Raw genomic sequence first — 576,716 nt, forward strand, 5'->3', positions numbered from 1 at the left:
GTGAACAACACACGTTACATGAATCATGTCAGGGTAACTGTTTACAGAAGCAGAAAAAAACACGCACAGTAACATAGTCACTGTATGACGTAATCTCGAGATTGGATTCTCTTCTTCCCCGATTAAGCACGTGCAAGTAAATAATTCTCACCTGAAGTGGAAGTGAAGCATTCGTATTGAATTCTTTCGAGATACAAATTTTTGTTGTAAAATGTTAAAAGAGAATGAGAAAAAGTACTAAAATATGTATTTATGAGAAAATATCGAAAATATTTATTTACATAAAATTTTTTGTAAAATATGTGTTTTTATGTAAAATAAAATTTGGAATTTGCATTTGTCGGACTTCGATATGGATATTAAACTTTATTTTAGGAATGTACTTATTAGGAAAAAAAAAAAAAAAACATTTTTTTAGATACAAATCCAGGCCCTAGTTATAAGGAAACTTTCTTTTGCCATCGCTAGATGACAGAATAGTGAAGTTGATAGTAGTGATTGCCTTGGAATTCATTATACTGATCAATCTGTTATACTACGTGATCAGGGGTACACTGGTGTTCAAAGACATGCGTCTTATATTTTTCTGATCGTGTAAGTGAAGTTTCCAAGCAAGGGAAAAGTCAGAACCAAAGATGTAACAAATTGACAAACTTTGAAATAGTTTCGCTATAATTCTCAATAGGTGACATTATTTTTGGGACGAGTAAAAAAGTATTTGGTAAAATAATGATGTATATTAAATGTAAATTATCCTCATAATTGACAGTATTAGCGGTTTCCCTCTAAATCTAGTGTTTTTCACAATCATTAAAGGGGGGATGAAATTTTGAATTTTTTAATGCGGGTATATTTATGTACTATTGGGCAACATTGACATATCTTCGCCATCTATTCATAGATTTAATTAACTAATGAAGAGACACTTACACGAGCAAATTATCGATCACTATCGATTAGTAGGGGGTCAGGTATCTTCGAACGTCAGTGTTCTTTAAAAAATGTAAGAAACGAACTTGCAACATTAAAATGTTCCATTTGTATAAGCGCTTAAGAAATAAAAGACGAGCCTTTTTTTTTTTAGTTAATTTGCTCTAATCCTACTCTAATGAAACTACGGTTTTTTTTTAATAGAGGGATCCAAAGTGTTATACATTAGTGGTTATCTATTGTAAATAAAAAGTAATTGTTTTGTTACTTGAAAATTAAAATTTCAATAAAATTGTGTCCATTATTTTTTCGCACCTACCAGTACATCACATGAACAGCAAATACATTAAATTACTAATATTAACAGCAAATGAATGTAAATTACCGATAGACTACATACTGTGTCATTTATGCAGGATAAGAGGATAAAAATTTGCATGGACGGACCCTATTTCAATAGATTCACATAAGAGCCAATTGGCTAGTCGCTTAACCTAGATTACCAAACTTCTATTGGACGGACATTGATACTAAACATTCGTCTGAGAGACTTCTGGTACTGGTACTCAACTTCGTCTGGAATTTCAATAATTAACATTATGTTTACTTAAATAAGGACATGTTATTTTAAGGCTTATGATTAATCATTTTAACACGTTTACATCTCTTACAACCCCTCCTCCCTATTCACAATAGTTATTTCTACGCAAAATTTTTGCACAAATACGCAAATATATATATTTTAATAAATCTTCTTCAACTTGGTGAGGTTGCCAAAGACAGAGAATGTTGAACAGTAACATTTAAAATGACATTAAAAGTGTCTTACAAGAAATTTGTTTACAAGAAACTAAAATTTGCAGTAGGTAATATTTCACATACCGGTAATGAAAATTTATAAAAATACAGATTAAAAAATGGACTGAGAAAATTCAACTGTAATTTGAATTGAAATACAAATGTCGCCGTAAAATCTGCAGAGAACCCTTCAAAGCTATAATAGAAATTTCCTTAATTGTTGTTGTTGGGACTCCAAATTTATGACAGAATGACACGAATTGTTTTGTTATGGTCCCTCTAGCGCCCACCATTAATCCGATGACTTCTATATCCCTGAGTTTATATGATGTTTTGTAATAAGGGATAGTGAGTTCATAAATTTTCCTTTTCTCTAGATTAACCTCCTCAGGTTGATTCTGATGCGTCTCGAATCTGACGGTCGGATCCAGAATATAACCTTTTGTCTCTTCAGGTTTAAATGTTATAATATCAATACACCGATGAATTCCAGTATCCACTATTCCATGGACTTCTTCATAGGTAGTGTAGCCATTGGACTTATGGCATGTTGCGATTACAGACCTGATTTTGTGATGTCTGCTGTTACGAAGACTTTCGCCAAATGGGCATGAACCCAAGACATAAGCCAAAGTTTCAACCTCACTGTGAAGTTTCAGATTTCTGGTTCATATCCAGAATTTTGATCTTATCACCATTTGTTGATAATGTAAAATATATACACTTCCTTATTACTGAACACTCGTCTGTTAGACGACTTTGCATTGATATCTTACTAAAAATTCAGTCATTTTCAACAATAATCACAGCGACATTCTTTTAATGTAGATTGATGAAGGTACTAAAACTGGCCTACGTTTCGCATAACCACAAATACCTTAAATTAGCTATGTTGCTAACCTGAGTAGCCTGTCAGGCGAATCATTAGTAATCTAGGGTTAAACTGAGACAGCTCATGCTGCCTGTGGGTTTTGCTAAGACCCCCAGATGATAAGATAAGCCTCAGTAACTTCTGGTGTGCGAACTGAAGGAACTCTTTCTCTTTTCGCATTTTGCATAGATCCCATGGCACATCACTTTTAACCAAACTCTGTATTGCTCTCTTTGCCAGTTGTCCTCTATCCGGGAACTTGTCCTTGAAAATTCGCGGGTTTCTTTAATCGAACCTATACTCACATACGCTTCCACATTTTCCACTCTTTCTTGTATCAAGTAAATAATTTTGCAGAATGTGAACAGACATGTGTAAATAATTGATTAAATGGTGATCTTATAATAATCCGTGGCGCTACAGCCAGTGAAGGGCCTGGACCGACCAGCCAGCTGCTGCCCTCACGCCCACAGAGGTGGACGATCATCCAACCAGAATGGAGGTATCGTGTGGTTAGCACGATGATCCTCCCAGCCGTTATAGCTGGTATTCGCAACCGTATTTCGCTACCTATCGTAGCTCCCCAAGTGCATCACGATGCTGGGTGGGCACCGGTCCCATACACTGGCCGAAATTTCATGAGAAAATTTCTTCTCCCATGAGGACTCGAACCAGCGCGCATTCCGTAACGCGAGTCCTAGGCAGGATGCCTTAGACCGTGATGCTATGGCGCGGGACTAAATGGCGATCTTACTCGTGTTAATTATGTAAGCATGTGCGGCTTACAGCTGTTTCGGTGCTACTTGACACCATCCTCAGAGCCTTCTGTGTCTCAGCATCATCTCAATTTCGCTGCCTGTTGTGTGGGTGCGTTCGTGTGATGAAGAGTTGAGTCAAATAGTGTGTGTGTGTTGTGAAATTGATCTGTGTGTTGAGAATTTGATTAGGGTGTGTTTTAGTGTGTCTGTATATTTCATATTGTTCTAGTGTGTTGAGTTTTTGGGTTGTATGTGTAGGATTTATTTATTGCTTCAAACTTTCTATCTGTATTTATGTTATTGTATCTGTGGTTGGCATTAGTTATGTGTTCGGCATATGTAGATGTGTTGTGTCCTCTGGTTATTGCTTTAATGTGTTCTTTGTATCGAGTTTGGAATGATCTGCCTGTCTGTCCAATGTAGAACTTATCGCAACTATTGCATGTGAGTTTGTATACGCCTGTGTGGTTGTATTTATTTGTTTGTGTGTTGAGATGTCTTTGTAGTGTGTTTTCTGTTCTGTATGCTATGTTGTATTTCTGTTTTCTGAATGAGGATGCGATCTTGTGTGTGTTTTTGTTTTCGTATGTTAGTGTAATTCGACTAATGAAATACTGACAGAAAGAATGCCAACAATCGATTATTGCATAAAATTATTCGTTGTTGTAGTTGTTTACTCATTTCGGTATGATACAATACGATAGAATACGATAATGGAATTTCAAGCAGTCAAAATATCACATTCGCATTCAAAAGGGAGGCAGTCTGCTTTTATCTGCACCACCCAATACATATTATATGGAAGAAACATGAGGCCACCAACAATTATAAGACACTTTTAAAAGTGTTTTAATTCAAAACAATGTTTCTCATCATACATAGATCTTTACAATAAAAGAAAATGGCCAAAAATTACAAGTGTTGACTTTTTTCCCCAAGAAGATATGATACAGTCTCAAAAACTATGTTTCTCTGTTTACAATGCTACAACCACATTAAATTCAGTTTCAGTTACGATCAATTGAGACGTTTCTGATAAAAATTCTATCAATATAGTATGTACAGCGTTTACAGCACTTGATTTAAATTTTTGATAGATGTCAATATAATATCAGTTTGATATATAACTTCAAAACGAGAGCTGTTTGTTTTGTAGACATTCTCACATGTACAGAACAATAATACAAATTTTCATGACAAACTTTGAATGGTTGTAAGATGAAGACAAACATTTTTCGTCAATGAACATAATATGTTGACTGCCTAACAGCTTCGACCTTAACAAGCCATGAACATCATATCATATGCAGGCACTGACACACTCCTTTATGATAGTTGGAAACTTTAATATTTGAAGTTATCTCATATAAATTGTGTTTCATGAACTTTTATCACGATCACAGATTCATTATTTACATTGCAGTTGTGTATGTCTGATTTATGGTCACGCAGTGGCGGCTTCTCAAGGGGGTTGCAGGTTTGTACACCCTCCAGTAATGTTCCTAATCTCCCGGCTTTGTTACTATTAAAAATATATACAGACGTGGACAAATTATTAGCAAAATTGAAGATTTTTATTATATATTTTTTCAAAACATGATTCTTCAATTTAGACTACAGTTGACATTTTTGCGTATTTCCAAATTATTAGCAAAATTGAAGATTTGTATTGTACATTTTTAGAAAATTTAACTCTTCAATTTGGACTACATTTGATATTTTTGCATATTTACAAATTATTAACAAAACTGAAGGTTTTTATTATATATTTTTACAAAATTCGATTCTTCAATTTGGAATACAGTTGGCATTTTGGATATTTCCAAATTATTAGGAAAACTGATGATTTTTATTTTATAGTTTTACAAAATTTGACTCTTCAATTTAGACTGTAGTTGACATTTTTGCTAATTTACAAATTATTAACAAAATTGAAGATTTTTATTATATATTTTTACAAAATTTAACTCTTCACTTTAAACTACAGTTGACATTTTTGCATATTTCTGTCTACTGTAATGATAGAAATATGCAAAATTGTCAACTGTAGTCTAAATTGAAAAGTCAAATTTTGTAAACAGGATTATCATAAAAATCGTCAATTTTGTTAATAATTTGTCCACGTCTGTATATATATATTTTTTACTATTTCATTCATGACTATCTGCAGCTGGCATCTTGTTTTGTATAAGTCTGCAGGAGCCTTCGAGCCGCTTGGTTTGCAAAGATGTTGAAAACCTATGAAAGGTAGTTTATAGAGATGTTCGGCTAATGCGGGGACAGGGGGGTTAGAGGCGTGGTCTACTGCTTTCCTCATTGAGAACGGTTTGTCGCACTCCCTGACATGGACACCAACGTCAGTGCAGAAGAAACTAAATTCACTGGGAAAGTATCTGTTTCAACTAGACATTTGTCCGAAGTAATAAGCATGAAAAATGTATTCATTCGACTTGTGCAACGAACAGTCGCATATTTCGCATATTACTTTCTGAATCTGCATGCACACAAACGGCACAATACATAAAGGAGCTTGTATTTTGCTTTAAAGTTGTAAGAGTTGTCGTTCTGACAATAAGTGCTGCTAACTCCCGACAGCCTACAAAAGCTGCATTTGAATTTTATGAACGAAAACGTTGCACTTGGTACTTGGTAGCATTCTGATGACGATTCTGTGCTCAAATGTTTTTCATGAGGGTAAATCGCAATATAGAGAACTCTGCCCACGACCCCTTCCACTTTTGGACTTTCTGTATAAATAGGTATGCTTGTATTTAGTCATTTTATTTATTAATTGCATATAAATAAGCCTTATATGTATACCCCCTCAGGTATACACGGTTTTAAACTTTAAAGTAAAGTATGTTTAACTTCTCTTCGATAGGTCTATCCATTGTGCACCACCATATTTTCAAACCACCAGCCGCCACTGTGGTCACGGTAAAAAAAAAAAAGTCTGCATGTTTTCTAAATGAAAACGCATATTTTCGTGAAAATATGGAAACAAATTTTTTACAGCATTAAAATATATCCTCTATAGTTCGCATAATGAGAAGATAGAAAGTTTGAAGCAATAAATACGAGGATTTTGAAACTCAGACAATATGTCCTCCAAGACCAATCCACCGACTAAGAAAAGTTATAAGATGATAAAACAGAATGCATACAAAATGGAATGGCGTAACCATAATATCTTATGACGTTCTTTGAAAAATGCTTGTCTTGATCTATCCTGCAACCTTCAATGGTCCAATTTTTTGTCACTCTCCAAAATCGATTTTTTTTCAATTGATAAACTACAGCAGTCATAGTTGCACTTGACTTGCATAATTATGGTTACCACCCACGGCCACGAGGAAGGATACTGGACGATGCACAACATTCCTTCACGCTAACTAATGTACATGAATTAAAAAGCAGTACAGATAATAAGTAATTCAAATTACTCCATTGTATTACCACTGATTCTGAATACAGAGCCCGGAAATGTATACAAGAGAAATACTAAAATAAATATAGGATTACAAGCAATATAACTAAAATAGAAACACATCCAGACAGTTAGTATTTAAAACAAACCAGCCTACTGAGGACAATAGCACCTTAGTTTCATTCAAATTATTCCCCTTGCTATCTCACATACTTATTCCAGCATCCTACAAGTACCAACAATCAGAAAATTAAACAAGGTATAAGATTATTTACAGTGTATAGAGTTAAATAGTTAATTTAATTAATGATTATTAACAGTTTTGCACTGATTTTATTTCATACTAAAATTAGCAATTTACCTTTTATAATAGAACATTGAAAATAAGCGATAAAATATCTTGCTTTTCATCTTTTTTTTTCATCTGATAACCCTATTCAACAGCATGTCACTGCCTACTGAATAGCCCCATGGATAAGTGACTGTTCACTCTGACAGGCTGCTAAGTTACATGAAGGCCATGCAACCAGTTTTCGAAATATTAAAAATGGCTGGATAATTTCTGATTAGACATCATTATAGTAATCAAAGTCCCTCTGATGGTTACCAGAATGTTAGTCCATTACATTTTCGTCCATTCGTAATTTGGTCCTGATTTTACGTTTGTCCTGCATCAAATTTTGTCCGCAAATCTTTCGTCCATGTCATTTTAGTATTATGTGAAATTTTGTCCTTACCTGATTTATTCCAATTTTATTTACTTGAAATTTTCGTAGCTGTGTTTATTACAAAAAAGAATCACAGAAATAAAACACGAGATTTATTTTCAGTTATTGCAAAAAAACAAAGATCATGCATTAATTGCAGCTATTTCTTAGAAAGTGTAATTTCCTTCTTTAATTTCCATCTTTCTGGGTACTGCGGGTTGCTGTGTAATATCATTACAGGATGACCAATTCTCATATCACCAATATATCCTGGTATGATCCTTATTATAAGAGTGGTGTTGATAACAGTAGCAGTCTTTTATGATCCATACCTGATACTTTTAAGTAAAACTAATGCATGCATTTCCCTAGCAACACCTGTCCATTTTTTAGTTTTCCATTATTTGGTATTATATTGTTGGCATCTGTTTACAATGTGCTTCTAGTATCTGAATATCCAAAATCAATCACGATGTATATTGGACTAAAAAATTTCTAGACGAAATTTATTCCTGGACGAAAATGTTTGGACAAACATTTCTGAAAGCATTTTGATATTCTCTGTGAAATTTCAAAGTATTTCCTTACATTACAGTGTTTAATACATTGGAAATTGTCTTTGTATGTCATAAAACATTATCAGTACCGGTACACACAAATAAAAAAATGTGAAAATGTAGGGTTGCCAAATTTGCATAATCATAAAGTACTAAAATGACTATGACTTTTCTTTCAGTAATCAGTATTGTGAAAGAAAATGCTGCTTTCTTAATAAATTTTGAGCATTAGAAATGGAAAACCATATAAACAAAAATACTTTACGAGTTATTGTCAAAATTTATAAAGCGATAATCTTCTTTAAATCAAATCTAATTTCGTCATATTAATATTTCAACAATCGAAATAATAATTGTAATTGTATTGTATTAATCAGGTATTCTCTTGTAACATTTTAAAATAGACATGCACAATGGATCAAAGTTTTAATTATCAAAGAAAAATCACTTTTGCACGCATTTTAAGATATTTTATGCAAAATTAATTATTGGATACAAATCCAGGCTCTGCTGATAACATTTATAACCGATTTATTACATCCAAAAACAAACTGCTACAAATAATCGAATATTAATACACGAGAAAAACTGAGTATGTAGGCCTATCACTGTAAATGTGATTATTTAAATATTATATTTTTGTGGCCACTGACGGAAAACATGGTCATTTATTTCGAGTTATAACTTACATTATAACATCAAGTTCTCACTGTCTTAGAGATACGGTATAATTGTACTGCCAGGTTTAGCAGTCAGATTTAGTTTAGAGGTTAAGTTTATTAAATTCATACATCAGACTTTTCATGGCTCAGATAGTGTTACATACAGGTTATATTATCTTCCATATGCGATAAAAAATAAAGTTTTAGTTCCTTAATTATGCAGCACTTATCAATGCATAAAATTCCAGAAATTTTAACTGTGCACACTGTGTTCCAAAATAGACTTCAAATTTGTTGATTTCTTTATTCACAAAATAACTTCAGCACTGTTTGCCCGCCAGCTTTTCATCTCTGTTTGGAATGTGGTGTTGGCAAATACCTTACTATAATAATACCGGACAGATATATACTAGCAGCATAGACAAATAACAGACTACAGCTCGACCAAGTTAAGTCTGCGAGCCGAGAGGGGAAGTTGGAGGCAGTTCTGTAGGGAAAGGAGGCGGTAATGAGAGGAGACCAGTACAGTTCAAATGACAGCAAAGTACTCCTACTGCACTTCAGTTCATAGAGCGGTAACAATTTAAGACGCTTTGAAATAGACTGTACTTCTACTTCTGCTTGACAGTGAGGTTTGGCGTTCTGATTGGCAAACGTGGGTGTAGGAGAGAAAGTTGCATGAGGGGGGGAGGCAGCGTAACTGTTGCCTTTATCTGAAGACAAGGACAACAAATGCGTGCGCTCCGTAGTGTATTTTAAACGATGTGCAGTCCACACCTGTGGAGTAACAGTCAGCACGTCTGGCCGCGAAACCAGGTGGCCCGGGTTCGAATCCCGGTTGGGGCAAGTTACCTGGTTGAGGTTTTTTCCGGGGTTTTCCCTCAACCCAATATGAGCAAATGCTGGGTAACTTTTGGTGCTGGACCCCGGATTCATTTCACTGGCATTATCACCTTCATTTCATTCAGAAGCTAAATAACCTAGATGTTGATAAAGCGTCGTAAAATAACCCAATAAAAAAAAACGATGTGCACACATTGAAATCTGAGCGTCAAGTGACCTTGTGGCAACTGTGTTTTGCCTCTACATTCCATCCCGATATCCCCACTCGCAGACTTGACTTGGACGAGCTGTAGCAGCATTGACATGAGTGCGAAATTTCGCGGACCTGACATCTAGCGGAGCAGCATGGAATTACGTCCACAAATACAATTAATATTAACATAGCGGGAATAGGACTATTGTTTAAAACGTGAGTTACTAATGTGGAATAATATATGAGACACTTAAGAAATGTTGAATAGTATTTAATGTAACATTATTTTAAATCAAAACTGTATATTATGGGAAATATTGCTTTATATACACATTGCTGACAACTGCAAAGATAAAATTGGTAGTAATCTTATGCTTATAATAATTAGTAAAGGCATGTGGACAACAATAAAACTTAATTTGATAGAACGTTAAAATTTCCAATACATTTTAATTTCTATTCATTTATTACGCCTAAATAAAGAGCTAATTTTTATTAATACGTGATTAAATGGCGATATTACTCGTGTTAATTGTGTAAGTTTGTGCGGCTTACAGCTGTTTCAGTGCTACTTCACACCATCCTCATAGCCTACTAGATCTCGCCGCCATCTCGAACTTCACTGCCTGTTGTGTGGGTGCGTTCAATTGTTGAAATGCGGTGTCAAATAGTGTGTGTGTTCTGAAATTGATCTGTGTGTTGAGAATTTAATCAGGGTGTGTTTTAGTGTGTCTGTATATTTCATACTGTTCTAGTGTGTTGAGTTTTTGGTTTTTGGGTTGTATGTGTAAAATTTCCATGTCTGTATTTATGTTACTGTATGTGTGATTAGCATTAGTTATATGTTCGGCATATGAAGAACTCAACACACTAGAAAATATGAAATATACAGACACACTAAAACACACTCTGATCAAATTCTCAACACACAGATCAATTTCAGAACACACATACTATTTGACACCACATTTCAACACTTTTCAACAATCGAATGCACCCACACAACAGGCAGCGAAGTTAGAGATGACGCCGAGATCTAATAGGCTCTGAGGATGGTGTGAAGAAGCACCGAAACAGCTGTAAGCCGCACATGCTTACACAATTAACACGAGTAAGATCGTCATTTAATCAATTATTTATATTCAAGTGTTAAAAGTAGTGTACGAAAGATTCAACATGGATAATTTTTATTGTTCTATTATCATAGAGACAAAGGAATTAGGCCTACTAAAGAATTTTGCTGACTCACGTTTTATGATCCCTCGGAAATCGAAAGTATGATTTGGAGCAATTTGTAATGATGTAATTGTAGCAATTATAAACAGCACATATACACCCTGACATTTTAACACAGCTCTGATTAATTAAACTATTAACTAGCCCAGCAACATTATACATTGCAGTTGATTACAGCTTGTTTCGCGAGTTTTGCTGGCTAGATAGCAGCACCAGTGTCGTTTGCAAGCAGAACTGCTAGCTGTCCGGTATTATTGTAGTAAGGTATTTGGTGTTGGTTTTTAAAGTACAGCAAGAAAACAACACAGTTCTATACCTACTAGGCCTACTATGTTTCCAGGAAACGTAACTCAGTTTAATGATCATTGTGGCACAGCACATTGAGTACTGTCTGCATGGAACACAGAAGGCTGGTTCACAATAAACTGAGAACGGAAACGACAACGAGAACGAATGTTAAAATAAATGTATTTAAATGTGAGCATTCACAATTAACGAGAAGCTTGCCGGAGCCCAGGAATGGGAATGTGAAAGTTAATTGTGAATGCTCACATTTAAATACATTTATTTTAACAATATTTCCAATCTCGTCGTTTCCGTTCCCGGTTTATTGTGGACCAGCCTTAATTTTCATAACAAATTCCTGCCTCAACAATTTCTCGAATTCACGCAACAACTACCTTCCACCTCCCTAACTCCCAGAGTTGGAGAGATGGTGAACGAATAGTAGTAGGTACTATTATTGTTATGATGACTTGCTAAGTTCGTGGCAATTAAAAGTATAAGATTGTTTATGCTCGACCATGCCGAAATGTAGTAATTATACACCTGGTAGTAGTCCTTTAATGGACCTCATTAAAGTACACCTATTCATTAACTTCAGTTGTTCAGCCAATGAGAAATCACCATTGTATCATTATAAAACCGCAAGTATCGATTATTCTCGGATATGCAATCGAAAGACAATTAGCGAAACGTCACAGAGGCTGGAAATCCAATACTGTCGCAGAAGGTTATGTTCTGTTACTATAATAAATAATTAGCGTTAATTGTAAATAATATTCAAATAAATTCAATGTGTCATCTCGTTTTTCAATTCTAAATCAATTTCCAGGTTATATCAATATTAATGTTCATGTTATTCTCTAGATTATATCAAGGTCAATGACATTCGTCCCTCGGAAAAAATCAATACTTTCGTGTCTGTGCACATCTCACAATTTAGAAGGTCAGTTCCGCTCTTCACTTAGATAACCATAACATGAATACTTATGAATAATTTCAAGTTAGAAATATGGTCGAGCATAAAAAGTCGTATGAAACTTGCTTATAATGGTAATTAAGATGCTCATATAAAAATTATGAAACTCGCTTGTGTTCGTTTCATAAACATACTCGCGTCTTAATTATTACCATTATAGGCTCGTTGCATAATGTACTATTATACAAAGCACTGAAACAACAATAATACAACAGTAAAACAAGTAACTATCATTAAGTTACAATAATAAAATATTGCAGTCTTGCAAACGAAAAATAAGGAATAATCTTTAAAAACTTCATTAACTTCCAAAATTAATATACAAATACTGTACAATAGTTTTTGTTTCATATATTATTATTTGATAAATAGTTTAAAATTGCTAGAATTGATCAACACTGATTATAATAGTAAATTATTAGGCACATGAAAAGAAACTAAATTGTAACTAAAATAAATCTTCTCCAAGGAACAGATGTATAAAGGGGCCACCCTCCTGACTGGTTGAATGATATGAATGTTACTATCAATATATTGGTGTTGCCAACCTTTAAATTAACCAAAAGTTTTCGTAGCAAAGCCATATTGTGTTTTTGGTCCAGGGACAATACAATACAGGGAATGGAAAATTATATTTAATTTCTTTATTTTGGTAGCATTAAATGGCTTATTGAATGTCGATTACAGGTGCTGAAATGGCTTAATCAACTGTTACTCTCACTGATCTTTTTTTTTTGCACTATAGTGATGGGCAGCTGCTATAACACATCTGTTCTGAATGGAAATATATCTATTATCTGTCCAGCGAAACAATAATGTAACATAAATCATAAGGTACCAATTACAAATCAGAATGTATCACTCTGATAGTCTGATACTACATATCGATTGTACTTGGCCATATTTAGGCCTGTAACACACTTGCAGAGTTTTCGCCAGCGAGAAATGTGTTGCGAGAAAATTAAAAAATTGATAACATGGATTCAAATGGACGTCCACACACTGGAAGAGATTCTCGTTCGAGGCAAAAACCTCGCGTGAGTTTCTCGCTGGAATCGGTAGCTCAGCGAATTTTCTTGACACATTTATACTCTTTATGACGATTGAATGTAGAAAAAGATATCACAGTGGCGATGAATTGTATTGTTCTTATTTGAAAATGAGGAAAGATGGCTGATAATTGCAGTCAGAAACTTATCGAACTTGTACGATGTCACCCGTAGGCCTATTTATATGATACCTACACGGGATGAAAACTATAAAAACACGAAACTTAAAGAAGAAATCTGGAGGCAAATATCAGATTATCTGAAAATAAATAGGGCTATATTTTGTTTTGATGAGATTTAATAGTATTAATTAAACATTTGAAATAATGTATCTATATGTCTTAACAGTTTACATAATTTTAATCACAACATACCAAAGAATCCTCTATCATATCATGAATGGCAAAAATCTGTGGTCCATTCAACCTGAAATAACGCCTAAACATATCATCATTCAAATCGAAACCAGTATCCAAAACTCGCCCTTATTTTCGTAAGATACAATGTGATTTTCAGATATTTCTGGCTTTAATTTTAGGCCTACTTTTTCTTTTCATTAACAAAATATGTTCATGTAACTCCATTTCCTCATCATCTGAATACTCAGATTCAACATAGCGTTCGTACGTAATTTGTAAAGTACGACAATATACTTACAGGTTATATATTTAAGTACTACAATATACGTAAATACATAACCTATAATATTTCCCCCAACGAGTGATTACTATAATCAGAAAAATGCTTTCTGCATGAAGGCAGTGCATAGCTGATCATAGCGAGGTGTGATCTGTGATAGCGAGAACTAGCCAAGTGTGGAGGAAGGCTCTTCACCTCTTTCTCGCAACACATTTCTCGCTAGCGAAAACTCTTCAAGTGTGTTACAAGCCTTAACAATATACAATAGATATGTTCATATGGCAACAAACAAAAGAAAAACGTTCTTTTTTATACATTCCGGTTTGTAATTGGTGTTCTATGGTTTACGTCACTTTATTATTTTACTTGATAGAGTACAGGGCCTACGCACAGTTATAAATTTGATGTTCTTGGTAATGTAATGTTTAATTCTGAGAACATATAACTAAAATTAAATGAAATAAAGTCACCTAAAACATAAGATGTATAGCATAACAAAGCAATTATCCATTGAATGGATGGTAACCATTAAGTATAAGTATTCGTTGGTTCTGAGATGAAATGTAGGTAACCAAGACAGATAATTAAACTTACTGATTCAGTAACCGACAACAGGGCAGAAAATGTAAATGTAAAATACTCTGCTCAATATCTGAAGCAAATTATGTAAAGTTACTGTCCCCTCAGCTTTGTTATCATGTAAGTTATAAGTGCTTCAATAAACAAAACCACCGTACATCGATTTTATAGAATAATTTGATACACACCTCATTTTTTTTTGTAGTAAATGAATTATTTATTTCGGAATATGTATGTTGATAACTTTCTTATGTTAAATTTTAACGTACCTTGTAAACATGTTTCGACCTATTTTCGGTCATCTTCAGAACTGGTCGTTGTTGGTCTTGGCGCCTCTTGTTTCCTGTGAGGGTGCGTTCGTAGTGTAGAGTCAAAGAGTGTATGTGTTTTGAAATTGAGTTGTGTGTTGAGATTATCATTGGAGTGTGTTTTCGTGTGTCTGTATATTTCATATTGTTCTAGTGTGTTGAGTTTCTGGCTTTTTGGTTGGATGTGTAGTATTTCCATGACTGTGTTGATGTCTCTGTAGGTGTGGTTGGCATTTGTGATGTGTTCTGCATATGTGGAAGTGTTTTGTAATTTTGTTATGGCTGTGATGTGTTCTTTGTAACGTGTTTGAAATGATCTGCCTGTCTGTCCTATGTACAAGTTGTGATTCTCAACACAAACTCAATTTCAAAACACATACACTCTTCGACTCTACAGTACGAACGCACCCTAACAGGAAACAAGAGGTGCTAAGACCAGCAACGACCAGTTCTGAAGATGACCCAAAATAGGTCGAAACATGTTAACAAGGTACGTTAAAATTTAACACAAGAAACTTATCAACATACATATTCCGAAGTGATACAGTGTTAAAAGTTGTGTAATCAAGATGTATAATTATTTATTATCAAGATAAGTTACTGAATGAAGAAAATATTCCTATGCTCATTTTATCATAAAAATTTCCAAATGTCTGCTTTAAAGTTAACATATTAAAAGAAGACAAAAGAGAATTATTATTTCATATTTCTATGGAAAATACTCGTATTTCATTCAATCCAAAATTGTTCATGATGAATATGTTATCCAAACTTCAAAGCAGTCTTTGGCAGGTTTCTCTATTAATTATTTATGTCAGACTGCTGCGCCCTGCATGGTTTCCGCCAAGCGCATAACCATTTCTCTGGTGCTGCTCCAATATATAGCAGCACTAACAATAAATGTGACCATGTTCACAGTTGTTGCTAAAAATGGCCCCCATTTGCCACCACACACAACTGACATTTTCTGATAAACAAATGAACAACACTCTGATATTCCACATCACTGATAGCCTTCATTTCTTCTCGTATATAGTCTTTTAGTTCACTCTCCTCAGAATCTGTCTGCCTTATTGCTTGCCTCTTGGAATTTTATATGGCTTCAGTTTCAATAATTTTGTTGCATTTCTTGCAGTGGACTGAGATATTCCAGTTTCCTGTACTAAACGTTTTAGAGATTCTTGAGGGGTATGTTCTAATCTTTCACCAATCTCATCTAATTTTTCTTCTGTAAGAACACACTACGTTTTCTGCTTGATTTTCGATTGTTCACTGACCCTGTTCCTTTAAATCTTTTAGCGAGTTGTCTAATTGTTTTGGCAGAAAGCACAGGTCTGTTTGGAAACTTTATTCGAAATTTTCGTCTTGTTTTTGCACACGACCTTCTGCCTTTTATGTACGTATTGTACATATACACACGTTCACACAAAGAGAATTTGTTGCTAGGCATTACCTAAATACACAATAATCACTAAACTTTATACACTAACGTTGTACTCTTGAAGAATTGAGAGTTTCATAATATGACTTCTAAGCACACTGAATGCCATATGGCTACTGGAGGTCGATTGCACGAGAGAAACGGTTATGCAGGTGCCAGAAACCATGCAGGGTTCTGGGACCATTGATAATAATGGCTATGTATATGTGGGTATCAAATAGGCCGTTTTCGTTGTTGTTGAGTTCCTGTTTCTATTGTGTGTTGTATATGGCTTGTGTTGATGTAACTGATTATAGATTTCTTTTATTAATGTTTATGATATTGGTGATTGAGACAGTGATGAATCATGGCATGTAAATTTCCAATCCCGCAAATACAACACTTATCATCATTAAAATGTAGTACTATGTATTAAATCTTCGCAAAAGAAATAATAGATATACAGTAGAACTTGGTTATAGCGACCTCGTTTTTTGCGACACCTCGCCTATAACGTCAAATATTCTGTGGTCCCAACTAATTCCCCATAAGATATATGCTTCCCTACCTTGCTTAATACGACAAACACATATGCGTCTACCTCCCATATAACGCCATTTTCAACCTCAGTTTGGAATAAGATTTTCTAAGAACCAAAGTATTTTAAGAAATATTTTGTTGAAATCTGACCCTGACAAATCCTTTACAGTCCCCTTCAGTCATAGACCTCTGGAATGCAGATGGATTCCCCACCCCATTGTAACCTGCCCGAATTCATGCGGTATTAGATCAGTTTCGACAGGAAGTTTTCACTAAGTGCACGCATTTTAACACAGTATGGTCACTAAAAGAAGTGAGTGACACTTTAGAAGTCATTAGAATTATGAACATTTCTATGAAGCTAGGGAAGGGAGCAGTGAAATTGGAACTGAAATTATGAACATAAAACGTAATTTAGCCCTAGAAAGTGTGTATTGGGCAAGTAGAAGACAACAGAGTAAAATGACTGATTACTTCACTTCTAAGTAAAGTAGTTTGGTGAGTACTGAACGAACTGTTTTAATACAGAATACTGTATTTATAATTGTAGGCCTACGTGTATTTTATTATGTTCATTGTAGGCTTAAAAGTAAATACATAAATCTAAAATAAGTCTAATTAAATTTGTTATTTTTCATTTTCCACCTCACTAGATTGACAATGTGAATCTCGATTACTACGACACTCGTTTATAACAACATAATGTTTAAGGTTCCTTGGATGTCGTTATAACCAAGCTCTACTGTACTTCATTATGGTAATGGTTAAATAATTATTCACTTTTAGTCTTCACAAGTTCAAGATCAAACGTAGGCCCATATAATAACACAAAAATATGTTCAAATAAACATACCGGTAGTGTATAAATAAATACTTGTCCAAATTAGGATTAATCAAAATGACCAAATCGTTTTCATTTGTTATTATGCACATTTCCGAAGTTTGCTCTTACAAAATTTATAGGAAAGGTTATTTATGCCAGACTGTCTACTGTTTAAAAATATGGTATGAATTTCTTTTTATATAAATTTAGTTTGGCATACTGATAAAAACTTTTCCATTCAAACATAACCTAACATAGCTATTATTTATAGTAGGCCTATATGTTTTTGAGAGCCTAGTTAGTAAACTTACATATTTGAATGAGTAACTTTATAATTTGTAAGTCCTCTGAAATTAAATATCGTTGATTAATAATTGACTTCCTTCCTCCTTTCCCTATACACATAATGTAATTCATAAACATTGTATTAACACGTTATGTAGCCTACACATTTTTATTTGTGAATATTTTCAATACCAATACACTTCAAATATTTCACAGAGTATAAGACTTTACAGACTTGAATTATGAGTGGTCCCACTTTCTATTCTTCTTATTTTCTTATTCAACAAATGCTATAAATATCAAGATACCAAGCATATAAATGTCATAACCATATCACAGTCTAGTATATACAGTCGCGAAGTTCAATACGTAGTAAATATGCAAACATTAGGTAGTTGCTCACCACTAGGATCGCTAATATCGCCTCATTACAGGCAATGCAAAATAGAACCGTCACAGTCTATTGTTTCTAGCACCCTCAAAACTGAAGCTTCGTGACTGTATCTAGTAGACTGTGACCATATTCTGCATGAATGCAGCACCAGAACATATAAAACGTACATAACCTAACATAGTACCAAACATTTTATCACATTTAAAATGTTACACTGGTATGTTAGAATAATTGTTAATTCTTAAAAGATATTTACTGCTTGTACACTGAAAACATGCTTCCTGCTTCTTTTTTCGTAAACAAGTTGCTGGCAGAAATGAGGACTGCTATTTGTGGTGGAGTTTTAAACATTTATATAACAACGTTTCAATTATCTTATTTATAACTTGTACGTTTAAATACTACATTAATGACTACTAACCCTTAATAAGAGATCAAATAAGCTCTCATCTCATGAGTTAAGTAAATGTAGGAGCAGGGCCACTCATAAACCTTCCTCGACAAGGTTCCTAAAACTAAAATAAGGCATTGTCTTTCATAAGTCAGAATGTTATGACAATAATTTATATAACTTAAACTGATTTATCACAGCAGTATCTCACTAAATTTTGTTCATATTAATTATTTTAATAACGAAGAAATGTTTCTCTTATGTAGCATAATATGTTAAATTTCCAACCATACAGTGTTGTTATAGTAATATGCATTACAAGAGCGGTATGTTGAAGTTTTCATGTTCGAGGAAAAGTTTGAAAAAGCGAAACGTAGTTGACTTTTTTAATTTCCGAGAATTGAAAGAAAACATACCGCTCGTGTATCGTACATTATTTTGTGCGAAGATCGTTTATTACATACCTGAAAGAGGAATTTCTAATTAGTTGCAATGAAATCTCCATCTTGGTTTCTGTTCAATAACGGCAAATTTGCAAAACAAAAATATCTATCTTCAACATTGTTGCTTTAAAATGTTTTCTGTGTTTACTATACTCCAGCAGGCCGTGATATACGTCTGTCTTTTTTTTTCCCCCAGTCTATGATGAGTCTGGAATCTTGTTGATTTTTCACAGCTTCCTTAATGTTACTTGCATCGCAAATGCAGTAACTTTAGTGGAGTTGTAGAGTTTACTTAATTTTTGCAAATATTTAAAAACAATAATTAACAGTGCAATTTAGGTGAAATTGCAGTGGTAAGTTTCCAATTTATAATTATTACTATATTGAACGTCTCTAAAAATAATATGTTAAAAGCAACGAGTTAGATACTATAGAGAGGACAAAGACCTCAGAAAGTTGAAGACAATTGAACATTGATCCGCCATGTTTCGGTTAGTCAAAACAAAGGGGCGTGGCTCGGATGTTGTAGGAAATGACTGTGATGAAGTTAGTATTATTGTGAATTGAGTTATATATTAAGACTATGTTAATAAGTAAAAAGTAAAATACACACAAAACTTTACGTTTTATAACAGCTGTAGGCCTATGTTTTATTAGTTTCACTAAATATAGCCCAGATATTAAATGACAAGCTATACTCGATGCAACCAAAGCAAAGCACCTAAAGACGGATGAATTTAATCGGCAGAAGAAAAATAAATAATTTTTTGACTTCGTCACAAATTTAATTACCTTACAGCTAGTCTAACCTAATATGAAATCATGTAATTCAGTGCTCACCAGGTGATTTCAAGAGAGACGACGTATGTAACTAATAGGAGTAAAATATAGGAAAGGTAGTGGCGAAAATTTAAAAAAATATCCAGTAATTAACTTATTGAGAAAAATTCATTTGAAATTGGAATTAACACAGAGAACTTTTGAAAACTGAAATTATTAAAACTACAAATAATCTCTTAGCATGCAACATAATAATTAAAGAATGACACTAATAGAAAGTTACTCATGATCATAACTCACCACATTTATTGAAACGATAAGATACTTACGATTAACATTGTTATCAGAAACAAAAGGAGCCACAGCTAGGTACACTTCTTTTCGCGTGATGGAGACATCATGTAGTCTAATATAGTTTGAAACAAATATTGTCGCGTGATGGAGACATCGTGTAGTCTAATATAATTTGAAACGAGCATTGATCTCACACGTGTCTCGCAACTAAGCAGAGGCTTTTCCAGAATAAAACTGTTCTTACATTATTTTGAACAATAATGACAAATTGTGTGTGATGCAAGTGCTAACTTTCCTCTTTGGTAACAAAAAAGAGCCCTAACGCATTAATAAAAAGAAAATTGGTGTAGGCCCTATAAACACAATAAACACTAAACTCTTCATGGTACAAACTTATTAATACAGATATTTCGCTTATGCTCAGTCCGTCTTATCTTATAATTCTCTGCGGCAATAGTACCTGTATTGAGAGGGTTTAATTATCCAGCAACGAATATTATGATTTACGGTACATTTCATTTAAATCCGAGGGAATGAGACATTTTTGGAAATTTTAAAGTCTTAATTATTACTTTTTCATTTATAAATCAGCTTTTTACAAAACCTATAGCGAAACGTTTAAATTATCTGAAAAATATAATACATGTACCAACTCGTTACAGTGTACCTTTGATAAGCACTCCTTGCGGAGGCTGGCGGTACTATAGACGCCATGTTTTTTAGGGAACGATCCATAGTACTGTTGGCCTCCGCAGGGAGCGCTTATCAGAGATCTTTAGCCTCTCTATAGTATCTAACTCGTTGGTTAAAAGCCTAAAGCAGTAAAATCAATATGTCACTTAAGCAGTAAGAAGAAGGAAATTGTTATGTGTGTTAGGTTGGGAGTACTGAATGTGGAATTTTAGACTTTCCGCAGATTGGTTTTGTGCGGAAACCAAGCAAATACGCACGATCTCGCACAAAAATAATCACACTGTTATTTTCCCTGAACCAAAATTCAGAATAAATCAAAGATGAAGATAGCATTGAAACTTCCTGCTGATTTAATTTTCTTTAAAATTATTAATATTTTCATAAAATCCTACGAGAAACAAAATTTAAATAATTCTTCTGGCTTATAAAAGGCAATGAGATTGTGAGATAGAATATATGTCAAAAGGTTACAATCTAAAAGCTCGTATTTTTTTTTCAATAACTCATTGTATAACTTCATTTTTTTACTTATCCATTAAGCTAAATATTTTAACCTACAATTAACATGAAAGAATGCTATCATTCTATCATATATGGTCTTTTGTATATTATTTGTAACATGACTAATGCATTAATTCACCTTGTCATTAATACCCAAAATTATTTTGAATATAAACTACCATCTGATATTAAAAACTTAATTGTAACAATAATATTAACAATCAGAATTTTAAAGAGATCTACAGACTGGATATCCCCAAAAACTCTCATAAGAGGGAATGCGCAAATTCTTAAGTAAGAGGAAAGAAAAATAATAAAGGAAGAAAAGACAAAAGAACGAAGAAAGGGACAAAAGAGATTGGCTGGGAAGTACCAACTGAAGATAAAAAGCATAAGAAGAATATTATATATAAAAATGTCTTTGTTATCATTTGATTGAAACCTCATAACACATATTCCCTCACAGCATCAACTTGTAACAAGATGTATGACACATCTTGTGGCAATTATAATTAATATTGCAGGATAAAACAAGAATCACATTTAATCATTATACAGAAATATTAATATCTAAATCTTGAGGCACAGATTCATGCTATAATAACTGCAGCAGAGGTACTTTAAGAAATCAAGATTTTAGTGATTCATTACTATTATACATACGAGTTTTATAAAAGTTAGAAATATCACAATACATTGATTTGTTGCTCTGAACAATTCCACAACAAATAAATACACAAAATAATGAATTTTTAGTTCTGTGGTTGCCGATAAGACTTTCATCATACTCCTGAATTAAGTACAGTTAAAAGCACCACATACCCTCAGTTTGTACAGCCTGTTCTAGGGACATGTTCTTGAGAAGAAAATAAGCCATAATTATATCACCACTTATACATACTTGGACCATAAAAAGGATTTATATTATTCTGTAAAATTAAGAATGCAGCCATTTTACAATTAATTCAATGGACGTCAGGTCGAGTGAATGAAAAAGGACAGACTAACAAAAAAATTTAACATAGCCAACATACCAAAAAGGAAAAAGAAGTTGAAGACTATGCAAGAACAATGAAATAAGATCATAATGGAAAACATGATCCGAGACTTGAAAGAATTATTATTATTACTGTGAAACCCTGATAATACATGCTATCCCACATTATACACTCTTTTCGTCTGATCCCTTGACATCCCTATATAAAACCATGTAAAATCCACTGCTTAATATGCTCATCATACACTCTTTCAAGTGCTGGAAATTCTAAAATATCTTATTTTAAAGGATACTGGATTTCTACATTTACCGCTTTTTTTTTCCATGGCGCTACAGCCCATGAAGGGCCAAGATCAACCAGCCGGCTGCTGGCCTCACGTCCACATGCCGAAGCAGAGGTGGACGGTCATCCAACCAGAATGGAGGTATCGCGTGGTTAGAACGATGATCCCCCACAGTTGTTTTCACTGGTTTGCGAAACCAGATTTTCGCTACCTATCGTAGCTCCCCAAGTGCATCATGATGCTGGGTGGGCACTGGTCCCATACACTGGCCGAAATTTCATGAGAAAATTTCTTCCCCCATGAGGACTCGAACCAGCATGCATTCTGTAACGCGAGTCTCAGGCAGGATGCCTTAGACCACGACGCCATGGGCATGACCTACATTTACCACTAACACCCGCATATTCAAGGATTTGTAGGAGTCTCTGTTTGGTGAATACAATAGAATGGAATGTGACCCTTGAGTACCTGCAAGACTGCTGCATTCAGAGCTTGTCCTTCTTGCTGGCAGTTTTCAATCGCATTGTCAGTGAAGACTTGACTGGTGCATTGTGTACAAGTGTAAAGTGACTCGTTAGTGCCAACATGAAAGCTTATTGATACCTGAGAAATTACACAATCTCTTTAAACATGATGAAAACACCATTATGAATCAGAAACAGTTGGTGGTATCATTAGGAATCTGTTCTTCAACACTTAGAAGAACAGTGAAAAATCGGGAACCTTTTATTCTGCATAATTACAGTATTTAATCTTTAAATTTCTTCAACAATGCTTATGCCGATTCATATTTTTGTGTTAAAATTTAAAAACAAAGCAGCACTATAGGTGATATCTCTATCTCTGCTTCAGTAAAGTCTCATTTCACAAATCTATGGATCAACAACTGGCTCTCTTCTCACAAAGGAAAAATTTTACAGTACATATAAAAGAAACCAAATGACCTGAAAATGTACAAAAACTTGCCCAGACATGTTCAAAAATTTTTAACAAAAGCCAGAATAGGTCACATTGTCACTCAATTGTACCTACACCGATTTCACATTTCTGATAATCCTACTTGTCTGTGGTGTAATAATCATGATGAAGATCTGGAACACATTCTTCTATACTGTCCATCCTAAACTACAAAAGAAGTAAATTAAAATCATCAGTACCAGTTGCAGAAGACACAGCCCTGCAGTATATATTGACTACACCCCACCTCTGGCTACTAGCAACAGGCATCTATAATGAACACCGATCAAAATACCCCTCATTTCTCGTGAAAAAAAAAAAAAACAACTGAATAGACTACAGTGCACTATAGTGGCCTTTATGTTTTCAGCAAACAGCTGGATACATAACTTATGGATTTATAAAACGAGAGCATTAACGCCTGCTCCATTTTGGTTGGACAACAGGGATCCACAAGTAAAAATATGGAGCCATTCTTTCTTAGGGAACCTACCATGATTAGTTTCCAATGCTAGCAACTTTAGAACATCATTTAGAGTGTTATTTTTTGTGGTATCTTCAACCAGGTCCAGATAATAAATACCCTATTAAACATATAGATTTTCTTAAAATTCCTCTGCATATGTTATTGTAGCAGAATTCCTTCAACACGGGAACATATGCATGAACACCTATACACACAATCTGAAGCTGTGTCTTTATATACAAATTCAGTCAGTAATATATAATCTATTCACTTAAATTTGTTCTCTAACTATTCTCATATTGTGCTAAGTGATTTACGTTTTCTACATCATCTCGATGTTCCGTCGAATTTGTAAGAGAGTTATTGGTCCTATTGTTGGTAGACTCTGATTTCACGTCACATTCTGACTGGCAGCACTGCTCTTTCCTGTTCCCCTGATCACGACACTCTCTCTGACTCTCCAGAGCTGCGTATTCCCGCGCCTTCTCACGACGAGTCTTGACCAGGATTCTGTGTCCCGCGCAGTCCTTGTTCTCCAGGTAACATTTGGTCCTACAGCAGGCTTTGCATAGCCGGAAATCACATTTTGAACCCTGTGAAAATACAGAAGGCTTTGAAAACAGGTGCGGTGGTAGATCTATTTTAAGTGTTGGCTGGTTGCTTTCTAATCAGTCATCTTTATTAGTTCACAACCAACATAGATGAAAAGGACTCTGTGTTTTAGTACAGGGTCTGGCAGAAGAACAGGAAATTTTAAGGAATGTGTATCTCTTACAGCACAGTTAAACTGCACACATTGTTGCCAATACATAATGTGACTAGAATTTCTGAAGCTCAAAACACTACAGTTTCGCAGAAAACTCACTAGTCACACAACATTCAGTACAGGGTAAAGAAATTTAATTATTTAATTTTAAAATAATGTGAACATAATGTAGGCATTAACTGTTTATCATTATACAGTAAAATCCCTCGTAACCGGCACCGGCAATACCAAAACAATGGCACTTTTGGCTGGGCAAAAAAAAAAAAAGTTTAAAACTGCCACACTGCCATAGTCTGGGCCGTCAATTTTGCCACATTAGGAAGTTCGCACAACTTTCATTTTCAGTGAATAATCGAACTTAAAATTTGAGTTGTGTGATGTTTTTAATAAAGAAAATCCACACAGCTTTTATGTTTAGTTACTTATGTTCGTGGCAGCAGTGTTGCCACATTAGGAAGTTCGCACAAACTTTCATTTTCAATTAATATTCGAACGTAAAATTTGTGTATTATTTGTGTTGTGTGGTGTGTTTTAATAAAGAAAATCCACACAGTTTTCATATTTAGTTACTTATGTTCGTGCTGGCAGTGTTGCCAAATTAGGAAGTTCGCACGAACTTTCATTTTCAATGAATATTCGAACCTAGAATTAGTGTATTATTTGTGTTGTGTTTTAACAAGGAAAATCCACACATTTCTTAAGTTTATTCAGTTATGAGCAAGTGATAGAGAAATAAGTTTGACATGACTGCAATTCCAACATTTGGTGTCACAAAATACTAACTTTTTTTTTTTGTATACACCAGTATTTATTCAATTATCAATTATCCGGCAAAATGTCATATTCGGAACTAGCCTGGTCCCTTTGATGCCAGTTAAGAGGGGATTCTACTGTATATATATACAGGATGTTCTGAAAAAAGTTCCAACATTTAGAGAGGAGATAGTATGCAACAAAACAACAAATAAAAGTCCTATAAACATGGGTCCTAAATTTAATATCTTCTGAGAAAGGAGTAAATGTTTATCATCACTGTAAGAGTAGCATATCTTCTGCTGTGAGCTCTTTGGCAAGAAACAATTGAGGAAACAGAATGCAGCCATTTGTCATTGTGTATTACACAGCATACTATTGTTTGTATTAAGAGGACACTTAAGTAGATGATAGTATGTTAGAGTTCGTAATCGTACTATTGTACGTAAACTGATTCTACACTGCAGTAATTATTACTGTACCAGTCAGGTTAGTTTCATATCTGTTGAATCGGACCATGTTTTAAGTAACATGGGTCATAAAATTAATATCTTCTGAGAAATGAGCAAATCACTATAAAAGCAGCATATCTTCTACTGTAAGCAAGATACAACTATCGTTTTTTTTGTTTCTAATACTGGGAAGGATACATACACCGATGATTTTCATAAAATTCCGACTTCTTTTAGCACAGTCAGTCAGTATGCTTCCAAAATAGAGAAATGCAAGATACTTACAACAGGATTGGGGCAGTCTACACATTTATCTACTCCCCGTCGTCCATGGAAATTTTTGTTTGGGTTGCGCTGTAATTTCCTGAGCTTCTTCATCTTCCTCTTGGACATGTTCTTACTGTCTGTAGACTCCACACTCCCTTCGCGTGGTCTTTTCATGGCTGTGCTATCTTGATTCTGGAAAATATATTGCATTCTTCTATTAGTATTTCAGATATTCAGTCGAATACTTCCAAAAAATAAAAAGTCTGTAATATGACTGCAAAATTCTTATGGAAGACAGGTTCCTGCAAGGAAACATAATAATTATATAATATTGTCTTCCTCTGAATGGCGGGACGCAATTAAGATGAATGCTAACGTAGCACCAGTGAGAAGTCTTCATGGGAGATCCTTGGACAGTTTCCGTTGCAGATACTGCAACGAGATTGAAATCTTAGCACACGTCCTAGGATCCTGTCAGCATGGAGAACTCCTGAGAAATTCACGCCATCATAACATCCGAAAACTAATAGCACAAGCCCTTAGAAACAAATCCTTCGAGGTCCATGAAGAGGTGCACTGTGTTGCATCTGAAGGCGGCGGAATTAGAAGAGCGGACATCGTGGCTCTAGACAAGACTAATAGTAAAGGCTTTATACTGGACCCAACTGTTAGATTTGAGATGAGCCAGGCCCAACCATCCGAGGTCAACAAAGAGAAACAACAAATTTATGAGCCTACTATTCCGTATTTTCGAGAAAAATATCAGATGGAAGGCACCTGGGAAGTACATGGTTTAATGATCAGAGCGAGGGGCACCATCCCACGATCAACTGTAAACACTATCAAAACATTTGGAATCCATGATATCATTCCAAAAATAATTACTTCTAGCATTTAAGGGTCTGTGGCAATTCTGAAAAATCATTTATACGGACTATCATAATTCCCCCCCCCCCCCTTTCTATCTGTTAATGTGTGATTGTTACAATATATGTACAAATTTATTATTTCTTAAATTTAAGCTCCTAGTTCACATTTAAATTTGACTCATCTATTTTTACTGTAATCATTATTATTCTTATATGTATGTTATTCTGTGTTTTTGGCAGACTATTTCTTGGAAATAAATTATATATAGCCCAGCCTTAACTTATAACTTTTTCTCAGTTTCGACTTGGAATATGTCATAATTTTTAGTCTTTTGTAGCACTTTTTCTTCACCACCACCATCGATGTAGTCATTTTTATTGTAAATGTAATTATCATTATAATTAACATCATCATCAACAGTATCAACAGAAAACTGCACCAGTTCCCTGTTACCTGATGTTTTCATCAACCTTCCCTTCTATTATCTCTGCACAGAGTTCACTATCTCTTCTTTTCTCTTTTCCTATAATGTAGATCTAGTTACCTTCTTTTCTTACTTTCCCTACACCTTCCATCAGCCGTGGGACTGATGCCGGATGGTCTATCGGCGAGTCTTCAGCCTCACTTCATTTCACCCCTTTGGACTGATTACCTGGTTGGGTTTTTTCCGAGATTTTCCCCAACCATAAGGCAAATGCCAGGTAATCTTTTGGCGAATTCTCGGGCCTCACCTCATCTCATTATATCTCGCCAAAATATTGTAAAAAATTGTAGAAAATTGCAAAATTGTAAAATATTGTAAAAATTTGTAAAAACTGTAATTGTAATTATAATCTTGTAAAATTTTGACTTTTTCCACATCTTAAGGTACGGTCACACATCGCTACTTTTCCAGCACTGCAGTACAAAAAACTGCGCAACTCTCGTACTGCAACGTGTGAACAACGGTGCAACCCGAAAAGTAGCGGCTGCCGAACCTGCTGCCCGCTACTTTTCCATGCTGCGCGCAACTTAAAAGTAGCGACGTGTGAACAGGGTTCTCAGGGTTGCAGCCGCATTTTTTATATTGGTTTTGTTGAAACTTTTGCTGCGGTTGCAACCAGTGTTGCCACCCAAATGTGCCAATGATACTTTTATTGTTTGGATATATTTTAATGTTAGATGTGATGAAAATAAATTATTTGTAACAGTTATTAAATACACGACGCAGTCTGAGCATATTTGCTGACAATATAATTAATTTTTTTTTTTAATTTTCCGTACCGTAGTTTCAAACAGGAGTGTTGCCAACATTGATTATGTGAATATGCTGTTGGTTATCATTTAAGTATATAGGCGTTTTTAAAAGCTTTATGGTAAAAATAATGCCAATTTCTGAATACTAGTTAGGACAAAAAAGCAAATAATAGATAAGTAAGCTTTCGCATGAGTTTCTTAATAATGCAAACATAACCTCAAAATGTATATTGAGAAGTCAACACGGAGATGGAAACCTGCAGGATGACTGCGGCTGCAAAAGTAGCGCCTTGTGTGTGAACAGACTCGCAACCTCCAGTTGCAACTTTTGCAGCACTCGGGTTGCGCAGCACGAAAAGTAGCATCCAGCACGCTACTTTTGGCTTACGTGTGAACACGACATGCAACTTTTGCAGTTGCAGTACAAAAGTTGCTACTTTTGCTGCGCAACTTTTGTACTGCAACTGCAAAAGTTGCATGTCGTGTTCACACGTAAGCCAAAAGTAGCGACGTGTGACCGTACCTTTACACACTTATTGCTAATGTAAGATCTATGGAATACAATAAATGAAATGAAAATGATGTTGCAGTTTCCTTACTACAAAAATAAAGTATGTGAGTGATAGTTCATACTGTTGTTCTTGACAAATGAATTAGCCTATTATTTAAACAAATCAATGAAGTAAGAATGTAACAGAAGCTATGTTCAAACATTTTAAAGTAGTATATGATAAACACGACATCAAATTGAGTACAAAAATAATGCTTACTTAATTAGCAGAGGTCTTAATAAAGATCCTTCCATCCTTTTATTGTCTCTAGCTATTTCATTCACTTCGTTCCATTCTATTTCAATATATTCTTATGCTTTCACAAGCCAATTTTGGTCTTCCTCTGCATTATTGCTTTTCAGGCCACTTTTGGGCATTTGTCATTTCCCATTCTTTCGAGACAACCAAACCATCTTCACTGATTAGATTCAATCCGACTTAAAGAGGTGCAATTTCTAAGCCCACTCTTATTTTTTTTAACTTTCAACTCTAAGTTCTTCCTTGTATGTTCTTAACCTCATTTCTGTCGCCTGTAGGTTGCTAAAATTCGTATAGGTTAGAGGATAGCTTTCTCATCATCCATGTGTCAATATTGGAATTGTATACAATTTAGCATCCTATGATATTTCATTTCTGCTTATAAACAAAATCAATACACAATACAGAATTATGGATGGAATTAATATCTCTTGAGAGCTGGGATTTTAATATGAGAAGGAATTCTATCATCTTGGCATTTCTGGCAGAAGTAAGTTAGATGGCTGGGTTGTTAATCACCCAAAATGAGTTCTTAGGCACCTCACCTCTTTCTCTGCTTCCCCTGATACTGATTCCTCCTCAAACTGGTTCACATCAGCGTTTCTGTTTTGTTTCTCCACTAATTTCTTTAAATGCTCTTCCGGTGTAATTCGCACATATGGTTGGCAAATCCAAGGAGGATGAATTAGGTTATATCCAATTCCTGAAATCAGAAGAAAAAAAAAAGATTTCTGAAGTACAAATACAAACAAGACAATTGAAGTGACTTACCTATGATAACTTAAAACTGATTTAATTTTTGGAATAATACAGTGCACATTTGTACAGGTTCATTTACCATTTTTTGTCCTTGCAAAAAGTAAATGGAAAGGTAAAGAGTGAATGCTTACTGTAACTGGTAAGTCATGGATATTGGTAATCTGCGTTTTGGTTATCAATATTGCGGTACTATGAATCGATTTTCCAAGGCTCCTGATATTGATGCAAGTTCATTGAAAATAAAACAGACAGTAGTGACATTTTGGCTGCTGAAAAGTAGGAATTGTATTGTATTATATTGTATTGTATTTATTTACATTCCATGGTATTTGTACATCACTTCACAGCCAGAATACAGAACATGTTAAAAAAAATTTAATAGTACTACAAAGTCTTAATTCATAGTCTTGACAGCAACTACAACACTAGTGGTTCTGCTGGGAGCCTCAGTTCGGCACCCCGGCATTACAGGGGTATTTTTTAAATGGAGACTAAATTTAGGGGTGGTTTTCTGCAAGTTAAACGTCATCATCTGGAGTATGAAGAATTCTATCATTAAAATCTACACTCCATATCAATGACTACAAGACGCAATAAACGGAACATGAATTATTATATTCAGTTATCTTGTAAAATGCCAATATATGTATAATTCATTGTAAATAGTTATTATTCTTAGTCATTTTGTCATTCTTTGTAATCTTTATTTTTAGTTATTATGTATAGTTCTAATATACTGTTACTAATTTATAATTTTAAGATTTTATTCACGGTAAAATAGGATTCCTACTCACGACCTTTTCCATATCTCAAAACTACAATATTGATGTAACATCTATGGGAATTCAATAAATTAAATGAAAAAAAAAAAAACTGGCTTTGTTTCATAATGAAACATGTGCAAATACATACCTGTTTCTTTTGTCCACGTCTTGGTTCCTTCGTGATAGGGCAAATATCGATCCCGTAGTTGCTGTACTGTACTCCGGAAGTCAGAGAGATCAGATCCAGTGGCCAGTTCAGCTCGCAATTCAAAGTTCTCAGGAAGACACAGGCTGCAGAAAAAGAACAGTCAATTAAAAGGTATTGGTAGAGTTCATTCGTCTGTTTAGGTAAAGTGCAGATGCGTTCATTTGTCATCCCTCTAATTATTCATCTCATGTGTTTTTGACAGTAATTTATTAATTACAAAGTTATTTGAAACTGCTTTAATTTACTGTTACAGTTGTGATTATGTAAAGGCAATGATTTTCTGGAATATCACTTAACAAAGACGTTAAAATTCGGACTTACTGAATAGGACACCTAAAAATGAAGAAAAAGGAAACATATTGGTACACTGGGCTACAAAAAAAAAATGCCGATACGAAATTATATCGTTTTCTGAGGACTTTAGCAAACATGGGGAGTTGGAAAACTATTTTCCTGAGATCAGTTTTTAAAAACATGTAAATATGACTTTTATGTTATTATTTAATATGAATTGATTTCAAATTATTCATATACTTTTATTTTACAATAAGAATACTACACGAAAATACTGAAATTTTAGTTTATTTGGTATTCCACAGCCTTCCTTATTATCCATATGTGCTGTAATTGTTACAATCGATGTATACAGCCAGTTACGTTTCATATTGTATTAACAAAAAATGTATCAATTTTTTATAAATATAAATATAAAATTTTATTATAAATACAGATACAGAACTGAAAATTGAATGTAACTGAAACATGTAACTACATATTTCTCCTTTGCATGGAAAATTTTATTAATAATACCTAGAGCTCCTATATTTGGGCATTAACGATATCACTTGTTCAATAATAGAATTTTCGCAACAACTGGATAATACGCACGGGAGAGCAATGTCGATAGTCGATGTTACTCACTGGCCACTAGTCACCGGGCCGTACCGAGCTGTGTCAAACAGAAGACAATCGAAATGGTGGTAGTAAAATTCGCGACTATATACTTAAATAAATCACTCCATTAGTCAAGTGCAAGGTTTATGCAGTACAACGATGTTCTGAATGCACTAAAAGAAAATGCATATGTAGTAAGATAACAACGAAATAAAGGAAAAAAGAGGTGTGTTTCACGGAATATCATTCGAATAACGGAAGGTAAATTTCCGGTTAATGTTTGCTAAAGCGTTAAGTACGTAATTATGACCACGTTCAAGTTTTATTTGTGGCCTAGAGAAAATACCTAGCCTTTTACGAAAAAAAAAACTTTTAGGGGCCATGAAATTATTCAACGCTTTAATTATATTATCGTTTATAAATATTACGAAACAAAAACTGTCATAAAGGCCATGACTGACTAGAAACATCGATACCGAAGAGATAAACCCATTTGGCCGTGATGAAACAAAAGAAAATGCGAGAGAGATTTTAGTTCGAGATAAAATGGACACACAATTTTGATGACCATACTGTTAGTAATTGGGGATCGCTTGTAAGATCTGTCTTAATCTTCTATGTAGAAATGTCGTCCAAACAAATTGGTGGCCCAGGAAAAATCATTGAAATAAATGAGAGTAACAGTGGTGCTATCTCTCAGTAATGTTCAGAACAAAGGTTTTGTTTTAGTTGGTTATTTAACGATGCTGTATCAACTACTGGGTTATTTAGCGTCGATGAGATTGGTGATAGCGAGATGATATTTGGCGAGATGAGGCCGAGGACTCGCCATAGATTACCTTGCATTCACATTACGGTTGGGGAAAACCTCGGAAAAAACCCAACCAGGTAATCAGCCCAAGCGGGGATCGAACCCGCGCCCGAACGCAACTTCAGACCGGCATGCAAGTGCCTTAACCGACTGAGCCACGCTGGTGGCTTTCAGAACAAAGGAAGTAGAGAAAAAAAAGAAATAAATTTCTCCTTCTAACGATACCACAGTTCAAAGTCATGTTCTTATGTTGGCAACATTGTATATTTAGTTAAATTTGGTCGTAACAATAACGGCATGGTTCAAATCTACCGTGCTAATTCTCCAGTTTAGCGGAATTTTCTATGCATATATTTGGTACTTCGTATTGAATTCCTTCTGGGTGGCCATCATAAATGTTATAAAGAAGAATACTTAAATATCACACAGGAATGCCATACCAGTGTTGAAACAGTTTAAAAAGATGCCCTCGGACAAAGGATGTAGGACACGGATATTTCTCAGCCAGTTCCAAGTATTCCAGCGCCATCTCCCAGGCTGGAGGGTTGTGTCCCTCGAACAGCGAGGGGTTGTACAGGTTCCCCTCTGCTGACATGACTCCCTGAACTCCAGTCTCAGCCAGACATCGCTTCACATCCTCCAGGCACTGGATGTTACCATTTGCTATCACTGGGATGCTCACACTTTCCCTGTTAAGAAGACATAAATGTTGAATTTTTCTGCAGAGGCACGTCATTATCTTGCAACTAATATCAAATACCTTACTATAATAATACCGGACAGCTGTATACTAGCAGCATTGACGTGAGTGCGAAATATCGCGGACCTGACATCTAGCAGAGCGGTGTGGAATTACGTCCACAAATACAAATGAAGAGTCCACTGCAAGAATAATGGATGTCACTTTCTTGTCGAAAATGAACCAAGACTGTCAATGCATAGCTTAAGACATATAGAATGTACATAGAGAGTTATATGGCATTAACACTGATAGTCATTGTCCAGTAATGATCGGAAAATCACAGTTAAACTTTGAGCGCTAAGCATTTCAAACTTTCAATTGCTTCTCCTGCAAAATGTATTCCAAATGACATCCATTATTCTTGCAGTGGACTCTTCAAATATTAACATAGCGGGAATCAGACTATTGTTTAAAAAGTGAGGTACTTTTTTTTTATTTCAGTAGGTTATTTTACGACGTTTTATCAACATCTTACGATACTCAAACTCAAATTCAAATATTACACGTAACACAAATAAGTAACAAATGTAACAATCATATCTACATTTTAGCCCTTATTTTTCTGAAGCTACATTTATAGCAAATACCTTATTATAATAATATCAGACAGCTATATACTAACAGCATTGACGTGAGAGCGAAATATCGTGGACCTGACATCTAGGGGAGCGGTGTGGAATTACGTCCACAAATACAAAATTATTAACTTAGCGAGAATTGGGCTATTGTTTAAAACGTAAGGTACTTTTTTTTTATTTTAGTAGGTTATTTTACGACGCTTTATCAAATCTTAGGTTATTTAGCGTCTGAATAAGATGAAGGTGATAATGCCGGTGAAATGAGTCCGGGGTCCAGCACCGATAGTTAGCGAGCATTTGCTCGTAATGGGTTGAGGGAAAACCCCGAAATGTCACTTATGAGGTTGCAACCTGTCTTCAGATTGTTGACTTTTATAAACAGAAGAAATTGTTTTATATATTGAACTGTACTACGTAGTATATTCTTTGAGAGAGGTAAGAGGCCCATTTGCTGGATACTTTCCTGGTAGAAGAGTTCTCCCTTACCACACAATCAGCCTATGTTACTGTCTGGTTGTAGAAGGTAGTTTGTTCGAATACCTAGGAATACCTACTGAATTGTCTCTGTGGATACCAGTATCGTATCTCTGTGGATACCAGTATCGTATTTTAATTTTAAAATGTTTTGCACAATCTTAATAATATGGTTTAAAAGTGTTATTTATTATTGCCTTCGCGAAAAATTAATGTAATCTGTAATGTGAAAAAAAAACTTAAAAGAAAATACGCAATAATTGTAATATTTTTATAAACACCAGATTTATCTATACCTAACCTCAACCTGATAAAAAATGTTGTCAAAAGTATTATGTATTGTATATTGTAATGATAAGTTGGCCACAAATCAAGGCCTACTAATTTAATACATGTGGCCAATCACTTAAGATACGAGCACATACGAGTTTGAATCGTTTATACATGCATTTCTATTGGCAATGTTACAGTCTTACAGTATGTGTATTTTGAAATTAACACAGTAGGCTATGTACTGTATATACAGTACACATAACTATCCTTAATAATTTTATGCGTTTCTTACTATCTTACTTATTTAATGAAATCACTAAGAAAGGAAATATTAATAGATATGTTATATTATAAAAATAATTCACAACATTCAACGCAACTTTCACAAAAATACGTATGTAATCCATCTACACCTGTTTAATTTGATACTTTGGCTACAAAAGACTTAAATGACAACTCTTTTATTACTATTAGATTTGTCGTCGTCTCAATAGCCAATGCACGTTTTGCAAATTAATTCATGGATATTAAGTTCAACTGTAACCTGACTGAAATCTTTGTAGCAGAATGGTTAAAAATATTCCATGCATGACTATAACTGACTATAGTAACATTTCTTCACTACCTAACAGCTTTGATATGTTCCCAACTTGCAAGGCCTGTCAGTGGTCCCTTTTGCTCTTTGGTTCTCCCATGGACTGTCAGCATCTGACAACCTGCTGCTTCTAGCATTCGGGCATATTCCACAGTCCGCCCAATATCTTCATACACACGTATTTTACAGGTGACTGGAATGGATAATGCCCGATGCAATGTGCTCACTGCAACAAACAGAAAATATAACGTAATATTAAAAAATAAATACATGAATATTATAAGAGAATGTAGCTATTGTAATGCTGCAGTATGCAAGCAGAGTACATGCATGTCATTGCTGGTGAAAAAGAACGTGTGACGGAATGTGAAACGATAAACAATTTTGTGCGAGATCGTGCGTATTTGCTTGTTTTCCGCACAGAACCAATACGCGGTAAGTGTGAAATACCACATTCAGTATTCCCAACGTAACACACATAACAATTTCCCTCTTCTTACCGCTTAAACGCGACATTAATTTTACTGCTTTAGGCTTTTAACATATTATTTTTAGAGACGTTTAACATAGTAATAATTATAAATTGGAAACTTACCACTGCAATTTCACCTAAATTGCAATGTTAATTATTGTTTTTAAATATTTGCAAAAATTAAGTAAAGTCTACTACTCCACGAAACTTACAGCATTCCTGATACAAGTAACATTAAGGAAGCCGTGAAAAAATCAACAAGATTCCAGATGCCGATGTTATTACTGCAATATGTTATATAAATAATATTGTTAAAATATTAAAATGAAAAATAAATCATTACATAACCTTACAGTTTGTTTTAAGTTCGCATTTATAGACTGGGGGGGGGGGGGGAAGACAGACGTATATCACGGCCTGCTGGAGTATAGTAAACACAGAAAACATTTTATAGCAACAATGTTGAAGAAAGATATTTTGGTTTTCCGAAGTTGCCGTCATTAAACAGAAACCAAGATGGAGATTTCATTGCAGCTAATTAGAAATTCCTCTTTCAGGTATGTAATAAACTATCTTCGCACAAAATAATGTACGATACACGAGCGGTATGTTTTCTTTCAATTCTCGGAAATTAAAAAAGCTAAACTACATTTCGCTTTTTCAAACTTTTCCTCGAACATGAAAACTTCAACATACCGCTCTTGTAACGCATATTACTATTCCGTTTTTTTAAATAACATTTTATTAACAATAAGTTACTTACATTTGTAATGTATGTGACAGGCTGTGGTGCAAACAAGGCCTAAAACCTGTGGATAGGGTTGCCAGATTTGTTTTAGGAAAAAATTGAAGATTTTCACAAAAATAAGGGAGATGTAAACAACTTTCCAGGGATTGGCCGTATCCCAAAGCTAAAGTCTATACTATACACTATTAAGGCCGTGTCCCAAAGCTACACTTACATTTGAAATGAACTAGCAGCCCTCTTAAAAGTGGCTCTAAGACTTTGTATAACATTTAGGATGTTTCTGCTGTATTTTTTTTTTTTAAATAATGTTTTGTACTGCACACAACCTTTATATAAATTATTTTGTGCGAGATCGTGCGTATTTGCTTGTTTTCCGCACAGAACCAATACGCGGTAAGTGTGAAATACCACATTCAGTATTCCCAACGTAACACACATAACAATTTCCCTCTTCTTACCGGTTAAGCGCGACATTCATTTTACTACTTTAGGCTTTTAACATATTATTTTTAGATACGTTTAACACAGTAATAATTATAAATTGGAAACTTACCACTGCAATTTCACCTAAATTGCAATGTTAATTATTGTTTTTAAATATCTGCAAAAATTAAGCAAAGTCTACTACTCCACGAAACTTATTGCATTCCTGATACAAGTAACATTAAGGAAGCCGTGAAAAAATCAACGAGATTCCAGATGCCGATGTTATTACTGGAATATGTTATATAAATAATATTGTTAAAATATTAAAATGAAAAATAAATCATTACATAACCTTACTGTTTGTTTTAAGTTCGCATTTATAGACTGGGGGGAAAAAAGACAGACGTATTCACGGCCTGCTGGAGTATAGTAAACACAGAAAACATTTTATAACAACAATAAACAAGAAAGATATTTTGGCTTTCCGAAGTTGTCGTCATTAAACAGAAACCAACATGGAGATTTCATTGCAAGTAATTAGAAATTCGTCTTTCAGGTATGTAATAAACGATCTTCGCACCAAATAATGTACGATACACGAGCGGTATGTTTGTTTTCAAGTTCTCGGAAATTAAAAAAGCTAAACTACGTTTCGCTTTTTCAATCTTTTCCTCGAACATGAAAACGTCAACATACCGCTCTTGTAACGTATATTACTATTCCGTAGTTTTAAATAGTGTGTTTGAAAATCTGTTCTACAATGGACCTTGTCGCGACGTATATTAATTATCTTGAACTCATAGATCATTCTCCTCTCTTCCACCAAAAGTATGCACGAGCCAACTCTCTGCTCTTCTATAAAGTTATCAACCCTATATTGCGTTTTCCTTTATTAGATATAAAAGGAGCAAGTGGTGTTAAGCCAAGCTACCCACTTGAAAGCAAACTGGGACCTAGCTTTTGTTAAAGGGGCTAGTTTAGCTAAAATTAGACTCTGTGTTAAATGACTCGTGCTAAGATATGGCGAACCAAACCTTGTGTTAACTCAAGCAGAGAAAACGATCTCCTCCAATAACATGGCTGCTATATTAAGACCTAAATCAGTACTTAAGACAATAATAGTATTAGTAGAGTTTCAGAACGGAATATTTCCTGGGAGACAAAAATTTGTCTGTATTTCAGGCGAAAATGCCCTAGATTTTCCAAACAGTTATATTTTATATTTTATGAAGTCTGAATTATTACAGTAAACAAGCAAACATCGTAAATAGATATAACAAACATCGTTATTTCATTTCTGTGTGCGAACTATGAACTATTTTGGGAACTAGTTCCAAAGTAACAAAGAGAGGGACACTAATAAAATTGTTTATGCTCGACCATGCCGAAATGTAGTAATTATACACCTGGTAGCAGTCCTTTAATGCATGTCATTAAAGTACATCTACTCATTAAAGTACAGGTGTTCCACCAATCAGAAAACACCATATGAAAGCGCAAGTATCGATTTCACCAATTGCACAATAAATAACCTACATTTGAAATAAAGTCAGTTCTGTTACTATAATAATTAGCGTTAATTGTAAATAATATTCAAATAAATTCAATTTGTCATCTCGTTTTTCAATGTATAATCCAATTTCAAGGTTATATCAAGATTAATGTTTCTTTTACTCTCTAGATTATATCAAGGTCGTCGACATCTGTTTCTCGGAAAAAATCAATACTTTCGCGTCTGCGCACATCCCACAATTTACGAGGTAGGCTATTGCACAAAGTCAGTTCCGCTCCTCACTTAGATAACAATAACATGAATACTTATGAATAATTTCAAGTTAGAAATATGGTCGAGCATAAAAAGTCGTATGAAACTTGACTATAATGGTAATTAAGACGCTCGTATGAAAATTATGAAACTCGCTTGCGCTCGTTTCATAAATATCCTTGCGTCTTAATTACTACCATTATAGGCTCGTTGCATAATGTACTATTAAAGAGCTAAAATGTGAAGTGAAATATAAATTGTATTTTTGTTGCCATTAAAAAAATAAAAAATGAGATTCATTTTCTTTATTAATAGCTTCACCAGACAAGATTTCAAGTATATTGCCTAGAAGAACACGATATCCCTAAATTTTTATAACCAGTGTATATTAGGCTAAGTGTGGAGTAAATACATTACAACAGAATCGAGGAAAAGGTTGAAAAAGAAACAAGACACAGTCGAGTTTTTTTTTTCTTTCCGAGATTCTGTTATGCACTTGAGAAATGAGTACTATACTATTTTTTTTGCACAAGAATCGTGGTTTAAATTTAAATAGGTACATTTTGTAAATGGTTTTTAATTTTACATATTGCATGGTGTCAAAAGTGTATATTACTTATTATTATTTAATTTAGTATTCTTTAATATTATCCTCTCTCTCTCTCTCTTTCTTTCTTTCTCTCTCTCTCTTTCTCTCAGTTTAACCTCTCCCTTGTAGGTTCATTTACACGACCCACGCCACCCGGGCCTTACAGGGCCGCGACCTGTCGGGAGAGGTATTAAGCTATGGATCACATACATACTTTTTTGACCACACAAGGACATGGAGGGCCTCCCCGGATGAGGGATCGGCTCTATGCCAGGGCCACCTCCGATACAACACAAACATTTAAGACATTACACAGCATTCACTCACACATATGAAAGGATTAAGGGAAGGATCGCCGTCCATGGCCGGACTTTCAAGAGGTACAATCCCGGCATTTGCCTTGAAATAACTGAGGAAACCATGAAAAACCTCAGTTAGGATTGCCGGCCCCTGGGATCGAACCCCGGACCTCCCGAATGCGAGGCCAGCCCTCTACGACGCCGCTAGCCCGCTCGGTCATTTAGTATTATTATTATTATTATTATTATTATTATTACATTCACTTTTTTTATAGTGTACTGTACACTTCAAAGGCATAAACATCTGTGCGTTCTGAATTCATTGCAGTTCTTAAGTGCATTACAAAAGTACCCTGGAAACTCATAAAACTTCATTCCGAACTTACCCATTTCTGTTAACAGAGGCCAGTCATCTTGAAGAAATGCCCCATAATGTCCCCTGCGCGCAATTGCTTGTGGACAGCCCAAATTGATGTCGATCGCATCACAATGTGGCTCGGCTAGGAGAGCTGCTTCTAACAAGACTTGCGAGTCGTTGGCACAGAACTGAAACCACGCAGCAAAACAACACAACTTTGTTTAACATAAATTGACAAATTTACATGCAAAGCGTAAGATGTACAGTATGTACCTTTTAGGAATACAATGAAACGAGTTATTTAGCCTACGTTACATGTGCGGAAAGTGAGGTTTTACGTACGTAAGGTGATGATAATACAGTAAAATACCAGTATAACGAAATACAGTGAAATGCCAGTATAACGAACTCGAAGGGATACTGTAATTATTTTCGTTATAGTGAAATTTGTTAAACCGAAAATTGATCAAATTTTGCCTACACATTGTGTATCATATTATGGAATAACAGATAATGAACAGTAGTGGCAAAAAAAAAAAACCAGACCGACACTTGTAGCTGATTTCAGAGCCTTGTTCACTCCAGAGCACGATAGACTGGTAACTAAGACTTTCGTGGTTCGAATCCTGCCTGGGAAGGAAACTTTTTTTATTCCTTATTCAAATTTATTCCAAATACTTTTAGATTACTGGTAAAATTTATGTTCTGGGAATAATAAGTTAATTAAGTAGTAAAATATCGCTGCAATCGAGAAGTTTTTTTTTTTAATTTTTCCAAATGTTTTCAAAATTCTCAAACTATTTTAAAAAATTTAAAACTTTCCAAACTCTTCCAACTTTTATAAAAGTATTCCAGCTGTTTTCAAGCTTTCCAAACTGTTACAAAACTTTTTCAATCACTTTAAAACTTTCGAAACTTCAAATTTTCCAACTGTTTTCAAACGTTTCCAACTGTTTTCATATTTCTCAAACTGTGTTCAAACTTTTCCAACTGTTTTCAAACTTACCCAATGTTCAAGCTATTTGCAAAGTTCCCCAATATTTGCAAATTTTCTAAGTGTTTCAAACTTTTCCCAACTGTTTTTAGACTTTTTCAACTGTTTTCAAACGTTTCCAACTGTTTTCATACTTTCCAAACTGTGTTCAAACTTTTCCAACTGTTTTCAAACTTTTCCAACTGTTTTAAAACTTTCACAACCGTTTTCAAAATTTTCAAACTATTTTCAAAGTTTGCCCAACTTTTTGCAAATTTTCTAACTGTTTTCAAACTTTTCCTCACTGTTTTCAGTATTTTCCAACTGTTTTCAAATTTTTCAAACTATTTTCAAAGTTTCCCCAACTTTTTGCAAATTTTTTAACTGTTTTCAAACTTTTCCCAACTGTTTTCAGTCTTTTCCAACTGTTTTCAAATTTTTGAAACTATTTTCAAAGTTTCCCCAACTTTTTGCAAATTTTTTAACTGTTTTCAAACTTTTCCCAACTGTTTTCAGTCTTTTCCAACTGTTTTCAAATTTTTCAAACTATTTTCAAAGTTTGCCCAACTTTTTGCAAATTTTCTAACTGTTTTCAAACTTTTCCCAACTGTTTTCAGTCTTTTCCAACAGTTTTCAAATTTTTCAAACTATTTTCAAAGTTTGCCCAACTTTTTGCAAATTTTCTAACTGTTTTCAAACTTTTCCCAACTGTTTTCAGTCTTCTCCAACTGTTTTCAAATTTTTCAAACTATTTTCAAAGTTTCCCCAACTTTTTGCAAATTTTCTAACTGTTTTCAAACTTTTCCCAACTGTTTTCAGTCTTTTCCAACTGTTTTCAAACTGTTTGTTTGGGAAGCTATGTTGTGAAACTAGTGGACTGTGATTGGTAGGAGGAAAATCAATGGAGGAACAAGGGAACAGCTGCATGAAAAAGCTAACACCAGTGTTGTCAAACCTTAGGGATTTATCCTTAGTTATAGGGAATTCGAGTGCCATCTGGGAATATAGGGATAATTCATTTTTAATTCACTGTTTCTAGGGATTGCTTGATTTTCCCCTTAAAACTAGGTCCTTTCTTCCACTTCATCTTTTATTTATGTATTTATTTTTTATACTTTAACATTAGGTTAAATATTTTCTTATTATTATATTTCCTAACAAGAATAAAAATGCGACTTTATATTTTTATCATATTCCTCATTGATATTGTAGAATAAGAATTGTCAACAGAGAATATGTGACGGTTCTTGCCCCGTTCCTTTACTCGCAGCTTTTTCTCGTAGGAAGATGATTGCATAGGGCAGTTGTAGGCCTATAAGCGTATTTGTAAGTGGGAACGTCCCCTTTCTCTACTGAACTTCCTCATGGGAAAATTGTATTGGATGGACTGAGTTCATACATTCAGGCGAAACGGATTGAGATTACGGTGAAGTGATTTTGTAATTTTTGTCATTTCTTTTAAAAACTATTCGCTCTTTTCTGTTTATTACTTGTCCATAAACAGTTCCGTACCTTTAATTTAATAGCATTTAAGTTTTTTTTTTTTTTAATTTGACATTTTTATGTAAATATAAAGGCATTTTGCTTGTCAGTTTTCAGCTATTTTACGTCATCAACATCCGTCAACGAATATAATATACCTAATGTATATACAGTCTTACTAATAAACCGTGTATAGTTTTTATACGAGATTTATGCAGAGTTGAGACAGAAAACGTTACTAATAAACCGTGAATAAGCTATGGACGTATAAACAGGCTGTAACTATACAATGGGAATTGCTTTGCAGTAGTTATATACACGAAACCCCTTGTTTAAGCGTCGTGTATAGGGAAAAAATGGCCGCCCCTTTAACAGCTGTTCGTATCGACTGTCATTTTATGATGATGTTTACCTTGTAACCACAGAAGAACAAACCAAAGATTATAGAATTATTAGAATAATATTGCTGTAGCTTGTACTCTTTGACCAAAATGTAGTGTGGTAATCGATTAGAGCCAGTTGTACTATCGATATTTAACACGCCACACTAGAGCGCTCTACCGGATCCAGTAGAGAACCTCAGATATTCTATTACCTTTCGTAACGAAGTAATGACGAAACTATGACGTAGCTGTGTAACAGTTATACTGTTATACACGACGTATGTAGTGATTATTAGTAAGGAATTTACACACGACTTATAAACGAGCTACTCATTGTATAAGTATAAGACAGTTGAACGTCTGTATATAGAGTTTTTATTAGTAAGACCGATATTGTATATATTTTAGTGGGTTATTTTACGACGCTGTATCAACATCTCAGATTATTTAGCGTCTGAATGAGATGAAGGTGATAATGCCGGTGAAATGAGTCCTCCGGGGTCCAGCACCGATAGTTACTCAGCATTTGCTCGTATTGGGTTGAGAGAAAACCCTGGAAAAAACCTCAACTAGATAACTCGCCGCGACCGGGATTCGAACCCGGACCACCTGGTTTCGCGCGCTTACCGTTATTCTACAGGTGTGGATGTCAACCAATATAATAATAATAATAATAATAATAATAATAATAATAATAATAATAATAATAATGCTGATTCAAACGATGACGATGGTGTTATAGTGTACCTGGACAATGAGCGGTCTGTCCTCGACGCAGGAAGCCAAGGCCTCCTTCCTGTACTTGGGGTCCCGGATGAACACGGAGCTGTGCAGCATGGGCGTGTAGCACAGATGTGCACCGTGGCGTCTGCTCAGCAGCCTCCAGGCCAGCTCGCTGGCGTCCACCATGGGGGCCACCAAGTAGCGGGGCGAGCCGAGCGACTCCTTCCAGAACTGCATCCCCAGCGGCAACCTGCACGCCTGCCAACACATTATCATTACCTCAGCTAAAACAGTGACAGGGGATTTAAGGAAATCCCAATCAATGCGTGAAACATGTATACACGAATTAGTCATAAAATACAACATGTACTTTCTTTGATATTCATGCATAAGGGTGATTCAGGGGAATATTAATGTTTTACGAGGTGACAGCACAGTCATGGATGGGCATCGTGCCTCACTTGAGAAATAATGCCTCACTGACCTTCATAGAACTTATCGCTCTGAGTGACATCACCTTCACAGTCCCCCTTCCTCCCTCACGTAGCTCCTAGGCGTGGGCAGGTTCTATATCACTTTCATAAGCAATATCAGTGGTGGCATAATGGCATTATCAAAGCAGTGTGTACGCGTTAGAAAACGATTATTTCATGAGAAATGGGAGGAAGAGTTTTTTTTTTTTGTTTAGAAGGGGAGAACATACGATGTATGTTATGCTCGAAAATCCTATTAGGCATTAATAAATTTAATATACAACGACATTACTCCTTATGTCAAAAAGAACGTGCTGAATTAGAAGGTAAGACAAATTAAATGTTATTTTTCGTACTATTCCGAAGAAAATTTGTGGTCTTAACATTTGCATAGTATACTAAATACGACATTATACCTTAAACACGCTGTATTAAAATGTACGAGGAATTAAATGTTGTTTGTACGTATTATTTCCAAAAGAAATTTATAAAAATAAATAATGTGCGTAGAAAACGAAATATGATTTTCTGAAATTATTTTAGGTCGAGAACGTGCAAATCTATTAAGTAATCTTGATAAACGCCAGAATATTCAAGAAAATAAACGTAGACAACGTGATGGAATATTATTCGTAGTTACGCAATTTCTTGCCTGTGATTTAAATCAATTCAATGATGGAGAAATAGTAAAGAGGATGATTAAAGCTGCCGAATTAATTTGCCAAACTGAATAAAAGTTTTCGAGTCTCTCACGTTAACCAAGCGCTTTCCTAATAATTCGCCACTGACCGCCTTAGCGATTACGATAAGGTGACGCAGGTCACAGCAGTTTATATTTCCCATCCTACTCTGCAGTCTCCTCTCCTAGTAAACAAACTATTTCAAATCGAGTGTCTCACGTAACCGAAAATTGTGCCCATGTATGGTCTAGTATATACAGTCACGAAGCTTAATACGTAGTAAATATGCAAACATTAGGTAGTTGCTCACCACTAGGATCGCTAATATCGTCTCATTACAGGCAATGCAAAATAGTACCGTCACAGTCTATTGTTTCTAGCACCCTCAAAACTCAAGCTTCGTGACTGTATATAGTAGACTGGTGACAGTAAGAACTGGTTACACAACACAGAACTGCACGCATTGTATTCTTCACGTAACATAATTAGGAACATTAAATCCAGACGTTTGAGATGGGCAGGGCATGTAGCACGTATGGGCGAATCCACAAACGCATTTATTTAATTTGTTTAACTAACTAGCTAGTGAGTACAAATTAAATTTATAAAACAAAAATGTTTCTAGCCTCTACCGTAAGAGCCAGGCTCGTGTACGGTGTGGTTTTAGTCAATAATATAACATAAAATTTACAGGGACAGTTTACTAAATACAGTAAGTAACTTAATTTAAACCAATAAATAACACACAAGATCAAAAAAAAAAAAAAAAAAAAAGAAGAAGAAGAAAGAGAAAAAGAGAGAAAAATACACATTTAATATAAGTTGACAATCAGACAGAAGCCAGTGATATTCAATAAAAACATGAATATAGTCGATAGAAATAAAAGGTAAAACAAATACATTTGAGCAGTTCAGAGCAGAAGTGGTGTAAATCAAAATTGGGTAATGAGGTTTAAAGTAAAATTTCTGTAAAATACAGCGCAAAGTAGCAATTAATATGTTCTTCTTGTTATCCAAGACGTATAATGGATAAACAATTGATCCTCACTACTTTTCCCGCCAAGAGAGCACCTCCTTCTTCTAGCTATGCCTCCGTCTTTCAGTTGCTGACTATAGTAGTCGTGACAGCAGGTTGCAACTTACACGCTTGGCCAACTTATTATGAGATATAATTATTTGGAAGTGTACGTCAGATTTACGTATCAATAGTATTAATAGAAAATTTTCTGTTAGTGCAGTTTATTTATTCCCTTAAGTGTGTTTTATCTAACAAAGTAACACAGGATGAAAACTTACGTGGTGATCGACACTACTCTGCAGATCATAGATGAAAGTTCAGATGATGATGCTGATGATGACTCTGAAGGCAATGTAGAGATTGAATATGAAACTTGTGACAATGACAAGGATCTAAGTTATAGTAGGAGAGATTGAGAATCACGTAGAAAGCAAGCGAATGGAGAAAGAAGGCAAAAAACAAGAAAACAGGAAGAAAAGAAAATAAGAAGGAATGGAAAAGGAAAGGAAAGGAGAAGGAAAAGGAAAGGAGAAGGAGAAGAAGAGAAGAGAGGAGAGTAGAGGGGAGAGGGCATGAGGGCAGAGGGCACGAGGGTAGAGGGCACGAAGGCAGAGGGCAGGAGGGCAGAGGGCACGGGGGCAGAGGGCAGAGGGCACGAGGGCCAGAGGGCATGAGGATAGAGGGCATGAGGGCAGAGGGCACGAGGGCCAGAGGGCATGAGGGCAGAGGGCATGAGGGCAGAGGGCATGGGGGCAGAGGGCATGAGGGTAGAGGGCATGAGGGCAGAGGGCACGAGGGCCAGAGAGCATGAGGGCAGAGGGCATGAGGGCAGAGGGCATGAGGGTAGAGGGCATGAGGGCACGAGGGCAGAGGGCACGAAGGCAGAGGGCACGAGCGCAGAGGGCAGAGGAGAGAGGGGAGAGAGGAGAGGATATTTTCGTAACTCTAACCTACAATCCACAATAACCTGAAATAGCTATTGCTTCACTCCCACATGTAAAACCGACTGATCGTTCTGACATTGTTACTTGCGTTTTCGCATTGGAACTCAAGAACTAAAGATGTATAGGTTAAATAAAAAGTATTTAGCATGAAGAAAACCATTCAGAGAGGTAGGCCTATGTTTCATTATTATGGAAGCAAATAACTTCCAAAATGTCTGGTATTCTTCATTGGAAATAAATTTGAAAAAAATTAATTTGAACTTCTAATGAACTTAGCAGCATTTGCTGCACAAGCCACTAGTTACATGTAAATATCAGAGTTACAGCTGATGGTGTTGATTGATTGTTATGGGATGTGCTATTCAAAGCATGACACGCACATTACAGGGATATATGAACACTTATTTTCTTTAAGTTTGTAGATGTAGCTGCAAAATTTTCCGTTCAAAGTGAGGTCAGTTTTCTTCTGATATAGTTCTTCAACTCAAATTATGAATGTCTTGCTTGGTCCTTACAAAATTTCACTTCCGGAGAGATAATCACGGTAATCAGTCTTCTCAGATAGCCCATGGTGCCAAAATGCAGTGAAATAACAGAAAGGTTATCGTTTCTGAGAACTTCAACATCGATCTCAGAGATTTTCAAACTCATCTGGCTGTCTCCTTACAGCTCGGGACAAACATCTCTGCCTCGTGACTTACGACGTGTCACCCTTCTCTGGAATATGACAGGAATCTGTTTTAATATTTATGAACCGCTGACGGGAAGAGAAGCAGTTTACACAGAAGAGTAGCGTCGCAGTCACATGTATCATCTAGCGTAAATGGAGAAGTTCCTGACAACTGAAAAAGCCAATAGAACACGAAAAGTTAATTATCGTCTGCACTGCAAGAGCGGCTTCAATACACGGTTTGTTTTCTGTATCGTAGCATACACATCGTAGAGATATTTGCAGTTTTAAGGGTGGAATTCATAGTCGTCACTTATAAAATGAGTGAACCCTTAAGTCAATTCCGAATTCATTTTCACGTAATGAGTGCTCACTTACAGCTGCCGGACATGACGTCATAACAAAAGCTGACTCTCATTGAACTAATCGAAAGCAGCTCTGCATGTGGAGTTGCTATAACAACGAGTTATCCCTTGGACATGTCCTGGGAGCCTGCCCTTATGGCGAAACATTGCGTATACATAGGCACCATGCAATTAGAACTAAATTGGCCGATGCCCTTAGAAAACTAAAATACATCGTCTATGAAGAAGTCCACGGAACCGCCGACAATGGCAGTAACAGACGAATTGACATGATCGCCATTAGCGAATCCCTGTCTCAGGGTATGATAATCGATCCCACCATCAGGTTTGAAACGTACAAAGGACAGCCCGAAGACGTACATGAGGAGAAACGAGCAATCTACGTTCCAACCATCCCGTATTATAAAGATAAATACCAACTTCACGATATCAGTGTTACGGGATTGATGTTTAGAGCAAGAGGAACGATACCTAACTTCTCTTCTCAATTCTGTAAGACCCTAGGACTACACAAATCTTTTCTGAACGAACTGGCCCTCCTCATAATTAGAGAGTCAGTCAAACTTTTACGGAACCATGTATATGGACTCTAATTCAGTGTATGGAAAAAAATTGACGCACCATTATCATTTTTCTTTTTCCTTCTTAGCTTTCATTCATTCTTTACTTGAATTTTTTTTCTTCTGTAAACTGCCATTGTTTGTTTGTGTATTTGTTTGCCTTTTTTCTTACTCTTTTAGCTCTCATCTTCTATTTTGTTCTTGTATTGTTTTGTATGCTTTGTCTAATGGCAGCCTCTAATTTGAGGAAGCTTTTTAAATAAAATAAATGTACTGAAAAAGTTATATCCAGCAATAGTTTCATGCTATGTTAAATTCTAGTTGCATGTTAGTTATAGTTATTATCAGATATCCTACTAATTGGAACACGTGTTCTGTAGTAGTGAATTTCTTAAATAAATAAATTAAGCCTATTAGGCCTACTATGCAACACTGTATATTGAATTTATTAACATAGAGTTATATTTACTCTGTAATTTGCCAATTATAGCTACATTTTACATTTTTGGCTGTGATATCTATACTTAACTCTTTTTAATTTATTTTTATTTGGCATTTTTCATTTATATCTAGATCTGTGTCTTTTATTTAGGTATTATCTATTTTTTAAATTTTTAATTTGTAATTACACTTGTATCTGTTTTATCTCTTTTTTCATGTATATGCAATTCTATGTCTTTTAAAACAAATATCTGTACTGTCTATTGTAATTGGGGCTTTTCCCTGTTATAGACATAAATAAATAAATAAAATAAATAAATAAATAAATAAATAAATAAATAAATAAATAAATAAATAAATAAACAAATAAATAACGATCAATTTGGCTAGAGCAACAACTTCGAATTGATCTGAAAACTATATCGCTTCTTAAATTCCAGTTCACTATACATTTCCTGAGGATTCTCCATGTCTCTAATATACCTTTTTTGGGATACGTATATTTTCCTCAATTCGTTCAACAAACTCCTCAAAATCATTCTCAGTATCCATTTTGAAAATGAGTGGTCACTTAAGGGTACAGATCAGCTCACTTAAGTAATCACTCATTATGTGAATGAGGGACAACTATGAATTAGAAATGAGTATAAGTAACTACTTAAGGGTTCACTCATTGATAAGTGACGACTATGAATTACGCCCGTAAAACTGTAAAAGGGAAAATGTAGTGTATAAGGGCCATAGTTTTCAATCCCTTAAGGTGCATCTACACGGTTCAACTTCTCTTTCAACTTTACGCATTCAAGCAATGCATGCAAGATTGATATTTAATATTAATTAATAGCCTATATATACGTAGTGAAGATGATGTTCAAAACGGCGCACCATGAGACACAAAATCTTCATGAATCTTAATAATTGAACGCGCGTTTTAATCTTGATTCTTTCAATATTCTTCCGAAATTGCGCATGGAAAATTGAACCCTGTAGATGCAGCTTTAGGGTAAGTAATTTCCGTAGGTTGTTGTTGTTGTTGTTTAGTCGTATTATATGAAAAAATAGACGATGTTATTTTCTGTAAAATATGTAGTGACATTTTTTTAGAAAAAGCAATTAAAATTTTCACGTACTTTTGTTAGGAGCCTTGCCTCTCTCCCCTCCCCAATATTTCAAAGAAGTCGGCGCCTATGCGTACAATTTTCGCATGCCTCGGCAGTCATATCTTGGCAACGGAGAGTACTAGACTGGTCAGACTTGCACTAAATCATTTGTTTCGTCGAGTCCTATAAGATTAGTAAACAAAAACTTCCGGACACCACTTAAAATTAGTGTAAACGTGCAAAAACTGTCGAATTTTGTAATGCAAATTGACAGTGTCCCGTCACATGCGTAAAAAAAAGTTAGAATCAGAGCACAAAACGTACACAGGGTGAGAGAGCGTTAGATAAGAAAGAAAACAAATACCCAGTCTCGGGGCAGAATAAACTGGACTTTAGAAGAAGCGTTGCTAAGATGCGGCACGCAGCGTAAACGTGGGCGCTGTTTATAGAACATTATTTTGCCCTTCTACTATCGATATATCCCAGGCTGAAGGTATTGCTTAGTGGGCTTTGGTTTTACATATCAGTAAGCATTGATAAACTATCTTCATAGCCTATTATAGGGTTACTATGAAAGAAATGCCTAGAAACGCGTTACGGAATGTGCACTGGTTTGAGTCCTGGTGGAGGAAGAAATTTTGCCATGAAATTTCGGCCAGTGTGGGACCGGTGCCCATCCAGCATCATTATACACTTGGGGAGCTACGATAGGTAGCGAAATCCGGTTACGAAAGCTAGCTATAACGGCTGGGGGGATCATCGTGCTAATCACACGATACCTCCATTCTGGTTGGATGATCGTCCACCTCTGCTTCGGGATGTGGACTTGAGGCCAGCAGCCGGCTGGTCGCTCATGGTCCTTCATGGGCTGTCGTGCCTCGGATTATTATTATTATTATTATTATTATTATTATTATTATTATTATAAAAGAAATAAACACATTCAATACCTAATAAAACCAAAACTATTCATGTTATCAGGAATCATTTTACACTGTTTTATGGAGTAATTTTCCAAGTTTACTTCGGGAACTCACAAATGTTCCATATGTGCTCCTTGTGCCACACGGCACACATCAAGGCAGTGTTGCCAACACATAAATTGTATGTCCGTCAGTACAACACCTGGAAATCAGTCAGAATCCGTCAAAATTAAGAAAAAAATAAGACCCAATAAATATATATATATATATATATATATATACATAGAGCAAATTTGAACACAACCTATTTACCAATCCTGATTAAAATAATAATTCGTCACCACCTAACTTGATTACGAGGAAATCTGAAACAAGGAATTCTTAAACATAGTACGGAACAGACGGTTGTTCAAATAAAAAGTAAAATCTCCCAAAAATTAAACAATTAAAAATTACAGCAGCTAAAAATGTCAAATGACGATGTAAATCTAATTTCCGCCAGAAAATCCGTCACCCGTCAAAACCATTTTTTTTCCCGTCCGCTACATGGAAGTTCCGTCAATTTTGACGGAATTTCCGTCCAGTTGGCAACACTGGCGATAGTCTACTTCATCCCAAACCCGGTGTAACATACCTGCATGGATACTAGCCACAGCTTCCGTGATGCGTTGTTTAAATTCACATAAATCATTATAAAGTGCGGGACGTAAACCTTTTCTTTCACAAAGTCCCAAGGGAAAAAATCGCACGGTTTGAGATCGGGGATCCTTGGTGGCCACTATACTGAAGCGTGGTTGTCGACTGTTGTACGGCCAATTCACCTCTATACAACGATAATTTATAATTTCTAACATCCCGGAGCCAGTGGGACGGTGCACCATTATGTTCGAAGATGAAATTCTCCTCGGCAACAGTTCGTCAACCTAACAGTGTCGATAACACAGACAGCCACTCAGTTATTATACTTGCGTCAGCACAATAATCAGCGCAGTAGTGCCAACAGTGTGTTTTATCGAAACCTAACAGCGCAAAATGCATGTCGATATTACGAACAGTTTTTTATACAACATTGAAAGTGTATATTTCTTTAGTAGTAACCTTGACAACTCTGTACTTCTGTAATGAAACAAATGAATGATTGTTTATAGAACTTTTCTCTTAAAGATTCCTTAAAAGCTGACATAACTCTGTAAAATGTTTTCTGATTTCAGAGATAACTATGAATACAAAACGATTCTTCGCCAATACCCGTGAAGACGTATCTACGTAGCGGATGTCTCAGACATTACCCCGCCACTTTTTTTTCTGCAGCATTACAATTCTTTCCCTTTATACTTGTATAACCATTACGTAAAAATAATCGCAGTTTAACTCCGTACGTAAATCCGTGAAAAGAAAAGCTTTCAGCAAGTAACTACCGTCATTAAATAAACCTTCAGGAGGGGAAGAAAGTAAGTTCAGAAAGATAGCACTCTGTTCCGACACAGCACGTTATTCATAAGAAAGACTCTGTTTAGCATGGGGGTTGTAAGCTCTGTAATATTTCCTTGTCATCCAGAGGACTACGAAGACTACCGTCTTGTTTTTTGTAGAAAATAAAAATAGCCGGAGACGGAGAGGTCTGTGAGAATGCCGCCTGCTGAAACGAAAAACGTATTTCTATCGATCTCACAGCTTGTCTGTCATCTCTCACGTGAAGGACGATGCCAGGCTCATGTCATGACGGCGTGGGACATCAGAGCTTGGAGAATAAAACATTTCACGCAAACTATAACACAAACCCGTCTTCACACGTCCATGAATAGCTCCGGTAAGTATGCCGAGATTACTAAGTCCTTACACGTTTAATAATAATAATAATAATAATAATAATAATAATAATAATAATAATAATACTGTAATGATCCTTTAAGGCAATCATGTCAACTGACGCCCATAGGCGCAAGCGCGCGCTTTAGAGCTCAGGAGAGTCTGAGAGCTTTACAGCGGAAAAGAAAGAGACAGACGAGAGAGGTAGTATATGCCGCTTGGTCGGGCTATATTCAGGGTTGGCCAGCACTGATTGAATGGATAAAGGGAAGAGAACTTATTAAAACTGTATCCATGTTAATTTTTAGATTTGTCTGAGAAGTATAAGTACATTAAAGAATTTAAGTTTCAATTTTCATGCTCATTTTTCACGAGATTCCTCTTTATTCAAAAGCAGTATTTTCTCAACTATTTACAGACCGGTGAAATTTTCAGATAAGTATGATTTAGTAGCCTTACAGGTACTGAAACAATGTTTTCGTAAATCTAATATATCATAAATATGTATTACTGAAGATACGTATTGAAAATTTTGAAAATATTCGCATGGAAAATGTTTGTAAGAAAATGAATTAATAAAGAAACTACTGTTACATCATAAACAAAGATATGTGGCCATGTGTTGTAAAAACGTCAGCTCTATAGCTTCAGCAAATTTCGAGAAAATAATTTAATATTCTGATGATAGGAAGTTGCGCACCAATATCATCTTAAAAGCATAATGCGATAAGGGTTTTGTTATGTAATATTACAGTTGAAACACATACCTAGGTAACTTTGCTTTGTACTACAATATTGTTTTGATTAGTTTAATGATTACTTTTATAAGGCTAAAGATACCATCAATATCAATTCCAACTTACCATTTCGTACTTAATCTCTTTCTTGGGATACCACTTTCTTTATGAATGATGTTTCATTCACTTAATATAGTATAGTTTTACTACTATGAAATTTATGTGAATATTCCTTCTTAACTCTTTATTATGTTATTAACTGCAGTATTAAGAAACTGGTGTTAGTACTTTGTTTTACGGACAATACAGTAGATAATATCAAACAGCAAATAGACATATAAAAAAAAACGACATAAAATTTCACGTTCCGTTTGAAGTTTGTGCGCCACTGTTTTCTTAATCCAACAGGCCACTTATTCATATTCACAATCCTTCCTCCTTCCATACCGAGCGCTTGATGCCCGCGCACGACGTCAAGGTCAGAAAAATGCGCTTGCTTTGACATCAGTGCTTTAAGGTGACAAAGAATGTGACGTGGGTAAATTTTACGGCGAGAGGAACAGAAGGAGAAACAGATAAGAATGAATAATAATAATAATAATAAAAAACAAATGTACCTATGGTGCGCGCTATAAAGAGCTTAAATCAGAAATTAGTGGTTTTGAGTTATGACCTCTATGTGATTACAAAAATGTACTTCTTCAGATGATATAATGGTCTCATGCCTATTTTCTTCCACAATGTTGTAGAGCGTAGGACTTTCAGCCCATCTTAGTATTATTGATCCAGACTTCAAACTTTGATTTTGCTCTACTGAAAACTTGAAATTTGCGACTTACGCTCTTTTTACCGCGGATCATTAACATAACATGTTAGATTTATCTCATCAATTGAAAATAGTCCGTCATAAAAATTTAAGTAACAGAAACATTAATGTATGATATAGCCTAATGTGTGCATAATATTATGTTGTATATGCATTTATCCCGTACAGTTTATTTTCAAAAGGAAATAATTATTGAAACCATCAATGAAGTTATATTAAATCCCACTGCAAACACCCTTTACTGTAAGAGCTTCCTAAAGCGAGATACGAGTACTTTTTTTCATATTTTAAATCTTAAATGCATTATATGAACGCCACATTCCAAAAGAAGAAATAAAAACTGTTATACAAGTTTTGTTATTTTCGTACCTATCAATAAATGTCAGTTTTATTTTAATTTAGAAATAATACCTCATTCTGTGTTGAAGTATAACCACAGTCTACTATATACAGTCGCGAAGCTCAATATGTGGTAAAAATGCAAACATGGGTAGTTGCCCACCACTAGGATCGCTACTATCGCCTCATCATCGCAGATCTCTCTCCTAGCAGACGACAAAATATGTTACACTTTCGTTGTCGTGTTCTTTTGGAAAAAGTTAACACCTTCCTTCCATTATTGAAATATTAAATGCATAAAGTTAATTTATTATTTTAATGAAGTATATTAAATTCCACCATAAACTCGAAGATACCTGCAAGAAATAAGTTAATATAATTTTTGTTTGTGCAAAACGAACTGAAATTTACTATAATAGCTTCACTCATTCAAGATTATAGCGATAGCGATAATTAACTATGAAACCAATAAATATTAATTTGCATTTCTCTTTACAACAATAATAATGGAAATATGAATTAATGGAGTAACTTAAGTGTACCGGTACTTGTAGTGTAGGCTTACGTAGTTAAAGTGGGATGAGGTTAAGCAATAATAATCACACCAGAATTGGAAATAAAACGTGATCAATAAATTTTATTGTAACAGACTTTTTCTACGTCTCTAGTAAAGCAACAAATAAAAATAACAACAAAATTAACAGCTATAATTAAAAACATATCCTTTGAAGAAAAAAGTAGGCCTAAGCAATAATAATCCCACCAGAATTGAAAATAAAACGTGATCAATAAATTTCATTAAAACAAACTTAATTTTTCTACGTCTTTAGTAAAATAACACATAAAAATAATAACAAAATTAATAGCTACAATTAAAAATATATCCTCTGAAAAAAAAAGTAGACCTAACCTTTATTTCTCTGGAAATTTAGCAGCCTAAGTGACAGAACTTTAACCGGTATCTAATGTCCTTTCGGTTAGACTGAAACATTTCATTGTGAAATTTAAGGATATAATGTATTCTAACAGTCACAAAGAACTTCAAATTAACAGTTTTGTTTCTGCACAGTTTCTGAATCTTTCGGAAATCGGATAACTCTGGCCTCTTTCTCTTACTGTTGCTACAATTTATAGCACTACAAACGTATCCTCCTTGTCCCATATTATTATTCCAATTATTATATTTTAGCCATTAACATTTTCATTACAACCAATAACTAACATTTCACATGCATCAATGTGAAATACGCAACAAGCTAGCACTCGATAGAAATACGACACAGTCCAAAGTCGACCATAGACAGTCTATTGTTTCTAGTTGCTAACCGCTTGGAGCGCTTTATCATGAGATTTGCAAAAAAACACCTCGCGACTGTATATAGTAGACTGTGGTATAACATTCATGGCCATCTGTGAATTTCTAATAAATTAAAATTATTTTTAATACAAGGAAAACAGAAACAAAAGAGTAATTTTGATTTTAATGTAGGTTTGTTCCAGCACGGTTCATAATCGATTCTGAACTACCCGCTCATGCGCAGTATCTCAATGTGCGTTCCAACAAGACTAGAACTGATTCAGAACCGATTCTGAACTCCCAACGTGCTTTGGAACTCGTTCGGAACGAGTGAAATTGGTTCTCGATTAAGAGCAGGAACTGGGACTTCTGAACTGCTGACGCATGCAAAGATGGTTTAATATGAGGTTGAGGTTAAAAAGCTTCCAGAATGGGCAGATTAAAATAAAAAAAAATAGTCGCTCATGGGTGATTTAGAAGGTGATAGTGATATACGAGTATTTTATGACAAATTAAGTTCAGAGGATAAATATAATTTTAATATGAGAACAAACACCGAAGGCCGTGAAAGAACAGTTGAAGAACGTTCCAACAATGTAAAATCCCGAACTAGTTCTGAGAACGTAGTCAACTGGCGCATATGTAAAAAAATGTTCGGTATTAGTTTGTAGTTCTGAATTGCTTGCTGGAACAAACTTTTTAAAAAATATACGCTTTTTTGTTTTTATTGTTTAATTTATTAACTTTTATGTTTTTCTTTTCTTGCTGTTATTTATACTCGCTTTAACATCTCTGGTCATATCGCGAGTTAACCTTCTGGGTGAAATCCGAAGGCCTGTGTACTATTGTTGAGACTGGTTCTATTGTTGTGAACTAGATGGCGACTGTATATGTATTACTGATTTATTATGAATATGATTTCGGTGATGAATGAGGCCGGTGATATTCAGGAATGTTGTGGCCCGAATTTCCTGGCATTTGCCTTGCGGTTGAGGGAAAACCCTGAAAAAATCTCAACCAGGAAATTCAACTCGATCGGGAAACGAACCCGGGCCCTCTGCGTAAGAGACCAGCAAGCTGACCTCTACACCGCAGAGATGGTCTTTAAGGTTATTTTTTAACATTTTAGTAAGTAAGGGCATTTCGTCATTTTAAGCTATTTTATTATTATTATTATTATTATTATTATTATTATTATTATTATTATTACTTACTGGCTTTTAAGGAACCCGAGGTTCATTGCCGCCCTCACATAAGCCCGCCATTGGTCCCTATCCTGAGCAAGATTAATCCAGTCTCTACCATCATATCCCACCTCCCTCAAATCCATTTTAATATCTTCCCATCTATGTCTCGGCATCCCTAAAGGTCTTTTCCCCTCCGGCCTCCCAACTAACACTCTATATGCATTTCTGGATTCGCCCATACGTGCTACATGTCCTGCCCATCTCAAACGTCTGGATTTTATGTTCCTAATATTATGTCAGGTGAAGAATACAATGCGTGCAGTTCTGCGTTGTGTAACTTTCTCCATTCTCCTGTAACTTCATCCCTCTTAGCCCCAAATATTTTTCTAAGAAACTTATTCTCAAACACCCGTAGTCTCTGTTCCTCTCTCAAAGTGAGAGTCCAAGTTTCACAACCATACAGAACAACCGGTAATATAACTGTTTTATAAATTCTAACTTTCAGATTTTTTGACAGCAGACCAGACGACAAAAGCTTCTCAACCGAATAATAACAGGCATTTCCCATATTTAGTCTGCGTTTAATTTCCTCCCGAGTGTCATTTATATTTGTCACTGTTGTTCCAAGATATTTGAATTTTTCCACCTCTTCGAAGGATAAATCTCCAATTTTTATTGTTATTGTTATTATTATTATTATTATTATTATGTGGTGGATATGCTGATGAACAACATATGCATAACATTAATATAACCTGTGTTCGACCATTACACGCTTCACAAAATGGAGTTCCCTCAGATGATACAAAGTCATGAATTTGCAATGTAGGTAAGGAAACAACTGAATTAATTATAAGTTTTTGTAGGCGCACGAAGACATTGGCCTTGGGCTGCTTGCGAAGATAAGACGCATCTGATACACTCCGTTCATTACACGAATGTATGGTCGTATTTACGACCGCATGTAGATGTTTGTCTCACGACGTGCAGGCAGATACTCAACGTCACACTATAAAGTTACGCTCTCAGCGCAGTGTGTGGAAATATATGCGGCGATAACACGAAACTCAATTGGTTTTCAATGATTCATTCATCCCTATTAGGTACTATTGCGTAATGTGAGTAATGTGAGCTTGTGACAGTCGTCAATTGTTAATGCAAAGAATATAAAATGTAGATGATGAATAGGTAGGGCGACTAGATTCACATTGTGTATTACAGTACATTAAACATTTTTTCAACTCGATCAATCTCGATTAATCGATTACATTCAAATAATTAATCGATTAAATATTTTGATCGATCAACAGCACTAATATTAACATACTTTTAAGATAACATAAGCCTAAATCTGTACTGTAAATATATTGTAAGAAAATAGATTTGACGTAATTTATAATATAACTACTGGCTTGTGCAGCAAATGCTGGAAACTAAGCTCATTAGACGTTCAAATAAACATTTTTCCAGATTTTTTTTCAATGAAGAATACCAGACATTCTGAAAGTTATTTGCTTCCATAATAATGAAACATACTCCCTCTGAATGGTTTTTTCATGCCAAATACTTTTTCTTGGATTTATCCACCATCAGTTTTTGAGTTTCAACGCGAAAACGCAAGTAACAATGTCAGGACGATCAGTGGGTTTTTCATGTAGGAGTAAAGCAATACTGGTAGCTATTTCAGGTCATTATGGATTGTAGGTGAAACTTTCGAGCCAATACTGAAGAGAATGACGCTTATAAATATTTACACAACACCGTCATTAAGTAGGCCTATATGAAAAAGACCCAACCTCACTTGATTAATAACTATAAAAATATTTGATTTTTAATAACAATATTATCTTATGTAAGTTCTGTAGCCGCCACTCAGTAAATTATAGAAATGAAGATCTAATTTAAGATATTCTCTACATCTACTTACATAACCCCAAAACATTTCACTTTCATATCATCAATATAGCATTAATATCTGCAATTAATGAAAAATAGTCGCATCATGGCATTAACTACAATAATATTTCACTTCTAATGGTGATAATGACATCAAACCACCTCAACTTTTGTAGATTTTAATATCCAATACACAGCTGTACTCAGAAAATTACACACCTGTAAATTATTTTTAGTAAGTCTTGACGTTTTTAATAACCAATTGAATTTGAACTGTCAGCAAACCTGCAGGTCATGGCCTTCGTGTAATAGCCTTTTGTTTATTGTAGTTTGTTTGTGTTTTGTTTTATTCTGAAAAGCCATTATCTTTCAAAACTGACGACAGATGGATTTTGGAAAATAGGAAAATTATGTAGTAAAATTGACATTTCACTGAAAACTACTATTTTTCTGAAAAACTTTGGGTTCCAAGCTTCAAAATGAGGGGTCATTTATTAAAATCCGTTCAGCCGTTTTCCCGTAATTTCCATTACCAGTTCAAATTATATATATAATGTGACGGCGACGTGAGATTCGAACTCACGACCAGCGTCCCGCAAGAGAGCAGATCGCGCGGGCTCCACGGAGCACTGAGGGACGGCTCGCGGCGGAGAGAAGAGAGGGGAAAGGGCCTACGCGGCGAGGGAGTTTGCGCGCGCATCTTCTGCTTGCCTAGAGAGGCCGAGAAGTCCGTCGAAGTGGAAAAATCGCGAATTCGAACTTTCCAGGCTACGTCGCTGTGGTTATAAAAGAAGAAACGCGAGGGAACTCGGACAGTGTGATTCATGATTAGTTCAGTCAGTAAGCCAGTGAACAGAGCAAGCCAGCCAGTCTTGTGTACCAGAGTTCGACTTGAGTGTGCATCCGCAACTGTGTCAGCATCCGAAGGCCTGAGTTCGAGTGCAGTGGACCGCAGTTGGAGGGACCTGAGTTCGAGTACAGTGGACTGTCTCTGAAGGTCTGTGGTTCGAGATACTGTGAACTCGAGTGACTGTGCTAGAAGAACTGTGAACTGAGAACTGACAGTTCTGATTTGTAAATAGTGCTTTGTAAATATTAGTTAAGATTAACAGTTCATTGTTGTTCGTAATAGTCCAAGTAAATTGTCATTGTCGTCAGTGGAGTGCACTAACGAATACTGTGTTACGGTGTGGAGAGCAAATCCTATTGTTGAGATAATAAAGTTACATTGTTGTCTAGTTTTAAAAAAGTTACAATATATATATATATATATATATATATATATATATATATATATAGGCCTAAGCTTAAATCTAAGTACATATTGTCTGTCCTGTTTTTTCGAACAATGTCCTCCTTTTTGAAGCTTTGTATCCTCTTTCCTATCGATTTGAATCTGGTCGCCCTAAGTGCAGTAAAAAAAGGCACTATGCCAAAACATCCGGGCTCTATACATTACTAACCATAACATACATGCATATATACATATAGTGCACAAATACACACAACATTCGTGTAAAAACTGGGAAGTTCGTTCTTGAATTGGTTCTGCTGTATTGTCAGCACACACAGGAAGGTCCGCTTTAAGAGCTGTGCTGTATTAAGTGTCGGGCAATAATTTTTCTGTTATTTGTGATACCAAAATAAAGAGAATTTATGAATGTCCACTTGAAAAGCTTTGCCTCGCTTGAACACCGCTTTCATAATAGCAGATAAAAAATGAGGGGCTGACACGTGTAACAAAATGCAGGAGCGGCGGAGAGATTCGACGGCGCTATTCAGTGCGAAATTTGAAGCGTTATGGAAGTAATAACGTAAGGGAATCAAAGGCAGATATTGCCTCGCAAACGATCCATATACATGCCAAAATACAGAGCAGGCGAGGCCTCCATTTTATAGTCATGAAGAGGCAGGAGCGTGTGCCAGCGGAAGTACGTCAGGGCAATAATAATACACAGTGTGGCATGTTAAAGCATATGCACAATAACATAAAACAATAACTACTTAATAAAAGGTGAAAGAGAGCTATAAAAAGCTGGATTAAACATTAATATCTAAAGGAGACAAATAGGTACCTATTGAACCGATCGCCGAAAGTAAACGTATTGTGTGTCTTTCACGTGTTAAATTTTATTATCTTGTTAACATGTTTCGGCCTGCTATTGGCCATCTTCAGAACTGGCTGATGCTGATCTTGGCGCCTTTTGTTTTGTTTCATGTAGGGGTGTGTTTATGTAGTATAATGTGGAGTCAAAGAGTGTGTGTGTTCTGAAATTGACTTGTGTGTTAAGAATTTCATTTGAATGTGTTTTTGAGTGTCTATATATTTCTGTAAAACGGATACAACCCCAACATAATAGACAACATAATACGAAAGACAAAACACAATCACAAAACAACATAAGAATACAACACAAACACAAGAACACAAAAAATACATCACACTAACATACGAGAACAAAAACACATACAAGATTGCAACCTCATTCAAGAAATTAAATTACAACATCACATACAGAAAAATAATACTTTACAAAAACATCTCAACACACAAACAAATACAACCACACAGGTGTGTACAAACTCAAATGTAACACCTGTAACAACTTCTACATACGACAGACAGGCAGATCATTTCAAACACGTTACAAAGAACACATCACAGCCATAACAAAATTACAAAACACTTCCACATGTGCAGAAAACATCACAAATGCTAACCACACCTACAGAGACATGGAAATTCTACACATCCAACCAGGCCAGAAACTAAACACACTAGAACAATACGAAATATAAAGACACACAAAAACACATCCAAATGAAATTCTCAACACACAACTCAATTTCAGAACACATACTCTTTGACTCCACATTACACCACACAAACACATCCTCACAGGAAACATAACAAAAGGCGCCAAGACAGCAACAGCTAGTTCTGGAGATGGCCAATAGCAGGCCGAAATATGTTAACAAGGTAGTAAAATTGAACACGTGAAAGACACATAATACGTTTTCCGAAGTGATATAGTGTTAAAAGTTGTGTAATCAAGATGTATAAACATACGTGTAAGTTACCGTCATAGCTGTCTGTCCGTTTGGGTATGGATAGTATTAAACTATTATTATAAAGCTATTATGATAGTATGAAAAATTTCTTGCTGGTTATATTGTGATTAAAAGATGGAAGTTTCCATATATGACAATCAACAATGCATAATCTGAAAGGACAAATGAAAATCGTAAATGATTAAAATGGCTACTACAAATCAACAGCGGGCACAATGTGTTCTTTGGTATGCTAAATTTGAGAGTATTAAAACAGTTCAAAGGGAATTTCGACGTGAGTATGGTGTGCGTAATGTACCTAAATACGATTCCATAATGTTGTGGTATCGAACATTTGTAGAAACAGGTTCTGTGTTAAAAAAAAAACATGCAGGAGGTCGCAGGCGAAACCCAGTACGAGAAGCAGCTATCTCTTGGCTTGGTCCCCAAACTCCCCAGATCTAACCTCTCCTGACGTCTTCGTGTGGGGTTTTGTTAAAGACATTTCCTATTCACAGAAACCCAGGAACACTGATGATCTGACAAGCAAACATTCTGATAGGGGCAGATAAAGGATATTTGACAAACAGCGCAACAATTGCTGTATCTCTTTCAATAAATCTTTTCATGCATTGTGTTTTTTTCTGTAAACGGCCCCAGGGAAAATCACTTTCTGGACGGTCTCGTAATTCCGGTCGAGTGGCCAAAATTTGTATAAGTACTTCTTTTGACATTATTAACATGATGGAAGAAAAAAATCAGAATGTTTGCTTGTGAGAGTAAAAATAACTCAAGCTTTCCAACAAATCACCCCTCTTATGTTACAATGGACATGGGCTGAATTGCATCACGTTATGAGTTGTTCAGGGTGCGAAATGGGGGTCATATTGAGCTCTGAGGAATCTCCCATCTTTCAGTGTTGTATGCACAAAGTTTATTTTTTATTTTAGTAGGTTATTTTACGACGCTTTATCAACATCTCAGGTTATTTAGCGTCTGAATGAGATGAAGGTGATAATGCCGGTGAAATGAGTCCGGGGTCCAGCACCGAAAGTTACCCAGCATTTGCTCGTATTGGGTTGAGGGAAAACCCCGGAAAAAACCTCAACCAAGTAACTTGTCCCGACCGGGAATCGAACCCGGGCCACTGCAAAAAGTTTCAACAAATAAAGTTCAGTAGTAAATGTTTTACAGGCTTTTATTTTATCCATACCCAAACGGATCACTCTGTATATATATTTTTGAACATAATAAACATTGCTTTCCACACCACAGCTTAAGTATGCAGATATCTCATACCAGATATTTCAAAAATGACCAAAAATTTAGGGGTGAGAAGTAAAAATGAAGAGAAGCAAAAAGAGTTCCAGTAAACATCACCTCAGAAATTAACCGTTAACGAGATTTTTTTTTTTTTTTTTTTTTTTTTTTTTTTTGGCACAGTGAATCGAGCGTCTGGATACGGTAAAGCGGCAACTTTCATGTTTCGTACGTATGCCACACTTTCCTCATCCCACTTCCTTCTAAGTGTGGGAAGATATCTAAGTAGATGATATGGTGAACGGTGGATAGGTAGAGGAGGACCTGTACCTAGATCATCGGATTTAAATCCTTTGGATTTTTGTGTATGGGGATATGCTAAAAGCTAGTTTACCCAACAGACATCACCACATCTGAAGAATTGCAGAATCGGATTATAGATGCTTTCCAGCAAATGAAGAATGATCCAGAATTGCTCGAGCACATTCTTGAGTCTTTTCGGAGAAGACTAGACAGATACATTCAAATGCATGGCCAGCATTTTGAACGCCGGCTGTAAAATTTTTCAGTTAACACGTCCATAATGTACTGTACCTTGTTTATCCACTAACTTTACTGTTGTTCTAACAAAAAGGTTTCTTTTGTGTATGTTCAATCACATTTCTGACATGTTGAAGCTAAAATTATTATACATCTTGATTACACAACTTTTAACACTGTATCACTTCGGAATATGTATTATATGACTTTCTTGTGTTAAATTCTATCGTACCTGGTTTACATGTTTCAACCTATTATGGGTCATTCTCAGAACTAATTGTTGTTGATCTTGGCGCCTCTTGTTTTGTTTCCTGTGAGGGTGTGTTCGTGTGGTGTAATGTGGATTCAAAGAGTGTGTGTGTTCTGAAATTGAGTTGTATGTTGAGAATTTCATTGGGATGTGTTTTTGTGTGTCTGTATATTTCATATTGTTCTAGTGTGTTGAGTTTCTGGCTTTTTTGGTTGGATGTGCAGTATTTCCATGTCAATGTTGATGTCTCTGTAGGTGTGGTTAGCATTTGTGATGTGTTCTGCATATGTGGAGGTGTTTTGTAATTTTGTTATGGCTGTGATGTGTTCTTTGTAACGTGTTTGAAATGATCTGCCTGTCTGTCCTGTGTAGAAGTTGTTGCAGGTGTTACATTTGAGTTTGTATACGCCTGTGTGGTTGTATTTGTTTGTGTTATTTGTGTGCTGAGATGTTTTTGTAGAGTATTATTTGTTCTGTATGCGATGTTGTAATTTAATTTCTTGAATGAGGTTGCAATTTTGTGTGTGTTTTTGTTTTCGTATGTTAGTGTGATGTATTTTTTGTGTTCTTGTGCTTGTGTTGTATTCTTATGTTTTTTTGTGATTATGTTTTGTCTTACGTATTATGTTGTCTATTATGTTGGGGTTGTATCCGTTTTCTTGTGCTATGTATTTGATTGTGTTTAGCTCTTCGTTGTAATCCTGTTGGTTCATTGGTATGTTGAGTAGTCTGTGTACCATTGTTCGGAATGCAGCTTGTTTGTGTTGTGTTGAGTGGTTGGATGTGTTGTGTATGTGTGTTGTTGTTGGTTTTCTGTATACTTTGAATGTGTGTTTGTTGTCTACTTTAGTTATTGTGATGTCTAGAAAATTTATGGATTTGTTGTTTTCAATTTCTGTCCCGAAATTGATAAATTAAACAAAATTGTCGCTGCTTTGTTGCAATTAGTACTTAGTATTCAGGGAGTATCAACCAGCAGAAAATGGCATTATCTCGTAAACTGTTAATTTGCGGACCCATGTTTACTGGCACATTTTTTACTTCTCTTAGTTTTTACTTTTCATCCCTAATTTTTTCACCATTTTTTAAACATCCTGTATATGAAGTAGCAATATTACTTTACTGTGTAGATTAATCCTGCCCCTTAGTTAATTTGATATAGGCACGCAGCTAGGATGGATATATCAAGATGACCTAAGAAAAGAGTGGGTATCACCATAGAAACAAAAAAAAAAGGGATGACCAATACACAGTTGACAGGACAACAATAAGAAAGTCGAGCAGGAAAAGGGACTTACGGAAGAACAATTATATGAATATATTTCAGATAGTGGTACTACATAACGGCCTGGGTTCGATATGAAGTCGAAGTAACCTGCAATTAATCAACGAATATTGGGTAAACGCCAATAATTACTTGGCATTTCATGCGCTAACAATCAACTGATAATGGAAATTAACCTGCGGTGCATATTATATGTCTTCGGGCATGAATTAGAGATCTGCAAATAATGATCCACTCTCGCTACACCCATTTTAATTACTCCAGTGTAATATAATTGGTGCCTCATGGATGCAATCCAATCTCTTGAGTTATGTTTTATACACAAAGCGTAATGGCTGTTACAGTTCACCAAGTCGAGAAGCAGACCACGCATTGCGCATGTCACGATCATCGCCACAGCCAAAAATGGGGGAAGTTCACCCCTTCCACTTTTGATCTACATATTTGCCAGAATTTATAACTGAACATTTTTATACACTAGTGATGGGCGAGGCTTATTATAGGGATATTTGGGGCTAAGAGGGATGAAGTTACAGGAGAATGGAGAAATTTACACAACACAGAACTGCACGCATTGTATTCTTCACCTGACATAATTAGGAACATTAAATCCAGACGTTTGAGATGGGCAGGGCATGTAGCACGTATGGGCGAATCCAGAAATGCATATAGAGTGGTAGTTGGGAGACCGGAGGGAAAAAGACCTTTAGGGAGGCCGAGACGTAGATGGGAGGATAATATTAAAATGGATTTGAGGGAGGTGGGGTGTGATGATAGAGACTGGATTAATCTTGCACAGGATAGGGACCGCTGGCGGGCTTATGTGAGGGCGGCAATGAACCTTCGGGTTCCTTAAAAGCCATTTGTAAGTAAGTAAGTAAGTAAGTGATGGGCGAAGTTGTTCTTTTCCCGGAACAGTTCCGATTGTTCCGGAAAAATACTATGTTCCAAACAACAGTTCCGAAATAACAGTTAAAAATATACAAGTTGAGATGTGTCTGAATCGTTCACTGATGCGAGTTATCTCTTTGACTCTCGCTCCATTTGAGGAGTCGTTCAAAGGGCGGTACAGAACCCTCCCTCTTCTCCAAGCAGCTCGCACATACGTTGGAGCACTCATCGCTCGGACTCCTCTTAAAATACGTTATCGGCATGACATCATAGCACACATGCTTCTCAATAGATGACATTCCAATGCACATTCGAATCAGTTTGGAAACTGGCTGTGTATTAGTGATGGGCGAAGTTGTTCTTTTCCCGGAACAGTTCCGACGGTTCCGGTTCCGAAAAAATACTATGTTCCAAATAACAGTTCCGAAATAACAGTCACCAGTGGTGATGAGTCGGAGTCGTTGAGTCGTTCAAACGAACGGTACAGTACCCTCCCTCTTCACCTTGCAGCTCACACTGGAGCACTCATAGGCATGACATAGTACACATTCTTATCTATAGATGGCACTACAATGCACATTCGAATCGATTTTGGAAAATTGCTGTGCATGCGGTCAGAACTCAAAAGCTTAATGTTGGTAATTAAACAGATGTTGACTGCAAGGACAGAATACAACACTTTGTTTTCGTACATAAAGTTATAAAGACATGGTAGCCAACTAAAAAAAAATAACATAACATTTAAAACATATGGTATGTAATTTCTGTGCTCTCTATTACATAATAAAAAAAAACAAATCATTAATTTTTATTTTTACTTTTCTTAATGCACAGTTATAATAATAATAATAATAAATATTACAATTTCATAAATAATAAAAAAGATATATATTGGCAGTACTGAAACCTGGAAACCCCGCAGTGGGTTAGTAAAATGTTGGGGCGTATTTTGCGGGCTACCGGCGGTAGCCCAAGGAAATTACAAAAGAAAAAGTTTATAATATAACATAATGTAATAATTTTGTATTATTAGTTTTACCATAGTAATTAAAATTAAAGTAATTGTTAGATATATTTTGTGTAATAATGGGGTCAGCGGTAGCCCAAACCCTTTAACCAGTATAGGCCACTCATGGAATCGCATCTTTACCAAAGTGTAATTTAAACTTCGCATTAAACCTCGCTCTCCAAATCAGTACTTATATGGGTAGTTTCCAACAAATAATGCTACAACATTTTTGTCGTTCTTTGATAACAGAGAAGATATCACAAAAACTTGTGCTTGTCAGACTTAACCTCAACAAACGACATACAGACATTGTAACTAAACCACTCATTACCATTTACGACTTTAACCTTTGTATAGACTCAGCTGATCAATGAATTAATAATAGTATGCGTACTTGATGACTTTGTAGAATGTTTATAAAACAGAATTAGTCAACTAATGGTGAAATAAACCATAAAACGGGAATGAATATTACAGATTATTAAATTACTTATTATAACATTACAGATGATTGGCCAGTCTTAAATGATGATATTAAAGTTCGCGCCACCGCAAGGATTTCAATTTCCATGCGCCCCCCTCCAACCACGTGAGAGTTTCAAGTACCAACTTCATCCAACGAAGTTCCAAGTACAACATAAAGAACAACGAGAACAGTGTAACCGCAGTTGTCATGGTTCATCGGAACGAGCTCCGACGTTCCGACTGTTATCTCGGAGTCGGAACATGCCTTGTGCAACGCGGTACTGCAGCCCGCAACAGCTGGGCAAGTGAGCAGCTCGGAGTCGGAACACTGTTATTTCGGAACAGGAGGTTCCGACCTACTGTTCATTTTTGCAACAGTTCCGAGACCGGAACAGTTCCAAAATAACTGTTGTGTTATTTTTTACCCATCTCTACTGTGTATGCGGACAGAAGCGTCATGTTTATTAGATAAACAGCTGTTGAATACAAGGTCAGAATGCAACACTAAATGGTATATAAAGTCGTGTAGATACGGTAACCAACTCTAAAATTTAACATGTCATTTAAAACGTGTAGTATGTAATTTTTGTTCTCCGTGTTACATATTAAAAAAATTAAAATCATTAATTTTTATTTTTACTTTTTTTAATGCTTAGCTATAATAATAATAATATAAGTTCACACATAATAAAAATATATAACTACTGTATATATTGATATATTAGCATTAGTGAAACCTGAAACCCCACACTTAGTAAAATGTTAGAAACGCTCTGTACCAAAGTGTAGTACTTTAAACTTCGCATCTCACCTCGCTCTGTGTCATTACCAGGCTTCGAGACTTCGGACCCGATAGAGCAGTTCAGTGGGAAATCCGCATAACGGCGTACTGAGTATAGTGGTAAAGCGTACAGTGGGTGGGAGGTACTGTAGAATGAATGTCAACAAATACGCAAAGGAAAACGCTCTGGATTTGAAGGTTCTGACGAATAATTTGGTTTTCATACAAACTGTGTCTGAAGCTATTACACGGTTAGAGAAGTCAGAGTAAGAGATGCTGGAAGCCCTCAAATTAATTTAGAAAATGATGCAGAGAATTAATGAGACATCAAGTACTGAACGTGTGAAACAGAAGTGGAAATCAATTTTATGTAAAAATAACGGATATGGAACATTATGTAACATAAACAGCAAATTAGTGGACATAGAGTCACCCGAGATTAAAGGACTGTCTCTTAGAGACTGCAATGATGTTAGGTTTTTTCGTTTTGCTCCTATCAAGTCATGCGACGTAGAACGCAGCTTTCTACAGTACAAACTTTGGCAGGTAACCGAAAAAGATTTACGTTTGAGACACTGAGAATGTATCTTGTAGTAAGTACATTGCAATTCGATACTGTAACTGCACTTCCTAAAGACGACCAATAGGATAAATGAAAAAATTAAAATTGCTACATGTTTATTTCCACTATTATCACTGTGTATAATTAAACACAAATGCTTATAAAAGACAGGAGAATAAATGCTTTTCACATTCTTTTTACATTATCATTATGTAACGTATATTTACTTTCAGAATGTAAATATGTGTGTTTCCCCATTATACCGTACTCTACTCTAAATATCAACGTTGTTACCTCAACACATCTCTATCCACCTGCAGCGAGTCAACAACCTATAGTGCATGCACAGTAAACTTACTGTATCGGGTCCAAAGTCTCGAAGCCTGGTCATTACTTATGATCACACTACAGAGATTTCAATTTCCTTGCTTCCTCATCCATCCACGTGAGAGTTCCAAGTTCCAACTTGTTCCAAGTACTACATAAAGAACGACGAGAACATGGTTCCGACTGTTCTCTGTTGTCTCAGAGTCGGAACATACCTTGTGCAACGCAGTACTGCGGGCCCGCCACAGCTGGACAAGTGAGCAGCTCGGAGTCGGAACAGTGTTATTTCGGAACAGGAGGTTCCGACCTACTGTTCATTTTTGCAACAGTTCCGAAGCCGGAACAGTTCCAAAATAACTGTTGTGTTATTTTTTACCCATCTCTATTATACACGCCTCTGGTGTACCTCAGTGTTAAGCTCTTGGTTTCCTGATAGACAACTGCGCTCGGAGGTCGGTTCGATTCCTGCTTGGGTTGGTAATCTTGTTAGATTTTTTGATGAGGTTTCCTTCAACTGTATGTCGAATGCAAATGCGCTAACTTTTCAAGTGGCTTGTGTTATTAGTGCCCTATAGTAACGCATGCGTGTGCCCCCCTTTCAGATGTATTTGTCGACCAGAAACACAATTCCGCCATCGCCGGGATTTGAACTCAGGGTCCGGTGTGCCATGCGTGCAAGCTCTGGAGCAAAGAAGATAATGAAAAAGTCGCAGTTTAATTAATTCGAGCACAACAACGCCCTCTTTACAGTCCGCCTGGTGTTTTGGTTAGAATGAGTCCAAAAATCTGGTACGAAAAAATATCACTGGGCCCATGTTTCTCGGAAATGAGTTTCAATCTGCAAATGGAACTGAATATAGCGCGTATCATCTCTGGTATAACAAACAGAGCGGAAAAAAAAAAACTGAACAGCTAAACAAATTTAAAGTTACTTAGCAACAAAAACAGCTTTCCTTCTAGCTCTTCTTCTGTTTTTACATTTAATCTGTGGATATGGAGATCCATCTGAATACACATTACGGACATGTTTCGTTATTTGCACTGCTGAAACAGCAACGCCCGGAGAAGGGAATGGCAAAATAGTTAATAATTCATATTGGAGGAAGCGAATGTGATTTTGAAGTAATTAAATTCTGTAGCAGAGAGCGGGACAGAGGCGTGCTGTGCAATTTCACTGCATGATGTCACAAAAAAAGAGCAGCAAAAATTGTATTTCCAATCAGTTATGTGTTTCAACATTTCAAGATATTAATTTTATTTTTAAATCACGGGAATTTAACAAGTTTAACAGAACAACCTAATTTGTTGCAACACTGTTGCAGGAAGATAAATAAAAACTGGTATATATTTGTATGTATGTATGTATGTATGTATGTATGTATGTATGTATGTATGTATATTACTTTACAAGCCCATTAGAAGTGCCAGACTGATCTCTACCTGGATTTATTTCTTTGCGGTCTCTACTTCTAAAAGAAAAGACAGATTTATTACCGGTATCCTGGTAAATGACAAAGGTTTGGTTAGATGGTAGGGGAGAGTCGGGTAGTATCGGACATCGCGTAATATAGGACAGTGAGTTTCTTTCATCTACCACGCGATGATAGTACCTGATTGACATGGTTACGTTTCTGTGATGTCGCATAGAAAAACGTAACCATGTCATTCAGGTACTACCATTTCGTGGTAGATGAAAGATACGCACTGTCCGATATTACCCGATGTCCGATACTACCCGACTCTTCCATATAACAAATAACACATTTTCATCTTTACATTTTGTAAGGACAAGGGTAGCCAACACATGACACGCGTGTTACCAGGTGGCGAACTCGTTTTCGATGTAGGATATCTAAAATATCTAAACATTGTGAAGTCATATGATATTTTAAGCATTGTTTTCAGAATCTACGCGTGAAAATGGATTAAAAACATGTATTATCTTCATGGAGGTAAATTTCATGTTGGGTAGTGTTGTTAGAGAAACTAACAATGTTTTTAACTAATTTCAAGGAAAAATTGTACCGGAGCCGGGTATCGATCCCGGGACCCTTCGCTTAGCGCGCGAACGCTCTTCCGACGGTGTCGTGTATAGTTCCTAGGGTAGCTCAGTCGGAAGAGCGTTCGCGCGCTAAGCGAAGGGCCCCGGGATCGATACCCGGCTCCGGAACAATTTTTCCTTGAAATTATTCAAACCTGCTTTACAGGGAGCTACTACCTGAAAGCCAGATTTGTATAATGTTTTTAACTGTTGATTAACAATAGGAAATACTAATTTTTAGTGAAATCATACATCATCTAGCAACAGTTGAGAATCGTGCATCAATAAGTTACTCATTAGTTACTGAAAATGTAGGATTTTTTTTATTTCCGTTTGAAAAACTTATAAATTATCTATAAAGACTAACAGTCATCATATAAATACCGAAATTGCACTAAACTTAGTCTTTCCTATTGTTAATCAACAGTTAAAAACATTGTCAGTTTCTCTAATAATTTAAGGCTAGGGCAGCATTTTATAATAATTATAAGGTTCCCTAAACTTTCTGGCAACACTGTACATCAGTATACAGAAGAGTCACTATGTATCTAAATAGTAACTTTAATAAATGGTATATTTTCGCCAAACACTTCGGAATCAAGGTTCCACTGTCAATTTTGTTGGCCCTTTGAAGTTATATTGAACTAGTGGCTTGTGCAGCAAATGCTGCTAACTAAGTTTATTAGAAGTTCAAATTTATTTCCAATGAAGAATATCAGACATTTTGGAAGTTATTTGCTTCCATAATAATGAAACATGGCCTACCACTCTGAATAGTTTTCTTCATGCTAAATACTTTTTATTTAACCTATACAGCTTCAGTTCTTGGGTTCCAATGCGAAAACGCAAGTAACAATGTCAGAACGATCAGTCGGTTTTACATGTGGGAGTGAAGCAATAGCTATTTCAGGTTGCTGTGGATTGTAGGTTAGTTATGAAAATATCCTCTCCTCTCTCCCCTCTGCCGTCATGCCTTCATACTCTGTCCTCATGCTCTCATGCCCCTCTGCCCTCATGCCCTCTCTTCTCTTCTCCTTTCCTTTTCCTTTCCTTCTCCTTCCTCTTCTTTTTCTCCTGCTAATCATCTCTTCCTTATTTCGACCTCTTTCCTGTGTGTCCAGTCTTTATGTCCACCCTGTACAATGAGATAGGATCTCGCTGTAACTCGCATTTGCACCAGTAAACTGAAATGTATATTTTTTATCTTGACAAGGGAAACGCGTCACCATTAATTATCTTGTTTCTTAATTTCATTTCGACCCGTCACAAAGACACAACCGCGATGGTAATTGCATTAAGGTGAGAGCCATGTTTTGTTCTGTACTGCGTGCGTCAGCACTGCCACTGCGAGACGGGTAGCCCTAAATCCACACTCGGTGACGGCGAAACTACGTTACAGCGAAATAACAAATGAGTGACAAATACTTCAGGCCAGCCAACGCAGCCCGAAGAACCATGGCCACCTACAACTCACTCGAAACATACGCCTACCATAAATTAAATGAAGAAAACCGGGATAGAGTCTGATTTTAGTTGTGGAACATATTAGAAACAAACGACATCTCCTGGCGTACAATTGCATTTCTTCACGTACATCATATGTTCACAATACATAGTCTGATACGCTTGCTAAGACATAAAATAAAATAGGCAAAAAAATTATATCAGGAGTGATACAACAGTAACATGCGTTACAAGAGCGGTATGTTGAAGTTTTCATGTTCGAGGAAAAGTTTGAAAAAGCGAAACGTAGTTGAGCTTTTTTAATTTCCGAGAATTGAAAGAAAACATACCGCTCGTGTATCGTACATTATTTTGTGCGAAGATCGTTTATTACATACCTGAAAGAGGAATTTCTAATTAGTTTCAATGAAATCTCCATCTTGGTTTCTGTTCAATGACGGCAAATTTGCAAAACAAAAATATCTATCTTCAACATTGTTGCTTTAAAATGTTTTCTGTGTTTACTATACTCCAGCAGGCCGTGATATACGTCTGTCTTTTTTCCCCCCCTGTCTATGATGAGTCTGGAATCTTGTTGATTTTTTCACGGCTTCCTTAATGTTACTTGGATCACGAATGCAGTAACTTTAATGGAGTTGTAGAGATTACTTAATTTTTGCAAATATTTAAAAACAATAATTAACAGTGCAATTTAGGTGAAATTGCAGTGGTAAGTTTACAATTTATAATTATTACTATATTGAACGTCTCTAAAAATAATATGTTAAAAGCCTAAAGCAATAAAATCAATATGTCACTTAAGCGGTAAATTGTTATGTGTGTTAGGTTGGGAATACTGAATGTGGAATTTTAGACTTTCCGCGGATTGGTTTTGTGCGGAAACCAAACAAATACGCACGATATCGCACAAACGTCATTTTAGTTTCAATGTGATGCTAAACTAAGGGAATTTTGCATCTTTCTTTTTACGAACAAAATAAATCTAATTATCACTTAGCAACGACAGAATACACGAGAGGAGTGATAGTAGGAGCAAGAAGAAGAATAAAGCGCTTATGATTTGCAGATGATATGGAGTTGTTAGTAGAAAAGGAGATAATACTAAGGGATATGCTACTGGAGCTAAATGACAGCTGTGAGCAGTATGGGATGAAGATACGAGGGCTATTCATAAAGTAACTTCCGTTTATTTTTTACAAACCTGTGAATGACGTTACAGAATTGGGTTACAATACGTTTGAAAGTATACACTCTAGTTTATTATAAATTGTCTGATTATTACCAACTTACCATACATGATCCTTTGACAACATATATCAGTTTTAGGTTAGGTGATTCAAAATAATTATATCATGGTGTTACTATTATAATTTCAGTTGTATATTTCATTTTTAATATTTTTTTGTCATTAGGTTACTTTTTTCACAAAGAGACAAATAAACAATTAATAAATAATTAGCCATATTATTAAGTTTACACAAGTCTGATCTATTATGGGATGGAACTCTTCTACAGGGAAAGTGTCAGCAAATAGGTCTCTTACCTTTCTGAAATAATTGTTTCCATTCAGTTCAATAAATATAATTTTTTCTGTAGTATAATAACTCATTGTTTCAAGATTAATGTCGTCAAACAGAATTTTTATGGCAATAATAAGTAGATAGTCTTCTTTTCTACAAGGCCTACTAATTTATTACACATGGCCAGATAGTCTTCTTTTCTAAAAGACCTAATAATTTATTACACATGGCCAGATAGCCTTCTTTTCTACAAGGCCTTCTAATTTATTACATATGGCCAGATAGTCTTCTTTTCTACAAGACCTAATAATTTATTACACATGGCCAGATAGTCTTCTTTTCTACAAGACCTACTAATTTATTACACATGGCCAGCTACATGAAATTCCACTTTCAATTTGTTATAGCTACATGGATTTCTTATGACAATGTTAATTCTCTTTGTATTATAATTTGAATTACACATGATATGAGCCGTTCAGAGCAAAAGTGGTGTAAGCCAAAATTGGGTATTGAGGTTTAAAGTAAAAATTCTGTAAAATACAGCGCAAAGACTACTAATAGTTTAAATAAATTGAATATTAATTGCTATTTTGCGCTGTATTTTACAGAATGTTTACTTTAACCCTCATTACCCATTTTTGACTTACACCACTTCTGCTCTCAACGGCTCTTATATTAATGTATACAGAATTATGGGGAAAATTTTAAATTACAAAGCACCGAAGTCAGAAAAGCCGGCCCCTGGAATCGAACCTGGGACCTCCCGAATACAAGACGGAAATGATAACCATTAATTACTTCTGAGTAGACTCTATTCATCCTTATTTGAAACATTTTTTTGATATTTTGGATTCAGGTTAGCCTATTTTGTAGTGAGAATTTTTATTTTTCAGTGGACAAGCTGTCCAAGTATTTGATTTCACTGCAATCACATCGCAGTAATGAAAGGTAATACCCTTAATAACAAAACAAAGTTGTATATCATCCATTTATACTAGATTAAAAGCCTGTCTGGCGCGCTTTCAATTACATTTGATTTAATAAGAAGAAACAACAGAATGTCGAGTTGTAATGCCTTCAGCTGTTATGTTTAATGACAATTATGACGTCGACCGCGTTGCTTGATCGCAGAACCCAATTACGATTTATAACGCTGTTATGTCAAAACAATTTTCGTTCAATTACCTTTCTACTGGAATTCATAACCAGACTGCAAGCGCAGTCAACGGACTGGAATATCCAACGCAAAGCGATGCGTTCGTGGTCTGCATTGCAAATACGTGCCTTGATATTCTTTGCCTCCTTTGTTTTGCGTACTCAAGAAAGTGTAAAGAAGAAGAAACGAAATGTAGCCTAAAAGTTCAGTGTAAAACTTAGAAGAATTCTACCAATAATAATAATAATAATAATAATAATAATAATAATAATAATAATAATAATAATAATAATAATAAAGTGGTTAGCCCATAATAAGCTAGCACAATGGATACAATAATAATACAACAATAAAAATTGCAATTACAATAATAATTTTAAACAGATATGCCTATAGAAAACTAAATCTGTACATTAAATTGATGAAATTAAAAATATGTTGACAAAAAAGGCAATAAAATTGAGGGTAAATATTTACAAGTTTAAAGAAAGAAGTCTTTACATAATAATAATAATAATAATAATAATAATAATAATAATACTTACTTACTTACTTACAAATGGCTTTTAAGGAACCCGAAGGTTCATTGCCGCCCTCACATAAGCCCGCCAGCGGTCCCTATCCTGTGCAAGATTAATCCAGTCTCTATCATCATACCCCACCTCCCTCAAATCCATTTTAATATTATCCTCCCATCTACGTCTCGGCCTCCCTAAAGGTCTTTTTCCCTCCGGTCTCCCAACTAACACTCTATATGCATTTCTAGATTCGCCCATACGTGCTACATGCCCTGCCCATCTCAAACGTCTGGATTTAATGTTCCTAATTATGTCAGGTGAAGAATACAATGCGTGCAGTTCTGTGTTGTGTAACTTTCTCCATTCTCCTGTAACTTCATCCCGCTTAGCCCCAAATATTTTCCTAAGCACCTTATTCTCAAACACCCTGAACCTATGTTCCTCTCTCAGAGTGAGAGTCCAAGTTTCACAACCATACAGAAGAACCGGTAATATAACTGTTTTAGACAGCAGACTGGATGATAAGAGCTTCTCAACCGAATAATAACACGCATTTCCCATATTTATTCTGCGTTTAATTTCCTCCCGAGTGTCATTTATATTTGTTACTGTTGCTCCAAGATATTTGAATTTTTCCACCTCTTCGAAGGATAAATCTCCAATTTTTATATTTCCATTTCGTACAATATTCTGGTCACGAGACATAATCATATACTTTGTCTTTTCGGGATTTACTTCCAAACCGATCGCTCTACTTGCTTCAAGTAAAATTTCCGTGTTTTCCCTAATCGTTTGTGGATTTTCTCCTAACATATTCACGTCATCCGCATAGACAAGAAGCTGATGTAACCCGTTCAATTCCAAACCCTGCCTGTTATCCTGAACTTTCCTAATGGCATATTCTAGAGCGAAGTTAAAAAGTAAAGGTGATAGTGCATCTCCCTGCTTTAGCCCGCAGTGAATTGGAAAAGCATCAGATAGAAACTGACCTATACGGACTCTGCTGTATGTTTCACTGAGACACATTTTAATTAATCGAACTAGTTTCTTGGGAATACCAAATTCAATAAGAATATCATATAATACTTCCCTCTTAACCGAGTCATAAGCCTTTTTGAACAATAATAATAATAATAATAATAATAATAATAATAATAATAATAATAATAATGTCTTCAAATTAGGTCGGATAACAGAACAATTTATAAGAAGAGAAAAATCTCGAACAAAATTAATGATGATATTAGAATGAAATAATAATGTGACCTCTGTGAGTATGACAACGAACTATGGCACTGCGGAAGAAACCCAGAAATAAAGAATGATGATGATGATGATGATGATTATTATTATTATTATTATTATTATTATTATTTGCAATGCCTAAGAGCACCTTCAAGAGGAATAAAGGAATGACTCAGTGTATCCAATCCGGAATTCATCATCACCATCACCATCATCATCGTCATCATCATAACTTTGGCGTTCCTATAAAAGATATTATTATGAGCTCACAAACTTTTCTATAATATAAATTCTACATCTCTTTCCCCAGACTCCGGATGCGTTATAAATGTCAAAAAGCATAGCAGTGCATTCGATCCATTTAATATAATATATAGATTTCCTTCTTTAAAGTTGTAATTATTTGTCATTAATATCATTGTTAATCTTTAATTTTTCATTATTATTGCTCTTTTTTTAGTATCTATAAATACTGCATATTTAAGGTATACGTTTGGTTTCCTATAGACCAACATGTGTAAAATGTCATTATCATTGCAATTTTTATTGTTGTTTTATTTACAAGTTATTATTGGATAGGCCCCGTAATGGTTGGATGATCGTTACCTACTAACCCTCCTTGGACTATCGTGCAACGGTTCTTTATATATATATAATTCGATCTATTTGTGTTTTTTGTCAGGTTGAAAGTACGAGAATTTAAATTACAAGCAGTATTATTATTCTTAATAGGACAAACAAATAAAGTGAAAGTGACGTGAATAATTAGAAATAATGTGTCATTTTCAAGGCACAGATATTTTTTCTTTGTGAATGTAATTACAAATTATGCACACATTTTCATGTATCAGTATATGGAAAAGCTATATATTGTTAACTGGGCTGAAAAAAATGTTATACGAAATTATGTTTTCCAAGGACTTTAGCAAACCTGGCGAAATGGAAAGCTATTTTTCTGAGATTAGTTTTTTTAAACATGTAAATACTACTTTTATAACATATTCACGTTATTATCTAATATGAATTGATTTTAAATTATTCATATACTTTTGTTTTACAACATTAATAAGAGTACTACACGAAAATAGTGAAACTGCAGTTTATATGGTATTCCACAGCCTTCCTCATTATCCATGGATGCTGTCATTGTTGCGATCGATACATACGGCCAGTTACGTTTCATATTGCATTAACAAAAAAATATCAATTTTATTATACATATAAATATAAAATATTACTATAAATACAGATTACAGAACTGAAAATTGAATCTAATTGAAACATTTAACTACACATTTCTCCTTTGCATGGAATAAAAACTCTTTAGAAAATTCAGGCCAGTTCAGATGTGTTTGTATAATTCTATTGTTTCCTAAGCTAAGTTCTAGTAACACGATAATATTTTAAATCGATAAAGACTTCGACTCGGCATTTCTTTTGCAGCCCAATATACATGCATTTTTTGAAGGAGAAAATATGTTGACCTTCATTGTTGCTTTTATCACTAGAGGATGTAGCTGTCTGAATAATTTGTTTTGTATGAGGACTCAAGACAAGAAGCTGGCTGCAGGGAGTTAGATGCGAATCTCTACACAAAGAGAAATAAATTATGCATGAGTGTGAGCGTAGATCGAGACGCTATCTGGTGCTGTGTCTCGATAACAAGCCAACGAGAATGCGGTAATAGAAACGGAGTTCGAATCGTTGCGAACGGAAACGGGTCACTCACCAGGGGATTTATCCGAAGTCAATCTTGGAGATGCGGGGAGGGTTAAACGATAGAATTGCTTCCATTTATTCAAGGGATTTGGCCCCTTGCTACTCAGAAAGCTATCGATGCCAGTCTCTGACGCGTAATCGGCTCAAGGCATTATCTCTGAGACCCGAGGTTCTCTTCAATTAATTTCAACATTAGATTTTTCCTCAAAAGATTGAGTCTTCTGACCCGTTCCAGCTCTTTCTAGATTATGCACCAAAGTTTCTATCTCGCTGAACTGTCTGAATGAGAAATATTGCGATAAAGAATCCCTCATATCTTGTTTTCATTAGTGTATCCATTAATTAGATTTCATTCTCAAAATTAAACAAATGATAGTGTTGTCAGGTCAAACTAGTGGCATATCGACGCGGAGAGATTTAGGATTAAACCTCCAGAAGTCAAACGAAAAAAAAAAGGGGGGGGGAGAAGAGTTACAGGGGAACAAAAACCCCTATGTTTGCAAATAACGTCTTTGTATGAATTAGGAGAAATAAACACAATTTGCTGTAATATTTAAGTATGTCTAATGTACAGAATTAAATAAGCTATGAATTAATAATAATCAATACTCTATAGTCCCGTCACTCTAATTTCCGTCAGCCAATCACGTTGCAGGTCGGCTACATTTAAACGTGTGCGTCTTGTGATTCCCTGATGAAGATGTAAAGCATTTCCTAAGGCTGGATAAATACTTAATATATAATCGCCCGCCATTTTGCCTCTTTCGTTGGCGTTCGCAGAAAGCACACGAGGACGTTATTTGCCGCTCAATTATTTGCTGAATTACAGTGCGTTTGATTTATTATCATAGGAGCTACGACATAATGTTTAACGGTGTGGCAGATAGATCCTCGTCTGGTAGCTCGGCAACGAAAGAACAAAAATGGCGAACGATACTACCTACCTATACTTTATAGAGCCTTGACTTCCTAAGACGTAAGCAAAGAGGAGGAGTCACGCCGGGAATAACAGCGTCGCGACTATAATAGTAATAATAATAATAATAATAATAATAATCAGCATATATTAGAGTTTCCAGCCTGTTACGACAAAATCAAAGCAGTAGTCCATCTCTTCCCTGGTCGTCCAACCTCTCGTTTTCCCTTTGGATTGTATAGATAGGCTTGCTTGGGTAATCTTTCATTTTCCATTCTTAGTACATGTTTACACCAATTAATTTAGTATCTTGTTACATATGATATCATATGTTCGACTTATAATTCTTCTCTAATATCAACGATTACATACTTACAAATGGTTTTTAAGGAACCCAGAGGTTCATTGTCGCCCTCACATAAGCCCGCGATCGGTCCCTATCCTGTGCAACATTAATCCAGTCCCTACCATCATATCCCAACTCCCTTAAATCCATTTAATATTACTCCCATCTACGTCTTGGCCTCCCCAAAGGTTTTTTTCCTTCAAGTCTTCCGATTAACATTCTATATACATTTCTGGATTAGCCCATACGTGCTACATGCCTTGCCCATCTCAAACGTCTGGATTTAATGTTCCTAATTATAACAGGTGAAGAATACAATGCGTGCAGTTCTGCGTTGCGTAACTTGCTTCATTGTCCTGTAACTTCATCCCTCTTTGTTCCAGATATTTTCCTAAGCACCTTACCCTCGAATACTCTTTACCTATGATCCTCTCTCGAAGTGAGACTGTACAATAAAAATGTAACATAATGTAGAACTGAATTTTGATAGTGCATATTTTTACCAAAGTTTAGTATATACAGTCACGAAGCTCAATATGTAGGGAATATGCATCCATAGATAGTTGCTAACCACTAGGATCGCTACTATCGCCTCATCACAGACAATGCGAAATAGTACCGGTATAGTCTATTGTTCCTAGTACCCTCAACAACTCAAGCTTCGTGATTATACTTGACTGTGTTTTTACTGTTTTTTCGCTTCATTGTGCATGTTTTAAGATTTGATAGTGCATGGAAATTCGGCCTCTAGTGATTATATTGAATAAATAAACATTTGTGCGAGATCGTGCGTATTTGCTTGGTTTCCGCACAAAACCAATCCGCGGAAAGTCTAAAATTCCACATTCAGTATTCCCAACCTAACACACATAACAATTTCCCTCTTCTTACCGCTTAAGTGACATATTGATTTTACTGCTTTAGGCTTTTAACATATTATTTTTAGAGACGTTCAATATAGTAATAATTATAAATTGGAAACTTACCACTGCAATTTCACCTAAATTGCACTGTTAATTATTGTTTTTAAATATTTGCAAAAATTAAGTAAACTCCACAACTCCACTAAAGTTACTGCATTCGTGATGCAAGTAACATTAAGGAAGCCGTGAAAAAATCAACAAGATTACAGACTCATCATAGATTGGGGGGGAAAAAAAGACAGACGCATATCACGGCCTGCTGGAGTATAGTAAACACACAAAACATTTTAAAGCAACAATGTTGAAGATAGATATTTTTGTTTTACAAATTTGCCGTCATTGAACAGAAACCAAGATGGAGATTTCATTGAAACTAATTAGAATTTCCTCTTTCAGGTATGTAATAAACGATCTTCGCACAAAATAATGTACGATACACGAGCGGTATGTTTTCTTTCAATTATCGGAAATTAAAAAAGCTCAACTACGTTTCGCTCTTTCAAACTTTTCCTCGAACATGAAACACTTCAACATACCGCTGTTGTAACGCATATTACTATTGTTTTGAGATACAGTAACTTTTGCATGTTAGATCAAGAGTCTATCAATATCGTGTCGTATTTACTATAGATCTATCTCCGTGATAAAGCAATCTTCCTTTTTATAACTTAAGCTTACGTATTCCCGTAGTGGGTATTTTGTTCAAAAAATAAATAGGTGTCAATCAACTCCCAAAATATTTCTGTTGTGGTGTAAAAACGTATCCGTCCCACTTGTATAATTAGTTTCCTATGCAACTCCATTGCAAACGAGTCCATTACTAGTGCAGTTTATAGCCAGGAGAAGTGAACAGGAGTGTGGTTCTTGCTATGTGGAACATTTCGCTACCAACTGCAAATAATCGCATGCTCAGTGATGAATTCGGGCGGGGGGTGAACCCCGGGGGGGATTTCCACCCGCAGTTGAAAATTCCCGACTCCCTGGGGGATGTCAGGTGCATGTAAATTATTTTAGCTTCATTTTGTGGCATTTCTGATATGTTTAACTAAAAAAAATTCTGAATTAAAAATTAACGAATATTTTGTTTTCAGTTATACAGGATGAAAGTGGTGAAACAGTGCAGAATGAAGGAGGAAAAAAATACATTAACATAAATAAAATATCTATTAAGTAGGTACAGCTTACAGCAGTAAAATTTTGGAAATATTCAACACTTTTTTCCTCCATTACTGTATCCTGTACAATAATGAAAATTAGTAAGTGTAACTACACATCGCACAACTACATTCCTTAATAAATATCTTTTTTTTATTTTGTGTTAGAAGAAAATACTGATATTTGACCATTTTTAAATTAATTTATTTTTTATCAGACAATCTATCAAAGGTATAGAAGTGATCTTGCATCATATTGTAGATATGACATGCATAAATACACAAAAAATTATATCACAGAATGGATAGTTTTTTAGTTATGTGGGAAACGCTTCATCACTGCACAGCGAACTTAATTTTGAAAAAAAAAAAAATATTTTATTTTTGTTAAAATATTTTGTTTTAATATAGCAGAAGGACAGTGTTTTACACTTACTAATTTTCATTATTGTACAAGATACAGCAATGTGCGTCCGGCGATGGTCGCCGTAAACAAACCGTAGCTTTACAGCTCTCCCAGTGATCACATAAATTTCTACCAATCAATACTATAAATCCAAAGAATTTTCAAGGTATTTTATCAAGTTCCTATAGTGGCTGGGATATAAGTAACCTTCACCCAAAGATTAAATAGGCCACTTCATTACATGGCGAATTTCGTTAAATTGTATACCACATGCATATTTAGTAACCATAAACTAAAACCAAATTACCTGCAAAAGTTCTAGAAAACAACAGAACACAGAATTAATTGCTAACAAGTTATCACTAATTCAACTCCAGCAAGACTGCAACCGTAGCGCCAAAAGGATCATATGAAGCAGTTTTCGTGGTTTCCGGTAGGTTGTGACATTTTACAGAGATGAAAAATCACTATTACGTATTACCCGAATATCCCATAATACCCGAAACTCCTATATCAAATTATTCCAGTGAAAACTCCAAATTGTTCTTCTGAAGGCAATAATCGTGAAAGCTTGAAATCTCACACGAAAAAATTGACTGTAAACTCGAAAAAAAATTAAATTAGGCATAGGGTAAAGGTTGGTAATACTGTGATAGTTCTTTTTGAGAATTTTTTTACAATTTTACTGAGCGAGAGAGGGACCGGTTTTGTGCAGCAACTTGTCCACGAACATTTTAATACGTTGACGCAAAAAACCGATGTTCCTCTCGCTCAGTAAAATTGTAATAAATTCCCAAAAAGAACTATCACAATATTACTCGTATCACAGTATTACCTACCTTCACCCTATGTTTTATGAAACCTTTTAAGTGCTGAATCCATAATTGAATTTGCTCCATATATCCCGTTACATCCTGTATAGTCCATGAAACGACTTGATGCATTACAACTAGTTTCCAGCAGGAAGTTATTCTGATGCGATGTTAACAACCACGTGTGCTGGGAGAGAGACGTTGATGGGATTTCTTATGCTACTATGCACGTCACTACTTAAAATTATGGGCATTAAAATTGTTACGATCCTCCATTAATCTGAGAATATGAGAATACTACGATCAATAGAAACCTCCCCTACAGTTGCATCCAATCCGTCTACGGTTAAGTATCTTGTTTCGCCAATTTCACACCGGAGAAAATCTGTCCAGTCTGTCAGCGATTACTAGTGCCCGGATTTTATGTAATATGAATACGTACATAAATATGTAGCCAAAAATGGAAAAAAATATGTACTAGATAAATATGTAGTAAACAAAAAAAATATGTAGCTTAAAATATAAGCTTTATTAAATGTATTTTTGCACACTGATATGAGAAAAGTTGAATTTAATTTAGAGGTAATTTAGAACATACATGTACTAATACGATATTAAGATATATTTTGATAAATATGTGCTATTTAATATTTTCTTGCTTCTATTCCCTTCAAAAGAAACAATTTTATATCCTTTGACACCATTTCAACAATGCAGTGTTTGTAATTTCGTAACAATCAAGTTTGGGAGTGAAGATCGTTATTAGTGGTATCTATTGGCTAACATGGGAAACTATCAAGAGATATGTATGATTTGAAGCTTTCTCGGCGTTGGTTCGCTAATATGTTTTCGCGGGATACCACCGCGAAAACATATTAGCGTATCAAGGAATATTATGCAGTGATCACGAAAGAACATGATGCTAATAACAAGAAAATACATGTTTCATTATTAAAGAAGTAAACTAAAATAAATAACATTGCAGGGTTATGAAAATCATTCTCTTCGAATCTTTGCTGTATAATACATTATGATTAAAGAAGACAAACATAACTAATTCGATGAATGAAATAAATGAGATACGAAGACAACCAGCTGCTTCATGTTATGACGTAGTATGTTTATTAATATGACGTCACTAGTAGCAATTCCGTGGCTAATCAGAAAGACAGGTTACGGCGCGACCAGTGTTGCCAACTCGATTCTTAAAAATCCGCTTGAGACTATGCAGAAACCGCTAAATTGCTATATTGTCAATGTAAAATTAGATTATTTTGCCGCTGTGAGTGCTAAAAATACCCGATAAATCCCTATATCAGGAATACAAATTTCATAAATTTTATCCGCTAAACTAACACTGAAAAACGTTAGATCTAGCGGGAAAACCGATGAATTGGCAACACTGGGCGCGACATCACATTCTTGTTCCTAACATGGCCAACATTGAACAAATTTATATATAAATGCACGTTTATCATGACTTTAATATAGCAATTCCTTTGGGATTTTAGAACTTTGAAAATGTATTTATATTAGGCGATTGTCAAGAAGGCCATGACTAGACCATGATAACCACGTGACTTCGATTCGTGCTGAAGCCTTTCTCGTTAGCCACGTAGCAATTCCTTGGTAATGTACAACACACTTTAATTCTTTCGTGGAACAGAAAGATACAACTCCATACTTTACTTCTTTCATCAGTGATTTGTAACGTACAGTAGTGGCAAAAAACAAAAAGCCGGACCGACCCTTGTAGCTGATTTCAGAGCCTTGTTGACTCCAGAGCACGATACACTGGTAACTAAGACTTTCGTGGTTCGAATCCTGCCTGGGAAGAAAACTCTTTTTTGTTCTTTATTCAAATTTATTCCCAATACTTCTCGATTGCTGGTAAAATTCATGTTCTGGGAATAATAAGTTAATTAAGTAGTAAAATATCGCTGCAATCGAAAAGTATTGGGAATAAATTTGAATAAGGAACAAAAAAAAAGTTTCCTTCCCAGGCAGGATTCGAACCACGAAAGTCTTAGTCACCAGTCTATCGTGCTCTGGAGTGAACAAGGCTCTGAAATCAGCTACAAGGGTCGGTCCGGTTTTTTCGCCACTACTGTACAACACCATACCTTTGTGAAATAGGCTCCCGGTTCTCTTTTATAGAAGACCCTATGGCCTTAACCCCGCAAGGTTAATACAACCATTATTATTATTATTATTATTATTATTATTATTATTATTATTATTATTATTATTATTACTTACTTACTTACTGGCTTTTAAGGAACCCGGAGGTTCACTGCTGCCCTCACATAAGCCCGCCACTGGTCCCTATACTGAGCAAGATTAATCCATTCTCTACCATCATATCCCACCTCCATCAAATCCATTTTAATATTATCTTCCCACCTACGTCTCGGCCTCCCTAAAGGTCTTTTTCCCTCCGGCCTCCCAACTAACACTCTATATGCATTTCTGGATTCGCCCATACGTGCTACATGCCCTGCCCATCTCAAACGTCTGGATTTAATGTTCCTAATTATGTCAGGTGAAGAATACAATGCGTGCAGTTCTGTGTTATGTAACTTTCTCCATTCTCCTATAACTTCATCCATCTTAGCCCAAAATATTTTCCTAAGCACCTTATTCTCAAATACCCTTAACCTATGTTCCTCTCTCAAAGTGAGAGTCCAAGTTTCACAACCATAAAGAACAACCGGTAATATAACTGTTTTATAAATTCTAACTTTCAGTTTTTTTGACAGCAGACTGGATGATAAAAGCTTCTCAACCGAATAATAACAGGCATTTCCCATATTTATTCTGTGTTTAAATTCCTCCCGAGTATCATTTATATTTGTTACTGTTACTCTAAGATATTTGAACTTCTCCACCTCTTCAAAAGATAAATTTCCAATGTTTATATTTCCATTTCGTACAATATTCCTGTCACGAGACATAATCATATACTTTGTCTTTTCGGGATTTCCTTCCAAACTTATCTCTTTACTTCCTTCCAGTAAAATTCCCGTGTTTTCCCTAATCGTTTGTGGATTTTCTCCTAACATATTCACGTCATCCGCATACACAAGCAGCTGATGTAACCCGTTCAATTCCAAGCCCTCTCTGTTATCCTGGACTTTCCTAACGGCATACTCTAGAGCGAAGTTAAAAAGTAAAGGTGATAGTGCATCTCCTTGCTTTTACCCACAGTGAATTGGAAACACATCTGACAGAAACTGACCTATACGGACTCTGCTGTACGTTTCACTGAGACACATTTTAATTACTCGAACTAGTTTCTTGGGAATACTAAATTCAATAAGAATATCATATAAAACTTCTCTCTTAACCGAGTCATATGCCTTTTTGAAATCTATGAATAACTGATGTACTGTATCCTTATACTCCCATTTTTTCTCCATTATCTGTTGAATACAAAATATCTGGTCAATAGTTGATGTATTACGCCTAAAACCACACTGATGATCCCCAATAATTTCATCTACATATGGAGCTAATCTTCTCAAAAGAATATTGGACAAAATTTTGTACGACGGCAACAAAAGTGATATTCCTCGAAAGTTACTACAGTTAGTCTTGTCCCTCTTCTTAAAGATATTATTATTATTATTATTATTATTATTATTATTATTATTATTATTATTTCATTGAAATTAATAAAACAATAACCCAAAGAAGTAAAAATGTCATCACGCAATCAATGGGATTTAAAAATTCACCGTAATTTTTTTCTGTCTTGGTATCAGTAATCTACTTTCCATCAGTGCCGATGTTTCCACAGTTATTATCTTTATCCGACACTACATGTACTCCAGTAGTGTGGAGTGGTTACATCATTGTGTGCCTGCCTGAATCTCGGAACAGGAAATCAATTTCACTGCACATCAGCTGAAAGTTTGAACTGTCACGAATGAATGACAAACCTCCGCTCGGCAACCCGGGCGGGCGGCACAGTTTACTTAATGATGCGGACAGGTTGAGCTGAACTGCGAACAACCTCAGGACCGACCCGACCCGCGGGACGACGCTGCCATTAGCAGTGTCATCTCGTGGGGCTACATGGGTGGGGGCAATCATCTGCAACAGCAGACCACAAACTCAAGTGACAAGCGCCTGCAATATCCGATTAGCTTCAATTTACTCGTGTAATGGACACCGGCAAGCGAGACGTTTTATCACGATGTCGGCGGAGGGGAGGTTCACCAAAGGCCTGGGGAAACTTTTAGAGTCAAAATTAAATAACCCTAACAGAGCACCCACAATTTGATTACTTAAAAGTTCATGAAAGTGATCTGTAAAGAAATGTTGAAATACACACTAAAAAAAATAATAATAAAACGGTTGAATATGACTTTAACTATAAAAATGTGACAAATATTTTAAAATCACTTCGACTGCGTAACGTCTGTATTTTTGGGTTATGTTTTCAAAATTAATTTCATGTTATATTTTAGGGCGAAAACGGTTAAATTTCGGACACAGACAGACTTGTACTAAAATTACTATATTTCATGTACATCATTCCCTGATAAATTGACTCGTAGATACTGAATATCAACAAAATCCGTCCAATAGTTTAGTAGAAATCGCTGTACACAGACAGACCAGTACTAAAATTATTATATTTCATGTACATCATTTCCTCATAAATTGACTCGTAGATACTGAATATGAACAAAATCCGTCCAATAGTTTAGTAGAAATCGCTGTACACAGACAGACCAGTACTAAAATTATTATATTTCATGTACATCATTTCCTCATAAATTGACTCGTAGATACTGAATATGAACAAAATCCGTCCAATAGTTTAGTAGAAATCGCTGTACACAGACAGACTAGTACTAAAATTATTATATTTCATGTACATCATTCCCTGATAAATTGACTCGTAGATACTGAATATGAAAAAAAATCCGTCCAATAGTTTAGTAGAAATCGCTGTACACAGACAGACTAGTACTAAAATTATTATATTTCATGTACATCATTCCCTGATAAATTGACTCGTAGATACTGAATATGAACAAAATCCGTCCAATAGTTTAGTAGAAATCGCTGTACGCAGACAGACTAGCACTAAAATTATTATATTTCATGTACATCATTCCCTGATAAATTGACTCGTAGATACTGAATATCAACAAAATCCGTCCAATAGTTTAGTAGAAATCGCTGTACACAGACAGACTAGTACTAAAATTATTATATTTCATGTACATCATTCCCTGATAAATTGACTCGTAGATACTGAATATGAACAAAATCCGTCCAATAGTTTAGTAGAAATCGCTGTACACAGACTGACTAGTACTAAAATTATTATATTTCATGTACATCATTCCCTGATAAATTGACTCGTAGATACTGAATATGAACAAAATCCGTCCAATAGTTTAGTAGAAATCGCTGTACACAGACAGACTAGTACTAAAATTATTATATTTGACATACATCATTCCCTGATAAATTGACTCGTAGATACTGAATATGAACAAAATCCGTCCAATAGTTTAGTAGAAATCGCTGTATACAGACAGACTAGTACTAAAATTATTATATTTCATGTACATCATTCCCTGATAAATTGACTCGTAGATACTGAATATCAACAAAATCCGTCCAATAGTTTAGTAGAAATCGCTGTACACAGACAGACTAGTACTAAAATTATTATATTTCATGTACATCATTCCCTGATAAATTGACTCGTAGATACTGAATATGAACAAAATCCGTCCAATAGTTTAGTAGAAATCGCTGTACGCAGACAGACTAGCACTAAAATTATTATATTTCATGTACATCATTCCCTGATAAATTGACTCGTAGATACTGAATATCAACAAAATCCGTCCAATAGTTTAGTAGAAATCGCTGTACACAGACAGACTAGTACTAAAATTATTATATTTCATGTACATCATTCCCTGATAAATTGACTCGTAGATACTGAATATGAACAAAATCCGTCCAATAGTTTAGTAGAAATCGCTGTACACAGACTGACTAGTACTAAAATTATTATATTTCATGTACATCATTCCCTGATAAATTGACTCGTAGATACTGAATATCAACAAAATCCGTCCAATAGTTTAGTAGAAATCGCTGTACACAGACAGACTAGTACTAAAATTATTATATTTCATGTACATCATTCCCTGATAAATTGACTCGTAGATACTGAATATGAAAAAAAATCCGTCCAATAGTTTAGTAGAAATCGCTGTACACAGACAGACTAGTACTAAAATTATTATATTTCATGTACATCATTCCCTGATAAATTGACTCGTAGATACTGAATATGAACAAAATCCGTCCAATAGTTTAGTAGAAATCGCTGTACGCAGACAGACTAGCACTAAAATTATTATATTTCATGTACATCATTCCCTGATAAATTGACTCGTAGATACTGAATATCAACAAAATCCGTCCAATAGTTTAGTAGAAATCGCTGTACACAGACAGACTAGTACTAAAATTATTATATTTCATGTACATCATTCCCTGATAAATTGACTCGTAGATACTGAATATGAACAAAATCCGTCCAATAGTTTAGTAGAAATCGCTGTACACAGACTGACTAGTACTAAAATTATTATATTTCATGTACATCATTCCCTGATAAATTGACTCGTAGATACTGAATATCAACAAAATCCGTCCAATAGTTTAGTAGAAATCGCTGTACACAGACAGACTAGTACTAAAATTATTATATTTCATGTACATCATTCCCTGATAAATTGACTCGTAGATACTGAATATGAAAAAAAATCCGTCCAATAGTTTAGTAGAAATCGCTGTACACAGACAGACTAGTACTAAAATTATTATATTTCATGTACATCATTCCCTGATAAATTGACTCGTAGATACTGAATATGAACAAAATCCGTCCAATAGTTTAGTAGAAATCGCTGCACGCAGACAGACTAGCACTAAAATTATTATATTTCATGTACATCATTCCCTGATAAATTGACTCGTAGATACTGAATATCAACAAAATCCGTCCAATAGTTTAGTAGAAATCGCTGTACACAGACAGACTAGTACTAAAATTATTATATTTCATGTACATCATTCCCTGATAAATTGACTCGTAGATACTGAATATGAACAAAATCCGTCCAATAGTTTAGTAGAAATCGCTGTACACAGACTGACTAGTACTAAAATTATTATATTTCATGTACATCATTCCCTGATAAATTGACTCGTAGATACTGAATATCAACAAAATCCGTCCAATAGTTTAGTAGAAATCGCTGTACACAGACAGACTAGTACTAAAATTATTATATTTCATGTACATCATTCCCTGATAAATTGACTCGTAGATACTGAATATGAACAAAATCCGTCCAATAGTTTAGTAGAAATCGCTGTATACAGACAGACTAGTACTAAAATTATTATATTTCATGTACATTATTCCCTGATAAATTGACTCGTAGATTTTGAACAGATTTTTTCATGCAGTCATTCGTACGTGAATACTTGACGTTCCCGCGTGTTTACATGCAGCTGTATCAGGGGCTTGCATGTACGTTTAACAAAGGTCGCAAAACGCTTTTCCAGTTAATGTCACATGGATATAACGCAGTAGGCTGGACTTCCCATTCAAGTGCCCGAAGCAGTGAAACCTTCGAGACTCAAAATAATTGAATGTAAACAATGCGTGGTATTTGGAGTGAATTTTGAAGCACAATTTTATGAACATTGTGTTTACGAAGCACTAAACGGAACGCGAAGTGTGCAGTAATTATCTTGTTTACAACAACAGAAATAACGTATTATCAGGAGTACGCGGTTTCACTGAAGAGGTTTAGCCTAATAATTTACATCTCAGAGAGAGGGAGAGACAGACAGAGAGACGTTTACTTCGATTTCTTCTTATTTGTTATCGTCCTCATGTCTATTTCATTTGTTATCGTTCTTTTCTTGTTTTCTTTATCTCCTAGTACACAATAACCAGCCACCGGCGTAGTTCGGTCGGCTAAGAAGCTTGCCTGCCGATCCGGAGTTGCGTTCGGGCGCGGGTTCGATCTCCGCTTGGGTTTTTTTTTCTGAAGTTTTCTCCAACCGTAAGGTGAATGTCAGGCAATCCACGGCGAATCCTCGTCCCCATCTCGCTATCACCAATTCCATCACCATAACCTAATGCAGTGATGTCAAAGCAAGCGCATTTTTCTGGCCTTGACGTCGGGCGCGGGCAGCAAGCGCTAAGTATGGAAAGAGGAAGGGTTGTGTATATGAATAAGCAGCCTGTTGGATTAAGAAAACAGTGCTGCACAAACTTCAAACGGAAATTGAAATGTCGTTATTTTTATATGCCTTCTTTCTGTTTAATATTATCTATATTGTCCGTACAACAAAAGTACCGGGTAGCTCAGTTGGTAGAGCAGCTGGCTACGGATTGGAAGGTCTGGGGTTCGATCCCAGGTAGTCATAGGATTTTTTCTCGTTGCCAAATTTTCAGAACGGCCCCGAGGTTCACTCAGCCTCCTATAAAATTGAGTACCGGGTCTTTCCCGGGGGTAAAAGGCGGTCAGAGCGTGGTGCCGACCACACCACCTCATTCTAGTGCCGAGGTCATGGAAAGCATGGGGCTCTACCTTCATGCCCCCCCAACTGCCTTCATGGCATGTTACGGGGATACCTTTACCTTTTACTAACACTGATTTCTTAATATTCCACTTGTGTTTTAAATCTTAATAACATAACAGAGAGTTAAGAAGGAATATTCACTTAAATTCCATACTAATATAATATTATACTGTATTAAGTGGATGAAACACATCATTCATAAAGAAAGTGATATTCCAAAGAAAGAGATTGAGTATGACATGATAAGTTGGAATTTATATTGATGGTATCTTTAGCCTTACAAAAGTAATCAATAAACTAATCAAAACAATATTACAGTACAAAGCAAAGTTACCTAGGTACTGTATCTGTTTTAAGTGTAACTAATATTACATAACAAAACTCTTAACGCATTATGCTTTTAAGTTGATATTTGTGAGCAACTTCCTATCATCAGAATATTAAATTATTTTCTCGAAATCTGCTGAAGCTATAGAGCTGACATTTTTACAACACATGGGCACGTATCTTTTGCTTATGATGTAAGAGTAGTTGCTTTGTTAATTCATTTCCTTACAAACAATTTCCATGCGAATATTTTCAAAATTTCCAATACGCTATCTTCAGTAATACGTATATACGGTATATTAGATTTACGAAAACATTATGTAAGGCTACTAAATAAATAGGCCTATACCTGAAATTTTCACTTTTCTATACGAAAAGTTGAGAAAATATTTCTTTTGAATAAAAAAATCAAACTAGTGAAAAATGAGCAATAAATTTAAAACTTACATTCTTATAATGCACTTATACTTCTCAGGCAAATCTAAAAATTAACATGGATACAGTTTTAATAAGTTCTCTTCCCTTTATCTATTGAATCAGTGCTGGCCATCCCTGAATATAGCTCGACTAAGCGGCATATACCACCTCTTTCGTCTGTCTCTTTCCTTTCCGCTGTAAAGCGCTCAGGCTCTCCTGGGCTCTAAAGCGCGCGCTTGCTCCTGTGGGCATTAATTGACATGCCTGACCTAATGGTTGATATAGCGTCGTTAAATAATCAACTTAAAAAGTACACAATAACTAGAAACATCACAAATTCGTCATCACTTTAATAACATTCACATTTAATAAAAGAATGTTGTGTAATTTTATTAAACAGATTCTTCAACGTAATGCCGTAGACAGAAGCTTTTCTACGGAACATTCCACGAATCAGAGCTATTTTCGGAAGACATTACAAACAAGACGCGGCAGCAGTAGATTATATAGTGTGTCATTTACTGCCCTGTCTGTGGAGTGCAATTTCAAGGAACGTTCCAGACTCATTGTTACTTTTTTATGTTTTACATTTCCCATTCATTAAGTAGAAACGACTTTTTAAGATTGTGCAAAGCAGCAAAGATAAAAACAGCGCGTACAACATTTATCTGGTTTTCACGACTAGTTTAAGTGATATTTCAGACATCTCATGCAAATGACGGCATATCGTAATAAAAACCTGAGAATCGCAACGTCTGAGAACAAAAGACGTCACATAAAAACGTTGCGATTCACATTTATTTAGAAACAAAAGATAATAGTAAAGAAAATAATGACTCAAATGTAACAAAAAACAAAACACAAAAGTAAAAACGTAAGAAATCAGATATCTACAACAAGATATAAAAACATTATCATAATTCATACGAATGAAATACAATATTATAACATTTCAAATATCTAGAAAATGAGACAGATGTAATGAAATATAATATAAGAATTAATGTATTTTGTTTTTGTTATTTGTAATATTTGAAATTTTGTTGGAACGCACATTGAGATACTGCGCATTAGCAGGCAGTTCAGAATCGATTCTGGATCGTGCTGGAACAAACCTAACAATTTGCATTGTTGTCTGCAGACTAGGCCTCCTGGAATGAGGAAGCGATTATGAAGTAGTTAACGAGAAGGCTCCGCCTTGTTAAATTTAAATGCGGGGAGTATGAAGACAGAAATGAAAAGAAATATATATCTCAAATTTTTATTTCCGATTCCAAACTCCTTACAATCCCAACCATCCTGACAATAACAATCACGAACAGCATCAACGTTTCACGTTCGATGAATCCCCTGTCACTTTTTTTTTATTCCATAGTTTGTATTCATTCGTTTTTCTTTAAATACTGTATAATACTGATACACAAACACAAACGATTAGGGAAAACACGGAAATTTTACTTGAAGCAAGTAAAGCGATCGGTTTGGAAGTAAATCCCGAAAAGATAAAGTATATGATTATGTCTCGTGACCAGAATATTGTACGAAATGGAAATATAAAAATTGGAGATTTATCCTTCGAAGAGGTGGAAAAATTCAAATATCTTGGAGCAACAGTAACAAATATAAATAATACTCGGGAGGAAATTAAACGCAGAATAAATATGGGAAATGCCTGTTATTATTCGGTTGAGAAGCTTTTATCATCCAGTCTGCTGTCAAAAAATCTGAAAGTTAGAATTTATAAAACAATTATATTACCGGTTCTTCTGTATGGTTGTGAAACTTGGACTCTCACTCTGAGAGAGGAACATAGGTTAAGGGTGTTTGAGAATAAGGTGCTTAGGAAAATATTTGGGGCTTAGCGGGATGAAGCTACAGGAGAATGGAGAAAGTTACACAACGCAGAACTGCACGCATTGTATTCTTCACCTGACATAATTAGGAACTTAAAATCCAGACGTTTGAGATGGGCAAGGCATGTAGCACGTATGGGCGAATCCAGAAATGCATATAGAGTGTTAGTTGGGAGACCGGAGGGAAAAAGACCTTTAGGGAGGCCGAGACGTAGATGGGAGGATAATATTAAAATGGATTTGAGGGCGGTGGGGTATGATGATAGAGACTGGATTAATCTTGCACCGGATAGGGACCGATGGCGGGCTTATGTGAGGGCGGTAATGAACCTTCGGGTTCCTTAAAAGCCATTTGTAAGTAAGTAATAAAACTGATCATAATTCATAATGTTTGTGCACTATTACTTAGTGACTTCATAATTTAACGTAAATAAATATTCAAATCAAATGGTTTGTTATTTTTATCAATCATTTACATTGACGTACCATTTTGAGGGCCTGTTGTAATATTTTACGTGCCTATGTTATTATTATTATTATTATTATTATTATTATTATTATTATTATTAGCCGTATCCGTGCGCTCCGATGCACCCGTTAGAAATAAAGTAATTACATAATCAAAATAGGACATTTGATCCAGGGAACATTCGTGTTTGATAGAAGGATAAATCGTTTATTATGTTACTTAATTTAAATTGTATTAAAAAATTAAAATGCGATCATTTTGATCCAGAGACCACTCATTTGGTCATAAAAATTATTTTAGGAAATACAGGAAACGAATGCCTTTCAAGTTTTCTGTGCATAAGAAGCTATTTTAATCTTACCTGTCCTCGATTCACTCAGAAGTTACTGTAATAACATTATAGCATTATGTCCATCTAGAGAAACTACACTTTCCAATGGTGAATTAATAATTAATTATACAAATCGGTTAATTTAGCTTCTGATATTACTTCATACAAACACAGAAACATTCTCTGTAGGCTACCGTATCTTTCATAGCTTTCGATTGTTGTTGTCTAAGGCCCCATATAGACGAAGTCATTTGTTTTTTATTTCATTACACCGCCTTAGATGGCGTTGTTATTGTAATTTTGAAACTCATTTATCTCATTAAATATCAGTCCTATCAAAACTTTGCATGGAATAAAACTTATCGGAAATTATTTTTAAAGAAACTTTTGTTATGTAATATTTTTCATGAAAATTAATAATAAGAGAAATATTTCGATTTATTTAATTCAACCCCCTTATAACCCCCCTTTTTAAATAAAATATTTTCAATGCCATATAGCCTAAATTCTAAGTTATAACGAACTTAATTTATATTCAAATTTTCATATAAATCGGTTCAGCCATTAACACGTGAAAAGGTAACAAACATCCAGACAGACATGGAAACAAACATTTCAAAAAAGCGATTTTCGGTTTCAGGGTGGTTAATTATATATGTTAGGACCAATTATTTTTGGAAAATCGAAAATTACCAGAAAAATTTCGGCTACAGATTTATTATTAGTATAGACTATTATTATTATTATTATTATTATTATTATTATTATTATTATTCTATTTTAAGGGCCTAAACTTATTTTCTTAGTCTGAAAATCCCAAACCTGGTTATAAATTAGTTATTCTTTGGATTATTTAATGATGGCGGTAAAGACTGAGTGAGGGTGCATAAAGGTCACAAGTGCTACCACGCACCGCTTTCCTCTGCTATAAATAGCGCACGACCTCGTGGCTGGTTGCTATGGGATCACAGTGTTAATACATGAATGATACATCAAAGGGCGGGCGATGTGGAGGTCTAGCACCATGCATTCTTAATCCCAGCGCTACACGGACGCCGCGCCGCTGGTTAAATCCACGCATAGAGCTCTTGGTTTTAAGCGATAGAACGCCGTCCTCCCATTGGTTAGATTAGTGACATCAGAAGCCTTTCCGGACACACTGGCAAGGGCACACGGTAGACATAGCAGTTCAGCAATGTAATTATTTGCGCAATTCTTGTCCAAGCTAAAAAAAAATCGAGTTGATACAGTCTCCATTTTAAACGGAATTTTAAACGTTTCGATGTAATAAAAGGGCGAATCGTTCCACGTTTACAAGCTGGAAGTGTGGATAAAAGTTGTACTGGGAGCTACGTAACAACGACGAAAATATCTATTGTAAAATTTACTTCAGCTATAGATGTAGGATTATCTGTAACTATTTAAAAAAGGCAGCAGCAGCAGCAGCAGTAGTAGTACTAGTAGTAGTAGTAGTAGTAGCATGTACAGTAGTAGCAGTAATACCATCAGCAATATCAGTAGTAGCAGTAGTAGCATCAGCAGTAGTAGCAGTAACAATATTAGCATCAGTAATAGTAGCAGTAGTAGCATCAGTAGTAGTAGCAGTAACAATATTAGCATCAGTAATAGTAGCAGTAGTAGCATCAGTAGTAGTAGCAGTAACAATATTAGCATCAGTAATAGTAGCAGTAGTAGCATCAGTAGTAGTAGCAGTAACAATATTAGCATCAGTAATAGTAGCAGTAGTAGCATCAGTAGTAGTAGCAGTAACAATATTAGCATCAGTAATAGTAGCAGTAGTAGCATCAGCAGTAGTAGCATCAGTAGTAGTAGGAGCAGTAACAGTAGTAGCATCAGTAGTAGTAGCAGTAATAGTAGTAGTAGTAGTAGTAGCAACAATAGTAGTAGTAGCAGCAGTAGAGTAGTAGTAGCAGCAGTAGAGTAGTAGTAGCAGCAGTAGTGGTAGTAGTAATAGCAGCAGTAGTAGTAGTAGCAGCAGTAGTAGTAGTAGCAGCAGTAGCAGCAGTAGTACTAGTAGTAGTAGTAACAGCAGCAGCAGCAGTAGTAGTAGTAGCAGCAGTAGTAGTAGTAGCAGCAGCAGTAGTAGTAATAATAGCAGCAGTAGTAGTAACAGTAGCAGCAGTACTATGAGCAGTAGCGGAAACAATACTGTAGAGTCACAGGTGTTGATGTACGTACGTAGTAATAATAATAATAATAATAATAATAATAATAATACTATGTGGCATCACAGACGTAAGCATGTGCACTGAAGAATCGAGTACATTCCAGACATAGAAACATTATGCAGCTTGAAGTAAAGTGGTCCACACGTGTTTCAGATTCGTCTGCTAGTACGATCGATAATGCTTTATGAGTACGACAATACAAGGTGCCTGCTTTGTGTTCGACAACATGATTTCTGATCATCGTACAATAATTTTATTTGAATATGATAACGAATTTAGAATTATTGATGAACATTATTCATATATGAAAAGGAATTTTAATTATAAAAACATTGAAATCTTTTTGGATAATTTATTATACGAGAAATGTTTGGGCGTTTATGAACTCGATAATTTTACCGATAAATTTAATTGTTTCTATAGAATATTATTATATAATTTTAATGTAAGTTTTCCTTTAAGAAAGTGTACTCCGATTTTTTACTCACAAAAAAATGAACTGAAATAACTATCAGAATAGCTGGCATTCAATTCAGGGCTAAAACACGATTCCGAAGATCTCCCGCCGACCCACGGAATAGCTCGGCAGCAAGGTGGAATAACCAGAAAACTGAATTTGATGAGCTTCAGAAGTTCAATAATTCTACTGGTTGCGTGTATCTGTGGTACGCCTCTAACCGCGCTTCTATTTTAAGAAAACGGGTTAATAATATGCTTAGGAGAACAATGGCAGCTCCTCGGGCCAGTTAGAAAACGAAACGGAAATCCTCCATCGAAAAGCTGTGGCTAGCATGGGAAAGACTTGCCGCATAAATGATGCTATAACGTGAGAAATCGTCTAATCTCAGCAGTGCATTAAAGTTAAAAGCGGTACAAAAAGATTGCGGAAGACTATCATTATGTTTTTTATTGGGTTGGTGCAAAAGTTCGAATATTTTATCGCTGTGACAATACAAGGTTGGGAAGTGCTTTTTACAAAATCGAGGAAAAGTTTCAAAAACGGGCAGAGCGAATTTTTGTGTATTGTACATGTTTGCACGATCATATTCTTAAAATTAAAATATAATATATTTTGTATTGCAAATTTAGAGCAATATTATTTCAAAGCCTTCGCAAAAGTGCGCTGTAATGGTAACTAAGTAACAAATAGTGCACTGTAATGAGTCTATTTCAGTATAGTTATATGCAGAGAGCGGAATTTTAGGCTCTAAAAGATGGCATTTTAGACGCCTAAAATAGGCTCTTAAACTCCTTTATTTAGGCTCTATAAAATAAAAAAATATGCTTTTTTTTTGTTACAGAATATCACTAATATAAGATTCAACATTTATTTAATGCAAAATTATTCTTGGATTAAAAGAAAACCACACATTTCACATTTTACAAGGGTACACAAGCATACACAACATGAAGACATTCTGTCTTTAAGTTAGTGTTTTTCATTCACCAATCACATTTCCATAGTTTGCTTCACAGTAGATCAGCCGTGGCGAAAATGCGACTCGGGAGCACATTGTGGCTCGCAATGATAGCTGTGCATTTCTTTTGCTTCCTAGCACTCCCAACCCTCACCCTCTCACTCACTGGAGTCAAACTCCGTTCCATTTGTATTTGTCTCTGACTTGCGAGTGGCGTATCGTCGCAATGTCTCTCTCGAAACCATGTATCTCTACAGAAACGAAAATTTGAAGTAGGATGGGAGGACGCATTTTTTTCTTCCAATATGATGAGAATATTAAATGTATGATTTGTTCACAAGTGTTACGAGGAAAGATAAAACGGCATTATAGCTACTACACGTCACTCATGAAACATTAAAAGATTAAGTGTTATTGTTGTTATTATTATTATTAAAGTGTTATTGTTGTTATTATTATTATTATTATTATTATTATTATTATTATTATTATTATTATCTCTGTACGTCGATTCTTTTTCAGTAGAATGTACGAATAAAGCAGTTAGATCCTCAATTTAAACTCACAGATTTACAATATGATGTTAAATGAAAGCTAGATGTAAGGACTTGACAAATGTTGAACTTTCAAATCTTTGCCAAAAAATAAATATCCGAAGCTTCGTTCTTTCGCTTGCTCTGTTGAAGCCATGTTCGCTACAACTTACGTTTGTGAAAAATTATTTTCAACAATTAAAATAGTAAAAACCAAATTTAGATCACGACTGACAGACAAATACCTTCGTGATCAACTACGACTGGCAGTAAGTGACATAATTCCTGATTTTGAAACTCTGTCGCAGACATATTCTGAAGACAGTTAATTTTAGGTTGTGATAATGTGTCCTATGTTTTCTTGTTCATTTCTTTCTTCGTTACACGTACTAAACATTAGTTTGTAGCCTTGTACTGTATAAAATTATATTTAAGTGCTTGACGTAAAGAAAATGAAAATCCGTAAATAAGTCAGACAGTTGCTTCACTTCCCCTTCGGGTGTCCGCCTCCCTCCATAGGTGCTATATACGTTGCAGGTTACACAGTGGCTCGGCGCACGATCACATTTTCGCCACGGCTGACGTAGATGATCAGCACCTATTGTGGCTATTGTGTCGCTCATTGCTAACTTACAAATGGTAAAAAAAAGAAAGGAGTTGTTATCTGTCTTGGAATGTAAGAGAATGCGAGTTTGTGTTAAATTTCTGACAGACAGAGAAAGATATAATAATAATAATAATAATAATAATAATAATAATAATAATAATAATAATAATGTCTCGCGGGAGTTCTTCCGCATTTGTATGTACAAACAAGCGAGGGGAAATCTCTTAATGTAGGCAGAGTTTAATGTGGTCCAGTAGTACAACGAGCAAGCTGCATCTTCAAGATTCGCGACCAACAGTATCTGTCTGCATGTGTAAGAAGCCCCAGCTTGCCTACGTACAAGTGGAAACGCCGCTTGGGGTGCGTGGGAGGATGCCTGTAGAGAGCAGGAACAAACGGAGCGATTGTTGTATTGTGTGAAGTTATATCGTATTATGTTACACAATATAGTATTACACTATACAGTATCATACTGGTAACCAAAAAAGTTCGTTCAGTATTTTTGTTTCATAAATTGTATTGTGTACATACAGAGGAATCCCGCGATACTGCATTAATATATGCCATGAAGCAACAATAGGCTATTGTAGTTTGTCTAAAAGAGTTATAATCTACCGGAACACTGCGGGTTATTGAACGAAAAATATACACAGTAGGCCAAAAAAAAAAAAAAAAAGGCACAAAATTTAAATGGTTATATTCCAGTAGCTAATGATATCACTTGAAAGTTTATTTCACAGGCAAATTTCACAGTCCTTGTAGACCGGGAAAGCACTGTAATGTTTAATATTTTAACATTTATTAAACAGTATTTTTTATTTTTTGTAAGACAGTGCAAAATCAACCGTTTATGCAGAACTAAGCATTATGGTCTTACGAGTTCAGCAGGCCAAGCCGTTTGTTGTGCTATCTTCATTTGTTTTCTTCCGTTTTGAGTTCTCATTTTGTGAATAATGGGTCGCTTAACGAACGAAGACAAGATTTTCATTAAACATTTGCACCAATATGATAATTTATCTGCCCGTCAAATTGTAAGGAACTACGCCCAGCGAGAATGGTCTGTTTCAAGTGTACAGCGATTGATTAGCAAGATACGGACATGATATCCCTCCTGAGAGATTATTGCGTGAAAGATCGCATTTCTCAGATTCTCTGATGGTTTCCGCTGGAGTTTCAAACGAGATCTTAATCCTATGGACTATTTTCTATGTAGTCAACTACAAAAAGCAGTTTATTACAAAACAAGAATTCGTAATATTGGACATTAAAGACAACGCCTTCTTGAATGTTGGACCGGCCTGATCAAAGACAGATACTACTAAGATTTATTTCAAATCATCCGTCCTCAAGTGAGGTTGACTACTGGGATCCGGAATTAACAAACATAAAAGATAAAGGGAAATGAAACGAGCAAAATAATGATTCGATTTATACATTAAAACAAAAATTTACGTGTTAACATATAGATGATAGTGTAGAATTTGAAGAGAGGCTTTCAGAATTTCCATTACAATCTTCTGAACCTCATAAAAGGGAATTTTAAAGGATTTAAGGATATTACATGTAAATTTTGGTAAACAACCCCTCGCTCCAAATAGTAAGCCTGCAACATCCTAGTTGTAAAGCGAAATGCCATATTTTTCACTGAGGTATGGAAGACAAGGTACATATTTAGCTCGCTTGTCATCATTTATCTGCAGTGCTTCATTCGTGTCTCGTTCAAAGCAAATCGTAGGGTCTAAGACCATCGCTTTCTGGGTTCTTCTATTGATGGCAATTATATCGACTCTTCTATGAGAATCATCTTCAGACACACAATGAATCTCCTCATGTACTTCCCCTCCTCTGTTTCTTAGCAGGTTGGCAATTGCTGTACGGGCACGATGGTGTCTTGTTACGCAGTAGCTCTCCCTTCTTACAGAACCCCAGCACGTGGCCAAGTGTTTCAGTCTCGCTGCAGCCGGGATGGCAACAACGGGTAGTACTGAAGGTTCTGCCAGGGACAGATCTCACTGCGGTGACGTTGCAAGACATCTTGATGGCATTGATGTATTCCGAGGACGAAAGACACTTTTTAGAGGAGATCCAGGAGTTGGCTTTGGGGCATTCTTCAAACATACAAACACCTTTGCCTTTATGTGGGAGCTGGCACCATGACTGGAATGATTGTTTTCTGAGAACCTCTCTGAGATGTTTTCCTTTAGTTTGAGGAGTGACGCTATTTGGAGCAATCTTCAGGCGCATGAGAGATGTTTTCTTCTCCTCTTCTAGATTTCTCATGTGATGTAGATGTGCATCATTCACGTGTTCCAGTCGCCTACAGACGTTATAGTGTTGAACACTGGCTTCCCATTCACCTCTCAGAATTCCAAGACCTCTTACGTTCTTCGATGCATACAGCATGGCATTCGGAGGTCTGCTATTGGACAATAGAGAAGACGCCTACAAAGGGTTGTCTGGGCAAATGGCGGTCACATAGAGCATCATTTTTAATTTTGATTATTTGAAAGACCATTAATTATTATTAATTTTACCAACATTCCATTTCTGCATTTTGAAGTAATAAATCGTCTTCAAAAACTACATATTTCGCATCATTGTGTATTGACCTCCACAAGATTTTTAATGGTTATCTACAATTATCGACAACACTAAGGATTATCTACAACTATCGACAACACTAAGGATTATCTACAACTATCGACAACACTAAGGATTATCTACAATTATCGACAACACTAAGGATTATCTACAACTATCGACAACACTAAGGATTATCTACAACTATCGACAACACTAAGGATTATCTACAACTATCGACAACACTAAGGATTATCTACAACTATCGACAACACTAAGGATTATCGACAATTATCGACAACACTAAGGATTATCTACAACTATCGACAACACTAAGGATTATCTACAACTATCGACAACACTAAGGATTATCTACAACTATCGACAACACTAAGGATTATCTACAACTATCGACAACACTAAGGATTATCTACAACTATCGACAACACTAAGGATTATCTACAACTATCGACAACACTAAGGATTATCTACAACTATCGACAACACTAAGGATTATCTACAACTATCGACAACACTAAGGATTATCTACAACTATCGACAACACTAAGGATTATCTACAACTATCGACAACACTAAGGATTATCTACAACTATCGACAACACTAAGGATTATCTACAACTATCGACAACACTAAGGATTATCTACAACTATCGACAACACTAAGGATTATCTACAACTATCGACAACACTAAGGATTATCTACAACTATCGACAACACTAAGGATTATCTACAACTATCGACAACACTAAGGATTATCTACAACTATCGACAACACTAAGGATTATCTACAACTATCGACAACACTAAGGATTATCTACAACTATCGACAACACTAAGGATTATCTACAACTATCGACAACACTAAGAATTATCTACAACTATCAGAAGCGTCAGAACTAATGGTTATCTCCAGGAGAAGCAGCTCGGCTCCAAAATACTCGCGCCAGAAAAAGATTTTGTTACGTGACACGTGAATTTCAAGCGGGGCTCATTAGTTCTGAGTTTCTGCCACAGGGAAGACCTGCCAACGCTCAAGTATACTCAGGCAAGTTGCTCTGAGTTAATGAAGCTCTTCGTCAGGCGCAACCTGATGTCAAGGTGTTATTATACAAGGCAATGATCGATTAACAAGGAAAATATACAAACACTTTGGGGGGAATTTATAATATATTCTTCAATTTTCCTACCGCTTCGACAAACAGCTCGTCAGAAATGAAGATGATGTGTGACAAGTTTCTTCGTATCTAAAGACTGAAAAGTCAATTAAAAAATTGCACTTCTAAGTTGGTTTCATGTTCGGAGAAGTGCTTTGCCAGCAAAGGAGAGTGCTTTTCGGAATAAATTTGCTTTGTTTTACTAACCACGCGTTCATTTTTATTACGAAAATAAGTTATTATTATTATTATTATTATTATTATTATTATTATTATTATTATTGCACAGGCAACGAAGTCTGGAGAAGGAAAATAAAACATTCTCCATAGAAATTTGTCGTTTCTAGTTATTTCAAATGTTGTATTTTGTATTTCTCTGTCCAGAAAACACATCAGTTCTAAGGAAGTTGCTAATAAATAACAATACAAATTATTATTATTATTATTATTATTATTATTATTATTATTATTAGCACTAGTAGTAGTAGTAGTAGTATAGGGTAAAGGTTGGTAAACTGTGATACTTACTGGCTTTTAAGGAACCCGGAGGTTCATTCCCGCCCTCACAGAAGCCCGCCATTGGTCCCTATCCTGAGCAAGATTAATCCAGTCTCTATCATTATATCCCAGCTCCTGCAAATCCATTTTAATAGTATCTTCCCATCTACGTCTCGGCCTCCCCAAATGTCTTTTTCCCTCCGGCCTCCCAACTAACACTCTATATGCATTTCTGAATTCGCCCATACGTGCTACATGCCCTGCCCATCTCAAACGTCTGGATTTAATGTTCCTAATCATGTCAGGTGAAGAATGCAATGCGTGCAGTTCTGCGTTGTGTAACTTTCTCCATTCTCCTGTAACTTCATTCCTCTTAGCCCCAGATATTTTCCTAAGAACCTTATTCTCAAACACCCTTAACCTCTGTTCCTGTCTCAGAGTGAGAGTCCAAGTTTCACAACCATACAGAACAACCGATAATATAATTATTTTATAAATTCTAACTTTCAGATTTTTTGACAGCAGACTGGATGATAAAAGCTTCTCAACCGAATAATAACAGGCATTTCCTATATTAATTCTGTGTTTAATTTCCTCCCGAGTAGCGGTAATATTGTGATACTAATAATATTATAATTTTTGAGAATTTTTTACAATTTTACTAAGCGAGAGAAGAACCGGTTTTGTGCAGAAACTTGTCCACGAACATTCCCTTCTAATACGTTGACGAAAAAAATCGATCTTCCTCTCGCTCAGTAAAAATTGTAAAAATTGTAAAAAATTCTCAAAAAAGAACTATCATAATATTATTAGTATCAAAATATTACCAACTTTTACCCGAAATATTATATTAATTTATAAGCTATGAAGAGATTTGGTTATTCACAAATTCTTAATCAACACTAGCAGTGTACAGATACGGAATAAAAATGGCCTAGTCTTTGATAGCAGTCCTCCTCTATGTAGGCAACAAGCTTCGCAACACTGTTCAAAAGTAGCATACATTTAGGCGCCCTTGTTCACTGCACATGCGCAATGCGTTGTATCGGGAACTGTAAAAATTGAATTAAACTATTATATTAAAACTTAGTTTAAACGTAGTTGACTAAATTGTATCTAAATGTGAACGATCTAGTTTTAACGCGTTTACAAGCATACATCAGGGCGCGTGCGTCAACTTAGAAGCGAAAGGTTGATACTCAGCAAGTTCAAGAGCCTAATTAATTAGTTAATGATGCTACTTCGGGAATTTGACAGCCATGTTACACATTGTGGTCATAATTAACCTCGTTACTGAACGTAATTAATTTAACAATCTGATACCCTTCAGCCATAACGTGACACAGCAAACCTCAATGAACTGAAAGTATTGAATAAATAAAATTACGTCATACTAGCAGTCTCCCACGTACGTAGTAGACTGTACAGCGGATTTAAGTAAAACCACAGTCTAGTATATACAGTCACGAAGCTCATTACTTAGTAAATATGCATCCATAGATAGTTGCTAACCACTAGGATCGTTATTATCGCCTCATTACAGATAATGCAAAATAGTACCTGCACAGTCTATTGTTCCTAGCACCCTCACAACTCAAGCTTCGTGACTGTATATACTAGACTGTGGTAAAACCCTGGCCACATCGCGATCGTCACGAGCGCTAGTTGGAGACAGAGAAAGAGACTGATTGAGTGCAGCGATCATCTACAATTCGTACAGTAAATAAAAATACAAAGGATACTATGGGCTCTGAAACCTGCTAAAAGAAAACATTAATGTTCTAGATACCTGGATCTGGTTACTATGACTACTACAAATCCCTTCTGATATTTTTTATATAGGAAATAACTTTTGTGCGAGATCGTGCGTATTTGCTTGGTTTCCGCACAAAACCAATCCGCGGAAAGTCTAAAATTCCACATTCAGTATTCCCAACCTAACACACATAACAATTTCCCTCTTCTTACCGCTTAAGTGACATATTGATTTTACTGCTTTAGGCTTTTAAAATATTATTTTTAGAGACGTTCAATATAGTAATAATTATAAAAAGGAAACTTGCCACTACAATTTCACCCAAATTGCACTGTTAATTATTGTTTTTAAATATTTGCAAAAATTAAGTAAACTCTACAACTCCACTAAAGTTACTGCATTCGTGATGCAAGTAACATTAAGGAAGCCGTGAAAAAATCAACAAGATTCCAGACTCATCATAGATTGGGGGGGAAAAAAAAGACAGACGTATATCACGGCCTGATGGAGTATAGTAAACACAGAAAACATTTTAAAGCAACAATGTTGAAGATAGATATTTTTGTTTTGCAAATTTGCCGTCATTGAACAGAAACCAAGATGGAGATTTCATTGCAACTAATTAGAAATTCCTCTTTCAGGTTTGTAATAAACGATCTTCGCACAAAATAATGTACGATACACGAGCGGTATGTTTGTTTTCATGTTCTCGGAAATTAAAAAAGCTCAACTACGTTTCGCTTTTTCAAACTTTTCCTCGAACATGAAAACTTCAACATACCGCTCTTGTAATGCATATTACTATTGAAGCACGTGGTTCAGTGACATGAATCTTGGTGTGTTGGGATAACCACTAAGAACTCAATAATAGTATTAACGAGTTTTTTCTACTTCCGGTTTAACCGGAAGTAACTCCAACTCTCTTATTTTAAATGGAACATCCAATATATATTTTTATTTTTTAATAATGCTCATTAAGAGCTTTTCAAAAAGTACCCATACTTGATACTTCTGTACAAATTCAATTTGCACTATGATCTGTTGAAAATGGAATGAAAATTAATGACTCCAAAACTTTTGTCATTTCCTTCTCACGTAAAACTACTTCCTTAAAATTTAATTATTCTCTTAATAATTTCAAAATTATTAGAAAAGATTGTATTACAGATCTTGATGTCTTACTTGATTCTAAATTGTATTTTCATGATCATGTTCAATATATCCATAACCATTCAATAATAATGCTTGGTTTAACTAGGTCTATAACTTATTCTTTTTCTACTCCTGTGTGTCTATTAATTTTATACTACACATCGGTAAGATCCAAGCTTGAATATGCTTCTGTTGTCTGGAATTCCATTACTTCAACTGACTAGGTTAAATTGGAAAATATTCAAAGAAAATGTATTTCATTGTGTTCTTTTAGATTTTACTTAATTCTTGCAATTATAATTATGAGATTAACTGCAAATATTTTAATTCTTGTAGTCTATTTACCAGACGTCAAGATCTTGATTATTTATTTTTTTTGTAAGGTCATTAAGGGTGATATTGATTGGGAATCCTCCTTAAGCAATATCAGTCTTCTTATTCCGACGAAAGGTTTAAGATTTCAAAAAAAATTCTACACTAGAAACTCAAAATATTTCTCTCCGGTCTGCAGATGTATAAAATATGCCAATTTCCATGGACTGAATTTAGATCCATTTAATGTGTAGTATTTACTTTATTGAGTTTATGTCATTTTGTTAATATTTCTCATTTATGTCTTGTTTACAATTGTTTTTATTGAGTTATTCTTGATTATGTATTTTACAGTTATCCATTTTATTCCGTCCTTTCATTGTCATTATTTTCATTAATTGTAATTGTCTTTATTTGTAATAATTATTTTTATGCTCGACCATGCCGAAATGTAGTAATTATACACCTGGTAGCAGTCCTTTAATGCATGTCATTAAAGTACACCTACTCATTAAAGTTCAGGTCTTTCAGCCAATGACAACTCAGGTTACAACTGTTCAGCAATGACAGGTCAGCTTTCTACCGTTATAAAACCGCAAGTATCGATTATTCTCGGATATGCAATCGAAAGAGAATTAGCGAAAAGTCACGGAGGCTGGAAATCCAATACTGTCGCAGAAGGTTATGTTCTGTTACTATAATAATTAGCGTTAATTGTAAATAATATTCAAATAAATTCAATTTGTCATCTCGTTTTTCAATGTCTAATTTAATTTCAATGTTATCTCTGTAGGTTCTTATGGCCTAGCAAGGTCATTGTGAACATCTGTTCCTCGGAAAAAATCAATACTTTCGCGTCTGCGCACATCTCACAACATACGGGACATTGGTCAAGCTCGTTTCATAAATATCCATACTCGCTTCTTAATTACCTTCATTATAGGCTCGTTGCATAATGTACTATTATGCACTCTTATTGTAATTTTTGTCATTCTTAATTTTGTCACAATGTAATTATGTCATTTTGTGCCGAACTGTTATTGGCCTCTTGCTGTTGGACAACACAATAAATAAATGAATGAATGAATGAATGAATAAATAAATAAATAAATAAATAAATAAATAAATAAATAAATAAATAAATAAATAAGGAAGCAAGCAAGCAAGTAACTAAGTAACTAAGTAAGTAAATAAGCAAGTAAATAAGTAAATAAATAACTAAATAAATAAAAATAAATAAATGAATAAATGCATAAATAAATGCATAAATAAATAAATAAATAAGTAATGCATAAATAAATAAATGCATAAATAAATAAATAAATGTATAAATGAATGAATGAATGAATGAATGAATTAGTAAGTAAGTTAAATAAGTAAGTAAGTAACTAAGTAACTAAGCAAGTAACTAAGTAAATAAGTAAGTAAATAAGTATGTAACTACGTAAGTAACTAAGCAAGTAAATAAGTAAGTAAGTAAATAAGTAAGTAAGTAAATAAGTAAGTAAAGTAAATAAGTACGTAAATAAGAAATGAATGAATGAATGAAAAAAGTTAAAGTTTATGTTTTATTTAACGACGCTCGCAACTGCAGAGGTCATATCAGCGTCGCAGGATGTGCCGGAATTTTGTCCTGCAGGAGTTCTTTTACATGCCAGTAAATCTACTGACATGAGCCTGTCGCATTTAAGCACACTTAAATGCCATCGACCTGGCCCGGGATCGAACCCGCAAGCTTGGGCATAGAAGGCCAGCGCTATACCAACTTGCCAACCAGGTCGACTGAATGAATGAATGAATGAATGAATGAATGAATGAATGAATGAATAAATAAATAAAATTATTACTGTCATAAAATAAAAGTTTATGAATAATTTAAAATGAACTAGAATGAAATGAGTGAAAATGCAATAGTAATCGTATTTAGATTTCTTTTTTTAGAATTCATGTCAGGAGAAGATCTATGTATCCAGCCATGTTTCCTAAAGTCCACGAAAGATGACATAAATTTCTCTCGGGAATCCTATAATGAACGCTTCTGTACTGACATTACTTCGTACAAGATCAAAATATGAAGAAGACTGTTTTCTGATTGAGTAGTGAAGTTCTGCTTTCAACTGTTGACACAGGTTTCCATGGAGATATTATAAAGATCTCTACTTCTGATTTCTTACGGCAGGCTGGTCCTTTTCTATAGTCAACTCTTGTGTTTATCTTATTCGTCATTTTTCCTTGAACTTATCTGAGACCCTGGCTTTCCAATCTTCCTTATTTAAGAAGAGGGATGCCGGAAGCTAAGAGGTGCTTACAAGAGATGCATAAAAGAATACAAGAAAGGAAACCGACACTGTCATATTGCATAAAAAAAATTGCGACAGTAATGAAAATCTAATATATGTGTGCAGAGAATATATATTTAAGCCTACATATAGGCCTAGTGGAGAAAATTTAATTTAATTTAATTTACAGAGTATTTCATAATATTAAAATCATGTTCAAATGTAAGAGTAGAACGCAAAAACTATTAAATAAATTAAAACTATTAAACATAAATGAACATATTAAAGTAGCTCGGTCGGTTAAGGCGCTTGCCTGCCGATCCGGAGTTGCGCTCGGGCGCGGGTTCGATTCCCGCTTGGGCTGATTACCTAGTTGGGTTTTTTCCGAGGTTTTCCCCAACCGTAAGGCAAATGTCAGGCAACCTATGGCGAATCCTCGGCTTCATCTCGCCAAAATATCATCTCGCTATCACCAATCCCATCGACGCTAAATAACCTCGTAGTTGATACAGCGTCGTTAAATAACCAAATTAGAACATATTAAATATTAAAACATAAATTTAAGTTAAATTAATTCATTCTAGTAGAGTAACGCTCGTGTTCGAGGGTTCAATATTGCATTACATATATGCAAAAAGAAGAAAAAATAAATAAATTTACAGTAATTTATCAAACAAAAGATTCCAGCACATTTCAAGTGGAAAAAAATATATATATAGGAACATATGGGGAGGCCGGAAAATATTATACAGCAGGTTCACGAAGATACTCTTTCTATTTCTGTGCTAGAATAGCTGTTTCATGTGAATTTGTGAGTCTGTAAGTGCTTTATGAAATGTGTCACTCTACGCTCGAGCAATCCCGGGTCATTCTTCATTTACTGGAAGGCATCTATAATCCGATGATGCAATTCTTCAGGTGTGGTGATGTCTGTTGTGTAAACTAGGCTTTTTGCATAACTCCGTACACAAAAATGCAAAGGATTTAAATCCGGTGATCTAGGTACAGATCCTCCTCTACCTATCCACCGTTCACCATATCGTCTGTTTAGATATTGTCTCACACTAGGAAATGGGATGGGCAGAATGCGGAATAGGTACGAAGCAAGAAAGTTGCCGCTTTACCATAACTTATACAGGCGCTCGGTTCACTGGCAGCTCCAACCAGCAAAAAAATGGATTTATCTCGTATACGGTTAATTTTCAAACCATGTTTACTGGAACTTTTTGTTTCTCTTCGTTTTCATTTCTCATCCCTAAATTTTTTACTATAACTTTTGAAACACCCTGTATAATGATAATTTACTTTGACTCGATTTTAAACTTTAGTAACAGCTTTAAATGAGCGTTTATGTGTGTAGAAAAGAAACAAGTTTTATTGTTAAACTCGTAAGAAAAAACTGCTGGTTGAACAGAATATTTAACTACTTATTAAAATGTAACTGCTTTTACTTCCAATACTGAAAATATCACTAGTTAACACTTTGGCATTATTTCAATTTTCACTGAAAAAATGTTGTCATACACTTCCAGTGTTTATAATTGTCACTCATGCCCTTAATCATACTAATATTCGTGATTAATAAGCCTATGGAAAGTAATTTAAATGTGTAATACTCGTAGGGGAGAGTTGGGTAGTATCGGACATCGGGTAATATCGGACAGTGCGTTTCTTTCATCTACCACCACATGGTAGTATCTGAGTCACAGGGTTACGTTTCTGTATGCGACATCACATAAACGTAACCATGTCATTCAGATACTATCATCTGGTAGATGAAAGAAACTCACTGTCCGATACTACCCAACCCTCCCCTATATTTGTAGCAGTTTCTTGGAACTTTCGAAGCTGACCCAGTTTCTTGTAATATTATGGGCAAGGAACCAATTAGAGAAAAATCTTTCAAGTTGGGCTGCAGATGCTGGTATTATGGCAGTTTGTAATGTTCCAATGAATGTTACAACTAGATAAAGTTCCGAAGGGAAAGTTTGTATTTTAAGTCTTTTAGTTTTCTGTTATATATAAAAAGAATAACAATCGCAAAAACCATATTTTACTTTAATGTTTTCATGTTTTCCAATTTTTACGTACTTTGCGTTTTCTACGCATTTTTATGCGTAATTCACATGTCACGTAGAAAACAAATTTTACGCGTAATTGCACAACCCTGGTAACATAACCAACAACGTTTGTTCAGAAACAAAAGATAAACGCAATGTAGGTGAACGGAAATGTTATGTATAATAAAGTAGGTACAGAAGTTTCTACTTATGTTTCACAATGAAAATTAAACATAAACATACAATCTTGTACCTATGTTATTTAATTGAAGCATTAACAAGAATTGAGCCAGCGTAAATTTAAAACTAAGCATAATACAACACGGAAACTCCAAGATTTCATGCTTGTTTACGTTTTTTTTAAAACAATGCGTAATCGGAGAGCGCAAACATAAACCTTCTTGAGTAGAAAGAAAGGATCTTTTATGTTTCCATGGTTACAGAGGATATGTGTGGTTGTGTTTTTGTTCCCATCGCGAATAGTGGAATTACTTCTTAATTTTACGGTAACATTCACAGCCTTAAGTTAATGTTTATGTTTTCATTGTGAATGAGCCAATAAAGTTACCGTAAGTTTATTCTCAGGAAGAAAATTGGCCTCATTTATTCGCCGTCTGTGTACAAGTAATTCATTTAATGACACGACCAATTTTGCCGTTTAAATTGACGCAACTGAATCATGCATGTTTTGTTTCAACATATTAGGGCCTATCAATGTCATTTTGCAAATATTTGGGTGCATATAGCTAGGTAATCAAGTATTCATAGTTCATAGTTCAAAGGATCCATTTGCATCGTCCATGTTAGGGCTATTATTTATGCAGCGTATTATATTCACATTCAGAAATGTACTTATCATGAAGTGCTTCATGCCTGAGATAAGATATACGCCAATAAAGTAAAATAAACGGTTAGTATAGGCGACACGAAAGCTTTTGCGGGTAATCTAATGCACAGGGGAGACCATGATGTATATACTCGTACATTTTCATGTGTAAAATAACTGCGTTAAAACTGTGTTATTAAATTCACACACACACACACACATACACAAGGGATCGTCGAGACACGTTCAACAACTACTATGACAACAAGATCTGAAACAGCCCCCATTAGCATCAAGATATTTCTGAGTTCGATAAACCACACCACAAGCAACGTTGAATGTGTCCACTGAGATTTGCCTGCCATTCGTGCGTTCTATGGGAATGAGCAATTTTATTTTCAACAAGATGGGACACCACCACACTACTATTGAGTGTTGAGAATTACCTCGACTGGAGCATGTCAGGTGAATTGATAAGACGAACAGGTGCTGTTGAGTAACCTCCACGCTCACCCGACTTAACTCTTCTTGGCTTTTATTTACGAGGGAACCTAAAGGATGTGGTGTATTGGAGAAAACCAGCTTTATCATATTCACCTGTAATGATTTTATCTTTAGTATTCATTTTCAAGAATTTAAACGAAATGTCCTTCTATAGGAAATTAAAAGTTGTCCGTTTAAAATTTGGCAAAACAGGATCCTCATTCACAATACTCAAAACATTCTTAATAGCAGACGGTTCCTTATAAAAAAACAAGTTGCCACTTTTCTGCGCACTGCACGTTTCACAAAATCCTCAAAATTGTCACGGACAGACTTTTTTTCTACGTATTTTTTTTTTAATCTGACGTGGCTAATTTTCCTGTTTGTTGGAACTCTTTTCGAATCTTGAAAATTGTCAGTAAATTCACTTCCAATTCACGCAATATCATCAAGTGACTAGAGAGTATTTCTCAGCGAACTCAACAAGTTTAGTATAATCCTCTCCTCATCACACGTTAAAGGCGTTCCTTGACGACGTTTTTCACAGAGTCATAATTTTCGACAAAGCAATTTCCATCTACCTCATTCTATTATATACGAAACTGATGTTTCAGGTGAAATACGCACGCTTAATCATTGAGAGGTGATCATGGCGAATTCAGATTACAGTTTAAATATTAAATTCTTCACTAACCTTATATGTTTTCCGTCAATTGTTCAATATTTGGCTATTAAAATGTGTGTAATAAATTTCACAATATCGTAAAAACTTGAAACAACAAATCTGTGTTTCCATGGCAACTGAAATTAAACCAGAAGCTATAGAGAATTTCACATTAAGAAAAAAGCATTGATTATATGAGGCTATTCCATCAAATGTCCAGTTGTCATAGAAACGCTTACCTACCATATAGCTTCTACAATGTATTAGGCAAGGCCTATAAAATCAATGCTTTTTTCTTAACGTGGAATCCTCTATATAGACAGAGTATTAACAGGAAGCATTCACTATTTGAAAATAATAAAATCATATTTCAACCATAAATCAAAGAGCATTAAATTACTTCTCTGGTAGCCAATGGAAGAGTTTCGTACAAGTTACTTTTGCTTACCTACACTTTTTAGCAAGAACGGCAGAAGAATAAGCCTTATCAATATTCTGGTGAAATTACCTACTCCACTTTTGTGTTAAATAATACAGTATGCAAATATTGCACGCCCGGGTTCAAATCCTGGTTACTTGGCTGAAGTTTTTTCTAGGGTTTTCCTTCGACTCATTACGAGCAAATGCTGGGTAACTTTCGACGCCGGACCCTCGACTAATTTCACGGGTATTATCACCTTCATTTCAATCAGACGCTGGATAACCATCGCAGTCGATAAAGCGTCGTAAAATAAACCACTTAAACCAACATTCCAGAGTCCAGAACTCGTGGAATTTAATTTAGATCCACAAAGTTTCCCAAGTCGAGAATTTCGTCATACAGAAGCATTGTGAAGAAAGAGCTCTTTCTTTTGTAAGATTGAATGGAACAGAAAATCTATTATCGAGTTACTTATATCAAAGCGATGCTCTTTATTTCCCATGGTCTGTCGTTACGAAAAGAGTACAATAAAACTTCCAAAGAACAGAAATGCTTATCTCAAGTACATCTAAAAGAAGTAAAAAAAAAAAGAAAGAAACGTAACAATTTTATCTTCAAATATTTACAGAATTCAACTTGTCGATACGGTCTGACAGCCAACAGACTTGTAAAGACGCCAGACTCAGCGAGAGAGGGTTGAAACTGTTACGAATTCATTATAAATGTGCGAATATCATTCACTTCAACATTTATACACACAATCAAGTGTAATATTTCACATAGGAACTTTCAATTTTCTACGTTGTATATTATACAGTGTGGTTAAAAATGCTCAATCCTTTTCTATGAAAGAACTGAGCTTGACATGTGTGTTAATTGTTATGCTTTCTAACTACATTTTGTATGTATGTATTTATTCACACTGCAAATGGGTAGATACCCGGTGGCAGTAGTAACTAATTACACTCAATAATGACAATTAATAATAAACACAATTACTAAAAACAATAATAATACTAATAATAATAGTAATAATAATAATAATAATAATAATAATAATAATAATAATAATAATAATAATAATAATAATGAGCATCCTAAATTAAATGAAGCACGATCACTTAGTCTGCTGTCAAAAAATCTGAAAGTTAGAATTTATAAAACAGTTATATTACCGATTGTTATGTATGGTTGTGAAACTTGGACTCTCACTCTGAGAGAGGAACATAGGTTAAGGGTGTTTGAGAATAAGGTGCTTAGGAAAATATCTGGGGCTAAGCGGGATGAAGTTACAGGAGAATGGAGAAAGTTACACACCGCAGAACTGCACGCATTGTATTCTTCACCTGACATAATTAGGAACATTAAATCCAGACGTTTGCGATGGCCAGGGCATGTAGCACGTATGGGCGAATCCAGAAATGCATATAGAGTGTTAGTTGGGAGACCGGAGGGCAAAAGACCTTTGGGGAGGCCGAGACGTATATGGGAGGATAATATTAAAATGGACTTGAGGGAGGTGGGATATGATGATAGAGACTGGATTAATCTTGCACAGGATAGGGACCGATGGCGGGCTTATGTGAGGGCGGCAATGAACCTTCGGGTTCCTTAAAAGCCATTTGTAAGTAAGTAAGTACGATCACTTAAAATAACATTTAAAGTAAATCTAATTTGTATCTTAAGCCTAAGTTTTAACTAAAACCCACGAGTATGATTTGTTCATACCTGCACAAGTACCCTTCAGCACTACATTCATTTCGCTGACAACTCACTCACGGCACTGGAACTACGACACATTTCACTGATACTATCATGATTTCACTGACACTTCAAAAACATTTCAATGTTCAAAACTTTGCGCTACGACTATAAACTATAAAACTTCACTGACATAAACACACTTCATTGACACAACACACTTCACAATTCACTGTTACAACGCACTTCACACTTTACTGACACAACACACTTCTTCACTGATACAACACTTCAAGTAACAAAACATCAATTACAACCTTTAAATAGTTTGTAGAATACCGTCTATTAGTAAAGTCCTTAAGCCTATTTTTAAATACATTTTTGGTTGTTGGTAAAGCCTTTAGTAAGTCTGCAGGTAAAGCATTCCAGTCCCAGATAGTACGATTGAGAAAAGAAAACTTTCCAGTGTCCGTCCTCTGTCTTCTTTCCCTCAATTTATATGAGTGGTCGTTCCTTGAAGAGTAATTTGGCGGCTGCAACCTATTTTTTATTTCTCTCCAGGCAGGCTCACCTCTGTATGTTTTGAACATTGCGCATAATCGAATTCGCGTTCTCCTGTCCGTGAGTGTGTCCCATTTTAATGGTGAATTATTACGACAACGCTTGAGAGCCCGTTTTAATCTTTTCCAATGTCTTAATATGTTCTAATGTGTAAAGATCCCAACATGCAGCACCATATTCCATTACTGGACAAACTAGTGACTTATATGCAATCTCTTTGGATTTATCAGAGCCTTTTCGTAGTACCCTCATCACAAAGTTTAACGCAAAATTTAACAATTTTAACGTGATCACGTTGATTTTAAAAACAATTATCTTCAATGCCGCTTCGGTAATTTAGTAGGCAGTAGTATAGTGTGAATCAAACCTAAGGGACAAACACCTCTGCCATCTTTCGATACTACAGTCTGGCAATCACAGCGACAATTTTGGCTCGCTTTTCGTATTCACAAACCAGTGTTAGCGATAGGATATGATTTGAATTCTTTACAAGTAACCAGTGGATAGTCGGGGCTAGCTTAGTACGCTCGTAGCGCGTGCTGCGAAATGTCTATGAATAGTACCCTCAAAGTTCTTTGAAAAAGAATATGATATTGATAACATATTTCATCAGATATCTGCGACAAAAGGCAAGATTTGGAGTATATTAGCCTACACTATATAAAATCCTTTATCAAAGATAACCTGAAATTAAGGAACAAGAATCATCAGCCTCCATTCATCATCATCTTCATCATCATCAACATAATCATCATCATCTGCCTGTCAAGTAATAAATATAGTGGGCTGTTGCGGTTTCCTGCAATCTGTTTTGATATCCTGGAACGTTGCATTCTACAGGGTGGGCGCAAAGTCCCGTTACCCCCTATAAATACCTCAAATATAAGTAATTCCAATCATGATGTACACTTTACACTAACTGGGTATCGCAAGTGTACAAAGGGTCAGTATGTCCCCTATCATTCTCCTTACACAAACAGGTTGTTACGAAACCTCAAAATAAGCCTCGGAATGGGACTAATTCTCTGGCACGATCACAGACGGGTTACATCAGCTGCTTGTTTATGCGGATGACGTGATTATGTTAGGAGGAAATCCACAAACGATTAGGGAAAACACGGGAATTTTACTTGAAGCAAGTACAGAGATAGGTTTGGAAGTAAATCCCGAAAAGACAAAGTATATGATTATGTCTCGTGACGAGAATATTGTAAGAAATGGAAATATAATTGGAAAATTATGCTTTGAAGAGGTGGAAAAATTCAAATATCTTGGAGCAACAGTAACAAATATAAATGATACTCGGGAGGAAATTAAACGCAGAATTAATATGGGGAAAGCGTGTTATTATTCGGTTGAGAAGCTTTTATCATCCAGTCTGCTGTCAAAAAATCTGAAAGTTAGAATTTATAAAATAGTTATAATACCGGTTGCTCTGTATGGTTGTGAAACTTGGACTCTCACTTTGAAAGAGGAACAGAGGTTAAGGGTTTTTGAGAATAAGGTTCTTAGGAAAATATTTGGGGCTAAGAGGGATGAAGTTACAGGAGAATGGAGAAAGTTACACAACACAGAACTGCACGCATTGTATTCTTCACCTGACATAATTAGGAACATTAAATTCAGACGTTTGAGATGGGCAGAGCATGTAGCACGTATGGGCGAATCCAGACATGCATATAGAGTGTTAGTTGGGAGGCCGGAGGGAATAAGACCTTCGGGGAAGCCGAGACGTAGATGGGAGGATAATATTAAAATGGATTTGAGGAAAGTGGGATATGATGGTAGGGATTGAATTAATCTTGCACAGGATAGGGACCGATGGCGGGCTTACGTGAGGGCGGCAATGAACCTGCGGGTTCCTTAAAAGTGAAAATTCAATAAAGTTAGAATACAGTCTTAAAATACGCCTTAATCCCGCGGAAATTGTGAACCGCTGCTATATGAAACAGTTCTTTTTCACATGCCATGAACATACAAAACAGGACCCACAGCTTTTCGTTTCTCTCTAAAGACGAAATTTACACTTTATATTATGAGGAAATAAAACCAGGTCCCCTGCATGAGAGCTGTAGACACTGTGTCCTTAGGTGAAAATATGGAAGTTTATTCTCTACAGCAGTACAATATTCTTCCCTGTTCTTCTGAAAGCAGAAGTTCAAGAACTCCAAGTTTGGAGTCATAATTAATCGTTAAACTGTTGCTCTGCAATTGTCGTGTGGAGGCGGCGTAACTTACAAATATTGGTCACGGGGCATTGGACGCTAACAGCCTGTTCATATCGAGCGAGAAAGTAAAGGTCGCGTGAGTGGGTTAGTCAGCAGCAAAGGGCACGTAAGAGGCGGGAGAGCTTATTAAATGCCGCTCGGCGGAATAAAGTGTACGAATTTTGAACGCACTGCACCGACCAAATCAGAATTGATAACGACACGACAGATTAATGAAAAAAAAAAATCGTACAGTTCGAAGTTTTAAGTACTCTGAATCAGTTATTGAAACAAATGAATAAAATGTTTTAGATATGGAATAAAGAATCTAGGAAGCTATTAGTGTACGCAATTCAGTTTTACAGAGCAAGAATATTACGAGGGGGATCCAGGAAATAACGACTGTTCGCGCATACCCGCCGCGCAGCTGACTCCCCTTCCTTGTCCGAAGGTCAACCGGCTTCCTTAACATGTGTTCTCATAATGCTGTGAGTACTGGTTGCAACAAGTCGCCATTGTGCATTTTGTGTTACTTCGAAATGAACGACGTGATTGATAATCCCGCCGACTGTGAGGTGAGGAGTGTGATTCGATTTTTGAATGCCCGACATTTGAAACCTGCAGAAATTTACCGGCAATTGAAAGAAGTGTATGGTGATACTGTAATGAATGAAAAAAAATGTGAGAAAATGGTGCCAAATGTTCAACAATGGGCGAACAAATGTCCACGATGAAACTCGACCTGGACGCCCATCACTCACCACAGAAGACCTGAAGACTAAAGTGAACGACAGAATCTTGCAAGACAGGCGCACATCACTCGAGAATTGCTGAAAGACTTTCTGGGTGGTACGCGTTTTGGAAGTGATGAAGAGTTGAAGAAGACAGTGAACACCTGGCTTAATGAACTGGCGGCAGAGGAGTATAACACGGGAATTCTAAAGCTAGTGAACAGATACGACAAATGTTTAAATGTAGGTGGTGATTATGTAAAGAAGTAAAGGAAGCTTCAGTTATGAGACAGACTTTGTTTTTTCAAATAAATATATATTTTTTAATTACTACAACAAAACGGTCGTTATTTCCTGGATCCCCCTCGTATAAAGAAAACTAGTAAAAAGTCTTCTACTTTATGACGTCGAAGCATGGACAATAAAACGAGAATAAAAATAAATGTCTTATTACTAAGACTAGCCGTACCCGTGCGCTCCGCTGCACCCGTTAGAAATAAATATAAAGTAATTACATAATTAAAATAGGACGTTTGATCCAGGGAACATTCGTGTTTGATAGAAGGATAAATCGTTTAATATGTTACTTAATTTAAATTGGATCCAAATAATTAAATGCGGTCATTTTGGTCCAGAGAGCAATCATTTGGTGCAATGACAATTCCTTTAACATGTTTCTTAATTGCTATTACATGCAACCATAGTTTAATGAATATTGACATATCATTTAGTTTTAATGTGTATACTTTATATTACTTGCTATATGTTTCAGAAGTTACTGTAATAACATTGTTGAACTGCACTTTCCAATGGTGAAATAATAATTAAACAATTAATTAGCTTCCGATATTACTTCATACAAACACAGAAACATTCTCTTAGGCTATGTTTAATAGCTTTCGATTGTTGTTGTTCAAGGCCCCTTATAGACGAAGTCATTTGTTTTTATTTCAGTACAGCGCCTTATTGTAATTTTAAAACTTATTTAGCTTATTAAATATCAGTACTATTAGAATTTTGTATAGAATAAAACTTATCGGAAATTATTTTAAAAGAAACTTTTGTCATGTAATATTTTTAACGAAAATCAATAATAAGCGATTTATTTAATTCAGGCCCCCTTATAACCCCCCTTTTAAATAAAGTATTTTGAATGTCATATAGCCTAAAATCTAAGTTACAACGAACTTAATTTATATTCCAATTCTCATATAAATCGGTTCAACCATTATCGCGTGAAAAGGTAACAAACATCCAGACAGACAGGCAGACATACAAACAAAAATTTCAAAAAAGAGATTTTCGGTTTCAGGATGGTTAATTAAACATGTTAACACCAATTATTTTTGGAAAATCGAAAATTACCAGAAAAATTTTGGCTACAGATTTATTATTAGTATAGATATGTGGATTTGGAGAAGGATGGAGTGTGTGAAATGGACAGAGAAACAAACGAAACTGTGTTGGAAAGAGTGGATGAAGAAAGAATGATGCTGAAACTGATTAGGAAGAGGAAAAGGAATTAGCTGGGTCACAGGCTGAGAATAAACTGCCTACTGAAGAATGTACTGGAAGGAATGGTGAACGGGAGAAGAGTTCGGGGCAGAAGAAGATATCAGATGATAGACGACATTAAGATATATGGATCATATGAGGAGACTAAGAGGAAGGCAGAAAATAGGAGAGACTGGAGAATGCTGCGTTTGCAGTGAAAGACCTGTTCTTGGGCAGAACATTATGAATGAATGGAATGAATTACTGAGATGGACTCTTTAAGACGTTCGGAAAGATTTACAAGAAGGGATTAAGTGACAAGTAGGGGAGAGTCGGGTAGTATCGGACATCGGGTAGTATCGGACAGTGCGTTTTTTCATCTACCACCATATGGTAGTACCTGAATGACATGGTTACGTTTCTCTATGCGACATTACTGAAACGTAACCATGTCAATCAGGTACTATCATCGTGTGGTAGATGAAAGAAACTCACTGTCCGATATTACCCGATGTCCGATACTACCCGACTCTCCCCTATAATAATAAGAGAAAAAATGAAAGTCAGAAAATAAAATTCTTCAAGAAATAAAATAACTGCAGTTAAAATGATATGGACATGTAATGAAAACAGAAGACACTTAAATACATTAATAAATAAGGTTTGAACTGGAAGTCACCTGGAAGAAGGACACAACCTACATGGGCTGATGGAGTAGGGGACAGTATGAAGGACATGGAAGATGGCAATTTTCTCGACTAAGTTATGTGAAAAATTAAAACTGTAAATATCTTTGGTTGTGTATGTCACAGAAATATTCCACAAAAGGTAAGTAAAAAAAGTGAGTGCTTTTACATAAAATCGCTGAGAGCTTTGAAAAGAACAAATATAGCGATCGATTGTGGCTGGTTTTATAACCACAGCCTACTGGATATATAAGTTCTGATAAGAGCTCTAGTTTTAAGGAGACAAAAGACAGAACGCAAGGTTTCAAAAGGTAGATGTAGATATCGTGCAATCGATTTGGTGTGTAGCCTACACGTGATGTTTTGAATCACGAAGTCATGAGGCACCCAACGACCCTTATCCCTGACTCATTTTCAGAAAAAAAAAAAATGGGTTTGATTCCGACAGTTCACAGTTCCTACTTTCAGAAATACCAGTACATCACCGTGAAGAAGGTCTGTGTCTGGTCAGACGTGACGTGTCAGGCGTCAGGTGATTGGCTCGTCTATCTCTGAATGTTGCACGGGATTCAGAAGCAGTGTTGCCAGATTTGAGGAAATTTCCACAAATTAGGAGACTTCTGCAACGAAGAGGAAAATTCTGATGATTATAGAAAATGCAAGATTTTTTTAGGAACTTCTGGCTTTCATTTGAATCTAAGGAAGAAATGTGCAATAAAAAACTGAAGACTGTGTATTTTCGATTTTTGATATACAAGTGTTGTAAATTCCCATACTCTCAATACTAAAAAAAAAAAAGGTAAAGGTATCCCCGTAACATGCCATAAAGGCACTTGGGGGACATGGAGGTAGAGCCCCATGCTTTCCATGACCTCGGCACTAGAATGAGGTGGTGTGGTCGGCACCACGCTCTGACCGCCCTTTTACCCCCGGGAAAGACCCGGTACTCAATTTTATAGGAGGCTGAGTGAACCTCGGGGCCGTTCTGAAAGTTTGGCAACGATAAAAAATCTTGTGACCACCTGGGATCGAACCCCGGACTTTAATTTTACCAAATTTTTACAGGCCAAAGGTGTGCCTCCCCTCTGGATAACTTTCGGCGATGGACCCTGGACCCATCTCGCTAGTATTATCACCTTCATATCACTCAGAAGCTAAAGAACCATAGCAGTTGATAAAGCGTCGTAAAATAACTACCTTAAAATGAAGGACTGAGCCTAGAGGCTATCTACATCATTTTATTATTATTGGAAGGTAGAGGAAGGAGAGATTATGGAAGGCTCAAGAAGCAATGAAATTATGTACAAGTCGGAGCGAATATATTTACCTAAATATTGAAGAAGAAGAAGAAGAAGAAGAAGAAGAAGAAGAAGAAGAAGAAGAAGAAGAATTAGAAGATGATGAAGATGATACTACTGGGTGTTCAGTTCTAAGTGTGTCATGGCTCACTGTATGCCGTCATGTGGCTAGCCGATGAGCCTAGAGAATTCAATCTTCCTACACTTCCGCAGAGGTGCATTACCTATGTGCCAGAGAAGTTGCCTAGCAAGTACGGCGTTCATTCTGAAGAGTACTTACCGATACGTACGGTAACGCCGGTAGTGGCAGGAATGTGAACTGTTTCGAAACATGTACTGAGGTGAGTTTTTTTCTTACTGTCGAGATATGGGGAGAGGGTTAAAACGATTACTTATGTATTTGTTGACATCAATTTCGACGGTCAACATGGACACGGAGCAATTGCTTTGTCTTGTGGAATGTTGCCGTACGCAACCGATGATAACAAATACCCTGCGTACGACTTAGCCGCGCAAAACAAAGTTCGAAAGAGGTTATGGTAGCACACAGACCGTACAGACCGCCATCTGTTGCTACGACGTTCAAGTTATACCGTACACGTTCTCAAGTTCAGATTGAACGCCTTGATTAACAGGCAACTTCTCTGACATAAAAGCTCAAACTCGCTTCAAATCGCTGACTCATCAACAGTGACGTCATGACACACTTTGAAATGAACACCCAGTATAATGTTGTTGTTGTTCTCTAGTGCCTTGCATTTGGCAATGAAGCCATTAGCAGTCGTGCTTTCCAATACTTTTGAACTGTAGTTTCTTCTGATCTTAATGCTTCACAGGTCTGCAAGTGGTCTTCATTCATTTCTGCTGGATCGTTACACAGGACACATATGGGTGAAGCTGAGACACCTATTCTGTAGAGATGACTTGCTAGACAGTCATGATTTGTCAATAGTCTGAAGGCTGCAACTGCTGTTTTCCTTGGTCTCTGGGGGATTATATCTGGGTTGGAAAGTAGCGTAATCCATTTTTTGTCTTTAGCATTTGATTCTATTTCTTGTAGGTATGAATGAGAAAATTTTGTAGTGATCAGGCGTTTTATTGAGGAACATGAGAAATTAAATTTAGACTTTTGTTTTATTGTTGTGCCTTTCTTGGCAAGTGTGTCTGCGGTTTCATTCCCCATAACTCCACAGTGTGCTGGAATCCATTGGAGATGTATGTATGTATGTATGTATGTATGTATGTATGTATGTATGTATGTATGTATGTATGTATTTATTTATTTATTCACACTGCAATGGGTATATACCCGGTGGCAGTGGTAACTAATTACACTCAATAATGACAATAACAAACTTATTAATTAAAAATACAATTAATAATAATACTAATAATTAATACTAACAATAATTAATAATAATAATAATAATAATAATAACAACAGGGAATAAACTAAATTAAATGAAACGATCACTTAAAATAACATTTGAAATATTCTAATTTGTATCTTAAAACTAAGATCGAACTAAAACCCACGAGTATATGTTCATATCTGCACAAGTACCTTTCAACATTACACTCATTTCGCTGTCAACTCACTCACTGCACTGGAACTACGACACATTTCACTGATTCTATCCTGATTTCACTAACACTTCAAAAACATTTCACTGTTCAAATACTTTGCACTGCCACTATAAACTATAAAGCTTCACTGACAGGAACACGTTTCACTTACACAACACACTTCACTGACACGACACACTTCTTCACTGATACACACACTTCACTGACACAACATAATTCTTCACTGATACAACATTTCAATAACAACACATCATTTACACCCTTTAAATACTGTGTATGGACACTCTTATTAACTTTTTGGAGTTGTGTTAACATTTTGTAGCATTCTCTTATTTTTGTTGACTTCTTTAACACCCAGTATAATGTCTACAACAGGAAATGACAAATGTTGATGTGTTTACGTCGGAGAAATAAGTTACAAAATAAAATTGGTTGCTACACCTTAAAAAAAAAGAAGAAAACTGTACCCCAGCATGGAACGGAAACGTCTGACTTCTCACGTAGCAAATAGGACCCTAGAGGGGGAGTACGAGCGAGAGGCAGGGCTAGCTATGAATTATAGAGGAAGCCTGCTAACTGGGACGCGGCATTTCTGAAGACTGCCTGGCCCAATTCCGGTGAATAAGTAACAGATCAATGACCACGCTCTTGAACATCCAGCCCTGCTATTAATAATTCATCAATAGGTCACGGCACACCACCAACATCATCATTATCATCACCGTCATCATATGTTTCTTCTCCTTTCAACATACATTCCTGCTTCTATCTTGAATTTATTTTGGCATTCTTAAGGCTATCTGTTCATTTCCTGAGCCCCTGTACATATGTTGATACTGGTCGATAAATCTATATCAACTACTACCTGTATCTTGAAGAAGAAGAAGAAGAAGAAGAAGAAGAAGAAGAAGAAGAAGAAGAAGAAGAAGGAGGAGGAGAAGAAGAAGATACTACAGTATAATGTCTACAACTGGAAATGACAAATGTTGATTTGTTTATGTCGGAGAAATCAATTCCAAATTAAATTGGTTGCAGTACTTACTGGCTTTTAAGGAACCCGCAGGTTCATTGTCGCCCTCACATAAGCCCGCCATTGGTCCCTATCCTGAGCAAGATTAATCCAGTCTCTACCATCATATCCCACCTCCATCAAATCCATTTTAATATTAGCCTCCCATCTAAGTCTCGGCCTCCCGAAAGGTCTTTTTCCCTCCGGCCTCCCAACTGACACTCCATATGCATTTCTGGATTCGCCCATACGTGCTACATGCCCTTCCCATCTCAAACGTCTGGATTTAATGTTCCTAATTATGTCAGGTGAAGAATACAATACGTGCAGTTCTGTGTTGTGTAACTTTCTCCATTCTTCTGTAACTTCATCCCTCTTAGCCCCAAATATTTTCCTAAGCACCTTATTCTCAAACACCCTTAACCTTTGTTCCTCTCTCAGAGTGAGAGTCCAAGTTTCACAACCATACAGAACAACCGGTAATATAACTATTTTATAAATATTCTAACTTTAAGATTTTTGGACAGCAGACTGGATGATAAAAGCTTCTCAACCGAATAATAACAGGCATTTCCCATATTTATTCTGTGTTTAATTTCCTCCCGAGTATCATTTATATTTGTTACTGTTGCTCCAAGATATTTGAACTTCTCCACCTCTTCAAAAGATAAATTTCCAATTTTTATATTTTCATTTCGTACAATATTCTCGTCGCGAAACATAGCATATACTTTGTCTTTTCGGGATTTACTTCCAAACCTATCTTTTTACTTGCTTCAAATAAAATTCCCGTCTTTTCCCTAGTCGTTTGTGGATTTTCTCCTAACATATTCACGTCATCCGCATAGACAAGAAGCTGATGTAACCCGTTCAATTCCAAACCCTCTCTGTTATCCTGGACTTTTCTAATGGCATACTCTAGAAAAAAGTTAAAAAGTAAAGGTGATAGTGCATCTCCTTGCTTCAGCCCACAGTGAATTGGAAACGCATCTGACAGAAACTGACCTATATGGACTCTGCTGTACGTTTCACTGAGACACATTTTAATTAATCGAACTAGTTTCTTGGGAATACCAAATTCAATAAGAATATCATACAAAATTTCTCTCTTAACCGAGTCATATGCCTTTTTGAAATCTATGAATAACTGATGCACTGTACGCTTATACTTTTATATTCAATACTCTCTTGAATTTAAAAATAAAACTATTGCTTTATCATAGTTAAAATTAGTTATGAATAATGAAGCTCATGAAACCCAATCATTGTTTATACATTGCTTTCAAATATTTGTTGAGGACTTTTGATTTGATGTTTCATATAGTGAACTACAAATTAATTTAATTCCAAATCTCTGACACCAGTTGGATCAGGCATTGCACTCGTTGGTTGTTGGCGGTGTAGGAACATTCACTAAATCGTTGACACTTTGTAATTGAACTGCAGAAGAAAGATTAGAAAACGTCTTTTTCCTTGTCCTGCATTCTCACACTCGTTCCAGTCTATTCTTTTTTACTTTTTGGCTCAATTTTCGGCGGTTCATTTGTATGCTTTTACATCTCTCGTTCGTTCAGTCCCTGATTTTAGCATATTTTCTAGCAAATAGCTTCTCAACACTGTAATTTCACTCACAGATTTCGAGTATATATAACATCACAACACTACACAGAAGGCGCACTGTCCTGCAGCAGCCCCACTACCACTAATTTGTGTAAATTGATGGAAAACCGCAAACATCAACTCTATTTACGTGTTCGATAGCATGGCAACGTACACAATCCCTTAGCAAAAAAAATCTCTTAAAAGATCAGCCATATGATTTTGTTTTACAGAGTTCGACTACTACCATACCTAAATAAGTTCCACTTCAAAAATTAACCACCTCTTCTGTTCATCCAGATGTTGGATGATATATTATTGAAAGCAAGTAATAATCGCAAGACAGGCATTCAATGGGGGCTGGGAGAGCGATTATAGAGTGTAGAATATGCAGACGATGTTTGCTTACTAGCCCATAGATTCTCAGACATAAATGGCAAATTGCAAGATCTAAATAGAGTGTCATCTAAAGCAGGTCTTCAGATAAACAAATCCAAAATTAAGGAAATGAGAATCAATAACAGAACAGATACTAAACTTGTGGTTCAAAATAAAGAAATAGAGGAAGTAAATGAATTTACATACTTAGGAAGTATAATTTCTAAACAAGGAGGCTCTGATGAAGATGTAAATGCAAGAATTAGGAAAGCAAAAGCCGCCTTCTCACAACTAGCAAATTTCTGTAAATCCAAACAAATCTCTTCAAGAATCAAAATAAGGATTTTTAATACGAATGTAAAATCTATCCTGCTATACGGATGTGAAACTTGGAAAGAAACATATACAATAATTAAAATAGTACATTATGCAACGAGCCTATAATGAAGGTAATTAAGAAGCGAGTATGGATATTTATGAAACGAGCGCAAGCGAGTTTCATAATTTTCATACGAGCTTCTTAATTACTATTATAGGCGAGTTTCATACGACTTTTTATGCTCGACCATATTTCTAACTTGATATTATTAATTTTCTTTGTATTTGACCTTGACCAATGTCCCGTATGTTGTGAGATGTGCGCAGACGCGAAAGTATTGATTTTTTCCGAGGAACACATGTTCACATTGACCTTGCTAGGCCATAAGAACCTACAGAGATAACATTGAAATTAAATTAGGGATTGAAAAACGAGATGACAAATTGAATTTATTTGAATATTATTTACAATTAACGCTAATTATTATAGTAACAGAACATAACCTTCTGCGACAGTATTGGATTTCCAGCCTCCGTGACTTTTCGCTAATTCTCTTTCGATTGCATATCCGAGAATAATCGATACTTGCGGTTTTATAACGGTAGAAAGCTGACCTGTCATTGGCTGAACAGTTGTAACCTGAGTCGTCATTGGCTGAAAGACCTGACCTTTAATGAGTAGGTGTACTTTAATGACATGCATTAAAGGTCTGCTACCAGGTGTATAATTATTACATTTCGGCATGGTCAAGCATAAAGAACTACAAGCATTCATGAATAGATGTCTGAGGATCATAATGGGAATATGGTGGCCTAAGACCATCTCAAATAAAAATCTTAAAATTACTGATCAGCAAGAAATATGGAAAGAGATCAAGTATAGGAAGTGGAGATGGATGGGGCATGTGTTGCGGAGAGAAGAGGGTAATATCGCTAGGACAGCTTTTGAATGGAATCCACATGGGGCAAACAGGAAAGTTGGTAGGCCTAGAGTCACCTGGAGTAACACCGTTAGAAGATAAGAACAACAACTTGGATGGCGTTGGAATGAAGTCAAAGCTCAAAGCTATGGCTAATAATAAAGTAAGATGGCGTGTTTTCAGAAGGGCCCTATGCTTCCCAGAGGAGTGAAAGGACTTTACTACTACTACTACTACTACTACTACTACTACTACTACTACTACTACTACTAGTAGTAGTACTACTAAAAATTAACACAATTTATGTAATTCTATAAGCGGGTCTGTGGCATTACATTCCTGTTCCTAAATTCTCTGTACATCCTTTCCTCTTTCGCAGTATGTTTGAAAACCATACTTATACAGAGTCCTTCACGCATCCCCACAAGAAAAAATCGCAAGTTGTTAAATCCGGTGGCCTGGGAGGCCACCGCATTAAGGCGTCATCTTGTCCACAGCATCCTATCCAACGTTGTGATAAATATGTGTAGAGACAGCCTCGCATGTCATTGTTGTGGAAATAAGTCGGACAGGTGCTTGTACTGTGCTCGAAATCATCGCTTCAGTCATAACTGATGATGTTCTTGCGAATTATAACACACAAAATGCTTTCGCACGTTTATTTAACGCCATAATGACTATTACTTAAATGTCTCTTAGCAACTAATCCACTACTGCCTTTTTCCTAACAAAACGTAGTCAGTTCCTCGTTCTTTCGTTACAATTATCCGTTGCTTAGTTTATTTGTGGTGAATTTCTGAAATGTTTCGCGTACTTATGAAAGACGGTATACCTATTATGAAGTTTCCGATTCACATTTTTCTGAAACTGTGTCAACTTGATTCTTCGACTTGTACTGCTGTCTGACACCGGTTATCGGAAGGGAAGTGATGCAATCAATATGTCTGTAGCGTCAGTGCCACGTTTAAGTGCTAGTTTAATATTTCCAGCCAGTGAAAACTTCCGTGCTGTGAACTGTTGTCACACAAATACGTCACTCACAATAAGAATCACAAAAGTTGCGTTGTTGTGTGCACAGAATAGACGATACTTCAGTTTCCTCATAGCTTATTATTATTTTTATGCTCGACCATGCCGAAATGTAATAATTATACACCTGGTAGCAGTCCTTTAATGCATGCCATTAAAGTACACCTATTCATTAAAGTTCAGGTTTAAGATTATTCTCGGATATGCAATCGAAAGATAACGAGGGAAACGTCACGGAGGCTGGAAATCCAATACTGTCGCAGAAGGTTATGTTCTGTTACTATAATAATTAGCGTTAATTGTAAATAATATTCAAATAAATTCAATTTGTCATCTCGTTTTTCAATTCTAAATCAATTTCCAGGTTATACCAAAATTAGTTCATGTTATTCTCTACATTACCTCAAGGTCAATGACATTATTGTTCCTCGGAAAAAATCAATACTTTTGCGCCTGCGCACATCTCACACGAGCTATACACAAGGTCACTTTCCATCTTGAGTCAGATACAAATAAAATGAAAGAAGTTAGAAATATGGTCGAGCATAAAAATTCGTATGAAACTCGCCTATAATGGTAATTAAGACGCTCGTATGAAAATTATGAAACTCGCTGGCGCTCGTTTCATAAACAAACATACTTGCGTCTTAATTACTATCATCATAGGCTCGTTGCATAATGTACTATTTTCATACAAGCAATACCGAAAATTTGTAATCTTTTACTTGTGAATTGTGAATTGTTAATAACATCCAGGTCTACCTCGTTCATTATTCGTTACCGGCTTTCATGTAAGAAGAAAGAAAATAGTTGATCTGATTTTTATAAAATCGCTCTCTTCTATTATATTTTACTTCCTCATTGCAGAGATTATTGTAATGCTACAACCACAGTCTAGTATATACAGTCACGAAGCTCAATATGTAGGGAATATGCATCCATACATAGTTGCTAACCACTAGGATCGCTACTATCGCCTTATTACAGACAATGCGAAATAGTACCTGCACAGTCTATTGTTCCTAGTATCCTCACAACTCAAGCTTCGTAACTGTATGTACTAGACTGTGCTACAACTTTACTAGCCACATCGCATATCCAGTCTTCTCCTGTTGTGTCGACGTTGTTTACTGAGCTTATCCAACGTTATCAAAATTGAAATGTACGCTAAAGCAGGATATGAATGAAACTTTAAGAGATTTCCTATGCAATGATGCAAACTGGAAGTGTATATAATAAAATATAGAGATAACTAGTTTTCGCAAACAACGGATTGACGAAATACTGTTTTTCATTTGATGAAAGCAAATATTTTGTTTCAAACTCTTCCAGGTCAAAATATCATAACTTTAAACTAGCGAAAATCACTCAAGTTTTATTTTCAGCATGAATTATTTGAAATTAATGCATTTAAAGAGAATTTTTTTGATAATTTTTACGAAATTTTAATTTAAAATCTCCAAAGAATGACATTTATGTATAACATTTTAAATGTAATATTCAAATCATATTTCAATACAACATTTTCAACGTTCAAACCGGATTTCCAGTGACAATTTTTTAATATAAAGTAGAACTAGCCTGGATGTTATGTGTTGCCTATTAGTTTAGCCTATATTATTCACGCATAATATGACAGATTCTTACACAAATTTCTCTACTTATCTACAAATGGCTTTTAGAGAACCCGGAGGTTCATTGCCGCTCTCGCATAAGCCCACCATCGGTCCCTACCATCATTCCCCACCTCCCTCAAATCCATTTTAATATTATCCTCCCATCTACGTCTCGGGTCGACCTGGTTGGCAAGTTAGTATTGCGCTGGCCTTCTATGCCCAGCATGTAAAAGAACTCCTGCGGGACAAAATTCCGGCACATCCGGCGACGCTGATATAACCTCTGCAGTTGCGAGCGTCGTTAAATAAAACATAACATTTTTCTACGTCTCGGCCTCCCAAAAGGTCTTTTTCCCTTCGGTCTCCCAACTAACATCTCTATATGCATTTCTGGATTCGCCCATACGTGCTACATGCCCTGTTCATCTCAAACGTCTGGATTTAATGTTTCTAATTATGTCCCGAAGGTAGTTGGAAGTTTGCAATTAAAATGGTCCAAGTAATTGTATTCTTGGAACTGGATACATTTGTTTCGCCCACATGCACCTGACTTCTTCCATCAGTTGTTGAGTGGCTCTAGAGTTCTGTTTCAAAGATTGTGCGTGATTCCTGGTTATTCAGAGGTCAGTGAATCCGGTGTTGTATATTTGTGAACTTTAGTTACAAATATGGCTTATGAAATGTTGCGTGGAAAACTTTGTGGAACTTTTAGATTTAAATTAATGGATTGTGGAAAGGTGACGCATAGAAAAACGGTGTTCAGTTATAAGAGTGGAAGCCAGGTAGTGACTTTAAGTGTAAACTGGAAAGGTTTTTTTTAACCTCTTGTATAAATAATGTGTCAATTGCTTCTTAATGAAATTCCTATATACATAATTCATCATCATCATCATCATCACAACCTTCTTCTTCTCCTCCGACTTAGCTCATTTGACCCTGTTCCGTGTCTTCAAGCAATGTGGAGATGTTGATTCTTCCACCTTGTTGTTGGTGGGCCTCGATGTCGATGACCTGATGGTTGATACCTGTATGCCAGACGTAGGCCTACAATTGATTTTCTGTCCATGGCCATTCCAATTCTGTTGATGAAGCTGTATCTCTTCCACTATGTTACTTACGTTTAATGTCTTTCTAATATCTATGTTTATTGTATGTTCCAGTCTGGAAATTTCTAACAATGATCTAAAAAATTTCATTTGCCGCTTCCGCTTTCTTTTTTTTTTTTTTTACTTGGTTATTTAACGACGCTGTATCAACTACGAGGTTATTTAGCGTCGATGGAATTGATGATAGCGAGATGATATTTGGCGAGATGAGGTCGAGGATTCGCCATAGATTACCTGACATTTGCCTTATAGTTGGGGAAAACCTCGGAAAAAACCCAACCAGGTAATCAGCCCAAGCGGGAATCGAACCCGTGCCCGAGCGCAACTCCGGATCGTCAGGGAAGCGCCTTAGCCGCCTGAGCTACGCCGGTGGCTTCCACTTTCTTAGTTTCTCTTTTATTAAGTACCCAGATTTCACTTCCATAAAACTTGATACTTTGGGGGTAATACAGTATAGTACATACAGTCACGAAGCTCAATATGTAGTAAATATCCATCCATAGACAGTTGCTAACCACTAGGATCGCTACTATCGCCTCATTACAGACAATGCGAAATAGTACCGGCATAGTCTATTGTTTCTAGTACCCTCAACAACTCAAGCTGCGTGACTGTATATACTAGACTGTGGTAATACTGTGGATTCATAATTTTGCTTCACATAACATCTGTTTTCCGAAATGTTGTTCGATAACCCCACCTGTTTTGTAATATCTTTTTAATTTGACATCAAAATCTCTCTCGTTATTTGAGATTAGGTTTCCTACATAGGCCTACAGACTATAAATTTTGACATCTGTTCTATTGTTTTTTCATCTCTTTCAATTTTTACTTTTTGGATATTTTTGCCAAACACTGTCATTGTTTTAGAAGTACCATACGACAATATTCAGAAATTAAACTTAATTGGTATGCTGCACTTTGCGCATCATCTTCATTTGATGTGAATAAATAAAATTAAAATAGAACATATTTATTTATTTATTTATTTTATTTATTTATTTATGTCTATAACAGGGCAAAGCCCCAATTTTGCAATAGACAGTACAAATATTTGCTTAGAACATAAAATTGGAGAAACATAAAAAAGAGATAAGACAGAAACAAATGCAAGATATCATATGGAATTAGGAACCATTATACATTTATATTAAATGTTTTGTTCGAACTTATAAACACTGTTTACACTCGATTAAAATTCGACTAACATGTAGATTAATTGATTAATGACACCCTCTAAACCGATCAACACCTCTACTAATAATAAATACTTCCCGAGATATTGATTTTTTATTTTGAATGCTTTTCTTCTGGACATCCTGTATCTCTAGGTATTTTTTCCTCCCCAAGAGCTGTTATGTAACTCCATTTGGTTTATTAAATTGTATAATACTATTTTCTAAATCTCCATTTAAGAAACTTGAGATTACATTTCCAAGGTAAGCAATTTCTTTCGCATACAAAAAATTGTAGGACTCCGGACAGCAGGGAGGGCGAACACCCCTGCGTATTTCATTGGAGGAAAAGTCGCTGCGCCGGTAGCCAATAAAAGCGATGATTTGTCGGAGCAACCTGTGCGTGACGTGACAGATGGAGACAATTTGAGGAAGTCATTTCCAGAGGAAGCGGAAACCTTTATGTTGATCTAAAAGATGAAAAACTGCCGAAAAGCAAGAGGCTTAATGTGGTGCTCACAGCTTTATGAAACAAGCGTACAAGCTCCGTCGTATATTTCAATGCCCCCTAAACATTTTTACTGCCAAACCATTCCAGCGTTCACAAATGACGACAGAATCTCCGAATATACAACGAGCCATATAAACCAAATTAGATATTGTTACTTGTTTTAATCCACTACGGTTCAAGTCATAGAGCTTCCATCTACAAATAAAAATGACAGACAAATGACTTACAGTCTTACTAATAAAAAAAACTCTCATACATACGTTTAACTGTATTTCACAACGAATAGCTCGTTTATAAGTCGTGTGTAAATTCCTTCATAATAAACACTACATACGTCGTGTATAAAAATACAACTGTTACACAGCTACGTCATAGTTTCGTCATTACTTCATTACGAAAGATAATAGAATAAGTGAGATTCTCTATTGCATCCGATAGTATGCGCTAGTATGCCGCTCAAAGTATCGATAGTACAACTGGGCCTGATCGATTACCACGCTATATTTTTATCTAAGAGTACAGCTACAGCAATATTATTCTAACTATTCTATGCTCTTTGTTTTGTTCTTCTGTGGTTACCAGGCAACCATCATAAAATGACAATCGATACGAACAGCTGTTAAAGAGGCGGCCATTTTTTCTCTATATAGCCTACAACACTTAAATAAGGGGTTTCGTGTGTATAACTACTGCAAAGCAATTCCCATGTACAGTTACACGCTGCTTATACATTCATCGCTTAAGCATGGTTTATTAGTAACTTTTTCTGTCACAACTCTGCAAAGTCTCATATAAAAATTATACATGGTTTATTGCTATGACCGTTAATGATTACATTGGAATCAATAAATCTAAAGAGTTCAATGCACTTCATCTTGGATCCATTCCCACAGACAAAAATCGATAGGAGTGAAGTCTGGGAACCTTGGTGGCCAATGCACGTGACCACCGCGGCCGATCCATTGTTCGAAGATGTCCTGGGGCTCCGTCATGCTGGAAGAACATACCCATCCTTGTAGCCAAGGAACTACAAACAGTGTTCCTCTACAGTGACGTCCTCATACGAACCCAGAAGAGCGATACGTGTTATTCGTTTGTACGTAGTAATTTGTCATTCCCTCATATCATTTGTAAGATATGTTATGCGTAACATCCAAACAGTTGTATCTCCACTCATTGACAATTGGATACATATTTATACAAAGTTTTTTTTTTTTTACTCAGAATAGTCTACACTGGGATATCCTAAAATATTTACTATTCCTTTTGAAACACCCTGTATATAAGCAATGAACCTAGTATTTGTCTTCTTCATTTACTGTTTGGGGTAGCCAGCGTACGAGCCCTACAGAGTTGGCGACCCCTTTGGTCTTACATACTGTCCTGATGATGGAACCTGTATGTAGTTTCGAAACGTTGGAAATATCAAATTCCAGCACAAAGTAAGATAATAAAAAATCTATTTCTGATCACATTCACCATAAAAGCCTAAAAACTCATACTATATGTAGCATTTTCGTTATACCCACATCTTTACGGCGCTTATGCAATAAAAACAACAAAGAATTAATTAAAGAAATAAAGAAGATATGAAAACTATGATAAACAATCATCCGCCAGCCAAGTCCTACACTGTACAACAGGAATCATCAAACATGGCCTTATTTACAACATAAATGGAACATATGCAACAAAAATCAACAAGTACACAGTGGGTCAAGAAATAAAAAAAGACATGGAAACAGAACAATTATATATCCGTCCCATCGTACTATATAGAATAGGAATCAAGCTGCATGTATTTACTAATAGTTTCTTCAGCTGCAAATGTCCTGCATATTCTCATCTATTCATACAGGTATAATTCTGGACACCTGTCCCTTTTCGGAGGATTTTTGTATCTCTCGTAACAATGAATTTCCATATCTATATATCAACACTGTGTGCATACAGGGTGTTGAAAAATAGAGGTACAAATTACAGGAATGAGTAGGCGGCAACGAAACAAGGCAAAGAGTTGTAATAAATATAGGTCCGACAATCAACCGTTTTCTAGATATGTCATCACTGTGGCCACCAACTGAACACACTTCGCACATTTGCTACCTCATTTATTACCTGGCATATACTTATTAGTCGTGCCTATCTCTATTTTTTCAACATGAGCTACGCGGTATTCTAGATGCTGTGTTTTTTTAGGAAAAGTCAGCTGCTGTAGTACATGGATGATGGAGCACCGGCTCACTTTGATTTGAACGTTCGAGTTCTTAAGCACAAGCTTCCACAACAGCATGGCTTACCAATACCATGACCCCCCAGGTCCCCCGACTTCAATCCTCTGGATTTTTTGTTTGGGGATATTTAAAATGTACTGTAAATTCCAGTTCTCTTGATAATGTTAACGAACGCCGGGAACGCATTATCAATGGGTTTCAAAGCATCAGATCATGTCAGGAATAATCGAAAGTGTATGTTTGTCAATAAGGAAACGTGCTGATATCTGTCTTATCAAGAACGGTGGTCATATTGAGCACATGTTATAACGCTCTCTTTCTCCAGTGTATATCTGATGTTGTGTTACACCAGAGTACCTGCAGACTACTATTTTACTTGGTTTTTAACGACGCTGTATCAACTACGGGGTTATTTACGTCGATGGGACTGGTGATAACGAGATATTTGGAGAGATGAGACATAAATTTATTATACTTGTTGATGGGTCAAATAGTGAAAATAAATTACTTATCATTTTCAATTTATAACAAACAGTCAAACCTGTAGAAAAATAAAACAAAAAAAATCAGAAGATATTTACATATCTCAAAGATACTAAAAGGCAACACCAACTATAACAAAGATAACCAACAAAATGAAAATAATAAATAAACCAAAAATCAGGATGAGCCATAGATTACCTGACATTTAACCTACGGTTGGGGAAAAACTCAGAAAAAACTCAACCAGGTAATCAGTAGAAGCGGAATCGAATCCGCGCCCGATCGCAACTCCGGATCGGCAGGCAAACGCATTAGCTGACTGTGCTACGCCGGTGGCCTATAGACTATTGACAATAAATAATAAAACCCCACAGATTTGGGAAACGGTGGTTTCAGGACCTAGGACTCTTTGCCTTGTTTCACTGTCCTCTATTCACCTTTGCAGTTTGTACTTATAGTTGTGGAACACCCTGTATATTTTATTAGCAGATTTGAGAAGAAAATAATAATATTATTCAGATGACTTTCATTGCCGTATCTAGAATCTACTTTTACTGGTAATGCTTTGCTTGAAATTCCTTCTAAAATAGACTTCTCAGATACGATGGGATGGAGAAATTATTGAAATTCAACGGCAGGAGAAATTGTAGCATTCGATCACTTACCTCACAGGCGTTTTGCCCACCACAAATCTGACAGGATCTGCCCGGCATCGAACTCCGATCTCACCAAAGGGTGAGAAACCGTCAGGTGACTGAGCTACGGTGGGCTTTCGAAGCTGTTGAGAAGAAAGGAAATACATCAAAGATTGTCAAGTAATTACGAGCCTGAATTTAAAAGAGAAATGTCGAATGTGATTGGCGTACAAACAAGTTACAAGTAAAGGATTAAGTAGAAAGTACAGATGAGGGACGAACAATCATAACATGAGTTATTTTAGTATCTGTCGTATCCCGCAGATAATGTTTAAAGTTGACCACAATCGTTTCGGAAATACAACTGCGTAATTTCACTTAAACATTAGTTTAATTATGACAGCATGATTTGAGAAACAGTAATAATTATTTTAATACCAACAGAACAGAATAAAACAGAATAAAAACTGGTGCAAACAGGTTTCGATTAATACAGCGCGATTCGAACCGTTTTATTGGTCAAAAGTAGTATGACAGAGTAAAAGCACAGTCTAGTATACAGGGTGTTTAAAAAATACGGGGCATAATTTCAGGTATGTATTTCCCACATGTAGACAATCAAAATAGTTCACTACAACATGTGTCCGGAAATGCTTTATTTCCTAGTTATGACCTTCACAACATTGAAATTCACAGGAACCATACTCATGTTTTAGAAGACACTCCACTGATCAATCGTCAACACATTCACTTCTTGCATGACGGCGCTCCTGCACACTTCAGTCGTACAGCTCGCCGGTACTCGGATCGAAGGTTTCCTGATCGATGGATAGGTAGAGGTGGCCCAATTGCTTGGCCTCCACGCTCACCTGATCTGAACCCTCTCGATTTCTACTTGTGGGGCCATTTAAAATCATTGGTTTATTCGTCTCCGGTGCCTGATTTGGAATCCCTTCGGAATCGAATTGTGGCATGTTCTGAGGACATACGCAATACTCCTGGAGTTTGGGATCGTGTTCGCAGGTCAATGAGACATCGATGTGAGGTCTGTATTCAAGTAGGAGGTGAACATTTTGAACATCTTCTGTAATGACAACGACCTGCGTAAAGAAAAACGTTCCGGTGAATTTCAATGTTGTGAAGGCCATAACTCGGAAATGAAGCATTTCCGGACACATGTTGTAATGAACTATTTTGATTGCCTACATGTGGGAAATACATACCTGAAATTATGCCCCGTATTTTTGAAACACTCTGTATACAGTCGCGAAGCTTGAGAGTGAAAGCACAGTCTAGTATATACAGTCGCGAAGCTTGGGGTGAATTTTTTGCATTTCTCGCGATAGTTGCTAGCCGCTGAAGCGCTGTGTGTACTAGGAACAATAGACTGTGTCACTGGCATCGTGATCTAATACAGGCCGTAAGGCAGACCATGTGACTCGCTTAACCCGATCACGAAGGGCGGCGTTTCAACCATATAAATTAATTGGAATGCATAAAAAGTAGCATATATTTCTCTAAAATGTAGTGTAATTGCATTAATAAAATTTAAAACAATGATTAGGAGACACTTCAGACATAATTCCTTGCGAGTTAAGGTGTAATATTATTTTTGGTGTGAAATTACGTTGTTCGTATATGTAATACCTGCCTTTATTTCGATTAAATATTGCGAAATTATTGTACATTCATTTATGCACGATTCAATAATTTTCAGTTGCACCGCACGAATATTTAGATATGTTGAAATTATAGGTTATGTTTACTGTACCAGTTACCCCTTTCTGTCTAATTTTAGTGGTCTCCAATGCCCTGCCATTCATATGGAAATATTATAGGTTATGTTTACTATATCTTATATTCCTAAATTCGCAATTATACATTATAATTAAGCATAATGTCATGTATGATACTCCGCACATTCAATTTGTCTGTATTTTAATACTACAATTGAGTACTGAATTATTGTATTTATCTACTACCTAAGAGACGAAGTAACAATCGTACGTACACTAATTTCATAAGAGTGGTATGATAAATTTTCTGTCTTTATCAAGGAAGATAGATGTGGTATATTAAAATCACAATATAAATTCTTTTTTATTAAACCTCAAAATAGCTTCCATTCTAAACTTAAAATGTTGATGCGAAAAGATTATGTTAACATGTAAAATTCTCTTCACATTAAAATAACACAGTTTTGTAATTATTTCTGCAACATATTATGCAACAAGAAGTAAAGGGAACTTATGGACACATTACACTAAATAAAACTTAGCTATGATACGCAATAAAGTTATAATATAATAATTCACTGAGCTCCATACACTGAAATAGAAAACCCGAACATACATTACGGCCTGGCCTAGATCGAAAAGGCATTGACTGTGCCGTATTTCGCTTTGTTGTGAAAAGTTGTGTAAACTGTGAAATGTTCGTAATCGGTTGTAATAACTGTAAATGGCTAAAATAGAATAATTTGAGTAATAATATGGGACAAGGAGACGTTTGTTGCACTATAAATTCTAAGAGGTCAGAGTTATCCTTCTGAAAGATCCAGGAAGGTAAGTTTATAAAATATAATATATACTTTATGAAAATAATATATAAACCTTATGTATTTCGTATTTCAATAGTGGAAGGAAGGTGTTAATTTTTCAAAAGAACACGATATCAAAAGTACAATACATTTTATCGTATGCTAGGGAAAGAGTCTGTGATGAGGCGATAGTAGCGATCCTGGTGGCTAGCAACTATCTATGGATGCATATTTTAACTGTCTATGTTTGCATATTTAGTAAGTATTGAGCTTCGCAACTGTATATACTAAACTGTGGTATAAGTGTAATAGTCAACGTTAAAATCTCGTTGTAAATACAGACCAAAAAACCATATTATGAAAATATAGCCACTTTGATTCCATGAGTGTAGCTACAGCTTCTGCTATGTGGCCGGTTTTTAATTCGTGTCGAATTTTAGTGGCTATTTTAATTGCTGTGTAATATGTATGAGATAGGATGAATTCTTTGTGGCCCGCAGGAAAAAAAGAGTTTCCCTACCTCTGGCACAGTTGTCAGTCATGAATATTCAGAGAATTTTACTCATCGGACAGCAGGCTATAAAATATACAATAGTATTGCTGCGTTATATTTCGCAAAAGTCGGTCAGTTCTCACAACTTCGTGGAAGAACTCACGCAAACAGACACGATGAGCCTATACATTTATTACGTAATAAACACTGAAATATTTGCATACGTCGTAAAAGGTTAACTTCGATAAAAGTAGGCCAAAGAAAATCCTAACCTGATTATTCTTCTGGAAGTATTGAGAAAACATGGCATGACTCGAGATTTGAAGGCCGATGCAGAAAAAGAAATATATTTAATTTAAAAGTTATTTTATTTTTATTTTGAGATTATTTACAGTGATCAATAAGTATTAAATATTACTCATAACATCTTAATTTTTAATTTTACAAAAAAATGTTTCATACAAGAATAGGAAATAAACCATACAAAATGATACCAGTGTTCGAAAAAAGTTAGTTATTCAAGCATACAGATGTGAAAGTAAACTTAATTTATGCTCGACCATGGCGAAATGTAGTAATTATACACCTGGTAGCAGTCCTTTAATGCATGTAATTAAAGTACACCTATTCATTAAAGTTCAGGTTTTCGATTATTCTCGGATATGCAATCGAAAGACAAGGGAAACGTCACGGAGGCTGGAAATCCAATACTGTCGCAGAAGGTTATGTTCTGTTACTATAATAATTAGCGTTAATTGTAAATAATATTCAAATGAATTCAATTTGTCATCTCGTTTTTCAATTCTAAATCAATTTCCAGGTTATATCAAAATTAGTTCATGTTATTCTCTAAATTATATCAAGTTAATGACATTATTGTTCCTCGGAAAAAATCAATACTTTCGCGTCTGCGCATATCTCACAATTTAAGAGCTATGAACAAGGTCACTTCCGATCTTCCGTCAGATACAAATAAAATGAATACTTCTGAATAATTTCAAGTTAGAAATAAAAAGGCGTATGAAACTTGCCTATAATGGTAATTAAGACGCTCGTATGAAAATTATGAAACTTGCTTGCGCTCGTTTCATAAACAAACATACTCGCGTCTTAATTACTATCATTATAGACTCGTTGCATAATGTACTATTTCTTAATGGCATCCTATATTAAGATTTACATTCAACAAACAAAATTTGATAAAACAATCTCAAGGGAAAAAATGGAACTCTCTGCATCATAATCCACAGTTAATTCCCGATTTACCACGAAAATCGTCTGTAGCTGCATTTAGATTGGCAACAGGCCATGGTTGTTTGGCCGAACACCTGCATAGAATTGGAATATATCAGTCCCCTAACTGCCCATTGTGCAACTCAAACCAAGAAATGGATTCGGAACACCTCAAAATCTGTGCTTCAGTGGCTGACCATGATAATATCTTTGAAAAATATTGGAGTGCAAGAGGTCAAATGACTTTATTGTCAAACGCCTGGCATTAGAAAACAACAACAACATTTTTTGAATCTCCATTAAATTTTACGTATGAATGTGAATAAATTTTACCCATTTACTCGTTTCATGTCTTTTAACTATTTATTAAACTTCTTTCATAGACTTCACACTTGAGACAAATAAGTATATAAAATCATGTTGAGTAGGCCATCAAAATAATGAAAACTGTTCATTGTTGATTAATGTTAGTGTTTTGTTTAATTTCATGGCCTACTCTACATTACTGTAAATATCAGCTGGAACAGATCAGTCATGTAACTGTGAGAAAGACAATGAATTGTTTTCATTCATCAAGTAACATAATGGAATCAATACAGCAAATAGTAACACACCATCCTTCGATTATGGTGAAGAACTTGGTTAGAACTTCGGTTAAAAGTTAAATTTTATTGTAATTTGTTATAAACTTGTGGAAAAGGCAAGGGTCCAACAGTGGCCTGGCACCTGTAGAATTAAATTTATAAATCGTAATATCAGACCTCAAGTGACATTTTATTAGGACTATTTCGTGAATAAAATAAAATATATCCCTAAAATTCGCTTACAAAATGTTAATAATTGTATATTCATGAATACATAACCTATTCAGACATTGTGAAGTTGAAATAAATGAATATCGATTACTGCAATAAACAAATTGGATGTTATTCAGTAATGCCAATTGAGAAAAGCAAAAAAAAAAAAAAAAAAAAAAACAGGTTTAACAATTTTAATTACATGAATTGCGCTTTTCTCTTGTTATAACAGAAATACGTTTTCATTATCTGCTGAAATCATAATTTAATTTAAACATTTTATAGTATAATTACAAATAACCTGATTAATATATTTAAATGAACAATTGTTATGAAAGAGTGTCATTTCCTTTAGATACGACATGGAATTAGAAGATGAAGATGTAGATGTGGAAGTAGGATTTCGCACTTTATTTAATACAACGGATCCATGTTCATCGAGTTATGGGAAACAGTTGACGACACTGATTAAACAAAAGAACGACCATGCGATAACTGATAGTGATAAATCGATCTGCAAAAATTATCGCGATGTATGACAATGATTGGTTGGAATTCAGAATTTCATTACACTTCATTGGTCGAAAATTGAATGATGTCATATAAACGAAATAGTCTAGAGAAAATCAAAACTCGAGTGGGATTTAATTGCCTATTACACGATTAGAAGAAAGTATGTAAAGATTAGAAGAAATGAAGTACTCTAATAGAATAAGATATTAACTGACTTGCTGAAATTCTATTTCACTAATGTTAGCTTCACCAAAACGTTTGAACGGAGCCGCCATTTTCAGTTGATTGTCATGCGGTAAACAAATGACGATCGCAAAGCATATTTTTTAATACCGTAAAGAATTTGCTGTTTGAAATATTGGCAAACAAAGAAACAAAATAATGGTAGGGAGATGATAAAAACAGAAGAAAGCATATAAAGATTAAAAGAAATAAAGTACTCTAATACAATAAAATACGAGTAGATATTAACTGGTTCATTAAAATTCTATTTCACTAATGTTACCTTCACCAAAATGTTTGAACGGAGCCGCCATTTTCAGTCGACTATCTATGGAGGAAACAAACGACGATCGCAAAGCATGTTTTATAGTACAGTAAAGAATTTGCAGTTTGAAATGTTGGCAAACAAAGAAACAAATGCTAGGGAAGTGATAAAAACAGGAGAAAGCATATAAAGATTAGAAGAAATAAAGTACCCTAATACAATAAAATACGAGTAGATATTAATTGGTTTACTAAAATTCTATTTAACTAATGTTACCTTCACCAAAACGTTTGAACGGAGCCGCCACTTTCAATCGACTATGTGGGAAACAAATGACGATCGCAAAGCATATTTTATAGTAACGTAAAGAATTTGCAGTTTGAAATGTTGGCAAACAGAGAGAAATGCTAGGGAAGTGATAAACAAATGCTAGGGAAGTGAAAAAATAAACAAATGCTAGGGAAATGGTAAAATTGTTCGATAAGCAGCCATAATTGGTTCAAATACGTCCTTTCGTATCGTTTTATTTGTCAAAAGTAGTATGACGTAGTAAAAGTGTCGAAAAAAACTGTTTTCGTGATAGACTGGGACATTGTTTGGCTGTGAATAGTTCTCATTTTGAGCATCTGTTGTAAAGTTTGATTAGTGACAGTTTTTGTCTGATTATGTTAGTGTTGGGCCGTCCGTTGAAACGATGTAGTGAGACCGTAACAGGCCACCGGGATTAATACGTGATAGGAAGAAGAAGAAGAAGAAGAAGAAGAAGAAGAAGAAGAAGAAGAAGAAGAAGAAGTTAGTGTTGGTAGGCCTACACATGCTTAGCGTTTGTCCAAATTGCTCTTATTTAATTTGTGGAAAAGAACAGTTTTGCAAATCACCTGTTCAAATGTTTTCGGTTAAGTATACATTAACTCCGTATGACACATAAAATAGTAATATGCGTTACAAGAACGGTATGTTGATGTTTTCATGTTCGAGGAAAAGTTTGAAAAAGCGAAACGTAGTTGAGCTTTTTTAATTTCCGAGAATTGAAAGAAAACATACCGCTCGTGTATCGTACATTATTTTGTGCGAAGGTCGTTTATTACATACCTGAAAGAGGAATTTCTAATTAGTTACAATGAAATATCCATCTTGGTTTCTGTTCAATGACGGCAAATTTGCAAAACAAAAATATCTATCTTCAACATTGTTGCTTTACAATGCTTTCTGTGTTTACTATACTCCAGCAGGCCGTGATATACGTCTGTCCTTTTTTTTCCCCCAGTCTATAAATGCGAACTTAAAACAAACGGTAAGGTTATGTAATGATTTAGTTTTCATTTTAATATTTTAACATTATTTATATAACATATTGCAGTAATAACATGGGCAAGTTTGTTAATTTTTTCACGGCTTAGGTGAAATTGCAGTGGTAAGTTTCCAATTTATAATTATTACTATATTGAACGTCTCTAAAAATAATATGTTAAAAGCCTAAAGCAGTAAAATCAATATGTCACTTAAGCGGTAAGAAGAGGGAAATTGTTATGTGTGTTAGGTTGGGAATACTGAATGTGGAATTTTAGACTTCCCACGGATTGGTTTTGTGCGGAAACCAAGCAAATACGCACGATCTCGCACAAAATATATTGAATATCCCCACCTACAACAAAGGCTATTACCACCCCTAACTTTCTCCAACCGTTAGAAATGGAGTTAATGAGTCAGGGACAATAATGTGACCTTCAAAGGTTAAGCAGTTTAATAACTTTTATAAATAACAGATACGGAGGCATTATGGATAAGCTGTTATGGAGAAAGTGGCCTTGTCTACGAAACCTATGTACTGTACAATGGCCATCACGAATTACAGCCGTCCTGGTTATTTGGGTCTACATTGCAGCGAGTACTTGATTATGAATAGGCTGCAGTAAATGGACGCGGATGCATACGAGCTTTGTGTAGGCAGACTTCACTTGGATTTACAACATCGTACATGTTTGTATTCTCAGCAGTGTTTTGTTACGCAGAGCTAGTTACATGTCTGCTTCCTATTGAAGATCTGAATACATGCCAGACTGTTTTATTTCACTACGATACAGAGATTGTAGCTAGAACATTTATAGCGAGTGTAAGTAAAAACAAAAGCCGACCCATTTTTTACGTAGTCAATAATAATAATAATAATAATAATAATAATAATAATAATAATAATAATAATAATAATAATAATAATCTATATACCGTATAATTTGAACTGGTAATGGAAATTACGAGAAAACGGATGAACGGATTTTAATAAATGACCCCTCATTTTGAAGCTTGGAACCCAAAGTTTTTTTCAGAAAAATAGTAGTTTTCAGTGAAATGCTAATTTTACAACATAATTTTCCTATTTTCTGAAATTCATCTGCCGTCACTAATTGCATTTCAGGATAAAACAAAACACACACTACAGTAAACAATATTACACGAAGGCCATGATCTGCAAGAATGCTGACATATTTAGAGCTCAAATTAAATTGATTATTAAAATTTTCAAGACTAACTAAAATTAATTTACAGGTCTGATTCTGTGGTGTGTAATTTTCTGAGTACAGCTGTGTATTAGATATTAAAAACTACAAAACTTGAGGTGGTTTGATGACATTATTACCATTAGAAATGAAATATTATTGTAGTTAATGCCATGATGTGACTATTTTTCATTCATTATACATATTAATGCTATATTGATGATATAAAAGTAAAACGTTTTGGTGTTATATAAGTAGATGTAGAGAATATCTTAATTAGATCTTGATTTATATAATTTACTAAGTGGCGGCTATATAGTATATGTTATTGAAAACTATAAAACTTACGTAAGATAATAATATTGTTATTAGAAATCAAATATTTTTGTAGTTATTAATCAAGTGGGGTTGGGTCTTTTTCATATATTTAATGGCGGTGTGGTGTAGATATTTATATGCGTGATTCTCTTCAGTATTGGCTCGAGAGAGCGCAAAAATTAGAGTTTCTAAGGAAAGACCAAAAGGTATTACATACTGATAAAATATGAGGCCTACAAGATTTTGTAGTCTCCCGATTATTTCTCAAGATCTCTTAGCAGGATAAAATGATTTTTACCCTACTGTACATTTCAAGGTAGTTTATGAAACATGCAGCAGCTATACCAAGATGCAATGTCTTTTGTTCGAAAGCATAGCAAATCTGACATTTTTTTAACTTTCACCTACAATCCGCAATGATCTGAAATAGCTACTGCTCTACTCTCACATGAAAAACCGACTGATCGTCCTGACATTGTTACTTGCGTTTTCGCGTTCAAACTAAAAAACTGAAGGTGTATAGGTTCAAGAAATGTCTGATATTCTTCATTGAAAATAAATCCGAAAAATGTTTATTTGAACGTCTAATGAACTTAAATTTGCTGCACAAGCCACTAGTAATAATATAATCGTCATAAAAATAAAATAATAATAATAATAATAATAAAATATACTAATAATCAGGGAAAGGATTTATATGTAAATACATATTTACTTATAAAGCTAATATAATTTATATTTTGCATTATCTTTATGTTTCACAATGTGTAGGGTTGAAAAATCCTACTTTTATTTTCCATATTTTTCCATATTTTAGAGTTTAGTACATATTTTCGTTAATTTCCATATATTTTCCATATTTCATATAAAACAGTCCATATTATATTAGGTTTAACAATAAAACAAAACAAAATTCCATTAACTTTTAAAAATACATTTCAACAATAGAGATTTAAACACATGTTCAGTAATCCCTTTAACATCAGAGTTATTTGAAAATTAGCAGTCCTATCAACAATGGGAAAGTAAGTTACAAAACTGTATTAATTTAATTTAAAATTTTTAACAGACTTCAGTTGTGCAGCTCAACAGTTAAATGCCAGTCAGAGTACACATAGGTTCAGTTTTGTAAATCATACTATAAAGACGGTAAATATGCCAAAAGTACGTCATTCAGTCAATTTAAAATCAAAACTAACAAGTTACATTTCAGAATTTAAACAAGATGGTTTATCAACTGACAATAAAATATTATTTTGTAATTTGTGTCAGTGTGCAGTATCATCTACACAAAAGTTCCTGGTGCAACAACACATTACAACTAGTAAACATCAGGCCAACAAACAACTAAATTCCAAGCAGAGACAATTGTTTTTAACACAACCAACAACATCGAATGTAAGATCTGAGTTTAACATCGACCTGTGCCGTTCTCTCATCTCTGCTGATATTCCTCTCTACAAACTAAAGAATAAGGTCTTCAGGGAATTCCTTGAAAAATATACTCAACACACAATCCCGGATGAGTCAACACTTAGGAAGACGTATGCTCCATCCATCTACGATGAGACAATACAGAAGATAAGAGATGAAATTAAAGATAGTTCAATTTGGGTTTCCATTGATGAGACTCCCGACAAAGAAGGTAGACTTGTTGGTAATGTAGTTATCGGTTTGTTAAGTGAACAATATTCTGAACGAATTCTTTTACATTGTGATGTTCTAGAAAAGTGCAATAACAAAACTATAGTTAAACTGTTCAACGAAGCTATGGGTATCCTGTGGCCAAAGGGTATTATGTACGATAATGTGTTATTCTTTATTAGCGATGCTGCCCCTTATATGGTCAAAGCTGGACAAGCATTATCTGTTGTATATCCTAAATTGACTCATTTTACTTGTGTGGCGCATGCATTTCATCGTGTGGCAGAAGTGGTCAGAGACAATTTCCCTAAAGTAGATTTGTTGATTTCATCAGTGAAAAAAGTATTTCTCAAAGCTCCCAGTAGAGTTAACGTGTTGAAAGAAATGTACCCTGAAATTCCATTGCCACCAAAGCCAATTTTAACTAGATGGGGTACATGGCTAGAAGCAGTTGAATATTATGCCGAACATATAGACTCTATTAACAATGTTCTCCTTGCATTGGACTCTGAAGATGCAGTCTCAATTGATACTGCGAAAACAGTTACCTGTGACATAAGTGTGAAGAATGACTTAGCTCACATTCAGCATACATTTTCATGCATCATAAAAACGCTCAAAAGTCTCCAAAATAGGCACCTTTCACTATCTGAAAGTTTTGAAATTATAAATAGTACTGTGGAACAACTGAATCGTGGTAGAGGTAAAGTTGCAGATGCAGTAAGAGCTAAGGTGGACACTGTACTTTCAAAAAACCCTGGATATGAAGAACTACAAAAGGTTGTTGCTGTGATGAGTGGTGAATCAACAGTGAAGATTAACTTGGACTTATCCCCAGCAGACATTGTGAAATTGAATTATGTACCAGTTACTTCTTGTGACGTCGAACGCTCTTTTAGTCAGTATAAATCTATCCTCAGAGACAATAGAAGAAGATTCACTTTTCAGCACTTGAAAGAAATGTTTGTAACCTATTGTTATGGTAACAGACAATAAAAATTGTGTTTTGTTGAAACTACATTGGAAGATAAGGTACGTCCATTATATTTTTTGGTTAGTTTGATTAAAATGTACCAATATTTAACGTACATAGTCATTTTTTTATAATTTTAAGTCCATATTTAATTCCATATTTTGGTAAAAATCCATATTTAATTCCATATTTTGGTAAAAATAACTACATATATATTTACATATTTCATATATTTTTAGTCCATATAAATCCGTTCCCTGCTAATAATCATAATTTAGTGTAATATGTAACTAGTCAGCGATGTATGCAATGGAGGGGAAATAAACTGGCCACTCCATCTCATCTCCTGGCTCAATTGTCTCATGAGCGATGCCTAATGGTGTCACGAGGTTTAAACACGTCTTCGGATTGTTAACTAATAATAATAATAATAATAATAATAATAATAATAATAATAATAATAATAATAATAATAACCATCACAATAACAATAATAATAATAATAATAATAATAATAATAATAATGATTTATTTTGTTTATGTAAGAGGCTTCGTAAAACAATTTATAAATTCGTTAATCTTCGATGCTACTTACCTATTAGAGTTCTACGAAATGTTTATTTGGCCATTATTCAGTCTATCATTCAATATGGTATAATTGTTTGGGGTGGAAGTACAAAAATTAATCTTAGTCTGTTAAATTTACTACAAAAACGAATAATTAAAATTTCTTTGAAGAAACGTTTCGATTATCCAACTAAACTAATTTATTCTGAATTTAATGTATTTAATACTGAACAAATTTACAAGTATACGCTGTTAAAATTTTATCATAAAAATCGTAATAAGTTTGTATTACAGACACACAATTATGACACAAGACGAAATATTAATTCAACATTAGTAGAACCTAAATGTCTCACATCTGCTGGTCTAAAGCATAGCATAAATTTTGGCCCTCGGTTGTACAATGCTTTAACTAAATTACACCCAGAACTTCTAACATGTAACCCACTAACATATAACAAGAAAATTAGAAACGTGTTAATATCTTCGATTTGATTAAATAAATTTATAGCCTATGTGTATGAATTAATCACCTATATTATATTTGTATTATATAATTTTGAAATATATATTAGTCCTACTTTTTACGTGCGATATTATTCTTCTCTAGTGTTAATATTATATTATATAATTCCATTGCCGCTGTAATTATATTTTAGTTCCTATTTTATTTTACTTATTTATTTTTATTGTTATTATTACTTTTTAATTTAATATTATATCTGAACTGCGACCGAGCACGAGCGCTGCTCATTTTGTCTCAAATTTTGTTAATACTACTGTATCTTCTTTTTCTATTGCTTGTATTATTTTATTTCTATTTCTCTTGTTTGTTTTGTAATTATATTCTTTATTGTGTATATGTAAATTTAAATAAATAAATTAAATAAATAAATTAAACTTATATTTAATGTGCTGTACAACAGCCATTGACCAATTACAGTTCAGCACAGACAATAACAAAAACAATAGCAATGATATAAATTACAATACAAGTACAATTACGAACGAAAGACTAGTATCCATAAAAAATGGACTTAACGAGATCGCTGGACATTCTAAAAGAAAGACAGAGAAATTCAACTGTCAAAAAAGAAACATTCGAAATGATCTAAAAAATCAACAAAAAATAAAATCATAAAGTCAAAAATGAAAAACCATCTGAATCCAGTGAAGACGACAAGAGTAACGCCGAATATCTGTATTGGAACGACCAGTATTCAAAATCTACGGAAGGTTGGGTAATAAGAGTGTGACACAAACGGTTCCTTTCTGCCCATTTTGATATTTTCTTGTTATATGATGTGCGTTACATTCTAATTTGTCATTTTTGTACTATTTTATGAAAATTCGTAATAAAGAACATATCTACAAATTTTTAGATTGCTCTACGTCATATTTAACACTTTATGGTCAATTTAATGTTACGGGTTCCATTCTACCCCTGCTTCCCCTATACTACATAACATTGCGGACTATGTAATCAGAATCAGAAACACAATAACTGAAATAGTGAGATGTTGGAAACTAGCAACTGAAGCTGATATGAGTAGACAGCATGCACGATGAGGTGGCTGCAGAGCCGTGTTCGATACCACATAAACTAGCTGCCCTACTTTCTGAAGGAGTGACGTGCAATCTAAGTTGGACAACACACATCAACTTGAAATAGGGCGCGCGACAGTCCCACATGATTGTGCTGTACGTCTTCAAGACACTGTCTGCCCTCCTTCTTGAGAATATCTGGCAGTTATTTTAAGTTCAAGCCAGTTGTCGCTTCTTTCCAGTTCCCCTCAGAGATTCTGGCATTATATGCTTCTGAGGTTTGCATATTTCTTCCGCTTCTGCTTCGCTGGAATTTCATAATCCTTTTTCGTTTCCACGCTCACTACTTCTTTAGAAGTTTGCGCACAATGTGGGCAGAGAAAAGACGGCTGTGGGAACCAGCGGCTTGCGTAAGAGTGGCGCGGTTGCAGTAAATTATTCAGATATGAAGTACAAGATCTCATGTCCGGTATCGATTGAGTTCGATGATTAAGTGAGACATAACAGAAACGGGGGGGACGGTACTTGCATAAGTGCGGCCTTTGCGGTACATATTTTGTGGGTTGCACACAGTATATTATGTTGACAAATAAGAAGATAAACAGAAGTAGTATGAAAATAAGAAACAAGATATAATAGCATTATGAAGAAAGAGAAGTACAAAGACGAAGAAAAAGATAAGTGAGAAGAAACAGAGGAAACAAAATGAGTGAATGAAAGAACATAAAACATAAAGAGAAACTGACGTAGAGACATGAGATGGAAGAACACAGAAATAAAAAAAAAATAATATGAGTAGGCGAAGAAAGGACAGTAAATCATAAAAAAACTGAAGAAGTAGAAACACGAGATGAAAGAAACTCAAGAAGTAGAGACATGACGTGAAAATAGACATGAGATGAAATAACACAAAAATAAAAAAACAGAATGAGTAAGCGAAGGAGAGAGAGTAAATCATAAAGAAACTGAAGAATTAGAAACATGGGATGAAAGAAACTGAAGAAATAGATATGAAATGAAGGAACACAAAAATAAAAAAATAGAATGACTAGGCGAAGAAGAGACAGTAAATCATAAAGAAACTGAAGAAGTAGAAACATGGGATGAAAGAAAGAAACTGAAAAAGCAGAAATATGGGATGAAAGAAACTGAAAAAGTATAAATATGGGATGAAAGAAAGAAACTGAAAAAGTAGAAATATGGGATGAAAGAAAGAAACTGAAAAGTAGAAATATGGGATGAAAGAAAGAAACTGAAAAAGTAGAAATATGGGATGAAAGAAAGAAACTGAAAAAGTAGATATAAGACAAATGTACACAAAAATAAAAAAACTGAATATGAGTAGGCGAAGAAGGGACAGTAAATCATAAAGAAACTGAAAAAGTAGAAATATGGGATGAAAGAAAGAAACTGAAAAAGTAGAAATATGGGATGAAAGAAAGAAACTGAAAAAGTAGAAATATGGGATGAAAGAAAGAAACTGAAAAAGTAGAAATATGGGGTTAAATTAAAGAAACTGAAAAACTAGACATATGGGATGAAAGAAAGAAACTGAAGAAATAGATCTGAGATAAATGTACACAAAAACTGAATATGAGGGGCAATAAATCATAAACAGACTGAAGAAGTAGAAACATGAGACGAGAAACTCAACAAGTAGAGGCATGAGATGAAAGAAACTGAACAAATAGACATGAGATAAAAGAACACAAAAATAAAAAACCCGAATGAGTAGGCGAAGAAAAGGCAGTAAATAATAAAGGAACTGAAGAAGTAGAAACATGAGATGAAAGAAAGAATCTGAAGAAACAGACATGAGGTGAAATAACGCAAAAATAAAAAAAACAGAATTAGTAGGCGAAGAAAAGACAGTGAATCATAAAGAAACTGAAGAAGTAGAAATATGAGATGAAGAAACTGAACAAGTAGAGGCATGAGATAAAAGAAAGAAACTGAACAAATAGACATGAGATAAAAGAACACAAAAATAAAAACCCGAATGAGTAGGCGAAGAAAAGACAGTGAATAATAAAGGAACTGAAGAAGTAGAAATATGAGATGAAAAAACTCAACAAGTAGAGGCATGACATAAAAGAAACTGAAGAAATAGACATGAGCTGAAAGAACAAAGAAATAAAAAAGAGAATGTGAGTAGGCGAAGAAGGGACAGTAAATCATAAAAAAAACTGAAGTAGAAACATGAGATGAAAGAAAGAATCTGAAGAAATAGATATGAGATGAAAGAACACAAAAATAAAAAAAACAGAATGAGAGGCGAAGAAGGGACATTAAATTATAAACTAAAGAATTAGAAACATGAGATGAAAGAAACTCAAGACGTAGAGACATGAGATTAAAAGAAAGAAACTGAAGAAATAGATATGAGATGAAAGAACACAAAAATAAGAAACAGAAGTAGTATGTGTAAACGAAAAAGGAACAGTAAGTCATAAAGAAACTGAAGAATTTGAGACATGGGATAAGAAAACACAAAAACTACGAACTTCTGTAGGCTACACAGTAATAGCAGTTGAATATACAAAAGAGTAGGTGAAGAATTGTGTCACGAAGATTCACAAGTAAACACATACGTACAACAAGGTGACGCTTTAACATAAAAAGAAAGGAAAAGACTAGATTAAGAATAAGTAAGGGGGAGGAGGAACTTTTTACTTTCTTGTTTAATTAAACTTAATAATAATAATAATAATAATAATAATAATAATAATAATAATAATAATAATAATAATAATAATAATAATAATAATAATTTAAAATATAAGCCACTTCAGATCTACTTTAATTAGCAATATCTTAATTACTTAGTCCTAATTCAATATAATATTTCAATGTAATATTTTAAAAAATAAATCAAATTTCACGTTACTATGTTCTAAATTCCGAACCTTAGGCCAGGTTTCACACTAAAGTAATGTGAGAAAACGAGGGGCCTCATGAAAAAGGCTGAGAAGCAATGTCGTGTATTTCATGAAAAGACATGTTCCTACCACCTTCTATATCGCTGCCATGAGAGAGGTAAACAAATGTACACTGCTGCGTTCAAACCGTACGTTTATTGGCCGCGTGGAGTAGTGCATTATTTCAGACACCTTTAAGTTAAATAAAATGATTATCTGCACTGTCCCCTTTTCTAGAGCGTAGCTCTATCAAAAGGTCAAAAACTAGGGCGCCGTTGTAATGGCATTTCCAATAATGATTCCGTTTAAAAGGAATTAGCTCTGCAGGAAAACAAACGACGACGCAAGAATGTCCATTCCGCTGGCGCCAGCATCGCATTCGTACTGACATCTACACGTTATGCGAAAAAACACTTCCCGCACTCAGCTGTTTCCAATAGCGACTGGCGAATTAGTTTGTTTACGATTGATAGTTGAACTCTATATGCAGTACCGATGTACAGCATCCTAGTCTAGACTCAAATTAGAACTCACTTGTAAAATAGAATGTTTATTCGGAACAGATATGTTATAAATCGAATCAAGTGTCAAGAACGTGCAGAAAACAGCCATTCTAGTCATGATGCAGTAGATATAGGTACATCAACATACACAATTCGTACTTACATTGTTGTAAAACTAAATGGAGACCATGAATCATAAAAAGTACACGTTGTAACTCTCTGTACTTATATTTCTTTGGTTTTTTAAACTCTAGTCATTATGTAATGAGTGGGGAACGGATGTCGACGAAATATCATTATTTTTCTTTTAACTTTAAACGATGCCCTTTAAAATAGTAATTCATTTAATGATAGTTATAATAAAACAAAATAACAGATTTTTGTTGCATTTTTGTACGGGAATATTTTATTCTCATTTTTTCGGGCTATTAAAACTCGTTCTTTCCAATTTTTAATGATTTGTATAGTATTTTAAAAAGTCGTTTTATTTTCCAGAAATTTTTTCGAGTAAAATATACTAATCATGGTTGCTGTTTTTCCCTACTTACTTACAAATGGCTTTTAAGGAACCCGCAGGTTCATTGTCTCCCTGACATAAGCCCGACATTGGTCCCTATCCTGTGCAAGATTAATCCAGTCTCTATCATCATATCCCACCTCCCTCAAATCCATTTTAATATTATCCTCCCATCTACGTCTCGACCTCCCCAAAGGTCTTTTTCCCTCTGCCCTCCCAACTAACACTCTATATGCATTTCTGGATTCGCCCATACGTGCTACATGCCCTGCCCACCTCAAACGTCTGGATTTAATGTTCATAATTATGTCAGGTGAAGAATACAATGCGTGCAGTTCTGCGTTGTGTAATTTTCTCCATTCTCCTGTAACTTCATCCCTCTTAGCCTCAAATATTTTCCTAAGAACCTTATTCCCAAACATCAAAGTGAGAGTCCAAGTTTCACAACCATAAAGAACAAACGGTAATATAACTGTTTTATAAATTCTAACTTTCAGATTTTTTGACAGCAGACTACATGACAAAAGCTTCTCAACCGAATAATAACAGGCATTTCCCATATTTATACTGAGTTTAATTTCCTTCCGAGTGCCATTTATATTTGTTACTGTTGCTCCAAAGTATTTGAATTTTTCCACCTCTTCAAAGGATAAATTTCCAATTTTTATATTTCCATTTCGTAATATGTTCTGGTCACGTGACATAATCATATACTTTGTCCTTACGGGATTTACTTCCAAACCAATCGCTTTACTTGCTTCAAGTAACATTTTCCTAATCGTTTGTGGGTTTTCTCATTATTATTATTATTATTATTATTAATATTATTATTATTGTTGTTGTTTAGTCAAGTATTATTATTATTATTATTATTATTATTATTATTATTTTTATTATTATACTCGGGAGGAAATTAAACACAGAATAAATATGGGAAATGCCTGTTATTATTCGGTTGAGAAGCTTCTAACATCCAGTCTACTGTCAAAAAATCTGAAAGTTAGAATTTATAAAACAGTTATATTACCGGTTGTTCTTTATGGTTGTGAAACTTGGACTCTCACTTTGAGAGAGGAACATAGGTTAAGGGTGTTTGAGAAAAAGATGCTTAGGAAAATATTTGGGGCTAAGAGGGATGAAGTTACAGGAGAATGGAGAAAGTTACACAACACAGAACTGCAAGCATTGTATTCTTCACCTGACATAATTAGGAACATTAAATCCAGACGTTTGAGATGGGCAGGGCATGTAGCACGTATGGGCGAATCCAGAAATGCATTTAGAGTGTTAGTTGGGAGGCCGGAGGGGAAAAAGAACTTTAGGAAGGCCGAGACGTAGTTGGGAAGATAATATTAAAATGGATTTGAGGGAGGTGGGATATGATGATAGAGAATGGATTAATCTTGCTCAGGATAGTGACCAATGGCGGGCTTATGTGAGGGCGGCAATGAACCTCCGAGTTCCTTAAAAGCCAGTAAGTAAGTATTATTATTATTATTATTATTATTATTATTATTATTATTATTATTATTATTATTATACACAGTCGCAACAATATTCGATATTCCCATTACTAATTCGTCTAATTTTGAGAGAAAAAAAATCAAGTCAGCTGTTACTGGTGAGATGAAAGGATTTGTTTGAATTGAAGCATCTGATGTGAAGACTTTTCTCGACACTTGAACTTGCAGTGAACGACACAATTACGATCGCAGAGGCGTGTTTAGTGAAGCAGAATCACGCTGACCACTCAGCTGGAAACAGATGCAGCAGGGAATTAAGGATAAAGAAATGGAAGTCAAGGGGAAGAAGAAAACGCCTTTCATCTCCTATTGTAACACGGGCCTTCAGAACTCACGGACTGTGAAGAAATATCGAAACTCAAAGAGAAAGGAAGCGGGTCTTGTGCATGTGGCGAGGAGGAGATGTTTAAACATCAATTTCCACTTCTTTTTTTCTCTCCCTCTCTCGATATCTTCACAGTTTGTGCTCTGACGTCAGCACGCTTGTTCGAGTAAATTTATTGAACTGAAGTACTTATCCGGCGTCTTCCCACTTCTGGGATACAAAGCAGGTTCCTGCACGTGCGCCTCCCCCTCGCGACGACGTGTTAAGTGCTTGGCAAGACTGATGAATGCGACAATTGCAAGGAAAGTGCTCAGAAAAACTGGAGTGTCCTTGTTAGATAATTGAAGTCCTTAAAATAATGGTCCTTCATCTGTTTCTGGTGCGGTGCCACGTTTAGAGGCTTCCAGGGGGTAGAGGTTATTAATTTTGTTGGTATAGAGGTCAAGGTTACAGCGGGAGTCCGCAAAAAAAAAAAACAATAAATACACAAGCAAATATTGAAGTACTTTCAGAAGAAAGAATATGCCAAAGCTACTGCGATGAACCTTGGAAGATGAGTAAACAAAAGCTCTAAGTTTATTGAGTAAACAAATAAAGAAATATACAGACTGTTCGAAAAAAAAATGGAGCTAAAACAGATGGATGGATGGATGGATGGGGTTGGTGGGCGGGTGGATGGATGGATGGATGGATGGATGGATCGATAGATAGACAGACAGACAGACAGACAGAGAGATAGATAGATAGATAGATAGATAGATAGATAGATAGATAGATAGATAGATAGATAGATAGATAGATAGATAGATAGATAGATAGATAGATAGATAGATAGATAGATAGATAGATAGATAGATAGATAGATAGAGATAGACAGATAGACAGATAGACAGACAGACAGACAGATAGACAGACAGACAGACAGACAGACAGACAGACAGACAGACAGACAGACAGATAGATAGATAGATAGATAGATAGATAGATAGATAGATAGATAGATAGATAGATAGATAGATAGATAGATAGATAGATAGATAGATAGATAGATAGATAGATAGATAGATAGATAGATAGATAGAACTTTATTGTCGAAGGCATAATATGTGCATAGACATGGTCAAATATATATACACAATTAGAATTTAATTTAAAATAAGTCAAATATAAAAAAAAAAACATTATTCATTTCGAGGGCGCATGCGTGCATCATCAAGATTGTAGGGACACAATTTTATTAATTTCGTTCTTACATAATTCCTAAATTTGATAGAATTTTTTGTATATTTGATGTCATCAGGCAAACTATTATAGATTTTGATACCAAAGACCATATAGGTTCTACTAATGTTTGTAAGAAGGTGTGCTTGAATAGTTAAACTATTTTTGTTACGAGTATCGTAGGTATGGAAGTCACAATTTTGGTGAATATCAAACAGATTTTTATAAATTAGTAGTAAAACATTAAAAATATATAAACCATAAACAGTAAGAATATTATATTGTAAAAAATGTTCCCTACAAGAGGTCCTACTGTCAACGCCCGCTATGCATCTGACAATACGCTTTTGAGCAATAAATATATCATTCAGCATGTTTCCAGATCCCCAAAAACATATGCCATACGAAAGCCTTGACTCGGCGTGTGCGAAATAATAAGACATTAATACATCGTGATTTATTATCGTTCTCAAAATTCTGATTTGATAACAAATGCTATTGAGTTTAGAAATTAAATTTGTGCAATGGGGTCTCCAAGACAAACAATCATCAAATGTAACGCCCAAGAATTTAGTAGTTTCCCATTTACATAAGTATTGATCTTGAATAGAAATGTAATATTAGAAGGACTGCAGCAAACTCCACATTGTCCTTACCTCCACCCGAAATAGATAGATTAATCCCGTACACTCATATATTTGGAACATGCAAAAAGGATGTTTTATAGAATTCAGGATCCTTGTGGTCTACCAATGTTATTGTTCTGATGTTTAAAAAAATTACAACAAACATGGACTCCACTATAAAATCAGGGTGTGGATGGTAAAGTAAAGAATTATACCACAGTCTAGTATATACAGTCACGAAGCTCAATACGTAGTAAGTATGCATCCATAGATAGTTGCTAACCACGAGGATCGCTAATATCGCCTCATTACAGACAATGCGGAATAATATCGGCACAGTCTATTGTTCCTAGCACCCTCACAACTCAAGCTTCGTGACTGTATATACTAGACTGTGGTTATACCTAGAGTGAAAGGCCTCATTGTTGCCAACAGGAAGGAACTGAAGTATTTTGATCAATATAATTATCTATTAAATAATCCGAAAAATATTTAACTTTTGTTGTCAGATTGATTTATATTTTGGAGATATCATTTTTCAACAATGACTCTCATGACAACAGAAATAATACGTTTTCTGAAACTTTGAACTTCAAAGTTTGACTATCAAGTTTTGTGTACTATGATACCTTCTCATTATACAGGCTGTAAGGGGTATGTGTCGTCATTTTGACAGTCGTCGGGGACGGTCTACAGGATCAAAAAATGTCCATACAACATAGGGTCAAAACTTGATAGTTTTCCCAGAAAAAAATATTTCTTCTCTTATTTTATTTGCGTTATACTGCCTATATCGTTAGTAAAATTACGAAAATAATTACATCAGTAGGTATATCTAGGAAAGAGTTAATATTAGTTTCATTAAATATTTGTGTGTTACATTACGTTTTCCTGAAATTAAATAACAATGCATGCTTAAATTTGTTAATATTCTGGCGTGAGAGACGTGGCAACGTGTTCAGCAAGTAGTACTCTGCACAGCTGAGTTCAAGCTCCCTGTCCATAGGTCTACTGCCGAGCGGATGACAGTTCAGTACAGGGTATTCGATAAACAACTTGCAATGTCATTCACAGTTCAGGAATATCATATGTTATTAATTTATGGAGAAAGTCGTCGTAATTCAAGTGAGGCAAGAAGGATGTACCATCAACGTTTTCCGCAAAGAATGTTACCTAATCGCCGAACTTTTGTAGCAGTTTCTCAACGATTATTAGAAACTAGGAGTCTCTTACCTCGTTTCGAAAATCACACAACCAGAAATTAGTTTAAAAATGGTACTGCTTTATGTAAGCGGGAGGGATTGGAATGTTGCATTAGAAAAAAAAAATTGTGATTTTGTGCAGTAAATCATTACTGTTTATTTTTAGACGTAAAATAAAAAATGGAGCAATATTGTTAAATGAAATGGAAATTTACCATAAAGTCTATTAATGAGATTGAAAGTTTGTATTTGCTGCTCGTTTTATGTAAACAACGGTATTGCCATGGTCCGCTCTTGCATTAGAACAGAGCATCCGTTTTGTATCGGTATGTCTGTACCCGCTTGAGCTGTATTGTGTACTTATAAACTCCCTCCTCCCCATCCAGCAACGTTACCAAACGTCTAATATTGTAAACTTTAATATTTAATTAAATATTGCAAATATAAGAAAATTGTGAGGACATTTTTTCTTCCTTATGACATGAATAATCATCAGTTAAAATAATGGCACTTATATCCCTTAGGCCTATACCCTGTATGAATAAACTCTAATATTTTGGGAGTAATAGTGGTAGAGATACTTATTTACTGGCTTTTAAGGAACCCGAAGGTTCATTGCCGCCCTCACATAAGCCCGCCATCGGTCCCTATCCTGAGCAAGATTAATCCAGTCCCTACAATCATACCCCACCTCCCTCAAATCCATTTTAATATTATCTTCCCATCTACGTCTCGGCCTCCCTAGAGGTCTTTTTCCCTCCAGACTCACAACTAACACTCTATATGCATTTCTGGATTCGATCATACGTGCTACATATCCTGCCCATCTCAAATGTCTGGATTTAATATTCCTAATTATGCCAGGTGAAGAATACAATGCGTGCAGTTCTGTGTTGTGTAATTTTCTCCATTCTCCTGTAACTTCATCCCTCTTATGGCCGGTTTCACCAAGCTTCTTTAAATCAGCACCAACGACTTGTTAACAAATGGATCGTTTAATTTTAACGGAATCTTTAAAAGTTGACTGTTTCACCAAGCCTCGTATCTTTAAAATTAACAGGCGTTTACTAACAAGGGGATTTTGTACTTATATCTTGCATGTTTTGTTTCTCATACGACCATGGCTTCGAAATCGCGAATTTCATTGGTTACATATGATCATGGCTGACTTTGTTTGGCATGAGGAAACAATCATAGACAAATGGGTAAGAGGCTGTAATTTTAGGAACATCTTCCTAAATATAGTATGTTGTCATACCGCAATTAAAAAAAATAAAAGACAGCTGCTTCCAAATGTAAATAATAGGAATGTTGAGCAGTTAAATTGTAGCTGCTGAAGGAAATCTGAGAAAATTTTGCGGACTGTAAGGTCGACAGCTTAAAAATTGATGCCACAATTAATTATATACAAAGCATTCTAAGCAGTTATATTAGGCCTAAATTTAGGACGGGAAATCGCCTCTTCCATAAATTGCATACTACTTTTCCACTGTATTTCATGTAGATTTATTAGTACCCTGTAACAATTTTGCCATGCTTGTGTGGCAGGATTCAGGAGAGGTGTCATTAAATTGGATTTTAAGGGGTATCCATTGTCTCTTAAAAGAAAATCTCTTTGCACCCTTTTCATTTAAAAGGCATCCTCCTTTGGAATGTTGTGCTATCCGTGTAGACCGTAACATTATCTTAAACCGAGAAGAATCTGTGGATAGGCGTTAAGTGGGCGATTCCTATCTGTCGTATTCTAACCTATTACAATTTCAATAAACTAGCGCTGAGGTAGTTCTGAGGTAGAAGTGAAAATCGTTGAACTTATAAGGGATTTTTTTGTGGTAATGCAGTTGATCGTATATGCAAGGCATAACAAAAACCTAAACTAATCAAACGTAACCTGTCACAGATTCGTATGTGCAAGGTGTATAAGCAGAGTACGAAGGAAACTACCTCAGCGCTAGTTTAGCCACAATTTTTCTATGCGGAGTGTTACATAGGCCTATGAAATTGTTTGAATATTGAAGGAAAAATATGATCTTCTACTGCAGAATCTTTTGGCTATATTACTGCCAGGATATACGATTGGAACATGTACACAATCTATGTTGTCTATGACAACATAAAATTTAGCTATAAGCTTATTAGGCCTATAGAAATAATGACTATTGTAATGTTGATAGTACGTCTGATAATTTATTCACATATCTAGACAATACAGCTTTTGATACCCCGTTCATATCATCAATTACTATTTTAAAACTTCCCGCAACGAGAAGAATCTGTTGAAGAGGCGTTAAGTGGGTGATTTCTATCTGTCGTATTCTAACCTATACAATATACCGGTATTCAGTTTCTTGTAGAATCATTCTTACTACTTATTTCCTTAATGTGTAGCTTTCGTGGAATTCTTTATCACTTAAATCTCCAAAATGATTATTCCGAGTATTATTACAACATATAAGTTCGTCGTTATGTTGAAGTTCTAAATAAAGAACTTCATCATCGAATAATTGCGTCCGCCATGTTGTTGACTTCTTAACGCATCGTTACTGTTTTAACGCGACGAATAGGTCCTAATAAATTGAAGATGAATTTAAAGATGCGTTAGCAATAATGATACTTGGTGAAACACAAAAACTGACTAACGTGTCATTAAATTATTTAACGAGACGTTATAATGATAACGAAGGTTGATGAAACCGGCCATTAGCCTCAAATATTTTCCTAAGCACATTATTCTCAAACACCCTTAACCTATGTTCCTCTCTCAAAGTGAGAGTCCAAGTTTCACAACCATAAAGAACCGGTAATATAACTGTTTTATATGTATGATTTGAGGCTTTCTCGGCGTTGGTTCGCTAATATGTTTTATAAATTCTAACTTTCAGATTTCTTGACAGCAGACTAGATGATGAAAGCTTCTCAACCGAATAATAACAGGCATTTCCCATATTTATTCTGCGTTTAATTTCCTCCCAAGTACCATTTATATTTGTTACTGTTGCTCCCAGGTATTTGAATTTTTCAACGTGGTAGAGACAACTTGTTCAAAATCACTTTTCCGGTAGGTATCAAAGATGTTTAAAACGAGTATTTCAGTGAAAATACTGAATACAATACATTCACTTTATTTTTTGTATACCAGACCGATACTTATATTTAACTTCTCCTTCATACTGTTTCTCCACGTACAATTCTACAAGACGGCGTTTCAATCTAGGAAAGCTCTTTGCTTGCTCCGTGTTTTACGCTTTACCAATCCCAACTTATTTTACCTTGCTCAGAGCACTTGCGAGAAGTTCTTAACTACTGCTATTGACCAAACAGTAATAAATATTCTACGAGAAACTTAATTTTCAGTGCTTTAAAATGAAATATTTCACATAGTTACAGAAGAGAAAGGTGCTCGACTTTCTAAAATGACTCTATATAAAGAGAAAACCCGGGGAACAAAAGAACAGAGGAACGTAGAGAAGAATATACCCTCCCTGGGGGTAGAGGGAGATTAATGTAACCCTGGCGAGGAAAGACTTGGAGAAAGATGATATCGCAGACGCCATTGTGGCTCAACATTCGCCGATTGAAATGTCTGGCCCGAGGCGCGCTGGAATCTATTACGAGCTCGAGTTCCAGCGAGTACCACCGACTTAAATGGATGGGAGTTCCACAGATAACGAAGGAAATTACTCCCCTAAGCACGCTGGGCGCCGGCAGGTGAACGCTCTGGGGATGAATTAAACGTGCCTGGCCGCACCCATTGTGAACCGCACCATATGCATCAAGTTTCCCGGTTCGTTATTATTCACAAGAGTCAATGAACTTATTAATTCGACGAGAAAATTATTCAATGCCAGCCAAGGCAAACGAGTTCGCTATATCAAGATAGAATAGTTCACATCGGTTAAGTTTAGAATAATGCATATAAAACAGTAGGCCTATTCTTAGTGCATTTTGTTTTGACTATTTTAGTTTAATTTAGAACGATTCCCAGACTGAATGTCCAGTGACATTTTGTCCACAGTATTTACGTCCACCAAAAATGTTCGTCAGTTTAGATTTCAGTCGACAGTAATTTTAAGTCCATACAATTTTGTTCACCTATTTATGTCAACTTACAAAACTGTTCACTGTATGATTTCGTCCACCATACTGAAATGTCCTCAGACATTTCTGTCCATTTTATATATTTTAGTCCATATTTCTTAGTCCACAATATTTATATATTTTAGTCCATATTTATTAGTCCACAATATTTATATATTTTAGTCCATATTTCTTAGTCCACAATATTTATATATTTTTAGTCCATATTTCCTAGTCCACAATATTCATATATTTTAGTCCATATTTATTAGTCCACAATATTTATATATTTTTAGTCCATATTTATTAGTCCACAATATTTATATATTTTCAGTCCATATTTATTAGTCCACAATATTTATATATTTTCAGTCCATATTTATTAGTCCACAATATTTATATATTTTTAGTCCATATTTATTAGTCCACAATATTTATATATTTTTAGTCCATATTTCTTAGTCCACAATATTTATATATTTTAGTCCATATTTATTAGTCCACAATATTTATATATTTTCAGTCCATATTTCTTAGTCCACAATATTTATATATTTTTAGTCCATATTTCTTAGTCCACAATATTTATATATTTTAGACCATATTTATTAGTCCACAATATTTATATATTTTAGTCCATATTTATTAGTCCACAATATTTATATATTTTAGTCCATATTTATTAGTCCACAATATTTATATATTTTAGTCCATATTTATTAGTCCACAATATTTATATATGTTCAGTCCATATTTATTAGTCCACAATATTTATATATTTTAGTGCATATTTCTTAGTCCACAATATTTATATATTTTCAGTCCATATTTATTAGTCCACAATATTTATATATTTTCAGTCCATATTTATTAGTCCACAATATTTATATATTTTCAGTCCATATTTATTAGTCCACAATATTTATATATTTTCAGTCCATATTTATTAGTCCACAATATTTATATATTTTAGTCCATATTTCTTAGTCCACAATATTTATATATTTTCAGTCCATATTTATTATTCCACAATATTTATATATTTTCAGTCCATATTTATTAGTCCACAATATTTATATATTTTCAGTCCATATTTATTAGTCCACAATATTTATATATTTTCAGTCCATATTTATTAGTCCACAATATTTATATATTTTCAGTCCATATTTATTAGTCAACAATATTTATATATTTTCAGTCCATATTTATTAGTCCACAATATTTATATATTTTCAGTCCATATTTATTAGTCCACAATATTTATATATTTTCAGTCCATATTTATTAGTCCACAATATTTATATATTTTCAGTCCATATTTATTAGTCCACAATATTTATATATTTTCAGTCCATATTTATTAGTCCACAATATTTATATATTTTCAGTCCATATTTATTAGTCCACAATATTTATATATTTTCAGTCCATATTTATTAGTCCACAATATTTATATATTTTCAGTCCATATTTATTAGTCCACAATATTTATATATTTTCAGTCCATATTTATTAGTCCACAATATTTATATATTTTAGTGCATATTTCTTAGTCCACAATATTTATATATTTATAGCCCATATTTCTTAGTCCACAATATTTATATATTTTTAGTCCATATTTATTAGTCCACAATATTTATATATTTTTAGTCCATATTTCTTAGTCCACAATATTTATGGCGCATTGAAGGATTAATATATTATTTACATAATTATATTAGGCGACTTTATTTCAGTCATATACAACGAAATTAATTACAATTTTAATTTTAGAAAGAAATAAAGAAACATTCAAACAAAATACAGTATTATTTTCTATTTGTCTTTTCATCTCTCTCTTCGGTATTGTACAGATTCAATCTGTAGGTGATGGCACGTAAATATAAATCAAGCACATTTTGTGTTCTGTTGATAGTACGTAATAATGAATTTCTTTCTGGTAAATTAAGTAGTATTTCCTGATTTTCAACAGCATTAATTTCTTCCCTTATTACGGCTTTGGGAGGTTCATTTGGTATTGTTCGGTCCTTCTTTCGATTCCTGCAATAACATTCTTCGCTCCAACTTCAGCTCTATTCCCAACATAAGTAAGTGTGCTTATGTTCATTAAATATACGAATTTTATTTTTGTTTGATTTCGATTTAGTTCAGTCTATTCGGATTTAATCCAGGTTATTTTAAGTAAAACAATGTCATATATATATATATATATATATATATATATATATATATATATATATATATATAATCTAAACGTAGATTACACTGAATCTAAATTAAACTAAAATAGACTGAATTAAATTTAAGATAAGTATATGTGTATATATATATACACATATACATATATAAATTTAAGATAAGTATATGTGTATATATATATATATATATATATATATACTTATCTTAAATTTAATTCAGTCTATTTTAGTTTAATTTAGATTCAGTGTAATCTACGTTTAGATTAATTCTGATTCAGTTGTCTATATTTATTTAATCTGGATTTAATTTAGTCTCTTTGAGTTCAATCCAGGTTAGTTAGCCTAAACTAAAAACTGTTAAGTCTATATTTGTTTAATTCAAATGTAATTCAATCCCGTTTAGTTTAATTTAGATTAATTAATATTTTAGTTTAATTCTGACTGAGTTATCTATTTTGTTCAATTTAAATTTAATTCAGTCTATTTTAACTCAATTTAGATTTAATTAAGTCCATTAGGATTGAAACAATATGTTTAAGTAAGATACTGTTTAGTTTAAAGTTGTTTAATGTAAATATATATCCGTCAATTTTATTTGAATTTAGATTAAGTTTAATCCATTTTAGTTAACTTCTGATTGAGTTTTATGTATTCTTGTTTAATTTAAATTTAGTTCAATCTATTCGGATTTAATGCAGGTTGTTTAAGTAAAAAACTGTTTAGTCTATATTTGTTTAATTTTAAAATAATTCTGAGTATTCTAGTTTAATTCAGATCAAGTTTAGTCGATTTCGATTTAGTTCGGATAGGATTTGTATTTATTTTCGTTTAATATAAATTTATTTTAATCTATTCGGATTTAAGTAAAAAACTGTTTAGTCTATATTTGTTTAATTTTAAAATAATTCTGAGTATTCTAGTTTAATTTAGATCAAGCTTAGTCGATTTCGATTTAGTTCGGATAGGATTTGTATTTATTTTCGTTTAATATAAATTTAGTTTAATCTATTCGGATTTAAGTAAAAAACTGTTTAGTCTATATTTGTTTAATTTTAAAATAATTCTGAGTATTCTAGTTTAATTTAGATCAAGTTTAGTCGATTTCGATTTAGTTCGGATAGGATTTGTATTTATTTTCGTTTAATATAAATTTAGTTTAATCTATTCGGATTTAAGTAAAAAACTCTTTCATCTATATTTGTTGAATTTTAAAATAATTCTGAGTATTCTAGTTTAATTTAGATCAAGTTTAGTAGATTTCGATTCAGTTCTGATAGGATTTGTATTTATTTTCGTTTAATTTAAATTAGTTTAGTCTATTTGGATTTAATGCAGGTTGTTTAAGTAAAAAACTGTTTAATCTATATTTGTTTAATTTTGAAATAATTCTGTGTATTCTAGTTAAATTTAGATCAAGTTTAGTCGATTTCAATTTAGTTCTGATAGGATTTGTATTTATTTTCGTTTAATCTATTCGGATTTAAGTAAAAAAACTGTTTAGTCTGTATTTGTTTAATTATAAAATAATTCTGAGTATTCTAGTTAAATTTAGATCAAGTTTAGTCGATTTCGATTTAGTCTGATAGGATTTTTATTTATTTTCGTTTAATTTAAATTTAGTTTGATCTATTTGGATTTAATGCAGGTTGTTTAAGTAAAAAACTGTTTAATCTATATTTGTTTAATTTTGAAGTAATTCTGTGTATTCTAGTTTAATTTACATGAAGTTTAGTCGATTTCAATTTAGTCTGATACGATTTTTATTTATTTTCGTTTGATTTAAATTTAGTTTATTCTAGCCAAATTTAATCCAGATTAGTTTAACAAAAATTGTTTCGTCTATATTTGTTGAATCTAAATTTATTTCAGTCCATTTTAGTTCAATTTAGATTAAGTTTAGTCAATTTTAGTTCAACTCAGATTTAAATTGTTTAGGTTTGTTTAATTTAATTCAGTTCTATTATTAGACTGACAATCTAATTTAGCTTAGTTTTATTTTAATTTAAATTCTATTAACTATGATAATTTGGATTAATTAGTTTAGTACAATTCAATTTGATCCAGAATAATACAATTAACATTAGTCTTTTTTGGATTATACTAATTTAGATTAAAATAGTGGTTATTAGTTTAATTTAGTTTAGTATATTCTTTTTAATACTAATAGTTTAGATTATTTAGTTTATTTTAGTGTAGTTCAGTCTACGTAATCTCATATTAATTATCCCTTCTCACAATATTTAATTCACACTCGGCAATGTTACATCAGGTAGTTGAACCATGTAACTACGACTTACATAACTCATGTTTTATTCAGCAACGATACTTCAACTGGTGCAGCAACAGTGCAATCATTCATGGCACCTTTATCACAAACTCTATTCCCCGAAGTGCTCTGTTACTCTGCCACGACTTCGCTTAACATTATTTCGTATCTGAAACTAATTTGGGAACTTACCTCGCTGTGAGAGCACTGCGCCCCAGACGGAGAAGTCAAGGGTGAGAGAACTGTAGACAAGACAACTGCAGCGGGACAGACGAACTCATGACCCCTTAATAGGAGCTAGACACGCCACGTACAAGATTCCAGAAAACAAACATTGCTTTAATTGCAATGTGGTTGTGAGGTCAAACGCTTTAAGCAATATACAACTTCAAGTTTTCATAAACTGCTTTGCAGAAGATTGTGTACTACGCAAAACTTCAAAATTTGTCTTTCTCAAACCAATTTCAACATTAATTTCATTTACTATCGCATGGAAACTAACACAACCTCACAATTCAGTATTGTGGAACTAAAAACGAGTGTATAAAGTGAAGAAAATAATATAAACTAAAGCCCGTGATAACACAGTGGGTTTTCTCCGAGAGCCCCGGTTCCCGTTTTTTTTACTTGGTTATTTAACGACGCTTTATCAACTACTAGGTTAGCTATATTACAATGCTTCAACATTTCCATTTTACTAGTTTGCAAATTCGACGAAATTGTCAATCTTTAAACTTTCTTTATAAAATTATTAACAATAACTTGGACTGTGTTGGTTTATTTTATTATATAACATTATATGGAACTTAAGATTAAAACGAAATTTCGAAATTTATTTTGTGCGAGATTGTGCGTATTTGCTTGTTTTTCGCACAGAACCAATACGCGGTAAGTGTGAAATACCACATTCAGTATTCCCAACGTAACACACATAACAATTTCCCTCTTCTTACCGCTTAAGCGCGACATTTATTTTACTGCTTTAGGCTTTTAACATATTATTTTTAGAGACGTTTAACATAGTGATAATTATAAATTGGAAACTTACCACTGCAATTTCACCTAAATTGCAATGTTAATTATTGTTTTTTTTTAATTATTTGCAAAAATTAAGTAAAGTCTACTACTCCACGAAACTTATTGCATTCCTGATACAAGTAACATTAAGGAAGCCGTGAAAAAATCAACAAGATTCCAGATGCCGATGTTATTACTGCAATATGTTATATAAATAATATTGTTAAAATATTAAAATGAAAAATAAATCATTACATAACCTTACCGTTTGTTTTAAGTTCGCATTTATAGACTGGGGGGGGGGGGAAGACAGACTTATATCACGGCCTGCTGGAGTATAGTAAACACAGAAGATATTTTATAGCAACAATGTTGAAGAAAGATATTTTGGTTTTCCGAAGTTGCCGTCATTAAACAGAAACCAACATGGAGATTTCATTGCAACTAATTAGAAATTCCTCTTGCAGGTATGTAATAAACGATCTTCGCACAAAATAATGTACGATACACGAGCGGTATGTTTGTTTTCATGTTCTCGGAAATTAAAAAAGCTCAACTACGTTTCGCTTTTTCAATCTTTTCCTCGACCATGAAAACGTCAACATACCGCTCTTGTAACGTATATTACTATTGCATACCAAGGACAAATAATGAATCCCACAAAAATTTCCCAGTTTTCCAAATGTTACAGTTATACAATAAATTACATCCTCATCCTAATGTTGATATTTTCAATATGAATTTCTCTAGATACACAATTATTTGTTATCATATTTTACAGAATATTGTTGTTAGTTAATTTGAAGCTACTTTCACACCTTATTTCAATTTCTCTTTTTTCTTTCCCTTTTTTCTATTTTGTTTCAGTTTTTAATAAGTGTATGTTTCCTTTTCCTTGTTTATGTTTTATCAATTAATTTGTTAGTCGTGAACATTGTAATTGGGCTTTGCCTGTTATGTTCAACAACAAATGAATAAATAAATAAATACGGCATTATAGGATGTGGCAGTGCTTATAGTACCTCCCTCATGCCAATAACTCTTCTACAGAAAAGAATAATAAAAATATACCTTAATAAACCTCTTGATTATCCTTCAGAGCTGCTGTATTCAGAATTTAAAGTATTTGACTTCCATCAAATTTATAACACTGTATTACTAAATTTCCTACATAAAAACCGAAATATATTTAATTCATATTCACATAAATATAAAACCAAAAGATCAGACAACATATGCTTGACAGTTCCTAAATGTACTACAACTGTAGCATATAATCACAGTAGCAATTTCGGTCCAAGGCTTTATAATATGATAATAGATAAATTTCCAAACATACGATTTGCTAATGCTCCTTATTTTAAAAAATCTATTAAAAATTGCTGTAAACAGAGAAAAAATCTGAAAGTTAGAATTTATAAAACAGTTATATTACCGGTTGTTCTTTATGGTTGTGAAACTAGGACTCTCACTTTGAGAGAGGAACAGAGATTAAGGGTGTTTGAGAATAAGGTGCTTAGGAAAATATTTGGGGCTAAGAGGGATGAAGTTACAGGAGAATGGAGAAAGTTACACAACACAGAACTGCACGCATTGTATTCTTCACCTGACATAATGAGGAACATTAAATCTAGACGTTTGAGATGGGCAGGACATGTAGCACGTATGGGCGAATCCTGAAATGCATATAGAGTGTTAGTTGGGAGGCCGGAGGGAAAAAGACCTTTAGGGAGGCCGAGACGTAGATGGGAAGATATTAAAATGGATTTGAGAGAGGTGGGATATGATGATAGAGAATGGATTAATCTTGCTCAGGGTAGGGACCAATGGCGGGCTTATGTGAGGGCGGCAATGAACCTGCGGGTTCCTTAAAAGCCAGTAAGTAAGTATTTAAGATATTAGTGACTGAGACGGTGATGAATCATGGTATGTCAATTTTCAATCCGAAATTTGCTTTTGTGATTGAGGGAAACCATGAAAAACCCCCAGTCAGATTGGTCGGCTATGGGGTTTGAACCCGGTACCTCCCGAATGAGAGTCTCAAACGCTACCGTCTGAGCCACCTCGCTCGGTTTGCACACCTTTGTTTGTGTTTGTACCAAGAGAACGATTAAACAGACGGCAGCACGTTACTGTAGAAGTCAGTTTCGTACTTAGCGACAAACGGTTGCACTCTGTTTCATTTCTTTCTTGCCAAAGAGCTCTGATGCATACTGCCTCTTCTCTAAATATTTAAATCTTTTTTCAGAACACTCTGTATAAGAGTTGAACTTTTTTTTCTTGACTATTACACTTTTACTATGTCACACTACTTTCGACCAATAAAACGGTACGAAAGGACGTCTTTCAACCAATCATGGCTGCTTATCGCACAATTTTATCGCGTCCCTAGTATTTGTTTAATTTTATTGCGTCCCTAGCATTTGTTTCTTTTTATCACTACCCTAGCATTTGTTTCTTTGTTTGCCAACATTTCAAACTGCACTGGTCTGGACGTCAAAAAACAGAAAATTACAAACCACTCCAGTCGATGCACAGCACTTTCAAATATGACTCCCATTGGCATTCAAGAACAAGAATTAATAAATATCACTGGCCATATATGAAGAGCACCATTCGGAAATCCTGAATAAGTTGAGGGATACACCATGTACATCAACGACTTCACTTCTTTTACGCATACATCCAATATAACATCAACTGAACCACCAACCACTAAAACATTCAAATTTTGAAAATTGTACTTTCAATAATTGTTTCTTTTAAAATTATTCATGTTTATTTTTTATTTCATCATCGTTAATTAAAATGTTTCTTGTTTATTTCATCATCCCTAATTAAAATTTTTCTAACACTTGTTTATAGTATTTAGGTCATGTTTGTTATAGCTTCTGTTATATGATATTATGGATAGTCACGTATCAGAGATTGTTTAATACTACGATTTATTGAAAATCATCTGTCAAGTGACGCTGATTACTGGGATTCAGATGATTGAAGTGGAATGCAACTGTTTTAATAAAAATGAAACTGAATCAACAAAACCTTCTTGACTAGTAACCGTCCACAGAGTTCACTGAAGATTCCATAGATGGCACAACTGATAACAAGAAAACATAATCATAAAACACTACTGCCATCTAGCGTAATGTTGAGATGGTACAATAATACATTTGAAGACAGTTGTAAGCCAATTAATATTTTATTGTATTGGAGTACTTTGTTACTTCTAATCTTTATATACTTTCTTCTAATCGTGTAATAGTCAATTAAATCCCACTCGAGTTTTGATTTTCTCTAGATAAATCAAAACGTCTAGTGAGATTACTGTTGATAAAATACTACAAGTAGAAGAAAATGTAATTAGAGTTTTTTGTTTAATGCACTGTGTTGTAATATTTATATTAGTTTGTTAGGTTTTGTCGTTGACACCCTGTATGAATGAAAACTTTTCAACTAGACTTCAGTTACAGCATCGCGATAACGAGCAACATGCATCAGCAGCTTTTAATCATTTAAACGATTCGTTTGTTTTCATAACTTCCACCGATATGATAGAGTGCTATCAATTAATAATTCCACGCCGATGTGCACGGGTGATGGAATGCATTACAACTGCCGCCGCTGAGCCTGATCTCAATGAAAACATCAGCTCTGTGCATTACGAAGATCCGTGTTTATAAATAATCGGATTTCTCTGCATAAATTCCAACCACATGTACGTCAAATGCATTCACAGTTTCGCTCATAAATTTTTGAACACAGGGAACAAGAGCCTGCTGACTGTCTTGAAGCTGTAAGTAACTCGAACACGATTATTTTAAAATACCCATTAGTAGACGGTTGGATGGATGGATGGATGGATGGATGGATGGACTGATTGTGAATAGAATGATGATCGAATCGTTGATTATTTGGATGGATGGATGGTTGGGTACATATATGCATAGTTGGTGGATGGATGGCTAGGTGGATAGATGGATGAATAGATGATTGGGTGATGGATAGATGCATTCATAGATGGATAGTGGGTGAATAGTTGAATGAATTTATAAATGGATGGATGATTGGTTGGTGGATGGGAAGTTGGATGGATACCTGCTTGGTTCGACTGATTAATGGATAGTTGGTGGATAGTGGGTAGGTGCTTATATGAATGGATAGATGGTCGTTAGTTGGAGGATGGGTGGTTGGGTGGGTACAAGGACAAATGATGGACGGATGGATGATGGGCAGATGGATGGTTGGTTTGTGGATAGATGGATGGATGGATGGTTGGTCGATGGATGAGTGAATAGATGGATGGTTGGTTTGTGGATGGATGGAAGGATGGTTGGTTAATGGACGGATGGATGGTTGGTTGAATGGATGGTTGGTTGAATGAATGAATGAATGAATAAATGAATGGTTGATTAGTGGCTGGATGGATGGATGATTGGTGGATGGATGGATGGATGATTGGTTGGTGGGAGGGTGGATGGATGGATGATTGGTTGGTGGGTGGATGGATGGATGATTGGTTGGTGGGCGGGTGGATGGATGGATGATTGGTTGGTGGATGGATGGATGGATTGATGATTGGTTGTTGGGTGGATGGATGGATGATTGGTTGATGGGTGGGTGGATGGATGATTGGTTGGTGGATGGATGGATGGGTGGGTGGTGGGTGGGTGGGTGGATGGGTGATTGGTTGGTGGGTGGGTGGATGGATGATTGGTGGGTGGGTTGATGGATGGATGATTGGTTGGTGGGTGGATGGATGGATGGATGGATGATTGGTTGGTGGGTGGATGGATGGATGGGTGATTGGTTGGTGGGTGGGTGGATGGATGATTGGTGGGTGGGTGGATGGATGGATGATTGGTTGGTGGGTGGGTGGATGGGTGGATGGGTGGGTGGGTGGATGGATGGATGATTGGTGGGTGGGTGGGTGGATGGATGATTGGTGGATGATTGGTGGGTGGGTGGATGGATGGATGGATGGGTGATTGGTTGGTGGGTGGGTGGGTGGCTGGATGATTAGTTGGTGGGTGGGTGGATGGATGGATGGATGATTGGTGGGTGGGTGGATGGATGATTGGTTGGTGGGTGGGTGGGTTGGTGGATGGATGGATGGATGGATGATTGGTTGGTGAGTGGGTGGATGGATGGATGGATGGGTGGGTGGGTGGGTGGGTGGGTGGGTGGGTGGGTGGATGGATGGACGGACGGATGCCTGCAGCCTATGTGTGCAGTGTATGTTAGCCAAACGTGCCACTGTGCTAGTCGCAATGCATATATTATATTATGTGCACGTATTTACTGCACTCGGGTGTGAGTTTCAAACTGATTTGCGATTTTCCGAACCTTTTCCAACCGTAAGAAGAATGTTAAGTAATATGCATAGAAAATCCTTTGCCTCATCTCGCTATCAGCAACAGAGCGTCGTTAAATAACCAACTGAAAAGACAGATGCCTGTATGAAATACCCGCGTATTCTGCTTCTCCTTGGAAGGAACAGCGCTTTTCCTTAAACTGTAATACAAATCCTCATTATGCTGCTGCCAAGGCAACGCGGATTAGAGGCCGAGACGACGGTAATCAATCATCAACGGCATCCTGCCTGTGCAGCACACTGAGTCGCCGCGAGTGATAGGCAACTTCTCCGCCTCGGTAGTGCAGCGTATAGTCTAACAAATTACTAAGGCGGTTTTAATAGGCAAAGCAAAACATGCTGTGACCAGATACTAAATTGGGTCTCACGAAGATGACCACTTCCTTTCTTATTGCACGCTTGTAACAATGTATTAAAATTTAATTTTTGTTGTTCCCGAAAAATCTTTCTTCTGTGGGATAAGCCCTTTTAGCTAAATGTCATCGATATTGTAGCAGTAACATGAGCTGCTGCCAGGGAGTTAAAAGGAGGATAGCAATGGCAAATGAAGCTTTTAATGGAAAAGAAGCGTCGTCTGCGGACCTCTGGAAAAAGAACTAAGCAAGAGACTAGTGAAGTGCTTTGTGTGGAGTGTGGCAGTGTATGGAGGCAGAAATATGGACATTACGACGAAGTGAAGAGAAGCGACTAGAAGCATTTGAAATATGGATATGGAGAAGGATAGAGAGTGTGAAATGGACAGACAGAATAAGAAATTAAGTTGTGCTAGAGTGAATGGAGAAAGAACAATGCTGAAACTGATCAGGAAGAGAAAAAGGAATGGCTGGGTTACTGGCTAACAAACAACTATCTTCACGGGGGCAGATAAAATTAACTCTTTTTTCTTCAACCACGTTAATAATGTCAAAATAAGTTCTTATACAAATGTTTGCCACTCGAGCGCAATTACGAGGGCCGATCAGAAAGCAAGTTTCCCTGGGACCGTTTACAGAAATAAAACATAATTTCATGAAAAGATTTATTGAAACGGCTACAGCAATTGTTGAGCTATTTTTCAACATATTTCCCACCAGAACTGAGATATTTGTCATACCACAGAAATCAAATAAAACATAAATCTAATCGACATGAATATCGTACTCGAAGACAAAAGTCTATTTTCCCATTAATTGAGCCTAAATGTCATACAAGTGCAGCTCTTAAACAAGGTCCTAGTTTCGGCCGAAGACTTTATAATAAAATTACAAACCTTTTTCCAAATTTGAAATATTTAAAAATTGAAGCTTTTAAAAAAGAAATTTATAAAATTATCCATGATATATAATATTAACAAATATGTGTATTTTTTAGCTTTTTATTTCTGTCGACTATATTCATGTTTTTATTGAACATCACTGGCTTTTGTCTGATTGTCAATTTATATTAAATGTGTTTTTTTCTCTCATTCCTCTTTTTTTTCTTTTAGCTCTTGTGTGTTATTTATCGGTTTCAATTAAGTTAATTACTGTATTTAGTAAACTGTCCTTGTAAATTTTATGTTATATTAATGGCTAAGACCACACCGTACACGAGCCTGGCTCTTGCGGTAGTGGCTAGAAACATTTTTGTTTTATAATTTCAATTTGTACTCACTAGCTGGCTAGTTAAATAAATAAATAAATAAATAAATAAATTAATTAATTAATTAATTAATTAATAAATAAATAAATAAATAAAAATTTAAAAAAATGAATGAATGTACCGAGAAAGTGTAAAGGTGGCATAATACTATGATGAACTCTCCAGTAATTTTTTTTACTCCCGTGGAAATATAAGCTGAACAACCACATTTGCATGAGATAATGCGTAGCGAAATAAATTACAGAGACTTAACAGTTGTGAAGAATGGCAGGCAGTGCACATTGTGTGCTGTGAAGGCATTCTTCGTGTTCATTCGTTTAAGGGATGTGGTACAGGGAGCTGTATAAGGTCGGGCTGTGCTCTCTCAAGTTATTCAATTTGCATGTCACCTCAGGGCTACTTCTTTTCCACCTCCACTCCGAGAATCCGGCACGGCGGGCCGCTGAAAATATGATTCTGCCTTCATCTCGTATTTCTCCTCACAGTGAAGTGTATTAGTTCCGCGAGAGTAGTTACATGTTGAATTAGCCTTGTGCCGTGCATTGTTCGCCAAGACGTGTGCTGTCTGTGTGTCCCTTGAATATTTCAACCGAGACAGACCACCGCGTCATCTTACTTTATAGCCACAGTCTTGCCCTAATGGAGGACTTTACAACCCCAAGTTTGCAACGTAGCGACTTGTTATTCAAAAGTAATTTAATGCTACGTCCCGTAGTTAAAATGTCGTTTGAAACTATGCTTATCGCGGCAATAAACATCGAGGAATCGTTAGTTTATTCCCCTCTCATGTCTTGAGTTACGTATACAGCGGTCTATTTCCAGAAAATAGCAGTAATTCCCAAGCAAGTGCTTTGCTTGTTTACACGTAATTATAGTCCGGATCGGCTTACTTAAGGGGAGTCTGTACATCGAATTTTGACAAAAAGAAATGAAATGAGCCGTTGAGAGCAGAAGTGGTGTAAATCAAAATTCGGTGATAAGGTTTAAAGTAAAAATCCTATAAAATACAACGCAAAGTAGCAATTACTATGTCCTTCGTGTTATCCACAGACTACTAATAGTTTAAATAAATTGAATATTAATTGCTCAAGAAACAGACATAACAACGAACATATTGGACAATGGTGTAGTATGTTTTAGTAACAAGTATTATTAGAAACAGTCTGTGTTCGATATAGACTAAGTGAACTGAAAATCAAGAACAGAGTCGTAAAAGTGTCAATTTTGAATGATCTAAAGGCCCATTCACAATGAAAATTAAACATAACCGTAACATAAACACAGAAGTTTGCGCCCAGGCTACCAAATGGGATCATTCACAATGATTCACATAAGCATTGACATAAACATTACCGTAAGACGTTAACATGAAAGTTTGCAAACTCCAAACTTTCATGCTTATGCTTACGTGATTTGCAAACAGAACACAATCGTGGAGCGCTGAAGTATACGACAGAATATGAGGAAATGGCATCGTTGTTATGTTTCCATGGTTACCAAGTATGTTTACTGTTATGTTTATGTTCCCATCGTGAATGATGGTATGACTTCTTGATTTTACTGTACCGTTAAGTTAACGCTTACGTTATGTTTAATTTTCATTGTGAATGAGCCTTAAATTAAGTTGTTAAGTTTTAAAAGTGGGAATAGTGATCAATTTAAATGAGGTCGAGAATTAAATTATAAGAGCGTCTACAAAAGATATATCTGTAATGAATGTAACTGTGGCACCGGATACAAAAATTGTGAGGTCCACATTACATGGATGTAAATGTTGACATCAAATATACATCATATCATATCATATCATATCATATATCATATCATATCATATCATATATCATATCATATATCATATCATATCATATCATATCATATATCATATCATATATCATATCATATCATATCATATATCATATCATATCATATCATATCATATATCATATATCATATATCATATATCATATCATATCATATATCATATCATATCATATATCATATCATATCATATCATATATCATATCATATCATATCATATCATATCATATCATATCTATCATATATATCATATATCATATCATATACCATATCATATATCATATATCATATATCATATATCATATCATATCATATCATATATCATATCATATCATATCATATATCATATCATATCATATATAATATATCACATCATATCATATATAATATAATATAATATCATATCATATTAATTGCTACTTTGAGCTGTATTTACAGAATGTTTACTTTAACCCTCACTACCCATTTTTGTCTTACACCACTTATGCTCTCAACGGCTCAAATGTTGGTTTTTATCGTTTTTCGGTAGTTTAATATGTGTAAAATGATAATATGATTTTATTTCTTCTTTTAGTCCTATCTTCAGGAGAAACAAAAATATAATTTGTAGTAATTCTTAATGCAAAATAATGTTATCAATGATTTTTTTGTCAACCACTCAGCGGAATTTTAAATTTATTAAGGTGGTTGTATACATAAAGGTATGTTACATATCGTCGTCGTTGCTGCAATAACTCTTATGTGCAAAATGTAAAATTTTTCAGTAGGGAGAAAAAAACACATTTATTCATCCTATGGCAGCCGTACATATGAGACTGTGAATTCTTACATTTTCGAAACAAAGAAATATAATTACTTATAACTATTTAGGTTATTTAATAGAGCAAAAATCTGAAATCGATAAATATGTCACATAGCAGTTATTGCAGGAACAACGACGATATGTCCTATTCTTTCTACATTTATATCTTTTATAACCTCTGAGAAAAGTGCATCCAAAATTGAGGAATTTAACATTGTAAGATATGAAAACAGAAAAAATGTAATGCGGAAATGAAACAAAATCTTCCAAGGCTGTATTATAATATTGTAATGTTTAAAATAAAAGTAATATCACGAGATAAAATGCTCAAGCAAAAATCAATAAATGATAAGAAAAATTACATTACAATTTCAGTCAACAACTTATCAAATTGGTATAAAAACAAGTTTTGTTACAATGATCACTTTATAATTCTTGGTTATATCCACGAATATTTTCGATTTTACAAGAAATTATCATCAGGTGGAAACAATAAATTAGACAAATTGAACACAAGTGAAATATAAAATATAAAAGGCTTACATAATGAATAAAACAGTATAGGAACATTTTCATATGTCAAAATATTAAAACAACTTATAAAATTCAATGATATAACGTGCATTCAAGTAGTGATGCATATGCATATACTCGTGTATCTTTTCGATTGTTAATGATTACAGAATATAAACGTAAGATATGTATATGCTGAAAGTTAAAATTTAATGATGTCATATTTTGATGGTAGCTGAAAACAGAATTCTATGGAATATTTTGTCACTCGAATCGATGATGTGATTAAGACATGATGCTGAAGTCAACTCATCGACACGTTACAAGTCTATCGTGTTATCAAAAAGGAGTGCGTTATATGGCAGTAAAATTTTTAATAGCCTCCCTATCGATATAAAAAATGAAACTCAAAATATAAAATTATTTAGGGCCAAATTAAAGAAGTACCTAATTTCTCACGCCTTCTATTCTGTAGGTGAATTCATGACATTCAATAACGCTTCATGAAATTGATACTAAAACTTTGTGTTGTACTAGTAGACTATATTGTAAATCTCGTCTGTATATATTTCATCTAGACTGTGACTATAAATTAAGACTTTATAATAGTATTAAGTTTTTTGACTTGTTCCATATTCTAGCTGTAAAGCAATGTATGAATACCATGGAATGTTAATAAATACAACACAATACAATACAATACATGGTTTACGTTTATATTCTTGTAATCATTAACAATCCAAAAGATATATATGCATACGCATCACCTCTTGAATGCATGTTATCATTGAATTTTGAAAGTTGTTTTAATATTTTGACATATGATAATGTTCCTACACTGTTCTATTCATTATGTATATATTTTATATTTCACTTGTGTTCAATTTGTCTAACTTATTGCTTCCACCTGATGATGATTTCTTGTAAAATCGAAAATATTCGTGGATATAACCAAGATTTATAAAGTGATTACTGTAATAAAACTTGTTTTTGTACCAATCTGATAAGTTGTTGACTGAAATAAAATAGTAATATAATTTTTCTTATCATATATTATTCAACTTATCTAAACTTTAACTTCAACATGACTTTTAAAAAAATCAATAAGTTCAGCATAGTAACATATTTTCAGTAGTGCGGTCTTTTTGACCGCATGTGCCTCCTCATGTTATAACGCGTATGTGCCTTCTCCTAGGTTAAGAAAAAACGCAAATTTATGATATCATACACAACGGAAGAACAGTTATCTGTAGTAATGTCACGAGAGGTCTGAGATTTATCTGGGAAATCTCAGACCTCGAGTGGCATTTACTAGGACTATTTCGTGAATAAAATAAAAATGTAAATAATATATCCCTAAAATTCGATCACAAAATGTTAATAATTGTTTATTAACGAATACTTAACCTATTCAGACATTGTGAAGTTGAAATACTCGTAGATGAATATCGATTACTGCAATAAAGAAATTCGATGTTATTATTCAGTAATGCCAATTGCGAAAAGCGAAATACAGGTTTAACAATGTTAATTACATGTACTGCACTTTTCTCTTATTATTATAACATAATAGTACATTATGCAACGAGCCTATAATGATAGTAATTAAGAAGCGAGTATGGATGTTTATGAAAGGAGCGCAAGCGAGTTTCATAATTTTCATACGAGTTTCTTAATTACCATTATAGGCGAGTTTCATACGACTTTTTATGCTCGACCATATTTCTAACTTGAAATTACAGTATTCAGATGTATACATTTTATTTGTATATGACAAGATCGGAAGTGACCTTGTTCTAGGTCGTGAATTGTGAGATATGCGCAGACGCGAAAGTATTGATTTTTTCCGAGGAACAATAATGTCATTGACCTTGTGTAATCCCGTTAAACTTGATATAACTTTTATTATTGAATTCGACATTGAAAACGAGATGACAAATGGAATTTATTTGAATATTAATTACAATTAACGCTAATTATTATAGTAACAGAACATAACCTTCTGCAACAGTATTGGATTTTCAGCCTCCTTGACTTTTCGCTAATTCTCTTTCGATTGCATATCCGAGAATAATCGATACTTGCGGTTTTATAACGGTACAAAGCTGACTCGTTATTGGCTGAACACCTGTAAGCTGGGTTGTCATTGGCTGAAAAGACCTGAACTTTAATGAGTAGGTGTACTTTAAATGACATGCATTAAAGGACTGCTACCAGGTGTATAATTACATTTCGGCATGGTCGAGCATAAATACATTTTCATTATCTGCTGAAATCATAATTTAATTTAACAGTAACAGTGGGGACAGCTATATACCAATGCTTATGTATTCGCAGCGAGACATGCTGCTACACAGTGAAGCCATCTCTGTATAGATAGGCCTAATTAAATTTTATTACGCCATACGGAAGGCAGTTTGATCAAAGACCTTATTATTAGTATGCAAGGTCTTTGGGTTTGATATGCGATGATGTTACATAAATTTGAACATCTGACTTTCTATTAATTGTTTAATTTCTTTCACAAAATACAAATTTTATAGGCTACTTATAGGTTATGTTACCTGTGGGAGCAGGACCAAGTTCAGCTGTGTCTTATTTCGACCGTTACAATCAGTGCTACACGAAAGCATTTTTTATAGCTCGACAAACGCATTCTCGCTGTAGTGTGTAACGGAACTAAAACTGCATCTAGACAGTTCAATATTCCAATCGCGTATGCGTTCAATCTAGGAAGAATATTGAAAAAATCAAGTTTAAAAGGTACGTTAAATTAAGATGCATGAAGATTAGGCCGTTTTGAACGTCGTCTTCACTGCGTAAATATATTAATTAATATCAAATATCAATCTTGCATTCATTGCCTTAAAGTTGAAAGAAAAGTTTAACCGTGTAGTTGCATCTTAATGTATTTATGATCATCAATTAACGGGGAAAGAGTTGGCGACAACGACTAAACAAAAGAACGACCATGCGATAAATTGAAAGCGATAAACCTAGCTGCAAAAATTATCGCAAAGTCTGACTGTGATTGGTTGGAATTCAAAATTTCATTACACTTCATTGGTCGAAAATGGAATGACGTCATATAAACGAAATAGTCAAATTAAAATTGCCACATGATGACTATGTATCAAAATAAATAAGATCTACTAGAAGTGAACTGTATTTTACCACAAAGTCTACTGGCAAGGCTGATCAACTGAAGTCCAAAGACCAGGCCGAAGACGAGGAGTTCTCACTGTAAAGATGGCATCGTTTTCACTAGCAGTCCGCGTAATTGTCCTTCTTTTGTCAGTGGCGCAGAATGTGGATTCCTCCACATCGGAGGTCTGTGGGGAGGCAGTCCTCGAATACCCGGGCGCGGAGAGCTGCGGCGAGGAGGGATTGGATAAACCCGATTCTCGGATCGGGGAAAGCGCCGGAGATCTCGTGCGGTGGATGCTTTTTCTTCGTTGACGACGTTGCGAGGTTGCCAGGAAAGCTGCTTTCAAGGTCTCGACATCAGGCACTTTCTGCTGGGGCTCTTGGACCATGGCAAGAGCGTCGCTTAACTTCTTCAGATCGGCGACGCTACGAAGACGGCGACGCCTGGTTGGCGGCGCCAGAGCAGGTAGAGTAGCTATCTTTGTAACAGGTGTCAACTCTGGCGAGCTTTTGAGGATGTTCTCTTCCAAAGCAGGAACTACCAGAAGAGGCTGCGGTTGAGGATGGCGCTGGGGGGAGCCATCCGAAGAAGGCATTACCTGGTTACAACGAACATTCGACGTGGAAGATTCGGACTGAGAATTCCTATACTGATGCGTCACGCATGTCCACAAGTTCCCGCACAAAGTTGTCGTCGAAGGCCATTGTTGTTGACACTGTTTGTTGTCTTTCTTACTACCATTCACACCCACTTTATCGTCACTTCCGGATATCGACTGAACTTCTTCAGTTCTTCTGTCATCGGCAGGTTCTACAGAAGTATGGCAACAATTAAAACACTTGTGCCTTCCCTCCCTTGGCTCGGTTTGTGTTGGTGTTGATCTCCGTGTTTTTGGTGTTTTGAAGTACCTATGGAATTTTGAATGTTCTGTACTGTCACTTCGAGTCTGTGTGTTCACCTGCGAGGACGGGGTTCGATTCGTTGTGCAAGACGGACAACAACATATCATTCGATTCGTGTTCTCAGCACCACCAGCGGCGGCGTCGCTATCTTCCGCCGTTACGGCACCGTTTCGTGAAGGAGACGGAGGTGGCGTCCTGCCTACACAACAGTAGTTATGACGTCGATTCTGCTGTTCCTCTGTGGACATTGTGAGTGGATTAGGGCTCGCTCTGGATGTGGTTGACACAGAAGTGCCGCAGCAGTGAAACATCTTGAATCTTCTTCTCTGTCTCCTGAGAATCGCTTCAGATGCCGGATTGAGTTGTCCAGAAGGTGCCACTGCATTGTTACGATAACGGATGTATTCGTAAGTGGTGATGCCCAGGAAGGAGATGTACACGTGGAAGAGACACAGATGGAGTAACAGGCCTGCTGTAATAGCGGCTAAGATGCCCAGCGAACCCACTACTGCGAGAAATATCGTGTCTTTGATAGTGAACACTGTGATGGAGACGATGGTGGGCGGTTCTTCGAAGTTTGTGTTGTTGTAGGTGTCCCATAGAGAGAGCCATCCGGGGTCGATGTGGTACAGGACGAGTTCAGCGATTGATACGGCGACCACAACAAGAGATGCCGCCACGGCCGATACGACGCACACGATAAACGCGGCATAATTACGGCCGCCCACGCAGTGGTTCAGCCACTTGCAATGATGGTCGAACTTTTCAACACACTTGTTACACACGCTACAGTGCTTGGTTCTGGAACCAGACGTCCTGATGTTACAGAGATGGCAGCGACCGTTCTCTATCACGTGGGCGTGCTTGGAGCGGTCGAACTCCGGAACAGCCACGGACACTTTGAGGGCTCTGAGATGCGGATCTGCAGGGTCCAGCAGCAACGCCGTCAGGTGGGAAGACACGTGGATCAAGAACAGACTGGCCAGCAGGGCCAGGAGAGGGGACCTCAGAGAGGAACCTAGGGCCGGTATCAGCACCAGGAATGTCGCGGCACCGAAACCGATGAGCGCTAACCAACCTGCGACTTGTTGGGGGTGTAGCGGAAGCTGAAGGCCGTGTACGCGACGCCACTTCCGGTACTCTGGAGCTGTTAAGCGGTTTTGGAACGAACAACACGATACGATCACTCCAGCTTCGTTCATCATCGTCGTCCTAGCCGACGACGTCTCTGCTGCTGACTTAAGAGCCAAATGTCAACCGCGGTCACCATTCGGACTGAGGTCACGCGAGCTTCACCCGGCACATGCAACAATCAACTAACTACACTGCTTTGCGGAACACATCGCTGATTTGATCAACAGAACGTAACTGGGCGCTTCAGACCATTCTGCTCAACAATAGAACCTGATAAAACCTATTTCTTTTAATTAACAGAAATGAATCCATATAAAAGCAATAACGTTTCAATAACGTACGTAGTTCTAGCTGCATATAGAAAGCAATTCTGTGCACTAGATAGAGCGAGTGTTAAGGTTCGTAACGTCATACAGTGAAAAATATGACAGAAAATTTATTTCAAAATATTAAATATATATGCAACATCATGCAATATAATATCTTAGCTTTTAAGGAAAGTGTATTAGTATCATTAATACAAGTGGGTAGTCACTACAAATTAATCTGCTTAACAGAAAAATGAATAAAGCTGATTTTGAGTGATGGAAGCCTACAAGCAGTTCGGAGTGGACCCTTAAAAGTAATGTAAAGTTAGTTATATACACAAAGCAGTTATGTGTACCAGCTTGAGCAAGCGTGAATTTCGTAATCTCAAGGGGTAAAAAATATCACTGAATATTAATACAGAAGGGACCATAAATATAGAACAGTAGCTGACATAAAATAGAAGATCACAATAGTTGCTTGAAAACTAGGAAAGCCTGGAAAATGTTCAGCAAGGACTCCAATCGTTCAGTGAAAAATCTCCTCAATTTTATAGACTCAGAAATAGAAAAGATGAAAATGCATATACAGGAAAAGAGTGGGTAAAATTCACGAAAATTGTGACAAGTTTTAGAGCCTTATCTGCGATATAAAATAGTACATTGGAAATGAAATGAGGCTTTTATAAGTGTTAGGACACTGAAAAATAAGCACAGATATTTGAGAGGAAGTGGAAATGCTGTACATTAGTTACAAAGTTAAAAGAATATAATGGCAACTTGATATTCCACATACAGGGAATAAAAATGCCAAGGCCAGCACAACAAAGATAATTACTTTGATGCCCAAAGAAATTTTAGGACTGAATACAGATAATGGCAATGGAAGCATAAACTAAACAGAAGACTTTATAGGACCCTGTTCTGGTTTTTATTATTATCCGTACTGAATTCTGGAGGACACTTTTTGAGTCAATTACATTATAATACGTTGTAAGGAGCACCAAATATATAAGCTATTACGCGGAATATCCTGGTCATAAATTCACGCGCGAATCGTCACTGATAGTTATGAAAACACAGTCACAGAACACATGACGTCACTGTCGGGAACATCACCACAGCAACCTCAAATTTTTCGAAACGCATTCCGTCCACTCAATCTTCCACCCGGCTCGAGTCATATCTTTCGGCAAACTAGCAACCACACTTTCTTTTGTTTTCTCCGGAGCTGCTGAAAGTGGATGAACTAGGTCACATGACCTCCATCACGCACTGCTATTACGCATGTACAACACGCGTGGAGGCGTCGCGGTGCCATCCCGTCCCGTGCACGCACGCATTATTACGTAATGTCCGGGGGTGACGCCGGACACCCGGCAGCTCTGATATCTCGCGTTGGAATGCACAATCCATTTCGCGAAGCCTCGCTCGCTCGCCGGCCTGTGTTCGGCAGGAATTATCGATTTTTTGGCCTCCTAGAGTTACGAACCAACCTCCGATTGCGAGAGTGCAACACAATACGCGTCTGACCTCTCTCGAGGCATTAATAAACCTCAACTGCCGGGGACTGACCTCTTTCTGAAGCATCCTTCATATTTTCTCCAAGGGAGGGAATTCTTTTGTGAATTTATGAGAGTTCAGAGATTTAATGCGATTCGGTTGGGAGAAAATTTTCCTGACTTCAGTGGTGAGCCGAGATTTAATACCCAGACTAGGCAACCTGCAAAGTGCTCTGAAACTTTGGATCTATTACTTACTAACAAACGGCTTTTAAGGAACCCGGAGGTTCATTGCCGCCCTCACATAAGCCCGCCACCGGTCCCTATCCTGAGCAAGATTAACCCACCTCTACCCTCATATTCCACCTCCCTCAAATCCATTTTAATATTATCCTCCCATCTACGTCTCGGCCTCCCCAAAGGTCTTTTTCCCTCCGGTCTCCCAACTAACACTCTATATGCATTTCTGGATTCGCCCATACGTGCTACATGCCCTGTACTTCGGATCTATTACAACTAAAAAATAATAATAATTTAAGTGAATAAAATCCGTGTTGTGACAACTCATGGACGACAAATGGTCATCCAGTGACTGCTTAATGTAGGTGTACGATCATCCAAAGAGTATGAGGATAACATGTGGTAAGAATAATAATTCTCCAACAGTCATTATAGCTGCCGTACGAAAGAAGAGTTATTATTATTAATGATGTTGATGATAATAATAATAGTAGGCCTAATAATAATAATAATAATAATAATAATAATAATAATAATAATAATAATAAGATTTCATAAATTGTTTTACAATAAGAATCCTAAATCTCTCTCTCCGGTCTGCAGATGCATTAAATATGCTAATTTGCATGGATTCAACTTGGATCCATTTAATGTGTAGTATATCTTTGAGTTTTAACTCACTGATCTAATTTTAATAATTATTTGTCCATATATTTCTTGCATTTGGTCTATTGATTCATGTAGACCATTCCATTATTTCAATTCTCATTGTACTAATTTTATAATTTTATAATTATTATTTGATCAATGATTGATGTAGACCATTATATTGTTTGTATTTCATCTCATTACCATTTTCTATCATTCATTCTCATCATCATTTGTTGTTTTGTTCTGTTTTGTATCGTGCAAAACTGTAATTGGCCTTGTGCTGTTGTTTTTGCACGTTAATATTCTAAATAAATAAATAAATAAATTATTATTATTATCTTTTTCCCTCCGGCTTCCCAGCTAATACTCTATATGCATTTCTGGATTCGCCCATACGTGCTACATGAACTGCACTTCGGATCTACTACAACTAAATAATAATAATTTAAGTGAATAAAATCCGTGTCGTGACAACTCATGGACGACAAATGGTCATCCAGTAACTGCTTAATGTAGGTGTACGATATTATTATTATTATTATTATTATTATTATTATTATTATTATTATTATTATTATTATTTACCTCTGATTGAGGTTCTGGCTGATATGTACATCTATTATCAGGCAGTACATCTCACTTGACGATATGTGTCAGAGGAAGAACAATTGTTTGTATGCATCTGAAGTCTGACTAGTGTAATATGTAGCTAGTCGGCGATATATGCATTGGAGGGGGAAAGAAACTGGCCACCCTACCCCATTATCTCCTAGTCTAGTTGCCTCATGAGTGATACCTTATTGGTGTTACTTACGAGGTTCAAACCTGTCTTCGGACAGCTGACTAAACAACAACAAAATATATCTTACGATTAGCTCATGTAACGATAACAAGAAACACGCTGATTTACTTAGAAAATACATGCCAAGTATATGACAGAAGTAGATGAAAGAATTAAATTCATATGAATCTCTAAAATATAAAGAGAAAAAAAACATCAACCAGAATAAACACAGAAGGGAGAGAAGGAAAGGGACAAAAACTTTATAACGTTTAAAGAAGCAAGGCACTTATCCCGCGTAATCTCATTACTAGCAGAGTATTAACTACGTCTTCCAGAATATTTATTCGAATATTGATTTGGCTTGTTCGTTAAGTACAGAGAGTCAGGAACTAAACAGTTGAAGCATGAATCAATTTAAGTCTTGTTGACGTGAGTTTAGCCTGACTACGTCTTTATTAAAGGTACAAGTGGGGAGAAAAAGTCAAAGTTATGTGTTAAGACGTCATGTTAACACACCAGCTTTCCTTTATGGTGAAGAAGTTGGTTAGAACTTTTGTTAAAAGTAATAATTTACTGTAACAAACTTTTGGAAAAGGCAAGAGCCGAATAACGACCTGATACTTGTAGTATTAAATCTCTTAAAATGAAATAAAGTCATGTATAAATTGCGGACCGTCGAGAAAACATCTTATAATGTTACACTGAAAGCATAGGAGTATTGTAAAAATGGTAGAGACATCAGCCAGTATTATGACGCAGTCAAGGAATCAGTGTCACGGAGTATAAATATATTAACAGATGCAGAAAACATAAAATGGCGACCATTTTCTTATATCTGTTCAATTTTACGACAGGGATAAACATCAAAACGTCCACCATATTAAAAGAATTAACGGAAGGAAGGTAACACAGACAGACTATTACTAAAATTATTATATTTCATGTACATCATTCCCTGATAAATTGACTCGTAGATACTGAATATGAACAAAATCCGTCCAATAGTTTAGTAGAAATCGCTATACACAGACAGACTAGTACTAAAATTATTATATTTCATGTACATCATTCTCTGATAAATTGACTCGTAGATACTGAATATGAACAAAATCCGTCCAATAGTTTAGTAGAAATCGCTGTACACAGACAGACTAGTACTAAAATTATTATATTTCATGTACATCATTCCCTGATAAATTGACTCGTAGATACTGAATATGAACAAAATCCGTCCAATAGTTTAGTAGAAATCGCTGTACACAGACAGACTAGTACTAAAATTATTATATTTCATGTACATCATTCCCTGATAAATTGACTCGTAGATACTGAATATGAACAAAATCCGTCCAATAGTTTAGTAGAAATCGCTGTACACAGACAGACTAGTACTAAAATTATTATATTTCATGTACATCATTCCCTGATAAATTGACTCGTAGATACTGAATATGAACAAAATCCGTCCAATAGTTTAGTAGAAATCGCTGTACACAGACAGACTAGTACTAAAATTATTATATTTCATGTACATCATTCCCTGATAAATTGACTCGTAGATACTGAATATGAACAAAATCCGTCCAATAGTTTAGTAGAAATCGCTGTACACAGACAGACTAGTGCTAAAATAATTATATTTCATGTACATCATTCCCTGATAAATTGACTCGTAGATACTGAATATGAACAAAATCCGTCCAATAGTTTAGTAGAAATCGCTGTACACAGACAGACTAGTGCTAAAATAATTATATTTCATGTACATCATTCCCTGATAAATTGAGTCGTAGTTACTGAATTTGAACGAGGTCCAATAGTTTAAAGTTCTGCATGCTACTGCTTCCTAAGGGGTTTTTTTTTACAACAAACTTAGAACTACTTCATAAACTAAGGAACCAAGGTCTTCCACAGTTTCTAAGTGTTACAGTATTGCTGGTAACGACAAAGTAGGACGATGTGATTACGAAGTGTTAGTTAAGTGAAGGAGCGGTGAGACGGTACCCAGCATTCGAGCGGATATTGGTGTAATTGATTTAAAACAGGAAGTGGCAAGAAATTGCACGAGAAACTGCGATATCTCTCTTCCACTACACAGCCCCGAAACGGTGACACATTATAGTTTATTACCGAGCTAATTGCATGACTGCAGCAACGTCGAGCTTTGTGCCAAATTGATAAAATTGTCAGTTTCATAAAGGGGGGCACGATGAGCTGTTATGATTAAGTTTCTACATCACTGTAAACAGAGACAAAACACTGACGTGTTTTTTGCCTATGAATTACTGCATAGCAAATCAGATTTACCATCTTTTAATAAGTTTTCCGCACATTTCACCATGGCAACAAACTGTCCCTACTTGTGAATAGCAAAAGCGCGAATTTCATAATCCAAACAAAATCGCACATATTCAGTTTCCGATACTTTACAAATCAACCATTTCTATCAAAAATTTCAATTAAACACATAATTCTGTACAGAATCGTTAATTCCTCTGACAAATTCTGCGCTGTATCAAAAATACGCCGGCACGTAGAGTTCGTCACCCAGTTTCGAGAATGAAACTACAATTGTGTTGGTTTGAATGTTTTATTCTTGTTTTCTTTAACAAATGGAGGATATGGATCTATGATAAGAGAAGTAATTACAGACGTGGATAAATTATTAACAAAATTGACGATTTTTATGATAATTCTATTTACAAAATTTGACTTTTCAATTTAGACTACAGTTGACAATTTTGCATATTTCTATCATTACAGTAGATAGAAATATGCAAAAATGTCAAATGTAGGCTATTCTAAATTGAAGAGTCAAATTTTGTAAAAAAATATACAATAAAAATCTTCAGTTTTGCTAATCATTTGGAAATATACAAAATGTCACCCGTAGTCCAAATTGAAGAGTCGAATTTTGTAAAAAAAAAAAAAAAATACAAAATCTTCATTTTTGCTAATAATTTGTAAATATGCAAAAATATCAATTGTAGTCTAAATTGAAGAGTCAAATTTTGTAAAAATATACAATATAAATCTTCAATTTTTCTAATAATTTGGAAATACGCAAAGATGTCAACTGTAGTCTAAATTGAAGAATCATATTTTGTAAAAATATATAATAAAAATCTTCAATTTTGCTAATAATTTGTCCACGTCTGTAATGTAGGACATGTAATATATTTTCTCTTCATATGAAGCAACATTCCGAAATTAGTCCAGCTCACAACAAATTTTTCACTATGCTTCACTCAAAGTGCATCGTACGTGTCCATTATCAACAGTAATCTCACTAGAGGTTTTGATTTATCTAGAGAAAATGAAAACTTGAGTGAGATTTAACTGACTATTACAAGATTAGAAGAAAGTATATAAAGATTAGAAGAAATAAAGTACTCTAATAAAATATTAACTGACTTACTAAAATTCTATTTCACTAATGTTAGCTTCACCACAACGTTTGAATGGAGCCGCCATTTTCAGTTGACTATGTGGTAAACAAATGATGATCGCAAAGCATGTTTTATAGTACCGTAAAGAATTTTCAGTTTGAAATGTTGGTAAACAAAGAAACAAATGGTAGAGAGGTGATAAAAACAGAAGTATAATATAAAGATTACAAGAAATAAAGTACTCTAATACAATAAAATAGGTATTAATTGAGTTACTAAAATTCTATTAGACTGCCTCCGTGGTCTGTTGATCAGCATGCTGGCTTCCAGATCAGGAGGTCCCGGGTTCGATTCCCGGGCTCGGCGCTCGGTGAATTTTTCTTGAAGAAGAAGAATTCCCTGGGTGTCTAGAGTCTGGAAATTTGTGTGATTGTGAGTGTGCCGGGTTAATATTAATTAACCAATCATCACAAATATAAAATACATCAGGACTGTCGCTGGGCAGTAACCTGAACACACATTTCAGCGTCACATTGTTGACAAGTAACTCCATCTGTTAGCACAACCATAAAGCATCTAGTAGATGCTATAGAGTTACCAACAACGAAAAAAAAATGCATTTTTTTTATTTTTTGTAAGGCAGTGCAAAATCGATCGTTCATGCCGAACTAAGCATTATGGTCTTACGAGTTCAGTAGGCCAAGCCGTTTGTTGTGCTATCGTCATTTGTTTTCTTCCGTTTTGAGTTCTCATTTTGTGAATAATGGGTCGCTTAACGAACGAAGACAAGATTTTCATTAAACATTTGCACCAATATGATAATTTATCTGCCCGTCAAATTGTAAGGAACTACGATCAGCGAGAATGCTCTGTTTCAAGTGTACAACGATTGACTAGCAAGATACGGACATGATATCCCTCCTGAGAGATTATTGCGTGAAAGATCGCATTTCTCAGATTCTCTGATGGTTTCCGCTGGAGTTTCAAACGAGATCTTAATCCTATGGACTATTTTGTATGGAGTCAACTACAAAAAGCAGTTTACTACAAAACAAGAATTCGTAATACTGAACATTTAAGACAACGCCTTCTTGAATGTTGGACCGGCTTGATCAAAGACAGATATCCAGTGCTATTGGACAATGGAGAAGACGCCTACAAATGGCTGTGCGGGCAAATAGCGGTCACATAGAGCATCATTTTAATTTTGATTATTTGAAATATCATTAATTATTATTAATTTTAGCACCATTTTTAATTTTGATTATTTGAAATATCATTAATTATTATTAATTTTAGCATCAGTTTTAATTTTGATTATTTGAAATATCATTAATTATTATTAATTTTAGCATCAGTTTTAATTTTGATTATTTGAAATATCATTTATAATAATAATAATAATAATAATAATAATAATAATAATAATAATACTAAAATAATAATAATAATAATAATAATAATAATAATAATAATAACAATAATAATCCGTGGCGCTACAGCCCATGAAGGGCCTAGACCGACCAGCCGGCTGCTGGCCCCACGCCCACATGCAGAGGTGGACGATCATCCAACCAGAATGGAGGTGTCGTGTGGTTAGCACGGAAATATCATTAACTATTATTAATTTTAGCATCAGTTTTAATTTTGATTATTTAAAGATTATTAATTATTATTAATTTTAGCATTAGTTTTAATTTTGATTATTTGAAATATTATTAATTATTATTAATTTTAGCATCAGTCTTAATTTTGATTATTTGAAATATCATTAATTATTATTAATTTTAGCATAAGTCTTAATTTTGATTATTTAAAGATTATTAATTATTATTAATTTTAGCTTTAGTTTTAATTTTGATTATTTGAAATATCATTAATTATTATTAATTTTAGCATGAGTTTTAATTTTGATTATTTGAAATATCATTAATTATTATTAATTTTAGCATCAGTTTTAATTTTGATTATTTGAAATATCATTTATAATAATAATAATAATAATAATAATAATAATAATAATAATACTAAAATAATAATAATAATAATAATAATAATAATAATAATAATAATAATAATAATAACAATAATAATCCGTGGCGCTACAGCCCATGAAGGGCCTAGACCGACCAACCGGCTGCTGGCCCCACGCCCACATGCCGAAGCAGAGGTGGACGATCATCCAACCAGAATGGAGGTGTCGTGTGGTTAGCACGGAAATATCATTAACTATTATTAATTTTAGCATCAGTTTTAATTTTGATTATTTAAAGATTATTAATTATCATTAATTTTAGCATTAGTTTTAATTTTGATTATTTGAAATATCATTAATTATTATTAATTTTAGCATCAGTTTTAATTTTGATTATTTGAAATATCATTAATTGTTATTAATTTTAGCATCAGTTTTAATTTTGATTATTTGAAATATCATTAATTATTATTAATTTTAGCATCAGTTTTAATTTTGATTATTTGAAATATCATTAATTATTATTAATTTTAGCATCAGTTTTAATTTTGATTATTTGAAATATAATTATTATTAATTTTAGCATCAGTTTTAATTTTGATTATTTGAAAGACCATTAATTATTATTAATTTTATCAACAATCAGTTTCTGCATTTTGAAGTAATAAATTGTCTTCAAAAACCACATTTTTCGCATCATTGTGTATTGACCTCCATAAGATTTAAATCGAGCCTAAAAAAACATAATAAAAGTCCTGCTCATCTTTAAAGTCTAGTCTTTCCAACAGTGTATTCATTATAAATTAATGTTATGCATTTCCGAAAATAGAGTATTTCTAATTTTGTGCCCCTTTTTGGCCCACTGTGTACATGCATTTAAAAGAGAAAACCCTAGGAATATGCATTTACGCAAAATAAAGTTAGCTTCATTCGAAAGTAGAAACCAGGATCGGCAAAGATCCACTTTTACTTTCTCATTATGCCAAATCAATTAAAAAAATACAATTGCATGAAATTCCGCGGTCTAATGATGACAGTAAAAATTATGTTAATGATAATGACAATGAAGCTATCGCAAACATACTGGGTGAACTATACTGACAGAGAAAAGCACTGAAATAAAGTTAAGCAATTACATTATGAATTCAGCACTGCAGTACTACAAGTCGGAGAAACAGCAATTATCAAGACAAGACGTCCGCGAAACTTTAGCATGCATGCACTAACTCCACGAAGCCTCCGCTGTGATGAGAAATAATTATACAATCCACATAATGGGACTGCAGACAACCCCGTGAGTAGCTGCAACTCTCAAACTCAAGCCTGGCTTCTAGCGGCAACAGATGGAACTAAATAAATTCACAGTCAGATGTTTTTATCACTACGAAATCTCGCTTTTGTAGTTTCTTCCGCTTGAATTAATGAACGAACACCGTTAACTTTTGTGAACCTGGATCAATATGAACGTTCATATCTGATCGTACCTTCCTGTTACAAAAACAGACTATTTAAAATAACTTTGTTATTGTTGTTGCTAATCCTGCTTATCTTTAGATCGACTCTCTAAATTATTAATGAGAAACCTAGAATTAAGAACTGACAAGGGATTTCAGTAACCTTTATGATTAAGTGTAACGTAGGGTAAAGGTTGGTAAATCGTGATACTGATGATATTATGATAGTTCTTTCTGAGAATTTTTTACAATTTTACTGAGCGAGTGAGGACCGACCGAGCAGGCTAGCGGCGTGATAGAGGGCTAGTCTTACATTCGGGAGGTCCGGGGTTTGATCCCAGGGACCGGCAATCCTAACTGAGGTTTTTCCTCAGTTATTTCCAGGCAAATGCCGGGATTGTACCTCTTGAAAGTCCGGCCATGGATTGCGATCCTTCCCTTAATCCTTTCATAAGTGTGAGTGAATGCTGTGTAATGTCTTAAATGTTTATGTTGTATCGGAGGTGGCCCTGGCATTGAGCTGATCCCTCATCCGGGGAGGCCCTCCATGTCCTTGTGTGGTCAGAAAGCATGTATGTGATCCATAGCTTAATACCTCTCCCGACAGGTCGCGGCCCTGTAAGGCCCGGGTGGCGTGGGTCGTGTAAATGTACCTAAAAGGGAGAGGTTAAACTAAGGTAAGAAAGAAAGAAATAAAGAAAGAAAGAAAGAAAGAGATGAGGACCAGTTTTGTGTAGAAACTTGTCCACGAACATTCCCTTAATATGTTGACGCAAAAAACCAATCTTCCTCTAGCTCAGTAAAATTGTAAAAAAATTCTCAAAAACAACTATCACAATTTACCAACCTTTACCCTATACAGAGGAATTAGGATAAATAAACACAATTTGCTTTAAGATTTAAGTGTGTCTAACAGAATAAAATAAGCTACAACAATGAATTTTCCAATACTTATTTAGGGGAGAGTCGGGTAGTATCGAACATCGGGTAATATCGGACAGTGATTTTCTGCAATCTACCACACGATGATAGTACCTGATTGACATGGTTATGTTTCTGTGATGTCGCATAGAGAAACGTAACCATGTCATTCAGGTACTACCATATGGTGGTAGATGAAAGAAACGCACTGTCCGATATTACCCGATGTCCGATACTACCCGACTCTCCCCTACAAATGGCTTCTAGAGAACCCGAAGGTTCATTGCCGCCCTCACATAAGCCCGCCATCGGTCCCTATCCTAAGCAAGATTAATCCAGTCCCTACCGTCATATCCCAACTCCCTGAAATCCATTTTAATATTATCCTCCCATCTACGTCTCGGCCTCCCCAAAAGTCTTTTTTCCCTCCGGCCTCCCAACTAACACTCTGGATTCGCTCATACGTGCTACATGCCCTGCCCACCTGGATTTAATGTTTCTAATTCATACTTCTTGTTTACCTCAAACTTCAACTCTGAATCACCTCTGTACTTGAGAGCGTTGTTGAATTCAACGCTAGTATTGAACATGTTTCTTGCGTGTTCGATGCTATAACTCTTGTAGGTTGCCACACACGAGAATGTGTTTACGTACCGTATGTACAATTCGATAAAACAGTACAAATACAATGACAATGTCACAATTATTCAGTAGTTAACTAATAATACATGAAATATGAGAAAAGAGCAAAAGGCAGCCTATGACTATTCTGAGGAACTAACGCATACCAAAGTCTGTATTATTTCACACACACATACTAAACAATATTTCTACACCACACATCTTTGTATTCGGCACAGCACGTTGTCTACCGCTGGGTAACGATGCACAAAAACCGATTGACCAATTAATTATAAAATCCGATTAACCAAACAAATATGTTTTAATCGAGTAATCCAATCAATTAAAGATCATCGTGTGGTGAAGGCAATATAGGATGAAGCGTAAGTAATGTCACTAATTTTAGGGGGTTATTCTTTGGATATTTCAAAGATATCAGCATCGCCGATGTGCCGGAATTTTGTCCCGCAGGAGTTCTTTTACATAGTTTAATATAATTATGTTCGTTCTTGTTTCCTTTTCGAGATAAGAATTGTTTTTTTAGTAGGTTATTTTACGACGATTTATCAACATCTTAGGTTATTTAGCGTCTGAATGAGATGAAGGTGATAATGCCGGTGAAATGAGTCCGGGATTCAGCACCAAAAGTTACCCAGCATTTGGTCATAGTGGGTTGAGGGAAAACGCCGGAAAAAATCTCAACCAGGCAACTTGCCCCGACCGGGATTCGAACCCGGACCACTTGGTTTCGCGGCCGTACGCGCTAACCGTTACTCCACAGGTGTGGACTAAAAAAAATTGTTTTATATGAAACATTTCATAGTGTGTTTTAGGAAAGCCATTGATTTAATTCCCAATATGCTCAGTCAATTTAAGAGAGCAGTGTATTATGATGATAAATTATTGAAATTATTTTAAATTTGTCCTACAAATGTGCAGAAATTTGATCTGAACAAATGTAACTTTTAGTTCTGTAAAGGAATTTTACAATGTGACATTTGTCAGGATCAAATTTCTGCACATTTAAAGGACAAAACTAAAATTCTTTCAATCATTCATTATCATAATAAACTGCGTTCATAAGAGATATTGGGACTGAGTTTTGAAACTTATGAAGTTTTTGATTAATTTCTTTCAAATTCGGCGGATTTGTTGTGTCTGTACGTTGAAATAACAGTACCAAATTTCATCAAGTTTCATTCACTAGTTCCTTAGATATTAATTTTCACGTGTTTTAATGATATTAAATTATGCGTAAATTCAAAACACCCCTGACGGCTTCAGAATTGTTTTTGTTTTCAAAAAATCTTCTGTGTAGGACTTACATTTCATGATAAAGAAAACTGCGCATGGATTTTTAAATTTGAGAAATGGTTCATGCGATAAAAATTTTCTTAGAAATCATAAATTGTTGCTTGAACATTTTCTTAAATTTTTAGAAGTTAAAAATTCATATCAGGAAAAGTTTTCAGTGAAGAGCAGATTCCATGTACAGCTTTGTGTATTGCAATATGCTGAGTATTGTTGCAAAGTTTCATGTAAATCGGAGCAAATGGAAGCCGCTAGGAACTTTATTATTGACCAAAAACGTAGTTTTGAGAAAACGCATTTTAAAAATGGTAGTCAGACCTTTACATGTAGTAGGCGGGAGCTGAATGTAGGACAGAATGTTAAACAAGTGTGTAAGATAACTACTGGTGTAAAAAAAAAAATATTTTTTACCATTTTGTCCAAAAATTCAGTCCTAGTGTAGCCTACCTTAAACTAAGTGAGCACATTGGGAATTAAATCAATAGCTTTCTTAAAACACGTTATGAAATGAAGGGTTCGGCTGTAAAACATGGTAACCCTCAAAAAGTGAAAAATTGAGATTTCGATATAGGAGGCCTTGGCCATCTGTTATAAAACTATTGAATTACTCAAGTAGTTCAATATGTCATTCAATATTTCAGTTTCAAACTGGCCTAGGGTTGGAGTTTCACCTTGAAAACATATGATGCCTTTTTTCTCAGAAGTTGTTCTCTGTGGGTTACCATCTTTTACAGCCGAACGCTTCAAATATTTCATATAAAATAATTTTAATCTCGAAAAGAAAGCAAAAACGAGTAAATTATATTAAACTTTTTTGTTTGAAATATCCCAAAGAATAACCTCCTGAAATTAATGACATTACTTACGGCTCACCCTGTATAACTGCCTTATGAAGTTCGTACAGCACAAAATCTGTACATCATGTGGTGCTGCAGACTATGATTGATAGATAGGTCATTAGTGGTGATGAGAAATATATGCAAATGCGTATCTGTATCGGAGCTGCATATCTTAATGAAACTTAGCAATTACATGTTTCATGTCTAATTAAGATGATTGACGCATGGCTGTTCGTGCATATATATGTGCATAGATTGGACGTTTCTGCACGTTTCCACATTAAGATCATATTTAAATTTTTTTTGTGGCAAAAAGTTTCCTAGCTTTTTTGATTAAAACATGTAGTAATTATTTACTTCCACTGACGGCGTGTTTCTTCGAAAACATTTATTCAGAACTAGCCGTCCCCGTGCGCTCCGCTGCACCTGTTAGAAATAAATATAAAGTAATTACATAATTAAAATAGGACGTTTGATCCAGGGAACAACTTTTACAACAGCGCAAGATAATCGACTTTTTACGATAGAGACTCTGAAATATCCTACAAACAGTATGGTCTCTCACCAGAGTGCACAATATTCCAGGCGGAACTCCTAGCACTGAAGAAAGCAACAGAATGGAGTGTAAATAGACCGTGTAATGTACGAATTTTATGTGATTCTCAAGCAGCACTCGCAGCAATTGACGATAAATATAACCTCAATCCAATTGCGGCTGGTATTAGGGAAACTTTGTTACTATGTAAGCAACATGTATGTTTCGATTGGGTACGTGGTCATGTAGGGAACACAGGAAACGAAAGAGCAGATCATCTAGCCAAGATGGCCGCAATTTCGGAAACAGAACACGCATACTCTAAACAACCTCTCTCTTATGTAAAAATGCAAATGCAAATGACTGGAATGCAATGTGGTTAAATAGTACAAATGGTCAAATCACAAAATCACTATATTTTCCCACAGTTAAAGATAGACTAACCGTAAAGAATTATGAACCATCTTACATATCCACGCAATTTATGACTGGGCACGGAAAATTTAATTCATATTTTGAACGTTTCAAAATTGACAACCCAAATGGCTCTTCATGTCCCTGTGAACACCCCACACAAACAGTCGACCACCTGTTATTCCAGTGCCCACTACAAGAACGCAAGAGATACCGGCTAGAAACCCACCTTAGCATATGCGATACAACTTTCTCACCACCAATTACAAAAGTTCTTCTGAAGCAATGTTGCATAAAGGAATTTCACATATTTATTACAGGTGTATTTAAGACCTTGTAGAAATAACAGTATTTAGTAACAGTGTCCTATTTATTCTTTTGCAGCCAAATTTGTAACTTTTAAAAGTATGGTTATCATGTTGAAGTGTACGTGTTGTAAAGGATGCTTGATTTGTTGTGTATGTGAGTCATAGTTATGGGATGCTTGATTGTGTTTGTGTGACTATTGTGTATTAATTTATGATGTATGTTAGGGAAAGTTGCTTAATTGTGTTATAGAGTACCGCTATAAGAAATGCTTTGTTTATGTGTTGTAACTGTTTTCTGTATGTCTCAATTGATGACTGATGTTTGATTTGCAATCGCAATGTTTAAAATACGGAATGTTTAGGTCTTATTTCCATTGTATAAGCTAATTTATATTCTTTTCAATTTGTTTTATGCTTAGGCCTATTTTTTGTGTAAAACTATAGCCCTAGCATACATATGTAAAATAGGGCTACCCCCATTGGAGATACAATAATAAGATAATCGACTTCGCTTATTACCCAATTTTTTTGCATTGCATTTATTGCATATATATTTTATGTATTTTAAAACGATTCAATTGAGCATAGTTAAAATTTGAATTATAAAATAATGGATTGCTAAGATAACGTACTATTACTGCATACTAAATCAATACACTCTCGTTGTTCGTTAATTCTCTGAGATTAAAATGAGTGTACATAAATATTATTTTAAGAAATACAGAAAACGAATGTACAAAATAGCCTATCAAGTTTTCTGTGCATAAGAAGCTATTTTAATCTTACCTGTCCTCGATTTACTCAGACGTTACTGTAATAACATTATAGCATTATGTCCATCTAGAGAAACTACACTTTCCAATGGTGAAATAATAATTAATTATACAAATCGGTTAATTTAGCTTCTGATATTACTTCATACAAACACACAAACATTCTCTGTAGGCTATGTTTAATAGCTTTAGATTGTTGATGTCCAAGGCCCCTGTTTCGATTGTTGTTGTCCAAGGCCCCTTATAGACGAAGTCATTTGTTCTTTAATTCATTGCACCGTCTTACATGGCGTTATTTTAATTTTAAAACTCATTTATCTCATTAAATATCAGTCCTATCAAAATTTTGTAAAGAATAAAACTTATCGGAAATAATTTTTAAAGAAACGTTTGTTATGTAACATTTTTCACAAAAATAAATAATAAGCGAGATATTTCGATTTATTTAATTCAGGCCCCCTTATAACCCCCCTTTTAAATAAAGTATTTTGAATGCCATATAGCCTAAAATCTAAGTTACAACGAACTTAATTTATATTCTAATTTTCATATAAATCGGTTCAGCCATTATCGCGTGAAAAGGTAACAAACATACAGACAGACAAACAAACATTTCAAAAAAGCGATTTTCGGTTTCAGGGTGGTTAATTATATATGTTAGGACCAATTATTTTTGGAAAATCGAAAATTACCAGAAAAATTTCGGCTACAGATTTATTATTAGTATAGATTCCTTTGATTTCATTAAAAATAAGTGAGAAATGCTATTACGTTCATTCTAGACTACAACATTCTTCACTGTTTTAGGATCAATTTGCTGAAAAAATGAATGATCTAGGTCAGCGTTTCTCAAACTTATTTGAAGTGGGGACCACTTTTTAAAGTCAGAACAGTTCCGCGGACCACCTTATTCTTGTTCCTTTCGAAAGCAAATGTATCATTTTTGTAGCATATTTTAATTCCAGTATACCTATATTTTAAAATAGAACTAATTAAAATGAATTTATTTCAATTAATTTTACATTAGTATTAACTAATTAAGTTAATGTTCATAGAAGAAAATTTATTTTCGTTTTTTTAATAATTCAAGGCTGTTAGAGTTCGGATAATCTTTAACTTATTAATTAACAAAATAAATAAATATTGGTATTCACATTAATAATTCTACAGGTTTACTTTTTACACTTGCGTGTTTCGTCTCTAAGTGCCGTTTCAATTTCGCGGGTTTCATACACTCGTTTGAAAGCACTTCGTAACAAACAACGCACCGAGGTTTTGGTTCACTCTCATTGCCACACCAAGTAAATCCAAGTTCCAAATAACTCTTGTAATATTTACGAAAGTATTTTTTCTTTGAACAGGACTAGATATTTCTTTAATGACACTAGAATCACTGATATTAACATCTTCACACACAGCTTCTGAACTATTAGCACTACCTAAATGAAGCATATAATCACGTTCCTTTCCGTTTAAAGATCCGGATCGAAGCCAGTTTTCCATTATGTATAATGGGCACTATTTAACAGAGACATAGAGAACTACTAGCGTATACCACATAAGAAGAATTTCATGGTCCTCTGTTATGAATTCGGGTGGTCCCTGGCTGGGTTACAGACGCGGGATGTACAGGGAAAAGATAGTGCTTTAAATCCCTCTTTTGTTGCTGAGAGTAGAGTGAGAATTCGGTAAACGAATAGGGTAATAAATTTCAGAAAATGTCAGTACTGGGAGAAAAAGTGAAAGGCGATTGCCATGTGTCATTTCCAAACTCTGAGGTTTTCAGCTATAGTGTGATATGCAATTCGTTTGAATTCTATTTTTTCTTCTGTATTTTTTGAAGGACCACAAGGGCAGACCTCGAGGACCACAGGTGGTCCGCGGACCATAGTTTGAGAAACGCTGATCTAGGTCAATTGGAAGCAAAGAAATGCTTGCCGAAAGAATATATGAATTTTTTCACAAAATTTTTGCCCTGTGCCGTCAAAATCTTATTCTATTTTTTTCTGTATCCTTTTGCATTCCTTTCATTTAACTGTAAGAAAGTAGTAAGTGAATTTTGAATTACATTGAGGGGAGATTATAAATTTTTTACTCCAAGAGTCGATGCATATCTTAAGACGAACCAAACAAGCCCAAGACCATCGCTGTGGGGTAAAAGAGACGGCAGAGAGAGTTCAAAAGAGCTGCGTCGCACGCGAGGTCCGTGCACTCTATGGTTGTAGAACGGCGAGACGTTACATCTACATCGCCTCAAACAATGAATCCGGGTGATGTTATCTGTAAGCATACTCTGTACTCCGTATACCATTTATTTAATAAACGAAGCAAATTCAAAACATTTCGTCCAGAACCACTATGGCTGAACAACGTAGTTTTTAGTCGATAAACTCTCCGGCTCACTTTACCGACATTGCTAATACGTTCTGAGAGATCTAATGATGCTAGAATTTGGTGACAGAAAACGTACACAAGAGGTATGTACAATGGGACTTATCTAAATCGCCCATATATTTCTCCGTCACCTGTGGGTAGAACAGATCTCAGTTCTCTCATTTTCTATTAAGAACATTTTGTTTTATGTTATTTTCATAAAAAAAATGCTTTCATAACACAAGAATTAAGGGGAATATGAATGGCCTTTCCATAATATTATAATTAAAGACAAACCACAGCCTTCTAGAGTGAATAGTTCCCAAGCTATTGAATATTGACTGAAAAGTGTTCACAAAAGCAAAACAAAAAATGGCTCGTGCAGTAACATAATTAAAAATTGATTAAAATTATTTATAATCATCCTAAATTAATTAAACATATATGAAATTAAACATACTTACTTACTTACTGGCTTTTAAAGAACCCGGAGGTTCATTGCTGCCCTCACATAAGCCCGCCATTGGTCCCTATCGTCAGCAAGATTAATCCATTTTCTATCATCAAATTCCACCTCCCTCAAATCCATTTTAATATTATCTTCCCATCTATGTCTCGGCCCCCCTAAAGGTCTTTTTCCCTCCGATCTCCCAACTAACACTCTATATCCATTTCTGGATTCGCCCATACGTGCTACATGCCCTGCCCATCTCAAACGTCTGGATTTAATGTTCCTAATTATGTCAGGTGAAGAATACAATGCGTGCAGTTCTGTGTTGTGTAACTTTCTCCATTCTCCTGTAACTTCATCCCTCTTAGCCCTAAATATTTTTCTAAGCACCTTAATCTCAAACACCCTTAACCTATGTTCCTCTCTCAAAGTGAGAGTCCAGTTTCACAAACATAAAGAACAACCGGTAATATAACTGTTTTATAAATTCTAACTTTCAGATTTTTTGACAGCAGACTGGATGATAAAAGCTTCTCAACCGAATAATAACAGGCATTTCCCATATTTATTCTCTGTTTAATTTCCTCCCGAGTATAATTTATATTTGTTACTATTGCTCCAAGATATTTGAACTTCTCCACCTCTTCAAAAGATAAATTTCCAATTTTTATATTTCCATTTCGTAGAATATTCCCGTCACGAGACATAATCATATACTTTGTCCTCATTTTCTATTAAAAACATTTAGTTTTGTTATTTTTATTAAAAAAACTGCTTTCATAACACAAAAGTTAACAAAATGCATCAACCAATTAAGTTACCGTAGTAACCTAACCATAGTGCTTCTGTATAAAACAAACGAAAGAAACTGGATACCGATACAAAAAGAAAACTCTTTCAGGAGATATTAAAAAAACTAAAGAGTGTTATATAAAAATCTTCTGAATGACTGAGCTTCTTCTCCAAAATACCCACATTAAATTTTAATTCTAATTATGAGTTCCTTTTAAAAAACCCTGTATATTAATTATTATACCCGATCGTTGTTGATAAAAGTCGCTGAGACGTGAGCTGTGCACCTACAGAACAAACGCACAACTATTTCCCATCAACGATATTAAATAGAATTTCTTCATAGCGATATCAACTTCTGCGCGCAAATAATGGTTCGAGGAAAAGGCACATTAAAGCAGACAATAAAGAGCAGAAACGAAGTTCCTTCATTAAGTAAGGATGATGTATAGGACTGCATATAATTAAAATGCAGAGTAAGAAGGAAAAAACTGCGATGAAGTTTATTAAACTATAAAATATAACGCAATTTACACCAGGAAGGATATTATGAATGCTGTGTAATAAAAGACTCGTTAAATACTATGTAATTACAAATACACACCGAAATGAATCAAAGAAGACGGGGAATGCTGAGAAACTGTACAATAACGTCATATGTACAGTGCATCTACTGGAGGGAGAGGGATGGCAACAGAAAGGAATTGGAGAATGGATAAATCAAGAAGAAACCAGAACAAGAAAAGTAAGCTTTTTAGGAAAATAGTAGGAAACGAAAAAAAAAAGAGAAAACGAAGAGTCGAAGGTGGTAAAGGAAAGATTAGTAGTAGTAGTAGTAGTAGTAGTAGTAGTAGTAGTAATAGTAGTAGTGACAGTAGTAGTAATAATAGTAACAGTAGTAGTAGTAGTAATAGCAGTAGTAGTAACAGCAGTAGTAGTAGTGATAGTAGTAGTAATAGTAGTAATACCGGTAGTAGTATTAGTAGTAGTAATAGCAGTAGCAGTAGTAGTAGTGACAGTAGTAGTAGTAATAGTAGTGACAGTAGTAGTAATAGTAGTAGTAGTAACAGTAGTAATACTAGTAGTAACATCAGTAGTAGTAGTAATAGCAGTAGCAGTAGTAGTAGTGACAGTAGTAGTAGTAATAGTAGTGACAGTAGTAACAGTAGTAGTAATAGTAGTGACAGTAGTAGTAATAGTAGTAACAGTAGTAGTAATAGTAGTAACAGTAGTAGTACTAGTAGTAACATCAGTAGTAGTAACAGTAGTAGTAACAGTAGTAATACTAGTAGTAACATCAGTAGTAGTAGTAGTAATAGCAGTAGCAGTAGTAGTAGTGACAGTAGTAGTAATAGCAGTAGCAGTAGTAGTAGTGACAGTAGTAGTAATAGTAGTAACAGTAGTGACAGTAGTAGTAATAGTAGTAACAGTAGTAGTACTAGTAGTAACATCAGTAGTAGTAACAGTAGTAGTAGTAACAGTAGTAATACTAGTAGTAACATCAGTAGTAGTAGTAGTAATAGCAGTAGCAGTAGTAGTAGTGACAGTAGTAGTAGTAATAGTAGTGACAGCAGTAGTAATAGTAGTGACAGTAGTAGTAGTAATAGTAGTAACAGTAGTAGTACTAGTAGTAACATCAGTAGTAGTAGCAGTAGTAGTAACAGTAGTAGTAATAGTAGTAACAGTAGTAGTAGTAGCAGTAGTAGTACTAGTAGTAACATCAGTAGTAGTAATAGTAGTAGTGACAGTAATAGTAATAGTAGTAGTAGCGGTAGTAGTAACAGCAGTAGTAGTAGTAATAGTAGTAGTAATACCGGTAGTAGTAGTAATAGCAGTAGCAGTGGTAGTACTAGTAGTAACATCAGTAGTAGTAATAGTAGTAGTGACAGTAATAGTAATAGTAGTAGTAGCGGTAGTAGTAACAGCAGTAGTAGTAGTGATAGTAGTAGTAATAGTAGTAGTAATACCGGTAGTAGTAGTAGTAGTAATAGCAGTAGCAGTAGTAGTGACAGTAGTAGTAACAGTAGTAATAGTAACAGCAGTAGTAGTAGTAGCAGTAATAGTAGTAGCAGTCGTAGTAACAGTAGTAGTAGTAACAGCAGTAGTAGTAGTGATAGTAGTAGTAATGCCGGTAGTAGTATTAGTAGTAGTAGTAGCAGTAGTAGTAGTAACAGTAGTAGTAACAGCAGTAGTAGTAGCAGTAATAGTAGTAGCAGTAGTAGTAACAGCAGTAGTAGTAGCAGTAGTAGTAGTGACAGTAGCAGTAATAGTAGTAGTAACAGTAATAGTAGTAGTAGTAGCAGTAGTAGTAACAGCAGTAGTAGTAGTAACAGTAGAGTAGTAGTAGTAACAGTAGAGTAGTAGTAGTAGTAGTAGTAGTAGTGACAGTAGTAGTAACATTAGTAGTAGTAGTAACAGTGGTGGTAGTAGTAGTAGTATTAGTAATAAGAGTGATAATAGCGATAGCAGTAGTAGCAATATTAGTAGTACTAGCAGCAGTAGCAATAGTAGTGGTAGCAGTAACAATAGTAGTAATACTGGTGCTTGCAGTAATATTAGTAGCAGTATTAATAATAGACTTCTAACAAACAGTACTAGTGTCAATACTAACAGCAACAGTGACGATGATTGTAATAGCGGTAAAAGCAAACTGCAGCGTTGGTTCTAAAGGAACTTGGCTGGACCAGTAACGCGTCGGTAATGCAGCCTGTCTCTTCGTGCAGAACTCAGCGTTTAGTGGACAGAGGGAACGCAGCCCCTTGTACGACGGCCTCGTGCCACACATTCAATGAGTCACTCTTAATAAAACTCGACATTGTTAGCGGTGCGGTGTGCCGTGGAAACAATAACGAATCCACACAAGACCTGCGTCAAGAGAGAAATAACGGCGTCATCTTCTGAAGCGACAAAATGAATTACAGGCGCCTTTGTGCTAAATTGTGTAACGTCGGCAAGCGCTTCAACCTGTAACAACTCCCAGAGCCACAGGAACAGTTGAGCGTAAAACTGTTATTCACGACTTGGCTTAAATGCTACTTCCTACATGGACTCTGCCGTCAGCAATATGGCGGAGCCAAAAACAGCATCTTACGTTCCTGTATCAATTTTACCAGTTACGAACGGGTGAATAAATGAATGAATGATTTATTGGGCGAGGAAATGGATCCGCCATTGGTCCCTATCCTGAGCAAGATTAATCCATTCTCTACCATCATACCCCACCTCCCTCAAATCCATTTTAATATTATCCCCCCATCTACGTTTTGGACTGGCCTTGTATGCCCAAGGTTGCGGGTTCGATCCCGGGCCAGGTCGATGGCATTTAAGTGTGCTTAAATGCGACAGGCTCATGTCAGTAGATTTACTGGCATGTAAAAGAACTCCTGTGGGACAAAATTCAGGCACATCCGGCGACGCTGATATAACCTCTGCAGTTGCAAGCGGCGTTAAATAAAACATAACACTTAACAACATCTACGTTTTGGCTTCCCCAAACGTCTTTTTCCCTCAGGTCTTCCAACTAACACTCTATATACATTTCTAGGTCCATCCATACGTGCTACATGATCTGTCCATCTCAAACGTCTGGATTTAATATTCCTAATTATGTGAGGTGAAGAATACAATGCGTGCAGTTCTGCGTTGTGTAACTTTCTCCATTCTCCTGTAACTTCATCCCTCTTAGCCCCAGATGTCAGTAAATCAGTCAATGAAACAGAAAAACTATGAATGGCTTAATTAATTGCTTTATGATTAAATCCATGAAGTAATGAAATGACAAATAAATATACGAATCCATTGTTTTTAATCAATAAATCAGTCAATGAAACAGAGAAACTATGAATGGATTAATTAACTGCTTCATGATTAATTAAATCCATGAAGTAATGAACTGACAAAGAAATATACGAATCCATTGTTTTTAATCAGTAAATCAGACAATGAAACAGAGAAACTATGAATGGATTAATTAACTGCTTCATGATTAAATCCATGAAGTAATGAACTGACAAATAAATACACGAATCCATTGTTTTTAATCAGTAAATCAGTCAATGAAACAGAGAAACTATGAATGGATTAAAAATAATTGGTTCATGATTAAATCCATGAAGTAATGAACTGACAAAGAAATATACGAATCCATTGTTTTTAATCAGTAAATCAGTCAATGAAACAGAGAAACTATGAATGGATTAAAAATAATTGGTTCATGATTAAATCCATGAAGTAATGAACTGACAAAGAAATATACGAATCCATTGTTTTTAATCAGTAAATCAGTCAATGAAACAGAGAAACTATGAATGGATTAATTAACTGCTTCATGATTAAATCCATGAAGTAATGAACTAACAAATAAATATACGAATCCATCGTTTTTAATCAGTAAATCAGTCAATGAAACAGAGAAACTATTAATGGCTTAATTAATTGCTTCATGATTAAATCCATGAAATAATGAACTGAGAAATAAATAAACGAATCCATCGTTTTTTAATCAGTAAATCAGCCAATGAAACAGAGAAACTATTAATGGCTTAATTGCTTCGTGATTAAATCCATGAAGTAATGAACTGACAAATAAATATACGAATCCATTGTTTTTAATCAGTAAATCAGTCAATGAAACAGAGAAACTATGAATGGATTAAAAATAATTGGTTCATGATTAAATCCATGAAGTAATGAACTGACAAATAAATATACGAATCCATTGTTTTTAATCAGTAAATCAGTCAATGAAACAGAGAAACTATGAATGGATTAATTAACTGCTTCATGATTAAATCCATGAAGTAATGAACTGACAAATAAATACACGAATCCGTCGTTTTTAATCAGTAAATCAGTCAATGAAACAGAGAAACTATGAATGGATTAAAAATAATTGGTTCATGATTAAATACATGAAGTAATGAACTGACAAATAAATATACGAATCCATTGTTTTTAATCAGTAAACCACTCAATGAAACTGAGAAACTATGAATGGATTAAAAATAATTGGTTCATGATTAAATCCATGAAGTAATGAACTGACAAATAAATATACGAATCCATTTTTTTAATCAGTAAATCAGTCAATGAAACAGAGAAACTATGAATTGATTAATTAACTGCTTCATGATTAAATCCATGAAGTAATGAACTGACAAATAAATATACGAATCCGTTGCATTGTTAATCAGTAAATAAAAAAATGAAACACAGAAACTATTAATGAATTAATAAATTCATTGACGAGGGAATCTATTAATTAAGGAATTGACACATAAATATACGAATCTGCCGCTTTGTTAATCATTAAGTCAATCAACGAAGCAGAGAATTAATTATTAATAGGAATGACGCAGTAATATACGAACCTGTCGCTGTGATAATCACAAAGTGACTCAATAAAGCAGAGAAGCTATGAATCATTGAGTTCATTGATGTAATTGAAAAACCACACACGTCCAATTTTAGCCAAAATGAGTTTATTGTGTTTTGACATTATTACATATATTTACACGTCTGTAGGAGAAAGTAGACTTGCTCGTCTTATTTCAAGTGATTTCATGACAGTATTTCCCTGAAGAGGATGAAATCAAAAGATTTTATGAAGAGATATTTGCATGGCCTTGTCGTAACAGAAATGGCGCACCTGAGGAGCTGTAGTGTCGGACTTCTATAAGATAATTATGTCTCTTCACTTTATAACTTTTTAGAATTTTTATTTTTATTTTGTAATATGAAGGACAAAATAAATTATGTACCAAAGTTGTACTTAAATAGATTTTGTTCTCATTAACTTACTCACAAACCAATTACACATTATTATAATATTTTTACTAAAAACATTTCGTATATTTGAGAAACAACACATGTCCACGAACCTTAGGGCACTCTCGCGCTCTTAAATATGATTTAACGTTCCTTTAATACATCCAGAAATGTTGCAATTTATATTGAAAATTCACTCTAAAATATAAGAACATATATTCAATATTTATAAGGTGCAGACAGTTTTCTGTGGTTTTCTCAAAAGTTATAGCTAAGGACATGTGTGGTTTCTCAAATAACCGATTCAATACATAAGTATGTAAATCTATCACTCTGTTAATCAGTAAGTCAATCAATGAAATTGAGAAACTATAAATGAATTAATCAACTGATTCATGAGGGAATCTATTAATGAAGAAACTGACACAGAATTATAAGAATCTATCGCTTTGTTAATCAGTGAGTCAATCAATGAAATTGAGAAACTATAAATTAATGAACTGATTCATGAGGGAATCTATTAATGAAGGAACTGACACAGAATTATAAGAATCTATCGCTTTGTTAATCGCTAAATAATTAAATGATCCAGAGAAACTTACGATTAAGTCATTTCATTCATGTAACAATATATTAATTAAGGAACTGGTAAGTAAATAGTGTAAGAATCTATCGCTCTGTTAATCAGTAAGCCAATCAATGAAATTGAAAAACTGTAAATTAATTAATGAACTGATTCATGAGGGAATCTATTAATGAAGGAACTGACACAGAATTATAACAATCTATCGCTTTGTTAATCGCTAAATCATTCAATGATTCAGAGAAACTTACGAATAAGTCAGTTCATTCATGTAATAATATATTAATTAAGGAACTGGTAAATAAATAGTGTAAGAATCTATCGCTCTGTTAATCAGTAAGTCAATCAATGAAATTGAGAAACTATAAAGAATTAATTGATTCATGAGGAAATCTATTAATGAAGGAAATGACACATAATTATAAGAATCTATCGCTTTGTTAATCGCTAAATCATTAAATGATCCAGAGAAACTTCCGAATAAGTCAGTTCATTCATGTAATAATATATTAATTAAGGAACTGGTAAATAAATAGTGTAAGAATCTATCGCTCTGTTAATCAGTAAGTCAATCAATGAAATTGAGAAACTATAAATAATTAATTAATTGATTCATGAGGAAATCTATTAATGAAGGAAATGACACATAATTATAAGAATCTATCGCTTTGTTAATCGCTAAATCATTAAATGATCCAGAGAAACTTACGAATAAGTCAGTTCATTCATGTAATAATATATTAATTAAGGAACTGGTAAATAAAAAGTGTAAGAATCTATCGCTCTGTTAATCAGTAAGTCAATCAATGAAATTGAGAAACTATAAATAATTAATTAATTGATTCATGAGGAAATCTATTAATGAAGGAAATGACACATAATTATAAGAATCTATCGCTTTGTTAATCGCTAAATCATTAAATGATCCAGAGAAACTTACGAATAAGTCAGTTCATTCACGTAATAATATATTAATTAAGGAACTGGTAAATAAAAAGTGTAAGAATCTATCGCTCTGTTAATCAGTAAGTCAATCAATGAAATTGAGAAATTATAAATTAATTAATGAACTGATTCATGAGGGAGTCTATTAATGAAGGAACTGACACAGAATTATAAGAATCTGTCGCTTTGTTAATCGCTAAATTTAATCATTGAATGATCCAGAGAATCTTACGAATAAGTCAGTTCATTCATGTAATAATATATTAATTAAGGAACTGGTAAGTAATTACAGTGTAAGAATCTATCGCTCTGTTAATCAGTAAATTAATCAATCAATGGACCAAATAAACTATGGTGAATAATGAAAGGAACTGATAAATAAATACATAAAGTTAATGTTTTGTTAAAAATAAAATTAATTTTATTACCATAGAAGCCATAATGACTAGAGCTGGGGACGGAGCGAGTAGAACTGTTGAGTTGCTCGGTTCTATCGGTTTATGTGCTTGGCAGCCGAGCACCGAAGTTACTCGGTTAACCGTAGCCGTTATCGGTCAGTTCAAACGTTCAAACAGAGTTCGCATGTTTCACTTAATTCTAGCAGACAACAACGTAGGTACTGTTGTATTTAAATACTTTCTGCTGCAGGACAAATTATTTCCTTCTAGTATTGAAGAGGAGTTCATCCTATTATATGACCTTTCAAATGGACCTAATGAACATTGACAGTCTGAACATATTACTATACATACTAATAAAAATAATAATAATATATTATAATATAATATTATTACTATTATTATTCTTATTATTATTATTACCATCATATTAGAGTGTTTAATTAATATTAAAATATGTTAAAAAAAGAAGTGCATTATATTTTTCTTCTATTTGTGTTTATTGGATTTGTGTTACTTCATGAGTCATAATTTTATTTGTATTTATTTCTACGAATTATGTTACCTAATTAGTTTAATTTATCAATAATATTACTCTTCACCAAAGAGAACATGGTTGTACTGAAGGCTAGTAATGTTATAAAATAAATAAACATTATGTTCTTCAGTTCAAGATTCCACGTTTTATTGATTATTTTATCCACTTTCCGTAATAGTAAATAATTCTGTCTGTTATTTTTAAGTGTTTTAGGCAGCGCTTCATGGAGCCCGTTTCTTTCTATCTTCTTTTTTAATTAGCTGCAGCGTTTAACGTTTACATCACATGTTAATTTATTAGCTGTTAGTATTATAAATTATTTTATCAATTTTATTTCGTCTGTCATATATAACAACACTGAAAGTTAAATAGACCTTTCATACAAAATAACTCCGCAAATAGTTGTAATCAGGCAAATTAAATTTGCAACCGCCATTTTGCAATGAAGAGAAGCACTTTTTTCGCATCAATTCGCAAAGCGAAAGCGCTTTACTACAACGCTTTTAAAGCACGCTTGGTTTCACTTTCAAAGTACGTTCTAAAATCGACTAAATCTATCTAAATTTTAAACCTGCCGCCACAAATTTGTACTCGGTTCAACCGAGTAATGACGTCACAGTAACTGCTCCGAACCGAACCGCTCCGTCCCCAGTCCTAATAATGACTTTGTGTACGGATCAACCTTTTTTTTTTTATTTTAGTAGGTTATTTTACGACGCTTTATCAACATCTTAGTTTATTTAGCGTCTGAATGAGATGAAAGTGATAATGCCGGTGAAATGAGTCCGGGGTCCAACACCGAAAGTTACCCAGCATTTGTTCATATTGGGTTGAGGGAAAACCCCGGAAAAAAAACCTCAACCAGGTAAATTGCCCCGACCGGGAATCGAACCCGGGCCACCTGGTTTCGCGGCTAGACGCGCTAACCGTTACTCCAACGGATCAATCAATTTATACAATTGAGCGCAATAATCAATCAATTCTTTTTTGCCTATTTTACCGACTAAAACGGGAGAACTCCGACAAAAATCCCAACTGCGATCTTGTCCATCAAAAGTGTTACTATTGGGTTTTCAATTAAAAATCCTAGGCCTCAACGGGATTTGAACCCGGACCGCCTACGTCACCAAGTCACCGAAGGGGGCGGAACAGTATTCTGAGCAGTACTGTTCTGTTTCTATTCCGAATTCGCTCCTCGCCGCACACCCCAAGTTCCTGTAAGCACACCGCAACGAGGATGCAAACGCCACTGAAAGTTTTATTAGTGGCGGGGGGGGGAGGGTTTAATTAATCTCCCCGTGTTGGTTTTGACGTAACAGCAGGGGCTGATGTAAACTAACGATGCAATGACTGGATTATTATTTATTTGTTTTCAACAACCCTCTTTTTTTCCCCCCCTCTTTCAATGGGCCGCCACTTGAACATCAAAGTGGAGCATTTCACTCTCATCAGCGCAGTTTTAATGATCTTACTTCCAGTTATGGCCGAGCGCGGTACTGCGGGCTGCATAAAATTCCTGCTCCATACGACGGCATTAGTTCAATATTTACGGGTAGAACACATCTGCAAGAATCAACCGCTGTGGTCAAGCGCCAGTGTAAGTCGCCAGTCAAGTTAACCAGGATTCGAATCCCGGAATGGAAGTGGAGAGTTAAGGCCCATTCACAAAGAAAATTAAACATAAACGTAACATAAACAGAGAAGTCTATGGTCAGGTTACCAAATGGGATCATTCACATAAACACTGACATTAACATTACCGTCAGTTATACAGGGTGTTCAAAAAGTATCCAATATTTTAGGAGGTGATAGTATGCATCAAAACAAGAAAATAATGCCAAATAAACATGGGGTCTACAACGGCTGGAGGTTAAAATGTCAATTTTAGTATGTTCGCAAACAGAAATGTCCACTTACATAAATGTCCATAAAATTAAATGTCCACTTACATAAATGTCCATAAAATTAAATGTCCACAAACAGAAATGTCCACTTAAATAAATGTCCATAAAATTAAATGTCCACAAACAGAAATGTCCACTTACATAAATGTCCATAAAATTAAATGTCCACCCAAATACAATGTCCACTTACATAAATGTCCATAAAATTAAATGTCCACAAACAGAAATGTCCACTTACATAAATGTCCATAAAATTAAATGTCCACCAATACAATGTCCACTTACATAAATGTCTATAAAATTAAATGTCCACAAATACAATGTCCACTTACATAAATGTCCATAAAATTAAATGCCCACAAATACAATGTCCACTTACATCAATGTCCACAAATACAATGTCCACTTACATAAATGTCCATAAAATTAAATGTCCACAAATACAATGTCCACTTACATAAATGTCCATAAAATTAAATGTCCACAAACAGAAATGTCCACTTACATAAATGTCCATAAAATTAAATGTCCACTTACATAAATGTCCATAAAATTAAATGTCCACAAACAGAAATGTCCACTTACATAAATGTCCACAAACAGAAATGTCCACTTACATAAATGTCCATAAAATTAAATGTCCACAAATACAATGTCCACTTACATAAATGTCTATAAAATTAAATGTCCACAAATATAATGTCCACTTACATAAATGTCCATAAAATTAAATGTCCACAAATATAATGTCCATAAAATTAAATGTCCACAAATACAATGTCCACTTACATAAATGTCTATAAAATTTAATGTCCACAAATATAATGTCCACTCACATGAATGTCCATAAAATTAAATGTCCACAAATACAATGTCCACTTACATAAATGTCTATAAAATTAAATGTCCACAAATATAATGTCCACTTACATAAATGTCTATAAAATTAAATGTCCACAAATACAATGTCCACTTACATAAATGTCTATAAAATTAATGTCCACAAATATAATGTCCACTTACATAAATGTCTATAAAATTAAATGTCCACAAATATAATGTCCACTTACATCAATGTCCATAAAATTTAATGTCCACAAATATAATGTCCACTTACATAAATGTTTATAAAATTTAATGTCCACAAATAAAATGTCCACTTACATCAATGTCCATAAAATTAAATGTCCACAAATACAATGTCCACTTACATAAATGTCCATAAAATTTTATGTCCACAAATATAATGTCCACTTACATAAATGTCTATAAAATTTAATGTCCACAAATACAATGTCCACTTACATCAATGTCCATAAAATTAAATGTCCACAAATACAATGTCCACTTACATCAATGTCCATATAATTAAATGTCCACAAATATAATGTCCACTTACATCAATGTCTATAAAATTAAATGTCCACAAATATAATGTCCACTTACATCAATGTCCATATAATTAAATGTCCACAAATATAATGTCCACTTACATCAATGTCCATAAAATTAAATGTCCACAAATACAATGTCCACTTACATCAATGTCCATATAATTAAATGTCCACAAATATAATGTCCACTTACATCAATGTCCATAAAATTAAATGTCCACAAATATAATGTCCACTTACATCAATGTCCATAAAATTAAATGTCCACTTGCTTTATTTTGGCCCTACATGTAAGTTATCCATCTCAGCATTGGTCACACATTTCGCATCACAGGTGCTTCTTTCCTCACACCTCCAATATAATTTATTACCATTTTTGCTTCTTGAATGAAAGTGATACGAAAAGCCATTGTGTACTAGAATGTTTTTCCTTTTTTGTGACTCTTGATTTAAAATTTGGTACATCGCTTAGCAATGTCAATGAAACATTTTACATTGTAGTCTTTCTCCTGGTTACTGCTACTGTAAAAAAAAATATTATGAATTTTTTCCCCATTATGGACTTCTTTATGGGCATTTTTGAATGCGGACTTTTTTATACTGGCCTTTTTGATAGTGGACATTTTTTATATTGGACATTTTTGTACGTGGACATTTATTACTGGACATTTCCCCTTGGACATTTTTGTTTGTGGCCATTTTGAAGTGGACAATTTAACCTGGAAGTCCTACAACACATACTTTCTGAAATCTGAACACTTGTTCATAAGAGGTGCTCAATTCGACGTCAATTCATGGCAATGCATTGCTCTGCCCTACAATACAGCAGAGTACCAGATAATCATACCGTAGTTGACACCCCTGGTATGGAATACTGATACGTCGCAAGGAATACTGAAAACAAAAGTCTGGTTGCGGATATGAGCGGGGTTCAGCAGAGATGATGATGTGAATTTTCGTAATCAGCATGTGTGGGTTGATGAAAATCCCCATGCAGCTGAAGAAACAAGGCATCAGCACCGCTTCTCTATCAACTTATGGGCAGACTTCTTGGTGATAGATTAAGGGCCATACGTGCTACCACAGAGATTAACTGGAGATCGTTATCAGGACTTTCTTATTAACGTATTAAAACAAATTTCGAAGAGTTCGTGATTCCTTACGTCGAAGGGCAGAGGAATGCATTGCCATGAACGGACGTCACATTGAGCACCTCCTATGAACAAGTGTTCATATCTTAGAAAGTATGTGTTGTAGGACCCATGTTTATTAGACATTATTTTCTTGTTTTGATGTATATTAGCATCTCCTAAAATATTGGATACTTTTTAACACCCAGTATAAGGTATTCCTTAATTAATTTTGTAAAATGACCACGAATTGAAGACTTGAAGAACACAGACAAGCTGGGACTTGCAACATCAGGAAACTTTTACATTCTATACACTCTATTCATTTCGGTGTTTTCAGGCTTAGCCTCTCGGATTACTTTATTTCCTCGTTTGTTTTTTTTATTGGGTTATTTTACGACGCTGCATCAACATCTAGGTTATTTAGCGTCTGAATGATATGAAGGTGATAATGCCGGTGAAATGAGTCCGGGGTCCAGCACCGAAAGTTACCCAGCATTTGCTCGTATTGGGTTGAGGGAAAACCCCGGAAAAAAAACCTCAACCAGGTAACTTGCCCCGACCGGGATTCAAATCCGGGCCACCTGGTTTCGCAGCCAGACGCGCTGACCGTTACTCCACAGGTGTGGACGCCTCGTTTGTTGTTTGGCGCTTGTTTTCACTGTACACATGTTTGTTATGCCTGATCGAAAGGGAATATGAAATAATTGCTGAGCTATAATGTAGTATAATCCATAATTATCGATGAGGACTGTCATGATTGCTTGATGTCTAACATTTTTTTCCATATGACTGATCTACTGGATGTTCAGTTCGAAGTGTGTCATGGCTCGCTGTATGCCGTCATATGGCTAGTCGATGAGCCTAGAGAATTCATTCTTCCTACACTTCCGCAGAGGTGTATTACCTAGGTGTCAGAGAAGTTGCATAGCCAGTACGGCGTTCATTCTGAAGAGTACTTACCGATACGTACGGTAACGCCGGTAGTGGCAGGAATGTGAACTGTTTGGAAACATGTACTGAGGTGGGTTTTTTCTTACTGTCGGGATATGGGGAGAGGGTTAAGGCGATTTCTTACGTATTTGTTGACATTAACTTCGACGGTCAACATGGACACGGAGCATTTGATTTGTATTATGGAATGGTTGCCGTATGCAACCGATGATAACAAATACCCTGCGTACGACTTGGCCGCGCAAAACACAGTTGGAAAGAGGTTATGGTAGCACACAGACAGTACAGACCGCCATCTGTTGCTACGACGTTCAAGTTATACCGTACACGTTCTCAAGTTCAGATTGAACGCCTTGATTAATAGGCAACTTCTCTGACATAAAAGCTGAAACTCGCTTCAAATCGCTGATTCACAACAGTGACGTCATGACACACTTTGAAATGAACACCCAGTATATCAGATGTGACTAACGTGTAAGTGGAAAGTAATCATAAACTCTGATCTGCAGGTCATTCCTCTGCGCCCATGAACAACTCCCCTCTATAAACTCACTGTAATAAAAATGAAATATTTTGGCAACAAAACAATGATGTTTATTGAACGTAATTGAGTTAGTAGCATGTTTCGGTGCCATTTAGTAGAACTTCACCATCAAATTCCGCACAATAGATCAAATGGCAATGGCTAGAGAAACTTAAGACAGGAGAATGGCCCCTTGCGTCCTATAAATCTTCCAAATTGCCATGACGACGGCGTAGCTGTTCTTTGCAAGGCGTAGGTGTGCTCGTATATCGGAACAAACCCGGAATGAATTCCAACATTACAATCACCCGTAACGTACCGGTTAAATTAGCAATATATTTAATCAAAAATTTCAATGTTTCCCATCACTAGCCTTCAGATGTTTATGTTTATCGCTCTCCTGCTAATTCAATTGATATACCGGTGTCATATCTTATATCAACAATAGCGATTCGAGCAGCGAGTATACTAAAAACAAAACACACTCTGACCTGTATTATCGCGCTGTCCCAAGAATGTTTACGAAGGTGAGTCATTCCTGGAAGAATATAGCGTATGGGCTATTCCATATGAAATCTATCAGTAAAAAACTTCCCATTTTTTATACTCTATTTTTTTCCCTATTTATACTAGGTGCTGAGGAGAGTGCATTTTCAAAAATATACTATCGAGAGTCAAACGGTTTTCGTACTATTGAGCGACAAATTTAGCGTATTTTATAAAAACAAGCCTCTTTCAGCGCTCAGAACTCTGGAACCGTTTACTGCAGAACATTGAACGAGAGCTTATTTTGAAGCTGACATTTGGTAGGTTATGTTAAGAAGTAATCCTTATTTTTATTGTATACAGAGAGACAGATAATCTGATTTTACTTTCTTTTAGGCTTTTTGGCCATTTGTAAAAATGTAAAAAAAAAATATTGAGAAAAAACCTCGCATTATTAAGAGGGATTCGGCATTGTTTGCTTAGTGGTACGGCAATAAGTTTCGAGGGTATTAAACAGATTATTTTCACACGCCTAGACTTGAACGGCGCAGTACCGCACGCACTGGCCGAGAGCTGAAGATAAGCGAGCGTTGGGCGTCATTTTACTCCTGTGTTTATGAAAACCTGTGGTAAAGCTAGCACAGCCATGACTGCTAGACGACACATCACGTGTTTGTCTCCTGGCCTTGCTTGTCTCGGGGCTAGCTCCCGTCTCACAGTCAGCTGGTTACTTCACGCGCGTACTATTTATTTTCTTTATTTGATATTTTCAATACTCTCTTATCAACGTGCCATCGGTAAAAAATGTGTTTATTTGTACTTTCAAAGCGGAATCTAACTATGTATGTTTTAAATATTTCTTCCTTGGCAAAGGCGTCTTAATGAGGAAAAATGTAAATTTGTCCATTTCCATAAAAAATAAGAAAATCTGTTTATATGTCAATATAAACTTTAATTTCTCAGCATCAAAATAAACCATGATCACTGTGTGAAAGGGTTTCGGAGCCACAACAGTTTAAAGTTGCAAATTTTATGAAAATACGATAAATTTAAATAATTTTAATTTAAACACTATGAAATTCTGATGCCTCAAACTTTGCACAAAGCATTGTATCACAGTTCTCTACGTATAAAAAACAGTTTCATTGTATTTAGAAATTGTAAGGTCAATTTTCTCTATATTTCGGTCGATTTGAGATGGAATAGCCCGTATGCATATAGCTTCAGTCAGTGTTGCCAATTTTGAGAAAAAGTCACTAAACCTGGGGGATTTGAGAAACATAATAGCGACTACTAGCTCTCGTCTCTTGCATTCACGGGAGTAATACGTACAGTACACTGGTGTTCAAAGATACCTGACCCCTACTGATCGATAATTCGTTGGTGTAAGTGTGGCTTCATCAGTTATTACTTATATGAATAGATGGCGAAGATAACATTCAATGTCGCCAATGGCAGATAAATATACCCGCATTATAGAATTCAGAATTTTATCTCCATCTAACGATTGCAAAAGAAAAAAAGCACTAAGTTTAGCGGGAAACCGCTGATACTGTCAATTATGAGAATAATTTATACTTAATCTACAAAACCATTTCCGCAACACATTTTACCCGTCTCAACACAGTGCCACCTATTGAGAAGTAGTGTAACTATTTGAAAATGTTAAATGTTATGTTTTATTTAACGACGCTCGCAACTGCAGAGGTTATATCAGCGTCGCCGGATGTGCCGGAATTTTGTCCCGCAGGAGTTCTTTTACATGCCAGTAAATCTACTGACATGAGCCTGTCGCATTTAAGCACACTGGCCCGGGATCGAACCCGCAACCTTGGGCATAGAAGGCCAGCGCTATACCAACTTGCCAACCAGGTCGACAACTATTTGAAAGATTGTGAATTTGTTATATCTTTGGTTCTGACTTATCCCGTGGTTAGAAACTCCGCTTACACGATCAGAAAAATCTAGGTCAGCTATCTTCGAACGCCAGTGTACAGTAGTGGCAAAAAAACCGGACCGACTCTTGTAGCTGATACAAAAGAATCCTGTGCTGTGTATTGTATCAAACTGTGGTAATTTCGATATGGATAGTGAAGCCAGAGGTATGTACTGCTATTTAATGTAAAAACACGCAGTTATCTTTGCCGAATAGAGGTAGAAATGTAATATTGATGCCAGATGAAAATAAAACTCTGAAAGTTTTTTCGTCTGTAAGTTTGAGGCTCCGAAGGAAACAAAAGACGATAAGAATCGAACAAATGCAATAAATGTCATTGTTACAATTAATTATATAAGATAGATGTGTTTTGTGACTAGCAAAATTTGAATCTGTGACTCTGAAATCAGCTACAAGGGTCAGTCCGGTTTTTTTTTTTTTGCCAGTACTGTACGTAAAGGCTGGCTCACAATAAACCGGGAACGAGAACCAGAATGAAAACGAGAAGCAGAGGACGTCAATATGAAAATTTTTGATTCACAATAAACCGAGAACGTAGACGACGATGCATATCGATATGTACGTCAATAACGATATGTAAAGTCGATATTACGCATTCTGATGTTATTTGTGTATAATTGGCCAATGGTGTTCTCTCATGAGTACAAGGCAGCCAACATAAACACAGGTTAACCTACTTCGAAATTTCAACTAAAACATTTCATTAGGTACGGTACTATAAATATGCCCATGCATCTTTATTATCACAACCTATTTTAAGTCTACCATAACGTAAAATAATTAAAGAAGAAACATTTGTAATAGAACAAAAATGAACACAACAGTAGTTATCGAATTGAAGCGTGAATATGTAGTGTGTAATACAACCAATACAATAATAAAATGTGATTCGCTTCCGATCGGTGTTCAAAGATGCAGCTATTGAAAGCCACGTATTCTCCTTCATTTTCTCATCTTTATACGAGGCGCGCCGCTTATCGTAAACGTGAGGATTTTCCTCAACACTCAATATTAGAATCTCATCAAATAAAACTTGCTCCATGATGCACAGCACAGAACAAAATAATGCATAGGTTATGTCACGGTCTTCTTGCTACAAAATATACGACGACAAAATAGCTTTTAGATGGCAATAGAATGGATCTAGTGGGCTGTGATCGGAAACGTGAACGCCGAAGTTGAAACTTGGCCAACTCTCCGTTCCCGATCCCGGGCTCCGGCAAGCTTTTCGTTAATTGTGAATGCTCACATTTAAATGTATACATTTTAACAATTTTACCGTTTTCGTTTTCGTTCCGATTCTCGTTTCCGGTTTATTGTGAACAAGCCTTAAGTCTCCATCGCTTTGAATCATGTATCGGTCGGAGATCACGATTTCTCGGAGCTGTGATTTTGGAACTGTAGTCACAGTTGGAACCAGTGACAAATCTGTCACAGTGACAAGATCACAGGTCTTAAAATCAGATTCCATCGCTAGACGAAATTGACCTTAATCTCCTGCACTGTAATGGGTACGTAACTGTAGCCTAAGACAAAACATACATCTAGAATAGGCCACAGCCTAAAATGTTTAGTCACTACCACAAATACCCTTGAAAGTAGCACACATTTCAGCGCACGGAGTAAAATTCCAATGTCGCTATCTCAAGTAGATTAAATAGAGTTACATGCGTTTGGTATGAGATAAAATAATTGCAAGGGGTCACGGCATCCCTCACACAGGGGCGCGGCCAGCAACAAGAGGGCATAAACACACACTCAATTTGATTTAATCTCCATGTAGGTCAAGCTGCTGGGCTGGGTGTGCCCATGTGGGTCGCCATTAAAAACCGCACCCTTCGCGGACAGAGCCATTCGTTTCAACTTCGACCTTTCCTACCAGGAGAAGTTGCGACGTTTTTTGGACCCTGCAAAGTTTGAGTTTGCACTTTTGTCCTTTTACACTGCTCTCCTCAGAAAAGGACAGCAGACAGCGCGTGTTTTATAGTTAGAAGACCAATTTCCCGTAACACGATTCTCTTTACGACAGCACTATTTCTGACTTCTTATATTTGATTACATTACTGTTCCGAAATACAGCTGAATCAACGTATCGCAAAATCAATATGACAATTTTCGTATATCGTGAGTTTTACTGTAACTCCCCTGCACCAGCTTACTGGGACACGGAAACTGTAGTCCGCAGGTCGACGTCAGTCTCTCATATTGTCCTTAGCATAATCAAAGGTACCGAAGACCAAAAATGGTTGGGACTTCAATGCTACCAACCTTGAACCTAAAGCACTATTTCACAAAGTTGTATTATGTGTAGGGATGTGATATTTTTAGAATCAGAACTTATTTATTTATTATTATCCAATTTAATAAACCCTATTTCTCCCTGAGGTATATTAGGGTTATAGTTGGCATCAAAATACATATTTTATAACCAATAAACAATTGTAAAATTATAATATATAATAGTGGTCACAGTTACAATTCACATGACTTATGTAGGCTAGAAGAATGCACCTTAATGAAAAATGGATCCTGTTAAAGATTAATGGGATGTTTGAGGAATAATCACTGCAAAAGATATACAAGAAATGTCTAACCGTTTCAGAGTAAATACACGACCTAAAAAGATAATCAATAGTAGATCAGAATTTATTATCTATAGTAATGTCTGAGATTTGCCGATAAATTCACAAGCGAAGCGAGTGATTTCATTTGGGAAATCTCAGACCGCAAGTGAAATTTATCAGGACTATTTCGTGAACAAAATAAAAATGTAAATAATATATCCCTAAAATTCGCTCACAAAATGTTAATAATTGTATATTTATGAATACTTGACCTATTCAGACATTGTGAAGTCGAAATAAACGAATAACGATTACGTCCATAAAAAATTGTTCAGTAATGCCAATTCAGAAAAGTGAAATACAGGTTTAACAATGTTAATTACATGTACTGCGCTTTTCTCTTGTTATTATAACAGAAATACGTTTTCATTATCTGCTGAAATCGTAATTTAATTTAAACATTTTAGAGTATAATACAAATAACCTGATTAAAACATTAATTATTTCTATTTATTTATTTAACCTGGTAGAGATAAGGCCATCAGGCCTTCTCTTCTTCTCTACCAGGGGATTACAACTACAATATTAAGAATACAATTACAATTATAATTACAATTAATATTAAATTTACAAATACAATAAAAATCAAAGTACTAAAAGATTAACTGATTAATAAAAGTTAAGAAGAGAGAAGCATTTCTTTTATTGATTAAGTAAAAATTAAACCTACTCTACGCAGTAAGAAAATGCTTAATAAGCTTGCTTTTGAACGCTACTAAATTCCGACAGTCTCTGATGTCACTGGGTAGGGCATTCCACAAGCACGAGAGCGAGATTGTGTATGATGATGAATACGATGATGTCTTATGTGTTGGTATGGCTAGTATGCGGCAATTTTGCGTGCGTGTGAAGAGATTATGATATGATGACAGTTAACTGAAACGGGAGGCAAGGTAGGTAGGTGTAGAAGTGTGAAGGACTTGGAAAAGGAGAACAAGAGAATGAAAATTTCTACGTTCGTCAAGCCGTAGCCAGTTTAGAGTTTGGAAGGATGGGGTAATGTGGTCAGCGCGACGGACATCGCAGACGAAGCGAACACAAGAATTATGAACACGTTGTAATTTTTTTAATTAAATGCACAATTGTTATGAATGAGTCTCATTTTCGTTAGATATCATGAACATGGAATTAGAAGATGAAGATGTAGATGTGGAAGTAAGATTTCGCACTTTATTTAGTACAATGGATCCATGCTCAACGATTTACGTGAAAACAGTTGGGGACACTAACTAAACAAAAGAACGACCATGCGATAAATTGATAGTGATAAATCGAGCTGCAGAAATTATCGCGATGTATGACTGTGATTGGTTGGGATTCAAAGTTTCATTACACTTCATTGGCCGAAAACGGAATGACGTCATATAAACGAAATAGTCATTAGAATTATTTATTAGGGTGAAATTAAGACCATTATGCCTTCCTTCTCTTCTATTTCACCATACGTCAAACTGAGGTACAAAGGCATTCGTACAATACAGTATAATTTCATTCATTCATAGTTTTCTATCAAACGGTAGCTCTTTCACTGCAAACCCAGCATTCTTCAATCCTCTCTCTTCTCTTCCGTTCTCTTCGTCTCCCCATATGATCCACATATTTTAATGTCGTCTACCATCTGATATCTTCTTCTGCCCCGAACTTTTCTCCCGTTCACCATTCCTTCCAGTGCATCCTTCAGTAGGCAGTTTCTTCAAAGCCAGTGACCCAGGCAATTTCTTTTTCTCTTTCTGATAAGTTTCAGCATTATTCTTTCTTCACCCGCTCTTCCCAACACAGCTTCATTTTTCTTATTCTGTCTGTCTATTTCCTCTCACTTTGAAAAAGGAACATAGATTGAAGATGTTTGAGAATAAGGTTCTTAGGAAAATATTTGGGGCTAAGAGGGATGAAATTACAGGAGAATGGAGAAAGTTACACTACACAGAACTGCACGCGTTGTATTCTTCACATGACATAATTAGGAACATTAAACCCAGACGTTTGAGATGGGCAGGGCATGTAGCACGTATGGGCGAATCCAGAAATGCATATAGACTGTTAGTTGGGAGGCCGGAGGGAAAAAGACCTTTAGGGAGGCCGATACGTAGATGGGAAGATAATATTAAAATGGATTTGAGGGAGGTGGGATATGATGATAGAGAATGGATTAATCTTGCACAGGATAGGGACCGATGGCGGACTTATGTGAGGGCGGAAATGAACCTCCGGGTTCCTTAAAAGCCAGTAAGTAAGTAAGTCTGTCTATTTTACACGCTCTATCCTTCTCCATACCCACATTTCAAATGATTCCAGTCATTTCTCTTCACTTCATCGAAATGTCTATGTATCAGCCCCATACAATATCACACTCCAAACCACTTCACTAGTCTCTTCCTTAGTCTTTTTTATTTTCTGAGTTGTGCTTGAAGTGAAATTTATTAGAACAGTACCAAGATACCGCGTTTTCAATTATGTATTATACAGTATCACGTTGTTTTAAAACGTAGAAATAGCTGTTGACCTATAATGCCTGTCCCTATTTAAAAGATCGCCCTCAACCATTAGATTTCGGCCATAGGTGTATCGATGTAGGTTAACCCAAACTACAGTATCCTGAAGTATTTTACATTTCTCCTGGGGCATCCTGTATGTGTGTTTTATTAAGTCAATTCGAGTAAACATATTTCACGCAACTATTGCGAGTTCCTACCATTAGGAAAGTTCAGGATAACAGACAGGGTTTGGAATTGAACGGATTACATCAGCTGCTTGTCTATGCAGATGACGTGAATATGTTAGGAGAAAACCCACAAACGATTAGGAAAAATACGGGAATTTTACTGGAAGCAAGTAAAGAGATAGGGTTAGAAGTAAATCCCGAAAAGACTAAGTATATGATTATGTCTCGTGACGAGAATATTGTACGAAATGGAACTATAAAAATTGGAAATTTATCCTTCGAAGAGGTGGAAAAATTGAAATATCTTGGAGCAACAGTAACAAATATAAATGACACTCGGGAGGAAATTAAACGCAGAATAAATATAGGAAATGCCTGTTATTATTCGGTTGAGAAGCTCTTGTCATCCAGTCTGCTGTCAAAAAAATCTGAAAGTTAGAATTTATAAAACAGTTATATTACCGGTTGTTCTGTATGGTTGTGAAACTTGGACTCTCACTTTGAGAGAGGAACAGAGATTAAAGGTGTTTGAGAATAAGGTTCTTAGGAAAATATTTGGGGCTAAGAGGGATGAAGTTACAGGAGAATGGAGAAAGTTAAACAACGCAGAACTGCACGCATTGTATTGTTCACCTGACATAATTAGGAACATTAAATCCAGACGTTTGAGATGAGCAGGGCATGTAGCACGTATGGGTGAATCCAGAAATGCATATAGAGTGTTAGTTGGGAGACCGGTGGGAAAAGGACCTTTGGAGAGGCCGAAACGTAGATGGGAAGATAATATTAAAATGGATTTGAGGGAGGTGGGATATGTTGGTAGAGACTGGGTTAATCTTGCTCAGGATAGGGACCAATGGCGGACTTATGTGAGGGCGGCAATGAGCCTCCGGGTTCCTTAAAAGCCAGTAAGTAAGTAACTATTGCGAGTTCCTTAAATCCCCTGTCAATTTTTTTCCTTCCGTTTTTCATTTCTGACAACAAGAGAACACAATAACATTAGGACATTTTTTTCAATGTGGACACTTCATACTGCTACAAAATTACGACTGGAAAGACAAGTGAGTGTCTGTCTACTCGTATATTCATGTAAGTAAAGTTAAACTAGGATATTTTATTTGCACACATTATGTAGTTTCAATAGAGTTTTATACGAAGTCAAAATGGCGAGATTGCATCGACGTGTATAGCTACTTTATCATTCTGTATCACGATTCCATATTAACAAGGCTGTGGCTGGAAAACAGAAGACAGTCGCGAGGCGGAATATGTGTACGTATTGAGCGATTGTCGAGACGACAAATGGAAATAGAATGCTGAACTCACTCGCAGAAGTGACGTCCAATTCGTAGTGACAATCGAACAGACATGATAAATAGCCATGCGATGTGACATGATGGAAAACATCAGCTTCAAGTTACATCACACACGTTCAGTGAAAGAAAACAAGTTCATACGAATGGAATGACTCGTTGAATGAAAACGCAGCATTAAAATGCAGAAACAGGTATAAAATCCAGAGTTCAACCATAATAAAATTCTTTTTCTTTGGTCATTAGATGGTCATTACACGAAAGAGACATTACTATTGGTTGATTATATATAAAAAATGTAATTCTATTGGTGAGTTTATTATTATTATTATTATTATTATTATTATTATTATTATTATTATTATTATTATTTTCTATTGGTGAGTTTATTATTATTATTATTATTATTATTATTATTATTATTATTATTATTATTTTCTATTGGTGAGTTTATTATTATTATTATTATTTTTATTATTATTATTATTATTATTATTATTATTATTATTATTATTATTATTTTCGTTGTTGGTAACTCTATAGCATCTATTAGATGCTTTATGGTTGTGCTAATAGATGGAGTTACTTGTCAACAATGTGACACTGAAACGTGTGTTTAGGCCTAGATCATATATGTAACAAATAAATCCTCGCTACGTTAAAATCGGCAGCACTTTGAAGAGAACAACCGCCAGGATCGCTACCCGTCCGCCGTAAACGAACACGAGATGGCAGCACAGTCGCTAATGCAATTCAAATGGGAATTATGACGTGACTCTTATGTAACAACTAGATGGCAGCGTAGTAAACCTGACAAAAGTTGTTAACCTCAAAGCCTATAAGCCCGACATATCTGTTACATATATGATCTAGGGTTTAGGTTACTGAACAGCGACAGTCCTGATGTATTTTTATATTAAAATTTGTGATGATTGGTTAATTAATATTAACCCGGCACACTCACAATCACATTCATACAAATTTCCAGACTCTAGACACCCAGGGAATTTCTCTTCTTGAAGAAAATTTCACCGAGGGCCGAGCCCGGGAATCGAACCCGGGACCTCTTAATCTGGAAGCCAGCATGCTGACCAAGAGACTACGGAGGCAGTCAAATTATTATTATTATTATTATTATTATTATTATTATTATTATTATTATTACTTCTCTTTATATTACATAAATGTTTTCGTGACTATTTTTACATACCTCTTGGTTCCAAAAAATCCATTCCGAGATTTTCAAGGAACATTTACAACATTCCTGATAAGGGGACCATTGGAAGCTTCTGCAAACTGATATATATAACAATAAACTTGATTGTCTTTTGTTTGATAATAAATATAATTCAGTTCCCAAGACAACTGCTATTTACAAATCCAAAAAGTACTTCCTAGTTTGGCTGCTAGATATTTTTGAAGTTAACAATCTATCAAATTAATGGATTTAAGTCGACAAGATTTTCAGGCTATAACTTTAAATCGTCACTGACGCAAAACTAATGCATCCAACGACTTTTGAAGACAAAGCACCATCATCAAGGACTGTGAATGATTGATGTCTTGCAACGTCCCTGGCAGAACCTTCAGTACTACCCGTTGTCGCCATCCCGGCTGCAGCGAGACTGAAACACTTGGCCACGTACTGGGGTTCTGTAAGAAGGGAGAGCTACTGCGTAACAACAGACACCATCGTGCCCGTACAGCAATTGCCAACCTGCTAAGAAACAGAGGATGGGAAGGACATGAGGAGATTCATTGTGTATGTGAAGACGATTCTCATAGAAGAGTCAATATAATTGCCATCAATAGAATAACCCAGAAAGCGATGGTCTTAGACCCTACGATTTGCTTTGAACGAGACACAAATCAAGCACTGCAGATAAATGATGACAAGCGAGCTAAATATCTACCATGCCTTCCGTACCTCAGTGAAAAATATGGCATTTCGCTTTACAACTGGGATGTTACAGGCTTACTATTTGGAGCAAGGGGTTGTTTACCAACATTTACATGTAATATCCTTGAATCCTTTAAAATTCCCTTTTATGAGGTTCAGAAGATTGTAATGGAAATTCTGAAGGCCTCTCTTCAAATTCTACACTATCATCTATATGTTAACACGTAAATTTTTGTTTTAATGTACAAATCGAATCATTATTTTGCTCGTTTCATTTCCCTTTATCTTTTATGTTTGTTAATTCCGGATCCCAGTGGTCAACCTCACTTGAGGACGGATGATTTGAAATAAATCTTAGTAGTGTCAGCAACGATTTCCGCGAAGGTGACAGAAATATGCGTCAATTAATTAAAGAAGATAATCGAATCACCTATGCCGAGATTCCGGTATCTTTGGGGATAAGTATGAGTGCAATACAAAGATCCTTCATATTCATCTTGCTATGAGGAAGCTGTGTGCTCGGAGGGTTCCAAATAATTTGAGAGAAGCTGAGAAACAAACCCGTGTTGATTGGTGTAAGGAAATGCTTAAAAAACTCAACCGACAACAGTCAAATTCTGTTTTTGGCATCGCAACAAGTGACGAAACTTGGATTTACTGTTATGACCCAGAAAATAAACAGAAATTGACACAATGGATCTTCCCATACGAAAATAAGCCAACAAAAATCAAAAGAGACCGAAGCACTGGCAAGAAGATGGTTGTTTCATACTTTCGCCGCTCTGATCCTGTCATCTCTGTTCTATTGGAGAGTCTCACCGTTAGTGCCGAGTGGTAACCCACCATTTATTTACCGACAGTCTGAGAAAAAATGCACACAGAAAGATCTCAAAACTGTATCGTCATCCAATTTTCTTCAGCTCATTTTTTTTTTTTTTTTTTTGCGTTTATTCAGTCGATCTCTTCGCGCTCGATCGATCAAACCTCAATCGTCCGGATCGTTCAGATCTCACAACTTAAGTGCATAAAATGGTCGCCGAAACGAAGTTTTCGAGGCATGTTTTATTCCATCCATCTCGTCGGTCTTGAGGATCTCACAAGTTTCGTGCGGATGTTTGCGAAAACGGTGGTTTCCAATGTGTGAACCGCCTTCATCATCATCATCCCTACAACCCATCAAGAGTCCTGGCTGTCCCAAGAAGTCTTCGCCAAGAAGTGTCCCCTCTCCGTTTTTCGCTCTACCAGTCCAGTTAAGCGCTCCAATACGTTTAGCATCCTTTTCTATGTCATCCTTCCATCTAGCTCTCAGTCTTCCTCTAGTCTCCAGACTCTTTTAGCTGGTCGTGAGTCTTCCATTCTTGCCAAATGTCCAGCCCATCTCAAACGATCAGTTTTTATTATCGTAATGATATTTGCCTCCTTACATAGTTCATACAGTTCAGCATTGTATCGTATTCTCCATTCATTCTTTACTTGTACTGGTCCAAAAATTGCTCTTAGTATTTTTCTCTCTCAAATATATTTAATCTGTCTATATCTTGTTTATTAAGGGTCCAAGTTTCTGAGGCATAGATAAGCACTGGTCTAATCAAAGTTTTGTATATTATGATTTTACTTTTAATAGTCAATACTTTAGATTTAATGTGTCTCATGAGGCCATGATAACATGTATTTGCACAGAGTATTCTTTTCTTAATTTCAAGACTTAGTGAACCGCCTTATTAAAGTTTATTTTACATTTACAAACATAAACGTTGAACATAAAAACAAAAAATTGGCACCTATAAAGTAAAAAAAATAATGCCATAAATGTTCTTGTTTTTTTTTTTTTTTAAGATAGCTTCTCAAATCGACACTCTGTATTCGATACACACACAGTGATATCATTTTCAAGTTCAATGAGATTTATCGATTTTATTTTGATTGCACTCATAGACGAAAAAAAAAAAATTCATTTTGCATTATATAGGCCTACTTGGTTGCAAATATTATTAAAAACTTAAAAGCGTCTTTTGCAAAGTCAAGGTATTCTTGCATTGTTTTGATCAAAACGTAGTGTACAATCTGCGAAACATAAAGTCTAGTTTCAAAATTCCATCAGTAGGTACATGTTTCAGTGAGATTTTCCTAAGTTTTTTGGAGTTTCAGTCAGTTGAACGCGACTGCCTGAAATGGATTTAGTATGCATTTGTTACTATCGTAATTATTTCGAGTTTCTTCAGGAAAATACTAAAAAAAAACTGTTGTTTAAAACTGTGTAAACCTAATGCCATGTCCGCAAAACAAATTGAGTATTTGTCGTATCATATATAGCCAAATTTTCTGAGTTCTTTAATATATTTGAATGAATCAAATTTCTTTTTGTCATATGATGTTAATCAGGAAGCAACTTTCTTTAAAAAATAGTTGATTTTATCTCTAGCTGTTTTTATGTTAATATCTTGGACTTTCAAACTACAGAGCGTTCGCCTACGGGTGGGGCCAGGAAAGCGGTATGTACTGATACGCCGCTTTGTGCGCGCAGTTGTTGAGACACGCTCGACAATCAAGGACATCAAGGTCGACAAGTTATCAGTTGTGAGCCAGATGTTGCAGTATTTAACACGTACAGTGCAGTTTCTTGACACAGTTGCTTAAATATTCAGCGTTGTGTAAAATTTGTTAACAATGCAAAACGCAAAATTCACGCTTGAACATATGTGAAAACAGAGTCATGTAGAGAGGTGCGTAGGCAATTTGAAGTGAAATATCCGGGTGCTCCAATTCAGGGTAGAGAAACTGTTAGACGTCTTGTTAACAAATTAAGGACAACAGAGTCGATAAATGCTACAATTCCTTAGCGAAAACAAAGAGTATTGACGGAAGAAAAAATTGATGAAATCAGTGCATCATTTACACGCTCTCCTAATAAATCTCTAAGAAGTGTTTCACAGGAAGTTAGTGTTTCAAAAACATCAGTTTTTACTGCTGCTAAACTTTTAAAATTAAAACCCTACAGAGTATAGTATAGAAAGCGGAAGCTTACGGATAGACGATTCCCGCAAGCGACACCGCAGGCAGGCCGCTTTCCTGGCCCCACCCGTAGGCGAACGCTCTGTACTATTCAAAGTGTTTTAAGTGTTCGAAAATATCAGCAAGGAAGGCTAGTATAAGAAGCCAAAAAAATTGGAAAGTAAGTTTTGCATATTCCGATTTCTCGTCTTGCAGGTACATTAAAAGTTCTGCTCTTAATTGGAAGGCCCTTGTCATGCCTTAACCCACGGAAGCAATCTTACTTCCGTATGAAAAAGATTTTTATTTTCAACCATGGCGGTAACTGAGTACCTAAAATCATGTTTGCATGTCACTGTTGTACCATATACTTCTATTTCGGTCATTCTTGGGTGCTATCCACTAGTTTAGAGTAAAATTATCTTTGTTTTCTATTTTACATGGATTTGTATTTTTCGAGTGGGCATAATTATCGGTACGGTAGTTGGAGTTGGGGGCAGAAAACAAAAGTCTCACCTAAAAGTGGTCGCGCCTACAAAAATTCTGAGAACCACTGGTCTACACGGTGGTATACTTTTCATTTCGCTATGTTTATTTGTTCGAAAGTTAGGCCTATAAGGGATTTATTTGTAACATTTTTTTTTTTTGGGCATCGTTACCGAACGGTTGGCCGAATACAAAGACGTAATTCTATGACAAAAAATATTGGGCATGTTGAAAAAAGAAGATAAGAGACAATAAACTAACATACTGCATTAAATTAATATCAGAAGAACTCAACAAATGAGAGCTGAAATTCTGTTAAGCTTCTTCTCTTCTTGTTTCCATAACAACGGGGGGGGGGGGGGGGGGAACTCGCGTATAAAACATAAATATACTTGGGTTATATAGTAGAAATTATTGCTTTCCACTCCACTCTGCCCTCTACATTCCTCTCAAGCGCTCTGAAGAGGGGCGCAGTTGTTATGACTGTTCGAAAATACGGTGCTTACAACAATATTTTCATTAGAGTGGAATTCATTGCCGCGGGACTGCAGAGAGTTTCCCAGTTTATTCAACGAAATATTATCACGGACTGGCTCTATACGTTTATATAACAATGAATTAAAAACTGACAACACAAACATACGAATTACCACGCTCGAACGAATGCACGTACACTGTACACCTTGAAACTGAGAATTGTTAACTAAAAACTAGAAAATAATAAAATAACTCTCAACAATGTGATGACCTCATCGCATTTCGCTGCGTAGCTACCACAATGAACTCTCGCATGAAAGGGTACGTTTCAGTGCGTTAATCCTAAAATAAATATCATTATTCTCATAATCATGTCATGTAATTCGGTGCGTTAGCACTGATATTTTTTTGACGTAAGTGAAGGGTCATTCGGGAGAAAGTGTAAAGGCCCATTTACAACGAAAATTAAACATATCGTAAACGTTAACTTAAGAACGTAAACATTACCGTAAAATCAAAAAGTCACACCATCATTCACGATGGGAACATGAACATAACCTCAAAGATACTTGGTAACCATGGAAACATAACAACGAAGTCATTTCATCATATTCTATTGCAGTCGTGTCAATTGATGCCCATAGGAGCAAGCGCGCGCTTTAGAGCTCAGGAGAGCCTGAGCGCTTTACAGCGGAAAGGAAAGAGACAGACGAAAGAGGTAGTATATGCCGCTTAGTCGATCTATATTCAGGGATGGCCAGCACTGATTCAATAGATAAAGGGAAGAGAACTTATTAAACCTGTATCTATATTAATTTTTAGATTTGTCTGAGAAGTATAAGTGCATTATAAAAATGTAAGTTTTAATTTTAATGTTCATTTTTCACAAGTTTGATTTTTTTGTTCAAAAGAAATATTTTCTCAGCTTTTTTTTTATAGAAAAGCGAAATTTTCTATTTATTTAGTAGCCTTGCAGAATGTTTTCGTAAATCTAATATACCCTATATACGTATTACTGAAGATAGTGTACTGAAAATTTTGAAAATATTCGCATGGAAATTGTTTGTAAGGAAATGAATTAACAAAGCAACTACGGTTACATCATAAGCAAAAGATACGTGCCCATGTGTTGTAAAAATGTCAGCTCTATAGCTTCAGCACATTTCGAGAAAATAATTTAATATTCTGATGATAGGAAGTTGCTCACAAATATCACCTTAAAAGCATAATGCGATAAGAGTTTTGTTATGTAATATTAGTTACACTTAAAACAGATACAGTACCTAGGTAACTTTGCTTTGTACTGTAATATTGCTTTGATTAGTTCATTGATTACTTTTGTAAGGCTAAAGATACCATCAATATAAATTCCAACTTATCATGTCATACTCAATCTCTCTTTTTTTTTGGGGGGGGGGATATCACTTTCTTTATGAATGATGTGTTTCATCCATTTAGTACAGTATAGTTGTACTGCTACGGAATTTGTGTGAATATTCCTTCTTAACTCTCTATTATGTTATTAAGATTTAAAACACAAGTGCAATATTAAGAAACTGGTATTAGTACTTTTGTTTTACAGACAATATAGATAATATTAAACAGAAGGAAGCCATATAAAAATAACGACATAAAATTTCACGTTCCGTTTGAAGTTTGTGCACCACTGTTTTCTTAATCCAACAGGCTGCTTATTCATATACACAACCCTTCCTCTTTCCATACTTAGCGCTTGATTCCCGCGCACGACGTCAAGGTCAGAAAAATGCGCTTGCTTTGACATCACTGGTCTAGTGTATACTTCAACGCTCTACGATAGTGTACTGTTTCCAAATCACGTTAGCATAAACTGAAAGTGTGTAGTTTGCATATTTCATGTTAATGTCTAACGGTAATGTTAATGTCAGTATTTATGTAGATCACTGTGAATGATCCTATTTGGTAACGTGACCGAGAACTTCTGTGTTTATGTTACGTTCATGTTTAATTCCCATTGTGAATGGAAGATACAGCGCTGCGCCATCATCAACTGTCAAACTCAATGACGGACACATCCTACATGTAACGGACCTCACAGAAAACGATTAGCAAAACTGTTTAATAACTCGCGATAAGTTAAAAACTATAAGGAAAGGTCAATATTATGCACAATGATCACAATGTATAAAGATTTAAATAGTAATATACGTTACAAGAGCGGTATGTTGACGTTTTCATGGTCGAGGAAAAGATTGAAAAAGCGAAACGCAGTTGAGCTTTTTTAATTTCCGAGAACATGAAAACAAACATACCGCTCGTGTATCGTACATTATTTTGTGCGAAGATCGTTTATTACATACCTGAAAGACGAATTTCTAATTAGTTGCAATGAAATCTCCATGTTGGTTTCTGTTTAATGACGCCAACTTCGGAACACCAAAATATCTTTCTTTAACATTGTTGCTGTAAAATGTTTTCTGTGTTTACTATACTCCAGCAGGCCGTGATTTACGTCTGTCTTTTTTTTCCCCAGTCTATAAATGCGAACTTAAAACAAACGGTAAAGCTATGTAATGATTTATTTTTCATTTTAATATTTTAACAATATTATTTATATAACATATTGCAGTAATAACATCGGCATCTGGAATCTCGTTGATTTTTTCACGGCTTCCTTAATGTTACTTGTATCAGGAATGCAATAAGTTTCGTGGAGTAGTAGACTTTACTTAATTTTTGCAAATATTTAAAAACAATAATTAACATTGCAATTTAGGTGAAATTGCAGTGGTAAGTTTCCAATTTATAATTATTACTATGTTAAACGTCTGTAAAAATAATATGTTAAAAGCCTAAAGCAGTAAAATGAATGTCGCGCTTAAGCGGTAAGAAGAGGAAAATTGTTATGTGTGTTACGTTGGGAATACTGAATGTGGTATTTCACACTTACCGCGTATTGGTTCTGTGCGGAAAACAAGCAAATACGCACGATCTCGCACAAAAATATACACTTTATATTATGTAAGCTTTCATAAGAGTTAAAACATTAAATTTATTGCCCTTTTAATACGCTATAAAAATTGAGTGTTCAATCGCTTTTAAACGCGTGTCATAGATGTGTCTACATATTCAGAGCACAAAATACTTGACAAACCATGATCCTTTCAAAAACTACGTAATTAGATTATAGGTTAGATAAATACTTTAGAAATTCTAAGCATACTGAATAGATGGTGAAGATAACAGTCAGTGTCGCCAATTGTACATAAAATATATCCGCATTATAAAATTCAAAATTTCATTCTCCTCTAATGCTTGTAAGAAAAAACACTATACTTGTTTTTTTGAAAGATGGGACATGGCAGGAGCGTAGCGATCGGAAAAACAACTGAATGTCACATAGCGTGGTAGGCCTGTTGCTATGGTAACAACGTTTGAGTTGCCAAACTTACAGTTTCCATATGGCGAGTGCTTAATAGCTCTCATGGCTACATTTATTATGCACACAATGTTAGCATTGGTACGTTTCGTCTTTGATTCTCTGTCGATTTTTGTATTGTTTTCTTACTTTCGCGTCAATTGTCAATTAATGTTTTAACGTCAGCCATTTTAACGACAATTGCTAGCTACCATCATCTGGCAGCATGTTCGTCCATATTGGCAACATGGCACTGTAGTTCCAAGCTCGGCCGCTTAACTGTCATGTCCCATCTTTCAGAAAACAAGTATAGATTTAGCGGGAAACCGCTGATACTGACAATAATTACCCCTTAAACTGACAATGTATCCTATAGGATACAACAGGTTAATAGGCTATATGCTATAATTTTAATTGAATAGAAAAAAAAATTGGTAGGAAAATTAAAATTTCACAATATCATAATATTGTACAACATATAAAAATATGGACATTGCGATAGTTGTTTTCTTTACGGTCCGACAAGGTTTAATAAACTACTGTGAGAAATGAAGTTTTGCCAGTTTAAGGGTTAAGAGAATAATTTACACTTAATCTAATCAACATTTTCCCAAATAGGTTTACTTTTTTTCCCGTCCCAATAATAGAGTCACCTACCGAGTACTAGCGCAACTATTTCCAAGTTTGTCAATTTGTTATATCACTTATATTTGGTTCTGACTTATCCCGTGGTTAGAAAGTTCGCTTACACGATCAAAAACTTGGAGGTTGGATATCTTTAAACGCCAGTGTATTAGTAGAGGTAATATCATGGCTGTCCTCTATAGGCAATAATTATTCCCTTACATTGAAAACAAAAACCTATTTACGACAATACGTACATATCGGAATCGTTGGTTCTACTGGTATTTTCTATCTTATCACCAACGAAATGGACTTATTCTCACACAAATTTGATGTATTTCGGTGCATCAGTATTGAAATGAACTTACTCCCATAACAACATGACGTATTTTGATGTATCAACACAAAAATAAACTTCTCACAACAACATGATGTATTTCGGTTCTGCAGCGCTGAAATGGACTTGTATACTCACAACAATGTGATGTATTTCGATTCATCAACAATGTAATGAATTTATTCCCTCAACAACGTGATGTATTTCGTCTAATCAGTAACGCAATGAACCTATTCTCACAACAACGTGATGTATTTCGTCTAATCAGTAACGCAATGAACCTATTCTCACAACAACGTGATGTATTTCGTCTAATCAGTAACGCAATGAACCTATTCTCACAACAACGTCATGTATTTCGTCTAATCAGTAACGCAATGAACCTATTCTCACAACAACGTCATGTATTTCGTCTAATCAGTAACGCAATGAACCTATTCTCACAACAACGTGATGTATTTCGTCTAATCAGTAACGCAATGAACCTATTCTCACAACAACGTGATGTATTTCGTCTAATCAGTAACGCAATGAACCTATTCTCACAACAACGTGATGTATTTCGTCTAATCAGTAACGCAATGAACCTATTCTCACAACAACGTGATGTATTTCGTCTAATCAGTAACGCAATGAACCTATTCTCACAACAACGTCATGTATTTCGTCTAATCAGTAACGCAATGAACCTATTCTCACAACAACGTCATGTATTTCGTCTAATCAGTAACGCAATGAACCTATTCTCACAACAACGTGATGTATTTCGTCTAATCAGTAACGCAATGAACCTATTCTCACAACAACGTCATGTATTTCGTCTAATCAGTAACGCAATGAACCTATTCTCACAACAACGTCATGTATTTCGTCTAATCAGTAACGCAATGAACCTATTCTCACAACAACGTCATGTATTTCGTCTAATCAGTAACGCAATGAACCTATTCTCACAACAACGTCATGTATTTCGTCTAATCAGTAACGCAATGAACCTATTCTCACAACAACGTCATGTATTTCGTCTAATCAGTAACGCAATGAACCTATTCTCACAACAACGTCATGTATTTCGTCTAATCAGTAACGCAATGAACCTATTCTCACAACAACGTCATGTATTTCGTCTAATCAGTAACGAAATGAACATATTCTCACAACAACGTGATGTATTTCGTCTAATCAGTAACGAAATGAACCTATTCTCATAACAACGTGATGTATTTCGTCTAATCAATACTGAAATGAACCTATTCTCACAACAACGTGATGCACCGGTGCATCAGTACCGAAATGGACTTTTTCTCACAATAACATAATGTATTTCGATTTATTAGCAATGAAATAAATGCATTCTTAGAAAAATACGATATATTTCAGTGCGTTAACAGCAGACACAGATATGCATTTCGATGTGGCAGTATTGCTAAGTTTCTATCTTTTTACAGTTAATTTTCGTTGATGGCTTGTCGAACGTTATGAACGTTAATAAAATAGAGGAATTTAGATAAAACTCTCTTCAAGCTTGTGAATAGATTTTTCGGAATGTACGCTACAAATAAGAAGAAAATCCAGACTATATAAGTTACACTAGTTTTTGTTGGCCCCAGTTTTTCTTTCTTCAGCCAATTCTCTGGATTATTATTATTATTATTATTATTATTATTATTATTATTATTATTATTATTATTATTACGCAACAGTACTATGGGTCTACTTTTTTATTTATTTCAGTAGGTTATTTTACGACGCTTTATCAACATCTTAGGTTATTTAGTGTCTGAATGAGATGAAGGTGATAATGCCGGTGAAATGAGTCCGGGGACCAACACCGAAAGTTACCCAGCATTTGCTCATATTGGGTTGAGGGAAAACCCCGGAAAAAACCTCAACCAGGTAACTTGCCCCGACCGGGAATCGAACGCGGGCCACCTGGTTTCGCGGCTAGACGCCCTAACCGTTACTCCACAGGTGTGGACTGGGTCTACTCATAAACAAGAAAGCATTCAGACCACCTGAAGAGGAATTACGTACTACTTTGACTGAGAAGGCATAGCAAAAAATCACGAAGGATTTATCTGGCTAAGAGATCGTGGGGAAGAGAGTGCAATGCACTTCCTAAGGCTCTCGACGATAATGCTATGCGTCAGGGGTATTAATTATGCATGTGCAGAAACCACCCTTCGCCCCAGCCGTCTGTCTCCCATCCGAACGTCGGTCGCCATCAATAATTCTGGAAGATACAACTTGGAGTTCAGTGTGCGTGCCAATCCTTTCTGAGGGCATTGACCCCTCAAATCAGATATTGCATGTCACCCCCAACAGCAACTTTGCCAACGATAATGAAGATCACACTGATACGAAAGCATTTCAGTTTAATAACGTGTAACAGTTTTAAAATGTGCTAAGGGTTTTAATTACTTACTTACTTACTTACTTACTTACTTACTTACTTACTTACTTACTTACTTACTTACTGGCTTTTAAGGAACTCAGAGGTTCATTGCCGCCCTCACATAAGCCCGCCATTGATCCCTATCCTGAGCAAGATTAATCCAGCCTCTATCATCATATCCCACCTCCCTCAAATCCATTTTAATATTATCTTCCCAACTACGTCTCGGCCTCCCAAAAGGTCTTTTTCCCTCCAGCCTCCCAACTAACACTCTATATGTATTTCTGGATTCGCCCATACGTGCTACATGCCCTGCCCATCTCAAATGTCTGGATTTAATGTTCCTAATTATGTCAGGTGAAGAATACAATGAGTGCAGTTCTGTGTTGTGTAACTTTCTCCATTCTCCTGTAACTTCATCCCTCTTAGCCCCAAATATTTTCCCAAACACCTTACTCTCAAACATCCTTAACCTATGTTCCTCTCTCAAAGTGAGAGTCCAAGTTTCAGAACCATACAGAACAGCCGGTAATATAACTGTTTTATAAATTCTAACTTTCAGATTTTTGGACAGCAGACTGGATGATAAAAGCTTCTCAACCGAATAACAACACGCATTTCCCATATTTATTCTGTGTTTAATTTCCTCCGGAGTATCATTTATATTTGTTACTGTTGCTCCAAGATATTTGAACTTCTCCACCTCATCAAAAGATAAGCTAAGGGTTTTAGGTTTCGAAACCAGAGAAAGGCAATATAGACTTGCCGATGGAGTATGGAAGTCATTTTTGACGCGTATTTATGCTATGAACTGCTGAATTAGTTACAAAGTTTTCACGATTACATACGAGGAAGGTTATGATGAAAAAATATACTGACAAGCCATGAGCATTATTTGTACTTTTTTAAAAATAGCCCTACACGATTCCCTAGATTTGGCACCTACTATTATTCTAATTACTCTTTTTTGTAGTAGTAGGAATATACTGTTATTATCTGTGGAATTTCCCCAGAATATTATTCCAAAACTCATTACCGAGTGGAAGTATGCAAAGTAGGGGAGAGTCGGGTAGTATCGGACAGTGCGTTTCTTTCATCTACCACACGATGATAGTACTTGAATGACATGGTTACGTTTCTGTGATGTCGCATAGAGAAACGTAACCATGTCATTCAAGTACTATCATCGTGTGGTAGATGAAAGAAACTCACTGTCCGATACTACCCGATGTCCGATACTACCCGACTCTCCCCTATATTGTTTTTAAGGTATTGATATTTACTCTCTCTTGCATAGACCTAATAGCAAAACATGCTGAATTTAATTTGGGGGTAATTTCTTTAATATGATTTTTCTAATTTAACACATTACCAATTTTTAAAGCAAGAAATTTGGTTGTTGTTTCTATTAGGGATCTGTTCTTAATTATTGCGCTTGTAATTTGCTAGGTTGAATTTGGGCAGAATTTAAATTGGATTATGTTAGTTTTGTTACAATTTAATACTAATTTATTGACTAAGAACCAATCACATAATATTTTGAGGAGAATTTCCTCTGCATTGCAGTCTAGCCAACAACGGAACACATTTTTAACATTTAATTCAGTAAATTTAATTAGGAAAACATTTGGGGCTAAGAGGGATGAAGTTACAAGAGAATGGAGAAAGTTACGCAACACAGAACTGCACGCATTGTATTCTTCACCTGACATAATTAGGAACATTAAATCCAGACGTTTGAGATGGGCAGGGCATGTAGCACGTATGGGCGAATTCAGAAATGCATGTAGAGTGTTAGTTGGGAGGCCGGAGGGGAAAAGACCTTTGGAGAGGCCGAGACGTAGATGGGAGGATAATATTAAAATGGATTTGAGGGAGGTGGGATATGATGATAGAGACTGGATTAATCTTCCTCAGGATAGGGACTGATGGCGGGCTTATGTCAGAGCGGCAATGAACCTCCGGGTTTCTTAAAAGCCAGTAAGTAAGTAAATTTAATTAATTAAATTTAGGAGAAAGTTACACAACACAGAACTGCACGCATTGTATTCTTCACCTGACATAATTAGGAACATTAAATCCAGACGTCTAAGATGGGCAGGGCATGTAGCACGTATGGGCGAATTCAGAAATGCATGTAGAGTGTTAGTTGGGAGGCCAGAGGGGAAAAGACCTTTGGGGAGGCCGATACGTAGATGGGAAGATATTTAAAAAATGGATTTGAGGGAGGTGTGATATGATGGTAGAGACTGGATTAATCTTGCTCAGGATAGGGACTGATGGCGGTCTTATGTCAGAGCGGCAATGAACCTCCGGGTTTCTTAAAAGCCAGTAAGTAAGTAAATTTAATTAATTAAATTTAGGAGAAAGTTACACAACACAGAACTGCACGCATTGTATTCTTCACCTGACATAATTAGGAACATTAAATCCAGACGTCTAAGATGGGCAGGGCATGTAGCACGTATGGGCGAATTCAGAAATGCATGTAGAGTGTTAGTTGGGAGGCCGGAGGGAAAAAGACCTTTGGGGAGGCCGAGACGTAGATGGGAAGATAATATTAAAATGGATTTGAGGGAGGTAGGATATGATGGTAGAGACTAGATTAATCTTGCACAGGATAGGGACCAATGGCGGGCTTATGTGAGGGCGGCAATGAACCTCCAGGCTTCTTAAAAGTCAGTAAGTAAATTTAATTAATTAAATTTAGGAGAAAGTTACACAACACAGAACTGCACGCATTGTATTCTTCACCTGACATAATTAGGAACATTAAATCCAGACGTTTGAGATGGGCAGGACATGTAGCACGTATGGGCGAATCCAGAAATGCATATAGAGTGTTAGTTGGGAGGCCAGAGGGGAAAAGACCTTTGGGGAGGCCGATACGTAGATGGGAAGATAATATTTAAAAAATGGATTTGAGGGAGGTGGGATATGATGGTAGAGACTGGATTAATCTTGCTCAGAATAGGGACCAATGGCGGGCTTATGTGAGGGCGGCAATGAACCTCCAGGCTTCTTAAAAGCCAGTAAGTAAATAAGTAAGTAAATTTAATTAATTAAATTTAGTAGAGAGGGAGGGTGAAACCTAAAATGCAAGTAACATTGGTTTCATACTTCCTCCTCAGCATCTAAATTGACGTGTTTTTTGTTTAAATTTAATTGAAATAGGCTTAAATAGTTATTTGGACTGGAAAGTTTTGAAATGAAAGTCCTGTATAACTAGCACTTTAGACAGAAACACAAAACCATGAGGCACGTATGGAAAGGAGATAAATGTGTTACTCGTGCCACGACACGAACCCAGGTTTCCTGTCTTTAGCCAGAAACGCTGCCAGTTGATCCACAGAGAAGAATTCAAAGTTCGTGTAATCAAATTTCCTCCTTCTCCTGAGAGATTAATTACACAATTTGGTTACAAAATTCAATTCAGTCATTTATCAAAGTCTTGTAAGGAAAATGCTTCAGCGCGTCTCACAATATCACGCGGTGACGTAAAAAGATCTCCCGTCCAAGTTCTACGAAGACATCGAGGCAAGAAAAGCAATTAATTCTTATCCGTACTTATACAGGGAGTGACAGAACTCACTTTACGCCTTTCGTTTTTAAATAAAAAGAAAACAGTTGAAAGATCCGTAATTCGGATGTTATTAATAGAGTCGGGATTTTTATGTAATCACATATTGCTTTCCTTAGTATGTATCTATCTGAAAACTAAAAATGTTATCGAATAAGGCTGCTAAGAGCATTATATTTCATTTTAATACTACATACTTTTGCATATTTCGCACAACAATGCATATTTCAAGATAATTACATATTGTGGCTCAGGTTAAATGAGAGGAGAAAGTTACATTCCCTTTCTCTCTTATACCGAATTTTGCACACCTCTACTCCCTCTTACTTATCTGTCCGATTCCACAGTCTTTTTCGGTATCATAACTTAAATACTCGGTCACAATATGATAACACGCTAGAAATATCACTGCACACATCATCCCTTTATTCTTCATCTTTCACTGTTGCTACTTCTCGTCACTGGAATTCTCTGCCGCCTGAAGTCAAGGGCTGCCGAACTTTAATTTCCTTTAAATGTAAATTATAAAAATATCTTATGATGAGTTGCCAGACCTAACGCGTTGCAAATATTTAATGGAATGTGTTCCACTGTATTTATTTATTTTTTTTCTTATTTTTATTATCTAAATCGTGTTTATTTATCACTTAACGCCAATATGTATCCCACTGTGTTGTTTTTTATTATTAATCTATTTTTTGTGTACATTTTATTCAATTGTCGGTTTCTGGTTTAATTATGTGAATCCTACTTAATTGTAATCTAATACTAATATGTATTCTAATGTGTTTATTTTTATTTTTACTGTGTACATTTTTTATTGAATTATCGGCTTCTGTTTTTATGTGATTCGTATTTGATTCTAACAAGATTAATATGTATTCCACTATGTTTATTTTTATTTTATGAGGTAAATTTTATGTAACTACCTCTTTTGATCTCATTATGTACCTAAATTGTATCAGTATGTAATTACTTAATTCCGATCCAGTTGTATGTTCACCTACGTAAGCAAGTTTTAATCCTGGTTGAGTGTAAGAGAAGGCCTGCGGTCTTAACTCTGGCAGGATAAATAAAGTCATTATTATTATTATTATTATTATTATTATTATTATTATTATTTTACATAAAATTAACATCCATGCCAAGTGTAATTTAATTATGTCTTGTAAAAAAATTAATCAATATTTCAGCAAAAACTAAAACGAAATTGAGGAAGCAGCTTCAATAAGGGCCCATACTCCAAAATGCTGTTCTGAGATATATAGAGTTGAAATTTTTAAAAACATTGCAGGGTCTATAACATATATTAAAATAAACAGGTTTACCTGCATTACTGTTCAAAATTTCTCAACGAAACTTTGTGGGTATAACAAAGAAACTACGGAGAATCGATTTATGCATTCTCCGGAAAAAGGACCTATGGGGCTATGGGCCCTTATTGCAGCTACATCCTAAATTATAAAACTATTTATATAATTTTAAATTCAATGTTGTCGGTACATCATGAGACAATATTTCAGCATTCAGGACAAGATAACCACTTAGGTAGTCGGTGAAAAAATTCGAAGCACTCCTTGAAAAAAATCGGGGTTACGCCATTTTATTTATTATTGTCCAGATCTTCATAAAAAAAAACGCGGAACCCTACAAAAGACATTGGTGTCTGCCACATGCATTTGTTTAAATATGCACCAATAACCTCATGTGATATGGAGAGATCATTTTCGGTGCATAAATACATACTATTACCAACAGAACTTCAACTCCTGAAAATATTGTAGGAATATCCTGTAGCACACTATGCTTCATTCATTACTTTAAAATCGCATCAAAAAATATATCGTGACACACATAAATCTGTAATTTGTATAGAATTAATCTTATTTAGTTAATCCTTAAATTGGCAAACTTCATTTCTCACACTAGTTTAGTAAACCATGTCGGACTGTAAAGAAAACAACTATCGCAAACAAGGCAAATCACTTTTATGGGATACCACTTGTTATAACACCTTCCTTTCTTCTTATTTGCCCAAAACTTCTAAACTCGCTGGGTCAGCCGCTGCATCTGCTGTTACAATTAAACGCAATAAGTATCTCGATCTTCTGGATAGATATAATTTTGTCGTTTTCGCCGTAGAATCTATGGGCCCATAGTGTTCCGAGGCGAAGTTGTAACTTCTGATATGGGCAAGTATTTATCAGCACTTAACGGTGACTCTCGCTCTACGGCTTTCCTCCACCAAAGAATTAGTATTGCCATTCAACGAGGGAACGCTATAAGTGTTATGGGGACTTTTCCAGAATCTAAATCGTTGGAAGAAATATTTTATTTCGTGTAGATCTGTTGAGAGTATTTCGCATCCTTTAGTTTTGTTGCTAATTCCTAGTTTGTCCCTTACTCAATTGTTTAATTTAATTTCAAAATTGAATTAAAGTTTATTTTGTATATTCGGAAAATGTAAACAAAGTAATAAAAAGTAAATAATTTTGGATATGGATGTATATTGTATGATTCAATATTGTTGCTATTTTGTGCTAGTTGTATTATACTGGAGACATTATACATGCACAAAATATTTGAATATAATATATCTATTTACTTTTATTACTGTGTATTAAAAAACGTACATATCATTTGAGGTTTGTTTGCGGTCTAGTTTATTAAATTGACTGTCTGTTAAAAATGTCCAATATATAGAAATGTCCACAAATCAAAATGTTCAATCTACTATCGCAATGTCCATTTTTTATATGTTGTGCAATATTATAGTATTGTGAAATTTTAATTTTCCTACCAACTTTTTTCTATTGTTCTATTCGAGTTACAGCATATAGCCTATTAACCTGTTGTGTCCTATAGGATACTTTGCCAATTTAAGGGTTAAAATTAAACTACTTTTTTAAATCAATCTTCTTAATGTATCCAGCTGTTTTCTGACAACATAAAATCCACTATAGTCCACTGTAGTCTATTCAGTTGTTGTTTTTCACGAGAAATGAGGAGTATTTTGATCGGTGTTCATTATAGATGCCTGTTGCTAGTAGCCAGAGTTGGGGTGTAGTACTTTTTTAAATAAATAACACAATTTATGTCTAACTTCCTCTGCAATTTTCATATATCCTAACATATTATTACACAGTCATTCAAAGATAACTGTCCTTATTAATTGATAGTGATCGATAATTTATTGGTGTAAGTGTGGCTCCTTTAGTTATTACTTCTATGAATAGATGGCGAAAGTAATAGTCAGTGTCGCCATTCGTACACAAAGACATCTGCATTAAAGAATTTAATATTTCATCCCACTCTACTGATTGTAAAACAACACTGGGTTTAGCTGGAAATCGCTGATATTGTCAATTATGAGAATAATTTGATGATTAATCTACATAATCATTTTCTCTGACGATTTTTTAATCGCCCCAATAATGGTGCAACCTATTGAGAACTAGCAGAACTGATTCAAAGTGCGTCAATTTGTTATTTTTTTTTTGTCTGACTTATCTTATGGTTAGAACGTTCGCTTACACTATCATAAAATCGTATGTCAGATATTTTTTTAATGCTACTGTACATATTTTGAGGTTTTATATATATGTTTAGGATAAATATTACATAAAAATCCGGACTCTAGTTATTAACGTATCGATAAGGCACTGGAGAAATAATAAAATATACAGTTGAAATGCACAATACAGCAACAGAAACAGTACAGTCATTCTTGAGTGATGGCCTTGATTGTTCACACCTTGATTGTAGTGAGGGAGGACATAAAATAGGATGTAAATTTAAAAGATAGAAAATGAGAAAATTATACAGACAGTACATATCAGTGTACTGAACAGTGAAGTCCACACCTGTGGAGTAATGGTCAGCGCGTCTGGCCGCGAAACCAGATGGCCCGGGTTCGAATCCCGGTCGGGGCAAATTACCTGGTTGAGGTTTTTTCCGGGGTTTTCCCTCAACCCAATACGAGCAAATGCTGGGTAACTTTCGGTGCTGGACCCCGGACTCATTTCACCGGCATTATCACCTTCATTTCATTCAGACGCTAAATAACCTAGATGTTGATACAGCGTCATAAAATAACCAAATAAAATTTAAAAAATGAACAGTGAAATATTATTTCTCATAATTTCATTTTTAATTTGTAAAATACCATGTTTTTAAGATTGATAGTAGCCTAATATTTGTTTGAATTTCGACTGAACGTGAATACCACTGTCAATGACCTTGCACCCAACATATACCAATACACAACAGAGTAATAAACGAATGCTTCAGTGTTTGTATCCAGCAGAGTAACTAGTGACTGTCTATTTTCTTTTTAAAAAAGTTGGACTCACAAAACACATCTTTTTCTAGGAAAACCTTGACAGTTACAGAAAAAAAAAAATATTTCATTTTTTCTTCAGTTATTTATGCGGAGTGGCAAGATAGCATTCAATCCTTTAATATATGCACTCAACTTCTACATGTAAATTACATCTATTTAAGTTTTACGATGAAAGAGTAATGGAACAGAGAAAAATTCTCTCCGGCACCGGGATTAGAACCCGGGTTTTCAGCTCTACGTGCTAATGCTTTATCCACTAAGCCACACCAGATACCCACCCCAGCGTCGGACAGAATTGTCTCAGTTTAAGTTCCAACTCTTGGGTTCCCTCTAGTGGCTGCCCTCTGCACTATGTCATAGATGTCTATGAACGTAGGACTGAAGTCCACACATGTGCTGAAGTTATGAGTGACTAGTTGGCCGGGATCCGACGAGTGCACCTCAGCACATGTGTGGACTTCAGTCCTACGTTCATAGACATCTATGACGTAGTGCAGAGAGCAGCCACTAGAGGGAACCCAAGAGTTGGAACTTAAACTGAGACGATTCTGTCTGACGCCGGGGTGGGTATCCGGTGTGGCTTAGTGGATAAAGCATCAGCACGTAGAGCTGAAAACCCGGGTTCAAGTCCCGGTGCCGGAGAGAATTTTTCTCCGTTCCATTACTCTTTCATCGTATGATGACGCAGAATATCTGCAAGGAAATATCATATGTACTTCGGTACTTTAAAATAATATATATTTAAGTTTTGTCAGGGATCTTAACAAAGAAAGACAACATCCTTTAACTAATCTTAATATATCTGAAAATGAATTTTCGAACTTAAAGAAAGGACAGCAACTGCGAGAAATCCCAAGGAAAAGATATTTTTCTTCATGGTATCAACTGCCACTTAAGGGTAAAGAAGTCAGTTTTTATACAGAATGTCCTAAGACAAATGCTTGGATATTCAATAAAAAAAGGCGTCATCATCTGAACATATTAATGCGGTGAAGATGTCATGCAACATTTCTGCAGTACAGTCAGTCCCAGGTAGAGCATACAACATAACCCGCTACTGCCACCCAGGCTGTGACGAGACTGAAACACTAGGACATGTGTTGGGTTTCTGCCGAAAGACTGAGTTACTGCGGAACAATCGCCATCACAGGGTAAGGACATCCTAAGACAACAAGGATTAGAAGTCCATGAAGAAGTGCATTGTATCTCGGAATGATTCAACAGGACGAGCAGATATTGTAGTCATTGATAGGAACACAACACAGGAACAATACTAGACCCGACTATTAGGTTTGAAAGAGATGCACAACAGCCAAAACTTACTGATGTTGAAAAGAGACTCATCTATGAATCTTGTATTCCTCACTTTAGCAAGCAGTATAATCATTGGTCAGTACACGGACTTCTTTTTGGAGTTCGTGGTACCATCTCCAGATACACCTATAACCTTTCAAAATCAATGGGATTCAGATTTTACAACACTGAGAAAATCCCTAGACAAATTCTGAAGAATTCAATTCAAATTTTGCAATTTCATCTCTATTTCAAGTAATATGATTTCATTTCATTTTTTGATTCGTAGACATTTTGTTTTTGCAGCATTACCGTCCCATGATTGTACGAGAAGATTCGAAGAGAACGGCAGTTACGCAGACTTTCAGCTCCCCACTACTATCATTAATGCACAACACAATGTCAATACGGCGGTTGCTGTCGTCTGTGATACAACAAACTTTTCTGTTGATTTTCGAGTTCGTCATTTTTTTCCGGTTATTATATGCTTATTTAAGTTGTGTTAACTCTCGCTAGTGGTTTTATATTTTATTTTATCTGTCTTAGTATTTATTTTATTATTGTAAATATTTTTGTTTTATCACTATTATTATTATTATTATTATTATTATTATTATTATTATTATTAATGAGTTATTTTGTATTACAATCTTTGTATCATTTCTGTCACGATTATTCTATTATTATTATTATTATTATTCTTATTGTTACTATTATTTCTATCATCAGCATTATTATTTGATCTCTGTAAAATTTATGTAGACTACTGGACTGTACCCGAGCACGAGCATATGCTCATTTCGGGTATCTATACATATGTATTCATTTCAAATGTAAATTGTAAATAAATTTGAATTTGAATTTGAATCTTGACTTTAATTTTCTTTTGAAATTTATTGTATGTATTTTCATTCTTTCATTTTCAACTTCTATATATGTATTTGTTTTCTGGATCCTTGTGGTCATCCTTATTGAAGGTTTTATTTTATAAATCAGCATTTTTTTGGCAGTTTATATCGTTTACACTCCGTGTATTTCCATTCCACTGCAAAAATATAAGTTATGTCTACTCATATGCTGTTTATTATAGCCAGGGATGATATTCCACCCCGATATTGCATTTGGTATTTTCTTCAAAACGAATTTGTGTATATGTATATCTTCAGATATAAAGATGTTAGTAGTAGTCTTACATCTTTAGAGTAGACTAGCTTATTTCCTGTAGATCTACGGCAATTTGTTTAATTTTGACACGATTGTTAAACATTCTTGATAGAGAGAGAGAAATAACTCGTCCGGCCTTAATTAAGGATGACCACGAGGATCCGGAAATTAATAGCAAACAAATATAATCAATTAAATAGGAATATTGTTATAAAAATGAAATGTAATAATTAAGCACCACTGATTATCAATTATAAAATAAAATCTTAGAAGATGACTATAAAATTATACTTATAAATAAAAGATTTTATTTAACCTTCTGAGTGGTATAAATGAAACTGTATAATCTACAGGGAATCTTTAAGAATTTGCGAGATGATTTTCTAGATTTCAAAAGATGATATTGATAATTGTTTTAAAAAATTATATGTAAATTTTGGTAAAGAACTCCGAGCACCAAAAAATAAACCTGTCACTGACCAATTGAAGAGAGGGATGTTATACTTGGCACTAAGGTAGGGAATACAAGGTTCATAAATGGCCCTCTTTTCCTGATCAACCTGATGAGCTTGGTTTAGATCTCTCTCCATGCGTATAGTTGGATCTGTGATAATAGCCTTTTGTTGTTGCCTGTTTATTGCTATTATATCCGCTCTTCTGTGAGAGTCGTCTTCAGAAATGCAGTGGACCTCTTCATGAACTTCCCAACCCTTGTTCCGAAGAAGACAGGCGATAGCTCCACGGACTCTATGATGCCTGTTATGCAATGACTCTCTTTTCCGACAAAAGCCCAACACGTGGCCAAGAGTTTCTGTCTCGTTGCAGCCTGGTTGATGGCAACGTGTCGTGCTGAAAGCTCTGCCAGGAACGGAGCGCACTGCAGTAAGGTTGCAGGACATCTTGACTGCATTAATATATTCCGAAGACGACAAATTCTTTTTGGTGCTGATCCATGAATTGGCTCTTGGATATTCTTCATAGATGACTACACCTTTCCCCTTATGAGGTAACTGACACCAGGATTCAAACGATCTCTTTCGCAATTCATCACGTAGATGTCTGCCAGTAGTTCGAGGTGGACAGTTCAGAAGTAATATTTACAGTATGATAGAGAGACTGAATTTTGAGCAGAATTTTTAAATGTCTTAAATTAAAATTCATGTACTTATTTCAACTTAACAAAAATCTAACAGAAGTTCAGGCTGTTTGAAAGATAACATTTGGCGTAACAAACATCTAAGAAATGAGGCAAAAGTGAGAACTTGCAAATCGATAGTGAGATCAATATTGGCATACACAGAAGTAGTAAAAGCCATTGCCCTACAAACAATTAATAGAAAATATCCACAAAAGGACTGGTTGTACATTTACACTGATAGATCTCTCATGGATCAAAATGAAGGAGCTGGAGCAGGAGCTACTTGTCAATACTTTTCTCTTTATAAAAATGTTGGCAAGTACACAACAAATTTTGATGGCGAAGTTGAAGCCATTTATACATCACTTCAAAATGTATTTGTTTGGCTAAACCAGTGCAAAAACATAGTCATCCTGTCTGACTCCAAAGCTGCAATCCAGTCCATTAGCTCAACTACATCCCCTAAAATGGAAAAAGTAAAATAAATTCATTGCATGGTAAACCAAATTCAAATGCTAAATAAAAAAGTGGTCTTCCAATGGATCCCGGCCCACTGTGGACTGAACGGTAACAAGAAAGCAGATATGTTAGCAAAGAAAGGAACTAAAATCAACTTAAAAACAAATTTCAAGTGCCCATATGAATCAATAAAACGAGTCATAAAAAGAATAACAGCGAACAGGCAAAACATCAAAATTCAAAATGGAAAGAATCACTCAAAGATCCAAAACTAATTCCTGATCTAGCCTACCTCGAAAATCTGCCGTGGCCATGTTTAGATTGATTACTGGTCATGATTGCCTCAGTAAACACCTCCATCGTATTGGAGTACTGAATTCACCTAAATGCATACTGTGCACCAGAGAAGAGGACATGGAGATGGAGCACCTGGCTAGTTGTGAAACTCTTAGGACATTTATGGACCTTCCATCAAAATATTGGGAAGCAAGAAGGATGATGACTTCATTGTTAAATCCAGAACATTAGATACACAGCTGAAACAGACCTGATATATCAAAGACAGACACACCGGAGAGAAAACGTAGTTAAATCATTGAAACCTTTTCACAGGTCACATGTCACTTAAATATCCCAACTAATTTCACAAACCTATTTATGTCATCCTTCGTCACATACATCGCCCCATGTCACTTAGCTATTCAATCATTTAACCAATCTAATCCATAACAAAACGCAAATCTGATGTCAGATGATCTTTTGTTTACGACACACGACTCGACTTGAAGCAAGGTACGTAAATACATTTGTATACCTTAACGTGGCAACGCAATTGTAAAGAAATACTCCTATGATATGGGAATCTAGTAATAATTCCCAAGACGAACTACACCAGAGAAGACACATCTCTCTTCGCCCCCTTTATTAATTATTAAATGACAAGCGAGAGGTCCAGAACGAATTACTATGAAAATGGTCCGTTTCTGTAGAACTGCGTCCTGGATCTCTTGCGTATTGTTGTTAATAAATAGAGGACAAAAACAGATGTCTTCTTAGGTCTAGTTCAGCTCTCCGTATATTTCTTCTGGAGAATATCATTCTAAGTTTATGGAGCATCAAGACTATATTCCTTACGTCAGTTTAGTACCTGTCATTGAGTAAAAAAGGAAACTTTCTAGCATAAACACACTGACAAGTTATTGAAGACTACAAAATCCTAACATAACAAGATTTTGGGTATCTTACCTGTTTGTATCACGGGATATTTCAAAAGCCGGTAAGTCCATATTGTTCAGTAGAACCGCGTATTTTCACAAACTACTACACGATGTAAATTATAGGTCTAAATTATCATATGAAAGCTTCACTTATTCATGAAAGGTACATAACCTAACTTTTTACACCATTAGACACATACGATTCAATGAGTAACCTTGCACGTGTCCACAAAGTTGGCCACGAATATCTTTATTCGAATAGGTTGGCAACATTGATTTCCAACATTTCACATACATGACTTCACCTCACCTTCAAGTTTCTGTAAGACATTTTACATAAACATAAATAGGTTTATGAAATTCATTAAAATAAAATGATGCAATTATCATTTACACTTACCTCCTAAGTGGAAGTATGCTGCTTTTCACGGATGTCACGTACTTTTGTTGAAGGTTGATGGACCCTATTTCTCCAGTTTCACCTATATCACTTGACGAATGATAGAAATGTTGGTCATAGTGCAACTCGTGCAATGACTGCCATCTATTAACCGAATATCACTAACGTCAAGTTGTCGATACAATTCATTAATCAGGAAAGCTACATTTCAGGTGTACATTTACCTATGCAGTAAGCACTCTTTGCAAGAAAAATGATTATGTCAAATTGTGTTGCTTAAAAGAATGAGAACTTTCCTGGTAACCGAGAGATGGTAAAATTACAATGTTAAAACTTTGTCAATCCCAATCTATAAATGCACACGACGTACAATGCGATAAAATTACCGATACGCGTGGAATAGATTAGGTTGTTTTTATCTCAGGAAAAGCTTATGACGGTTTTTTTTTTCTTGTACGGAGTATACGAAGGCTGTAACTCCAACTTATTGTGCATGGCTGGGTAGCCAAAAGGCCTTGCTCTTGTACAAGTACAGCACATTGCACCGTGAACTTAATCCGGGCTATGGTACCTATGGATGATGATATGTGAATTAATGACAGCGAAATGAGTCCAAGGTCCAACGCCGAAAGTTACACAGCAATTCTGCTTCAACTGGTTGAGGGAAAGCCCCGAAAAAAAAAACCCAACCAGGATTTGAATTTGGGCCTGCTTGTTTCACGGTTAGATGTGCTAACCATTACTTCACAACAGTGCACATGACAGTTATTAATGCCACTGCCATCGTATACCATGCAGTCTAAATCATGGAATAAATAGAAAAAATATATAAATAACTTTTTTGGGGGCTCCGAAATTTAATTCGTACTGTGAGCACGAAATTGTTGTACTACAAAAGGCATTAAAAAAAAAATTCAAACTGTTCAAATGCATCATGTTTCCATGTTGCGATATTGCAATTGGCCAAATAATTGGTCATTGTAGTAACTGTCCAAGAGATTCTTTGGAACTATTTTGCAGGTTGCAGATAGCATAGCTGCAGACTAAAGAGAAAATAAAACTAGCACACTGTAAACACGTATTATATGGTATTTAGCCAATATATAAAATTAGATCCATTTGCATAAAACTTGGGATAATGTATCAGATAACTTTTATCTAATGGATAAACACATATGTTTCCAAAAGCAAATCTACAAATAAAATAACTATCCATTAGATAAGAAGTTACTTCTGCTGCCGATAATGTTGACAAATATTTATTTGTATTGCTGTTGTCTATTTGATGAATATAATAAAAATAAATAAGTATTCATATCAATAATATTAATAACAATGGCTGCTAAATGCAGGAGGAATTTCGATGACTTCACAAAGAACCCGCTTTCAATTACTCACCAATTATAAAATGATACAATAATTGAGTGGCTCAGTGCCAGACTTGCCTAAGCCACAAATTTTTAAGCCTCTGATTTCTGCATAGAATGACTGTAAATAAATCATTTATATGTGTACCAGAGTACTTGTAGTAGATAAATATTAGATCATAGTAAAGGAGAAATAATTTCCTATTGAGAGCATATAATTAAAAAAAAAAAAAACTACGTCTAAGTTTAGACTTCAATAACCCTTTTCAGTGTATTTGTGGTTTAGGCAACTCTGGCAGACCCACTCAATTAAAAATAAAAGACTGATGCAGTAAACAACAAACCAAGCATAGGAGGAGATAACTAATAAATAAAATGCATCCTGCCAGTAGAAGACTGAATTCGTACATGACTTATCCACACAGCAGAGCACACCAGGAAAACTTGCAATATTAAAAACTGTGTTTTGTAGTTAGTCACCTCTCCAGCAATTTCTGGCATTTTGTAATAATTTAGTTGAAGTAGGGCGATATACGAGGCCTGTCTAAAAAGTATCCGACCTTAAATTTTCCCGCGCAAAGTAGTGATTCTAAGGCGGCGCCACTGTGCACGGTGGACGGAGGAACCGTAATGCGCATGCTTGAATTATTTCACCACATTCGCTTGTGCCAGTCACTGGCTGGTGGTCGCCAAGTAAGGTGCTGTTCTAAGTGTTTGTCGGATTTAGTTTTCTCGCAAGATGACTAAACGAACTGAGCAAAGATACTGCATCAAATTTTGTCAAAAGCTTCATGATTCTCAAAGTCAAACAATTCGTAAGATTCAGCAGGTGTTTGGGGAAGATGCGATGGGTGTAACACAAATTAAGGAGTGGTTCAACCGATTCAAAGATGGCCGCACATCAGCGGAGAGTGAGCAGCGTTGTGGCAGGTCCTAAACTGCTCGGAGTGCAGCTGTTGTTGAGAGGGTGCGAAATTTGGTGATGGCAGATCGTCGTTTGACCGTGCGGGAGATTGCCGAAGAGGTTGGAGTGAGTAAAGATTCTGCACATGCAATTTTGCGTGATGATTTGAACATGAACCGAGTGGCTGCGAAATTTGTGCCCAAGTTGTTGTCCCCGGAACAAAAAGACCTCTGTCGTGACGTTGCACAGGACCTTCTGGACACCGCCAACACTGATCCTGGGTTTCTGAACACCGTGATAACTGGAGATGAGTCATGGGTGTACGGGTACGACCCAGAAACAAAAAGACAGTCGTCGCAATGGAAGCATCCCGAGTCTCCAAGGCCGAAGAAAGCGCGGCAGGTGCGAAGCAAAATCAAGGTGATGCTGACTGTTTTCTTTGATGTCCGTGGAATTGTGCATCACAAATACGCACCGGAAGGACAAACGGTGACAAAGGACTACTATCACGATGTTCTCCGGCGACTCCGTGATGCAGTTTGGCGCAAAAGACCAGACATGTGCACGGCGAACAACTGGCACTTGCATCACGACAACGCCCCCGCACATTCATCCCAACTGATCCACACTTCCTTGGCCAAACATGGAATTACAACCATTCGCCAACCTCCCTACTCTCCAGACCTGGCTCCTTGCGACTTCTGGTTGTTTCCAAAATTGAAGACACCACTGAAAGGATCCGTTTTGAGAGTAGAGAAGAGATAATGCGGAACGCGACGACGGAGCTGAACACCATTCCAAAAGAAGACTTCCAGAGGTGTTTCCGGCAGTGGAAGGATCGGTGGGCTAAGTGTGTGCAAGCACAAGGGGCCTACTTTGAAGGGGATTAGGGTCCCAACCCCGTCAGGTATTTGAAATATTTTTTCTGGCTAAAGGTCGGATACTTTTTAGACAGGTCTCGTAATGTGTCACTTTCATAATTATTCTGATTGCTTCAGAAACTGTCCCCAGTCACAATACGAAAACCGACACAAGCATAGAACCAAAAACATATCAGCAGCTGGTTCATTTCTGATACCAGCATATTTTTTTTGCATATGGTTCCAGATTTGGTTCGATATTTCATGAAGGAGAGATTCATTCAGAAGAGAACGAGAGGAGTTCGAACTGGAATCGTTTCTTGAATTCACCATTGCCATGCATATCAAAGAAGTTATTTCCATCACGAAATTGTTGCTGTCATATTGGCATTATTTCTTCTTCTGATGAGAAAGATGAAGATGATGATGATGCAGAAATATTCATCTTGATATTACTGCAACATTTGAAGCGCTCACAATACAAGTGGTGCAAGTCCATAAATTAAACATTTGCTAATTTAAGGTTTAATGGGTACAACAGTGTAACACTCTTCTAAATGAATAATAAAATGAATCTATTATTTAATGGTTTGGCAGTAGATGTAGCACTTTACCAAAACACTGAGACAAACTGCCATTTTTTCAGAAGACAAGTGAAGCAAGTCCACCTCACTTAGCAACCTGTGCTGTTCACTTATCGGTTTCTTATTTTATTCAGTAATTAAATGTTATTTTTTATTTTTGCGGTGAATTGAAAAATCATTTGAATCAAATTAAATGGATAGTAAAGAGTTATCAGTACCTGATGCAACTGGAAGCAAGTGAGATACTGAAAATGAAGGTAAAGAAAAAACAATTCAAGTAATTAGTTATGTATTAGTTACATTATGGTTATGTTACAACTATGTTTCATTTTGTTTTAAGTAACTTCTCAAGTGATTAACTGTTGTCTTATGTGTGCAGATTATAATATGATTATTAATAAAACATCACACAAATGTAACATATGAAAACAGAATAGAATATAAACGTATTATGCCTTTTTTCAGGACATTATTGTAATTATTTACAATTAATACAGATAGAGAATTGTTAAAATTGTGTAACAAGTGGAAGTCATAAGCAAAAGATTATTTTAATGTATGCTGACATTGCCATGTGAAATATTCCAACATTTTCAGCAAACAAATGAAGCAAGTCCATGGTTTATTTGTCATTATTTAATTTCAGCCATAAATTGTTTCAGGTATTATATAGGTAAAAAGGGTATTTTGTGTTTATAAATAATGTACATTAGATGAAAAATTGTCGACCTGGTTGGCAAGTTGGTATAGCGCTGGCCTTCTATGCCCAAGGTTGCGGGTTTGATCCCGGGCCAGGTCGATGACATTTAAGTGTGCTTAAATGCAACAGGCTCATGTCAGTAGATGTACTGGCATGTAAAAGAACTCCTGCGGGACAAAATTCCAGCACATCCGGCGACGCTGATATAAACTCTGCAGTTGCGAGAGTCGTTAAATAAAACATAACATTTTTAGATGAAAAATTGTGCTACTGATCTTTGTATTGGATTTTTTCTAAAACAATGAATATCTCACTAACAGTTTCTGTGGACTTGCACCACTTGTATTCTGAGAGCCTCACTTACTAGTAATCTGTACCGTTTACACTTTAGCCATATTGTATATTTATCGAGTAGATAAGAAGTTAATCTGTTCATTTACTGGGAAATAAGTTATCCAGATTCATACATTAGATAAACCCTATCGGACATTTCAGCAGCACTTGTTTCTTGAACAAAGATATGTAATAGATATCATATTCGGTATATGTATGATAAGAACTTTCTTGTGTTAAATTTTAACGTACCTTGTTAACATGTTTCGACCTATTTTGGGTCATCTTCAGAACTGGTCATTGTTGGTCTTGGCGCCACTTGTTCTGTTTCCTGTGTGGGTGCGTTCGTAGTGTAGAGTCAAAGAGTGTGTGTGTTTTGAAACTGAGTTGTGTGTTTTCATGTGTCTGTATTTTATATTGTTCTAGCGTGTTTAGTTTCTGGCTTTTTGGTTGGATGTGCAGTATTTCCATGTCTGTGTTGATGTCTCTGTAGGTGTGGTTGGCATTTGTGATGTGTTCTGCATATGTGGAGGTGTTTTGTAATTTTGTTATGGCTGTGATGTGTTCTTTGTAACGTGTTTGAAATGATCTGCCTGTCTGTCCTATGTAGAAGTGATTGCAGGTGTTACATTTGAGTTTGTATACGCCTGTGTGGTTGTATTTGTTTGTTTGTGTTGTTTGTGTGTTGAGATGTTTTTGCAGAGTGTTATTTGTTCTGTATGCGATGTTGTAATTTAATTTCTTGAATAAGGTTGCAATTTTATGTGTGTTTTTGTTTTCGTATGTTAGTGTGATGTATTTTTTGTGTTCTTGTGTTTGTGTTGTTTTCTTCTGTTTTTTGTGGTTTTGTTTTATGTATTATGTTGTCTATTATGTTGGGGTTGGACTCTCACTCTGAGAGAGGAACATAGGTTAAGGGTGTTCCAGAATAAGGTGCTTAGGAAAATATTTGGGGCTAAGCGGGATGAAGTTACAGGAGAATGGAGAAAGTTACACAACGCAGAACTGCACGCATTGTATTCTTCACCTGACATAATTAGGAACATTAAATCCAGACGTTTGAGATGGGCAGGGCATGTAGCACGTATGGGCGAATCCAGAAATGCATATAGAGTGTTAGTTGGGAGACCAGAGGGAAAAAGACCTTTAGGGAGGCCGAGACGTAGATGGGAGGATAATATTAAAATGGATTTGAGGGAGGTGGGATATGATGATAGAGACTGGATTAATCTTACACAGGATAGGGACCGATGGCGGGCTTATGTGAGGGCGGCAATGAACCTTCGGGTTCCTTAAAAGCCATTTGTAAGTAAGTATTATGTTGGGGTTGTATCCGTTTTTCTTGTGCTATGTATTTGATTGTGTTTAGCTCTTCGTTGTAATCCCGTTGGTTCATTGGTATGTTGAGTAGTCTGTGTACCATTGTTCGGAATGCAGCTTGTTTGTGTTGTGTGGGGTGGTTGGATGTGTTGTGTGTGTTGTTGTTGTTGTTGTGGGTTTTCTGTATATTTTTAATGTGTGTTTGTTGTCTACTTTTGTTATTGTGATGTCTAGAAAATTTATGGATTTGTTGTTTTCAATCTCTAATGTGTAGTGTAGCTTTGTTAACACGGTACGTTAAAATTCAACACAAGAAAGTTCTTATCATACATATACCGAAGTGATACAGTGTTAAAAGTTGTGTAATCAAGATGTAGATATCATATGTTCAACAATCCTGCCCTAACTGAAGCATTGGAAAATTCAGGAGCGCCTCACTGTCATTTTTTGGGGTTCTATTATTCTCTCATTGCACCAGCATTTAAAAAGATTACTACACATTTATAGCTTAAGCAATTTCACTTCTGACATACATAACAGCGGGCTATACACTCATTTGTTTTATTTGTCTTCTGAACTGTGGAGATGTGTGTGTGCAGTTTGAGGGGAGGTTTCGTCATGATCATTAAGAGTTCTCTTATCAGAAAAATTAAAGTAAGTAGACTATAGACTATAACAGGAAGAAGTGGAGTCACAAAAATATACAAGAAAATAAAATATTTATCTTGTAATATATACAAATTCATTAAAAAAAACTTGTACAATATATTTCAAGCTGTTGTTACATTTTTATTGTAAACTATGACTTTGTTAATTTCCATAAATCTATTTACAACCGTCAAAAAAATATTGCCCACCATATTATACACTTCACAATCAACTTCTTCTTGATCCCCTGGCCCGTTAGTAAAAATCTCACCACAATTTTTGACACATTGCTTTTATTTGGTGATGAAGAAGATGGTGAATTTAATTAATCTCAAACCAGTGCACGCTTCTTACAGAAGCTTTCAATACAATGTGCACATAATAAAAAACAGTCACGCATGTGTTTATAACATTTTAATCAAGTAAAATTAAGTTCTTTTGTTCTTTTTTTTTTTCCGTTCTGGAAACATCTGCAGACTTGCATTGCTAAATACAGCAACTGAAATTTTGTAAAATATTGAAAATCTTCACAACTGAATAACTTCAAAATGGATAAACTAGCACACAGGTACTTCAAAATAATGATGTAATACAAGAGATCAAAAAATGCAGTCAAAGAGACATATCTGTCTAAAAGGAATGTCACGTGGGACAAAAACATATCAAGCGTAATTTCTTTGTCACTCTGTAACAGTAAATCGTGCAAAGGCTATCCAAAACAATTATTTTGATTCAAAACTCTCAAAAATATTTAAAATATCTTCTTTTTTACAGTTTCCACATAGAGTGGAAATTGCTGGTTAACTGTCCGACATATGTCGTATACTTTTGAACACAAGGCATTCCACAATGCCCTCGTTACTTCCAAATACTCCTGAACGGAAGGATCCGTGGTAACCCACAGGTACGCAGCATCTGCTTTGCTTCGTGCAAACTCAACTGTTGGTTTCATCATTTCTCTCAACTGCTGCCCAGTTTCGACGACTTGTACAGGCAGGGATTCTACAGTTGCATTCCATACCTGCACAGCATGGGCCTGCGCCCCTCGGAATTTCTCTTCATCGACAACGTATAACAGGTAGAGGGCCAGTATTGTAATGAGTGACCCAAAAAACATTCCTCGGATCATTCTGAACAGCACTGACGACACTGGAAATAAAACAAGATACATTTCAGTTTTTGTACTATAAAACAAAATGAATGTCATGAAGGTGATACTGACATCTATCAAATTTTCGTCAAATTCAACGCTACACAAGACTCTTCAAACTTGCCAATGCAATCGTAATATTTTTCGTTTTAGGGTTACCGTACAGTTGAGTAATACAAATATTTTTTGTATAGCCAAGTTATTCTCCAAAGGATTTATATATTTATCTTGTAATACAGTAAAACCTCGTTAATCGGGACTAATTGGGGATATAAGTTGACCAGTTTAAAGAAAGTCCGGATCAACTGAAATAACCTAAAAGAAACTCCATTTATAGCAACAAAACACGTTTACTATGGTGTATTTAAAGGGCATAGATCTAAATACACCATACAGTGCAGTAAAATGTGTAATTGATTAATTTGTTTATCCATGACCACAACGAAAAGCATGCCTTTACTAAATACTTTTGCGTTTGTAAAGTAGGCTTTTATTCAACATTATTTTATTCAACATTAGTGAGATAAAGACTTTACCTCACAGTTTGAACTTTATCTCACAGTTCATTAGTATTTTCCTAGTACCCGGGCACACACGTATACATTTCCATTGAACTATTACTCAAGAAGTTAATATATTAGTTACTAGATGTCACTACCTCTACTTCTTTATTATAATTTCTTAAATATACATACACTCAATCTCCTTCTCTTTTCTCTATCTGCTACGTCGTAATTTGTACATTACATCCATATCTAAAATGCATCTTTTTAAAATTTTGTAATAATTTACCTTTTGGGATGCGAGGAGACTTGAACCTACGAAGTTGGGTTTATAGGAATTTTAAAACAACACGCGTTAGCCAACTGAGCTAAACAGACACGATGATTAATGAAGTTTTAATATTCCTCTTAAGTTTACAGAAGTAAAATGTGAAATTATTTTAATCACATTATTTCCGTGAACACTTCTAAATAATCCCTGAAACTTCAAAAAGACGAAAATACACGTTTAAAGTGAAAAAATATATATTAAAATTATATAATTAATTATAATTTGTTATTTATCCAACGCCTTAGATACCATTCTTTACTAATCATGACCTCCTACATCATGACCTACCTAGTAACGTATTGATTCTAAAATCCATGCCATGGTATGTGATTACATGAGGACTTATTTTCAACATACTTTCTTTTATAAAACATAATTTTTCGTTATGGTCATGGATAAAATTACGTATGGTACTTGTGAGCGTGATCTTTATTGTGCTCGGCTGATGCCTCGTGCTTAAATCTTTCCACTCGTGCAATAAAGATGCACTTACCTCACAAGTACCATAAATAACTAAGAATCCCGTCACTCTAATTTCCGGCAGCCAATCGCGTTGCAGGTCTCCTACATTTAAACGTGTGCGTCTTGTGATTCGCTGATTCATTTCTTAAGGCTCGATAAATACGTAATATAATCGCCCGCCATTTTAGCTCTTTTTTTGGCGTTCACAGAAAACACACGAAGACGTTATTTGCCGCTCAATTATTTGCTGAATTACATTGCATTTGATTTATTATCATAGGAGCTACAACATGATAATGTTTAATGATGCCGCAAATAGATTCCTCGTATGGTAGCTCGGCAATGTGAGAACAAAAATGGCGAACGATACTACCTACCTAGACTTTATAGAGCCTTTACTTTCTAAGACGTAAGCAAAGGGGCGGAGTCACGCCGGAAATAACAGCGTCGGGACTATAGTTACTAGATGTCACTACCTCCACTTCTTTATTACCATTTCTTAAATATATATACACTCAATCTCCTTCTCTTTTCTGTATTTACTACGTCGTAATTTGTGCATTGCATCCATATCTAATACATATTTATTAATTTTGTAATAATTTACATTTTGGGATGCGAGGAGACTTGAACCTGTGAAGTTGGGTTTATAGGATTTTAAAACAACATGCGTTAGCCAACTGAGCTAAAAAGACACGATGATTAATTAAGTTTTAATATTCCTCTTAAGTTCACAGAAGTAAAATGAGAAATTATTTTAATGACATTAGTGCCGTGAAAACTTCTAAATAATCCCTGAAACTTCAAAAAGACGAAAATACACGTTTAAAATGAAAAAATATATATTAAAATTATATAATTAATTATAATTTGTTATTTATCCAACGCCTTAGATACCATTCTTCACTAATCATGGCCTCCTACATCATGACCTACCTAGTAACGTATTGATTCTAAAATCCATGCCATGATATGTGATTACATGAGAACTTATTTTCAACATATTTTCTTTTATAAAACATAATTTTTCGTTATGGTCATGGATAAAATTACGTATGGTACTTGTGAGCGTGATCTTTATTGTGCTCGGCTCACGCCTCGTGCTTAAATCTTTCCACTCGCGCAATAAAGATGCACTTACCTCACAAGTACCATAAATAACTATTGTATAGTTTAATTACTTACTATAATCCAAATTTAATGGATTTTCTTTATTTTTAATACTATAGGTGTAATATTGTAATTATTGTAATTCCATAGTTGTAATTCTCATTATAGAAATAGAAATATATATATTCTCCCTGTAACATAGTCCTAGTAAGCTTATATTAAATTAATTTTCATCATTTTACTAGCTATCTCAAATATTAAATTAATTATAATTCATTGAATTAAATTAGCTCATAAATTAAGTTACTACTTTACCTTATAGATTTATCTAAATTTAAATAAATATATAGTGAAGATTATTGCTGGAGAACCTTTTAAGTGTAATGAAAATATTTGTAATTTAAATTTATGTATTGTATTGATTAAGGCTGGTTGAGTGGAAGAGAAGGCCTTATGGCCTTAACTTTGCCAGCGAAAATAAAACATTATTATTATTATTATTATTATTATTATTATTATTATTATAATTCTAATGTATAAAAGTAAATCTCAAAACAAGGTTCTTCAACTTTTCCAAACTTATCATTTGTTTTTTTGCCTGCCCAGTTTAAGCAAAGTCCGGCTTAATGAGGTCTGGATTAACGAGGTTTCACTGTATTTGGTACATAAAGTTACAATGAACTTGAAAAACATATATTAAAATCCTGACAAATTTTTTGCATTATGAACAGGCTTTGACAAATATTTTTCAATAATGATAAATCTTTGACAAGTTTTCTTGTAAAGTATTGAACTGAAAGAATAATTTAACAGTGTACAAGCATCTCAACTATAATCTTTTCGCTGTAAGAAAAATCCTAATATAAACAATAGCACGTGACTGAAATGAGGCTTCATTGGCCGCTGTTTGGCGCCATAGATTCTCAGTATGTGTTCCCGCCTACTGTTGTACAGTCTGTTTCATGTTAAACATTTCCCGTTACTCGTCAAGTAGACCTAACCTCACCACTATGCATTCGTTTGCTTAGGAAACATTTACTTTATAATTACTGTAATAATTAAAACTCACATAACTTACTACATACATTTAAGACTATTTGTTTTTCTCCGCTTTTGAGTGGGTTTCCACTCTTATGATTAATAACCACACACACAGAGGATGCAGAAGCGATACTTCAGTACCACGTGCTAACGTAAACAACTACGAGCTCAAATGACGCCAGCTTGTTACAAGAACAGACTATTTCGGTGTTACTGTTTGTATTCATCCGCGTTCAAAGTACATAACAAAATATAAAAGTAGCTTTTCTTTTACATATCGTTTTACATATGAGTGAAGTTATATGTTTCATTGTATTTAACAACTAGAATTCAATTTTTTATTTTCAAATAATACAAGATGATAGTCTCCAAGTGCGGAACTATATTTTCCTGCGTCGTGTGTTTCGACTGTGAGCCAATCACAGGTATGACAGCCACGTGCTTGTGTTTACATTAGGATTTTTCTTACAGCGAAAACAGTATATGTGCGCAGTTTGAGGGGAGGTTTTGACATAAGCTCATTAACAGGGGCGATTTCTCAGGGCATGCTATGCTTGCTGTGCAAGCCCAATATTTTCGTAGAATGTGTATTTCTCAAAATGATTTTTGGAATACTGTATAGGCGTAATACCATCCGCAGGTTACACACCGCAAGTATCGCAATGCTTGCTCGTTTCTCGGAGCTACAGGAAAGACGTAGAAATAGCGAGAATATGATGCGCGCGCAAGTGCCTTCCTCCTTAGTCCGTCCTAGGCGCACATGCTTATGTTATGTGTTGTTTGAAGCTCTGGTCCAAGAGCTACACCAACGACTATTTAACGTTACACAGAGCAGTATTGACAGCGGGAATGTGCTGTGATTTGCGAGTGCAATGTAATTGTATGAGCGGAATGCATGTGTTAGCTGCTGCATGTATTATTAATTCTTAAACATTAATTTGAAGTATTGCAATGAGTTCGGAATTGTGTGTCATTGAAACCTTATTATTAAATCCATTTTCCCGAAGGACTATTCAAGAGAAGACAGGCATTATAGAGAATATGTGCGCTCGTTCAGTGCAGCTCAATACAACAATGTGCATTGGTTGGCAGGGTCGAAAAAACTAAATAAATTGTTTTGTTGGCCATGTTTGTTATATTATATCGAACTTCTACATCTGATAAGCGAATATGATCCATGACTCATAATGATTTCATAATTATAAAATAAATTATTTATGTGGGTCTGATTATTTTTATTAATTATGAATTATTATATCCTCCCATCTTCCCCTATGAATAAAAGAGCAAGCCTAACTTTCGTGACTAGCATTCGCCCCTGCTTATTAACAAGCCCCTTGTTTGAATAGTCAGTGAAGGAAGAAAGTTCTTTCACATGCGCAAAATGATCTGTTTATAGTTTTACATATTTTCTCTTTAGACACGAAGTGTACTGATTCAGTGGTAGATCTATAGCACTGTTATTCAATACTGAGTACCTTTGCTGGCTGGTTTGCTGTGGGTACAAGCTGTACTCTGTTGCTTGGGCGCCACCTTCTTTGCACCGGCACTAGTATCACCCGCACCCATGCTGCTGGTCACCCCATTCTCAGACTTGGTCTGAGCGTTGCTACTGGATTTCCCAGACTTCTTTTTCTTACTCTTCTGTGTCTGTTGCTGCTGCTGTTCCTTCTTTTGAGCCTGTTCTGCCATCTCTGAAAGAAGCTCGCGACAATTACAGTCGAACTTTGACACAACAATTTTCTGGGGTTATGAACTTTGCCGAAATATATGTTCTGACAGAGAATTAGTATAAAATGAGGTCAAGGTAGAGTATTGACAGGCCACTGAAGGAATATTGCACACTTTTATCACACCATTAAGTACGAGAAAAATTCGCACCGGCACCAGGAATCGAACCCAGGACCTCTCAGCTGTGCGCGCTGAGTGCTCTCTAACCAACTGAGCTATGCCGGGACCCGATTCACGATGCCGGCCGAACTCCTCTCGTAGTATCGTGTTACGGCCTTACTGCCTGCACTTGAGACGATACACGTCATGTATGTACAGGAGCGCATATTACATGACTTTATGGCCATATTCAACAACAATGGTATAAAAACAAACTGACTAGTCATACTAGTCGAGAAAAATATAATGAGGAGGGCGAGACCTCATTCATATTTGATACATATATGATGTTAACAGTTTAAAGAAACTGTTGTTGAATATGGCCATAAAGTCATGTAATATGCACTCCTGTACATATGACGTGTATCGTCTCAAGTGCAGGCAGTAAGTCCGTAACACGATACTACGAGAGGAGTTCGGCCGGCGTCGTGAATCGGGTCCCGGCATAGCTCAGTTGGTTAGAGAGCACTCAGCGCGCACAGCTGAGAGGTCCTGGGTTCGATTCCCGGTGCCGGTGCGAATTTTTCTCGTACTTAATGGTATAAAAACAAACTGACTAGTCATACTAGTCGAGAAAAATATAATGAGGAGGGCGAGACCTCATTCATATTTGATACTTTTATCACAGCCACAACACATTTTAATTCTTTAATTTAATATATATGGAATTATCACTACAGTAACACATTTAAATGTAATTATTATGAAAGTCGCCATATTTTCTTCCTGCCATTATAATGAAATATGATCCACTTCCACTACATGGCCCACGACACAAGTAGCAGGGTTGTTAACACATGCAAACGAAATGATACTAAACGTGAGGAATTTTACTACAGGTGTGTAGTATTATGTGACAGGTTAGGTTAGGTTATATTAGGTGTATATTAGGACAATTTAATAGGTTTGTAGTATTATGTGACAGGTTAGGTTAGGTTATATTAGGTGTATATTAGGATAATTTAATAGGTTTGTAGTATTATGTGTTAGGTTAGGTTATATTAGGTATATATAAGGATAATTTAATAGGTTTGTAGTATTATGTGACAGGTTAGGTTAGGTTATATTAGGTGTATATTAGGATAATTTAATAGGTTTGTAGTATTATGTGACAGGTTAGGTTAGGTTATATTTGGTATATATAAGGATAATTTAATAGGTTTGTAGTATTATGTGACAGGTTAGGTTAGGTTATATTAGGTGTATATTAGGATAATTTAATAGGTTTGTAGTATTATGTGACAGGTTAGGTTAGGTTATATTAGGTGTATATTAGGATAATTTAATAGGTTTGTAGTATTATGTGACAGGTTAGGTTAGGTTATATTAGGTGTATATTAGGATAATTTAATAGGTTTGTAGTATTATGTGACAGGTTAGGTTAGGTTATATTAGGTGTATATTAGGATAATTTAATAGGTTTGTAGTATTATGTGACAGGTTAGGTTAGGTTATATTAGGATAATTTAACAGGTTTGTAGTATTATGTGACAGGTTAGGTTAGATTATATTAGGTGTATATTAGGATAATTTAATAGGTTTGTAATATTATGTGACAGGTTAGGTTAGGTTATATTAGGTGTATATTAGGATAATTTAATAGGTTTGTAGTATTATGTGACAGGTTAGGTTAGGTTATATTAGGTGTATATTAGGATAATTTAACAGGTTTGTAGTATTATGTGACAGGTTAGGTTAGGTTATATTAGGTGTATATTAGGATAATTTAATAGGTTTGTAGTATTATGTGACAGGTTAGGTTAGGTTATATTAGGTGTATATTAGGATAATTTAATAGGTTTGTAGTATTATGTGACAGGTTAGGTTAGGTTATATTAGGTGTATATTAGGATAATTTAATAGGTTTGTAGTATTATGTGACAGGTTAGGTTATATTAGGTGTATATTAGGATAATTTAATAGGTTTGTAGTATTATGTGACAGGTTAGGTTAGGTTATATTAGGTGTATATTAGGATAATTTAATAGGTTTGTAGTATTATGTGACAGGTTAGGTTAGGTTATATTAGGTGTATATTAGGATAATTTAACAGGTTTGTAGTATTATGTGACAGGTTAGGTTATATTATATTAGGTGTATATTAGGATAATTTAATAGGTTTGTAGTATTATGTGACAGGTTAGGTTAGGTTATATTAGGTGTATATTAGGATAATTTAATAGGTTTGTAGTATTATGTGACAGGTTAGGTTAGGTTATATTAGGTGTATATTAGGATAATTTAACAGGTTTGTAGTATTATGTGACAGGTTAGGTTAGGTTAGGTTATATTAGGTGTATATTAGGATAATTTAATAGGTTTGTAGTATTATGTGACAGGTTAGGTTAGGTTATATTAGGTGTATATTAGGATAATTTAATAGGTTTGTAGTATTATGTGACAGGTTAGGTTAGGTTATATTAGGTGTATATTAGGATGTGTCGAAAATTTTTTTTTTTTTAAATGAAGGTGGCTAGTGCGGAAAAGTTGCGACTTGTGGCAGAAAGACTGCAGGAGAAAGAAAATTAAATTTAATAAATATCTTGTGTCTCCGCATCATACTGAAGATTTGAATTTATAACGCATTCTTGTAAAAACTATTATAACGACAGTCCTCATACCTATACAGCTACCCCTCGTTAACCAGATCTTTTAAAAGTTAGCAAAGATGGTACAAGAAGAGAAGCATCTAGCACCAGTATCTTCTTGTGGAATGAGAGAAGAGATGGATGCTGGCAGTCAGGGTAGAATCTGCCCAGCAGTCGTATTTCGTAGGCTACGCTGGCCAGGTTTGTATCGCTGTTGTTCCTGTGAAATCCTGTATCATATCAGTGGTTTAGTGGTACATGCAATAGTTCTTATGCATCGTGTTGTCATGAGTGGAAAAAATAATTCCATACTCGCCGTACTGCTGAGTCCTTTGTTCGATATACCAGGACCGATAAGAGAGTTGCAACTTCCAACCTATAAAGATGTGATAACACATTTTCTTTGGATCAGAGAGTTAAAGACAAACGAACTAGGTGGAAAAGACCTTTCAGTAAAAGACATTGCTCATATTACTGCCGACAGACTTATCGAGGTTTGAAAAACAGCAAGCCTTCCTATTATCGGCAATCGTGGAGTAGTGGAAAAGATGAAACAGTATTATAGTAAATATCAGAATATTCTGAAATCGCACTAACGAAGTGGGCTAACCTCAAGGGCGCATGAATAGGCTTTTATTAATAAAGGTCGAAAATTGTTTAATATATGCACTTGTAAGTGCCCGGACCTGGAAAGTCTCTGTGAATGTGAGTTAAGTAGGAAAGTTCCATTGATAGGAGTATCCTTTCTAATGGATCAGAAAAATTAACGAAATATGATTATTGATAATATCGACATTGTGACGATGAAGACACTATTTAAGAGTGAAGAGAGAAAAGCGAAGAGGCATTTGCCATCAATCTGAAGAAGTGCGACTTGAATTCCGAGGAAAAGAAAAACAGACATCAGTTACAAGCTCTGAGTCTTCGCCTTCGCACCACTCGGAACAGCAGTGAAGGAGTGTGGATTCTGACTTCGAATTGAAGCCTTCTGGTGCTCAGGCTCGCTTGCCTCTACCAAAATTATCTTCAGCAGCCTTCAGATAGGCACCTCGAGGAGAGATGTGGCTCTAATTGCGACAACTATGCTACAAGCGTGAGAATAATATCCACTAGGAATAACTGTCTTATAATAGATGGTCACGAGAGAAATGAAGACTGGAGATAAAATTCAGAAAGAAGAAATACCTAATAATAAGTTCATTCGAACAGTATATTTTGATGGTCGAAAGGACAAGGCACTAACACAGGAGAAAAAGGACAACTGATTATATTGCGAGAAAAAGAAGAGGAATATAATTATAACGTTATTAGAAGAACCACATTCAAAGTATATTCGACATGTCTCCCCTTCCTCTGGACATGGACATCAGAAGTGCTTTGTTTAAACCGGAAAATGAAGTTGTCTTCTTTCATGAAAAGAGGACGGACATTATGTCCAGAGCATAAATGAAGGTAAGATTTCGATGGCTTTCAAACTCCATCAACCATCTCCCAGTTTCCAAAAAATTCCAAGGCTGAGTACGCAGTCACACCATAACAGTGTTTCTCATTTCTAAGAGATCTAGTGTTCCAAAAATTAATATACTGTATAAAAATGTCGAAGCGTAAAATGTTTTCTTTGGAAGATAATTATACAGACGTGGACAAATTATTAGCAAAATTGAAGATTTTTATTATATATTTTTACAAAATATGATTCTTCAATTTAGACTACAGTTGACATTTTTGTGCATTTCCAAATTATTAGCAAAATTGAAGGTTTGTATTGTATATTTTTCAAAATTTAACTCCTCAATTTGGATTACATTTCATATTTTTGCTTATTTACAAATTATTAGCAAAACTGAAGGTTTTTATTGTATATTTTTGCAAAATCCGATTCTTCAATTTGGACTACAGTTGATATTTTGGATATCGGTATTTCCAAATTATTAGCAAAACTGAAGATTTTTGTTTTATATTTTTACAAAATTTGACTCTTCAATGCAGTTGACATTTTTGCTAATTTACAAATTATTAGCAAAATTGAAGATTTTGATTAGGCCTATATATTTTTACGAAACTTGACTCTTCAATTTAAACTACAGTTGACATTTTTGCATATTTCTGTCTTCTGTAATGATGGAAATATGCAAAATTGTCAACTGTAGTCTAAATTGAAAAGTCAAATTTTGTAAACAGAATTATCATAAAAATCGTCAATTTTGTTAATAATTTGTCCACGTCTGTAAGTGACATTGAAAGTGGTCTTTCACAAGTGGACGTGGGTCGACAGCATAGTTTAAGTAAATCAACTGTGAGTAACAGTATACAGTGTAATCCATTCCACAAAAATGAAATATTTTATTTTCTTGTTCACAATTTCGTTCATTTCTGTCATTTAAGATTAGGGGAGATACACTTTGCATATAGTGAACCTCTGATATAGTGAACGAAATATGCAAGTCCGCAGAGGTTCACTATAACTGGAGTTGACTGTATACGGTATTATTATCAGGGTTGTTGTAATTTAACCCGACCCAAAAAAACCCGACACAAAACCCAAAAAAACCCATATATTTATTTCTCGTAATTTAATCAACATACAAAATATTACAAAAAGGTGCATCATATTTATTTACTATAACAATTTGTCAGCAGAAGTTATTAATTAGGTAATGTTTCATTATAAAGAAAAAATTACTTTCATCCACACGGTGTTTTATTGTAGAATGGTATTAATATTAACTACATCACAATTCAGTCCTCCTTAACATGCAGAAATCTGTAGATCTTCGCTAATTTCACAGCTTTTTCCTCTCCTAACTTATTTCTTAACTTTGACCAAACAAGCCCATAGGTGGAGAAGATTCTCTCAATGGATGCAGTGCTGGCAGGGCAAGAAATTAAACTTTTCACAAAGCTAATAAATCCTGTTGGCAAGTTCCCCTTTTTTGTTGTTTTCAATTCCATTATTTTCCACCATTTGTTTGGACTGAACTGTTGTACAACTGCGTCAGAAAACATAGCAGCAGGAAAATAATCAGAATCAGCAATCCTAAAAGACATAACACTTGCCACCCACTCTGGATGAATCTCTGTGAGCCAATTTTCTCACTTTCCTCTTGATCTGCAGTTATTCTTGCCCCTCTGAATCTTGGATCTAACATATTAGCAAGATAGTGGAAGGGCAGGCTGCCAACTTAAGAATATTTAATAATAATTTACCAATCTTTGCTTATTTAATTTACCAGTTTTTGCTCATGAAGTAGTTTTTAGAATATGTTGGTGTTCTGAATCACTTAGTCACGAAATTGAACTATTTAATACCCATTAGAGAAAAACCCAATAAAACCCATAAAAACCCAAAGAAACCCATAAAAACCGAGTAAAACCAACTGGGTTGGGTCTTTTTTTAAATACCCGGGTTTTTCTCAACCCTGATTATTATTCTATTATTAATTATTATTATTATTATTATTATTATTATTATTATTGCTTTATAATTATTGTCATTCTATATTATTCCGACGTAACATATTTTGGTAATATTGGTATTTCATTTATGCTGTCTCAAACAATGTTACCACAAAATTCAATGTTTATCATAAACAGCTGATTGACAGGCGGCATGTGCATTTCAGTACTCATTATGGCCAGCAGAGTGTGATAGTTGTCACGAATGTCTATCACAATACACAACCTCTGAACATTCGGTAGAAGTTCAACATATGGATCAAAGCAACATAACCCAAATATTCAGGCCAAAGTACAAGAAGCCTCGGGAAAGAATTTCTCGTTGAGGATGTTGAAGGAACATGTGCACCGATGCCTTACGATTCTTTCCGAAGTTTTATGGTCGTGAACATAATATGTCTTCAAATATATCACTACTGATGCCAACTTAACGCTAACTGTTTAGCAAATGACAAGGGTGTGAAAACTGTCTATTATTACGGAATGCAGCATTTATAGAAAGAGTTGTACCTTGTTGTTTGCGTTTCTGAAGCAGCCTGCGCTGCCTCTCTTCAGCAACCTGGACCTGCATTGTCTGCAGGAAGGACACCACCGTGCGGGCACACTGCTGGCACTGGTGGGAGTCCAGACAAGGACCGGCGATCTCAGCCAGCTTGGGCACGAGTGGATTGTTCTTCAGGTCCAACCAACGCAGCATTTTGAGCTGTCCCAAGCTCAAGGGTAGATGCATTATCTAGAGAAAAAAAATACGCCATGCCTTCAATTTTCTGCAGGTATTTATGAAAGAAGACATGTGACAGCTGTCAAACAGCACATGTGTTGAGATGTGCTGTTACTAGTCATGGCTTTGCCCTAACCAGGAATTCCTCCTCCAGGTACTAACTGGCCCACAACACATGAGTAGTCAAAATTTAAATAATACAGTAAAACCTGCTCTTAATGGAATTGTAAGGGATCAGGAAAATTTTCCGCTAAAGCCAGTTCTCTGTTTAGTGGAGGTGTACGATAAAAATTAAACCAGAGACATCAATCGAATTTTGGAGCAAAATTTCTCAGACTTCTCAAGTTTTTCTTCCTACCTGCGCTGCTTTTATATATCATCATCATCATCATCATCATCAATTCAAACGCAGTTGATTAGTTAGACACAGCACGATAGCACGTAATTCAGATGAAATACTGTAGCTAACATGTTACAAACTTAAGTCAGTAAGTACCTGATTGCTGTAAAGATCCAGATGACGAAGGTTAACCAACTCTCCAAAGTTCTCTGGCAACTCAGTCAACTGATTGTTGCTCAAATCCAGCTTCATCAAGTGTGTCAGCATTGGAGCGAAATTTTTCTGCAAAAGAATGTAAAAATTTTCATTTCAACTTCGACATAATTCCGGAATCTATGTAAATATTAGATGTACATTTTTTCAATATTTTTATATCTAAATCAAGTGGACTGCAACTCAAAAATTGCACAGTTGAAGTTTTGTGAATTATTAGTCTTTACATTAATTTGCTCAAATCCAGCTTCATCAAGTGTGTCAGCACTGGAGCAAAATTTTTCTGCAAAAGAATGCAAAAATTTTCATTTGAATTTCGACATAATTCCGGAATCTATGTAAATATTAGATGTACATTTTTTCAATATATTTGTATCTAAATCAAGTGGACTGCAACTCAAAAATTGCACAGTTGAAGTTTTGTGAATTATTAGTCTTTACATTAATTTGCTCAAATCCAGCTTCATCAAGTGTGTCAGCACTGGAGCAAAATTTTTCTGCAAAAGAATGCAAAAATTTTCATTTGAATTTCGACATAATTCCGGAATCTATGTAAATATTAGATGTACATTTTTTCAATATTTTTGTATCTAAATCAAATGGACTGCAACTCAAAAATTGCACAGTTGAAGTTTTGTGAATTATTAGTCTTTACATTAATTTGCACAAATCCAGCTTCATCAAGTGTGTCAGCATTGGAGCGAAATTTTTCTGCAAAAGAATGTAAAAATTTTCATTTGAACTACGAAATAATTCCGGAATCTATGTAAATATTAGATGTGCATTTTTTCAATATTTTTATATCTAAATCAAGTGGACTGCAACTCAAAAATTGCACAGTTGAAGTTTTGTGAATTATTAGTCTTTACATTAATTTGCACAAATCCAGCTTCATCAAGTGTGTCAGCACTGGAGCAAAATTTTTCTGCAAAAGAATGCAAAAATTTTCATTTGAATTTCGACATAATTCCGGAATCTATGTAAATATTAGATGTACATTTTTTCAATATTTTTGTATCTAAATCAAGTGGACTGCAACTCAAAAATTGCACAGTTGAAGTTTTGTGAATTATTATATTAGTCTTTACATTAATATAGCTAGGAATTCCAAATTTTGGGAGAAGGTATTTTTGAAATGTTCTTTAAATGGCATAAACTTATCACATAAACACAAGAGATATTATTTACTGATTAAGATTATGGTCTACTTCCCCGACCATTTGAGGAAAGCTAAATCTATGCATAAAAGACCATCACTGTGTTAATTTCCTTCTGGGGCAAGTAAATGGTGATAAATTCTGATCTTTCTACTTGCCTTTTTTTTAGAATTAAAATTTTTTCCAGCCATTTTTCAAGATAAAAAAGTTGTCCTAGAATAAACCTTAACCCCTAAAAAGAAAAAGGAGGCCTAATTTACATTCTCTTCTTTTTCTTTCTTTTTGTAAAAAAAAAAAAAAAAAAAAAAAAAAGAAGGAATTACCCGTTGACCAACGACAGGTGTGGTCCCCCTTGCATAATGGAGGTTAAGTCAGGTGATGTAACTGCCACATTGTAAAAACTGGTGCCCGTTAAGAAAACAGTTACATGAAAGCCACAACATACATGAGTATGAGTCCTAAAGATAAATGAAATGAATGAAGATCACTTGAAGACCTGTGAAGCATTAAGATCAGAAGAAACTACAGTTCAAAAGTATTGGAAAGCACGACTGCTGATGGCTTCATTGCCAAATGCAAGGCACTAGACAAAAACAACAACATATTATATTATTCCAGAAAGAAGATTCTACACCTAAAAAATACTGGAGTGCAAGAGGACTAATGGCTTTGTTGGCAAACGTCTATACATTTGAACAACTTTATACAAAAATCGATATTGGAATACATTTGGAATTTTAATAAAACAGGTCTACTATGAGAATATCAAACAATATTAAGCAAATCGTGATAAGATAAGACAACTGTAAACACTAAAAAAACTCGAGAAGATATAACCAAACGAAAACATGCAAGAAATGGAAGACTTGGAAACTATGTTCAAGTAAATTCAAATAAGAATTCCTGTACGGTTATCTGAATGGCTACAATGGTATTTAGAGAATTTTTTTAATAATATAGAAAGAAACATTTTTAACTTTTAACTAGGCCTATTTGTTTGTTGTTTAGTCAACTGTCCGAAGACAGATCTGAACCTCACAAGTGATACCAACAAGGCGCCACTTATGAGGCAACTAAGCCAGGAGATAATGGGATAGGGTGGCCAGTTTCTTTCCCCCTATTTTAACTATTCATGAACTAGAAAAGTTGCTGATATATATTAAGTCACAAATCGGCTATTAAGAATGTGATATAGGGTAAGTACTGTACATACCCCAAGTGACTTCAGCTGGTTGTTGGAAAGATCCAAGCTAGTAGCTTTCTTTATCTGTGCCTGTAAAGTAAATGTGTACAAATTAATGAAATTGGTAACTGTATGTACTGTTGAAGTTACGTGTAATACAAGGCGTGACTTTCCTTTTAACATGTAATGTTTATGCTAGAGTGTGAACTGAATAAAATATAAGGAAAATTTTTAACACGGCAGAGTTGAAACGAACAGTTCTGCAAGTGATAAATAAAAACTATCCCCAACACGAATGGCTGTAACAGATGGGTCTGAGGCCCATATTCACCAACACCAGTAATATTTGCTGTTATCTTCAATTTCTAAAACTCTAGTAATATCATTACCTCGGATAACATGCTCAGTTCTGTATTCATCACAATATTTATTATCTTGGTGACATGCCCTTGGGCAGAACGCTGAATGAATGAATAATACTTACTTACTTACTGGCTTTTAAGTAACCTGTAGGTTCATTGCCGCCCTCACATAAGCCCACCATTGATCCCTATCCTGAGCAAGATTAATCCAGTCTCTATCATAATATCCCATCTCCCTCAAATCCATTTTAATATTATCTTCCCATCTACGTCTCGGCCTCCCCAAAGGTCTTTTTCCCTCCGGTCTCCCAACTAACACTCTATATACATTTCTGGATTCGCCCATACGTGCTACATGTCCTGCCCATCTCAAACGTCTGGAGTTTATGTTCCTAATTATGTCAGGTGAAGAATACAATGCGTGCAGTTCTGTGTTGTGTAACTTTCTCCATTCTCCTGTAACTTCATCCCTCTTAGCCCCAAATATTTTCCTAAGAATGAATGAATAATACTAATAATAATTATATTAAAGTCCGCAGAGTTAACTCTCCGGTAGCGTGTCTGCCTCAAGACTAGCCGGCCCGATTTTCTTGTAAAACTTCTACCTCGGGTCTAGGAGAGATGGCACTGCATAACTTCTAATCACTAAATTGTGCACCAATTTGCCCGGGTTAAATCCCAAATCTCTCCGCAGTGCATATGAAGGGAAGGCATATGTCACTGTTGATAGTGATTCGTCCGTCGGATGGGAACGTTAAGCCTAGCGGCCCCCTTGGTGCTATTCGACAGGAGTAGACTAAGTGCTGGCACCGGGTTTCCCCTTCTCCCTTCCTCACCATCATCATCCTCACCCATTCCCTACACTACACTTACACGAACACTTAACATACACTCACCCTAGTACACGACATAACTTTTCACAGATACACATCATGCATAACGTGGCCCGCCGAAGTGGTGTGCAATTTGAAAATGGGTCACAGTCCTGCCATCTATCCACAGTATGCAGAACCCGAATCACACAAAGTGAAGTGGGTAGGCATCAGACACAGACACACACATAATTATATAAATAAAAAAAAAATAATAATAATAATAATAATAATAATGAGAACATATCTACTTCATTGCCGAAAACTGGATCTTAATCCCCAGAAGATGAAGAGTCTCTCAAAACTGTACTGGAATGCCAGAAGACTCACGGATTGAATCCTTATCTCTCGCCATTAAATAACAACAACAACATAATACACAAAATTTAAAATACCGATAATGTAACTTGTAAACAATTTTAATAATGACCCCCCCCTGAACAAAATTCTGGGTACACCACTGCATAGTAAAATGTGGTTTGAAAATATTATTGAAAAGAGCGAGTTTCTTACTGCAGTTAACAATAAACTTCATACAGGTATTATAATAGTACATTATGCAACGAGCCTATAATGATAGTAATTAAGACGCGAGTATGTTTATGAAACGACTGCAAGCGAATTTCATCATTTTCATACGAGCGTTTTAATTAATTACCATTATAGGCAAGTTTCATATGACGTTTTATGCTCGACCATATTTCTAACTTGAAATTATTCATAAGTATTCATATTATTCTTATCTGACTGGAGAGCGGAAGTGACCTTGTGCAATCTCCTAAATTGTGAGATGTGCGCAGACGCGAAAGTATTGATTTTTTCCTAGGAACAAATGTCATTGACCGTGATATAATCTAGAGAGTAAAATGAACATTAATCTTGATATAACCTGGAAATTGATTTAGACTTTGAAAAACGAGATGACAAATTGAATTTATTTGAATATTATTTACAATTAACGCTAATTATTATAGTAACAGAACATAACCTTCTGCGACAGTATTGGATTTCCAGCCTCCGTGACGTTTCGCTAGTTGTCTTTCGATTGCATATCCGAGAATAATCGAAAACCTGAACTTTAATGAATAGGTGTACTTTAATGAGGTCCATTAAAGGGCTACTACCAGGTGTATAATTACTACATTTTGGCATGGTCGAGCATAAAATACAAACCGTAATCCTAAAATGCTGAAATATGTGCCAAATACTGTCCACGAGTGACTGAATAAGAAGGTCAAAAAGTAAAAGAAGAGGGAAAGAAAATTGTCTGTTTGAACTTACGATCTCCTTCACAGGAACCTCTTCTATTTCAGACATGCTGAGATCCAGCAACGTATCTTCCAAACGTTCACGAAGGTTCAACTTGCAGGCAGGCATGATTGGCTGCTGAGTTCTTCTGCCTGAACAACAATATCAGACTGTTAGTATTACAATATAACTAGTCAATGTGGAAAGAAATGAACTGAATGATATACAAAATAAAATAAACATATTAACTTTCAATATTGGCAACAACATTTCTTATATAAATTGTACCAAATTTCTGATGTTAACAGACCAGTCATAACCATTCAGTACTCAAGTACTCTGCAAAATAGGCTTCTGTGTTCATGTAATTATTTTGATAATTTTTCAAAAGAGCTTCTGTGCCATAAGCGTAAATACCTTCATGAATTTTTAGCTTAATCTAGAGCACGTGAAAGTATTAAAACATTTACAATAGTTTCCAACATGCACTTTTTCTTATACTGAAAGATCCGATGCCTTACATGCAATATCTGTGAGAGAGATGTCGTTAACCGAATGCATATTGTACCGGTAATGATGTTACATTCTGTGTAAAGCCATAAGGGTGAAAGGAGGCAGGTAAAAGCAGAGGAAGTGACAGTGTAATTGACCAGTCGGAACAAGAATGCATAGGCTAAAATGAAAGTTCCATCCAAATACAAAACTTCACTTCCATAGTCTCCACCACTACAATGAATCAATCAATCAATGATAGAATTAGGAGGAATTTAGTATAAATCACTGCTTCGGCCATAAATGAACGGATCTTCTCTGTGAAAATAGATCTAGGTCAAATCTGTCAAGAAATTAAAATTACAGTCATTTGACAAGTTTGTCAAAAACTTTTAAGAGAACGGAAACCAAGTAATTCATAAGTTATCTTCATGATTTCAACAAGACGTATGTATTACATTCGCAACACAAAGAAAAACGACTACACGATCTTCGATTTACTTAATACGAAATACTCCACTCAATTATTTCCTAAAACTCAATATCTGTTGCTGCTATCAGTTCCCCTATAGTCACTCACTAATAATGCGCATTCAAAACTTCGTAAAGCTCCCCAGTTATTTTTATTACTATACAGCTATTACCGGTACCTATTTGTCTTTTTAGATCTTCTTTGATCTGTCGACATTCAGCAAATATTTAACTTACCTTTTCGTTAACCGAAATTTATGAGTGGCCTTGTAAATGTGTGTGTGTACACATACCGATGTCTGGAATTACAAAACATTTGGACAAGATTCCAAAGGTGAACCTAGTCAATGCTCGATATCGTACATTTTATCCAAAACTTGCTGAAATTAAATACTATATTTGACAACAGAAGTAGGCCTACTGCATTATCATTAAGGTGCTTCACAATCTCGCTCAAAACGGAGTTTTGATACGAAATGTTGAAAATATGACAAACACAGATAAGCTTTCAGGGTTATTACATCTCATTGTAAATATTACGTTTATGAAACATATCTCATGATTTCAATAATTAGTTACAACATAGGGATAATTTAAGATGATATTATCTTGGCACAACAAATTTAGGGCCTTACGGAGGATATTTTAAGCCTGCTGTGATCATTCATACATTTAACTGGTAAAGAATTTACTTACCTACTCCTTTACTCGCCCACAATAAAAAAAAATTGAGGCTTGAAAACTTGTATTGTCTTTTATCACAATATAATAGTAACATACAATGCATAATTACCTTAACCACAAATCCAAGGTAAATACCGATCCTAAAAAGAAAGTTCTCCAAAACGTGTTTTGCTTCTCACTATCTGTCGTCTAAAACGTTGCTTACAGAATTCCGGTGTTGACGTGCACGTAAATATTTGAGCTTGCACTGCACGATTGACTTGGCAACTAACGATTTAATAACCGAATGGCTTTATAAACAATGTATCTTCACGAAATATAACGGATACACATTAAAATTTTAAGCGTTTATAACCCAATTAATATTGCTTTATACATTTAAAGAAGTTCATATTTTACCATGTTATAGGTATTTGTGTTGAAACCTAGGGTACCGTTGCCATAACGACATGTATACAATGTCTAAAACACTAGCGTAACGCCAACGATGGTTGATTGTGTGGAACTTTTATAAATAATTGATAGGTTCACTGCCTGTTAGATAGGTTATCATAAGACAATTGTAAAATGATAATGTTTACATAAATAATTAAACATCGACACTGCCAAAAAGTACAGCACAGCTTATACCGGTACGCAATGACACACAAAAAGAAAACGTGGAAAAAGAACTTGTATGAAAACGTAGATTACCCTGATAATTACACAGATAAAACATTTTTAGAAGAATTGAAAAAGAATGTTCATGTTACTGAAGTAACTCCAGTGAATGCTGTTCTTGGCGCGGGACTAGTCACGCAAGAGATGTGTATAGTTGTATTGTTTGTGGTTATATACATTTATCTTCACAATGGTTGGCTAGAACCTGAAACTGTATTCGTTCAAAGCAGTTTGATTGCTGCTGTGGGCTATCTCATGTACAGAATTCTACTTACAAATAAGAACTATATTGAAGTCCTTGTGAAGGACTTAAGAACTGTGCTTATATTTGTTGTTTTTGGTTATGTATTGTCACCAATTCTGAAAACGTTAACTGACACAATCAGTACCGACACAATATATGCAATGACATCGTTTATGATGATGATACATCTCATATTCTTTGATTATGGTGTGTCAGCTGCAATTGTTTCCAGTTCACTGTCACTTAATGCTGCAATATTTGGGTCAGTGTGTTTAGCTTCAAGGTTGTCTTCACCATTCCACGCATTTGTTCTTTTGACCAATGCTGTAGAATGTTTTGTTTTATTACCTATTTTACTATCTAAAGGCAGGGGATCTATTATTGTACTTACTGGTATGATAACAGTGGCAGTATATTCATTGTGGACAATTTCACTAACTATGACAGTTTTATTTGTATGTATAACACTTTTTGTGACCGTATTATGTCCAATTTGGTTCCTCAGATGGCAGAACTACAAGGAAAATATTTATGGTCCATGGGACGAAGCAGTGGTACATGACATTGAAATGTAGACTAATGAATGAATGAGATTAAATAATTCCTTCTTAAGTTAGTAGACGTACTTATATATTTTATAGCTAGGCTTATAACAAATTGTGCAGAGACCCAAAGTATAGTATAATAGCCTATACCTACATTTGTGCCTCAACTGTAACCTGCAGATTTTTTTCAACATTTTCCTCATGTCACAGACTTATTTTTGATATGTAGAATTATACTGAACTTTAAAAATAAAACAAAATGTCTTGGGAGGATATGTATGTATTTATTCACACTGCAAATGGGTAAATACCCGGTGGCAGTGGTAATTAATTAGACTCAATAATGACAATTAATAATAATAAATAATAATATTAACATGGAGCATCCTAAATTAAATGAAGCACGATCACTTAAAGTAAATCTAATTTGTATCTTAACCCTAAGTTCGAACTAAAATATGGGAACAGCTATAATGATTCCCGGTAATATGTAGATCTACATAAACCGTTTTACCACTAACTTGACGTTAAAATAGTAATTTTTGGTCCATTTGCCCTATTGCATTTTTGGTTCAGGGAAAACTTTTTTTTATTCAGTGATTTATAGTACTATCGTGGATCACTGTAGGATAGCCAAATTATGTTAGCTAAAATATAAGAATAGACCTGTCATTTATATTTAAGACAGTTCAATAAATACCTTAGTTTATACTCATAAGATTAAAATATGACACAAAATGCAATAAGATTATCTTTTATATTTAAGATGATTCTGTGTAAATTTTATATTACTGAACTTATAAAATAATGAAATAAACGATGCATTTAAATGATATATTCTTTGTTATTATACAAATGACGCAGTAATTAAAATAATTGTGATTTTTAAGTAACAGATATGTTTATTGTCCATTATCACATACCTTCAGATTCCCAATGACAACATAGCCTATTTATACCTATTCTAACCTCAACCCTAGGATCCAAAGCACACAATGAAAGTGTGCTCAACTCATTTCTTTACTGCAGTCCTCTTGAATTGAAACTTGGAGTTGAAAATTATTTGGCATCTACTAAATGGTATGTAGGCCTAGGCGATACCTGCATTTTGACATGAAACCTCTATATTCGACCTACAGAGAGAAAAATTACATATAACATTTTGACATGAAAGGTTTACTCTGACGTCATTCGTGGTAGGCTACTATAGAAACAAAAGTGTAAGGTGGACTTGGTGCCTCATGGTTTCCACGTGGTCCATCCCATGCCGCTATACTCTATTTAATGTGCCTTGAGGTTTTCTACACGATCCTTTATCTCATGTGGTAGCTATTATGTTATGTCGATTTTCAGCTTTTTCCCTTCAAACTTCTCCAAGTTCCTACAACAAGATGGTAAGAAACAAGAGTGAGGTAAGTGGCCAACAAGCTTGGAGTTCACACAGATTCTTCCTCTCAGCCCCAGATTCTCTTGCAAGGATGCAAGATGGCTGGCATTTAACTGTCCTAGCAGCAGCTGCAGGGTTGCCAGATAAAGGAATCGAAACCGTCGTACTAATAAAAATTGTCGTATTTCAGCATAAAATTGTCGTACATTTCTCAACTTCCTAATATACCGTATTGGCCCGAATATAAGCCGCACTTTTTATTCAAATTTCAAACTCGAAAAGTTGGGGTGCGGCTTATTTGCGCGGCCGATAAATTTAAACTTGAAATGTGGCGCATGTTGCTACCGGTAATTTTATCATTTTGAAATGGAGCAACAATGCCACGCGCTCGTGTTTGAAATTGTCAGCAGTCGTATGGTATATGACGCAACAATGTACCAGTCTTCATATTACAGTGATCGTACTCTTTTGTATGATAGGACAGATTAAAACAGTTTGTACGTAGCTACGGGTTCAGCCATGAGCGGAAACGTAGAAAGAAAAGCTTCAACAAGCTTGGGAATTCGGCGCAGTTATGACGCTAGTTTCAAACTTGCAGTTATTCGTCATGCTAGGAGTACGTCGAATAGAGAAGCCGGCAAAAAGTTTAGTGTGGATGAGTCTAATGTGCAGCGCTGGATCGCCTCGGAGGATAAACTGAAAAATGCCAATACAACCAGAAAATCTTTCAGAGGACCCAAGGCTGGGAAATACCCTGAACTAGAACGTAGGGTCCTTTCCTTTGTACAAGACAAAAGGAAAGAAGGGATGCCTATCTCTCGACAAGTAATCCAGGTAAAATCGTTGGAAATAGCGAAGACCCTAAACATTCCACAGACAGAATTCCATGGGAGTATAGGTTGGTGCCGCAGGTTTATGCGTAGAAGTGGCCTTGTTCTCCGACGAAGCACTTCATTAGCACAGAAACTGCCAGAGGATTTTACTGAGAAACTCATCAACTTCCAGAGGCACGTCATTGAATTGCGTCAGCGCCACTCTTACCCATTACACCAGATCGGCAATGCCGACGAGACGCCTGTATTTTGGGACATGCCGAGCAATATGACAGTTGACAATAAAGGGGCGAAAAACATATCATTGAGAACAACTGGAAATGAAAAACAAAGAATCACTGTGATGCTGGCGGTTACGGCAGATGGAGGAAAACTGCCTCCGTACGTTATTCTGAAGCGTAAAACTATGCCCAAGGAGAATTTACCTAAGGGATTAGTGATTCGTTGCCAAGAGAAAGGATGGATGACAACCGAACTAATGGTGGACTGGCTAGCTACGGTTTGGAATCGCAGACCAGGTGCGCTGCTCTTTAAGAGGGCTATGTTAGTATTGGATGCCTTTAAAGGTCACCTCACACCCGAAGTAAAGAAGAAAATTACTGCATTGAAGACAGACCTAGTCGTCATACCTGGAGGTATGACATCAAAATTGCAGGTGCTTGATGTCGTCGTGAACAAGCCTTTTAAAGACCATCTCCGAAAACAGTATTCGGATTGGCTTCTAGAAGGGGGTCATGCATTCACTCCATCTGGGAAGATCAAGAAGCCATCTGTCAGCCTTATGTGTGAGTGGATTCTCTCATCATGGCACACGATATCACCAGATTCAATCATCAAAGGCTTCAAGAAATGCTGCGTGTCTAATGCTCTGGATGGCAGTAAGGACGACGTACTTTGGGCGGAGAGTGATGAACAAAGTGACAGTGATGAAACAAATACCGGTACCGGTAGTAGTGAAGTCAGCAGTGACACTGGAGAAGACGGTGATTAGTTGTACCGGTATTTTTGGTGATTTACCCACGTAATACCGTAATTGAAGAAAAAGTGTTTAAATAGTGTAAACAGTTTTGTAACTGGATAATGTAACAGGTAAATTTCACTGCACTCAATTTTCCTTTTTTTCTCATTCTGCACTCAATTTTTCTTTTTTTTTTTTTCCTTTCCCCCTAAAATTAAGGGTGCGGCTTATACTCGGGTGCGGCTTACACTCGGGCCAATACGGTACTTCTAGTCCACCGCTGTGCAGTAATGGTTAGCAGTCTGACTGTGAAACGAGTGGGCCAGAGTTGAAATCCCGGATGTGACGAGTTATCTGGTTGACGTCGTTTCCAGGTTTTCCCTCTACCCTTTAAGAGCAAATGCTGGTTAACTTTCGGCGCTGGAGTCATTTTACTCCCATTATCATTTTCATGTCATTACGCAGTTGATAAAGAATCGCAAAATAAATATATCTACCAGTAAATTTTAGTTCCAATTAAAAATACTATTAATTATAGTTCACATCCACAATGACATTCAGCATTGAAACAAATCACCACCCATTTCTTCATCATCAACACTGTCATCGAAGTAAGGCATACACGATGACGCTTGGTTAGAAACAAATTTCTTATATGTAAAGTCAGCAGAATTTGATATTTGGTCGGCGCGGCGGCAGATAGGCCTATAAATGCGGCAGCTGAAAATTATATCAAATTAATTCATCTACAGCAGACTCAAACCCGACACCTCTATGTCGGCACGTTTAGACTTCTTAATCTACTGCGGTACTATTTAATTGATAAAAGATTTCCTTTATCGAACAAACAAGGAAGTTAATAAAATTAAACTCGTATTATTTTGATATAACTGCGCCATCTATGTGAAACCTAGAGCTCAAGATGAAAAATTATGACTTGCATGGCAAGCATAGATTTTCAAAGCATTTCCCCCCCCCCCTCCCCAAAAGCATGTTTCTTTCATATTAGTCCAGGACATATTAAATGAAGAAAACTTATCTAAAAGGGACGAATTAACCATAAATTTCATTTTAATTATAGATCAACATTATAAGTTCCCAATTATTTTTTTCCCTTTAGTGAAATAGTCGTACAAAATTGCGTAAGACATAGAATGCGGTCGTACTTCGTACATTGAGTCAAAATAGTCGTACGTATGGCAACCCTGAGCAGCTGTATCTGGCAAGTGTCGACAAGAGTAGGAAAAAAAAGTCCGCCACTCTTACGAAATCCTGGATCCGCCACTGATGTAAATAATTAACGGTATTCTAGTAACTATCTAACAAACATTTATAGTACTACCAATACAAATTAAGTTCAAGAATCATCTGCAATAAGCAACGTTCATTGCTCTGTCTCTTATGTCTTATTTTTAAGATAACAGAGAATGCCTTTTGTTTCTAATCCAGAGTGCATATAAAATTATTGGAGTGCAAGAGGTCAAATGCCTGGCATTAGAAAACAACATATAAAATTATTTTATTCATGTATGTCTTTTGACTAACAGTTCAAAAAATAAACTATAAACAATAATAATATGCTAGACAACATGATAAAGGAAATTAAATGTTAATAATTACGTAGAAGTATGACAAGAAAGTATTTATCACCTTTGCGAAGCTAATTTCTTAGTCTATCTTCAGAAGAAAAGGTGAAGAAACTTTAGCTTAAGAAACTATGACCATGTCCCATTTTTTACTAAAATATTATGGTCACTAATGCGGGATTTAATAATAACCTAACACAACTTAATGGTGGCTATATTTTAGCTGCAACGATTTAGCCAAATCATATCTCAAGAATTTTATAATGAATGAATAAAGATAATGTTAACTACAAGATTGATCTGAGCTTTGTCGCGTCTTTAGAGTCAAGTAAACAGAAATTATTATTTCATTCTACATTAGTAATGCACAACAACAATAACAATCTGCTTCCAGCTCAGCCTTTATTTGAATGCAAGATGACGTCATAGGGTAAGACATAGCTGATAACTTTTTATGACGGGTCACTGTCACGGGAGATAATGACTGTATTCGTAACAATATTAAAACAAATATCAACTAACACTGCATTGGCTTAATAAATAAAAAGTGTACGATTATATAAATATAGTTTACAAATTTACTTTTCTTTTCAGTTTGTTTAAATTTCAGGGGCGAATGCTAGTCACGAAAGTTAGGCTTGCTCTTTTATTCACAGGGGAAGATAAATAAAAATAATCAGACCCACATAAATAATTTATTTTATAATTATGAAATCATTATGAGTCATGGATCATATTCGCTTATCAGATGTAGAAGTTCGATATAATATAACAAACATGACCAACAAAACAGTTTATTTAGTTTTTTCGACCCTGCCAACCAATGCATATTGTTGTATTGAGCACATATTCTCTATAATGTCTGTCTTCTCTTGAATGGTCCTTCGGGAAAATGGATTTAATGATAAGGTTTCAATAACACACAATTCCGAACTCATTGCAATACTTCATATTAATGTTTAAGAATTAATAATACATGCAGCAGCTAACATAGGCATTCCGCTCATACAATTACATTGCACTCGTAAATCACAGCACATTCCCGCTGCCAATACTGCTCTGTGTAACGTTAAATAGTCGTTGGTTTAGCTCTTGGACCAGAGCTTCAAACAACACATAACACAAGCATGTGCGCCTAGGACGGACTAAGGAGGAAGGCACTTGCGCGCGCATCATATTCTCCCTATTTCTACGTCTTTCCTGTAGCTCCGAAAAACGAGCAAGCGTTGCGATGTGCAACCTGCGGATGGTATTACGTCTATACAGTATTCCAAAAATCAAAATAAATTTTAATATACGTAACGCCATTTTGAGAAATAAACATTCTACGAAAATATTGGGCTTGCGCAGCAAGCATAGCATGCCCGGAGAAATCGCCCCTGTTAAATTTTATTCTTCACTTAAAAGAGATATTTTCGATATTGTACATGAACATTCTCTTCATTATTTCTTCAGCAGACACAAATAGCTTATGTATTAGTTTTGAAATAGAATTCCAGAATTTCATTTCGTAAGAAATAACGCAACAGATTCGAGATTCGTCTTTTCAAATGAAAGATTTATAAGTAGGGCTCCGATTTTTAGGTACTAAAAATCGGGAAAATATATATTTTTTATGTGCTAAAAAATCTGGAAAATATGTGACAAAAAAGGAAAACATATGTAATTACGTTTCAATTATTGTATGAATATAAACAATATGTAGTACTCACCAGTATAAATTATGCTGCCTCACCAACTACTGAAGAATTACAGTAGCCTATACAATGAGATTCATCCTCAAGTTGTCCATCACAAATGACTGACGATTATTGCGGATCACTGCCTTGTACAGGGAAAAAGAGCGCCCTGATTATTGAAAAACAACGTGAGACATGTTTATGACTGGAAACGAAAACAGAGGCAGCTGATGTTTATGAAATTATAATTGCTTCCTGAATCAGTGTTATGACCAGGCTTCGAGACTTCAGACCCGATACAATAAGTTTACTTTGCATGCACTATAGGTTGTTGACTCGCTGCAGGTAGACAGAGATGTGTTGAGGTAACAACGTTGCTATTTAGAGTAGAGTACGGTAGTATGGGGAAACACACACATATGTACATTCTGAAAGTAAATATACATTACACAATTATGTCAAAAGGATGTGAAAAGCATTTATTCTCCTGTCTTTTATAAGCATTTGTGTTTAATTATACACAGTGTTAATGGTGGAAATAAACATGTAGCAATTTTATTTTTTTCATTTATCCTATTGGTCGTCTTTAGGAAGTGAAGTTACAGTACCGAATTGCAATGTACCTACTACAAGATACATTCTCAGTGTCTCAAACGTAAATCATTTTCGGTTATCTGCCAAAGTTGGTAGTGTAGAAAGCTGCGCTCTACGTCGCATGACGTGATAGGAGCAACACGAAAAAACCTAACATCATTGCAGTCTCTACGAGACAGTCCTTTATTCTCGGGTGACTCTATGTCCACTGATTTGCTGTTTATGTTACACAATGTTCCATATCCGTTATTTTTACATAAAATTGATTTCCACTTCTGTTTTACACGTTCAGTAACCGGTGTACTTGGTGTCTCATTAATTCTCTGCATCATTTTCTAAATTAATTTGAGGGCTTCCGGCATCTCTTGCTCTGACTTTTCTAACCGTGTAATAGTTTCAGACACAGTTTGTATGAAAACCAAATTATTCATCAGAATCTTCAAATCCAGAGCGTTTTCCTTTGCGTATTTGTTGGCATTCATTCTACAGTACCCCCACCCACTGTACCCTTTACCACTATACTCAGTACGCCGTTATGCGGATTTCCCACTCAACTGCTCTATTGGGTCCGAAGTCTTGAAGCCTTGTTATAACTTATAAGGTACCCCTAAATGACACATCAGTGTTTATGTGTGTTAGTTACAGTACTTACAATTTTTTTAGTGGCGACAGCTCTTATTGCTTGTGGTAAGAGAGCAGACTGCAGTTCCACAGGTTTACAGATAGGCAGTTCTGAGAAACAGTTGCCAGCTGTCACGTCTAAGCAACTGCACTGAACATTCTGGTGATGATTAATCTGAAATGGGGCTTTTGTCGAAAATTATTTGATGAAAACTTAATTTTTATGTGAAATAAAATTTAAAATATAAGCTTAGGTGACCATGTACGAAATTTAAAATGCAATTACGAGTTTCTATTACAGTGCAAATTATTCATTTACCTAAGAATCCTAGCCCTACTTATAAGGAATTATCGAAGTCTGGTACAGGTATGACCTCCTTTGGAAAGAAGTTGTGAGGATGCTAGGAACAATAGACTGTGTGGGTACTATTTCGCATTGTCTGTAATGAGGCGATATTAGCGATCCTAGTGGTTAGCAACTATCTATGGATGCATATTTACTAGTGTATTGAGCTTCATGACTGTATACACTAGACTGTGGGTTAAACCATGGATTGCAAATTGTGAAAGAAAAGTAACCCTCACTAAAAAAAAAAAAAAAGAAGAAGAAGTACAATGCGAGAACTTGTATAGATTATTTGAGAATGGATGAAGATCATTTTCAGTTACTCCAGACTTGTGCATCACTCCTGTGTAGCAGTTATGGTCTGCTATTTTTATGTACGCTTCTCGTATTTTATTTATGTTTTTGAAGTACGTGTTTTGTGTTTTATAACATTTAATTTGCTTCATATTCTCATTATCAACATTTTGGTCATTGTAACAGTGCAACAATATTTATGTTCCGCCATATTGGTTTCAAGCTAGACAGATCTTTATAAAAGATAACAAGATGTACTTACATTTTATAACAGTAAATCCATTACACTATTGTATATTTTATAAAAGATCTTTGTCAAAGAACTTTGATAGTGTAATACCAGCCTCAATCTCGAATCAGAAGACAATTCTAACAGCTGCTCTTCAAAGAAGAGCAAAGTATTTATTCTCACCAAGGACTTTTTCATCCAATTATTTTTATTACAGGAAAGAAAATTCGAAACTTTCTCGGGCTTCTAGCGAGGTAAAAAAATTGGTGATAGAGTAATGATGTTTCACACAATCCGAGGGACTTCATAAATTTTGTCACTCTCTTATTCAAGATATTTTACATCTGTCACTCAAGAATTTTAAGAAGTCTACCCAACAAATTACCGGATTTCTAGCTTTCTGGCAACATGTTGACTTTTTGTAGCCCCTAATAAGAGTCAGAATGACTTCTTAATTTATTATAACCAATGGTAGTTATTCTGCACTCGTTGATATATATTGTACTAACTACATTTGACATTTGATCTTGAAGAATAGCTCTTGGTAATAATAGACATCGGATTTATATGCACTAAAAACATCTAAAATATGCAGCATTTATGCTGTCAAAATGTTTAAAATATGCTCTATTATTTCGAAAATATGTACTAAAATTTTCATTTTAGGCTTATGCATTTTGTTACTTACAATGTACATTCTTCCTTAGATATCATTCTGGTCGTTGTAATTTGATTTGCAATACACAATGACTATTTTCTCCAAATGCTCATGAGTAAGTTTATAACGTTCATCACTTAACACAAGTTTGTATGCTGGGGACCTCTCCACGTCTACAGATGTTATTGGGCAAAATTTGAAAGCACTTTACTAACTCTGAGGAAATTTCTTCTGAAAGCACTACGTTTTCACCTTGAGATATTTATCCATAGAACACCGACTTTATTGTCAGGATTTCTCTTAAAATACTGTATAATTTACCTCTTAATTTTTCTGCATACTTTAAAGGAGCATTCTGAAGTTTACTCTGAACTTTCTTGAGGACTGATAAAGATTCATGTAAAGACAAACCACATTTTTTAGAGTTCTTTTGTGACATCAGCTATAACCTTGAAATGTGCCTTGATTACAGTCAAATCCTTTTGCAAATATTCTCTAATAAAAATATTCTGTGAACGTTGAATTAACAAAGCTTCAGTTGCATTTAGCGCACCAACGAATTCTTTAAGTGCATTGAAATTATCTAAATAGAGCAGTTTAATCCACATACCCCAGCAAGTAAATATTGGCTGTGGGAGTAATGGGAGGTCTGTAAATTTTCTTTGTAAGCATTAACTCTGGATGGAGCTCGCAAACACTCCTGCTTTCAACTGTAAATAGGAATATTATTCCCGGTATCACGTGATTTTGTCAGTAGCACTCGGAAAGGCTCCTTATGGGTGCCTCCATAGTAAGGACTTTATTACCTTGTCACTAATGTGTTTAAATATTAATTTTAAAATTAAAAATTAAGAAATACATGTATTGGAAAAATGATTAAATATGCAGCAACATCGGAAATATGCAATTATCATCATCATCGTCCTTGCAGGTATTAGGCCTAGTGGCCTGTTACGGTCTCCGTCCATCTTTTCAGGGGGCGTCCCAAAGATCGTCTTCCATGTGGTATATAGAGGAGAATTTGTCTTGGGAGTCTGGAATGGTCCATCCTATTGACATGGTTAAACCATTTTTGTCTATAGTGGTTGAGATGTTCATAAATAGGTGTAATTTCCAATTCTTTTGTAATTAGGTCATTCCTTTTGTGGTCAAGCAAGCTGTAGCCAGCAGTCCTCCTTAGAAATCTCATTTCCGCAGTTGTTAGGCGTTGAACATCTGAGTTACGGACAGTCCAGGCCTCACTACCATACATGAGGACAGGTTTTGCTAGAACTTTATATGCTTTTAACCTGGTATGTTTTTAGGTTTTCGTGGTTGTGAAAACCTGGTTGATGGTTCTTAAGGCTCCATTAAAATGTTGAATATTTTCAGATATATCAGTAACAGCTAAATATGTCAAATTATAACCTAAATATTTAAATGAGTTTACCTGTTCTAACGTATGGGTTCCAATGCAAATTTTACTCCTAACTGGCTGTTTACCTTGAAATGCCATAATTTTTGTTTTGTTTGGGGAAATTTTCATATTGAAATTTTGTGCTATTATATTCAAATAATATATTGAGTATTGCAGCTCGTCTTCATTTGTAGCAAAAAGAACATATATCTGCATATAATAATGTATCTAGAGTACAATTTTAGAAGAGCGAGATGTTTCCATGAATTGTAAGTCGCCAATGTCTGATGATGGAGTTGATGTATATATTGAATAGAAGTGGTGAGAGGGGGCATCCTTGACGAACTCTACAGTTTATCGGTCTCCATTCGGTATGTCCTGAACCAATAGTAATTTTGATAATATTGTGGTTATATAATTCGTAAAGTGTTCTTATAATTGCGTTTGCAACTGAATCATCTGTCAAAATTTGAAAGAGCTTATTTCTGTCAACATTTATGTGCTTTCAAGTCTTCGAACAAAATATGCAATTATATACACTATAAAACTTCACATACAAAAACAGAAGAACATGAAACTTACTGCAAAAGTTAATTCCTCACCACAAGTAAAAACAAACTAAATATGTATTTGCATATAAATCCAATGTCTAGTAGAAAGTCAATACATGGTTTTTTTTTTCTTCATCTTACCTGATGATGCCTCCGAAACACTGGACATTTCATCTGACATGGTACAAAAACCCAAAAGACCACGAACCATGTTAAACAACTTACAGGCTGTAGATTATAAACAAATTTATTATTAAATCTAAATTACTGACTCATTTTCTCGAGTTAACTAATTTATTAAAAACAGGTGGGAAATGTAAGAGAATATTCAAACACCACCAGTGTCAATTTTCTCTCTAGTAAGTGGCTCTTTACATTAAATAAATACAATGTCCTTCACATTATGTGAAGAATGAAATACCTGATACTGTCTTAAATGCAGCTACAATGCAAAAGCATTAAGTGTATGATTTACAGTGTTCCAGGACTCTGTGTGGGAGCTACAGACATGTTCCTGTTCCTGAGTCAAAATAACATTATTCATATACACTTTTGAGAAAAAGCATTAGTGTTCTTCAACTAATGAACCATATTGTATCCAATCCTGAAGTTTAAAAGGTACAGTAGAACTTGATTATAGCGACCTCGTTTTGTGCGACACCTCGCCTATAACGTCAAATATTCTGTGGTCCCAACTAATTCCCCATAAGACATATGCTTTTCTACATTGCTTAATAAGACAAACGTAAATGCATCTACCTCGCATATAACGTCATTTTCAATCTCAGTTTGGAATACAATTTTCTAACTAAGAACCAAAGTATTTTAATAAATATTTTGCTGAAATCTGGCAAATCCTTTGCTGTTCCTTCTATCATAGACCTCTGGAATGCAGGCAGATTCCCCATCCCATTGTAACCTGCCCGAATTCATGTGGTATTAATGGTACCTGCATGCGGTCAGTTTCGACAGGAAGTTTTCACTAAGTGCATGCATTTTAACGCAGTATGGCCACTAAAAGAAGTGAGTGACACTTTAGAAGCCATTAGAATTGTGAACATTTCTATGAAGCTAGAGGAGGGAGTATGAAGCTAGGAGAAGGATCAGTGAAATTGCAACTGAAATAATGAACATAGAATTTAATTTAGAAAGCGTATATTGGGCAAGTAGGAGACAACAGAGTAAAACGACTGATTACTTCACTCCTCAGTAAATAAGTTTGGTGAGTAATGAACAAACTGTTTTAATACAGAATACTGTATTTATAATTGTACATGTATTTTATTGTGTTCATGGTATGCTTAAAAGTGAATACATAAATCTAAAATAAGCCTAATTATGTTTATTATTTTTCATTTTCCACCTCACTAGACTGATAATATGAATCTCGGTTACTACGACACTTGTTTATAACAACATAATTTTGAAGGTCCATTGGATGTCGTTATAACCAAGTTCTACTGTATATTACAGTTTCTAAGCAACAAAATATGGTCACGAAAACATGTATTCTTAAATGTAGTTTATTTTATGTCAGAGAAATTTTGCTACTACTGATGGAAAGAATATGTAAAATACATACAACTTATAGAAGGTACGATTATTTTTAAATACAGTAAAACTTAATTTATACATTTTTATGGAGGTCTTAAGAAAAAAAAAAAAAAACGCGTGAGAAAAACATTTAATTGAAATGACATTTAATAATATCTGAAATAGCAATTGACAACTATATATGAAGAACGAGTTAAATAAATTTGATCAAATTCCAGCAGAATTAATACAAAAGGGTGGAAGCATATTATCTAGCGAAATTTATAAACTTGTACTTGCTATTTGGGAAAAGGAAATTGTACCAGAACAATGGAAGGAGTCCATAATCGTACCTATTTTTAAGAAGGGGGACAAGACTAACTGTAGTAACTTTCGAGGAATATCACTTTTGTTGACGTCGTACAAAATTTTGTCGAATATCCTTTTGAGAAGATTAACTCCATATGTAGATGAAATTATTGGGGATCATCAGTGTGGTTTCAGGCGTAATAGATCGACTACTGATCAGATTTTTTTGTATTCGACATATTGGAGAAAAAATGGGAGTATAAGGGTACAGTACATCAGTTATTCATAGATTTCAAAAAGGCGTATGACTCGGTTAAGAGAGAAGTTTTATATAATATTCTTATTGAATTTGGTATTCCCAAGAAACTAGTTTGATTAATTAGTGTCTTAGTGAAACTTACAGCAGAGTCCATATAGGCCAGTTTCTATCTGATGCTTTTCCAATTCACTGCGGGCTAAAGCAGGGAGATGCACTACCACCTTTACTTTTTAACTTCGCTCTAGAATATGCCATTAGGAAAGTTCAGGATAACAGACAGGGTTTGGAATTGAACGGGTTACATCAGCTGCTTGTCTATGCGGATGACGTGAATATGTTAGGAGAAAATCCACAAACGATTAGAGAAAACGCGGAAATTCTACTTGAACCAAGTAAAGAGATAGGGTTGGAAGTAAATCCCGAAAAGACTATGTATATGATTATGTCTCGTGATCAGAATATTGTACGAAATGGAACTATAAAAGTTGGAGATTTATACTTCGAAGAGGTGGAAAAATTCAAATATCTTGGAGCAACAGTAACAAAAATAAACGACACTCGGGAGGAAATTAAACTCAGAATAAATATGGGAAATGCATATTATTATTCGGTTGAGAAGCTTTTGACATCTAGTCTGCTGTCAAAAAATCTGAAAGTTAGAATTTATAAAACAGTTATATTACCGGTTGTTCTGTATGGCTGTGAAACTTGGACTCTCACTTTGAGAGAGGAACAGAGATTGAGGGTGTTTGAGAATAAAGTGCTTAGGAAAATATTTGGGGCTAAGGGGGATGAAGTTACAGGAGAATGGAGAAAGTTACACAACACAGAACTGCACGCATTGTATTCTTCACCTGACATAATTAGGAACATTAAATCCAGACTTTGAGATGGGCAGGGCATGTAGCACATATGGGCGAATCCAGAAATGCATATTGAGTGTTAGTTGGGAGACCGGAGGGAAAAAGACCTTAGGGGAGGCCAAGACATAGATGGGAGAATAATATTAAGATGGATTTGAGGGAGGTGGGATATGATGATAGAGAATGGATTAATCTTGCACAGGATAGGGACCGATGGCGGGCTTATGTGAGGGCGGCAATGAACCTCCGGGTTCCTTACAAGCCATTTGTAAGTACGTAAGTATGTTAAAAAGGGATTATCCTGTATTTTGTACAAAATATGTAATTAAAATATAAGATTAACTTCAGTGTGTAAGTCAAGTTGAAATATCGGGAAAAATTTAAGAGTCCCACTAAGAGGATAGATGGCATTGTATCAAAAAAAAAAAATAGTGTTTTCGACAAAACTGTATCTAATATTTATTTTCCCCTGTCAAGAACACATCCCCAACTTCTACACAGAATCCACTAGAACATACTGTATATATTGAGCAAATACCCTTTTTTTTTTTTTTTTTTTTTAAATATACTCGTATAAGTTCTTATCTTAAATAATTGCCAAAGGTCAATGAAAATTACATAACTCATGTTTTAATAACATGTTCTTTTGAAAACATACTTTCACATATCACATAAATAACAAGATAAATTTACATTGTCTTGTGTCAAATGCCAATTTCTGCAAACTGGAAATATCTGCATACAAGCAGAATTTTTTTCATTTGCACCAATAAACTCATTAATAGAACAATCTTCACAATATAAGCACACACACTTATAAATATTTTGTACACTTTTAAGTTACAGTACAAATTCAATATAAATACAGAGATCGAAAAATTTTTGGAAAGGCAGATTTACACATTTTATTCCCCTCCTCTCCAAAATTTCTCTTAATTTAATTGCAATTAACTATTACTGAACTTGTATGAACTTGAAATAAAAAAGTCAATCAATCAAACTAACAAACAAGCAAGCAATCATGCTTTTAATTGACACCACACATTTTGAGCTTAAATTCTATACACGCTATAAAAAATTGCAGAAGTTGGCACTTTGACATAATGATAACTTCCAAGTTTGAAGGCATCTTTATGTACCTGATTCCAGGATCTTGGGCTCCATGACTCAGACAAGTCACATGCCCAATATACTATTATTTTCTAAGATCTTAATAACAAGGTAAATATTTTCCTATTTTACTGGAACGAACTGGATAAGTCTTTTTATTCTCCGTAGGAGAGCTTCGATAAATCCTTTGTCTGATGCAGGTTGATCCTGTAAAGAATATCACACATATGGACTTTAATATAACATAAAATATTAGAATTTACATAAAAAAATTGTACACAGAACATCAATGAATATCTCCATATTATCAATTACTCACAGGAGCATGAAGACATATTACATTTGTGATTTGCAAAGAAGAGTAATTTTTGGAGTGACACTGAAAATAACTTGGATTTTAAAACAGAATAATAAAAGACCACACGAAATCGAACTTCATATACATAACTAAAATAATAAAAAAGTGGTTATATAATGTTCAAATAATACAATAAGAAATGGAGAAATATTAATAACGCCATATTGAAAATCACACAGAATTATGCCACAGTCTAGTATATACAGTCGCGAAGCTCAATACGTAGTAAATATACAAACATTAGATAGTTGCTCACCACTAGGATCGTTAATATCGCCTCATTACAGGCAATGCAAAATAGTACCGTCACAGTCTATTGTTTCTAGCACCCTCAAAACTCAAGCTTCGTGACTGTATATAAAAGACTGTGATTATGCATCATAAAGGGTTTTTCAAATGCAACGCATAATTGCAACTAAAATAAAGAGAGTATTTTTCACAAAAAGTTCAAAAGTGTCAAACCTTGTACTTAGAAACAAATATTTTTATGTGAACAAAATATTTTTTAAACTTGTATGAGTTATGTCATCGAAAATATTTTTAAATTACACTCTAGAGTTTATCTGCAAGAACACATTTTTACGCATTATTGTACTTCATTTGTTCTATACAGAAGCACATTGGTTATGGTTACTATGGTAACAATATTTAATTGCTGATATATTTTGTTACACATCGTGTTATGAAAGAAGTTTTATTGATGAAATCAACATAAAACAAGATGTTCTTAACACAAAATAAGAGAACTGAGATTCTGATGAAGATAGGATTTGGTGACAGAAGACATACACAACAAGAGGTGTGCACACATTTTAACGGAACTCGTCCAAATTGACCTTCTATTTCTCTGTGAGTAGAATAAATATCAATTCTCCCATTTTCTGTTAAGAACATCTTGTTTTATGTTGCTTTCATCAATAAAACTGCTTTTATAACACAGGGACTTATAAAATGTATCAACAATAAAATTGTTACCATAGTAACCATAACCATAGTGCTTCTGTATGAAACAAATGAAGTACTACATAAAAATTATGATCTTTCAGATGATATTCTGGGCTTTTTGTCCAAATCCTCTCATTCCATTGTAATTGTAATTATGCTTTATTTTTTAAAAGCACTATGTACGTAACTACGAGAAATAACAAAGAAGTGATTGTATCTCTCTTGAAGTATTGATGTATTAAATTGAACAATGGGAAAACATTAAGAAGACTCTGCCAAAAATATTATGAAACCATATAATATTTATGTATATAATCACGAGGAACAATAAAGAAATGATTATATCCATCTTGAATTAATAATACTAGATTATTAAACAATGGTATGAAAATCATGTACAAACAACATAAAAAGAAACATGTTTTAATGAGAAGGATCAGCTATATATTAACGAAATCTGATTGTATCCTTCATGCTGACATGTCTTTTTTTAAATATAGTATTAAAATTGGAGCAGTTGTAATGCTTTTATAGTGAAGGTCACATAAGAACAGTTCCTAAACAGCAAATATTGCCGTCTTGTCAGTGTTGCCAACTGTTACCAGATATTACACAATCCTTCATACTAAATGACTTATTTACTTAGCGTAATTTATGTTGGACGTTTATTCTAAATAATTCAATAATTTGTAACATATTTTCATAGGCAAACTATACGAGAAAGGGATCAACATGTCTAGTATTCTGTCTGGCAATACGAAATTCATTGGTTTGACTAAACAATTGACTCACGAGACCTAACCTAACCTATTTTGTTTGATCACATGAAATTATTATTAGTACTAACTCCGAAAACTTATCTGGCTATGGTCTTGAATTATAACCACAACGCAACACTTTAAATAACTATTATGTATTAATATTAATACTGATATTAATTAATTATTAGTATGTTCAAATTTCACTAGTTTCCAGTAACAGGCTCAGAAATCTAGTACAATTTTAATTTCATGGAACTCCAGTACCGACAAATATTGTCGATATTTGTCTCAGCTGCCAACATACTAGTTACAAAATTACTACCATTTGTAGCATTTGTCAGTATTGAAATTCGAAACGAAGTTGGCAAAAGAAAATTCAACCTGCAAACTAGAAAATCACCGCAATCCACTAGCATATGTAGTAATGGGGAAAAAATGGTTAGGTTTCACCCTTAGGGTATGAAGTAAGCTGACCCAGACTATACATCATCTCATCTGAAAAATGTATCGCTAGTAACAAGAGTTTGAATCTGCTACATTAGAGTGCATAGGCAAGCATTTCATCTCTGAACAGCTTAAAAGATCCAGGGGATGCTTACTCATCAAATACAGTTAATGTCATTAAGAGAAGTGTTTACAAATTCACCTGTTTTGTGTCCACGAGCTTCCTGCTGAAACTGTCGTTGAAAATGGATATGAGACCCTGTTTCAACTGGCTTATTTCTTGTGGTGACGCTTTCCAGGATGATTCTCCACTTTGTGGTAAGGACCCTGTAACAACAGAAATTACTTATGACTCTGACTCTTATCACGGTTCAATAAAATGACAATAGTTATGTGGATTTAATGTTCGTTTACATTATAAAAAATGTCAAGAAGGGGAATATTGGAGAAGGACAACTTATGACAACCCAAAAAAAGAGTTCAAGTCAGGATAGCAGAAGATGGTTGACAATTTTTAATAAATTTTTCATCATCTGAAATAATTTAACATCTAAAATATAAGTAAATTGGGTCCAGGAAATATTTTCGTGAATTTAAAATTTCTTTATACTTGACCATGCCGAAATGTAGTAATTATACCCCTCGTAGCAGCCCTTTAATGGACCCCATTAAAGTACACCTATTCATTAAAGTTCAGGTGTTCCACCAATCAGAAAACACCATTGTAGCAATATGAAAGCACAAGTATTGATTATTCTCGGATATGCAATCGAAAGACAACTAGCGAAACGTCACGGAGGCTGGAAATCCAATACTGTAGCAGAAGGTTATGTTCTGTTACTATAATAATTAGCGTTAATTGTAAATAATATTCAAAGAAATTCAATTTGTCATCTCGTTTTTCAATGTCTAAATCAATTTCAAGGTTATATCAAGATTAATCTTTATTTTACTCTCTAGATAATATCAAGGTCAATGACATTCGTTTCTCGGAAAAAATCAATACTTTCGCGTCTGCGCACATCTCACAATTTACGAGATATTGCACAAGGTCAGTTTCGCTCCCCAGTCAGATAAGAATAACATGAAAACCTATGAATAATTTCAAGTTAGAAATATGGTCGAGCATAAAAGTCATACGAAACTTGCCTATAATGGTAATTAAGACGCTCGTATGAAAATTATGAAACTCGCTTGCGGTCGTTTCATAAACATACTCGCGTCTTAATTACTACCATTATAGGCCTGTTGCATAATGTACTATTATTTCACCATTTGTTATAAAGATATGTCCCTTTTCACCACTAAACAACAAAAATAGACATGCTTACCTTGAGGTAAGATATTGGTAGTTGAATGTCCTCGGGAAAAAGCACGGAGCATGTAATAGTCTAGATGACACCATACGAGATACAGACAATTCTCTATGAGGAAGGAGCAATACTGCAGCTCCTGGCGCTTGAGTTTCACCCTTTGGGTCAAATGCTGAGCAGCTATGGATCGGTTCTCAGCCACATTTCCAGAATTCATGGAACCATCAGGCAGAAACTGTAACAACATCAAACAAACATTTGTTCTTTATATACATTATGTAGATAAAAAAAAAGAACATATGTGTATGTATACAGTATATCCCCGATTTTATGCAACCTCCATTTAACGTTTTTCCGCATTTAATAGAGAGTTTTTGCCACTCTGGTTTTCGTTTATGGTAAACTGTAAATCCTGATACAATGACATGATATTCCCATTCGTTTTTTCATGAAGCTTTATTGTGAGCAAAATGGCGCAGGAAAGGCTACGTTTCAACATTAATGATAGCTTAATATTAATACATGAAGTAATTGCAACTAATCCCTATGAAAACTTAAATCTGAGGAAAGATATTCATGATAAAACAGTGACTGCAACTGAAAAACATTTCTCCCTGTGAGTCATAAAAGAGCATAATTATATGGATCATTTTATCAAAGTATGGCGGAAATCTGACACCACAAATTTACGAAAGTAAGCATAAATGCAAAACATAATAACAAATTATTTCTTTCATTAAAAACACTTTCTCTTGTGGGGAAGGGGGAGGGGGGAAATTCATTAGTATCCATCTTTTCCTTAATTTTTTTAAATTTTTTTATAGACTAATATACATAATTTACTTATTGTAACTTCTTTGCAAGTAAATTGAATTTTTGCGAAAATATTCAGAATTTTTTAATAGTACATTATACAACGAGCCTATAATGATAGTAATTAAGACGCAAGTATGTTTGTTTATGAAACAGACAGAAGATCGGAAGTGACCTTGTTCATAGCTCGTGAATTGTAAGATGTGTGCAGACACGAAAGTATTGATTTTTTCCGAGGAACAATAATGTCATTGACCTTGATGTAATGCAGAGAATGTATAACCTGAAATTGATTTAGAATTGAAAAACGAGATGACAAATTGAATTTATTTGAATATTATTTACAATTAACGCTAATTATTATAGTAACAGAACATAACCTTCTGCGACAGTATTGGATTTCCAGCCTCCGTGACGTTTTCCTCGTCTTTCGATTGCATATCCGAGAATAATCGAAAACCTGAACTTTAATGAATAGGTGCACTTTAATGACATGCATTAAAGGACTGTTACCAGGTGTATAATTACTACATTTCGGCATGGTCGAGCATAAACAAACCCCCTCTCCCTTTAAGATTAATTATTGTGTATCATCAGAAAAACTTTGTTGCCATATTTCAGATTAAAATTCATGAACAGCTGTTACTCGGCGATGCTTGAACATGGCCTTCTTTGTGGTATTCTGAGAACATGACCTTTAACTGCTCACAATGCACATTTGCCTCGAAATTGCCTCAGAAACAATCATGAGCGATGACTGCACATTCTAGCAAACTGTGTCACCAATTATAATCGTAAACAAAAGAGTCTCGTTAAAAATGTTACTCGGAGAAACCAACTTCATACCTCTAAAATGTTACATATTTCAAAAGTATTTCGACCTTACTTCTTTGAGTTCAGTGCTGTTCATGTTGAGCACAGAGGCCAATTTGCGAGACAACAGGTCGAGGGCTGCTTTCTCACGATGATGGTGCTCCACGCACTGCACCAACTGCTGCACCACCTCGCCCAAGTTTGGCACTGTGCTTTCACCCATGTTGTGGCCCTCTGAAACAAGATGCAACACAACTATTAACATATTGGACTTGACAAGGTGCGAAGTGTCGACCACAAAGGAACTCTTAAGTCGATTTAGGGTCGATTTCACCAAACATATTTAACTTCAATTGTTGCTTGAAGTCTTTTTTAATTGACACTTAAAGGGACAACATAAATTGGGCATTAAGCTCTCATTAAACTACATTTAAGTTAATTGGTCAATATTTGGCCATTTAAATAATTAATCATACATTAACAATAATTTTCATCATGGCGAGAATGATGGACTTGATATTTGAAAATGATGATTTGTCACCAGGATTTCCAAAAGAGAAGATCATTTTAATACAAAGAACAAAAAAGATTTGCAAATGCGGTTTATGCTAAGGAAGACATAAAAATTGCATATTTTGAATAGTATAGAAGATGATTTGGAATTTCCAACTGATAGTTAAATACTTCACAATATTATTTAAATGATACATTTATTGAAGAAACGTTTAATCAATCTTTGGTTGCCTAAAATATGGCAACTATAGTAATATGAATAATATATTTATCATGTATGCCTAATATTACAGCACAATCCATAAAGTCTTTCCATTTTGCTTGTTGCATGATATTTCCTTGCATCTACTTTCATATTATCCTGTTTTGTCTTCAATATTGCTAAAGATATTGCGCTGAGGTTCTCTTTTTTTGCATTGAAATCTATTTCTACTTATTTCTAAATTCTGCCCATCCGTCTTTTTGTTTACAAAGATTTTTAATATGTTTTGAGGTTATATCTGTTTATGACGTCATTTTATTGTTGTATTATAACAAATGAGCTCACTATAAAGGTCACTCCTTACATTAACAAGGCACATGGCCTTCGGAATTACTACTTTACTATGATTCCGAAGGCCATGATGAGTTAATTGGGAATTAAATTAATTGACTTTATTTTAAATGCGTATTAGTTTGGTGAAATGCAAATGAATTAAATATGATTTAACTTCCGTATTTAAGCTAAATTACAATTAGTTGTTGTTGTTTTCTAATGCCAGGCGTTTGACAATAAAGTCATTTGACCTCTTGCACTCCAATATTTTTCAAAGATATTATCATGGTCAGCCACTGAAGCACAGATTTTGAGGTGTTCCGAATCCATTTCTTGGTTTCAGTTGCACAATGGGCAATTAGGGGACTGATATATTCCAATTATTCTATGCAGGTGTTTGGCCAAACAATCATGGCCTGTTGCCAATCTAAATGCAGCTACAGATGATTTTCGTGGTAAATCGGAAATTAACTGTGGATTATGATGCAGAGAGTTCCATTTTTTCCCTTGAGATCGTGTTATCAAATTTTGTTTGTTGAAGTCTAATGCCCACGTGTATCAACATCGGTTAGTGTAAACACCGGTTAAAATTGTCACCTAACCTCTGGTTAAGCATTTTTACAGTGGATCGACCTCGGTTACGACTTAAATAGGAGGTTAACCACAGTAATCTCTAACCGGCCATATTCGAGCGGTTAAAGGAGATAACCAGTGATTAGTAGAGCAAATAAAGCAAAATGGCGGCCAGAGCCACAGATGTTTATTTCGAAGACGATTATTATTATACAGTACTTGAATTACTTGATAGAGCGTGAGCGTGAAGGTTCTTTAGTGGAAAGAGAGAATTCTTAGGAGGAATTAAGTGACAGAAAATTTCAGGAGGGATTTCGTTTATCAAAATCTACAAATGGATCACTTGAAATAACACAAAAAGTCATATTTCTCCTATGGTTCGCCTGCTTATATTACGATTCTATGTAACTGTTATTTTCTGTATTTTAAGAGGCAATAATTTAATATCTCTTTCTCTATGTCACTGGCTGAACAAAGAGAGGTTATGGATGGATCATAGGATAATGAACAGTTCCCTCGTGTAAATGGGGTCCTGGATCGTACACACATTCCTATTAATCTTCTGCGAACTTTTCCTTTATAGATATCCCATCTGTTTATATAATATATTTAAATTCTAGTAATTAAGTCTAGCGATACTTCAACCACACAATAGGATATAATCATTTTTGCATTCAATTTTCTATTTTGTACGATTTTAACCTAACAGCAAGGAAACGCAACTCGCAAGTATAACAGCGCCCAAAGGCAAACAAATGCAAAGCGAAAATGTAGGACACGTTCATTTCGATGTAGAACGGAGTGAGCACAGTCATTTTTAGACGTTGACTATTATCTTTGTAGCGGTATGGATGCTTTCCTTTAGTCATTTTGTAGAAACAGTGTACCATTATAGACTTTACTCTGGTTAAATGAGGTGTCAGCTAGCCATGTTTAAGTAATCGGTGATTATGAATGGTGCACACAAATTACATTTTAACTACTGTTACTGTTTAACCGTTGTTTCATAATCTACGATTACTGCGTTTTTAACCGATGTTGATACACTTCGCCATAAGTATGTAGATTTAATAAAGAAATTACAATTAGTTAATTGTGGATTAGGAACATGCTGGTGAAATCGGCCCTTACTCTTTTAAATGATGATGATGATGATGAAAACAATGATGATGATGATGATGATGATGATAATAATAATAATAATAATAATAATAATAATGTGAGACAAAGAGATCAGAATGAAAAATGAAAAGTGTTGTTACTGACCTCTGGTCCTCCTCTCGGCCGCCATTGCTGATTCTGCAAGTGATGGTTTGAACACAACAGTTGAAGCACGATGATCGACACCTCTGCTGGCAACAATGTTGCGTGCATAAAGCACCAGATGGCATGCAACCTGGAAGAACCGCAGCACGGCTTCCATCTTGTCCTCTCCAGCTACAGTTTCCGCCTGCTGAGCATCTGGTCCACTGATTGCTGGCGTTCTGCTTGGAGCTATGGTTGCAGAGCCTGTCAGTTCCCGCAGCAAGGACTCGGAAACGACAAACCGAGGCAGAAGTGCCAACATTAACTTCTGAATGCGATGCAGCTGAGATGATGTTTCCACTCGAGGATCATTTGCTGTGACGTGACACATTTCTGAAACATATTTCATTGTTGTTTAGTCAACTGTAAGAAGACAGGTCTGAATCTCACAAGTGACACCAATAAGGCATCACTCATGAGACAACCAAACCAGGAGATGATGAGGTATATACAATACAAAATGAGAGGAACAGAATAAAAGTATAGGGTGAGTTTTGTTTTTTTGTTTTCCGTTAATATCCTGCATTTAGATCAACTGTCCAAAACATCTTACCTCACATCTCTACACTCTTGACAAGGCAACAATTTCTAACAGTTACTATTTTCCAGTCATGACTCGTGATTTCGCAAAAGTAGAATTTGACTTGTATATAATTCCTCAAGATGAAATAAACCTTAATATTTTTCGGCTATTAGACGTTGAAATTAGGGAAGGTTGTAACGGGCACATATCACCTGTGATTTGGCCAAATTGTGTTCATATTTTGAACTAAATAAGATATGATTTTTCCTATAAAATAATTTAATAATATAGATTTTATTCATTACTTTGGTTTGGAGTAAACCACTTTTAGAGAACAAAAAAATTCTATCTATTCTGTAATGGATGTGACAAGCAACGAAACCAAATAATTTTAAACCATAATTATTAATTAAATATTGCTTAAATATATAGACAACAGTACTAATATACACAAAGGAGAAAAACATTAAATTCATATGAAAATAAAAAATATACACTACCGGTCAAAAGTTTTTGATCAGCTATGAAAACTACATATACTTTATTTCAATGTACAAACACATTGGAAAAACTAAATAGACCAACAAAATAAATATTTTCTCTCTCTAGCATTATGATAAAAGGTAAAGGTATCCCCGTAACATGCCATGAAGGCACTTGGGGGGCATGGAGGTAGAGCTCCATGCTTTCCATGACCTCGGCACTAGAATGAGGTGGTGTGGTCGGCACCACGCTCTGACCGCCTTTTACCCCCGGGAAAGACCCGGTACTCAATTTTATAGGAGGCTGAGTGAACCTCTGAAAGTTTGGCAACGAGAAAAAACCCTATCACCACCTGGGATCGAACCCCGGACCTTTCAGTTCATAGCCAGCTGCTCAAGGTGCATTCTTCTACATAATTCATGTGAATTGTAACTGTGATCACAATTTTATATTATAATTTTACTATTGTTTATTGGTTATAAAATATGTATTTTGATGCCAACTATAACCCTAATATACCTCAGGGTGAAATAGGGTTTATTAAATTGAATAACAAAAAGAAATGCATATTACATCTATTATTATTATTATTATTATTATTATTATTATTATTACTGACCAATAAATTTACGAGCAACTTTAATTATCTAAGGAAAAGTAGAATCTTAAGCAGTACTTATTACGACTATTTTGCAAATAGAATAATAAGTAATTAAAAAAAAGAGATAATGCATATTACATATAGAGAAATGCCTTGAGGCTTTATGAAACATATTTTTGTTGTTACAGTGAAAAATAACAAATTGAAATAGATTGAAACACAAAATAATATACGAAGTAATGTCAAGATGATATGATAGAATATTCAAAACGAATTCCCTGTTTTAACCACAAATCCATGGTTGTGATTTGTGATCGAAAACTTTTGACCGGTAGTGTACATGCACAAATTTATTTCAATTTTTTGACTCAAGAGACGTCACTTAAAAAAGAATGACTGAAAAAAAAAATGTCAGAACACGTGATGGAAATGTACAGTTCTTCACATAGTAGTTTGTAAGAAAATGGGTCAAGAAGTTAAAAGTTAACATTACAGGGTTAGGGGCATTCTGAACCCCCTTATTTTCACATTTGTCGAGGAAATCTGATGAACATTATGAAACTGGATATTAACGTAAACTAGATATTAGAAGTGGAGGAAGGGGAAACTCGAAATGAATTATGGGATTACTTTGGTAAGCTGAACGAGCTATAACTCCAGTCAAGCGTGCCAACTCCTTCAGGTGACCAAGCTGCATGTATGGACTTCCAGCTCTGAGCACCATGGTCACCATCTCGCAATGATTCAGCAGGAAATGGAGAATCTGTAACAAAATAGATTTCGTTAGTCTTTTTTTTCTGCCATGTTATCATACATTCAGAATTATCATAGGTAATGCCACGAGGTTTTGAACTGACCAATAAATTTACGAGCAACTTTAATTATCTAAAAAAAATCTAATTCTTAAGCAGTACTTTTTTTTTTATTGGGTTATTTTACGACGCTGTATCAACATCTAGGTTATTTAGCGTCTGAATGAAATGAAGGTGATAATGGCGGTGAAATGAGTCCGGGGTCCAGCACCGAAAGTTACCCAGCATTTGCTCGTATTGGGTTGAGGGAAAACCCCGGAAAAAACCTCAACCAGGTAACTTGCCCCGACCGGGATTCGAACCCGGGCCACCTGGTTTCGCGACCAGACGCGCTGACCGTTACTCCACAGATGTGGAGAAGCAGTACTTATTACGACTATTTTGCAAATAGAATAATAAGTAATTAATAAAAACAGATACTGCATATTACATACAGAGAAATGCCTTGAGGCTTTATGAAACATATTTTTGTTGTTACAGTGAAAAATAACAAATTGAAATAGATTGAAACACAAAATAATATACGAAGTAACGTCAAGAAGATGTGAATTAAAGTCATGGTCCATGTATATAATGCCTGAAAATAGCTATTGATCCTTTGCGTGTTTGTTTTTAAAATAATGTGTTTAATCTGTAACTACAGTCAGTGTATTGTTATTAGTATCTCTTTGTTGTTACCTATTGCTTTAAAAAGAATGTGTTTAACTTGTAATATTAAGTCAATTTTTCTACTATTCCTTTACTGTTTACATTTGTTTTTAAATCTTTTGTATTGCCCCTACTATTATATATTGCCCTTCAAGAATTTCGTTATTCGTTAGTTATAAGTCATTACTTGTGTTATTATTTTAATTATTGTACTTGTTCCTGAATCACGTAACTTGTAACCGTGAATCATTGCTAGTATCCTTTTATTACTCTTAACTGTTCCATTGTTCATGAATTAAGTATTAATTTGAAAGTGAAAGTCAAACTTTGTTATATTAATCTACTATTGATTATCTTTTTAAGGTCGTGTATTTACTCTGAAACGGTTAGACATTCTTGTATATCTTTTGCATTGATTATTCCTCAAACATTTCATTAATCTTTAACAGGATCCATTTTTTATTAAGGTGCATTCTTCTACATAATTCATGTGAATTGTAACTGTGACCACAATTTTATATTATAATTTTACTATTGTTTATTGGTTATAAAATATGTATTTTGATGCCAACTATATCCCTAATATATCTCAGGGTGAAATAGGGTTTATTAAATTGGATAATAAAAAAAATGCATATTACATCTATTATTATTATTATTATTATTATTATTATTATTGTTATTATTATTATTAATAAATAAGAAACTTAATTCACAAACACATAATATTTCACTGGTTGGCATGGCCTACTATATTCTTGATGAAAGATTATAAAAGCTCAGTATATCTTTCTTCTTTGCAAAATTCCCTAACTTGGTTCTACCACAGTCTACTATATACAGTCGCAAAGCTCAATATGTAGTAAAAATGCAAACTTGGGTAGTTGCCCACCACTAGGATCGCTACTATCGCCTCATCATCGCAGATCTCTCTCCTAGTAGACGACAAAATATGTTACACTTTCGTTGTGTTCTTTTGGAAAAATTAACACCTTCCTTCCATTACTGAAATATTAAATGCATAAAGTTAATTTATTATTTTAATTAAGTATATTAAATTCCACCATAAACTCGAAGATACCTGCAAGAAATAAGTTAATATAATTTTTGTTTGTGCAAAACGAACTGAAATTTACTATAATAGCTTCACTCATTCAAGATTATAGCGATAATTAACTATGAAACCAATAAATATTAATTTGCATTTCCCTTTACAACAATAATAATGGAAATATGAATTAATGGAGTAACTTACGTGTACTGGTACTTGTAGTGTAGGCTTACGTAGTTAACAAAGTGGGATGAGGTTAAGCAATAATAATCACACCAGAATTGGAAATAAAACGTGATCAATAAGTTTGATTTTAACAGACTTTTTCTACTTCTCTAGTAAAGCAACAAATAAAAATAACAAAATTAACAGCTATAATTAAAAACATATCCTTTGAAAAAAAAAAAGTAGGCCTAAGCAATAATAATCCCACCAGAATTGAAAATAAAACGTGATCAATAAATTTCATTAAAACGAACTTAAATTTTCTACGTCTCTAGTAAAATAACACATAAAAAAATAACAAAATTAATAGCTACAATTAAAAATATATCCTCTGAAAAAAAAAAAAAAGTAGACCTAACCTTTATTTCTTTGGAAATTTAGCAGCCTAAGTGACAGAACTTTAACCGGTATCTAATGTCCTTTCGGTTAGATTGAAACATTTCATTGTGAAATTTAAGGATATACAGTAATGTATTCTAAGAGTCACAAAGAACTTCAAAATTAACAGTTTTGTTTCTGCACAGCATTCTTGTGGAAACCCAGGAACCTTTCTGAATCTTTCGGAAATCGGAAAAAGGATAACTCTGGCCTCTTTCTCTTACTGTTGCTACTATTTATAGCACTACAAACGTCTCCTCCTTGTCCCATATTATTATTTCAATTATTATATTTTAGCCATTAACATTTTCATTACAACCAATAACGAACATTTCACAAGCATCAATGTGAAATACGCAACGAGCTAGCACTCGATAGAAATACGACACAGTCCAAAGTCGACCATGGACAGTCTATTGTTTCTAGTTGCTAACCGCTTGGAGTGCTTTATCACGAGATTTGCAAAAAAACACCTCAAGCTTCGCGACTGTATATAGTAGACTGTGATTCTACACAGTTGTTCGGCTTTTTTTTTTTCGTTAACTTTTACTGATTTTTCAATTTTAGTTATTTTGTCAATATCTTGCTCAGAAATTTCATCGAATCTTTTTCAACCTTCCACCATAATTAATTTAATTTTACATGCAGACAGCCTAGGATTGTCAGGTTTTCAGAATGAAAATAACAGTTGCAATATTTAACTCAGGAAAATATGAGGAATGGGTAATATTGACTTTACATATTGTTACTGACATGCATATCAATATGCATAGCCATTTCGATTCTCAATTCATTGTGAATCTTCACATCCTCCATTTCCCATTCTCGTTCTCTCTCTCTCTCTCTGTGTTATTTATATTTGCTTTAACATCTTTGGTCATATTGTGAGTTAATTTTTTGGTTGAAATCCGAAGGCCTGTACTATTGTTGAGACTGGTTCTATTGTTGTGAACTATAGTCGCGACGCTGTTATTCCCGGCATGACTCCTCCTCTTTGCTTACGTCTTAGGAAGTGAAGGCTCTATAAAGTCTAGGTAGATAGTATCGTTCGTCATTTTTGTTCTTTCATTGCCGAGCTACCATACGAGGAATCTATTTGCCATATCATTAAACATTATCATGTCGTAGCTCCTATGATAATAAATCAAATGAACTGTAATTCAGCAAATAACTGAGCGGCAAATAACGTCCTCGTGTGCTTTCTGCGAACGCCAACGAAAGAGCCAAAATGGCGGGCGATTATATTAAGTATTTATCGAGCCTTAAGAAATGAATATCGTCTTCATCAGCGAATCACAAGACGCACACGTTTAAATGTAGCCGAACTGCAATGCGATTGGCTGCAGGAAATTAGAGCGACGGGACTATAGATGGCGACTGTATATGTATTACTGATTTGTTATGAATATGATTTTGGTGATGAATGAGGCCGGTGATATTCAGGGATGTTGTGACCTGAATTTCCTGGCATTTGCCTTACGGTTGAGGGGAAACCCTGAAAAACCTCAACCAGGAATCGAACCCGGATCCTCTGCGTAAGGGACCAGCATGCTGACCCCTACACCACAGAAGTGGTCCCTTCTGGTTCTCGTTCCCAGTTTATTGTGGACCAGTCTTAACACAGATACTTCTATGAACAGAGGAAACTCGTGACTGTTGAGTGGTGAAGGTTCCAATGCCATGTTTCTTCCCTTCATGAGAAAGGAACGTGTCAATGAATGTGAATACAAAATGGCAAATGAAGAAAATTCGAATTGTAGACCATAGACGAATCAATTTAGATGAAAGAAACGTGTTCTGTGTGACTTGGTTGTACAAGAATACCCAAATATGTATCAGCTGCCAAAAATAATAAGAAGATATGTTTAGAATACAAATATTTCGCATTACCTGTGCTGTACAGGACTGGTTGTCGGTACCAAGAGAGGTTAAAATAGCGTCACATAAATCCAATGCAGGAAATAAGATCTGCAGGTATCGCGCACCGAGAGAAGGCACGAACTCCAGATCTCTGAGTAAGCTACAAGTGCAAGACAGATATAAAACATAATTACATATGTGTCAAAAAAAAAAGTTGGTCAGTTAGGTGGTATAGGAATATGCAGTAGTAATAATAATAATAATAATAATAATAATAATAATAATAATAATAATAATAATAATAATCAGCGCTTTTTTTCAGCTGGAACTGTCCAGAATGTGTTCCGGTAAACTTTCTGCCATTACAAATTCCAACAAGATATATTTTATAAGTGAAATTGCAAATTAAAATTGCCCCCACTACCGAGTCCAAGAGTTTACATTTTCTCATTATTATCGTTGGTGCAAAAGTAACTCATGCAATATAGTGCTGCCATCTTCCGTTATTGATCCTGAAACTATAGCTCGAAATCGCAAAATTCCCGTTATGCTTAAAATCGATGAGCTCTGTTTGGAACTTATTGTAATATAAGGTAGATAGGCCTAATATTTTTAAACCTACGTTTCTGTTGTATAATGTGATCCGAGTTCCGGTAAACTTTTTTCCAGAAAAAAAGCACTGATGATATAATAATAATAATAATAATAATAATAATAATAATAATAATAATAATAATGATAATAATAATATACTCAGCTGTTTTACAAAAATTTAAAATCATAACATAATTTATAATTAGTCACTTCCAAAAGAGCAAAAGCTTGTGCTTGGGAGAGTTCTTGAAGAGGCAAAAGTAAAAATATGCATCAACAATGCTTCCAAGTCTAGAATAAATCTATCATTGTATTTTTTTTGTGCTCTCCACTATTTGAGGTACACAGAATAGGGCAGCATTGTGAAACTGACTTGTAACATAAGAATTAACATCTAAAATCCATGATACAGGTGAATAAAACAATGCCAATCTTGTTTTACTACATTTTCTGAATATTTTAGTTTTACAAATAAAAAATTGTATTGACATTGACATGTATGCTATAATAAAATACAAATAAATTGAATAATTAAAGGAAGAAAATTTCATCTAAATAAGAGGACTCGGGGAAGGATGCAAGAATACTTGTAGCATTACCGCGCTGAATGGCGATACCAATACGCTGACATAGATATTGACTGCGAGGGTCCCCAGAAAGCTGCACTAATCTTCTGCCTATGGTGGAGATGAGAGCTTTGGCTTCACTACACCATGATCCAAACGTTTCAACCGCGAAAGGGACAAAAATAAAATTATCTGCAAGATGTTTATATTTATGGTGTTTACTGACAGCGGCACTTTCTGCTGCAGATCCTGGTGTCTTAGAGGTTGAAGGGGCCAGTGTATCCACACATGTGGAATCCCAAATTAAGGATTTGCCTACACACCACGGGACTAGAGTCAGACCATCGGGTCTCTTGCCGTCTGAACGGCTGATCCCGGAAGGTTCTAAGATGGATGGAACCTCTGAGGATGTTAATGCTCTGTTAATGATGTCATTGAGAGATGAATGATGAGAGAGACGCCCCTTACTCATGACACAACTCAAGGCATGGTGGCCATAAGAATCTACAGTATTGCCACAGATACATTTATGAATGTGACAGATTTTGTAACCGAGGCGTAAAGCCACGGAAACTTTAAAGGATCTGAGATCCATAAGGGTACCAATGTTCGGGGACTCCTTCCCATAGTGAATTTCATTAATCAACAATACCATTCGAGAATTAACAGAATTGGTTATTCCTTACATATAGGCTCCTCAGTCTGAATGCTACAGGCAGGGTTTGGAATTGGACGGGGTACATCAGCTGCTTGTCTATGCGGATGACGTGAATATGTTAAGAGAAAATCCACAAACGATTAGGGAAAACACGGAAATTTTACTTGAAGGAAGTAAAGCGATCAGTTTGGAAGTAAATCCCGAAAAGACAAAGTATATGATTATGTCTCGTGACCAGAATATTGTACGAAATGGAAATATAAAAATTGGAGATTTATCCTTCGAAGGGGTGGAAAAATTCAAATATCTTGGAGCAACAGTAACAAATATAAATGATACTCGGGAGGAAATTAAACGCAGAATAAATATGGGAAATGCGTGTTATTATTCGGTTGAGAAGCTTTTGTCATTTAGTCTGCTGTCAAAAAATCTGAACGTTAGAATTTATAAAACAGTTATATTACCGGTTGTTCTGTATGGTTGTGAAACTTGGACTGTCACTCTGAGAGAGGAACATAGGTTAAGGGTGTTTGAGAGTAAGGTTCTTAGGAAAATATTTGGGGCTAAGAGGGATGAAGTTACAGGAGAATGGAGAAAGTTACACAACGCAGAACTGCACGCATTGTATTCTTCACCTGACATAATTAGGAACATTAAATCCAGACGTTTGCGATGGGCAGGGCATGTAGCATGTATGGGCGAATCCAGAAATGCATATAGAGTGTTAGTTGGGAGACCGGAGGGAAAAAGATCTTTGGGGAGGCCGAGACGTCGATGGGAGGATAATATTAAAATGGATTTGAGGGAGGTGGGATATGATGATAGGGACTGGATTAATCTTGCTCAGGATAGGGACCGATGGCGGGCTTATGTGAGGGCGGCAATGAACCTCCGGGTTCCTTAAAAGCCATTTGTAAGTAAGTCTGAATGCTAAAACTTTATGTTTTTGTTTACATTTCAAGTTCGCATTATGGATAGAGCTTAATATGTATTTACAGCTGACAGTTCTCAACATATTCACCATTCAAAATATTGCTATTTTTTTATTTTCTTATTTCTTTTGAAAGACATGTCACTACTCTTTTTTATTAATAAGTTAATAACAAAGCTGGAGTGGACTAAAAACGTAAACAATTACCTTTCATTAAGACAAAAATTCATTCAAGGAAACAAAACTCACAGAATAACCATCATCTACTTACTTTTGTCTCACGATATCTGGATGACGGTCAAACGCTGTCATATATGATAGACAGGCGAATGTGCCCTGCTCCAGCAGAAGCTCAGCCCCTGAATGAGTCGAAGCAATGCGGCACAACAATGCCTGTAACAAAAGTACAATGAATATGCATCCCCATGCCATTCTTGGATTAGGTAATAAATCATTAAAACACATGAACGCTACATACCATTTTGGATTCGTACAGATAAAGTGGGCGAAGGGTGATGGGAGTTGTCTCTAATATGGAGATCAGCTTGTCGTCCGAGTTCAGCAAGCTGTCGATCAGATGCTTGAGGTAGCCCCGCGACGACAGAAACGATACCCAGCTGGTGTGAGGGTCCAGCTCTATGAGTTTGTCTAGACATGACAATGCCAACATCTGTGAACCAAAGAAGGCAAAACTAGTAAAATCAGTAGAACTGTGACTTTTTATCTCAAAAACTGAATTTCTTACCATTGGGGAACTTTCTCATTTCCCTGACTTTCCATGACTTTTTGAGACTTTCCCTGACCTCCATCGACCATAATTCTTTTCATTGACTTTCCTTGATTTTCCATCACTTTCCAGTACTGTCCAAAGTCACTACACAGTAGCAATTTTTACTTCAAGATGGAAGTTTCAAGAAAGACAAAAATTACGATGTTGAGTTACGAGATTTCGAAGCTCACTCCAGATGACGGGAAAGCCTTTGCTGAGGGCAAGTTTGTGAAGAAAATGTATTGTTACTGTTGTCGAAATGTTGTGTCCTGATAAAGTTGACTTCTTAAAATCAACATCTTTGATCTTTTTCCTTTTCAGTGAAAATTATTTTATGTATAAATTTATTTATATTTCTAGCAATTACCTCTATTATATAAAACTGACTTGTTTAAATCAATATCTATGTCTTTTTTTCCTGTTTACTGAAAATTATTTTATGTATAAATTTAGTATATAAAGTTGACTTGTTTAAATCAATATCTCTGTCACACAGAGTTAGTGTGCACTCAATGTTGGTTGCTTGACGGTTGTCAGCTCACTTTAAGGTATGTGGATATAGAGGGAAAAGTTGGTTCAGTGTCGGGTAGACTTCCCGGGTAGCTCAGATGGTAGAGCATTGTTACATTTAACCAAAGGTCCCGGGTTCGATACTCGGCCCCGGAACAATTTTTTCCTCAAAATTATTCAAATCAACTTTACAGGGAGTTATATCTGGAAGCTTGATTTGCAATATCTATGTTTTTTTTCTTGTTTACTGAAAATGATTTTATGTATAAATTTATTTATATTTCCAGCAAGCAATTATCTGTAGTATATAAAGTTGACTTGTTTAAATCAATATCTATATATTTTTTCCTGTTTACTGAAAATTATTTTATGTATAAATTTATTTATATTTCCAGGAATTATCTTCAGTATAACAAATGGCCTGCGACAATCTATACTTGTAGTTGGAGGTCCTCCAAATAAAAATATTTAGGTACTTGTCAATTAAGTTAAGAATTCACACCAACCAGTTCTCGAGGGTTGCAAAATATCAGCTTACCTTACACACGTCATGGCCACCCGTGCAGTCATGGCACAGGACATCCACCAGTCCCTCACCAAAGCCACCAATGACCTCCAGACTGGCCTGGCACTGACTGCGCTGCTCAGCAGTGCTGCCTCGGTACTTGGAGCTGTCCAGTCGGCTGACGTAGGTACTGTTCAGATCCTCCCCTGCCACCTCTGGCACTAGAGCACCTCCGATACAGGCGATATGCAGGAAATTCAGCAGTGCTCCATACAAATTGGCTCGCAGCTGCTGTGATGCAATGCCTGCAACACAAACAAAACACAGCAAACTACAATTTTAAAAACTTCGCAATAAGAACAGTTTATTTGTTAAATTTTGTATGTGCTTGTTTTAGATATACGTGGTACAGTCATTAAGTTCTGACACTGACGCCTGAAGGGTAGGCACCCACAAGAATCTGGATGTCTCAGAAGATGCCGCGTGATACGGCGTACACTTAAACAGATCGACATCCTCCCTCAATATAGTCGCCTTTGGCCGCTATGCACGTCTGCCAACGTTGGTGTAGCTGCTGGAAGCACTGCTGAAAGATGTTGGCAGGAAGATGCCGTACGGCTTCTCTTGTGGCAGTCATGACCTTTTCGGCCGCATAAAAATTACGCCCTCGTAGGATTGATTTCATGAGGGGAAAGAGAAAAAAAATCGCATGGTGCGAGATCAGGTGAGTACGGAGGGTGTGGTAAAACAGCGACCTGTTGCCTTGCAAGTTCCTCTTGGACAAGGATGGAGCGATGTGCAGGGGCATTGTCATGTAGCAACAGCCAGTTCTTCCTATGCCAAAGCTCAGGACGCTTACGACGAATTGAATTGCTTAAACGGCCAAGAATCTCTTTGTAGAGGATCTTGTCTACAGTTGCACCTTGTGGGATGAATTCTATGTGAACAATTCCATTTGAATAAAAAAAACTGTTAAAGCATCACCTTGCCTTTTGACCTGTCTTGTTGCGGATTTTTCTGTCGTGGAAATAATGGCGTTTTCCAGGTGGCAGATCGTCGCTTCAGTTGCGGATCGTAAAGGAAACACCATGTTTCGTCTCCAGTTATGATCGGTTATAGCAGTTTCGCCTAATTTCTGACAGAACGTGACGTTTGCCCGTTGCTCAAACTGCAACATACTCGAGTTCCGACGCGCGCATTCAAATCACCGTCACAACAAAGACCGTAGTTCTGCTTACAGTGCATGCACTCAACTGTCTCTTGTTGGGTCGAGAGACTAACTGACAAGGTATCATACCATGGCGCCACCTATGCGCTATAGTGCACCACAACGCCACTATGCGCTCAGTATTAGAACTTAATGACTGTACCACGTATATGAATAAAACTGACTTTGTGGAGATAAACATTTCGTAATTTGATTTTTTTTTTGGAGCACCCTAATACATATCACATACAAGGGGCAATCAATAAGTTTCCGACTGCTCTGAATGTAGACAACACACAGGGCAGAGGAAACGGAGAAGTTATCTAGAACCAGGAAAATGCCTGGAATCTACATTAAATGCTTCACTTGAAAGGCAGAGAAGAAGACTAGCCATAAGGTGTATATGTAGAGATTTCAGGAAAAATTGTATAAAGTCCTTGACATGTTCGTGCAAAATCACGTGTAGAAGCTCAGTTCTTAAAGACAATCCGACACTGTTTGATAGACTGACTGAACAGGCATAGAAGCAATGATCTTCAGCGATACATGCGTATATGCTTAACAGTACAATAAATACAAGTGCAGTTCGGAAATATATTGATTGCATTGCACCGTGTGTGTGTCTGTGTGTGCATGCGTGCATTTTTTTTTTTTTTTAATATGTAATTATTAGAAATACCTTACTTACTTACTTACTTACAAATGGCTTTTAAGGAACCCGAAGGTTCATTGCCGCCCTCACATAAGCCCGCCAGCGGTCCCTATCCTGTGCAAGATTAAGCCAGTCTCTATCATCATATCCCACCTCCCTCAAATCCATTTTAATATTATCCTCCCATCTACGTCTCGGCCTCCCTAAAGGTCTTTTTCCCTCCGGTCTCCCAACTAACACTCTATATGCATTTCTGGATTCGCCCATACGTGCTACATGCCCTGCCCATCTCAAACATCTGGATTTCAAGTTCCTAATTATGTCAGGTGAAGAATACAATGTGTGCAGTTCTGTGTTGTGTAACTTTCTCCATTCTCCTGTAACTTCATCCCGCTTAGCCCCAAATATTTTCCTAAGCACCTTATTCTCAACCACCCTTAACCTATGTTCCTCTCTCAGAGTGAGAGTCCAAGTTTCACAGCCATATAGAAGAACCGGTAATATAACTGTTTTATAAATTCTAACTTTCAGATTTTTGGAGAGCAGACTGGATGATAACAGCTTCTCAACCGAATAATAACACGCATTTCCCATATTTATTCTGCGTTTAATTTCCTCCCGAGTGTCATTTATATTTGTTACTGTTGCTCCAAGATATTTGAATTTTTCCACCTCTTCGAAGGATAAATCTCCAATATTTATATTTCCATTTCGTACAATATTCCCGTCACGAGACATAATCATATACTTTGTCTTTTCGGGATTTACTTCCAAACCGATCGCTTTACTTGCTTCAAGTAAAATTTCCGTGTTTTCCCTAACCGTCTGTGTATTTTCTCCTAACATATTTACGTCATCCGCATAGACAAGAAGCTGATGTAGCCCGTTCAATTCCAAACCCTGCCTGTTATCCTGAACTTTCCTAATGGCATATTCTATAGCGAAGTTAAAAAGTAAAGGTGATAGTGCATCTCCCTGCTTTAGCCCGCAGTGAATTGGAAAAGGATCAGATAGAAACTGACCTATACGGACTCTGCTGTATGTTTCACTGAGACACATTTTAATTAATCGAACTAGTTTCTTGGGAATACCAAATTCAATAAGAATATCATATAATACTTCCCTCTTAACCGAGTCATATGCCTTTTTGAAATCTATGAATAACTGATGTACTGTACCCTTATACTCCCATTTTTTCTCCATTATCTGCCGAATACAAAAAATCTGATCAATAGTCGATCTATTACGCCGAAAACCGCACTGATGATCCCCTATAATTTCATCTACGTACGGAGTTAATCTCCTCAAAAGAATATTGGACAAAATTTTGTACGACGTCAACAGAAGTGATATTCCTCGAAAGTTACCACAGTTGGTTTTGTCCCCCTTTTTAAAAATAGGTAATAGAAATACCTAGGTTTTGCAAACCACGGATTTGTGGAACACGTTTTTCAGCCGATAAAAACAAAAATTTTATTTTTCAAGAACTTCCGGATCAAAATATCTTAAGTTTAAACTCGTGAAATAACGCGAAATTTTTGTTTTTAGCACGAATTTGTTCGGAATCAGTGTTTTTGAAGAAGTTCTTTTTACGAAATTTTAATTTAAGATGCCCAAAAAATTTATTTACTGGACATCACATAAATATGTGCAAGAATTATACAGTAAGCTTTGGTGAAGCTAAGTTCCCTGTGTACTGTACTGTTCAAAGGCATGGAAGTGACTGGAATTGGCTAGATTTTTACGATTTTGTTTTAATTAGATAGTGGAATTTTCTTAAAAAATGATAAGTGATAAAAATATATTTTGCATTGGTCTTTATAATACAACACTTTGACTTTAATATTAAAGCTCTATTTCAATATCTACAGAATTATGAATCCAATATTCAAACCAGATTTCGAGTTTATTTTTAAATATAAAGTAGAAATAGTCTGAATGTTTTGTGGTGCCTATTAGTTTATATTATTCACACAAAGTATATAACACTGTTACAACAAGTAAGTGTCAACAGAAAACTCTACGGCCCAATTGTATAAAACTCCCTGACTAAAGATCAACTTTGATCGAAGATTGGAAAGTGAACAGAGTTCAGACACTTCTTCTATTGTATAAAACTTTTCTGCGATCTAATTACCTTGGTTCAAATGCAATCTAAATTCACGTGAAAAGGATTTGGCAACATCACATAAACAGGTGAAGTATGTGATGCATGGGCCATGTTGTACAGGTTTGTTCAGTGTTGCCAATCTAGAGACTTTAACTCTTTTTCAACGACAATTTCTTTTAACTTTTATATTGCTTAAATAGGGATTTAGCGACCTTTTTAGCACCCCATAGTGACAAAATTTAATCTTTCTTTGTTAATAATGAGAAATCTAGCTACTTTCAACTACTTTTTGGCGACTTTCCGCACACTCTGTTGGAGACACTGGTTTGTTTTGTGCATTGTAAATAATGGCGGACAATAAGAAGAAGATTGACTGTTCCCCAAATTGTTATCATGTTATGGTGTTTGATACTGCTAAACATAATAAAGCTTTATAAAACGACAATTTTCGTTTAGTAATACAGTTAATTGAAAATTGATGAATGTACCTATCATATCCATTAATAATTAATGGTTGTTATAAACATAATATAATTATAGATTATGTTATTTCATACTGCTGAACACGATAGAGCCTTATAAAGTATAAGAATGTTTGTGTATTAAGGCAAGAAATTGAAAAAAATATATATAAATGTACCTACCATATCTAGTAATATTAATAATAATAATGGATACTTTATTTGTACAATCTGCCATTCGTATATTTCAAACAGAAAAGAAATAACTGAACTTGGATCATCTGACTTAATTGGAGGAATTTCTTCAGTCAAAGTTGACTTCAGTTTAAGACAAATTAATCTCAGATCAGACTTTATACCACACAAAATTCCAAGTTTAGCTAGAACGAGGATCAATTTAACCTCTGATCTAAGATTAAATAGTTTATACAATCGGCCCTAAGTACAGCAAACTCTCGGTTATTTGTGCTATTTGGAGAACAAAACCCTTACCTGACTTCAAAATCCACTCAACAATGTTGGACAGGATAACTTTGAGTATTGCAGTGTTGGCCTGAAGGCTGGGCACGTGGTGCAGGTCGTCCTGTGCGGTGCTGCTTCCCAGCCTCTCCTTGATAGGGCCGAACTTTGCTTCCTTCTGCTTCAGCATTAAGCAATGCCGAAGGTTCACCAGTAGCAGGAGTACCACGCCTGATGCCAGGTTTGCTAATTCAGGCAATGCATCTTGCAACAGTACCTGTAAATACAATGTTACATTAAAAAAATTGACAAGGGAATTAAAGAAATCCCAATGATTGCATGAAATATCTATACCAAAGTTAACCTCCTGAGTTTTGAGAGTATAGTATATTATATCAAACTTCAAATATTAAAAGATTTTGAGATGGAAATTTCAGCACAAAAATCAAAAGTAATGGCATTTTTAGGACAAGACCCAGTCAGAAATAAGATAATACACAATAACCAATGCCTCAAACAAGTACAAAATTTCAATTATCTGGGTTGTGAAATATCTTATCAAAATGAAAAAGATGTGAACAAGAAAATTTCCAAATTTACACAAATTCTAGGAATAATAAACACTACATTAAAAGCTAAATTAGTACAAAAATCTACAAGAATAAAAATATATACACTAGCATTACCCTCCCTTTTATACGGAAGCGAGATTTGGACATTAAAGGAAAAAGACATGAACAGAATCAAAGCAACGGAAATGAAATTTTTCAGGAGGACAGCAGGATATACTCATTTAGACTGAAAAAGGAATGAAGAAATTTTAGAACAATTAGAAGTAGAGTCAGTAGAAGAAAAAATCAGGAGTTACAAATTCAATTGGCTAGATCATGTAAGAAGAATGGAAAATTCAAGAATCCCAAAAATTATGATGCAGTATAAACCTAGAGGACATTGCCGACCAGGAAGACCTTTTAGAAGACTGCTAGATGGGGCCGAAACAGGTCTACAGAGGCCTAATTCGTGAAGGGTGATGATGATGATGATATGAAACTTCATACATGATTATGATATAAGATGTATGTACAGAGATCCAAAGTCTGGTATAACAGCCTATACCTACATTTGTAACTGTAACGTGCAGAATTTTTTCAGAATTTTTCCTCTTTTCAGTGACTTCTTTTTTTGTAGTGTGGAATTATTTTTTATTCTTAAAAAATAAAACGACAAATGTCTCAGGATTCAGAAGAATTAACTGATAAAATTCATTAGTAATATAATGGTATATCTCTATGTGGCCCTCAAATGTTAGCTTCATATCTCAGTATCTATTCACACCAAGTTCTCCATTTCTCACCTTCCTGAGTATGAGGCGCACTGTCTCCAGGAGCAGCTGTTTGCGCAATTCAAAGGGAAGAACTTCAGTAGGAGTGACGGCAAAGAGAACTTCCGTCACTTGACGCCATGCATCCAAGTACCGCACTGTGGAGCCCATACGAGAACGGTGGGAATTGTGCTTCAGAGCGTACAGCAGCACCGTCTGGAATAAAGACAGAGTGACAACATTAGGGTCGAATCCCAGACAAGCAATCAGCTAACAGAATTATGGTTAGACTCAAACTTATAAAAAGATAATTCAAATAGCAGTTCAAGTTTATATTTCAACTCCAAGTAATTCAATTATAACAAAGCTAACAGTAATGGTATTTCTGGAGAAATGCATCAGACTACAAACTAACTGTTAATGTACTAGAATTAAGAACTAGTGAATGGCGGCTTGTGATGTTTGATGAAGGAAGGGCTCAGTTATGAGAAATTAGAATAACAAATTAATTTTTTTTATTTTATTTTAGTAGGTTATTTTACGATGCTTTATCAACATCTTTGGTTATTTAGCATTTGAATGAGATGAAGGTGATAATGCCGGTGAAATGAGTCCAGGGTCCAGCACCGAAAGTTACCCAGCATTTGCTCGTATTGGGTTGAGGGAAAACTTGCCCCGACTTGGAATTGAACCCGGGCCACCTGGTTTCGCGGCAAGATGCGCTAGCCGGTACTCCACAGGTGTGGACAATAACAAATTAATGCGAAGCATTTTTTAATTGGTTATTTTACGATGCTTTATCAACTGCTACAGTTATATAGCATCAGAATGAGATGAAGGTGATAATGCCAGCGAAATAGGTCCAGGGTCCAATGCCGAATGTTATCCAGCATTTATTCTTAAAGGGGTTAGGGAAAACCCCGAAAAAAAAAAAACCTTAACCAGGTAACTTGTTCCAACCAGGATTTGAACCCAGGCCGCTCATTTCATGGTCAGATGTGCTATTACTCCACAGCGGCGGACCTGAAGCACTTATTACAACATCTGCAACATATTTATAAAAACGAGCAACTATCCAAAATTAAGCGCTTAGAATACTCACTGGAGCAGTACACCTATAACAGCCATACAAATTACTATAGAAAATGATCCTACTTTATATGAAATTAAAAAAAAAATGGCTGATAAATTGATATGTTTGCCACATGATAATTATTGGAGAAGTTACAAGCAACACAACAGAAATTTAACAACACAATCTGGGTTTATTCATGAAGTAAACAATCCACAAATTTTCCATTCTACGCTCTTATTTACCTGTTTATGTTCTGCGTACTGTGTACTTAGCTCTGTTTCAATCAATAATTCAATATGGTATTTTAGGTTGGGGAGGAATGGCAAAATCGACTCTCCGTCCTTTAAATCTGCTCCAAAAAAGAATTATCAAAATTTGTCTATATAAACCTTTTGATTACCCAACAAAATTAATTTTTCAGGAATTTGGCGTATCAAATCTAGAACAAATTTATAAACAAAAATTGCTGATTTACTTCCATAAAAACCACAATAAATTTAAATATGATCCTCATGAATACCAGACGAGACAAAACTACAGTTTCTTTCTAAATACTCCCAAATGCCACACAACTGCTGGATTAAAACAAAGCAGAAATTTTGGACCCAAAATATATAATACATTAATTAGAGCTTACCCTGAGCTAAGTACACTTAACACACATAGATTTAAGAAACAAATCAGATTAATTATTTAATTGTTTAAGCTAATTGAGTTAAAATTGTTACTCTAATATTCATGTACTTCTGTATTTCCTATTTGTATATAGACCCTGTTATTACATGCTGTATGTATTTTACCGTTTATTAATGTTATTGTGCTCAATGAACTCTCGTAATTTTGTGATATATTTTGTATAACTGATGTGAACTGCGCCCGAGCACGAGCTTCTGCTCTTTCGGGCTGCAATGCCTAATGTAGCTCAAGTGTATAGTATTAATAAATATTATTATTATTATTAAAAAAAAAAAAAACATTTCGCAAAAGGATTATATTCCATAAATATTGTAAACATCACTATCCTCATTTGAATATAATGATATATAATTTTCAACTTTTGGAAAATATAAAGAAAAAGAACACAAATACAGATATAATGAAATTACTTGCACTAGAAACTACAGGTACATTATATCCAAAATCAGAGTGGTTGCATATTTACATAGATGGATATTGCTGCAACAAAATAATATTGCTTGAGTTGGCATTTATTCCGATTTTTTTTGCCTTCACCTAACACTAGGACAGGGATGCCAAACATACGTTCCCTAGAGTGCAAACATTACCATCCCTACTTTCTCTACCTCCTGTCTGCGACTCTGTTTTCATTCTGTTTAGTTAGTTGTTACCTGCAGAACGTAAACAGTCAGTGGCGAGCAGTTTACAGAATATTTGAAAATAGCACAGTCTACATACAGTACCAAGATACAGTTCCAGTGAGGAATGGGAATATGATTCTTATGTTGTTGAAGGACATAATAAAGGATACTTGGAGCTAAGAGGGATGAAGTTACAGGAGAATGGAGAAAGTTACACAACACAGAACTGCACGCATTGTATTCTTCACCTGACATAATTAGGAACATTAAATCCAGACATTTGAGATGGGCAGGACATGTAGCACGTATGGGCGAATCCAGAAATGTATATAGAGTGTTAGTTGGGAGGCCGGAAGGAATTGAACCTTTGGAGAGGCCGAGACATAGATGGGACAATAATATTAAAATGTATTTGAGGGAGGTGGGATATGATGGTAGAGACTGGATTAATCTTGCTCAGGATAGGGACCAATGGCAGGCTTATGTGAGGGTGGCAATGAATCTATGGTTTATACAAATCTGGCTGTTACCTGAAAGCCAGATTTGTATAATACATTCGTTACTGGAGGTACGTTAACAGAAAGCCACAAATTAAGTCACACAGTATTGTGTGCACTCATAGTTGAGATCTGGTGTCTTGCCAGCTCATTTGAGTTGTGTGGATATAAAAGGAAAAATTGTGACGGTGTCGTGTATAGTTCCTGGGGTAGCTCAGTCGGTAGAGCATTCGCGCACTAAGCGAAGGGTCCCGGGATCGATACCCGGCCCCGGAACAATTTTTCCTTGAAATTATTCAATCTATGGTTTCCTTAAAAGCCATTTGTAACTAAGTAAGTAAGTAAATATGTAAGTAAGGAGATAGTAAAGCCAATTACCTATTATGTTCCGTTCAATTTCGTTATATACGACATTATAATATAAAACGTCATTTCAATACTGCCCATGGTAAGATTATGGGAAAAACAAATTTACAAGTATGTAATTATGTCAAACTAGCCATACCCGTGCGCTCCGCTGCACCCGTTAGAAATAAATATAAAGTAATTACATAATTAAAATAGGACATTTGATCCAGGGAACATTCGTGTTTGATAGAAGGATAAATCGTTTAATATGTTACTTAATTTAAATTGTATCTAAAATATTAAAATGCGATCATTTTGATCCAGAGACCGCTCATTTAGTGCAATGACAATTCCTTTAACATGTTTCTTAATTGTTACTACCAATTATTTTTGGAAAAGCGAAAATTAACAAAAAAAATTTTGGCTACAGATTTATTATTATATTATATTATATTATGTAAAAAGTGTGTTGTTAACGGATGTACTCGAATTAGAAAGTTTTTAATTTGTTGTGGGAGCTCTTGAATCTCAGGAGGAACAGCTTTTACAACAGCGCAACATAATCTGCTTGGCTCATTACCCAATTTTTTTGCATTGCATTTATTGCATATATATTTTATGTATTTTAACACGATTCAATTGAGCATAGTTAAAATTTGAATTATACAATAATGGATTGCTAAGCTAACATACTATTACTGCATACTAAATCAATACACTCTCGTTGTTCGTCAATTCTCTGAGATAAAAATGAATATGTTCATAAACATTATTTTAAGAAATACAGGAAATGAATATACAGAATAACCTATCAAGTTTTCTGTGCATAAGAAGCTATTTTAATCTTACCTGTCCTCAATTCACTCACAAGTTACTGTAATAACATTATAGCATTATGTCCATCTAGAGAAACTACACTTTCCAATGATGAAATAATAATTAATTATACAAATCGGTTAATTTAGCTTCTGATATTACTTCATACAAACACAGAAACATTGTCTGTAGGCTATGTTTCATAGCTTTCGATTGTTGTGTCCAAGGCCCCTTACAGACGAAGTCATTTGTTTTTTATTTCAATACACCACCTTAGATGGCAGTTATTTTAATTTTAAAACTCATTTATCTCATTAAATATCAGTCCTATCAAAATTTTTCAAAGAATAAAACTTACCAGAAATAATTTTTAAAGAAAGGTTTGTTATGTAACATTTTTCACAAAAAATCAATAATAAGCGAGATATTTCGATTTATTTAATTCAGACCCCCTTATAACCCCCCTTTTAAATAATGTATTTTGAATGCCATATAGCCTAAAATCTAAGTTACAACGAACTTAATTTATATTCCAATTTTCATCGAAATCGGTTCAGCCATTATCGCGTGAAAAGGTAACAGTCAGACAGACATACAAACAAAAATTTCAAAAAAGCGATTTTCGGTTTCAGGGTGGTTAATTATATATGTTAGGACCAATTATTTTTGGAAAATCGAAAATTACCAGAAAAATTTCGGCTACAGATTTATTATTAGTATAGATTGTTGTTGTGCTGCTTAATTTGTGGAATTTTGTTTTTATTTGGGATTTTTTAATTTAAAAAATGACAAAATGGTTAAACGATTTGTTGCCAACAGTTTCATAAAAACATTAGTGAAAAGTGGGCGAGATTTATATACTATTTATGACAACAGAATATATATAATTTTATAAAAAAAGCTGCCCTAAATAAGGGTTCGAATAGATCGGCCTACTAATCAATTCATAAAGAATAATCATGAAAACCAATTGTGTGACAATTTGAAAGGAAAAAGAAAGCATTAGGATAATGACATAAAAACATAGGAAATCATTTACAATAATAGTTTGTTGGGTACTAATTATAGCTAAGGATGAATTTAACACATGAGATCCTATGGCATCAATCGTTGCATCAGAAATTTTAAATTGTTTAAGTTGATTTAAAGTTTCACGTGGGATCGTGCCACAGGCACCGAACATGAGTCTGAAAACTGTCCAATGTGTAATGTGGTATTGTGCTCCAAGATGCTGACAACAAGGCTCATATATGACTTGTTTTTCACGACACACCTCTTGTGGCTATTGCTCATGCATCTCAAAACGGATTGTGGGATCAAGAATGACACCCTTATCCTTCTGTTGATCAATTATGATGATATCAGAGCCATCAGAAGAGACGCAACCAACCTCCTCATAAACCTCATATCTTAACATGAAAAATGTTGCAGTTTGTATGACTGCAATGTCTGTGTCGACATATAATTGTGAACAGTATTTTTTTTAAATGAATCAGTGTAGGCTACTATTTCATTAACACTAGAAAACAATGTATTATGCAACGGTGTCTACTTAAATGCGAACACAATACCTGAATCTCCTGCAATATGAGTTGCCGCTGTCCTGCTGTAGAGCTGCCCTGAATAGCTGCCAGCTCTTCCATGAGTATGCGGTGCAGTTTCTTCACATCTATCAGCTTCAGCCCGCTGCCCATCACAGATAGTTCACATTGAACCAGGACCTGAAGCAGTGTTACCATTCCCACAAATTCTAGGTTATTTAATTACATAAATAGTTTTTAGAATTCACTTAAAAACAGATATAAGGCCTACACAGCTCAATGAAGATCTTGAATGCAGAATTATAAAATTGAATCACTGATTCCAAAACAGAAATAAATAATCCTAGATCAGGGACAGTGGAGAAGGAGAGTATTACAAAGGAATCTTCTCCATTATATATTTTACACGACTTCTGAAGTCAAGTGCCATTTTGAGATTTCGATTTCAAACAAAGACTCATTCATTTTTTACGAAAAATTATTGTACAGTACTTGTAAGCATCATTTCCAGACAAATTCAACCTAAATACTAAAAACGAACAAAATCTGTACAATAGTTTAGTAAAAATCACTGTACACAGACAGACTAGTACTAAAATTATTATATTTCATGTACATCATTCCCTGATAAATTGACTCGTAGATACTGAATATGAACAAAATCCGTCCAATAGTTTAGTAGAAATCGCTGTACACAGACAGACTAGTATTAAAATTATTATATTTCATGTACATCATTCACTGATAAATTGACTCGTAGATACTGAATATGAACAAAATCCGTCCAGTAGTTCAGTAGAAATCGCTGTACACAGACAGACTAGTAATAAAATTATTATATTTCATGTACATCATTCCCTGATAAATTGACTCGTAGATACTGAATATGAACAAAATCCGTCCAATAGTTTAGTAGAAATCGCTGTACACAGACAGACTAGTACTAAAATTATTATATTTCATGTACATCATTCCCTGATAAATTGACTCGTAGATACTGAATATGAACAAAATCCGTCCAATAGTTTAGTAGAAATCGCTGTACACAGACAGACTAGTAATAAAATTATTATATTTCATGTACATCATTCCCTGATAAATTGACTCATAGATACTGAATATGAACAAAATCCGTCCAATAGTTTAGTAGAAATCGCTGTACACAGACAGACTAGTACTAAAATTATTATATTTCATGTACATCATTCCCTGATAAATTGACTCGTAGATACTGAATATGAACAAAATCCGTCCAATAGTTTAGTAGAAATCGCTGTACACAGACAGACTAGTAATAAAATTATTATATTTCATGTACATCATTCCCTGATAAATTGACTCATAGATACTGAATATGAACAAAATCCGTCCAATAGTTTAGTAGAAATCGCTGTACACAGACAGACTAGTACTAAAATTATTATATTTCATGTACATCATTCCCTGACAAATTGACTCGTAGATACTGAATATGAACAAAATCCGTCCAATAGTTTAGTAGAAATCGCTGTACAAAGACAGACTAGTACTAAAATTATTAAATTTCTTGTACATCATTCCCTGATAAATTGACTCGTAGATACTGAATATGAACAAAATCCGTCCAGTAGTTTAGTAGAAATCGCTGTACACAGACAGACTAGTACTAAAATTATTATATTTCATGTACATCATTCCCTGATAAATTGACTCGTACATACTGAATATGAACAAAATCCGTCCAATAGTTTATTTATTTATTTATTTAGATTTATTTATTTAACCTGGTAGAGATAAGGCCGTCAGGCCTTCTCTGCCCCTCTACCAGGGGTTAGTAGAAATCGCTGTACACAGACAGACTAGTACTAAAATTATTATATTTCATGTACGTCATTCCCTGATAAATTGACTCGTAGATACTGAATATGAACAAAATCCGTCCAATAGTTTAGTAGAAATCGCTGTACACAGACAGACTAGTACTAAAATTATTATATTTCATGTACATCATTCCCTGATGAATTGACTCGTAGATCCTGAATATGAACAAAATCCGTCCAATAGTTTAGTAGAAATCGCTGTACACAGACAGACTAGTACTAAAATTATTATATTTCATGTACATCATTCCCTGATAAATTGACTCGTAGATACTGAATATGAACAAAATCCGTCCAATAGTTTAGTAGAAATCGCTGTACACAGACAGACTAGTACTAAAATTATTATTTTTCATGTACATCATTCCCTGATAAATTGACTCGTAGATAATTATGGACACTGAAGACATTTACAGCCACGAAAATCTTGATACAGAATATTCAAAAGGCAATAAATAAAATAAATAAGAAAAGTACTATGAAGCAAAGTGACCATCTAGAAAAGGAAGAAGGAAACAAACTTAACAGATAAAATAATGATGGAACTCACATTGTATAATATCTGTTACCTGTTCAATCTGAGAAGGTTCAAAGAATTCCCAATTAGGGGCTGTTACAGTTTCGAGGGAAAAGTCCAGGAAGAGCAGCAGCCTCAACACAAGGGGATCATGATGCCGAGCAGCACTGGCAAATGCTGTAACACAAACAAGCATATCTCACTAACATTATGTGAATTGAATTATGATTATACATGAATATACAAATTAAAAAAGAACCACATGTATTTAATATTTACTTATGGCTTTTAAGGAACCCGGAGGTTCATTGCCGCCCTCACATAAGCCTGCCATCGGTCCCTATCCTGAGCAAGATTAATCCAGTCTCTACCATCATATCCCACCTCCCTCAAATCCATTTTAATATTATCCTCCCATCTAGTTTCTGCCTCCCCAAAGGTCTTTTTCCCTCCGGCCTCCCAACTAACACTCTATATGCATTTCTGGATTCGCCCGTATGTGCTACATGCCCTATCCATCTCAAACGTCTGGATTTAATGTTCCTAATTATGTCAGGTGAAGAATACAATGCGTGCAGTTCTGTGTTGTGTAACTTTCTCCATTCTCCTGTAACTTCATCCCTCTTAGCCCTAAATATTTTCCCAAGCACCTTATTCTCAAACATCCTTAGCCCCTCTCAAAGTGAGAGTCTAAGTTTCACAACCAACATGTATTTAATATCAACGGGTTGCAAAATGGTATTTGTCGAATACAGGAGGGAGAGCCATTAATCCTTCCCATTGAAGGCTTTAAGGAACCAACCTGGACAAATACCCAATGTCCCATCCCTACCTTCCCGTGGTGCAGCTGTTAGTAAGCATAATTTTACAGACGTGGACAAATTATTAGCAAAATTTAAGATTTTTATTATATATTTTTACAAAATATGATTCTTCAATTTAGACTACAGTTGACATTTTTGTGTATTTCCAAATTATTAGCAAAATTGAAGATTTGTATTGTATATTTTTCAAAATTTAGCTCCTCAATTTGGACTACAGTTGATATTTTTGCATATTTACAAATTATTAGCAAAACTGAACGTTTTTGTTGTATATTTTTACAAAATTCGATTCTTCAATTTGTACTACAGTTGACATTTTGGATATTCCGAAATTATTAGCAAAACCGAAGATTTTTGTTTTATATTTTTACAAAATTGGCTCTTCAATGCAGTTGACAATTTTGCTAATTTACAAATTATTAGCAAAATTGAAGACTTTTATTATACATTTTTACAAAACTTGACTCTTCAATTTAAACTACAGTTGACATTTTTGCATATTTCTGTCTATTGTAATGATGGAAATATCCAAAATTGTCAAATGCAGTCTAAATTGAAAAGTCAAATTTTGTAAACAGAATTATCATAAAAATCGTCCATTTTGTTAATAATTTGTCCACGTCTGTACAAGCTGAACTAAAGAGAGGGGCTACTCATCAATTAGCACTGGTCAGCTTGATGAGTTAATGACCGAATTTGGTATAATTGTTATCTATTCAATACCTAATTCTCTCTTCACCCTTTCCTATCCAGTCCTCTGACTGAACTCTTACTTTCTTTGACCCCGACGGCATTAGAGCATTCGAGGCCAAGGGATTCATTTCACTTTCCTTCCTACCCTTCCTATTGTTCTGTTCCTAGTGCTGACCTGCTATGGTACTAAAATCGTCCTCTAGTGGCTTAAGGAGGGAAAGCTGGTGATCAACAAGATCTCCCAGCTAGGTCCAATGGACCCGTCGACCAACAGCAGGTGTGGTCCTCCAGACATTCTGGGGGTTGTGTGTGAATGAAGTAGCCACCAAAACGTTAAAATATGGTGTTCACTTAAATCGGCTACAACTTGCCATTTAATAAGTATTGGAGTCCAAGAGGTCAAATGACTTTGTTGTCAAATGCCTGGCATTAGAAAACAACAACAACAACATTTAATATCAACGAAAAAATAGAAAATTACAATGAAAACTGATATCAATACATACATCGTTTGAATAAACTCTGGCAGATTACCAGCAATCCTTGTAAAGTATAAACGGAATGACAAACAGAGCATAGGATGGTCAAGCAGATAGACAGAGTCTTCAAGTGGGAAGGGCAATACCCAACATATGAAGCTGACGATGATGATGATGATGACGATGATACATACAAGTTAATAACTAAATTAATCATTAAATGAAAGCTGTGTGTGGATGAAAAAATAAATAATAATTAAATAAATAAATAAATAAAATGCTTGTTACTCTCTTGCTATCAATTTAAACAGATAAACAGAGATGTGAAACTTCTATTCTTCAGAAACTAGGATATAAAGCACGAACAATACCTTCCTATGAGAGAAGCAGTGAAACAACATTAACAATATTTACAATGTATGTACAGATGTTCTCCAATAACTAAAAGAGTAAATATTTTTTTTCTCAGAAAGTAATCGGAGAAATATGAAAAGAATGTGTCATATTTTACATACATCTGCCAGGAATAAATTAAACATAAATTTAAAGAAAAATTATGCAAACTTTGAAAATTGGGACACTTATAATTCAGTATTTAAAGAAACAACTATTAATTATAAATAAACTAATTGGAATATCAAAGTGGAAATTTGTGTATTGCATGACCACATTGTAAGAAATATGTGGTAAAAGTTTCAGTTAATTAGTGTAAAAATGTAGAAGTTAGAAATTTCACAGATCCATAGCCTTAATAACCAAGGAGACCCACATTCATACAAATTTTCAGACTCTAGACACTCGCAGACTTTTCTTCTTCAAGGAAAACTCTCTGAGAGCCGAGCCCAGGATCTTCAGATCTGGAAGCCAGTATGCTGACTACCAGACCACAGTGACAGTCAAAATCATTTAATACATCTGCATATGTACTCACTGCTCGGAGTGGCCAGATAGTGGCTGAGCTGCATGATGGTCGCCACTTCAGTTCCTTCTGATGGTGCACTCTCCTCCACAGACACGGCTACCATTTCTTCAACTTGCTCTCTCACCAACATGTTCACAAGATTCCCCAGCTGTGAATGGTGCATGTGAGTGGCTGTTACTTTAATTTCTATTGCCACAGTTTTCAACAGCCAGGCCATCTGGTTCAACTCCGAAGCTGCACAAATAGAAACAGGTAAAGAAATCACAATGGGGCTAAGTTAGGAGAGTATGGAGGATGTGGCAATACAATATTTTTTTTTTGTCTGAATCTTGACAATATTAGATATTTAAATATTGCTCTAGCAATGGCAAAAGAAGCTTTAATAGAAAAAGGAGCATCTTGTGTGGACCTCTGGAAAAAGAACTAAGGAAGATACCAGTGAAGTCATTTGTGTGGAGTGTGGCATTGTATAGGGCAGGAACATGGACATTACGATGGAGAGAAACGCCTGGAAGCATTTGAAATGTTAATATGGAGAAGAATCTTGTTCAAAGTTATAACCAAGTAGCTAGGTCTTATTTTCAGAATGAACTGTTGTTGTAACATGGCTTTAAGCGGTTCGATTATCAATTTTTTGAGATCTGTAACAGTTCTGTGGAACAAATAAATGATGACAATCAAAGTTCACTGGAATAGGAAGAGGAGTACGACAAGGATGCCCTTTATCTCTATCCTCTTTAACATCTACTTGCAGAATTTAATGAAGAATTATTTTCAAAATTTGGGAGAGGTAATAGTAATGGAAGAAGAATAAAGTGCACAAGATTTGCTGATGACATGGCGTTGTTAGCAGAAGAAATGATACTAAGGGATATGCTACTGGAGCTAAATGACAGCTGTGAGCAGTATGGAATGAAGATAAATGCAAACAAGACGAAGACCATGGTTATTGGAAGAAAAGTAAAGAAGGTAAACGTGCGAATTCTAAATGAGGCTGTGGAACAAGTAGACAGCTTCAAATACTTGGGGTGTACTATAAGCAGTAACATGAGCTGCTGCCAGGAAGTCAAAGGAGGATAGCAATGACGAAGGAAACTTTTAATAGAAAAAAGAAGCATTTTCTGTGGACCTCTGAAAAAAAAAACTAAGCAAGGGACTAGTGAAGTGCTTTGTGTGGAGTATGGCATTATATGGGGCAGAAACATGGACATTACGAAGTGAAAAGAAACAAGTGGAAGCATTTGAAATGTGGATATGGAGAAGAGACAAAGAAAGAATAATGGTGAAAAAGAAATTGCCTGGGTCACTGGCCAAGAAGAAACTGCCTACTGAAGGATGAACTGGAAGGAATGGTGAGCAGAAGATATCAGATGATAGACAACATTATGATATAGGGTCATTATGTGGAGACTAAAAAGAAGGCAAAAAGAGGGAAGATTGGAGAGTGCTGGGTTTGCAATGAAGGACCTGCCCTTGGGCAGAAAATAATGAATCGAAATTATAGCTGTAGTTTTAAATTTCTAGAAAATGATTATTAAGTTTATACTCACAGTGGCAAGGTTCATTGGTGAAAGGCAGGCACGCCAAATGTCTTGCAAGAAAATCATTGCACGAGCGTAAGAATCGCAGAACTGGCTCGGATGTCTTGGCATTTGCACACAGTGAATACAGCATACAGTACGCTGCATCTAGCAGCCTTGGCTTAGTAACTGCTGCGAATGGTACAGATCGCGCAGTGATGGAGGAATCCAAAATAGTGAGTAAGGAATGCAGACAAGTGCGAGGAAATCCCATAACACCTGCAAAACAACAAATTTAATACATATATTATTGTTTGCAATGTCGAATTGCACAAAAAAAAAAAAAAAACTTAAGTTGTACAATGTAAACAACTGTGCAGCTTGAAAAATTGCATATCGATGGCTGAGAACCAGACTGTTCGAAGTCCAACTTCTTATAAGAAAGAAATCTGTGTTTCATTGTGTTCCAGTTCTTCTCTGCATATATGAACCGAACAAAATTGTAAATATTCTTAATTGATTAACTAGTGGACTTACTCGTGTTAATTATGTGATTTGTCCGGCTTACAGATGTTTCAGTGCTTCACGAACCATCCTCAGAGCCTACTAGATCACGGCGTCATCTCGAACTTCTCTGCCTATTATATGGTTGTGTTTGATTGTTGAAAGGTGTTGAAGGGTAGAGTCAAATAGTGTGTGTGTACTGAAATTGATCTGTGTGTTGAGAATTTGATTGGGGTGTGTTTTAGTGTGTTTGTATATTTCATATTGTTCTAGTGTGTTGAGTTTTTGGTTTTTGGGTTGTATGTGTAGGATTTCCATGTCTGTATTTATGTCATTGTATGTATGGTTAGCATAAGTTATGTGTTCGGCGTATGTAGATGTATTGTGTCTTCTGGTTATTGTTTTAATGTGTTCTTTGTATCGAGTTAGGAATGATCTGCCTGTCTGTCCTATGTAGAACTTATCGCAATTATTGCACGTGAGTTTGTATACGCCTGTGTGGTCGTATTTATTTGTTTGTGTTTTTTGTGTGTTGAGATGTCTTTGTAGTGTGTTTTCTGTTCTGTATGTTATGTTGTATTTCTGTTTTCTGAATGAAGATGCGATCTTATATGTGCTTTTGTTTTCATATGTTAGTGTGATGTATTTCTTGTGTTCTTGTGTTTGTGTTGTGTTTTGCGTGTTTTTGTGTTTGCTAAGTTTTTGTTTTGTCTTTCTTATGATGTCTATTATGTTTGGATTGTATCCGTTTTCTTGTACTATGTATTTGTGTTCACTTCTTCATTGTAGTGTTGTTGGCTCATGGGTATGTTGAGTAATCTGTGTACCATTGTCCTGAATGCAGCATGTTTGTGTTGTATGGGGTGGTTAGATGTGTTGTGTATGTGTGTGGTGATAAGTCCACTAGTTAAGCAATTAATTATATTTAAGTGTTAAAAGTAGTGTAAGCAAGATTCAACACGGATTATGAATATTCCTCTCCATAAGGTTGCTATGAAGCTATTACAAATTGTTTCATGAAGCTTCGAATGTCAGGACTTAAAATAGCTCTTCTGAAAAAAAAAAAAAAAAAATAGTAAAATGGACTTGGAACAGTCTGGTTCTGGGCCATCGATATGTTACTCACATTTTGCACAATTTTTAAGTTGTATATAATTTCAAAATGGTACTGTGTATAGTTTGACAACTTCAAGTGAAACCCCGTAAAACACGCCAACTTCTGGAATCTCTCTCTTTCTTTCTTCTCTCCCCCTTGCTCCTCGTCATTCAGTCACCAATCACCACGTAAATATCTGAGAGGGTGTGTGTGGGCATCGCAACCAATAGAAGAACCACTCTCCAGTATTACCACAATAACGGATTCTTCATTTTTGCCTCGACTGTCGGCTAGGAAGGTTCCATTATGCTAGCATTGCAGGCAATTAGTCAACCTTTTAATGCTTTTGTTAGCAGGTTTGGCAAACTGTGAGTGGACCTGCAAGTACATAGTGCATAGTGCTCTCTCCCTTCCCCCGTGCTTTCTCACTTGCTCCTCCCCAAGACAGCCAGCGCTCACGTAGTAAGTCGAGCAGGGTTTCAGTTCGATTTGTCCATCTATACACAGAGGATCACTGAACATAATATGCATGGGATTTCCGACTGTTTTTACGGAGACTTGTAGGGCAGCAGAAGACAGTCAGTATCTATGATATAATTAATACTTAGAAGAAATTAATATTTATTCATTGAAATAAAAGTAGAACCTTGTGAATTCCGGTTTTTTTATAATGTAATATCAGCATAAATGTCAATGAATTACTGTATTTAATTTACTCATAACCTCTGTAAATTATTCTCAATACCTAGGCCACAATAAAAGGAAATAATCACCACTACCTCCTTGAATGCCAATATCATTACGATGAATTTTTATTTTTTATTTTAGTTGGTTATTTAATGACGCTGTATCAACTGCTAGGTTATTTAGCGTCGATAAGATTGGTGATAGCGAGATGATATTTGGCGAGATGAGGCCGAGGATTCGCCATAGATTACCTTGCATTCACATTACGGTTCCGGAAAACCTCGGAAAAAAACCCAACCAGGTAATCAGCCCAAGCGGGGATCGAACCCGCGCCCAAACGCAACTTCAGACCGGCAGGCAAACGCCTTAACCGACTGAGCCACGCCGGTGGCTATTTGGGATAAATGGAAATGCCATGCGTATTTCTAATATCCCTCTGAGAATACACAGAAAGGACAGAATTGCGCAATCTGAAATTAACTCGAAATTTTTAAATTATTTTATTTGAGCAACACAGACAGCTTCAAATTTCCACGAATTTCGAAGTGGGTCACATCTTAACAATAAATACATGCTGTATTTTCGTGTTCTTACATTTTCAAGCCAACCTAATTTCAAGCAAAATGATTTACAACGAACAAATGAAGTTTCGTATCTTCTTGGGTTTAAAATACCATAATAGGTGTAAAAAAAAAACGAAAAAATAAAAATAGGAAAATCCGAATTAAATTAACATGGAAAGTACAGGAATTTTGCTAGAACCTGTAGGGGGAGGGGGATTAAAAAAGAAAAACGAATACGTGCGAAATATATAAAAGAAGTTTTACTGTATTTTCAAATTTTTCCTGTTCACTTTTTCAACAATTAATAGTAATAATATGCATTATTTTTCATACACCGTTTTATTTAAATATGCATAATTATATACACCACATGTAATGATGCCTTTTATACTGTTTTTAAACTCATATCATTTTCCACTATTTTAACCTTGATGATGTCTTCATATTTATCAATATTTAATATGTATGGCTTATTTATCACATAGATATAGAATTTTCATGTCTGAAGATACCCACAATTGGGCGAAAACGTTAACACTAAAGTCCCGTCGCTCTAATTTCCGGCAGCCAATCGCGTTGCAGGTTGGCTACACTTAAACGTGTGCGTCTTGTGATTCGCTGAAGAAGACGTTATTCATTTCTTAAGGCTCGATAAATACTTAATATAATCGCCCGCCATTTTGGCTCTTTCGTTGGTGTTTGCAGAAAGCACATGAAGACGTTATTTGCCGCTCAATTATTTGCTGAATTACATTGCGTTTGATTTATTATCATAGGAGCTACGACATGATAATGTTTAACGGTGCGGCAAATAGATTCCTCGTCTGGTAGCTCGGGAACGAAAGAACAAAAATGGCGAACGATACTACCTACCTAGACTTTATAAGAGCCTTCACTTCCTAAGACGTAAGCAAAGAGGTGGAGTCACGCCGGGAATAACAGTGTCGCGACTATAATAATGTAATTGTAAAATAACTATTTCAGTATTATACATTAAAATAAGTAAAAAGACTGAACATTTGCATGTTTTTTTCATTTGAATATACTTATTGGAACTCAAAAATGAATTCAAAGTTTACTGTATTTGTTCACATACATTCCATTGTTACAAGGCGACTTTCACATTTTCTTTTGTATTAACAACATTCATTTTCGCAACAGATAAATGGAGTCATTCTGTGACATTCTTATAATAGTACATTATGCAACGAGCCTATAATGGTAGTAATTAAGATGCGAGTATGTTTATGAAACGAGCGCAAGCAAGTTTCATAATTTTCATATGAGCGTCTTAATTACCATTGTAGTCAAGTTTCATATGACTTTTTATGCTCGACCATATTGATATTTTCCGGCAATTGGTGAAATGAATTTGCGGGAATGTGCTTTGTGAAAGGCTGGAAGATGACGGTGAATTTATGTTAATTTGTGTGTTGTTTTTTTCGACTAAGTTTAATATTGTCTAATCTAGCGCTAGTTGTCTTTCAATTGCATATCCGAGAATAATCGATACTTGCGCTTTCATATTGCTACAATAGTATTTTCTGATTGGTGGAACACCTGAACTTTAATGAATAGGTGTACTTTAATGAGGTCCATTAAAGGGCTGCTACCAGGTGTATAATTACTACATTTCGGCATGGTCGAGCATAAAAGTGTTTATAGAACGCTTGCTCTTCCCCATACAACTTGTGGGACCTCCAAAGCAAATACACTCAGCAGCTGACCAAGAACTATGAAAGATCAAGTTGTGTGTGTAATAACATAATAACGAAGTAAGGTAGTTGCACAATTAAAAACTCGTGCGATTTAAGTTGCATCATGGACAAGTACCTCAAGAAATGGAAATGAATTACCACATACCAGCCTGCTGAAATGTAGACTTCTTAATATCCTTGTTAATATCGAAGCCAAACAGGTAATGTGCGAGGTTGGGAGAAGCATGGCCCAAACATTGCTGCAGCAGCTTCAGAATGGCTTCCTTTGTCTTCCCCACCACACCCATCTCATCTCCCTCAATGTCATCGCCCTGAAAATAAGTGAGAAAATCAGAGTGTTAGCAGCATCATACAATGACACAACCAAGGGCTAAATGATTACAAGGACAGATTTTACTGAGTAACCAAAGAAAACATACACACGGAATTGTTAATGGGCTCATGTCGAAACCTCCCCTCAAATTGAGCACATTGTTAGACCCAATATGACTTAAGAATTCAGCCCTAAATATATTAACTTATAACAACATATCATAAACTCTGATATTAAATTAATGGAATCTTAAAAATAAAATAAAAAGAGAGTTAAGACTGCCATTGAAAATAAAAGAAACACAAAATCACATTATAACCAGCGCCATGTTTTTTTGACGAACATTTTTAAATTTTTCGTGAACAATTAATAAAATATCGTATTTATGATCAAAAGTGTAACAGTAATTTCGTGATAATTTTTTTTTTTTACAATGTAATGCCATACATTCATAATTAGGAATAATCTTGTACAGTCTTAGAAAAAAGTTTTGTCGCACAGATATTTTATAAGTCCCAGAAAGGAAGCAACGCACATGATCAAACAAAACCAATTTTATTACCTCAACTAGTCCTTCTCTTGAGTACCACATAGCTCGTCCTCTGATCATGCACACTGCTTCCTTTTTGAAACTTAAAGTATCTATGTGATAAAACTTTTTTCTAAGACTGTACACAGCATTGAATTTGCAACATTCAGGCAAAATAAAGCTGTTAATAATAGTAGTAGTAGTAGTAGTAGTAGTAGTAATAATAATAATAATAATAATAATAATAATAATAATAATGATGATTATAATAATGATAACAATAATAACGGTAATAATGATAATAATGATGATGATTATAATAATGATAATAACAATAATAATGGTAATAATAATAATAATAATAATAATAATAATGTTATGGTTTGTTTAACGATGCTTGCAACTGCAGAGGTTATATCAGCGTCGCCGGATGTGCCGGAATTTTGTCCCGCAGGAGTTCTTTTACATGCCAGTAAATCTACTGACATGAGCCTGTCGCATTTAAGCACACTTAAATGCCATCGACCTGGCCCGGGATCAAACCCGCAACCTTGGGCATAGAAGGCCAGTACTATACCACCTCGCCAACCAGGTCGACTAATAATAATAATGATGATGATGATTATAATAATGATAATAATGGTAATAATAATAATGATAATTATAATAATGATAACAATAATAATGGTAATAATAATAATAATAATAATAATAATAATAATAATAATGATGATTATAATAATGATAATAACAATAATAATGGTAATAATAATAATAATAATAATAATAATAATAATAATAATAATAATAATAATAATAATAATAGTATCCTTTTCCTTTTTAAATCAGTCTTATTGTTACTTAATTCAGTTGTATGCAAAAACCCAATCATCAACAGTCCTAGGTCATTAAAGAGATTAAGAGAATTCCCAAATAATTTGTCTCCATATTCTTTTGCAGCTAAAATCTCGGAAACTAATATATTGTATTTCTGAAGAATTGTTTTAAAAATGTTCTTTTTTAGTTTTTATTGCAGAAATGAATATTTTTAGCAGAAACAGCCAATTTTCGCAAAAATTTGCAAAAAATTCACTTGCTTAACTCAGTTACATTTACATTAAAACCTGCATATACCATATTTACTCGTGTAATAGACGCACTTTTTTCTCATAATTTATGGATTAAAAATCCAGGGTGTACGTTATATCCGAAGAAAAAATTTTAGGGGAAAAAATCATAACTACCTGACATCCTACATGATAATTACAGCTGGTTTCGACATAGGACATTCAAATAATATTGAAAATTGTACGACTTCGAGAGCATCAATATATCGAACATTACGAGCAGTAATAATGTAAAATGCGTCACATATGAAATGAATGAAAAATGTTGTACAGTATAACATAAAACTGAATACAAATAAAGCAAAAACTAGACAGACTTTGTGAAGATAACACTACCACTATTCTTACGTTATTCACTATTGGTACTGGTTTTAGTAATGTAATGCAGGAATTTTTTTCCCTTATAAATTACTGTCAAAAACTCAAGTGCATATATTATGTGATGCCATCTAATACACGAATAAATATAGTTCCTCTTAGAGCATTGTTTGTGATATATTTATTTATTTTTTTTTATTGGGTTATTTTACGACGCTTTTTCAACATCTGGGTTATTTAGCGTCTGAATGAAATGAAGGTGATAATGCTGGTGAAATGAGTCCGGGGTCCAACACCGAAAGTTACCCAGCATTTGCTCGTATTGGGTTGAGGGAAAAACCCGGAAAAAACCTCAACTGAGTAACTTGCCCCGACCGGGATTCGAACCCGGGCCACCTGGTTTCACAGCCAGACGCGCTGACCGTTACTCCACAGGTGTGGACGTTTGTGATATAAAACCTGGCCTTGATCATAACATATTTCTAGCATAAAATAGGCAACATACAGCAACAACTTCTTCATCATCTGCTTCAAGACATTCAACAAAGCCGTGACGTATTTCCATTCTATTTGCAGGTGACGAAGTGAAGGCACTAATGAGCTGGTTCTGCGATGTGGGGTACGTGGTCACGGCAAGCAGAATTCGCACAGCAGAGAGCGCGTGTCGAGGCAGCCATGCGTTGTACGTCACATACCTGCAAACAGGACGATTATGTTGAGCGGGTACAAGGCAAATAATATACAGATTCCTACAAAGCAAATGAGATCATCATCATCATCATCATCCACAGGATTAGGCCTTTCGACCTGTTCCGTCCTCTCAAAGAAATTGATCTCTCCATCTCAGCAAATTAGATACACTTCTTATATTTGCTACTGAATGAGAAATAAGAACAACAAGAGAAATATGGAGAAGAGAAGCAGATGTAGAGGAAAAAGCAGAGCAAGAGAGCAAACACAAGGAAGCAGAAACAGAGAAAAGGAAATAAAGGAGAAAAGAAACACAGGCAGCTGAATCAAAAGAGTCTTTCAGTTACAGATATTCTTATACGAGAAGAATTTAACAGTACTACTACTACCATGGCCTAACAGCCCAATGTTGGGCCCTAGCCTCCTCTAGCTTCTTCCTCCATTTTTCCCTATCCATCACCATCCTTCTCCATTCTGCGCTTCCGAAGAAGAGTCTGGAGTCAGTTGTCACCACATCAATCCACCTATCTTTAGGTCTTCCAACAGGTCTCCTCCCATAAATCTTGCCTTCCAAAATTTTCTTTGGTATTCTCTGCTCTTCCATTCTGTAAACATGCCCCGTCCATTCCAGTCTCCTCAGCTTGATATGTGTGACAATATCTATCGATTTGTAGAGGTTTCTTGACATGATGGATTTTTACGGATGCAGGGGTGTCAACCCCGCGAACCAACCCCCGAACCTGGAGGACCAGGTCCCATATTTATAACCTCTGGGACCGGGTGGCCCAGCTATACCCCCAGTCACTGGGTACCATTATGGTCGCCTCTTACGACCTGTGTGAGCTACGGTGGGACTATTCTTATTCCCGGTCACCACACAGGAAAAATTTAACAGTAATATAAATAAAATAAGATAGCATGGAAGTTCAGAAATACACAGCAAAGAATCCCTCAGACATTAGTATAATTACGGAATTATAATACGCACCTTTTTTTTGACAAAATTTCGTCTTGAAAATTGGGGAGCATATTATATTCGCATGCCTACGAAAGGGCAAGAGTCAGGGGAAATTTCTGCAGAACAAGCAATCTAAATATGGGTCAGCAGGTGAAGAGTAACGAGAACATTAAGAAAGAAGATAAAGTGAAAACAAGAGATGGGTCGAGTAGAAAGGGAAGCACGGACAATCAGAAGCAAACAGAGAGTGGGAAGCTAGTGTGCAATAGTAAAGGAAAACCAACCTACAATTTAAGAAAATGGTGTAGTGAACAAGTGGCAAAGATTTTTGAAAGGAAAAAGGATGAAATGTAATGGGAGAGAAAGAGTAAGAAGATCTTATAGTTATAATAATGTAAAGTGTAAGAATATAGTGTAAAGGCATAGTCGGACCATCGGATTTCTGTCCCCGTAAGATATGCGAACTGAACCCTAATTCCTTCTCAGTCTCGGTAATTCATTTCTCTCCTTGCATTCCTATCTCTCTCCCTTTCTGTCCCCCACTACTCACAATTTTGAGCCTACTTGCTGGACAGTTTACAATATTTGCACTTGCAGTCCAGTGTTGTCAACTCAACATGAACACTGTAGCACGCAGTGGCAAAAGAAATATTATTAAACAAGTATGTAAAAGCATTTTGCGATGAAGAGAAACAAACAGGTCAATATCTGTTTCCTATAAATCAGGCAACGAAAAGAGCATCTGATATCACAGGTGAGACTTATTTTATTTCAATTGATTATGTATTAAAATTACTTACTTAACTAATACTAATAATACATTTTATGTAATTTATATAGACAGGTCAGAACTCCTAATAAAGAAACTCAGGAGAGAGGGAGTCTGTGCAGGAGATGAAAAGCTAGAATCACCAGAGAAGAACAGACCAAGGGAACTTTTAATTATTGTAGATGATATGAACCAACGTATTTTAAGAAGAAAGATACAAGAATTTTATACCGTTCAGAAAGAAGTTTCAACATTGAAGAAATTACTGAAGCTTGCGAGACAAGTAATAATTTCCAAGGTTGCAGAGAAAAACTATGGAAAGTGATTCGAGAAATGGGATTTAGGTTTAAAAAATGTAGAAATACAAGATGTATTTTGATTGAAAGAAATAATATTGTAGCATGGAGGACCAGTTATTTATGGCACCGTTTGACGGAAGTTTGGCAACATCCCTATTCGGCAAGGTTCGTGGCCTGCTGTTTAACGTGGTGGGAGGAAAGCGGGTGGAATGGAGTGAGTACAGGTGTTAACTTTTCCAAGAACGACGACAGCGCTGAAGGGGCACAGATCCAATGGTCCGACAATAGTAAATGAAGTAGGGAAGTGGTACAAAAAAGCAAAGTGAGTGAGGAGTAGGAATTAACCATGATACATTTCAGCAAGGACTAAAAGCCCTGTATGTTAAGGAATTCAAAATCTTACTTCGCCACATTGAGCAGATGGTCAGGCTTGCCACTGCGTGGGTTGACACCAAGCAGCAGCTTGTTCAGACCAGCAAGAAGCAGGGAGCAACCCGAGCTGTTCAGGAAGCTGAAGAACTTCTGCTGATGTCCCAGAGCTCTGTCCAGCAGGTCCAGGCAGCTCAGCATGCTGTCCTCCAGGGACTCCTTGCCAGGGAACACAGAATACGTATCCAAGAGGTGGCAGCCTTCATCCAGCAGGAACAGCACCTGCAAGAAAGTTCAGAACTGAATGCTCTTGACTCTTATTGTTCTTTCATGACCTTGTAATAATATGTTTTTAAAGAAATAATGGAATAAAGGTTAAATATCCTCTTACTTCCTTGATAGCCCTCTTAATTGTCCTCGAGTGGCCAAAATTATTAGCTCCAAATATTTTTCTAAGTGCCTTATCTTTGAACATCCTTAACCTCTGTTCCTCTTTTATTTGTCATATACATTAATCACATTCTTAAAATATGGAGAATTATCATGCAGGAATATCAATCAATCAATCAATCAATCAATCAATCAATCAATCTTCTTAATGTATCCAGCTGTTTGCCGACAACATAAAGTCCACTATAGTCCACTGTAGTCTATTCAGTTGTTGTTTTTCACGAGAAATGAGGGGTTTTTTGATCGGTGTTCATTATAGATGCCTGTTGCTAGTAGCCAGAGGTGGGGTGTAGTCAATATATACTGCAGGGCTGTGTCTTCTGCAACTGGTACTGATGATTTTAATTTACTTCTTTTGTGGCTTATGGATGGACAGTATAGAAGAATGTGTTCCAGATCTTCATCATGATTATTACACCACAGACAAGTAGGATTATCAGAAATGTGAAATCGGTGTAGGTACAATTGAGTGACAATGTGACCTGTTCTGGCTCTTGTTAAAAATGTTTGAACATGTCTGGGCAAGTTTTTGTACATTTCCAGGTCATTTGGTTTCTTTTGTATAGACTGTAATCATGCAGGAATATATAACTCAATCAAAATGTCTGCCAAGATACATTAGTAGGGTCTACGACATGAACGGAGATAATGATGATTAGGGGGCGGATGTTGATGAAAAGTCATCTTCTTTATTTTTCACATTAGAACGATGCCTATTAATATAGAAATCCTTTCTATGTTAATATCAACGTAAAAAAGTAATTTCTTATATTGCATTTTTTTACTTTTTGAACTAATAGATCATTTTTATATTTTTTTCGGCATTTTTTGTTCATTTTTAATATTCTGAAGAACTTTTAGACCATTTGGAATGCATTTTACTTTCTTCTTTACTGATAGGTCTGTTAAATCATTTACTAAGCAAATAGGTCAGTAGTAATTATCTACTGAATAAGTGAATAACAGTGAAGTTTGAGTTTTATAGTTTGGAACAGACTGTAAAGTCCATCCCTTATTCCACTGAAGGTTTCACCTCACACAACGGAAGTAATATAAAATGCTTGACAAGAGCTTAGTTTAAGTGAGGGCTTTGACAGCTACTGTTCTTTTGTCGGTATGAGGGTGTCTTTAGAATTTATGTCTGGAAGGGGGGGAACTTTCACCATAATCTGGACAGGACATTGTCCCCCCAAGTTGGTTTGGAAGGGATGTCTACTGTAGTAGACAGTATTTTTAACACAAAGATTGCAAGAATGCACGTTGCGCCCACAATTTGTTTTGTCATTCACACTCCCTCATCTGGAAGATCTGGTAACAAAAGTGAAGCACAGAATGAGAAGGAGACAGATAATGAAGGCACTGATATGGACCACCCCTGATTGAAACACATTGTATCTCTCATTAAAATCTATAGTTTTCCCTTAAAACCTTAATTATGTTGCATGTTCTTTTCCTTTATCTTAGCCAAATTCCAAGAAGTTGCCTCCTCTCTCCGAGATTGCAGGGCAGTCATTGAAACAAGGTGACTATAGTCCCGTCGCTCTAATTTCCGGCAGCCAATCATGTTACAGGTCGGCTACATTTAAACGTGTGCATCTTGTGATTCGCTGGTGAAGAAGTTATGCATTTCCTAAGGATTGATAAATACTTAATATAATCGCCCGCCATTTTGGCTCTTTTGTTTGCGTTTGCAGAAAGCACACGAGGACTTTATTCGCCGCTTATTTGCTGAATTACAGTGCGTTTGATTTATTATCATAGGAGCTACGACATGATAATGTTTAACGGTGTGGCAAATAGATTCGTCTGGTAGCTCGGCAACGAAAGAGCAAAAATGGCGAACGATACTACCTACCTAGACTTTATAGAGCCTTGATTTCCTAAGACGTAAGCAAAGAGGAGGAGTCACGCCGGGAATAACAGTGTCGCGACTTTAATTTTTAAGAAGTTGTGGTGCGAGTACGGTGAATAATATTTAAATGTCATTTTTCCACTACTTTAAGGGCATTTTAATGATCATTTTAAGTAGATTTTTAGGTCATTAACATCCGTCCCTAATAATGATGATGATGATGATGCTCTTCTTTATACACCTGGAATCCATGCCAGTGTTCACCGTGTGGAGGCAGTGGCAGCAGATTACATCAGCAAGGTCTTGAGTTGGTGTAACGGTTTTAAATCTCGCAACTTACTAATCGCAGCAGTTCTGACTTGCTGTTCAGGTACACCATGATGTGGTAGCCTGGATGAGGATTCACTTGGGCCACTCCACCACTCTGCAGCTCCACCCGACTGCCTACGAAGTCCTCGGCTCGTGGCTCATATTGTGACAGGAGCTTTGCCATCAGCTTCAGACAACTCTTAGCAACAGCCCACTGGAAGCATCACAGAATCCACAGTCAATGTAAACATTCAGGCAATTATTAACAAATATTAAAAACGATAAAAATTAACATAATATAGGCCTACATTACATCATATAATAATACAGAAAAATGAAGATGACTTACAGAAATCTTTACATGAATTAAACAAAATATGTAAATTATATGATCTAAAGATATCAGTAAAAAAAAAAAAAAAACAAAGACAATGGCATTTAGAGGAAAATACCCAGTGAGATCCAAAATTATTTTAGAAAATCAAAGTATAGAACAGGTGTCTAGTTTCAAATATTTGGGCTGTGATATTAGTTACAATATGGAAAGAGATATTGACTATAAAATAAATAAATTTCAGACGGTATGTGGAACAATACAGAGAACGTTCAAAAATAAAGTTAGAAAAGAAACAAAAGTAAAAATGTATAAAGTTATGGCAGTTCCCACAATATTGTATGGATGTGAAACTTGGGCTCCAACGAAAAAACAGAAAGATAGAATACAAACGGCGGAGATGAGGTTCCTCAGACAAGTTAAAGGGTGTACAAAACTTGATACAATTAGAAATGAGGATATAAGAGAAGAATTAAAAGTACAGCCTTTATTGGATAAAGTCACGAATTATAGACAAAAGTGGATTGAACACATGAATGGAATGAGTAAGGAGAGATATCCATTGTTAGCAAGAAATTATCAAGCAAGAGGAAGGCGTGATGTCGGGAGACCTAGAAAACGTTGGGCTGATGAATTATTAAGTCAGAATGGGCAATTGCCTAATCCTTGGAGTGACGATGATGATGATAATCAGGGCGTTACAGCCCGTGAAGGGCCGAGACAGACCAGCCGGCTGCTGGCCTCACGCCCACATGCCGAAGCAGAGGTGGACGATCATCCAACCAGAATGGAGGTATCGTGTGGTTAGCACAATGATCCCCCCAGCCATTATAGCTGGTATTCGCAACTGGATTTCGCTACCTACTGTATTGTAGTTCCCGAAGTGCATCACGATGCTGGGTGGGCACCGGTCCCATACACTGGCCGAAATTTCATGAGAAAATCTCTTCCCCCATGAGGACTCGAACCAGCGTGCATTCTGTAATGCGAGTCCTAGATGGGATGCCTTAGACCACGACGCCACAGCGCGGGACTCTACATTACATCAAGTGTAGTACTGTTGTCACGCCAGGAGAAGGCGGCTGAAGTACTTGGACGGGGCGGAGGGGAAACAGTCGCGCATGCGCACCGTGCTGTTCACTGCAATATTCCTGTTTCACAAACATCTACTGCACGTGTCTATGAATCTTTGCGACTTTGTGAAAATGATAGTGGGGTTTTTACTGTAGTGTTTTATTAGTTTCAACAGGACATTGTTTTCAGTATACCACAAATCTTGTATTGCTTTAGTTATCCTTTGCTTTTCGTGTTAATAGTGTTGATAATAATATTGTTAATAGAATTTATGTTATTGTATACTGTTATTTAGGTTTATAGCAGTTTTTTGTTTATTGTAAATATGTCGACAATGAGGAAACAAGGATTGACAATCTATAGCGAAGAAAGGAATATTATTAGAAGTGCAAAATAATTCTGTGATGAAGAAAAACAACAACAGTGCCTTTGCATTCCTCTTACGAAACCTACAGCGAAGGTAGAAAAGTACTCTAATCTATCCACAAGAACAATACAGCGTACAAGGAATGAAATGAAAGACTGCACAGAATATAATATAACTGTTATGGTAACAATGGTTATTAGAGGAGAAGGGAATTGATCCAGTGTTGTGGATTGAACTTTGGCGTAGCTCAGTGGTTAGAGCACTTGGTACATAAACGACACCTGAGGGAGAAAAAAAATGTAAACGTCCAGACTACCGAAACGCAAATGTAGATGACTTCGACGGGAGATTGACAAAAAGGATATAATTGAGAATTTTTATTTGAAAAAGAAAGAGGGCCACCAGCGTAGCTCAGGAGGTAGCGCGTTTGCCTGCTGATCTGCAGTTGTGCTCGGGAGTGAGTTCGATTCCCGTTTGCGCTGACTACCTGGTTGGGTTTTTTCCGAGGGTTTCCCAAGCGGAAGGCGAATGTCAGGTAATCTATGGCGAATCCTTGGTTTCATTTCCCCAAATACGTTTCCCAAGTGCTGCCACGATAAAAATGTTATGGGAGTTTTGACTACCGTAAATGTGTCCAGAACACTCATTGTTGTTCATCAGGATGGGGGCGGTGGGGCTAACGGCTTTGTTGAGAGATTCGAATTAATATACACGGCTGGAACATAAACAGACGATTATCATGGACAGATCATACTCCAGAAATTTTGAAAAATGTGATAATGACAGTCATAGCGACAGCACCGAAGATGCGGAATCTTTTATGTCTGACTCCGTTCCCGTGTAGCCAAGTAAGTGGACGAAGTTTCCAGGCCAGAGTGTAGCGTAAAGTTCCCCCGTCCCGCCTATCTACTCCCCGCGCCAACTCGTAGCGCGAAGACAGTATATTCTTCATTCCATGACAAAAAAATCTTCACTTATTATAAATGTCTCCTTTCTATTCAGTTTCATAATCACTTCACTTATCGCTAGATATTAAATTTAAACAGTAAAATTTCTTTGATACTTTTGCACTTAAGTGTTTTTCATACGTCTTCATTTTTCCTGAACTCCCGACAAAATTTCTATACTTTTCATGTTAATTTATTTTGGTTATAAGTTTTTTTACACTTATATTATAGTATTTTAAATCACAGAAGATACACAACGTCATTTATACGTTCTAAATTAATTTTGCTCGAAATTATGTTTGCCATCAAAATATAAGAACGCAAAAATACCAGTACTTGTTCATTGTTAAGATGTGGCTCACTTTGAAATTCGTAGAAATTCGAAACTATCCATGCTTGTCTCCAACAATCTTGTATCAATGGTTATTAGAGGAGAAAAATTCGTTCCGACACCGGGGATCGAACCCGGGTCCTTGGTTCTATGTTCCAAGTGCCCTAACCACTGTGCTACGCCGAAGTTCAATCCACAACACCAGATCGATTCCCTTTCCTCTAGTGATTTTCCCTTGTGGCCTGAATCCAAGTTCGACATATATGCTGACATATATTAAGTAAACTGCCATTATACAAGGAGTGCACTCAATTGAGTGACTTGGTGGCCGGGATTCCACAGTATTATGCACTGTTGGGCGAAGAATCTAGGTGAAGATTAATTTTTGGTCCTACAGAATATAACTGTTATGGTAACAATGGTTATTAGAGGAGAAGGGAATTGATCCAGTGTTGTGGATTGAACTTTGGCATAGCTCAGTGGTTAGAGCACTTGGTACATAAACGACATTTCATACAAGTTGAGAGGATGCGAAGGCATTTCTTTCCCCTTCTACTTGCCCAGGGTCCGTCAGTAACAGAACGGTACCTGTTACCTCTTATACCTGCACCCCCCAAGGTTGTACACACAAGAAAATAAAATATTAAATAAAGTACATAAGTGAATATAAAATAGTGACAGTGACAATTACATGTTTGTATATATTTTAGTGTTGTTCTTACAATATTTCCAACTAATAATTATAGTAAGGAATGTTAGTTTGTATTATGAAGTCAGGGGAGCGACACAGTGCAGATTGTCCCGTTGTGTATGCTGTAGAGTAGCAACTAGCGGTGAAGAAAACATTTATCTTTTGCTCTCAGTAACTTTTTAATGTGCCAGTTGATGTAAACAGCAATAAGATGAAATATTAACGCTTAGTATAGGCCTTCGAAATATAGATTACCGGAAAACATTTTCAATAATAAAATTTTGTCACTATGTTGCAAGTCAATTAGTCGAACGTTAGTAAGATGGACAGTAGCAGCTTCCCCTTCACGGATGGTAGAGAGTGTGAGTAGAGGGGAAAGCCTATCAACTAAACTGAAATGGGGTTTAGAACCAAGGACCCGGGTTCAATCCCCGGTGCCAGGACGAATTTTTCTCCTCTAATAACCATTGTTACCATAACAGATATATCCTGTAGGACCAAAAATTAATCTTTACCTAGAATCTTGTATCCTTTAATGACACTGGTACTGCTTTAGAAACAGTCAAACATTTCGTAACACATCATGAAATAACAGAACAAATTATGGAACAGTTATCAGAATTTGAGGGCATGATTTATTCCTTAGGAGCAAGCAGTCCAAAACAACTGACATTTTGTAAAATAATCTCATATTATGAAATGAAGCTCACACAGAAAGAAGAAGATAAGGTAAGTCGTAAAATTTCCTGGATTAGAGTTGTAAGATATAAAAAAAAAAGGACAAGATGAAGAAAAGGAAGAACCAGAAACAAAAGATATGAAAAGTGGGAGGTGAGTAGGAAAAAAGTGACAAAATAAGAGGAGAAGGAAGAGAATAAAATCAGAAGAAAAGATAGAAGCAGGAGAAAGATATGGAGAAAAAGAAAGAAATAAGAGAGCACGGAAAAATGGAATACAAAAAGAGGTCAAAGGAGAGGAGGAACAGTACTTTCTCAATGTTACTATTTTATACACGACTTTCAATAAAACTGAAAATCAAAGCAACGAAATAGTATATGTACAAATATTATTATGAAATCTTCTGAAATTAGGAGTGATCTTAAATGCAAGTACAAAAAGATGCACAAACCTTTTCGTCTGGATTCTTGTAAGAGCGATTGTTGAAACGGAGGAAGACAGAATTGATGACAAAGTTCAGATACGGATCAAAGCCAGGCGTTCGTGTGCCGACGCCCAACAGCCTGGGGACGGGCACATTTGTCAGCACGTCGAGCAGGTGTAACAGCGCCCTGGTGAGGGGGAACTCCTCGTTGCGAGATTCTATCTCCTCCAGCTCTGTCTGTAAAAATAACACACAATAAAATATTAAAGCAAAAGAAAAATTAATTCTGATAAAAATTCCACATTAAGGTCTCTTCCTTCGAACAGCAAATTACAGGTTTTATACAAATAGAGATTATTGCTAAGTTGGAGAAGAGCTTTCAGCTGTGCCATTTTGATGACAATGAAGTTACTTATTTATAATTGACTGATCTAATGTATTTTAGTTTTTGCTAGTGACAGATACTTCACTGTTCGTTATTCACCCATGCAAAGCAAGTTGTGCAGACCAATTTATCGACAGAGTCGTTGCTCAGGGTGCGTCTAAAATGTATTTTTGTCTGGCAAAAAGAAATTAATTGATTTGACTGAATAATTTATGATTCATGAGACCTAACCTAAAAACTTATTTTTGTCTGACTACATGAAATGATTAGTATGAACTCTGAAAACTGAATACCACTTTAAAATCTATAATGTTTTCGTTGCTCAGGGTGCATCTAAAATGTATTTTTGTCTGGCAACAAGAAATGAATTGGTTTGACTAAATAATTTATGATTCATGAAACCTAACCTAAAAACTTATTTTTGTCTGACTACATGAAATGATTAGTATGAACTCTGAAAACTGAATACCACTTTAAAATCTATAATGTTTATTTATTCCAAGTTATTTGGGGCTAAGAGGGATGAAGTTACAGGAGAATGGAGAAAATTACACAACATAGGACTGCACACATTGTATTCTTCACCTGACATAATTAGGAACATAAAATCCAGACGTTTGAGATGGGCAGGACATGTAGCACGTATGGGCGAATCCAGAAATGCATATAGTGTTAGTTGGGAGGCCAGAGGGAAAAAGACCTTTGGGGAGGCTGAGACGTATGTGGGAAGATAATATTAAAACGGATTTGAGGGAGGTGGGATATGATGGTAGAGACTGGATTAATCTTGCTCAGGATAGGGACCAATGGTGGGCTTATGTGAGGGCGGCAATGAACCTCCGGGTTCCTTAAAAGCCAGTAAGTAAGTAAGTAAGTATGGTGGGTCCCTATCACCACAGCCAGACATAAATGCTACTAATAATAAGAACTCTTGTACTGGTGCCATCTTCACTTACCTGAATGCCCCGTGGCTGGTAGCTGCTCGTACTGGGCACAGTGGTCAGTATTTGTGATGCCTCCAAGTTATGCCACAATGTCGCAGCTGTGTCTGGTGTTTTTGCTAATGCTGCAAGCGTTAGGAGCAGCTCTGCCTTGAGCGGTATGGGGACTGAACAACTCACCAAGCCCAGCAGTACTGTCAGAGGGGCCCAGCTGGGGTTGTCACACAGAGCAACACGAGCCATTTCATCATTTTCTGAAACAAAAACCAAGCAATTTACTTATTTTTACTAGCTGTACCCATGCGCTCCAGTGCACTTATTAGAAATAAATATAAGATAATTACATAATTAAAATAGAACATTGGGTCCAGGGAACATTCGTGTCTGAAAGAAGAATAAATCGTTTAATATGCTACTTAATTTAATTGTATTTAAATAATTAAAATGCTATCATTTTGGTCCAGAGACCACTCATTTGGTGCAAAGATAATTCGTTTAACATTTTTCTAAATTAATCTTGAATGCATCCTTTTAATAAATCACTCCAAGTTAATAGAGTTGATTGTGTACGAAGATAATTTTTATGTTAACCTTACTGTGCATCTTTTTTTTTTTTTGTTAAGTTTATTTTATTCACGCCTTAACATCTGTGGTCATGTCACGTGTTTAGAATGTGTGGGTATATCAGCAGGCCGTTTAGACAGAATATCAAGTTTTCTGTGCGTACAGATTTCTTTTCATTTTACCTCAATCCTCATTTGTAGCATTACATCCACATAGAGAAACTACAAACTTCAAATAGTGAAGGTTAATTAGCTTCTGAGATTACTTCATACAAACACACAAAATATTCTCTGTATATTAATATTGATAAACGTCAAGGCCGCCTTAAATAGACAGAGTCATTTGTTTTGATTTCATTGTAGCCATTGTTGTCGTTCCTGCAATAACTCCTATGTCACATATCAATTTTCAGATTTTTGCTCTATTAAATAACTTAAATAATGATGCAGCAAATAATACAATCTACTATATATAACTTAATTATATTTCTTTCTTTCGAAAATGTAAGAATTCAAGATCTCCTATGCACTACTGCCATAGACTGAATAAATTTGTTTTTCTTCCTACTAAAAAAAATTAATATTTTGCACACAGAAGTTACGGAACGACACTAATCTGAGGCGGCGGTGGAAATGTATTGTTATTTTAAAACTCTTGTATATCCTTAAATATCAGTCCTATCAAAATTTTTCCTGGGATAAAACTTATCGGAAATCATTTTTAAATAAACTTTTGTTATGTAACATTTTTCACAAAAATCAATAATAAGCGAGATATTTCGGTTTACTTAATTCAGGCCCCCTTATAACCCCCCTTTTAAATAAAGTATTTTGAATGCCATATAGCCTAAAATCTAAGTTACAACCAACTTAATTTACATTCCATTTTTCATCGAAATCCATTCAGCCATTATCACGTGAAAAGGTAAAAACATCCAGACAGACAGACGGACTTAAATATCAGTCCTATCAAAATTTTGCCTAGAATAAAACTTATCGGAAATCATTTTTAAATAAACTTTTGTTACGTAACATGTTTCACAAAAATCAATAATAAGCGAGATATTTCGGTTTATTTAATTCAGGCCCCCTTATAACCCCCCTTTTAAATAAAGTATTTTGAATGCCATATAGCCTAAAATCTAAGTTACAATGAACTTAATTTATATTCCAATTTTCATCGAAATCCATTCAGCCATTATCGCGTGAAAAGATAACAAACGTCCAGACAGACAGACAGATAGACAGACAGACAGACATACAAACAAAAATTTCAAAAAGTCGATTTTCGGTTTCAGGATGATTAATTATACATGTTAACACCAATTATTTTTGGAAAAGCGAAAATTACCGGAAAAATTTCGCTTACAGATTTATTATTAGTATAGATGAGCTAGTAACAGAAAAAGTCTTGTCTGAAATTTCACGCTTCTCAATCTGATGTGCACCCATTCTCCACCCATCGTTTAGGTGGTCCTCCTCCTCCTCTTTTTCCACCTTCTCTGGCGGTTCTCACTAGTCAATCTTTCCCCATTCTATTAATGTGTTCTTTCCTATATTTTCATCTGTCTTTTGATGCGTTTGAATATCATGAATGTTACAAATTATTGCTCTAAGTTCTATCAAATAATGTTTTTTTCTTGTATAGTCGTTGAAGTTCTCACTTCACAAGCGCTCACCATTTGTTAGTGTTTATCTTCCTTCGTCTCTGCTGCGTATGCTAAACTGGTCGAACTGCTGTTTCATAAAAACCAACTTAACTTTCTACAGTCACAATCTGCTTGTTACGCCACACAACAGCTTATTAAAGATGTTAAATGTTTACCTGCCACAGCTCTTACGACTGCCAACACAGCCTGAAGTCCTTGTATCTCTTGTGGGGTAATGCCTCGCGGGTAGTTCCTGTGCCTGTACACAGTGTCTGTGGTGGGTGGCAGCTCTTGACGAAGATTGCTGTAATATCTGTTGGTAATATAAAAGGAAAACAGAATTACAATTTAAAAATATTAAAAGTGAACAGGAACAAAATTAACTCAGTAAGCTGTGTTAACAATACAAAAGTTGAGGTGGATATCTTCTTGTTCTTTTCTAACGATGAATTCTCGGCAATGAAGCCATCTGTCTTCTTGATCTCCAATATTATTCATAGATACTTTCATTCTGGAGTGTTGAACATTTAGTGATATGTTTGTGATCCATTTCTTTGTTTAGTATGCATAATGGGCAAATGGGGGAATGAAAAATTCCTATTCTAAGTAAGTGTTTTTCCATGCAATAATGGTCTGTGATCAGTCTAATGTTGCAACCGGTAATTTCCTGGATATGTCTATTAATATTTTTGGATTATGGCATATCTGTGCTGTGTGTGTGTTTATGTTATGTTTTTGAAAACATGTTCAGAATATTCACATCCTATAACTTTTGTACATAGAGTTTCTCAGAATGAGAATTAAAATTATTTATTAGAATGCAATTAAGACCATCAGGCCTTCTCTTCCACTTCACACATCATAAAATTAAAAATAGGAAAGCTATAAGCAGTGTTCCACAATTCTTATCCACCTGCTATAGAGTAATTCTGTGAATCTTTTGTCTGAATAAAAGGGTAATTTTTCTGTTGGTGTATAGGGAAATGTGCTACCTTTTTGGAAGTGCCTCTGCAGTTTCATTTCATGTAATTCTGCAATGACCAACTACTCAGTGATTTGTTGCAGAAACCAAGTCTCTTTCAACAAGTTTATAATTTACGTAAAGATTAAGGCCGTGTCTCAAAGCTCCATACTACACACTAGTGACTAGCAACTAGGTGACTTGTAAACTACACACTAGGGAGCTTTGGAAATGCATGCTTGAAACATGGACTTCTTCATAGACTATTTTTCTAAAAACCATGACATCACGGTGCAGCACTAAATTAAGAAGGCAGTGTCCTAATGCAGTTTCATTACGAGTTATATGGAAAAGATAAGGGCTTAATATATTACAGTAATGATTAAAACATTCTACAGAAGGTACTAACAATATCAGTGTTCAAAGTTAACGTGTTATTCTAAATTATATTTACATTATTTTACTTCCAAAGCATTTTCAGATTTCATAACCCCATTTGCTGATGAGGTATCCATGTTTGTTTAGTGAACAAGTCAACAATCAAGCAAGCATTTTCGTTGACTAGCTACTACGGACTTGATTGCTATGCACTATGTAGCTTTGGATCATGACTTCAGACGTCACATCCGGCTATTTAGTCAACAATCTAGTTCACTTCAACTGAAAATGTAGCTTTGAGACACGGCCTAAATTTTTGATCATACAGAATTATCTCTTATGGTTACCACTGGTTATTAACGGACAAAAATTCGCTCCGGCACAGGGGATCGAACCCGGGACCCCCAGTTCTATGCATTGGATGCTCTAACCACTGAGCTACGCCAAGGCTCAATCCACAGCACTGGATCGAATCTTTCTCCGTTGGTATTTTCCCTTAGTGCCCTTACTCCATGTTCGACACATACATTATAATTTCCTACCTGTTCAGTGACTGGAAGAAATGGTCCCACGAGACATTCACAGAGTTTCCCAAGATGTTCTGCTTGAGCAGGTTGAATGCATGGCGAGCAGCTTGGGGATGTGAGGCCAGACTACACAGCATCTTCATGTACGGCACAAACAGCAGTGGCGGCAACAGATCAGCACAGCCACTGACGAACTTGGAGAGGGACGTCTGCGCCAGTGCAACAAAGATGTCAACGGAACATTCAGAGAGAAGTGTGCACTATATGAGTGTACTGTTTAATTTACTTACTTTACTGTGCCTCTAAACCATGAATTAATTCATCATAAACTAGAGGTGTTATCCCATCTGCAGATATAATTTTGCCAAGTTCGAGTTTCAGATTTCGTTGTCAAAAATGTAATAGTTAAAAGTTTTCTCGACAATTGGCTTTCGAAAGTTGGCTACCTTAGAAGATACACAAGAAGATTAGCTACAATCTGATCAAGTTTGCAAACCTGTCTTGATGATGAGCGGAAATGGTACGACGTAGAGCCTGTCGCAGCTGCAGGCAAGATGTCGGCAGAATTCCAGTAGTCCAACACCAGATCCAGATTCAAGTGCTCGCTAGCATTGGTGTGTCTGTACAGTCGAGCTATGGTCATCAGGAGATGCTCGTAGTGCCGGGGCAAGTGGGATGGTGGCTCCAAACCCTCCTGTTGAAGAACATATAGTCTCATTTTTGTAAGATTAATATCAAATCTTCCAAGGGGACTTCTTTGTGACCTGGAAACTCGACATTTTACTGTTACCAATACCAAGTTACTGTATAGTGTTAAGATACGGTCACACGTCGCTACTTTTGCTGCGCAACTTTTGTACTGCAGCTGTAAAACTTGCTTGTCATGTTCACACATTAAACCAAAAGTACCGCGCTGCACGCTACCTTTCGTACTGCGCAACCTGAGCACTGTAAAAGTTGGAGGTTGCGAGTCTGTTCACACACAAGGCTCTAATTTTGCAGCTGCAGTCATGCTGCAGGTTTCCATCTCCGTGTTGACTTCTCAATATACATTTTGTGGTTATGTTCGCATTATTATGGAACTCATGTGATAGCTTACTTATCTATTAATTGCTTTTCTGTCCTAACTAGTATTCAGAAATTGGCATTATTTTTACTATCAGCTATTAAAAAACGCCTATATACTTAAATGATAACCAACAGCATATTCACGTAATAAATGTTGGTAACCCTCCTGTTTGGAACTACGCTACGGAAAATTTAAAAATTAATTATATCGTCAGCAAATATACTCTGACTGTGATGTACATTTAGTAACTGTTACAAATCATTTATTTTCATCACATCTAACATTAAAACATATCCAAACAATAAAAGTATCATTGGCACATTTGGGTGGCAACATTGGTCGCAACCGCAGCGAAAGTTTCAACAAAACCGATATCAAAAATGCTGCGGCTGCAACCCTGTTCACACGTCGCTACTTCTAAGCTGTGCGCAGCATGAAAAAGTAGCGGGCAGCAGGTTCGGCAGCCGCTACTTTTCGGGTTGCACCGTTGTTCACACGTCGCAGTACGAGAGTTGCGCAGTTTTTTGTACTGCAGCGCTGCAAAAGTAGCGACATTGACCGTACCTTTAGGTTGACTATAAATCAAAGATCATCATCATCAATGACTATCTATGATTACGCCTTATGGCCTGTTCCACTTCTGGTTGAAAGCTGGTCTGTCCACTGCATTCTTGGTCGTCCAAGATCTCTTTTTTTGTAGTTAAATAGCCTCTGAGGTGGCCTGTTATTGGGCATCTGTGATACATGTTTATATCAGTTGTTCTGGTATGTTGATATGGTATTGGTGATGACGGATGACGGTTATGTAACTACCATACAAATATAAACATTTTTAAAAGCAGGGAGTCCGTGGCTTGTTTTCTGAAAACAGGGAATCCACGTCTTAGCTAACTGGGAACCAATGCTGTCAATATTCGAGAGTATTGAATAGATGTACCAACTTAATTTTAAGAGTCACCAATAAATCCTTTGCAAGTCCATAAAATCATCCGAGAAAAGAAAAACACAACGCAAGTTACAGAAGCAAAGACCTTACAAAAACGTATAAATAAATCAAGACTTACATGTGTGTACACCTGCATGGTGCGGGCGGTCTCATCTGCTCTGTTCCGTAAATCTTTAAGCTTTAAAGGCATCAGAACAATGAAGTCTGTCAGAAGACAGTGAAGACGCCTTACATAAAATTCCTGCAAAAAAGACAATTTAAATATTTGGGGTCAATTTTAGAAGCTGGTGAGAAGAGTGTAGCTGAAAAAAAAGTAAGTATAATTGGCATGAAAAACTCGGTTCTTTGGAGCAGGAACATTTTAAATAAAACAAAAACCCTAATTTATAAGTCACTGGTACAAAGTGTTATGTTATATAGGGCAGAATCTTGGATACTAGACAGAATACAAGCTATTGGCTACTGAAATGGATTTCTGGCGGAGAGCAGCGAGAAAATCAGGAAGGGAAAAAATTATGAATCAGAAAATTTGAGAAATTTTGTAGGTAGAAAAGAAAGTTACTGAAATAATTGAAGAAAGAAGTTTAAAATGGTTTGCACATGTAAAGAGGATTAAAAATGGAAGAATACCGAAGATGATGCTGGAGTGGACTGTGATAGGAGGGGAAGAAGAGGAAAACCAAGAAAACAATGGATGTCAGAAGGAATATGACTAGAAGAGATCTTACTGAAGAAGATGCTGAGGATAGACATTTGTGGATTAAAATTTCTTTGGGTGAAGGATAATTATTGTATTGTAGAAAAATACTAATAATAAATATAATAATAAAAAACAGAATCTTCAAATCATCTTCCAAGATATAAATATTACACATTATAAAGAACGTGGTTCTCAAGGCAACAAATGTAACAGTATTATAGTATTATCAGAGTTGTAACAGCCGGAACCGATCCTTAAGGAAAAATGTTGAAGCTATCAAATCTTGCAGGTAAAGCACATGATGATCTATTCAGGAGTCAAGTTCAACTTGTCTCCAATAGCAGTTCGAAATTTTGTTACAATTTTAAAAGCTTTGTGCACGCAGTGTGTACAAATGATGATAGTGGTGGTGGCGGTGGTGGTGGTGGTGGTGGTGGTGGTGGTGGTGGTAATAGTGCACCACAGCACCAACAATAAAACTTCGTTACTGTTACTCTAAATATTTTCTTCAAAAGTTTATATTCAGAAATTATTAATGCATTAGATTTAGTAATAATAATTAAGCCATACAGATAGATTTCTTTCTATTGTAGAAATGCACTTCTTCCTTGTAACACTTTAAGAATAATCGTCAGTGCTCTCACCTCTTTGTAAATAGTGTCATTCTCTAGAACTGTGTGATGAAGGAAGTCAAACACTTTCATGTCGATGGCCGAGTCCACAAGCAAATCATCCTCGTCGATTAAACCTGCAACAATGAAAGTGGATGATATGTACGCATTTATCCGTGGTTAGGGATCCTCAAAAGTAATGAATAAATTCATGTAAAAGCAGTGTAAAAAATCTGAGCCATAATAGGTTAAAAATTATAATTTTTAATCACAGTAAAAAAGGTAAAAGGTAAAGGTATCCCCGTAACATACCATGAAGGCACTTGGGGAGCATGGAGGTAGAACCCCATGCTTTCCATGACCTCGGCACTAGAATGAGGTGGTGTGATCGGCACCACGCTCTGACCGCCTTTTACCCCCGGGAAAAACCCGGTACTCAATTTTATAGGAGGCTGAGTGAACCTCCGGGCTGTTCTGAAAGTTTGGCAACGAGAAAAAATCCTGTCACCACTTGGGATCAAACCCCGGACCTTTCAGTCCGTAGCCAGCTGCTCTACCAACTGAGCTACCCGGCCGAGTGGTAAAAAAAATTCTTAAATGCTAAAGCAACTTAAAATGCACATAACATCAGTCACATGCTCAAACGAATTACATGTTTAGCTACATTTCCAAAGTGTCTGGAGAAGTACTGGTTTTGAAATCTATAAAGATAGTAGCTACTTAAAAAATTGACAGATTTTCAATATTGACATATTAAATACAAGTCCAGGACAAAAGGAAGAATAATAGCATGCATGAAGCCAAAACAAATAAATGCCTACGTAAAATTCCACGTTATATGTACACTGTACATAAACAAACAATCATACTTTGAAGAGTGATGGTATATTACCTTCTGTACTTACTGGCTTTTAAGGAACCCGGAGGTTCATTGCCGCCCTCACATAAGCCCGCCATTGATCCCTATCCTGTGCAAGATTAATCCAGTCTCTACCATTATATCCCACTTCCCTCAAATCCATTTTAATATTACGTCTTGGCTTCCCCAACGGTCTTTTTCCCACCGGCCTCCCAACTAACACTCTATATGCATTTCTGGATTCGCCCATACGTGCTACATGCCCTGCCCATCTCAAACATCTGGATTTAATGTTCCTAATTATGTCAGGTGAAGAATATAATGCGTGCAGTTCTGTGTTGTGTAACTTTCTCCATTCTCCTGTAACTTCATCCCTCTTAGCCCCAAATATTTTCCTAAGAACCTTATTCTCAAATACCCTTAATCTATGTTCCTCTCTCAAAGTGAGAGTCCAAGTTTCACAACCATACAGAACAACCGGTAATATAACTGTTTTATAAATTCTAACTTTCAGATTTTTTGACAGCAGACTAGATGACAAAAGCTTCTCAACCGAATAATAACAGGCATTTCCCATATTTATTCTGCATTTAATTTCCTCCCGAGCGTCATTTATATTTGTTACTGTTGCTCCAAGATATTTGAATTTTTCCACCTCTTCGAAGGATAAATCTCCAATTTTTATAGTTCTATTTCGTACAATATTCTGGTCACGAGACATAATCATATACTTTGTCTTTTCGGGATTTACTTCCAATCCTATCGCTTTACTTGCTTCAAGTAGAATTCCCGTGTTTTCCCTAATCGTTTGTGGATTTTCTGCTAACATATTCACGTCATCCGCATAGACAAGAAGCTGATGTAACCCATGTAATTCCAAACCCTCTGTGTTATCCTGAACTTTCCTAATGGCATATTCTAGAGCGAAGTTAAAAAGTAGAGGTGACAATGCATCTCCCTGATTACCTTCTGTAGGATGAAGATTTGCTGGCGCCATGCGAAGGGTGGCCAAAGCCAGACCCCAAGCCAGACTGGCCAGTGCTTGTAAGCCAGTACACTCCCAACTCCTACCAGAAGGGGGCAGCTCTCGTATCAACCCTCTGATGAAATCTGGCTCTGCTATCAGTGGCAGTTTTTGCACCAGTTCTGCAACAACATTTCAAACACGACTTCAACCATTTCATACCATTTATATTAGGCGTAGCACTGTTAACATGTAATATGAGTAACAATATACTGAAAGTGAAAAAATATTACAGCAGAACATCGATCGCCAAACATCTGTGTAATTAATTGTTTTGCAGGGATAAAAATGTGGGGTGGAGTGCCATCTTGCATGAAGATTATATTTTCCATATCGTGATTCCTCAGTCTAGGGATGACGAAGTTCTGTAACATGCTGTAGTAGTGCTCCCCGTTTACTGTAACAGTCTGTCTTATTCCATTATTGTCCACACCTGTGGAGTAATGGTTAGCGCATCTGGCTGGGAAACCAGGTGGTCCGGATTTGATTCTCAGTGGGGCAAGTTACCTGGTTGAGGTTTTTTCCGGGGTTTTCCCTCAACCCAATATGAGCAAATGCTGGGTAACTTTCGGTGCTGGACCCCGGACTCATTTCACTGGCATTATCACCTTCATCTCATTCAGACGCTAAATAACCTAAGATGTTGATAAAGCGTCGTAAAATAACCTACTAAAAAAATGAATGGTGGAGTTAACACACTAATTGAGGTTCCTTTTCCGACCAAAGTCATCAGTAGGCACTTTCCAACAATGTGGCCTCCGCGATCTCCAGATTTCAATCCGGCCGACTTTTGGTTGTGGGGTTACCTTAAAGAACGAGTTTTCCTGACACACACCCTACTACAACTGAAAGATGCCATCTCGCAATAAATTGCCAATATTCGAAGACATTATCAGCAAAATGTTGTGCATTGTGTCACAGACAGAACATGTTGAACAAGAAAACAGCGGACATCTTCCCATGTTTTGTAAACCCCATTGTTTGCCCAACACTGTGATGTTTTTGTTTTTTCCCTATCTCAAATATTATAATATTTATAGCAGTTTAATATTTGAACTGACTTTTGAAATACCCTACACTTTTAGAGAGACTATTTCGTTTATATGACGCCATTCCATTTTCGACCAATGAAGTGTATTGAAATTTTGAATTCCAACCAATCACTGTCAGACTTTGCGATAATTTTTGCAGCTAGATTTATCGCTATCAATTTATCGCATGGTCGTTCTTTTGTTTAGTCGTTGTCACCAACTGTTTCCCCATAAATTGATGATCATGAATACATTAAGATGCAACTACACGGTTAAACTTTTCTTTCAACTTTAAAGCAATGAATGCAAGATTGATATTTAATATTAATTAATATATTTATGCAGTGAAGACGTTCAAAACGGCGCACCACATAGACACAAAATCTCCATGCATCTTAATTGAACGTACCTTTTAAACTTGATTCTTTCAATATTCTTCCCAGATTGCACGCATACGCGATTGGAATATTGAACTGTGTAGATGCAGCTTTAGTTCTGTTACACACTACAGCAAGAATGCATTTGTCGAGCTATAAAAAATCCTTTCGTGTAGCACTGATTGTAACGGTCGAAATAAGACACAGCTGACATTGGTCCTGCTCCCACAGGTAACATAACCTATAAGTAGCCTATAAAAATTGTATCATGTGAATGAAATGAAACATTTAATAGAAAGTCAGATGTTAAAATTTATGTAACATCATCGCATATCAAACCCAATGACCTTGCATAGTAATAATAAGGTCTTTTCATCACAGTGCCTTCTGTATGGCGTAATAAAATTCGTGTTTTAATTAGGCCTATCTATACAGAGATGGCTTCATTGTGTAGCAACATGTCTCGCTGTGAATACATAAGCATTGGTATATAGCTGTTTTCACTGTTACTGTTAAATTAAATTATGATTTCAGCAGATAATGAAAATGTATTTATGTTATAATAATAAGAGAAAAGTGCAGTACATGTAATTAACATTGTTAAACCTGTATTTCGCTTTTCGCAATTGGCATTACTGAATAATAACGTCGAATTTCTTTATTGCAGTAATCGATATTCATCTACGAGTATTTCAACTTCAAAATGTCTGAATAGGTTAAGTATTCGTTAATAAACAATTATTAAAATTTTGTGATCGAATTTTAGGGGTATATTATTTACATTTTTATTTTATTCACGAAATAGTCTTAATAAATGCCACTCGAAGTCTGAGTCGCTTCGCTCGTGGATTTATCGGCAAATCTCAGACCTCTCGTGACATTACTACAGACAATACTTACGTTCCCCATCTTCTCGTCGTTGAAGAATACTCAAGTCCAGAGCATACAAGAGGGCCATCACAAGGGCAAGAGTCACACTGTCAATTCCTCCAGTAGAATCTTCCTGAAGGGTTGTAGATTTCAGGTGATTTATCAGTCTGCAAATATAATTTAAAAAATTTGCTTAGAGAATGACAAAAAGCACCAGTGGAACCAATGGAAAAAAAAAATGAACAGAAAGAAAAAAACTCTTAATAAAGGAGGAAGAAAGAAAAAAATAGGAAGAATAAACAAAGAATAAGACAAATAAAGGAATGGAAAAGGAGAAAGGGGGAAAAGAAAATAAAAAAACCAGAAAGTACATGAATTACAGTTTCTAGTGAGATAAACTGATTTCCTAATTTTAACAATAAACTGTTAGACGTTCACATAAAATACTCTATGAGGCAGTTTATTTTACAGTACAGTAGAACCCCGATTTTGCGTCACCATATTAACCGATTGGTGGATTATCCGACTCTCTCTCTCTCTCTATCTTCTTGCTGCAGAAAAAATATGAAGTGCTGTACATTATATTAGTACGAATTTTTTCTACAATGTTTCTTTTTTACAAACTTGTACTCTTATACAGTATGGTCTACTATTAGAGGAGCCTAAATGCAATGCAAAATACCTTCCAAAGAAAAGAAGTTCTGCTAACAAAAATAGTGCAAGTAATTGAGTGGTTTGAGAAAAGAGAAACTGTGGTTCATCGCATCAGAATACAAAATAGGAATTACAACTGTGCACGATTTAATGAAAAACAAATATCAAGTGTAATAAGTATGTAAATCTACAACATGGGACCTGTACTATTCGTATCTTTCCACAGACAGTCGTCATAAGCAGTTTCCTTGGCTCTTAAAAACCCATCATTGAAAACCAGACTTAAATTAGTGAATTTCTGATCTATTACCTGGCATGTTAAAACACAAGACCACAGAGGAAATTACGAAACTGTATTATGCACTTAATTTATGAAAACCTTATATAGTACGGATTATCCGATTTCTTCGATTAACCGTTCACTCTACCCCCTTCATTACCACGGATAATAGAGGTTCTACTGTATTAACAAGCTCACGTACTTGAAGGTGGGGTCCTTAGGAAGGCCACACTGGGCTGCCCAGAAATAAACTACATCTGCTAAGGTCTGCCGAATGCCCAGGAACAAGTCTTCAACTTGGCGGTGATGACGCGGACCGCCCAGAGCTCGGTTCTGCTGAAGCAACTCAATCTCCTTCGACAAATCCAATGTCTGCAGCAACTCTGATTGGGACAAATCATAAGGAAGGAACATTAACTCTCAGCAATTTGGTATTAACTCAAATTTCTTGGAAAATAAATTATAATGTTGAGAAATCAATAAAATAAATACCACAATAACACTACAAGGATCAACCCGTCATTTGCATGGGTAACCTTCGTTAAAATTATAATTTCTCAAAGTTAAATTTACTCAACAGCCTCCATGTTCTATGAATTTTAACAAATATTAATACTGTACATGCCTTAAAAGAATTAAATTTTAATCCTCCTTCTGAAAGATGCTACAAGGATTAGTACTACTAAGTACATTTAAGTATGCAACATCTTCTATCACGAAAATCTGCTGTGGCTATGTTCAGACTGATTTCTGGTCGTGACTGTCTTACAAAACATCTACATCGAATGAGCTTATTGGACTTTGCTACATATTTATTATGCAATAAAGAAGATACCATGGAAATGGAACATCTAAAAATCTGTGAATCTCTGGAAAATTTTATGGACCTTACATCTAAATATTAGGAAGCAAAGAGAATGACTTCACTGTTAAATCGCAAAAAATAAAATAAAATAAATAAATAAATAAATAAATAACACGCACACACACACTCTCTCCTCTTCCCCCTCCCCTCCCTCACAGTGGTCTAATAACTGGAGCACTGGACTTATAATCCTGTGGACCAAGTTCGATTCCCAGTGTACTCCCGATTTATAATTTGTTGAGAAAGCTCGTGGTCAGGTAACACAGGGTTTTCTCGAGGAGCTCCGGTTACCCTGTGGCATCCGCACAAATCTTCATCATCATCATCATCTCATCTCATCACAGGTGTAGCGTAGACCAGCCTCCTATGCAGCACCCTGGGCAATGACTCTGTCAGTAAATTGGTCTACACAACTAGCTTCATATGGGTGAATGACGAAAAGTCACATACCCACAAGAAAAAAATAAATAAATAAATAAAGTGAATTCATATGAAATAGCTATTACATTTGCATTTTCTTATCATTTATAATATTATTTTGCCACTGAAGATAATTGAGTTTACTTGAAGTGATAGAGAGCTCACAAACTAATAGTGGTTTATATTGAAATTCTAAGTAAATAAGCGAACATAACTGTACACAGGAGGCTCATGCCAACACACGAGATTTTAATCAGATATGACAGATGTACTAGCTACACTAAAATGCCAGGAGGCAAACAGTTCAAAACTACAAGCCTGATATCATATTTCTCATCCTAAAGTATCAATACCAAAAATGTTCTAAGTCACTGGACTATCTTAAGGCTGGTTCACAATAAAATGGGAACGAGAACCAGAATGAAAACGAGAAGCAGAGGACGTGAATATGACAATTTTTGATTCACAATAAACCGAGAACATAGACGACTATGCATATCAATATGTATGTCAATAATGATATGTAAAGTCAATATGACGGATTCTGATGTTATTTGTGTATAATTGACCAATGGCGTTCTCTCATGAGTACAAGGCAGCCAACATGAACATAGGTTAACCAACTTCGAAATTTCAACTGAAACATTTCATCAGGTACGGTACTATAAATATGCCCATGTATCTTTATTATCACAGCCTATTTTAAGTCTACTATAACGTAAAATAATTAGAGAAGAAACATTTGTAACAGAACAAAAATGAACACAACAGTAGTTATTGAATTGAAGCATGAATATGTAATGTGTATTACAACCAATACAGTAATAAAATATGATTCACTTACGATCGGTGTTCAAAGATGCAGCTATTGAAAGCCACGTATTCTCCTTCATTTTCTCATCTTTATACAAGGCGCGCCGCTTATCGTAAACGTGAGGATTCTCCTCAACACTCAATATTAGAATCTCATCAAATAAAACTTGCTCCATGATGCACAGCACAGAACAAAATAATGCATAGGTTATGTCACGGTCTTCTTCCTACAAAATATACGACGACAAAATAGCTTTTAGATGGCAACAGAATGAATCTAGTGGGCTGTGATCGGAAACGTGAATGCCAAAGTTGAACTTGGCCAACTCTCCGTTCCTGATCCCGGGCTCCGGCAGGCTTTTCATTAATTGTGAATGCTCACATTTAAATGTACACATTTTAACAATTTTACCATTTTCGTTTTCATTCCGATTCTCGTTTCCGGTTTATTGTGAACCAGCCTTTAGCTTGAGTAAATATGATTTCCGTAAACTCACCCAGAATCTTGTTGATGAGTCCATACTCCATCAGCTCCTGAGTGTACTGGGTGATGTAATTCACCACCTCCTCAGAAGACTCCAATATCCACGAAATGCCTCTTCGTGCTTGTACTAGGGCGCGCAGTGCTGTCACAATTGACTTACGTCCGTCATAGTACAGGAGAACGGCCACCAAGCCACGGGTCAGTCCGGGATGGTAAGGCATCTGCTGCTGAGCTTCAAAGAGTCAAACAACCAAATATACCAGCACATTAATAGATGGAGAGGCGTACAGTTCACAAGATAACAATATTCACGAATTGTATCATATCATATATCCTAGCTTGTTCTGTTCACTTGGTTAAAAATTCTTTAACATTCCACACTTTGTGTCTACTAAAGTTTTCAATATCTTCCATCTGCAAGGAACAAACTGCATCGGTAGAACATTCAGTTCCTTGTCCACAGCTTTCTCTTCACAGTTCAAAATGGCAGAAATTTTTTAAGAGGGGAGATACACCTGTACCAGTATAGTTTTATTATATTTCAACATTTCTTTTTTCCCTCAGAATCTACAAATCCTATGGAAACAGAAATTGGCAGGCTTAATACTGTATACACCATTTGTACATCAATAAATAATTTTAATGTTTTTAAAAACCCAATAATTATTTTCTTTTTAATTATGAAAAAATTTTTGAGATTTTTTTTTTTCAGTTGGGCAGCATTTGAGTGATAAATTACGCAAATATTTGTATATTGATGTAATTCTTCTTTCGATCTATTTTTAATAAACACGTTTAAACACACAGTAAAATCTCTAACATGTTAGTTTTACAAATATTTTTGTTTATTTTTTTTTTTATTTTATACTAATTTCTTTTCAAAATATTTTGATCAATATTATTTTTAAAAAATAAACTATAGATTCTATCTTAAAGACTTTATTGTATACCGTATTTACTCGATTATAAGACTCTCTTAACTTTTGTTTTTCGTTGCTATGGTAACTGTGTCACTATAGTACTATTAAATGAATGAAAGCACAGAAAAACGCTACAAACTTATGCATCAATCCAATATCATTTTATATGCGAATATTAGACCCATAAGAAAATACTGGTATAGAATTCTAGTGCCGTATTCTAAATGAGACAGAAACTGTAAGTTTTTTAGAAAATCGTTGTCAAGAGAATGCAATACAGCCCTAAGTCAATAGAGAAAGTGGAATACTGTTAGGTTCAGCCCAAGGACAGACTTCACCCTCTTTCAGCAACTTTTAGCGAAAACAATGAGACTGCAGGAGTGTGGAAGCTGGCCGTTATGTTTATCCTTACTACTTGAGCACGCATTTTAGTATTACAGCTCACAAAATCAGTAACTACTGGTAGTCTTGTGCTTGAGTGGCATAGTGCTTTCAAGTGTTTTGTGCGATTCAGATACTGCATAAGAAAATGGATTCTTGGGGGAAAAGTTATACGGTTTCATTTAAGTTGGATGTTCTTGAACTTGTCAAGAAAACTGGAGTGTGGGCGTTAAAATACCAGTAACTCAGATTAAGGGGACACTCAACCTAAAAATTGGAGAAAAAGTGTCATAGAAATTAAAAATTAAATTTCTACACTAATTTACGTGACAGAACTAAATCAATATGCAGAATTCTTCCCCTATTCATTGAGAAGTCACAGTCAAATGCACAAAGCCAAAAAATAAAAAATGATAATTAAAAGTGATATTTCAATTAATGATTGATTAAAAATTGAATTTTTTTTATTTTGAAAAGTATTGGATCTAATGAGCTGAGATTTTGCATGTTACTTTCCACGTGTATATTAAACTTTATCTCCAAATTTGAAAAAGATTTGTCAAATAGGAAAAAAGTTCCAAAATATAGTTGAGTGCCCCCTTAAGACCGATTGTTTTATGTTTTGCAGGCATGCCTGTGAATGATGGGTGAATCAGACTAAGACGCCCTCTTTAATAGTAATTTTAATGATTTTGATTGATTTGATTTTGACTGTAGTCAGGTTAATTTGTTTTATTAAATATCCTTAGATTTAGTCTGTGTTAGTACAATAGAATAATCTTTACTTAATTACAATCCAAGTCCTCAAATTACATTTTCATATTTCTATATACTCCATATTAAGACCTGATGCGAATATAAGATCCTCCCAAATTTAAAGGAAAAAATGTAGTAAAAAAATTAGGGGTCTTATTTTCGAATGAATATGGGTATTGTTCACATGAGGGAATTTTATATGCATGCAAAGTTTCATTAAGATATCTTAAGTATGTTTTGGGTAAACATGTAAACACTGCCCAGATCAAAAAAATTCTAAAAAATTTATTTTATTTTATTTATTTATTTATTTATTCTGGTGTAGTCAAGGCCATCAGGCCTTCTCTTCCACAACACCAGGAATACAAATACAATAATAGAAATAGAAAAAAATACACTGTATACAAAGTAAAGCTACACAAGAAATAAAGAGAGAGAGAAAAAAACACTATAAACAACGTAAAGCCACACAAAAATATACACAGGTTGCAATCACACAAACTTTAAATGATTAATTAATTGTATCCTAACTAATTAACTAACATAAACAAGAAACTTGCAATTTTAATCTAGATTAAAAAAGAAAAAAAAAAAAAGCACAAATCAATACTTCTAGCAATACCTAAAAACATTAACTAACACAAAATTTTCCAATTTAATTTTGAATTGTGATAAAGTCCGGCAGTCTCTGACATCATTAGGTAATGAATTCCAGAGGCGAGGTATTTCTACAGTATAGGAGGATGAGTAAAAAATAATAATAAAAAAAAAATTACTGGGTTTTATGAAATATTAAAATTATTAGTGTATATTAAGCATGTTAGGACCAGCAAATCTTCAGAATTGACGTGCAAAGGCATAGAACAATGGTGGTAATAATATTAATCACTACAAAATCGTGGCAAAATGGTGGTCCCTATGATTATGGGGGGGGGGGGGGGTGCTATCTACATTAATAATTTCTAGCAGCAATGACAGATACAATCCATAATTGCCACTTACCAGTGCACAGCAGATCAAGTGCCATGTACTCATTCAGATCGTACATGTCTGAGATAATTATTGCTTCATCTACAAGTTCCTTAGACAGAATCTGGTGTCCAATCCCTGGCAGGGATATGCCCTCAGTGATTCCTTTACGCAGCTCCTCGCGGCTCTTGGAGTTCTTGGGCTGCAATCACAGTTACTCATTAATGCTAGTATGTACATCACAATGTTCCTCGGTACTGTTTTAATCAGTGAGAATAATACAAGATTTACTACAGCATCACCACCTTATGCTTCCTGCTATACATACAGAATACATTAAACTTCACAGTTATTGCACTCGACTTCAAATCTCAATATTATTACAAATTTTTACTGCAATAAAAGATTAGATAAACTGATTATTATAAAATCCCCATCTACCTGTCAAGATTTAAGTTCAACTGTTTCTCCTATTACTGTGTTTAGAAGCATGTGATTGTTCATAAATGATCTTGCCCCCATAATAAAAGATGTAGGTCATCCCATATTATTTGCAGATGACACAAGTATAGTAATTACAGCCAATAACTACAACAAAACTAACAGAATCCAATTTAAATCCTTTCCAAATTCAACCTCGCAAATTTCTAACGCAATACATAATAACAGGTCTCTTATAGAAACAACAACAACCAAATTTCTTGGCTTACAAATTGATAATGTATTAAATTCGAAAAATCATATTAAAGAAATTACCCCCAAACTAAATTCAGCATGTTTGGCTATTAGATCTATGCAAGAGAGTGTAAATATCAGTACCTTAAAAACAATATACTTTGCATACTTCCACTCAGTAAATGAGTTCTGGAATAATATTCTGGAGAAATTCTACAGATAGTAACAGTATATTCCTATTACAAAAATGAGTAATTAGAATAATAGTAAGTGCCAAATCTAGGGAATCGTGTAGGATTATTTTTAAAAAATTACAAATAATGCCCATGGCTTGTCAGCATATTTTTTCATTAATAAACTTCCTTGTATGTAATTGTGAAAACTTTGTAAGTAATTCAATAGTTCATAGCAAAAATACGCGTCAAAAAACGACTCATACTCCATCGTCAATCTATCATGCTATCAAAAAGGAGTGCGTTATATGGCAGTAAAAATTTTTAATAGCCTCCTTATGGATATAAAAAATCAAACTCAAAACATAAGATTATTTAGGGCCAAATTAAAAAAGTACCTAATTTCTCACGCCTTCTATTCTGTAGGTAAATTCATGACATTCAACAACGCTGCATGAATATTTCTGTCTTGTATTAAGTATCGATACTAACCCCTTATATTATAATTAAAACCCTTCTGTATATATTTCAACTACACTGTGAAACGATGTACGAATACAATGGAATATAAATAAATCAATACAATAGAAATGTTTTAAACTTTTTTCTCAGTCATACAAACAAAACTTTGTGACATTACAGAAGTTTTACGCTAGTGTACTCACGCTATGCCTTGCATACATACGAATCTGACAGGTAAGTTCAGGCTTTTGATATGCTTTGCTTATACCAATCTGCGCAGGATTTTCAAGAGCTGGGTAAAGCCTGGAGATTTTTTGTTTTGTGATGTTGTAGTACTGACCACTTTCGAAAAAAATCACCAGAACTAAGTGTGTGCTAGTTTCGCCTATATAAATTATTTTATGATGAAAGTAATTTCAGGAAAGCATCATTCCTACATATACCAATTAACTTTAGTCATACACAGAAACAAATCAAATCAAACCATAGCAAAGCACTTAAAGTTAACCAAATTACTGAATTATTTAATGATACATTGTTAGTAAGGTTAGGTTAGATTTGATTACTATGTATAGTTAAAGCTGACGGGTGTACGACATTAAAAAATTAATAAGAAAATCTATTATAAATAAATGGCGTCATAAATCACGAGCATGTCACGAGCCCCTGAAAAAAAAAGTGAAGGGAGAAACAGTTGAACATGAACCTGACTTTCTTTTTTTTTTTTTTTCACATTCAGCAATTTATTGATAAAGTTCCAAAACAAATATGTTTTCTGCCTTTTCGTATTTTAGAGTAAATTCAAATAATAATGCACAAATATTGTTCATGTCCAGCTGTCAAAACAATTGGGCACAGAGACATTAGTGTAGATTTTAGGAAGTCAGAGGTTATGGAAAAGTGTATGTTATGAACCTGATGGATTCTTTATAATTGCATAAATAGTGAAATAAGAAATGATAAAATTCTTATTCATTGCTTTTATCCTTACCGGGTTTTTTAGGAGTGTAATGAAGTTCTGCTTGTGTTTGCGAAGAACACCTTCTACTTGTTTAAGCACCCCCTGCACAGGCCTGGACACAACTGCTTCAACTATAGTCTGCAGCTCCTTAAATGGAGTCCACATATCCTCGCTCTTTGCCATTTCTAAAAACAAATTAAGTTACATAGCTTACAATACTTATTAAAGACAGACACACTCTTATGCATGATTTTTATTTAAAATTAAAATAGTAGTCTTTAATTATAAACATATAAAAAGTTACAATACAGTAAAATCACAGTCTAGTATATACAGTCACGAAGTTCAATACGTAGGAAATATGCATCCATAGATAGTTGCTAACCACTAAGATCGCTACTATCGCCTCATTACAGACAATGCGAAAGAGTACCGGCACAGTCTATTGTTCCTAGCACCCTTAACAACTCAAGCTTTGTGACTGTATATACTAGACTGTGGTAAAATCCTGCTTAAATGAACGTCACTTTACAGAAACAGTTGAGAAGAATACAAAGCCTACAGTATCTTGTGGACAATAGCACGCACTTCTTTCTTAAAAAAATACTGTCTAAAATTAAAAACTTTGTCTTAGGTTCTGAAGGTATAGCAATGCATCCCAATGAAACAGCTACCATCTTGTTCTAATCCCAAACCAAGGCTACAAAATAAAGGCAATTATTCTTCAAGAAAGAAGTAGGTAGAGAAATCAGCCTGTCCTTTATAACAGATATGACATTTACATAGTTTTAGAAGTTAATTTTTTAAAATGTAAATATTTTCTTATTCCATTCTCACCTCGTCACTTTGAGTTCTTTCTTAGACTATTGTGAATTTTCTTTATCACTATTGCTCTGAAGATTTTCATTTTATCGTCATTTTGCGCTGTAATGGATGTGACAAAAAATGTCACCCACCTCGACACTTAATTTTATATTAGCTTAAAAATCTTTTAATAATTATAATTTTAAAATTATTTACTCATACCTAAAGGATGACATTAACTATGTGTGTCGACAAGCTCAGTGATTGTTTATTTGCCTAAACTAGCGCTGAGGTAGTTCCCTTCCTACTCTGCTTATACACCTTGCATATACGAATCTGTGACAGGTTAGGTTTGGTTAGTTTAGGCTTTTGCTATGCCTTGCATGTGCGATCAACTACATTTCCACCAAAACTACATTTCCACCAAAAAAAAAAAAAAAATCCCTTAATTTACGATTTTCACTTCCGTAATCACCGGAACTACCTTAGCATTAGTTTCACTTATATTATCAGTCTCACGGCTCTCTTCTGCAAAATAAATAGTTTATAGCGCGTCTAACCGCGAAACCAGGTGGCCCAAGTTCGATTCCCAGTCGGGACAAGTTACCCGGTTGAGGTTTTTTTCCGGGGTTTTCCCTCAACCCGATATGAGAAAATGCTGGGTAACTTTCGGTGTTGGACCCCGGACTCATTTCACTGGCATTATCACCTTCATCTCATTCAGACGCTAAATAACCTAAGATGTTGATAAAGCGTCGTAAAATAACCAACTAAAAAAAAATTAGACACGGAATGGTTACCTCATAATAAGTTTCATAACTCAGATTACTATGAATAAATCCATAGTATGCTGCGATTAGCGTTTCAACAGATACACAATTTCTTAGTACCAGTATCCTAAGAATATAAAAAAGCTGCTGATTTTTAGCAGTAAATTATGGTTAATATGTGAATTCCAACTCAAACCAGATTCCAGATTGCATACCTTTTCTTCCACCTACTCCTACCCCAAGAAGTGTGGAACCAATTAAGATCTGAATGAGAAATGACAACTAATTCCATGTAGGCCTATATTCATTTCTGTTATGATATAGGTGTTAAGTAGTTGTTAGAGCACTACAGAATATAGTAGCCAGGATTATTCTAAAAAACATGCCATTCCTTTAGTTCGGATAAACGGGATTCTACTGTACAAGAAATACAAAGAATAGCATTATGTAGAATCTTTATTGATATATTGTTTCCGATAAGTTAGTAAATAAAAAAACATAAACTATTTGAGTTCATTTTCAGACTTTTACATAAGCTGAAAACGTTTGTCTTTTTATAATATGACAATATTTTGTCTTTTAATAAATTTTATGTTGGACAAGTTACAGACGGAACTCAAATAGTTTATGTAGGTTATATTAACTAGCATGTAGGCCTATTATTTATTTATTATATTTATCGGTGGGGCAACGGCCCATAACGGGCAAAGGCCGATCAAACGGCTGTTGGTCTCATGTCCACATGCCTCAGCAGAGGTGAACGATCATCCGACCAGAACGTTATAGCTGGTTTTCGAAACCAGATTTCGGTACCTATGTCAGCTCCCCAAATTCATCACGGTTCCATACGTAGGCCATGACATAGCTTTAGGATTTTCAAAGCCTCTTGTTTGCTTTCAGCCTGACAAAGGACATAATGCATGGGCTTCTTTATCAGGCGTTGCACTAAGCCGGTAGGTCTAATATAATTCCGCTGGTACTAAACACTGACAACCTCGGTTTTCAGACCGAGTAGGTAACCCTTCTGGTCGTATCTAATTGTCCTGATGATGGAATACCCAAGTCTATTTCTGTTACCAATTAATTCTTTTAATGGAGTCTATAGGCCAACAATAATGAAATTAAAATATGACTTACATGAATTGGGGTCTCAGGAATTAGTATTTCGATTTTAATTTTCAACAAATTGATGTAGGCCTACAAAACAGTTTGGTCAAAGTATCTTAACCTCAACGGGAAAACTTTAGTATATGGTCACCTCACTGCCAATAATTAACTTAAAATACTAAAAAGAACAGATTTGTCTGTGTTAGATTTTATTTAAAGTATTTCGAAATTATCCATTATGAGTTTATAACAGAAGGGAAGCGTGTCATAAAATGTTGCAATAACGAATCGTGGGTTTTCAACACAACATAATTATAAATAGCAAGTACTTGTTTATAAATTGTATAAAATACAATACATTCACACCTCTATTATGTTAATTAAATTCATTTAATACACAGTGATGAAGTATAATCGAAATATTTAATGTTTTGTACGTTCAAATAAATAGCAAGATTAATTGGAGTCAATAAATTTTTATGTAGGCTTAATAATGAGTATGTTTAGTTTTATCTACCTTACCAATATCAGTTATTGTTATTACCTTCTGTCATTTTGTGTATTTCAGTAAGAGTAATCTATTTCAATAAAAACAATAGAACATAACCACAACAAATTCAACTCTTTAATCTTCCCCTACACGCGCGTGTCACCGCGCAATAGAGATGGGTAAAAAATAACACAACAGTTATTTTGGAACTGTTCCGGTCTCGGAACTGTTGCAAAAATGAACAGTAGGTCGGAACCTCCTGTTCCGAAATAACAGTGTTCCGACTCCGAGCTGCTCACTTGCCCAGCTGTTGCGGGCTCGCAGTACCGCGTTGCACAAGGTATGTTCCGACTCCCTCGGAACTGTTGCAAAAATGAACAGTAGGTCGGGACCTCCTGTTCCGAAATAACAGTGTTCCGACTCCGAGCTGCTCACTTGCCCAGCTGTTGCGGGCTCGCAGTACCGCGTTGCACAAGGTATGTTCCGACTCCGAGATAACAGTCGGAACGTCGGAGCTTGTTCCGATGAACCAACGACAGCAGCAGTTACACTGTTCTCGTTGTTCTTTATGTTGTACTTGGAACTTCGTTGGATGAAGTTGGTATTTGAAACTCTCACGTGGTTGGAGGGGGGCGCATGGAAATTGAAATCCTTGCGGTGGCGCGAACTTTAATATCAACATTTGTAAGACTGGCCAATCATCTGTAATGTTATAGTAAGTATTTAATAATCTGTAATATTCATTACCGCTTTATGGTTTATTTCACCATTAGTTGACTAATTCTGTTTTATAAACATTCTACAAAGTCATAAAGTACGCATACTATTATTAATTCATTGATCAGCTGATTCTATACAAAGGTTAAAGTCGTAAATGGTAATGAGTGGTTTAGTTACAATGTCTGTATGTCGTTTGTTGAGATTAAGTCTGACAAGCACAAGTTTTTGTGCTATCTTCTCTGTTATCAAAGAACGACAAAAATGTTGTAGCATTATTTGTTGGAAACTACCCATATAAGGACTGATTTGGAGAGCGATGTTTAATGCGAAGTTTAAATTACACTTTGGTAAAGATGCGATTCCAACACTTTACTAACCCACTGCGGGGTTTCCAGGTTTCAGTACTACCAATATATATCTTTTTTATTTATGAAATTGTAATATTTATTATTATTATTATTATTATTATTATTATTATTATTATTATTATTATTATTATAACTGTGCATTAAGAAAAGTAAAAATAAAAATTAATGATTTGTTTTATTTTTATTATGTAAGAGAGAGAACAGAAATTACATACCATATGTTTTAAATGTTATGTTATTTTTTTTTTAGTTGGCTACCATGTCTTTATAACTTTATGTACGAAAACAAAGTGTTGTATTCTGTCCTTGTAGTCAACAGCTGTGTAATTACTAACATTAAGCTTTTGAGTTCTGTCCGCATGCACAGCAATTTTCCAAAATCGATTCGAATGTGCATTGCAGTGCCATCTATAGATAAGAATGTGTACTATGTCATGCCTATGAGTGCTCCAGTGTGAGCTGCATGGTGTTATTTGTCTATGGTGAAGAGGGAGGGTACTGTACCGTTCGTTTGAACGACTCCGACTCATCACCACTGGTGACTGTTATTTCGGAACTGTTATTTGGAACATAGTATTTTTTCGGAACCGGAACCGTCGGAACTGTTCCGGGAAAAGAACAACTTCGCCCATCACTACCGCGCAACATAAACTCCGGAACAGGAAATTGAAAGTCCGTTGCTAGCCGTTTAGATTTGTTTCACGAAAATTTACCTTCTCTTCATTATAGCCAACTGTTATAGTAGCCAACACGCGCGACATACAAAAGTAGCGAGTTGAGGATATTGGGATTACTGTATGCATCATGTTTGGTTTTATGGCACTGCAATAATTGTAGTAACTGTTCACTCAGCTTCGTTCAATACTACAAAACAATGATAAAAATCCAACTCCTTTCTCTGCCTCTATAATCTATAAGGACCATTCAATACACAATTACCTACATATTTCGTCTGTTAATAGGCCTATATTCAGATGGAAATTGTTGATATAGAAGTAGTAACATGAGCATAGTATTTTTATTATAATATATCACTACACCACACTCAATCAGCGGCGTAGCCAGGAATTTAAGATGGGAGGGGGGTAAGCTTTTGGAACATCACTTGTCAAATTTGCACTTAACTTAGGCCTACATGTAGTGACATAGCCATGAATTTAAGATGGGGTCAAGTTTTGGCAACATCACGTGCCAAATTTGCACATAACTTAGGCGTACATGCAGTGGCATAGCCAGGAATTTAAAATTGGGTCAAGTTTTGGCAACATTACTTGCCAAATTTCCACATAACTTGGCCTACATGCAGTGGCATAGCCAGGAATTTAAGATGGGGTCAAGTTTTGGTAACATCACTTGCCAAATTTGCACTTAACTTAGGCCTACATATAATGGTATATCCAGAAATTTAAGATGAGGTCAAGTTTTGCCAACATCACTTGCCAAATTTGCACTTAACTTAGGTCTACATGCAGTGGCATAGCCAGGAATTTAAGATGGGATCAAGTTTTGGCAACATCACTTGCCAAATTTGCACTTAACTTAGGCTATATGCAGTGGGATAGTCAGGAATTTAAGATGAGGTCAAGTTTTGGTAACATCACTTGCCAAATTTGCACTTAACTTAGGACTACATGCAGTGGCATAGCCAGGAATTTAAGATGGGGGGGATCAAGTTGCTACGTTGTGCAATTACAGATTCTTAGGACGAAATTTTGTCACTAACATTTTCGTTTTAATTTTTATCCAGGATTCATACTATGTAGTGTTGTAGTCCATGTGAGCGAATTTTGAGACATTTTGTATAAAAATTTCGAAAGCTATGATATGCCCATAACTCAAAAGATAAATAAGCGATAGATTTGCCCTGGGATCATAGAGAACAAAGGAGTGCTTTTGTAAGCTAAGATATGCCAATATCTGGAAACAAGAATAAGAGTTAATAGTTCTACCGAGGACCACAGTGAACAAAAGAGTGCTTTCGTAAGCTATAATTATTTACCCTGGACCATAAAAGAGAAAAGGAGTTACTTACCTTGGCACCACAGAGAAGAAAGAAGTGTTTTCCCGCTTTTCCACGTAGTGCAACAACATGGTGGTACCACTGGGTTACATCATCATTATGTATGAACATGCCGGAGAAAATATTTGGTCGGGTATATAAAGAAAGGAGGGTAATTGGGGGTGGGTTTATAGCTTTCGCAGTGTTCACAGCGTGTTTAGAGAGGTATGCTAGAATTTTGACATTATTTTCATTGTTGAAGTATGTTTTCTCTCCAGTGTGTAGCGGGATCGAAGATTTACCAAAAATTATACATGTCATTATTTCTTGATCACGCAAGATAAAGTATTATCTTAAGTTAGCACAATGGGCGCATATGGGTGCCCAATGCATGTGAGGTTAACCCATCTAATACTCTTAATCAATTTCATTCATGGTTCCTATACCTAGTGAACATTTAAAAGTCAGGGGAATTTCGCAGTTTGATAAACTGTTTCTGTTCTTTACAATTATTATTGTGAATAATAAAAACATTTCAAATTCACCATCTTCTCGTAGGCAAAGATGCCCACCTCTAATCGAATAATTATGTAAGATTACTGCTTCCGTAAATGGAACCATTTCTATAATTAGTTCTGTGTATATATTTTTTTTATTATTTTATAAAACATGGCTGCCAAATACAACAAAACACCATACATCTTACTGTTCTTCACAAATATAGGCTACAAATCATTTGGACTCCTGCATGATGGATTCTGTGTAACATCAGCAATTCAATTGTTTATCTTGCTCAACGGCCGTATCCAACCTTCGGACCTTTCCGCCTTCCTCCGCTTACTGAGAAGCCTGGAAAACAAACAAACTGTTTTGGTCTCTTAGCTTAATTACAGAACAAATTCAGCTATCTTACATTGTTGCTGGTAATTTTACATGTGAACTTTCGGCTAGTCAATTCGTGGTCTAAATATGGATTAATAATAAAATTATGGGTTTCATATTTAAATTTTGGTATTTCTGTACATACGACAGACGTACCTAAGAAACTGAGGAAAGATAAAGGTATTCCCGTAACATGCCATGAAGGCACTTGGGGGGCATGGAGGTAGAGCCCCATGCTTTCCATGACCTCGGCACTAGAATGAGGTGGTGTGGTCGGCACCAGGCTCTGACCGCCTTTTACCCCCGGGAAAGACCCGGTACTGAATTTTATAGGAGGCTGAGTGAACCTCGGGGCCGTTCTGAAAGTTTGGCAACGAGAAAAAATCCTGTCACCACCTGGGATCGAACCCCGGACCTTCCAGTCCGTAGCCGGCTGCTCTACCAACTGAGCTACCAATATTTACGCTGTATCAACTATTATTTTATTTAGCGTCGATGAAATTTGTGACAGCGAGATGAGACCGAGTATTCGATATGGGATTACTTGATATTCGCCTTACAGTTAGGAAAACCTTGAAAAAACCCGGATAATTAGCCCAAGCGGAAATCGAACATACGCTCCACCGCAATTGCGGACCATCAGACAAACGCGCTACCGTCTGAGCTATGCCTGTACGACACAGACAATAAGAAAGTGAAAGCACGGCAGACACAACAATAAAGTGATAGTACAACATAATAACAAGAAAATTATAATACGACACAACAACAAGAAAGTGATAGTTAGGGACCGGATTTTTATGTAATATCAAGGTGTGAAATATGTACATATTTATGTAAGAAAAATAAGCTGAATATGTACCAAAATATGTAAAATCATGAAAATATTTAATATCAATATCTGGCAGGTATAGGATAGATAAGACTCTCCAGTTGTGATTTCATAGAGCATCCGACTTTTTTACCGCACACTTGACACATTGCTTTTTTCCATCTGTGTTGAAACCTTCGTCCATCGCAATCCATGATTTTATTTTTGTCGTTAGGATTGAAGATACTGGGGCTTTTTAGTTAGTTAAAAGCAGTAGATAAACTCACTTGCACTTTATACTGTAAGCACTGAAACTAGAGAACTGAGTGAAATGAATGATACAACAGTACTGCAAGCACTGTTTCGCTTTACTGGATTAGGAGAAAATAAGAGGAGATGTGGGACATATGCATTTTAGCTGCTCCCTGTAAGGAACAAAGTACCTACTGAAACCTCAAACTATAGGCATTTACAGTACAAACTGTTGTTTGCCTGGAACTAAGGACGTTATGTTTCGTGCCGAAATATATCTTTTCTTGGGTATGTAAAAATGTGTGTATTTCAAATTGTAATCTTCCCTAACAGAAGATTTTTTTTTTTTTTTTTCCTTTTAGAGGAGTAAAAATGAATAAACCCCCTAAATATGTAGATTTATGTAATACCAAGCCATAACATGTAATGTGGGGTAAATATGTAAAAATATGTAGTATCAAATTTGAATATATTAATGGTAATTACAAGATTCGCAAAGATTTGTTATTTATAACGGTTAGGTTGAAAGGAATGTAATATGTAATTACATAAAAATCCCGTTCCTAATTATAGTACAACACAATAACAAGAAAATTATAATACGACACAACAACAAGAAAGTCATAGGAAAAAGATAAAATGAAAGTGATAGTACGACATAAACTACAAGAAATGTATAGAATAGTGATAGAAAATATTGTGTTCTTGATGGGGAGACTGAAGACGAGGATGGTATGGACGACAGGGTGGCAACCACATCTTGTATATAGTCACGAAGCTTCAGTTGATGAAGGTACTAGGAACAATAGACTGTGCCGGTACTACTTAGCATTCTCTGTGATGAGGCGATAGTAGCGATCCTAGTGGTTAGCAATTATCTATGGATGCATATTTACTACGTATTGAGCTTCGTGACTGTATATACTAGACTATGGTGGCAACCACAGTCTAATAGATATATATAGATATATATTAGACTGTGGTGGCAACCATGAAGAGGCTGTTGGTAGTGGTCTCTATCGTAACAATGCTGTTGATAACGATCGTGCAATAAATAACATTAGTGACAATCTTAGGGCAACGATATTAATTGCAATGGCGATTATTCTGGTGGTGGAAGGCGTCAGCACTTACTGGAAGAGGAGGCACTGCTGGAACTGCTGGAACTGCTGCTACTGCTGGAACTGGAGAAGGTTCCACTTCCTGCAATCAATGTGGAAACGTGAGCGTAACATTCTTTAAGTGTCACTGTTATTATTTGTAGCTGTTTTGTATGCCAGTCTTACCTTCAACAAGTCCACCGAATGGAGTGCCGAATGGTGCTGAAACTGAAATAATACGATTTGTAATGTTGATGGTTTTAGTATTCTAAAATCATGAAATTAGATGTGTTTGTTGTGTTATAATATATTCACCATTTTGTAGCATCTGTATATTTAAGATTTTGAATTTTCTTTCTTTCTTTCTTTCTTTCTTTCTTTCTTTCTTTCTTTCTTTCTTTCTTTTTAGAGTGAAACATGTTTGAGGGTGATAGACTTAACTGGACTTATATTAAAGTGAACATTTTATTAAAAACTTTAATCAGAAGTATTTATCCTGAGTTAAAGATCAAGTCACATTACAAGATCGGAAGTGAATAGCAATGTAAGACACGTCAGCTTTTGTGGATTTTACTGAAAGACTTAAGTCTATGCACTCTATCTTCTACTGACAAAACCAACTCCTTTTGTTAGGTAAAATATACAATTATGGTACATTATGTAGACTTCGTGTTTCACATTTTCCGCAACCGCACAAAATATAGTGACTCATGTAAGTTCTGACTCCTGTTTAAGCCTGTCATATGTATGTAACGGTTGTCACTGGAGTACCGTACATTTACAGTATATACGGTCGCAGAGAATATGAAACGCAAAATTAATACATAACGTAACGTGACGTGACGTGACATAATATATTTTTTTCAGTAGGTTATTTTATGACGCTTTATCAACATCTTAGGTTATTCAGCGTCTGAATGAGATGAAGGTGATAATGCCGGTGAAATGAGTCAGGGATCCAGCACCGAAAGTTACCCAGCATTTGCTCATATTGGATTGAGAGAAAACCACGGAAAAAAATTTCAACTAGGTAACTTGTCGCGACCGGAAATCGAACCCGGACCAGTTGGTTTCGCGGCCAGGCGCGCTAACCGTTATTCCACAGGTATGGACTGACATAGGCTAATATAATATAATATAATATAATATAATTGATTGAGGTTCTGGTGGATATGTAGGCCTACATCTATTATCAGGCAGTACATCTCACTTGGCGATATGTGTCAGAGGAGGAACAATTGTTCGTTTACTCTACATCTGAAGTCTGACTAGCGTAATATCTTACCACAAGCTAGTATATACAGTCACGAAACTCAATACGTAATAAATATGAATTCATAGGTAGTCGCTAACCACAAGGGTCGCTAATATCGCCTCATTACAGACAATGCGAAATAGTCCCGGCACAGTCTATTGTTCCTAGCACCCTCACAACTTAAGCTTCGTGACTGTATGTACTAGATTGTGATATTAATAGACAGCAATGTAAGAAATGGAGGGGAAAAGGAACTGGCCACCCTACCCCATTATCTCCTGGCTTAGTTGCTTCTTGAGTGACACCTTATTAAATGTCTCTTATGAAGTTTAAGCCTGTCTTTGGACAGTTGACTAAACAACAACAATATAATGTAATGTAATGTAATGTAATGTAATGTAATGTAATGTAATGTAATATAATATAATGTAATGTAATGTAATGTAATATAATATAATATAATGTAATATAATGTAATGTAATGTAATGTAATATAATGTAATATAATATAATATAATATAATGTAATGTAATGTAATGTAATGTAATGTAATGTAATGTAATGTAATGTAATGTAATGTAATATAATGTAATGTACTGTAATGTAATGTAATATAATATAATATAATATAATGTAATGTAATATAATATAATATAATATAATATAATATAATATAATATAATATAATGTAATGTAATGTAATGTAATGTATGTAATATAATATAATGTAATGTAATGTAATGTAATATAATATAATATAATATAATGTAATGTAATGTAATATAATATAATATAATATAATATAATATAATATAATCTATCACCTTTACTTTTTAACTTTGCTCTAGAGTATGCCATTAGGAAAGTCTAGGATAACAGAGAGGGCTTGGAATTGAACCTGTTACATCAGCTGCTTGTCTATGCGGATGACGTGAATATGTTAGGAGAAAATCCACAAACGATTGGGGAAAACACGGGAGTTTTACTGGAAGCAAGTAAAGAGATAGGTTTGGAAGTAAATCCCGAAAAGACAAAGTACATGATTATGGCTCGTGACGGGAATATTGTACGAAATGGAAATATAAATATTGGAAATTTATCTTTTGAAGAGGTGGAGAAGTTCAAATATCTTGGAGCAACAGTAACAAATATAAATGATACTCGGGAGGAAATTAAACACAGAATAAATATGGGAAATGCCTGTTATTATTCGGTTGAGAAGCTTTTATCATCCAGTCTGCTGTCAAAAAATCTGAAAGTTAGAATTTATAAAACAGTTATATTACCGGTTGTTCTTTATGGTTGTGAAACTTGGACTCTCACTTTGAGAGAGGAACATAGGTTAAGGGTGTTTGTGAATAAGGTGCTTAGGAAAACATTTGGGGCTAAGAGGGATGAAGTTACAGGAGAATGGAGAAAGTTACACAACACAGAACTGCACGCATTGTATTCTTCACCTGACATAATTAGGAACATTAAATCCAGACGTTTGAGATGGGCAGGGCATGTAGCACGTATGGGCGAATCCAGAAATTCATATAGAGTGTTATTTGGGAGGCCGGAGGGAAAAAGACCTTTAGGGAGGCCGAGATGTAAATGGGAAGATAATATTAAAATGGATTTGAGGGAGGTGGGATATGATGATAGAGACTGGATTATTCTTGCTCAGGATAGGGACCAATGGCGGGCTTATGTGAGGGCGGCAATGAACCTCCGGCTTCCCTAAAAGCCAGGAAGTAATATAATGTAATATAATATAATATAATATAATATAATATAATATAATACCTGAGTTGCTGGCACCGTTAGCTCCGAACACAGGAAGTCCAGAATTTCCTGCTCCTCCCAGACCAGAAGCTCCTCCGCCAAAACCTCCAGCACTACTGCTTCCAGCACTGCTTTGGCTTAGGCTACCTCCAGGACCGATATTAGATAGACTCCCAATACCACCAGCTGGCCGTCCGAAATTTTGCAAACCCGCATTGCTAAAGGACCCCAAGTTGCCAGTTGAACCTGCGAGAGACCCACTCTGGCTACTACTGCCAGCGGAACCTAATCCAAAACCACTTCCGCTACCTAGTCCACTTGGGCTACTGCCTAAATTACCAAAACTGCCGGGAGACCCACCGAAGGTACCACTACTTGCCCCACTTTGACTATTAAAGCCACTGGAACCGCTACCACTACCTCTTTGACCACCCAGTCCAGTAGAACTTCCAGAAGAACCTCCGAATGCACCGGAACTGGCACTACTCTGACTATTACTTCCAACGGAACCTGATCCAAAACCACTCTGTGTGCCTCTACCACCACCTAAACTACCTAGACCATTTGAGCTACTGCCTAAATTACTAAAACTTCCGGGAGACCCACCAAAGGTACCACTACTTGACCCACTTTGACTATTAAAGCCGCTGGAACCGCTACCACTACCTCTTTGACCACCAAGACCAGTAGAACTTCCAGAAGAACCTCCGAATGCACCCGAACTGGCACCACTCTGGCTATTACTTCCAACGGAACCTGACCCAAAGCCACTCTGTGTACCTCTACCTCCACCTAAACTACCTAGACCACTTGAGCTACTGCCTAAATTACCAAAACTGCCGGAAGAACCACCGAAGGTACCACTACTTGCCCCACTTTGACTATTAAAGCCACTGGAACCGCTACCACTACCTCTTTGACCACCCAGTCCAGTAGAACTTCCAGAAGAACCTCCGAATGTACCGGCATTGGCACCACTCTGGCTCTGACTATTACTTCCAATGGAACCTGATCCAAAACCACTCTGTGTGCCTCTTCCACCACCTACACCACTTCCTGAACTACCGAAGCTATTAGCTGAGCTACCAAAACTATTTCCACTCACTCCATTATGGCTATTACTTCCAAAGGAACCAAATCCAAGTCCACTGCCTGTACCTCTTGTACCACCAGAGGACAGTGGATTACTTCCAAAGTTACCAGTCAACGCACTTCCTGACCCGGAATTACTGCCCCCACCAGCTCCATTATTCCCCAGACCACTACCTGTGCCCCTTATACTACTCCCTATAGGAGAAATACTGCTCGAACTACCAAAAGTATTACCTGAGCCTCCTATATTACCACCATTTTGGTTATTATTACCAGATGCTAATCCAAATCCACTGCCAACACCATTTGTACTACTACCCAAACCAGAACTGCCACCCAACGTACCGAATTTACCACTCGAACCTCCATAACCGCCACTCTGGCCACTACTTCCGGTAGAAGTTACCCCGAAACCAGTGCCTTTAGTACCAGTTCCTAAACCTGAACTACCGCCCGAACTACCAAAATTACTAGATGAGCCTGAAGAAATGCCGCCTTGATTGTTACTTCCTCCAGAACCCAGTCCAAACCCACTACCTGAACCTTTTATGCCACTACCTAAACCAGTATTACCACTCAAACTACCGAAATTACCTGCTGAACCTCCATAGCTTCCACTTGTCGAACTACTCTGACTACCACTTCCGCTAGAACTTACTCCGAAACCAGTGCCTTTAGCACCACTTCCTAAACCTGAACTACCGCTTAAAGTACCAAAATTACCAGATGAACCGGTTGAAGTACCACCTTGGCCTATACTTCCTCCAGAACCGAATCCAAACCTATTACCAGAACCTTTAAGTCCACTTCCTAAATTGCTACCAGAACTACCAAAAGTTCCTGCTGAACCTCCATAATTCCCACTCTGGCCACCATTTCCACCAGAACCTGCTCCGAATCCAATTCCAGTACCTTTTATACTACCTCCGAAACCTGAACTACCACCTAAAGTACCGGTTGAACCTGTGAAAGTGCCGCCTTGAGCATTGTTTCCTCCCGTTCCTAATCCAAAACCACTTCCTGAACCTCTGATTCCACTTCCTGAACTCGTGATGCTACCTGAATTACCAAAACTACCAGATAAACCACTCTGACTACCACTCCCACCAAGTCCAAATCCAGTACCTCCCGTAGCACTACCTAAACCTGACGAACTGCCAGATGTACCGAAATTACCAGTTGAACTACCGAAAGCGCCGGCATTTCCTCCACCGGATCCTAATCCAAGTCTATTACCAGAACCTTTAACATCACTTCCTGAATTTAAACCGCTACCTAAAGTACCTGCTGAACCACCATAACCAGCACTGAGTAATCCATTTTGACCGCTACTACCACTAGACCCAATTATTGATCCGGTTCCAGTAACTCTTGTACCTCCGAAAACTGAATTACTTCCAGTCAATCCTGTATTTTGACCACCACTGCCTCCAAAACTGCTTCCTATGCCTTTTGTGCCACTGGAAGAACCACTTAGACTATTGCTTCCACTAGATCCTGCTCCAAAAGTATTACCCGTGCCTCTTAAACCACCTCCTGCACTCGAAGAGGTGGATAAACTACCAGAATTTCCGGAACTGAAGAGTGTGCCTCTATTTGATCCGAAATTACTTGTTAGACCACCATAAGTGCCAGTACTTGACCCAGTTTTTCTATTGTTTCCAGTAATTCCGACCCCAAAACTACTGCCACCACCGCTAAGACTATTTCCTAAACCTGATCCTCCAAATGCGCCTGTATTTGACCCACTTCCCAAACCTGCACCACTTCCAAAACTAGCCACATTAGTGGTTGAAGAACCGTCTGAACCGCTTGTAGTTCCACCTAATCCGAACCCAACTCCACTACCACTTCCTCTTGTGCCACTTCCTACATTAGAAGTACCTCCAGAGTTACCGGATAAACCTCCAAATGCGCCGCTACTTGCCACACTTTGACTATTACTGCTGCTAGATCCCACTCCAAAATTACCTCCTGTACCCTTTGTGCCACCTCCTAAACCAGAAGCACTTCCTAAACTACCTGTATTACCTTTAGAACTGAAGTACGATCCTTTGTTTGAACCAATTTGGCTTCCAAACGCATTACTGGTTCCTTGTATTCCGCTTCCAAATCCTGAAATACCTCCAGAACTACCGAATTTATTAGCTGAACCACCGTAAGAAGCATCTGATCCACTTTGACTGCTAGTACCGAAACTGGTTCCTGTTCCTTTTATACCACCAGCAGATCCTAACCCACTACCCAGTGTACCGTAAGTACCTCTATTTGACCCACTTTGTGCATTGCCACTGCCTGAACTCGTTCCAAACACACCTCCAGTTCCTCCTAAACTTGAACCAGTTCCTCCTAAACTTGAACCAGTTCCTCCTAATCCCAAACCACTGCCAACGCCCTTTATATTTCCTCCGAAACCATTGCTCGCTCCACCTAAATTACTATTTGAAGTACCATAAGTACCGGTATTTGACACGCTTTGGCTGTTACTGCCAAGAGATCCTGCTCCGAACAAGTTGCTAGTACCCTTTGAGCCACCTATTGAATTCGAACTGGTTCCTAAATTACCAAAACTACCCGTTGAGCCACCAAACCCTCCAGTATTTGAATTACCTTGATTATTGTTAGAACCTACTCCAAATCTGTTGCCAGTACCTTTTGTACCACTTCCTAAACTTGTACTACCTAAACTACCAATTGAACCGCTGTAAATGCCACTATTTGATCCACTTTGACTGTTGATACCACTGGAACCTATTCCGAAACCTGTACCTCTTGTACCACCTCCTAAGCCAGAACTACCTGCAAAACTACCGCCAGTATTTGAACTACCCTGATTTGTGCTACCAACAGAACCTATTCCAAAACCGGTATTTCTATTACCACTTCCTAAACCTGTACTACCAAAATTACCAAAACCGCCAGTAGAACTACCGAAAGCATTACCACTCGACCCAATTTTTCCACCATTAATTGTGTTCGAACTACCGCCTAAACTACCAGTTGAGCCACCATAAATACCAGCATTTAATCCACTTTGACTGTTGGTGGCACTAGAGCCTGCTCCAGAAACACTGCCGCTACCTCTTGTACCACCTCCTAATCCTGAATTACCAAAATTGCCAGTCGAGCCACTAAAAGTACCGCTATTTAACCCAGTATTGCCACTAGAGCCTAATCCAAAGCCAGTACCTCTATTACCACCTCCTAAACTTGAACTACTTCCAAAACTACCTGTAGAACTACCCAATGTGCTACCAATGGAACCATCTTGTCTATTACTATTACCAATTCCAAATCCAAAACCACTACCACTTCCTTTAGTGCTACCTCCTAAGCTGGAGCCAGCTGAACCACCAAAAGCACTACCAGTTCCTATACTCTGAAATTTGCTTCCTCCAGAACCAATTCCAAACAAATTATTTGTACCGCCCTTCGTGCCTGAACCACCGCCCAACCCTGTACTACCGCCCAAACCTGAACCATCGCCCAATCCTGAACCAGCACCTATGCCCGAAATACCTCCTAAACTACTACTGCCACCTCTTACTCCACCTCCTAAAGTCGAACCACCTCCGGAACCTGAACTACCGCCGAAACCTACAGCACTGCCCAAATTTGAACCACTACCAAAGCCTGAACCACCTTGCGAGCCACTACCAGCACCTTTCGAACCACTGTATAAACCTGAACCTCCGCCAAAAGCTGAACTACTGCCTAACGAACCAATGCCTATACCTGAACCACTTCCAGTGCCTCTCGAACCACCACCGAAACCTGAACTACTGCCAGTACCTGCACTACTGCTCAGTTGTGAACCACCGCCGATACCACTACTTGTACCTTTCAAACCTCCACCTAAGCCCGAACCACCGCCTGAACCTGAACCAACTCCAAAACCCGAACTTCCGCCGAGACCTGAAACACCGCGTAAACCGGAAGTACCGACCGAACCGCCCAAACCTGAACCACTGCCGAAGCTTGAACCAGTTCCCAAACCTGAGACACCAGTAAAACCTGAACCACCGCCTATACCTGATCCACTTGAGGCACCACCAGTACCTCTTAAACCACCGCCAAACCCTGAGTTACTGCCAAATCCTGAACCACTGCCCACGCCTGATGCAGTGCCAAGAGCTGAACCACCTGCGAAACCACTACCAGTACCTTTTAGACTACCACCGAAACCCGACCCACTGCCTATGCCTGAACCACCGCCAAATCCTGACACACCACCTACGCCTGAACCAGTGCTTAAACCTGAACTACCTCCTAAACCACTACCACCTCCTAAACCTGAACCAACTCCGAAACCACTACCAGTAGCTTTTAAGCTACCTCCTAAACCTGACCCACCGCCAAAACCTGAACCACCTCCTAAACCTGAACTACCTCCCAAACCAGAACCACCTCCTAAACCTGTACCACCTACTAAACCTTTACCACCTCCTAAACCTGACCCACCGCCAAAACCTGAACCACCTCCTAAACCAGAACCACCTCCTAACCCAGAACTACCTCCCAAACCAGAACCACCTCCCAAACCAGAACCACCTCCCAAACCAGAACCACCTCCTAAACCTGTACCCCCTACTAAACCTTTACCACCTCCTAAACCTGACCCACCGCCAAAACCTGAACCACCTCCTAAACCAGAACCACCTCCTAACCCAGAACTACCTCCCAAACCTGAACCACCTCCTAAACTAGAACCACCTCCTAACCCAGAACTACCTCCCAAACCAGAACCACCTCCTAAACCTGAACCAGCTCCTAAACCTGAGCCACCTCCTAAACCAGAACCACCTCCTAACCCAGAACTACCTCCCAAACCAGAACCACCTCTTAAACCTGAACCACTTCCTAAACCAGAACCAATTCCTAAACCTGTACCACCTCCTAAACCTGAACCACCGCCAAAACTTGAACCACCTCCTAAACCAGAACCACCTCCTAAACCTGAACCACCTTCTAAACCTGAACCACCACCTAAACCAGAACCACTTCCTAAACCTGAACCACCTCCCAAACCAGAACCGCTTCCTAAACCTGAACCACCTCCTAAACCAGAGCCACTTCCTAAACCTGAAGTTCCTCCTAAACCTGAACCAACTCCTAAACCACTACCAGTACCTTTTAAGCCACCTCCAAAACCTGACCCACTGCCTATCCCTGAACCACCCAAACCTGCACCAGCAATATTGCCAAACGATCCTCCGTATGCAGAACTACTGGAACCACTTTTACTGCTACTGCCGGCAGACGCAAAACCTGAAGCACCTATCCCGGCCCCTGAAACGGCGTTACTGCTAGAACTACTGAAAGCACTTGGTGAATTACCGCCATAGCTGAAGGGACTTTTGTTTCCGAAGCCAACCCCACCCTTCCCGTCTGCTCCACTTGCGATTTTAGTCGCTCCGGAAGTCCCACTCAATAAATTTCCTCCCGCAAAATTAGATGATCCGTATTTTCCAAATCCTCCGAAATTAGAACCACTTCCAGTTCCCAATGAACCCAGCTGGTTTTGACCACTCGGCACTATGCCGACGAGACTCGATCCTGGAGTGCCAGCGCCGAAGGGTGCCTGATCGCCCTGGAAGTTGAAGTTGACGGATTTACTGCTGGACGAGGAGTGGCCTGCAGACAGAGACAGGGAGTGTTGTAGGCGGAATAATTATTGCGACAGCTCGAAAATTCTCAATTTTAAATAGTACAATAATATCACAGTCTAGTATATACAGTCACGAAGCTTAATACGTAGTAAATATGCATCCATAGATAGTTACTAATCACTAGGATCGCTACTATCGCCTCATTACAGGCAATGCGAAATAGTACCGGCACAGTCTAGTGTTCCTAGCACCCTCACAACTCAAGCTTCGTGACTGTATATACTAGACTGTGGTAATATCATAAAATAATGATGATAGTTTTCCGGTAATTTAATTGTGCTTAATGAATGTTTCTTGTCATGACTATTTCGCTCATGCCATCAGCGACTAATCCCGTATAAGAATTCGTTTATTTTCAACCAATCACGGTTATCCATTGCTGTAATATTGTCGAAATAATCTTGTCGCATCTGATTCGCAATTGTCTGAATATTGTTGTACCTGATTCGCAATTGTTCCTAGCTAGTACGGGAATATTTAGAAGGCAGTGACAGCTCATTCTCACTGTAACTCTATGTAGAAATTAACGAGAAAAATCATAAGATTATAAACAAACTACGAAAGAACCAATCAACATCGTCATCATCAGATACTTTTACTTTTAAAAGATGCCAATTCCATAATTGTATTTTCAATTACAAGATATAGTTATGTGTGTATTATGGGCTATATTATAAAGTTTCAAAGTCTTTTTTAGAATTATCATAAGTTGAATGACAATTTTCATTGTATTTACATCACATTCAGTTTAATGAAATGCAATACTTCAGATCATTCAGCTGTTATTCACCTGTAGTTGAGAATCGTAACACTAGATGGCAACTAGTAATGAATTACGAATAAAAATCAATACTTCCACATAAAATTGTCTTATAATACTTCAGTTTTTCATTATCTTTGTAAACATATTTCAATATGTTGGGATGGTAAAAATTTTATCTTTCAAATAACTATTCACCTAACAAATTATAATATTGTAAAATAACCAGCTACAATATGCGAAGTTCGATGTGCAATTAAATCGAATAAAATCATGTTATTATTTTTATTTCTTAATACTGTTTACTGAATATTCTATTCAGAAATATTCTCAGCAAATATCATTCACGGATTCATCTTTTCAGATAATTTTCCTCGCGTTTGTGAAGTTACTTACAAGATGAAACTCAATAGGCCTATTGTGATAGGCCTATTACTTATGACAATTTATTTCGAGACAGTAGATAGGCTATATTTGTTTGCATGCATTTGTGTTTAGGTGAGAATTAGGGCTTATAATTATTACATTTTTGCAGTTCTACGTACAATATTTGTCCCGCGCCGTGGCGTCGTGGTCTAAGGCATCATGCCTAGGACTCGCGGTACGAAATCCGCGCTGGTTCGAGTCCTCGAGGGGGGGAAATTTTTCTCATGAAATTTCGGCCAATGTATGGGACCAGTGCCCACCCAGAATCGTGATGCACTTGGGGAGCTACGATAGGTAGCGAAATCCGGTTGCGCAAACCAGCTATAACGGCTGGAGGGCTCATCGTGCTAACCACACGATACCTCCATTCTGGTTGGATGATCGTCCACCTCTGCTTCGGCATGTGGCCGTGAGGCCAGCAGCCGGCTGGTCGGTCTTGGCCCCTCGTGGGCTGTAGCACCACGGATTATTATCATCATTATTATTATTATTATTATTATTATTATTATTATTATTATTATTATTATTCCATACAATATTTAGTCACACGTTTCCGAGGATGTTTACTAAATTTTTCACAAAACGGTATTACATACAAATTCACAAGCAGTACTTACTGTAGCTGCTACTGCTGCTACTGCTGCTGCTTTGACTTTGCTTGAAGGAGCCAATCCCATAACCGTTTGCTGGAAGGAAAACAGAGCAATGTAAAATACTTACACTCCCACATTAACCAATTTATCGGGGAACTAACGACCAATCAGTTTCATTGAGTCGAAAAGTCACCTATAGATGTTATTCTGTTGTGCTTTGACATGGACGTGAAACTGACGCGTGCACAATACATGCGTAATTATAGAAAGCTAATACAAACTTGGTTTTACTCAGATGAATAAAAATAGCAATAACAATATTTATAAGATATTCTCATACAAATGTATACAGTACACCAGTTAATTGTTAATTGCCTGTGGTTGAAAAACAGTTCTTCGTTTGTCTTCTTTAGTATCTACATTCTGTTTTAATGTATTATTTTTGTTATTATTATTATTATTATTATTATTATTATTATTATTATTATTAAAGGACTGACTGTTATTCATAGCTTATTTAATTTCGTTCATTACACACATTTAAATATTACAGCAAATTGTGTCTATTTATCATAAATATATTATTCTAATTCCTATATAGACGTTAATCATGCAATAATAGGGATTTCCTCAAATCTCCTGCAATTTTCTGATCCTACTTCAACTGCAAAATTAAAACACTATTTAATATTTAATGAAGTCACAAGGAAATTGTTAAATTTTCTATTTTTAAAACTAATTATTTGAATTGTAAAATTAATTGCATTATTATATAGACGTATTTAATGAAGACATCAGGAAAAGTCAAAATTTTATTTTTGGAACGCAAGCACTTGAACTTTAAAATTAAATTATTTATTACGTATTGTATCTAAAATCTTGAAAACCTTTATTTCAGAAACTAACTATCGGTACCTACTTGAATTCTAAAATTAATATGTTATGTCACATTTATTGAAGTAATCGGAAAAATTTTAAATTTTCTTTTCTTTAACTACAATTTTTTTCCAATGCCACCAGGTTGTCTCTATCGACACTTGGTCTTCTTTTCAGGAAGTGGCTTAGGTGTAACCCACTTCTGAGGTTGGGGCACCTGGAAGATAGTTATATTACTCCGATGATATGGTAGGATATTCTGGAGAGGTCTTAAATCTAAACAACCTAAAATTCCAGACCATGGACGAACACAGGAATAATTACTTTTGGGGGAAAATTCATGTGATCTAACCGGAAATCGAACCCAGGACCTCAGGAACTGTAACCAGAAGCTCTGGCCACTAGGCCATAAGGCTGGTCTTAACTACTAAATTTAAATTCTAAAATTAATTGCATTAGCATATACATCTACTTAATAGACACATCAAAATAATCCAAACTTCCTTAAAGTTAGAAATTAAATAACTTATAACATATTTATCGAAGGATTCTAAAATGTTCCAATATTTTATTTTGGAAACTAACAATTTCAATTGCAAAATTAAAATCTTATTTCGTATTTATTGAAATCACAGAAAAAATGTAAATTTCGTACTTTTTAAAATTACTAATTTAAATCTTAATATTGATTAAATTTATTATGCAACTATTTTTTTAAGATACTGGAAAATGTAAATATTTTCTTTCTCGAAAGTAATTACACAGTATAGTATATACAGTCACGAAGCTCAATACGTAGGAAATTTGCATCCATAGATAGTTGCTAACCACTAGGATCGCTACTGTCGCCTCATTACAGACAATGCGAAATAGTACCGGCACAATCTATTGTTCCTAGCACCCTCAACAACTCAAGCTTCATGACTGTATATACTAGACTGCGGTAATTACTTAAAGTTTGAACTAGTATAACTTAGCACCTAAGGTTAAGATTTTCTATTTTAGAAACTAGCTACTTGGATTATAAAGTTAAATGCGATTTCGTATAGTTCTTTTCAGTTAGTTATTTAACGACGTTGTATGAACTGTTAGATCATTTAACATCGATGGAATTGGTGACAGCGAGATGATATTTCGAGAGTGAAGCCGAGTATTCGCCATAGATTACCTAACACTTGCCTTACAATTGGAAAAACCTCGGAAAAAGCCCAACCAGTTTATCAGTTCAAGCGGAAATCGAACCCATGCCCGAGTGCAGCCCAGATCAGTAGGCAAGCGCCTCTACCGTCTGACCTACACAGGTCGCTTTCTAGAAATATTCAAAACTTACGCTCTGAAACCAGCTATTTTAATTTTAAAATTAAATGCCATTTTTCGTAGCTTCAGAATGTACAGGTTGGCCATACCTCACATGTATGTGCGGAATTAAAGGAAAGTAGTAAATTTCCTTATTAGGCATGAATCCTTGAACTGAGATGAGCACAGAGTCTAGCAACATTTTGTTCCTTCGTGGAAGGTTTTCTTTGAAAATCGTAGATGTTGTTAAATTATTTTATTGTACTTTCAGGGACAACCACTGTATTTTTACAATGTTCCATTTAAGATGTAGAATAATTTACTTTACAACACAAAATTACGTAAATTGGTCATAAACAATTGACATATCTTTACGGAGAAGAGGTTGATGAACAGTGAGTGGAGCAAGGATATCAAATCAAGGAGAATATAGTGAGAACAAGAGGAATTCAAGGAGTACAAGGAAAATACAAGAAGAATGATTTGTTAATTCATTACTGTTTTATTACATCAACGAATGCTATAAATGATCAATTATTAATTAAGTTTTTTAGAATTAAATTTTATACCAAGCGCGTCATTTCAGTTTTGCATGGAGGACATGATTTTCTAAAGAAGACCGTATATTATATGGTATAGCACATGTCATACTCCATCCCTATTTCATCTGAAATGAACCATTTTCCATGCCGTAAACTGGGGTAAACTTGACCGCTCGGATAAACTTGACCATAAAATAAGACTTAAACCATGATATCAGATGCACTGAACATATTTTTAAAGATCATTATTTTTTCCATTACTTACTTATACCTTTTAAGAACCCGGAGGTTCATTGCCGCCCTCACATAAGCCCGCCATCGGTCCCTATCCTGAGCAAGATTAATCCAGTCTCCACCATCATATCCCACCTCCCTCAAATCCATTTTAATATTATCCACCCATCTACGTCTCGGTCTCCCCTAAGGTCTTTTTCCCTCAGGTCTTCCAACTAACACTCTATATGCATTTCTGGATTCACCCATACGTCCTACATGCCCTGCCCATCTCAAACGTCTGGATTTAATGTTCCTAATTATGTCAGGTAAAGAATACAATGCGTGCAGTTCTGCGTTGTGTAACTTTCACCATTCTCCTGTAACTTCATCCCTCTTGGCTCCAGATATTTTCCTGAGAATCTTATTTTCAAATACCCTCAATCTCTGTTCCTCTCTCAAAGTGAGAGTCCAAGTTTCACAACCATACAGAACAACGGGTAATAAACTGTTTTATAAATTCTAACTTTCAGCTTTTTTGGCAGCAGACTGGATGACAAAATCTTCTCAAATTTTCTCCATTTCGTGAATATTTTTAATTAGTTTAAGTAAAAATTATGAGGCTGATATCATGGTTCAATTTTTTGTTTTATGGTCAAGTTTACTCCACTTCACATACATTTCCAGTTTTCACACATAGACCTAGTTTTAACTTCTTATCCTAGTTATATGATAGCGTAAGTAATTTACATGCACTTGCTGCTAGTATGATGTATATGCGAACAAATGAACACACACAATTTTATGCAAATCTGGCTTTTAGGTAGTAGCTCCCTGTAAAGCAGGTTTGAATAATTTCAAGGAAAACTTGTTCCGGAGCGGGGTATCGATCCCGGGACCCTTCGCTTAGCGCGCGAACGCTCTACCGACTGAGTACCCCAGGAACTATACACGACACCATCACAATTTTCCCTTTTTATATCCACACAACTCACATGAGCTGACAAGACGCCAGAACTCAACTGTGAGTGCACACAATACTGCGTGACTTAAATTGTGGCTTTCTGTTAACGTACCTGCAGTAACGAATGTATTATACAAATCTGGCTTTCAGGTAGTAGCTCCCTGTAAAGCAGGTTTGAATAATTTCAAGGAAAAATTTTATTGACAAATTTACTTTAAATAAAAATACGTAACAATGACTAATGTAGCAAAGAGTAACGCCTTGGTTTAATTTAAGCAAAGCTATTAACTAGATCGTCTTTTAATTGCTAAGAGCTTTTAAGAGTGAAATATTATATTATTAAAAGTTCTCACATTTTGTATTTTGTAACGCTACTCAATTAATAATTTTTTAAATCTTAAACATACAGAGGAGCTATTGTCCCCTGTCTCCTTAGCAACGTCTCTGTTTTATTTCATTATCAAGTTTTATTCATTTGAATTTGTCACACATCGTAAAATGTTTCTACAATAAAGTAACTGAGTCATTGAGATATGATATATTATACAGAATGGAAGTAATTTTAACTGCAGATTTTAACGTCTGTTTTCTTGGATAGACTAAACAAAAATTATAATACAGTACCATATTAGTCGTCGAAAAAAATAATTTTCCCCTAAATGTTGATTCACCTGTTCAGACCTAGTTCGTGTGTGTATTCGTAGGTAAGCCAGCGACGCGCTGTTGCCATATACGCAAATTTTCAGCCTAATTTTCTAATTAATTAAGCACTTAATTAAAAAACGCGTAATAGGTTTTTTATTTTTTTAATGTATTGTAATAAATAAAACAAAGATATATCACTAGTAACAGACATTTAAAATTAGATGTAATAACGTTTGCAGATGATCTTGATTTACTGGCAACATCTGAAGATGATTTGCAATGGTCAGTACATAATTTAAATTTAATAGCTCAAAAATATTCAATGGAAATATCCCTTAACAAAACAAAAATAATGGCTTTCTGTGGTAAATACCCAATACCAAGCAAAATTTGTTTAAATAACACAATTTTGGAAAGAGTTAATGAGTTTAATTATTTAGGATATAAACTTTCCTTTGTGAAAATTTGGATTTATCAGAGAAAATTGTAAAATTAAACAAATCAATGGGCATCATTAATAGAGTTTTAAAACCTTCATTAGTACAAAAGTCAACTCGTACTCGTCTTTATCAAATAATAGCTCGACCAGTCTTATGTTATGGGAGTGAAGCGTGGACTATAAGGACAAAAGATGAAAGCAGACTAACAGCTTGCGAGATGAGATTCATGCGCCGAACAGCTGGCTACACTAACTGGGATCGAAAGAAAAATGAAGATATCCTTCAAGAACTTGATGTGTCATCAATACTGGACTATATCTCAAGATATCAGTTAAACTGGAAGGAACACGTCTCAAGAATGGTTTCATCCAGGATCCCTAAGGCAATAATGAAGTTTCGTCCAAATGGGAAACGGTCACTTGGTCGATCCTTGAAAAGATGGCAAGAAAATCGCTTTTTCTGGCCGTAACTGTTCTTTTGGGACTAGTACTTGACAGGATGATGATGATGTTAATGATGATGATGATGATGATGATGATGATGATGATGATGATGTAATAAATAAATATAAATAAGTAAATAAATCAATTAATAAGTGAATAAATAAATAAAGAAATAAAAAGAAAATTAAAAGAAATTGATATGCAATGACGTTTTCATAATTGCATAATTCGTACATACCTAGCAGAAGAAAAAAATAATAACATTAATTATACTTATTTTTATAAACGAAATCTAAAAATAGTTTCTAAACGCGCTCCATACGGCAACGAAAATAATAGTGGTTGTGGGCTATCTTCCACTGAACGTGAGAGTGGAATTAGTTTGCGGTCATAAGTATTATGAAGTTCTTCCAGGGATTATTGCATCATCACGAAGTTGTACAGACAACAGAGAGTAACCTAACCTTACGACTTTCAACGAAGATCTGCTCCAAGATAATGTCAGAACGAACCGCTCCTTCGTATCCTGACATTTAACACTAGGTCAACAAAAGAAGGTAGAACAGTACGGGATCAACGTTTGTGAAATTGCTGATGTGCCCAGATGACGCGAATCCAATCTGGATGTAAAACAGTAACATTTAACACACAGACAGTTTCATAAGTAAGTGTCAGGATTTTAGCAATGTATCGGGAGAGGTCAAAATATAATTAAAATGTCATGTAATGCTCTTTCTAAGAATATTTTTAAACTTAGCATATTCAAGAAGAGCTCGAAATAATATTTTATACGTTTATAATGAAATATGACGGTAGGGTAGCTCAATTTTATTGGTAGGGCAACACGGATTCATTTCTTATTGTGTTGGGATTTTTCTCGTTTTCAATATTCCCAGAACAGTCCACAGTGGGGTTTCGCAAATGAATGCGTATTTTGTTTTTGAGACATTTCTAAGCTGGGCGTATGTAAGATTTCGAAGGTCGTCAAAAGCTGCATTGTTATAGCGTATTTAAATATGAACAAATAAAAGTAGGTATGCAATATAGTGTATTTGATATAGTATTAAAACAGCAATTTGGACAGTTTAAAAGACTTCCTGAACTAACTTTCTTTGCTAAATTTAATAATTCTTCAAGTAATGAAATCGGTAATGTCCAAGGAAACTCTATAAGCTATACAGAATTATACATTAGTCCCTATATTAATATTTAGCCTATGTTGTTATTATACATTGGTACATTCACATTATATTATGAAATAAACTGGCTTAATTCTTAAAAAAAATCTCTTCATGTAATTTGTGTATGAAATAAATTGTACAGTATTGAATATTCTTAGTGTAATTTTCCTCATGAAATTCACAGGAAAACTCTACAAGCTGTGAAAGTTATTAAAAACTTAATTTTTCCGCAATGAATACATTCTCATTGTCTGAAATATGTAACAAACCTCCTACATCTATATTAAGTATTAAATTACATAATTCTGATTGTTGTCTTATACAGTGTAAATGTCCGATTATTAAAGAGTCCTCTGAAGTTAAGTATTTAGGCATAATTTTCGATAATCGTTTTAAATGGAACCAATACATTAATTACCTTTGTAATAAATTACGTAAATAGTATATTATTTTGTTTTATTGAGGAATTACTTGTCAATAAGTTTATTACGTACAATATATTTTACTTTATTTCAAGCGGTAATTATGTATGGAATTATAGGATGGGGTAGCTCATTTGAATCCAATTTTAATCGACTTTATTTATTACAGAAGAAAATAATTAAAATATGTCTTCATAAATATATTGATTTTCCATCTCATAATATATGACAAATTTATTATATTGTATTAATAAAATTCATGCATAAAAATCGAAATAATTTTGAATTGTATTCTCATAGTTATGAAACAAAAGGTATGAATTCTTTAAGATTGTTTGAACCAAAATGCAACACTTTTACAGTATTTAATCATAGTAGTAATTTAGGCCCAAGAATATATAACAAATTTATATTTAAATATCCTAATTTTGTCAATTCTAATAGTTCTAGTATTAAATTTAAAAATTATGTATGGATTTTATAAAAATTGAAAAATTGTAAATTTAAATTTATATACTATAATTGCACAGTAGACATAAGACAAATTGTATTGTATACTTCTTAATTTCAATTCAGGAATCCGCCCCTGAGCACGAGTTCTGCTCTTTCAGGGGCGAGCTAAAGTTTTTCTGTATATTTTATATTTTATGTTACGATTATTAGCAAAATAAATAAATAAATAAATAAATTTGGTTTTGCAATTATGACGAACTGTTTCAATTGAAAGTGGATAATAATTACAATCGAAATAATCTGAACGATTTCGCTTAAATAATTCAAATCTGACATTTTATGTTTTCTTTCATTTTGAGTACCGATAAGTTTCGACCAACACGGTCTAGAAGAAGACCGGGAAGGTCAAGGGTTGACATACGTGAAGTAAATGGCATGTCAGGAAATGGAAACATTGTGAGTGGGTTAAGTGCCAACAGCATGAGAGGAAGAAATCACACGACCTATCGTAGTTTTACGAGATACCATAGACCTACTACAGAACTGGATATTTCTTTATCTTCCCTTGGAAATATAACTGACATGTGTACATTCTGCGGTGTCTGTCACTTTAGTTGCGAAAAGAAGAATATTCACTTCATTCAATGTTGCCGCAACGCTAAAGTTCAACTTGCAGCAGTTCGGCTGTATATTACACTTTGAACTTTGTATACAAAGAACTTCTTGGAGACAGACCTTATCAAACAGTGAAATCATCAAAGATAAGATAATCATAAATGCTCACACCGGTTTCCCTTTCATTAAAAGATATCATCCCTTGGGGGTTGGGATCCGTACAGACAAAACCAAATCGATTCAATAGAAAAGGTCCAACGCAAGGCAGCAAAATATGTCAAAATGGGGAAGGGACATGGTGAGGCGTTAGTAAAAGACTTAGGGTGGGAATCTCTCAAATCAAGGCGACGAAAAACCAGACTCACCGCATTGTTTAAGGCACAAATGGGACACAAAGCATGGACCGACATCAATGCTAGATTAGCAACACCATCATACTTAGGAAGGGCTGATCATATTAGGAAGTTTAAATGTAGAAAACAAAGAACGGACGTGGCAAAATTTTCCTTTGTTAACCGCACAATAGTAGACTGGAACAGCTTACCTGCGGCAATCTTTCAGGGTGGTCCTCTTAAAATCAATACATGTAAGGAAAGGTTGAGAAGATTAGACTGAAAATGTAATTGGAGGTGCAGTGTAATTATTTAAGTTGTGTCATGTACTTAATTGAATTGATATATAATTAATTAAGTTGATATGTAATTTAGTTGATATGTAAATAAATTAAGGTGATATATAATTAATTAAGATATGTAATTAAGTTGGTATGTAATTAATTAAGGTGATATGTAATTATTTAAATTGGTAATAGTTGGGTGAAATAGAAGTTAGATTTACTGTTGCTTATCGTAGGCGTTATTATAGAATAGTTTTTAATTATAGTCCTAGGTTTATTGCATCTACTATTTATAGATCTACGTTTATTTTATTCTATTTCATTTAGGTTTATTTTATTTTATTTCATGTAATTGTAATTATTGTATATTATATATCACTGCCACCGGGTGTATACCCAATTGTAGTGTTAATAAATACATACATACACATACATAATAACCAATCCATTTTAAAGGTCAGTACAAAATGGTGGTCTAAAAATTAGAGTTTTTTTTCAAATATTCCACTGTATTCACAATTTTCAAAGCATTAAAAACTGAGCATATAAAATACAATAAATTAGATGTTTTAAAGGCAGAAGATAATTAAATATTGTATGGTGAAACACCAGTAAATTAAAAACAAATATTTAAAATAATCTTCGATATCTGAAAAATACATTGCATAAAATTTTACACGCGTTTATAGTCTTGTTAGCTGCCATATTTAAAGCTCTATTGCACAGAGTAGTTAAATGGCATCAAACTTTGCCTGCAATTTCCCGCAACTTTAATTTTTTTGTTTTATTCCATGTAAAAAGTTACATATCTTCGGAATTCTTAATCCTATATGCATGGTATTTGGAACACATTATTTAGGCTATTAGAAACGTTTTCTCTGGAATAAAAAATGTATTTTGTTAAGGCCCATTCACAATGAAAATTAAACATAACCGTAACATAAACACAGAAGTTTGCGGCCAGGCTACCAAATTGGATCATTCACAATGATTCACATAAACATTGACATTAACATTACCGTAAGACGTTAACATGAAAGTTTGCAAACTATAAACTTTCATGCTTATGCTTACGTGATTTGCAAACAGCACACAATCGTGGAGCGCTGAAGTATACGACAGAATATGAGCAAATGGCGTCGTTGTTATATTTCCATGGTTACCAAGTATGTTTGCGGTTATGTTTATGTCCCCATCATGAATGATGTGATTTTACCGTAACGTTTACATTCTTAAGTTAACGCTTACGTTATGTTTAATTTTCATTGTGAATGGGCCTTTACATTTGAAAAATATGTCTCTATACTTCCATAAAAGTACCTACCTCTAAAATTAATTCTTAAAATATAATTGCTTATCTTAAAAATTTGAAAGTCAATTTCAAAATTCTACTTCAGAGATTTTTAAAGAACTTGTTTTTAGGGGTAAAATGTCGCAGAAATTTTTAATATATATTTAAAAAATGGCTGAGATATATGCATATTAATGAATTACCGTATCCTGTTTTCTTTCTTCCTTCTTTTTCACCTTTTTTTTTTTGGCTTCAATTTCTTTTCAAAAACTAATTTCGAATTTAAGTTGTTCCAGCAAGAATATTTCTACACACAAAAATAAATAAATAAATAAACATTATGTATCAATTAGGAAAAAAAAATCAGATTTCAGTACCCCCTTAAAACTGAATGCGATTTTGACAGCATGTTTAATAGTTTAAATTACATGTCTAAAAACAAAATCTATAGACAAGTCAGTTAAATTACAAAGAAACTGTACAATAAAAAAATTCGTCAAGATTATAAAATGGATCTAAAATTAACCAACTAAAGGTGTAAAATTTGAGAGCAGCTCTGCTTAAATAAAAAGTATGAGATGGAAGTTTGTTTGCAACCTTCAATGACTTTTGACCAAAGTTTTTTTGGGATTTAGCAAGTCCACATGTTATGATATTAAAATCACCGTCACGTGCAGCTAGTAAATATATGAGCTGTTGAGAGCAGAAGTGGTGTAAGTCAAAAATGGGCAATGAGGGTTAAAGTAAACATTCTGTAAAATACAGCGCAAAGTAGCAATTAATATTTAATTTATGGTTGCAAAAGGGTATCTGTCGGATACAGGGATGGAGAGCCATTAATCCTTCCCACTGGAGGCCTTAAGGAACCAACCTGGACAAATACCTAATGTCCCATCCCTACCTTCCCGTGGTGCAGCTGTTGGTAAGCATAATTTTACAAGCTGAACTAAAGGGAGGGGCTACTCATCAATTAGCACTGGTCAGCTTGATGAGTTAATGACCGAATTTGGTATAATTTTCCTCTATTCAATACCTAATTCCCTCTTTACCCTTTCCTATCCAGTCCTCTGAAATCTTACTTTCTTCGACCCCGACGGCATTAGATCATTCGAGGCCTAGGGATTCATTTCCCTTTCCTTCCTCCTCTTTCTACTTTTCTGTTCCTAGTGCTGACCTGCTATGGCACTAAAATCGTCCTTCAGTGGCTTAAGGAGGGAAAGCTGGTGATCAACAAGATCTCCCAGCTAGGTCCAATGGACCCGTCGACCAACAGCAGTTGTGGTCCTCCAGACATTCTGGGGTTGTGTGTGAATGAAGTAGCCACCAAAACGTTAAAATATAGTGTTCACTTAAATCGGCTACAACTTGCCATTTTCATACCTGCTTAGAATTGGAATATATCAGTCCCCTAACTGCCTACTGTGCAACTCAAACCAAGAAATGGATTCGGAACACCTCAAAATCTGTGCTTCAGTGGCTGGCCATGATAATATCTTTGAAAAATATTGGAATGCAAGAGGTCAAATGACTTTATTGTCAAACGCCTGGCATTAGAAAACAACAAAACAACAACATATTTCATTTATTTAAACTATTAGTAATCAGCGGATAGCACGAAGGACATGTTAATTGCTACTTTGCGCTGTATTTTACAGAATTTTTAGTTTAAACCTCATTACCCAATTTTGACTTACACCACTTTTGTTCTGAATGGCTCATATAATGATTTATATTAATTATTCAAACTATATAAAAATCATAAACAAGAGTTCTGAATACATTCAGTTAAAATAGTCAAATTTTTCGGTATCGAGGTAAACAGTTAGGTGCATAAATAAACATATGAATGAATGAATGAATGAATGAATGAATGAATAAATAAATAAATAAATAAATAAATAAATAAATAAATAAATAAATAAATAAATAAATAAATAAATAAATAAACTACGAAAATGGACTATAAACAGTAAAATGGTTCTCAACATGATTTGAGTAAAGATACTGAATTGTAACTCAACTCATAAACCGTATACCAATTAAAAAAATGAAAAATAAAAAAAAATCTTATTTCCTGGCACTCACTTGTTCCGATCCCAAAACCCGAAGGCCATAAGGTCATGGAGTGTTACCTGGGTCGGCTGTAACGCCCTCCGCGGCCACAAGACACAACAAGGCAGCGACGCTCCGCACGGCTGCCATGGTGAGCTTGACGTATGTGGTGTGGCCCCGCGCGGGGCTTTATATGCGGCCTCTTCAGCCCGCGGGCTCGGAGGAGGAGCTTCACATGCATCGGAGGGATTCCAACTTCCAAAATGATCTCCAGATTTCAAGGGCGACTGCAACGGGAAAATAAAACACTGGATATATTATACGCGCCCCCCGATTCCCGTTATTTCATTTGCACACAATTTATTTCATCGCATTTTCTGGATTTACTTTCGACGATCCTTAAACATAAGAAAACAAACGGAATCACTACGCCGACAAATACGTTCTCATACACAGAACTATATGAATTCAGAAACAATTGTTTACGCACTTGAAACTAGAGATATCTCGTCACAATTTCTGTTAATACGATGACGTCATGAATTACAGTAAGTCTTGGATGACTGAAATTATGATTATTTAAAACAAAGCAGCTTTCAATCCAGCAAGCCGTGATAAAACATAAAGCGGGGAAGTGAATGTCAAATCATAAAGAATTCCATTATTCGCACACAAATGGGGTGATTAACAAATGCGGATAGTGTAAAGGCAGAAATAGTTAATTTAACATAGTTTAATTCTAAAGTACTTAACTGTGTCATTAATTTCCAAATTAATCAAATTTCTGTAATTACATATTATTATACATTACTATTTCAAACGAGTCAGTAAGAAAACATGAATTATTCCATTATTAGTACCATATTTAAATACACAAAATCTTCAAACTATAGGCCTACTCGAAAAAAAATACATTACAACACACTGGCTCTTTCAATATTAATATATCATGGCAGCCAAATTTGGATACTGAAAGACAAGAATAAAGCAATTAGCATCTAAAAATTAATGTATTTGGTTTAGTAGAAATAGTTGTACATAGGCAGACTAGTACTAAAATTATTATATTTCATGTAGGCCTACATCATTCCCTGATAAATTGACTCGTACATACTGAATATGAACAAAATCCGTCCAATAGTTTAGTAGAAATCGCTGTACACAGACAGACTAGTACTAAAATTATTATATTTCATGTACATCATTCCCTGATAAATTGACTCGTACATACTGAATATGAACAAAATCCGTCCAATAGTTTAGTAGAAATCGCTGTACACAGACAGACTAGTACTAAAATTATTATATTTCATGTACATCATTCACTGATAAATTGACTCGTAGATACTGAATATGAACAAAATCCGTCCAATAGTTTAGTAGAAATCGCTGTACACAGACAGACTAGTACTAAAATTATTATATTTCATGTACATCATTCCCTGATAAATTGACTCGTAGATACTGAATATGAACAAAATTCGTCCAATAGTTTAGTAGAAATCGCTGTACAAAGACAGACTAGTACTAAAATTATTATATTTCATGTACATCATTCCCTGATAAATTGACTCGTAGATACTGAATATGAACAAAATCCGTCCAATAGTTTAGTAGAAATCGCTGTACACAGACAGACTAGTACTAAAATTATTATATTTCATGTACATCATTCCCTGATAAATTGACTCGTACATACTGAATATGAACAAAATCCGTCCAATAGTTTAGTAGAAATCGCTGTACACAGACAGACTAGTACTAAAATTATTATATTTCATGTACATCATTCACTGATAAATTGACTCGTAGATACTGAATATGAACAAAATCCGTCCAATAGTTTAGTAGAAATCGCTGTACACAGACAGACTAGTACTAAAATTATTATATTTCATGTACATCATTCCCTGATAAATTGACTCGTAGATACTGAATATGAACAAAATTCGTCCAATAGTTTAGTAGAAATCGCTGTACAAAGACAGACTAGTACTAAAATTATTATATTTCATGTACATCATTCCCTGATAAATTGACTCGTAGATACTGAATATGAACAAAATTCGTCCAATAGTTTAGTAGAAATCGCTGTACACAGACAGACTAGTACTAAAATTATTATATTTCATGTACATCATTCACTGATAAATTGACTCGTAGATACTGAATATGAACAAAATCCGTCCAATAGTTTAGTAGAAATCGCTGTACACAGACAGACTAGTACTAAAATTATTATATTTCATGTACATCATTCCCTGATAAATTGACTCGTAGATACTGAATATGAACAAAATTCGTCCAATAGTTTAGTAGAAATCGCTGTACAAAGACAGACTAGTACTAAAATTATTATATTTCATGTACATCATTTACTGATAAATTGACTCGTAGATACTGAATATGAACAAAATCCGTCCAATAGTCTAGTAGAAATCGCTGTACACAGACAGACTAGTACTAAAATTATTATATTTCATGTACATCATTCACTGATAAATTGACTCGTAGATACTGAATATGAACAAAATCCGTCCAATAGTTTAGTAGAAATCGCTGTACACAGACAGACTAGTACTAAAATTATTATATTTCATGTACATCATTCACTGATAAAGTGACTCGTAGATACTGAATATGAACAAAATCCGTCCAATAGTTTAGTAGAAATCGCTGTACACAGACAGACTAGTACTAAAATTATTATATTTCATGTATATTATTCCCTGATAAATTGACTCGTACATACTGAATATGAACAAAATCCGTCCAATAGTTTAGTAGAAATCGCTGTACACAGACAGACTAGTACTAAAATTATTATATTTCATGTACATCATTCCCTGATAAATTGACTCGTAGATACTGAATATGAACAAAATCCGTCCAATAGTTTAGTAGAAATCGCTGTACACAGACAGACTAGTACTAAAATTATTATATTTCATGTACATCATTCCCTGATAAATTGACTCGTAGATACTGAATATGAACAAAATCCGTCCAATAGTTTAGTAGAAATCGCTGTACACAGACAGACTAGTACTAAAATTATTATATTTCATGTACATCATTCCCTGATAAATTGACTCGTACATACTGAATATGAACAAAATCCGTCCAATAGTTTAGTAGAAATCGCTGTACACAGACAGACTAGTACTAAAATTATTATATTTCATGTACATCATTCCCTGATAAATTGACTCGTAGATACTGAATATGAACAAAATTCGTCCAATAGTTTAGTAGAAATCGCTGTACACAGACAGACTAGTACTAAAATTATTATATTTCATGTACATCATTCCCTGATAAATTGACTCGTAGATACTGAATATGAACAAAATCCGTCCAATAGTTTAGTAGAAATCGCTGTACACAGACAGACTAGTACTAAAATTATTATATTTCATGTACATCATTCCCTGATAAATTGACTCGTAGATACTGAATATGAACAAAATCCGTCCAATAGTTTAGTAGAAATCGCTGTACACAGACAGACTAGTACTAAAATTATTATATTTCATGTACATCATTCCCTGATAAATTGACTCGTAGATACTGAATATGAACAAAATCCGTCCAATAGTTTAGTAGAAATCGCTGTACACAGACAGACTAGTACTAAAATTGTTATATTTCATGTACATCATTCCCTGATAAATTGACTCGTAGATACTGAATATGAACAAAATCCGTCCAGTAGTTTAGTAGAAATCGCTGTACACAGACAGACTAGTACTAAAATTATTATATTTCATGTACATCATTCACTGATAAATTGACTCGTAGATACTGAATATGAACAAAATCCGTCCAATAGTTTAGTAGAAATCGCTGTACACAGACAGACTAGTACTAAAATTATTATATTTCATGTACATCATTCCCTGATAAATTGACTCGTAGATACTGAATATGAACAAAATCCGTCCAATAGTTTAGTAGAAATCGCTGTACACAGACAGACTAGTACTAAAATTATTATATTTCATGTACATCATTCCCTGATAAATTGACTCATAGATACTGAATATGAACAAAATCTGTCCAATAGTTTAGTAGAAATCGCTGTACACAGACAGACTAGTACTAAAATTATTATATTTCGTGTACATCATTCCCTGATAAATTGACTCGTAGATACTGAATATGAACAAAATCCATTGAATATATTTTAGGTTTATAAGAAATATCGAAATGTAGATTTCACTGAATAAAAACAGTTTTTCTCGTTTCGCTATCATAACCATCATCCTTTCCCGTCAGATCTTGTAGCCTATTAGAGTCTCAATTAATTATTTATTCGAAAAGTAAAATCATGTACCAGGAAGATGGTATTTTCTCTTTCCATATGATACGAATTTAACCTCAGTTGAGTTGATCAGTTCCTTACGGTAATTCTCATTAGATGAGTCTTAGTTTGGTCTTTTCCATTGATGCTGGAGTGTATAAGAATTTACAATGTTTGGAAGATTATAATAAATATATGTATGCGAGTTAGGTTGGCAGGATTTCTACTATACTTGTCTACCATAGAACAGGGAATATATACATTGACTAGTATTCTATCTTTGTCAACATTCTTGAAAATAGCAATCCCTTTTACAACCCAGCTCTTCCTGTCGACGTTATGCGGTCTCTGGAGATATCAGTGGCGAACTGTAAGAATGTGAGCTTTCAGTGTATTGTAAGGACTTCTTCTTTCGAATCAAGGTGAGTCATTGCTGTCCCGTTTCAAGGCTGTTTTCACATCCTCTAGAGCGGCCTATGTCCCGTTTACCAGCAAGATGATAAAATTAAGCTTGCGTAATGCGTTTTGGTATTCTTTGATGTCTTCCACAGTATTTATTATTTCCCATATTTCCCTAATATCAATGCTTTTTCTTTTGTTAAAAAGTCTGGTATTTGTTACAGAACTGACGAAACTCAACTGACCTGGCTCTAAATTTTTTATTTCGTGTACATGAATTCCACGTCTCACTACGATGTAATAGCGCTGGTTTTGGGAGGATATTGTAAAACCTTAGTCTAACATCTTCACAGACATGCATTTGCTGAAATTAATTTATTTATTCATTCATTCATTCATTAATTCATTCATTCATTCATTCATTCATTAATTCATTCATTCATTCATTCATTCATTCCTCCCTTCATTCATTCATTCCTCCATTCATTCATTCACTCATTCATTAATTCATTCACTCATTCATTCATTCATTCACTCATTCATTCACTCATTCATTCATTTATTCATTCATTCATTCGTCCGTTCATTCATTAATTCCTCCGTTCATTCATTCATTCATTCATTCATTCACTCATTCATTCATTTATTCATTCATTCAATCATTCATTCCTCCCTTCATTCATTCATTTATTCCTCACTTCATTTATTCAGTCATTCATTCATTCCTCCATTCATTCACTCATTCATTTATTCATTCATTCAATCATTCATTCCTCCCTTCATTCATTCATTTATTCCTCACTTCATTCATTCAGTCATTCATTCATTCCTCCCTTCATTCACTCATTCATTCATTCATTTATTCATTCATTCAATCATTCATTCCTCCCTTCATTCATTCATTTATTCCTCACTTCATTCATTCCTCCATTCATTCATTCCTCCATTCATTCATTTATTCATTCATTCATTCAATCATTCATTCCTCCATTCATTCATTTATTCCTCACTTCATTCATTCAGTCATTCATTCATTCATTCCTCCCTTCATTCATTCATTTATTCCTCACTTCATTCATTCAGTCATTCATTCATTCCTCCCTTCATTCACTCATTCATTCATTTATTCATTCATTCAATCATTCAGTCCTCCCTTCATTCATTCATTTATTCCTCACTTCATTCATTGATTCATTCATTCACTCATTCATTCATTCATTCAATCATTCATTCCCCCCTTCATTCATTCCTCCATTCATTCATTCATACATTCCTCCATTCATTCATTCATTTATTCATTCATTCCATTCATTCATTCCTCCGTTCATTCATTCATTCCTCCGTTCATTCATTCATTCCTCCGTTCATTCATTCATTCCTCCATTCATTCATTCATTCATTCTTTCATTCATTCCTCCGTTCATTAATTCCTCCATTCATTCATTCATTCATTCTTCGTTCATTCATTCCTCCATTCATTCATTCCTTCATTCCTCCGTTCATTCATTAATTCCTCCATTCATTCATTCTTTCCTCCATTCATTCATTCCTCCGTTCATTAATTAATTCCTCCATTCATTCATTCAATCATTCATTCCTCCCTTCATTCATTCATTCATTCCTCACTCCATTCATTCAGTCTTTCATTCATTCCTCCATTCATTAATTCACTCATTCATTCATTCACTCATTCATTCATTCATTTATTCATTCATTCATTCCTCCGTTCATTCATTAATTCCTCCGTTCATTCATTCATTAATTCATTCACTCATTCATTCATTTTATTCATTCATTCAATCATTCATTCCTTCCTTCATTCATTCATTTATTCCTCAGTTCATTTATTCAGTCATTCATTCATTCCTCCCTTCATTCACTCATTCATTCATTCATTTATTCATTCATTCAATAATTCATTCCTCCCTTCATTCATTCATTTATTCCTCACTTCATTCATTCAGTCATTCATTCAATCCTCCCTTCATTCACTCATTCATTCATTCATTTATTCATTCATTCAATCATTCATTCCTCCCTTCATTCATTCATTTATTCCTCACTTCATTCATTCATTCATTCCTCCATTCATTCATTCATTTATTCATTCATTCATTCCTCCATTCATTCATTTATTCCTCACTTCATTCATTCAGTCATTCATTCATTCCTCCCTTCATTCATTCATTTATTCCTCACTTCATTCATTCAGTCATTCATTCAATCCTCCCTTCATTCACTCATTCATTCATTTATTCATTCATTCAATCATTCAGTCCTCCCTTCATTCATTCATTTATTCCTCACTTCATTCATTGATTCATTGATTCATTCATTCACTCATTCATTCATTCATTCACTCATTCAATCATTCCTCCCTTCATTCATTCCTCCATTCATTCATTCATACATTCCTCCATTCATTCATTCATATATTCATTCATTCCATTCATTCATTCCTCCGTTCATTCATTCATTCCTCCATTCATTCATTAATTCCTCCATTCATTCATTCATTCCTCCATTCATTCATTCATTCATTCCTCCGTTCATTCATTCATTCCTCCATTCATTCATTTATTCATTCATTCCATTCATTCATTCCTCCGTTCATTCATTCATTCCTCCATTCATTCATTAATTCCTCCATTCATTCATTCATTCATTCCTCCATTCATTCATTAATTCCTCCATTCATTCATTCATTCCTCCATTCATTCATTTCTCCGTTCATTCATTCATTCATTACCTCTGGTTGAGGTTCTGGCTGAAATGTACATCTATTAACATACAGTACATCACTTGACGTTATGTCGGAGAAAAAACATTTATTGTCTGTATGCATCTGAAGTCTGATTAGTGTAATATTATGTAGCTTGTCGGCGATGTATGCAATGAAGTGGTAAAAGAACTGGCCATTCTATCTCCTTATCTCCTGGTCTAGTTGCCTCATAAGTGGTGCCTTGTTGGTATCACTTGTAAGGTTCAAACCTGTCTTCGGACAGTGGACTGAACGACAACAATCAACTATACATTTAAATTTATGAAGCTAAGCTAATTTCTTATAACACATTTAAATGTCACATCTTAAATATTACTGTTTAACAATCTTTGTCTTTATCAATCTCACCAAGTTGAGGTAGATTAAATATTATTATTATTATTATTATTATTATTATTATTATTATTATTATTAATTATCAGCATTATTACCGGTATTTTCATTTTTGTTCAGTTTCTTTACACATGCTTTCACATCTGTGGTCATATCGCGTATATAATCTTTGGGAGTAGCAGCAGGCCGTTTTATTCGTACTATTGTTGAGTTCCTGTTTCTATTATCATGTGTTATAAGATGGCCTGTGCTCGTGTAACTGATTTTAGATTTTTGCAGGTGTCAAACATGTCTTAAACATGAATAAAACAGTTTCACAAACTCTTTTCTTAATTAGGGTAAGTAAATTACATTTCAATTGATTATAGTTATTAATATTTTATGGTATTTCGAACCACCGAGACTGATCTGTTTCGGTAACAAACGTGTGGGAGCGCGCCCGTCGATAAATAACTAAAGATGCTGATGTCCAGGCTGAAAATAAATTGTTCACACGGTAGGAAAAAATTAGACGATAAAATTCAAGAATATTTTTGAAATTTCTGGCATAGAAGGTGATCAGGAACAAGAATCAGAGGCGGAAAGCTCTTCCGCCACTCATACCTGATGCTCGTAAAGGAATGAAACCCTAAATGTAACGTGATGTTGAGGGTTTGTTTCTCTACCTACAACTGACCTGAACAGTAAAGCCTCTTATAACACAACACGTCTACACAAAAAAGGGTGAGGAGAACCTATACTTGTTTTTTTGAAAGATGGGACATGACAGTTAAGCGGCCGAGCTTGGAACTACAGTGCTATGTTGCCAATATGGACTACCATGCTGCCAGCTGATGGAAGGTAGCAATTGACGTTAAGATGGCTGACGTTAAAACATTCATTGACAATTGACGCGAAGGTAAAAAAAAAACAATACAAAAATCGACAGAGAATCAAAGACGAAACGTACCAATGCTAACATTGTGTGCACAATAAATGTCGCCAAGAGAGCTATTAAGCACTGGCCACGTGGGAACGGTAAGTTTGGCAACTCAACCGTTGTTACCATAGCAACAGGCCTACCACGCTATGTGACATTCAGTTGTTTTTCCGATCGCAACGCTCCTGTCATGTCCCATCTTAAAAAAAAAAAAAAAACAAGTATAATAGCGTGGGTCTTCCAAGGTTTAGCTCTTCTCAATAATTATTAAGCATTGTTTTGCTTTTAGTTAGAATTATATTTCTTTTAATAAAATATTTTCGTATATTATCTTGAATTATCATTCAAAAGATAGACAAAAATGAAATATCTATTAGTCATTCAAACAGGAAGGCATCGTAGAAAAGGTTATCTGCACCATTGCGGCATGGAATATTAATAGTTAGTGTAGATTGGCACGGCATGTAGCACATATGGGCGATAGAAGTTAGTTCGGAGGCCGGAGGGAAAAAGACTTTTAGGGAGGCCGAGACGTAGATGGGAAGATAATATTAAAATGGATTTGAGGGAGATGGGATATGATGATAGAGACTGGATTAATCTTGCTGAAGATAGGGACCGATGGCAGGATTATAGACTATAAGCCCTATAAACAAGCAGCTGATGTAACTCGTTCAACTTCCAAACCCTCTGTGTTATCCTGAACTTTCCTAATGGCATACTCTAGAGCAAAGTTAAAAAGTAAAGGTGATAGTGCATCTCCTTGCTTTAGCCCGCAGTGAATTGGAAACGCATCTGACAGAAACTGGCCTATACGGACTCTGCTGTACGTTTCACTGAGACACATTTTAATTAATTGAATAATTGAACTAGTTTCTTGGGAATACCAAATTCAATGAGAATATGTATTAAACTTCTCTCTTAACCGAGTCCTATGCCTTTTCTAGATCTATGAATAACTGATGTAGTACCCTTATACTCTAATTTTTTCTCCAATATCTGTCGAATACAAAAATTTTATTAATAGTCGACCTATTATGCCTAAACCCACACTAATGATCCAAATCCTCATAGAAGCAATCCTTTATATGATCGTCTTTCTCTTCTGTAGGGGCGTCAGCATTTATAACTACGATATCGCACCATCTACCCTTAAGTACTAAATACGATAACCTGTTACCGATAAAATCGACCTTTTTTTACTGCTGATTGGATGCTTTTATGAATAAAGAAAACTGTTCCTAATTGGTGATTATTGTTTCCTTCGCCACAGCAGAACAACTAATTTCCTATTGGTAATATGCCATTCTCATTTACTTATTTCATAATTTATTTGATTTTTTAAATTTTATTTTTAACGGTGTATTACATTATATATATATTTCTTTGCTAATTGACCGTGGAATTCACTTAATGTATTCTCGCTTGCTTTATTCACTTAAATTTTATTTCATTATTGAATTACTAATTCTAGAATAGTTTCTATTATTTTTAACTTATTTGTTCATTAGACTGTTTAATGATTCATTTGTTATGAATTTATTCTTCTCGTGCTTTTCATAACTCACTTAAAAATAATAAATTTGTTCACTAATTTTCATAATACAGATCGAATAAAATGTATGGAACAATGCTTGTAACTTTCTTATTTCTAATTTTATGAAGAAACTATTTATAAAAAAGTTGTAGTTTATCAAAGAAGGAATATTTTGAACATGTTTTCAAATACTATGCTTTTCATTTATAAAGATTGTATCTATGAGTCTGTTTTTTTTAAATAGCACCATGTACTTATTTCCCTAGTTTGGATTCTTGAGGTCTCAGTAAGTACAAAATCATATTTTTTGCCATTTATAATCTATTGTTTTGTAAAAATTACCTCTTCTGATGACAATGTATGTATATTGAACAAGGGAAAATTTAATGCTTCAGTACATCAATTTCAGGAGGCAATGGATTAAACAATTGCAGACAAAACTAATGGAAACAAGTGAATAAAGCTAATAAAAATAACTGAATAACAATATTAATATTATTTAAATTTATAATTTAAAGAATACACATTGTAGGATATGCACCATTGAAATTTAACTGCAATAGTAATACAATGCCTGGATTTTAACGCAAGAAAACCCATTAAAAGAAAATTATCATTGTTGTGTTGTTTTACGTGTTGATTTCAATTCACAAAAGATGCTCAAAATGGCCCTCATTTACTGCCAACTAATAACTATATTGCTTTTGTAACTCAACTATCTTCAGTTTGGAGAAACGTTAAAAATAATAGATGAAAAGAAACTGTAGGCTATTGATCTTTTCTCTAGAAATGTTTATATTCTTCATATTATATTATCTGAACAATTCAAAGAACCGAAATCTAAAATGCTTCCAAATGCAACTGCTTATTTGCAACATGTTGAAAATAATACCCGGCATTTCGAGGTACTACATCTACTGAGTCTCCTGGTGCATCCTCTGAGAGCCACTGCCCTGACCTCGCTAACGAACTTAAAAACATAAACACACGGATTTTAACAGAGTTCCTGGAACATGGTGGTAATTAATAATGGTCAGTGCTAGACGTGATGAGGGTTGTGGGTCTTCCGTGAAACAAGTCTAACATCGCGTAGCGTGTCTGTTGAATGACAGGGGGGCGACTTCCTGGGAACTTCGTGCAGCCAGCTTTGAGACTGCAGGTACCGTAGACAGAGCGACGGTCATACTTTTCAATATCCTAACAACAACAGACACATACTTTCTTTTTATTATTATCAATCAATAATCAACTAAATAGTGGTTATAATTCTTCATTTACATTCACCACATTCACTACCACCAAAAATAAATAAATAAATAAATAAATAAATAAATAAATAAATAAATAAATAAATAAATAAGTAAATAAATAAATAATAGATAAATAAATAAATCAATGAAATAAATGATTATCGAACGAAATAAATAAATAATCAATGAAATAAATAAATAATGAAAGAAATAAAAAAATAATCAAATAATAAATAATTAATGAAATGAATAATTAATTAACTAAATAATTAACGAAATAAATAATAAATTAAATAAATAATAAATGAAATAAGTAAATAATCAATTAAATAAATAAATATTGATTGAAGTAAATAAATATTGATTTAAATAAATAATGAATGAATGAAGTAATCAATAAAATAAATAAATAATGAAATAAATAATAATAATAATAATAATAATAATAATAATAATAATAAGAGAAAGATTCGCTCGAAGGAGCATTAAAGTATAATTCATTCATTCATTCATTCATTATTTATTTATTTCATTATTTATTTATTCTTCTTCAGTGAATAAATAAATAATGAAATAAATAAATAAATAAATAAATAATGAATGAATGAATGAAATAATCAATGGAATGAATAAATAATCAATGAAATAAATAAATATTGATTGAAGTAAATAAATATTGATTTAAATAAATAAATAATGAATGAAGTAATCAATAAAATAAATAAATAATGAAATAAATAAATAATGAATGAAATAAATAAGTAATCAATAAAATAAATAAAAAATCAATGAATTAATAAATAAATATTGAATATAATAAATAAATAATCAATTAAATAAATAAGCAATGAAATAAATAAATAATGAATGAAATAATCAATTAAATAAATAAATAATGAAATAAATAAATAAATGATCAATTAAATAAATAAATAATGAAATAAATAAATAATCAATTAAATAAATAAATAATCAATGACATAAATAATCAAAGAAATGAATAAATAATCAATTAAATAAATAAAAAATCAATGAAATAAACAAATATCGAATAAAATAAATAAATAAATAAATAAATAATCAATTAAATAAATAAATAAGCAATGAAATAAATAAATAAATAAATAATCAATTAAATAAATAAGCAATGAAAAAATAAGTAAATAATTAAATAAATAAATAAATAAATAATCAATTAAATAAATAAATAAGCAATGAAATAAATAAATATCGAATAAAATAAAGAAATAATGAAATAAATAAATAATCAATTAAATAAATAAATAAGCAATGAAAAAATAAATAAATAATCAATTAAATAAATAAATAAGCAATGAAATAAATAAATAAATAATCAATTAAATAAATAAATAACCAATGAAATAAATAAATAAATAATCAATTAAATAAATAAATAAGCAATAAAATAAATAAATAAATAATCAATTAAATAAATAAATAAGCACTGAACTAAATAAATAATCAATTATATAAATAAATAAGCAATAAAATAAATAAACAAGCAATAAAATAAATAAACAAATAATGAAATAAATAATCAATGAAATAAATAAGTAATGATTGAAATAAATTGAAAGAACTAAGTAAATAAATAAATAATCAATTACATAAATAAATAAGGAATGAAACAATAAATAATGAATGAAATATATAAATAATGAAATAAATCAATATGTACATATTAAAATAAATTAATTAATTAATTAAATATGTATTTCAATAAATAATTAGATAATTAAATAATGAAATATGCAATGAATTAAATAAATGTATAAATATTAAAGTAAATAAATTAATACATATTAAAATAAACGATTGAATAAATAATTAATGAAATAAATTGTTCAATGAATAATTAGATAATTAGTGAAATAAATAATTGAATTATTAGTTAAATAAACAAATACACGTTAAAATAGACAAATAAATAAATAATTAACCAAATAGTTAAATAAGTAATTAAATAATTAGTGAAATAAATAATTCAATAAAGAAGTAAACAATAATTATATAACAAATCTAATAATCAAAACCAGTTTGCGTGTTGTAAATTCGACTTAAAAGGTCTATCAATAATAGCAGTTAAGTACAATGGAAAACAGAGCGTGCAAAAAAAATAATAATTGATTGCTAAGGATAAAATTCATTGTTTGGTTGCTACGGGCGATGAAATTAAGGGCAGTTTAGATACCAGTCATGTGTACATTAAGTTGTTACATAATAAAAATTATTATCAAATTCAGTACAGAATAATTTCTTGTTTTCATTGAGTTTATCCAAAGATTTTATGTCTTCCGCCAGACAACTGTCATACGTCTCTATCTGCACGAATAAATTTCCACAGAAGAAATTACCTTCACGAGGGCCACAATAACAGTATTGCTCAACTTGACAATAAGTGAATAAGAAAAATTAACAGGGAAGATTTCAAAATTTTAAATTAGCCAATTAAAGTTTACACAGATGGCTCCAAATGGAAGATAAACACAAGCAATCATATTTCTCGTGCCTTCCTAAAGATTTCTGGCATTCGGAAAAAGATGGACTATCTCCTCTACTTCTTGATTTGTAAGTTCAACATGTTTTAACTTTTACTACAACTGAAGTAATATAGCTTTAAGAATCGAATCCTGCATGTTAGATTTATATTCAACAATGTCACCCCATAGATCTCAATGGAGGGACGCGGCCAAAGATTATGGTGTGATAGCACAGTCTAGTATATACAGTCACGAAGCTCAATACGTAGTAAATATGCAAACATTAGAAGTTGCTCACCACTAGGATCGATAATATCGCCTCATTACAGACAATGCGAAATAGTACCGGTACAGTCTATTGTTTCTAGCACCCTCAAAACTCAAGCTTCGAGACTGTATATAGTGGACTGCGGTGATAGTGTTTATTTCGATGACACACGTAAGCATAATGGTGCCATCTGTTATTCTTCTCTGAACTTCCTGTTGCTGTAGCGTCCCACGTCTTCGGTAGCCAAAGAGTCTATCGCGAGTTGTCGATAGCACGCGGCGGCATTTACGGTAGCTCGTGCAGAGGAAGGATTTCCTCCAGAGAAATATATGCGTTAGACTGGTTAAGATTATGACGTGGAACGTTACTTTTTGCCGTTCTGGAGTACGATTGGTCTCAGCTAAACAAGAAGTAAACCAAATTATTGATAAAGGGAATGTAATATATAAAATAAAAGACGGAAAGAAATGAATACTTTGAAACTACAATAAAGGAACAGAACAGAAGTTTTATGATTTTCAGGTTTACATAATATGAATATATATATATATATATATATATATATATATATATATATATATATATATATATATATTCATATATATATTCATATTATGTAAACCTGAAAATCATAAAACTTCTGTTCTGTTCCTTTATTGTAGTTTCAAAGTATTCGTTTCTTTCCGTCTTTTATTTGAAAGAGATTCCTTTTTAAATGACTAGGAAGGTAAAGTATATCCAATTACAAGTAATGCATACCCAGAGGGTAGGGGAGGTTAGGCTCTCACCTCTACAGACAATTAGCATTAGTGGCAGTAAGTGTGTCAGTTCTAAGTACTTGCCGCCTTTACCCCAACAAAATAGCCACGATACTCCTCACAAGGCATAGGGTAGTGCTTGGGACTTCACCGTTACAAAAAAATGCTACGCCCATCCTAGTCCCCTTGTACTTTTTGCATTCCCGTTTTTCTCTCTCTCTTTTCCTTGTTTTCCTTGATTTTATCTTGTTCTTCTTGCGTTCCCATTGTTCTTGTCTTCCCCTTATTCTCCTTGACTTCCCCTTGTTCTCCTTGTCTTCCCCTTGTTCTCCTCGTCTTCCCCTTGTTCTCCTTGTCTTCCCCTTGTTCTCCTCGTCTTCCCCTTGTTTTTCTTGTCTTCTCTTCGTTCTCTTCGTCTTCCCCTTGTTCCCCTAGTTTTTCCTGTGTTCTTCTTGTATCCTCCTTGTTCTACTTCATTTTGCCCATTTCTCCTTTTCTTCTCCTTCTTCTCTTCGTCTTCCCCTTGTTCTCCTAGTCTTTCCTGTGTTCTTCTTGTATCCTCCTTGTTCTACTTCATTTCGCCCATTTCTCCTTTTTTCTCCTTGTTCTCTTCGTCTTCCCCTTGTTCTCCTAGTCTTTCCTGTGTTATTTTAGTATCTCTCTTGTTTACTTCACTTCCCCTTGTTCTCCTCCTATTTCCTTGTTCTCCTTGACTTCTCCTTGTTCTCCTTGCATTCCCATTGTTCTCCTTGACTTCCCCTTGTTCTCCTTGACTTCTCCTTGTTCTCCTTGACTTCCCCTTGTTCTCCTTGACTTCTCCTTGTTCTCCTTGACTTCCCCTTGTTCTCCTTGCATTTCCATTGTTCTCCTTGACTTCCCCTTGTTCTCCTTGACTTCTCCTTGTTCTCCTTGACTTCCCCTTGTTCTCCTTGACTTCTCCTTGACTTCCCCTTGTTCTCCTTGACTTCTCCTTGTTCTCCTTGACTTCTCCTTGTTCTCCGTGACTTCCCCTTGTTCTCCGTGACTTCCCCTTGTTCTCCTTGCATTCCCCTTGTTCTCTTTGACAATAATACTTGCCGTGACAATGTCTCTTGAAGGGATTGAAGTAGCTGTGGTGCTTTGTCTATTATATCAAAAAGTAAAGTTTTTCACTCACAGTCGAACGAACCTTCTCCACGGACTGCATCTGTTACTTCCAGTGCCCGGAAGGCCGGCTTCAGATCGCTGTTGACGTGACGGTACTAGCCGGATCCGCGATGACGTCGCCCCACAACCTTTAAGCGTCACCTGTCCTTCGAGAGCAACCCGCCTCTCTGTATTCGGAGCGACCGCTGTTCAAACCCCGAGGCCGCCTTTTGTGGTTTTTCTATATCTTCAGGCGAACTCGGTAAGATAAGTGACAACTCCCTCAATAACTTAGGTTCTTTTATTCCATTTCCTATATAGTCAAAGTCGTGTCTAAATAAACCAAGGAAGGAAAATGCCGCAAGATCGCATACAGTAACATTCCGACATTCCTCACGGACAAGTTAATGTATTTGTTTGGCAGATTCACCCTGAATTTATAATTGGAGGGTGTTAGGGGAAAACAAAAAATTCCATTTTTAACTATTTTATGCTATATAGCGCATTCCATACATGCCAAATGGCACTACAGAACTTTCCAATCAAAACTAATTTAAAAGCGAAAATGTCCGTGTAAAGTTACGTTAAACATTTGGTACATTGGTTAAAAACTAGGAATGATTACTTACTTACTTACTTACTTACTTACTTACTTACTGGCTTTTAAGGAACCCGGAGGTTCATTGCCGCCCTCACATAAGCCCGCCATTGGTCCCTATCCTGAGCAAGATTAATCCAGTCTCTATCATCATATCCCACCTCCCTCAAATCCAATTTAATATTATCTTCCCATCTACGTCTCAGCCTCCCTAAAGGTCTTTTTCCCTCCGGCCTCCCAACTAACACTCTATATGCATTTCTGGATTCGCCCATACGTGCTACATGCCCTGCCCATCTCAAACGTCTGGATTTTATGTTCCTAATTATGTCAGGTGAAGAATACAATGCGTGCAGTTCTGTGTTGTGTAACTTTCTCCATTCTCCTGTAACTTCATCCCTCTTAGCCCCAAATACCTTCCTAAGCACCTTATTCTCAAACACCCTTAACCTATGTTCCTCTCTCAAAGTGAGAGTCCAAGTTTCACAACCATAAAGAACAACCGGTAATATAATTGTTTTATAAATTCTAACTTTCAGATTTTTTGACAGCAGACTGGATGATAAAAGCTTCTCAGCCGAATAATAGCAGGCGTTTCCCATATTTATTCTGTGTTTAATTTCCTCCCGAGTGTCATTTATATTTGTTACTGTTGCGCCAAGATATTTGAACTTCTCCACCTCTTCAAAAGATAAATTTACAATTTTTATATTTCCATTTCGTACATAATTCTCGTCACGAGACAATCAGGAAAGTTACCCAGGAACTAGGAATAATTAGGTATTAAAACTTGTTTTTTACTAAATTATGTTTCCCCCCCCCCCGACACCTTTCAATTTGTATTGAGGAAACCCGCGGCCGAGGTAACAAAGGGATTTTTTCAAGATACTCCGATTCGTTTGTGATATTATCTATTGTCATCTTATCTTATCATCATATCATCATTGTCATCTTATCATCTTATTATTATCATACCATCTTATCATTATCATATCAACTTATCACCATATCATCACCGTTCACTACGAGTGTAATGTGAACCATCGCCTCTGGTGCACTCTGGATTGTCTTTGAAGAACTAAGTGATCTACGCTTCTCTGCATTACCGAAATACCGTATATGCGCCACCGAAAGTTACCCAGAATTATTCATATTGGGTTGAGGTAAAACTCCGGAAAAACCTCAACCACGAACTTGCCCCGACCGAAATTCGAACCCGTGCCATCTGACTTCGCGGTCAGAAACTTCCATGTTAATGTCTAAATGTAATGTTATTGCCAGTGTTTATGTGAATCATTGTGAATGATCCCATTTGGAAACCTGGCGCAAACTTCTGTGATTGTTACGTAGACATTGGATTTTTCATTTGAAAAATATGTAGAGGGCTTACAAAGACGCTTCAATTAGCGACACTCTTCGCAGACAAAGTTTTGGTCTGGGTTTTTCTCAAGATTCTCCCGTTTGTCCATTTACAGGCATTAACATCGTTCCGGCCAATCTTCACTCCATTATAATCTTTAAAGGTCATTATAAAGTATATCCTAATTTCAAAGTGGCATAAATATTACAATATTTCAAGTAAAAATCGAACAAAAATATCTCTATTTTGGGCAAACAAATGAGTTTTGGTTTTTAGAAAGAAAACATTGCTAATATTTCCGCCATTCTCTTGTTCACCAAACACCATTTTTCCTGAGACACCTCACAAAGCATTTTGCAGACAATGTCTTGCAATATCCCCAATTTATTGTGACATAGTTTCTTCCATTTGCTGTAGGGTTGTTAGGTTTGTCACGAAAATTCGTTCTTTAAGGTAAGCCCACAACCAAAAGTCGGCCGGATTGAGATCTGGACATCGTGGAGGCCATGTTGTTTTAGTGGGTTATTTAACGACCCTGTATCGCTGGTATTTGTGATAGCGAAATGGTATTTGGCTAGATGACGCCGAGCATTCGCCATAGATTACCTGACATTTGCCTTACGGTTGGGAAAAACCTCGGAAAAACCCAACCAGGTAATCAGCCCAAGCGGGAAATGAACCCACACCCGAGCGCAACTCCGGATCGATAGACAAGCACCTCAGTCGACTGAATCTTGCAATGATGGAATGCACCTATTGTTGATATGATCGCCAAAGATTTGTATAATTAATTCTTGGAGTGACGAAGTTTTATAGCATAATGTATTAGTGCTCCATATTAACTGTGACAGTCTCTATTTTTCCGTTGTTGTCTTCTTCGAAAAAATATTGTGACCACACAGTGATTTTCAAATCATAAATATCTTGTTGAATTAAAACTTGGTGGTAATTTTCATAACAAATTTTGTAATTACGAATAAGTTATGTATTAATTCCACCATTAAGAAAGATGTGTGTTTCGTCTGTCCAGGAAACTTTGTACAGCAATGATTATTAAGTTCGATCTCTGCTAGCACAAATAAAGCAAAATTATGTCTTTTCTGCTTGTCACTTACTTTGAGTAACACAGGTTTTATTTTACATGAGTACAGAATATGATGTTTTCTTAGAAATCTTAAACTCATTTCAACATTCCTGCACACCTGACTAACTCTACTAATTCCATAATAATCATTTCTACTTATTCCATTACTTGTCTGAAGCACCTCAGCAGCGGTGACGTCACTGATTATTATCTTTCGTCTTTCAGATTTCCTCTCATCAGCAACAGAACCAGTTTCCTCAAATCTCCGATTAAATGTCCGCAATTACAAATGGAACACTGGCCTTCTCTTAAATTAAGTGTTCTAAATTTCCTGTGACCTTGGGAAAGGCTCCTACTGCTTTTATAATAACATTGGACCGATCGTATCCTAACACTTTTGCTAGTCGACCAAAAAAAACTTAATGGTAGAACTATACACGCCTTGAAACTTCAAAACTCTTGTTCCTGTACTAATAAAAGCGTTAATATTTTAATCAACACAATGGTAACTATGGAGATGCAAAAAGTAACAAAAGAAAAACGCCATCGTTAGATCAATGATCAATACCGTGATTTTTTTTTTCTTTGCATAAGATATTATATTCTTGTCTGTATGTGTGTTCAGCATGTTCTTCGCAAAAGGAAGATTGTAAAGACCACGGGAAGGAATTCATTCAATGTCGTGGAACATTAAATTCATTTCTAAAATCTTCTCCGAACATGTGTGATGGATTTAGACTCAATATATGCTGATAATGCAAATACACGCTCTGCCACCGTCCAGTTAGCCATAATATAATTTCCTATAATCACAGAAGAAATGACATGTTTTGAAGGTCGCATAGCAACCAATATATATATGATATTTGAACTGGTAAAGGAAATTACGGGAAAACGGCTGAACGGATTTTAATAAATGACCCCACATTTTGAAGCTTGGAACCCAAAGTTTTTCAGAAAAATAGTAGTTTTCAGTGAAATGTCAATTTTCCTACATCATTTCCCTATTTTCCAAAATCCATCTGTCGTAAGTTTTGAGAAATAATGGCATTTCAAAATAAACCGAAACACAAACACACTACAATAAACAATATTACACGAAGGCCATGACCTGCAGGATTGCTGACATATTTAGAGTTCAAATTCAATTGGTTATTAAAAACTTCAAGATTTACAAAAAATAATTTACGGGTCTGATTCTATGGTGTGTAATTTTCTGAATTCAACTGTGTATTGGATATTAAAATCTACAAAACTTGAGGTGGTTTGATGACATTATTACCATTAGAAATTAAATATTGTTATAGTTAATGCCATGATGTGACCATTTTTCATTAATTATAAATATTAATGCTATATTGATGATATAAAAGCGAAACGTTTTGGGGTTATATAAGTAGATGTAAAGAATATATGAAATTAGATCTTCATTTCTATAATTTACTGAGTGGTGGCTATGTAATATACAACTACAAAACTTACATAAGATAATATTGTTATTAAAAATGAAATATTTTTATAGTTATTAATCATGTGGGGTTGGGTCTTTTTCATATACTTAATGACGGTGTAGTGTAGATATTTATATACGTCATTGTCTTCAGTATTGGCTCGAGAGAGCGCAAAAATTACAGTTCCTAAGGAAAGACTAAAAGGTATTACTTACTGATAAAATAAGAGGCCTAGAAAATTTTGTAGTCTCCCGATCATTTCAGCAAGATCTCTTAGCAGGATAAAATGATTTTACCCTCTACATTTCAAGCTCTACATGCAGCAGCTATACCAAGATGTTATGTCTATTGTTCGAAAGCATAGCAAACCTGACATTTTTTTAAACTTTCACCTACAATCCACAATGGTCTGAAATAGCTATTCTTTACTCCCACATGAAAAACCCACTGATCGTCCTGACATTGTTACTTGCATTTTCGCGTTGAAACTCAAAAACTGCAAGTGGATAAGTTCAAGAAAAAGTACTTGACATAAAAACATTCAGAGGGAGTATATTTCACTATTATGGAAGCAAATAACTTTCAAAATGTCTGGTATTCTTAATTGAAAATAAATCTGAAAAATTTTTATTTGAACGTCTAATGAACTTAGTTTGCAGCAGTATTTGCTGCACAAGCCACTAGTTTCCTCTAAAGCACAAAATTGCTAGAAACGGCAGTGTTCTGAAAACCGTCACATTCTACTGGAACACCTTATAGGCTATTGATGTTACAGTTATGAATAATTAAGTAATCTTCTCAAATCTTCGTTTGAGTGATTTGTTTGAAGAGTTATGTGTAGTTAAATACAAGTACGTGTAGTTAAATATAAGTTTATGTGTTGATATCTCCTCGAATTTTTCACATTTTTATCCTTTGGAGACATCTTTCTGTTTACTGATGTATAATTCCAAACTTATAGAAACTAATACTAGGAATAAGTATATTTCGGTGCTGAAAACATGCTTAGGCCCGGTTGCAGAAACGCAAATCAAATCAGTCCCTGATCGCCAATCAGCTGATGTCTGATTTATTTGATTGTTCATTGCGTTGCACAAACGTGAATCTCCAATCAACTTGTCTCAATTTACTAATTGCTGATTTGAGAAATAAATGCATTTGACAACAGCGCTATTTAGCAACCATAGCCACTTTGATGCTCCTTAAAAGTCGCGAAACGAATGCATCAAGTTGGCGGTGACTAGGAAAACAAGTGAATGTTGAAATGAATGTTTTGCTGTTTTGTTGCTTTTTGTAGAAAGGAAACGGGCGGATTCTATTTGTATATAGACTACAATATAGTGAAACAAAAATAGACGTGAAGGGGTTTCTGTTGTGGGATTTGCTAGGGGAGTCTACAAGAAATTGGAATATGTATAGCCTCCATAACCCAAAATAATTTCATTTCCCATCTCTCTGTTTACAAATGGAGCTCGTAACCTGCTCATTAAAAATATTGTGTTGTCATGTGTAGAACCCTGCCAACAGGCTACAACATTCCAGAATTTCAATGATGGTGTAGACTACATATTGCCTGTATATTCACAGAAAAGAAACTTTTTCTATTTCGATAAAGTTCAGCATCATTTCAACCAGGTGATTGGATGGAGATGTGAGCAGTCTATACAACCAATATTAGGCTACTCTTTGAAATCCTGACATGGCTGAAAATTCTCTCTGGATTTCAAATCGTTCCCTGTTTGAAGTTTGGGGATTTATGAGACCCTGCCATAACAAAGCAATTTCATACGTAACATTCCTAACTACTCGGCAAATAGTTGATTTGTGGACCCTAACAAGATAACCCAAGACCGCCTGAAAAATTCCAACAGCATAAAATCTCAGCATTATTAGAACTTGGTTCATAGGAGAAAGTGGAAGGTTTCGATTTGTCTGTCTGCATATATTTGTTTCAATTTTTGAAAGTAACAAAACACACGAATCCTTACTTAACCTAAATCTTTGCTCAAATTTTCTGTCATTATACATCAAAACAATTCATGTCTATCACGGAAACGCCTTCTTCTTAATAATATTTTTTTCATTCTAAAATTTCATCAGAAGAATCCATTATGTCGAAAACAATATTGTTACGCTATAACTATTTACTATATAATTACAGTGACTGCATTATAAACAGAACAACATAAATAGCCTACTTAATCGATGATCAGTGACTTAACCAGCAAAAATCTGTTGATCAAATCTGATGGAAGACTGATCTCCGATCAAACACTGATTGTTCTTTCTGCAACAGAAATAGAACTGATGGCCAATCAAACCCTCCTTGATTGCCAATGATATTTTGATCTGTGTTTCTGCAACCGGGCCTTAGTATAGCTATATTTAGTAAGTCATTATGCCAGATAGACCACCTAGAAAAATATGACAGTAGAAGCGTACAGCCGGCAACACGTGAGAGCAACGAGATATTGACTTTTTCCGTAGGGAAGAACAGGGCCATAGAAGTTCATCCAAAATCTAGGCAGAATTAACTCATTTTTTTTAAATAAATAATACTGGAATTTTGAACTGTAATGAGAGAATCCGCGTGTGTTTTAATTTAATTAAAAAAGCACCAAGACAATGTCATGTTATGTATTGTTTTGTGAAGTCACTGGTGCGTGACATGAAAAAAGGTTGTTCTAGGAACATGCGGGAATGCTTGCATGGAATATGGATATGAAACGAATCTTAGCAAAGTCGACTGGTGTTGATGAGAACGCTTTTAGAGCTGAGACGAGATGTTATGGCACCAACATGCGCGAAGTTTTAAATTGCCGCCCAGCAGGGTAGAGGAGTGGGGGTTGTTTGGGTTACGGTTCTCAAGCTCAGAGCGGCAGGCATATCCGTTTCATCTCTTTCCAAAAACATTCGTCTTACCTTAGTATCACCACTTTCCTACTCAAGAGTCCGAAGGTACCTAATGGAATTACGCCCGCTATTCCATCTTTATATTCTTATTCTCCGTCCGAATCAGACGACTGATCTGTGCTGGAATCAGATGTCCCTAAGTTTATGGAAATGTTCTCCAAAATACTGTCCATCACGTGCTCAATTTCAATGTAATTGTTCTCTACTTTCTTCACATAATCATACACTGATATCCATTTTTGGAAGAAGCGATTGCAGAGTCGGCCTCTGCTTATGCGTAGCGTAGAAATTATAGATTAGTCTTCTTATGACTTCCTCATCAAAACTGTCTACAGCTGCAACAATCTTCTTCTTCAGCTGTGATTTTTCCGGACTGGAGAAAGAATCTGCTGTTCCTGCCTCAATATTTTCCCCTTCTTTCCTGATTCTTGCCAAGGTTCGCTTTGAAATACCAGTGGCAGCCAGTACTCTTGCACACACGCTTCTCAATGGAATTGGTATTGCATTTACAGCCTCTTCTGACATGAATTTCCATACATTGTATGCTATTTCATGTCCTTGACTATGAACTACTCTATGATTTCACACCTTAGACAATGCCATAATGAGGGCGGTCAGTAGGACAATGTTTTCAGTACTAGCAGTAGCGATAGTAGCAGAACGATGTGAACACTCGGAATGCTAGTAACCAACTAACCCGACATCCCTCCAGTTTAATGTGAGGGCGAGTCCAAGTAAACGAACTAAAATGCGTCTCTCGCGCCGGTGCCATAACTTCTCGTCCGGGCTCTACCTTTGGGTTCACCCTGCTCGTTCAGAATGATAACACTAGGGGAATAGGTCTTAGTATCGGGGTGTGGCACCATTCAGGTTCTTAGCTCTAGATTAATCTCGTTCCAGCGCTGTCTGTCAGTCACGAGTGAATGGAGGTGTGTGTGACTCTTTCAAGGATCTAGTAACTCAAACGCCAAAACTTAAAAGCCGTTCTTTGATCGATTCGTCAATGCCACTGAACCCGTATCATAGCAACGAGGTTCAGACGTAGATAACTGGCTCAAAATTGAAGGGATCGGATAATCGACGCATGAATAATGGGGCTGCGGTCCCGGACTTGCATGACGTCACACCGCACCGTGTTACTCACAGATTTACAGCTTAATGGAACCGCACGCCTGACCTCTGCCCCACGGTCGGCCTTGACCATGATATTTACTGCAAAGCAGCAATTTTATCGTCATCGGGCGAAGACGAGCGGACCCCGGACTCGAACTGATGTCCCCGGGGACCACGCCCCTCGATTAGCCCGACCTTGACCCCTGGAACTGACCCGTACAGTGCGGGTAACGACTTGGACCATGGCATGTCTCGAAACGTGAGCTGGAACATACCACATCCACTTAAACAGGATCCATCAAGCTACTTGTATTGAACTGTATTTATTTACACTCCATGGTGTTCATACATCGCTTCACGGCTAGAATATGAAAAATGTCAAAAAAAATCTTAATAGTACTACAAAGTCTTAATTACAGCTACTGTCTAGTTGAAATATAGGTACGGTATACAATAGTAATATGCGTTACAAGAGCGGTATGTTGAAGTTTTCATATTCGAGGAAAAGTTTGAAAAAGCGAAACGTAGTTGGGGTTTTTTTAATTTCCGAGAATTGAAAGAAAACATACCGCTCGTGTATCGTACATTATTTTGTGCGAAGATCGTTTATTACACACCCTGAAAGAGGAATTTCTAATTAGTTGCAATGAAATCTCCATCTTGGTTTCTGTTCAATGACGGCAAATTTGCAAAACAAAAATATCTATCTTCAACATTGTTGCTTTAAAATGTTTTCTGTGTTTACTATACTCCAGCAGGCCGTGATATACGTCTGTCTTTTTTTCCCCCAAGTCTATAAATGCGAACTTAAAACAAACTGTAAGGTTATGTAATGATTTATTTTTCATTTTAATATTTTAACAATATTATTTGTGCACTTATTCAGAGTCACTGGAGCACCACCACCAGTTTTTTCTATTGTGAAACTTAATGTTACTTGCATCACGAATGCAGTAACTTTAGTGGAGTTGTAGACTTTACTTAATTTTTGCAAATATTTAAAAACAATAATTAACAGTGCAATTTAGGTGAAAATGCAGTGGTAAGTTTCCAATTTATAATTGTTATTACTATATTGAACGTCTCTAAAAATAATATGTTAAAAGCCTAAAGCAGTAAAATCAATATGTCACTTAAGCGGTAAGAAGGGGAAAATTGTTATGTGTGTTAGGTTGGGAATATTGAATGTGGAATTTTAGACTTTCCGCGGATTGGTTTTGTGCGGAAACCAAGCCAATACTCACGATCTCGCACAAAAGAGTTTTACAATATACTATTTTCCACGATAGTGTGTTTTTTTTGTCGTTACATCAAACGGCCGCCTCTATTGGAAGTTGATTTTACTGAATTCAGAGTTGCAAACCTAAATAAGTATGTTGAAATAATACCAATAACAACTCTAGGTTTGTAATTAAAACTACTCCTGCCAACTATCGCGTTTTTCAATTTCCGAGATTTTGTAATGCACTTCCCAAACGCGTATTCTACAACATGTTTTGCACGATCATATTTTTAAAATTGCAAATAGAACATCGTATTGCATTGTATTTATTAACATTCCATGGTATTCGTACATCGCTTCATAGCCAGAATATGGAACATGTAAAAAAAGATCTTAATAGTACTATAAAGTTTTAATTATAGTCGCAGTCTAGTTGAAATATACACAGAAGAGTTTTACAATATAGGCTATTTTTCGTCGTTACAGCAAACAGCCGCCTCTATTGGAAGTTAATTTTACTGAATTCAGAGTTGCCAACCTAGATAAGTATGTTGAAATAATACAAATAACTGCTCTAGGGTTGTAATTAAAACTACTCCTGCCATCTATCGAGTTTTTCAATTTCCAAGATTTTGTAATGCACTTCACAAACATGTATTGTACATTTTTTTGCACGATCATATTTTTAAAATTGCAAATAGAACATTGTATTGTACTGTATTTATTTACATTCCATGGTATTCGTACATTGCTTCACAGCTAGAATATGAAACATGCCAAAAAAGATCTTAATAGTACTATTAAGTCTTAATTATAGTCACAGTCTAGTTGAAATATATACAGAAGAGTTTTACAATACAGGCTATTTTTCACGATAGTGTGTTTTTTCGTCATTACAGCAAATGGCCGCCTCTATTGGAAGTTGATTTTACTGAATTCAGAGTTGCCAACCTAGATAAGTATATTGAAATATTACAAATAACTGATTTAGGATTGTAATTAAAACTATTCCTGCCGTCTATCGAGATTTTCAATTTCCGAGATTTTGTAATGCACTTACAAACGTGTATTGTACAACAATTTTTGCACGACCATATTGCAAATACAACATATTTTGCATTGAAAATTTAGACCAATATTATTCCAAAGCCTTAGCAAAACTGCACAGTAATGGTAACTATACCTGTTTTTTTTTAAGATGGGACGTGACAGTCAAGCGGCCGAGCTTGGAACTGCAGTGCCATGTTGCCAATATGGACTACCACGCTGCCAGTACATGGAAGCTAGCAATTGATGTTAAGATGGCTGACGTTACAACATTCATTGACAATTGACGCGAAGGTAAGAAAACAATACAAAAATCGACAGAGAATCAAACACGAAACGTACAAATGCTAACATTGTGTGCACAATAAATGTCGCCAAGATAGCTATTAAGCACTGGCCACGTGGGAACGGTAAGTTTGGCAACTCAACCGTTGTTACCATAGCAACAGGCCTACCACGCTATGTGACATTGAGTTGTTTTTCCGATCGCAACGCTCCTGTTATGCTCCATCTTTAAAAAAAAAACAGTGCACTGTAATGGGTCTATTTCAGTGAGTTTTGTGTTATAAAGAATGGTTTCCCTAGCAACAAGTTTCTGTGTGGGGAATTATAGCTTTCAAGACCTAACAACAATAGGTGTAAATGCAACAAAAAAAAAAACCGGATCGTGCAAAAAAAAAAAAAAAAAAAAAAAGAAGAAGAAGAAGGAGATAGGTTTTGAACATGCAAAAATTAAAAATTGAGGAAAATGGAGAAGCAACAGAGATTGTAGCGGGTTCAAAGCGCGCACACCTTTAGAAATGTTCGCCAAAACGAGTGTTGTAAGGGATGCAAGTCACTGAAATTTTGCAAGGAGCATCTGTAAGCATCGAGATATTTTAAGATAAAAACAAACAAAAAAAATATATATATATTCTTTTTTCCGTGAAAATGTCATTATTTCACTTCAGTGTACCCTCATGCAAAAGTTTATTTTAACAAAAGTTTTTAAGTGAAATTAAAAGTAAAGTTTGGAAAGATATGTTAATATGAATTTAATAGCGAACGCAAAGGACAGATTGTTGGCTCAGGTTGGCTTGGCTTTTCGAGGGCTGAACCCAGAACGGATCCTTAAACTTAGGCTTACTTTGGCCCATTTTTAGTCCTTTAAATGTGACGATTGTTCAAGTCCAACAGGTAGCTTGGGCAGCATTCGTGAATCCGATGCTGACAGATGGGCCATTCAGCCTCAGCCTTACCAGAGCCATATGCAGGACGCGTGAGTAGGGGTGTACACAGGGGGGGGGTTACCGGATTTAAACACCCTCCTTGAACTTAAAAAAGAAGAAGACCTATTTAGATTTGAGTATTTTTAAATCCATAATCGTTTTCCTTCCTCCAAAATTTTTCACTGTCAGAGTAACAAAATCTACATCGACATAGGACATAGTCCTCCTACCCCTCCTTCAATATAGTCCCTGTGGTTGGTTCTGCGGCACATTCGAATTATAACAATGCTATCTTTATTATAGGGAGACCTACCTCCTAGTACCGACCTTGTAATAAAATGAAGCCGTCACAATATGGAATGTAACTTGTTGTCAAACATATTGAAAAGGTTGTTTAGACAATTCAGCAGTGCAAATGTTAAATGTTAGTGTTATGGTTTATTTAACGACGCTCGCAACTGCAGAGGTTATATCAGCGTCACCGGTGTGCTGGAACTTTGTCTCGCAGGAGTTCTTTTACATGCCAGTAAATCTACTGACAGGAGCCTGTCGTTAGTTTGTGTTCTGACTTTAATGTAAAACATTCAATTAACGTTTTGTGCATTTGAAAGTTCATATTTTAAATACAAATTTCTTGTGTAAGTGTAATAATGGAACAAGCATTTTTTATTATACGAAATTAAATATAAATTAAAATTTGTTAAAAATTGGATGGCTGCGAAAAAATAACGTTTCAAAGATGTTATAAGGAGATTCATCAATATGTTCTCTCAGAACATAGTATGATATTAATAAATATAACGCAACATAATAATAATAATAATAATAATAATAATAATAATAATAATAATTACTTACTTACTTATGCCTTTTAAGGAACCCGCAGGTTCATTGCCGCCCTCACATAAGCCCGCCATCGGTCCCTATCCTGTGCGAGATTAATCCAGTCTCTACCATCATATCCCACCTCCCTCAAATCCATTTTAATATTATCCTCCCATCTACGTCTCGGCCTCCCTAAAGGTCTTTTTCCCTCCGGTCTCCCAACTAACAGTCTATATGCATTTCTGGATTCGCCCATACGTGCTACATGCCATGCCCATCTCAAACGTCTGGATTTTAAGTTCCTAATTATGTCAGGTGAAGAATACAATGCGTGCAGTTCTGTGTTGTGTAACTTTCTCCATTCTCCTGTAACTTCATCCCTCTTAGCCCCAAATATTTTCATAAGCACCTTATTCTCAAACTTTGGTTTCTTCGGAGGTTTTCCCCAGCCGTGGGACTGAAGCCGGATGGTCTATGGCGAGTCCTTGACATCAACCCCTTTGATTTGATTACCCCCTTTGATTTGATTACCTGGTTGGGTTTTTCCGAGGTTTCCCCCACCGAAAAGGCAAATGCCGGGTAATATTTTGGCGAATCCTCGGACCTCATCTCATCTCACTACATCTCGCCAAAATGTAAAAAAATGTAAAAAAAATGTAAAAAAATGTAAAAAAATTGTACAAAATTGTAAAAATTGTAGAAAATTACTAAATTGTAAAACTATAAAAATTTGTAAAAATTGTAATTGTAATATTGTAAAATGTTGACATGTTCCACATCTTAAAGCTTCATTGCTCATGTAAGATCTATGGAATAAAATAAATGAATGAATGAATGAACCCTTAACCTATGTTCCTCTCTCAAAGTGAGAGTTCAAGTTTCACAGCCATACAGAACAATCGGTAGTATAACTGTTTTTTAAATTCTAACTTTCAGATTTTTTGACAGCAGACTAGATGACAAAAGCTTCTCAGCCGAATAATAACAGGCATTTCCCATACTTATTCTGCGTTTAATTTCCTCCCGAGTGTCATTTATATTTGTTACTGTTGCTCCAAGATATTTGAATTGTTCCACCTCTTCGAAGGATAAATCTCCAATTTTTATAGTTCCATTTCGTACAATATTCTGGTCACGAGACATAATTATATACTTAGTTTTTCGGGATTTACTTCCAACCCTATCTCTTTACTTGCTTCAAGTAAAATTCCCACGTTTTCCCTAATCGTTTGTGGATTTTCTCCTAACATATTCACGTCATCCGCATAGACAAGAAGCTGATTAACCCGTTCAATTTCAAACACTGTCTGTTATCCTGAACTTTCCTAATGGCATATTCTAGAGCGAAGTTAAAAAGTTAACTGCTTTAGCCCGCAGTGAATTGGAAAAGCATCAGATAGAAACTGGCCTATACGAACTCTGCTGTAAGTTTCACTAAGACACATTTTAATTACTCGAACTAGTTTCTTGGGAATACCAAATTCAATAAGAATATTATATAAAACTTAATAATAATAATAATAATAATAATAATAATAATAATAATAATAATAATAATAATAATAATAATAATAATGCATAAAATTTAAAATACCGATAATGTAAATTGTAAAAAAAGAATTTAATAATGTCCCCCTTGCCAAATTATGCGTTCTCCACTGTGGGTCAGCAGACGTAATATCGAGGATATAGAAACAATGTATTTCCGGAAATATCTGGAAATCGATTCTGTAGCATTAGGGCTTAAAATGTAGTCTTTGACGACAAATTAATACTACATTGTGCAACGAGCCTATAATGATAGTAATTAAGAATCGAATTTTCATACGAGAGTCTTAATTACCATTATAGGCAAGTTTCATACGACTTTTTATGCTCGACCATATTTCTAACTTTAAATTATTCAGAAGTATTCATTTTATTTGTATCTGACAGAAGATTGGAAGTGACCTTGTTCATAGCTCTTGAATTGTGAGATGTGCGCAGACGCGAAAGTATTGATTTTTTCCGAGGAACAACAATGTCATTGACCTTGATGTAATGCAGAGAATGTATAACCTGGAAATTGATTTAGAATTGAAAAACGAGATAACAAATTGAATTTATTTGAATATTGTTTACAATTAACGCTAATTATTATAGTAACAGAACATAACCTTCTGCGACAGTATTGGATTTCCAGCCTCCGTGACGTTTCCCTCGTTATCTTTCGATTGCATATCCGAGAATAATCGAAAACCTGAACTTTAATGAATAGGTGTACTTTAATGACATGCATGGTCGAGCATAAATAAATATAAGTCCACATAATAATAATAATAATAATAATAATAATAATAATAATAATAATAATAATAATACATAAAATTTAAAATACCGATCATGTAAATTGTACAAAAATGTAATAATGCCCCCCGTTACCAAATTCTGCTTACGCCATTGTGCGTCAGCAGGCCTAATATCGAGGATATATAAACAATATATTTCCGGAAATATCTGGAAATCGATTTTGTAGCATTGGGGCCTAAAATGTAGCCCTTGACAATATATTAAAAAAAATAACAAAATACCCTCGGAATGTGATGTATGACTGGAAATTTCAGCAGCTTGCATGAATGTGGGGAACCTCCAGCAAGGACGGCCTTCCCCAGAGCCCTTGTCTTATAAAATGGATGTTCCCTTTGCCCGTTAATAAAAATATCTCACATGCGATGACGTAACCACCCTGTGGTATGAAGTGTTGGGTTTCCCTGATCGTGATGGGCGGCAAGCCCGTTCATAGAACATCCACGCCCCCTAGGGCCAGTTTCCCGCACCACGGCAGCAGTCCCCCTGATTGCCTGCCAGATTAACTTTCAGCAAGTTCGACTGCACCGCTATTGTTTTCCTTGAACTCACGATCGCAGCACAGAGTAATGAAAGTAATAGCAAAGACACGCTCAGTAGCCCTGCTGATTTATGTGTCTATAATTGATAATTAGTGAAGATTTCAATATTAGATAGCACAATGTGAGAATGAGCACTTACAAATTCTATGTAATAAGTGCAAGAAAAATAATCATGTCGGTTTGATCACAGCTGACTAACTACTACCAAGGAAAGCGACGCTGTGAACTGCTTGGCATTAAGAGGATGAGGAAGGCTGAATGTACGTGGATGCAATAAATTCTATGGGTCACGTCTCAATGAAAATTACATCCAAGAAACTGGAATAATAAATATGGATGCGACTGGAAACCGCAGGGGGTCCACGCGGATGCAAAAATACCATTGTGCACAAAATCACATGTCTTGCATGATTGTTAAGCAGTGGCGTATACTGGTTAAAGGGTTTGGGCTACCACTGACCCTATTATTACACAAAATATATTTTAAAATCTCTATAATAAAATTCCTTACATATTTATGTGAATTCCAGACGTCTTGATTGGGACGAAAATACGTTGATGACTTCGTCCTTGAAATTACAGTTGGGCCACTTGCAAAGTTTCTGTAGAAATGACTTTTCAATGGACATCAGTGCCAAGCCGGATAAACGTTCTTGTGTATGAGTTGATCTACAGTAGGATTTTATTCTCTTCAACGTAGAAAATGTTCTTTCTACCGATGCTGACGTAGCTGGTATTGTCACAATTAATGTTACCAATTTAAGGACTTCAGGAATAACTTGGTTCAGCTGGTTTTCGTATAGGAAATAGAAAAAATACAATAATATGAAAAATCATAGGCGTTCCATGATTGTTGAGTGCTTTTAATGAAATATAGGAAATAAAAACATACGGTCATGTAAAATATTTTATGCGTTGTATAATTGCTGAGTGCTTTTAACGGAATATAGGAAATAAGAAATACTATAAATCTTGTTGCTACAGATAATTTACAAACTTGCTAAACTTTACCTTTAAAAGACTGTAGCTACATATTTCACCATTATCTGTGTAAAAATAAGTAGTATAGATAAGTAGTATACCGTATAGCAAAAACTAAAACCCTAGCATACCGCTGGGTGAATTAAGGTTCTTTTCCATGGGTATTTAATAATAATAATAATAATAATAATAATAATAATAATAATAATAATAATAATAATAATAATAATAATAATAATAATATAATATGAAAAATCATATACGTTCCACGATTATTGAGTGCTTTTAATGAAACATAGGAAATAAAAAAAATGCGGTAATGTGAAAAATCATATACGTTCCACGATTGTTGAGTGCTTTAACGGAATATACAAAATGCATGATTTTTTAGTACTTTTAACAGAATATACAAAATAAAAAAATACAATAATATGAAAATCATATACGTTCCACGATTGTTGAGTGCTTTAACGGAATATACAAAATGCATGATTTTTGAGTACTTTTAACAGAATATACAAAATAAAAAAATACAATAATATGAAAATCATATACGTTCCACGATTGTTGAGTGCTTTAACGGAATATACAAAATGCATGATTTTTTAGTACTTTTAACAGAATATACAAAATAAAAAAATACAATAATATGAAAATCATATACGTTCCACGATTGTTGAGTGCTTTAACGGAATATACAAAATGCATGATTTTTTAGTACTTTTAACAGAATATACAAAATAAAAAAAACAATAATATGAAAATCATATACGTTCCACGATTGTTGAGTGCTTTAACGGAATATACAAAATGCATGATTTTTTAGTACTTTTAACAGAATATACAAAATAAAAAAATACAATAATATGAAAATCATATACGTTCCACGATTGTTGAGTGCTTTAACGGAATATACAAAATGCATGATTTTTGAGTACTTTTAACAGAATATACAAAATAAAAAAATACAATAATATGAAAATCATATACGTTCCACGATTGTTGAGTGCTTTTAATGAAATATAGGAAATAAAAAAAAATGCGGTAATATGAAAAATCATATGCGTTCCACGATTGTTGAGTGCTTTTAATGAAATAGAGGAAATAAAAAAATGCGGTAATATGAAAAATAATATGCGTTCCACGACTGTTGAGTGCTTTAACGGAATATAGAAAATGCAAAGAATATGGTTATGTAAAATATATGCGTTGCATGATTTTTGAGTACTTTTAACGGGATATACAAAATAAAAAAATGCGGTAATATGAAAAATCATATGCGTTCCACGATTGTTGAGTGCTTTTAATGAAATATAGGAAATAAAAAAAATGCGGTAATATGAAAAATCATATGCGTTCCACGATTGTTGAGTGCTTTTAATGAAATATAGGAAATAAAAAAAATGCGGTAATATGAAAAATCATATGCGTTCCACGACTGTTGAGGGCTTTTAATGAAATATAGGAAATAAAAAAAATGCGGTAATATGAAAAATCATATACGTTCCACGAGTGTGTTGAGTGCTTTAACGGAATATAGAAAATGAAAAAAAAATATGGTTATGTAAAATATATGCGTTGCATGATTTTAGAGTACTTTTAACGAAATATACAAAATAAAAAAATGCGGTAATATGAAAAATCATATACGTTCCACGATTGTTGAGTGCTTTTAATGAAATATAGGAAATAAAAAAAATGCGGTAATATGAAAAATCATATGCGTTCCACGACTGTTGAGTGGTTTTAACGGAATATAGGAAATACAAAAAAATATGGTTATGTAAAATATATGGGTTGCATAATTTTTGAGTACTTTTAACGAAATATACAAAATAAAAAAATGCGGTAATATGAAAAATCATATACGTCCCATGACTGACTAGTGCTTTTAACGAAATATAGGAAATACAAAAACTATGGTCATGTAAAATATATGCGTTGCAGGATTTTTTAGTACTTTTAATGGAACATAGGAAATAAAAAAATACGATAATGTGAAAAATCATATGCGTTTCATGATTGTTGAGTGCTTTTAACGAAACATAGGAAATACAAAAACTATGGTCATGTAAAATATATGCGTTGCATGATTGTTGAGTGTTTGTAACGAAATATAGGAAATACAAGAACTATGACCATGTGAAGCAAACCGTAAAACCAATGCAGCTTTTTATCATAGCTTGAGTCAAGGTCCCAGATTATTAAACAAATTTTATTCCAATATTATTTTAACCACGAATCCTCTCCAAATTAATAAAAAAAATAAAAAAATTGTATTCGATTTATAGTTTGGGTTTAAACATAGTAAGCAGTATTTAATCTGTATTCACTCTCAATTTTAATTTTATTTTTGTCTGTATTGGAATCCCTTACTGAGCTCGAGTCTTACTCATTCAGGAGTGGCTAGTTTATCTTTCATCGTATTTATTAACTTGTATTCATTTCAAACTTACTAGCAATGAAATAAATAAATAAATAGGCCTAAATAAATAAATAAATGTATGAGTTGCAAGATTTTTTAGTACTTTTAACGGAATACAGGAAATAAAAAAGTACGGTAATATGAAGAATCATATACGTTACGTGATTTATAGAGTGCTATTAACAGAATCTATTAAACAACATAAAATGCGATCGCGTAAATAAAATCATATTACGCTACAATGTTTCATTAGTGTTAAGTATTTATATTAGAATCTAAGAAATAGAAAGAAATACTATCATGTAAAAAACCATATAGGTTACATAATTATCAAGTTGTTGTAACAGAATCTACGAAGTAACAAAATATTTGATCGTGCAAAGCACCATATACGCTGCACTACATGACTGTTGTGCTTACAACAAAATTTAGAAAATAAGAAAAATATCAGATACGTTACATGACTATTAAATATTTATGAGAAATCTAGGAGACAGAAAAAAGTATGATTGTAGAAAAAATGGCAAGTTACATGACTATTAAGTGACTGTAACTGAATCTAGGGAATAAAAAAGAAATTATTACGTCCCGTTTTTTTTTTTTTCAATTCTGTTACATTCTTTGTAACGTATTAGACTTTCCTAAACGCTGTGTCTGATTTATAAGAAAATACGAACACAGAATATGATTACATAACCTACACATGGGAGGATTTTAATAACAACGAAGTTTCTTGGAAAATGCTCGATGATGTAATCGCTACCTGCGTGGGTGATGTGAGAATCGGTGACAAGTGAAGGGGTCTGAATTGTGTGGTGGGTTTGTCTGTGCATGGCGTTAGGCTATTTCATAAAGCAGGATGTCTTTGTGCTATATATAGCCTTTGGAGGTAGGAATATAAACCATTTGGTGAAGAATCACAGAATATTTCCAACGTTGCTATAGAAATATATAATTTAAGTATCGCAAATATTGCTAGCTACTGAGCTATATGCTACTGAGCTATAATTAACATAAGAAAAACGACACCCTACTCCTCAAACGACAACAGCAGCACCATCAATTTATTTGTAACATCACACATAAACTCACAAGGAAGGAATGTCATGCTGTAAATAAATTGATTTAGGCCTACAGACGTTTTCGTACTTGAAATCGAAAAAGTTGTTTTTGGCATAGGCTACTTTCCGTCCATCCCTCCTCTCGCCCGCCCACTATCTGTTGGATATAGGATTAAGAGAAGCTCTGAGGAACGGATCCAAATTAACTATTGGATAAAGGACTGAAGAGCAGTTCTTGGTGACAGATCCAAACTATCTGTTGGATAAAGGACTGAAGAGTAGCTCTTGGTAACAGATCCAAGCCATCTGTTGGATATAGGACTGGAGAGCAGCTCTTGGTAACAAATCGAAGCTATCTGTTGGATATAGGACTGAAGAGTAGCTCTGAGTAGCAGATACAAACTATCTGTTGGATAAAGGACTGAAGAGTAACTCTGAGTAACAGATACAAACTATCTGTTGGATAAAGGACTGAAGAGTAGCTCTGAGTAACAGATACAAACTATCTGTTGGATAAAGGACTGAAGAGCAGCTCTTGGTAACAGATCCAAGCTATCTGTTGGATATAGGACTGAAGAGTAGCTCTGAGTACAGTGGCGGCTCCTGCATATTTCTTAAGAGGAGGAAAGAAGTTAACAGCACGAAATGACACCTTCTTGAATGAAACATGCTACAAATTAGCCTACATGCATACATGTAAGACCAGGTAGTGTTGGGGTTGGCCTTCCCTTCTGTATAGCAATAATCTGTTCTTGTAAACTGAGTTTCCTAAATTGTCCAAACTATATTATGTTTTCACTTCCATTCATTGTTGAATAATTACGCAAATTAACAATTAGAAGGAAATTCACAATCTCGTAGTATTTTTCTAGCACACTACAGCATCACATGTGTTGGAAGAGACTAGCTACTAATACGTAACCGGAACCGTTTTACGGAAATGGAAATGGGAATGGGAAATAATCTGAGGAAAGCGAGAACACTGCACCCACCCACGTGGTCTGTGTTACCACATGTACATTTTAAAAGTTCAGTATCACATGCTTTTGAAGAATTTCAGTTCTTGTAAAGTCATGCTACCATTATTGTTCAAAGCTGCCGGTGGCCGATTAATTGTTTATGTTAAAAATGATGTAGTTTGGAGTACCTACTTTCAGTTTCAAATATACGAGTATTTGTACAAAACTGACAGCTTGGCTGTTGCCCTGTCTAGTAAACAATGAATAGAAGTGAATTTCAGGGGCCAACTACGTAGAACTACTTCCTCTTTGTTTTACATAAACCCGACTTTAACTTTCAAATATCCACGAAAGTTTCAAACCATGAATAGTAGCCTATATAAAGTGCAATGAATATATTTTGATTTATAATTAAAACAAAAGTTTATATGGTGTCTTTCATAGCGTTGCGAGAAAACTGTTTTTGTTGTGTCTCCTCCTAGATGTGTTATAATCCGGTTGAATGCAACATTGTTAGATGGCTTGCTGCACTACCAGTCGGTTTCTATTTCCCGCCTGTGACTGATTCAGAGGAGGATCTCCTCCCTATCCGTTCATTTACTTGCTTTAAAACTCTGCTTCTTTCTCTGGCCGCTAGTGCGCTGTTGTCTATGTGTGTTAACTGCAGTAGAGGAGGAATGGAGTGCCTTTCCTCTACACAGACAATCTCGCATCTTTCTCACAGTTTTCTACTGAACATGAGCGCGCGTCGTTTAAAACTCGATCAACCGAGTTTTTATTATAGCTGTGAACTTAAACATTATCGAATCTTCCTCGAATTTCAAGGCACATATTTTGTTTGGTATTTACTTTCAAAAGAAGAAAATGTGAGGAGGACGTTCCTCCCTTCCCTCCCCCGAGGAACCACCACTGTCTGAGTAACAAATACAAACTATCTGTTGGATAAAGGACTGGAGAGCAGCTCTTGGTAACAGATCCAAGCTATCTGTTGGATATAGGACTGAAGAGTAGCTCTGAGTAACAGATACAAACTATCTGTTGGATAAAGGACTGAAGAGTAGCTCTGAGTAACAGATACAAACTATCTGTTGGATAAAGGACTGGAGAGCAGCTCTTGGTAACAGATCCAAGCTATCTGTTGGATATAGGACTGAAGAGTAGCTCTGAGTAACAGATACAAACTATCTGTTGGATAAAGGACTGAAGAGTAGCTCTGAGTAACAGATACAAACTATCTGTTGGATAAAGGACTGGAGAGCAGCTCTTGGTAACAGATCCAAGCTATCTGTTGGATATAGGACTGAAGAGTAGCTCTGAGTAACAGATACAAACTATCTGTTGGATAAAGGACTGAAGAGTAGCTCTGAGTAACAGATCCAAACTATCTGTTGGATAAAGGACTGGAGAGCAGCTCTTGGTAACAGATCCAAGCTATCTGTTGGATATAGGACTGAAGAGTAGCTCTGAGTAACAGATACAAACTATCTGTTGGATAAAGGACTGGAGAGCAGCTCTTGGTAACAGATCCAAGCTATCTGTTGGATATAGGACTGAAGAGTAGCTCTGAGTAACAGATCCAAACTATCTGTTGGATAAAGGACTGAAGAGTAGCTCTGAGTAACAGATACAAACTATCTGTTGGATAAAGGACTGGAGAGCAGCTCTTGGTAACAGATCCAAGCTATCTGTTGGATATAGGACTGAAGAGTAGCTCTGAGTAACAGATCCAAACTATCTGTTGGATAAAGGACTGAAGAGTAGCTCTGAGTAACAGATCCAAACTATCTGTTGGATAAAGGACTGGAGAGCAGCTCTTGGTAACAGATCCAAGCTATCTGTTGGATATAGGACTGAAGAGTAGCTCTGAGTAACAGATACAAACTATCTGTTGGATAAAGGACTGGAGAGCAGCTCTTGGTAACAGATCCAAGCTATCTGTTGGATATAGGACTGAAGAGTAGCTCTGAGTAACAGATCCAAACTATCTGTTGGATAAAGGACTGGAGAGCAGCTCTTGGTAACAGATCCAAGCTATCTGTTGGATATAGGACTGAAGAGTAGCTCTGAGTAACAGATACAAACTGTCTGTTGGATAAAGGACTGAAGAGCAGCTGAGTAACAGATCCAAACTACCTGTTGGATAAAGGACTGAAGAGCAGCTCTTGGTAACAGATCCAAGCTATCTGTTGGATAAAGGACTGAAGAGTAGCTCTGAGTAACAGATACAAACTATCTGTTGGATAAAGGACTGGAGAGCAGCTCTTGGTAACAGATATAAACTATCTGTTGGATAAAGGACTGGAGAGCAGCTCTTGGTATCAGATCCAAGCTATCTGTTGGATATAGGACTGAAGAGTAGCTCTGAGTAATAGATACAAACTATCTGTTGGATAAAGGACTGGAGAGCAGCTTTTGGTAACAGATCCAAACTATCTGTTGGATAAAGGACTGGAGAGTAGCTCTTGGTAACTGATCGAAACTATCTATGGATACAGGACTGAAGAGTAGGTCTTGGCAATAGTTCTAAGAGATAAGTCGGTTTTTCTCCACTTCCCCTGATAATGGAGCAATTTTTATATCTCTGAATGGGTAGATGTCTGCACGTCTATTGCACAGTGCAAGTACCCTAAATGTTCACACCACATTGAAATCGTCTCAAAGTCGCAAGCAACAAAAAATAAAAATTCTCTCTTCGCCATTATTCGAACTCTAGGCATCGGTTACGTGGAGAAAATGTTGTGCAAAGAGATGAGACGCAAAATGTGAAGGCTGCAGTTGCATATTGTCTGCGTCTTGTATAATGCCTGCCTGCCTGCCTTTTATTGTTTGTGCACGAGGACTCGTAACCTGGCCGCGATTAATTCCGCCGACAGCTCGTAGCGTGACTCACAGAAACAAGAAACGAGGCGAGTTGCGTTGCATTCATTTGTTATTGATGGCCTGGTAACGCTGGAAGATGTTATTCAAACTCTGCTACATCTGAAATTATGTGATAGAAGCAATTTATTAAAAAATTGCAAATATCTACATCGACATGTACATTTCTGAACTTTGTTGTCTTGCTGTAATGGCAAACATCTAATGGATTTTATTTTCCGACAAAATTGAATTATTGCTTTCAGAAAATAATGTAACTTAATCTAAAAAAATATAATGATGGGAATTACCGCGCACTGAACGACATCATTACATAACGCCAAAAGAATGAGGAAGTTTAGCTGCAGTGACTTTTATAGTCGTTTACTTAATAAACGTCGCATGTAGCACATATGGGCGAATCCAGAAATACTTATAGAGTGTTAGTTGGGAGACTTACTTAAGGAACCCGAAGGTTCATTGCCGCCCTCACATAAGCCCTCCATCGGTCCCTATCCTGTGCAAGATTAATCCAGTCTCTACCATCATATCCCATCTCCCTCAAATCCAGTTTAATATTATCCTCCCATCTACGTCTCGGCCTCCCCAAAGGGCTTTTTTCCCTCCGGCCTCCCAACTAACATTCTATATGCATTTCTGGATTCGCCCATACGTGCTACATGCCCTGCCCATCTCAAACGTCTGGATTTAATGTTCCTAAATATGTCAGGTGAAGAATACAATGCGTGAAGTTCTGCGTTGTGTAACTTTCTCCATTCTCCTGTAACTTCATCCCTCTTAGCCCCAAATATTTTCCTAAGAACCTTATTCTCAAACACCCTTAATCTCTGTTCCTCTCTCGAAGTAAGAGTCCAAGTTTCACAACCATACAGAACAACCGGTAATATAACTGTTTTATAAATTCTAACTTTCAGATTTTTTGACAGCAGACTAGATGACAAAAGCTTCTCAACCGAATAACAACATGCATTTCCTATATTTATTCTGCGTTTAATTTTCTCCCGAGTGTCATTTATATTTCAAGAGTCCAGTGCAAGAATGATGGATGTCATTTGGAATACATTTTTCAGGAGAAGCAATTGAAAGTTTGAAATGCTTAGCGCTCAAAGCTTAACTGTGATTTTCCGATCATTACTGTACAATGACTATCAGTGTTAATGCCATATAACTCTGTATGTACATTCTATATGTCTTAAGCTATGCACTGACAGTCTTGGTTCATTTTCGACAAGAAAGTGACATCCATCATTCTTGCAGTGGACTCTTCATTTGTTACTGTTGCTCCAAGATATTTGAAGTTAGTTGAGAGACTTGAGGGAAAAGTACCTTTGGGGATGCCGAGACGTATATGGGAGGATAATATTGAAATGTATTTGATGGAGATGGGATATGATGCTAGTGACTGGATTAATCTTGCACAGGATAGTTGCCGATGGCGGGCTTATGTGAGGGCGGCAATGAACCTGCGGGTTCCTTGAAAGCCGTAAGTAAGTAATGAAATGTAAATTGTTATTCATAAGCAAGGAAAAACAAGAGCAATATTGTAAATGAAAATATTTAAATGCAATAGTTATCAACAAGTGTAATAAATAAATATTTCAGCATTTTTGCATACCTAGTTAGTGGGGTGTTATGTATTGTGGGTTCCTATCACCACGGCATGGCGCGTCCTCAGGTTGCGGATAGAGGAGACGGCCTCCAGATATGGAGGGTAGCTGCGAATATATTGAATAAGCAGTCGTGGACAGCCGATAAGAGGCGGTCCTCCAGCTTGGGAGTTGGGCGAAGTGCTAACAACCCATCACCGTAAAAAAAACAGCTTGTTACGAAACCTAAATAATATTAAAATGGGTTTGAGGGAGGTGGGATATGATGATAGAGACTGGATTAATCTTGCTCAGGATAGGGACCGATGGTGGGCTTATGTGAGGGCGGCAATGAACCTCCGGGTTCCTTAAAAGCCAGTAAGTAAGTAAGTAAGTAAGTAAGTAAGTAAGTAAGTAAGTAAGTAAGTAAGTAAGTAAGTAAGTAAGTAAGTAAGTAAGTAAGTAAGTGGGATGTGTGTTCTTTGAGACAACTCAGTCCACCTCAAGGAATAGGGCTAGCATACCATAGATTGAATACCATTGGTTTATTTAACTTAAACCAGGAGATCTTGCAGGCAAGGACTGTAATTACTAATTATAGCGTAGTTTCAAAAGTGTATTTCAGTGACAATTTCGAAATCGAATTTTTGCTTCATTACATTAACTCGCCTTTATATACCGCATAATAAAAATGTAAAATTCACAATGAAAATTATTGTAAACAGAAAACTGGGGAATGCATGTCCTTGAACTTCTGTCAGACGCAGTCTTATTAATGGAATGATCCGTGAGTTAAGCACCACGGTGAAGTATTTATTGGTCGTATCTTACACTGGAATGCAGGCTGGGAAGTCTCCGGAACTCGCGATACCTATCGGAGCAATTAAAAAATAGCACGACGCTTTCCTGTTTTCTCGAACGGTGAAATGTAACAAAGTTTTACATCATAATACAAGTGTGTACGTACAGCTGCCTGTCCTTGCATGCCACTGCGCATGACGCATGCGCACGTGCATCGAACACACCTACATGTGCATATTCTATTGTGCATACAATGCGTGTAAAAACTGCCTGTCATTTAAGACTGGGAAAATTGTTGCAGACCAGCATGCTGCAGCTCGTATGTAATGTCACTTGCACATCTCATTTCTACGTAACTGCTTCAATTTGACTTTGAAACTATATTAGTCCCTGATTATAGTCTACAAAGTATGAGACAAAATATTGCGAAAATGAAATTGCTATTTATAAAACTAGAGGAAAAAGAGTTATTTTATTTTTAAGTAGGGAAGTTTGAAAATTAAGGGTGTTTGAGAATAAGGTACTTAGGGAAATATTTGGGGCTAAAAGGGATGAAGTTACAGGAGAATGGAGAAAGTTACACAACGCAGAGCTGCACGCATTGTATACTTCACCTGACATAATTAGGAACATAAAATCCAGACGTTTGAGATGGGCAGGACATGTAGCACGTATGGGCGAATCCAGAAATGCATATAGAGTGTTAGTTGGGAGGCCGGAGGGAAAAAGACCTTTGGGGAGGCCGAGACGTAGATGGGAAGATAATATTAAAATAGATTTGAGGGAGGTAGGATATGATGGTAGAGACTGGATTAATCTAATTCAGGATAGGGACCAATGGCGGGCTTATGTGAGGGCGGCAATGAACCTACGGGTCCCTTAAAAGCCAGTAAGTAAGTAAGTAAGTAAGTAAGTAAGTAAGTAAGTAAGTAAGTAAGTAAGTAAGTAAGGGAAGTTTGAAAAATGACACCGCTAGGCCGCATATAGCAAATCAATCAAGAAAATCCCATAATTTTAACGCACGTATCACACACAATTTTTATACAGCAAATGCTAAAAGTGTCGCTAGGCTGAGTGTAATAAACCTACGAACAAAATAAAATTACCTTAACACGCATATCATACGCTATTACTTAAACGTTGCTAAAAGTAGGCTATGCATTCCTAGGTCGAATGTAACAAACCTACGAACAATAAATAAAATTACTTCAACACGTATATCATACAGTAATACTTAGACGTTGCTAAAAGTAGGCTGAGCACCCCCAGGTCAAGTGTAACAAACTTACAAACAAAACAAAATTGCCTTAACACGTATATCGTACACTAATATTTAGGTAGATGTTGCTAAAAGGAGGCTATGCATCCCAAGGTCAAGTGTAACAAACCTACAAACAAAATAAAATTACCTTCACACGTATATCATACATTAATATTTTGGTAAATGTTACTAAAAGTAGACTATGCATCCCTAGGTCCAGTGTAACAAACCTACGAACAAAATAAAATTACGGCTATGCATCCCTAGGTCCAGTGTAACAAACCTACGAACAAAATAAAATTACCTTAACACGTATATTATACACTAATATTTATGTAGACGTTGCTAAAAGTAGCCTATGCATCCCCAGCCCGAGTGTAGCAAACTTACAAACAAAATAAAATTACCTTAACACGTATATATAGGCTACTAATATTTATGTAGATGTTGCTAAAAGTAGCCTATGCATCCCCAGCCCGAGTGTAGCAAACTTATAAACAAAATAAAATTACCTTAACATGTACATATAGACTACTAATATTTATGTAGACGTTGCTAAAAGTAGCCTATGCATCCCCAGCCCGAGTGTAGCAAACTTACAAACAAAATAAAATTACCTTAACACGTATATATAGGCTACTAATATTTATGTAGATGTTGCTAAAAGTAGCCTATGCATCCCCAGCCCGAGTGTAGCAAACTTACAAACAAAACAAAATTACCTTAACACGTACACCTTTTAATTTGTATTATTTTCATCAGCGTCTGTATTTTTTTTTTTATTTATATGTGCTATCTGGTAGGATGGAAGAAAAGGCCTTATGGCCTTAATCCTGTCAGATTAAATAAATAAATAAATAAATAAATCGTACACTAATATTTAGGTAGACGTTGCTAAACGTAGTCTATGCATCCCCAGGCCGAGTGTAGCAAACTTACAAACAAAATAAAATTACCTTAACACGTATATCATATACTAATATTAGATAGATTTTTGCTAAGAGTAGCGCATGCATGCATGCATTGCTAGGACAAGTATAACAATTCTACAAAAGTAATGAAATATGAAGCGATACAAGTAAATTTATTATTCATTCATGAATACACTTTTTTAACACATAATTTCTGATGCAGGTGTTATTTCAATAAAAAAAAATAAAAAAAGTAACTACTTCACTATGTTAATATTATAAATTGTTGGTGTTATGTTACCTGATTAACCAGTTTCGATTATGTTTGTTGTTTGACTATACTTCTTTCCATAATGTCTGGCAGGAGAGGTAAACATTGCCGATAGAGGAGGAGAGAAATGTAATTACTATTCAACCAATGGCAGAGATCTCATTCCACGCTTGTCTTGAAGGCGGTCTGAAGCGTTCTGTCCCGCCCAACTTCAAGGATAGCATGGAGTGAGATCTCTACCATGACTGAATAGTAATAATTATACTTCTCCTCTGCGGGCAATGTTTACTTCTCCTGTCAGACATTGTGGAACGAAGTGTAGTATTCAGAGGAAGATGCAAACATCAAAACTAGTCAATCAGGTAACATAACACCAAAAATTTATTAAGTTAACACAATGAAGTCGTTATTTATTTATTTATGTATTTATTTACTTATTTATTTATTTACTTATTTGTTTAGTTAGTTATTTATTTACTTACTTATTTACTTATTTATTTACTTACTTATTTACTTATTTATTTATTTATTTACTTATTTATTTATTTATTTACTTACTTATTTATTTAATTACTTATTTATTTACTTATTTACTTATTTATTTACTTATTTATTTATTTACTTATTTATTTACTTACTTATTTACTTACTTATTTATTTACTTGCTTACTTATTTATTTACCTACTTATTTATTTATTTACTTATTTATTTATTTACTTACTTATTTATTTACTTACTTATTTATTTACTTATTTATTTATTTATTTATTTACTTATTTATTTAATTACTTACTTATTTATTTACTTATTTATTTACTTATTTATTTACTTATTTATTTACTTACTTATTTATTAACTTACTTATTTACTTACTTACTTATTTACTTACTTACTTATTTATTTACTTGCTTATTTATTTACCTACTTATTTATTTACTTATTTATTTATTTACTTATTTATTTATTTACTTACTTATTTATTTATTTATTTACTTATTTACTTACTTAGTTATTTATTTACTTATTTATTTATTTACTTATTTATTTATTTACTACTTATTTATTTACTTCTTTATTTACTTACTTATTTATTTACTTACCTACTTATTTACTTACTTACTTATTTATTTACTTACTTATTTGTTTACTTATTTATTTATTTACTTAGTTATTTATTTATTTAATTATTTATTTATTTACTTATTTATTTATATACCTATTTATTTACTTACTTATTTATTTACTTACTTATTTACTTACTTATTTATTTACTTACTTATTTATTTACTTATTTATTTACTTAGTTACTTATTTATTTACTTATTTATTTATTTATTTATTTATTTATTTATTTACGTACTTATTTATTTATTTACTTATTTATTTACTTATTTATTCATTTATTTACTTATTTACTTATTTATTTACTTATTTACTTATTTATTTATTTATTTATTTATTTATTTACTTATTTATTTATTTACTTATTTACTTATTTACTTATTTATTTATTTACTTATTTATTTATTTATTTATTTATTTATTTATTTATTTATTTGTTAAAATAATAGTACATCAGTAAATTTATTAGTATACGTTATCTATCCCTGAAATACTTTTATTAAATATCACGCTTGGTTTTTATTATTCGTCAATTGTTATTCAAAATAAAAACCTCTCATGATATAATTCCGTACTGCAGCATGAAGGTCATTGCCGGCCCTCGTACCGCACCTCGCCTGTTGTCTTTATCGGCGAGTTCATTACAGAGCGCGGTAAGATCATCTCTGATTTACGGAGCAATAAATAACAGCTTATGATAGCTGATGCTACATCAGATAGACGGCCGATTGATGAGTGCTGTAGATGTCGTGACGATTTAATGCAAGCACGCGCCAAACTCCATAAAACTTACGCCCACTTAACAATTTGAGATGAGATGCCAGTGCGGAGGTATCGCAGTTACTAAGGTAAACAATTATGTAAATAGAGGGACGGCGGCAATCGCTGCAGGGAGCTCAAATTGACGTGAGAGTTGTTGAACAAGGAACACGCAAAATATTCTCGAGGATACGAGAAAATTAAATACGCAATTTCAATCTTTCAAAATTTATCTTCTTCTCCCCTCCTCCTTCTCGTTGTTTTTCTTCTTCTTCTTTCCGAATTTCATCAATTTCAGGCCGCGTCTGTGATTACAGTGTAGCGCCCTTGCCTTCCATCCAGGCGGTCTGGGTTCGATCACCGTCCACGTCGTGGTGAAGAAAGCAGACGTTGCAGAGGATTTTTATCGGGGTATTCCCGTATCTCTCTATCATTCCACCAACACTCTCCATTCCCCTCTCATTTCATCTATATCTGCTATAGTAAAAATATGCTGGGGTGAAGTCTTGGAGGGTAGTACGAGTTTCGAATGCTGATATAGGAAGGGTTGGGACTTCGGGCCCTGGAGCTCTTCTATGGTCTGTCCAAAACTACTTCCGACCTAACAAATGGCGCCTTTAGAATGTTACCATGACAACCATTCAAATCAACCAATCACAAGAGACGCGTAACCATGGTAAAGGGACGGTGTTGCCGTGTCTATGTTTACAAGTTGCAAACGCATACAATGCCCGGGATGACTGAGTTGGCTGGTTAGCGCGTGCGTTGTGTGAATTAAATACAGAGTGTCCCATTTATCTTGTGCACCTATTATAACTTTTCTGTTTGGATAGGTATTGGAATTTTTGTTTTTGAGAGTTATGTTAGAACGAGGGGCTAACATGAGTGTAGAAATTTGGTGCATTTAACTACATTATGGTACAAGATATACGTGACATCATCAATTTTTCAAATAGGACTACATAATTTAATCATGTTACATTGATTACACACATTAAGACGAGCTCAAAATGTATCACAATATCACCTTCCTAATCAATAACAACAAAACGAAACAAAAACGTACGAACACACAAGTCTGTCGAATACTAAGTTAGCGTAGAATCGGAGAAATTGAAATGATAGGAAGACAGCAAGTATTTTAATGTAAGTTTACAAATGAAGGTTGAGTTGACTTACAAAAATAGTGGCAAACGGAAAATTTATCGGGGTGGAAGGGAACAGTTTAACAAAATAAACATGTGATTCAGTGTTTAATGGAGAAATAGGGGATAAGTGTGATGACAGAAGTGAGGAGAGGTAGAACTGATTGTAAATTAGTGATGAAAGTGAATGAGTATGATTAAATAGTGTTAGTAAAAGTTAGTTCAAAATTAGGGAAATTTTAGACGATAGGAAGTATTTCAAATATAAGTAAACAATAAAAGTGGTGAGGTGTTCATTAGAAAGAAGGGAAAATTTTAGGGGAGAGATTAGAAAGCAAATTGAGAGTGTGTATTATAGTAATAGAGGTAACAAAGGTAAAATAAGATGACAGCACACGTCAATGAAAGTTGATTGTAATTAGAAAGTAATGGGGAGCACGAATACAGAGATGTGGTGGCGACCCATTACCAAATAAGAGTTGTAGAATAAATGTCAATATCAATATCAATGTCAAAGTCTGTCGAATGCGTTGCTGCACGTCGTCTGGTGTTGTCAGAGTGTTCTGGTACACACTGTCCTTTACAGTTCCCCACAGGAAGAAGTCGAGGGGCGTCAGGTCCGGAGAACGTGCAGGCCACTGTACGTGGATTGTGGCGTCGACAGTTTTCGTGGTTTGTTTACATGTTAGACAGCAAATACACAACACACGACGTGCACGGACGTCAGTCGTCTTTCGTTTTGTGTAAGTTAATGCACAAGATGAATGCGGCTCCACAACAAACGGCACATTCTGATGACATTCATTTTGAATTTTGTTGTTGTTATTGATTGGGAAGGTGATATTGTGATACTTTTTTAACTCATCTTAATGTGTGTAATCAATGTAACATGATTAAAGTATGTAGTGCTATTTGAAAAATTAATGACGTCACGTGTATCTTGTACCATAATGTAGTTACATGCACCAAATCTCCACACTCATGTTAGCCCCTCGTTCTAACATAACTCTCGAAAACAAAAATCCCAATACCTATCCAAACAAAAAAGTTATAATAGGTGCACAAGATAAATGGGACACTCTGTATATTGTTTAGTTTTATTATCGTTTTAGTGTATCGATAATTATTGTGTTTAAATTATATTAGACGTATTATCTTCGTTGTCATTGGTGGAGTGTGTGACTAGCGTGTGTTTTCTAGTTTCTGCGAGATTTTCTAAACACGTGACTTGTGCAATGTCGGAAGGAAGAAAAGGCAGGCGGAGAACAAAGAATATTGCACAAGGTGCCCCGTTAAAGAGTCAAGCACGAAAGATGGTGTTTAACGTAAGAGAATATTTTGAGAAGGAAAAGGGCCTCTTTTACCTTTGGCGCAAGTCGTAATGAGAACTGCTTGTGTTAAAATTAATAAGAGCGCTGTTATCGATACTGGAAAAGAAAAAGGCCGTGTAGATGAAGATGACGCAGGGACCTCAAGACTTGAAACTCCGGGGAAAATGGAAAAAGTGTAACAAATATAAATGCTTTCCAGCAAGATGCTTTTTTAACAATATTACATGGACGAATACAGGCACTCATAAAAGTAAAGATATCATATTAAATTTAAACTTGTTTTTACAGTTTACAGTTCTTTCAACGCTTCTCTAACAACGTTATATTACATTGAAGAATACCGGTACAGTTGCTGCTGCTGCTACTGCTAATCAGAGACCGGAAGTTTAGGCATCATGAATCATTAAAATAGGCGGGCAAAACGGCATCATACATAGCTAAAATAGGCAGGCAAAAAGGCATCATAAATAGCTAAAATAGGCAGAAAAAGGCATCATACATAGCTAAAATAGGCAGGCAAAAAGGCATCATAAATAGCTAAAATAGGCGGGCAAAAAGGCATCATAAATAGCTAAAATAGGCAGGCAAAAAGGCATTATAAATAGCTAAAATAGGCAGGCATAAAGGCATTATAAATAGTTAAAATAGGCGGGCAAAAAGGCATCATAAATAGCTAAAATAGGCACGAAAAAGGCATCATACATAGCTAAAATAGGCCGGCAAAAAGGCATCATAAATAGCTAAAATAGGCAGGCAAAAAGGCATCATAAATAGCTAAAATACGCAGGCAAAAAGGCATCATAAATAGCTAAAATAGGCAGGCAAAAAGGCATCATAAATAGCTAAAATACGCAGGCAAAAAGGCATCATAAGTAGCTAAAATACGCAATAAAAGGCAATTACAAAAACCTTGCACTAGACCCACAACCTTGCACTTTCCACAAAGGGGTTTCGGCAGCAAGAAAAGCTCTACATAAGTCGAATGAAAATTGAGATTTTCGACTCGATGTTGCAATTACCGTTGGAAACAAAGAAATTTTCTTCCCAGTAGCCTTGGAAAGTGCATTTTTGTGTTTTGTTGTACTGAGATGTTGCGATATGAAATATTTAGCTAGCTACAACAACGTCGCAATGAAAACTGAAAGAAAAATAACCGTTAAAAATAACGTTAGACCCGCACTCATTGCTGCCTTGTCAAATAAACACAAGCGATAATTAAAACGCTTACTGTTATGAATTTCTGCACGGCAGCACTCATTGTTGCAAAGAGAATATGAACTGACTGAAAGACAATAATATACATTCGGTGAAGTCACTTTCATTGTAGCGGTTATAGAGATAAATTAAAATATACCTGCAGGCAATTTTTAATGAGAAATTAATAAATAGTAGATAAATAATCAAATAAAGGCAAAAAAAGGATTCATTTTGTAAATTAGGCATTTATATTTAAAAGGCAGAAAAGGGCAACATAAAACGTGACGTTTCAATCACAAAGGTATAATTCGTATAGATTTACTTTCAAAATGAAAATAGATTTAACATATTTAAAAAGACATTCTGCCAAAGTTCCGGTCTCTGATAATAATAATAATAATAATAATAATAATAATAATAATAACAATAACAATAATAATAATAACAATAATAATAATAATAATAATAATAATAATAATAATATGTTAATACAATAATAATGCACGCTAATTTTAATGCATAGTATTCAATAAATTGGTTAACAATGTATACGTTCATGTCAGCTGTTCATTACTGCACTCTATCGGCAGCGCGCTCGCTTACACATAAACTGGACAACATAACAACATTGCTCCCTCTTCTCTGTAAGATTCAAGTCGGAAGTAGTTTTGGTCACACCATAGGTTACACTATGCGTACGGGACCTGGCTCTATTCCGGCTGAGGCAGGATGGCCCACCTGTCAGCGTCGGATTCACCAAGATCACCTGCCGGACTTAGACAATCATCGTACCATAAGGGCGCACAATGCCTAAGTGTACGGATCGTCTCGGGTCCAGCCCATGTAAGGCCAAGCCAAGCCATCATTTCAGAGTTGGGCTATACCTGGTTTGATTTTCTCACGAAGATTTCCTCAATTAGGTAATCCCTGCATTCATGCCACAAAGATGCAATTTTCCCATCACCAACTGCAGCTCTTAGAATGTCCTTAAGCAAGCGATTATAAACCGGATCTCTAGCGTGGAAAATTCGTCGCTCAACAGATGTGTATGACCAAGTATTAACAATCAAGATAATGGCTGCAGTGAATGAAAGGATTTGCAAGTGACCCAGTTATGTTTCAAGAGTACAGTCCTGACATTTCCTGGAAAACCGGAGAATTGCCACGGAAGCCTTCTGCCGGCGTGATCAGTTCCGCTATCCGTAATCGAACGGGGCGGCATTGTTATCGAAGACGGTCATCCACTGACTCAAGCGTGACGTCACCCCTGCGATGTGATCAAGGCTGGCGAAAGGCGGCTTCATCCCACGTGAGAAATATTGCTTTCATATAGCAGCTCAGCCGGTGCAAAGCGCAGCGAATTGCTGAGATTTATGAGGGACAAAATCCATTATTACTCAACGGTAACGTTATGCATTGAGTAACTATATTGTTTCTGCTGTTATGATTATGATGATAATGATTATTATTATATAATTATCGTTATCATTATTATTATTATTATTATTACTATTACTATTACTATTATTATTAAATAATTATCTTTGCTATATTATACAGGGACATCATTTTATTTTTACTTCAATTTTTATTGTACCTGAGTTTTGAATGTACTACACTCCCACCCCTTCTACTAATGAAGTTCAACCGTCATCTACACACAGATCCAAGACTGTATATAGTAAAGAGCACTGAGTTAGTGAGTATAGTACGTTCCAGAAATATGTTCGCGTTTTCTAGTGACGAAAGAGTTTTCAATATTGAATCATATTTTCGCACAGGTACTGTCCGTTTGCCTACGTCGCATTCCGATTTCCCCCACCTGCTTCTGCTCGTCCCTCTGTAAAAGTAGGGCTGTCTTAGCTCTTTTCTGAAAACATTAATTTCTGTTAGGAATTGGACGTTTACGTAATATTATACAACTCTTTAAAATAACTGAAATAAAAGGCCTCGTTAAGTAATTAACTGTCACGTGATTTCCTCCCTTTCTACGACCCTGCGACATAACCACTTGGACGGACAGTAGATAGCATGTCTGAGTAATTTTATCTGTGCGGGTCGGGCAGAAGTGAAGATTGAATTTACAGTACGTAAGGTACTCTTTTATAGAGTAGGTACAGAATTATTTCAACATGAGTTACTAGTACGAAGGACGAAACTGGCAATTGGAATTAGATGCAATAATCTATAGTGCGATAATATGCACAAAAGAACTGAAGCCTGTATCGAAATGAACGGCCACCATTTTCAAAATTGTGTTTAAATATCCATATTATGATTATTTTTCAATTTAACTTCATTCTCTATATTGTACGCTAATGTGCTGTTGACAGTATAATATACACTGCATAATGAATACGTTCGCATGGCTAACTCAGTTCGTGAGTAAAAACACTTACTGTTAATACAGTACTGTATTAAGATTAAACAAAAAAACCTAATGAAAATTATCGAACTCAAAATCGCGATATTTTCTAGTTTACGTAAATGGATGAACTACTTTTCCTCCCTCCTATACCTAGTTGAGTGATTTGTTTGTGTTTTACGCGAGTATCATCGAACTACAGTCGCGGAAGGGGTAGCAAACGGTGTTTCCGGTTCTCTGAAGGTATAGCCAGGTTAATATTAAAAATGTTAGTAAAAATAAAATGATGTCCCTGTATAATTAACATTATTATATTATTGTTATTATTATATAATTATCTACAGCAATGTCACAAGAGGTCTGAGATTTGCCGATAAATCCACGAGCGAAACGAGTGGATTTGTTTGGGAAATCTCGGACCTCGAGTGACATTTATTAGGACTATTTCGTGAGTAAAATAAAAACGTAAATAACACTCGTATATCCCTAAAATTCGCTCAAAAAAGGTTGATAATTGTATATTTATGAATACTTAACCTATTCAGACGTTGTGAAGTCGAAATAGATGAATAACGATTACTACAATAAAGAATTGAATGTTATTCAGTAATGCCAATTGAGAAAAGCGAAATACAGGTTTAAAATGTAAATTACATGTGCTGAGCTATTTTCTTGTTATTATAACAGAAATACGTTTTCGTTGTCTGCTGAAATCATAATTTGATTTAAACATTTTGTAGTATAATTACAAATAACGTGATTAATACATTAATTAAATGAACAATTGTTATAAAGGAGGTCATTTTCTTTAGATACAATGGACATGGAATTAGAAGATGAAGATGTAGATGTGGAAGTAGGACTTCGCACTTTATTTAGTACAGTGGATTCATGCTCATCGATTTACGTGGAAACAGTTGGCGACACTGACTAAACAGCCCTCTTTATTAAATGGATTAACCAACACTACGGAAGGACTTGGGGAAATACCCTCTAGCTAGTAGCGTTACCTTATAGTCATCAGCGAGGTTATCTCTTTTACAATGTTGCAACTTGAGTCAATGTATATTCATTCATTTTTATAGTGTTCTGTCCAAGGACAGGTCTTTCACTGCAAACCTAGTATTCTCCAATCTTTTCTATTTTTCGCCTTCCTCTTAGTCTCGCATATGATCCATAATGTCGTTCTATCATCTGATATCTTCTTCTGCCCCGAACTCTTCTTCCGTTCACCATTCCTTGCACTGCATCCTTCAGTAGGCAGTTTCTTCTCAGTCACTGGCCCAGCCAATTCCTTTTTCTCTTCCCGATCAGTTTCAGCATCATTATTTCTTCACCCACTCTTTCCAACACATCTTTATTCAATCCTCAATCTTCTTTTCTTCTCTCGGTTGGGTTGCGTCATGTATCCTTTCCCAGTATCTACCTCCCGGACATCCGAATGAGGGGAAAGTTTACGTCCGGAATCTTTTACCGTGGAAAGATTCATCATGTCATGTTTGCAGTTTTTCTTGAGAAAGATAAATGCGGTAGCTTCCCATTGCTTTCCGCACACCACTCTCTCTTTTGCATCTTAAAAGATCCCAGGAGGCGCCAGCGTGGAGGTGAGGAGAGTAGATTTGACTAATATCAGGCCCTCCGGACTTCACCGAAATTCACCACAAGGGTTAAATATCAGTTCTATCAGGGTTTTTGTCCCGATCAGAGACTGAGACTTTATATTAATAATTTATGTAATAGTTTTTTCATTCTAGTCTTCTGTTTTAATGTAATTTTAATATTTCTTGTCAAAATATACGGTGCAAAATTAAATTTTGTTAAAACTTTGTACTTTAATATCTTCATTAGAATATGTAGGGAGATTGTTGTACCTTGAGCATAGTGTACCTTGAATCATTTTTTTTTTTTTGTTTCTGATTTTTGCTGCTACCTAGCCGACTCAAACTGAAGTAGATTGTAGAGAAAGCCCCTAGGTAGCTCTGGTCATAGTTCCGGTTTTGTATTGTATTGTATTTATTAACATTCCATGGTATTCATACATTGCTTTACAGCTAGAATGTGGAACAAGACAAAAAACTTAATACTATTATAAAGTCTTAATTTATAGTCACAGTCTAGATGAAATATATACAGACGAGATTTACAATATAGTCTACTAGTACAACACATAGTTTTAGTATCAATTTCATGAAGTGTTATTGAATGTCATGAATTCACCTACAGAATAGAAGGCGTGAGAAATTAGGTACTTCTTTAATTTGGCCCTAAATAATCTTATGTTATGAGTTTCGTTTTTTATATCGACAGGGAGGCTATTAAAAATATTTACTGCCATATAACGCACTCCTTTTTGGTAGCACGATAGACTTGCCGATGGAGTATGAAAGTCATTTTTTTGACGTGTATTTATGCTATGAACTGTTGAATTAGTTACAAAGTTTTCACGATTACATACGAGGAAGATTATTAATGAAAATATATACTGACAAGCCATGAGCATTATTTGTAGTTTTTTTTAAATAGTCCTACACGATTCGCTAGATTTGGCACCTACTATTATTCTAATTACTCTTTTTTGCAATAGAAATATACTGTTACTATCTGTGGAATTTCCCCAGAATATTATCCCGAAACTCAAAAGCAAAATCTGAGTTCTGTGGACGAAATAATTTTTTTGGTACCAAAAGTAAATATTTCGTTCATCGTCACATGTTTCCTAACACGAAAACAAATTGTATTTGTAACTATCAATCAAGCACGGTGTGTTCGCTATCATCTGGTGAGTAAACTCATATGTTAATTTCCATGATTTATTCTCACCTCTTGTTTAGGCAGCCATATTTGTTTAAACGTTCACGCTCTTGTCCTTGGAACACAAAACATCTTGTACCAAGAAACATGTTCCAAGGTATACGATGCTATCGGTTTTTGTTTTTCTTTTATTTTAAGATCATGCCACGAAGTAAGTCTGGAGTTAAGAGGACCCCAATTGATCCGGATGCCTTGAAGATAGCTGTTGAAGAAGTTATGGCTCCTCCAGGAAATACAATCTCAATCAGAGCTATATTTCCACCTATATTCCTTGTGTAGGGGAGACTGTTGTACCTTTAGCATAGTGTACCTTTGAACATTTTTTGTTTTTTTAATTTTTGCTGCTACCTAGGGGACTCAAAATGAAGTAGATTGTAAAGAAAGCCGCTAAGTAGCCTCTGGTCGTAGTTTCAGTTTTATTTATTGCAAAGTGTGAGTTCCGTAGACAAAAGAAGTTTTTTTAGTACCAAAAGTAAACATTTCGTTCATTGATGTATGTTTTCTGACACAAAACCAGATTGCATTTGTTAATATCTTTCAAGTATGGCGTGTTCCCTATCATCTGGTGAGTAATAACATATTTTAATTTCCATGATTTATTTGACTCTCTAGTTTTCGGAGCCATATTTGTTTAAACGTGCACCCTCTTGTACCTTTGAATACAAAACATCTTGTACCATGGAACATGTTCCAAATTACACGATACTATCGGTTTTTGTTTTTATTTTATTTTAAGATCATGCCACGAACTAAATCTGGAATTAAGAGGTCCCCCAATTGATCCGGATGCCATGAAGAAAGCTGTTGAAGCAGTTATTGCTCCTCCAGGAAATAAAATCTCAATCAGAGCAGCCTGCTCTGGTTTATGATTGCAAATACATTTTAAATATGATTGTCAGTTTTTACAGCTATATTCCCACCTATATTCCATGTGTTCCAACTTACAAGAGGGTATGTTCCAAGGTACATGAACCTGTTGTACCTTTGAACACATTACATATCCCTTCATTTTATTTTTTCCATCCTTAATAGATCTGTAAAACAGGAAAATAAATACAGGAAGTTGTAAAGGAATCTTCAATAATTATTTCAAGAATTTTTTCATTTTAAAAATTTCATTTCCCAAAATTAAAAAAAATAAAATGTGAAGTGTTTAAAGGTGCAACAGTCTCCCCTACCATGAAACACTTTACATATGCCTTTATTTTATTTTTTATCCTTAACAGATATGTAATAATAATAATAATAATAATAATAAGTTAATAATAATACTTACTTACTTACAAATGGCTTTTAAGGAACCCGAAGGTTCATTGCCGCCCTCACATAAGCCCGCCAGCGGTCCCTATCCTGTGCAAGATTAATCCAGTCTCTATCATCATACCCCACCTCCCTCAAATCCATTTTAATATTATCCTCCCATCTACGTCTCGGCCTCCCTAAAGGTCTTTTCCACTCCGGTCTCCCAACTAACACTGTATATGCATTTCTGGATTCTCCCATACGTGCTACATGCCCTGCCCATCTCAAATGTCTGGATTTTATGTTCCTAATTATGTCAGGTGAAGAATACAATGCGTGCAGTTCTGTGTTGTGTAACTTTCTCCATTCTCCTGTAACTTCATCCCGCTTAGCCCCAAATATTTTCCTAAGCATCTTATTCTCAAACACCCTTAACCTATGTTCCTCTCTCAGAGTGAGAGTCCAAGTTTTACAACCATACAGAAGAACCGGTAATATAACTGTTTTATAAATTCTTTCAGATTTTTTGACAGCAGACTGGATGATAAGAGCTTCTCAACCGAATAAAAACACGCATTTCCCATATTTATTCTGCGTTTAATTTCCTCTCGAGTGTCATTTATATTTGTTACTGTTGCTCCAAGATATTTGAATTTATAATAATAATTTATAATAATAATTATAATAATAATAATAATAATAATAATAATAATAATAATAATAATAATAATAATCCGTGGCGCTACAGCCCGTGAAGGGCCTAGACCGACCAGCCGGCTGCTGGCCTCACGCCCACATGCCGAAGCAGAGGTGGACGATCATCCAACCAGAATGGAGGTATCGTGTGGTTAGCACGATGATCCCCCCAGCCGTTATAGCTGGTATTCGCAACCGGATTTCGCTACCTATCGTAGCTTCCCAAGTGCATCACGATGCTGGGTGGGCACCGGTCCCATACACTGGCCGAAATTTCATGAGAAAATTTCTTCCCCCATGAGGACTCGAACCAGCGCGCATTCCGTAACGCGAGTACTAGGCAGGATGCCTTAGACCACGACGCCACGGCGCGGGACTTAATAGATATGTAAAACAGGAAAATACCTGTAGGAAGGTGTAAAGGAATCTTCAATAATTATTTCAAGCATTTTTCATTAAAAAATTTCATTTCCCAAAATCAAACAAAATAAAAATTGAAAAGTGGTTCAAGGTACAACAGTCTCCCCTACTCATATTTCAGACTGTTTCCAAAATATGTGAGTGTGAATAAATGTTCCATAGTTTTTAAAATTAAACTTTCAATTTTAAATTATTTTTCTCTATAATTAAGTGTTGTTTTGTTTTGTATATATATTCACTCTACGGACAATTTCTAAGCAAAATAAGAAACGAATTATATGCAGCTTGTCGGAGAGTAGGCCTCATATTCTGATGCAGTCTTCTGTCAACAATTGTAGGTTCGATCTAGGGACCTTCTTCATCGAATATGATCCTCTTGGTAGTGTGGGACATTCAAGACAGTTTACACATTGGAGGTATTCAATCCTATGTCGACATTTAGCTAATGCTGAACTTTAAATGCTAATTGGGTTTCTTCGGATATCTACGATCGCCTGTAATAAGCGGTTTTTCACAGAAATCACACTTTGTCAGTTGTTACACACGTTCGTCATATAATCGATGGCTTAAGTGAGGACTGGTCATTCATGAACTTTGTTAGTATGCATCATCATTCTCCTGATAACAAAAATCCACAAGTGCATAGCTTTATGATGGTGCATATCTTTAAATAGAACCACGTGTGGGTGCGATCACAGAAAAGGGGGAATATAAAGAGAACAAGAGAAATACAAGGGGAACAAGAGAATGTAAGAAAAACAAGAGGAATACAAGGAGGACAAAGGGAAGACAAGGACAAACACAAGTACTGAATGTATTTATAATTGTCGTAGAAGAATATTCTTAGAAAATCACTGGTAGTGCTGAAGGAAATAGTTTTGCAATTTGAACAGGATAGCAAGTAAAATCAGGGCAGTCTAATCTACGGCTCACCAAGATTTGTTTACATGGATCGCTTTGTTGCACAAAAAAATAATAATAATAAAACGATTGTGTTGAAGAGCATGCTGAGTGGTGATTTTCGGGTGTACTCCACTACCGGATACTTTGTGGCCTCAGAGTGACAGGAAAGCATTAGGCAAACCAGTTCTCTACGTCACATTGGGTAAATAAACTTGGGTATTAATTCCAGACGTTGTGAAATCAAGTAACACACACTGTTACCCTAAATACATTAATAGTAACTAATTTCCTACATTTCTTGAATATGATCATTGAAATTATTTAATGTTACATTACTTAAATTTAATTTGAAACAATATCTCTATTATACAGTAAGAGTGGTACAGTGCGATGTAATGTACGAGTAAAACAATATAATGTAATGAACGACAAAACAGTGTAAATGCAATGCAATGTATAATTGAAAGGAACAAAATGCAATATAATGTAATACTATATAATATAATGCATTTAAACGAACACTGAAACAAAATGCAATGGAATATAATGCAATGCAACAAAATGTAATAAGTATAATGGAATGCTACAATTTGTAATGAATTATAATGGAATGCAACAAAATGTAATGAAGTATAATGGAATGCTACAATTTGTAATGAATTATAATGGAATGCAACAAAATGTAATGAAGTATAATGGAATGCTACAATTTGTAATGAATTATAATGGAATGCAACAAAATGTAATGAAGTATAATGGAATGCTACAATTTGTAATGAATTATAATGGAATGCAACAAAATGTAATGAAGTATAATGGAATGCTACAATTTGTAATGAATTATAATGGAATGCAACAAAATGTAATGAAGTATAATGGAATGCTACAATTTGTAATGAATTATAATGGAATGCAACAAAATGTAATGAAGAATAATGGAATGCTACAATTTGTAATGAATTATAATGGAATGCAACAAATTGTAATGAAGTATAATGGAATGCTACAATTTGTAATGAATTATAATGGAATGCAACAAAATGTAATGAAGTATGATGGAATGCTACAATTTGTAATGAATTATAATAGAATGCAACAAAATGTAATGAAGTATGATGGAATACTACAATTTGTAATGAATTATAATAGAATGCAACAAAATGTAATGAAGTATGATGGAATGCTACAATTTGTAATGAATTATAATAGAATGCAACAATATGTAATGAAGTATGATGGAATGCTACAATTTGTAATGAATTATAATGGAATGCAACAAAATGTAATGAAGTATGATGGAATGCTACAATTTGTAATGAATTATAATGGAATGCAACAAAATGTAATGAAGTATAATGGAATGCTACAATTTGTAATGAATTATAATGGAATGCAACAAAATGTAATGAAGTATAATGGAATGCTACAATTTGTAATGAATTATAATGGAATGCAACAAAATGTAATGAAGTATAATGGAATGCTACAATTTGTAATGAATTATAATGGAATGCAACAAAATCTAATGAAGTATAATGGAATGCAACAAAATGTAATGAATTATAATGGAATGCAACAAAATGTAATGAAGTATGATGGAATGCTACAATTTCTAATGAATTATAATGGAATGCAACAAAATGTAATGAAGTATAATGGAATGCTACAATTTGTAATGAATTATAATGGAATGCAACAATTTGTAATGAATTATAATGGAATGCAACAAAATGTAATGAAGTATGATGGAATGCTACAATTTGTAATGAATTATAATGGAATGCAACAAAATGTAATGAAGTATGATGGAATGCTACAATTTGTAATGAATTATAATGGAATGGAACAAAATGTAATGAAGTATGATGGAATGCTACGATTTGTAATGAATTATAATGGAATGCAACAAAATGTAATGAAGTATGATGGATGCTACAATTTGTAATGAATTATAATGGAATGCAACAAAATGTAATGAAGTATAATGGAATGCTACAATTTGTAATGAATTATAATGGAATGCAACAAAATGTAATGAAGTATAATGGAATGCTACAATTTGTAATGAATTATAATGGAATGCAACAAAATGTAATGAAGTATAATGGAATGCTACAATTTGTAATGAATTATAATGGAATGCAACAAAATGTAATGAAGTATACTGGAATGCTACAATTTGTAATGAATTGTAATGGAATGCAACAAAATGTAATGAAGTATGATGGAATGCTACAATTTGTAATGAATTATAATGAAATGCAACAAAATGTAATGATGTAGTGTAGCATAATTGAACGAACAAAATGTAATGCCATTTAACACAATAATAATAATAATAATAATAATAATAATAATAATAACAATAACAATAATACATTTATTTATTCTGGTGCTGTTAATGTCATCAGGCCTTCTCTTTTTCGTCAATAGAATGCAACAAAATGTAATCCAATGTAATACAATGGCATGCAACGTAATGAAAAGCAATACAATGTAATGTAATGCAGTGAAATGTTAATGCAATGTAACATATTGCAATAATATGTACTTTAAAGTACTGGATTACAGTGCAGTGCAATATTCCCATCGGATAATTCTACCAGTAATAATTGTAATTCAATACAAGGCAATTTAGATACCGCTGGCTTAAACCATAAAGTAGATGATTATGATAAATTTAATAATTATTAAAACAGCAATAACAATAATTCATTCATTCACTCGTCCATAATTTTCTGCCCAAGAGCAGGTCTTTCACAGCAAACATAGCATTCTGCAATCGTTCCTATTTTTTGCCTTTATCTTTATCATTGCTTATGATCCATATATCTTAATGTGGTCTATCATCTGATATCTTCTCCTGCCCTGAGCTCTTTTCCCGTTCACCATTCCTTTCAATGCATCCTTCAGTAGGCAGTTTAAGAAGAAAAATATAAAACCTTGACATGACAGCCGATAGAAGAGCAAGGTCCATCAGTAGACTGCTGGCTTCGCATTCACATATCTTAGGAGAAGTGCACGATCATCTACCCGGTCTGTGGATGTGGATGAATGGCGAAGTGTACAGAAGCAAAGTAAACACAAGGGACGAATTGATCGCTCGCATTATGACTAGTGTTGAAAATAACGATAGGATGACAACACTTAGCTACTATTTTCAACTGTTGAAATGTTTTGATACCGTGTAAATAAGAAATAAGTGTAATCGTTAAGTCATCTGTCCTTCCTCCTTGCCACATGTGAGGTTTGTTAGCGTAACATTTAAACACCTGTATCTCCACACCCATTGAAAATCGGACACATGTTTATATCAACTTTTTTACTCAGAATAGTCCATACTACAGCCCCCTAAAATATTTAATGTTTCTTCTGAATCACCCTGTATATCTTATTTACAGTGATGTCCAGCTTGTTAGATGATGCTGCATGTAGCATAATCCCCGCGGTACGTGAACCTCTGACTGGAGTGGCAGACGTTACGTGATTTCCAGCGAGTTTCCTGGCAGCGATTATCTCGTCCGGGGGTGACGGATGATCTAACATCAACCCCGGTTATTTCAGAAATCCCAGCGGCCGCGATTCCAGGTACAGTCATGGAGTGCTTTCCCCTCGCCGCCGTCCATTGACAGTTGTAAGGCCGTGATCGGCAGCCAGATATATAAGGCAGGCGACCGAGTCTGGAGCAAGGTCTCTCGCCATGGACTTGCAGCGGTGCGCGGTCGTGTTCTTTGCGTGCGTCGTGTTGGTGCACGCACGCCCCAGCGTCAAAGGTGAGTCCGCGCGCTCCATTCAACAGGTGGCTGGGGATGTCAACTTCATATAACGTTCAGCACATACACGGTTGCTCCCATTATCAGTGAATGGCGTTATGCTTTTTTGTAGTAATAACATGTAACGCAATGTTACATCGAAGAATCGTAATTTCGGTGTGTTCTAATTCCTAAGAAAATTTATCTGTGAAAGTGCGACTTTATTAAGTACCTGTGAATTGTGAACTCCTTTAATTTCTAAATTAACTTTTCGTCCAGACATTATACATTATCGCTCAATTTCCTTATTTATTATTATTATTATTATTATTATTATTATTATTATTATTATTATTATTATTATTATTATTATGGAAGGAGTCCATAATCGTACCTATCTTTAAGAAGAGGGTCAAGATTAACTGTAGTAACTTTCTAGGAATATCACTTTTGTTGACGTCGTACAAAATTTTGTCCAATATTCTTTTGAGAAGATTAACTCCATATGTAGATGAAATTATTGGGGATCATCAATGTGGTTTTAAGCATCATAGATCAACTATTGATAAGATATTTTGTATTCGACAGATATTGGAGAAAAAATGGGAGTATAAGGGTACAGTGCATCAGTTATTCATAGATTTCAAAAAGGCATATGACTCGGTTAAGAGAGAAGTTTTGTGTGATATTCTTATTGAATTTGGTATTCCCAAGAAACTAGTTCGATTAATTAAAATGTGTCTCAGTGAAACGTACAGCAGAGTTCGTATAGGTCAGTTTCTGTCACATGCTTTTCCAATTCACTGTGGGCTAAAGCAAGGAGATGCACTATCACCTTTACTTAACTTTGCTCTACAATATACCATTAGGAAAGTCCAGGATAACAGAGAGGGTTTGGAATTGAACGGGTTACATCAGCTGCTTGTCTATGCGGATTACGTGAATATATTAGGAGAAAATTCACAAACGATTAGGGAAAATACGGGAATTTTACTGGAAGCAAGTAAAGAGATAGGTTTGGAAGTAAATCCCGAAAAGACAAAGTATATGAATATATCTCGTGACGAGAATATTGTACAAAATGGAAATATAAAAATTGGAAATTTATCTTTTGAAGAGGTGGAGAAGTTAAAATATCTTGGAGCAACAGTAACATATACAAATTATATTCGGGAGGAAATTAAACACAGAATAAATATGGGAAATGCCTGTTATTATTCGGTTGAGAAGCTTTTGTCATCTAGTCTTCTGTCAAAAAATCTGAAGTTAGAATTTATAAAACAGTTATATTACCGGTTGTTCTTTATGGTTGTGAAAATCGGACTCTCACTTTGAGAGAGGAACATAGGTTAAGGGTGTTTGAGAATAAGGTGCTTAGGAAAAATTTGGGGCTAAGAGGGATGGAGTTACAGGAGAATGGAGAAAGTTACACAACGCAGAACTGCACGCATTGTATTCTTCACCTGACATAATTAGGAATATTAAATCCAGACGTTTGAGATGGGCAGACCATGTGGCACGTATGGGCGAATCCAGAAATGCATATAGAGTGTTAGTTGGAAGGCCGAGACGTAGATGGGACGATAATATTAAAATGGATTTGAGGGAGGTGGGATATGGTAGAGATTGGATTAATCTTGCTCAGGATAGGGACCAATGGCGGGCTTATGTGAGGGCGGCAATGAACCTCCGGGTTCCTCAAAAACCAGTAAGTATATGCGACATGAGACCTGTCCAAATTTTCAAAGACCTAGCTCAAACAGTTAATTAAATTATACGTATCATATGCAAATATGAAAACGTACATGCATATTATAGTGTACAATACAGTATATAATTATATATTTATCCATTTATTTACTCCTTTAAATCTTATAACGCAAGCTGACACCAATTTTGCATTTAAAGGTGATAAAATCGCTTTGCAATGCTTGAAGTTCACACAGTGTGATTTAACAATTTTAGGAGAGAATACAGTGGGCAATATATTGCCACATCCAAGCCTTGACTTTCCAGTCATTGGTGTAAATTACACAGATTCAACTACTCCAAGATGACGGTCATAAAATGCGAAGTTAACAGCAAACTCATCCGATCCCTGTAAAATCATTAACTGAGTCGTAAGGTGAAGGTTGCAATGTGAAGAGTCAACTGTATTCCACTGCTCAACCCAATTATACAATGTTCGGCTAGTTTTCCCACCATCTGATAAGAAAATACTCTTCACCTCTGTCACCTTTTTCAATGAAGGAATATTCCAACAGACCGCGGTGTATGCGACGATAACTTATTTCATGTACATCATTCCCTGACAAACTGACTCGTAGATACTGAATATGAACAAAATCCGTCCAATAGTTTAGTAGAAATCGCTGTACACAGACAGACTAGCACTAAAATTATCATATTTCATGTACATCATTCCCTGATAAATTGACTCGTAGATACTGAATATGAACAAAATCCGTCCAATAGTTTAGTAGAAATCGCTGTACACAGACAGACTAGTACTAAAATTATTATATTTCATGTACATCATTCCCTGATCAATTGACTCGTAGATACTGAATATGAACAAAATCCGTCCAATAGTTGAGTAGAAATCGCTGTACATAGACAGACTAGTACTAAAATTATTATATTTCATGTACATCATTCCCTGATAAATTGACTCGTAGATACTGAATATGAACAAAATCCGTCCAATAGTTTAGTAGATATCGCTGTACACAGACAGACTAGTACTAAAATTATTATATTTCATGTACATCATTCCCTGATAAATTGACTCGTAGATACTGAATATGAACAAAATCCGTCCAATAGTTGAGTAGAAATCGCTGTACATAGACAGACTAGTACTAAAATTATTATATTTCATGTACATCATTCCCTGATAAATTGACTCGTAGATACTGAATATGAACAAAATCCGTCCAATAGTTGAGTAGAAATCGCTGTACATAGACAGACTAGTACTAAAATTATTATATTTCATGTACATCATTCCCTGATAAATTGACTCGTAGATACTGAATATGAACAAAATCCGTCCAATAGTTTAGTAGAAATCGCTGTACACAGACAGACTAGTACTAAAATTATTATATTTCATGTACATCATTCCCTGATAAATTGACTCGTAGATACTGAATATCAACAAAATCCGTCCAATAGTTTAGTAGAAATCGCTGTACACAGACAGACTAGTACTAAAATTATTATATTTCATGTACATTGTTCCCTGATAAATTGACTCGTAGATACTGAATATGAACAAAATGCGATCAATGGGCCTAAGGAGAAATAGCTGTAATGCAGACATACATAAATACATACATACATACATACATACATACATACATACATACATACATACATACATACATACATACATACATACATACATACACACATTACATAAGACATAATGACGACGCGCATTTACCAAATTTCCTTCTATGACGTCACCTTCTCTTCCTAGAGGAGTGTGAAACTGGCCTTGATGGAATGTCAGAACGTTTTTCGTTGCTTGTTGTAGTTCTGTTTTCACTGCCCAGTCTGCAGGCAATTAGTCCTTCTTTAAGTTCAAAAATGCCTGTTTCCTTTTCTTTAATTTGCATAATTGGTTTTTAAATATCGCTCTATAATTTATGGTTTCAGTTGTCAAGGTTTTTTGACAGAACCACTCCTCATGTTTAACTAAATTTGTACGTAGACAAGGATCTACTTGCAACATCTCCGGGTGCTTCATGGTATTATTTCTGATTCATTAATTATGGCTGAGGTCAGGCTGTCATGATGGAGCCTTGAGGAAATTATTCTTGACGTTTATTGTTGTAAGAACGTACTTAAACTTCACCAAAATTAAAGTTAATAAAACTTATAAATCTCCATAATCGGTGCAAAATTGGTAAATAGTAAAGCGTAATTTAACATTCTTCTCAACTACATATGTTGTTCAAAGACGATTAGATTTATGAGATTCCGGAGAAAATCTATTTTGAAGAAACTGTTCAGCATTTTAATACGAAATAAGAGCGCTACTAATATTGATATATTTTATAGTGTGGATGTAAGATGCTGTTCTTTTTTACTAGTACAGAATTTTTATCTTATTTCTCCTGTTTTCAAAGTTTGATGTTAAAATGAAGACTGATCATTACATTTTTTGTTCGCAGGTGTGAAAGGCGTGAAGGGATATCACCATGTTCCTACCGAATTCAGCAATGGAGGTAAGAAGCTCTTCTTAATATAAGTACTACTCATTTTTGAGACCGTATACAGGGTGTTAGAAACTTTCAATATTCTGAAAGATGGTAGTATTCATCAAAACAAGAAAAAAAATAGTGTAGTAAACATGGGTCCTAAAACTAAATTTTGTACGAAACAAAGGTTGCGAAATTGGTATTGTCCGAACAGCATATCTTCTAATGTGAGCTCTTTGCTTGTTTCTCATTGGATATACTACATCATATCGGAATTGTAATGTGTGGTAACAAGGTGTCAGTCCATACGATTGCCTTGCTGTAATGATCTCGATTAGTATGAATTAAATCTAGATCAAGTGTTTTTGACATACAATACATCTTTCCTCGCGCCCGAGTATGAACACCCATTCCGGGATCCAAAGTGAATAACGCTAAACTGGAGAATTTTCACGGTAGCTTTGAGCCGTGCCGTTACGATTACGACCAAATTTAACTAAATACACAATGTTTAATTTTTCTAAATCTGTGCTTATTTTGGCCCTATGACAATTTAAAGCCCCTCAGGACGAATTTAAAGGGAGCAGCGCATGCGTGGAGCTGCAGCCCTTTAAACTGACACCCAGCTGTCGTTCTGACAGACTTTGTCCTTCATTCTAACTAATTTTAATTTTCATTCAGTTCATATTTCGCGGTGTTATATAGGAAGGAAGGATATCGATAGTATATATCATGTACATGCTGTACTTTAGATACTCGTTTTCTCGATTTTACAATTTTCAACATTTCGCAACATTCAAAATGCTCCAATGAATGCAGTTTTTCTCCAATCTCAGTTAAATTTCGCACAGAAGTCCACAAAAGCATGTGAAGTAAACTGACACGTGTGTTTTCTTCTGCTATTAAAAGTATTCAAATCACCACGTGTTGAGGATGTGATAAGTTTAAAAAAATTGAAAAATTAACAACTAAAAGTGTAAATATTTTTTTCTCAAAAAGTAATTGGAAAAATATAAAAAGCATGTGTCATATTTTACTTACATCTATCAGGAATAAATTAAATATAAATTTAAAGAAAAATTATGCAAACTTTGAAAATTGGGACATTTATAATTCAGTATTAAAACAACAAAAATTAATTATAAGTAAACTAATTGAAATATCAAAGTGAACATTTGTATATTGCCTGTCCACATTGTAAGAAATATGTGGTAAAAGTTTTAGTTAATTGGTGTAAAAATGTAGAAGTTAGAAATTTCAGAGATCCATAGCCTTAACCTGGCCTAGTTGTCTCATAAGTGGTGCCTTGTTGGTATCATTTGCGAGTTTCAGATCTGTCTTCGGGCTGTTGACTAAACAACAACAACATAGCCTTAATTTGTTCCCTCCTTTATCTTTCCTTTTTCTTCCATTCTTGTAATATTCTTCTATTAATTCCTCGTTTGCTCCCTTCTTCATTTACTTCCCTCTTTAAACCTTTCCTTCTTCTTTCCTACCGACGACAAACGGATGAATTTCATCGACTCATTTGTGTAACGACAAATTTCACCAATTTTTTTACTTGGTTATTTAACGACGCTGTATCAACTATAAGATTATTTAGCTTCCATGGGATTGGTGATAGCAAAATAAGGCCGAGATTCACCATAGATTACCTGACATTTGCCTTACGGTTGGAGGTAATCATCCCAAGCGGGAATCGAATCCCCGCGCGAGGGCAAGTCCAGACCGGCAGGCAAGCGCCTTAGCCGACCGAGTTACGCCGGTGGCTTCAACAAATTCAAAGTCAGTGGGAATGGTCCCGGGAATCGAACAAAAGACGACTGCGGTACTTCACCTTGAAGGACGAGATGACAGCAATGGTCTAGAATAGATTTCACAGAAGGAGCTGGTCGCTAGGTGACGCGTGGGCACTCACGGCCTTCCTGATCCACTCGTTAGAATTACGTCACATTTCACTAAATAACGCAAGGATAGGGGCGACAATGCAGACGCGTTCCGTTTAGGCTATAATGTACATTCATGTGATGTCCAGAGGTTTCATGGTCTTGGTGTATGGAATAGATTTCGAGTGTAGGCTGTGCCATATCATGAAATTATGCTTCCGACATTCATTTTTTTATTTTATTTTATTGGGTTACTAGCCGAACCCGTGCGCTCCGCTGCACCCATTAGAAATAAATATAAAGTAATTACATAATTAAAATAGGACGTTTGATCCAGGGAACATTCGTGTTTGATAGAAGAATAAATCGTTTAATATGTTACTTAATTTAAATTGTATTTAAATAATTAAAATGCGATCATTGTGGTCCAGAGACACTCATTTGGTGCAATGACAATTCCTTTAACATGTTTCTAATTTTTATTACATGCAACCATAGTTTAATGAACATTGACATCATTTAGATTTAATGTGTCTACTTAGGTTTCCATTCAATTATGGTAATAACTTAATTTTAACCCTTGTTTTCTACGTCTTCAGTGAATGGCGTTTGACCCACTATGGTTCTGAACCCTTCAAATAACTTAAATAGTGATACAGCATATATAGTGATATGTAATTATATTTCTTTCTTTCGAAAATGTAAGAATTCATGATCTCCTATGTACCATTGCCATGGAATGAATAAATGTGTTTTTTCTTCATACTCAAAAATTTTATATTTTGCACATAGGAGTTATTGCAGGGACAACGCTATAATCTGAGGCGGCAGTGAAAATGTATTATATTGTTATTTTAAAAGTCTTGTATATCTTTTAATCGACATTACTTCGTACAAACACAGAAACATTATCTGTAGGCTATGTTTAATAGCTTTCGTTTGTTGTTGTCCAAGGCCCCTTATAGACGAAGTCATTTATTTTGTTTTTTATTTCATTACAGCGCCTTAGATGGCGTTGTTATATAAATTTTAAAACTCATTTATCTCATTAAATATCAGTCCTATCAAAATTTTGCAGAGAATAAAACTTGTCGGAAATTATTTAAAAAAAACGTGAAAAGGTAACAAACATCCTGACAGACAGACAGACAGACATACAAACAAAAATGTCAAAAAAGGGATTTGATTTTCGGTTTCAGGATGGTTAATTATACATGTTAACACCAATTATTTTTGGAAAATCGAAAATTACCAGAAAAATTTTAACTACAGATTTATTATTAGTATAGATTTTACGACGCTGTATCTACATCTCAGGTTATTTAGCGTCTGAGTGAAATGAAAGTGATAATGCCGGTGAAATGAATCCGGGGTCCAGCACCGAAAGTTACCCAGCATTTTCTCGTATTGGGTTCAGGGAAAACCCCGGAAAAAACTCCAAGATTTATGTGTTTATAATAGATTTCCTGGAAATTTGTATTTACATAATTTTTTGTGAAAATATGTGTTTTTATCTGAAATAAAATTCGGGTTTTAAACTTGGAACATCACATTCAAAATTTTTAACTTCGTTAATTGTGTTTTATCACACGCAAAAAAAAAAAATAATTACATAGGAATCCGCTCCTTAATTATAAGAATCTGGTGGTGTGGGTTCTGTTTTAATCTGGGGTTTTCAGTAATGATGTAAGTGAAGGTAGTGCTTATCATTGTAATGGTGCAGCGAATATGAAATTAAGCTTTATGAAGACAGTTGTAATACAAAATATACTTAAAAATGATGGCAGTGGTTGCAGTAATATCGTCATTAATGAAGTTTGTGTGTTTGCGATAGTAATAATAGTGATATTAGTGATGGTGATTGTAGCTTTTGTGATGTTAATGCCTGATATCCATACCGAATGATTTAACTCGCTTCACATAACCTAACATTACACCCACAAAACTGCGTTCTGCAACGTTACACTCGAAACTGCTGTTCACAGAATTCAAGTACAGCCACAACGGAGAGGCGAGCTCCAGTTCCAGCTCCAGCTCCAGTTCGTCCTTCTCGTCCACTTCCAACGGAGGCAGCTACTCCAGCTCCTTCAGCAACTCCGGGTCGGCCTCTCAGTCCGGTTCCCACAGCGAGTCCGGGTCCTTCAGCTACAGCAACTCCGGTGAGTAGCGGAGCACTTTGAGAAAACTCTCCCATCTTTTGTAATATTCTTCTTACTTACTTACTTACTTACTTATTTACTGGCTTTTAAGGAACCCGAAGGTTCATTGCAGCCCTCACATAAGCCCGCCATCGGTCCATATCCTGTGCAAGATTAGTCCAGTCTCTATCATCATATTACACCTCCCTCAAATCCATTTTAATATTATCTTCCCATCTACGTCTCGGCATTCCCAACGTTCTTTTTTCCTCCGGCCTCCCAACTAACACTCTATATGCATGTCTGGATTCGCTCATACGTGCTCAAACGTATGCATTTAATGTTACTAATTATGTCAGGTGAAGAATACAATGCGCGCAGTTCTGTGTTGTGTAACTTTCTCCATTCTCCTGTAACTTCATCCCTCTTAATCCCAAATATTTAGCTAAGTACCTTATTCTCAAATACTCTTAGCCTCTGTTCCTCTCTCAAAGTGAGAGTCCAAGTTTCACAACCATACAGAACAACCGGTAATATAACTGTTTTATAAATTCTAACTTTCAAATTTATTGACACCAGACTAGATGACAAAAGCTTCTCAACCGAATAATAACACGCATTTCCCATATTTATTCTGCGTTTAAATTCATCCCGAGTGTCATTTATATTTGTTACTGTTGCTCCAAAATATTTGAATTTTTCCACCTCTTCGAAGGATAAATCTCAAATTTTTGTATTTCCATTTCGTACAATATTCTGGTCACGAGACATAATCATATACTTTGTCTTTTCGGGATCTACTTCCAAACCGATCGCTTTACTTGCTTCAAGTAAAATTCCCGTGTTTCCCTAATCGTTTGTGGATTTTCTCCTAACATATTCAAGTCATCCGCATAGACAAACAGCTGATGTAACCCGTTCAATTCCAACGTAATCTTCTTGTATTGATCTTAAACGTATTGTGTACAAAAGATAGAAATATTATGAGGTGGGCTTCTACAATAATTCTACAGCGATTATATTTCGAAATTTCAACATACCGTCAGTCCAACATTAATGTACAGACATTTACCCATAAATACTGAACTCATTTATTTAATATTGTATTCGCCAGTCGTCTGAAAGTATTTTTAGCTAGCCTGATAGACCAAATCCTTAGAATGGCTTTTTTTTACAGTAGAACAGGAGTAAAACTGCGCTGTAGATTTAGAGCACGTGAAAGAACATTATTACTCAGAGAAGCTTCATTGGCCATTCTAGCGCGCGCCCGCCTTGCATTTGGACGCTGTATTGCCTGAATTCTGCAGCTGAAGGTGTTAAATAAAATGGCTCTTCTACTACTACTGATACAACTACTACTAGTACTACTACACCTGTTATCAATTTAATTTACAAATCTTCTCACCATTCGTGAGCTGCCACAAGGGACAAAGAGTACTTAACCATATAAAACTTTACAAGTTCATTAAACCATTTATTTCGTTTTGACAATGAAACTCCTACAAGTACATAGCTGCAAACACATTTTTAGATTAGTGGAAATATACCTAGTTTTAGAGAGAAAGGTAAGTGTTACAAAAAAGTAAAGAATGCTAATGAACTTGGTTTCATTTCGAACAACTATTACTGATACTAAGATACATATACTGCTATATCAAGTACTACTAATACTACTACGTCTGTTACAACAACTACTGATACTACTACAACTACTACTGATACTAAGATACATATACTGCTATATCAAGTACTACTAATACTACTACGTCTGTTACAACAACTACTAATACTACTACGTCTGTTACAACAACTACTGATACTACTACAACTACTACTGATACTAAAATACATATACTGCTACATCAAGTACTACTAATACTACTACGTCTATTATAACTACTACTGATACTACTGCAACTGCTACTGATACTACTACAAATACTACTACATCTGCTACCACTATTACTGATACTACAACTGCTACTGATACTAAGATACATATACTGCTACATTAAATACTACTAATACTACTACGTCTGTTACAACTACTACTGATAATACTACAACTACTACTGATACTACTACAAATACTACTACATCTGTTACCACTATTACTGATACTACTGCAACTGCTACTGATACTAAGATACATATACTGCTACATCAAATACTACTAATACTACTACGTCTGTTACAACTACTACTGATACTACTACAAATACTACTACATCTGTTACCACTATTACTGATACTACTACAACTGCTACTGATACTAAGATACATATACTGCTACATCAAGTACTACTAATACTACTACGTCTGTTACCACTACTACTGATACTACTACAACTACTACTGATACTAAGATACATATACTGCTACATCCAGTACCACTACGTCTGTTACAACTACTACTGATACTACTACAACTACTGATACTAAGATACATATACTGCTACATCCAGTACCACTACGTCTGTTACAACTACTACTGATACCACTATTACTGATACTACTACAACTATTACTGATACTAAGATACATATACTGCTACATTTAGTACTACTACTACTACTACTACTACTACTACTACTACTATTGTACATATAATACTGCTACTACTAATACTACTACTTGAATTTCCAAAAATAGTAGAAAACAATGGTGTGTGATAAAAACTAAATTGTTACCGAAATGATTGAACTTGAAGTGTTTCTAGTTATCATGACACGGTCCTTTGTATTTCTTTGCACAGGCAGCGGCGCGACTCACGGTGCTGGAGTTGGAGGTAACGCCGGTGGAATTGGAGGCAGCTCTGGATCCGGCGCCCATGGGGCGGGGTCCGTCGGCGGAGCCCACGGATTCGACGGCGCTGGAGCTCACGGAGGTAGCGGTGGTTCTGGATTCGGAATCAATGGAGCTGGCGGTGTGAGCGGATCAGGATCTCATGGAGTTGGAGACAGTAGCATTGGTGCTATTGGTGGAAGTGGAGCTCATGGAGTAGGAAGCAGCGGAATTGGCGGATCAGGAGGATATGGAGTTGGAGACGGTGGTATTAGCGGAACTGGAGGTCATGGAGTAGGAGGCAGCGGAATTGGTGGATCAGCAACTCATGGAGTTGGAGACAGTGGCATTGGTGGTATTGCCGGAAGTGGAGCTCATGGAGTAGGAAGCAGCGGAATTGGAGGATCAGAAACTCACGGAGTAGGAACCAGCGGAATTGGCGGATCAGGAGCTCAAGGAGTTGGAGACAGCGGTATTGGTGGTATTGCCGGAACTGGAGCTCATGGAGTTGGCGGATCTGAAGGTTATGGAGTAGGAAACAGTGGAATTGGAGGATCGGGAGCTCAAGGAGTTCGAGACAGCGGTATTGGTGGTGTTAGCGGAACTGGAGCTCATGGAACAGGAAACAGCGGAATTGGCGGATCAGGAAGTCATGGAGTAGGAACCAGCGGAATTGGAGGTTCAGGAGCTAATGGAGTTGGAGACAGCGGTATTGGTGGCATTGGCGGAACTGGAGCTCATGGAACAGGAAACAGCGGAATTGGCGGATCAGGAAGTCATGGAGTAGGAACCAGCGGAATTGGAGGTTCAGGAGCTCATGGAGTTGGAGACAGCATTATTGGTGGTGTTAGCGGAACTGGAGCTCATGGAACAGGAAGCAGCGGAATTGGCGGATCAGGAGGATATGGAGTTGGAGACAGTGGTATTGGCGGAACTGGAGGTCATGGAGTAGGAGGCAGCGGAATTGGTGGATCAGCAGCTCATGGAGTTGGAGACAGTAGCATTGGTGGTATTGGCGGAACTGGAGCTCATGGAACAGGAAGCAGCGGAATTGGCGGATCAGTAACTCATGGAGTAGGAACCAGCGGAATTGGCGGATCAGGAGCTCATGGAGTTGGAGACAGCAGTATTGGTGGTGTTGGCGGAATAGGAGCTCATGGAGTTGGCGGATCTGGAGGTTATGGAGTAGGAAACAGTGGAATTGGAGGATCGGGAGCTCATGGAGTAGGAATTGGCGGTAGTACACTTGGCGGCTCAGGAGCTCATGGATCGGCGAGCAGCGGAGTTGGCGGATCAGGTGGATATGGAGTTGGAGACAGTGCAGTTAGCGGTACAGGAGCTCAAGGAGTAGGAGGCAGCGGAATTGGTGGAGCAGGAGCTCATGGATCAGCGAGCAGCGGAGCTGGAGGATTAGGAGGGTATGGAGTTGGAGACAATGGCGCTGGCGGTGTTGGCGGATCAGCAACTCATGGAGTTAACACTGATGGCGGAGCAGGAGCTCACGGAAATACCGGCCTTGTATTTCTCGGACATGGTAGCGGAGTTGGCAGTGACGGAAATGGTAACGGAGGAAATTTAGGAGTCGGATCAGCAACTGGAGGCAATTCCGTTAGTGGATCAGGAGCCCACGGTGTAAGCGGTGAAGCTGGATACGGCAACACTGGAGCAGGCGGTATCGGCCACGGTTCAGTGAATGGAGGTGTTCAAGGAATTGGCGGAGAATTCGGACATGGAAGCAGTGGTGTTGGCAGCAGTAGCAGCAGCAGTGGATCTGGAAGCTCTAGTGGTGTTAACAGCGGACTAGGAAATGCAGGTGCTCAAGGAGTTGGTTCAGATGCTAGCGGAGCCAGTGGACATGGAATCGGTGGAAATGCAGGACATGGATCAGTGGGAGGTATTGGTGGTTTCGGTGGACAGAGTGGCAATGCGGGAGTTGGATCTGTTGATGGAGGACATCACGTAGCTGGTGGCGATGTTGGACATTCTGGATTTGGATCTGGCAGTACCAGTGCATCGGATGGAAGTTCAGGCGTTGGATCTGGAGTCCACGGAATTGGTGGCTCTGGAGGACATGATGGCAGTGCTACTGGAGCAGGCGTTGGATCCGTTGACGGAGGTGTCCACGGTGTTGGAGGACATGGTGGTATTGGATCTGGAAGTGCCGGTGGAGCTGGTTCAAGTTCAGGCATTGGATCTGGATTCCACGAAATTGGTAGTTCTGGAGGACATTATGCCAGTACCATTCCAGGAGGAGTTGGATCCGTCGATGGAGGTGTCCACGGTGTTGGTGGACATGGTGGTATTGGACTTGGAAGTACTGATGGAGCTGGTGGCAGTGCAGGATCTGTTGATGGAGGAGTCCATGGGCATGGTGCCGATGGTGGATATGCCAGCAGTGGTTCCGGAAGTACCGCAGGAGCTGGAACCATTGCTCAAGGAGTTGGAGGTGATGCTGCGCATGGAGGATCATCAAGTTCTTCAGAAGCTCAAGCTGGAAGCTCAAGTTTTGGATCTGACAACTCAGCTTCATCCTCGGCATCTGCTCATAGTTCTGCAGGATCCACAAGCAATGTTGAGAATTTGGGAGTAAAGGGAGGCAAAAGGCGACCCTCCGGCGTTAAGGGTTCGCGTCCCAGCTACGGCTAAATACATTACTTCATCTAACATGTGCCATTACTTTAAAAAGATTCCAAATATGCTCAAGTATTAATAGTATTTAAAATTCTTCAGCTTTATTCATAGTGAAAATCGCGTGAACGGAGTTACTACCGCAAAAGATTCGTGATAGATTACACATAAAGACTTAATAACAAAATGAATTTGGCATCTGCATACTCTAGCCGAATTAATTAGTACAGAAGTGTTGTGAAACAAACATTCTGAGACTTAAGAATGGCAATAAGACAACAGTGATTGTACTCCTACATTTGATGCCTTTGAAAGTGCCACATTTTGAGACAATATCAAAATATTCTAACGAAGTAGTAAATCACAAAAACATAATTTATTTTATTGTTATTAAGAGCCTTTCGAATACTCTATCCCTGTCATATTAAATTTGTTTCACTTCATGACACATTTTTTTTCAGTATGTAAAGAAACTTGCAAATTTTTATTATTATAGCCTATTTTCTAACATCTATTTTTTTTTCTAAATTTTAACACAACCTTTCTCTAATATTATTGAAATTTTGTGATGTAATAATTTTCAAAATATACTGCAAATTATATCAGTTTATAAATCACAAGTAACCCCTGCGTTAAAATTGAGAATAATGAGTAATTTACACGTGGCAAAACTTGCATTATTCTGTTTGATAGAAGCTGAGAAAATGGGGACGCTTTAATGTTACATGGATGAATCATTCCGAACCTCTTAATAGGATTTCCAAAAAATACAAAACTGACTATAAAAAAAGTATGCCAGAAAATATAAAGCCGAATGTACTCTTGTCAAAATGTGCCAGAAAGCAAAATGCTGACGGTGTTTTTGTTACAAGCTTAAAAAAAATAACAAAGACAACAGTACTGTTTTTAAAAAGTGCCAGAATAAAACAAATTTTACTGTACTAATTTCAGTAAAATGTGCCAAAGAATACAGCTGACTATACTCTTGTCAATAAATGTGCCAGAAAACAAATATCTGTCTTGTCAACACAAATTTCAAAAAATAAAGTTGATTGTATTTTCTTACAAAAGTGCCAGAATAAAACCACGGGCCAGATCAAAAGGAAAACTCCAAATTTGAAGTTTTGCGAAAGCTGCAATTTAAAGATCCAATTACCAACCTCTAATTTGAAAATTATAATATATGTTGTTTAGTCAGCTGTCCGAAGACAGTTTGAACCTCGTAAGTAACACCAATAGGAATCACTCATGAGACAACTAGGCCAGGAGATAATGGGGTAGGGTGGCCAGTTCCTTTCCCCCTCCAAGGCATACATTGCCGATTAGCCACATATTCCACTAATCAGACTTCAGATGCATACAAACAATTGTTCTTCCTCTGACACATATCGTCAAGTGAGATGTACTGCCTGATAATAGATGTACATATCAGCCAGAACCTTAATCAGAGGTATTATAGTATATATAAAATATTGTTAACAGATTTTGGAGTAATTCCAATTATCCTTGGATTTTTTACAGCAAACTTCAAGCTTTAAAATGGAAGTTTATTAAAACTTTAAATTTTTATTGTTTCTCTTTTGAACTGGCTCGCGAAAACAAAGTTGATTATACTTTTATCAGTATTATGTGCTGGAAAGAAAAACAAAGCCGAATGTACTCTTGTCAATAAAATGTGCTAGAAAAAGAACAAAGCTGACTGTACTCTCTAAAAAATTGTGCCACAATAAAACAAAGATATCTGTACTTTTTTTCAGAAAACTGTGCCAGATAAACTGAATGTAATCTTATAAATAAAATGTGCCAATGAATCAAAGCTGTTATATTATTTCCTATTTATGTATCTTAGCCTACGAATATTTGCTTTCAAAGGACTGTACTTTTAAAACGTTGCTTTGTCAGATCATATCCAGACTAATAGCACAGTCTAGTATATACAGTCGCGAACCTTGAGTTGTGAGTGTGCTAGGAACAATAGACTGTGCCGGGACTATTTCGCATTGTCTGTAATGAGGCGATATTAGCGATCCTTGTGGTTAGCAACTATCTATGGATGCATATTTACTACGTATTGAGCTTCGTGACTGTATATCAGAGTGCTGCATTGGAGTTAAATCGCTCGTTTGAAGTCGGTCGAGTGTCGCACCCTCGAGTGAGATACGATCGGTCGTGATATGCTCGTAATAAATAGAAGCACAGTACAAGGTCATCTCATCGACATGTCTTATCTTGCATGGAAGGCGGCAGATAAGATACACATATGTTTTGCTCACACGGTAAAAATAAGGCTTTATTTTCTGCGTTTATGACAAACGTTTAATGGAACAGTCAATGGAACGTACCAAAACAGGAACATGAAGTTATAAATAAAATAGTATGAAAAACTTCGATATACAGTTATTATTGCTAATTAATAATTATTCAATATTTGATTTACCACATATATGATATGATAGGTCCATACATAGTGTTCCGCTTATACATACTAGGTTCAAAAAGTTCCCGGAATTTGCTAGCATCATAGAAACAACGTACCTTAAACACTATTCTACAGCATTCCCTTCAAAATAGTTGCCTTCCGCAACAACACACTTTTGCCAACGCGTGTAGAGTTCCTGGAAGCAGGCCTGGAAGCCATTTTGTGAAACCCGTCTTAGTGCTCTCGTCGCGTTTGCGATAACCTCTTCAGCATTGAATCTCCGTCCTTTCAGATGACTTTTCAGACGGGGAAACAGAAAGTAATCAGGTGGTGAGAGATCAGGAGAGTATGATGGGTGATCCAAAGCAGTTATGTTGTGCCTGGCAAGAAAATTCTTTACAATAATTGCGCGATGAGCAGGTGCATTGTCATGCATAAGGAACCAGTTGTTTTCTACCCACTTTTCTGGACGTTTCCTTCTCACTGCGTCCCAGAGGCGACGGAGGGTTTCTACGTACAATTCTTTCGTTACAGTACGACCTTCTGGAATGAACTCATGGTGAATGAGACCCTGAGAGTCGAAGAAAACTTCCAACATAACTTTGCTTTAAGTGTGCTTAAATGCAACAGGCTCATGTCAGTAGATTTACTGGCATGTGAAAGAACTCCTGCGGGACAAAATTCCGGCACATCCGGCGATGCTGATATAACCTCTGCAGTTGCGAGCGTCGTTAAATAAAACATAACATTTAAAATAACTTTGCCTTTGGAAGTGTCCCTAGGAAATTTTTGCTTCCGAGGAGATGTTTTCGATTTCCACTCAGATGACTGTCGTTTAGGGACTGGGTCGTACAAGTAGCACCAGTTTCATTTTGTTTAAGAAATCACCATCTTCATCAGCCATACTGATCATGTCCCCAGCAAAACACAGAACTTGATGTTTGTACTTTGCTCTGTGGACATAATTACAAAATGCGACGAACAAACAAAACACTATGATAAACAATTGCCTACAACTCAAAACCAATAATTGCCATTATCAGCAAACTTTAAGGAAATGACATCATGAATGTTACCAACAAAACAAATGTATAATATCCCTTGTTATATATTAATACGAAAAATGGTAGTAAAATTCCGGGAACTTTTTGAACCTAGTAGTATACTGCGACAATGTAGAAACGTTTTACAAAATATTATTGATATAGCAGTAGATTAATAACAATATTAGTACAGAGATAACGTCACAGAAAATATAATAAAACGAATAATCATGCTGCACAACTGTTACAGACGCAAAGATTGATACACTAATTATTATTATTATTATTATTATTATTATTATTATTATTATTACTAGAAAACTTGATACAGTTCTTACATTATCGTGATTGTGTTCTCCGTTTATAATATTTACATTTACATCCAGTAACATCTATCAGATGTGGCAAAAACAAAATCACTCCTGTGTGGGGGGGAAAAAAAAACAACATTTACCTACAACATTTATATTACATTTTAAAGCAAGTTTTGTAGTTGTACTATGGAGAGGTTAGTTAAACACTGCAAAGTTTTGAAATGATAAACATCTATGATGTTACTACACAGTTATTCACTGTAACAAGAACTAATGTCTAACGCTGGGCTTATACCGTTCGAGGATTTATCGCTCGTGACAATTTTACCCATCATGCATGTGCGCTACCTATCGGATTGTACTATGAACTACTTGGCGCTCGAGCGAAAATGTCCGATGCAGACCTCTGCTGTATATACTAGACTGTGTTAATACTTCGCATAAATGATAAATTTCTTGATGCTGACATTTTTTCGATTCATATGTGTTTGAGTTCCTGAAAGTTTCAGATACTTTCCTTAAAATATGTTATGGTTGAAAATCATATTTCTCACGCTTATAGAAATGCAGACATAATTAAATTGTGTGTTAAGTTTGGTTTAGTGTACAGAATAAAAGGTAAATTGCGATTCTTGTGGGAAAAGACCTTCGACATTTCGACAGAAGCAGCTGTTTCCAGCGTCGTTAACATTGAAGTGTCTTCTTCTGTACAATAACATTTCCCACGTATCACGATATACATCTATCCCTTTACTACGAGTTTAGGCGAAAATTCTTAACAAATTTTCTTTATAGTCCACGATTGGAGTCGTTAAACTTTATGATGATGCCGGTTGCAATTACCTTATTTCGAGCCTGTTTTGGACACAAACCAACAAAATTAAAGCCAATGAGAAATCATGTACCATATGAGGTATTGTTATTTGTACTAACAACTTATCGTTCTTCGTTTTCTTCTTCTGCTTATCATTTATAGGGTCTATAATTTTCTTCATTTCCATTTGCAAATGCTTTTCCTTTTTAAATTTCTTCATCACAACCTTATTCGTCTTATGCTTTCTACTTCATCAACTTCTTCTCTTACTTTAACAGTGTACAAAACATAATGAAATGTTTACAAAATATGAGTTTGACCTTCACGTCCCTCGACACCAAAAAAGCGGCCTTCGGCATTCGATCTGTCTGTTTACTCTGATTTCTCGTGTTCAATTTAAGGTCTTTAATTCATTATGTATATGTCAGTGGCGTACGCAGAATTTCGTCAAGGGGGCGGGTTATTATTAAAATTATTTACAATTTACATTATCGGTATTTTAAATTTTGTGTATTATTATTATTATTATTATTATTATTAATATTATTATTATTATTTTTATTTTATTGGGTTATTTTACGACGCTGTATCAACATCTAGTTTATTTAGCGTCTGAATGAAATGAAGGTGATAATGACGGTGAAATGAGTCCGGGGTCCAGCACCGAAAGTTACCCAGCAATTGCTCATATTGGATTGAGGGGAAAACCCCGGAAAAAAACTCAACCAGGTAACTTGCCCCAACCGGGATTCGAACCCGGGCCGCCTGGTTTCGCGGCTAGACGCGCTGACAGTTACCCCACAGGTGTGGACTATATTATTATTATTATTATTATTATTATTATACTGTGTTCTAGTAGAGCATACTCATAAATATTCTTATAAAATCTTTGAACTTAATTTTTTCACTGCCATCCAATTTCTAACAAATTTTAACTTGTGTTTAATTCTGTATATTAAAAAGGATCCATCTTGAATCTTGCGTACACTACTTTTAACACTTAAATACAAATGATTGATAAAATGGCAAACTTACTAGTGATAATTATATAAGCACGTGTGGCTTACAGCTGTTTCGGTGTATACTGTACACCATCATCAGAGCCTACTATATACTGGCGTCATATTGATATCGCTGCCTGTTGAAGGGGTGTGTTTGGATGTTGAAAAGTGGAGTCAAATAGTAAGTGTCCACACACGTCAATATATTTCCGCACTGCACTTGTATTTATTATACCGTTACACATAAAAGCGCGTGTCACTGAAGATCATTGCTTCTATGACTGTTGAATTAGTCTATAAGGGCCGTATTCATAGACATTCTTAGCGCGGGCTTTCGGTGGACGATCAGCGAACTAACGTTTTTCGTATTCATAAACCAGTGTTAGCGATATGATATGAATCCTGTTTAGCACGCTCGTAGTCCGGGCTAGCGAAATGTCTATGAATAGCACCCTAGAAGTCTCATTGGTGCCACATCCCATACCTCTAATTAATCCACAGCACATAATATAAGCAACTTCTTCGAGGACTGTGTTATCTCTAAAGATTTTGGCCTCCTAGATCACCAGATTGACATCAGAGAATTTCTTTGTGTGGGGCTATCTCAAGGAAACAGTCTACAGAAACAGACCACGAGTCAACCAGGATCTCCGGACAAACATCACAATCGAAATAAACAATCACGATGTAGACATATCGAGACGTATATCTGACAACATGATAAAACGGGAAAGAATGTGTCTTTATAGTCGCGACGCTGTTATTCCCGGCGTGACTCCTCCTCTTTGCTTACGTCTTAGGAACTGAAGGCTCTATGAAGTCTAGATAGGTAGTATCGTTCGCCATTTTTGTTCTTTCGTTGCCTAGCTACTAGACGAGGGATCTATTTGCCGCACCGTTAAACATTATCATGTCGTAGCTCCTATGATAATAAATCTAACGCACTGTAATTCAGCAAATAATTGAGCGGCAAATAACGTCCTCGTGTGCTTTCTGCGAACGCCAACGAAAGAGCCAAAATGGCGGGCGATTATATTAAGTATTTATTGAGCCTTAGGAAATTCATGACGTCTTCATCAGCAAATTACAAGACGCACACGTTTAAATGTAGCCGATCTGCAACGTGATTGGCTGCCGGAAATTAGAGCGACGGGACTATAGAAAGAGGGGGACACTCCCAGTACATCTTGTAATTGTAAGTTATTTTCCCAGAGATAACCTCTCATTTATACTTGGTTACGTTAATCTTTTGTTATTTAGTTAAACAATACACCTATTTAAAAAGTCGGCCTCGGTAGCGTAGTCAGTATAGCGCTGGCCTTCTATGCTCGAGGTTGCGGGTTCGATCCCGACCCATTTAAGTGTGTTTAAATGAGACAGACTCATGTCAGTAGATTTACTGGCATGTAGGGGAAGCTCGGCATATTTGGCAATATTGGAAAATTGGCAAAATTCTTGTATTTCGTTTAATGCCAAATTTCTTCCACAGTTTTAAGAAGTTCAATGACACCTTCATAGAGTGCAACATCTGAGTGTACTTTTAGTTTTCGTTTCATTCGAATCCACGCATTATAGTGGCACATATTGTTACTAATAGAAAGAAGTGTTGAATACTTCTTGTTGACGTGGTGGTTGTGTGGACGTGTGCATACAAAGACGGAAAGAAATTGTTGTTCATTACCAGGGAAAGGATTTATATGTAAATACATATTTACTTATAAAGCTAATATAATTTATATTTTGCATTATCTTTATGTTTCACAATGTGTAGGGTTGAAAAATCCTACTTTTATTTTCCATATTTTTCCATATTTTAGAGTTTAGTACATATTTTCGTTAATTTCCATATATTTTCCATATTTCATATAAAACAGTCCATATTATATTAGGTTTAACAATAAAACAAAACAAAATTCCATTAACTTTTAAAAATACATTTCAACAATAGAGATTTAAACACATGTTCAGTAATCCCTTTAACATCAGAGTTATTTGAAAATTAGCAGTCCTATCAACAATGGGAAAGTAAGTTACAAAACTGTATTAATTTAATTTAAAATTTTTAACAGACTTCAGTTGTGCAGCTCAACAGTTAAATGCCAGTCAGAGTACACATAGGTTCAGTTTTGTAAATCATACTATAAAGACGGTAAATATGCCAAAAGTACGTCATTCAGTCAATTTAAAATCAAAACTAACAAGTTACATTTCAGAATTTAAAGAAGATGGTTTATCAACTGACAATAAAATATTATTTTGTAATTTGTGTCAGTGTGCAGTATCATCTACACAAAAGTTCCTGGTGCAACAACACATTACAACTAGTAAACATCAGGCCAACAAACAACTAAATTCCAAGCAGAGACAATTGTTTTTAACACAACCAACAACATCGAATGTAAGATCTGAGTTTAACATCGACCTGTGCCGTTCTCTCATCTCTGCTGATATTCCTCTCTACAAACTAAAGAATAAGGTCTTCAGGGAATTCCTTGAAAAATATACTCAACATACAATCCCGGATGAGTCAACACTTAGGAAGACGTATGCTCCATCCATCTACGATGAGACAATACAGAAGATAAGAGATGAAATTAAAGATAGTTCAATTTGGGTTTCCATTGATGAGACTCCCGACAAAGAAGGTAGACTTGTTGGTAATGTAGTTATCGGTTTGTTAAGTGAACAATATTCTGAACGAATTCTTTTACATTGTGATGTTCTAGAAAAGTGCAATAACAAAACTATAGTTAAACTGTTCAACGAAGCTATGGGTATCCTGTGGCCAAAGGGTATTATGTACGATAATGTGTTATTCTTTATTAGCGATGCTGCCCCTTATATGGTCAAAGCTGGACAAGCATTATCTGTTGTATATCCTAAATTGACTCATTTTACTTGTGTGGCGCATGCATTTCATCGTGTGGCAGAAGTGGTCAGAGACAATTTCCCTAAAGTAGATTTGTTGATTTCATCAGTGAAAAAAGTATTTCTCAAAGCTCCCAGTAGAGTTAACGTGTTGAAAGAAATGTACCCTGAAATTCCATTGCCACCAAAGCCAATTTTAACTAGATGGGGTACATGGCTAGAAGCAGTTGAATATTATGCCGAACATATAGACTCTATTAACAATGTTCTCCTTGCATTGGACTCTGAAGATGCAGTCTCAATTGATACTGCGAAAACAGTTACCTGTGACATAAGTGTGAAGAATGACTTAGCTCACATTCAGCATACATTTTCATGCATCATAAAAACGCTCAAAAGTCTCCAAAATAGGCACCTTTCACTATCTGAAAGTTTTGAAATTATAAATAGTACTGTGGAACAACTGAATCGTGGTAGAGGTAAAGTTGCAGATGCAGTAAGAGCTAAGGTGGACACTGTACTTTCAAAAAACCCTGGATATGAAGAACTACAAAAGGTTGTTGCTGTGATGAGTGGTGAATCAACAGTGAAGATTAACTTGGACTTATCCCCAGCAGACATTGTGAAATTGAATTATGTACCAGTTACTTCTTGTGACGTCGAACGCTCTTTTAGTCAGTATAAATCTATCCTCAGAGACAATAGAAGAAGATTCACTTTTCAGCACTTGAAAGAAATGTTTGTAACCTATTGTTATGGTAACAGACAATAAAAATTGTGTTTTGTTGAAACTACATTGGAAGATAAGGTACGTCCATTATATTTTTTGTTTAGTTTGATTAAAATGTACCAATATTTAACGTACATAGTCATTTTTTTATAATTTTAAGTCCATATTTAATTCCATATTTTGGTAAAAATCCATATTTAATTCCATATTTTGGTAAAAATAACTACATATATATTTACATATTTCATATATTTTTAGTCCATATAAATCCGTTCCCTGTTCATTACCTACGTTTTTTTGTGCATTACATATCAAAAGATGAGATTCCATATTATAAGGTAAGCCATTTATATAATTAACATTTTCTGTTAATAACTCATCAGGCCTTAGCTCGTTTTATGTTCTTCTTAGCAAAAAATGTCTTCTACAGGGTGGTGTGAATTAGCCATTTTCCTTTATAGTGATATATTGCTGCTCTCTTTGAACAAGAATGTGTACTCGATGGTAAAATTTAAGAGTAGGGACGTATGAGGGATTTTTACAGTCTTCAATGCAGCACTGTGTGTGGTGTGTTGCAGATATGCCAGGGGAACGAGGAATGAGGAAAAATATTCCAAAGATGATTTGCGGGCTGCGGTTGGGAGTGTTTTGAAAGTTAGATGGTCGACTTTTAGGGCTTCTAAGAAGTACAATGTGCCCTTTAACAACTTAAAGAGGTTTTTGTATGCATCCTCAGGACCCGATGACGTTGTCATTCCCAAGAAAGGTCGACCCCTAGCTCTAACCGTTGAGGAAGAGCAAAAACTGGTGACATATGTAATCAAAATGCAAGAACTTGGGTTTGGGCTATCGGCAAAAGAAATTAGAAGACAACCCTTCAATATAATTAATAAGAGTGGTCGGAAAAATCCATTCAATTCTTTTTTTTTTTTATGATGTTTAGTGACTTCTTGTCCCAGTAAATTAAGTCTTATAAACCTTGTACCACTGTTTTATTTGCAAAAATTTACTTTTTAATCCTATTGCCAAATTACCCCTGTACTCGCTAATATGTTTTCGCGGGATATCAGCCGAGTTAATATTTTGGAATGCTCCAAGCTTTCGACTGCTATCTCTGCAGCCATCTTCAGGGAAGTGATGTCCGAACAGAAAGTCGAAAGGTTATATAGATGTGGCTGTCTCAGGTGAAACGGGATTGGTTGGCGGATCGGCCAATCCGGGGCCGGGAATTGTCATCGCTCGTAAGCTCCGCCCCTCCCGGGATTGCTGCGTGAAGTTTAGCGGGCGGCGAGCCCTGTTCCGCCGGTTGGAATCGGTTGCCGTCCTCGGTCCGTGATCTTCATGACCTTGATTGTAAGAGGGCCTGAGTTGGTCTAAGGCCGGTGTCCATGCCTGACTGAGCTGGAGTCCACTGTCTCTGTTAAAGTTGTTTTTCTCCAGCTTGATCTCTATGGCCTCCTCTCTGGGCCTTCACTGTTCGAATTTCATGTTTAACGACAGCAAATTTAGGGACGACTTTCTTGTCTCGACATCTACGTAGGAAGGCAAGTGTACATAGTAGACTTGCCCTCTTCTTGTGTCCTTGTTCCAATCTCTGAAGGACATGGTATACTTCCTCCCCGTAGAGGTGATGTATGTATGATTTGAGGCTTTCTCGGCGTTGGTTCGCTAATATGTTTTCGCGGGATATCAGCCGAGTTAAGATTTTGGAATGCTCCAAGCTTTCGACTGCTATCTCTGCAGCCATCTTCAGGGAAGTGATGTCCGAACAGAAAGTCGAAAGGTTATATAGATGTGGCTGTCTCAGGTGAAACGGGATTGGTTGGCGGATCGGCCAATCCGGGGCCGGGAATTGTCATCGCTCGTAAGCTCCGCCCCTCCCGGGATTGCTGCGTGAAGTTTAGCGGGCGGCGAGCCCTGTTCCGCCGGTTGGAATCGGTTGCCGTCCTCGGTCCGTGATCTTCATGACCTTGATTGTAAGAGGGCCTGAGTTGGTCTAAGGCCGGTGTCCATGCCTGACTGAGCTGGAGTCCACTGTCTCTGTTAAAGTTGTTTTTCTCCAGCTTGATCTCTATGGCCATATAAGCAGCACAACTAGCAACTAGCTAGCCAAGATCCTCTGGATGTAAATTCTCAACTAACATCACAGCCCAAAGGAAAAATGTATTTCTAATTGTTTCTTCTCCCACAATTACAGGCCATTCAAATATGCGTAACGATATACACGTATCCTTGCTGTTTGAAAACAACAGTTGCAAAATAGCAATCACCGTAGAGTTCAAGACGTGCCATTGCCACCAGGTGGCGCCTCACGCATGTGATGGTCGTTAGCCAATAATTATGCACGGATACTACAGAAGGATTGAATCCTCTAACAGCAGGTAGCACTTCATTTGTATTTATTCTGTCACGAAACATGGCGTGCAGCGAGATGCGAACAAGACTGTAGTTCGATTCCGGGAAGGGGCGTATTCCTGTTCTCCCAGAGGCTGTGTCACAGCACAGCATCTCGACCTTTGCAACTCTTGATCACACGTAATGTAGTCAGCTAACAAACCGAGGTTGATGTGGGAATTTGTGACTAACAAAATGAAGTTACATGGTTTTAGCTGCTAAACTTACTCTTTAGATACTTCTTAATCACCCTTTCATCATCCTCATCATCATCATCATCATCATCATCTTCTTCTTCTTCTTCTTCTTCTTCTTCTTCTTCTTTCATTAACATCATCATCATCATCTTTCAATATCATATGTTCCATCTTCATCATCTTCTTCTTCCTTCAATATCAGCATCTGCTATCTTCTTCAATCACCATCTCATCATCATCATCATGATTTTATTCTTTCACTATCACCATCCTCTTTTTCTGTCTCAGTCCCCCGTGAATGGAATTCTCTACCTCAGAAGATAAGGGGCTGCCAGACAATAACCACTTTCAAGAAAAGGCTAAAGGATTTCTTACGGGCGCAGTCAAATTGAAATTATACTTGTGATCGAGCTTAATAATTTAATTTAATTTAGGTATGACTATCATTACTATTACTGTTGTTGTTATTATTATTATTATTATTATTATTACATAATTATTTTATTGGTGTTGTGAAGATGAAAAGAATTGTCATTGTATTATATTAATTATGTATTATATTGTCTTGTATTGTAGTATTGTATTGCTTTGAATTGTATTGTATTAATTATGTTATATTCATAGCATTGTAGTAATTTTCTATCATACTGGTTGAGTGGAAGAGAAGGCCGAATGGCCTTAACTCTGCCAGTTAAAATAAACCATTATTATTATTATTATTATTATTATTATTATTATCTTCCTCTGCTATTATCTCCTTCTGTAATCATAATTTTCTTCTTCTGTCATCATCATCATCTTCCTCTGTCATTATCTTCTTCTGTTATTTTCTTGTCATCTTTCACTATCATCTTCTACCAGTTTCTTCTTCTTCTTCTTCTTCCACTATCATCATATTCTTCTGCAAACATCTTGTTCTATCATCATCCTCGTCATCTTCTTTTATAATTGAATAATTGAAGGGAAAAACGTTGCAAGCAACAAATTAAAATTTTACAGGAACAGAGAAAACCTCCTAGGTTCTACGGCCTGTATTGAAGGTTATACTTTCATTTTCAATCAACAGAGTTCAATAACATATAAAACAGAGTAGGCCTACGTTCAAGTGTTTATAGTAAAACGTTACAAGAGGATATAAATGTCGTTTCCAACTTTTTTCCGCTTAGTTATTCAGTTGTTTCCATGGTCAATCTTTCGTACACTACTTTTAACACTTGAATTTAATAATTGATTAAATGGCGATCTTACTAGATCTAGTAGGCTCTGAGGATGGTGTCAAGTAACACCGAAACAGCTGTAAGCCACACACGCTTACATAATTAACACGAGTAAGATCGCTATTTAATCAATTATTCAATTGTTTCTACCTTCTGTTGAATATTATCTGTCTTATCATCGTTTTCATCACCATTGTTATCTTTTGCTATATTTGGATTGTAGTTTCATTATCAACTTCTTATTTCATCATCGTTAAACATTAAAATCTTTCTTTTTTCGTTTTATCGCTTTTTTTCCTTTCTTGTCGTTATGAGTTAAATAGCATTATATTTCATCTCGTCAATAACAAATGAGTATAATCAGTGTCACACATTTCTATATTTTCCTTCAAAGTTGTTCCAGTCATCATCAACTTCTGCTTCTTTCATCTTGTCGAGTATGAAACGCCAGTCCTTTCGATCGAGTTATATCGATTGCGTACACCTCGATATCGAACAGTCTCGCGCGGAGTACGAACCTCTCCGTCTTCCGCCCGGCAGGAACGCGTCGACCTTCAACTCCGCCCGCAGGTTTTTTTTTTTTACATCTTCTTCCTTCGTGAGATTCTCTCGTTATAATTTGCAGCGCGGCATTGCCAAACCTGCGGATGTGCCGGGAACAATGCCGTGTTACGCAAGGGCGTTACCCAACACGTAGAAGCAGCCGTCGCATCACTTTCTCCGGCAAATCGCGGTGAAGCACCGTCCAGCTCTGCTATTATCTCCAAGTGTCGCACAGGGTCGTCTTGGTGACAACAGCCGTCAGTGTTGTTCCACGCCCGCTCTGCGATGCTCCCTCTGGCAGCGACCTGCCTGCTGCTGCTGGGCCCCTCGCTCGGTGAGTACAACATCCAGAACTGTCAGGCGCTGACCCAGCCCTAGCGTGATCCCCACTTTGTGCCAGAGGGTCTACTCCTAACAGTGGATTCCGAGGCTGTCAATTAGCCTTAAACGCTAGTGCGTGAAGTACCAACGAAACTTGGACAACCTGAAGACAAGTGTTCGTAGTCAATTCCGTAAAGAAACTGATACTTCACGATCATCAATATCATAATAGTTTTCACTACTATTGTCATCACTAGAGGACGGATTTATATGCAATAAAACTAGTGAATATATGCATGCATTTATTCAATAAAAACGTTGGAAATATGATCTAAAAATTGAGAAATATGCACCAAAAAGTGTTGATTTTTGATGAAATTCACGATTTTCTCATAAATTTATTAAAGAGAGAAGTTTTATATAATATTCTTATTGAATTTGGTATTCCCAAGAAACTAGTTCGATTAATTAAAATGTGTCTCAGTGAAACGTACAGCAGAGTCCGTATAGGTCAGTTTCTGTCAGATGCGTTTCCAGTTCACTGTGGGCTAAAGCAAGGAGATGCACTATCACCTTTACTTTTTAACTTCGCTCTAGAGTATGCCATTAGGAAAGTCCAGGATAACAGACAGGGTTTGAAATTGAACGGGTTACATCAGCTTCTTGTCTATGCGGATTACGTGAATATGTTGGGAGAAAATCCACAAACGATTAGGGAAAACACGGAAATTTTACTTGAAGCAAGTAAAGCGATAGTTTTGGAAGTAAACCCCGAAAAGACGAAGTATATGATTATGTCTCGTGACCAGATAATTGTACGAAATGGAAATATAAAGATTGGAGATTTATCTTTCAAAGAGGTGAAAAAATTCAAATATCTTGGAGCAACAGTAACAAATATAAATGACACTCAGGAGGAAATCAAACGCAGACTAAATATGGGAAATGCCTGTTATTATTCGGTTGAGAAGCTTTTATTATCCAGTCTGCTGTCAAAAAATCTGAAAGTTAGAATTTATAAAACAGTTATATTACCGGTTGTTCTGTATGGTTGTGAAACTTGGACTCTCACTTTGAGAAAGGAACAGAGATTAAGGGTGTTTGAGAATAAGGTTCTCAGGAAAAAATTTGGGGCTAAGCGGGATGAAGTTACAGGAGAATGGAGAAAGTTACACAACACAGAACTGCACGCATTGTATTCATCTGACATAATTAGGAACATTAAATCCAGACGTTTGAGATGGGTAAGGCATGTAGCACATATGGGCGAATCCAGAAATGCATATAGACTGTTACATGAGAGGCCGGAGGGAAAAAGACCTTTGGGGAGGCCGAGACGTAGATGGGAGGCTAATATTAAAATGGATTTGAGGGAGGTGGGATATGATGATAGAGACTGGATTAATCTTGCTCAGGATAGGGACCGATGGCGGGCTTATGTGAGGGCGGCAATGAACGTCCGGGTTCCTTAAAAGTAATTTGTAAGGAAGTTGATAATGTAGGACTCCCCTCAATCTACTGTTTAAGCAAATAAGTTTTGCTACTTTTTTCCTTCGGCATTGTGTCTGTTCACTCACACTTAAAAATGACAATGATCAAGAAACTGGAAAGAATTTAAACTATAGAGAAAAACATTTAAGTTAAAAAGCGAGTTCCGGTACCAATAACCTGTGTGTGTTTGAAGCACGTTCTTGGTGCTGTCCATTGCGGCATCATTTTGCTTATTAATACCGACTTGTGAAGATTTATCTGTCCCACGCAGGGCATTGTCACCACGGCGCTGTTTCATACACAAAGAAATGCCGGTTTGTGTGTAAAAATATTGAATTGCCTCGAAACTTAAGCTTGTGTTTTCGGTTTTATTAAATGTTATTGTCACAGTTATGGAACAATTTTAAAATTTCAACGATCACGAATGATTGTCGTTGCGTCGGTGTAGAGTAACGATCTTCGGGGGGGGGGGGAAGTGTAGCATAATATGTGCATCTACATGAAAATATTTGAGAAATATGCACCAACTCCTTGAATATGCATTTATATGCACTATAAAACTTTCCCCGTTGATTCCCCATAGCATGAAACACATTCCTCTCACACATGCATATCTTTAACCTTCAAGAAATAAAACATGCAAATATGCCAAAATCCGCCCTCTAGTCATCACTCACAAAATCATCATTGTCATCGTATATCGTCACCGGCATTATTACCAAAAGTTTTGGTTACCATTGTCACTGTCACAGCCAATATTACTGTCATCATCCTGTCATCATTGTCGTCAACATATTCATCACTAGAGCTCGGATTCCTATCATCTAAGATCTGTGGAAATATGCAACCACTTATGTCCTAAAAAAAAAATACCAAAATATTATATAAAAACTTGGAAATATGACGCAAAAAATATTGTCCAGAAATTACTCGAAAACTTTTTATTCACCATTCTACAAAATTATTCTGCTCTTTTGAAAATAACTTCATGTATTTGACCGTAGTTGATTGTTCAGCCTATAAAATACGAGAGCGAAAAAAGGGATGAAAAATGTGCAGCGTCTGTCTCCTACGTGACTTTCTTTTACACCTATGTTAACAGGGTCACTAACTGTTTAGGAATTACCACCTGACAGCAGCAGGTTTGGAACCTCTTCAGCGTCACATGTTTGGAAGGAATGAAGGGGTGAAAGCGAGACCGATTAGCAACAATCCGGTCACATTCCTTACATTATTTAGTCCTTTGTGTTTTGACAACTTAGGCCTATTGCTGGAGAGTCCAGTTACCTTCAAACTTCATTTTAACCACAAAATATTTCTAAGGAAAGTAAATCCAAAATAAACAACCAAACTCAAAATATCTTGTCATTATTAAAACAACACATGTGAATAATACTCGGAGAACTGTGAAAACGATTGATTGTAACATAACAAAAATATATGTTGTACATAATTTATGCTGAAATGTAGTAAAACATGCATTTATATGACCAATAAGCTCATATCCTCGGGTTAATAACAGCTTTTACTTGTTCTACACATTTCCTTAACCGGAATATTTAATTCAATTTTATTATTAACAGTAAATAAATTTATCATTGAATTGAATCAATACTATATTAGGATTATTTATTATTCTAATGAGTTTCTGATTAATTCCATCACGAAAAAATAGATATGTGTTTAATTTAACTGAAGTTTGTAAAACAAGACCAGGATAAAAACATAACGTCCTAGAAATAAAAGCCCCAGTCATAAACAATGTTGACTTCATATCGTCAAAAACAATGTCTCATATCATCTTAAACAATGTTGCCTTCATATAGTTATAAAAACGCTGTCCTCATGTCATCATAAACAATGTTGCCTTCATATAGTTATAAAAACGCTGTCCTCATGTCATCGTAAACAATGTTGCCTTCATATAGTTATAAAAACGCTGTCCTCATGTCATCATAAACAATGTTGCCTTCATATAGTTATAAAAACGCTGTCCTCATGTCATCATAAACAATGTTGCCTTCATATAGTTATAAAAACGCTGTCCTCATGTCATCATAAACAATGTTGCCTTCATATAGTTATAAAAACGCTGTCCTCATGTCATCGTAAACAATGTTGCCTTCATATAGTTATAAAAACGCTGTCCTCATGTCATCATAAACAATGTTGCCTTCATATAGTTATAAAAACGCTGTCCTCATGTCATCATAAACAATGTTGCCTTCATATAGTTATAAAAACGCTGTCCTCATGTCGTCATAAACAATGTTGCCTTCATATAGTTATAAAAACACTGTCCTCATGTCGTCATAAACAATGTTGCCTTCATATAGTTATAAAAACGCTGTCCTCATGTCATCATAAACAATGTTGCCTTCATATAGTTATAAAAACGCTGTCCTCATGTCATCATAAACAATGTTGCCTTCATATAGTTATAAAAACGCTGTCCTCATGTCGTCATAAACAATGTTGCCTTCATATAGTTATAAAAACACTGTCCTCATGTCGTCATAAACAATGTTGCCTTCATATAGTTATAAAAACGCTGTCCTCATGTCGTCATAAACAATGTTACCTTCATATAGTTATAAAAACGCTGTCCTCATGTCGTCATAAACAATGTTGCCTTCATATAGTTATAAAAACGCTGTCCTCATGTCATCATAAACAATGTTACCTTCATATAGTTATAAAAACGCTGTCCTCATGTCATCATAAACAATGTTGCCTTCATATAGTTATAAAAACGCTGTCTTCATGTCGTCATAAACAATGTTGACTTCATATCGTCATGAAGAACGTTGTCTTCATCGCGTCATAAATAGTATTGACTTCATATCATCAAAAAAATGTCGACTTCATATCGTCATAAACATCTTCGTCCTCATATCGTCATCATAACATAAAAAATGTCGTCCTCATATCATCAACAATACCGAGCTCTTCGTATTTAGCAATGTTGTTCTCATATCGTGTTCAACAATGTCTTCATAATGCCATTAACAACATCGTCCTCATATAGTCATCATATCAAAATCAATATCCTGACCATTACAACAATTCTGTAATTCATTATAACATCAGTGTTACCATCATAAGTATCATCATATCTGGGAAGGATCAGGGTTAATATTAGTCTCCGAAAATCAAAAATAATTTATTTGTTATATGTATAGCCAACGCTTTAGGTTGTTCCTGCCATCACATTACTGCCTAATTCACTGTCTGAATTACTTCCAGACTTTCTTACTGATTGACTGATTTATTTACTGACGTTCTTTGACTGACATGCCGACTGATTCATGTTTTAGTTACTGACTGACTTCTGATTAATCGAATTATCGACGTTGTTTTTGTTTTAATCGTAACTTTCAATGTACATTATTAAAGGAATTGTAGTTTTGCATGCGGACCTTATTTAGAATTAAGTTTATATGTATTACGCTATGTTACACGGGGAGATTCACAAGGATTTACAGCCACTTACGCAGCTTATTTCCGAAGACATCCGGAACAAAAAAAAAAAAAGTCATATAAACATGTCTACTAACTCAATATTTTCGGAGTTATACTAATTTGAAGTTGTTTGTAAAATACCATTATTCTTTACTTTTCAGGGTAAAAGAATATTACAGGTAAAGAATGAACTATTCATGAGTAATAATAATAAATTTATAAATTATAGACATCAGCTCAAAGAATTTTGAGTGACCACAAGGGTCCTGAATACAATAAACATGTACAATAATGTGATGTGATACATTAAAGAAAAAATAAAGTTAATTGTTGAAGGCAAATATAAGTTGATTAATTGAAACAGAGATGATGATGTTATATTTGAAGAGAATCCTTGATAATATTTATAAGGACAGACATTACATAATCAAAAGGAATGTGAAGTTCCTTAAGATAATTCCACGTGAATTTTGTGATTGAACCTCTACTGCCAAACAGCAAACCAATGACGGACCATTGTTTAAGAGGGACGTTGTACTTTTGAGAAAGATACGGCAGACAAGGTTCATATATGGACTTCTTCTCAATATCAACTTCGGTGGCCTGATTTAGGTTTCTTTCGAAACGGATAGTAGGGTCAAGAACAAGAGCCCGTTTTAAGTGTCCGTTGATAGCAATAATGTCTGCCCGTCTAAAAGAACCATCTGATGATACACAATGTACTTCCTCATGAATTTCCCAATTTAAAGTTTTTAACGATATCGCCAAAGCATGTCGTACACGATGATGTCTAGCATTGATCAGCAGCTCGCCTTTGGGGCATTGTCCAAGCACGTCTTTAATTAGCTAGTATTCCGAAGCTAAAAATGTGTTGTGAATTCCATAGTTGCTTCGTACATTTTTTTTTTTCGATTTCAACTACACAATTACATTTTCTTATGCATTTATCACAGCAATTGTTACAAATCACGGCACTCGTGTAAATTCTTCAAGACTGTACATTAGGATGCACAATTAAACTGTACAGAATCAAGTTCCTAAAGTCGTATGATTTGTAACAATTTTTTTGTGGTAAGTGCGTAAGAATGATGCAATTTTTTGTTAAAAATTGAAAAACAAAATCTATACAAAGCAATTAACAACACATTTTAGTTTCAGAACACTAGCCAATTAAAGAATGATACTTCTGAATAGTTTATTCTCCATTTGTAATATTTTTTACCCTTAAAACTAAAGAAAAAAATATTTTACAAACAATTTCAAATTGATGTAACTTTGAAAATACTGAAATTAGGACATATGTTTATATGACATTTTTTTTACTCAGAATATCTTCGGAAATAAACTCCGTAAGTGACGGTAAATCCTCGTGAATCACCCTGAATGTTGTTTCACTTTTCTTGTGTACTGACGATGCCATGAACGCTTGTAATTCTATCGGCTAATAAAGATCTAATCTTTACTGACTTAATGAGTTTGAGTGATTTGCTAATATAATAATTGAATTAGTGACTTCTGTTGCTTCACTAATATATTGAATGACTGATAAAGTGACTTAGTACTGAATAAATTACTTATTGTCTTGACTTAATGACTCTACCTGATTTATTTACTGAATGGCTAATTGACTAATATAATAATTACTTAATATTACTCCGATTGATTGAAGTACTGACATACTGACTGTCTCATTAACTGGCTTTTTGCTTAATTGCCTTATTGACTGCAACATTAGCGTCATAATGACTTCTTGAAAGTGTCGCGCTTCAGCTCGTCCCCGTCCTTGAGGACATGTCACAATGGGATGACTCTCTCCTCCACGACGCACTGCCCGTGAAGTGTTTGTCCTCAGGGTTTCTCCCTTCTTATATAATGACGCTACAACGATTTGCAGAGGTCGCGACTCTAAGGCCCGATTGTATAAAGCATTTAATCTTAGATCAGAGGTTAAATTGATCCTTGTTTCAGCTGAACTTGGAATTTTGTGTTGTATAAAGTCTAATCTGAGATTAATTTGTCTCAAACTAAAGTCAACTTTGACTGAAGAAATTTCTCCGATTAAGTTAGATGATCCAAGTTCAGTTGTTTCTTTTCCGTTTGAAATATACGAGTGACAGATTGTGCAAATAAAAATCCATTATTATTAATATTAATAGATATGATAGGTACATTTATATATATTTCTTTCAATTTCTTGCCTTAATACACAAACATTCTTATATTTTATAAGGCTCTATCTTGTTCAGCAGTATCAAATAACATAACCTATAATTATATTATGTTTATAACAACCATTAATTATTAATGGATATGATAGGTACATTCATAAATGTTCAATTAACTGTATTACTAAACGAAAATTGTGGTTTTATAAAGCTTTATTATGTTTAGCAGTATCAAACACCATAACATGATAACTCGGAGAACAGTGAACCTTCTTCTTATTGTCCGCCATTATTTACATAGCACAAAAAACCAGTGTCTCCAACAGAGTGTACGGAGAGTCGCCAACAAGTAGTTGTAAAGTCGCTAGATTTCTCATTATCAACAAAGAAAGATTAAATTTTGTCACTATGGGGTACTAAAAAGGTCACTAAATCCCTGTTTAAGCAATATAAAAGTTAAAAGAAATTGTTGTTGCAAAAGAGATAGAGTCGCTAGATTGGCTATACTGAACAAACCTGTCCGCGCATCACGTATTTCACCTGTTTATGCGATGTTGCCAAATCCTTTTCACGTGAACTTAGATTGCATTTGAACCAAGGTAATTTGATCGCAGAAAAGTTTTATACAATAGAAGAAGTGTCTGAACTCGGTTCACTTTCCGATCTTCGATCAAAGTTGATCTTTAGTCAGGGAGTTTTATACAATTGGGCCTAAGTAACCTGTGTACACCGCCACGCAATATGTCCACGCTAGCTGTCAACAGAACTTCTGGCATCATTATCCGCATATCATCAGCTAAGTACAAGATCTCATTATAACAATTTACTCATTATGCCCTACCACAAGACATCTTTATATTCTTCATCCTATACAGTTTCAATTGCTAGAAATTGGAACTCGCTTCCGAGTGATATAAGGGGTTGTTGGACAATAGCTTCATTTAGGCTAGGTCAAAATTACATAAATTCTTACTTAACAGATGAATTGCTGATTAATATTTGTTACTTATAATGAAACTAACGTCTGTCCATTCTTATTATTATTATCTTTAATTTCTCTAAATAGATTTAAAAAACCTCTAATGGCAATTACATTAATATTCTCATTATAGAAATAGAAATATATATATTCTCCCTGTAACATAGTCCTAGTAAGCTTATATTAAATTAATTTTCATCATTTTACTAGCTATCTCAAATATTAAATTAATTATAATTCATTGAATTAAATTATCTCATAAATTAAGTTACTACTTTACCTTATAGATTTATCTAAATTTAAATAAATGTGTAGTGAAGATTATTGCTGGAGAACCTTTTAAGTGTAGTGAAAATATTTGTAATTTAAATTTATGTATTGTATTGATTAAGGCTGGTTGAGTGGAAGAGAAGTCCTTATGGCCTTAACTCTGCCAGCGAAAATAAAACATTATTATTATTATTATTATTATTATTATTATTATTATTATTATTATTATTATTAAAGGTATAAGCCAACGCTGGGCTGATACACACACATGTAAAATAATTTTTATGAAAATTCACACACAAAAAAGAATTCGAAATTTCCTTCCGTTGCTTCTCAAGAAGAATTTAGTGCAGTCGCTCTCGATGCCTCATTTTGATTACTGTGACACTCTCTACACTGACCTTAACATGAGACTGACAGACAGACTACAGCGTGTTCATAATGCATGCGTTCGATTTTTTTGCAACGTCCGTAGATCTGACCGTATCACACCTTCACTAAATATGCTGTCCTGGGTCCGTCTCAAAGAGCGAAGAACTATTCACTCTCTCACTTTACTCTTCAATAATCTTCAAACCTCTAACCCTAGCTACTTAGCTTCTCGTTTTCAACATTTGTCCTCATATCACGAAATAGATACTTGCTCACAGCACCGTATCATACTCTCCATTCCTAAACACAGAACATCCTTCTACTCTTCATCTTTCACCGTCTCTGCAGCTCACCTCTGGAACTCTCTACCACAACATGTCAGAGACTGTCGGACATTGTCTAGTTTCAAAAATAAATTAAAATTTCACTTTTTTCAATTCAGATTCCTTTCAGTTATAAGCCCTTTTCTCTGCGATACTTTTGTAAAAATATAGGCCATATATTTCTTTTTCCTTCCTTTCCCCTTTTTGTTCACTTTATCAGCCGATGAATTTATTATCATAGCCTTTTTATCGTGAATTCTATTTAATTTTCGTATTTCTTTTCTTTTTTATTATTATTTTATTACATTCCATTTTGATATATTCTTCCTTACGTTTTCCATATTAACCATTTGTACTAAATGAGTTGATTTCACTATATTCCAACGTATTTTACTTTATTTTTTTTCTATTATGGTATTATTTTCATGTTGTTTAGTGTCGATTTTATTAAGCTATTATTATTTTTTTTGTAATATGTTAGTATTCTGTTCTTTAACTTTTTGTTAAATTTTAACTGCTTGTATAATTTGTGGCCTGGTAGAGTGTAAGAGAAGGCCCTATGGCCTTAACTCTGCCAGTATAAATCAAGAATTATTATTATTATTGTTATTATTATTATTGTTATTATTATTATTATTGTTATTATTATTATTGTTATTAATATTGTTATTATTATTGTTATTATTATTATTGTTATTATTATTATTATTATTATTATTGTTATTATTATTATTATTATTATTGTTATTATCATTATTATTATTAATATTGTTATTATTATTGTTATTATTATTATTGTTATTATTATTATTGTTATTATTATTATTGTTATTATTATTATTATTATTGTTATTATCATTATTATTATTATTATTATTGTTATTATTATTATTATTATTATTATTATTGTTATTATCATTATTATTATTATTATTATTATTATTATTATTATTATTATTGTTATTATTATTATTATTATTATTATTATTATTATTATTATTATTATAAGTTGCCCACAACAAAGGAGACGTTAATGAGAAACGCAGTGGTCAGGTTTTACTTAGGCAAGAAGCCAGTCACTCACTCTACATATAACCCTAGATCATATATGTAACAGATAAGCCATCGCTATGTTAAAATCGGTTGCACTTTGAAGAGAACAACCGCCAGGATCGCCACCCGTCCGCCGTAAACGAATACGAGATGTCAGTACAGTCGGTAATGCAATTCAAATGGGAATTATGACGTGACTCCTTATGTAACAACTAGATGGCAGCGTAGTAAATCTGACAAAAGTTGTTAACGTCAAAGCATATAAGACCGACCTATCTGGGTATATAACTAGGATATAACTCAGTCAATTGCGTAGTCGGCCAGGAGTTAGTCAATTAGTCAGTATCAGTCAATTTAGTGCGTTTATTGATCTACTGTTTACTTTATCAAGACATGAGTCTTTAATCAACTCAATCAGGTGTTTCGACACTGAGTGAATTAGCCAGGCAAGCAATGAATCATCCAATTCATTATTTGAATGGCTGCCTAGAATAACGTTGTAAGTCCGTTTTTGGCCAAACTGAGTTTTCGGCTGAAAAATGTTGTATCGCACATCTTGCAACATTTGCTGTCATCGTCTTTCTGATATTCACACTACTTCGAGAGCTGTAGTATTTTGATTGTGTTGCTGAGCTGAATAACGTTGTAACGCAAATAAAGTGGCGGACAATCATACTTGTAGCGTGTCACATGATCTCATAAAAAACGTAAATAGAAAGAGAAAACGTAAGATTAATATCATGCAATGGAAGGACAATGTACGTAAGACACTAAGGGTGCTATTCATAGATATTTCGCAGCACGCGCTATGAGCGTACTAAGCTAGCCCCGTCTATCCACTGGTTACTAGTACATAATTCAAATCATATCCTATCGCTAACACTGGTTTATGAATACGAAAAACGCTGATCATCCACCGGAAGCCCGCGCTAAAAATGTCTATGAATACGGCCCTAAAGGATCAGGGGAAAGAATATACTTCGAAAGGTGACATTAAATCAGCTGTGAAACGACCTGAACTGGTGAGTAGAATAAGGTTGTAAGTCAATGTAGGCCTGTAGAGTGCTAAAGGAGAATAGTTAAAGGTAATGAGGTCATGGTTACTCTGAATTCTGCCATGGCCTAATAAGAGAATAGAGAAAAAAATTATTTGTGCGAGATCTTGCCTATTTGCTTGGTTTCCGCACAAAACCAATACGCGGAAAGTCTAAAATTCCACATTCAGTATTCCCAACCTAACAAACATAACAATTTCCCTCTTCTTACCGCTTAAGTGACATATTGATTTTACTGCTTTAGGCTTTTAACATATTACTTTTAGAGACGTTTAACATAGTAATAATTATAAATTGGAAACTTACCACTGCAATTTCACCTAAATTGCAATGTTAATTATTGTTTTTAAATATTTTCAAAAATTAAGTAAACTCTACAACTCCACTAAAGTTACTGCATTCGTGATGCGAGTAACATTAAGGAAGCCGTGAAAAAATCAACAAGATTCCAGGCTCATCATAAACTGGGGGGAAAAAAAGACAGACGTATATCACGGCCTGCTGGAATATAGTAAACACAGAAAACATTTTAAAGCAACAATGTTGAAGATAGATATTTTTGTTTTGCAAATTTGCCGTCACTGAACAGAAACAAAGATGGAGATTTCATTGCAACTAATTAGAAATTACTCTTTCAGGTATGTAATAAACGATCTTCGCACAAAATAATGTACGATACACGAGCGGTATGTTTTCTTTCAATTCTCGGAAATTAAAAAAGCTCAACTACGTTTCGCTTTTTCAAACTTTTCCTCGAACATGAAAACTTCAACATACCGCTCTTGTAACGCATATTACTATTTTGTCTGTGTAATATTGATATTGTATGCCTAAACATATGATCTAAGTTGTGTAATTTGTTTCAAGTACTTGTGATATAAATTTGTCTATTATTATTATTATTATTATTATTATTATTATTATTATTATTATTATTATTATTATTATGTACTCAATGTAACAACTATAAAGAATCTACCAGGAAATATGGACAGTATTTAAGTTTCTTTGCTTTACAACGTTTTTCTTCTGGATTGACATGCAACGTTTTTCTACTGTAAATGTTAAAAAACTCGTGTTATTTTGAAAATGAACACAGTACATATATATAAATGGTGTGAATACTTACTGAAGTATTAATACAGATCTAACACTGACATATTTGGTAATATTTAACAATGTTAGCATGGAATAAACATATTTTCAATTTACTGACAAACTGTAAAAACTGACTTACAACGTTATTCTAGGCAGCCATTCATTTATTCATCCAGTTAGTCAATCAGTCAACCAGACAATAAATCATTAAGTGAATCAGTGAATCAGAAAAGTAATGGATCATTAAATTTATTATTTAGTCATCCATTTACTCAACTACTGAATCAGTCAGCTAGTTTAACATACAGTAATATCAGTAAGTGAAACATTTAGTAAAACAACAAATCATTCAATTAATTTTTCAGTCATCTGGTTAGTCAATCAGTAAATGAGTTATCTAAAATTATGTGGTTATCTTTAAGATATTTGAAACAAAAAAAGTTTAATACAATTTTGCTCATTTTCGCTTCTTTTTGGAGATAAAAATTGTTTTATATGAAACATTTCATAGCGTGTTTTGCAAAAGTAATTGATTTAATTCCCAATATGATCAGTCAATTTAAGAGAGCAGTGTATTATGACAATTATGGAAAAATCATATTAAAGAAATTACCCCCAAACTAAATTCAGCTTGTTTCGCTATTAGATCTATGCAAAAGATAGTAAATATCAATACCTTAAAAACAATATACTTTGCATACTTCCACTCGGTAATGAGTTTTGGAATAATATGCTGGAGAAATTCCACAGATAGTAACAGTATATTTCTATTACAAAAAAGAGTAATTAGAATAATGGTAGGTGCCAAATCTAGGGAATCGTGTAGGACTATTTTCAAAAAACTACAAATAATGCCCATGGCTTGTCAGTATACCTTTTCATTAATAATCTTCCTCGTATGTAATCGTGAAAGCTTTGTAACTAATTCAACAGTTCATAGCATAAATACACGTCAAAAAAATGACTTTCATACTCCATCGGCAAGTCTATCGTGCTATCAAAAAGGAGTGCGTTATATGGCAGTAAACATTTTTAATACCCTTCCTATCGATATAAAAAATGAAACTCAAAACATAAGATTATTTAGGGCCAAATTAAAGAAGTACCTAATTTCTCACGCCTTCTATTCTGTAGGTGAATTCATGACATTCAATAACGCTTCATGAAATTGATACTAAAACTTTGTGTTGTACTAGTAGACTATATTGTAAACCTCGTCTGTATATATTTCATCTAGACTGTGACTATAAATTAAGACTTTGTAATAGTATTAAGTTTGACTTGTTCCATATTCTAGCTGTAAAGCAATGTATGAATACCATGGAATGTTAATAAATACAATACTATACAATAATTGATTGAAATAATTTTACTTTTGTCCTTGAAATGTGCAGAAATTTGGTCAGAACAAAGATAACTTTTCATTCTGCAAAATAATTTTACAATGTTACATTTGTTCGTATCAAATTTCTCCACATTTAAAGGGCAAAACTAAAATTCTTTCAATCATTTATTTATTATCATAATACATGCTCTCTGAAACTGACTGAGCATATTGGAAATCAAATCAATGGTTTTCCCAAAACACGCTATGAAATATTTCATATAAAACAATTTTTATCTCGAAAACGAAGCAAAACGAGCAAAATTGTATTAACCTTTTTTGTTTAAAATATCTCAAAGAATAACCCCATGAAATTAATGACATTACTTACTGTCCACCCTGTATATAGGCTACATATGAGTCAGCTGTCACTGGGCTTCAAACCAACAGTACTCAGCCAGTTAGTTATCTAGTAATTCAGTCTAATTAGTAACTCTATAAATCAGTCAGTTACATAGTGAGCCTGGTTGTCAGGTAAATTACTCAGTTATTGATGCAGCCTGTCAATTGAGCTGTTTTATTTACATTTGGGTTTTATCCCTCATCAGTGAGAGTAAAAATTGATGAGTCAAGGATCCGAAAACCACGAAATCCTTGCGAAGTGTAGTCGGTGTTGGGAATCAAACTCTAGACAGCCTGATCAGAGAACTAGGACACGCCTGCGCAACTACTCTCTTATTTAGATGCTTAGTCATACCTCAAGGGATGATCGGGGGAATTTCCACGTAACGTAAGTGTGTCAGGGATCAGCAATTCATCTCTTGTAATATTTAGAATTAAATCGCAGGATGACCGTTGGGCGGTGCCCTGAAATGCTTAGCAACATAAAACATAACAAATGAACGTCACATGTAAAGGATAACCACTGCCTCCATGTAACTGCGATTCATTTGTTCGTCAATAAGACAAATGACTAGTGTCTGTTATTGCATTGCTATGAAATTTCATTTTATTTATTGGTTTCAACGGAAAGCTTAGCTATAAATCTATAGTTACATAAAATTGGTAACAAAGAAACCAACAAATTCAAGATAAAAATTATAGAAGCACTCTCCTTAAGCAAAAAAAAAAAGTATATTTGTAGACTACATTTCTCGTAAAACTCTGTTGTGTTTCTGTTCCTTACATTGTGTTACATATCATCGTCGTTTCTGCGATAACTCATATACCTAACATATTTATCAATTTTTAGATTTTTGCTCTATTAAATAACTTAAATAGTGATACAGCAAATAACAAAATCTCCTATTATGTAATTATATTTCTTCTTTCGAAAATATAAGAATTCACAATCTTTTATGTACCAATGCCATTGATTGAATGTGTTTTTTCTTCCTACTGAAAATTATTGTATTTGATTTATTTATTTATTTATTTATTTATTTATTTATTTATTTATTTATTTATTTATTTATTTATTTATTTATTTATTTATTCATTTATTTATTTATTTATTTATTTATTTATTTATTTTACTAGCCGTACCCGTGCGCTCCGCTGCACCTGTTAGAAATAAATATAAAGTAATTACATAATTAAAATAGGACATTTGATCCAGGGAACATTCGTGTTGGATAGAAGGATAAATCGTTTATTATGTTACTTAATTTAAATTGTATAAAAAAAAATTAAAATGAGATCATTTTGATCCAGAGACCACTCATTTGGTCATAAAAATTATTTTAGGAAATACAGGAAACGAATGCGTATCAAGTTTTCTGTGCATAAGAAGCTATTTTAATCTTACCTGTCCTCGATTCACTCACAAGTTACTGTAATAACATTATAGCATTATGTCCATCTAGAGAAACTACACTTTCCAATGGTGAATTAATAATTAATTATACAAATCGGTTAATTTAGCTTCCGATATTACTTCATACAAACACAGAAACATTCTCTGTAGGCTACCGTATGTTTCATAGCTTTCGATTGTTGTTGTCCAAGGCCCCTTATAGACGAAGTCATTTGTTTTTATTTCAGTACAGCGCCTTAGATGGCGTTGTTATTGTAATTTTAAAACTCATTTATCTCATTAAATATCAGTCCTATCAACATTTTGTATAGAATAAAACTTATCGGAAATTATTTTCAAAGAAACGTTTGTTATGTAATATTTTTCACGAAAATCAATAATAAGCGAGAAATTTCGATTTATTTAATTCAGGTCCCCTTATAACCCCCTTTTAAATAAAGTATTTTGAATGCCATATAGCCTAAAATCTAAGTTACAACGAACTTTATTTATACTCCAATTTTAATTAAAATCGGTTCAGCCATTATCGCGTGAAAAGGTAACAAACAACCAGACAGACAGACATACAAACAAAAATGTCAAAAAAGCGATTTTCGGTTTCAGGATGGTTAATTATACACGTTAACAGCAATTACTTTTGGAAAATCGAAAATTACCAGAAAAATTTTGGCTACAAATTTATTATTAGTATAGATTCCATAGATCTTATATGAGCAATGAAGCTTTAAGATGTGTAACAAGTCAAAATTTTACAATATTACAATTACAATTTTTACAAATTTTTACAGTTTTACAATTTAGTAATTTTCTACAATTTTTACAATTTTGTGCAATTTTTTACAATATTTTGGCGAGATGTAGTGAGATGAGGTGAGGTACGAGGATTCGCCAAAAGATTACCCGGCATTTGCCTTTTGGTTGGGGAAAACCTCGGAAAAACCCAACCAGGTAATCAAATCAAAGGGGTTGATGCCGAGGACTCGCCATAGACCATCCGGCTTCAGTCCCACGGCTGGGGAAAACCTCGGAAGAAACCATTCAATGAGACCAAAGGGGGATCCAACCCAAGCCCGAACGCAGCTCCGGATCAGCAGCCCAGCGAGTCTGCCGACTGAGCTACATCGATGGCTCTACTAAAAATATACAATACATAGCCAATCAGATTATTAAATTTACAAACGCAAACGATCATTCATCAGTTGAGCTATATGTATAATACAAAACAAGTAAGTTAATTAAATTTAAGGCATAATATATTTTGCACATAGGAGTTATTGCAGGAACAACGACGATATATTTTTACAGTATCTTGGGTCATGTTCTTTGTGTATCCATATACAATTGTCCATGTGTAAAAACTAGTGCAGTGAAAAAAATCAACTTTATTGAAAATTTGCCCTCGTGCCTTATTTATAGTGATTGTGAAAGCTAGAATTATTGGAAAATGTTTTCTTTTTCACATAAAGGGTAAATTATCATCATTTGAGGCTAGATCTGTCTGTAGTACAAATACTCTATAGTCCCGACGCTGTTATTTCCGGCGTGTCTCCGCCTCTTTGCTTACATCTTAGAAAGTGAAGGCTCTATAAAGTCTAGGTAGGTAGTATCGTTCGCCATTTTTGTTCTTACGTTGCCGAGCTACCATACGAGGAATCTATTTGCCACACCGTTAAACATTATCATGTCGTAGCTCCTATGATAATAAATCAAACGCACTATAATTCAGCAAATAATTGAGCGGCAAATAACGTCTTCGTGTGCTTTCTGCGAACGCCAACGAAAGAGCTAAAATGGCGGGCGATTACATGAAGTATTTATCGAGCCTTAAGAAATGAATCAGCGAATCACAAGACGCACACGTTTAAATGTAGCCGACCTGCAACGCGATTGGCTGCCGGAAATTAGAGCGACAGGGACTATAGTTTTAAAACTTTATTTCAAGTGCGGTATACTACAAAGCAGTAAGATTGTAGCATTCAGCAATTTACAGTCATAAAATGAAATTAGTCTCGGCAATTCGTAAATGGGTCTAGATGCAAATTTTACCAGCTCTGGATGACTTCTGTGACCTTCTGGCATTAATCGACACCCGGAAGCTTTTAAACAATAGAAATAGCTCCTTCATGGACATCCTTCGATCCGAGGTGCATAGCAGACTCTCATTAACTGATTTCCTGCTAGAGATAATCGATTAATTAACGTCTTTCTTCCACTATAGAGGTTACTCACAGTTGGTAACACAATAATGGATCGAAAATGAAATGAAAATGTCAGCGGAATACAAGAATTTCGAGAAAATCTGTTGCAGTTGACGGTTTGTAAAATCTTTTCGCCTTCTGACTGTCAATAAATTAATAGACAGGGATTATTCCACAAACGATTAGGGAAAACACGGGAATTTTACTTGAAGCAAGTAAAGATATAGGTTTGGAAGTAAATCCCGAAAAGACAAAGTAGGCCTATATGATTATGTCTCGTGACGAGAATATTGTACGAAATGGAAACATAAAAATTGGAAATTTATCCTTTGAAAAGGTAGAAAAATTCAAATACCTGGGAGCAACAGTAACAAATATAAATGATAGTCGGGAAGAAATTAAACACAGAATAAATATGGGAAATGCCTGTTATTATTCGGTTGAGAAGCTTTTGTCATCCAGTCTGCTGTCAAAAAATCTGAAAGTTAGAATTTATAAAACAGTTATATTACCGGTTGTTCTTTATGGTTGTAAAACTTGGACTCTCACTTTGAGAGAGGAACATAGGTTAAGGGTGTTTGAGAATAAGGTGCTTAGGAAAATATTTGGGGCTAAAAGGGATGAAGTTACAGGAGAATGGAGAAAGTTACACAATGCAGAACTGCACGCATTGTATTCGTCACCTGACATAATTAGGAACATTAAATCAAGACGTTTGAGATGGGCAGGACATGTAGCACGTAGGGCGAATTCAGAAATGCATATAGAGTGTTAGTTGGGAGGCCGGAAGGAAAAAGATCTTTGGGGAGGCCGAGACGTAGATGGGAAGATAGTATTAAAATGGATTTGAGGGAGGTGGGATATGATGGTAGAGACTGGATTGATCTTGCTCAGGATAGGGACCAATGGCAGGCTTTTCTCAGAAATAATTTAAGTGCACTTATACCCCTTTGCTTCTGACCCCCTCATATGACTGCGTGATGTCACTTAATGGTTTTCCTGTATGTAACCACTTGTGGATCCACATGGAAGTCAGAAGTCCCTCCACCACATTGAAAACTGTAGTATTCACCTCTCCATCTTACACGCTTAGAATGAATGAAAATTTCTATACAGGACTTTCTAAATACTACTTAATAGTAAATAATTAATTAAATGGCGATCTTACTCGTGTTAATTATGTAAGTATGTGCGGCTTACAGCTGTTTCGGTGCTACTTGACACCATCCTCAGAGCCTTCTGTGTCTCGGCGTCATCTCAACTTCGCTGCCTGTTGTGTGGGTGCGTTCGTGTGATGAAGAGTTGTGTCAAATAGTGTGTGTGTTCTGAAATTTATCTGTGTGTTGAGTGTTTGATTAGGGTGTGTTTTAGTGTGTGTGTATATTTCATACTACTTAATAGTATTTAGAAGATCCTGTTCCATGTGTTATGGTTTCTCTGAGGCCGCCAGATGTCTCCCGCAATGATCACATCTCGAAATACGTCCGCTAGAGATCACACGAGTATCGCCGACACAGTTTTCATGGAAACATTTGTTGTATATCACTGAAGTTTTAGGGAGAAAGAAGAACAAGTTTGAAACCATCAAATAAATAAACCAACCGAGAATTAAATTAATAATCTTGACAAAAACTTTTTTTAAACATTTCTTAAAGCACCAGGAATTTTGGTAAAATGTTGTATTCTATTTGAAGTTGATTATAAGTTGTTATAAAAAAATACTTAATTCCTTTCGTACCATAAGTTACTGAGTCACAGTGAGAAAAAATGAAGGGTTCAGAGCCATAGTGGTCCAAGCACCATACATTAAAAACGGTTAAAATTAACTGATTGCCATAATTTAATGAAACATGTAGCAAGTAATATAAAGAATGTACATTAAAACTAAATTATATATCAGTCTTCATTAAAGTAACCTTTTCACTTGGCTTTAAAGGCCCATTCACAATGAAAATTAAACATAACCGTAACATAAACACAGAAGTTTGCGCCCAGGCTACCAAATGGGATCATTCACAATGATTCACATAAGCATTGAATGAACATTACCGTAAGACGTTAACATGAAAGTTTGCAAACTCCAAACTGTCATGCTTATGCTTACGTGATTTGCAAACAGAACACAATCGTGGAGCGGTGAAGTATACGACAGAATATGAGGAAATGGCGTCGTTGTTATGTTTCCATGGTTACCAAGTATGTTTGCTGTTATGTTTATGTTCCCATCGTGAATGATCTTGATTTTACCGTAACGTTTATATTCTTGAGTTAACGCTTACGTTATGTTTAATTTTCATTGTGAATTAGCCTTAAACATAACCGTAACATAAACACAGAAGTTTGCGTCCAGGTTATCAAATGGGATCATTCACATTGATTCACATAAGCATTGACATAAACATTGCCGTAAGACGTTAACATGAAAGCTTCAAAACTCCAAACTTTCATGCTTATGCTTACGTGATTTGCAAACAGAACACAATCGTGGAGCGCTGAAGTATACGACAGAATATGAGGAAATGGCGTCGTTGTTACGTTTCTATGGTTACCAAGTATGTTTGCTGTTATGTTTATGTTCCCATCGTGAATGATCTTGATTTTACCGTAACGTTTATATTCTTAAGTTAACGCTTACGTTATGTTTAATTTTCATTGTGAATGAGCCTTAACTCTTGCTTTCTCCGTTTTTAATAAATGACGCTTGGCCCACTATGGCTCCGAATCCTTCAAATGTCTGTTTGTAGCAAGTCCAACGAAGCGCATGGGTATAAACTGGCAGTGGTATTTAGGGCAGGCAGATAGGTCACATACCTTCCGAGAGGAAGAATCTCTCTCAAAACAATTCATGTAACGTCCTACATGCATTCTATATTCAGATATTTGCTTTCTTAATTACTCTGTATCCAAACATTTAAGCTTTCTCTATGAAATGATATTTACTCTTTGCAGGTGGTGCTGTGAAAATAGTTCCGAAATTGGAGTTCGAAGATACGTCCCCAGGGATCAGCCCAGATCACTCCAAGACCTTTCTAGAGAAGGAAATCAGCGTTAACCCCGGAGTGGTGAAGGCACTGTTGGAGGTGAAAGTAGGGGAAAGCTTAGTGACAATAAAACCTGATAAGAAAGGAGATAAGGATTCTAAAACAACAAAAATTTTGATCTGTGATGCATGGGGGGAATGCAAATTACATGAGGTTGTAAGAGGCAAAGAAGATGACGATGATGATGATAAGGATGAAGAAGATGAGGACGAAGGAGGTAAGAAGAAGCTGAAGCCAGTCATAGTCACTGACTTCGATGAGGATCCTCTAGCGGATAAAGATGATGACGATGATGGGAAGAAGAAGAAGGGTAAGAAAGTACCAAAGATCCCTGTTATTGTAGGATTTAAAGGAGCGGTAAGAGACGACGGATTTCCTTACACAGGGCCTGGAACGCACTACGGTCCCGGAGTCTACGATCACGACCCCGGAGTGTACGATCACAGCCCCGGAGTGTACGATCACAGCCCAGGAGTGTACGACCACAGCCCCGGAGTGTACGACCACAGCCCCGGAATACCTGATTACGGTCATGGAGACCACAATTACGGGGCCGACGGCTACGGCCACGTTGGCTGGCACGGCTATAACCCTACTACAAGCGGACATGGGTCCAGAGTGGACAGGATTCCGGTATATTACGGAATGAAACTCAGCCCGGAGTTTCACCAGCCGTATCCGGGGCTGGTGTTAGACGAAGAGGCCTCACGGCCGTATCACGGTGGGTACTACGACGACCTGTACCACCACGGCCCGTTCCCGGAGCCCCAAGGTCATTACCCAGATGTCATACCGTACGACCACCCTTATTTTTCAGGGAGGACGCCCACCCCGTACGGGAAGTTCTACACCACCACAAGGCCCGGCAGCTACCACGCGATAATCACACCCCTCGGACGGAAGACGGGGGTGCGCTGGCCTCCGGCTGTTGCGGTGGTCGGCAAGATGGATCTCCCCCAAGACGAGCTCACGGCTCCTACGGAACGTCCAAGTGTTATTAAGATAGATGGCAAGTTAGGAGAGGCTTTGGCCAAGGATGAGAAAGAACAGTGAGTAGGCTTCCGCACGTGGGGCGGGGTCTGTCGGAAGCTCAACAACGAATTATCGATAATTCATAATCCATTCACTTTTATCATATAGTAAAAGTAGTAGTAGTACACACGTTATATAGATTCATAAGTGTAATACGAGAACCGTTCGAAAAGTAAGGGCCGTTAATAATAAAATTAAACATAGGCAAACATATGAAAAAGTTCATTACTTATATCTAACAACAACCATTCTCATGGGGGCAGATAAAAAAGTTATTTGTTTTCTTACATCATCTTAATAATGTCAAAACAAGTGCTTATGCAAATTTTGGCCACTCGAGCGCAATTACGAGGGCCGTAATAAAATAATTTTCCCTGGGGCCGTTTACAGAAAGAAAACTCAATTTAATGGAAAGATTTATTGGAGCAGATACAGCAATTGAGCTATTTTTAAGAGGTTAGATACAGCTTACAGCAGTAAAATTTTTGGAAATATTCAACTTTTTTTTCTCCATTATTGCGTCTTGTACAATATTGAAAATTGGTATGTGCAAAACACTGTCCTTCTGCTATATGAAAAAAATATTTTTACGATTAAAAAAAATTTTTTTTTTTTTTTCAGAATTCAAAACGTGACACTTTACTGTGCAATGATGAAGCGTTTCTCTCATAACTTACAAATTTGTTAACTTTTTCATGTTATCTCGCTCTTTTACTTTATCGCTGAAACTCATGTTTACAATATCATGCTCTTTCAACTACATTCCTTGATAAATATTTTTTTTTTTTTTTTTTTTTGTGTCAGAAGAAAATACTGATATTTGACCATTTTTTAAAAATAATTTATTTTTTATCAGACAATCTATCAAAGATAGAGAAGTGATCTTGCATCATATTGTAGATATGACATGCATAAATACACACAAAAAATTTCATCACAGAATGTTGGATAGGTTTTTAGTTATGAGGGAAACGCTTCATCACTGCACAGTGAACTGCCAACATTTTGAATTAAAAAAAAATATATATTTTTTTCTTTTCAGTTGTAAAAATATTTTTATCATACAGCAGAAGGACAGTGTTTTACACATACTAATTTCCATTATTGTACAAGATACAGTAATGAAGGAAAAAAATGTTGAATATTTCCAAACTTTTACTCCTGTAAGCTGTACCTAACCCGTTTAAACATATTCTCCACTGAAATTGAGACTTTTGTCATACCGTGGGATCAAGTTTTGTATCCCTGTGTCGTAGAAGTCTGCCGCCTGGGATGGGAACCCGTGCACTTCTCTGTCGATACCATGGTATGACAAATGTCTCAATTCCGGTGGGGAATATGCTGAAAAACAGCTCAAAATTTGTTGTATCTCTTCCAATAAATTTTTCCAATGAAATTGTGTTTTCCTTCTGTAAACGTCCCTAGGGAAATTTATTTTTACAACCCTCGTAATTGCGCTCGAGTGACCAAAATTTCTACAGGCACTTGTTTTAACATTATTAATACGGTGGAAGAAAAGAAATATTCCTTGCATGAAACGAAATGTTTGTCTCTGACACCGAAGGAATGTCAGAGATGAAACCAAGCGCTGATTTTTGTGAACGTCCATCAACATCTTAGATCTCCACCCTGCTTGTAATCCTCTCATAACTGGCAATTAATATCTGCGGAGGTTACATTTATTTTTTACACAAAGAAAGCTAATCACAGTACCAAATTCACAGCTGAGAGAATGTTCAATAGCGTTGTTTATTTTAACCAATATTTCACAACGCACACGTAATCACTTGAGCTCATAAAGTGATACATGGTTTCCAAATGATTTACTTCTACCGACTGCGAACTTATTCAGAACTCCAGATTGTCGGCCCTTACTTTCCGAATGCCACTCATATAAAAACTAGAGAAAAATATTTAAGTGCTGGAATATATAATATTATTCCTCACGTATTTTAAGCAAGGTTGTGATCATAGACTAGAAATATCTTACATCTGAACCCCAGATGTTTGGTAAAATGCCTTTTTAATTAGTTTCATATATGTTATAGGAACTTTAAAAGGAAGAAATACATCTAGTATAGTTAGGAGTAATTGTGCCGGTTTTAAGTACATTTTTGCTATTTTAACCTGTCTCAGACTATTTCAAATCAATAACCAGTTGCCCTTAATGCATTTTAAATTATATTATTATTATTATTATTATTATTATTATTATTATTATTATTATTATTACTGCAATAATCACAATTCAAAAATTAATTGAAGCAAAACGTCACTGTTCTTAAAGGAACTCGTGTGAAATGCATAATGAGAAGAACAGGGTTTTATCTTTCAGACAACAATCGCTGCTCTATCCTCAACATCTCTCAATATGGTGTGCTTAACTGTGTTCACCACTAAGGATGGATTAACTAGTGACAAAAAGTATTTGTCAGTATGAAAAAGTGATCGTACCATAATATTATATTTAAAACAGAATAACATTTTACACAATATTATATAAATATTAATGTATCAAAGGGCCGTGAAATTCATAAATTCTAAAATTTGGCGCCTATATAAGCTATTAATAAACGATTACTGAATTCTGGATAAAAGATTCCAATGGATACAAAATAAAATATTACTACGAGAAGAAAATAATGTATTATGCTTCATCACTCAACATATTAACAGCCAAAAAAGTGTAGATTTTGAAGTACGATTGAATTACGAACATTTATTTTAGCTTTTTAATTTTAATTTCTTTCTATTCTTTTTATATTATATTTTATTATTCTGACTTATAAATCTTAAATGTATTTTTACTTGAATGACCTAACTGATTTGATTATCTTGAATGATCTTGAAGGACGCCTGATCTCTGGTGAAGAACAGGCTATAAGCTAAGTAATAAGAAGAAGAAGATCTAACTGTAAAGATGCACATCACTAAATCACAACTTATGTTTCACATTAAGTTTAATAATACGGAATAGCGAAAGAAAGGAATAAAACAAAATTTTGCTCGAGAAAAGCTAACGTATTAGGAATTTTTGTTCATTTTCAATAATAATAATAATAATAATAATAATAATAATAATAATAATAATAATAATAATAATAACTATAATCAGGAAAGCAAAAAAATTATTAATACAAAAGATGGTATTAGTTGGAACTGCTCATATAGGCCTACTTTAGAAAGTGGTGAAAAAAATCATACCGTTACACATGCTTTTCAAAAAATATAATAGACCTATGGTGTGAAGGGAATGGTTTTTATAATATAAGTCAAGCGTGAGCAGAGATGATAGTAATAGTGGTAATGATACTGATAACAAATTCAGATAAAAGAATATATAATTGAATCTTTGTCAATTGACGTCATATCAAATTAATCGCAGGCTTCGGAGCGACGTCACATTCTTAGTCATAACATGGCCAACATTGATCAAGTTTATATATAAATGTACATTTAACAGGAGTTTAATATAGCAATTCCTTTGTTTTTTTAGAACTTTGAACGTGTATTTATATTAAATGATTGTCGAGAAGGCCATGATTAGACCATGACATCACGTGACTGCGATTCACGTCGTAGCCTGTCTTTTTCCTTAGCCACGAAATTAATCTACTTCTTTTAGAAGTGCTTGTAATTTTATTTTCCTCAGTCTAAAAGTTGGCGTTTCTTCTTTGATAGAAACATTTTATTGTATATAATTTCAAATATGTATCGCTAATACTTCAGTTACAATTTACATCAGACAACTACGGTTAGTTAAATATAATTGCGGGAGATCACAGATGATATTATTATATACCAGGTTAGCAACAGACTTATTTTCAGAAGTTTTGTTAAAGGCCAGTGCTTTTAAACTTAGTAACTCGTTTAAATTTAAAAATTGTATATTAAAGATTTATTTATATTTAGATTTAATTGTATTTAAGTAACTTCCTCAAAATTAACTACGCATGACTAATTTATTCTTATTTAAATTTTTATAATACAACAATAGCATCATATTACTTAAAGCTGAATCGAAAATTTCTCCTTAATTACTGTAAATTTAATGGTAGGTATGTTAATTTCTTCTTAACTAAACAAAACTATGTGGTAATGTAAGTTATTATTTCAATTTTACGATACAAAACCTATCATTTCAGTAAAATGATAAATTAAATTATTTTGCTAAAAATACTAAAAAATTATTTGTGCTAACAATCAACTTCCTCCCCTTCTTCGTCACAGACTAGACCATTGGATCATAGCTACATAAACCTATAACAATCTCTTATTCTAATATAAGGAATATCTATATCTGCTCTTGTTTAAATATGACGATAAATTCTAAAGCCATTTTTTAAATATGACGATATTAAGAAAAATCTATATATGACTCCACAATGGATTATTACAAACTAAAATAAAAATTATGACTATTTTTACAGTAACGGAGTTGATGGTTAGAGCATGGAGAACCATTCCAAAATTTTTCCTAGTTTCTGGACATCAATGGGATTAGACAAAGCACCCCTCCTTCGATTGACCATTATCGGTATTAAGGGGGTTGTTTTAATTTTGAGAAATCATCTTTATGGCTTACTGATGTGTTTTATATAAGAATTTATGAAGATTGTGATAATGTCTAATTTTTTTAATTGTAAATGAAACATTTTACATTCACTAAATTTAAAAGTTTGTAACACTTTGTCCTTGTAGCAACCCTTTAATAAGGGAAGTTTGTAGCAATAAACTATTTTATAAAAATTATATTTCAATTTAAATATGTACATATTAATAAGTTATTATTTAAATGTAACAATATGTTAATAATTCCTTCTTGTTTAAATGTGACGACAAATCTAAATGTGAAGATATAGCAACGAATTTTATTTACATTTTAAAACACACTGTATTAACAGTTTATCACTTAAATGTACTACTATGTTAACAGTTTCTTTTTGTTTAATTATAAGGATAATAACTTATTACTTAAGATTTACTTTTAATAACAGTAACAACTTTTTATTTAAAAATAATATATTAGATTTTTCTTGTTTAAATATGACGATATTTGTATTAACAAGTTCTATTTAAAGCTAAAGAGATATTAACAACTCCTTTAAATATAACAATTTATCTTAATAGCTATTCTTAGTTCACTTTCTGATTAAAATTTAATGGTATACCAATATCGTATTGCTAAATTCAGTGATTTAATTGTTAACTGTTATTTGAGTATCTTTAATATTATATTTACAATATAATTTTTAATTTTAACGATAGAGAACATGACTTTTAAACCACAAAGCAGTATTTTGGCACAAAATGCGAATAGGTGTCTCAAGACTTTGGCAGTTGGAATATATGATTTGACATGTTCAGTGACATCAAAAACTTTTTTCTTAAATTTCTATTGTACTTTGTTTTTTTTTTATATACCATGCAGGCTTTGCTTTTAGTTGTCATGGTAATATTTTACACTGCATAGGTACAATGAGGACATAGTTAAAAATACAAGGAAAAAGTTTTTGATGTCACTTTGTATTAGATTCCATAAAGACCATAAGTAACCATACAGTTAGGAACTGTACAGAAGAGAATTTAGATTAGTTTTCCTGCTTTATTTAATAACATATATCGGTAATTAAGTAAGTTTATTAAATGTCTGAGTAGAGTTTATACGAGAGAAAGTAGTGGCTTATTTTAAGTAGTTATAAATCATGCATAAAGGGCAAGTTTACGTGAAAGTGGGAATTTTTCTTTAGTTCACATATTCTATTTCAGATGTATACTGGCTTCTCGTAATCGATTCCTACAGCTGAACACTCGAACGTTAATTCAAGCTAATCTGAGAGCTGTCCACAGATCGTTCAATTGGAGTATACTTTGTATAGTACATTGCTCACGGATATAACGCTGTCGTTTAAACCGTGAATTCGCATATATCGCGAAACTTTTTACCCGACACTATCATTGGAAATGTAATAATTCATTCCAAGTGAACTGTTTGGTTTGCAAATGGGATATAACGTACAAAATCACGATATAGAATGTACGAATAACGCAAATATGGTCTACATTTCACTGGAAACGTGCTCTGATTCAATTCGGAGCAAGAATTAATGAATTTAAGGAAATTTGTGGTCGTCGGTTATAACGAAGGTCGGATCCTTTCACTGCAGACCCGTCTTATAACCAGGAAGAACTGTGCTTTTATTATAATATGCATTTATTTGTACATGATAAACTATTTAATAATATTAGGGCTTGTATAAAATATAAACTCAAAAACCTCCAAAGTACGACAAAACTTTAGCAGATAATTAAGTCAAGATTGTCACAAAATTCGTCTGGGTTAGAAAGGTAAAATTACCCCTATTACAGTCCATGGAGGATCAAAGGGGAGCAGTACGTCACAGATTTATATTTTCTTGACAATCGTCATTAATAGCAGTAGGGTCCACACCTGTGGGGTAACGGTCAGCGCGTCTGGCCGCGAAACCAGGTGGCCCGGGTTCGAATCCCGGTTGGGGCAAGTTACCTGGTTGAGGTTTTTTCCGGAGTTTTCCCTCAACCCAATACGAGCAAATGGTGGGTAACTTTCGGTGTTGGACCCCGGACTCATTTCACCGGCATTATCACCTTCATATCATTCAGACGCTAAATAACCTAGATGTTGATACAGCGTCGTAAAATAACCCAATAAAATTAAAAAAAAAATAGCAGTAGGGATTTCAATGCTACAAGTTTCCCAGCCTTACTCCAAAACAAATACCCTTGGTACTCGTTTCTGTTACAGGCGATACAGTTAACAAAAATTCAAGGTCAGTAATTCAATAAAAAGAAAATTCCACATCTATACAACAACGTCTCGCTTTAAAGGATTGAGTATTGTTACAAAAACCAACAAATAAATATTAAAAGTAAAATGGTCGAATTCATAGTCGTCACTTATAAAATGAGGAAACGCTTAAGTAATGAGTGTTTCCTTAGCACTTATTTCAGATCGTATTGCAGAGACGCTGCTCATTCATATGCCCTGAGCATTCCCTTGACATCGAAAGAAATATGGCAACATGGCTAGACGTGAGCGCTTTCCTACATTCAATTATTTTCCAGCGCCTTCAAATTGTTAAATCGGCATTATTGTCATACACAAATACAGAAGTAAATATTATAGAGCTAAAAATTATACAAGATGTCCAGAAAGCATTTTACAGAAAAGAAAGAAGTGAGCTAAGATAACTAGTTATGAAATATGGAGATATCGTCGAAAGTAAAAAAAAAAAAATGATAATTATTCTCTCCAAAAAAAAAAAAACTGACATGGAACAAAATTTCAGTTGAGTTTAATGCAAACTCCGGAAGTATTCCTGTAAGTAAATCATTTTAATTTATTTTTCAGTTATTTTTATGCTAAAAAAAGTGGAATTGATATAATTACGCAAATTTTAACAGCTTATTCCTTGGGTAGAATACAAACAAAAAAAAATGCAAAAAACACTCTGTTGGGACGTGAATACTTGTCGAAAAAAAAATGTAACTTAAATCTACCTGAAACGCCGCTGTATCATAAAATCTCAAAGCAACCAGTACTTTCAGCAGTGGCGAAATCGGTAAGCCTCATGGTTGTATTGTGAATTGAAATGAGAGACACCAGAATATTCACAACAGTGTTCTTGTCGAAACGGTATCTCCTCTTAAATTGTTGATCATTATACATCTCTGAAGGGTTTTCCATATCTCTGATATATCTTTTGCTTGCCGAAACTCATTTTCATTTTAATTACAGAACTCAATAAATTAAATTAAATCATAATTATCATCTATTGTATACCGAATCAGCTGATTACAATGCATATGCGGAAACACTTGAGTAAGCTGACAAGCTACCTTACTTGAATAAGTGTTCACTTCAGTGGGATTTGTGAATTGGAAATGATAATAAGCAACTACTTAAGTGTTTCCTTACGATAAGTGTTGACTATGAACTCTGAAAAGTAAAACACTACTAATACTTATAAAATTGTATTTCTTAAAAAAAATATATTAACTAAAAAAAAATGGCCTGCAACCTACCTGAGCAGTTTTATGACGTAAGTCACAAAATAGGATATGTGGATGCCTCACATCACGACGACTGTGCTGCCATCTGCTGTGTTTTAGCTGAAAGTAAAGGAGCAAGCTTCGAGGCACAGTACAATGGACTGAAAGCCACAGACTTGTAGAAATAATGAAATAAAAACCAAGTTACAAAGAAAGTTTGTATTTATTTAACATCTCCAATATTCTCTGATTGTATTTCTATTCTAATTTGTGATTGTATACATTATTTTTGCTTTCTTATCCACAGACTAGTTTTAAAATATGCTCAAACTCAGATGTTTGCACTTCTTTTTTTTAGTAGCCTTCGTGTTTTTATCATAGTTTCTGCCATATACGTTTCAATTTCTTTGGGAATTGGTCCGAATCATAGATGTGGAGATATTGTAAATTTTTCAATTTTTCCTGTTGTTTTTTACATTTGTAATATTTTTACTTACATTTAAATTTGAGAGCATATTAATTCCTTCATTATTGAGATTCAGCGCTTATCATGTACGCCACTAGATTCAAAGTTTTGCGTGTTCAGTTCCCGCTTAGCGAGGTGCAAGGGAAGGAAAATAGAGGTTGACTGATCCCTATCACAAATTTATGATATGTAAAGAGCCTGTCCCTCAATGAGAGCGCTGCAGACAAAATTCATTGGTCAGTTATCGCCTAAAGCAATATCTCAATGTAGAATGATGGACCCACAATCTCTATCTGTAATCCTTAACATGCCCCTCTATAGTACTTCAATTTTTGGTTGAATATCAGATATATAATGCACGTGCAAATTTTTGGAAGAAATCATGGAACAAGTATTTGCAGGCAAAGTTCATATGGGTTCTTAGGGGTGTAAATATTGGAACATATCGTATCTGAAAGTCGTATGTAAAGTGGACTTCGCTACAAGTTAAAGGTTTTGAGAAAGGCTTTATAACCAGAGCTGCCAAGTTCGATACTTCAAATTTATCTCCGAAGATAACAAAATTTCTCTTTTTCAGTCATAATTTCCCTGTGTTGTGCGTTTTTTTTTTCTTCTTAAGAAATCATTCCAGAGCATTAAGTCATTGTTGACAGAAAAAGTAAAAGAAATTTCCCCGTACTAACTACAAATTACTGACATGTTCAGTGTTCAAGTCTTCTTCTTCTTTCAAATTGGTACAATGGAAGACTTTATGTTATCAGAATTGATAATTTGATTTTCTTGCTTGAAACTATTCGGACATTTATACATACATCTGAAAATAATTTAATTGTTGCGGTCACTTACAAGTTAATGTTTAATCACTAAACGCAGAACTCAAATGAAATTAAATCCTATACTGCAGAAACACGTTAAAATTATCAAAATGTAAAACCACTCTTAAAATTATTATAGCCAAGAATGAATAATTTTATTGTTTATCCAGGTTATTGTTTTTAATTAGTTACAGTAAGCAAACATTAGAAATCGACTTGAAATTTTGTGAATTCTACTTTCAACATTTCTCTGTTTCTTGCCAAGTTTTTCCCTCCTTACTTCCACTATAAGAAATTTACCTAAGTCGCGAGAAATTTTCCCTCCTTCTCTCAACAATTTTTATAACCAAGAGCGTACAATTTATTGCATTTAAATACTGTAAGAGCAGAATATTAATCGTTACAAAACAATGGCAGAATTATTAAAAATCAATAACAAGTCAGTATATTACAAGATATTGAAATTAATACTGATTAATTTTGTCAATACATTTTGTGTATATTAATTATATGTTGGTTTTTATGGCATTTTAAAACTAGTTTGTGCACTGAACGAAGTTCAGGGGTTGCTGACATGGTATGTGGTGATCTTTCCATTGTCATTAATGACAGATGTAGCTTCCTTGGATGACTTTTTGACTCCGTCGATGTCGCTGCTGCTGCTGGAAGAGGCAGAGAATACAGAAAAATCCCCACCGCCACCTCCCGATGGGGGAACACTGCCCATGCGCGTCTGCACAGGAGGTCCAATAGACGCCGATCCGAAGCCTCCTCGAGGGCTCAAACTGGCGGATGCAGAAGCGTATGCGTCTGGGGCGTTGTTGCTGGCGCCGAAGCCGCCACCGTAGTTATTGGCACCTGGGCCGTAGTTGGGGACCTCTGGGAAAACGAAGCCGCCAGAATAATCCGGCTGGGAAAAGCCTGCACGGCTGTTGATCTCACTGCAAAGCAATAACAGATGTCAGCACTTGGTGTCCTGTATTCAATAATGCCAACATTAATATTAGTAGCAACAATTAAGCGTCCCGCGACAATAACTCTCTTTGGCAGCGCATCTGCAGATGTCACTGACACTACTGACAACCTTTCATTTTTTGGCATCACACGTTTGAGTTTACGGATCATTCTGACATATGAAGAATTATTCCAGGTTTGAGTAATGTACTCGCTATTAGAAATACTGTACAAGGAGGATATGAACTATGGACATACAGAGAAGAGGGAAGAAAGGAAGAGATGAGTAATAGGGAAAGAAGATGAGGAGAAAGAGGAGCGAAGGAATAAAATATAAACAAGAAGAGAAAAAGATTACTTACTTATTGGCTGTTAAGGAACCCGGAGGTTCATTGCCGCCTTCACATAAGCCCGCCATTGATTCCTATCCTGAGCAAGATTAATCCAGTCTCTATCATCATATCCCACCTCCCTCAAATCCATTTTAATATTATCTTCCCATCTACATCTCGGCCTCCCTAAAGGTCTTTTTCCCTCCGGCCTCCCAATTAACACTCTATATGCATTTCTGGATTCGCCCAAACGTGCTACATGCCCCGCCCATCTCAAGCTCTGGATTTAATGTTCCTAATTATATTAGGTGAAGAATACAATGCGTGCAGCTCTGCGTTGTGTAACTTTCTCAATTCTTTTGTAACTTCATCCCTCTTAGCCCCAAATACTTTCCTAAGAACCTTATTCTCAAACACCCTTAATATCTCTTCCTCTCTCAAAGTGAGAGTCCAAGCTTCACAACCATATAGAACAACTGGTAATATAACTGTTTTATAAATTCTAACTTTCAGATTTTTTAACAGCAGACTAGATGACAAAAGCTTCTCAACCGAATAATAACAGGCATTTCCCATATTTATTCTGCGTTTAACTTCCTCCCGAGTATCATTTATATTTGTTACTGTTGCTCCAAGACATTTGAATTTTTTCACCTCTTCGAAGGATAAATCTCCAATTTTTATATTTTCATTTCGTACAATATTCTGGTCACGAGACATTATCATATACTTAGTCTTTTCGGGATTTACTTCCAACCCTATCGCTTTACTTGCTTCAATAGAATTTCCGTGTTTTCCCTAATCGTTTGTGGATTTTCTCCTAACATATTCACGTCATCCGCATAGACAAGAAGCTGATGTAACCCGTTCAATGAGGAAAAGATTAGGAAAAGAAATAACAGACGAGGAAGAAAAAAAAAGCAAAAAGAAGCGAGAAACAAGGGAAGAACAGAAAGCAGATGAAAGAGAAAATAAAAAGGAGAAGAGGAAAAGAAGAAAATATAGCAAAGAAAATGAGGGGAAAATAAATTATGGGGATAAGTACAAGAATAAGAAAAACAAAGAGTATGAAGAAAGGAAGATAAAATGAGGTGAAAAAAAAGAAGAGAGGAAAAAGTGAATGGGAATTAATGGAATCTTCATAAATCCGTTAAACGTTTAAGTTGTTCGTGATTGTTATTGTGAGCATGGTTGAGATTGTAAAGATGTTTAGGATTTGAAAAATATTTCATATTTATTTTCATTTCTGTCTTCATACTCTCTGCATTTAAATTTAACAAGGCGGAGCCTTCTCGTTAACTACTTCATAATCGCTTCCTCATTCCAGGAGGCCTAGTCTGCAGACAACAATGAAATTGATAGTCGAAACGATTCACACATCAATATGACGCCAATGTGTTGTTTGAAATTGTAATGAATAATAATATGTTATTACAGAGAATTGGATTCATTTGAAAATTAATATCACAGGTGAGCACTTTACAATTAGATTATTTTAAATTAACTATTTTTCTCTTTATACTCCCCGCAATTATATTTAACAAGGCGTAGCCTTCTCGTTAACTACTTCATAATCGCTTCCTCATTCCATGAGGCCTAGTCTGCAGACAACAATGCAACTGACAGTCGAAACGATTCACACATCAATATGACGCCAATGTGTTATTTGAAACTGTAATGAATAATACATGACATTAATTACATAGAATTGCATTCATTTGCAAATTAATGCCACAATTAAGTACTTCAATTAGTCGATATTTAATTAACTATCGATATTTATGTCTTTATACTCCCTGCATTTATTAATCATCTGACAAAAACGAATTTTAAATGAGGATAAAATTATTATTATTGTTATTTTCTCCAGGGGAAATATAGCTGACAAGCCCACTTCGTACATTTGGGTCCTGCGTAGTGGACTACAGGGAAAATACGTTGGTCGTATCTGCGACGGATGGCCTCTAAGGTTGAAAGGCTCGTTAAATAAAATAACATGATATAAGAAAATTCTTACAGAGATCGTATTTAATGAATAACTACAGGCTGAAACATCGTCAGTATCTGCTTAAGAAGCTGAAGTACCCACGAAATTATGCAAAGAAAGGTAAGCAGTAACCTAACCTAATTAAGGTCTGTTATATTGGATAAAACAATCAGCGTTCAGTTTTCTATCCTTATAAAATAGTTTTCAGTAATTATTGAACCGACCGAAATGAAAATCATTCCATAGATTAGAGGGAAATGCGGACTAGAAGGTAGAGAGTAAAGAGTTGATACACCAAGAAAGAAAAAATCACTAGGATTTCTCATGCAAAGTATTTTTTACTAGCAGTAGATTGACAATATATTCTGGGAGACAAAGTAGCAAAATTTACCTTGCCAGACCACGTGAAATTAGACCTGTACACAAATCTTCCAAAATACTCATACTTCAAACAAAGCATATTCACAAAGTAATGGCGAGATTTTGAATGATTATACAGGGTGAACCATAAGCAATGTCATTGATTACAGGGGGTTATTCTTTAAGATATTTACAAAAGTTTAATATAATTTTGCTAGTTTTTGCTTCTTTTCGAGATAAAAATTGTTTAATATAAAGCATTTCATATTGATTTAATGTCTAATATGCTTAATAAATTTAAGAGAGCAGTGTATTATGATAATGAATTATTCAAATAATTTTAGTTTTTTTTCCTTTAAATGTATAAATTTTGGTTCTGCAAAGGAATTTTACAATGTTACGTCATTTGTTTCAATGGAAGGCTTATGTGAGGAAGGCAATGAACCTCCGGGTTCTCTAAAAACCATTTGTAAATCAGTAAATGTACAAAATTAACCTTTGGATTATTTATTTTACTGGGTTATTTTACGACGCTATATCAACATCTAGGTTATTTAGCGTCTGAATGAAATGAAGGTGATAATGCCGGTGAAATGAGTCCGGGGTCCAGCACCGAAAGTTACCCAGCATTTGCTCGTATTGGGTTGAGGGGACACGCTACTGAGATTTCTAATCTCCACAATTTTGATTGTAAGTTTTTGAAATTATAAAATCGAATAGATGCTGATGAATTACATGTGCACAATTATTTTCAAAATTTTATGTTGATAAATGTACTCGGAAAAAAATAAAATATAAAAAAGTGTTTATAATTTTAGTAAACAAATATCTCGGTCTCATATAAAGATTATTTGTTTCTTAAACTTTTAAAACGATGCTAAGACTACCTACAATGAAATGGTGCATGGGTTTGTTCCTAGTCAATACAGTTCATCAGCAAAAAAAAAAAAAAAATAACTTTAACATTGACCAAAATTAAGGAAAACTCAGTAGGCGTGTCCCCTTAAGGGAAAGCCCCGGAAAAAACCTCAACTTGCCCCAACCGGGATTCGAACCCGGGTCACCTGGTTTCGCAGCCAGACGCGCTGACCGTTACTCCACAGGTGTGGACCCTTTGGACTATATTGTCCAAGTTGCGTAACGAAGAATTCAACATTATTTTCCATGTCTGCATAAAACTGTTGAAATTATAAATGTATGGCTACATTACTTCGTATGAATCGATTGATCACACGGGTATGAAGGAGGAATCAATAAGGAAAGTAGGCTTAGTCCACCCTCCATGCTTTGAATTTTGTGGCAACAGAGTTTTGGCTAGGTTACATCGCATTGCTTCGGGTGAAAAACTGAAAACAAGTTCAGGGCTCGCTCATGCAGTACCAAAGAGAGTTACTTGCGCGAGACACGCCAACGATTACCGTGCTCCGCCAAAGACGATGCGAGCGCTCGCCCGGGAACGGTGAGTCGGTGAAGAAGCGTAGCGATAGTACCGAGTAGAAGACCCCGGCGAGTGGCGATAGCGAGCGGGAGAAACCGGTACAGTCCAGCGAGAGTGCTGAGCCCTTGACACCGGCGTGTAGCGATAGTACTGAGCCGTAGAGACAGGCCCGTAGCGATAGTACTGGGCCGTAGAGGACGGCCAGTAGCGAGAGTACGGAGTAGAAACCATAGATGGCGCCGTCCAAGCGGAATAATAAAGTCCACCACCTCTAGAACTTAGTATACACAGTACAGATGGCAGCACAATCACCAAAAGATCATACATGCAGTGTTGCCAGATTTCAATCATCCTTGTCAGCCCACAGCCAAAAATCTGGCAGATTTCTACATTGATTTATTACACATTCTCAACACTCGATTGAATTTCATCGGTCCCTATACTGATTAAGATTAATTCAGTCTCTACCGTCATATCCCACATTCCTCAAATCCATTTTAATATTATCCTCCCATCTACGTCTCGGCCTCCCCAAACTTTTTTCTTTCTCTCAGGTCTTTCAACTGCATTTCTAGATTCACTCGTACGTGCTATATGTCCTACCCACCTCAAAAGTCTGGATGTATAACTTTCTTCATTCTCCTGTAACTTCATCCCTCTTAGCCCTAAATATTTTTCTAAGCACCTTATTCTCAAACACTCTTAACCTCTGTTCCTCTCTCAAAGCGAGAGTCGGAGTTTCACAAACATACAGAACTGGGTAATATAACTGTTTTATAAATTCTAACTTTCAGGTTTTTTTTAAAAGCATACTGGATGACAAAAGCTTCGGTAACATAACACCAAAATTTATCATGTTCAGGGGACACTATACTGAAATTTCCAAGTTCCTTATTTTTAATGGTTGACAATATTAAAATCAATAACTATCATAATTATGAAGCTAGATTCACCAAATTTTTATCACTGGTATATCTGATTAATGACAAATGTACAAAATTTCGTACGCCTGTGATCAGTAGTTTGCATTTTATAATATTTTATTAAAATAATGAATCGCTTTATATAAAAAGTCCCTTGCACATCAATTTACATTATTTTTAACTGATATTCACTTACATGGATCCTTGTATACATGGGATCAAAACTTACTACAGAGTTTTGCTGTAAAATTAATCAGTAAATTACTAGAATTTTTAATACAAAAGAATAAAAATAAAAATATTAATAATCATTAAATTACCGATTCACTGTACAGAAAAACCCAATAGTAAAGCTTGTTCCAATGTACATAAAGAATCATATAAGTGAATATCTGTTAAAAATAGTGTAAATTATGAAGGTAGGAACTTCTTGTATAAAGTGATACAATATTTTATTAAGATATTGATAAAATGCAAACCACTTATGATAGAGGAATGAAATTTTGCACATGAGTTATTATTTACCAGATACACTAGTGATAAAAGTTTTGTGAATCTAGTTTTAATAACATGGAAGTTATTAATTTCTGTATAGTGTCCACTTAACACAGTGAAGTCGTTACTTACTTACTTACTTACTTACTTACTTACTTACTTACTTACTGGCTTTTAAGGAACCCGGAGGTTTATTGCCGCCCTCACATAAGCCCGCCATTGGTCCCTATCCTGAGCAAGATTAATCCAGTCTCTATCATCATATCCAACCTCCCTCAAATACATTTTAATATTATCCTCCCATCTACATCTCGGCCTCCCCAAAGGTCTTTTTCCCTCCGGCCTTCCAACTAACATTCTATATGCATTTCTAAATTCGCCCATACGTGCTACATGCCCTGCCCATCTCAAACGTCTGGATTTAATGTTCCTAATTATGTCAGGTGAAGAACACAATGTGTGCAGTTCTGCGTTTTGTAACTTTCTCCATTCTCCTGTAACTTCATCCCTCTTAGCTCCACATATTTTCCTAAGCACCTTATTTTCAAACACCCTTAATCTCTGTTCCTCTCTCAAAGTGAGAGTCCAAGTTTCACAACCATACAGAACAACCGGTAATATAACTGTTTCATAAATTCTAACTTTCAGATTTTTTGACAGCAGACTGGATGATAAAAGCTTCTCGACGGAATAATAACACGCATTTCACATATTTATTCTGTGTTTAATTTCCTCCCGAGCTGACTGATAATAGTACATTATGCAACGAGCCTATAATGATAGTAATTAAGACGCGAGTATGTTTGTTTATGATACGAGCGCAAGCGAGTTTCATATTTTTTACGAGCGTCTTAATTACCATTATAGGCAAGTTTCATAGGACTTTTTATGCTCGACCATATTTCTAACTTGAAATTATTCAGTAGTATTCATTTTATTCGTATCTAACTGAAGAGCGGAAGTGACCTTGTGCATACCTCGTAAATTGTGAGATGTGCGCAGACGCGAAAGTATTGATTTTTTCCGAGGAACAATAATGTCATTGACCTTGATATAATCCAGAGAATAACATGAACTAATTTCGATATAACCTGGAAATTGATTTAGAATTGAAAAACGAGATGACAAATTGAATTTATTTGAATATTATTTACAATTAACGCTAATTATTATAGTAACAGAACATAACTTTCTGCGACAGTATTGGATTTCCAGCCTCCATGACGTTTCCCTCGTTGTCTTTCGATTGCATATCCGAGAATAATCGAAAACCTGAACTTTAATGAATAGGTATACTTTAATGACATGCATTAAAGGACTGCTACCAGGTGTATAATTACTACATTTCGGCATGGTCGAGCATAAAAATTATTTTACACATCAGAAATGACCTATAAAGTTAAATATATATTTTTTCCTGGTCAATTTACCCACTAGTTTAGCAGATTCTAGGATATAGTTAGCCGGAATTTATCTGACAGAGTTGGCAACACTGAATACATATACAGGTCAATAGCAGGATAGTTAGCAAGCAAGAAGAATCAAGAGAGATGTACACAAAACATATTGATGTTAAAAAACTAGACTAGGTAACTAGGCAACTGCAGTAGTTCGACGTTATTTTGTTTTATGGCAAAAAGCTCTTCTAAACAATAAAATTAGTCTTTCCTCAAGAGTAAAATAAGACTGGGTTACTCTCCTGTTTGTTTCCTCGACTCATTATGCAAGGCCTTGACCTTGATATCGCTGTGACGACACTGAACCAAACCAACAGTCTGACGGAAAGTTAGGTGAAGCAAGCAGAAGCGTTAATTACTTACTTGTAGGCAGCGGCCTGCTGTTGGGCGAGGCGCTGCATGAAAGCTACGTACTGTTGGAACAACGCGTTGAAGTCCACGGGCACGGGGTACGAATTCTGGGCCGCTCCGTAGTCGGGGAAAGCAAAGCCGCCGGAGTTCACTCCATTATACCCTGCAACACACAAGAGCACTTTCAGAACTGTTAACTGCCTGCCTCGAGTCCCGACAGATGCAAAGGAAAGTTGTATGTTCGACAAAAATCAATTTTTCTACGACAGTCAGCGTTGCCAGATTCTCTCATCAGGAATCCAGGACAGATACTGAATGATACTGCAAACCTTAAGGGATTAGGTCAGCCGTGGCGAAAATGTAATCGTGCGCCGAACCACTGTGTAACCTGCAACGTGCATAGCACCTATGGAGGGAGGCGGACACCCAAAGGGGAAGTGAAGCAACTTACTTACTTACAAATGACTTTTAAGGAACCCTAAGGTTCATTGCCGCCCTCACATAAGCCCGCCATCGGTCCCTGTCCTATGCAAGATTAATCCAGTCTCTATCATCATATCCCACCTCCCTCAAATCCATTTTAATATTATCCTCCCATCTACGTCTCGGCCTCCCCAAAGGTCTTTTTCCCCTCCAGTCTCCCAACTAACACTCTATATGCATTTCTGGATTCGCCCATACGTGCTACATGCCCTGCCCATCGCAAACATCTGGATTTAATGTTCCTAATTATGTCAGGTGAAGAATACAATGCGTGCAGTTCTGCGTTGTGTAACTTTCTCCATTCTCCTGTAACTTCATCCCTCTTAGCCCCAAATACTTTTCTAAGCACCTTATTCTCAAATACCATTAACCTATGTTCCTCTCTCAGAGTGAGAGTCCAAGTTTCACAACCATACAGAACAACCGGTAATATAACTGTTTTATAAATTCTAACTTTCAGATTTTTTGACAGCAGACTAGACGATAAAAGCTTCTCAACCGAATAATAACACGCATTTCCCATATTTATTCTGCGTTTAATTTCCTCCCGAGTGTCAGTTATATTTGTTACTGTTGCTCCAAGATATTTGAACTTCTCCACCTCTTCAAAAGATAAATCTCCACTGTCTGACTTATTAACTGATTTTCATTTTCCTTACGTCAAGCATTTAAATATAATTTTATACAGTACAAGGCTACGAACTAATGTTTAGTACGTGTAACGAAGAAAGAAATGAACAATAAATGAACAATATCACAACCTAAAATTAACTGTCTTCAGAATGTCTCTGCGACAGAGAATTATGTCACTTACTGGCAGTCGTAGTTGATCACGAAGGTATTTGTCTGTCAGTCGTGATCTAAATTTGGTGTTTACTATTTTAATTGTTGAAAATAATTTTTCACAAACGTAAGTTGTAGCGAACATGGCTTCAACAGAGCAAACGAAAGAACGAAGCTTCGGATATTTATTTTTTGGCAAAGATTTGAAAGTTCAACATTTGTCAAGTCCTTACATCTAGCTTTCATTTGACGTCACATAGTAAATCAGTGAGTTAAAATTGAAGAGCTAACCGCATTATTCGTACATCTGCTGAAAAAGGGTCGACGTACAGAGATGATATTATTATTATTATTATTATTATTATTATTATTATTATTATTATTAACACCTAACTTTTAATGTTTCATCAGTAACATGTAGTATAATGGCGTTTTATATTATACAACCGTTTACCTCGTAATACTTGTGAACAAATCATACATTTAATATTCTCATCATATTGACAGCAAAAAAATGAGTCCTTCCATCCTATTTGAAACTTTCGTTTTTGTAGAGGTACATGGTTTCGAGAGAGACATATGCTACTCGCAGGTCAGAGACAAATACAAATGGAACGGAATTTGACTCCAGTGAGTGAGAGGGTGGGAGTTGGGAGAGGTTAGAAGCAAGAGAAATGCATAGCTCTCACTGCGAGCCACAACGTCTCGCGAGTCGCATTTTCGCCACGGCTGGATTAGGTACAGCTTACAGCAGTAAAATTTTGGAAATATTCAACATTTTTTCCTCCATTACTGTATCTTGTACAATAATGAAAATTAGTATGTATAAAACACTGTCCTTCTGCTATATGAAAAAATATTTTTACGATTAAAAAAATATATATTTACATTTTTTTTTTTCAAAATTCAGTTCACTGTGCAGTGATGAAGCATTTCCCACATAACTCAAAAACTATCCAACATTCTGTGATGAAATTTTGTGTGTGTATTTATGTATATCATATCTACAATATGATGCAAGATAACTTCTCTACCTTTGATAGATTGTCTGATAAAAAATAAATTCTTTAAAAAATGCTCAAATATCAGTATTTTCTTCTAACACGAAATTAAAAAAAAATATTATTTATTAAGGAATGTAGTTCAAAGAGCATGATATTGTAAACATGAGTTTCAGCAACAAAATAAAAGAGAAATAACATGAAAAAGTTAACAAGGTTATGAATTATGAGGGAAATGCTTCATCGCTGCACAGTGAATTGCCACCATTATGAATTTTGAAAAAAAAAAAATATATATATAATGTTTTTAAATCGTAAAAATATTTTTCATATAACACAAGGGCAGTGTTTTACACATACCACTTTTCATTATTGTACAAGATACAGTAATGGAGTAAAAAATGTTGAATGTTTCCAAAAATTTTACTGCTGTAAGCTGTACCTAACCTCTTAACGTCACTAAATATTTGAATTAATAATTAAATTTGCAATACAACTGACTTTATATATTTCAACTAATTATATTAGAACCTAAGCTTTTAATTTTGTTACATTTTTGCTAGATTATGAAATTTCCTTTGAATTATTGGTAAAGTCTGGACGTAGTAAAAGTGTAATAATCAATGAAAAAATGCCGGTATATTGACAATCATGGGCATTAGGAAAAATAGCTATCAGGTAAAGTTCTCTGTGAAGCAGACTTGAATAATTTCAAGGGAAAAATTTCTCCGGGTCGGGTATCGATCCCGGGACCTTTGGCTTAGCGCACCAACGCTCTATCGACTGAGCTACCCAGGAACGTCACCCGACACCGTCTCAATTTTTCAATCATGGACATTATTTGTAGTTTTTTAAATGGTCCTACACGATTCCCTAGATTGTGCACATACTATTATTCTAATTAATCTTTTTTGTAGTAGGAATATACTGTTACTATCTGTGGAATTTCCCTAGAATATTATTCCAAAACTCATTACCGAGTGGAAGTATGCAAAGTATTTACTCGTAGTTTGGGGGTAATTTCTTGAATGTGATTTATTTGTAAGAACATGATATTAACTGCAAGATTAAAAATAATTAACCACGAAGTTAAGATACTACATACAAGAGTGAAGGCATATAAAACTCTGGGTAGAACAGTAGTCTACTCAATTATGGAAGTGAGGCATGGACCATTAGGAAGCAAGATGAACATCAGCTTCCACCAGCTGAAATGGAATTACTGAACACTGACGGTTATGTTATATGATTGCAAGACTTAGTAGAAGTGAAAGATACACCAAACTCCACTAAAGTGCTCTCAAATGAAAATTTTGTGCACTCCTCACGTTAACTGGAACCAGAAACGCGTTTCTACTTCTTCTGACTCATGTCCACGGGCACAGGAATGGATTGAAGGTCATAACGTGCTAATTCTTGGACATCGCTGTCTATAGTCAATTCCGCGGATGTTTGGTTTGAGTCAAAACAAATTCAAACTAATTGCAGATAACTTTTCTTTTTCTTATTGGCTGACAGCAAAACAACGCCACGATACGCTAGACAGGGTGGAGGTGAAATAGTCTTGCAGATTTCCAGAGCGATTAGCCTATGTCATACAGGGACATCATTTTATTTTTACTTTAATTTTTATTGTACCTGCGTTTCTAAATGTACTTGACTCCCACCCCTTTCACTAATGTCTTTGCTAACGTCAGTCACACAAACTTACGGCCGCTGTTGTTTTTATAGCAGTGAAATAAACAGTACAGAGTACAGTGTGTTTCAGAAATATGTTGCATTTTCTATAGAAGAAAGAAGAAAGAGCTTATATTATTGAAGTTTATTTTCACACAGGTATGGTATGTAGCATAACTGAATTTATCTGTGTGGACTGAGCACAAGTGAAGATTAGAGTTACCGAAAGTACGGCACCCTATAATATGATACGGTACTTAACAGCATTATTTAAAAAAGAGTTTTGTTATACTGTTTGTAGGTATGAAGGACGATGATGGAAACTGGAATTACAATATAACCGAATGTGAAAAACAGTTTTTTTTTTCACAATTTCCTGATTATATCATTACGGAATATTTTCGTAGAATGTCATTAATCTGGTAGATAAATTTAGAGCAACAGAGTGTACAGAAAGGAAGAAAAGTGTACGGTGGCCAACAAAGGTGACAGAAGATGCTGTAGAAGATGCTAGAGAAAGGATGCAGCGAGGTCGTAAAAAGTCGGTCAAGAAGTTAGCTGTAGAAATTGGGGTTTCTTACGGAAGTGCTCACAAAATTCTCAGGAATAAATTAGGTTAGTAATATGCTGAATAAAGTAGACATTACATAATATATATATAACCGCCTGAAGACTTGAGTTTGTGAAAAAAAAAATTGTTACTATTCTACTGTTTTTTTGATAAAATACTGTAAAGTAATGACCAAACTGAAAATCGTAATACTATATTTCCCTGTAACATAAATGGATACACTACTTTTCTCTCCTCCTATAGCTAGTAAAATGATTTGTTTACATATTGCACTAGTAACACCAAACTCCTGTAATGGAAGGGGGTAACAGTGTTTCCGAGTATAGCCAGGTTAATGTTAAAAATGTTGGTAAAAATAAAGTGATGTCCCTGTATGAAACAAAAAACTATAATGTCATATTGGTAGAAAGTTAATAGTTTTTTCAGAAGAAAATGTTCCCCCTCCCCCCCAAATATTTAACACCCTCTTATTCAGTAACTATTGCGAGTAGGATCGTGATTTTTGTCTATATTGATAGGGAATCTAATAGAGAATAATTTATTCCTCTGCAAAGGAAGCTTTTAAGGGAAGCCAGAGGTGAATATTTCAAAATCCACAAAATTTATCCGATTTATTTGAAATTGATCATGGATATTAAGTATGTTATTAGTAATGGACAAACCAAGTTTCAACTTTCTAAGTACAATAGTTCTGTAAATATTAATAATGTTATAGAACTTTATATCGTTTGATATAAAATGCTCCATGCACCATATTGTAAGAAATTTTCAATATTTCTTTTTATTTATATGTTCAGAGAATGTATATAAATAATAATAAGTATTAGTTTATTATGGGAATAATATACTAATACAGTTATCTTGGTTTTAATTTCATACTTTTAAGGGCACGAAATCAAAAACTAACATAGGAATATCAAAATAAAGATAATAAAAATGAAAAAAAAAAAAAACAAATTTTCATTTTTCTTCAGTTTTGTTCGAAAATTTCACCTCTGCCTCCCCTTAATAGAAAAAGAAGCATTTTCTGTGGACCTCTGGAGAAAGAACTAAGGAAGAGACTAGTGAAGTGCTTTGTGTGGAGTGTAGCATTGTATGAGGCAGAAACATGGACATTACGACGAAGAGAAGAGAAGCGACTAGACTTACTTACTAGTTTTAAGAGAAACCCGCAGGTTCATTGCCGCCCTCACATAAGCCCGCCATTGGTCCCTATCCTGAGCAAGATTAATCCAGTCTCTATCATCATATCCCACCTCCCTCAAATCCATTTTAATATTATTCTCCCATCTAAGTCTCGGCCTCCCCAAAGGTCTTTTTCCCTCCGGCCTCCCAACTAACACTCTATATGCATTTCTGGATTCGCCCATACGTGCTATATGCCCTGCCCATCTCAAACGTCTGGATTTAATGTTCCTAATTATATCAGGTGAAGAATACAATGCGTGCAGTTCTGTGTTGTGTAACTTTCTCCATTCTCCTGTAACTTCATCCCTCTTAGCCCCAAATATTTTCCTAAGAACATTATTCTCAAACACCCTTAACCTATGTTCCTCTCTCAAAGTGAGAGTCCAAGTTTCACAACCATACAGAACAACCGGTAATATAACTGTTTTATAAATTCTAACTTTCAGATTTTTTGACGGTAGACTGGATGACAAAAGCTTCTCAACCGAATAATAACAGGCATTTCCCATATTTATTCTGTGTTTAATTTCCTCCTGAGTATCATTTATATTTGTTACTGTTGCTGCAAGGTATTTGAATTTTCCCACCTTTTCAAAGGATAAATTTCCAATTTTTGTATTAGAGAAGCGACTCAGATGCATTTGAAATGTGGAACGTTTGAAGTGGACAGACAGAATAAGAAACTAAGCTGTGGTGGAAAGGCTGGATGAAGAAAGAATGATGCTGAAACTGATCAGAAAGAAGAAAAGAAATTGGTTGGGTCACTGGCTGAGAAGAAACTGTCTTCTGAAGGATGAACTGGAAGGAATGGTGAACGGGAGAACAGTTTGGGACAGAAGAATATATCAGATTATAACGATATTAAGATACAGAGTGATTCACGAGGATTTATCGTCACTTACGGAGCCATTATTTTCACAAACGTTATTCAAAATGTTCACCTCGTACATATAACCATGCTTCTAAACCCTTTCTCTGAAGATTGTACCTATTTAATATCGACAAATTTAATCCTGTTGGAGCTAATATCATTATTACGTGTTGTAACAACTACTATAGTGCTACCGTGTTGCCATTCAAGTAAATAACCACACAGAAAGAAATGTCATGAGAAGAGGTCAGGTGACCGAGCAGGCCATGGCATTGGTCCACCTCTTCCAATCCATAGATGAGGAAAAATATTCTTTTAACAATTCCCGCATGTGATCTGACATAATAGTATACGGTTTACTAATAACTTCACGATTATCTTAGCACTACCTACACAGTGACGTCATAACTCCAATGCTTGCTGGAAAAATAACAGAAATAATGCAGTGGCAGAATGGGTTCATAATAAGAAAACTTTGTTCATTTCATACTCAAAATTATTTATTTTTTTGATTTATAATTATATCGATAGCAAAGCTGAATCGGCTTAGATGAAACTCTCAAATAAATATTTTGGTAATTTGTCGATTTATATCCCGGACACCCTGTGTAATATGACAAAAATAAACCTTACGGGTACGTAGAATATATGACAATGCAGAAAATATACCGAAGATCATTGGTTCAGGCAACACTCACATGAGGACATATTTCCATGAATTACAGAACAAATACTGGTTTGCAATACTGGAAGTGCGCACGTGGAATTTTCTGTGAATCAGACGTCCACCACTTCTGTGACGGAGTGCGTCCAAGCGCGACACCAAGGTCACGCAATCAATAGAGCATTTCCAATTATTGCGTTTGAGCGGCTTAGCGTCTTTACAAAAAAAATGAATAGCTATATTTGTGCCACTAGATGGCTTGAAACAAAAGACAGGCAAAAACAACAGAAATCGTGGTGAAAAATGATTAATGCTAGTTATTTGGTAGTATTTTTATAGCTTACTAAATTAGTGGCAATATTAAATATGGGTTTATTTAAAATTTACCAAAGACTTCAAAGTCCCATAATAAGAGATTAGTCTTGAAAGAATGGAGTTTATTTTCACAGAAACTTATTTTTCAATTGTTTCACTATTGTTGCTATGGCAAATTAAATAAATAAACAGCAATTCAAAGCTATTCTTGAGTGAGTTAACGTTTTTTTTAATGCATGGCAGAAAATAATGGTTTTGTGCCTATACTTCCGATTTCACCGTATTCAATGTTATTATAAAATATGTAATAGAGATTGTTCCGCTCACTGAGAAGATTCGGAAGTCGAAATGGATTGAGGTATGATCCCTGCAATTTGTTATCACTATGTAAGGTTGTAACAAATTTCAAGAGACCGGGTTCCATGACAAATAAAAAATTTTGTGGTAGACAAAAGTCCGTAGGGTTTTACTATAAATAATAATAATAATAATAATAATAATAATAATAATAATAATATTAATAATAATAATAATAATAATAATAATAATAAAAAATAAAAAGGAAGTAGAATTTAGACAAAGTTCAGAATATAGTGTAGGCTACATGCAGTGTGAATCAAGTTGCTAGCCGACAGCTTATTACCTACTCATCAGTGTGGTATATTCTCAGAAATTATGGTTTATGACTGATTAAACCCCACTCTTTTATGAACAAAACTGTATTTATAAACTTACTTCTTAAGAAATTTATAGCACTTTCAAGGACTTCATGACTTTTGAATAAACCTATATTTTATAATGAATTAAATTTAATATTTTCAGCTAAAATGGTGTGACTGCGACGAATAAAAGAGAATATGAATAGCTATACCGAAATATTTTATCCAAATAAACCCATAATAAAAACAAACGAAGATATTACATGTGAGATAGAATATTATTTATTTATTTATTTATTTCATTTTTGTTTATTGTTCATTTCTTTTCTTATTCATTTCTTAATTTATTTCTACATGTTTAATTATTTATTTATTTCTCTATTTCATTTCTTTGCTTATTCATTTCTTTATTTCTTTCTATATTTATTTCTTCCTTTATTTTATTATTTATTTATTTAATTCTCTATTACATTTGTGTTTATTTCTTCATTTCTTTCCTTATTCATTTCTTTAATTTATTTATTTGTTCATTTCTTTCTTTATTTATGTTTCATTTCTTTTATTTCTTTCTTTCCATATTTATTTCCTTATTTATTTTATTAGTTAATTAATTAATTATTTCTCTATTTCATTTGTGTTTATTTCTTAATTTCTTTCGTTATTCATTTCTTTAACTTATTTATTTGTTCATTTCTTTCTTTATTTACTTTATTATTCATTTAATTTTTTATTTATTTGATTATTAATTAATTAATTGATAAAATCAATTTATTGATTATTTATTTATTTATTTAATTCTCTGTTTCATTTTTGTTTATTTCTTAATTTCTTTCCTTATTCGTTTCTTTAATTTATTTGTTCATTTCTTTCTTTATTTATTTTTCACTTATTTTATTTCTTTCGTTGTTCATTTCTTTATTTCTTTCCATATTCATTTCCTTATTTATTTTATTAATTAATTAATTATTTCTCTGTTTCATTTGTGTTTATTTTTTCATTCTTTTCCTTACTCATTTCTTTATTTATTTCTACATATTTATTTATTTTTCATTTCTTTTATTTGTTTCATTGTTCATTTGTTTATTTATTTCCATATTCTTTTCCTTATTTATTATATTATTTATTTATTTCCCTATTTCGTTTTTGTTTATTTTTTCATTTATTTCCTTATTCATTTCTTTATTTATTTTTATATATTTTTTTATTTGTTCATTTCTTTCTTTATGTATTTTTCATTTCTTTTATTTCTTTCGTTGTTCATTTTTTTATTTCTTGTCTTATTCATTTCTTTATTTCTTTCCATATCTATCTATCTATCTATCTATCTATCTATCTATCTATCTATCTATCTATCTATCTATCTATCTATCTATCTATCTATCTATCTATCTATCTATCTATCTATCTATCTATCTATCTATCTATCTATCTATCTATCTATCCATTCATTCAAAGAGGCTTTTCGCATTATTTTCACAATTATAACTTACGACCAAATCATGACTTCAACAATACTGTGTTCTTTGACATTATATTGTATCCAGTCTTTCTTTAAGAGACAGTTAAAACAGAGAACAGCCATTCTTCAGTTTCAACAAAGCAGCGATTACTACCAGAACGTGACCCGGTAAGTAGCGAGGTATATTTATTGCCTGTTGTGTTATTGCTGTGTGTTTTATTCCGACATTTACACTTCTTGCTTATAAAACGTGATATTTCGCTGCTGGCGTATGGCCGGGGGGGGGGGGGGAAGAGAAGGTGAAAGACAAAGGTGCGGAGATGCGCCGTAGATGCCGCTTGCCTTGGGCGTCTTTCGGCCTACTACAAATCGCTAATAACCACTTGCGTGCAGGATACGTAACCAGTTATGATAACCAACGTCGAACACTCTTTATCCAAGGAAAATTTATGAATTAAGTTTTATAATTTCTCTCTTCGTAGCTTATGTCCCATTTCAACTATCAGACTGAACTGTAATTCATGTCTTTAATTTCATAGGTTAATCTTTGAGATTGCAAGCAAGTAAAGAGATAGGTTTGGAAGTAAATCCCGAAAAGACAAAGTATATGATTATGTCTCGTGACGGGAATATTGTACGAAATGGAAATATAAAAAGTGGAGATTTATCCTTCGAAGAGGTGGAGAAGTTCAAATATCTTGGAGCAACAGTAACAAATATAAATGATACTCGGGAGGAAATTAAACACAGAATAAATATGGGAAATGCGTGTTATTATTCGATTGAGAACCTTTTATCATGCAGTCTGCTGTCAAAAAATCTGAAAGTTACAATTTATAAAACAGTTATATTACCGGTTGTTCTTTATGGTTGTGAAACTTGGACTCTCACTTTGAGAGAGGAACATAGGTCAAGGGTGTTTGAGAATAAGGTGCTTAGGAAAATATTTGGGGCTAAGAGGGACGAAGTTACAAGAGAATGGAGAAAGTCACACAACACAGAACTGCACGCATTGTATTCTTCACCTGATATAATTAGGAACATTAAATCTAGACGTTTGAGATGGGCAGGGCACGTAGCACGTATGGGCGAATCCAGAAATGCATATAGAGTGTTAGTTGGGAGGCCGGAGGGAAAAAGACCTTTGGGGAGGCCGAGACTTAGATGGGAGAATAATATTAAAATGGATTTGAGGGAGGTGGGATATGATGATAGAGATTGGATTAATCTTGCTCAGGATAGGGACCAATGGCGGGCTTATGTGAGGGCGGCAATGAACCTCCGGGTTCCTTAAAAGCCAGTAAGTAAGTAAGTAATCTTTGAGATATTTCATACCAACACAAAACAAGTAATAGGCCTACGCAATCGACGTGGACTCAGGCAGCTCTTAAAGCTGTCTCAACAGTCATTCCCAGCAACCTTACAGTCATCAAGATCAGGAAGACTCTTCAACCTTTCGTCACACAAGACCAAGTAACATTTCACTGGATCGTAAGGCACACGGGGCAGTTTGGAAACGAACTGGCGAAGTTTCTAGTAAAAATTAAATCCATAAAATATAACAGAATACAATATGATCGATTCCCTATATCTCTCTTTAAAAAAGAAAATTTGCGAGCAATATGGAAATCTCTGGAATAAGTTGTACACGTTCTCACCTAAAGCCTGCCACATTAAGTTATTCTTTCCGGACAGTTGTTTTAAAGACCGACATCAACAACATAGTCTGGGATCTTTTACCTATTCCTTCAAGAAATTTCTTTATTTCTTATTCGTAACCTTCAATATTAAATTGTCTAAAATTCTAAGTGCACTTCGTGTTAACATTAGAGTTGCAAAATGCTTTAAAACTGAATATGCAGAAAAATTATCTACATTCAGAGGGTATGAAAAATTGTAAAACCAAACACAAATATTGAACTAAAATATGAATTCTCTGCGTTTGTCTGAACCAAAATGTAAAATCAATGCAGCTTTTTATCGTAGTATGAGTCAAGGTCCCAGATTGTTAAACAAATTTTATTCCAATAATATTTCAACCACGAATCCTCTCCAAATTAATAAAAAAAATAAAGAAATTTGTATTGGATTTATAGTTTGGGTTTAAACCTTTAATCTGTATTAACTCTCAATTTTAATTTTATTTTTGTCTGGATTGGAATCCCCTCCTGAGCACGAAGTCTTACTCATTCAGGAGTGGGCTAGTTTATCTTTCATTGTATTTATTAATTTGTATTCATTTCAAAACTTACTAGCAATAATAAATAAATAAATAAATAAATACTTACTTACTGGCTTTAAGGAACCCGGAGGTTCATTGCCGCCCTCACATAAGCCCGCCATTGGTCCCTATCCTGAGCAAGATTAATCCAGTCTCTACCATCATATCCCACCTCCCTCAAATCCATTTTAATATTATCTTCCCAACTACGTCTCGGCCTCCCCAATGGTCTTTTTCCCTCCGGCCTCCCAACTAAAACTCTATATGCATTTCTGGATTCGCCCATACGTGCTACATGTCCTGCCCATCATAAACGTCTGGATTTTATGTTCCTAATTATGTCAGGTGAAGAATACAATGCGTGCAGTTCTGTGTTGTGTAACTTTCTCCATTCTCCTGTAACTTCATCCCTCTTAGCTCCAAATATTTTCCTAAGAACCTTATTCTCAAACATCCTTAATGTCTGTTCCTCTCTCAAAGTGAGAGTCCAAGTTTCATAACCATACAGAACAACCGGTAATAAATAAACACAGTTTCCTGAATATATGAAAAATAATACAGAGTCTACCGCCAAATCCAAATTATTATTACACGAAAAATATATAAAATGGACAGAATTTTACGGATTAACACTTGCAGAATTGCACTTCCGGTTTAAACAAGAGGTATTTCCGGTCAAAAAAGTTCAGCTAATTAATTAACTAAACATCATAGAGACAAAACTGATATATTTTTTTAAAACTAGAAAGTTCAAGCTTTCAGATGACATAAAAATAATGAAATCAAATTTTTAAAGGAAAATTAAAAATTAAGAGTAGAATAGAGGGAGTAGAGTACCTTCACTCGGAAGTGAGTTCCAATTTCTAGCAACTGACAATGATACTATATGGTGAAGGATGAAGAATGTAAAGATGTCAGGGTCTTTCAACGTGTCATATTCAGGCACGATTGGCTCGTGGGCATAATATAAACCTTCTGCACGTCTGCTCCATTCTGACCACTAGACAGCTGAGCATCACGAGGCACGGACTTCACGCTCCGACTAACTCGACTCAAGGCTACGGCAGGAACCCAACTTCACGGACATTGCTGAAGCTGGTTTATCGGCATATCTGCGATGTTACATAAACTACAGCGATGACATGTCAGATAGTACAAGCAAGGATGAGACGCCGAGTTACGCACCTTGGCCGCCATCGAAGCCGGTCCTGGCACCGACGCCGGAGCTGGAGCCGCTTGAGCTGGACGAGAAGGACATGGCGCCGGAACCAGACTTAGAGCCACTACTCACGTCTCTGACCCTGCGCGCTCCGTCACCTGCAACAACCAAGAAAAAAGATCTCTCTATTACCGCCCTCAAAACCTCAACTCAGCGACCTCTATTTGCCTTTTGTGTGATGTTGTAAGAGTGCATGTTTCGTAACTTCATAAGTAAAATAAACAGTGTCATCAAGATGACATACTTTCTCATTACAGAATAATCTATGCACTCTGAAACAATTGGTTTCCATTGTTATCATTTATATTATTTTATACGTTAATGAAAACACAGTTAATTGACTCGCGGATACTGAATATGAACAAAATCCGTCCAATAGTTTAGTAGAAATCGCTGTACACAGACAGACTAGTACTAAAATTATTATATTTCATGTACATCATTCCCTGATAAATTGACTCCTAGATACTGAATATGAACAAAATCCGTACAATAGTTTAGTACAAATCGCTGTACACAGACAGACTAGTACTAAAATTATTATATTTCATGTACAACATTCCCTGATAAATTGACTCGTAGATACTGAATATGAACAAAATCCGTAAAATAGTTTAGTAGAAATCGCTGTACACAGACAGACTAGTACTAAAATTATTATATTTCATGTACATCATTCCCTGATAAATTGACTCGTAGATACTGAATATGAATAAAATCCGTCCAATAGTTTAGTAGAAATCGCTGTACACAGACAGACTAGTACTAAAATTATTATATTTCATGTACATCATTCCCTGATAAATTCACTCGTAGATACTGAATATGAACAAAATCCATCCAATAGTTTAGTAGAAATCGCTGTACACAGATAGACTAGTACTAAAATTATTATATTTCATGTACATCATTCCCTGATAAATTGACTCGTAAATACTAAATATGAACAAAATCCGTCCAATAGTTTGGTAGAAATCGCTGTACACAGACAGACTAGTACTAAATTTATTATATTTCATGTACATCATTCCCTGATAAATTGACTCGTAGATACTGAATATGAACAAAATCCGTCCAATAGTTTAGTAGAAATCGCTGTACACAGACAGACTAGTACTAAAATTATTATATTTCATGTACATCATTCCCTGATAAATTGACTCGTAGATACTGAATATGAACAAAATCCGTCCAATAGTTTAATAGAAATCGCTGTACACAGACAGACTAGTACTAAAATTATTATATTTCATGTACATCATTCCCTGATAAATTGACTCGTAGATACTGAATATGAACAAAATCCGTCCAATAGTTTAGTAGAAATCGCTGTACACAGACAGACTAGTACTAAAATTATTATATTTCATGTACATCATTCCCTGATAAATTGACTCGTAGATACTGAATATGAACAAAATCCGTCCAATAGTTTAGTAGAAATCGCTGTACACAGACAGACTAGTACTAAAATTATTATATTTCATGTACATCATTCCCTGATAAATTGACTCGTAGATACTGAATATGAACAAAATCCGTACAATAGTTTAGTAGAAATCGCTGTACACAGACAGACTAGTACTAAAATTATTATATTTCATGTACATCATTCCCTGATAAATTGACTCGTAGATACTGAATATGAACAAAATCCGTCCAATAGTTTAATAGAAATCGCTGTACACAGACAGACTAGTACTAAAATTATTATATTTCATATACATCATTCCCTGATAAATTGACTCGTAGATACTGAATATGAACAAAATCCGTACAATAATCGCTGTACACAGATTAGTACAGTTTTAAAGCTGTTAAGATCGCAGAAATTGACGCATCATTTCTATGTTGTCATTGAAAATCTTCTGTCGTCGACGTGCTGATTGAAGTATGGCAGGAACATGTTATCAGTACCGGTTGCCAGAACACGTCATGTGATTGTGAAGTCAGGCGCGAGAATTTCCTGCGAGCGGAGGAACACCCCTTTTAAGGCTCACAACGCACACCGACTCAAGGTGAGAACGTCTTTGTGTTTACAACTGCACAAGGAAAACAAACTTTCTCTAACACGGACGGTCACATGACTTCAAAGGTGGCAATTAACGCATAAGTATGTCTAACAGCTAAAGAGGTATGGGCTCGCTTTAGTACCATCGGTACAAAACGATCATGAATAATGGATAGAAAATTATTACGACAGACAACTGGGTTTTTTCTGTTCAGTGTAGCACACTGTAGAGAAGGCACGGCAAGAACAGTTCACACTTGACATAGTAAGATTTCATACTTTCACGCTATCCAACGCAGTTCGAATTTTTTTTTATAAGTACAGACGCGTTCATTAGCATTCCCCAGAGAAATTCATATTGTTTTCCGAGTACTTTAAGAAACATGGCGGAGTGTAGAAGTTTTCTTCTGAGATTAATTCTAAAAAAGAAAAAAAGAAATCTAAATAAGACTGGTAGGCCTATGTCATTTTCACTTAATTATTTTTAGTTGATTTTAAATTATTCACACACTTTTAACATTAATTGTATTGTATTGTATTGTATTGTATTGTATTTATTAACATTCCATGGTATTCATACATGCTTACAGCTAGAATATGGAACAAGTCAAAAAACTTAATACTATTATAAAATCTTAATTTATAGTCACAGTCTAGATGAAATATATACAGACGAGATTTACAATATAGTCTACTAGTACAACACAAAGTTTTAGTATCAATTTCATGAAGTGTTATTGAATGTCATGAATTCACCTACAGAATAGAAGGCGTGAGAAATTAGGTACTTCTTTAATTTGGCCCTAAATAATTTTATGTTTTGAGTTTCATTTTTTATATCGATAGGCAGGCTATTAAAAATTTTTACTCCCATATAACGCACTCCTTTTTGATAGCACGATAGACTTGCCGATGGAGTATGAAAGTCATTTTTTTGACGTGTAAGAATACTAACTTAAATGGCTTTTAAGGGGACACTCAACTTAAAAATTGAAGAAAAAGTGTCATAGAAATGAAAAATTAAATTTCTACACTAATTTACGTGAGAGAACTAAATCAATACGCAGAATTCTTCCCCTATTCATTGAGAAGTCACAGTCAAATGCACAAAGCCAAAAAATAAAAAATGATAATTAAAAGTGATATTTCAATTAATGATTGATTAAAAATTGAAATATTTTTTATTTTGAAAAGTATTGGATCTAATGAGCTGAGATTTTGCATGTTACTTTCAATGTGTATATTAAACTTTTTCTCCAAATTTGAAAACGATTGGTCAAATAGGAAAAAAGTTCCAAAATATAGTTGAGTGACCCCTTAAGGAACCCGGAGGTTCATTGCCGCCCTCACATAAACCAGCCATCGATCTCTATCCTGAGAAAGATTAATCCAGTTCTATCATCATATCCCACCTCCCTGAAATCCATTTTAATATTATCCTCCCATCTACTTTTCGGCCTCCCCAAAGGTCTTTTTCCCACGGGTCTTCCAACTATCACTCTATATGCATTTCTAGATTCGCCCATACCTGCTACATGCCCTCCCCATCGTCTGAATTTAATGTTCCAAATCATGTTACGTGAAGAATACACGTGCAGTTCTGCGTTGTGTAACTTTCTCCATTCTCTTCTTAGCCCCATATGTTTTCCTAAGTACCTTATTCTCGAACACTCTTAACCTCTATTCCTCTCTCAAAGTGAGAGTCCAAGTTTCACAACCATACATAGCAACCGGTAATGTAACTGTTTTATAAATTCTTTCAGTTTTTTTGAAAGAAGACTAGATAACAAAAGCTTCTCAACCGAATAATAACAGGCATTTCACATATTTATTTCGCGTTTAATTTCCTCTTGAGTATCATGTATATTTGTTACTGTTGCTCCAAGATATTTGAATTTTTCCATCTTTTCAAAGGATAAATTTTCAATTTATTTTCCATTTCGTACTAAGTTTTGGTCACGAGACATATTAATATATTTTATCTTTTTCGGGGTTTATTTCGAAATGTGTCTTATTACTTGCTTCAAGTAAAATTTCCGTGTTTTCCCTAATTGTTTGTGGATTTTCTCCTAACATATTCACGTCACCCTCATAAACAAGCAGCTGATGTAACCCGTTCAATCCCAAACCCTCTCTGTTATCCTGGACTTTCCTAATGGCATATTGTAGAGCAGCCGTGGCGAGAACGTGACTCGCGAGACATTGTGGCTCGCAGTGATAGCTACTTCTAACCTCCGCCAACCCCCACCCTCTCACTCACTGGAGTCAAACCGTTCCATTTGTATTTGTCTCTGACAATATGTTTCTCTCGAAACCATGTACGAAAGTTCCAAGTAGGATGGGAGGACGCATTTTTTTGCTGTCAGTATGATGAGAATATTATATGTATGATTTGTTCACAAGTATTACGAGAAAAACGGTTGTATAACATAAAACGGCATTATACTACATGTTACTGATGAAACATTACAAGGTTAAGTGTTATTGTTGTTGTTATCATCATCATTATCATTATCATCGTCATCTCTGTACGTCGATCCTCTTTCAGCAGATGTACGAATAATGCGGTTAGCTCTTCAATTTGAACTCACTGATTTACTATGTGATGTCAAATGAAAGCTAGATGTAAGGACTTGAAAAATGTTGAACTTTCAAATCTTTGCCAAAAAATAAATATCCGAAGCTTCGTTCTTTCGCTTGCTCTGTTGAAGCCATGTTCGCTACAACTTACGTTTGTGAAAAATTGTTTTCAACAATTAAAATAGTATAAACCAAATTTAGATCACGACTGACAGACAAATACCTTCGTGATCAACTACGACTGGCAGTAAGTGACATAATTCCTGATTTTGAAACTCTGTCGCAGAGACATTCTGAAGACAGTTAATTTTAGGTTGTGATATTGTTCATTTATTGTTCATTTCTTTCTTCGTTACACGTACTAAACATTAGTTTGTAGCCTTGTACTGTATAAAATAATATTTATGTGCTTGACGTAAGGAAAATGAAAATCCGTTAATAAGTCAGACAGTTGCTTCACTTCCCCTTCGGGTGTCCGCCTCCCTCCATAGGTACTATGCACGTTGCAGGTTACACAGTGGCTCGGCGCACGATTACATTTTCGCCACCGCTGTTCTAGAGCAAAGTTGAAAAGTAAAGGTGATAGTGCATCTCGTTGCTTTAGCCCGCAATGAATTGAGAAAGAATCAGATAGAAGCTAAGTTAAATTGTGACCTAGGCACTGTCTCCACTTGGGTGGCCAATTTCGGACTCGCACTTAACCCAAGTAAGACTCAAGCCATAATTATTGGACATAAGCGTTTAGTTAACTCCCTTAATAACAGTAATCTTTCAGTTGTTACCCTTAACAACACGCTAATCCCTTATTCATCTGTCGTAAAAAATCTTGGCTTCTTTTTTGATAATAATCTAAATTGGAATTTTCAAGTTAAAGAAACGATAAAAAAAATCTGTTCCTCCATTCACTGTTTGAGTCGCTTGAGAAACTTCTTGCCCCAGCAACTAAAACTTACCCTAGTACAAACCTTAGTATTGCCGCACTTCGATTATTGTGACGTTTTGTTAAGTGACCTAAGTTCTGAATTGTCAGTCAAGTTACAGCGAGCTAAGAATATGTGCGTCAGATACGTGTGCAACATCCGACGATATGATCACATATCACCGTCCTTCGCAAGTCTTTCGTGGCTCCGACTTAAAGAACGTAGAACTTTACACTCTTTGTCTTTACTCTATCGAATTCTGCACACCTTAACACCAAATTACCTTTCGTCTCGTTTCTACTATCCATACTCTAACCACGACGTAAATACCAGATCACTTATCTGTTGCACGCTAAGTATACCTCTTCATAGAACATCTTGTTATTCATCATCTTTTACAGTATCCACCTCGCGACAATGGAATTCCTTGTCACAAAGTATTAGGGGCTGCAAGACAATAAACACCTTTAAAAACAGCTTAAAAGATAACCTTATTAGCAGGGAACGGATTTATATGGACTAAAAATATATGAAATATGTAAATATATATGTAGTTATTTTTACCAAAATATGGAATTAAATATGGATTTTTACCAAAATATGGAATTAAATATGGACTTAAAATTATAAAAAAATGACTATGTACGTTAAATATTGGTACATTTTAATCAAACTAAACAAAAAATATAATGGACGTACCTTATCTTCCAATGTAGTTTCAACAAAACACAATTTTTATTGTCTGTTACCATAACAATAGGTTACAAACATTTCTTTCAAGTGCTGAAAAGTGAATCTTCTTCTATTGTCTCTGAGGATAGATTTATACTGACTAAAAGAGCGTTCGACGTCACAAGAAGTAACTGGTACATAATTCAATTTCACAATGTCTGCTGGGGATAAGTCCAAGTTAATCTTCACTGTTGATTCACCACTCATCACAGCAACAACCTTTTGTAGTTCTTCATATCCAGGGTTTTTTGAAAGTACAGTGTCCACCTTAGCTCTTACTGCATCTGCAACTTTACCTCTACCACGATTCAGTTGTTCCACAGTACTATTTATAATTTCAAAACTTTCAGATAGTGAAAGGTGCCTATTTTGGAGACTTTTGAGCGTTTTTATGATGCATGAAAATGTATGCTGAATGTGAGCTAAGTCATTCTTCACACTTATGTCACAGGTAACTGTTTTCGCAGTATCAATTGAGACTGCATCTTCAGAGTCCAATGCAAGGAGAACATTGTTAATAGAGTCTATATGTTCGGCATAATATTCAACTGCTTCTAGCCATGTACCCCATCTAGTTAAAATTGGCTTTGGTGGCAATGGAATTTCAGGGTACATTTCTTTCAACACGTTAACTCTACTGGGAGCTTTGAGAAATACTTTTTTCACTGATGAAATCAACAAATCTACTTAGGGAAATTGTCTCTGACCACTTCTGCCACACGATGAAATGCATGCGCCACACAAGTAAAATGAGTCAATTTAGGATATACAACAGATAATGCTTGTCCAGCTTTGACCATATAAGGGGCAGCATCGCTAATAAAGAATAACACATTATCGTACATAATACCCTTTGGCCACAGGATACCCATAGCTTCGTTGAACAGTTTAACTATAGTTTTGTTATTGCACTTTTCTAGAACATCACAATGTAAAAGAATTCGTTCAGAATATTGTTCACTTAACAAACCGATAACTACATTACCAACAAGTCTACCTTCTTTGTCGGGAGTCTCATCAATGGAAACCCAAATTGAACTATCTTTAATTTCATCTCTTATCTTCTGTATTGTCTCATCGTAGATGGATGGAGCATACGTCTTCCTAAGTGTTGACTCATCCGGGATTGTATGTTGAGTATATTTTTCAAGGAATTCCCTGAAGACCTTATTCTTTAGTTTGTAGAGAGGAATATCAGCAGAGATGAGAGAACGGCACAGGTCGATGTTAAACTCAGATCTTACATTCGATGTTGTTGGTTGTGTTAAAAACAATTGTCTCTGCTTGGAATTTAGTTGTTTGTTGGCCTGATGTTTACTAGTTGTAATGTGTTGTTGCACCAGGAACTTTTGTGTAGATGATACTGCACACTGACACAAATTACAAAATAATATTTTATTGTCAGTTGATAAACCATCTTCTTTAAATTCTGAAATGTAACTTGTTAGTTTTGATTTTAAATTGACTGAATGACGTACTTTTGGCATATTTACCGTCTTTATAGTATGATTTACAAAACTGAACCTATGTGTACTCTGACTGGCATTTAACTGTTGAGCTGCACAACTGAAGTCTGTTAAAAATTTTAAATTAAATTAATACAGTTTTGTAACTTACTTTCCCATTGTTGATAGGACTGCTAATTTTCAAATAACTCTGATGTTAAAGGGATTACTGAACATGTGTTTAAATCTCTATTGTTGAAATGTATTTTTAAAAGTTAATGGAATTTTGTTTTGTTTTATTGTTAAACCTAATATAATATGGACTGTTTTATATGAAATATGGAAAATATATGGAAATTAACGAAAATATGTACTAAACTCTAAAATATGGAAAAATATGGAAAATAAAAGTAGGATTTTTCAACCCTACACATTGTGAAACATAAAGATAATGCAAAATATAAATTATATTAGCTTTATAAGTAAATATGTATTTACATATAAATCCTTTCCCTGCTTATTAGCATTTCACTCCAATCTTACTGATTTAAACTATCACTGACTACATTGTTACTTCATTCTTTAGACATCATCCTGATAGTGCTGTATTTTCAAAATTGTCTCATAATAATCATTATCTATTATCTAATATTATTTGTAATATATTAACATTCTATGTATTTTAGCTTAATTCTGCTACACAGTTTATTTCAGTGTTTAATTAATAGTTCATAGTATTTTGTTGTTTAATTCGTAAATAACTCTTGTATACATGTAACTCTCATCTAAATCAAATTGTTGAATTCTTTGTAAGTTCATGCATATGTATATACACTTTTTGCTGGTTGAGTGGAAGAGAAAGCCTTACGGCCTTAACTCTGCCAGCTAAAATAAATCATTAGTTATTTATTTATTTATTTATTTATTTATTTATTTATTTATTTATTTATTTATAGAAGCTGGCCTATAGGGACTCTGCTGTAAGTTTCCTTGAGATACATTTTAATTAATCAAACTGGTTTCTTGGAAATACCAAATTCAATAAGAATATTATATGAAACTTCTCTCTTAATCGAGTCATATGCTTTTTTGAAATCTATGAATAGCTGAATAATAATAATAATAATAATAATAATAATAATAATAATAATAGTAACAATGATGTTGCTTCACACAGTTCGAGCAATTTCCACCCTTGTCCCTGTCCTCGCTACGTCCCTGTCATCCATAATGTTATTCTTATCCTATGTTCCACCTTCAGTTCAGCCAGTCCATTCTTCTGCGCGCATTGTCCCCCATTTCCGCAGTTCCCCCCCCCCACCCTTCGCCGAGGCCAAGTGCAACGAGCGGCCCGGAACGGAACGCGTGAATGACGTCAGCTCTTATCAGGGATTCCCCGCCACTCAACCGGCAGATTCTAGCAGGAATCCGGGTTCGCATCTAGGATGGGCCACGGCCACTTCACGATCGAGTGGCTTCAGTGGATGCATTTCTCTCTGCCCGCAGAGATGTGACGGCAAGTTAGCGCTGCAGTTACGTAACTGTCAAAGCTAGTCCTTCAAAGTCCATTTAAACACGGATTTTACAATTCCGTCACACCGATACAACACAAAAGAATTAAAATCTGTTACGTAACGTTATTTAAAAACATCGTCCGAAGGACATCTGTTTGCATGTTTTTTAACCAAGTTATTATTATTACTATTATTATTATTATTATTACTATTATTATTATTATTATTATTATTATTATTATTATTATTATTATTATTCACCTTTGCTTTTTAACTTTGCTCTAGAGTATGCCATTAGGAAAGACCAGGATAACAGAGAAGGTTTGGAATTGAACGGGTTACATCAGCTGCTTGTCTATGCGGATGACGTGAATATGTTAGGAGAAAATCCACAAACAATTAGGGAAAACACGAGAATTTTACTGGAAGCAAGTAAAGAAATAGGTTTGGAAGTAAATCCCGAAAAGACAAAGTATATGATTATGTCTCGTGACGAGAATATTGTACTAAATGGAAATATAAAAATTGGAGATTTATCTTTTGAAGAGGTGGAGAAGTTCAATTATCTGGGAGCAACAGTAACAAATATAAATGATACTCGGGAGGAAATTAAACACAGAATAAATATGGGAAATGCCTGTTATTATTCGGTTGAGAAAATTTTATCATCCAGTCTGCTGTCGAAAAATCTGAAAGTCAGAATTTATAAAACAGTTATATTGCCGGTTGTTCTGTATGGTTGTGAAACGTGGACTCTCACTTTGAGAGAGGAACATAGGTTAAGGGTATTCGAGAATAAGGTGCTTAGGAAAATATTTGGGGCTAAGAGGGATGAAGTTACAGGAGAATGGAGAAAGTTACACAACACAGAACTGCACGCATTGTATTCTTCACCTGACATAATTAGGAACATTAAATCCAGACGTTTGAGATGGGCAGGGCATGTAGCACGTATGGGCGAATCCAGAAATGCATATAGAGTGTTAGTTGGGAGGCGGAGGGAAAAAGACCTTTAGGGAGGCCGAGACGTAGATAGGAAGATAATATTAAAATGGATTTAAGGGAGGTGGGATATGATGATAGAGAATGGATACATTTTGCTCAGGATAGGAACCAATGGCAAGCTTATGCGAGGGCGGCAATGAACCTCCGGGTTCCTTAAAAGCCAGTAAGTAAGTAAGTATTATTATTATTATTATTATTATTATTCGTAGTAGTAGTAGTAGTAGTAGTAGTAGTAGTAGTAGTAGTAGTAGTAGCAGTAACAGTACTAGTAGTAGCAGCAGCAAAAGCTTTATTTTTCTTGGCAGAGTTAAGGTCATAAGCAGGGCTAGGATTTTGATGACCTATATATAAAATAATGAAAAAATGTCCTAAAAACAATGCGTTTATGGCCTAAAAATCTTTCAAAAATGCTCTTAAAAATGCCCTAAAAATTGATCTTACATAATTGCCTTAGTAGGAAAAGAGGTTTTGTACTACTTAATATTTAGACTAGTAATTAAATTAAATTCTACGTAATTTTTTCTAAGTAGTACACTTTAATTATTTTATCTGATGTAGTTTCCATGTATGATCGTTCACCTCTGTGTCGGTATGTGGACATGAGGTCAGCAGTCGGCTGGTCGGTCTTGGCCCTTCATGGGCTGTAGCGCCATGGATTTACTTTACTTTTAGTTTCCATGTAGTCTGCCACAAGGCCACTCTTCTCCGGAATTAGCAGGTATATAGGCGTCTATATTGAAGGGGTGGTTGGACTGATCCATTACATGGGGTGTACTACGTTAAAATGGCAATATTTGTGTAGAAAAACGATTAAAATATTATACAAAATAATGGGTATTAATGGACAAAATATGTAAAGAAAATATCAAAGAAATAAACATTATTTTACATTAATAATGGGAATTTATTGCCAAAATTAAATGAAAATGCCTAAAAAATGACCGAATAAAACAAAAAAAATTCTTATGAGTTGAAACAGGCAAAAAAATGCAAAAAAAAATGCCCTAACAAATATGTCTCAAAACACTCAGTTTATCACATAACATATAAATACTAAAACAGCTATGTTTCTGGCTTACTAGAAAAAAGATGCAATTTCATCAAAATCCTAGCCCTAGTCATAAGGTATTTTCTTCCACTCAACCAGGTAATAAAAATATGCTTGGAATGCATTAAGTGGATAGCTTATTTCAAAACAATTACAGTAGAACTCCAATTATCCGGATTAGTAGCACTCGAAATATTAATATCGGTGTTCCACAAGGGACTGTCCTCGGTCCAATTTTGTTTTTAATATAAATTAATGATTTATTGGCAATTAACTTATCCACTGAGCACCTCGCGGCTCTGATCTCACAACCTGTGACAATGTCCTGTGGTGTTACATCAAGAGCATTGTTGCACAGGAACGGTATGGCACCATTGTTGAATTGAAGGACGCCGTGCGACGCGCTTTCCAACAATTACACCAGCAATGCTGAAGCGAATGTCACACCGAACCTGGCGACGTATTATTTTGTGAGGAGAATTATGAAGGACATGCTGATCCTTTGGGCATTTAGGACACACAGTTAGTGTAAAGTGGATGTATGTCTGCATTATGACCGGAATTACATAAACAGTTCACTACGACAGTTTATTAATGTTACATTATGATTCAAACTTTTATACATCATGTTTTAACACTAAAGTAAACAACCTATTGCATTTTATACTATGAATATAACACAGCCATTTAGCCCTGTTAATTTGATATACTTTGACCCAGGTTAGGCCTTAATGTACAAATTTTGTATGTTCATTTTAATATTTTTTGTTCAAATGTACAATATGCTTGATATTCTACACACATTATATTATTATATTATTATTATTATTTAGGTCAAAATTACATAAATTCTTACTTAACAGATGAATTGCTGATTAATATTTGTTACTTATAATGAAACTAACATCTGTCCATTCTTATTATTATTATTATCTTTAATTTCTCTAAATAGATTTACAAAACCTCTAATGGCAATTACATTAATATTCTCATTATAGAAATAGAAATATATATATTCTCCCTGTAACATAGTCCTAGTAAGCTTATATTAAATTAATTTTCATCATTTTACTAGCTATCTCAAATATTAAATTAATTAAAATTTATTGAATTAAATTAGCTCATAAATTAAGTTACTACTTTACCTTATAGATTTATCTAAATTTAAATAAATGTGTAGTGAAGATTATTGCTGGAGAACCTTTTAAGTGTAGTGAAAATATTTGTAATTTAAATTTATGTATTGTATTGATTAAGGCTGGTGAGTGGAAGAGAAGGCCTTATGGCCTTAACTCTGCCAGCGAAAATAAAACATTATTATTATTATTATTATTATTATTATTATTATTATTATTATTATTCTATTGTAATGCACTCTTTTGAACATGTGGTCATATTTTTATCATCGATTTTAGATATTTTATATTGTAAACACTATTGTACCTGATGATGCCCCTAGGAGAGTGAAAACGTTTGTAGAATAATACAACATACTGTATGAGTATTTGTTTATTTTTACGTTATGCCATAAGATTGGAAAGATTTAATATATTGATAGAGACAATATCATCGAAATGATAGCCGTCCAAATCTTGGATTTAAATTATCGGCATCCTAATCAATTCAAATGAACAAAAAAGAAAATGTAAATTAACGTTAAAAAAATACATAACGAAATTTTAAAAAAGAATATTCTGCGACAAGATGTGGTAGCTAGCAAAACGATACAAATTTATTTAAAATAAATAATATACATTGAATATTATAAAGATAAATATAGAGATGGTGATTGATGATGTTCAATGAAGATTTCAAAATGGTTGCTGCAATTGTCTGAAGAGTCTTATCAGGAACCTTTAATTTTCAGAGGATCGCCAATGTAAATTTGGGAATTGTTCCTCGCACACCAGACATAAGTCCAATGACATTCCAATCTTGAATATTATATTTATGACTGAGATCATCACAGCATGGAAGGTAAATAGCGCGTTTCTCTTCGTGTACCTGCTTTGGTTGATCTTCATTAATTTCGAACCTTACAGTGGGGTCAAGAATGAGACCAGTTTTTTTTTTTATCTCGGTCAATTATTATGATGTCAGCACGCCGTGTAGATCCTTCCGTAGAAAGACATTGAACTTCCTCATATACTTCGTATTCACCATGTTCCCTTAATCTGTTAGCAATTATTGAGCGGACTGTGTAATGTCTGTCAATTCGCAGTAATTCGCCCTGAGGGCAGAAACCTAGCACGTGGGGTAACGTTTCATGCTCATTGCATCTCCTGCAATGGGTACTGCAAAGGCTGGTTCACAATAAACCGGAAACGAGAATCGGAACGAAAACGAAAACGGTAAAATTGTTAAAATGTATACATTTAAATGTGAGCATTCACAATTAACGAAAAGCTTGCCGGAGCCCGGGATCGGGAACGGAGAGTTGGCCAAGTTTCAACTTTGGCGTTCACGTTTCCGATCACAGCCCACTAGATTCATTCTATTGCCATCTAAAAGCTATTTTGTCGTCGTATATTTTGTAGCAAGAAGACCGTGACATAACCTATGCATTATTTTGTTCTGTGCGGTGCATCATGGAGCAAGTTTTATTTGATGAGATTCTAATTTTGAGTGTTGAGGAAAATCCTCACGTTTACGATAAGCGGCGCACCTCGTATAAAGACGAGAAAATGAAGGAAAATACTACGTGGCTTTCAATAGCTGCATCTTTGAACACCGATCGTAAGTGAATCATATTTTATTACTGTATTGGTTGTATTACACACTACATATTCATGCTTCAATTCAATAACTAACTATTACAAATGTTTCTTCTCTAATTATTTTACGTTATGATAGACTTAAAATAGGTTGTGATAATAAAGATGCATGGGCATATTTATAGTACCGCACCTAATGAAATGTTTCAGTTGAAATTTCGAAGTTGGTTAACCTGTGTTTATGTTGGCTGCCTTGTACTCATGAGAGAACGCCATTGGTGAATTATACACAAATAACATCAGAATGCGTAATATCGACTTTACATATCGTTATTGACATGCATATCGATATGCATAGTAGTCTACGTTCTCGGTTTATTGTGAATAAAAAATTGTCATATTCACGTCCTCTGCTTCTCGTTTTCATTCTGGTTCTCGTTCCCGGTTTATTGTGAACCAGCCTTAAGGCTTCTACCGGGGAGAGATGTAACTGCGATGACATTGGTGCTCATTTTAATGGCCTCGGTCCATTGGCCACAAGAGAGACCTTTCTTATTGCTATCCCATCTCATGGAGGCATGTGAAAAACTGCAGTATTACGAGTGGTGGTAAAACTTATCGATAATGTTGTACAAAAAAAAAGTATGAAATGTTTCAGTACTTCATCCTTGAGGTGAAATAGTACATTATGCAACGAGCCTATAATGATAGTAATTAAGAAGTGAGTATGGATGTTTATGAAACGAGCGCAAGCGAGTTTTATAATTTTAATACGGGCTTCTTAATTACCATTATAGGCGAGTTTTATACGACTTTTTATGCTCGACCATATTTCTAACTTGAAATTATTCATTTTATTTGTATCTAACTGACCTTGAGCAATACCTCGTAAATTGTGAGATGTGCGCAGACGCGAAAGTATTGATTTTTTTCCGAGGAACAGATGTCCACATTGACCTTGACAGCCTATAAAAACCTACAGAGTAAACTAAATATTAACTTTGATATAACATTGAAATTAAATTAGACATTGAAAAACGAGATGACAAATTGAATTTATTTGAATATTATTTACAATTAACGTTAATTATTATAGTAACAGAACATAACCTTCTGCGACAGTATTGGATTTCCAGCCTCCGCGACTTTTCGCTAATTCTCTTTCGATTGCATATCCGAGAATAATCGATACTTGCGGTTTTATAACGGTACAAAACTGACTTGTCATTTTTTTTATGTATGTATTTATTTACACTGCAAGTGGGCAAGCACCCGGTGGCAGTGGTATATACAATATTAACAATACACAGTTAAAATGATAAGCAATATACATCAAATTTACAATACATAATACAATTTACAACACATATACAATTTTATACACAATACAATAAGAATACACAATACAATTTAACACAATAATAATAAAACATAAAATAAAACACCTAATTTTACAACACAACCTACATAATTATGTATAGGTCCTACATAAGTTTCAATAGTCTTTCACTTTACTCTCATCTCATTCCCTGTAGTGGCACTATGACGCATTTCACTGACACTTTAGCACACATTTCATTGACGCTATAAATTATCACTGATCGGAACTATTCACTGCACTGTAAAACCATAACTTCACTGACTCACCTCGCTTCACTGATACAACAGTTCAAATAAGTCAAATAATTGCATTCTTATGCATACTTATAAACAGAACTACATTTAAACTAAACATTTCTAGTCTAAGGCCCTCTTACACGCTATTTTTAAATAATTTACAATTCAAACCAAGGAAGTAAACTCGTCAGGCTAGATAAATACATGTCACCTAAAAAAATTAAATGTTGAATGTCACCTTAATTTTAATTTTCACTTTATACACAACTCTTTAAATTATTCTTGAATCTCCTTAAAGAAGGACAGCCCTCAAAGACCGCTGCAGGTAGGTCATTCCAATCATTTATAGTTCTATTTAAAAATGAGAATTTACCTACATCCGTTTTCTGTTTCCTACATTTGATTTTAAAATCATGATCGTTCCTACCATAGTACGTTGGCTTTCCTAACCGAGCCGTTATGTCTACCCATGCTTTCTGACCTAGATGTGCTCTATACAATGATGTTATTCTAGTTTTCCTACGTCTGTTTTCCAAAGTTTCCCATTTAAGTTCTTTTATCGTATCGTTCCCATCTTCTTTTTTACCTTTAACAAATTTAGCTGCCCTATACTGGATTCTTTCTAAGGAATTTATCTGATATATTCTATAGGGATCCCAACACGTAGTTCCGTATTCCATTAACGGTCGCACTAATGTTAGATATGCTATTTCCCTCGATTTGGGGCTAGCCTTTCTCAAGATTCTCATAATAAAGTGAAGTGCCCTCCATGCTTTGCCTGTAACATTATCAACATGCTCTCCCCAAGAAAGTTTGGAGGTTTGGCTGAGGTTTTATAACGGTACAAAGCTGACTCGTCATTGGCTGAACACCTGTACTTTAATGAGTAGGTGTACTTTAATGACATGCATTAAAGGTCTGCTACCAGGTATATAATTACTACATTTCGGCATGGTCGAGCATAAAGAAATAAGTGTAACGTTTCGGAAATCTTTACTGACATCATCTCCCAGGACTGCCCACTGAATTTCCTGCTGTCGTAGAAATTCCGGTGGCATTTAAACTGAATGTTAGAATTGCGCGAAGGAAAGATAACTTCCGCAGGATGGCTACCAGATTGGCAACTTGCACTCCCCATCAGATAAAACTGTGGCCTTTACGTCAAGGCAATCACACTAGACGGGTACAGGACGAAACCATATTATGAGCTGCAATGTCTGGCCATATGGGGAAAAGGTCATTAGAAACACTAAGGCACATATGTGAGTTTATAGTTTGTGCTTCCTTTAATGATGCCTTTATTACATGCTATGTATTTTAGTTTATTTTTTACCACGGACGTATTTTTATTCTTAGGCATACTTACTCGTAGCTTTTCTTTTTGAAACTACACTGTGACTCATTGCTTTCATAGTCTGCTGTAGGGTCTTCAACATAGAAATTAACACATGTGCATTCTGCGTGCAGTATATCCATATAGCTACCTGATATAATTATATGATAAGTCCTTATCGTGGTTAATTGGTTTCTTTAAATGAAATTATTTCCTGCAAAACACCATTTCTGCGAAATCTGCGGTAGAAATATTGACATATTCATTACTACAATTCAAGTATCTTGGAACAACAGTAACAAATACAGTATAAATGACACTCGGGAGGAAATTAAACGCAGAATAAATATGGGAAATGCCTGTTATTATTCGATTGAGAAGCTTTTGTCATCTAGTCTGCTGTCAAAAAATCTGAAAGTTAGAATTTATATTACCGGTTATTCTGCATAGTTGTGAAACTTGGACTCTCACTTTGAGAGAGGAACAGAGGTTAAGGGTGTTTGAGAATAAGGTTCTTAAGAAAATATTTGGGCTAAGAGGGATGAAGTTACAGGAGAATGGAGAAAGTTAAGCAACATAGAACCACAGTCTACTACATACAGTCACGAAGGTTGAGTTTTGAGGGTGCTAGAAACAATAGACTGTGATGGTTCTATTTTGCATTGCCTGTAATGAGGCGATATTAGCGATCCTAATGGTGAGCAACTACCTAATGTTTGCATATTTACTACGTATTGAGCTTCGCGACTGTATATACTAGACTGTGATAGAAGTGCACGCATTGTTTTCTTCACCTGACATAATTAGGAACATTAAATCCAGACTTTTGAGATGGGCATGGCATGTAGCACGTATGGACGAATCCAGAAATGCATATAGAGTGTTAGTTGGAAGGCCGGAGAGAAAAATACCTTTGCGGAGGCCGAGACGTAGATGGGAGGATCATATTAGAATGGATTTGAGGGAGGTGGGATAAGTTGATAAAGAGTGGATTAATTTGCTCAGGATAGGGACCGATGGCGGGCTTATGTGAGGGCGGCAATGAACCTCCGGATTCCTTTAAAACCAGTAAGTACAGCAACCAATTTTATTTTGCAATTGATTTTCCGTCCAGTACGTACAACCTAAGGAAAAAATAGACAGACAACATGACACTTAAAATATGACGTATTTTTGTAAAATGTATCGAAATCAATGTCTTTAAATCAAAAATACGTTCTCTATACTTCGTACAATGATAAAAAGCCAAGCTATGTTAAGATTTATTGCCATATAGATCCAAACAGAGCACATTCGAGAGAGACAATAATATTTGACTGAGGTTAGATTATAATGTGATGCAAGTATAAAGTGCGTCCTGGCTAACAGATTATCGAGTCTACGTAACATTAGAGGAAAAAAGTAGCCAGCTGTGAAAACAAATGCTTTCAGGCATGACCTTGGAGACGCAAAGAAGCTCAGTCATGAGTACAAACCCCGCCTGGGGCACGACCATTTTTCCTTTGTCTCTATCATTGTTCAAACATTTGAAAGTAAAGTCACTTTTTAAAATTATGTAGACCGCCACGAGTTACTGAACTGTTGCAATACAGTTCTCAATCAATCCTTATGACTCCTCTTTGAGTTCCTTAATTGTTTAAAACATGTATTGTACGTTATAAACACATTTTGAAACGCAGAAATATGTATCTAGAACAAATTTCAAAATTGATAAACCACTTTCCTCTTTGGGAAAGTTTGTCAGATTTCGTAACAATTTCTTTGAACACATCTAAATATACTTCTGAACAGTGTTGGCTCGTGAACTTGTGGATTGGGGGCGCTGCAGTAGATTTTGGTATATGCAAATTTTACTTCAATCTTCTCCGCAAGGGAAAGTTGAGAAAAATTAATATTCTGTAATTCACACGCACTCATGCTTGCACATTTGCACTGGTTAAGTTACGGTACTAAGACGTCACACCAAAGCAACACTCGGACATATACTGATGATCAACAATTTTCTAAAACTGGAAAAGAAGTCTCTTTCGTATTTTACATGCTATATCAAAAGGATTCTACTCGCGCAAACATTTTGATTTAAGGAGGCTGGATATATAATAATAACGCAAAAGAGGTTATTAATTTCGGTTATATTAACTCGATAAGATTCTACAACAATAAGTATGTGAAGAGAAAATAAAAATTTTGTCATTAAGTTTCAAGGGAATAGAGAATCCATTTGACGCAGCATTACAATAGCGGTGTGGGAGGGAAGGAAAGATCTTCCCTTGTAGCCTGGCTCTGCAAGCCACTGCAGCGAAATATGGGTTTTAAACAGCGGCAGTTTCCCTCTGCTTCCCTTCACCTCTCTACCCCCTGACCAAGCAAGACACACTCTCTATGAGCTGACCACCCTGCAGATCCCAGGACGACTTTGAATGCAGTGTCAATTCCAATACAGTCGATGCGCAAAAACATTATGCATCAGATAATAGTACATATTCCCGGCCAGATGATATATAAAGCAATTTACTTATGACAAGCTATAAAAATTATTCTAAAAATTAAAATTATTTTTATTTTCCTGTCAAAGCAGGGAGTGCTGCAGCTCCGCAGCTCTTATGGACGAGCCGCCCCTGCTTCTGAATGAGATTATGACTGATATGTACAGTAGTGGCAAAAAAAACCGGACCGACCCTTGTAGCTGATTTCAAAGTCTTGTTCACTCCAGAGCACGATAGACTGGTAACTAAGACTTTCGTGGTTCGAATTCTGCCTGGGAAGAAAACTTTTTTTTGTTCCTTATTCATATTTGTTCCCAATACTTTTCGATTGCTGGTAAAATTCATGTTCTGGGAATAACAAGTTAATTAAGTAGTACAATATCGCTGCAATCGAAAAGTATTGAGAGTAAATTTGAATAAGGAACAAAAAAAAAGTTTCCTTCCCAGGCAGGATTCGAACCACGAAAGTCTTAGTTGCCAGTCTATCGTGCTCTGGAGTGAACAAGGCTCTGAAATCAGCTACAAGGGTCGGTCCGCTTTTTTTTTTTTTTTTTGCCACTAGTGTACATACATTATCAGGCAGTACATCTCACTTGACGATATGTGTCAGAGGAAGAACAATTTGTTTGTATGCATTTTAAGTCTGATTAGTGTAATATATAGCTAATCAGCAATATATGCAATGGAGAGGGAAAGAAAGCCTAATTCTGATTAGTGTGTATTATCTATCCATTAATCTTCTTCATCTTCCTCAAGTTTTAGGCCTTTTGACACGTTCCGCCTCCTCTAAAATTGATCTTGCCATCTTTTCATTGGCTTTCCTTCCTTCTGACCTCTCATCCCATGTTATCCCTGTCATCTCCATGACTCCCATTATTGTAAAACGGGAAATATTACCGACACTATCATTTAATCACAAACGTCGGCCTCGGTAGCGTAGTCGGAATAGCGCTGGCCTTCTATACTCGAGATTGAGGGTTCGATCTCGGCCCAGGCCGATGGCATTTAAGTGTACTTAATTGCGACAGGCTCATGTCAGTAGATTTACTGGCATGTAAAAGAACTCCTGCGGGACAAAATTCCGTCACACCGGCGACGCTGATATAACCTCTGCAGTTGCAAGCGTCGTTAAATAAATCATAATTTAAAAAAAAAATTATCACAAACGTCCACTTCTCGCAACAACCCTCCGAAATTATAGTTCACTTTGCCATATTTCACGTTGCCCATGGTGCACTTGTATGAGGTAAAACTACATTGCATTATATTCATGTGGAAAATGGAGAAATGGAAAGACAAAATAAAATATTCTGCAAGAAGCTGCGTCAATAGGTACGTTCACCACAAAATCCACTTGGGCTTTACCGAGATTTGAACCCGTATCTCCGATATGAAACTCTCCCGAGATTTGAACCCGTTCCCCCGAAGTAACATTTTCCGGTATTTGAACCCATGCCACCGATACGAAACTATTCCAATATTTGAACTCGTGCCTCCGATGTAAAACTCTTCCGGCATTTGAATCCATATCCCGATATGAAACTCTTCCGGATTTTGAACTCTTGCCTCCGATATGAAACTCTCCCGAAGTTCAAATCCATTCCCTCGATGTGATATTCTCTCGGGATTTGAACTCCTGCCTCCGAAGTTAAACTCTCACGGGATTTGAACCCGTACCTCCGATGTGAAACTTTCCCGAGATTCTAACCAATTCCTCGGAGTGAAACTGTAACTTGAACCTATGTCTCCAACGTAGAACTCTTCTGGGATTTAAGTCCATGCTTTCTACGTGAAACTCTCTCGTTATTTGAACCCATGCCTCCAATATGGAACTCTTGCGTGATTCGAACCCTTGCCTACGATATTAAACTCTCCCAGTATTTGAACCTGTGCTCCGACATGAAACTTTCTCGGGATATGAACCCCTGCCTCCGGAGCGAAACCCTCATGGGGTTTGAAACTCTTCGGGATTTTAAGTCCGTCTCTCGGGTATGAAAAGTGTGAGTAGTTTAAAATCATCGTTAAATAAAGAACCATTTCTAATTCCGTCGCTCGCACGCTGTTGCATCACTGTGACGTTAGATCAGGTACGCATGACGGCATTCACTTGTTAGCACGGCCCTGAGACTACAGGCAGCCTCTGTCCTGCAGCAACGATCCATGAAACATCGGACTGGACTCGAACCGGCGACTTCCAAAACGGAGTGGGGTTAGCCAGCACTGGCCCAGGAGAGAGGGGTCGATGTTGCCGAACCTTGCAGGTAGAGCATATGGTATGACTTGAGAGTGACAACAGCAAGAATGGAGACTGGGAGGGAACCAAGTTTGAAGCCTATGCTAACTCGCTTCCTTGGCAAGAGGTCTGAAGGACTCACGTAAGCGAGAAGGTTCAGCATTCTTCCTGTTAATAAATGAATGATAGCTTTGGTTCGAAATAAACGTTGCCAAGCAACCAAATTAAAACAGCTGAATACAGTTATAGCGACATTAAATTGATTTCCAATAGCTCAATGTAAGGTCTATTTCTAATAGCTTAAATAGCCGTGGTTTAATATATTACCTCGAAACTAACATTGCCAAGCAACCAAATTGGTTATTTTGTGAATGACATGTTGTTTTCCTTTCATTATTTTAAGCTATATTTATAATAGCTTGAATAGCTTTGGTTTATATTATCTCGAAACAAACGTTGCCAACCAAATTGAAACAACTGAATACAAATATCGAGACACTAGGCTATTATTTTGCGAATGACATGAAATTTGACCACAGTCTAGTATATACAGTCACGAAGGTCAATACGTAGTAAATATGCAAACATTAGATAGTTGCTCACCACTAGGATCGCTAATATCGGCTCATTACAGGCAATGCAAAATAGTACCGTCACAGTCTATTGTTTCTAGCACCCTCAAAACTCAAGCTTCGTGACTGTATATAGTAAACTGTGATTTTACTTCTATCAAAATCTATTTCTAATAGCTTTAGTAGGTTGGTTTAATATATCTCGAAAGAAATGTTGCCAAGCAACCAAACTGATACAATTGAATGCAAATATCGAGACACTCAACTGTTATTTAGCGAATGGTATACTGTATATATATTTACTCTTGTAAGTTTTATCTTTAATAACTTGCATAGTATCGGTTTAACGTATTCTTAAGATAAACGTTGCCAAGTAACCAAATTGAAACAACTGAACATTATTAACGAAACACTGAACTGTCATTTTGCGAATGCATATGTTTTCACGGTTACATCAGGTCTATTCCTATAATGGCTTGAATAGCGATAATGGACGAAAACATCGATATAAATAGGGTTGTCGACTAAGTCCGTTCAAGTCAAGTGTAGGCCTACTCGAAGACAAGCATCTTACAAAGTGAACCAGTGTTTCAATGTACATGAAGGTAGGTAGAAACTACAAACTTTCTCTGAGTTTGTCGTCTTTGAATACAGAATGTTCTAACTCCGAAAATTAGCGTATTTCAATGTATCTAAAATATAGTTTCTATATACGCTACAGAGTTTGGAGTGACCATTATACGGTGTGTTATATATTATATTCGTAGTAACACAAAGTTAAGTTTTTAATTGGATATTTTGTTACATTCTTCATCCTGATTCAAATGATATAAGCATTAAATACCTTAGTTTCGTATTCATGTCATTAATAAAACAGAAAAATTTAAAGACCACGTGTAAATTTTTAGATATTTCATGACAATATCTTTGAAAACGTAAATTTCAACGCAAATATTCAAATTGCTTCCCCTCTTATGCAATACATTTTTCAATTTCTTTTTTCTCTGTGCACCCTTGTGGCATTACGCAGTACTTGGGAAGGAATAAGTCTGTATGCGTCCAAAACCATGTTTTGCATATCCACTGTATTTTCTGGTCATGCATCGTAGACCTCCGATTTTAAGTGTCCCCATAAAAAGAAATCTAATGGTGTGATGTCTGGAGAGCTTGCTGGCCATCTTATTGGTCCGTTGGTTCCAATTCATCTTTATGGGAAGTCCTTGTCCAGATATTCACAAATAATGTCTGCCTAGCGTGCTGGTACACCATCCTGTTGAAAGAATATTTGAAGTCTATCTTGAAGAGGTAGTTCTGTTAAGAAGTGAACTAGAGAATTGCGAAGAAAATTGTCTATGGGCGCCGTTAAGAGTTCCTCGATGAAAATATAGACCTAACAAGCGTTCATCTAAAATCCCACACCATATAGCAGTACTCCACACTTTTTGATAAATCGTTTCTCGCACTTGGGAATTTCTACAGCCCAGTATCATGAATTATGGCGATTCAGTACTTCATTGTTATAAAATCTTGTTTCACCTGTTTATAAAACTTGAGATAGGAAATTGGCAGCATCATCTATTTTAACAATTACTTCAAAAGTAAAATACAAACATATGTCATAATATGTACTATGCTAAATTAAACTTGAATGGATGTAATGTATGCTGTTTCAAAATTCGATATACTAAACTTTTGGATATACTCGATTCCTTTGGAATATCCTCTATGGATGCCTGTGGGTTTTGATTAACATACGGCAACACTACTACCGAATTATCATGTCACTTTCTTCTTATGTCCTGGTTGTGTATTATATGACAATTCTTTACCACGACCAAGTTTTTGTCCAAGTCTGACGAAAGCATTTTTAGGAGGTGTCTTCTTTCTGGATAACGTTCAAGATACAGTCTGTAACTATCTCGATTATATCCACAGATTCATTACTTGAAAATATGTTGAAGCATATTTTAATAACAAACGGTCAAATTCTACAAAAATACTTGTTTTTATTATCTTAGAAACTTCATTGTATACCTAATATTTGTGTTGAACTTTACCTTTTTGAAGATATTTTTCCATGACATACTGTAGCTTAATATGTAACTTAAAAAACGGTTTTGTTTTGCTAATGACCTGAATACAAAGCTATGGTACTTTATGTTAATATCATTTGAATCAGGATGAGGAGTGCAACAAATTTATGGAACGAAATGTAGAGTGTACCATTTAAGAACAATTTTTGTGTTGCTATGAAATTATGTAACACTCTGTATCTACTCCAAATGGTAGGCTGTAATATAAGTGTTTAACTAGTTTTAGATAAACTGAAACGCTAGTTATAGGAGTGTTCCAAAGGTTTATGGGACACAGTGTGTAACGAACGATTTAGTTTATACTGTAGGTGATGGAAATTATACAGTGTGTTAAAAAGCATTTCATATTTTGAGAGGTGATAGTATTTATAAAAACAAGAAAAAAAAGTTCAATAAGCATGGGTCCTAAAATTAATATATTTCGAGGTATGGGAGCTTGTTCATTAACATCATAGGAAAAGCTCAATGTGATTTCCGTTGAAGAAAAGCTTTTCATAATAAATATGTCAAAAGTATTACTTCTGAGAAAAAGGCGTTTGAAAGTTCTTGACAAAACAGAACCCTCAAAATATTATTTTTAGTAAGTTTTCTTCTTTATGTGTTTTTTATTTTCCAATTCAAAGTTTATTCACATACATTATGTACTTTATACAGGGTTATCCACGAGAATTTAACGTCACTTATGGAGCTTATTTTCGAAGACATTCTGAGCAGAAAATGTCATATAAGCATCTGTCCTAATCTCAATATTTTCAAAGTTACACTAATTTGAAGTTGTCTGTAAAATACCCTTTTTCTTTAGTTTTAAGGGTAAAACAATATTATAAATAGAGAATGAACTACTCAGAAGTGTCGTTTCTTTAATTGGTTAGTGTTCTGAAGCTAAAAATGTGTTGTTAATTGCTTTGTACAGATTTTTTTTTTCAATTTTTAACTAAAAATTACATCATTTTTACGCACTTAGCATAAAAATTGTTACAAATCATACGACTTTAGGAACTTGATTCTTTACAGTCTAATTATGCAGCCTAATGTACAGTCTTAAAGAATTTACAAGACTGGCGTGATTTGTAACAATTGTGTGACAAATGCATAAGAAAATGTAATTTTGTAGTTAAAAAAAAATCTGTACGAAGCAATTATGGAATTCACAACACATTTTTAGCTTCAAATTAGTTAATTAAAGAAATGATACTCCTGAATAGATCATTCTTTATCTGTAATATTCTTTTATCCTTAAAACTCAACAATAATGGTATTTTACAAACAATTTCAAATAAGTGTAACTCTGAAAATACTGAGATTAGGACAAATATTTATATGACTTTTTTCTGCTCAGTGTTTTCGGAAATAAGCTCCATGAGGGACGGTAAATTCTCTTGAATCACCCTGCATACGCCTTTTTCTCAGAAGTAATATTTTTGACTTAATGTGTTTTGCTTGTAAACAGACGAAATGTTAATATTAAACGATGAGCCGTTATTAAGAGCAACTGTTGTTAGGTACAAAATGGCACATTGTTAACTGAGATTTGTAAATTATATAAATACTAGCGGCTTGTGCAGAAAATGCTGCAAACTAAGTTCATTAGACGTTCAAATAAACATTTTTCAGATTTATTTTCAATGAAGAATACCAGACATTCTGAAAGTTATTTGCTTCCATAATAATGAAAGATTCTCTCGAGCCAATACTGAAGAGAACCACGCATATAAATATCTACACCACACCGCCATTAAATATATGAAAAAGACCCAACCCCACTTGATGAATAACTATAAAAATATTTGATTTTTAATAATATTATTATCTTATGTAAGTTTTATATCTTTCAGTAACATATACTATACATACTATATAGCCGCCACTCAGTAAAATACAGAAATCAAAATCTAATTTAAGTTATTCTCTAC

The 576,716-nt window shown here is 35.3% G+C and overlaps 10 protein-coding genes and 1 non-coding gene across 22 annotated transcripts in view; 4 read left to right on the top strand and 7 right to left on the bottom strand.

Moving 5' to 3' along the window:
• Window positions 1-23,964: 23,964 nt before the first annotated feature.
• On the bottom strand, window positions 23,965-254,188 carry Dus1 (Dihydrouridine synthase 1). Of its 2 annotated transcripts, none has more exons than XM_069833200.1 (10): window positions 254,069-254,188; window positions 137,767-137,879; window positions 43,580-43,813; window positions 40,023-40,182; window positions 35,368-35,563; window positions 33,116-33,364; window positions 30,911-31,053; window positions 29,785-29,942; window positions 26,343-26,516; window positions 23,965-24,679 (listed from the first exon to the last, which is right to left on the bottom strand). In XM_069833200.1, the coding sequence occupies exons 2-10, from the start codon at window positions 137,812-137,814 to the stop codon at window positions 24,371-24,373; spliced, it is 1,671 nt and encodes a 556-aa protein (XP_069689301.1). In that variant the 5' UTR covers window positions 137,815-137,879; window positions 254,069-254,188; the 3' UTR covers window positions 23,965-24,370. The 2 variants fall into 2 exon arrangements, with proteins under 2 accessions (XP_069689301.1, XP_069689391.1); XM_069833290.1 differs by lacking the exon at window positions 254,069-254,188 and adding an exon at window positions 253,697-253,819 and having other exon boundaries at window positions 24,222-24,679.
• On the bottom strand, window positions 182,763-186,733 carry LOC138704785 (uncharacterized). The gene has a single exon (XM_069833074.1). The coding sequence runs from the start codon at window positions 185,122-185,124 to the stop codon at window positions 183,052-183,054; it is 2,073 nt and encodes a 690-aa protein (XP_069689175.1). The 5' UTR covers window positions 185,125-186,733; the 3' UTR covers window positions 182,763-183,051.
• Window positions 254,189-260,838: 6,650 nt separating the features above from the next.
• On the bottom strand, window positions 260,839-281,485 carry LOC138704934 (leucine-rich repeat-containing protein 59-like). The gene is made up of 7 exons (XM_069833412.1): window positions 281,168-281,485; window positions 279,445-279,563; window positions 276,960-277,019; window positions 274,533-274,658; window positions 273,826-274,048; window positions 266,860-267,075; window positions 260,839-261,933 (listed from the first exon to the last, which is right to left on the bottom strand). Exons 2-7 carry the CDS (start codon window positions 279,538-279,540, stop codon window positions 261,536-261,538), a joined length of 1,119 nt encoding a protein of 372 aa, XP_069689513.1. The 5' UTR covers window positions 279,541-279,563; window positions 281,168-281,485; the 3' UTR covers window positions 260,839-261,535.
• Window positions 281,486-281,514: 29 nt separating this feature from the next.
• PIG-C (phosphatidylinositol glycan anchor biosynthesis class C) lies at window positions 281,515-283,342 on the top strand. The gene has a single exon (XM_069833531.1). It carries the CDS (start codon window positions 281,698-281,700, stop codon window positions 282,535-282,537), a length of 840 nt encoding a protein of 279 aa, XP_069689632.1. The 5' UTR covers window positions 281,515-281,697; the 3' UTR covers window positions 282,538-283,342.
• Window positions 283,343-297,209: 13,867 nt separating this feature from the next.
• Nup205 (nuclear pore complex protein Nup205) lies at window positions 297,210-378,262 on the bottom strand. Its single transcript, XM_069833648.1, has 34 exons — window positions 378,147-378,262; window positions 374,952-375,106; window positions 372,684-372,852; window positions 369,638-369,856; window positions 367,245-367,425; window positions 366,139-366,275; window positions 363,773-363,952; window positions 361,981-362,084; window positions 360,755-360,877; window positions 359,118-359,315; window positions 358,637-358,830; window positions 356,932-357,068; window positions 354,559-354,797; window positions 353,245-353,454; window positions 348,403-348,585; window positions 345,795-346,042; window positions 343,181-343,370; window positions 340,534-340,699; window positions 335,851-336,099; window positions 334,310-334,534; window positions 331,435-331,559; window positions 329,037-329,186; window positions 323,444-323,626; window positions 322,123-322,366; window positions 317,234-317,505; window positions 315,895-316,086; window positions 315,688-315,809; window positions 312,698-312,827; window positions 308,324-308,456; window positions 306,048-306,419; window positions 303,234-303,394; window positions 301,553-301,769; window positions 300,424-300,548; window positions 297,210-297,920 (listed from the first exon to the last, which is right to left on the bottom strand). Exons 1-34 carry the CDS (start codon window positions 378,154-378,156, stop codon window positions 297,837-297,839), a joined length of 6,027 nt encoding a protein of 2,008 aa, XP_069689749.1. The 5' UTR covers window positions 378,157-378,262; the 3' UTR covers window positions 297,210-297,836.
• On the top strand, window positions 326,504-326,577 carry TRNAS-ACU (transfer RNA serine (anticodon ACU)). Its single transcript has one exon. It is a non-coding gene; the product is annotated as a tRNA-Ser (tRNA).
• Window positions 378,263-381,672: 3,410 nt separating the features above from the next.
• LOC138705996 (fibroin heavy chain-like) lies at window positions 381,673-408,024 on the bottom strand. 3 transcript variants are annotated; one of them, XM_069834973.1, is made up of 7 exons: window positions 407,916-408,024; window positions 395,811-395,879; window positions 393,421-393,972; window positions 387,268-393,384; window positions 384,411-384,452; window positions 384,259-384,327; window positions 381,673-382,028 (listed from the first exon to the last, which is right to left on the bottom strand). In XM_069834973.1, exons 1-7 carry the CDS (start codon window positions 407,983-407,985, stop codon window positions 381,973-381,975), a joined length of 6,975 nt encoding a protein of 2,324 aa, XP_069691074.1. In that variant the 5' UTR covers window positions 407,986-408,024; the 3' UTR covers window positions 381,673-381,972. The 3 variants fall into 3 exon arrangements, with proteins under 3 accessions (XP_069691074.1, XP_069691161.1, XP_069691005.1); XM_069835060.1 differs by having other exon boundaries at window positions 387,268-393,177; window positions 393,412-393,972; window positions 407,916-408,023; XM_069834904.1 differs by having other exon boundaries at window positions 387,268-393,972.
• Window positions 408,025-470,470: 62,446 nt separating this feature from the next.
• LOC138705095 (spidroin-1-like) lies at window positions 470,471-486,056 on the top strand. Of its 5 annotated transcripts, XM_069834097.1 has the most exons (6): window positions 470,472-470,617; window positions 474,778-474,831; window positions 478,676-478,849; window positions 481,584-482,824; window positions 482,870-482,909; window positions 483,027-486,056. In XM_069834097.1, the coding sequence occupies exons 1-6, from the start codon at window positions 470,545-470,547 to the stop codon at window positions 484,256-484,258; spliced, it is 2,814 nt and encodes a 937-aa protein (XP_069690198.1). In that variant the 5' UTR covers window positions 470,472-470,544; the 3' UTR covers window positions 484,259-486,056. The 5 variants fall into 5 exon arrangements, with proteins under 5 accessions (XP_069689932.1, XP_069690198.1, XP_069690121.1 ...); XM_069833831.1 differs by having other exon boundaries at window positions 470,471-470,617; window positions 481,584-482,001; window positions 482,041-486,056; XM_069834020.1 differs by having other exon boundaries at window positions 481,584-482,909.
• An 11,794-nt stretch (window positions 486,057-497,850) lies between these two features.
• LOC138706751 (uncharacterized) lies at window positions 497,851-527,288 on the top strand. 3 transcript variants are annotated; one of them, XM_069836526.1, is made up of 3 exons: window positions 497,851-498,114; window positions 518,657-519,058; window positions 519,134-527,288. In XM_069836526.1, the coding sequence occupies exons 1-3, from the start codon at window positions 498,066-498,068 to the stop codon at window positions 519,799-519,801; spliced, it is 1,119 nt and encodes a 372-aa protein (XP_069692627.1). In that variant the 5' UTR covers window positions 497,851-498,065; the 3' UTR covers window positions 519,802-527,288. The 3 variants fall into 3 exon arrangements, with proteins under 3 accessions (XP_069692627.1, XP_069692538.1, XP_069692667.1); XM_069836566.1 differs by having other exon boundaries at window positions 497,852-498,114; window positions 518,657-519,469; window positions 519,566-527,288; XM_069836437.1 differs by having other exon boundaries at window positions 518,657-527,288.
• Window positions 527,289-528,156: 868 nt separating this feature from the next.
• The window catches only part of LOC138707148 (uncharacterized), a 49,770-nt gene continuing 1,210 nt past the window's right edge, over window positions 528,157-576,716 (bottom strand). The window contains exons 2-5 of one of the 3 annotated variants that reach the window (XM_069836590.1): window positions 550,467-550,598; window positions 537,402-537,552; window positions 534,144-534,440; window positions 528,157-530,033 (exon numbers count right to left, since the gene is read on the bottom strand). In XM_069836590.1, coding sequence (XP_069692691.1) covers window positions 529,652-530,033; window positions 534,144-534,440; window positions 537,402-537,552; window positions 550,467-550,598 — 962 coding nt within the window. In that variant the 3' untranslated portion in view covers window positions 528,157-529,651. The remainder of the gene's footprint in view (window positions 530,034-534,143; window positions 534,441-537,401; window positions 537,553-550,466; window positions 550,599-576,716) is intronic. The other 2 variants (XM_069836655.1, XM_069836611.1) reach the window with 2 other exon arrangements.
• Window positions 546,373-576,716, bottom strand: part of CaBP1 (Protein disulfide-isomerase A6 homolog CaBP1) — a 386,104-nt gene continuing 355,760 nt past the window's right edge. The window contains exon 8 of the transcript XR_011334065.1: window positions 546,373-548,377. The gene's annotated coding sequence lies outside the window, so the exon portion shown is untranslated. The remainder of the gene's footprint in view (window positions 548,378-576,716) is intronic.

Source organism: Periplaneta americana, chromosome 1 (assembly GCF_040183065.1).
Source record: "Periplaneta americana isolate PAMFEO1 chromosome 1, P.americana_PAMFEO1_priV1, whole genome shotgun sequence".
Taxonomy (NCBI): Eukaryota; Metazoa; Arthropoda; class Insecta; order Blattodea; family Blattidae; genus Periplaneta; species Periplaneta americana.

Bases quoted from the DNA above. Each gene is read 5' to 3' on its own strand.
- LOC138706751 (XM_069836437.1), top strand. From the start codon at position 498,066: ATGCTCCCTCTGGCAGCGACCTGCCTGCTGCTGCTGGGCCCCTCGCTC. The intron at 498,115-518,656 runs GTGAGTACAACA...TACTCTTTGCAG, and splicing joins GCTGCTGGGCCCCTCGCTCG to GTGGTGCTGTGAAAATAGTT.
- Nup205 (XM_069833648.1), bottom strand. The intron at 336,100-340,533 runs GTATGTGGTAAT...GTTGTTTTGCAG, and splicing joins GTCTACATTTCAGCAGGCTG to GTGTTATGGGATTTCCTCGC. The intron at 300,549-301,552 runs GTAAGCATGTCT...CTGTTGTTACAG, and splicing joins TACCAATATCTTACCTCAAG to GGTCCTTACCACAAAGTGGA.
- LOC138704934 (XM_069833412.1), bottom strand. From the start codon at position 279,540: ATGCCTGCCTGCAAGTTGAACCTTCGTGAACGTTTGGAAGATACGTTG. The intron at 274,049-274,532 runs GTACTTACTGAC...TTTTTTCTCTAG, and splicing joins TGGATCTTTACAGCAATCAG to ATAATGCATCTACCCTTGAG. The intron at 261,934-266,859 runs GTACTCAGTATT...TTTTATTTCCAG, and splicing joins CAGCAAACCAGCCAGCAAAG to TGTCGTCAGTGCTGTTCAGA.
- LOC138704785 (XM_069833074.1), bottom strand. From the start codon at position 185,124: ATGATGAACGAAGCTGGAGTGATCGTATCGTGTTGTTCGTTCCAAAAC.
- Dus1 (XM_069833200.1), bottom strand. From the start codon at position 137,814: ATGCCGGGCAGATCCTGTCAGATTTGTGGTGGGCAAAACGCCTGTGAG. The intron at 33,365-35,367 runs GTAGTGAAGAAA...TCTTCTTAACAG, and splicing joins GAACATATCAAAGCTGTTAG to GGAAAGTGTGAGCATCCCAG. The intron at 26,517-29,784 runs GTGAGGTGCCTA...TATATTTTCCAG, and splicing joins CAGGGGAAGCAGAGAAAGAG to AATCAAGATAGCACAGCCAT.
- LOC138705095 (XM_069833757.1), top strand. From the start codon at position 470,545: ATGGACTTGCAGCGGTGCGCGGTCGTGTTCTTTGCGTGCGTCGTGTTG. The intron at 474,832-478,675 runs GTAAGAAGCTCT...TGCTGTTCACAG, and splicing joins TACCGAATTCAGCAATGGAG to AATTCAAGTACAGCCACAAC. The intron at 478,850-481,583 runs GTGAGTAGCGGA...TTCTTTGCACAG, and splicing joins CTTCAGCTACAGCAACTCCG to GCAGCGGCGCGACTCACGGT.
- PIG-C (XM_069833531.1), top strand. From the start codon at position 281,698: ATGACACACAAAAAGAAAACGTGGAAAAAGAACTTGTATGAAAACGTA.
- LOC138705996 (XM_069834904.1), bottom strand. From the start codon at position 407,985: ATGGCAGCCGTGCGGAGCGTCGCTGCCTTGTTGTGTCTTGTGGCCGCG. The intron at 395,880-407,915 runs GTAACACTCCAT...TTTTCCTTCCAG, and splicing joins GGGCGTTACAGCCGACCCAG to CAAACGGTTATGGGATTGGC. The intron at 384,453-387,267 runs GTATTATATTAT...GTATTATTTCAG, and splicing joins TAACGGTGCCAGCAACTCAG to TTTCAGCACCATTCGGCACT.